The sequence below is a fragment of the Geotrypetes seraphini genome, chromosome 1, assembly GCF_902459505.1.
Source record: "Geotrypetes seraphini chromosome 1, aGeoSer1.1, whole genome shotgun sequence".
In the NCBI taxonomy this organism is placed as follows: domain Eukaryota; kingdom Metazoa; phylum Chordata; class Amphibia; order Gymnophiona; family Dermophiidae; genus Geotrypetes; species Geotrypetes seraphini.
Genome location: NC_047084.1, coordinates 126,817,797 through 127,376,130, shown reverse-complemented (window position 1 = coordinate 127,376,130; position 558,334 = coordinate 126,817,797). Strand labels below are relative to the sequence as shown.

At 44.6% G+C, this 558,334-nt stretch overlaps 3 protein-coding genes and 1 long non-coding RNA gene across 8 annotated transcripts; 3 read left to right on the top strand and 1 right to left on the bottom strand.

Moving 5' to 3' along the window:
- The first annotated feature begins 129,075 nt into the window (after nucleotides 1-129,075).
- MAD2L1 (mitotic arrest deficient 2 like 1) lies at nucleotides 129,076-138,722 on the top strand. Its single transcript, XM_033938191.1, has 5 exons — nucleotides 129,076-129,265; nucleotides 130,140-130,286; nucleotides 134,057-134,177; nucleotides 134,887-134,990; nucleotides 138,041-138,722. The coding sequence occupies exons 1-5, from the start codon at nucleotides 129,193-129,195 to the stop codon at nucleotides 138,205-138,207; spliced, it is 612 nt and encodes a 203-aa protein (XP_033794082.1). The 5' UTR covers nucleotides 129,076-129,192; the 3' UTR covers nucleotides 138,208-138,722.
- A 33,489-nt stretch (nucleotides 138,723-172,211) lies between these two features.
- PDE5A (phosphodiesterase 5A) lies at nucleotides 172,212-495,274 on the top strand. Of its 5 annotated transcripts, XM_033938176.1 has the most exons (22): nucleotides 172,212-172,550; nucleotides 235,369-235,429; nucleotides 303,700-304,270; nucleotides 318,099-318,188; nucleotides 346,158-346,229; nucleotides 353,855-353,944; nucleotides 361,789-361,926; nucleotides 381,210-381,277; nucleotides 390,250-390,361; nucleotides 392,893-392,977; nucleotides 395,908-396,083; nucleotides 402,057-402,116; nucleotides 404,224-404,370; nucleotides 405,572-405,697; nucleotides 407,199-407,293; nucleotides 417,560-417,647; nucleotides 439,509-439,609; nucleotides 439,922-439,999; nucleotides 457,364-457,427; nucleotides 476,013-476,087; nucleotides 489,813-489,896; nucleotides 493,383-495,274. In XM_033938176.1, exons 3-22 carry the CDS (start codon nucleotides 303,704-303,706, stop codon nucleotides 493,530-493,532), a joined length of 2,466 nt encoding a protein of 821 aa, XP_033794067.1. In that variant the 5' UTR covers nucleotides 172,212-172,550; nucleotides 235,369-235,429; nucleotides 303,700-303,703; the 3' UTR covers nucleotides 493,533-495,274. The 5 variants fall into 5 exon arrangements, with proteins under 5 accessions (XP_033794067.1, XP_033794048.1, XP_033794057.1 ...); XM_033938157.1 differs by lacking the exon at nucleotides 235,369-235,429; XM_033938166.1 differs by lacking the exons at nucleotides 172,212-172,550; nucleotides 235,369-235,429 and adding an exon at nucleotides 277,248-277,444.
- Nucleotides 495,275-495,810: 536 nt separating this feature from the next.
- Nucleotides 495,811-496,375, bottom strand: LOC117357470. Its single transcript, XR_004538811.1, has 2 exons — nucleotides 496,253-496,375; nucleotides 495,811-496,143 (listed from the first exon to the last, which is right to left on the bottom strand). It is a non-coding gene; the product is annotated as an uncharacterized LOC117357470 (long non-coding RNA).
- Nucleotides 496,376-516,388: 20,013 nt separating this feature from the next.
- Nucleotides 516,389-547,284, top strand: LOC117352676 (fatty acid-binding protein, intestinal-like). The gene is made up of 4 exons (XM_033929254.1): nucleotides 516,389-516,517; nucleotides 527,116-527,288; nucleotides 542,032-542,139; nucleotides 547,045-547,284. The coding sequence occupies exons 1-4, from the start codon at nucleotides 516,451-516,453 to the stop codon at nucleotides 547,093-547,095; spliced, it is 399 nt and encodes a 132-aa protein (XP_033785145.1). The 5' UTR covers nucleotides 516,389-516,450; the 3' UTR covers nucleotides 547,096-547,284.
- The last annotated feature ends 11,050 nt before the right edge of the window (nucleotides 547,285-558,334 follow it).

The following is a 558,334-nucleotide window of genomic DNA, read 5'->3' as shown; positions in this document are numbered from 1 at the left end:
GGTGAGGAAGATGCTCAGAAACAGCTCCAAGGAAGCTCGGACTGTGGATCAAGCCTAGTCCCTACTCAAGGACACGGTAAGTGAGGCGCAAAACCTATATGTACCCATATTTAGGAAAGGATCAGACTAAAGAATCAGACTAATGACCCAGCATGGATAACCAATGAAGTAAAGACAGTGATAGGAGACAAGAAAAAATCATTTTGGAAGTGGAAAAAGGACAAAACTGAGGGAAATTGGAAAGAGCACAGGAAGCATTAGAAAGAATGTCACCGAGTGGTCAGAAAAGCCAAGAAAGAATACGAGGAGAGACTAGCAACGGAAGCAAGAAATTTTAAACCATTTTTCAGATATGTAAAAGGGAAACAACCAGCGAGGGAGGAGGTGGGACCTCTGGATGAGAGAGACAGGAAGGGAGTGGTGAAGGAGGAAAAAGAGGTGGCTGATAGACTAAACAAGTTCTTCACGTCGGTCTTTACAAAAGAAGACACATCCAATGTGCCGGAACCGGAAAAAATCTTCAAGGGGGATCAAGAGGGAAAATTATCATGCATGGAGGTAAGCCTCGAAGACGTTCTCAGGCAGATAGATAGATTACAAACTGACAAATCTCCTGGCCCAGATGGGATCCACCCGAGAATACTGAAAGAGCTCAGAGACGAAATGGCAGAGTTACTGCGGCATATTTGCAACCTATCCTTGAGAACAGGGGTAATCCCGGAGGACTGGAGGATAGCAAATGTTACACCGATCTTCAAAAAAGAATCGAGAGGCGACCCGGGGAACTATAGACCGGTGAGCTTGACCTCAGTTCCGGGAAAGTTGGCCGAATCACTGATCAGGGAAGGTATCAATCTGATGAGAACAAGCCAGCATGGTTTCTGTATAGGACGATCATGCCAAATGAATCTTCTTTGAGGGGATAAGCAAACATTTGGACCAAGGTGACCCCATAGACATCGCATATCTGGATTTCCAAAAAGCCTTTGACAAGATACCCCATGAGCGCCTGCTGAAGAAACTGTGGAGCCACAGGGTGGAAGGGGACGTCCACAGATGGATCCAAAATTGGCTAGCGGACAGGAAGCAGAGGGTAGGAGTAAAAGGATACTACTCTGACTGGAAAGGGGTCACGAGTGGTATCCCGCAGGGTTCAGTGCTGGGACCGCTGCTGTTCAATATATTCATTAAAGATCTGGAAATGGGGATGAAGTGCGAAGTTATCAAGTTCGCAGATGACACAAAACTCTCTAGCAGGGTCAGAACTGTTGAGGAATGCAAAAAACTGCAGAGCGACCTGAACAAACTGTGTGAGTGGGCAAAAATATGGCACATGAGCTTCAATGTGGAGAAATGTAAGGTCATGCACATAGGGAAAGGGAACCCCATGTACAGCTATACGATGGGAGGGAGGGTGCTGGGGAAAGGCAACCTAGAAAAAGACCTGGGGGTATTGGTGGATACAACAATGAAGCCAGCAGCGCAATGTGCAGCGGCCTCAAAGAAAGCGAACAGAATGTTGGGCATTATCAAAAAAGGTATCACTATCAGAACGAAGGAAGTTATCCTGCCATTGTATCGAGCGATAGTGCGCCCACATCTGGAGTACTGCGTCCAATACTGGTCACCGTACCTTGAGAAAGACATGGCGATACTTGAGAGGGTCCGGAGGAGAGCAACTAGGATGATAAAGGGAATGGAGAACCTTTCATATGCCGAAAGGTTAGACAAACTGGGGCTCTTTACTCTGGAAAAGCGCAGACTGAGAGGAGACATGATACAGACTTATAAAATCATGAAAGGCATAGAGAAGGTGGAGAGGGACAGATTCTTTAGATTAGCGGGGACAACAAAAACAAGAGGTCATTCAGAAAAACTGAGAGGGGACAGATTCAAAACCAATGCAAGGAAGTTCTTCTTCACTCAGAGGGTGGTGGACACCTGGAACGCGCTTCCAAGAGAGGTGATAGGACAGAGTACAATACTGGGGTTCAAAAAGGAACTGGATGACTTCCTGGAAGCGAAGAGGATTGCGGGGTACAGATAGAGGGTTACTTTACAGGCCATTAAGCGAAAAGGGTATGAGAGTTTTAGGTTATGAGCACTATCAGGTCATGGACCTGAGGGGCCGCCGCGTGAACGGACTGCTGGGCACGATGGACCTCTGGTCTGACCCGACAGGGGCAATACTTATGTTCTTATGTTCTCTGAGTGTAAAAACAAGGAGAGTGTGGCAGGTTCTGCTGCATAAGCCAAAGTAAAGAACTGGAGGGGACGAGATGCTTTTTGCTTTGCCTCTGCGCTGCTTTGCAAACACTGTGCCTTAGAAATGGATGCCCTGAAATAAAACATCTGCGTTTAGGTCCAGCATTGGGTTTGACCTAACAAAAGGAACGATGTTAGTTCAGAAGCTAAAGGCCGAGCATCAGCCAGTAAAAGTAACATTACAAGCTCCCATGTGGTTTACAATCCCCAACTCTGTTAATGCACAAACCTCCATTTTGGATCACACCTTATAGACCTGCCCATTCCCAACACTCTTCCCAGGTGGCCCTGCTCTCTTCCTCCCCCTGGAATGTCAATTCAGAGCTTCTGTAAAAGGTGTTACAATACTTGAGCTTCTGTACAATACAGCATAATTATGGCATAATCAATCGATCGTCCTACCTATCTTCATATCTAATATTAGGTTTACTATTGCAGCTAAACACACAATTTTTACATACCTGCTAAGGAGTTTGGCCTATTCAACTACATAAAGTTTATATAGTGTTTTATTTTTATCTTCCTCAGTCTAGTTTTCTGGACTTCAGCCCTTGGTCTATTTATATCCTATTGAGTTCCTGAGAGGGGGAGGGGGCCTAGCCAACTGTCTCCTCTATGATGGCACGTGTGCAGACTTTCCTTCTCTAAATTTAATAAGCTTCTTAACTCTTGCTTATTGCAGCTGTTCTTTTGGTTTATGGGTTTCTTTATTGGATATACTGATTTTTCTAAAAATAGCAAAGTGGCTTACAGTGTTATATCAATCAAAGAAAATACTACTACTTATTATTCTTATTTCGATAGCGCTACCAGATGAATGGAGTACTGTACATAAAACATGCAAGAGATGGTACCTTTTCAAAAAAGCTTACAGTCTAATTATGAAAGACACAATGGACAAAAATGGTGAATGATGGTGTTTCTGTAGGGCAATACAAAGGGAGAAGAGGTAGAGAGGGTCGGGGGGCTACAGAGGGAATGACAAACAAATGTGGTGTTTTACAAATTGGTAGGTTAAAATTTAAACTCAGCCTGGACCTGAGTATTGCCAGAGAAGGAGCTCGTCATACCAAATCAGGCAGGTTGTTCCAGGCATACGGTGCAGCAAGGCAGTTGGCTGTAGAGGAGAAGGGTACAGACAAGAGAGACTTGCCCGACAAATAGAGTTCCCAGCGTGGAGTATAGGGAGAGTTATTGAGGACACGCAGAGTGAATACACTTGAAGGTCAGTAAAAGAACATAGGTTTGATGAAAATGGAAGAGCGAACGCAGAGATAAGGGTGGGTCATCTGGTAATAGAACTGGTGCACACCATTCCCTCTAGTCTCTTTCCGAAAACCTCCATGAATCAATATGTGTTGAAGCTTTCTTAAATTTGAAGAAAGATGAAGCTGGAGCAAGATAACAGAAAGCCAAAGGTTTTGTTGAGTCAAGTCTCTGAAGGATGGTTGGTAGCTCTCTGGGACTTCTGCTGTCTTGACGTCCTCGTCTACCGTCCCATTGCTTTTGTACCAGCCAACCTCTCCTTCTTGCCTCTTCGTTTTCTTTCTGCTCTCTGCTGGCCACTGTTGATGGACCCTTGATTTGACCCAGCAGGACAACTCTTATGTACTTATGTATTTAACTATTTCACACAACTCTGTTATGCCTTTCATTTTAAGGGCAATATATCAAATCAGCTCAAATAAAATAAAGAAATCAGTATTTTGCCAGCCTCAATGAGTGGAAGACGTCTAGATATTGTTTTGTCTTTTCCGATTTTTGACTATTGTAAAAGCAAACAAAAGGTCCACACAAAGTAAACACAGTTCAAATTCCAAAATGTTCACAGTGACTCTGAAAGTATTACCACAGACGTAAACTGGTGCATTTACCTAGTGCAGGGGTCTGCAACCTTTAAGACATAAAGAGCCACTTGGACCCGTTTTCGAAAAGAAAAAAAAAACATTATAAAACAAATCTAACACTGCATATATTGTTTCTTATCTTGATGCTATATACAGGATCACTAAATTGAAAATAAAATCATTTTTCCTACCTTTGCTATTTGGTGATTTCATGAGTCTCTGGTTGCACTTTCTTCTTCTGACTGTGCATCCAATCTTTCTTCCTTTCTTTCAGCCTCCTGTATGTTTCCTCTCCTCCAGACCTCATTCTCTCCCCCAACTTTTTCTTTCTGTCTCCCTGTTCCCCCTTCTTTCTGTCTCCGTGCCGTCCCCCAAGCCACTCGGTTTGCTGCCACCGCAATCGGGGAACAGCCCCCAAGCCACCGCCGTCCCAAGCTTTCCCTGCAGAAGTGTTGCGCTGACCAGCATTCCGCTCCCTGACGTCAATTCTGACGTAGGAGAGGAAGTTCCGGGCCAACAAGGCATTTCTCCTCATTCCATCCAGCCTGAGCCCCATCTCTCCTTGATCCAGCATTTCCCTTCTGTGTCTGTCAGAATTACCATTCCACCTATTTTCCAGCATCACCCTTCTTTGTGTCCATCTCACCTATATCCCTATCTCACCATTTTTTCAGAATCTTCATTTGTCTCTGTCCTTGTCTTTACCCCATGTTCACCATTTGCCCTTTCAATGTCTTTATCTCCCCCCACACACTTTTTCAGTATTACTTCTATGTCTCTATTTCACCTCCTCTTCATGTCCCCTCTGTATCTCTATCCTTATTCAGTAGGTCCTGCTTACCCTTTCTCTTCTTTGTGTCACTATCTCCATTTTCAGCTTTCCCCCCTTTTCCTTTGTTACTGCACCCTGTAGCTAGAATCTTTCCACCCTCCCTCCACTCCGGCCCAGCCCAGTATGAAATATTTCCTTTTGTTTCCCTCCCCTCTCTCTCTTCTCCTCCCTCACCCACGAGTCCTGCATCTGGCCCTCTCCCTTCTACCTGCACCTGGCAACACCCCCCTGCTCCGCGGCTCCGAGCACAGGAGAAGATTCTAGTGGAGCACAGCCCAAACGACGAGGTCAAGGATCTAGAAATGTTCATAGAGGAAGCCCATCAGCACCACGTAGAGATCCCAGGGCTGGAAAACTGTACTCAGGAAACCCAAGTGAGGAGAGAAGACACCCATGCAAACACAGAAGAAAATGAAGACGAGGTAGGAGACAACCGCACACCAGGAGGAATAGTGAGAGCACAGGAAGATGTCCCCCCACCCAAAGAACAGGAAACAATTTCAAGAGTATCATTGGAGGAAGAAGACAGGCCCTACTCCAAGGACGTGGACCTACGCCCCCCAAGAAACTCCCGAATAAAGAAGATGGGGATCATCGTAGGCGACTCCATTATACGACACGTGGACAGCCAAACCGCAGGAGGAAGAGAGGACAGAGTAGTCACCTGTCTGCCTGGAGCAAGAGTAAAGGATGTGACCAACAGGATCTCCAGGATCATAGATGGCGCACGGGGAGTGGACACCGCTGTGCTTATCCACGTAGGAACAAATGATGTGAGCGGGCGGAAGTATGACAGGGAAGAGCTGAAGGGCCAGCTCCGCTCACTCGGAAGACAACTGAAGATCAGGGAGGTGAAGGTGGCCTTCTCTGAAATCCTCCCTGTACCAAGAGCAGATGGAAAGAGACAAGGGGAATTGCAAGTGATCAACGCCTGGATGAGACGATGGTGCGAAGACGAAGGCTTCGACTTCGTGCGCAACTGGACGGCGTTCTGGGGAAAAAGTAAATACTACAGAAGGGATGGACTACACCTCAACAAGGAAGGAGCAAGAGTTTTGGCAGGCAACATGAAGAAAGCAATAGAGAAGGCTTTAAACTGAAGGACAGGGGAAAGCCGACAGTCGACCACCGGTCGATGGCACGGACAACAGGATGCCCCGACGTAGGAACAAAGGACTACTACTCATACACAAGAGAGGTCGACCTCACAGCCAACAAAGGAGAACAAGCAGGAAGGGACAACTCAGACACAGGAGGGGATGACCACACAGCAAACATGGGAGATAACACAGGAGCAGTAAAGGATACCGTAAATGAAACTGTAAGGACAGCCAAGAGTAGAAGGTCCAAAAAGGTAACACGAAGGGAACTTAGATGTATGTATACAAATGCTAGAAGTCTAGGAAACAAAATGGGAGAACTAGAGACGATAGCAAGACATGAGAACATGGATATCATTGGCATAACAGAAACATGGTGGAATGAAGAAAACAAATGGGACACAGTACTACAGGGATACAAACTATATAGAAGGGATCGAGAAGGGCAGAAAGGTGGAGGTATTGCCCTATATGTTAAGGAAGGAATAGATTCTGTTGGAATGATTACAACAGACAGGAAAGAGAAGCTGGAGTCCCTCTGGATCAAAATTCCTGGTCACAATGGCGCAGATACAAAAATTGGCCTTTACTATCGTCCCCCAGGACAGGCGGAGGTCACTGACTCAGAAATGATGGAGGAAATCAAACAAGTATGCAAGACAGGCAATGTAGTTATATTGGGAGACTTCAATTTCCCAGGAATAGACTGGAAACTAGGAGCCTCCAACTGCGGCAAGGAGGCCAAGTTCCTGGAGGTGCTAGGGGATTGCTTCCTGGAGCAAATGGTAAAAGAGCCGACAAGAGGCGACGCCACCTTGGACTTGGTCCTAAATGGTCTCACCGGACCGATAACAGAAGTAGAAGTCATGGTTCCACTGGGAACGAGTGATCACAATGTAATCAACTTTAAACTTGACATCGGGAAAGGGAAACATTCCAAAACCTTAACCACCACCTTAAACTTTAAAAAGGGTAAATACGATTGCATGAGAGCCATGGTAACAAAACGACTCGAGAAGATGGTGGACAAACTTGAAACAGTAGACCAGGCATGGTGCCTATTGAAAAATACTATTGCAGAAGCACAAGATCTCTACATTCCGAGGATTTCCAAAGATCGGAGAACTAAAGGCAAAGGAGAACCAGCATGGCTTACCATACAGGTGAAGGAAGCCATAAAAGAAAAGAAGGACTCTTTCAAAAAATGGAAATGCACGAAGACAACCGAAGCCTGGAACAAACATAAAGATGAACAGAAGAAATGTCACAAGGCGGTGAGGGATGCAAAACAGGACTATGAGGAAAAAATAGCCCGGGAGGCCAAAAACTTCAAGCCCTTCTTTAGATACGTGAAAGGGAAAAAACCTGCAAAAGAGGCAGTGGGACCCTTGGACGACATGGGAAGAAAAGGGTACATCAAGGAAGATAAACAAATCGCAGACAAACTAAATTCCTTCTTTGCGTCTGTCTTTACGAAGGAGGACACCTCAACAATACCTGAAGTGGAGAAACTGTTTACAGGAGAAATAGAGGACAGCCTCACCACAGTTGAAGTGAACTTAGATCAGATATACTACCAGATCGACAAACTTAAAAGTGACAAATCCCCTGGACCGGATGAAATTCACCCGAGAGTCTTGAAGGAATTGAAGGTCGAAATCGGAGAGTTACTGCAAAAACTTGCAAACCTGTCAATCAGAACTGGTCAGATACCAGACGACTGGAGGAAAGCGAACGTCACGCCAATTTTCAAAAAAGGATCGAGAGGAGAACCGGGCAACTATAGACCTGTGAGTCTTACATCTGTCCCCGGCAAGATGATTGAATCACTGATCAAGGATAGCATAGTTCAGCACTTGGACACACATGACTTGATGAAACCCAGTCAACATGGATTCAGGAAAGGGAAATCGTGTTTGACGAATTTACTCCAATTCTTTGAGACCGTGAACGAGCAAATTGATAGTGGAAAGCCGGTGGACATAATATACTTGGACTTCCAGAAAGCATTTGACAAAGTTCCACACAAAAGACTTCTTAGGAAACTACAAAGCCATGGCATAGAGGGAGATATACAAAGATGGATAGGCAAATGGCTGGAAAACAGGAAGCAGAGAGTGGGCATAAATGGGAAGTTCTCCGACTGGGAGAAAGTGACTAGTGGTGTACCCCAAGGCTCGGTACTTGGGCCGATCCTTTTTAATATTTATATCAATGACCTGGAAAACGGAACATCCAGTGAGATCATCAAGTTTGCAGACGACACAAAACTCTGCCGGGCAATCAGATTGCAGGAGGACAGTGAGGAACTCCAGAGCGACTTGTGTCGGTTAGAAAAATGGGCGGAGAAATGGCAGATGAAGTTCAACGTGGAGAAATGCAAGGTAATGCATTTAGGCAGTAAAAATAAGGAATACGAGTACAGAATGTCAGGTGCAACTCTGGGAAAAAGTGAACAAGAAAGGGATCTGGGTGTACTGATAGATAGGACCCTGAAGCCGTCGGCACAATGCGCGGCAGCGGCAAATAAGGCAAATAGAATGTTGGGCATGATAAAGAAAGGAATCTCGAGTAGATCGGAGAAAGTTATAATGCCGCTTTATAGGGCAATGGTCAGACCCCACTTGGAATACTGCGTCCAACATTGGTCTCCCTACTTAAAGAAGGATATAAAACTGCTGGAGAGGGTGCAGAGACGAGCAACTAAACTAGTGAAGGGTATGGAGAAACTGGAATATGAGGATCGACTTAAAACACTGGGATTGTTCTCCCTTGAGAAAAGGAGACTGCGTGGGGATATGATCGAAACCTTCAAAATACTGAAAGGAATCGACAAATTAGAGCAGAAAAAACTATTTACATTGTCCAATTTGACACGGACAAGAGGACATGAAATGAAGCTAAGGGGGGGCAAGTTCAGGACTAATATCAGGAAGTTCTGCTTCACACAGAGAGTGGTTGACATCTGGAATACTCTCCCAGGGGAGATTATTGCGGAATCGACAGTCCTAGGCTTCAAAAGCAAACTAGATGCATATCTCCTTGAGAGAGGCATATAAAGATATGGTTGGCTATAAAATAAGCCAGGTGTATACCTAGCAGGGCCTCCGCGTGTGCGGATCGCCGGACTTGATGGACCGAAGGTCTGATCCGGAGATGGCGCTTCTTATGTTCTTATGTTCTTATGTTCAGCAACTCGTCAGCAGCAGTGATCAAGACAAGCTGCCGACATCGAGGCCTTCCCTCTACGAGTCCCGCCTTTGTGGAAAAAGGAAGTTGAAACAAGCGGGACTCGCAGAGGGTAGGCCCCGACGTCAGAAGCTTGTGTCGATCGCTGCTGCTGAGTTGCCGAAGAGAGCCGCGGAGCAGGGGATGTGGCCGGAAGCAGGTAGAAGGGAGAGGGAGATAGGAAGGCTGTAGATCTCCGGAGCATGACACCGACCCCGGCCAGGATGATTTCTTTTCCAGGCGTGCACCTTACAAGTCCAGCGTCGCGGCGGGAAATAGCCATGCTGAGCAGTGAGCTCAGCACTACACAGATGAAAGCCTTGCTTGCTGATTGGTCCGGCGGCACGGCGGGGCGGGGCCGCCAGACCAATCAGCAAGCAAGGCTTTCATCTTTGTATGTGCTGAGCTCACTGCTCAGCATGGCTATTTCCCGCCGCGACGCCGGACTTGTAAGCTGCATGCCTGCGTGACACACTACCGGAGCCGCAGCAAAGGTGGAAAAGAGCCGCATGCGGCTCTGGAGCCGCGGGTTGCCGACCCCCGACCTAGTGTGACCAACCTCTGGCTCAATGTATCATCCCCATCATGTTTGGCAAGGTGGTGACATCACAGCCAGCATTAAAACATGGGTGACCTGAGCCTACATCGAGTGGTGTGTGAGGCTTTCGTCACCTTGTTGGGCAGACTGGATGGACCATGAGGATCTTTTCCTGCCATCATTTACTTTGTTATGAAAGCATGGCTTTGAGGCATATGATGACAGTCTGCCTAGAACCCCCTCACTCCCATGTGGGAGAGTGTGGTGCAGTGGTTAAAGCTACAGCCTCAGCACCCTGAAGTGATGGATTCAAACCCCACACTGCTCCTTGTCACCCTGGGCAAGTCACTTAATCCCCCCATTGCCCCAGGTACATTAGAGACAGATTGTGGGACAGACAGGGAAAAATGCTTGAGTACCTGAATAGATTCATGTAAACTGTTCTGAACTCCCCTGGGAGAGCAGTATAGAAAATTAAATGAATAAATAGAGCTGGTCTTGTGACATCATAATGCCTCATTCCACCAATAAGAGCCAACCTCATCAGTGATGTCACAACAGCTTCAGCATCCTACACTTGGCTCACTTCTGCTACACTTTGATTTCTAGAGTGGGCCAGTGGTTAAAGTTATGGCTTCAGCACCCTTAGGTTGTGGGTTCAAACCCATGCTGCTCCTTGTGACCCTGGGCAAGTCACTTAATCCCCCAGTGCCCCAGGTACATTAGACAGATTGTCAGCCCACTGGGACAGACAGGGAAAAAATGCTTGAGTACCTGACTAAATATATATAAACCATTCTGAGCTCTCCTGGGAGAATAGTATAGATAAATAAATGCTGTGAGTTTGCATCTTGAATAAAAGTTTGAAAAACATTAGAGGAGACATACATATCAATTTTCTTGACCAGTCCAGAGATTCAATTCAAGTAACAGCTTATTCTTTGCTTCTGTTTGAATAGGTTAATTATGCTGCCAGAAATCTTTCTAATATAAGACACAATTGCCAAAATCATGAGCACAACTGATGCTGGGCACAAACAGGATAAACGAGTTGCACAAGGGTCCCCCAAAAGAGCAACCTCTAGGGAAACGAAGCGAGCACCTGCCCAGGTGCCAAAGGAAATGAGGACAGAAAGAAGCAGGGAGCGATCCATCCCATCAAAAGCAGTCGTCATGCAAATGAGTGGAAATCCTGCCAAGGCGAAGATGGCACTGGTTTGAATTAAGGCGAAAGTCTTCATGTCAAGGGTCAAGTAGAGAGTCAGCAGAGACGGAGTTTCATTAACTGGGTGAAGACAGCTTGGAAAAAATGGTAAAAGAAAACTATTCCCCCATGGTCTGAGGTACAGAAGACGCCGAGGCTGCTTATTCTGAGAAGTGACTTTAAGGAAAAGTAAGACAAGAAGAAAAACCAAAGGAATGGGAAAGGAGAGGATGAATGCGAACAGGAAAGAAAAGGGGGAAGATGGAAAAAGAAGCCATGAGAAGAGAAGAAGAAAGATTAGAAGAACCCTGGAGTGAAAGAGATTTTAGTAAGAAAGATCTGAAAAAGTGAGCTCTGTATATCAGAAAAAAATAAGAGATGAAAGAATGTATAAGAACATAAGAGATGCCAAACGGGGACAGTTCATCAACCCCAGTCTCTTCGTCATAAGTACCTGGTAAGATTCCAAGGAGAAAAACTTATTTATGCTGCTTTTCCTAGGATTAAGTACTGTATTGGATTCCCCCAAGTCCATCTTAATAGTGGCTTATGGACTTCTCTTATAGAAAATGAGCCAAACTTTTTTTTAAACCCTGCTAAGCTAACTGCTTTCACCACATTCTCCACAACGAATTCCAGACTTTAATTACACATTGAGTGAAGAAATATTTTCTCGTTTGTTTTAAATCTAGTATATTTGCAAAAGGTACATAATAACATAAGAACTGCTGCTGCTGGGTTAGACTAGTGGTCCATCGTGCCCAGCAGTTCGCTCACATGGCGGCCCTTAGGTCAAAGAACAGTGCCCTATTTGAGTCTTACCTGCGTATGTTCTGGTTCAGCAGGAACTTGTCTAACATTGTCTTGAATCCCTGGAGGGTGTTTTCTCCTATAACGGTCTCCGGAAGAGCATTCCAGTTTTCTACCACTCTCTGGGTGAAGAAGAACTTCCTTATGTTTGTACAAAATCTATCCCCTTTTAATTTTAGAGTGCCCTCTAGTTTTCTCTACCTTGGAGAGGGTAAACAACCTGTCTTTATCTACTAAGTCTATTCCCTTCATTATCTTGAATGTTTCGATCATGTCTCCTCTTTTCAAGGGAGAAGAGGCCCAGTTTCTCTAATCTCTCGCTATATGTCAACTCCTTCAGCCCCTTAACCATTTTAGTCGCTCTTCTCGAGTAGTCACCTTTCGAGTAGTACTATGTCCTTCTTCATATATGGCAACCAGTGCTGAATGCAGTATTCCAGGTGGGGGCGTACCACAGTGGCATGATAACCTCCAATCTGTTCGTGATCCCCTTCTTAATCATTCCTAGCATTCTCTTTGCCCTTTTCGCCGCTGCTGCTCATTACGCGGACGGCTTCATTGACTTGTCAACCAGTACTCCCAAGTCTCTTTCCTGGGGGGTCTCTCCGAGTACAGCACCGGACATCCTGTATTCGTGCATATGATTTTTGTTACCGATATGCATCACCTAGATAGACAGTGTCGACCGGGTCACCCTTGTCTAGCTGCCTGTTTACTCCCATCTATCTGCTCCACTCCAGTGAGTATTTTATAGGCCTCTGTCATATCTCCAACATCACACTTGTTTTAATATGCTCTATTTACATAAGAACATAAGAAACGCCTTCGCCGGATCAGACCTAGGTCCATCTATAAATGAGAAAACATCTGCAAAATATAGTAGCATACATAGTAGATGATAACATAGTAACATAGTAGATGACGGCAGATAAAGACCCGAATGGTCCATCCAGTCTACCCAACCTGATTCAATTAAAATTTTTTCTTCTTAGCTATTTCTGGGCAAGAATCCAAAGCTCTACCTGGTACTGTGCTTGGGTTCCAACTGCTGAAATCTCCGTCAAAACCTACTCCAGCCCATCTACACCCTCCCAAGCCCATCTTCCACCAAACGGCCATATACAGACACAGACCGTGCAAGTCTGCCCAATACTGGCCTTAGTTCAATATTTAATATTATTTTCTGATTCTAAATCTTCTGTGTTCATCCCACGCTTCTTTGAACTCAGTCACAGTTTTACTCTCCACCACCTCTCTCGGGAGCGCATTCCAGGCATCCACCACCCTCTCCGTAAAGTAGAACTTCCTAACATTGCTCTTGATGGCAGATAAAGACCCGAATGGTCCATCCAGTCTGCCCAACCTGATTCAATCTAAAAATTTGTTGGGTTTTTTTTCTTAGCTATTTCTGGGCTAGAATCCAAAGTTCTTAGGTTCCAACTACTGTGTCACCTTCACTGTTGTTTGCAATAGATCAGAAAGGAAAAATCATAGGCAACCATTCTTGGTTATTGAGGGGATCTGTGTCACTTGACCCCAGTGTGGAAGAGAGGGGTGAAACGAAATGAAAAGACCCCCTTTGTGCTGTTCTGACACGCTCTGTGTGTGGCTTTGCCAGGACATTATGAGCAAAACAAGCATTTCGTGACAGTAACTCCATCACCATGAGATCCTCATTCCCCAAAATCAAAGCCACTCCAGCTGATGCAATGAAAACTCAATTAATAATCCCTGTTGACTTGTGTGTGTTATGATACCAGTGAGCATCACTCGAGCATTACTCAGCCTTTTGATGTGAAGGCCTTTGTTTGGGATGACGGACTCTCTCTTGGACCCCTGAGGAAGGCACTTTGCAGCTACCCTGGGATGCCGTTGCCTTCAAGGCCTTGTTTGTTTCTCGTCCTGTGAACTTTGTTCATTTTTACAGAGTAGATCTCCACTTTTGCTTTTAAATTATATAAAGTATTGGCTGATGAAGGGGTTTATGCAGAGATGCTGTATTTTGTAAACAGGTCCATGTTTTCCTGGCATAGCACAAAGAGGTCGAGATGTTTTTCTCTCTCCAGGGATTTTTCTGAAAGTTCCACACCCAGCGGTCTTTTTGCTGTGACTTTGACAGTTTTGAGAGAGTACACATCTGTTTGCTCACAAGAACTGAGCCACAGTGAATTCTTGGTCTCTCCGAGTAAACAAACAGATGTCAGCAGCGCCCTCTCCCCCTCCATCACTTCAAATAACAAGGATCCAAATAACAAGCATCTCTAAACCTTAAGTCACATCTGATGGCGGGAATAACAAAAGTTTGCCTATTGAATACAAAGACGGTGGTAAAACCAAGTTAGATAAAGCCGTCTCTGAGGCATGCAAGTGACAGTGGATCTTGTCTGGAGGCCGGGGAATCTACATGATATTGAGAGATCCTGTCCAGTCCCAGGTTTCTAAGAACCTAAGACTAGCCTTACTGGGTCAGACCAATGGTCCATCAAGGCCAGTAGCCCATTCTCATGGTGGCCAATCTAGGTCACTAGTACCTGGCAATATTCCACGGTACCGATCCAGGGCAAGCAGTGGCTTCCCCCGTGTCTTTTTCAATAACAGACTTTTCTTCCAGGAACTTGTCCATACCTTTCTTAAAACCAGCTACGCTATCCGGTCTTACCACCTCCTATGTCATTGCGTTCCAGAGCTTAACTATTCTCTGAGTGAAAAAAAGTTTCCTCCTATTGGTTTTAAAAGTATTTCCCTGTAACTTCATCGAGTGTCCCCTAGTCTTTGTCATTTTTGACGGAGTGAAAAATCGATCCAGTTGTTCCCATTCTAGAGCTCAAACTCTCTTGATTGCGGTTGAGCTCTGAGTGAAGTGTTGTTTTTGCATTTGAGCCCACTTGCAGGCCTTTTTTTGAGTGGATGCCCAGGGGTGCTGAGTGCCAGCACCTCTTTCATTGCTTGATATAAATGACCCCCCAAACTTTGCTATTGTGTCTACAACTAGTTCAAAATGCAGCACTAAGGGCCAGTTTTACAAAGCCGCGTGGTAACAGCCCCGAAACCCATAGAGATTTAAAGGGCTTTGGGGTTGTTGCCGCGCGGCTTTGTAAAACTGGCCCTAAGACTCATATACGGACTATGGAAATCAGAACTTCTACAGCCCAACTACATTGGCTGCCCCAACCACAAGGATCAAGTTTAAATTTGGCATCACTGCCTTTAAGAAGTGCCTCCGACTACCTCACCGAGCTGGTTATCCTACTCCAGCTATTCCACCAGAAATCTTTCCACTTAACGTCTACCAGGCAAATCACCGTATCCATCCAATATCGATTAGTAAAATGCTGGAACCAACTATCACTTATACTACGATCGGTTCAGGAAACCAAGACAGGGAGCAACTGAAAGAGTAATTGTAGAAGCCCAGGCAAACTAGAAAAGAATCCTCACGCCCTTTTCGATTTACTTTTTCTAGTTCTCTCCCCTTAATTTCATGTATTTTTTTAAGTATGTTAAGCCACCCTGAAGGGCAGTAAATTTGCAATAAACTTGAAACTCATAAACTTGATTTCTAAACTGTCTAATGCAACTCCTGGGACAAAACAAAGAATCAAGGATGGTCTACTTTTATTTGTAACTATGTATTTATTAAAAAAAACATTTCAGCTACTTATTCCTAAGTGGCATTACAAAAGTAACATACATAAGATAAAGCAAACAGGTTTTATACAAATCTCTTCAATTACAAATGCAATAGTTACATCTTAAAACCCAGATTTCTTAGATCCTCACAGCCCCATTTCTCTTAAAACTAGCAGTAAACAACATATCTCTTAATGAAATGCTTCTAGAAATAACGTAGTTGTAAGTCTTTTTTTAAAGCCCTCAGTGGTCCAGTTAATTTGTTCCAGTGTTACCCCCATGATGGAAATAGCAAAAGCTTTTGTGTTCTCCTAGTGCATTTTTGAGAAGTCCGTCAATGACAAACGTATTGTGCCTTCAGAACGCACCCCCCGGACCTTACCTGGTGGCCCCTAGTCTTTGTACTTTTTGAATGAGTAAAAAAATCGAACCACTTTTACCTGTTCTATACCACTCATACATATTCATTGTGGAAATTCTGGCTGGATTGGTAAGTGGATAGGTACGTGGGATCTCTTAGAGAGAGGAAGAGATAATGGTTCCTGCGGATGGGCAGACTGGATGGGCCATTTGGCCTTTGTTTGCCATCATAAAGCTCTATGACCTCACAATGCAGGTGTAACGATCTTGCTTTAGCCTATAGGAAGAGGAGATACAGAATAATGAGAATAGTCTTAGCCTATAGGAAGAGGAGATGCAAATGTTAAGAGCCTTAGCCAATAGGGAGAGAAGGAGGTAGTGGATGCTGTGGATGGGCCATTTGGCCTTTATCTGCCATCAGGTTTCAGTTCCTTTCTACTTCTCAGTGTATTTGAGCATTTGCCATTTGCTTTTTCTTCTTTGCCGATCTAATTCTTTGAAGAGATTTTTTTTCTTCCTTTGCCAATTCAGTTGCTTCCTTCTCTACATATACTGATGGATTCTCACTCATTCCTTTGGCTTGTCCAGGTTTGATGATGGAGAAAGATTTTGGACACTTTCTTGTTTTATTTAAGTTATTTTCATTGAAATTCACATTTTATAATGAGAATAGTCTGTACAGAAAAGCATGTAAGTGCAAAGAAACTAAGAAAAGACACAGGAGATAACAATTGCCACTCACATATCTTAAGTTCACTATGGGGGGGGGGAGGAAGAGGAAAGCCATTGAAAAGAATAGGAAAACAAGATAGTATGTTCTAGTTCCAACATATGACAGGATGCATCTGCATCTCCACAACTTAGCTATTTAACTCATGCTGAGAAAACATTAGAGGAGAAATCCATCAACCTGCTACTGTTGATACAGGTGGATAGCTGTTGTGGCTCAAAAAAATTTTAACTGACTGATACTTGACACTTTAGAAAGAATAAAGCTCCCATCTGGAGTACTCCTGGCCTACGTGAAAGAAATTGCCTCTTCCACTTCTGACTGGCTGCATCCAGATACACTCTAAGAACACAATGTGTAATTAAACTCTGGAACTTTTTGCCAGAGAATGTGGTGAAATCAGTTAGCTTAGCAGGGTTTAAAAAAGGCTTGGCTAATTTCCTAAAAGAAAAGTCCACAGGACATTATTGAGCTGGCTTGAGGAAATCCACTGTTTATTCCTAGGATAAGCAGCACAAAATCTGTTTTACTACCTGTATCTAGCTAGGTACTTGGAAACTGGCTTGGCCACTGTTGAAAACAGGATACTGGGCTTGATGGACCAGTATGGCAGTTCTTATGTTCTTAACACTAGTCAACATCTGCAGTACCCAGCCCTGCTCAAAAAAGTGTAGTAAGAGTTGTGTTTTCTTAACAGTAGCTTCACATTGAAAATTTGCAGAAAAGGTTGATCTTCTTTAAATCCTATTTGGCATTTTTGCCACTTTGAGTCCTTTAGACCGGAATGTTCCTAGATCTCATCTTGCCAGAAGTTCTCAAAAATTAAAACTTACATTTCCCTCTCTCAGTGGTAAAAACAGGACCTTTAAGAGATTTAGTTATTCTTTTGCTTTTAAATTAACCAAATTCTGGAATGCTTTACCGCTTATATTAAGAAGTTTAAACTTTTTTGTTTGCTAAACATTTTGGAAATTAACGATTATAGTCGACTTTTTCTTGTCACATTTATGTCTTATGTTTTACATTATTGTAAACCGAGTCGAGCTCCTCTTGGTCGATGACTCGGTCTAGAAAACTAAGTTTTAGTTTAGTTCTAGAGAAGACTAAATCTCTTGAGTCTGTGAAGAAAGTGATCCTCGTGAGTTGACAGAGAAGGTCAATCTCCTTGAGTTGGGGGAGAAGGTTAATGGTCATAAGTTTGTGAAGAAGGTGATCCTCTTGACTTTGTGGAGGTTAATCCTCTTGAGTCTATGTAGAAGGCGATTTTCTTGAGTTTGCAGAGAAGGCTTATCCTCTTGCGGCAGAACAAAGAAAATCATCAAATTGTTCCACCAGGAAAAGGGAAAAGCAAATGAGGAACAAAACTGCGGAACCGATGGTCTTGATGTAAAATTTGTTTTTAATAAAAGTATTTGCAAATAAAAGTGATGCAGATCAATTGGTAAATCTGTAAAAAAACACAGTGAAAAAATTGTGGTGCGGACTGGTTTGACCCAGCAGCGGCACTTCTTATGTTCTTATGATTGAACCATATCCAGCTCATTTTCTTCTTGGTTGGGCTGGAAAAGGTGGGATTCTTAGACTTGCACACAGCTTGGAGTCTATTGTACAATCTTCCTCTTCTGGACTGTTTCATGTTTCTTGTGGGATTGGACTGCCCCAAAATGGATTCAGCTGTGTAACAAGAAACGAGGCTCATGTTCGAAGGCATGTGCTAGAATTTTAAAGAATGAATGCAAAATCCTCACGTAATGTGGAATGTACTCTGCTTTTGCAAGTACAATGAAGCCTCTTTAGAAGTTGTAGCAAATTAGGCATTCACGCCAAGGCAAAAGCAATTAGCATATGCACTTTCGTTCTCCAATTGGCTGAAAGATAAGCAGAGGGGATTTCATCCCTAGTCCCCTGCACAAGGCAATCCCGAATAAGTTCCCTCCCAAACAAGCCCTTTCATTCAAGGCAACCCCCAGCCCCATCAGAGGGGTCAAGGAGACTTTCTCCTTCAAAGTAGGATATGCTGTATCTGAGTCTGATACTACAGTTGATTCCAGTTTCTTTTTATCAAATCAAATAACGTCGTACGGGCACCAAATTGGGCAGATGAGAGAGGGTCACTTGGATGTAGAAGTGTAGCAGGTGCCAAGTTCATTTTTCTTCTGTGGATTAAATGTGACTTAGATTTGATCCTAATTGAAACCACTCTATCCAGTTTCAGGGCTGAGTAACTGTTGGGGAACATATGATGACAACTTCTAAGTCCTCAGGATCACTTTTCACCACACCAGACGCTGCTCGGCATAAGATGACGTGTCCAGAGCTCACCCTCACCCTCCAGAGACCAGGACCTTGAAAATTGTCACATAACCTGACACCCTCCGATCTCCAAGGCTGAAAGAGAGAACTGCCAAGTGTGTATATGGCCTGCGCATGCTTAAGAGCTCCAGTCCAGGTTTTTCAGGAGATCCCGCTCTCCGCCTGCCCTCCCCAACCTTTGGGCAGGTGAGCCAGGTACCGGATTCTTTCTGGAGACTGAAGCGGGGTGTCTGTTGTATCCACAGTATCTTGATCTTTTCCAAACTACACACACACGAGCACAAAAAAAACCCAGAAAAGATAAGCCAGCTTGCATGGAGCTCCGCGGTTTTCCTCTCTTTTCCCTGGCATTCAGCTCTGGCTCTCATTTTTGGGGTTTTTCTTTTGGATAGTCTTTGCGCACAAGGACAGCCCTCTCCTTAGAGCTCAAAAACGTCCTAAAACCATGTTTCAACCGGCAGCGACCTTTTGTAAACTTTTTATTAAAACTGGTTTTAAAACTTTTTTGCGAGCCCATGGTTTTCACCTGCTTTAAACCTGCGGGTTAAAACCACGGGCTTGGACTGCGGGAAGGGCAGGAGAGATTCGGGGCGAGCAGGAGATCAGGGCTTATAGCAGAAAGGAAAGGGCTTGAGCGACAGGTTCTCAGCAGTCGCTTGTTTGTGATCAGCCAGCCCAGTCGGTGTTGCTTAATGAATCGCGTCCCTGCCTACTTTGCATGCTGTTGCCCTCATTTGCATGCGCAGATCGGAGGATGGTCGGCAGAGAGGTAAGTGAATCGGGCTGGAGTCCAATCGGGTCACAAACCGATCGGTACACGATCGGTTTGCTTAGTGAATCTAGCCCTTTAAAAACAAAAAAAAGAATCATGCCAGACTGGAGCTGGATTATAACAGAAAGCTTCACTGTTCCGTATAATAAATACATCGAATAATCTGATCCCAGGACCTCTCTGATCTCCCTGCTGAAGAATTAGCAGACTCTCAGCACTGATGCTGCTGACTCCGGAGATGCATGTTTCAAGCACAGCATGAGCAAAAGAAGGTGAAAATTGAACACACCACGTGCAGGAGACCCTGGAGGAAGCAGGGGGAAAGCTCAGGAATGCTCTGCAGCCACAAAGAGCTTTTGCTCTGCTATCAAATGTATAAATGTACCAATTAAATGTGATGGCAACAAAAAAGACAAATTAACGAGATCTCACATTGGCGTTCAGTTCACATCTAGGAAGAAATAAGAACTTGCAAAGATTTTGACACATTTTCCTTCTCAGACCTTCCGGCATTATGATTCTGAATAATTTAGTAGGATTCATTTTTCTGTCACTGCTATTCAGGTATCAACACAGGTCATGAACACAGCACGCACAGTTGAAAAGTAGATCTCATGCAGGCATCACACTTTTCCACATAAAGCATGAATACAGCACAGACAGCTGGAGAGAGCATCTTCATCAGAGCCCCGTGCAGACATCAATAGCTGAACAGAGGGAATGATGAGGCGGATAGGGAAGGGGTCTATAGAGGGAATAACAAACAGATATGGTGCTTTATAAGTGGGTTGAGTTAGGACTTAATAAGCAGCTCCAAAAAAGTGTGCACTCTGCTTAGATATGAATACTGCCAGAGATGGAGCCTGACATCAGTGGTGTAGGAAAGGGGGCAGACCGCCCTGAGCACCGGCCCCTCTGCCTCGGTCTTCTCCACCCCTCCCCTACCACAAGAGCGTGTCTTCCCTTCCCCTCATGCCTCTAACTTATGGGACCAGGAAGTGACATCAGAGAAAAGCCACTCAGGATTTTGTAGACTTCAATCCTATCTCCCCTCAATCGTCTCTTTTCCAAGCTGAAAAGCCCTAACCTTATTAGTCTTTTATCTTACGAGAGGAGTTCCATCCCCTTTACCATCTTGGTTGCTCTTCTTTGAACCTTTTCTAGCGCCACTATATCTTTTTTGAGATAAGGAGTCCAGAATGCAACACAATACTCCAGATGAGGTCGCACCATGGAGCGATACAGGGGCATCATAACATTGTCTACTATGACACCCAGATCCTTTTCTTGGGCACTAACCCCCAAGGTGGACCCTAGCACCAGCCATGTTTGGTATAGCTGGCCAAGTCAATATTCATCAGTTAAGTCATAGCAGCCAAAGATAGGCCTACTATTTAAGCAGGTCTGTCTGGCTCCTGGACTTAGCCAGTCAGCCAATAGAACCCAACTATACAGAGTCTGGGAGCTGTGGGGACAGATACTACCTGCCTGGTGCCAGTAGATACCATAGTCTGTTATTGAGAAAGACATGGGGAAGCCACTGCTTGCTTTGGATCGGTAGCATGGAATGCTGCTACTCCTTGGGTTTTGGCCAGGTCCTAGTGACCAGGATTGGCCACTGTGAGAACAGGCTACTGGGCTTGATGGACCATTGGTCTGACCCAGTAAAGCTATTCTTATGTTCTTATGATATCTTAAACTTGGTGATGCATGCATAGTCTGTATTTTCATGACACGAGGAATACTGTCTTTGGGATCTAATGGGGGAGGGTTATTTTCATTGTCTTGATGTTTTGATTTATCCAGTGGCGTACCTAGGGGTCCATTGTTTTTTGACACCTCTGCCATCATTTTTGACACCCCCTCCCCCCAATGTAAAAAAATATTTTTAGTAATGTTCCCCCAGGTGCAAGCCATGAGGGGGGTGTTCCTGGCCTGGGAGTCATGGTCCGGGAACTTCCCTTCTCACGGCCCGGTGCAAAGACTCTGGGTAATCCCATGGACCAACATGTTCCCAGCCTTCTCTCCTGTCCGATGGTCCTTTACCTTCCGTGAAGCTGAAAAAACTTTTGGCCTTGGCAGTGATTCAGCTACGTCGCCCGCAGCTCCTCTTCCTGCTTTCCGGGTCTGCCTCTGCCACAATCCACCCGGGTGGAAACAGGAAGTTGCATCATTGGCAGATGCGGAAAGCAGGAAGGGGAGCCGCGGGCGACGTAGCTGAACCACTGCCAAGACCGGTAGTTTTTTCAGCTTCATGGAAGGAAAAGGGCCATTGGAGCGGACAGGCAAGAAGACTGGGAATAGTGTGGTACAGTGGTTAAAGCTACAGCCTCAGCACCTGGGGTTGTGGGTTCAAACCCATGCTGCTCCTTGTGACCCTGGGCAAGTCACTTAATCCCCCCATTGCCCCAGGTACACTAGATAGATTGTGAGCCCACCGAGACAGACAGGGAAAAATGCTTGAGTACCTGAATAAACTCATGTAAACTGTTCTAAGCTGTCCTGGGAGAAGAGTATAGAAAACTGAATAAATAAATAATGCTGGGTCATGGGGACAATCCTGTGAGAAGGGAAGTTCCTGGACCATGACTCCAAGGCTGGGAATACCCCCATCATGGCTTGCCCCCAGGATGGACTGTGCCCTCTCCCCCTTGGTATGCCACTGGATTTATCCCCTTAATCATTTTGGGCTCCCTTCTCTGTATCTTTTTGGAGATTTTGCAATCAGAATAGTACACAGTACTCAAAGCACAGTGTAAAAATCAGTGCAAAGCCACCAGGTTGACTAAAAACTCATGAGCCCATGGGCAGCAGTGTCTGGTCACAGAAAACATGCTGTGTGGGTGGGAATCACTTCAGGAGGCTCTCATTGGCTAGCTGTGATTTTCTGGGCAGAGGGGCAATGATGTCAGTAGCCCTTGGCAAACCAAAATTTGATAGGGACAAGGCATCTACTTGATCGTATAAACTATCTAATAAAGAACAAGATACATTTTTTTTATTGGAGTGTCTCTTGGAAACCATGATTCCCATCCTCTGCTTGGACGTTGTGACTTAGGCCATCTAAAACCAGGTCTAAGTCCACAGAAGGTATCCAAAGTGAGCAGATAAGCACTGCAGACACAAAGTACAGACCCCCATACACTGCTCCAGTGATGACTGATCCCCCCCACCAGAAAAATCGTAATAACAACTTTATATATCTGCCTCCAGGCAGCACCTGGCAGCCTGGCATAGGAAAGCCTAGTAGAGCTGCACAGAGGTGGCTTAAGTAGTCTTGGGGGTGGGTTAGTGAACCATGGAGAGGAGGACCCAGGCCCAAAAGCCACTCTAATCACTGCATTCATGGTGAAAAATGTGAACACCCCAAAAACTCCCCAAACCCTTTTGTACTTCCATATAAGTGGCTCCTGCAACCATAAGGGCTATTGGGGTGGCAGATCTAATGGGTCTAGTAGATTCTAGGGGTGCTTTGGGGGGCTCACCATGACCTATAAGGAAGCTGTAGTGAGATGTTTATGTAGGACCCTTTTTGTGAAGTTCACAGCAGTGCCCTGTAAGGTACCCCACTACTCTGATGCCATGTCTGGGTGTCCAGTCCATCACTTTTCTGGTCCCTCCCACACCCAAAAGGTCTTTTTCTAGGTGTTTGTGACTTGGACAAATTTATAGATGAAAATGGGGTATAAAGATAGAAGACTTAGCGGTCTGGGTGATCAGACGACTAGATGTACAGTTGGACGATTTAAAAAAAAAATTTTTTTAAATGCTGGACGTATTTTTTGAAAATGAACCTTTTCCCATGTCCGACTTTGGGCAACTTGCAACTTAGGCCCAAACAGACTTAGAAATTTATTTTGATTATACCCCTCAAGGTGTTTAGAAAACACTGATTTTTTCTATAATGACTGATTTTTTTCTATAATTTTGATTTCATTCTAGTACCATGGTCAGATCACACTTTAATCACTTGGCAATCTAACATACCAACTCATTCAAACATCATCAAACCGATAGACAATTCTTTTATCAACCGTAATCTAAATACCATAACTCTTCCTGCCATTCAATCTTCCTTTGACTTAAATCTCAATGATTTTTCATCACTATCTATCACTGAACAATTTTCTAATTGGGAAACCGCTACAAAGTCCCTACTAGACTCATTAGCTCCTAAATCTGTCAAACAAAAAAATAAACCAACTCTTAACTCTACTTCCAAGAAACACCAACCCTGGTTTAATGAAAACTTGATTCTCCTCCGTCGACAAGTACGGTCAGCAGAAAACAAATGGCGAAAAAATCATTATAATAGTGACCTTTTGTCATATAAAGATAAAGCTACACACTACAAAAAAATCATTCAACAAACAAAAAAGACTATTACTCAAACCTTATCTCCACCACTAGTAACTCATCTACTCTTTTTAATATTGCACAATCTCTTTCGAAATACTCTAAAAAAAAACTCCCCCCTCCAGATTCATCTCTACCATCTGCTAAGGAACTATCCCTCTTCTTTGATAACAAAGTCACTACTATCCGAACTCACCTCGGACCTTCTCTTCCAGCTTTTTTGCTTCCTACTAATAATGATTTAACTTTCTTACCTCTCAGTTCCTTCTCTAATTTCAAACTACCGTCTTTAACTCAACTATCCTCTATTTTACAATCTATAAATTCTTCCAATAACTTTATTGAAAGTTTTCCCCCATCTCTTCTCAAAAAATTCTTTTCTTTTTTTGGTCCCTATATAAGGGAAATGATTTCCAAATCTTTTACTGACTGCTGCGTCCCTACTACATGGAAATCAGCTCTAGTCTTCCCTAAACTTAAACAACACAACTCCGATCCCTCTATACCAAATAACTACCGTCCCATAGCCAATCTGCCATTTATCTCTAAAATTGCCGAAAAAATTATTCATTCTCAATTATCAGAATTTCTTGATCAAACACCTGCTTTACATCCTTATCAGACTGGTTTTCGAACTTCACATTCCACAGAATTATCATTACTAGGTCTAATTACAACCATACAATATCTCACGATCATTTAAAATCAGTAATATTAATTTCCCTTGATTTATCTGCAGCCTTTGACACTATCGATCATTCCCTCCTCTTATCCAGATTAGCTGAATGCAACATTACAGGTCACGCTCTCAAATGGTTCACATCCTATTTTCATCAACGTTACTTTACAGTTCATGCAAAAAGTCAAACTTCTTCTCCGATAACTCAAACTTTTGGAGTTCCTCAAGGCTCTATTTTGTCACCACTACTGTTCAATATCTTTCTTTCCCCTCTTCTTTCTCTCGCCCAATCACTGGGATTCTCAATTTTCGCCTATGCTGACGATATACAGCTACTCTTCCCGATAAATACTTTAAACCCGCTAGAAATAAATGATCTAAATACCAAACTAGATATTGTAAGTGATTGGCTTTTTTCTAACAAACTTTCACTAAACATTGATAAATCTTGTGGTATTCTGCTCCCCATCAAAAAAACTGAAACTTTACCTGGAACTGTTTATATCAAATCCACACCTTTAGCAATGGATACTAAAGTAAAACTATTAGGAGTAATTATCGATAGAGATCTTTCCTTTCATGACCACATAAGCTCAGTAGTAAAAACTTGTTTCTTTAAATTACGCATCATCCGTTCACTCAGTTCTATTCTAAATAATGATTCAATTAACATTCTCATTCATTCCCTAGTCATTTCGCATCTAGATTACTGTAATTCTTTGTTAAATGGATTACCTCAAAAAGAACTTCGACGGTTGCAACTTATACAAAATACTGCAATAAAACTAGTCTACAAAATAGGTAAATTTGAACATGTCACCCCTCTTCTTAAAGAAGCTCATTGGCTCCCAGTCACGCATCGTATAACCTACAAAATCTTACTGCTTACCTTCAAAATCAAACAATCTCACTTACCTTTATTCCTCGATAAATTATTAATTCCCCAAAGCTCTCCCCGATCCTTACGATCCACTGATCAAAAACTTCTTTTTATTCCGTCTCTAAAAGAGTCCTACTATACTAAAAAAACTAACTTTGCTATTACTGCTCCAACCTTATGGAATTCTCTCCCTCAATTTCTTCGTGACGAAAATCATCTACAAAAATTTAAAACCAATCTTAAAACTTTCCTATTCCAAGATGCCTTCACCAAATCCTAATCTTTACTTCATCTATTAAATTTTCAATACTCGCACAATTCTCATCTTCTACATTAGGGCATCTCATAACATCACGCACAATTACCCTCCATGTTCTTTCCCTTCCCACTACATCATTTCTTCTAATATTATGTAACTTTTCCCCTCCTCCCCATTCATCCTCACGGTCGTGTTTGTCTGTATATGTTTAATATGTTTTCCCCATACTCTTTAATGCACTATCAACTAGTTCTTATTCTTCTATTTTAAATTTTATTGTTAACCGGTCAGATATTTGCTTTATGATCGGGATATGAAAAACTAATAAACTTGAAACTTGAACTTGCAAAAAGAAATGAAGGAAGGATAAGTCATCTGAAACCAAGATAGAAACCTTTGCTTAAGGAAAGAAGGAAAAATATTATTCTCTGGAGATAAATAAAATATTAAGAAGTAGTACATCCTCTTCAATTGTCAGATGAACCATTGCATAAAAGAATATCAAATTTCCCTTCAGCAGGTCAGCTAGTAAAATATTTCCATTATAAAGTACAGAAGATAAGACTGTCCAGTTGATCACACAAGTTGATTCACTTATTACAATGGAAGAGATTCCAGTAGATACAGTAGATAGAAACATAGAAACATGACGGCAGCAGCAACCATTGTCTCTTTCTCTCTCCGAGAGATCCCACGTGCCTATCCCAGGCCCTCAGGAATGCTCATTAGAAGAAATGAACATGGCATTCAATAGATTTAGTTCTTCATTTTGCCTTCTTCATACCTTACTTAACCCTCCCCCCCCCAACTGGGATTTAAACGGCTTCAGGGCTTTAGCCACACGGCAGCCACTAGCGTGGCTTTGTAAAAGAAAGGGTTAATGAAGCGGTGTCTCTTTCTTTTTTGCTGCATTAAAAAATTGGTTAAACCATTTACTGTCATTAGTTTCCCCTAAATGGTGGAGACATTATTTTAACATTTGTTCCTAAAAAGATCAAGGCAGACTTAAATGATTTTAGGAATTATCAGAAAAGGAATGAAAACCAAAACTGAGAATGTTTTAATGCCCTTGCATCACTCCATGGTGGGACCATACCGCGAATATTGTGTGCATTTCTGGTCATCACATCTCAAAAAAGATATGGCAGAATTAGAAAAGTTACAGAGAACCTGAGGGCGCAACCATGCCCGACATGATGGAACAGGACCTGCTTTTACTAGAACAGTGGTCCAGTACTTGCCAGCTTAATTTTAATGCCAAGAAATGTAAGGTAATGCACTTTGGTAGCGGAAATCCATGCAGAACGTACACCCTGAATGGTGAAAACCTAACAAGAACTGCAGCAGAACGGGACTTGGGAGTAATCATCCAGGAAGATATGAAAGTTGCCAATCAGGTGAAGAAAGCTTCAGCAAAGGCTAGACAAATGCTGGGATGCATTAGAAGAAGCTTTATCAGCCAAAAGCCTGAAGTTATACTACCATTATACAGATCCATGGTGAGACCTCACCTGGAGTACTGTGTTCAGTTTTGGAGGCCACATTATCAAATGGATGTGAAGAGAATGGAGTCAATTCAGCGAATGGCCACTAGGATAGTCTCAGGACTCAAAGATCTCTCATACAAAGAACGTCTGAACAGGCTACGCTTATATTCAAATACATCACAGGCCGCATTGAAGTGGAAAAAGAAATCTTTTATCTTACGGGTCCCATGGCGACAAGAGGGCACCCACAAAAACTCAGGGGGGGAAGATTTCATGGGGACACCAGGAAATACTTCTTCACCGAAAGGGTAATTGATAAATGGAATGGTCTTCCACGCCAGGTAGTTGAGGCCAGTACAACGCTTGACTTCAAGGGACGATGGGACCGTCAGGTGGGATCGCTCCAGAGGAATGCTTAAAAGAGTTTCTCGAGGAGGGAGGGTTCTTGAATGGGCAGACTTGATGGGCCGTCGGCCCGTTTCTGCCATCATACTCTATGTTTCTATGTTAAGTGTGACAAAAATGCTAAAGGGGCTGGGATGACTTCCCTGAGGGGAAAGGCTACAAAGGCTAGGGCTCTTCAACTTTGTGAAGAGATGGCTCAGGGGAAGTGGGATGGAATGGGTAGACCTGACTCACTTGTTACTCTTTCCAAAAATACTAGGATGAGGGGGCCTGCGATGAAGAAATGTCTGGATATAAGGTGATGCTACTTAATGTTTATACTAATAGGGAAATGTTGGTGGTCTTCTTTGATGTTGGCAACCACAAAATTAAATGTTTGGAGGTATGGTTTGGCACTTCAGTAGAAAGCTCTTTGGAGGCATTGGTTGTTGCTGTGCCCCCCACTGTCCCTATGTACCAGTCAGTATATCTGTTTGTTTCATTCATATTAGTTTATTCTTAACAATTTATAAGTTCTATGACTTTTTATGTTCCTTTTTTTTATATATATATTTTAATTGTATTTCCCTTAGTAACACTAGATAAGTGATCAAATCAAATTTTGTTTATTAAAATACTTAATTATAATATTATAATTACATAATTATAATCTAAAATCGGAGCCTCCTCCCATCCCAAGGAGTCCGTCTACCCTCTTCTGCCAAAATTTCTATCTTTAATTGTTACCAGTTTTTCCCACTGGTGCCCGTCCTTCGTTCAAATGTACCAAGTTAACAACTTACTTCTCATCAACATCTTATGTTATCTTTTTCACCTTCGCAGTCTTGCACCTTTGTAACTCAAAGCGCAATCTCCTTTCTCTTCTCCTACTTATGCTCTGAATATCGTTGACTGTATAATGCTACTCATTGTGAAACCGTGTAATACACAGACCCTGTAACTCTCCTGTTATTATCACTAGATGTTCAATGCTATACTCTGTAATTCGCTGTCTGTACAGTTTCTCTTCATTGTAAACCGCCTAGAAGTCACAAGATTGTTGGCGGTATATAAGAATAAAGTTATTATTATTATTATATTATAATTTGTCTTATTGTAGTAGTTTGGTAAGAGGGGGGAGAAAATGATTGTTCTAAGTATAAATTGTATGTTTAATAATGCGTTTTATTAAATATTTATGTTCAGATATTTGTATTGCATTGTCAAAGTTTAAAAATCAATAAAACTTGAAACTTTAATAATAATAAACTAGATGAGTTAGCTACCAATTGGTCGCCGTTACATTTGTCTTGTTGGGGCAGGTTAGAGGCAATTCAAAGTGATCTGGAACCTGTTGTTAAAATTGTCTGTGGTACAGAAGATTGGAGGCTTGCCAACGTTATGCTGATTTTTTTTAAAGGGTTCCAAGGGGGATCCAGGGAAATATAGACCAGTAAGCCTGACCTCGGTGCCAGGCAAAATAGCAGAAACAATTATAAAAAATAAAATTGTGGAACATGTAGACAAATATGATATAATGAGATAAAGACAGCATGGGTTCAGCCGAGGGAGGTCTTGCCTCACCAATTTGATTGACTTCTTTGAAGGCGAACTGGTTGATGTAGTGTATCTAGATTTCCAGAAGACTTTTGACACAGTTCCTCATGAGAGGCTCCTGAGAAAATTAAAGAGTCATGGAATAAGTGGCAATGTTCAATTGTGGATTAAGAACTGGTTATTGGACAGAAAAGAGAGGGTAGGGTTGAATGGCCATTTTTCTCAATCCGCATGCATTTTAACAACTTTGAACAGTTTAGTGTCATCTGCAAATTTAACAACCTCACTCATTGTTCCAATTTCCAGATCATTTATAAATAAGTTATGTAGCACTGGTTCCAGGACAGACCCCTGTGGCTCTCCACTGTTTATTCTCCTCCACTGAGAAAAATGACTAAAAATGATATAATGCCCCTGTATTGCTCCATATGCAACCTCATATGGAGTATTACGTTCAATTCTGGTCTCCTTATCTCAAGAAAGATATAGCAGTGCTAGAAAAGGTTCAAAGAAGAGCGACCAAGATGATAAAGGGGATGGAACTCCTTTTCAATGAGGAAAGACTAAAAAGGTTAGGGCTCTTCAGCTTGGAAAAGAGATGGCTGAGGGAAGATATGGGAATTATCAAATGAAATTTCTTTAAAGAAAGGATGGTGATGTCTCCCAGAGGAAGTAGTGGAAACAAGGCAAGAAAGCATTGAACAAGCCCGAAGAATCTGAGAGTAGACTAGAAAGGGCTGTATGCTCTATATCGGTGGTCTCAAACTCAAAACCTTTGCATATTTTGGATTTGTAGGTACTTGGAGGGCCTTAGAAAAAAATAGTTAATGTCTTATTAAAGAAATGACAATTTTGCATGAGATAAAACTCTTCATAGTTTATAAATCTTTCCTTTTGGCTAAGTTTTAATAATAATATTGTAATTTATAGCTAAAGAGTCATATGATCAAGAAACTTTTATTTTACTTTTGTGATTATGATAAACATACCGAGAGGCTCAAAATAGTACCTGACGGGCCGCGAGTTTGAGACCACTGCTCTATATGTATCTACTGCTGGGGGTGGGGGATAGAAAGAAAGAAGTTGTTGGGAGCGGGTATGTACTTCAAACATTAGTTTGTGTTGCAATATTTAATATATTTTACTGAGTATCACAAAAAAATTAAGTGTGTACAACAGCTGAGAGACAGAAAGCAATTCTGACTGGTGAATATCTTGTGTGTTTCATTGGAAAGAGACATGAAAGTGGCAAGCGAACGAGGTATCGGAAAATATCGCACTGGAAAGAAATGTCTTTTCTGGAAAGTGAAAGAGAATCGGCCAAAGGGAATGAAGCAACAGAACGTTTTCTGCTGGCAAGAAACGAAAAACAGTCTGCACTGGAAAGCAACGTAGAACTAGCTGAAGCGACTGAAATGCTGTCAGGGGAGAAGTTTCTTGGTTTTCTAGGTAAACAAAAGTTTCCTTTTTAAAGACGCCTTTAATCTTTACATTATGCTCAAATCTCCCTCCCTAATGTTTTTTCCATCTATGGTTCTTTTTTCTACTTTAAAGCATTGAATTGTAGTTCTATCCCTCCATTCCTTATGTATCGATTAGTCTATAAGTCTGTCGGTCTAACCCATTATTTTTAAATTTTAAACGATATGTCTAAATATATGTTTATCTTTTTTTTAATTGTAACTCGCTTAGTAAATTTGAATAAGCGATTCATCAAATTAAAATAAACTTGAAACTTATTTCAGTCTAGTTTTAGAACGTTTTATAGTAGAGAAACAGTTTTACAAGATATAATGGATGACTGTTGGATGATAGAAACATGACGGCAGATAAAGGCCAAATGGCCCATCCACAGTAACCATTATCTCTTTCTCTCTCCCAGGCCCTCTTGATGTTCTCCTTGCGTTACTAGATTTGAGCGTTGCTTTCGACACTCCTGATCATCATATTCTTTTCTTTAACTTGGCTGAGATTGGAATCTGTGATAGTGCATTGCAATGGTTCCTATCTTTTTTAACTCAGAGGTCACAGAATGTATTGACTGGGTCAAATTTGTCTAAGCCTAAAAGGCTGAAATTTGGTACCGTGCAAGGTGCATTGAGGTCACCTTTGCTTTTTAATCTCTATGTTAGATGGGTTATTAAAATTGCAATGAAACATATTCATTCATTTGCAGATGATTTTCAATTATACAATATATTTGGTTGGGTTCAGCTCATGACACACAACTGGAAAAAAAAGCATACAAGATGCTAGGAATTATTCAAAAAGGGATCGTTATCAAGATCAAGAATATTATAATGCCCCTGTAACCCTCCATGGTGTGACCTCAACTGGAGTATTGTGTTCAATTCTGGTCTCATCTCAAGAAAGATATAGCGGTGCTAGAAAAGATTCAAAGAAGAGCGACCAAGATGGTAAAGGGGATGGAACTCCTAAAGAGGTTAGGGCTCTTCATTTTGGAAAAAAGACAGCTGAAGGGAGATATGATTGAAGTCTACAAAATTCTGAGTGGTGTAGAATGGGGTACAAGTGGATCGATGTTTTTACTCCATCAAAATTACAAAGGGTGCTGAAAAGTCCTAAATTCTGATTGTATACATATTGAGATGTTTAAGTCTGTCCTCTAGACCTTATAACATAGACCACCAACCATTTTAGTAGCCTTCCTCTGGACCGACTCCATCCTTTTTTATCTTTTTGAAGTTGGGGACTCCAGAATTGTACACAATATTCTAAAAGGTCTCACCAGAATCTTATACAGGGGCATCAATACAGTACTCCCCCGAAATTCACGGGGTTACGTTCCTAGAGTGACCACGAATTTTGAAAAACCATGAATACTGGATGCAGTACAAAAAGGCCTAAATAAGACCTACAGAGGATCAAGCAGCAGAACTGGAAAGAACACGATGCATGCAAACCATTCCCAAGCCTTCCATCACCCCTGTTCCAGCAACCAGACTCACAGCTCCCGGTCCTGCAGGCTCCGGTCTCAGTGCGGCTCCAGATCTGACTTCCGGGTACACAGCGAACATGGGGCTCACACTGCCGGGTAGAGGCTCGGTTTTGGGCGCCCACGCATCAGGTGAGAAAGCTGGGGAACAAATAAGAATGACTGTATATTGCTCTAAATTTTAAAAAAAGTCATTAAAAAACTGCGAATGACTGGGGTCGCGAACTTCACGGGGGAGTACTGTGCCTCCTTTTTCCTATTGGCCATACCTCTCCCTATACACCCGAGCATCCTTCTAGTTTTTGCCGTCACCTTGTCAACCTGTTTAGCAACCTTAAGCTCATCACATACTATCACAGATGGAGTTATCTAGTTTTCTTCCACTGAATATCCACAGTTACATACTAAAACACTATTTAATTGGCCAGAAGTCGTTCCTGTTTGGTTCTGAATATCGGCCACCCTGTCATGTTAGCAGCGGCAGTGAACTGTGTGCTTAGGAAGAAACGGAATCTCGACCTGACTCTGTCTTTTTGCTTTCTCTAACAGACCCTGGCCCAGGCTTGAGGCATGGATCAGAGGCTTGCAAAGCTGCAAAACACATGCAGGAAATTAGTACCCTCTTCAAAGCAGAACCCCACCCCCCATTTAAAGCCCCTGATGTGCCCAGATGAGCAGCCAGTTAAAGGCTGTAAATCAGGGGAATAGCTGCTTGTTGTTGGGTCAAAAGCCACAGAGCGGAAGAACAATCCTGTTAGCAGTGTAGGATTTTACAGAATCCCCCTCTCTTCCGGGGGCAGATTTGTGGCTGCCAGGAGGAGACACACATCAGATGGATGAAATGAGAGGAACCAGAAATGGGTGTACATGTGGCAGGTCTTTCTCCAGGAACAGAAACTTTCAGTACTGTTGGCTTCCTCTCTTTCCATGTGTTCATATTGAAATCAAATTATCAAAACTGTCTTTTACAAACTCAGACTGCCGCAATGTTTAAAGCATTATTTATTCCTTGAGAATTTTGAAGATTGTTGTTCAGAGTCTAAGGGGAAAAAGAATCAAAGTATTTATCTTGTACCTGGGGCTGTGGAGGGTTCAATTACTTGCCCAAAGTCAAAAGAAACTGCAGTGGGAATTAGATCCTGGCCACTGAACTAACTCTGGGTGTCCCTACCAGTTGTCCCGTATAGGCCTCCCTGGCCACTTCCTTCTGGAATCCATGGAGGCCTGGAGTAACCGTGAGCTTCTCTTCCCTGGCTCTCACTCACTTGTTGCTCTCCTCTGCCCCATGACTGCAAACACAATAAAAGCATATGTGGGGCCGCTGCTAGCTTCCCTCCTCCTCCCTCCATGAAACAGGAAGTTACATCATGTGGGGAAGGAAGGAGGAGAGAAGCTGGTAGCTGATAATGGCCCTAGTAGTATCATTTTGTTTGCGGCAAGATGGGAGACCCTAATGGTACTCTACATGGAGAGAACCATAGAAACATAGAAACATAGAAACATAGAAATAGACGGCAGATAAGGGCCCACGGCCCATCTAGTCTGCCCACCTTAATGTCCCTCCCCTACCTTTGCCCTGTGAATAGATCCCATGTGCCGATCCCATTTGGCCTTAAAATCAGGCACGCTGCTGGCCTCAATCACTTGTAGTGGAAGACTATTCCAGCGATCAACCACTCTTTCAGTGAAAAAGAATTTCCTGGTGTCACCTCGTAGTTTCCCGCCCCTGATTTTCAACGGATGCCCTCTTGTTGTCGTGGGACCCTTGAAAAAGAAGATATCTTCCTCCGCCTCGATGCGGCCCGTAAGATACTTGAACGTCTCGATCATGTCCCCCCTCTCTCTGCGCTCCTCGAGCGAGTATAGCTGTAATTTGTCAAGCCGTTTTTCGTATGGTAGATCCTTGAGTCCCGAGACCATCCGGGTGGCCATTCTTTGCACCGACTCCAGTCTCAGCACATCCTTGCGATAATGCGGCCTCCAGAATTGCACACAGTATTCCAGGTGGGGCCTCACCATGGATCTATACAATGGCATAATGACTTCCGCCTTACGACTGACGAAACCCCTTCGTATGTAGCCCATGATTTGTCTTGCCTTGGACGAAGCCTGCTCCACTTGATTGGCAGACTTCATGTCCTCACTGACGATTACCCCCAAGTCTCGTTCTGCTACCGTTTTTGCTAGGATCTCGCCATTAAGGGTATAAGACTTGCATGGATTCTGGCTGCCCAGGTGCATAACTTTGCATTTTTTGGCATTGAAGTTGAGTTGCCATGTCCTAGACCATCGCTCCAGTAGGAGTAGGTCGTGCATCATGTTGTCGGGCACTGAATCTTCGTCTGTTGTGCATTTGCCCACTACATTACTAAGTTTGGCGTCATCGGCGAATAATGTTATTTTACCTCGAAGCCCTTCTGCCAAGTCTCTTATAAAGATGTTGAATAGGATTGGGCCCAAGACTGAGCCCTGTGGTACTCCACTAATCACCTCCGTCATTTCAGAGGGGGTGCCGTTCACTACCACCCTTTGGAGCCTACCTTCAAGCCAGCTCCCAACACATTTCGTCAATGTGTTACCTAATCCTATAGAACTCATCTTGCTCAGTAACCTGCGGTGTGGTACGCTATCGAATGCTTTGCTAAAGTCCAGGTACACGATGTCCAGGGACTCCCCAATATCCAGCTTCCCCGTTACCCAGTCAAAGAAGCTGATCAGGTTGGATTGGCAGGATCTCCCCTTAGTAAATCCATGTTGTCGGGGATCCCGTAGATTCTCCTCATCCAGGATCTTATCTAATTGGTGTTTGATTAGAGTTTCCATTAGTTTGCTCACTATCGATGTTAGACTCACTGGTCTGTAGTTTGCTGTCTCCATCTTTGAGCCTTTCTTGTGGAGTGGAATGACGTTAGCCGTCCTCCAGTCCAACGGGACGCTGCCTGTACTAAGGGAGAGGTTGAAGAGTGCGGACAGTGGCTCCGCCAAGACATCACTCAGCTCCCTAAGCACCCTGGGGTGCAGGTTGTCCGGCCCCATTGCTTTGTTAACCTTGAGCTTTGACAGCTCACCGTAGACACTGCTGGGCGTAAACTCAAAGTTACTAAACGGGTCAACTGAGCCAACCCTTGTCTGTAGCTGAGGGCCGAGCCCTGGCGCTTCTCGGGTGAAGACTGAGCAGAAGTATTCATTTAATAGTTGGGCTTTTTCCGAATCCTTTTCCATAGAACCATGGTTGTTCTTTGCTTTTGGGTATGTTCCTTTCCATTAATGGGACTATGAGTTCTAGTATGTTCTCATAAAAACATAAGAATAGTCTTACTGGGTCACACCAGTGGTCCATCTAGCCCAGTAGCCTGTTCTCACGGTGGTCAATCCAGGTCACTAGTACCTGGCAAAAACCCAAAGAGTAACAATAACAGACTATGGACTTTTCCTCCAGGAAATTGTCTAAACCTTTCTTAAAACCAGCTATCTGTATTCAAATATGATAACTGGGATCATATATTTGAAATCAGGATCAGGCTTCAGGACTAACAGGCCTTTCTTTGGTGGCTATCGGCCATAGGCATATCAGCATTAATCACTGCATTTTAGTCAAGCTAACGTACTTGTCCCAGATTGGAAAGGTAAAGTTAATATAGGATTATCTTATTAGTGGTTAGTTTGTATCAGGGGAAGTTTGTTTCTGGCTGTCGATTTTGTTGTTCTTTACTACTTCCAAGACAGCTATGTATATTAGGTCACATGGGAAAGTGACACTGGCTAAGCTTTCTTAGTACTTTCAGTGATGGCAGCATACACTATGTCCCCTTTTCACGGGACTTCCGGGTTTGGTCGCAATCTCTTTTTAGGTCTTCTGCTCAGTTATGACTGAAGTTGTCCATCTTATATTTAGTCTGAGGTGTTTACATTTCTGTCAATGAGTCTCTAGAGTTGGGAGTGGTACCGGAGGACTGGAGAAGGGAGGATGTAGTCCTTCCACAAAAATGGAAGTAAAGAAGAAGTAGGGAATTACAGGCCGGTAAGTCTGACTTCAGTGGTAAGCAAATTAATGGAAACTCTTTTAAAACAGAGAATGGTGAAGTTTCTGGAATCCTGTGGATTACAGGTCTGGAGGCTATACAGATTCACTAGAGATAGGTCTTGTCAGACAAATTTGATCAATTTCTTTGACTGGGTGACCAGAGAATCGGATAGAGGGAGTTCGCTAGATGTGGTGTATTTAGATTTTAGCAAAGTCTTTGACAGTGTTCCACACAGACGTCTAATAAATAAACTGAGTGCCCTCGGGATGGGTCCCAAAGTGATGGGCTGGGTCAAGAACTGGTTGAGTGGAAGGTGACAGAGGGTAGTGATCAACGGAGATCGCTCTGAGGAAAGGGATATTACCAGTGATGTGCCTCAAGATTTTGTTCTTGGGCCTGTTCTATTTAACATTTTTATAAACGATATTGCCGAAGGGTTGTCGGGTAAGATTTGCCTCTTTGCGAATGATACCAAAATCTGCAATAGAATAGACACGCCAGATGATGTGAATAACATGAAGAAAGACCTGGTGAAGATTGAAGAATGATCTGAAATTTGGCAGCTAAAATTTAATGCTAAGAAATGCAAGGTCATGTATTTCAGCTGCAAAAACCTGAGGGAACTGTACAGTTTAGGGGGTGAAGAACTAATGTGCACGATGAAAGAGGGGGACTTGGGTGAGATTGTATATGATGATCTTAAGGTGGCCAAACAGGTTGAAAAGGTGACGGTGAAAGCTAGAAGGATGCTAGGTTGCATAGGGAGAGGTATGGCCAGTAGGAAAAAGGAGGTATTGATGCCTCTGTATAAGACTCTGGTGAGACCTCATTTAGAATATTGTGTACAATTATGGAGGCCAAACCTTCAAAAAGATATGAAAAGGATGGAGTTGGTCCAGAGAAAGGCTACTAAAATGGGATATGGTTCAGATTACCTGGTACTGGACAGTCTGCAGTCTGATGTGCTAAAGCAATGGCTCCCAACTCTGTCCTGGAGGACCACCAGGCCAGTCTGGTTTTCAGGATAGCCCTAATAAATATGCATGGGAGAGATCTGCATATAATGGAGGTGCCAGGCATGCAAACCTGCTCCATGCATATTCATTAGGGCTATCCTGAAAACCCGACTGGCCTGGTGGTCCTCCAGGACAGGGTTAGGAACCACTGTGCTAAAGGACCTATAGCAATAAGATTGTCAGGCTCATGTGTATTGTTGGAGTCCAAAGCACACAGCATGGTCTCGTTTGGGAAAGTATCACATTTAGGAGGATTATAGCACCATTCCCACCAGAGTTTTCGCATACTTAAGTGCTCTTGCTGGGACCTGCCCTCTGTACCACTAAGTCTAATGGCACGAAGAGCAACGAGGTCGCTCCAATAGAGGGAGCAAGCTACTGGCCATTCCCAATCGGAGGGATCGCCTTTATTCTTTGTCGAAGTATGCCTAACCCACATATCATGGAAGTATTGCATGAATTGAGTCAAACAAGGATGATTAGCAAGTTTTATGATGTCTAAAGGAAACATTGTAAAATACACACTATAAGACTAAACTCCTACAACTGACACAAATAGAAGCATGAACATAAAAACATAGCGGGCCCTTCTTCCCTACATAACTAAATGATAAGAATAAAGTAAGTACTTATAATTACAGCTGGCTCTGCTCAAGTGCAATAGCTATGCCCACCAGTCTATCAAAGCGTGTACCCCCTCAGTTGGCCAAACTGATCCGGGCACAAGAGGTCCCAAGCCCCTCCAACACGGTCGGGACATCACCAATGAAGGTGCTGCTAAACCTCCAATGTAATTTCAATGACCTCACACCGACAATCCAATTGCTGTTTAATAGTAATAAATACAAGACAGCTTCTATACAAAATAGTATCCAAATAGGATATAGTATCAGCAAGTTAGGCTAACGGAGGAACTTACACATGTGTTGCCCAATCCATTCTGAAGCATAAGTCAACAGGTATGCTACTTTTATACCCTAGCTTAGTAGCCTAAGGCTAAGAGTGCGACTTGGTTACAAATTACATACGTGGAGGGGCATAATAAAAAAGTCTAAGTCCCCTTTTGGCCTAAGGTCCTAAACGTTGAAAGTAGAAGCAGATAAAATGTCAATTCTCAAAAAAAACATCCAAAAGGAGGTTTTATTTGATAATGGCCTGCCTCTACATTCAGCTGTTTAAACGCCCAGACCACCACTACGTCTAAACTTCACCATATAATCAACCTAAAAAAAGCCTAAGTCCCAAACACCCAAAACAAGGGCTTTTAGGCAAAGGAGGGGCCAGTCTTTCGCCTAAAAGCTGGATTCTGTAACCGGTGTATGTCAAAAAGAACACCAGTTACAGAATTCCCCCCTCCGAGCCCTCCAGCTCTGTCGAAACCACCTATCCCCACCCCCACTAAGATACGGGCGCACCACCCCCTACGATCACCCCCCGAATCCCCGATTGGCTGGCCCAGAACGTCCTCTCCGACATTGAAAAACAGTGCCTTAGAGGAAAAGAGGGACAGGGGAGATATGATTCAGACGTTCAAATTCTTGAAAGGTATTAACGTAGAACATAATCTTTTCCAGAGAAAGGAAAATTGTAAAACCAGAGGACATAATTTGAGGTTCAGGGGTGGGAGACTCAAGAGCAATGTAAGGAAATTCTTCTTTATGGAGAGAGTGGTGGATGCCTGGAATGCACTCTCGAGAGAGGTGGTGGAGAGGAAAACGGTGACGGAGTTCAAAAAAGTGTGGGATGAACACAGAGGATCTAGAATCAGAAAATAATAATAAATATTGAAGAACTAAGGCCAGTACTGGGCAGATCTGCACGGTCTGTGTCTGTATATGGCCATTTGGTGGAGGATGGGCTGGGGAGGGCTTCAATGGCTGGGAGGGTGTAGATGGGCTGGAGTGAGCTTTGACGGAGACTTCAGTAGTTGGAATCTAAGAACAGGACCGGGCAGAGCTTTGGATTCTTGCCCAGAAATAAGAAGAAGAAAAAAAAAAAAACAACGAATTTTTAGATTGAATCAGGTTGGGCAGACTAGATGGACCATTCGGGTCTTTATCTGCCGTCATCTACTAGGTTACTATGTTACTATGTTAACCTCTTATTCCTTACCTTCTCAGCTACTACTTTAGAGAACCAAAGAGGCCTTCTTTTCCTCTTACTTTTACTTACTTGCCTCACAAAAAGGTCTGTCGCCCTTATAATAACTCCTTTCAGTTTTGCCCACTGCATCTCCACTCCTTCCAGACAATTCCTTGATGTAATCCCCCATCCAAAGTTTGTTTTTTTTAAAGTCTAGAACCTTTGCTTCTGAACGAGCCCTCTCTATACCCATCTTAATATTAAACCGTACCATGCAGTGATCGCTGGATGCCAGATGATCACTCACTGTAACATCAGAAACACTTTCCCCATTTGTAAGCACTAAGTCCAGTATGACCCCATCCCTCGGACACCTGTTTCTCTGGGGGCCATGAACCTGAGCCTCTGAAGTATCTCCAGAGGACCTGATGCAGAGATTGAACTCAAGACCTTTCACATGACAATGGACAGCACTTACTGCCTCAGCCACTAGGCCACCCTCAGTGAGAAATCTGACTCTAAATTGGAACATATTTATCTACACAGTGGGACAGATAATTGCAGAGAGATGTCACGGTCTGAGAGGATGCAGCTGGGTATTTGACAGAGATTGATGAACATGGTCAATTTGAATAAACATACAAAAAGCTTAGTCTGAGATGCTATTTAATGCTCTTTAAAGTTCAGAAGATTTCTGAGACATCTACCCTGATGTTGCATTGCTTGATTCCCATTTAGTAAGTATCCAGAAGAAATAAGATTTGATCGATTTGAACTAAACTTGGTATGCAGATCCCTCACTACCTGGGGTGATATGTTCTGGGGGTCTCGCGGCCCACCTGCACACGTGGCCGGAGCTACAAACAGAAAATCAGATTTCACCCATTCATGTCAATGGAAAAAATGTAAAAAGCTGCCAACGCAAAAACGGCTTGCCCGATTTGAACGAAACTTGGTATGCAGATCCCTCACTACCTGGGATGATATGTTCTGGGGGGTCTCGCGGCCCACCTGCACACATGGGCGGAGCTACAAACAGAAATTCAGATTTCACCCATTCATGTCAATGGAAAAAATGTAAAAAGCTGCCATTCTCACAGTAATTCAAAAACGGCTTGACCGATTTGAACGAAACTTGGTATGCAGATCCCTCACTACCTGGGGTGATATGTTCTGGGGGTCTCTTCACCCAAGAATTTATATGTTATTGCTCCTGGAGGTGAAACTAAAAATATTGTTTATAATCAAGTTTTGTGTTAGTTGTATTGTATTCATTTTGTCAAATATTTCACATTATAATTTGAATATTGTACTTTTTATAAAGCTGTAAACAAATAATTTCATTCACCACTATAAAGTATCTTTATTTGAATCCATTTACAGTGTTATTGCTATAATTTAATACCCGTGCAACGCCGGGGCATCAGCTAGTAGTTTATAAATCTTTCCTTTTGGCTAATATTGTCATTTATAGCTAAAGAGACATATGAGCAAGAAACTGTTTTATTTTACTTTTGTGATTATGATAAACATACTGAGGGCCTCAAAATAGGACCTGGCGGGCCGCGAGTTTGAGACCACTGGTCTAGAAGATCTGGCATCTCTGTTGTCTCAGCTTTTCAGTGCCTCCTTAGACTTAGGCGTGGTCTGGAGATATGATTCCTCATTACAAACACAGAAACAAGAAGGAGGCTAGGGACTACAGGCAAATTCTGACCTCTTTGATGGAAAGGCTGGCGAAACACCGAATATGCAGTTTCTGGAACCTAAAGCATTACAGGATCTGACACAGCAGAGGCAGATCTTGTCAGACAAAAGTGGCTGGGAGGACACAGAGTTAGAACATTTGTGGTGATATGGTGTACTTAGATTTTAGCAAAGACTTTGACACAGTCCTGCATGGCTGACTTATATATAAGCTGAGTGTTCTCAGTCTGGGCCCTATAGCGATTGAATGGACCCAGAGCTCACTCGGAGGATAGATGCATTACCACTGAGGTGCCAGGAGAATCAGTCCTTGGTCCAGTTCTTTTTCACATTTTTTTAAGCTATATTACAAAAGAAACATAGAAACATAGAAGATGACGGCAGAAAAGGGCTACAGCCCATCAAGTCTGCCCACTCTGCTTACCCACCCCCTGTCTATGCCCTAATGACCCAATTTCTTTATCTTGACCCTTGTAGGGATTCCACATGGGTATCCCATTTATTCTTAAAGTCTGGCACGCTGTCTGCCTCGATCACCTGCACTGGAAGCTTGTTCCAATGATCAACCACTCTCTCTGTGAAGAAATACTTTCTGGTGTCGCCATGAAATTTTCCGCCCCTGAGTTTGAGCGGGTTCCCTCTTGTGGCCGAGGGTCCCTTGAGAAAGAAAATATCATCTTCCACTTCGACACGTCCCGTGAGGTACTTAAATGTTTCGATCATGTCTCCCCTCTCCCTACGTTCCTCGAGAGTGTAGAGCTGCAATTTGTTCAGTCTCTCTTCGTACGAGAGACCCTTGAGCCCCGAGATCATCCTGGTGGCCGTCCGCTGAACCGATTCAATTCTGCGCACATCTTTATTGTAATGTGGCCTCCAGAATTGCACACAGTACTCCAGATGAGGTCTCACCATGGCCTTGTACAACGGCATTATGACTTCAGGCTTTCGGCTGATGAAACTTCTGTTGATACAACCCAATATCTGCCTTGCCTTAGATGAAGCCTTCTCCACTTGATTGGCAGTTTTCATGTCTGCACTGATGATTACTCCTAAATTTCGTTCTGCTGAAGTCCTAGTTAAAGTTTCTCCGTTCAAGCAGTACGTCCTGCATGGATTTCCGCTTCCGAGGTGCATGACCTTACATTTCTTAGCATTGAAGCCTAGCTGCCAGGTGGAGGACCAACTTTCCAATGTAAGCAGATCCTGCGCCATATAATTCTGTAAACTGCATTCACTTACTATATTACATAGTTTGGCGTCATCGGCAAATAGTGTTATTTTACCTTGAAGAACTGTCAGAAAGGTTTGCCTCTTTGCAGATGATACCAAAATCTGCAACATTATAGACACTATGGATAACATGAGGACATGGACAGGGATTGGGACTTGTAAACTGCCTTTTTTTGGAGTTTTACAACCACATTCATTACATTAGTGCAGGGGTGTCCAATGTCAGTCCTCGAGGGCCGCAATCCAGTCGGGTTTTCAGGATTTCCCCAATGAATATGCATGAGATCTATTAGCATACAATGAAAGCAGTGCATGCAAATAGACCTCATGTATATTCATTGGGGAAATCCTGAAAATCCAACTGGACTGCGGCCCTCGAGGACCGACATTGGACACCCCTGCATTAGTGATTTCTATTCCGCTTGTGCCTTGCGGTTCTAAGCGGATTACAAATTAGTAGTCTGGATATTTCCAAGAGAATTACAAAACAAAGAGTAAGTATATAATAGGTTACTGTGATGAATAATAATACATTCGGGATACAGTAGTGAGTTATACAATGTTGAAGGAAGCTGTTTTCTGGTTCAAAGTGGTTTACATACAGGTATGTCAAGCAAAGCTTGAAGAACAGAATTTGACAGCTAAAGAACTTAAAGTTGCCATACTGGGTCATCAAGCCCAGCATCCTGTTTCCAACAATGGCCAACCCAGATCCCAAGAATTTTGTTTATTTATGTATTTTTATACCACTTATAGTCTCTGGCTCTTCTTCCTCGAGCCCTCATCCCCTTCCCTTATCCTCAGCAACTTCAACTCCTTTGCTTCCAGGTTCCTTGCCTTAACATCTTCATTCAAATGCCAGAAAGTGGCACACTTTGACATTTTGGCCGGACTGTGGTCTGCTGAGCTTCACTGCACATTATCGGCTCAACTTCTTAGTGGAGCCTTGAAAAAGACCCTCAAATTGACAACCAATATCACACATTGGGAGTAGCAACATAAAATTTTGCTTTGTCTTCATGTATCGCCTACCCGTCTTAAACGCTCCTTACCTTATGCATCTTTAGGACATCAGTTTTGGTCTTGTCCTCTGGTTCTTGCATTTTGGATGGATCTGGGTAGATTTATTTCAACAATTTGGAAACGACGTTGGCTTCCCACTCCACAAGCTTTATTTAGACAACATCAGTATGATAGCTTTTGTGGACCGAGCAATCCTGTTAGGTAAGAAAGCTATTTTGACTGCTTGGTTGACACCGGATGCCCCTTAAGTGGCTCACTGGCGTGCCCTTATGATGATGCAAGCCTCTTGGAGCACCGTGACTTTGTGGACATTGATTCTTCTTTGGGACATCGATTTTATATGATTTGGGAACCATTTTGGAGTGTCCTCATACCTCATGTTCGAAGTAGAATCTTGAATTTATGATGTATTTTGCAAGGATATTTTGTTTTGATTGTTAAAAATGCAGGATTTATGTTGGAGGTGGGTTGGGAGGGATGGGGTGGTGTTGGTCCATGTTTGGGTTGAACAATGTATTTCTGGTGTTTATGTTTCTGTTTGTTTATGGTGTTTATTTGAAAAAATAAAAATCATCTATCATAATAAAACCCTAAGCGCGTATGCACACTTAAAACTCCATGATCCCTGCGTCCGTGATGTGTAGCTCCGTGGCAGTGTTTGATGTGTTCAGCTGGAGCCTGCGGCGGTTTGTGTGCGGTGGACCCTTTTCCCTTTGCTTTAGTTGTGGCGGGCAGCAGCAGCAGTGGACTATGGGGATGTTTGAAGTGGCGGTAGGCCAGATGGTAGGTAGCAGCAGCGGAGGCCGTTACGTGGGGGGGGGGCAGGCTTCGGCGCTGGAGGGAGGCAGGCAGGCTGGCTATAGCACGGCAGATAGGGAGGGAGGTAGGCTGGCTAGCTTTGGGAGAGGGGGGTGGGACAAAGGCTGGAAGGCAGTGAGGGGGGACATAGGAAGGAGCACTGGGGGCACTAAGGACATGGGAAGGGGCACTGGGGACAATAAGGACAAGGGAAGGGGCACTAAGGACATAGGAAGGAGGCACTGGGACACTAAGTACATGGGAAGGAGGCACTGGGGGCACTAATGACATAGGAAGGAAGGAGGGAATAGAAAGGGACAATTGTTGGGCCTGAGTGTTTAAAGCGGCCAAGGAAAGAGAGAGAGAGAGAGAAAGAAAGAAAGACAGACAGACAGTGGAAAAGGAGAGAGAGAGAAAGACAGACACATCTAATCTAGCACCCGTTAATGTAACAGGCTTAAACACTTGCTTAAACATAACATCTTTATTCAATCTCCAGTTGTGCTCCACCAGCCCTATACACCAGAAAGGATGCTGCCAGGACCTAATCCCTTCCTCCAACTGCTCACCCTCCAAACTCTGCAATACCACCCTTTCCCTCTCTGACCATCATCTGTTAATGCTCACAATCCATCACGCTACCCCCCAGACCTGGCCAATTGCCACCAATACAGAACTTTGACTATTGATCCTAGAGCCCTCTCCACTGTTGTCTCATCCTATTCCTCAACTACTATATTACACAAGATGGTCAACAAAGACGTCCTCTCCTACAATATCATTCTCTCCTCTGCTCTAGATACCCTTGCTCCTCCAATTTCACACACTGTTAGGCGTGCCAAACTCCAACCCCAGCTGACCCCCTGCATGCGTTACTTGCGCTCCTGTGCCCGTTCTACTGAACATCTCTGTCCTAAATCCCATGCACATGCTCCAGTCCAATCCAATCTTTAGTTTTATATACCGATTCTTCCCCCAAAAAGGGCTCAACTCGGTTAACAAGATTTCCTTAAATCAAGTAGTGAATGAAAGATAATCTCTACTCCAACCATTTATTTGGAACAGATGAATCTATCAAAGATTTCTAAAATAAGTGAATTTTTAACATTTTCCGAAAGATTGGAAATTGAGAGAGTAATCTAATCTCAGATGGACGCTCATTCCAAATTTGTACAAATAAAAGGGCAAAAGATTGACAGAAATTGAATAAAGTTTTGATTCATGCTGACATCATTCCAGTGTGCCCTCTCGCTGGACAAACAAGAATACTATACCCACTTGTTGCTTAATCAAGATTATTAATACACAAGGCTTAGCATGTTAACAGCCGCAGAAAGATGTTTGAATCCAAGAATTAGAGCAGAGCAGATCATAAATGTGTTGTTAAAAGTCCTTCCAGATTGCCAACACTCTTAATGAATGGTAGCTAATGATTTCTTCAGGAGTAATGAAGTTGGGTGCTATAAATCATCGATTCCTTTAAAGCCACATGACGTGCACATGTTTTCAAACTGATGAGCTTAGGGAGGTACTGAAAGACCATTCCACCAGCCGTTCAACTCCAGGGACAGCTGTTCGGCACTTGTGGATGTAAATTATTCACTGAGCTGAAGGGAAGCTCAGTTCATGTGCACAATCCCAGAAATAAAGTCAGCTGCGGTTTTGAACCTGGAAGTCTATGATCTGTAAAAGTTTGCTGCCTTCTGGTAAGAAGAGTCATAAGAACATAAGCAATGCCTCCGCTGGGTCAGACCCGAGGTCCATCGTGTCCAGCAGTCCGCTCACGCGGCGGCCCAACAGGTCCAGGACCTGTGCAGTAGCCCTTCTAAGAATGGACAGATGAGCAGTGCAATTACATTGAGATGCTTGTGCGCTGGAAATTCATTAGACAGGGATAAGCTGATCCTAATTTGTGAATCTGAGCATCAGTATAAAAGATCTGTCTGCCTGTTGATGCGAAGAAGGCAGCTCTGTACCACATCCCCACTCAGGTGCGGTGGTTATACTGGGATAAGTAGAACTCCTCAGTCCCACTGCTACTGCCTTTCTCAAGCTGTGAATAATCATTTCAAACCGCACATTTATAAACACCACTGATAAGAAAGAATTGGAAGGGAACTCGGACGCCATTGTGCCAGGTACATTAGACAGAGCATGAGCCCTCAGGGACAGACAGAGAAAAATGCTTGAGTACCTGAAAAAATTCTCCCCTGGGAGAACGGTATAGAAAATGGAATAAATAAAAAAAAATGACTTGAGAGTGAAAGCAATGCTAACAAGGCACGTTTGAAGATCATTTCCAAACTCTGTGCTTTGGAGTAAAACGTGTACTTTTTTCATCCTCCAGGAATTCAAGACAAAGTTAGAGAAGTTCCTGCTGAATCAGAACCTACACAGGTAAGGCTAGACTCAGGGCACTGGTCTTTGACCTAAGGGCCGCTGTGGGAGTGGACCACTGGTCTGACCCAGCAGGAGTAAGTCTTATGTTCTTATGTTCATTGTACAGTCATTCAGACTATTGTAGTCCCTTGTTTCGACTACTGCAACGGGATTTCTATTCCGCCTATACCAGCTTAAGGCTTTACAGATGGCACAAAATTCAGCGGTTTCGGATCCTAACAAGCTATTATCATTTGGCTCCAGTATTAAAGGAACTGCATTGGCTTCCTATTGGATCCAGACCGGATGACCATCATGATGAAGACATCAAGACCCTTCCACCTCACCCCCTAATTCCAAGGCCCGAAACTAATGATACTTTCCACCTTGAATCTCATGTACTGACAAAATGTATCTTTATTGCACCCCATACACTGACAAAATGCACCTTGATAGTAAACCACTTGTATTGTAACCCACTTGCATCCCATGTACTGACTAAACGTATCTTTATTGTAAACCGCTTCAAACTTCACGGTATAGCGGTATATAAGAAATAAATTATTATTATTATTTTATTTCACCCAACATGGCCATGTTTCGCCCTTTTCTGGGACTGCATCAGAAGCTAAATTATACTGTCAAATAGATGACTAGATTGTAAGCTCCTTTGAGCAGGGCCTGTCTTTTCTGTGTATGTCTAGTAGCACTAGAGAAATGTGTAGTAGAGTTCTTCCTCCATATCTGCGGGTTCAGCATTTGCGACTTCAATTCTTTGCAAGTGTTCCACCCTCCCCTGTTCCTTGAACTGCTCTTAGTTCTTCCTCCTCACTTGCTCAATCGCAATCAAGCTGTAAAACTGTTGCACTGACTCTCACAGTATACTCTCTCCGAACTGCTGTTGGCATCACTTGGGGAGCTGGCTTTCCACACAGACTCCCTATGTTACATCTATTGTATTAAATGATACAATCTATAGCAGAGGTAGGGAACTCCAGTCCTCGAGGGCCGCAATCCAGTCGGGTTTTCAGGATTTCCCCAATGAATATGCATTGAAAGCAGTGCATGCAAATAGATCTCATGCATATTCATTGTGGAAATCCTGAAAACCCGACTGGAATAAGGCTCTTGAGGACCGGGGTTCCCTACCCATGATCTATAGTATCCAGTCAACCATAAAGATACTTGGTGTAAATTTTAGATTGTACCCTTCCTATGAAAAATCAGGTTGACTCATTGGTTCAAAAGGGTTTCTATATGGAAACTAAGAACTATTAGAGCAGTGATTCCCAACCCTGTCCTGGAGGAACACCAGGCCAATCGGGTTTTCAGGCTAGCCCTAATGAATATGCATGAGAGAGATTTGCATATGATGGAAGTGATAGGCATGCAAATTTGCTTCATGCATATTCATTAGGGCTAGCCTGAAAACCCAATTGGCCTGGTGTTCCTCCAGGACAGGGTTGGGAACCACTGTATTAGAGCATACTTTGATATTAACTCCTTGCTGGGACTCAGAAAAATCTTCATAGACTGCGCATAATTCAGATTGATTTTCAACTTTGTCTCCCAGCACCCATTTTTCTTTTTTAATTTAATTTAATTTAATTTAATTTACTTGGCCCGGCATCGATGGATCCAGGAGCGGACAGGGAGGCTTGCCGGCGTGAGAGCGCACTCTGCCCCTCCCCCCACCTGACGGAACTACGCTGAGCCAATAAAAAGATCAGCGCCTAACTGCGCACTGCCATTCAGCGCGCTGTCGAAGGCGCCTTAATGAGCGCCTTTGCAAAGCGACCCACCCCACAACACTACCAAAAGTAAAACCAACTGAAAAACTATAACAAAACTCAATAAAGTAACATACACCTCACGCAAACACATCGAACCCTCCATATTCTGTTCTAAAATAGCTAAAACAATTCTAGAAAACAACCCCGAGGACTTTATCTTACAATGGGTAAGACTATGCTCCAACACCCTTGATGATCTAGCCCCACTGCAAACCAAAACCAGAACCAGCAGGAGATCAGATAAATGGTTCGACTCCGAACTGCTACAACTCAAAAGACAATATAGACAACTAGAGAGAAAATGGAGAAAATCGAACTCGGATCATACAAAATCCGCCTGGAAAAAAATCAACAAACAATACAAATCACAATTAAAGGACAAGAGAAAAGCACATTACACCAACCTAATAGGTACTGAAACCCAAGACACCAAAAAACTTTTCCAAATTCTAGGAAGTTCTTTTTCACCCAGAGGATGGTGGACACCTGGAATGCGCTTCCGGAAGTTGTGATAGGACAGAGTACACTATGGGGGTTCAAAGAAGGATTGGATAAATTCCTGAAGGATAGGGGGATTGAGGGATACAGATAGGGGTAGAGATATGTTATAGAAAGAGTATAGACAGAAGATAGGAGGGATTAAAGGGCTTAGGAAAGGATCACCGTACAGGTCATGGGCCTGATGGGCCGCCGCAGGTGTGGACTGCTGGTCTGACCCAGCGGAGGCATTTTCTTTTGTTCTTATGTCCTAAAAACCTAACTGACACCAAACCCTACCTGACCACTAACAATACTACTCCCCCCTCACCACTCTATTAGCAGAACACTTCCAAAATAAAATTACTAATGCAAGAGCTACCCTCAATGACACCTCTACCCATTCTAACGAATGCTCAGTTCTCCCCACAGATAGAGATTCTACTGCAGCAGACAGAATATGGTCTCAATTCCCCAACATTCAATGGCCCGAATTCAACAAATACTACAAAAAATACAGACATGCATCCTGTGACCTCAACAACTGTCTACCATATCTCCTAAAAACATCCAGCACAAAATTCCGCGCTCTTCTTCTAAATTGGATACAAATCTCGCTCATAAACGGCCACTACCCAATCAACCTCAGCGAAATCATCATAACCCCAATCTTCAAAGACCCCAAAAGACCGATAGACCAAACAACCAACTACCGACCCATTGCCTCTGTTCCACTCTATGTCAAAATAATAGAAGGACTAGTTGCCAAATTCCTCTCCAATTACCTAGAAAACATACTCCATCCCACTCAATCCGGCTTCAGAAACAACTTCAGCACAGAATCACTCCTAGGATCTCTGTTGGACACAGCCAGACAACATCTCAGCACAGGAAAAACAAATTATGCTCATACAACTAGACCTGACCGCTGCGTTCGACCTGGTGGACCATAACATAATACCACAAATCCTAGATACAATAGGTATCACAGATAAAATATACTCATAGTTTGAAGGATTCCTTAAATCAAGAACCTATAGAGTAAAATCAGGCAAAGAAAAATCTGAACCTTGGTCAAACCCCTGCGGAGTTCCCCAAGGATCCCCTCTATCACCAACTCTCTTCAACCTCTATACAGCCTCCCTCAGCTCACACCTGGACAAACAAGGCATAACCTCCTACAGCTATGCAGATGACATTACCATTCTCATACCCTTCGATCAACCAAAACTCTCCATGACAAACACAATACACCAAACACTAATATTAGTAGCAACCTGGATGAAATATCGCAAACTGAAATTGAACCTAGATAAAACTAAATTAATCCTCCTAGAAAACAGCAAAATACCAACCATAATCAATATTGAAATCAACGCAATCAACTACCCCATACAAGCCACCCTAAAATTACTAGGAATAACAATCGACAGATGCTGCACCATGCAACCGCAAATCAATAGAATAATACAAAAATCATTCTCAGTCATGAGAAACTTAAGACAAGTTTGGATATTCTTCGAGAAAACACAATTCCAGCTTATAGTTCAATCCCTAATACTAGGCCTTCTTGACTACTGTAACATCCTCTATCTCCCTTGCCCTGCAACTATAACAAAACAACTACAAACTACCCAAAACACAGCACTAAGACTCATCTACTCATGGAAGAAACATAACCACATTACAGAAATATATCTCAAATCGCATTGGCTTCCAATCCCAGCAAGAATGCAATTTAAATTCTACTGCCTACTATTTAAGACTTTATACGGAGACAGTCCAAACTACCTGAATAACCACCTCATCCACAACACATCAACCAGACATAGGAAAACTCACACCCCATTCTCATACCCCCCAATTAAGGAGGTCAAACGGAAAAAACTATATGATGGCCTCCTGGCCACTCAAGCAGCCGAACTACTCAACCAAATCGCCAATCTACTGACGGCATCCCTAGACTACAAAACTTTTAGAAAAGAAATAAAGACCATACGCAGGAGTTTCGTCAGCCGTAAGCCTGAAGTCATTATGCCATTGTATAGATCCATGGTGAGACCACACCTGGAGTACATAAGAACATAACAACATAAGAAGTTGCCTCCGCTGAGGCAGACCAGAGGTCCATCTCGCCCAGCGGTCCGCTCCCGCGGCGGCCCATCAGGCCCATTGCCTGAGCAATGGTCCCAGACTATCCCTATAACCTACCGCTACTCTTATCTGTACCCCTCAATTCCTTTATCCTCTAGGAACCTATCCAAACCTTCTTTGAAGCCTTGTAACGTGCTCCGGCCTATCACAGCCTCCGGAAGCACGTTCCATGTGTCCACCACCCTCTGGGTGAAAAAGAACTTTCTGGCATTTGTTTTAAACCTGTCTCCTTTTAATTTTTCCGAGTGCCCCCTTGTACTTGTGGTTCCCCGTAATCTGAAAAATCTGTCCCTGTCTACCTTTTCTATACCCTTCAGGATCTTGAAGGTTTCTATCATGTCTCCTCTAAGTCTCCGCTTTTCCAGGGAGAACAGCCCCAGCTTTTTCAGTCTGTCAGTATATGAGAGGTTTTCCATACCTCTTATCAGTTTGGTTGCTCTTCTCTGGACTCCCTCAAGTACCGCCATGTCCTTTTTGAGGTACGGCGACCAATATTGGACACAGTACTCCAGATGCGGTCGCACCATTGAACGATACAGTGGCAGGATGACCTCCTTCGTCCTGGTCGTGATACCCTTCTTAATGATACCCAACATTTTGTTTGCTTTTCTTGAGGCTGTGGCGCACTGTGCCGACGCCTTTAAAGACGTGTCCACCAGTGTTCCCTCTAAGCGGGCGGGTGTTGTGAGCAAACTTTTTTCACTGTGAGCTAAAAATATCGGGCGCCAGCAAGTTATGAGCCAAATAAATATGTTGCTTTCTACCACAGAACTTCCTTACGTTTGTATGGAATCTATCCCCTTTCAACTTTAGAGAGTGCCCTCTCGTTCTCCCTGCCTTAGCTACTAAGTCTATTCCCTTCAGTACCTTGAATGTTTCTATCATGTCCCCTCTCAATCTCCTCTGCTCAAGGGAGAAGAGGCCCAGTTTCTCTAATCTTTCGCTGTACGGCAACTCCTCCAGCCCCTTAACCATTTTAGTTGCTCTTCTCTGGATCCTTTCGAGTAGTACCATGTCCTTCTTAAAGTACCAGTGCTGGACGCAGTACTCCAGGTGAGGGCGTACCATGGCCCGGTACAGCAGCATGATAACCTTCTGTCTCTTCAGTCCAGCATCTGCCCCTTCCATTCACTGTCTGTCTTTCCCTGCCATCTCTCCTCCTGCCCCCCCCACCCCCCAATTTGGTCTAGCATCCATCATCTTCCTTCTGTTCCCCTCATGGTCTGGCATCTCTATCCTTCCCTCCCCCCTGTGGTTTTTAGCATATCTCTCTTCTCATTTCCTCCACTCAGATCTGATCATTCTCTGCTCTCTCTTCCCTTTTCTTCTCTGGTCTTCCTTCTCTATTTTCTGCCTCCATCTAAATTAAATTCTTTCTTACTATTTAGTCCCGTTTCCCTCTTTTCACTGTGTCTACACACAGCTTGTCACCCCTTTCCCTCACCCCTCCATTATCTTACTATTTTCTTCCCCCTTTATTTATCTCCTCCTTCCATCCAGTATGTGTTCTTTCCCCACTTCCATTCAGCATCTGCTCTCCCTTCTCAACTGACATCCATCTGCCTTCTGCTCTCTCTCCCTTCTTCTCACTTCCATCATCTGTCCCCTTCTCTCTCTCTCTCATCTCCTCCATTCCATCATCTGCCCCTTCTCTCTCTCTCTCCCCCCCCCCAACTTCCATCATCTGCCCCCCTTCCCCTCACCTTTGTGGGTCACTTTCTTTCCCCTGAGGGTGGCTCATGTCACAGGGGAAGCTTTGGCCGAGCAGAACCGCTTGATTGACAGTGGAACTTACTTGATTGATGTCGATGCTGGGGCCCGTTGCCGTTTGAAGGAAAAAAAAAAAGGTGGAAAAAAGGAACCTGTAAAGGCAAGAGGAAGGGAAACCTCCAGGACAGCTGCTTTTTGCCCTCCTTCAGCGGCCCAAGAGTTCAGACCAGCAGCGGCAGCTCTGTATGCTTTTAACTTCGGCACAGAGCTGCCCCTAATCAATAGTTTAGCGCGGTTTCATGAGGCAGCCTCGGGGCCTTTGATAGCCGGCCCGCTTCGATGATGCGATGTGGGCCGGCCTAGCAAAGGCCCCGAGGCTGCCTTATGAAACCGCGCTAAACTATTGATTAGGGGCAGCTCTGTGCCGAAGTTAAAAGCATACACAGCTGCCGCTGCTGGTCTGGAGGTGCGGAGACAAGGCAGGAGGCATGACCTTGCATTTCCCTACATTAAAGTTCATTTGCCATTTTTTGGCCCATTCTTCTAGCGTCGTTAGGTCCCTTTGCAGATCTTCGCAGTCTTCCATGGTTTCAACCCTGCGGTAGAGTTTGGTGTCATCCGCAAATTTAATAACTTCGCAATTTGTTCCCTCCTCCAGGTCATTAATAAATATATTGAACAGGAGCGGTCCCAGCACCGACCCCTGCGGAACTCCGCTCGTGACCCCATGCCAGTCTGAGTAATGGCCCTTCACTCCAACCCTCTGTTTCCTGTCTGCCAGCCAGTTTTTGATCCATCGGTGGACCTCCCCTTGCACCCCGTGTCTCCACAGCTTTTTAAGCAGTCTTTCGTGCGGTACCTTGTCAAAGGCTTTTTGAAAGTCAAGGTAAATGATGTCAATGGATTCCCCTTTATCCACCTGTCTGTTTACCCCCTCAAAGAAGTACAATAAGTTTGTGAGGCATGACCTACCCTTGCAGAAGCCGTGCTGGCTCGACTTTAGCTGTCCATTGTTTTCTATGTGTTCACAGATACTGTCCTTAATCAGTGCTTCCATCATTTTTCCCGGGACCGAGGTCAAGCTCACCGGCCTGTAGTTCCCCGGGTCCCCCCTTGAACCCTTCTTGAAGATGGGTGTGACATTTGCAATTTTCCAATCCTCCGGGATCTCTCCAGTTTTTAAGGATATGTTACATATTTGGCGAAGTGGCTCTGCTATTACGTTCCTTAGTTCCTTGAGTACCCTTGGGTGAATGCCGTCCGGACCTGGCGATTTGTCGCTCTTTAGTCTGTCTATCTGCCTGAGGACATCCTCTTGGCTTACCTCTAGTTGGACCAGCTTTTCATCCCGATCCCCATTTACGATGTCCTCCGGTTCCGGAATATTGGATGTATCCTCTCTCGTGAAGACTGACGTGAAGAACTTATTTAACCTGTCTGCTATCTCTTTTTCCTCTTTTACCACTCCTTTTTTGTCTCCATCATCCAATGGCCCCACTTCTTCCCTTGCCGGTTGCTTCCCCTTCACATATCTGAAGAACGATTTGAAGTTTGTTGCTTCCCCCGCCAGTCTCTCCTCATATTCCCTTTTAGCTTTTTTAACCACACGGTGACACTTCCTTTGGTGTTCTTTGTGTTCCTTTTGGTTGTCCTTTGTTTGGTCCTTTTTCCATTTTTTGAACGATGCTTTCTTGTCACTTATCGCCTTTTTCACTGCAGTTGTTATCCATGCTGGGTTTTTTGTCCGGTTTTTTTTGCACCCCTTCCTGAATCTGGGGATGTACTGTGTGCAATTTTGGAGGCCGCATTACCGAAAAGATGTGCTGAGACTAGAGTCGGTCCAGAGAATGGCCACCCGGATGATCGCGGGTCTCAAGGATCTCCAGTAAGAGGAAAGGCTGGATAAGTTACAGCTCTACTCACTCAAGGAACGCAGAGAGAGAGGAGACATGATCGAGATGTTCAAGTATCTCACGGGTCGCATTGAAGTGGAAGAAGATATCTTCCTTTTCAAGGGTCCCACGGCAACCAGAGGGCACCCGTGGAAAATCAGGGGAGGGAAACTGCACAGTGACACCAGGAAATTCTTTTTCACTGAAAGAGTGGTTGACCGCTGGAACAATCTTCCACTTCAGGTCACTGAGGCCAGCAGCGTGCCTGATTTTAAGGCCAAATGGGATAGACACGTGGGATCTATTCACTGAGTTAGGTGGGGAAGGGTCATTGCGGTGGGCAGACTAGATGGGCTGTGGCCCTTATCTGCCGTCTATTTCTATGTTTCTATACTCTTCAAGAAATCCCTGAAAAAAGAAATAACACATCAAGTTTCAAACACCACCTCTCGCTAAAGCCAACTAATCCAAACAAATAACCATACTCATTTCCTACTCTCTTTGAAAATGGCCAAATTTCTTTTTTTCTTATTTTTTTTTGTAAGTTCTTGTTGTAATTACTTCCTTGATAATTCTTTTGTAATCCGCCTTGAACTGCAAGGTAATGGCGGAATAGAAATCCCTAATGTAATGTAACTTATGGTTAAATGATTTTTATTATTCCAGCAGTAAGAAGCAAATACAAACAGTAGTACCATTCAGGAAATAACATTTTCAGCAATATAATCAGTTCCCCTCCCATCCCCCCCTTCCCAAGAATCCATGGCCAGTCCAACAGCTGAGAGTGGGAATAAAATCTTAAAGATTCAAAAGTCTACTTCGAGCATGCGGTGTGAGGTCCTGCCAGAAGTGCTCCCACACCTGACAAAATTTGCAACCCGGGCCAAGAGTCAAGCCTCCCACCATGCATCTCTCCAGTGTTGCGTGCACTACCATTAGGGATCTCCATTGTGATTATGACGGGGGATCACGGGAGAGCCATTTGGTGAGAATGGCTTTTTTTCCCATCAAAAGGGCTCTGGAGATAAATGCTGACATTCCCCTGGGTTTGGGCGAGGCTAAATTATAAAATCCAAATAACGCCCTCGGTTGTGGAAGCCATTGCCTTCCCCAAAGCGATGTGGTATATAGGCCAAGATGTCTCCAAAACTGTTGGATTGCGGGGCAGGCCCAAAACATGTGACTCAAAGATACGTGAGCCTGATTGCATTTCGGGCAAGAATGCGACGCAGTAATCCCCATCCGGGCTGTACGTTCCGGTGGAATGTAAAGTCTAAGAACAATTTTCAATTATGTAATGTAACTTAAAGACGTATGATCATGTCACTGATTTTTATCATCAACTGCACTGGCTTCCAGTTGAGGCAAGGGTTAAATTTAAGCTTGGCTATATTTGTTTTAAGGCACTAACAGGTTCAATTCCTGAGTATCTTATAGATTCTTTTATCATTACAAACTCTAAACATTGTAGAAAATCTCACTCATTATTTCATTTCCTTCTGTAAAGGGATGTCAATATAAGAAATTACTATCTTTTCAGGCAGCCTTAGGGATTTAACTCATATATTCATATCAACAATTTCGATGTGCCTTAAAAACGTATCTTTTTAGGAAATCTTTTGGAAGTTAGAAATCAGACATTTGTAATGGTATTTGCGATATACAAGTGAGTTTTATGTTATGTTATGTTATCCTCTCTTTAAATATTTGCCTAACAGAAAAGATTACCATCAATATTAAGCATGCAGAATTTGCCCCAAATATTCACTGCTGGGCCATGTCTAGGCTAATTTGGCCTGTGCTAGCTACCAGGTTTTTTATATAGGTCCTGGCCAGTTTCAGACGAACCCACATGAAGGTATTTAGCCAGGTTCCTAATCCTTCCCTTAAGATTTTGAGCCCCCCAAACAGCTCAAAAACCCTTTCTTATACTCCCTTCCACTCCTCCATGAACAGCTCGATAGCTCCTTTGTATTCCTATCCCTGAACATCCACAACACCCTCCCTCAGGATCCATTTGGACCTACCTACCGGATCCCTGATGATCTAGTGGAGGAATGGGCAGGAACGATGCTCTCTTGCTCCAGCTCATCACAGCTGTCTCTTCAAAATGGGATTGCTAGAAAGCGTAATGTGTCACTTCCAGTTGGCTTAAGATCCAACAATGTGTTTAAAATGTCTGACTTGGCTTTTATTGGAAAAATTACACTGGTTACCAGTGGAGTTCTAGGTACAGCATAAAACTCTGTGCCTGACTTTCAAGAGTTACATGGTACAAAGCCTCTTCATTTGAAGAATAGGTTAACCCAAGAGAACTCTTTGATCTAGGCAGAGGATGTTGTTGATGCTCCCGCGATGAGAACTCGAGATTATCCGTCGCAGGCACCAGCGCCTTGGGATAAATTACTGTTTGAACTTTCATTGATCATTTTGGTAGATTTAGGAAGACTATGACTATTTCCCACAGTAATTTTCCATGGAAAAAGGGAATAAGCTCGAGTGCTCCTTTCACCCTTGATAACATTCATCTGGATTTAGTAACATCTTTAAAAATACTGGGTATCATCATCGACGATAAATTTTCTTATCACGAACATATAAGCAATAATGTTAAATCTTGTTTTTATAGGCTACGAATGATTCGCTCGATTTCTAAGTTTTTGGAGCCAAAATCGCTGAATATACTAAGGGGTCCTTTTAGCAAGCTGTGGTAGGGGTTTAACGCGCATAATACCGCGCATTAAACCGCCTGCTACGCTAGCCGCTAACGCCTGCATTGAGCAGGCATTAGTTTTTTAGCCGGCCGCAGGGGTTAGCGCATGATGAAATGTCCGACGTGCTAACCCCGCTAGCACGGCTTGATAAAAGGAGCCCTAATTCACTCTTTAATTATTGCTAAACTTGATTACTGTAATTCTTTATTAATAAATATCACACAAAAAGAAAAGAAGCGCTTTCAGATAATCCAGAATACGGCCGTTAAACTCATCTCACTGGCTCCCAATTAACCATCGTATTACTTTTAAAATTTTACTCTTAGTATTTAAAACCCTTTCCATTAATGAACCTCAATTCATTGATACATTACTTATCCCTTATAACACGTTGCGTTCGCTCCGGTCCACTAATCAAAAGCTCATAGTAGTCCCCTCTCTGAAAGTTATTGGAACTCGAGGACATGATATGTTTTCAATGATGGCTCCGCAACTTTGGAACACTTTCCCTCAACTGAGTCGTTTTAAAAGTAACTTTTTAAAGATGCTTTTAATTTTTAGATTATGTTCAAATTTTATATTACGGTAGTCTCCTTCCAGGTTTCTATTTTTCCCTCCCTAATGTTCTTTCCATCTATGTACTTTAAAGCATTGAATTGTAGTTCTGTCCCTTCTTACCTTGTGTAAGTCTGTTGGTCTAACCCATCATTTAAAAATTTTAAATTGTATGTCTAAATATATGTTTATATTTTTTAGTAAACCTAAATAAGCGATTCATCAGATTAAAATAAACTTGAAACTTGAACTTGGTAGATGGTTTTTGAAGAAATATGGTAAGGGATTGTGTGTTTGGGGGTTTGATTGTTTTTTATACTGCATTCCATAATTTCCATTAATGGGTAGGTGATGACGATACAAGTTCAGGGTTTTAAATGTGACATTTCTTTGGTTTCATTGGCGCTTGTGTCTAGAAATAATGGTCTACTTGGCGATGTATAATTGTCTTGGTAGATGTGAATTAAAGTATCCCTGTTTTAAACAGCCTGAGAAACACTAGTTTGGCTTCTCATCTGCTGCAGCCCCCGCATCCTCCCATCCTTGCTCTGGATAAATATTTTCCTTTTTCATCTACTCTCCTGCCCTCGGGTCCCAAGAAACATGATGTTAAAAAATCAAGTTTTTCTAAGTAGAATGTGAATGGATCAGGCTGGTCCTCCCACAGCCGTCTGATGGATGAGATGATGAAGCTGTGAAAAGTGTTCTATCTTCTGCCTTTTGGTCCTTTTGGCTTCTCGGAAGGGTTGTCACATCTAATGAAAATGTGGCCTTACATCCAATGTACCAAAGCCTTATTAGTTGAGCTGCCCGAGACACCCATAACACCCACCACCAGCATCCAAAGAAAATAATCAGGGGAAGGATTTGAAGTCAAGTTTGTAACTTCTCCTCAGGTCACTTTACTGTCTCTATTTATTTATTATATGTGGTATAAAAGAACAAACGCAGTTAAAATAAATACATCCATCCGACTATTGCTATAGATGGTGTTATCAACATAGACTGCCATTAAGACTTGTTATTGTACTGAAAAACTAACAGGTTTGAACAGTTGCCCATTTGCCCCCTTACTAGAGCGGGTACTGTGATGTCATAATGCCACATTCCACCAATAAGAGACAGCCTTACGTGTACAAATTGTGCCTGGAAATTCGAAATGACGAGACAGGCTGGGGATGAACCTGTCATGGTTTTGAAATGCACTATTTTGTAAAGTTTGCAATTTATGTAAAACAGATTTGGGGCAATCCAAATAAATGATGGTACAATAATCTGTTGATGACAAGAACAAAGATTGGACTAATAGTCGAAAATGATGTTGATCAAAATGCTTTCTAATTCTCCTCAACTTCAATTTTTAAAAAATGTATTACTTTATTTCCTTTTTTGTGTGCAGTGGTTAGAGTTACACCCTAAGGTTGTGGGTTCAAATCCTGCACTGTTCCTTGTGACCCTGGGCAAGTCACTTTTAATTCCCCATTGCCCCAGGTACATTAGATAGAGTGTGAGCCCACGGGGACAGATGGGGAAAAATGCTTGAGTACCTGAATAATTTGTAATCCGCATAGAATTGTAAATTTCTTATTTTTTTAAATAAATTCTGTATATTGCCTTGGAAAGTAGACTAACACAGCCAGCACATCAACTTCCAAAACAGCCCAAAAGATTTTTTAAATAAAAAAATTGACATGCGGTTCCAATGATAGATTACTATCAAAATGTACACCCAAAATCTTGATTACTGAATTTACTGGGTAATCAATATTATCAATTGATAGGGCTGTACTTCAATTCAATTTTTTAATCACAATTAACATTTTTAATTGTGTGATTAATCGCATGATCAAAATGTTAAAGTTAAAATAAATTTAGCATGTACAAAGATACTAAAAATAAACATGGGTGCTTTTCTTTTTATAATCTTACCCTTGCCCATCTTCTCTCCCCTTTCCCTCCCCTCCATATCTCCTCCCTTCTCTCCTTTGCCTTGCTTTGCTTCCCCTCCCCTCCCTGAGAACCTGTTCTCTGCCTATCTTCCTTCTCCACCTCAGATAAATCTGAGACAGAGTTTACTGTCTCTGGACCCCCCTCCCCCCCGCATCTCTATCTCTCTCTCTCTTTTCTTCTTTCTTCTACCACCGCTGCAGTTGCCTCCCCCCTGCCCCCAATTCACATCTTTTTCTCTCCTTCTCTTCCTTTTCTCTCGGCACCTCTACTTCCTGCACTCTGCAGCTTCCTTTCCTTCTCTCTGCCCTTCGCGGCCCCTTGCTGCAGCCTGAAGCCTCTCTCTCTAGTGTAGGAGACAGGAAGCTCCTTCCGGTAAATCAGTCCAAGCCAGAAGGTGCAATTCCAACTTAGCTTGGATGGCAAAAGCACACACCCCTGGATTCCATATATGACGCCCAAATTGTTTGACCAAATTTGTTCACACCCCAAGTCCTGTGTGCATTTTAATTGAGTAATGAACTGATGACTAGGAATAACTGGGCACCAGCAAGAAATTATTGCTGTTAAGGGCTCCAATTAGGATTGCCATATGCATCTTGCTAGGCATTCTTCTATAAAGATGCGCCCTTAAATCTTATAGCATGCAACTGAAAGGGGTGTGTGGCCATAGAAGGGGGTTGGGCAGGTCAGAGGTATCCGCTAGGGATTCGCATGGTATTACAGAATACCGTGGATCTGGGCCTAACCTATATGTGCCAGCATTTACACCAGGCTGATTCTGAAAATGGCGCCACACGTAATAGGCTTTAATCAGTGGGGTAATTGACCACGTTGTTTAAAACCAGTAGGCACCCACAAAAAGAGTTCTGGAATCCTGTCTACAGAGGCACCTGTCCTCTGATTGCTCTTCTCTACTCAGATTTCGGTCCTTTCCCCTTCCTCCTTTCGTTTTTACCTTATTTGTTTACTTTCCTTTAAATATTGTAGTTCTCCCTTCTCTCCTCTTGTTTTCACCATACGTTATGTCTGTATGTATTGTTTTTATTGTAAGTTATGTCTGTATTGCTTTTAATTAGCCTCTTGATTGTTTCTCCACTTAATTTTATTGTACAACGCTTAGAATTTATGATTGGCATTTTATCAAAATTTTAATAAATTTGGAAACTTGGAAACCTAGCGCCTAAGGTCAACGCTGGCCCTGTATCCAGCCACTAGCATTGAATTTCCAGGAAAAGTTCACTGCTGTGGACAGTCGGCCAAGCAGATATTGACTACCTGGATGACTAAGGCTTAGCGGCCAAAGATAGACCTGCATTTTAGGTGGTCAATCTGGCCATGTGCCTTAGCTGGCAAGCCACTGAATATTAGCGGTGACTGGCTATGTCATGCAACCACCGGTCAGTCCAGTAAACAGGATATTCAGTGGGAGATAGGGTTACCATATTTAGTGTTGTTCCATCCACCCAGTTCTGTTGCCAGCCCTGCCCCCAAAAGCCACATCTCTTTTTTTCATGACCTCGAGGTCGTGGATGCGTGTGATGTCATTTGCACATGCTAGCTGAAGGTCATCCAGATGTGGCAGGTGCTCGAGGCTTTCCAAAACCCAAAGTGCCAGGTTTTGGAAAGTCCGTCCGGGGACCCAGACAGTCCTCTACAAAGAGGACATGTCCAGGTTTTCCCTGGTGGGAGATAGTGTTATTTGGACGGCACATAATTCATGTCCTACAGAATAAGGACAGCACTGGCAGCAGCAGAGCAAGTTTCTCCTTCACAGATTTCCAAGTGAACCTCACTAGACGCCTCTTCTATCCCTACAGAGCACATCTGTAAGCCATTAGCATTGGATGGCTCAGCTGCATCCCATGGGATTTGGTTCTCAGTGGATTAGAGCCACTTTGAAGCGCAGCTGTGAGGTTAGAAAATAGATAATGTGGAGATGGGATTACAGACTGGCAGAGAAAGCACGAGACCCCCTGAAACCAAAGTTTTTACAGAAGTAGCATGGCTTGTGTCTGCTCTGGAGAACTGCCATTATAGAGTCTGCACTGAGTGTGCAACTTTCTGGCATCTACTCCTGTGTGAGTAACTTTGCACCCTGCCCAAAGTCTGCCTATCTCTCTGCTTATCTGTACTGTGCACGCACACTCACAAAATAGTAGTTAGGCAAAATATTGGCACATATTCACAGGTGTGCACTCGAATGCCTTTATTCGAATGACTTACACCATGGCTACTCCAGTCCTTGAGGTCCAGAAATATAAAGGGAGGAAGTTCCTTAAATATGGCAGATGGGTCATGTCACGTTGGATGTTGCTGCTGACGGAATCCCTAGCCAGGAAACTTTGAAGTTCTAAGGGTATGTACAGAGCATAAGAACATAAGAATAACCAGTGGTCCATCTAGCCCAGAATCCGGTTTCCACCAATGGCCAAAATCCCAGATAGTAGCAAACGGGGAGTCAAATTATCAGCTAAATAATTCAAAAAATAGAAAAAGAAATTGAATCATCGAAACAAATTCAAGAGACCTTAGTTAAAGACAATATTAACCTAAGGAAGAAGATTGAAATGCTTGAGAATAACTCACGTAGCAATAATTTAAGGTTAATTAATTTTCCAAGACTCGAGTTAGTAACACCTAGAGATATGCTTAAGAGATATCTAATGGAAAATTTAGAGATATCCGAGGATTCATTACCACCATTTTCAAGGGTTTATTACTTGCCTGATAAAGAACAAAATCAACAACCAAAAGTAAAATCTTCAGATCAAGAACCTTTAAATATTTCACAGGTTTTAGAAACATCTGAGAAGGATTTAGCATCACCAGCCACTATGATTATTACTTTAGCTTTGCCAATTGACAAAACATGGTTGTTAAAACTTTTCTTTAAAAATAGACAAAAAAGCTTCCTTGGGTATAAAATACAAATGTTCCCAGATTTGGCACGGGAGACGCAAAGGCGCCGCCGTGAATTTCTTCTGTTGAAACCTGGGGTTTTATCCTTGGGGGCAACTTTTTATTTGAGACATCCGTGTAAGTGTATTGTATATTATCGTACGTTTAAATATGTGTTTTTTGAACCATCACAACTGACCAACTTCGTGGCTATGTCTCGTCTGAATGTTAACAATCTTTGAGCCCTATAATTTAGATATTGTGACCCCTATCTCAATGCTATAGCTCTCAGTTTTCTGTTATTATTACTGTTCTTTTTTTTTTTATTCGCCAAGTTTCTTTAATTCTTGGATCTTAATTTGTGGACTTGAGCATAAATAGTATATTTGTTAACTTAGGAATTATATTACTATTGTATTTGATATCCATTCTATTCTTGCTTTCTGTACAAGTGTAATACTTGAAATTTAAGTTGAAAACAATAAAAATATAATAAAAAAAAAAAAAAAAAAATTATCAGCTAAATAAACAGATTGCTCAGAATGCCCAATGAATATCAAGATTTTAAATTGAATACAGTATGAAACTGGCATCCTGTATCAAACAGAAAATACGATCTTACCTAGGAGTAACAATTGTCCATAACCACTAGCCGAGACAAGAAGTTTACAGAAGTTTATGCATGCTAAAGAGGGAATTTTTTAAACGATATACTCCTTTCCGGGCCTCGAGCTCCAAAATAGGCCAGGTTTTAAGGATATCCACAATGAGGCCAATATTTTAGCCAGTTATCTCCCACTGAATATGCGGCTTAGCAGATTGATCGTGATATAGCCAGTCACTGTCAATATTCAGTGGCTCTCCGGGTAAGTTCGCTGGCCAGACAGAAGCACCTAAAAGAGTTATCTTTCTTTGGCCGTTGAGACAACCAGCTAACCACTAAACAGTGGTCTAGTCAGTTCTCTCTCAATTGGCCAAAATTAGACAAGAAATTCAGTGCCGGTCACCAGCATTTGTGGCTCATGACTTCGCTGAAATTTTTGACCCTTGAATTTCTGCATCCTAAATCCTTTCATTTTTTTTTTTTTTTAAATAAAGACTCATCTCATCTATCCATTGTGGAGCGTCAGCTCTTCAACACACCTCCAGGTCTGATCTTTCCCCAGATCTCCCCATAAAGGCACTGAAGGCCAATATTACACCAGGAACAGTCTGCTTGAGTCAGTCCCTTATATCTAGGCTAAAAGCCCACTTTTTTCGAGGTTGCTTTTAACTCCTAACTCCCACTCACATGCCTGAGAAACTCTTTAGCCCCCTACTTGTTCTGTTTGTCTGTTTGATTTGATTTCTTTGAAGGGGTGAATGAACATGTGGATAAAGGTGAACCGGTTGATATTGTGTATTTGGATTTTCAAAAGATATTTGACAAAGTACCTCATGAAAGACTTCTGAGGAAATTAGAGAGTCATGGGATAGGAGGTTATGTCCTTTTAAATTGCTAATATTCTCAATGGAGAAGGGTACAGAGTGGGGTTCCCCAGGGGTCTGTGCTGGGACTACTGCTTTTTAAACATATTTATCAATGATCTAGAGATGGGAATAACTAGTGCGATAATTAAATTTACTGATGAGACAAAGTTGTTAAATCGCAAGAGGATTGTGAAAAATTGCAAGAGGACCTTCTGAGACTGGAAGACAAGATGGCAGATGACGTTTAAGGTGAGCAAGTGCAAAGTGATGCATTATGGGAAAGAGGAACCCGAACTATAGCTATGTGATGCTGGATTCTGTGTTAGGAGTCTCTGCCCAGGAAAAGGATCTAGGTGTCATTGTTGAGGATATGTTGAAACCCTCAGCTCAATGTGCAGCGGCTGCTAAGAAAGCAAATAAAATGTTAGGAATTATCAGGAGAGAAATGGAAAACAAAGATGAAAATGTTATATTGCCCTTGTATCGCTCTATGGTATGGCCGCGGGGTTTAAAAAAGACTTAGATAATTTCCTAAAAGAGAAGTCCATAGGCCATTATTGAGATGGCTTGAGGAAGTCCACTGCTTATTCCTAGGATAAGCAGCATAAAACCTGTTTTACTACTTGGGATCTGGGTTGGCCATTGTTGGAAACAGAATACTGTCCCAGTATGGCAATTCTTAGGTTCTTCTTATAAGCTCTACTGAGAAGGGACTGTTTCTTGCATGTCTTAATGTGCAGTGCTATAGAAATTCCTAATTTCCCCAGGTACGTTAGATAGAGTGCAAGCCCACCAGAACAGATAGGGAAAATGCTTGAGTAGCTGAATGTAAACCACTTCTGATATGCTATTTAACTGCCCAGGATATCAGGGGAATCGTTTTATTTAATTTAATTTAATAATAATTTTTAAAAATAATTTATATTCTGCATATCCTACAATTCTATGTGGATTCCAAATTATCCAGGTATTCAAGCATTTTTCCCTAATTGTCCTGGGGCAATGGGGATTAAGTGACTTGCCCAGGGTCACAAAGAGCAGTGTGGGATTTGAACCCACAACCTCAGGGTGCCAAGAATATAACTCTTACCAATGCACCACAGTTCCCAAAATTCTAAATGTGACATTTGAAGAGTGGTTTGTAAATAGCCCAGAACTAGATCCATACATTAAACCAAAAAAAGCTGTAAATTGGGTCTAGATGGATAAGCCTTATATTGGCTGAGTACAAGTTTTTAGAACCCGCAAAGAATCCCGTTTTCTCTAGAACCAGTGCAACTTTGAAATTGCTGCCCACTTAAATACTATTCAGAGGTTCATGAAAGAGATGAAAAATAAATCAGCTTACGGAGCCATATAAATATGGAATAAAGCCCTGTGACTGCCGAGTTAATCCGCATGGGCTTGTAGAAATAAGCGTCAACAAACAAGCAGTAGCTGAGACCTTACACTGGGCTAACTCAATACATCTGTGCTCAGCTTTTGAATGTTGCTCTCTCTTCATCTCTCAATGCAAAATGACCCGAAAGCTTATCGCAAATGTATCCAAGTGGCCTAGCAAAATGGTTTCACCTGCACCTCTCTGCATTTAAGCAGATTTATATGGTGACCTGGTGACCTCCAAAGGTGAAATACAACCAAACTAATCAGACCAAGACAAAGCCCTTTGGGTCCTGCAGCATCCAAGGCTTTGACCTGTCACTGGGTTGCATCCTTTACAATGACCCATTAGATGACATCAACAGCTGCGGAGGTTATGAACGCTTGACTCCACAGCTGAAGAAAACACATTAGCTGCCCCGAAGGCTGAGAGGGATTATATGTTTCTGTTAATTTTACAAATATGGTGCTAATTCGAGACAGTTCCTTGGAGGGCTGGTGACCTCTTGGACAGCTCAGCCCTGTGGCATGTTTGAGGTTCATCAGGAAAAAAAAAAGAACCCCAAGAAGTGGATGGATGGTATTGGGGAAGAGATTAGGCTCTATGAGTCAGGCAGAGTGGGGGGGGAAGCAACATTAAAGAAGAGAAGTTGTGAAACAGAAGACTCCAGAGCTAAGCCAAAACAGTCTTCATTCATACATCTGGGCCGGGGATGGGAACCTGCTGGCAGGCTGCACAGCTGGAGAGAAAGCCCTGGCAAGAAAAAGGCAGAGATCAGACCAGCAGGGCTCTTTCTATTTGATCCCCCAACTTCTAATGAAATAAATGAAGCGGGGAGAGCCCCGGGGTTCAGCGGGCCTGACTTGAAGGCCAGAATTGTCTCTAAAGCTGGTGTTAAGATAATTTCATGGGAGAGGCAGAAGAGAAGGAGAGTTCAAGTCCTCGCATCCAAGACAGGAAGCTCCGAACTGCACCTGAGCTTGAAGCCAGGCTCTGAAAGTAGCTTGAAAGAGATTTTACACTCCACTTTGAAATTGCTGCTGGCCCAGCATCTGCCCTTCTACTAAACTAACCCTTAAGCTCGTATACCACATCTTCTCTCTCTATATAGAGCTCGACACAGTTTACAAAACTTAAAAGGGACGGACAGTGGGAGTTGGTGGTAGGGGGAAGCGGAAATTGACAGTTTTCAGGAGTCTTCGGAATAGTTGGAAAGAGCCCAGATTGCCCAGCTGGGCAGGGAAATGATTCCACAGCTCTGTAGTTTTGAAGTGAAGAGAGTTCCCTAATTGTCCAATGTAGGTATCACCTGCTATCATTCCTCCTCCTCTTCCTTTACTTATTTATGCATATATATGTCATTAGTTTCTAACCCACTCTCCCCATTGAGCTCAGAGCGGATTACAGGTTAACATGCATAATATACTGCTTACAATTACTTCTACTCTGCTAATGCCGCTGCTTCTACAACTAGTCATGAGAATAATAATAACTTTATTTTTATATACCGCAGTCCCACAAACAGCTCAGGGCAGTTTACAATAGAAAAGAGACTGCAGACAGACAGTGATAGCACAGAAAGCATTCAGAAATCTACCAGCAAGGGTATACAATCAAACAAATTTATCAAAAGGTAAGTTTTAACTGATTTCCTAAAAGTTTGCTAAGAAAATGTATTTAAGATAATCTCACTTGGACATTTGTTCCATCTACCAGCTTGAAATGATCATTTCCTATAGGTACAACCCTTCAAAGTTGGAAAGGAGAACAGATGAGCACTACGTGTACGACTGATAGGACCGGAAAAATCAAAATGATATCAAAGATAGATTGGAAAAAATCCTGGCTTTCATAGGTAGCCAATGCCATTTTCTATAATAAGGGCTTACGTGATCGGATATTTTCAGGCCGCATTCTGAATAGTGCTTAGTCGCTTGATATACAATATTACAGTAATCTAAGACGCGTGAGAATCAAGGACTGGACTAATAATCGAAAAGTTGAAAAATCAAAATAGTGTTTGATGGTGCAAAGTTTACGCAATGTGAAAAAACATTTTTTTAACCTGAGAATTGGTACAATCATCAAAAGTTAAATGACGATCCAAAATAGCCCCAATAATTTTAATCGTGGTGTTTATTGGATAGTTCAGCCCATTCAGTCTCAAAGAAGTCTCCTTGATCATATCATTTGGGCTTGCCAAAAATATTTTTGTCTTTTCAGTTTAATTGTAGCTTGTAAGTACAAATGAAATAACTTGTTTTGTCTCTATGGACAATGAGACAATAGGAATAACGATTGTGATATCGTCCGCATAGATATATGACTTCAGTTTTAGATTGGATAACATATCCTCTACCTCCCATGCCCTACAACCATAACAAAACAACTACAAACTATCCAAAACACAGCACTAAGACTCGTCTACTCATTAAAGAAACATGATCACATTACAGAAGCATATCTCCAATCGCACTGGCTTCCGATCCCAGCAAGAATACAATTTAAATTCTACTGACTACTATTTAAGACTTTATACGGAGATAGTCCAAACTACCTGAATAACCGCCTCATCCACAACACCGCAACCAGACATAGGAAAACTCACACCCCATTCTCATACCCCCCAATTAAGGAGGTCAAACGGTAAAAACTATATGATGGCCTCCTGGCCACTCAAGCAGCCAAACTAAACAACCAAATCGCCAATCTACTGACGGCATCCTTCGACTACAAGACTTTTAGAAAAGAAATAAAGACCATACTCTTCGAGAAAACTCAATTCCAGCTCATAGTTCAGTCCTTAATACTAGGCCTACTTGACTACTGTAATATCCTCTACCTCCCATGCCCTACAACCATAACAAAACTACAAACTATCCAAAACACAGCACTAAGACTCATCTACTCATTAAAGAAACATGATCACATTACAGAAGCATATCTCCAATCGCACTGGCTTCCGATCCCAGCAAGAATACAATTTAAATTCTACTGCCTACTATTTAAGACTTTATACGGAGACAGTCCAAACTACCTGAATAACCGCCTCATCCACAACACCGCAACCAGGATCCTCTCTATCCCCGACTCTCTTCAATCTCTATACAGCCTCCCTCAGCTCTCTCCTGGACAAACAAGGCATAACCTCCTACAGCTATGCCGATGACATTACCATTCTCATACCCTTCGATCAACCTGAACTCTCCATGACGAACACAATATACCAAACACTAAAATCAATAGCAACCTGGATGAAAGATCACAAACTGAAATTGAACCAAGATAAAACGAAATTCATCCTCCTAGAAAACAACAAAATACCAACCATAACCAACATTGAAATCAACGCAATTAACTACCCCATACAAACCACCCTAAAACTGCTAGGAATAACTATCGACAGATGCTGCACCATGCAACCGCAAATCAATAAAACAATACAAAAGTCATTCTTAGTCATGAGAAACTTAAGACAAGTTCGGAAATTCTTTGAGAAAACTCAATTCCAGCTCATAGTTCAGTCCTTAATACTAGGCCTACTTGACTACTGTAATATCCTCTACCTCCCGTGCCCTACAACTATAACAAAACAACTACAAATTATCCAAAACACAGCACTAAGACTCATCTACTCATTAAAGAAACATGATCACATTACAGAAGCATATCTCCAATCGCACTGGCTTCCGATCCCAGCAAAAATACAATTTAAATTCTACTGACTACTATTTAAGACTTTATACGGAGACAGTCCAAACTACCTGAATAACCGCCTCATCCACAACACCGCAACCAGACATAGGAAAACTCACACCCCATTCTCATACCCCCCAATTAAGGAGGTCAAACGGAAAAAACTATATGATGGCCTCCTGACCACTCAAGCAGCCAAACTAGACAACCAAATCGCCAATCTACTGACGGCATCCTTCGACTACAAGACTTTTAGAAAAGAAATAAAGACCATACTCTTCAAGAAAACTCTGAAAAAAGAAATAATACCACAAGTCTCAAACTCCACCTCTCACTAAAGCCAACTACCCCAAACAAATAACCTTACCCATTTCTCACTCTTTTTGAAAATGACCAATTTTTTTTTTTTTTTTAATTTGTAAGTTCTTGTTGTAATACATCTTGGATAATTCTTTTGTAATCTGCCTTGAACTGCAAGGTAATGGTGGAATAGAAATCCCTAATGTAATATTTCCTAATGATACCATAAAAACATTGAACAGTAGCCTAAATTTTCCTTTTTGGTGGGCAAATCTGTGCTCCAGCTATGGGTATGAAAAAATGAATGCCGATAGTTTGGGGCACAGTAATTTATTTAAACTGGTTTGGGGGCCTGTTGACATCTTATATTATTTCACTATAGTAGGTCTTTGATTATGAATCAATTTTTGTTTATTTTTGTACACATCCATGGAAGGGTTTGAGGGGGGGCTATTTCTATTCTGTCCTAATTTTGTCCTTTGAGTATTCACACCTGGGGTGGGTGGGAGGATATTGTTAATCTGAATAGGGAAAGATAATTGGACAAATCTATGCTTTTGTGTTTTATTGATTAATCATCGGGTGGGTGGGATAAAATGGTTGGTCATGCATATTTGTAAGATGAAAGTGCTTTTATTGACTTATTATATGTTATATACTTGTGTTTTGCACTATTGATGTTTGGAAAATCAATAAAGAATTTTAAAAAATCCCAACCATTGAAAAGTGACGGAGACAGCGATCCCTGAGGGACTCCACAAGGATTACCAGCTCCTCTTGTTTTGCTCTCCTATTCAATATTGTATTTCGAGCATTCATCCTTATGACTCACCTTGTTTGTATGATATTGTCATGTCGTCTTAATAGTCTTTTGACGTATAAATGTAATCCCCAAATTTATTGTGTACGCCGCTTAGAAATGTGATAATTAGAGCACAAAAAAGGGATGATCAGAAACCGGAGAAAAAAGACTTGGTATTTTGACAAGGTTGGCGTTCGAATGAGAATGAGGAATGTCGGAAATAATGGCCAAGATAAGTTTTCTATTTTTCCTTGTCATTGGTTAATTCCTGCTGGGGACTGGTTGTACTGTTATCCTGGAGTTTGTTTTTTGACAAATTATGCTATTTTTTGCCCCTACCTTTATATTACTGAGGTAATGGGAGAATGCAGTTATTTCTGAGTCTTTTTTCTCCACTTTGTGAAATAATTAGAGCTCCGGTTTCAGATCATCCCTTTTTTCGCTCTAAACATCTATCATATATTCTGTGCATTTATGCCATGTAGGAATTTGAAAGTCTTTGCCAGAGCTCCTCTTCCTGCCTTTCTTCCATAGTGAGATCTTTTTTTTTTTTTTTTGCAAAGCAGTTTATTGAAAGACAAAGTACAACCAACAAAGCAGCTGATACAACATTTTCAGAATATAGTGCACAAAACAACAAACCACCAGAACAGGCAGAGTCAGTCAGAGTCCGGGTTGGGTTCTTATACCCAGACTCAACCAAACTCCCCCCTACAGTAACTCCCACCCACCCCTCCACCCTTAACCCACTGACAGTGTAGGTGCCACTGGCCTCCACAGCTGGTGTGAGATCTTTAAGTCTGTGTTCTCTTAGGCTTCTGCGGCTGGCATCATGATTGTTGCAGTTGTCTGGGTCTCACTGCGTCCAAGTAGATAGAACCAATGTTTCAGCCACAACTTGATGGCTGAAACATCAGTTCTACTTAACCAGACATGGCAAAACCCCGACAACTGCAGCAACCATCTTTACGTCTGTCCCCATACGCTTTATTGACCATTATTGACCATTTTGACTGACTCCATCATTTTGAAGGTACGGTCTCCAGAATTGTACACAGGACTCCAAATGAGGTGTCTCACGAGAGACTCATACAGATACACTGTCACCTCTTTCTTCCTACTGGTCGATCCACTCTCTGTGCACCCAAGCATTCTTCTAGTTCATACTGTTGCCTTTTCTACCTATCATCAGATACAATCACACCCATGAAAATGCCTATTTTCACGCATGAAAATGTTCCAGCCTCTAAACTGTACCATTCCCTCCAGTTTTTGTAGTCCAATTGCACGAGCCTGCATTTTATAGCATTAAGTCAACTTGGGTGTAGTGCCTTGGAATAAGAGCAAAGTTAATGGTGAAACTCAGCCAATACCCAGAAGTGTAAAGACCTTCCCGTGATCTGTTCCATGAGGTTACTTTTTACGATGTGTTTCCCATCGGAGTGCTGTGCTCTTTAGGACATCTTAACTACTAATCAAGAGCTTCAGTGGGCAAGTTCAGATTGTAAACAAATGCCTGAGACCTTGTCTGGGCTACAATTAAAGCAAGAGCAGGGAACGGAGCCAACACTGGACCAGCCCTCCCCAAGCCCGTAGAGTCTGGTTTGGAAAATGCATCATCCCATCAACAGAATGAAAAGGGGAAAAGTGCAAACACCCATCTGGTTGAAACTTATGGATTAGAGCAGTGAGAAAATCTTCTTGGAAGAGAATGAGGGACTGGAGTTCAGTAGGGCTTCTCCACCTGGGACTTCCATCCCTGTTCAGGCTTTCTTGCAGAGCAGTGAGTGATTTGTGGTGGGAATCTCTGCAGTGAAAAGTCCCTTTACTATCACAGTTCACAAATTCAATTCTTTCCAGCTTAATCCATTGGTTTCACATCCTAACACAGCTATAATGCAATTGCTTATTTAGCCTAGCAGAGTTAGGACAAAGGACAGGTGAAAGACATTATGCAGGTAGCCTGGAGCACGGCAGGCAAAGGCCCACAAGCAGGTCAATTATCTAAGGAAATTCTTCACTTCTGCAGCTCCTTCTCTCAAACTGTGTGTCCCAAAGAGATTCCAGAATTTTACTTTACTTTTACAAATTCTCTTCATAAGTATACACTAGAATAGATGACATGTATGTTGCGTACGCCAGAGTCTGTCAAGGTTATGCGCGTCTGTTTGCGTAAAGGTACAACCGCCCAGACAAGCATCATTCCTTGAACTATGCAACAGGCTTTTGTTACCGTTTGGATCTTCTTATCTTTATGAACTTGGATTTTCAGCTCTGACAGAAATTAAATTGAAAAAAGAACTACAAATGGTAGATGATGAAATGCATTTGCTTATTGACTATTGAGCCGCATTTCAAGTTAACTCGGAGCTGATTGAATGCTTTTTAGCTTTCGAGTAAAACGTTTATATAAAATTGACCATCTAAGAAAGAACTTTGTAGACACAGCCACAATTTCATGGACGCCCATGTTTAAAACTCGCGCCTAACTCAATAGGCATGGGCATAGAATGGGCATGGTTTGGGTAATGATTCAATTTGGGCATCCTTCAATTCATTTATATAACGCTGAGCGACCTAGGGTGCCCATATCGTGTCTATATTGTAGGTGAATGAAAACCAGGTCTACTTTTGAGCTTAGTTTGGGCTTCAAATAGATCCGAGTTCTAAGGATGGAACTTAGGCACTCTTTGGATATTCTTAATGCAATCTGCTAAATAGCTCTCTGGGTTTTTATTTTTGCTTTATTAAGCACAAAATACATTTAATAAGCCACCATATTGCATGCAAAACCTTCTATTTTTCTGGGTAAACAGTAATGGTATTTGCTAATTAGAGGAAAAGATCCATTAACTGAAGCACAGCACATGAAAAAAACAGCTTTATGTTTCTTGCTAAAAAGCTACCCTTTTTTTCTCACTAAAGATTGCTCCAATGAGGTCATTCTTGAAACAGGTGGATTCAGCAAATAAAGCACATGACAAAAATATATAGATTGCATATATAACTTCATTTGCAAAGGTTAAAATCAGAAACAGACCTTAGCATGGCTTCTACTTCATTGCAAATGGAGGTTTGCAGCTGCACAATGGTGACCTCATTGTGAGATCATCAAGATGCATCTGCAAGGTAGAATGCCACAATTAAAATATGTGCTGGGAGTTGAACCCATGATCTCTGGAAGATAAGCACAGAGCTTTTACTTATTGAGCTGTGTCTCTGACAGCCCTGTAATATAATAGCTTAGGGATCTGCCTTCTTGCTGGCCAAGAAAACTATACCCACTTAACCACCTAGAAACATAGAAACATTATGGCAGATAAAGGCCAAATGGCCCATTCAGTCTGCCCAACCACAGTAACCATTATCTCTTTCTCTCGCCAAGAGATCCCACGTGCCTATCCCAGGCTTTCTTGAATTCAGACATGGTCTCTGTCTCCACAACCTCTTCTGGGAGACTGTTCCATGCATCTACCAACCTTTCTTGAAAAAAGTATTTCCTTAGATTACTCCGGAGCCTATCACCTCTTAACTTCATCCTATTCTCTCTCATTCCAGAGCTTCCTTTCAAATTAAAGAGACTTGACTGATGCGCATTTACATTACGTAGGTATTTAAACGTCTTTATCATATCTCCCCTCTCCCGCCTTTCCTCCAAAGTATACAAATTGAGATCTTTAAGTCTGTCCCCAAACGCCTTATCATGAAGACCACACACCATTTTAGTAGCCTTCCTCTGGATCGACTCCATCCTTTTTTATCTTTTTGAAGTTGGGGACTGCAGAATTGTACACAATATTCTAAATGAGGTCTCACCAAAGTCTTATACAGGGGCATCAATACCTCCTTTTTCCTACTGGCCATACCTCTCCCTATGCAACCTAGCATCCTTCTAGCTTTCACTGTCACCTTTTCAACCTGTTTGGCCACCTTAAGATCATCATATACAATCTCACCCAAGTCCCCCTCTTCCATCGTGCACATAAGTTCTTCACCCCCTAAACTGTACTGTTCCTTCTGGTTTTTGCTTTTCTTAGCATTAAATTTTCGCTGCCAAATTTCAGACCATTCTTCAAGTTTCGTCAAGTATTTCTCCATGTTATTCACACCATCCGGCATGTCTACTCTATTGCAGATTTTGGTATCATCCGCAAAGAGGCAAATCTTACCCAACAACTAGGAAAGTAGCACGATTATGTACTTGCTGTGTCTTCTATCTCTGTATTACAAGATAATGTTAGAAAAATTAAATCTGCTAGTGAGGCGATGCAAAATCAAGTGAAAGCAGTTCAGTCAGTTAGTATTTTGATTTTGCATCATAAATTGGAAAATTGTTTGCGTGTTGATAATCTACGCTTTTTAAGTTTCCCTTGTTCACCTTTGTTTTCAGCTGAAATATTGCTTAGAAAAACTGGCAATATCTTAGTCAATTGTGTTTCAGAAGGTTATGTACCTGCCATCATCACTAGCAATGTCAACTAGAGGAACGGTGGATGGAGCCCCAGCATCAGCAGCTGGGGAACTCATAGTAACATAGTAGATGACGGCAGATAAAGACCCGAATGGTCCATCCAGTCTGCCCAACCTGATTCAATTTAAATTTGTGTTTTGTTTTTTTTTTAATTTTTCTTCTTCTTAGCTATTGCCGTCTTAGAGGACACTCAAGATATAATTTTGACTCGTTCAACTTTGTTGGTAATTCTCTTGTCAGAAAGAGATAAATTGCTACTTTTAAAGAATTACTTGAAATATAAAAAAATTGTTTTTTGTGGGCAGCCAATTCTAATTTTTACAGGTGTAACAAGAGCCACGCAGGAACGTAGGAAATAGATCTTGGCCCTGAAATCCAGGGTTTTGGCTATTGGAGCAACTTTTGTCCTGCGTTTTCCCTGTAGATGTATTTTACATTATCAGGGTAAACAATTTATATTTTTTGATCATTCTCATTTGGAGAAATTTCTATTGGAACATGAGGAAAGGTATTATTGACTTTTAGGGCTCCATGGGGGTTAGCACGTCGGACATTTCATCTCGCGCTAACCCCCTTGGCAAGCCAAAAAACTAACGCCTCGTCAATGGACTAGTGTGGCAGGCGGTTGGATGCGTGGTATTCCGCACGTTAACCGCCTACCCCACCTTGATAAAAGGAGCCCTTAGTTTATTTATTTCTTCAATTTTTTTTAATGCCATTCTCACAGGAGAGCTCAGAACGGTTTACGTGAATTTATTCAGCTGCTCAAGCATTTATCCTTTAAAATTAGTTCCTTTCTATTTGTAATATTTCTTGTAAAATATGGCCCACTAATGTTATTCTTTTCTTGTATATCTATACGTGATATGTATAATTGAAATTATTTTTTTTTAAAAAAAACTTTAAGAACTCACTGAAACTCAGGGCCAGATTCTCTGAGCTCCAACACCACAGTAAAAAAAATTACATGGTGGGAGCGATTTTTGTTTTCCTGGTGATCCTCAGCACAATAGCATGCAAATTATATGTATGCTATGTGTGCAGAAAATCACTGGTAAAAAGCCTGGTGGGTCATCCCCCCTCTAGTGGGTCTAGATCAGCCCCCCTCTGACCCACCCACGGTACCCACTGGCAGTAAGTTCACACACCCCCTGACAGTCCCCCACCACACCAAGCCTAGTGGTCTAGTGGGCCATCCCCCCTCTGACTCTCCCCAGTACCCACTGGCAGCAATTTCACCCCCTGACAGCCCCCCACCACACCGAACCTGGTGGTCTAGTGGGCCATCCCCCCTCTGACTCCTCCAGTACCCACCAGCAGCCAATTCATCCCCCCCTTAGCTCCTCACCACACTGAGCCTGGTGGTCTAGTGGGCCATCCCCCCTCTGACTCCTCCAGTACCCACCAGCAGCCAATTCATCCCCCCCTTAGCTCCTCACCACACTGAGCCTGGTGGTCTAGTGGGCCATCCCCCCTCTGACTCTTCCAGTACCCACCAGCAGCCAGTTCATCCCCCCCTTAGCTCCTCACCACACTGAGCCTGGTGGTCTAGTGGGCTGTCCCCCTCCAACCTCCCATACCTTTTTTAGAAGATCAGCAGGAGGGATGTTCACTCACTCTCACTGGCAGGCCTGCCTCTTTAAAATGGCGGGCCTTCCACTTCCTGATGCATCCTGAGATGCACTGGGGAGGAGGCCTAAGGCCCTGATTAGCCTAAGCCAATGGGGAGAGAGAGATTTACGTCTTTTTTGGAAATATGTTCAGGCTGCTTACTTCTAAATCCTGCCACACATCAGTAATGTTAACAGTAAACAGAGATTTTAAAATGGCTGTTTACTCAGCATAGCTAGCCAGCGATTAGAAGATTCCTCTCTTACCCACAGTTTCAATTAAAATGGACCTCATTGAGGTCTTACTTACACACCAATTCTTCCCATTGAGAGCTTTACTCGCTCTTTCCACACGCACCATTCACACCTATCTTCTCACTTTTTGCTCTTTTCCCTCCCTTTTTCCTCTTCTCTTCGCTTCTTTTCCTTTATTCTCATGCTTGCCCTCACATGGACGGGACTCTCCGTTTTCTCTAACATGATATGCTTTGATGGTTGTTTTTATTGAATGGTTTATCTTTGATTGTTATACTGAGCTGTTTAGCGATCTACTTGTTTGAAGCAGAGTATATCTCATGTTGATCAATGTGTCTGTTTGTACCTTCCTTACTCTGTATTTTATAAAACACTAATAAACAAACCTTGACTAAAAAAAAAAAAAAAGAAGATTCCTCTCTGAGCCTTTGCTCTGTGCAGCCAGTGAAAGTAAGTGCTGGGAACCGTACGGGTACTTTAATGGGCAAGTCCTCTTAAAAAAGGGGTGGCATAAAAGAAATGTGCCATCGTGTTGTCTGTCTGGTAAGATGCATGGCCTTGTCCGGAAGGAGCCAGTTATTGTGGAAGTGCCCGAGGACAGTAGAGACCCGAGGGACGTGACAATATTCAGGCTCCTCAAAATAGCCATCATTTTTGTGTATAAGACAGAATATAAGCATTGTCTGTACAGTATTTGTAATTCCCGCATGCCAATGATCTTCTCTTTGGTTGCTTTAATCAAATAACATCAAAAGCTTCTTATTCAGGTTAGTTTCCCCTCATTTGGATTCCCAACCACCCCCCTCCCCCGCCATGTAAAATAGCCTGTCTTTTGTTCCTATTGGGTATCAAGTCCAGACTAATTTAATTACCATGACCCAGTGGCGTACCAAGGGGGGGGCGGGAGGGGCGGTCCGCCCCGGGTACCAAGCACTGAGGGGGTGCTCCCGGTCCGGTCCAGTTCCCCCCCCTGCGCCGGGTGTCGCGTCTGGAAACAGCCTGCAGCAAGATCGCGATGCCAGAGATCTTTGCCTGCTTCGACTGTTTCCTCCGCCACGGTCCTGCCCCTCCTCTGATGTCAGAGGAGGGGCGGGACCGCGGCGGAGGAAACAGCCGAAGCAGGCAAAGATCTCTGGCATCGCGCGATCTTGTTGCAGGCTGTTTCCCCAGGGCAGTAGCGTACCAAGGGGGGCGAGGGGGAGGTCCATCCCGGGTGCCGCCTTAGGGGGGGGTGCACAGCTGGCCCGGTCCCTATCGCGCTTCTACCCTCCCAGCGAAAGCAGCATCGGCGCCATTATCGAAAAAGGTAATGGCGCCAGGCCTTGGAGCACCAAGGCAGACCGCTTCTCCCCCCTCCCAGCCGAAACCCCGCTGACCATCCTATCTCTCCTCCCCCAAGTGAACCTTTCCGACCCTCCCAGCGAAAGCAGCAAACCTCCCTCCAGTAGCGTCGGCTTTATCCTCCCTCTGCCGCATCACTGATGACGTCATCAGTAACGCGGCAGAGGGAGGAGAAAGCCGCGAAGGAGGTTTGCTGCTCTCGCTGGGAAGGTCGGAAAGGTTCACGGGGGGGGGGGGAGATAGGAGGGTCAGCGGGGGTTCGGCTGGGAGGGGGGAGAAGCGGACTGCCTCGGTGCTCCATTACCTTCTTCGGGCAGCAGCAGCGTTTACAATTCGCTGCTGTTGCCGGCTTCAGGCCTTGTTCTCTGCCTGGTCCTGCCTACTTCCAGTTTTCATGAAGACAGGACCCGACAGAGAGGAAGGCCTGAAGCGGGCAACAGCAGTGAATTGTGAATGCTGCTGCTGCCCGATGAAGTTCAGGACATCAGGATTTCGGGGAAGGAGCAGGAAGAAATTGGCTGCTTGCTTGGGGGTGAGGGTAGGGAAAGAATCGTGGAAGTGGAGAAATCGGCACGATGGCTTTGTGCGGGCTAGGGGGAGAGAGAAAGAAAGGAAAAAATAAAGAGGGGGGGCAGGGGGAGAGAGAAAGAAAGGCAGAAAGAAAGAGGGGGACCAAGGGGAGAGAAAGAAAGGCAGAAATAAAGAGGGGGTCAAGGGGGAGAGAAAGAAAGGCAGAAAGAAAGAGGAGGGCCAGGGGGAGAGAGAAAGAAAGGCAGAAAGAAAGAGGGGGACCAAGGGGAGAGAAAGAAAGGCAGAAATAAAGAGGGGGGCCAGGAGGAGAGAGAAAGAAAGGCAGAAATAAAGAGGGGAGCCAGGGGGAGAGAGAAAGAAGAAGGACCAGAAGAAGGACCAGAGACTCATGAAATCACCAGACAAAAAAGTAGGAAAAATGATTTTATTTTCAACTTAGTGATCAAAATGTGTCCGTTTTGAAAATTTATATCTGCTGTCTATATTTTGCACTATGGCCCCCTTTTATTAAACCGCAATAGAGTTTTTTAGCGCAGGGAGCCTATGAGCGTCGAGAGCAGCGTGGGGCATTCAGCGCAGCTCCCTACGCTAAAAACCGCTATCGCAGTTTAGTAAAAAGGGAGGGGGAATATTTGTCTATTTTTGTATAGTTGTTACTGAGGTGACATTGCATAAAGTCATCTGCCTTGACCTCTTTGAAAACCCGCGGAATATAAATGATAATTAACATTTTCTCTGCGTACAGCGTGCTTTGTGTTTTTAAAATTTTATTGTTGGTAGATCATTTTGACTTGGCCACAAAGGTAAGGGGGAGGGAGGAAGGGGAACTGCTGAAAGACATCTAGTAATCCTTGCAGGCTTGACTGCAGGGAATTATTTTTGTAAAATCATGTTTTGTTATGTGACTGGCATTATCTAGACTTTAATTTCTATGAATGAATAGAATGAAAATGATATAAAATTACTTGCTTGTTTTTATGTGCGTGCGCTGAAGGAAAGTGGAGAGAGAGTGGGCTGAGGATGCTGAAGGGAAATGGGGAAGAGAGTGGGGAGAAGACGCTGATTTATAAATTGACAATTGTACAGAATATTGTTTCTTTTTATACTTTAATATAAACAATTCAAGGCTTGTGTGGATGGAATCAGGTGGTTTGCGGGGATGGGGACCGAGCTTACGGGGATTAGTCCAATAAAATGGTATTTTTTTATATCTCATTATTTGTTTTATTTTTATTTGTTAATTTATAAAGTGGTGATTGTTATGTATCAGTTTTTTCAAATTTACATCTACTGTCTTTATATTTTGCACTGTATTAGAGGACATGTGTTACTGTTTTTTTGTGGTGTTGCATTGTATCCAGGGTCTGGTTTCTTGGCGGATCAGTTTAACTTTTGTCTACATATTTCTATTTTTAGTTTGTGATTATTCCATTTTGGGCGAGGGTGTATCTCTGTTCTGTGTGTTCTGAAAAAGACATAGTTTTCAGTTGGCATTGACTACAGGACCAATTGACTGTGCGGGATCTGGCTTGTTTAGTTTTACAATGTATGTGTTGGTGTTCTAGTGCTCACTGCAATGTTTAAGATGCAGCCTTTTCCTAGGTACACTCTTGTGGTGCGATATGTAGATTGGTACTAAAAATCATATTTTTCATATAGATGGGGGGGGGTGTCAAAAAATGATGGGCCCCGGGTGCCACATACCCTAGGTACGCCACTGCCATGACCTGACCAATTTGAATAAAACTTAATACTCCTTTGTTTCAGCCGGTTCACTTTATGCATGGTTTCTCTCCAAAACATCCCACCCTGTCCCTTTCCTCTTTGGTGAAATCATTTACATAATGTGGAATTTCACTGCAGCAAAGAAAACAAAAGCAGGACGTGCAAAAGGCTTCATTTTCTCCGTCCCGTTTCAGTTTCCAGCGAAGCCAAATGCTTTAATCGTGAGGAAGAGGAACCTGCGCAGAGTGCCAGATTCAATTCTGGCCACCTTGTTGGTCAGACTGGATGGGCCATGCAAGTCTTTGTCTGCCAACATTTACCGTGTCTGTCTGCAGTCTCAGTTATAGAACAAGACGCCTTCTGTGGACCCAGCGCAAAGTATCGACATCCATCTCCAGCTCAAATAGTCCGATTACTCTGCAGAACGATTCTACTGACCAGAATGACGATGCAGTTGCTTGGCCAAAAATGGAGTGAGAGAGGGAAGGAGAAGACCAGAGATTAAAGGGGGGGATGGCCTGATTGAGCAAAGTGGTCCTTATTGCTGACAAAAACTATGGCGCTATTTTTGAAGCATATAGATGTCTCAAAATGCCCAAATGGACATCCATGTGCTTGAAACATCCAGATCCTGATTTCGCCTAGACAGGATTTGCCCACATAGCCATGCTTATTTATGTATTCAATTTTCCATACTGGCAATTGTTTACATGAATTTATTCAGGTACTCAAGCATTTTTCCCTGTCTATCCCAGTGGGCTCGCAATCTATCTAATGCACCAGGGGCAATGGGGGGGGATTTAGTGACTTGCCCACATCCTCAAGGTGCCCCATGGGTCCCTCCCCAGCTAGGGTTACCATGTGGCTCCAGAAAAAAGAAGGACAGATTAAAACATTCGTGTTTTACTTCCATTGAAAGCAATAGAAGTAAAACCCGGATTTCTCAATCAGTCCTCCTTTTTCTGGAGATACAAAGAAAAGCTGGTGTGCAGTTTATTCGGTAATCATAAAAGCCTGTGCGATGGCTCTACACACGCAAACGCATACTTGAACGAGGTGCTTCATTTACCACTCAAGCAATTGAATATTCAGATTAAGGCTCCTGAGGCAGGCCACATTGGCCGAAACATGTGCACATCGAGCCATCACACAGACTTTTATGATTATTGAATAAACTGCACCCCAGCATTTCTTTATATCTCCACTGTGGTTTTTCTGTTTCCATTTGGATTGTGGAGAACTTTCTCCTGGTTTGTTTTCTCCTTTGTCTGGAGCCATATGGTAACCCTAACCACAAGCACAAACTCATTTCACAGGTGGAAAAAAAGGGCTTCAGACGACCTTCTCTTTATAGAGCAGTTTCTGCTCCCCTTCTCCCCACTCTGCCACTCCATTGAACACTGCCAGCAGTGGCACTGTAGAAAGTACAGCAGTCTGCTTCGGAGCCTTGGCCTTCCGTATCAGTTCTCTCCTCCTCTGAAGCAACTTCCTGTTCCACATAGGCAGGACCCATGGGTAAGGAAGGCCAAGGCTCTGAAGCAGACTGCTGTAATCATGGACAGATGTCTAAACCCACCTAGCACCACAATTCTCTAACCAACGTCCATGTCACAGACTCTGGTTAGAGAATTGGGTTGCCGCTGAGCTGATCATTGCAAGGGAATCTCCCTGCCTCGATCAGTTTAATGGCAGGGCACCCGTCCCCCTGTGTGAAGACTACTGGCTGAAGGGATGTCCAGACCCTCCTGCTGGAATCCCCCGAAGCTGCCCCCCAAACCCACGAATGTCCATGTCCAGTCCCTCCTGCCAGAACCCCTGAATCTACCCCCAAACCCCCGAATGTCTGCGGCAGGAGGAGTGTCCAATTCCTCCTTCTGCTACCACCCCAGGAAATCTCCTGGAACCTCCCCAAGACATCGAAACCCCCTACTTCACACACACCCCACACCCTGTAGCGCGGTTTTTAGTGCCGGCCATGGTGGTTACAGCTCTGACGCTCATAGGAATGCTAAAAGCATCAAAGCTGTTACCGCCACGGCCAGTGCTAAAAACCGCGCTACGGTTTTGTAAAAAGGGGGGGGGGGTTATTTACCTGTGGAATTGTTCATCTGTAGACCCAGCGCATCTTCCTATCACAGAATGGAACATTCTAAGCCCTACATGAGTTCATCAGTTAACCACACTCTGAGGCCACTTTATGTCCTGAACAGATATCCATGAATACTGAGGGAGGGAGCGTGCCCTTTCCCAGGCTGCAAGTCCTTTTTATTCTCTCTGGGAAGAATTGTGTGACCAAGGATGAACTCTGCCCATCAGAAGAAATCAGATCCTGGGAACAGCAGGTCCCAGATAATTAGGACCTAACAGAAGCAGGCTTCTTCTTAATTTGTAGCAGAGGCTTAAGAAGGGTTTGGTTTTAGTCCCTTACATTCCCCTGTCTCAGGTTTAAATCCACTGTTTATCGCCAGCAATTGCTGAGGTTTCTCCTTTATACGCAGTGTGGACATGCTGTCCAGGCAAGGAAAGAGTCTGGCACATGGGAAAGACTGGGAGTCTCCTCATTTACATATGGGTAGAATGGACAGTAATCAAGAAGCTCATGTCTGTCTCTTTACCTGAGACATGACTTTTGTAATCCTCATAAAGCATCTGTAACGCCCCTTGTGAGCATCTCTGGCTCTGGGGTTCAACTGACAAAAACCCCCCTCACAAAGGCTTCATCACCCCCTAGGAATTTGGCACCTGGGGCCTCCACCTGAAGAAGCTGCAATGTGAGAGAGAAGAGAACCAAGAAAGAGCAGAGTCCTGACATCCAAGGGAGGGCAGCGTATCAAGGAGAAGGTGCTGGTCTACAGCATCAAAAGCAGTGGATCGATGAGGATAGAGTAGAGGCCTTTTGATCTGGCCAGGAACAGGCCATTGGAGACTTTAGCAAGGATCGTTTCCATAGAGTGCAGGGGGTGGAAGCCTGATTGGAGTGGGTCAAGAGTAACTAGGGGTGACAGGAAGACAAGGCAACAGTGGTGAAGAGCACATTCAAGAAGCTTGGATAAGAAGGGGAGGAGGGAAATGTAGTGAAGGCCTTTTTTGAGAAGTGGTGTTATTAGTTGCAGTGGAAAGTGATAGACTGAAGTTGTGATGGAAGGGAAGACAGCAGGGGAGTTGGTGCGAATCGGAGCAGAGGAACAGGTAGTCAGTTTGGAAGAGGAAAGAAAATGCGCAGTTTCCTCTTCAGTGATTTCAGGAACGGAAGAAAAGGTGACAAGAGCCAAAGGAGGAATGACCGAGTGTACTGAGGGAGGGAGAGGTGGAGGTGGCTTGGTTGAGAACCGTGTCATAGACCAGTGGTCTCAAACTCGCGGCCCGCCAGGTACTATTTTGAGGCCCTCAGTATGTTTATCTTGATCTTATGTCTCTTTAGCTATAAATGACAATATTATGGTTAAGACTTAGCCAAAAGGAAAGATTTATAAATTATAAAGAGTTTTACCTCGTGCAAAATTGACATTTCTTTAATAAGACATTAACTATTTTTTTCTGGGCCCTCCAAGTACCTACAAATCCATCCAATATGTGGCCCTGCAAAGGGTTTGAGTTGGAGACCACTGTCATAGACGTACTCAGCCATAATCTGGAGGGAGAGTGACAAAGGGATTGGAGCCCAGAGAGTTAGTCAAATGGTTGTGGGAGTCTTATGGAAGGATGAATTTGAAATGGATGAAATCAGTATGAGTGCGGGATTTGAGACAAAGACATTCAGCAGACCTGGCAGAGGAACATAAGTAGCAGATTTTAGAGGTCAGCCAGGGCTGGGGTTTTGTGCACCTTGGAGTGAAGGAGAGAGGGTATCTGGAGCAGAGGAGAGAATGGTATTATAGGAGAAGACAGCCTCATTTACAGACAAGTGTAGTTTGGAGGGGTGAAACAATGGTGGAGAGAGTGCAAGGGTCAATAGTCTGGATATTCCTAAAGGTATTGGTGGAGATTGACCCTGTCTAGGAAGGAAAGGCGATGAATTCTGAAAGTTATCAGATGATAATCAGAGGGGAAGAACTGTGGTGGAGACATTTGTGATGGAACAGTTGCAGAAGAAGATGAGCTCAAGACAGTGGTCATTCTGGTGTAAGGGTGATGGAGGACAACTGAAGATTGAATGAGGATGTTAAGGCTAGAAGCAGAAGAGTCAGAAGGGTCATTAGAGTGAATGTTAAAATCCTCAAGAATGAGGGAAGGAGATGAAGGTTCAAGAAGGAAGGAAAGCCAGGAGTCAAAGTCAGTGAGAAAGGAAGAAAGGGACTTATCAGGGATCAGTAAATGGCTGATCCCTGAAGTCCATGGGATTCTAGATGGAATAGCGTAGTGGTACATACTGTAGAGCACCCCAGGTACAAAATAAATACCTATATATAATATGTAAACCAGTTTGATTGGAACAACAGAAAAGCTGTATATCAAATCCCATTCCCTTTTTCTGTTTTAAAAGCATTTCCATTAATTTATTTACCACAGAGGTCAGCTAAACAGGTTGAAAAGGTGACGGTGAAAGCTAGAAGGATGCTAGGGTACAGGGAGAGGTATGGCCAGTAGGAAAAAGGAGGTATTGATGCTCCTGTATAAGACTCTGGTGAGACCTCATTTAGAATATTGTGTACAATTCTGGAGGCCAAACCTTCAAAAAGATATAAAAAGGATGCAGTCAGTCCAGAGGAAGGCTACTGAAATGGTATGCGGTCTTCGTGATAAGGCGTTTTGGGACAGACTTAAAGATTATATTACATATTTCTATTCCGCCATTACCTTTCGGTTCAAAGCGGATTACAAAATGAGTTATGGAAGAAGGGTTACAACGTTAGATCAGAGAAGATTTCCAAGAGAGGGAAAAGTAGGATCTGGGGTTAGGGAGGGGATGGTAAGAGGGGGGTTAAGCTTTATCATGGTATTAAGCTTTATTAAGGGATTTCTTGAAGAGTATAGTTTTTATTTCCTTTCTGAACATCTTGTAGTCTGGGGTTGTTGTCAATAGATTGGAGACTTGGTTGTCTATCTTCGCTGCCTGAGTGGCCAGTAGTCCGTTGTATAGATTTTTCCGTTTTACTTCTTTGATTGGGGGGTAAGTGAATGGGGTGTGTGTTTTTCTATGCCTGGTAGAGGTGGTTTGGATGAGGCGGTCGTTTAGGTAGGTTGGGCTGTCTCCATTTATAGTTTTAAATAGTATACAGTAGAATTTAAATTGAATTCTTTCCTGGATTGGAAGCCAATGAGAATTGATGAATGTCTCAGTAATGTGATCATGTTTTTTCAAGGAATAGACGAGTCTCAGAGCTGTATTCTGAATTGTCTGTAGTTATTTAATCATTATCGCAGAGCAGGGGAGGTAGAGGATGTTGCAATAGTCTAGGATACTTAGGATTAGAGATTGTACTAGGAGCTGAAATTGTGTTTTTTCGAAGAATTTTCGGACTTGTCTAAGGTTTCTCATAACTGCGAAAGATTTCTGTATTGTTAATTTGTGGTTGCATGGTGTCAATAGTCATACCTAGAAGTTTTAGGGTGGTTTGCAAAGAGTAGTTGATAGAGTTGATTTCTAAGTTGGTTATGGTTGGGATTTTGTTATTTTCTAGGAGGATTAATTTAGTTTTGTCTGGGTTGAGTTTCAGTTTGTGGTCTTCCATCCAAGTCGTAACTGTAGCTAGAGTTCTGTGTAGTGTGTCTGACATTAAGAGCATTGGTTGGTCGAAAGGAATGAGGATGGTGATGTCATCAGCACAGCTATAAGAGGATAGGCCTTGTTTGTTCAGGTAAACGCCAAGAGAGGCCGTATATAGGTTGAAGAGAGTAGGGGACAGTGGGGACCCTTGTGGAACGCCGCAGGGGTTGGACCAAGGTTTGGATTTTTCTTTGTCTGATTTTAATTTGTATGTTCTGGATTGTAAGAAACCTCAATCTGCATACTTTGGAGGAAAGGCAGGAGAGGGGAGATATGATAGAGACATTTAAATACCCACATAATATAAATGCGCATGGATCGAGTCTTTTTAATTTGAAAGGAAACTGCAATGAGGATGAAAGGCTCCGGCGTAATCTAAGGAAATACTTTTTTACAGAAAGGGTGGTAGATGCATGGAACAGCCTCCCAGTAGAGGTGGTGGAGACAGAGACTGTGTCTGATTTCAAGAAAGCCTGGGATAGGCACGTGGAATCTCTTAGAGAGAGGAAGAGATAATGGTTACTGCGGATGGGCAGACGAGATGGGCCATTTGGCCTTTATCTACCATCATGTTTCTAAAAGCAAGGATGCAAATGGAAGAAAAGATTGCCGATATCATACAACTGACGACTCCCTCCCTCGCTACTTTCACATTGTGTTTCAAGGAAAGGAAATCAAACCTTTTTCTGTTACCCTTCACCTAGAGGCATGAAAAGGTTAAAATCTTTTGAACAATAAGTATTAAGATGAGTTCTCTTTGACTGGATGTTTTGCAGGAATATCAAAACTTACTTGTTCAGGAAAGTTGTTTTTTTGCATTGATATTATGTCAATTTCTAGTTAATGAGGATAAATTGTTTCTTCTATTCTAGATTTTAGAATTCCTGGATATGATCCACTTTCTTAGACATTTTGGTCCATATTCTATATAAGGCGCCTTAGGTTATGCACCTAACTTAAGTGCAAAACACCGTTTCAAAAACAAATAGAAGTGGTTTGTTTTGTTTTTTTTAATGTAGGCACCTAAAAAAAGGGGTCTTGCACTGTGGCTAGGGCGGTGCTTTACGACGCCTAACAGCACTTAAGGCATGGAGTTCGGCATCATAAAGTGCCTCCGTAGCTGCGATTCACGTGATAGGTAGGCCTTGGCCTACGTTTCCAGCGCCTACTTTGCATGAAGCGGTGCCGGTGCGTGGTTGACCTGCATTCGCTGGCTGCATTTTATGTGGACGCTGAAACTGCTGCCGTTTGTACAATTGTGAGCTGCTGTGAACTGCAAGATATGGGCAGATTATAAATATAGTTGTTAGTATTATTATTATTACATTAACAGATGGTATTTTAAAACAATTTACTGCCAGTTCTCAGTAGTGGCCAAAATGTTTTTGGTTTTTTTTTAAATTTATACCCCGACTTTTCAGTCCAGTTGCTGATTTCTTTATCGGAAGGTAGCGAGAGTGAAAGGGGAGATCCCACTTCTTCCATATGTCCTTTGCCTCCAGATACTGCGCTGGAAAACAGTCCATTTCAAACTCTTTCCTGAGCAACTTATGCCATCTTTCTCTTGTGACCTCCAGCAAGGACGAAAGAAGGAAACCGAGAGAGAGAGGAATGAAACGACCCCTCCATGCCCTTTAATAGCTGAATGCCAGGTGGATTAGAGGAGGAAAAGGGAGGTAGGGACTGGCAGGAACTTTCAGACCCATGGCTAGAAAAGGGAAGATTATCCTACCAATTAATTACTTTCGAATGATGCATAAACCTCCCTTTGAAGTTTCAAAAATATCTCCTAATTATGTTTAGCTTTCTCCTCCTTTAGCTGGCTTTGTAATTAACCTCTGAAGTTTGTAATTATGCTCTCTTCCCCAGCAAATCTCTTTCAGCTCATGGTCAAAGCAACATCCCCCACAATGCAAAGGGTGAACCGTAGCAGTCCAGGATGAGTCTCACTGGTGCCATGTGATAAGGATTAAATTGGTGCCTCTCCCCCACAGAACTACAGGTTTTATTAAATGTTATACATTTACCAAATATATTCCCCCCAGCCCAACCCCTCTCTCCTCCCTCAGCCCTCTCTCGTTTCCTCTTCCTCCAACCCATCTGTGTCTCCTGCCTTTGCTCTACCCCCTCCAATCCCCCGTCTCTTTCTCCTTCTACCCCAAGCATCTTCACAGCACTGGCGTCCCCCAAACCACCTCTTTCTTCTCCTCCAGTGCTCCTTACCTTAAACCACAGTATGCTCTAGCCAATTCCCCCCACCTCACCTCCTGAGTCCCCCTTCCTACCTGTGACCTAAATATCTCTGCAGGGGCTTCTCAAATCAGTGGTTCCTGTGCAGGCTCCGGCCCTTTCTCAAGGGCTATTCCTAGAGAGGGTTGTGGATTGGAGCCAGGCCTTTTCCACTTCTACTGGTGTGGCACAGACCAGCTCCACCTCCTCCATGAGCTTCCCGTTTCTCTAGCAGGCAGTACATTGCATATCTGCATGGCTGCTCCGGCCCTGGTGGATTGGCTTCTTTGTGCACCCAAAACATGAAACAAAGAGTACTAGCAAGGGGGGGAAGGGGTACCAGAACAGAATTGGGAAAAGGGCTGGTGTTAGACATGTAGGGGCCCAGGACAGAAACTGGGAGGAGGTCCCAAAGCCCACCTGCATGCTAGGCCTGTTTCAACTTGAGACATGCTTAGAGCTCTCTGTAGCATGAGGGCTTAAAGCAAGTGGGGTGGTAAGGGAAGGGAGCAGACTGCTCTCGTTGCTATCTTCACAGGGGGAGGGGGCGCCAGTGTCTCTCCTCCTCTCCACTCCCCTGCATACCTCTTTAAATGTTTGCCGGCGTGAGCTGCATCTTGCACTTGCTTCTCATGCTGGCCCAGACATGTCCGGGGGTCCGGACGGCTTTTCAAAACCCGGCCCTTTGTCCGGGTTTTGAAAAGCTTCCTGTCAAAATCGTGTCGGGAAGGGGCATCCGTGCATGCGCGGATGCCATCTGGGGGCGGGGCTGAGGGGTGTGGCGTGGCCATGGAAAATCTGGTAGTCCTAGCCTCAGCTCCCTTCTGATGTCACTTCTTTGTTGCAGGACCAGGACATGATGTCAGAAGGGAGCCGAGGCTGCTCATGCTGGCAAACATTTCAAGAGCTAAGCAGGGGGCGGGGGAAGAGGGTGCACGGCGCAGCCACCCTGGATGCCAATTCCCTTGCTGCGCCACTGCTTAGAGCAAGTGCCCTATTTGCCAAGACGATGCTAGCCTCACTGGGGAAGAAGCCTAGTAGTTAGAATGCCAGGTTAAGAAACAGGGCTGTCAGAGTTCAAACCCTTAGATTCGGTTAGGCATGATGCAAGCCAAACAGAACGAATGCTAGCCGACGTCAATGTCACACCTAGCTTTGGACAGAAAGGGAAGTATTCTCTAGCTCCAGCCCTGGCTGCTTCAAAAGTAAATTCTGAAAAGAACAGAGCAATTTCCCAACCTCTAGTTCAGGGGTGTCAAAGTCCCTCCTCGAGGGCCGCAATCCAGTCGGGTTTTCAGGATTCCCCAATGAATATGCATGAGATCTACCACATGCACATACCACATGCAAATCTAATTGGGTGGTCTATGTAATCGTCTGTCCGTGTCCCCTAGTTTATGTAGGACGGACTAGACGGCCGGTCCACCTAAGATTGAATGAACACAAGTCCCGGATAACATCTGGGACGCTAACAGCCCCTCTAGTCCCTCACTGGCAGGATAAGAAACATACTATAGACCAAATTAGGTGGCGAATCATAGATGCAATTGATAGCCAGCAGGCGGAGGGAAACTTGGAAGCCAAACTCAATTTTCTTGAACAAAGATGGATCTACTTGTTGGATTCTGTAATACCGAAAGGGCTCAATTTGGAGCTTGAGTGGAAATCCCTCTGGTGAGGTTTCACTGGGTCCCCTGAGTGTTTTAAAGGATTGATAGTAAGGAGTGTTTACCTGTGTTTAACCTTGCCCGGTTCGGGTTTTCGGTTTTGCCGTGCTGATAGGATGACGTCAGCCCCAGCTGAGCTGTAGAATATTTAATGAGCTCCAGTACACGCCACGGCCATCTTGGATCAATCATTTGGGTGGCCACGTCGTATAGAGCAGTGTTTTTCAACCTTTTTTGGGCAAAGGCACACTTGTTTCATGAAAAAAATCACGAGGCACACCACCATTAGAAAATGTTAAAAAATTTAACTCTGTGCCTATATTGACTATATATAAAGTAATTCACTTGAGTGCCACCGCCGCCATCGGGAACAGGCCGGCGCCAAGTTCTCCCTGCTTTTCCCTGTGGGGCCGGCCAACTCTCGCCACTCGCGTCAATTCTGACCAATTGGCTGGCCCAGAACGTCCTCTCCGACGTCAGAATTGACGCGAGTGGCGAGAGTTGGCCGGCCCCACAAGGAAAAGCAGGGAGAACTTGGCGCCGGCCTGTTCCCGATGGCGGCGGTGGCACTCAAGTGGCTAAAGAGCCGCAGTTTGCCGGCCTAGGGACAACACTAGAGGGTGGCCAGCTGTGCACCCCCTTGGGACGTAAACCCAGGGTGGGGCAGACCGCCCCCCCCCCCACCCTGGTATGACACTATCTGTACCTCACTCCCTCCCTATGACCAAAAATTCTCCTTTTTTCTATTCCCCGTGTACACAACCATCTCTTTCCCTCCCTTCCTCTCTCCAAAGTCCATGCCTTCTGTGTCCAAACACTCATTCCCTCCCCCACCTCAGCATCTCTTTCCCTCCCTTCCTCTCTCCCAAGTCCATTTCTTCTGTGTCCAAAAACGCATTCCCTCCCCCACCTCAGCATCTCTTTCCCTCCCTTCCTCTCTCCCAAGTCCATGCCTTCTGTGTCCAAAAACCCATTCCATCCCCCACCTCAGCATCTCTTTCCCTCCCTTCCTCTCTCCCAAGTCCATGCCTTCTGTGTCCAAAAACCCATTCCCTCCCCCACCTCAGCATCTCTTTCCCTCCCTTCCTCTCTCCCAAGTTCATGCCTTGTGTCCAAAACGCACTCCCTCCCCCCCTTTTGTGTTCCGTGTTTGCCTCCCAGCCTATCTTTGCAACTTTCTCAGCAAAACGAAGCTCAAGCCGCGAGGCTTGTCTTCTGCTTCCTGCCTGCCCTGCCGCGCACAAATAGCCGAACGGAAGTATTCTCCGACGTCAGCGCTGACGTCGGAGGGCAGGTTTTGCTTAAGCCCTCCCTCCGACGTCAGCGCTGACATCGGGGAACGCTTGCGATCGGCTATATGTTAGCTGCAGGGCAGGCAGGAACAGAAGACGAGCCTCGCGGCTCGAGATGTATTGAACTCCGCGGGTCCCCCGTCCAGCTCTCTCCTGTCCACGTGGGGCGGACCGCCCCTCTCCCTAGACTGTGGCCTAGGACCCTGGGGGAGCCCGGGCCCCCTGTCAGCTCCGGGCCCCTGAATGCAGGACTGGTGGTACTGCCCTGATGGCGGCCCTGACCGTACGGCACACCAGGCAACATCTCGCGGGAACAGCGGTTGAAAAACACTGGTATAGAGTTACACAGTTTTGAGGTTGTTTGTGGCTGCATTTTCAGTTGTTTGTGGTTGATGCAATGAGTTTTAGAAGTATCTAATATTTAAGTTATGCTTTATTGTAGGGATTGTGCCCTGAGGAAACCCGAATAGGGTGAAACATGTTGGCAGTACTCTGTCCCTCTTGGCTGAACCACCCAAGATAAGTGTAACAAATTTTACTAACTATTTATTGAATGAACACACAAGCAAACTATAGCATTGCACAAAAAAATCTCTAAAAATTAATGACCCGATGACGATAGGGGGCATAAAGCCAGTTGCTATGAGATATTATTGAGCATCTGGTGGCACCTCTGAGGGCCTGAAGGTTCTGGTTCAGTTGTGGCATAGAAGATTTCGTGGGGAGGGTTATAGTGAAACCCTCTCTTTAGGTTGTTATAGCACATATTCTTCTATAATTATTCTTTAGTTACAAGCCTATATACTAATTTCATTGAGATCTATTTGCATGCACTGCTTTCATTGTATGCTAATAGATTTCATGCATATTCATGGGAAATCCTAAAAACCCGACTGGATTGCGGCCCTCAAGGAGGGACTTTAACATTCCTGCTCTAAAGTCTGTTTATTGCAAGTAACACACAATGAGTGAAATTGCCATAAGAAAACAGAGATTCTAGCGCTCCCGATGGATCTTGTGTGCACCTGACACCCCACAGAACACGTCATTTAAAAACTACAGATGACACGTATGCGCTGACGTCAGGGAAATGTCATTGCAGGACGAGCCACAACACCCCCACCCCCACAAAAAAGGCAGAAAACAACAAATTATGAGACAAGGAATACAAATAGCAAAGAAAGTTCAAAAACCTAGGTACAGGTTTAATCCAATTGGCTGTATAGTACCTAGGCGATGAATCCAACACTGTTCTCTTCTCCACAGCGTAGTGGATGCATTACCTCCATGTGACAGGGCAGGAGCTCCCAACTAGAGAATGTCACGGGGACTGTTACCGCGGTAAACCGTGGTCACCGCAGTAAATCCACAGGAATGGAAACATTTCCAACTGGTTTACCGCAGGAATGGAGGACAAGACCTTTCACCGCCCCGTGGAAGTGGTGAAAAGTCTTGCTCCTGTGGTAAAAAAAATTGTATCCATGTCAGACTCAGCATCTTCTCCCAAGCTCCTCTTTTGCCCATTTTACCTTCAGGAGCCAACCATGCCACGATGAAGACAGAAGGAACCCAAAACCAAAGCCTGAGACCAATGTGATTTGAAGAATAAAATTACCAGACAACAAAAGGTAGAAAAAATAAATTTATTTTATATTTTGTGATTAGGATATTTCAGACTTGAAATATGTATCCTGCTAGAGCTAGTATTAGACATAACTGGGGACTGCAAAGCCCAGGCTGTGCTTCTTTAGCTTCCAGCTAGCTTAGGGCTCTCTCTGACCAGGGGGCAGTTGCCCTAGTTGCTCTCCCCTAACACTATTCCTGCCATGTGTGACTGAAGTATTCTCTTAACTTGATTTTTCTATGTAGCATTCTGTAGTAATTTGGTTTGTTCAGTTTTCACAATAGTGGAGGGGATATTTGTGAAAAGGAGGGGAGACAGGAGTTTTGTTGATCCTTGCTCTGTATTATTTGTGTTTATAAAATGACAATTGTACAGAATATTGTGTCTTTTTATGCTTTAATAAAATAAGTTCAGTATAAAATCATAACTATTTGAGGCTTGTGCGGATGGGATCTGACAATTTGCAGGGCGGGGACGGGGACGAGGACTGAGCTCGCGGGGATGGGGACTGAGGTCGTGGGGATGGGGCAGGGACGGGAACTGAGCTCACGGGGGCTGGGCAGGGATGGGAACTGAACTCATGGGGACAGGGCGGGAACGGTGATAAATTTTTTCCCTGTGTCATTCTCTACTCCCAACACCACAAATTTGAAATCCGATATACTGTGAGCTTATTCTTGCCAACGTTGCACCAGTGGTGTTTGTAGAGTTTCTGTACAAATTCAGCTCAGTTGTTTTTTGGAACTCCCCTGGCCAGTTAGGTTTTCAGGATTACAGCCATGAATATGAATGAGATAAATCTACATATATTAGAGCTCCATTGTATGCATATTCATGGTGATAATCCTGAAAAGCTGCTGTGAGCTAAAAACTCTTGTAGCCCAAGTGTCTGACGAGGCAGGCAGGATGGACCATGTGGGTCTTTATCTGCTGTCATTTAGGGGGATATTCCATAAGCAGACATGGCGGTACTCGAGAGAGTCCAAAGGACATGGCGGTACTCGAGAGAGTCCAAAGGAGAGCAACGAAACTGGTAAGAGGGCTGGAACACTGCCCATATGCCGAGAGGTTGGATAGGCTGGGGCTCTTCTCCCTGGAAAAAAGGAGGCTCAGGGGTGATATGATAGAGACCTTCAAGATCATGAGGGGCATAGAGAGGGTGGATAGGGACAGATTCTTCAGGCTGAAGGGGACAACAGGTACGAGGGGGCATTCGGAGAAACTGAAGGGAGATAGGTTCAAAACAAATGCAAGGAAGTTTTTTTTCACCCAAAGGGTCGTGGACACTTGGAATGCGCTACCGGAGGACGTGATTGGGCAGAGTACGATACAAGGATTCAAACAGAGACTGGACGGATTCCTGAGGGATAAAGGGATCGTGGGATACTGAGAAAGCTAACCAGAAAATAAGTATAGAAACCCGACCAGGTCGTGCATGTGCAAGACCGGAGGGCTAGGACTTTGATGGGAAGATAGGACTCAATAGGAAACCAAGGTGGCATGGGGGCCCCTTCTGGTGATTTGGACAGGTCGTGACCTGTTTGGGCCGCCGCGGGAGCGGACTGCTGGGCAGGATGGACCTATGGTCTGACCCGGCGGAGGCACTGCTTATGTTCTTATGTTCTTATGTTCAGAGCCTCCAGAATCCCCTGCAGATAAATGTGTGTTTTGGGGAGGATTTATTCAGTGCATATCTTGGTCTGTAGCTTGATTGGCGGAATCTGAGTCTGCCAATCCCTTCTCAGATGCCCACTTCAGTTTGGTTCTGCAGATACGCGTTCTGCTATCGTACAGCTCTGTTGACCCTGCAGATCTGGCGCTGGTGACCCTCTGACCGGGGCACCTGCCCTCAAGGCTGAGAGTTCTTTGTCCATCTCAGGGCCTCAGTCATTGGTGGAACAGACCTGCTAGTTAACCCAGGCTGGCCGACAACGGTTTACACATCTCAGCATCAAATAAGGCCTGTCAGTTCTTTACACCAGGCAGACATAAGAAGCTGCAGATAGACTGCTGGGCTCAGGAAGTGTAAAAATGCTTAATTATCCGTGACGGTAATGAAAGGGCATCCCATCCCGCCACGTTACAAACAGACAGAATGTGTTCCCCATTATTTCTTTTTTTAATGGGAGGAAAAACCAAGTTGTCTGCTCTAATGTGACATTGTAATAGAATACAATTACCTGCCTCCTTTGGGGAAATTAATATCTCACTAATTACTCTTCTAAACGACCAATAAAGTCATTATTTCTATCCTTACCCCACTAGGGACACAGGTAACTAAGTCAAACTTAATTAATCACCTCCCAAACACGCAGTTGGAAAGCGAACTGCCAAGGCTCTGCTTCTAACCCACAGAAGGCCCCTGGAGGACTCTAGCAAATTCTCTTTCTTTAGCTGTCTCGTTGGGCTCCTGCCATACCCCACCCCGATGTCCTACAGTCCTACTTCATGACTTTTGGTTTCAAAAGGGGGGGGGGGTACACTTGGTAATTCAGAGATCTGACATTAGAAAATGGCTGAGGTTTAGCACATTTTAATTCCAGTTTAAAGCATTTCTTCTTCCCGTGTAATTAAAAAGTAAATCAACTGTCCACAGACCCAGATTCTCTCAGCTATGATTATTACGGCTACTATTAATTATTTCTAGAATGCTACCAGACGTACGCAGTGCTGTACAGAGTCACGAAGAATAAAGTCCTTGCTCGAATGAGCTCACAATTTAATCAATCAAGACAGACAAACCGGGGTCACAGGGATGGTTAAACTGCTGGCAAGAGTGGGGAGCAGAGGGGAGTAGGCTTATGAGTTGAAGGCTGCCTCAAAAAGGTAGATTTTTCAGGCTCAGATAGTTTATTCCAGGCATACGGGGCAGTGAGATGAAAGGAATTGGCAGTGGAGGAGAAGGGTAGAGAAAAAAGCAGCTTATCTGAGAAACAGAGTTCTCGGGGAGGCGTATAAGGAGAGATACTGAGGGTTGCAAAATGAACACACTTAGAGGTTAGTATTTATTTCTGTATTTGGGTTTCTATCCCATCCTCCCAGAAGAGCTCAGAACGGGTTACAAGGATGTACAGGGGTCCGGACAGTGTGCTCAGAGAGGAAGGGGCAAATTTTGGTGATGTTGTAGAAGCGACAAGCTTTAGCAGTCTATTAGATGTGTGTAGAAAATGAAAGGTCAGAGTTGAAGACAATTTGAAGGTTATGAGCAGAGGAGACAAGACCGAAAACAGTATTATTTACAGAGATGGAGAATGGAGACGGCAGAGTGGATGGTTTAGGAGGAAAGAGGAACAGCTCAGTCTTGGATAAGTTTAGTTTCAGGTGGCAGCGAGACTTCCAGACAGCAATGTAAGCCAAACAGACTGTGACTTTTTCTTGGATTTTAGGTGAAATCTTGGGTGTGGAGAGATAGATCTGGAAGCAATGAGAGGAGATCAGGGCACCGAGGGAAGAGATGTAGAGAGAGCGAAGAAGTCCTAGGACAGAACCCTGGGGTACGTCATCTGATAACAGGATAGCAACACAGGAGGATCCACCAGTGCATACACTAAAGGTGCGATGAGAGAGTTAGGAGGCAAACCAGAAGAGGACAGACTCGTGGAATCCAAGTGAGAACAGTGTATCAAGGAGTAAGCAGTGATTAACAGTATCAAAAGCAGCTGACAGGTCAAGAAGGATGAGGATCAAGTAAAGGTCCTTAGATCTGGCCAGGAACAGGTCACTGCAGACTTTGGTAAGGGCAGTCTCTGTGGAGTGTAGGGAGCAAAAGCCAGATTGTAGAGGATCAAGAGTCAGTCGTGATAAAAGGAAGTCAAGGCAACAACAGAAGACAGCACACTAAAGTAGCTCAGATAAGAACGGAAGAAGCAAGACAGAGCGATAGTTGAAGGGGCAGGTGGGGGCCAGCAAGGGATTTTTGAGAAGCGACTTAACCACTGCATATTTAAAGGCATAGGGAACAGTATAGAAACATAGAAATTGACGGCAGAAAAGGGCCAAAGCCCATCGAGTCTGCCCATACCAATGTGATATGAGGTTGAGTAGAGGAGTGGGAATAGGGTCAAAGGGGCATGTAGTAGGCTTGGATGAAGACAGAAGCTGTGTTTCTTCCTCTGTGATTTCAGAAAAGAAGGAAAAGTCAGTGAACTGTGAAACCCTAGACCCCATATTCAGGATTCAAAACTTAGGGACCTTAAGCCCTGGAATGCCCAAGCCCCAGGTCAGAGGCCCCTCTATCCCCCTAGGCCATTAATGAGATGGCTTGAGGAAATTCACTGCTTATTTCTAGGATAAGCAACATAAAATCTGTTTTACTCCATGGGATCTTACCAGGTACTTGTGACCTGGGATGGCCACTGTTGGAAACAGGATATTGGGCTTGATGGACCTTTGGTGACTCTTATGTTCTTAAAACTACTAACCCTGGAAGCCATCTCCCAGGATATCTGAGTCTGAGACCCCTGTGTCCAGGAGATTCCAGCCTACTATTCCTGTACCTGGAAGACCTGTCTCTATAAACCTTGTGCCTAAAGGACATCAATTTCCAGGAGTTCTGAAAGCTCTATTCTACCCCCATTCTGGCTGTGTCCACCTCCACCCACCCAGCTAGTAACATAGTAACATAGTAACATAGTAACATAGTAGATGACGGCAGATAAAGACCCGAATGGTCCATCCAGTCTGCCCAACCTGATTCAATTTAAATTATTATTATTATTATTTTTTTTCTTCTTAGCTATTTCTGGGCAAGAATCCAAAGCTTTACCCGGTACTGTGCTTGGGTTCCAACTGCCGAAATCTCTGTTAAGACTTACTCCAGCCCATCTACACCCTCCCAGCCATTGAAGCCCTCCCCTGCCCATCCTCCTCCAAACGGCCATGCACAGACACAGACCGTACAAGTCTGCCCAGTAACTGGCCTAGTTCAATCTTTAATATTATTTTCTGATTCTAAATCTTCTGTGTTCATCCCACGCTTCTTTGAACTCAGTCACAGTTTTACTCTCCACCACCTCTCTCGGGAGCGCATTCCAGGCATCCACCACCCTCTCCGTAAAGTAGAATTTCCTAACATTGCCCCTGAATCTACCACCCCTCAACCTCAAATTATGTCCTCTGGTTTTACCATTTTCCTTACCTAACCCTATCAGGCTTTCTCCACTATGGTCCCATTCCCTTAACTTCCACTCCTACTACAGCCTCACCTCTCCTGAGCCATCTATAATGCCAACATGCCCTACCCATAAAATCCATTCATCCACCAAGTACTCCTCCACTACAAAGCCCACTATGATTTCCATATCCCTTGAGCAACCCACCTTCTAGTTATTTATTAATTTGTTTAGCCCGTCCTCCCAAAAGAGCCCAGAATGGGTTACAGGAGTACATCCACAACATAGTAAGAACATATATGGACAAGACATATTTGGAAAGCGAGAGGTACAATGACTGAGTTATGGTAAATAGAGAACATCAGAGATACAGTAGGTGATTATACATGTTATAGTAGAATTAAACAGGGAGCTACATTACTTAACTACACATGCTATAGTGGATATAAGCATCCGAGAACACTAATCGACTATAGTAGGTATGAACATCCGAGATACTCTAATTAACTATACATGGTTTGGTCAGAAACTTAGCGTTATGGCCTAGTTGATGAGTTCGTCTAAGATCAATTTGGCTTGGACTTTTCGTGGGACTGGATTTGTGAAGAGGAAGGTTTTCATGGCCTATCTAAAGTTCCATAGGTTGTCCAGTTCTGACAGATGGGGGATGAAGTTCCAGAGTTTGGGGAATCTTCATTAAATATTCTTATTCATTCGCTCGTTATTTCATGTTTAGATTACAATAATGCACTATACAAAGGAATCACTAAGAAAGAAATAAAACGTCTTCAAATTATTCAAAATACTACCATTAAAATTATTTCAAAAGCACGTAAATATGATCATGTCACACCTTTTTTAATCAATGCTCACTGGCTTCCTATTCCATCGAATTTCCTATAAAATAATGTTACTGACATACAAGACCATAACATCCGGCCAACCTGATTTTATTAACAGGCTACTTATCCCCCATACCCCCCATCGTATATTACGCTCATCTAATAAAAACTTGCTATCCATCCCTTCTTTAAGATACATTAACACTATGCATACTGACATCTTTCCTGTTATGGCCCCTACCATCTGGAATTCAGCACCAAATTATATAAGAGAAATTATATCCCTTGATAAGTTTAAAAGTAACTTGAAGGCCTTTCTTTTTAAAGATGCTTTCGGTATATAATAGTCCTAAGGACGGTAATGGAAATCTTTTCCTTGCCATATTTTAATAATTTTAGCTTATTTTACATTATATTAGACTATTTTATTGTTCCCCTTCCTTTTGTTTTGGTCCTTCTCCCCCTCTTTCTCTTTATACAAATTATATTTCTGCCCTTCTCCATCCTGTATCAGTAAGTTAATGTTTGTAAGTGCGTTTGATTGTTTGTAGCATTATTTGTAATTTGTTTTTAACGTACGCTATTTTTGTATTATGTAAAACCACTTTGAATTTTGATAAGGCGGTATATCAAAATTTCAAATGAACCTGAAATCTGAGTAGGCATGCCTGAGGGCTGATTCTGGTTTTAGGGCGCATCCCGGGAGTAGGCGCCTTTCTTTCTGGGATCTCAACGGTTGACTTGGGTTGTAGATATAGCTTGATATCGATTTCTTGAAGGTTTTGAATGCCAGGACTAGGGCTTTGAAGATGCTTTGAAGTGCTTCTTGATAGGTAACCAATGAACCGATGCTAGTGCTGGAGTGACGTGGTTGTGGATGCTCAAGATTTTTAATAGGCGGACTGCAAGTTTCAAGTTTTATTAAAATTTGATGTGTACGCAATGTCGAATATTTCAAAGTGTATTACAGATTAAAATAGGGGAAAGACTTTACAACAATTTATTACCAAATAATATATACATACAAGATTCAATACAGGCACAAAAGGAAAGGGGGGGGTGAACTACACTCATTAAAGTAGAAAGAAGACATATACGGGTAACACATTAGGGGCAAAGAGTGAAAAAGGAAGATTGAATTAAAAAAGAAAAGAAATAAATAAACAAACAAACAAAAAAGAGAAAAATGAAAAGAAGAATAAGAGGAAGATTGAGTCCTATAAGTAAGGACAAGTTGATTAGAATATAAGATATAAGGTTTTACACATAAACTGGTTGTCTTGTCTATGCCTCAAATGCATCCTTATAAAGGAACCTTTTTAAAAAGCCTTTAAATTTTTCTAACGAGGTTTCCCCACATAGATAATGTGGTAAGTTGTTCCAGAGCATCACTGTGGCTTCCTAGCTCTTAAGCCATCCAAACACTTTCACCATGCCCCCACCTACTATGCTTGCCTCACCTTTTAAACCCACTTACCCCAGTTCCAGCACCCTAGCGCTTTTTCCCTATCGTGCCTTCTTCTTGCTTCTTTTCTGTATCTAGCCTTCTTCTTGCTTCCTCACTTGCCTTCTTCTTGCTTCCTTTCTGCATCTTGCCTTCTTCTTGCTTCCTCACTTGCCTTCTTCTTGCTTCCTTTCTGCATCTTGCCTTCTTCTTGCTTCCTTTCTGTATCTTGCTTCCTCACTGGCTGCTTTCAAAACGGTCCCAGTTCAGCAGAAAGTCTGTCTTTTACCCTCTCTCTACAAAGGGCTCCCTGGGATCCTGTGGAAGCAGCCGGTAACGCTGCCTTTGCTGTGCAGAAATCCAACATTGGTTCTGCAGTCAGTGGGTGAATTTGGTATGGGCGAATGGACAGGACTTGTGCAATGGCATTGGGCGTCTTACGGGAACCTTCAGGCTTTCAGACCCCTTTTATATGAGTGTGTGTAGTGAGGGTGGGAGGCGCCCCCCTCACTGCCCCCTGCTCCTTTTCCACCTCCCCGCCCCTCCCCCCTGCCGTGCCTCTTCCTTTCCCTCATAATTGTTTAGCTTCCCCGGCGCGAGTACCATCTCCCGCCGGCTCTCCCTCTGACATCATTTCCTAGTCGCATGACCTGAAAGTAATGTCAGAAGGGAGCACCGTGGCCGGTGCAGAGCTAGAGGTTTGGGAGTTGGAGAGGTGTGTGTATCATATACACACAAATCATAAGAACAATTTCCAAAAGTTGGGTGGGAATTTGAACTCTGCAGGCCAAAGGACATATTATTGCATTCATGTAGATACCAGAATCTATGCTTTTCCTTTGATTGTCATTTCTGCCCATCTAATGGTTGGTCCAGCCCTGACACTGGCTCATGATTTCTGTGTGGCTCACTGGTGGAGCTCCTGCCAGAACTTGTGAGATCCAAATCCCAGTGCTGCTGGGCAAGTCACTTAATCCTCCAGTGCCCAAAGGCAGCATATAAGTTCCCATTTCCTATGGAACAAGCTCTCCAAGAAGGTTGAGCCAAAATCTCTTGGCTGCTCACTGCATTCTAACTGTGAGGTCAAAGATGATTCAACCTAGGGTTGCCAGATTTTACTTGTGTTATTGGAAGAGTAAATTGATCGGGTTTCTAGAGCCCAGTATCCTATTTTCAACACCATTAGCACGCAGTCAATACGAGATCCTCCCAGTCTCTGGCCTCTTCTTCATGACTGAGGAAATGTTTATCCTAACAAGGAGAAGTATTTAGGACTTTGGCTCTTCTAAGCACTGCTGGTGGTGTGACGTTCCTCTTTTCCAATTTAAAAAGAGGACAGGTCCGGGTAAATCTGGACTTCTGGTAACCCTCCTCTTGGAACTTTTCTGCTCCATGGAAGTTTGCCATCTCTGGTACAAGACTATTTATTTTATAAATTTTTATTCCGCTTCAAGCCTAAGCAGATTACATATAAAACAAAGATATTAAAAGTTCACGAACTTTAGTAAATTTAAACATAATGCATTGGTAACCGCAGTTAGATTACCTGAATGGAAAATGAAGATTCATCAGCTATTGAAACAATTGTCCGCCTTAACCAGTGTATCGCAAACTGTGTGCTGCGGCAGATTCCAGGTCTGCTGCGAGATGCCGGCGAGGAGGAGAGGCGCTGGCGCTGGCTGCCTGCTTACAGGACGTGCGACGCTGAAGACTCCTCCTCCTGAATCCCCCACCGGCGATGTGACAGGTTCAGGGTCACGGCTGGAGGGCCTCTGCATATATGTGCATGCACGTGATGTTATCGCGTTGACATCCATGCACGACCGCGGAACTGGGTTTAGTGTGCCACGTCGCCAAAAAGTTTGCGGGACATTGCCCAAGACCCTACAAGAGTTCATAGAAAACTTCAGCCACTTATTATTACATAACTTCAGGGAACCTGGCAATGCATTCCACATTCATGGAGCAGCCACTGAGATCGTTGACGCCCAAGTTGTCACCCCTGGTCACTGTGTCTCCCCTTCCTAAAAAAAAATACAACCTCCCTGATAACAGCATAAAGGGGAAAAGTACAGGGTGAGCCCAGATGCCCAATACAGGAGCTCTGTCCTGAATTATAGAGCACCACCTGGGTTCCATTGTATCCCCTGTGTAGGATGTGTCGAACTAGTGTTACGAACTGCCGTGGGGAGAAGTTAGGTTTCATTCCCAGATCCAGTCTTTGTACAAGAGCTACACCTGTGGCTCAAACTTAGATCCAGTGACTGCAGATCTCAGGAGGGAATCATGATGTGTGGGTTGATTGCTCCAGCAAGGTTGAGTGAGTTGAAAAGGCCTCTTCACGTCTGCTGGCAATCTTGCAAGCTGTCTCTTCCCTTCCATCTGAAAGATGAGCTGAGCTTTCTCTCACCCCTCCTATACCACAGAATCTTCTGGGGAGTCAATGACCAAAACTCAGGATGAAACCACTGTGGTCACTCCTGGCGAGGACTACCAAAGCCAAATGGCTCGGTCCATCCGACTTGGACATTCTCAAACTATGTTCCATTGGGAAAAGCACAGGCCTTAATAAAAGAGTCCAAAGGCCCCCTTTACACCCAGATCTGCCCACATGTGTCATGCATGAAAATGAGTCGAACTTCATCCATCATGTGTGACTAGACTGGAAAACAGGGTGATTGTCTTTGTACATAGAGCTGCCCTCTAAGAAGCAGGACCCCTGAGTACTCGAGTGTAAGAGCGAGAGGGAGCTTGTGGAGGAATCAAGGGGGCAGGAGCAGTGTGGATTTTTCTGCTGCCTTCTATCCAGAGCAAAGCAATGCTTTTCTTTGATGGCACTGTTTTCTTTAAGTATGAATAAACTGTGTTGGCACCAACCCGATTAAAGCCAGACTCTCAGCTCTATATATAAATCTGACTTTATTGTAGATCACTGTGGATTTCAACAACCCAGAACTATTAAAGCTATAGCCTGTGCATTCTGGTTCCATTTTGACAGGACGGGGTGATCCAGTCTTGTTTATTGTTGGGGAAATCAGCAGTCTAAATCCCTGTATGTAAAGGGCAAAACCAAGACTGCAGAGATGTCAGGTTAAGAACATAAGAAATGCCTCTACTGGGTCAGACCTGAGGTCCATCGTGCCCAGCAGTCCGCTCACGCGGCGGCCCAACAGGTCCAGGACCTGTGCAGTAATCCTCTATCTATACCCCTCTATTCCCTTTTCCAGCAGAAAGTTGTCCAATTCCCTCTTGTCCAATTCCCTCATAGACAATTGCGCGCAAGACAATCACGCGCAGACAGAATCGCGCAGACAACCGAGCGTGAGACATTTGAGCGCAAGACAAGCTTTTGACCTGTCACCCCTCTGAAGTCCTCTCAAGGAGCCATAGGCAGTAGGAGGCCCAGGGGTATCCTGCAGCACGTCCTCTCACTAACTCCCCCACCCACCTCCTCCCGGCACTGTAGTTTAAAATCTTTGGGCAGCCAAATTCCTATGAGTGTCAGAGTTAATACCACTGTGGTCTGCACTATAAAAAAGCCTAACGTGGCTTTTTTTTTTTTTTTTAAAGGGGGGGGGTGTAAATCTGAAAAGTCACAGGGTTGTACAGAATAACATTAAAATTTACTAAAATGAAAGAATGAGAAAATCCATATAATAGACAATGTTCAATAAACCAACAGAATATCGATCATTTAATAAAAATACAAGATCTAAATGAATCAGAAAGAAACCAGAAATACAGGGAAAAAAGCAAAGGCAAATGACTCGGGAAAAACAAAACAAATATCCCAAACCCCCAGACTCCTGTCACAACCATCTGCTGAGAGATAGGTATGAGGCAGTTTGTGCAGGTCAGTGACTGGCTGAGCTCACTGTGAGTCACTTGGTGGAGTGTCTGTGTGAGTGTGTCACTGGGAATGAGTGTGCAAGTAAGCGGCTGTTGGTCAGTAACTGGCTGAGCATTTGTGTGAGCGTCATTGGGAAGGAGTGTGCAAGTGAGCAGCTGTTTGTCAGTGACTGACTGAGCTGAGTGTGAGTCACTGGCTGGAGAGTTTGTGTGTGTCACTGGGAATGAGTGTGCAAGTGAGCGGCTGTTCGTCAGTGACTGGCTGAGCGTCTGTGTGAGTGTCACTAGGAATGAGTGTGGAAGTGAGCGGCTGTTGGTCAGTGACTGGCTGAGCTCAGTGTGAGTCACTGGCTGGAGTGTTTGTGTGTGTCATTGGGAAAGAGTGTGCAAGTGAGCGGCTGTTGGTCAGTGACTGGCTGAGCATCTGTGTGTCACTGGGAATGAGTGTGCAAGTGAGCAGCTGTTGGTCAGTGACTGACTGAGCATCTGTGTGAGCGTCACTGGGAAGGAGTGTGCAAGTGAGCAGCTGTTGGTCAGTGACTGGCTGAGCATCTGTGTGAGTGTCATTGGGAATGAGTGTGGAAGTGAGCGGCTGTTGGTCAGTGACTGGCTGAGCTGAGTGTGAGTCACTGGCTGGAGAGTTTGTGTGTGTCACTGGGAATGAGTGTGCAAGTGAGCGGCTGTTCGTCAGTGACTGGCTGAGCGTCTGTGTGAGTGTCACTAGGAATGAGTGTGGAAGTGAGCGGCTGTTGGTCAGTGACTGGCTGAGCTCAGTGTGAGTCACTGGCTGGAGTGTTTGTGTGTGTCATTGGGAAAGAGTGTGCAAGTGAGCGGCTGTTGGTCAGTGACTGGCTGAGCATCTGTGTGTCACTGGGAATGAGTGTGCAAGTGAGCGGCAGTTGGTCAGTGACTAGCTGAGCATCTGTGTGTGTCACTGGGAATGAGTGTGGAACTGAGCAGCTGCTGGTCAGTGACTGGCTGAGCTCAGTGTGAGTCACTAGCTGGAGTGTTTGTGTGTGTCACTGGGAATGAGTGTGCAAGTAAGCAGCTGTTGGTCAGTGACTGGCTGAGCGTCTGTGTGAGTGTCACTGGGAATGAGTGTGCAAGTGAGCAGCTGTTGGTCAGTGACTGGCTGAGCGTCTATGTGAGTGTCACTGGGAATGAGTGTGCAAGTAAGTGGCTGTTGGTCAGTAACTGGCTGAGCATTTGTGTGAGCGTCATTGGGAAGGAGTGTGCAAGTGAACAGCTGTTTGTCAGTGACTGGCTGAGCTGAGGGTGAGTCACTGGCTGGAGAGTTTGTGTGTGTCACTGGGAATGATGTGCAAGTGAGTGGCTGTTGGTCAGTGACTGGCTGAGCATCTGTGTGTCACTGGGAATGAGTGTGCAAGTGAGTGGCTGTTGGTCAGTGACTGGCTGAGCATTTGTGTGAGCGTCACTGGGAAGGAGTGTGCAAGTGAGCAGCTGTTGGTCAGTAACTGGCTGAGCATCTGTGTGAGCATCACTGGGAAGGAGTGTGCAAGTGAGCAGCTGTTTGTCAGTGACTGGCTGAGCTGAGTGTGAGTCACTGGCTGGAGAGTTTGTGTGTGTCACTGGGAATGAGTGTGCAAGTGAGCGGCTGTTGGTCAGTGACTGGCTGAGCATTTGTGTGAGCGTCACTGGGAAGGAGTGTGCAAGTGAGCAGCTGTTGGTCAGTAACTGGCTGAGCATCTGTGTGAGCGTCACTGGGAAGGAGTGTGCAAGTGAGCAGCTGTTTGTCAGTGACTGGCTGAGCTGAGTGTGAGTCACTGGCTGGAGAGTTTGTGTGTGTCACTGGGAATGAGTGTGCAAATGAGCGGCTGTTGGTCAGTGACTGGCTGAGCATCTGTGTGTCACTGGGAATGAGTGTGCAATTGAGCGGCTGTTGGTCAGTGACTGGCTGAGCTCAGTGAGTCACTGGCTGGAGTGTTTGTGTGTGTCACTGGGAATGAGTGTGCAAGTGAGTGGCTGTTGGTCAGTGACTGGCTGAGCATCTGTGTGTCACTGGGAATGAGTGTGCAAGTGAGCGGCAGTTGGTCAGTGACTGGCTGAGCATCTGTGTGTCACTGGGAATGAGTGTGCAAGTGAGCGGCTGTTGGTCAGTGACTGGCTGAGCATCTGTGTGTCACTGGGAATGAGTGTGCAATTGAGCGGCTGTTGGTCAGTGACTGGCTGAGCTCAGTGAGTCACTGGCTGGAGTGTTTGTGTGTGTCACTGGGAATGAGTGTGCAAGTGAGTGGCTGTTGGTCAGTGACTGGCTGAGCATCTGTGTGTCACTGGGAATGAGTGTGCAAGTGAGCGGCAGTTGGTCAGTGACTGGCTGAGCATCTGTGTGTCACTGGGAATGAGTGTGCAAGTGAGCGGCTGTTGGTCAGTGACTGGCTGAGCATCTGTGTGTCACTGGGAATGAGTGTGCAATTGAGCGGCTGTTGGTCAGTGACTGGCTGAGCATCTGTGTGAGTGTCACTGGGAAGGAGTAAGAGGGGTAACAGTGTGAGTCCATTTATCTTTTAGAAGAGCTGAAAATCAGTGCCAGATGCTTAACTTTCTTTTCCAAGCCTAACCCTGGTCCTAAATTTGCCCAGAATTTGAATGGCTACGTTTTAGCAAGATAAAGATTTAGCACTTTAAGCCAGTTGTCCAAGGCTTTGATCTACCGTTGCTGGCAAGGTCTTTACTTAATCAGTGAGATCCCTTTGGATATTGACCTGTAAGGATCTTCAAATCCCTGAGTGGTGTAGGACGGGTAAAAGCAAATTGATTTTTACTTTCAAAAATGACGGAGATCATGGGACACTCAATGAAATTAAATGGAAATACTTTTAAAACAAATCGGAGGAAATTTTTTTTCACTGAAAGAATAGTTAAGGTCTGGAACTCGATGCGAGATGGGTTTAAAAAAGAAAAAGTCCCTAGTCTGCTATTGAGACAGACATAGTGGAAGCCACTGCTTGCCCTGGATCGGTAGCATGGAGTGTTGCTACTCTTTGGGTTTCTGCCAGATATTTGTGACCTGGATCGGCCACTATAGAAAGAGGATTCTGGGCTAGATGGACCACTGGTCTGACCCAGGAAGGCTATTCTTACGTTCTTACATGTATGTCCTTCACATGTGCATCTCACCTACATTTGAAACAGTTCCGGTCCTCTTCCTAGAGATTTCTCATGGGCACTGGGGTGGGTACAAGCTTATGTACGAAATGCTTTTTAAAATGTTTCAAATCCTCTCAGTGGTCCCATTTTATCTCCTCTAATTGTTTCCTTCCTCTATCCTTTATGCCGATTACTTCTCTTTGATGGCATGTGCTATTGGCATATTCTTATCACTCCTATTTAATTTCCCACATTTACTGGTTAGTTATAATCAGCCTCTATCCTGTATTGTTATATTAAGAGCAAGTAATGACTTCTTGTCTAGAGACTGTAAACTGTGGAAGCAGACAGAAAAATGTGGACTTCTCTGTCCAATGGTGTCACGAGCACTTGAAAAGCAAATGGTACCACTGGAGATGGTCATGTGATGGTGACGTCTACTTGACCAACCAAAGAACCATCCAGAGAGGACTCTTCCATGGCCCAAAAGCAGCTATTGAAGCTACAGAAAATCCACTTTTCTCCAGGACCAGTTCAGCTAGTTACAGCTCTGAACTCCATGTACTGGGAGGCCCATGAGGTCATTTTAGCCAAAGGTTTCATGTTTCTTAAGTATCCAGACACAAATTAAAAGTAGCACGTTTCCTAAGATTGCTCCCAGATGTTATGTCATTCACAACCAATTATAAACCTCCAGTAGGACCAGAAGCCTGCAAAATGTGACCACCACAGAATCCCATATTTTTTCATTGCATTGTGTGCAAAATCCTAAACGTTCTCGATACTGCAGCAGTGTCGGACTTCAGGGTTTTCCTGTATTTTAGCCCCACACTTCACCCTCAGCCTGAAAGATAAAAAGAGGTGTCGGCAGGGGGGCCAAGGTCGCCCACCATGACTGACCACCTGAGTCTTCCTGCTGTGACTGGCTTTGACCTATAGCTCTGCTGTCCATTAACTGCAGGATGTTCAGCCTCCCTTTCCACCGAGCAGTGTATGTATAAGGAATAGTTTGATTTAAGATATTTTAATCTTGGGTTCTCTCCTTTCCCATACAGACATTTCACATTGAATTTAGTGGAGGTATAGAATTTTTCACAGGCTGTTCAGACAGAAAAAAGAAAGAATATCTGTCTGGAAGTTTACAGTTTAAATCATACTTTACTAAAGGGTCATTAAACACAAAATACCCCCCAAACTGCAGGAAATACACATATGCACTGGCAGAACCATGTTCCAAACAAGAGCAGCATCTCTCGGGGCTTTGAATGTGTGAAAGAGACACCTACACTTCTATCAGGCTGATTTATTACCCATGTGTATAACAACTAGTGCTGCCCGATTCAGGAAAAAAATTTTGATTCGATTCAGCCCATTGAATCGATTTTTTGATTTGATTCGATTTTCCTGTCCAATTGGGTGGTTTTTTTTTTTTTTTTAAACATCCTGGTGGGTTTATTTTATAACTTCACCCTTTTATAGTCTCTTTACCCCCTTTGCCTTCTCCTAACCACACTGACAAAAAAGACTTTTCCTCTCTCTGTTAAATCCTAGCTCACGTTTGCGGTCTATCACCAGCTCTGGCAGGATACACGTTTCAAATTTGACATATTGTAATCACTAAACAGAAAATAAAATTATTTTTTTCTACCTTTTGTTGTCTGGTCATTATTCTAATCTTGTTGGACCCAGGCTCTGGTTGTCTTCTGATAACTTGCTTATCAGGGTCTCCTTCTTTCTCCATGCTAACCATCCATCTGCCATCTCTGTCCTCCACTTCCGTTTCCCTTCCCTCCCCTGGAGGTCTGGCATATTTCCTTTTTTTCGTTTCCATCCACAGATCCACCTTTTCTCAACTACCCTTTCATCCAGAATCTCTCCCTTCTTCCCCACCACCCCAGGGTCCACCATCTCTCCCTTTCTTTTCCCAACTACCCTCCTATCCCCCCTCCATATCATCCCTTGTGTTCAACTTCTCTCCCTTTCTGTTCCTTCCCTCCCTAAATCCCATTGTCCACCATCTCTCTCCCTCTCCTCTGTTTTTAGACCCATTATTTCTTCCCCCCAAAGTCCGGCATATGCACGCCTCTTTGAACCCCCATTCCCTCCCTCTGTGTACTTCTACACCATGGGCCCCCTGAAGGCCTGCACCCCCACCTGAAGGCCTGCCTGTCTCCCCTGAAGGCCTACACCCCCCTGCCCAGGCTACCCCACCATGCCCTGCCCTGCCCCATCCGCATTTACCCATTTTCTTATTTACTTCTTTTCCCCTTCTTGTTTCTCTTCTTCTACTCTTCACTGTTCTCTTTCTTTCCCTTCCTCCCACCAGACATTTTTCTCTGCTCACTACATCCCTCTCTCCAAATACTCTTTATCCTCTTTCCAACCCTATATTTGTCTTCCTGTCTCCTTTCTCATTCCCATCCTTTGTTCAGTACTTTTTCACTCCTTCATAGCCTAGTCCTATTGGCTCTTCACTCCTTGCCTCCTTCCCCTCAGCTCTCCTCTCATGGCAAGAGTTGCAGGATCCTTGCTTCCTCACCCTGAAGCCTGTTTGCCTGCGCTTGTGCTCTGATCGTTTTGAAGCCGCTCAGACCATTGTTTCCCTGAAATCATGGAACTGAGTTTAAAAGCACGACTCGCACCGCTGATAAGAAGTTGTGAGAGGATGGGCAGAGGCTTGCTCTTGCCATTTTCTTCACAAGATGAGACAAATGTAGATTGCATAGTTTGAGCCATCCTCAGCTGCCTATGAAAAACTTAGCAGGGAGCGTTTGGTTCTGCCACCAAACCGACCTGCCACCAATTCCGCCTCCCGCCACTTACCCCCTGCCCACCGCCGCTGCTCGCCACCTTCATTTAACCCTCCCCCCGCTGCTGCAACTCCAAAAGGGCCAGGCAGTGTGCAGCGATTGCACCTGCTGGTCCATAAGCCTTCCCCCAACATCAATTATGATGGAGAGGCTTATGGTCCGGCGGCGTGCAATCGCTACACGCACCTGGCTCTTTTGGAGCAGCAGAATTAAATTGAGCCAGCGGGTGGGCCGCAAGCAGATGGGCCACGGTGCAGGCAAGCACCAACAGCAGGAGCACTGTCTATCGAGGCATTTAGTAGAACCACCACTGCCGCCTGCAGTCATCGTACCAGCGCATCAGACCCACCCTTTAATCCGGCCCTGGATGCATGGGAGGCTAGGGTGGAAGCTGGACACCAGCACTTTCCGACTGACCCTCCCCCCTCTAAAGCAGGAATGGCAGCGGCCGGCCAGCAAGAGGCAGCGCTGCTGCTCCTGCTTTAGGGGGTGAATCGGGAGGCCGATTTTTTTTTGTTTTGAATCGATTCAAATCAATTCACCCGAAGTGAATTGATGAATCGATTCGAATCGTGAATCGGGCAGCACTAATAACTGCCTCTTCTATGTGTCAGGGCCAAGTTTCGCTAAACTGGACGCACTAGGGAAGTCTGTTAAGCTCAGCTCCAGTTTATCTGGGGAGTGGGGAGGGGGGTTTAAGGTGGTTTTAAACATTAGACAGCTAAGCACCCTTGTCCCGAATAACCCCTCCAAAGCCAGTATTAGCTGACATTTAGGGGGGCATGGATCTCATATAATGCAAAACATTTTGTGTGGTGATTTGGTCTAGGTACAAATGTTAAGTATAGGTGTATCGCCATTTTATAAAAAGATAAAATTGTTTTAACGCCTATCCAGTGCTTGTCATGGATGTTCACATGTACAACTGCTTACAGTACATGCCAGGGTCATGTTTCTAGGTGCTATTAGAATACCATACACTTGAATTTCATGTAGCCCCTTTCACAAAAAATGCGTCTGAAATGTTTTATCAACACATAGGAGGGGTACAGATAAGAGTAGAGGTAGATTATAGGGATGGGATTAGAGGTAAGTTATAAAATTAATCAGGGATCATCGTTCAGGCACTAGGCCTGATGGGCCGCCGCGGGAGCGGGCCGCTGAGCAAGATGGACCTCTGGTCTGACTCAGCGGGGGCAACTTCTTATGTTCTTAACACACAAGTCAATCTGAGCTTGGAACCTGAAAGAGACGGGCTCCTTCTTCAATTGCACATACTTCAGGGTGACAGATACTGTAATATATGAACTCCAAAGTTCAGATTTATTCTGATGTGACTTAACCCACTGTTGTTAAATTGGGTTTGTTTCTCTTTATGGTTATATGTTTGCTTAAATACCAGGAGTTGGGTTTATTTTTCAAGCCTCAGCACCAAATTCATGACATCTGCTCAAAAGTAATCATTACACTTTTTAAAGTAATCTACACTGTGGCCAGTGTTAGGGGCAAACAAAGCAGCTGCCCCGAGCTCCACAGTTCCAGCGTCTCCCACCTTTTCTCCGCACCTATGAAAAACTATTTCCTGTGGTAACAATGCTGATAGGCAGTCTCAAAGCTTTCTTTCTGCCGTGTTCTGTTTTTTGCTTTGAGACAGCTGATTAGTAGAGCTGCCCCAAGAAATCATTTTTTGGACACACGAAGATAAGGAGGAAAGGAGAGAAAAGGTCAGGCCATGCTGGGGGGAAGAGATGCTAGGCTATAGGGAATCCCTGAAGCTATTTTAAACTAGTTGCAGAGGAGGTGAGAGAGAAGGGGAAATGTATTTATTTATTTGCTCAATTATTTAGCCCGTCCTCCCAAAGGAGCCCAGAACGGGTTACAATGTACATCCACAATATATTTGAGATGACATAATTTACAATATAGACATGACAATAAAACATATCCACTAAGCAGCATCTGGGGAGAGTAGGTGGTGTAAGTGCGTTGACTCTGAATGACATTTCTGGATGCCTATCCTTAAGGCGCTGGGTTTGTGAAGAGGAAGTTTTTCATGGCCTTCCTGAAGCTCCAAAGTGGGGGATGGTGAGCCACACTGGAGATGGGGGAGGTGAAGGAGGGTACAGGAAGAAATGATAGACCCAAAAATGGTAGGGGGGGGAATGAGAGAGGAATAGATAGCTAATGGGATGCAGGGAAGAGAATTTGAGAGATATTGATACAGGGGAGGCAGTGGGATGAGAGTGATACTGGATGGGAGCAAAGTCAGGAAATAAGATAGATGTTCGTCTTGGGGATAGGAATGAGGGAAGAGAGAGAGAAATGCTGGACATAAGGGAAGGAGAGGGAAAGAACAGCAGGAAAGAAGGCACAGTGTTGGATGGGGAGGAGGAAGAGGAGAGAGAGGAGAGATTGGCTGTGGTTGGGGAAGGGGCAGGAGGGGAAGAGATACTGTGGCATGGATATGGGAGAAGGATAGTAAGTACGAGTTAGAAATGTGGTCATGAGGAGCAGATTAAAGATAGCAGAGAACAAGAGGATGGGAAATAGAGGTAGAGCATGAAAGAAGGAGATGGAAAGTTGAAAAGTAAAAAGAAAGGGTGAAATTTGAGTGGACAGGGGCAGAAAAGAGAAGGATCAGTATATCAGAAGCAGGTGTAGTGAGAGAATGAAACAAGACAGGAGATATGAGAAAAGCCAAATGGAAAGAGAATTAGCAGAAGACACAGAAAGATAGACATGATGGAAAATAGTGTCCAGACTATTGAATTTATTGACTGGGATATGTAAGCTTTGGGATGTGGGCATCGCAGATCTTTTCGTACTGGGTTCAGTGGTTTGGCGCCTGCCAAAATGCAAAATATAAACACCTGACCTAGCATGGATCCCCTAACCTCAAAAGCTGAAGACCTCTTCTTCCAGTCCAGTAGCCTAAGGCAACTCAGGGGCACTCAGGGTTTGGGGATCCCCACTGATTCAGCACAAAAAGAAATGCTTTGCTGTTTTTATTTCTCCAGTATTGCTATACTTGCTGAGTTTAATTTCTTGGAGCTCCCAGTTCAGTTTGGTCTTCATATTCCTATTTCTATCTGCAATCCCTGTCTGTGTTTTGTATGTGAAGAAGTCACCTCATTTAGAGTTGTTTTATAATGGTAATAATGGCAGATGGGAAGACTGGGGAAAGGAGAGAGATTGGGGGCCCTCTCCTTAATGTCTGCCCTAGGCCCCAGCACGTCTCAAACCTTCAGTGGATTGACCATGTTGGAAGCAGGATACTGGGCTGAATGGACTTCCAGTATGTTCTTATGCAAGTGTTCGAATTTTTGATAGTTACAGGGCTGTAGATTTGAAGTCGGAGTCAGTAAAAATATACTCCACCTTTAAAATAAAAGCTTATATTATTTATTTATTTAAAAATTTATTACCTGCTTAAACCCAAGCAGTTCAGAAAAATACATAACCATCAAAAAACAATACAACAAATAAATGACATAAGAACATAAGTATTGTCGCTCCTGGGTCAGACCAGTGGTCCATCATGCACAGCAGTCTGCTCACGCGGTGGCCCTCTGGTCAAAGACCAGCGCCCAACTGAGACTAGCCCTACCTGCCTACGTCCAGTATGCTGTGTATTTCCTCTTCGGTAAATACAGACGCAAAAAACGTGTTCAGTCTGTCAGCGATTGCTTTGTCCTCCTTTAGCGCTCCCTTTATTCCTTGGTCATCCAATGGTCCCACCGCTTCCTTTGCAGGTCGTTTCCCTTTAATATATCGAAAGAATGGCTTGAAGTTTTTCGCCTCCTTGGCTATTTTCTCCTCATAGTCTCTTTTGGCCCCTTTTACCGCCTTATGGCACCTGCGTTGATGCTGTTTATGCTTATTCCAGTTTTCATTAGTTTTTGATCTTTTCCATTCCTTAAATGAGTTTTTTTTTGTCTCCGATTGCTTCCTTTATCTCTACAGTGAACCACGCTGGTTCTTTATTCTTTTTCCTCTTTGATCCCTTGTTCCGGTATATATAGATTTTGCGCCTTGTTGACCGTAACCGTATCCTTAAAAGAGGCCAAGCTTGCTCTAGCATCTTTACAGTGTTTATCCTCTTCTTAATCTTCTTCCCCACCATGCTTCTCATCCCTTCATAATTCCCTTTTCGGAAGTTTAGCACCATGGCTGTCGTTCTGGACCGATGTTTCGCCCCTGTTTCCAGGTTGAAGTCGATCTCCTACCCCCCTTTTAAAGGAACTAAATGCAAAAAGATGTACGACAACTTACTAGCAACACATGCAGCTAAATTGGATCCCACCATCACCAATCTACTGACAGCTTCAACTGACCTCAAGGCTTTCCGCAAAGAAATCAAGACCCTACTATTCAAGAAATTCACCCAAACGTCCTAACCCCTTCCCCTTCCTTTTCCCCTCTCGCCCCCCCTTAGAATCCTCACATCAAAATTGTTTTAGACCTTACGCCTTTAATTGTATTCCTCTTACTGGAAAAGTCCAGCTATCTTTTTTGTTGTACTAGGTCCAACTTCTTTAATTGTATTTCTCTTCCTGGAAATGTCCAGTTATCTTTTTGATGTAATCCGCTTAGAACTGCAAGGTACAGGCAGAATATAAGCCACTAATGTAATGTAATCATATTGTGATCGCTGTTTCCCAGAGTCCCTTCTACTTCTACATTTTGTGCTGATCCTCACAATCCATTTAGAATTAGGTCCAGAATTGCGTTTCCTCGACAAATTGTTCCAGGAAGCAATCGTCTACCATTTCCAGGAACTTGGTCTCTCTAGCACAGCCGGAGGTGCCTAGGTTCCAGTCTATCCCTGGATAATTGAAGTCACCCATGATAACTGCGTTGCCTCCTTTGCAGCTGCGTTTCATCTCATCCGTCATTTCTTCATCAATTTCTTCGGACTGTCCTGGGGGTCGGTAGTAGATGCCTATCCTCGTTTCCGGTCCATTAGCTCTCAGAATTTTGACCCATAGAGACTCTAACTTATCCGTCTGTTGTGGCATGTTCTCTCCAGTAGATTCAATTCCCTCTTTAACGTATATGGCAATGCCTCCTCCTTTATGAGTCACTCTGTCTCTGCGGTATAGTTTGTATCCCGGTAGCACCGTGTCCCAGACATTTTCATCAGTCCACCATGTTTCCGTGATGCCGATGAAGTCAACGTTTTCTTTTTGTGCCACAGCTTCTAATTCACCCATCTTACTTCTAAGGCTCCTTGCATTCGTGTACAAACACTTGAGTTTGCAGCATGTTCCCTTGAGTGTCCTTCCCTCTTGTGTCCCTTTTGGTCTGTCTTGTCTGTGATCCTCTCCATTTTCCTGCCCGGTATCCTCCGGGTATACCGGTTCCCGGACCATCGACTCTCTTTCTCGGTTGAGTTTGCAGCCTGTTCCCTTCTTGAGTGTCCTTCCCTCTTGTGTAAAGCCTCGTAATATCAGTAGGAGTCAGAGTTTCGAACCAGATTTGGTGAACAGACTCCACAGGCCTGGATATTTAGGTTTAAATGTTGGCCAATCCAGCAGTGTAGCTTCACACTAACCTCTAATGCAAGAGCTGTCCGAGGCTTCAGTGAGCTCACCACATTTTCTAGCTTAACTGTGGTGTAATTAAATACCATATGGGACCAATTAGCACAACTCCAAAGTCTGGTCTCTTATCAGAAATCAAGAACACTGCTGCAGCCCTACATTACACAGCTCTGAAAATATTTATCGGAGCTGGTAGTTTTAATGTAATTAAAATGCAGCAATTCAATTTAAAGTTGAATATTTGTAATATGTAATACCATAGGGAAAGAATAGAACACTTTACTTCAAGAAGCAAGATTTTTGTCGATAATGTAATAAAAATGAGAAGTCTCTTTAATGTTTCCAGAAGTGACTTTTGCAAGACATCATTTTTCATAGCTGTCATTTGTATTTTCTGCTTTAATTCCTTTTGCAATATTTAATACTAGAAACTTGATAACTATGACCACAATTGACAAGGCCCACTGAAGTAAAATACTCCTAAGAAAGGTAACCCAGATCCACTGACCTTCACTATCTCCCATGCTGTGATGGGTCAGGCAGGGAGAGGTTTCTCAGCTCCTTCACCAATTCTCTCCACTCCACTATCTCTATACAGCCAGAAGGATGCTAGGCTGTAAAGAGAGAGGCATGACCAGTAGAAGAAAGGTGTTGGTTGATGCCTCCTGTACCAGTTGATGGCGAGGCCCACTTGGAGTATTGTGTTCAATTTTGGAGACCGTATCTGGCAAAGGACATAAAAAGACTTGAAGGGCCCAAAGGAAGGCGGGGAAGGCGATGAAAATGGTAGGAGGTTTGCGCCAAAAGATGTATGAGGAGAGACTGGAAGCCCTGAATATGTATACCCTAGAGGAAAGAAGGGATAGGGGATATATGATTCAGACATTCAAATACTTGAAAGATATTAACGTACAACATAGCAAATGACAGCAGATAAAGACCTGAGTAGTCCATCCAGTCTGCCCAACCTGATTCAATTAAAAAAAAATTTTCTTAGCTATTTCTGGGCAAGAATCCAAAGCTCTACCCGGTACTGTGCTTGGGTTCCAACTGCCGAAATCTCCATCAAAACCTACTCCAGCCCATCTACACCCTCCCAGCCCATCCTCCCCCAAATGGCCATATACAGACTGTGCAAGTCTGTCCAGTACTGGACTTAGTTCAATATTTAATATTATTTTCTGATTCTAGATCCTCTGTGTTCATCCCACAAACAAAATCTATTACAGAGAAAGGAAAATGATAAAACCAGAAGGCAGTAATGTTAGGAAATTCTTCTTTATGTAGAGGGTGGTTGATGCGTGGAATGCACTCCTGAGGGAGGTGGTGAAGAAAACGGTGACAGAGTTCAAACAAGCGTGGGATGAACACAGGATCTCTAATCTGAAAATAATGGGTATACATTGAAGGAACTAAGGCCAGTACTAGGTAGGCTTGCATGGCCTGTGTCCCCTATATGGACATTCAGTTGAGAACAAGCTGGGGATGGCTTCGATGGTTAAGATGGGCTGGAGTGAGCTTTGATGGGAGACTTCAGTAGATGGAACCTAAGCACACTACCGGGCAGGGCAATATCTAAGAAAATAATTTATGGAGCATGTATGGTTGGGCAGACTGGATGGACCATTCAGGTGTTTATCTGCTGTCATTTACTATGTTATAGTTCCAGGACCTGAAGATGTGCTCCCCTGCTGAGGTATTAGATAAGGCAGTAAGTAGCTCAGCTCCGTCACTAACCTCCCCTTATCCCTGTATCTCCTGTTCCTTCAGATGTAATTCCTGCTGCAAAGTTGGGCTCTATTTTTGATCCGCACTAACTTAGCTCTCTAGAACTTCTGCACATGCAGCTCAGAATCTTGAGAGCTCTGGTGTGCTCCTGACTGGATGAAATTAATCTTTTTCTGCCAGTGTCATCCACTCTGTTACTGAGATTCTAGAGTTCTGCTCTATTGGGATCCTGCAGCGACCTCTACTGGCCCTGTAAAAGTACTGAAGGTTGACTTTACTTTCACCAGATGTTTCTACTACTTTATAGAAATAAAACAAAAATGAAATAAAGCGATATATTTTTATTGGATGAATGTGTAAAGCACCCATATCTGTTTTTAATCTTTCCCACTGTAAACAATCCCATTTGTCTGTTTTATTTGATCGAAAGCTCTGTCGAGCAGGACAGTGCTATAGAAATGATAAGTAGTAGTAAGAATGCTGTGGCTCAACTTGTGTCAGGCATTTCCAGATTTGATCACATCTCACCACCATATTAGCTTCCGATTAATGGCAAATAAAGTGTAAAACAATTATTCTTGTGTTCAAGGTCTTGACTAACAAGGTTACTCTACCTTTAGCCATGACATTACAAAGTCACTGCCATCCCCAACCACTACGTTCAACAGGCAAATTGATTTGGGATGTCCTGTCTTCTCAGCAGATCCTTGATGTTTTAGGTGGAAGGTGTTTGATTATGGAATTCCTTTCTTTGGGAACTACACAGTGTAAAGAGCATTTGCATTTTCAAAAACGGCATAAAGTTTTTCTGTTTCAACAGCTTTTTACTGACTTTTGGTAGTCTTGTCTGCAATGTGCTGGCCCAGCCTATATTTAGTATTGTAAACCGCTTAATACCTATGTTCAGGTGGTACATCAAATGCAATAAATCCAATCCATTTAATTCAGATTAGGGCTTTATTATGGGCCTCTTTTATGAAGCCGTTTAGCACAGGCTACTGTGGTAACTGCCCCAACACCCATAGGGACTTAAAGGGCTTCGGGACCGTTGCTGCAAAGAGGGTATATGTTTAAATAAGTTTTATTTTACATTTCATTGTATGTTACATTATTTTATTATTTTATGTAATGTATGTTGAGCAGTAGACCGCCTAATAAATTATGACTGTGCGGCCTAGAAACCGGAAATAAATAAATAAAATAGCACAGCACGGATTATCGGCTGGCTTTACAATTTTGTTGAAAGCACTCTGGAACAAAGACCACTCCCTCTGGATCCATGGTCTGGTGACTAAAAAAAGCTGGCTTGCATCGTATTCACTCCTTCTACTTGTGCCACTGAGATGGCTTCTAGATGGACTTCTGCCTAATAGAACAATTGGGCTTTCAGTTTTAACAAAGCACTCTGGATACCTCCTTGTCTGTTGACGTATTCCACCGCTGTGGCATTGTCCAAGAAAACCTTGACCTCTTTGCCTTCCAGGGAATTTTCGAAGGCCTGAAATATTAGCCAAATTGCTCAGTTCCAATCTGTTGATGGACCAGTTTCTCTGAGAGGGTAAACCAAATACAAACGAAACTATGGAAATGATGGTCTTGATGTAGACTAGAGCTGCACGGGAACGGGGACGATGGGGATCCCGCAGGTTCCCCCTTCGGGTCGCGGGGATCCCTTGGGGACGCCTCCGAGGGTCGCGGGGTTCCTGCGGGGTTGGATGCGAGGCTCGTCTTCTCCCTACCTGCCCTGCCGCAGCACACAGCTGATCGGAACGGAAGTCTTCCACGATCTCAGCGCTGACGTCGGAGGGAGGGCTTAAGCAAAGCCCTCCCTCCCTCCGACATCAGCGCTGACATTGGGAAGACTTCCGTTCCGATCGGCTGTGTGTTGAAATCGGCAGTGGCGTACCAAGGGAGGCGGGGAGGGCGGTCCGCCCCGGGTGCAGCCATGGGGGGAGGGGTGGTGCACAGCCGGCCAGGTCCCCTTACCTTTGTGGCGCTTCCTCCGACCGACCGACAACAGGCCCGGTCCGACAAACCTCCCTGCCCTGTAGCCGCAAATCTAAATTACTTTCTTACAGCAGCTTCAATACTCCAGCTGCTGTAAGAAGGTAATTTAGATTCGCGGCTACAGGGCAGGGAGGTTTGTCGGACCGGGCCTGTTCTGTTATCAGTCAGGCGGGGAAGCGCCACAAAGGAAGGGGAAGGGAGGGAGAAAGGGAAAAAAGGTGGAGTGGAGAGGAAAAGACACTTAAGGTAAAACTGAGGGGGGAGAAGGACGCTGAAAGCACTGGGGAAGACAAAGGGGTAGAAAAGGACGCTGAAAGGACATGGGGAAGATGGGGGGGAGAAGGATGCTGAAAGGACATGGGGAAGACAAACAGATCTGGAAATTAAAGCAACCAAATACCCAATACAGTCCTCACTCAAAATCCTAGGAGTGCAGATAGACAGATGCTGTACAATGCAAACTCAGATCAACAAAACTACCCAAAAAGCATTTTTCACAATGCGCAACCTAAGAAAAATCAGAAAATTATTTGACAAAGAACAATATAGAATCATAGTTCAATCACTTGTACTAGGACTTGTAGACTACTGCAATATCCTCTACCTTCCATGCCCCACAAACATGATCAAACAGACCGTTCAGAATACTGCTCTCAGACTAATCTATTCCCTCAGAAAATATGACCACATCACCAATGTCTACCTAGATTCACATTGGCTACCGATTCGAGCTAGAATTCAATTCAAACTATACATTCTACTCTTCAAAGTAATTCACGGTACTGCACCCTCCTACCTAAACAATCGCCTAAACCGTAACCTTCCACCCAGAACAAGAAGAACTCTGACCCCATTTTCCTTCCCACCACTCAAAGGCACTCATCGCAAAAAGCTATATGATAATTTCCTTGCAACGCAAGCAGCAAAACTTGATCCCTCCATCTCCAAACTATTAACCACTACATCAGACCTAAAAGCATTCCGAAAAGAAATCAAAACACTTCTATTCATAAAGTATATTCAACCAACTTAATCTCCACCTCATTCCCATCCCATCTTTATTCTTTTTTCTTCCCATGTATAGCTCACTTCTTCAACGTCCCAAAAAGTACCAGATACCCAAGTAATCAACCAGTATCCTAATATCTCCAGATATTTACCAATATAAGGAAGCCGGATATTCATCAATGTAACGCAACCCAAAATTGTCCCCAATGTATTGCTAATCTGAATTATCTTTGTAATGTAACCTGAAATCTTTCCAATGTAATATAATATGAATCCTCAATTTGTAACCTGTACCAGCAATTTTCGAATGTAATGCAACCTCCTGGAAAATGTCCAGCTCTCTTCCAATGTAATCCACTTTGAACCGCAAGGTACAAGCAGAATAGAAATCACTAATGTAATGTAAATTAGTTCAATAAAAAGGAAAGGGAAAGGGGTTGGAATTTGACATGCCAACTTTTCTGCAGCTATAATGAAATCTGTTTACATATTATGAGGGTCTCATCAGCAACTGTCTGCTGGCCTTTACTTCTATACAACCATTTAGGAAAAAACAAATTTCAACTGGTCAGAGGTTCTAAACATTGCTCCATAGACAGAATCGTGGTTTGCTTATAAGGTCTCTCACATATACGACGATAAGGGTCAAGAAACACTGTTTAAGTGACCTGGTGAAGTCACAGTTATGTTAGTATAATTTTAAAAAGAACCACTTACCACTTGTCTGCTGACCTCTTGCCCCATAGAATCTAAAAAGGCAACAATGCATATTACCACAGGTGTACAAGAATAAAATTGTTCGATGGGCAACTACTGCCATCTTCTGGTGGCTGTTTGAATAGCAACATTAATGGAAACTGACAGCAGATCAGGACAAAAGCCAATGAAACACCATAGACTGGAGTCGGTTCAGAGAATGGCCACCCGGATGGTCTTGGGACTCAAGGATCTCCCGTATGAGGAACGGCTGGACAAATTGCGTCTGTACTCGCTCGAGGAGCGCAGGGAGAGGGGGGACATGATCGAGACGTTCAAGTATCTCACGGGCCGCATCGAGGCTGAGGAAGATATCTTCTTTTTCAGGGGCCCCGCAACAACAAGAGGGCATCCGTGGAAAATCAGAGGCGGAAAACTACGAGGTGACACCAGGAAATTATTTTTCACTGAAAGGGTGGTTGATCGCTGGAATAGTCTTCCACTGCAGGTGATTGAGGCTAGTAGCGTGCCTGATTTTAAAGCCAAATGGGATCGCAAAGGGAGGGGAGGGACAGTAGGGTGGGCAGACTTGATGGGCCGTTGCCCTTATCTGCCGTCTATTTCTATGTTTCTATGATGCACAATGCTCTGACAACATGTTAAAAAATACCGTGTTGGAAATGATTTTCTTTTACAGGGCTATGCACAAACAAATAGCATGTAAATCATATGCATGCTATTTGTGTGGAGTAGCCCCGTAAAAGAGGAGTGGAACCGTACCTGGTGCCTGCACAGAACAATCGTTAGCCATAGCTCCTCTGCTTAGATGATGGCGGTTCTGGAGCCACGATCAGCTGAGAGCTGGCAGCTGCCAGTTCAGCTGATTTGCAGCTTCCCCTGCTGGCTCTGAAGCCACAATCAGCTGAACGGGGCTTCCCCTGCCGGCTCCAGAGCCATGGCCAGTTGATCAGGGGTTCTCCTGCTGGCTTCAGTGCTGCGATCAGCTGATCGGGGTTCTCCTGTCAGCTCCTGCACCAAAGCCAGCAAGGGAAGCCCCCAATCATCTGAGCACAGCTCCTGAGGTGGCAGGTGAAGCCCCGATAAGCTGATTGCAGCTAGCCATCAAGGCAAACCATAGAGTGAGGAAAAATGGATCAGGCTGCTCCCATGGTTGCGTCTTTTGTTAAGGAATTAAAATTCCACACCAACTAAAGTAAGCTCTAGGATGGCGACCGGGAGTTTCTCTTATTCATAAATTTATGGTATTTGTGAGGAGGTTGCACACCTAACTCCTACAAATATGAAGACCTGTACTTTGGATTCAGCAGGGTCTTCAAAACGGATATAATCTAGTGACAGTACGTCGTCAGCTAGTTCTTCCAGTGTGAGAGATTCTGAGAGTGATTTTTTAGATTCTCATCGTATTCAATGTCAACAGGACAGAGGAGAAAAGTCCAGCTGGGGCAACCAGAACCGCCCCAATAGAGATCACAGGGAAGGAAGCGACAGTGACAGTGAATCTCTTCTTATGTTTTAACATCTAACACCATTCTTTCATGTGGCCTCTCTTTCATTCCTACCAATCAATTCAAAATTTCTCAATTTCAAGTTGATTTAGAACATTTTATCAGATTTTTATCTTTGAAGATATTTTTTTCTGACAAAGAACCTGTTTATTGTTTATCGGAAGCTTCTATACTGCTAATGACTGGGGAGTCAATTCTGAGTGGTTTGCATGAGGTTCAGTAAAGTGTTATAATACATGAGCTTCATTAGTGGTGTTACAATATATGAGCTTCAGTAATGGTGTTACAAAATACTACACTACTCCAAATACTAGACACAATAGGAATCTCAGGTAATGTTCACAACTGGTTCCAAGGCTTCCTAAAAACTCGAACATACAGAGTCAAGTCAAAAGACCAACTGTCCGACCCCTGGTCAAACCCATGTGGAGTCCCTCAAGGATCACCGCTGTCGCCCATACTATTCAACCTCTTCATAGCATCCCTTGGCACTACCCTAGACGCCCTAAACACAGTATCTTTCAGCTACGCGGATGACATAACTATCCTCTTACCCTTTGACATTCAAAACCCCTCAGCCACAGAACGCCTGAAAATAACAATGGAAACGGTAGAAAAATGGATGTCAAACTTTAAGCTGAAACTAAACTCGGATAAAACCAAATTCCTACTACTAGAGAAGGAAAAAAAACCATCCCTCACAGAACTAGAATTAAACACAATCAAATACCCAATGCAAAGCACACTTAAGATTCTGGGAATACAACTAGACAGAAATTGCACAATGCAGACTCAAATCCACAAAACCATCCAAAAAGCATTCTTTACAATGCGAAACCTAAGAAAAATAAGAAAATTCTTCAATAAAGATCAATTCAAGATTTTAGTACAATCCCTTGTACTAAGTATTGTAAACCACTGCAACAGCCTCTACCTATCATGCCCAAACTATATGATAAAACAACTACAGACCGTTCAAAACACGGCCCTCAGACTCATCTACTCCCTCGGAAAATATGAACACATCACCAACGCATACCTAGACTCACACTGGCTTCCGATAAAAGCAAGATCCCAGTTCAAATTCTACTGTCTACTATATAAAGTAACCCATGGAACAGCACCCAGCTACCTAAACAACCGACTATTCCGTAACCTCACACCCAGAACAAGGAGAACCCAGAGCCTATTCAACTACCCCCCACTCAATGGCACCCAACGCAAGAAAACATACGACAGACTTCTAGCAACACAGGCAGCGAAGATTGATACTACCATCTCCAATCTACTGATTAAAATAACAGACATTAAAGTATTCCGAAAAGAAATCAAAACTCATCTTTTCAAAAAAACATTTCCCATCATCTCATCCTCACCATAGCACAAGAAAATACTCACTATAGCACAAGAAAATACTCTTATGAACACCACCACCACCACCACAGCAACACCTTCAACATTGTATACCTCTCTACAGCATCACGATTGTACTATTACTCATCACAGTAACCTTGTACAGTGGTGCCTCGCATAACGGCCGCCTCGCACAGCGAACGCTGCGCACAACGAACTTCTTGTCTTGATCCGTACAACGGACTTCGTTTCACACAACGAAGTTGCCCGAGCTGCATCCGCGCCTACTGCTGATGCGTTGGGGGGGCGGAGCTACTCTCGCCGCTTCCCCGATGCTAAAAAAAAAGAAAAGAAAAGTGGACGGTTTGCTCGTTAGGGAGCTTCGTTGCGTTTTAGACATAAAAGGCAGCCCTTCCACTCCCCGAGCAGGAAGTGAAGGGAGGAACCCCGAGCTCGCGCCGCTCAGCTGATCCCACGCTCACGCTCCGCTCTAGCCGGTGCAGCCCAGGGCCATTGGAAGAGAAGCAGCAGCCGCTGGCCGTCATGGAAGTGCAACTGGCTCCCTTCCGGGCCTGGGCCGACTTCTTCCCGGGCTCCGATCGCTTCGCCAAGCCCGATTTCAAGGACATCAACAAATGGAACAACCGAGTGGTCAGCAACCTGCTCTACTACCAGACCAACTACCTGGCGGTGGCGGCGCTGACGGTCCTGGTGGTGGGGTGAGTCTCTTAAATTAAGAACTAGGACTTCCAATAATGATTAAAAAAAATGGACGTTTAACTGCAGTATTGGGTCCCTTCCTTTTACTTTGCTGAACAGCAGAAGGTGGTAGATGCTGGATTTGGCAAGGCCTTAACGCATGGCACTGCCTGCTCACTCCATTAGGAAACATACAGTGAAGATGTGCAAGATTCGATAGACTCTACTTAGTCTGTCTTTAAATTTAAAAAATGTGTGTTTTTAGATGTATCTAAATGAAAATAATAACAAAAAATTTATCTTTTTTATGTCATCTTAGCATATTTTATGCTGCAGAACGAATTATTTTGTTTTACATGTATTGTTATGGGAAAATGCGTTTCACATAACGAACTTTTCGCATAACAAACTTGCTCCTGGAACGAATTAAGTTCGTTGTGTGAGGCACCACTGTATATACTTTCTCTTTACTTTCAATTTCTCCTGGAAATGTCCAGACTAACAATTGTAACTAGCCACTTTGTACTGTAATGCTCCTGGAATTGTCCAGACCTCTAATCTGTAATCCGCTTAGAACCGCAAGGCACAAGCGGAATATAAATCACTAATGTAATGTAATGTAATGTAAAATATGAGCTAAATGTATGTGAATCTTACCTATTTATATCATCTATATACATCTATATATATATATAAAATCGGAGGTATGTATGTGTGTATGTGCCGCGATCACGCAAAAACGGCTTGACCGATTTGAACGAAACTTGGTATGCAGATCCCTCACTACCTGGGATGATATGTTCTGGGGGTCTCGCGGCCCACCTGCACACGTGGGCGGAGCTACAAACAGAAAATCAGATTTCACCCATTCATGTCAATGGAAAAAATGTAAAAAGCTGCCATTCTCACAGTAATTCAAAAACGGCTTGACCGATTTGAACGAAACTTGGTATGCAGATCCCTCACTACCTGGGGTGATATGTTCTGGGGTGTCTCTCGGCCCACAACTCTATGTTGCTTGCTCAAGGGTGGGTTCACCCAACAATTTATATGTTCTTGCTCCTGAAGGTGAAACTAAAAATGTTGTTTATAATCACGTTTTGCGTTAGTTGTATTGTATTCATTTTGTCAAATATTTCACATTATAATTTGAATATTGTACTTTTTATTAAGCTGTAAAACAATAATTTCATTCACCACTATAAAGTATCTTTATTTTAATCCATTTACAGTGTTATTGCTATAATTAAATACCCGTGCAACGCCGGGGCATCAGCTAGTATATTATAATTATTACTTCTGTACTGTCATATGCTTAGATGGCTGAGGGGAGATATGATTGAAGTCTACAAAATCCTGAGTGGAGTAGAACGGGTACAAGTGGATCGATTTTTCACTCCATCAAAAATTACAAAGTCTAGGGGACACTCGACAAAGTTAACAGGGAAATACTTTTAAAACCAATAGGAGGAAATTTTTTTCACTCAAAGAATAGTTAAGCTCTGGAACGTGTTGCAGAGGATGTGGTAAGAGCAGATAGCGTAGCTGATTTTAAGAAAGGTTTGGACAAGTTCCTGGAGGATAAGTCCATAGTCTGTTGTTGAGAAATACATGGGGGAAGCCACTGCTTACCCTGTATCGGGAACATGGAATATTGCTACTCCTTGGGTTTTGGACAGGTACTAGTGACCTGGATTGGTCACCGTGAGAACGGGCTACTGGGTTTGATGGACTATTGGTCTGACCCAGTAAGGCTATTCTTATGTTCTTTGTATTATTTGTGAGTTCACCCTTTTGTGTTCCAAGTGGCTGTTTCCTCCACATTAGTATTCCCCCTAAATGTTTCTTTATTTGCTAAAGTGTTCTGTGAAAACTATCATCTTAATTCCTTTCTTTAACTTTCTGGTGTCCTTTTTTAGTGCAAAGCCCTGAGGTGGGCTGACTGATAACTAAACTAAACTAAACCTTAGGTTTGTATACCGCGCCATCTCCACAAGCGTAGAGCTCGGCACGGTTTACAGGGTTAGGTTGAAAAGGAGCTACAATGAAGGGTTATAGGAAAGGAGCTAGGAAGATAAAGAGGGACAGGGAACCAAAAAGCGGGAAGTGTTAGATTTTTGAAAAGAGCCAAGTTTTCAGGTGTTTGCGGAATGGCAGTGGAGGAGGTTCCTCCAGAGCTCAAGCTTAAAGTGCGACTAGAAAGGTAGGAAGAAAACCATGAGATAAGAGCCCTGAAATCCAAGCAAGGACAGCATGTCAATGAGTAGGTGGTGATCTAATGTCAAACGCCACAGATAGATCAAGGAGGATGAGAACAGTGTAGTGGCCTTTGGATATGGCCAGGAGCAGGTCATTGGAAACTCTAGAAAGGGCAGTTTTCATAGAATGGAGAAGGCGAAAGCCTGATTGAAGGGGGTCAATAGCTTGAGACGACAAAAAGTCAAGACATCTGTGAACAGCACATTCAAGAAGCTTGGATAAGAAAGAGAGGAGGGAGACAATTGGAGGGGCACGTAGAGTCCAGCGAGGTATTTTGGAGGAGTGGCATAACTACGGCATGTTGGAAGGTGTCGGATACATTCACAGTAGAGAGGGGGAGATTGAGGATATGGCTGATAGCGGGGATAATAGTAGGAGAGATGGTGATCAGTAGACAGGAGGGGATGGGATCAAAGGAACAGGTGGTGAATTTGGAGGAGAGAAAATGTGGTTTCCTCTTCTGTGAGTTCAGAGAAGACAGCACTGATTGGCAGGAGGGTGAGATGGAGGTGAATCGGTCGAGAACTCAAGGTTAATCTCATGTCATGGAAGTACTCACATACAGCAGTTTTAAAGAGGCGAAGAATGGGGAGTCTTATTCCAACACAGAACTATGCTTCGCCGTAGCTTTCTCAAGGACATCCCCCTAAAATAACTGGAATCGGGTCAGCAGCTTGCAGTGTGCCACTGCATTCTGTCCTGGCAAACAAGTGCAGCTGATGCTGATCAGAAGCAGCCAAGCCAGAAGACGGACATGCACTTGCAGGGGACACCGATCTGGCTTTGGCAGACAAGGGCATACCCAGCTGGACGGCCTTGAACAAGTAAGGGAGAGAAGGGATAACGTTGGACGAAGGGAGAAAACAGGGGGGGGGGGCGCATTGGGACAAGGGAGGGGTATGAATTTGGTACAAAGGTTGGAAGGCAGAGAGGGGGACATGAACTCAGGACACAGAATGAAGAGAGGAGGCATGAACTTGGGACACAAGGGAGGGGATAGAAAGCACAGTTTTGGGTAAAGCTAAGAAGAAAGGGAGAATTGTTGTGGATGAATGTGTGAGAGGGAAAGATGGTGCACATGGGGAAAGGAAGAGGAAAATTATTGGGCAGAGAAATAGGAGTGAGGTAGAGGTACATGGGGAAGAGAATGAGAGGAAGAAATGTTGGATATGGTGGTGGAGAGGGAGATTGAAGGGGATGCAAGGGGGAAGAATGTTGGACATAGTGATGGAGGGAGAGGTGTGGCATTGTGCTGAAGAGGAGTGACAGGAGAAATGTTGGATATGGCAGTAGAGGGAGTGGGAGAGATGCACCACAGATCTCTCTCTCTTTCCCCACTCCCTATACATGGGATGGAGACAAGGACCGAGCTGCGGGGATGGGGCAGAGACGGTTCTTTTTTATTTCAGTCTTAGTAGTTTGCTAGTCCACAAAATAATTCTTTAATTTCTTCCAATCCATAGGTGTAAAAAGATTAAAGAACACTGCTATAGGCAGTCAGCCGGTGCTGCTCCATCTTGCGGCACATAGTTTGTGATACACTGACTTTGGGGGGTACCTGGCTTGAAGAAGTTGAGAAATACTGCCATATGCTAACCCTAATATGGAAGTGAAACCCAATGTGTCCTCCTTTTTCTGGGGCCATGTGGTAACCCTTGGCTTTGTATTAGAAAAATGCCACAGGGGCCTCTGAATTTGGAGCTGGAGTTGCCCCGAAAACAAGCCCTAGTCGCCGGCAGCAGCGCTTCCCCCTGTGCCGCACAGCCAAACCCCGCTGACCCTCCATCCTTCCCACCGACCGTGAGCCATAGATACCTCCTCCAGAGCAGCATCACTCTAAACAGGCTTTGCGGCCTTCCATGTGATGACATCATCAGTGATGCGGCAGAGGAAATGCTCCGACAGAGAAGGCCACCACGCCTGTTTGGAGTGATGCCGGCCCGATGCTGCTCTGGAGGGAGGTATATATGGCTGCGGTCGGCGGGGGTTTGGCTGTGTGGTACGGGGGGGGAGGGCAGATTGTGTTGGATTTCTCTCCTCTTTGTTGTTTGCCATGAAAAAAATAAGCCCTTGGGAGGGTTCCAGATTAATCTAAGACGGCGTTTGCTAACTCAGAGGCTGGGCCAATAGAGGCCAGAGAGGGAACAATCAGGTCCAGCAGACGCCGCTCCTCGACTCCCCTCCGGCCAACGACTCCTACAAATCCTCGCTCCACACAGCAGGAACGAGGGACTAACACGAAGCCACGGCGGCCGGGGATCCTTTACGAGACAACGCAACGGATGACCGTTTCCAACGCTGAGGAGAAGCGCGGGAAGGACGGAGAGCCAATAAGAGCAGCCTCGGGGCGCCTGCGCGAAGAACGTGTCCCGCCCCGCTACGTTCTCGGCATAAAACGTCGGGGCGTGCAACCGCAGTGCGCCTGCGCCGAGCCGTATGTCTCCCACCTAGAGGTCGCGCCTGCGCGGGGGGCAACGTTCCGTGTTTGAACGGAAAGGCGGGAAGCGGAGGAAGCACCATGGCCGCACGTCAGCTCAGCCGCAGCGGCATCACCCTGAAGGGAAGCGCCGAGATCGTGGCCGAGTTCTTCTGTGAGTGGCAGCGGAACGGAACAGCTGCTCCCCACAATATGCAAATGAGTCAGCAAGCCCAGTGGGCGCCTGTTCTGCGCGCGCACTGGCAGGCGGGGTTAGATCAGGGGTGGGCGACTTCGGTCCTCGAGGGCCGCAATGCAGTCGGGTTTTCAGGATTTCCCCAATGAATATGCACGAGATGGATTTGCATGCGCTGCCTCCCTGAGATGCAAATCTATCTCCTGCATATTCATTGGGGAAATCCTGCCAACCCCTGTTTTGGAGCACGAGGGAGAGAGAGTGGCTGTGGGGAGACATTAGAAGCAAGCGCATACACACAGCTGAACGTGCATGTAACCCAGGGCCGGAATCCAGTCGGGTTTTCAGGATTTCCCCAGTGAATATGCAGGAGATAGATTTGCATCTCAGGGAGGCAGCGCATGCAAATCCATCTCGTGCATATTCATTGCGGAAATCCTGAAAACCCGACTGGATTCCGGCCCTGGGTTACATGCACGTTAGCAAGGAACCTATTTAGCACCCGCGTTAAAGGCAGGTCAGTCTTTAGCTGCATCATATACTCATTTCACTCCAGTGTACACGTATGTATTATATCATTGAATACTGTTTCTTCAGGATTCAGGGGCACTTCTGGCTTTGGAATAAGAATGGTGAAACTGCAAGTTGGGTTCCTTAAAGGTGGTGGGGAGGGAAGATATAAGCTGTAAATCTGTGTGAGGGAGGACAGGACTGTCGTAAGGATTTATTTGTAGAAACATTTTGAATGTTCTTCTCTCAGCCGGTGCCTTTTCTGGGTGGCCTGTTTTTGGTATGCATCAGTTTTGTTGTCTACTTTTCAAATCTGTAGACTAAAGCTTTCAATTTATTTCAGTCTGTGGGATCAACAGCATTTTATATCAACGGGGGATTTATCCACCTGAGACCTTCACACGAATTCAGAAATACGGGCTCACGCTGCTGGAAACAACAGACGCTAAGCTGAAGCTGTACTTGAACAATGTGGTCAACCAGCTGAAAGGTATGCATGGGACTGTGATTTAAAAAATAACCTTCTCACTAGTTTAGAAATAAAGTCAAACCTCGGTTTGCGAGTAACCCTGTTTGCGAGTGTTTTGCAAGACGAGCAAAACACTCAGCAAACCCGAGTGTTGACTCGATTTGCGAGCCCCCTTGTTCCAACCGGCACCCCCGCCAGTACAATTTAAATTTACCCACCTCCCCGTCTAGCACCAGCACCGGCACGCAGGCACAGCTCGTGTGCCTAGCAAATCTTCCGGCTTCGGTTTATAGACAAAGCGCGCCTTTGTCCCGGCACGCTTTTGACCCGACACCTCCAGCTTCTGCCTGCCTGTCTTGAGCATGCATCTGCGCATGCTCAAGGACTTCTAATTCTCCCTCTCGCCGAGATTCTTGGCGAGAGGGAGAATAGAAGTCCTTGAGCATGCGCAGATGCATGCTCAAGGCAGGCAGAAGCCGGAGGTGTCGGCTCCTTGCACACCTCCCATGCAAGTGAAATTTGTGCGGTCTCTTTCTGATTGTAGAGGCATGCACTTTCATATCAACAGTAGCAAGAGCCCGCTGTAGGTCCCATGATGACATTTTAGGGTTTTGGAGACTTCTTTTAGCATCTTGCAGTCTGTTCTGGGGGTCAATTTGCTTGGATAGCCTGACCTGGGCATGTTGGCAGTTGTTTGGAAAGTCCTCCATTTGTACACTATTTTCTGGACTGTGAAATGACTAATGTCAAATTTTTTCCAGATTTTTTAAAATCCCTTACCAGACTTATAAGCTGTTACAATCTTCTTTCTGAAGGCCTCAGACAGCTCTTTTGATCTCACCATGGTGTTCACTCTCCCGCAGCAGTCATGAGCACACCAAACTAAATGTCTGAGGTTTAAGTAGAGCAAACCTCCTTCAAAATGCTGAGTAAATGCTCTTCTAATCTTGTGCACCTGATGTGATACACCTGTGTGTGATTTGAGCCACTTTAAGTGGGAGGACAGGACATGTGGCATGTCCTAATTTATTCCTCGGTTAGAATTTTGTTGTTTACCTGCAATTACATCATTTATTTTCCAGAGATAAATAAAAAAAATTTGACATCGATATGTGAACATTTCTTAAGAAAGAACTGAATATTTCATGGGGTGTCCTAATTTTTTCACATAAGAAATGCCTGCACCGGATCAGACCTGGGGTCCATCCAGTCCGGTGGTCCGCGCACGCAGTGGCTCAGCCAGGCTTACCTAGGCGAATACCTTAATCATTTGTATCCCTCAATGTGTCCTGCAAGAAGATGTGCATCCAATTTTACCTTAAATCCTAAAATGGTGGTTTCCTCCACCACATCCTCTGGGAGAGAGTTCCAGGCGTTCACCACCCGCTGTGTGAAGCAGAACTTTCTGACATTTGTCATGGCCTTGACCCCTCTTAGCTTCAGTCCATGACCTCTTGTCCGAGTCACATTTGACAAAGTAAATAACGCTGTTTCTTGCTCTCCATCCTTTCCCCTTGTCGGTGAGCGAGCTTGCTCCATTTTGTTGATTCCTTTTAATATTTTAAAAGTCTCTATTAGATCCCCTCTCAGTCTTTTCTTTTCAAGGGTGAATAATCCCAGATTTCTGAGGCGTTCTTGGTAGCTCAAGTTCTCCATACCTTTTACTAGCTTCGACGCTCGCCTCTGCACCCTCTCCAGCAATGTTATATCCTTCTTCAGGTACGGAGACCAGTGTTGGACACAGTATTCCAAGTGTGGTCTGACCATTGCTCTATAAAGCGGCATTATGACCTCTTTCGATCTACTCGTGATTCCCTTGTTTATCATGCCCAACATCCTGTTAGCCTCCTTCGCCGCCGCCGCCACACACTGAGCAGATGGGTTCAGATTCTTGTCTATCAATACCCCCAGGTCCTTTTCCTGTTCGCTCTTCCCCAATGTTATACCTAGCAGTTTATACTCATGCTCCTTGTTTTTCCTGCCCAGGTGCATCACTTTGCATTTTTCTACATTAAAACTCATCTGCCAATTTTCTGCCCATCTCTCAAGTTGGTTCAAATCTCTCTGGAGTTCCTCGTTGTCTTTTTGTGATCTGATTGCCCGGCAAAGCTTTGTGTCATCTGCAAACTTGGTGATGAGGCTGGTCGTTTCTTCTTCCAGGTCATTTACGAAGATATTGAATAAGATAGGCCCAAGAACCGAGCCCTGAGGCACGCCGCTAGTTACTTGCTTCCAATCAGAGTACTCCCCATTTATGCCTACTCTTTGTTTTCTGTATTCCAGCCAATTTCCTATCCATCTTAGTATATCCCCTTCTATTCCATGACTTTGTAGTTTTCTGAGAAGTCTCTTGTGTGGTACTTTGTCGAACGCTTTCTGGAAGTCCAAGTATATTATGTCCACCAGTTCTCCGCTATTGACATGTTTGTTCATCGTTTCAAAAAAAAATGCTGGCTACCTCTCAACAGGTCATGGGTATCCAGATGCTGGACTATGCTATCTTTAATCAAAGTCTCGACCATTTTCCCAGGGACCGATGTGAGACTCACAGGTCTATAGTTTCCCGGTTCTCCTCGTGATCCTTTTTTGAAGATTGGGATGACGTTCGCTATCTTCCAGTCCTCTGGTATCCGTCCGGTCTTAATTGACATATTAGCAAGGGATTGCAGTAGTTCTCCAATTTCTACCTTTAGCTCCTTTAATACTCTTGGGTGAATTCGATCTGGGCCAGGGGATTTGTCACTTTTTAGTTTGTCAATCTGATAGTATATCTGGTCCAGATCCACATCCACTGTGGTGAGGCTCTCCTCTATTTCTCCCTTGAATACTTTCAATGTCTCCGGTATTGATGTGCCGTCTTCTTTGGTAAAGACAGATGCAAAGAAGGAATTTAATCTGTCTGCAATCTGTTTGTTGTCTTTGATGTATCCTTTTCTTCCATTGTCGTCGAGAGGGCCCACTGTCTCCTTGGCCGGTATAATCTCCATAAGCAGCCTAATTCTTCATTGGGGTATATGGGTGATGTTATCAACTGGAAAAATCATAGAAGTGCCATCACATCCTACATTAAGCTGATCTGTTAATTCCTGAGGCCCCTAGGAATGGTATGAAGTGGGGTTTTCGGGCCTGAGGGAGCAAGCATCTTGGCATTGCATTTGAATCTCTAGAACTGAGTAGAATGTGGCTGAACTGGTCACAAACCGTTTGGGGTTTTGTTCGTGGGCCTGTCACTTCTTCATAGCTAACAAAATTCCAGTTTCTAAACAAGACACGTTTATGCCCATGAATGCTGCTTCCAGCACAGAAAAAAGGGGAATCGTTTTGCTTTCGATGTTATATCTTCCGCCATTTTCATTGGTGGGGTCCTATAAGAGGTGATTAAGCTGCATCATAAGAAATGGAGAATTTGAAGCCAAGGAAGCCTATATGTAATCCAGTCACTCTGCTCCTTTCCTTGGTCTACTATTAAGAAGGACTTGGGGGGAAAATCCACTGCTTATTCCTAGGATAAGCAGCATCAAATCTGTTTTACTCTCTTGGGATCTTGTCAGATATTTGTGACCTGGATACTGGACTTGATGGACTTTTGGTCTGTCCCAATATGGCAACATTTATGTTCTTGTTTTCGTAATCTCTGGCCTTTGGGGGAATAAAGTACTTCGTTTTACTGCATGAAGGTTTCCTAGGATAAGCAGATTGAATTTGCAGCTCATTTGTCTTAGATGCTGGGAGTTTGCTGCTCAGGTTTGGGCATCGATAGTAAGATAATCCCTCTTGCTCTTCTATTCTAGACTGGCTACACAGCTGTTCAGTGCAAAAGCTGGTGGTGGTGATCTCCAGCATTGACAGTGAAGAGGTTCTGGAGAGATGGCAGTTTGACATAGAATGTGACAAGACCATGAAGGATGACAGGTAGGTATCCTTGGCCCAGATGCATGGGAGTTTCCTCTTGCTTTTGAAGTGACTTGGCCAGATGATGTGATCTACAGGCCCTAGAATTCTTTTCTTGGATCTTTCACTAAACTGTTCTCCCCCTTGTATGGTATTTTTAAATTCTGAATGAAGTTTGATGCTCCCTGATCAGGTGTTCAAATTTGTCTGCGTCTCCTTCATTTCAATTATTAAAAGCCTAAACTAAGCCAGATCCTTGGGTTTGACTTCTGTACTTTCAGATTTAAGGGTAAAATTTAGAACAAGAAGAGGCTCAAACAGACCATGACGATCACTGCTGTTTTAGGTCCTAAAGGGCTGAAGGCGAGCTGCCAAATATTTTCCTGCTTGGGGCCGTCATGCCAATAGCTCTTAACATTCATTCCTCCCAGAACACCTGGCCTTGGTCACACAATGTAGAATACAGATAAACCCTAATATACACAAAAAAACCCCAAGGATGCCAGATTCTGCATGTAGTACAACACCAAAGAAATGCATTTCTTCCTCAACAGTGCAAAGTATAGACGGCAGATGTAAATTCTCTGAATTGAAAATAAATTCATTTTTCCTACTTTGGTGATTTTTCCAGGGCCTTCTTATCCAAGTGCTGTTTTTCTCTCCTTTGCTTTCTGTAACCCCCAGAGGGGGCTCTTTACTCAGTGATTGATTCTTATTCAAACTTCTTTAGTGCACCAAGAGAGAAGTCGCAGAAAGCCATCCAAGAAGAAATTAAATCTGTTATCAGACAGATCACAGCCACAGTCACCTTCCTGCCTTTGCTGGAGACTGCCTGTAAGTATCGCTCCATACCTGCTACCAGCAAGCCATGAAATGTCCAAAGTAGATGTTGCGGGTCCCCCCCTGCCTTTCAGTATCTTCATTAATATATGTTTAGCCTACGATTGCACAGTCTGTCTGGTTTCTCATTTTTCTTTCCTCTGTGGTCATACCTTCTATTGAGGGGCTTTTTTCTTGGAGGGCGAGGGGGGTGAAGCTGCAAGTTGCTGACATGTGTAGCATATACAATTGTGGGTTTGTTCCATGATCATCTCATAGCGCTCTGAAGCTACCTTATCAAGGGGAAGTATGGTAGCTTAATAGGTGCCGTGAGTTATTTGCTAGGAAATTGCTTTAAGCTAGGGGCAAGATAGAGTTAAATAGGCCAGCATGGGGGGAGGAAGAGAGAGTGAATGGGCCAGACAGCCTTTATCTGCCGCAACTGTGTAGTCCCATCCATGATACTCTGTGTCTGCCTTTGTAGACCTCCAGATTTCTTACCTACTGTTGGAGGCTGACTGAATTTTGGTTACAATGCCAAAACTGGCCCAAAAGGGACTTGATATAGCGCCAGGGGTTAAGTGACTAGTCACAAGTGGAAATTGAGCCCAGTTCCTGATTCTCAGGCTGCTGCACTAACTGTTGGACTACACCACTCCTATTTGGCTGAAACCAGCAGAAAAGCCTCAGCCCAAATGGACTCTTTTCAATGGAAGCCAATTTTTTTTTTTTTTGAGAATTTTCACTATATGCTACATATAATAAGACAAAAACCTTCCATCATCAAAGATCATGTCAAGCCCATATCTAGGGGAGAGAACAGATGAGTTCTCCTTCCTGGTATATTGGAATGGGGATGAAGTTTTTTTCAGGCATTTTGCAATTCAGGAAAATGTTAAAAACCAGCCTATTTGAACGAGTTTCTTCATAAACTCTGGTTTTTAATGTCATTCTGATTGTTTTCTTTGTAAAAAGTTTTGATACTGAAATGTTAGTAGTTCTAGATTCTAGCAGTTTATTTTAATGTTAAATGTCTGTATAGTTTTTAAGCTATATGTAATTGCGTTTTATTCTATTATGTATATTCCACTGGCTCAGACCAATGGTCCATCTAGCCCAGTATCCTGTCTTCATGGAGGCCAATCCAAGTCACAAGTACCTGGCAAAAACCCAAATAGTAGCAACGTTCCATGTTACCGTCCCATGTCTTTCTCAATAACAGACTATGGACTTTTCCACCAGGAACTTGTCCAAACCTTTCTTAAAACTAGCTACGCTATCTGCTCCTACCACATCCTCAGGCAAAACGTTCTAGAGCTTAACTATTCTCTGAGTGAAAAAAAATTTCCTCCTATTGGTTTTAAAAGTATTTCCCTGTGACTTCATCGAGTGTCCCCTAGCCTTTATAATTTTTGAGGGAGTGACAAATTGATCCACTTAGAAACATAGAAACTGACGGCAGAAAAGGGCCAAGGCCCATCTAGTCTGCCCATACCAATGTCCCACCCCCTAACTCCCTCCTTGAAGAGATCCCACGTGCCAATCCCATTTTTTTCTTAAAATCTGACACGCTGCTGGCCTCAATCACCTCCAGTGGAAGACTATGCCAGCAATCAACCACTCTTTCGGTGAAGAAATATTTTCTGGTGTCACCATGAAATTTCCCACCCCTGAGTTTCAACGGATGCCCTCTTGTTGCCATGGGACCTTTAAGAAAAAAGATATCTTCCTCCACCTGGATACGGCCCGTGACATATTTGAACGTCTCGATCATGTCCCCCCTCTCTCTGCGTTCCTCGAGTGAATATAGATGCAACTTATCCACCATTCCCCATAAGGGAGATCCTTGAGTCCTGAGACCATCCGGGTGGCCATTCTCTGAACCGACTCAACTCTCCACACATCTTTGTGGTAATGTGGCCTCCAGAATTGTACACAGTATTCCAGATGGGGTCTCACCATGGACCTGTACAAAGGCATTATGACCTCGGGTTTACGGCTGACGAAACTCCTACAGATACAACCCATGATTTGTCTAGCTTTGGATGAAGCTTTCTCCACTTGATTGGCAGACTTCATGTCTTCACTAATGATCACCCCCAAGTCTCGTTCTGCTACAGTCCTTGCTAGGGTCTCATCATTCAGGGTGTAAGGCGTGCATGGATTTTTGCTGCCAAGGTGCAGGATTTTGTAGATTTCAATCCTATCTCCCCTCAGCCATCTCTTTTCCCAGCGGAAGAGCCCAAACCGTTTTAGTGTTTCCTCATACGAGAGGAGCTCCATCCCCTTTACCATCTTGGTTGCTCTTCTCTGAACCTTTTCTAGCGCTACTATATCGTTCTTGAGATAAGGAGACCAGAATTGAACGCAATACTCCAGGTGAGGTTGCACCATGGAGCGATACAGGGGCATTATAACATTCTTAATCTTGTTAATCATCCCTTTTTTAATAATTCCTAGCATCCTGTTTGCTTTTTTGGCTGCTGCTACACTTTGGGCGGAAGGTTTCATTGTATTGTCTACAATGACACCCAGATCCTTTTCTTGGGCACTAATCCCCAAGGTGGACCCTAATATCTGGTAGCTGTGATTCAGGTTATTCTTCTAAATGTCCATCACTTTGCTTTTGTCCATATTAAATTTCATCTGCCACTTGGATGCCCAGTTTTCCAATTTCCTAAGGTCCGCATGCGTTTTAACAACTTTGAACAGTTTAGTTACGTCCCTTCCGGATTCCATACGCTAGGTGACATACCAAACCAATGGTAGCTAGGGAGGGACAAACCGAGGTCCCGAAAATGGCATCAGAATGAACCACCACATCCACTCGGTAAAAGTATGAAGAGAGGACCAAGATTATCTAAGGTATAAACCTAATCTTCCATTGAGAGCCTTTATATGTGACCCCATCTGAGAGATGTACATGGAGGTGTTTTATTTTGTTGCAGTGAGATGAGTCTATAGAAAAGCCCTATTCTGTATTCCTCTCTAGTATGAGGCCTGTGATGTCAGGTTAACAGGATGTCTCGTGGAGCTTATTTATTTGTTTTTGTTTTACTCTTTAGGTGCGTTTGACCTGCTGATCTACACTGACAAAGATTTGGAAATCCCAGAGAAATGGGAGGAGTCAGGACCTCAGATTATCTCCAACTCTGAGGAAGTTCGTCTCCGGTCTTTCACAACCACAATTCATAAAGTGAATAGCATGGTGGCCTACAAGATTGATTCCTAGCCATGAACAGGCAAAGACTGTTGGCTGCCGTCTCTCATATTTGCTTCATGTTGACTGCAATAGTCACCGAAAACTAACGTACAGTAAGCAAGACTAGTTAGTTTGCTGGCTCTGAAATAAGCCTTAAAAAAAATCTGATAGATTTGAATGTGTCCCTGTGTGACATAAGTCTGTAGGGAGTTTCAGGCCCAGAAGTTGATCATGGCACATGGGTTTTGTTCCAAATTTCAAGAGGACAGTTACAGTGGCTGATCTTGATCACTTCCGGCAGCAGATGCCTCTTCATTTTGTTGGCAGCCACTGGTAAATGCCACTTTTATAAATGTGCTTTCCCCCACTACTTCGGTTCCATCACTGCGTGTTGCTTTCACCAGAATTTTTGCTGTGGTTTAAGTGTTGTTTGTATGTAACAATCCACTGTCCTGATGTAAATTTTTGTCTAAATACGCTTGACTGGTGTATGTGTGTATCATCTGGTTTTGTACCTTTTTAAGTAATAAAGTTTTTTAAATGTTCTTGTAGAACTTGAGTATGAGGGGTTGCTGGAAACAGTTCAGCCCAACCAAGAAGGGAATGATGTGGAGCTGTTCAAAACACTTAGTACATCGTGTCTGAAACTTCTATAACCCTTCCAAAAGTGCTCTGATGTCTGGTCATTAAAATAACTGTTCTGTTGCTGCAATCCCCTCCAAATTGTCACCCTTTCAAACTCTTTTTAAGGTCTGGGAACAGAAAATAGTCTTTGCACTGAAATGGCAAATGAGGGACATTCAATAAAAATAGACTGGTTCTATTTTTATTGAATTGCCCTCATTTGCCATAGAGATCTCAGGCAGGGTATACAACTGGTTCCAAGGATTCCTTAAATCAAGACAAACGAAATCAGACCTCTGGTCTAACCTCTGTGGAGTACCACAAGGGTCACCACTGTCGCCAATGCTCTTCAACCTCTTTATATCCTCCTAGATGTAACATCATTCAGCTACGCAGAAGACATCACCATTCTCCTCCCCTTCGACTCACCAGATCCCACTTCAACAGAAAAACTTAAAAAAAACACTAGAAGCTGTGGAAAAATGGATGATAGACCACACATTGAAGCTGAACTCGGACAAACAAAATTTCTACTGCTTGAAAAGGCCAAAACCCCATCCATTACAGAATTAGAAATAAATGCCACCAAATATACAGTCCGCTCTTAAACTCCTAAGAGTGATGATAGATAGATGCTGCACAATGCAAGTCCAAATCAACAAGACTACCCAGAAAGCCTTTTTAATCATGCGCAATCAACAAAAAATAAGAAAATTCTTCGACAAAGAGCAATATAGGCTCATAGTCCAATCCCTAGTCCTAGGTCTAGGGGACTATTGCAACATCCTCTACCTACCATGCCCCGCAAACATGATAAAACAATTACAGACTGTACAAAACACAGCCCTCAGATTGATCTATTCACTAAGCAAATTTGACCACATCACCACTGGCTACCTATACAAGCGCAAATTCAATTCAAATTATACTGTCTATTATTCAAAGTAATAAATGGCACTGCCCCCACTTACCTAAACAATCGCCTAAATTGGAGTCATATAACTAGACAAAGGAGAACTCGGACCCCATTTACCTACTCCCCCATTCAAAGGTACTCAGCACAAGAAGATGTATGACAACCTACTAGCGATGCAAGCAGCAAAACTTGACCACTCCATCTCCAACATGCTGACAACGAGTGACTTCAAATCATTTCAAAAAGAAATCAAAACCCTGCTATTCAAAAAATTTATCTAGATATCAAAACTCATCCCCTTGTCCATCCCCTCTCTTGTAAATTTCCCCTCAAAGTCTCTACCACTCTTGTAATTTTCTCTTAAGTCTCAATCACGTAAACAGCTTCCTAAATTATAATTTTCCTGGAAATGTCCAGTTATCTTCTTTTGTAATCTGCCCAGAACTGGAAGGTACTGGCGGAATAGAAGTCACTAATGTAATTTGTTGACAGAGATGATTGCCAGCTCCATAGACCTCTCAGGATCAGACTTCTGATTGGAGACTGGAGTTAAAACCACCACAGTGCCCTGAAGAAGTGCTGGCAGACGTCAGAGGATCGTTCTACTAATCATTATTAATGTAATGTAGAGGATTTTTATGCCGTTATGCAGTGCTTGATGGAGCTGACACATGTTGGCTCCCCATAGCTGGGTAAAGCAGTTTGTTCACCTATTGTCTGAGGCTTTTTCCTCCATCGTTTGGATATCAATATGGGCACTTGAGGCATTCACATTGCCAGGGGAGCAGGTATTGTCATTTTTATTTATATATCTACAATTTTTGTATACATTCTGGTAAAATAATTAATTGGAACATTTTAGAAGTGGTCCAGTTACAAAAAACACAGAAGTACAAATAATTTAAAAATAAAATATACTTTATAAAATATAACACAAATTTAAAAATAAACCCAGATCCTCCCAAAAATTAAAACTATCCTTCCCTTCTATAAAAAGTATATCCCATGCTGGAAAACTAGGGACATCCCTCCCCTTTAGAATCACTGAGCTCTGGAACAACCTTACATCCCCGCTCTGAAATTCGAGCTCCCTCCAACTCTTCCGTAAACATCTGAAAACTTGGCTTTTCTCAAAAATGTAACACTTCCCCCCTTTCTGGCACACTTAATCCTATAACCCTCCATTGGAGTTCCTTTCTATCTCAGCTCTGTAAACCGTGCCGAGCTCTACGATTGCGGAGAAGGTGCGGTAAACATTAGTTTAGTCAATATTCAAGGTGATTTCACCGACCAGAATCAGTTTCTGGCCAGTTAAATCACCTGTTTGGGGCTAACTTGTTAGTGTCGCACTTAAAACCAACTATTTTGGTGACATCTGTGAGTGGAATTGGCACTTGACTGGTTAATGCCACTATTCAGCCCTTAACTGGCCAGGTTAACTGTATAAAAGGCTGTCCTATCTTTATGCAGTAAACCATAGCTGGTTAAGACTGAAATTAGTACTTGTGTTAACTGGCTCTGCAAAACCAGATATTCAGCCTCCAACAGTAGCTTTCTCCGCTCTCAGCAGCTCTCCGTACTTGCCAGCGCAGCAATTCACTAAGGCAGCCTTGGGTCCTTTGATGTGTCGCGGCCGCAACTCAACAAAAGCCCTTAGGCTGCTGAAGTGAATCATTGCACTGGTAAGTACAAGAGCTGCTGGGAGGGTAGAAAGCCACTGTTGGAGGCTCCCCATGATCTCGCCGTCCCTGTGGGAACCTGCTGGAAATTGCAGCTCATCAATATCACCGGCCCTGCGCGGACCGGCAGGAATTTTCTGCAGACCAGCACCGGTCCACGGACCGACGGTTGAAGAACACTGTTCTAGACCATAAGGTTATGTCCCACTACTCGCATGATCTGCAGAAGAAATTCATTTCAAGTTTTCCGCTCTGCTTCGAGTGTACTTCACAGGCTAGTTTAGCGCAGTCTAGCAGTGTGCGTACAGTTCGTCTGCTGAAAAACTTCAAGATTTGTCTCTCCTCTGTTCATTGGTTGCCTATTAGGAGACATTGTATCTTTAAAGCCCTGGTTTTAGCCTTTAAATCTTTCATAACATGGATCCAAGCTATATATTTGAGAAATTATCAATTTGTGTTCCCAGTCAATCTCTACGCTTACAAAAATTATCCGTACTCGCAGAACAATCTCTCCAGTTATAAAATGCCCGCAAGCGTGTTTATTCTCATGTCATACCAAGATTATGGAATCAAGCCCTATCATCTCTTAGATCATTGGAAGGGATACTGAGTTTCAGCAAAGCTACAAAAACTTAATCTATCTACAGATATTTCTATATGAAGAGATATCAAATCAAGTCCTATCTTCGTATCATTGGAAGAGATGCTACGTCTTCAAGAAATCTGTACAATCTTCTCTATATAAAACGTCTGCAAAAATCTGCTTTGGTCGTTACCCCAAGTACATTAGATGGAGTGTGAGCCCACTGGGACAGACAGCGAAAATGCTGGAGTACCTGAATGTAACTACTTAGGCTATAACTGGTATATAAATATTTTAAATAAAATAATAGTTGAATGGACCGCCAGATACTCTGCACTGGAGTCTGTGTATACTGCCCTGCTGTTATGTGAACTACATGTTCATTTGATTTGTGTTGTATATGTCGATTTGTAAAAAGCTCTAATGGAGCGCAAAGCTCCAAAGCAGGGGTCCCCAAAGTCCCTCCATGAGGGCCGAATCCAGTCGGGTTTTCAGGATTTCCCCAATGAATATGCATTGAAAGCAGTGCATGCACATAGATCTCATGCATATTCATTGGGGAAATCCTGCAAACCCGACTGGATTCGGCCCTCAAGGAGGGACTTTGGGGACCCCTGCTCCAAAGCATCCCCTAGATCACTGGTTCCCAACCCTGTCTTGGAGGACCACCAGGCCAGTCAGGTTTTCAGGATAGCCCTAATGAATATGCATGAGAGAGATTTGCATATAATGGGAAGTGTCAGGCATGAAAATCAGCTCCATGCATATTCAGTAAGGCTATCCTGAAAACCCGATTGGCCTGGTGATCCTCCAGGACAGGGTTGGGAACAACTGCCCTAGATGTTGAGCCAAAATGTTGATCAAAAGACATTAGAAAATCAAGTGTAACATTAAATCGGAACAAACAGCTACTGGCTGTCCAGACCGAGTCAGAAAAAACATTGAGTCATAGAAACAGAAATAGACGGCAGATAAGGGCCACGGCCCATCTAGTCTGCCCACCCCAATGACCCTCCCCTACCTTTTTCTGTGAATAGATCCCACGTGTCTATCCCATTTGGCCTTAAAATCAGGCACGCTGCTGGCCTCAATAACCTGAAGTGGAAGACTATTCCAGCGATCAACCACCCTTTCAGTGAAAAAGAATTTCCTGGTGTCCCCGTGCAGTTTCCCGCCCCTGATTTTCCACGGATGCCCCTTGTTGCCGCGGGACCCTTGAAAAAGAAGATATCTTAGAAACATAGAAACATAGTGGCAGAAAAGGGCTATAGCCCACCAAGTCTGCCCATTCCAAGTATTCGCTACCGAATATACTCCCTTAACGATCCCACGTGAGCATCCCATTTACTCTTAAAATCTGTCACGCTGCTGGCCTCAACCACCTGCAGTGGGAGTCTGTTCCACTGATCCACCACTCTTTCGGTGAAGAAGTACTTTCTGGAGTCTCCATGAAACTTCCCTCCCCTGATTTTCAGCGGATGCCCTCTGGTGGTCGAGGGTCCCTTAAGACAGAAGAGATCATCTTCTTCCACCTCGATGCGGCTCGTGAGATACTTGAATATCTCGATCATGTCATCCCTCTCTCTGCGTTCCTCGAGTGAGTACAGTTGCAACTTATCCAGCCATTCCTCGTACGGGAGATCCTTGAGTCCCGAGACCATCCGGGTGGCCATTCTCTGGACCGACTCCAGTCTCAGCACATCCTTATGGTACTGCGGCCTCCAGAATTGCACACAGTATTCCAGGTAGGGCCTCACCATGGATCTATACAATGTCATAATGACTTCAGGCTTACGGCTGATGAAACTCCTGCGTATGCAACCTATGATTTGCCTTGCCTTGGATGAAGCTTGCTCCACTTGATTGGCAGTCTTCATGTTCTCACTGACGATCACCCCTAAGTCTCGTTCTGCTTCAGTTCTTATTAGGATCTCGCCATTAAGGGTGTAAGTCTTGCATGGATTTTGGCTGCCCAGGTGCATGACTTTGCATTTTTTAGCATTGAAGCTGAGTTGCCAGGACCTAGACCAGCGCTCCAGTATGAGTAGGTCGTGCATCATGTTGTCGGACATTGAATTTATGTCTGTTGTGCTTTTGCCCACTACATTGCTTAGTTTGGCGTCATCGGCGAATAATGTTATTTTACCTCGCAGCCCTTCTGCCAAGTCTCTTATAAAGATGTTGAATAGGACCGGGCCCAGGACCGAGCCCTGCGGCACTCCACTGATTACCTCCGTCATTTCGAAGGGGGTGCCATTTACCACTACCCTCTGAAGCCTACCTCCAAGCCAGTTCCCAACCCATTTCGTCAATGTGTCGCCCAATCCTATAGAACTCATCTTGCTTAGCAACCTGTGGTGTGGTAAGCTATCGAATGCTTTACTGAAGTCCAGGTATATGGTGTCCAGGGACTCCCCAACATCCAGCTTCCTCATCACCCAGTCAAAGAAGCTGATCAGGTTGGATTGGCAGGATCTCCCCTTAGTAAATCCATGTTGATGGGGATCCCGTAGATTCTCCTCGTTCAGGATCGTATCCAATTGAAGTTTGATTAGAGTTTCCATTAGTTTGCACACTATTGATGTGAGACTCACCGGTCTGTAGTTTGCTGTCTCCATCTTGGAGCCTTTCTTGTGGAGTGGAATGACGTTAGCCGTCTTCCAGTCCAACGGGACGTTACCCGTACTAAGGGAGAGATTGAAGATCGTGGAAAGCGGTTCCGCCAAGACATCACACAAGGTTGTCAGGCCCCATTGCCTTGTTAACCTTAAGCTTTGACAGCTTGCAGTAGACACCGCTGGGTGTAAACTCGAAATTACTAAATGGGTCATCTGCGTCAACCCTTGTCTGTAGCTGAGGGCCGAGTCCTGGCGCCTCGCGGGTGAAGACTGAGCAGAAGTATTCATTTAACAGTTGGGCTTTTTCCGAGTTCGCTTCTACATAGTCTCCGTCTGGTTTCCTAAGACGTACTATCCCGCCTGAGTTCTTATTTCTGTCACTGATATACCTGAAGAAGGATTTATCTCCTTTCTGGATGTTCTTCGCTAGAGACTCCTCCATGCAGAATTTGGCCTCCCTAACTGCTGTTTTGACGGCTTTTGACTTGGCCAGATAGATTTCCCTAGAGTCCTGTTTCCCTGATTGTTTGTAAGAGATGAATGCTTTTTTCTTCTCCTTGATGAGACCCGAAATCTCCGCAGAGAACCACTGTGGCTTATTGTTCCTTCGCCGTTTACTTACTGATTTAACATAGCGGTTTGTTGCTTCTTGTATGGTGGCTTTCAAAGTCGACCACATTTCTTCCACGTTATCGGTTTCTGCTTGGCTTTGTAGCGCCTGGTGAACGAAGTCTCCCATTTCTTTGAAGTTTGTGTCCTTGAATTTGAGGACCTTGGTCAGTGTGGTAGATTTAGTGAAACCTTTCCTGAGATTGAACCATACCATGTTGTGGTCACTGGAGGCCAATGTGTCACCCACCGAGACCTCTGTGACACTTTCTCCATTGGTATCAGGTCCAGTATTGCCTGATCCCTTGTTGGTTCCAACACCAGTTGCCTGAGTCTTGCTCCCTTCATAGAGTTTAATAGCCTCCTGCTGCTGCCGGAAGCAGAGGAAAGCGTGTCCCAATCCACATCAGGCATGTTGAAGTCACCTAACAATACTGTGTCCCCACACAAGGTGATATTCTCTATATCTCCGATTAATTCCATATCTAGGTCATCCTGTTGTCTTGGGGGTCTGTAAACTACGCCAAGATACAGGCATTTGTCCTTCCCTCTGGCCAAATTTACCCAAAGGGATTCCCCAGTGTACCATACATCTGTGATTCTGGTGACTTTAATGTCATCTTTAGTATATAATGCTACACCTCCTCCCATTTTGCCCTCCCTGTCCTGGCGAAGCAAGTTGTAACCCGGTATGACCATGTCCCACCCGTGGGAGTCCGTGAGCCAGGTCTCAGATATTGCCACCACATCCAGGTCGGCATTCCTCATTTCTGTTTCAAATTCCAGGATCTTGTTTCCCAGACTGTGGGCGTTTACGTACATAGCCCTCCATGTTGTATGTTTGTTACGTCTCAGTGGGGATGTTCCCGCTTGAGCTACTTGGACACCTTTAGCATTATTTGCATGTTTTGTACTTTCCCTAGACCCAGAGTTACAACGTGAACCTATCCTGGACTCCCCAGACCCAGAACTACAGTGTGTTCCTATCCCAGACTCGGAAATGTGTGTACCCTTTGGGGATATTCCCGCTTGGGCTACTTGAACTCCTAAGAACATAAGAACATAAGAAGTTGCCTCCACTGGGTCAGACCGAGGTCCATCTCGCCCAGCGGTCCGCTCCCGCCGCGGCCCATCAGGTCTGCGACCTGTGAAGCGGTTTCTGACCACTTCTATAACCTACCTCAAGTTCTATCTGTACCCCTCTATCCCTTTATCCTCCAGGAACCTATCCAAACCCTTCTTGAATCCCTGTACAGAGTTCTGGCCTATCACTTCCTCCGGAAGCGCGTTCCATGTGTCTACCACCCTCTGTGTAAAAAAGAATTTTCTAGCATTTGTTCTAAACCTGTCCCCTTTCAATTTCTCCGAGTGACCCCTAGTGCTTGTGGCTCCTCTCAGTTTGAAGAATCTGTCCTTATTTACTCTCTCTATACCCTTAAGGATTTTGAAGGTTTCTATCATGTCCCCTCTAAGTCTCCTCTTCTCCAGGGAGAACAGCCCCAGCATTTTTAACCTGTCAGCGTATGGAAAATTTTCCATACCTTTTATCAGCTTAGTCGCCCTCCTCTGCACTCCCTCGAGTACCGCCATGTCCTTCTTGAGGTACGGCGACCAGTATTGAACACAGTACTCCAGGTGCGGGCGCACCATTGCGCGATACAGCGGCATGATGACTTCCTTCGTCCGGGTTGTGATACCCTTTTTGATGTGATACCCTTTTTGATGTGATACCCTTGATCCCTTCTTAAAGATGGGCGTGACATTTGCTATTTTCCAGTCCTCTGGGATCTCCCCAGTTTTTAGGGAGAGGTTACATATTTGGCGAAGTGTCTCTGCTATTTCGTTTCTCAGTTCTTTTAGTACCCTTGGGTGGATGCCGTCCGGGCCTGGTGATTTGTCGCTCTTTAGTCTGTCTATCTGTCTGTGGACATCCTCTATGCTTACCTCTAGTTGTACCAGTCTTTCATCGTGTTCTCCGTTTATAATCACCTCGGGTTCTGGGATATTGGATGTGTCCTCTCTGGTGTAGTACAATTTGCAATGTGTGTTCTCTCGCTGGACCCAGAATTACAATGTGTACTCCCTCTAGGCCCAGAATTAAAATGTGTACTCCCCCTAGACCCAGAATTACAATGTGACCCAGAATTATAATGTGAGCCAACCCCAGACTCGAAAGTGTATATACTCTCCCCTGACCCAGATCGGTGTTTACTTACCTTAGTCTCAAAAAAGTATTGGCAGCTTAGCTCGCCAGGTATGTTGTTTGTGCCCATACCCTCCCCCAACTTACCTAGTTTAAAGCCCTGTGTAGTAGGCGGGCTAGACGGTGTCCAAGGACGTTCTTCCCTCTTCTGGTTAGGTGTAACCCGTCTGGTCCCTGTAGTCCTTGCAATGCCTCTCCAAGGTGCAAGAACCCAAAGTTCATCTCCTTGCACCATCCCTGCAGCCAGTCATTTGCCCTCTGGATGCAATCCTCCCTGGCACTGCCCTTGCCCCTTACTGGGAGGATCGAGGAGAAGACCACCTGCGCATCCATCCTCCTCAGCTTCTCACCCAGGGCTCTGAAGTCTTCAGGTATGCTCTCCGGGGTGCTCCTGGCAGTGTCGTTGGTTCCGACGTGGATGAGAATCATGGGGAAGTGGTCACGGGGCTTGATGAGTCTGTCCAGGCAAGCGGTTACATCCTGGATCCTGGCCCCTGGCAAACAGCAGACCTCTCTTGATTGCAGGTCTGATCTACAAATTGGACCCTCGGTGCCCCTCAGCAGCGAATCCCCGATGACCACCACTCTGCGCTTCTTAGGGGTGGGCCGATCTGTTGACTCCGGAACTGGAACCGTCTGCTGAACAATTTCCTGTTCCTCATTGTCAGGACCTTCCTGTAGCAGCTGGTATCTGTTCCTCAGGGTGATTTGTGGTGTCGATGTAGAGCTGCTCTGTATGTGAGAGAAAGAGACAGAATAAGGTCTTCTGCGTTTTCCTGTGGAGGAAGTCACCAGCTGCCAGGAATCAGCGTCCCCAGCCACTTCCTGTATTCCGACGGTTGGTGTCAAGTTTGCAGGTTTGGATGCTTTGGGTGTCTCTAGGATGGTCTTGTCAGGTTCCTGTTCAGCAATCTGAGACAGCTCCTGGATGACTCCGTCGATGAAGGTCTCGTCGTCTCGGATACATCTTAAGCGCTGAACCTCTTCTCTCAGGCTCCTCAGCTCTAGCAAAAGGCTTTCATCTAGCTGAACCATTCCTTCCGTCTGTGTGGAGACTGTAGACATCTTTAAGGGGATGGCCTCGGTCTGTACAGAGACCTCTGCCTTCCGTCCTGGCTTCCCTTCCATCTGTACGAAGACCGTAGCCATCCCCTGGGTACTTTCGGTGACTGGACTGCCTGATTTGATAGAAGTCTTGCTGCTTCTAGTTCTACCTGCCATTTACAAAAGTTGGTTTTTTGGGGGGTTTTTTATATTTGTTAGGATGGGGGCTGTTAGGTGTTGTCAGAAAGTGTTGAGGTTGGAGGGATAGAGGTAGCTAGTTAGTTCTTGGTCTGGGAGATAGAGTAGTTAGTTAATTGTCAGTTAAGGTTGACTGCTTGTTAGTGTGCTAGTGAGGTCAGTCTGATTAAATGTTAGAGGATAGTGTGGTCTGCCTGTTAAAATGGTTTGGGGATAGAGTGATTGGTGTGGTCCGCCTGTTAAGTGTGAAAGGTTTAGTTGCTTGTTGGTTAGGTAGAAAGTTGAAAGACTTGGAAGAAAGTTGAAGAAAGACTGAAGTCAATTGGTTAATTAGCTAGTTGTAGAAGTTAAGAGACCGGCTAAAGTTGATAGCCCTTCCTTGATGCCCTTCTTGAGGCCCTTCGCAAAGGCGCTCTCGCTAAGGCGAGCGCCGAACGGCTGCGTGCCGTTGACTCGCCCCTTTTATGGATGGAGTTTGGCTGGTGACGTCAGGGGTGGGCGGAGTTAGCTCTCGCCTCTTCCCCTGCTAGCACCGTCTTCTCTGCTCTTTCTCCGCTTCTTCCTGCTAGCACACTCTCTGCTCCGCTCACTGTTCTGCCATGTGCTCAGGACTGTTCTGCCATGTGCTCAGAACTCTGCTACCATGTGCTCAGGACTAGGCACAGCTCCTACAGTCTCCCTTCGGCTGGCCTTGCACTGTAAACTCTCTGCTGTTGGCTCGTCCCCTTTTATGGGGGGAGTTTGGCTGGTGATGTCATGGGTGGGCGGAGTTAGCTCTTGCCTCTTCCCCTGCTAGCACCGCCTTCTCTGCTCCTCACTCTGCTTCTTCCTGCTAGCACACTCTCAAGTTTCAAGTTTCAAGTTTATTGGTTTTTTAATATACCGACCATCAAACAAATATCTGGACAGTTTACAATATATCTAAAAAGATAAAAATAAGATAAAATATTAGGTATTAAAAATAAATATGTGTACATAAATAACATAGACTGGACAAACTTGAAAGTGAGGGTAAAGGGGAGGGAAGGGAAAAGTTACATATTGAAGAAGAACTGGAGACAGTGGGGAAGGGGGAAGAACATATAGGATGGGTCGCTTTATAAAAGCGGTTGGTTGAGATTAGAATGAGAAGAAAAAAAAAGAGATAGAGAGTAGAATGAGAAAGAGAAAAGTAGAAAGAAAAGAAAAAAAAAAGTTAAGGTAAGTCTAAACTTAGCCAAAGGCGTCACGAAATAAAAAAGTCTTTAGGTTTATCTTAAATTTGTCTAGATGAAGGTTGTCACGGAGTTGCTGTGGTAAAGAGTTCCATAATGTTGGAGCAGTTACTGCGAAATTTGTTTTCCGAGTATAGTAAAAGTCTTTTATAGAAGGAATGAAGAGAAGTTTTTGGTCGGTTGACCTTAGAGTACGAGGGGAGCATTGGGGAATAAGAAGTTTATCGAGGAATAAGGGTTGGTGAAAGTGTTTTATTTTGAAGGAGAGTAGAATGATTTTATAGGTGATACGGTGGTTAACGGGGAGCCAATGAGCCTCTTTGAGAAGAGGAGTGACATGATCAAATTTGCCTTTTTTGTAGATGAGTTTTATTGCTGTGTTTTGTATTAGTTGTAGGCGTCTGATTTCTTTTTGGGGGAGACTGTTGAGGAGAGAGTTACAATAATCTAAGTGGGAGATGACTAAGGAATGGATTAAGATATTGATTGATTCGGTCTCTAAAATTGAGAGTAGTGACCGAATTATACGAAGTTTGAAAAAACAGATTTTTGCAATTGAACTGATATGGTCATGGTAAGTGAGGTCTTTATCAATGATGACGCCTAAGAGTTTTAACTTTGTTTCTATTTGTATTGGAATGGAATTAATGGATAGTTGTCCTGGTAAGGGAACGCAGTTTTTAGTTGGAATTAGGATGGCGCGAGATTTATCAATATTAAGGGAGAGTTTATTTAAGAGGAGCCAATTGTATATAGTATCCAGTTTATCATTTATGTCTTAGCTATTTGTGGTGTTAACTGGGTGAAGGAGTTGAATGTCATCTGCGTAGGCATAAATTGTGAATCCGATAGATTGTGCTAAAGTAAGTAGAGGAGACAGGAAAATATTAAATAAAAGTGGGGAGAGAATCGAACCTTGTGGGACACCGTATGTTAGAGATATAGGTTGAGAAGTTTCGTTGTTTACTCGGACTTTGAAGCTGCGTTCATTGAAATAGGATATAAACCAAGAAAGAGCTGAGCCTGTGATACCACAGTCTTTAAGTCTGTTAATGAGAAGAGAGTGGTCGATAGTATCAAAGGCTGCTGACAGGTCCAGGGAAATGAGGATGACAGATTTTTGATGGTCATGATAGTAGTGTATCGAAGAGATAAGGCCTAACAGAGACAATTCAGTTGAGTGTGAAGTGTGGAAGCCAGTTTGGCATGGATGTAAGGCATGGGTTTTTTCTATGAATTCTGTGAGTTGGGTATGAACAATTTTTTCGGTTAGTTTCAAGAGTAGTGGTAGATTGGCTATAGGACGGTAATTTTTAGGCAGAGAAGGATCTAGGTTGTGTTGTTTAAGTTTTGGGAAAAGAAGGGCTGTTTTCCAAGAAGAGGGTACTAGACTGTCAGAGAGAGACTTGGATATCATTTCCCAGATGTAAGGGCCGAAGAAAGAGAATAATTTTTTAAGGAGCAAAGGGGGGATGCTTTCCAAAGGGTTATTGGAACAGTTTAAAGTTTGAAGAATAAGAAGAAGATTAGCTTGCGAAGGCATTTTGAATTTGGAGAAAGTGCTGAATGATATTTGCGTGGAATCATTGGAATCGTGGGTTTGGAAAGAAGTAGCAGGAGGTGAAGGTCCCAGATGTGATCTGATGTCCTTAATTTTTCTGTCGAAGAAAAGTGATAGTTCGTCTGCAGATGGCTGAGTAGTAGGGGGGTGGGTTTTTTTTCTTCGAATATTTTGAAAGGGACTGAACAAGATTAAAAAGGGTGGAGGAGTTACGAGTGGTTGTAATGAATTTTGAGTAATATTCTTTTTTTGCTTGTTGAATGGCTTTTTTGTACAGAGTAGCTTTTTCCTTGAATAGAAGGTGGAAATTGTTGAGGCGTGTAGTACGCCATTTATGCTCTACGGAACGAAGTTGTTTACGAAGGAGAGCGAGTTTTTTGTTATACCAAGGTGGTTGTTTTGATTTTTGAGTTTGATTTGAGATGGGATTTTTTTCTAGTGGAGGTGCCAGAGAGTCTAGTAGGGATTTTGTGGAAGTTTTCCAAAGAGAAAATTGGTCTGTTATAGAAAGAGCAGAGAAGTCTTCTAGGTTTAGGTCGGAGGAGGTCTGAATAGCCGAAAGGGTTATTTTATTAATGTTATGAATGGTATAGGAATTGATTTTTTGTTGGGCTTGACTTAATTTTACAGGAAGGTCTAATTGCCAGGTAATGAGAGTATGATCTGACCAAGGTAATGAATGGAATTGAAAGTTTTGGAAAAGATGGTTAATAGAAGAAGATCAGAAAACCATATCTAAGGTATTACAAGCCGAGTGTGTTGGTTTAGAGATAAGAAGGGACAGTGATAGGTCTGAGATCAAGGTTAGAAGTTCCGAAATATTGTGATGGTTAGGATAATTGAAATGGATATTAAAATCACCAAGAATTATGGAGTCAGGATAAGCAGTATTGAAATCAGTTATAGTAGAAATAAGAGCAGAGAGCGAGGTTTTGGTTACTGGTGGTGGATGATAAATTAGAAGGAAATTAAGAGAAGGGGAGTGTTTAATAGAAAAATGAAGAATTTCAGTTGAAATGTTAGAGGATAGATAGGATGTAATAGGCTGGAGGGGGAGAGAAGTATGATAAATCACTGCTAACCCCCCTCCTTTTTTATATAGGCGGGGTGATATATAGGGGTGACCGTTAGTGAGGACATGAAGGCTGCCAATCAAGTGGAGCAAGCTTCATCCAAAGCAAGACAAGTCATTGGTTGCATACGCAGGGGTTTCGTCAGCCGAAAGCCGGAAGTCATTATGCCATTGTATAGATCCATGGTGAGGCCCCATCTGGAATACTGTGTGCAATTCTGGAGGCCGCATTATCGCAAGGATGTGCTGAGACTGGAGTCGGTTCAGAGAATGGCCACCCGGATGGTCTCAGGACTCAAGGATCTCCCATACGAGGAACGGCTAAACAAATTGCAGCTATACTCACTCGAGGAGCGCAGAGAGAGGGGGGACATGATCGAGACGTTCAAGTATCTCTCGGGCCGTATAGAGACGGAGGAAGATATCTTCCTTTTCAAGGGTCCCACGACAACAAGAGGGCATCCATGGAAAATTAGGGGAGGGAAACTACGAGCTGACACCAGGAAATTCTTTTTCACAGAAAGGGTGGTTGATCGCTGGAATAGTTTTCCACTGCATGTGATCGAGGCCAGCAGCGTGCCTGATTTTAAGGCCAAATGGGATCGTCACATGGGATCTATTCACAGGGCGAAGGTAGGGGAGGGATCTATTCACAGGGCGAAGGTAGGGGAGGGACATTAGGGTGGGCAGACTGGATGGGCCTTGGCCCTTATCTGCCGTCTATTTCTATGTTTCTATGTTTCTATGGTTGAAAGATTGCTTTGAAATTGGGGGGGCAAGCTTGGGTAATATAGGCTTCTTCTCCCTGGGCGAGCCAGATTTCAGTAAGGCTCACTGTTCTGCCATGTGCTCAGAACTCTGCTACCATGTGCTCAGGACTAGGCACAGCTCCTACAGTCTCCCTTTGGCTGGCCTTGCACTGTGGACTCTCTGCCGTTGGCTCGTCCCCTTTTATGGGGGGAGTTTGGCTGGTGATGTCAGGGGTGGGCGGAGTTAGCTCTCGCCTCTTCCCCTGCTAGCACCGCCTTCTCTGCTCCTCTCTCTGCTTCTTCCTGCTAGCACACTCTCCGCTCACTGTTCTGCCATGTGCTCAGAACTCTGCTACCATGTGCTCAGGACTAGGCACAGCTCCTACAGTCTCCCTTCGGCTGGCCTTGCACTGTGAACTCTCTGCTGTTGGCTCGTCCCCTTTTATGGGGGGGAGTTTGGCTGGTGATGTCAGGGGTGGGCGGAGTTAGCTCTCGCCTCTTCCCTGCTAGCACCGCCTTCTCTGCTCCTCTCTCCGCTTTTTCCTGCTAGCACACTCTCTGCTCCGCTCACTGTTCTGCCATGTGCTCAGGACTAGGCACAGCTCCTACAGTCTCCCTCCGGCTGGCCTTGCACTGTGGACTCTCTGCCGTTGGCTCGTCCCCTTTTATGGGGGGGAGTTTGGCTGGTGACGTCGGGGATGGGCGGAGTTAGCTCTCGCCTCTTCCCCTGCTAGCACCACCTTCTCTGCTTCTCTTCCGCTTCTTCCTGGCTCCCACATATCCTGAAATTTCCTGAAAAAACTGCGCTGTATTGCAATAAATCTTTCCATTTTATAAACATGACATAAGGAATTCCACCAAAATTATAATTTCATCTACTCCAATTTTTCCAATTATACATAATTTTTTGAATGGCAACCCCAGTCATTATAAGTAATAATTTATTATTTGTAGAAATCTGACTTTTTGCTCTCATTGCCATACCAAATAGCACAGTATCATATGATAATGCCACTGGGTTATCTAATAAACAATTAATTTGGTCCCAAATTGATTTCCAGAAATTCATAATAAATGGACAATAGAATAATAAATGATCTAAAGTCCCTGCTTCGAGATGACAGTGCCAACATCCTCTGGTTGTGGATGTAGTTTTGGCCATTGCTAAACTGCATACGGTTCTGGTGGAGAGAGATTAGGGTCTATGGGACCCCCAGGACCGAAGGATGGAGTCTCTTCTTAAGAAGTGTTTTGATGTTGCATCCTTGGCAATCCAGGCGACAATTTGTGGTGGTCTGGCATGTACAAGAAAAGGCACTTACAATCTCATCTGCTTTCTTGTTGGTATATAAAGATTACATAAGAACATAACACAAGCAATGCCTCCGCTGGGTCAGACCTGAGGTCCATTGTGCCCAGCAGTCCACTTACGCGGCGACCCAACAGGTCCAGGACCTGTTCAGTAATCCTTTATTTATACCCTTCTATCCCCTTTTCCAGCAGGAAATTGTCCAATCCTTTCTTAAACCCCAGTACCCCGTACTCTGCCCTATTACGTCCTCTGGAAGCGCATTCCAGGTGTCCTCCACATGTTGGGTAAAGAAGAACTTCCTAGCATTCGTTTTGAATCTGTCCCCTTTTAACTTTTCCGAATGCCCTCTTGTTCTTTTATTTTTTGAAAGTTTGAAGAATCTGTCCCTCTCTACTCTCTCTATGCCCTTCATGATCTTGTAAGTCTCTATCATGGTCAGCTGAAAATAACTTTTGAAGCAGTATATACGGCGAGATACTATCAACCAACTATTTTGGTGCCAACTGGTGTATACAATATATAATCATTCATAGCGGTATAAGTTTTCACTATTTATGAAAAAGAAATGTGATATAGCACAGAGTAGAGAGATTTCAACATACAGCAACACACCTCAATCCTTCTGAAGTGCCGTGCCTCTCATGCTCAACTCCCAACAGAGGCCCTTCTGTTTAGCTTCAAAGAAGCTGCATCAGCTGATATCAACAATCTTTTCACTTGTATATCAGCATACCGATATTTACAGTATACCTATAAATGTCTGCGTCTAGTATATTTAGTGGTAGCAGCAACAGTGTGACAGCTACCTTCGGCCAGCGCCTGGGGTTTTCCTTTGCCTTGTTCCGCTTACAGGAAATTGCATCAGAGAAGGCAAGACACAGCAGAGGAAAGACCCAGGGGCTAGTTGAAGGTAGCCTGGTGACCAACATGAACTTTACAGGATCATGAGGGAGGGAGCAGTGCCAAATCTGCAAGGAGTTGGGGGGGGGAAGGTGTATTGGGAAGAAAAGGCTTAACCTGTAAACCAGGGGAGATCAGAGGCTTGGTATTGTAGCACCCTGAGCCTGAGCCTCACCTAGTCCAATGCTTAAGCCGGGCATTTCAACACACACAACTGCAGGTGCCAACACTGCTTCAATAAAATATATAGTACTTCTGGTAGCCAATAAGTAGAAAGTAATAGAGCTCTTTGGGGGACAAGAGGATAGAAAGCACATTGAATAGTGACTGCCACTTTGCAGACTCGCGTGCTCTCCCATATTGGCGTACTTTTGGTTTTGTTCAGCTCTTTGCATCTTATTTCATTCCTACATTCTCCACTTTTTTTTTTTTTTTTAAAATTCTCAGAATTTAGTATTCACGCTTTGTACACAAAGGTACCTCTCCTTGTTTCTAGAGTAATAGTTCAATGAAGTAAATGATTGGTTCGACCACTTGGCTTATGATTTAGACTTTGAGTTAAGACTTACAGGCCATGATGAAAAACTTGCCATTGCAATTAAAGGGGCTGTAAGTTTAATACTTTGAAATGCTCCTTTCTTTCCACATTAACAGCATACAGTGTGTACTGTTGTAAAGAATGTGCCTACGAATGTTTACTCTGACTACAAATTACCAGCTTGATGATAGCATTGTAAAACCCTTAGGACAAATTATGGAAAATGCTTAATGAATAAGGTCTATCTGTTCCTTTTGCCTCTGTTCCCTTTTCAGACTCTGGCCCAGATGCTCTAAAAGCACTGTCAAAATCCCGTGGGTCATTCTGGTGGTGGTAGATTGTCTGATTTGAAAATGACGATCGATGTTCAAACAACGGAAATCCCATCTGATCAGTCACTGGAGAAAGCGACTGGCACATGAACAGAATAGTCCACAGAAAGCGGCATGACTATCAATCATAGGTGTGTCTTTTAGATCTACGTCGTAAGGGGAGGGGTGAAATGTGGAAACCCTTTTTATCCCAGGATAAGCAGGCAACTATTCTCACATATTGGTAACATCATCGACGGAGCCAGATGCGGAAGCCTCGTAAGCAGACTTGCTTGTAGAAACTAGAAGTTTTGAGTCGACCGCACCGTGCATGCGCGAGCACCTTCCCCCCCCCCCCCAGCGTAGGGTGCCTCTCCTCAGTTCTCAGTTTTCCACGGAGCCGAGAAGTCCGTCTTTGACTCTCTGCGTTTAACTTTTTCACTTCGTGCTTTCTCTACACAGCGGTTTGTGTTGTTTTTCTTCACGAATCGCTGTTCGTACTTTCTTTATTTTATTTCTAGTTTAAAAAAAAAATGTATTTCTTCAGTTCGGCTGCCGGGGCAGGCCGCTCAGCCGCAGTCCAGAGGCTTCGACCTTGCAGCGGCTGTTTTTCCTTCTATGTCCTGGCCAGCGGCAGGCTTCAAGAAGTGTAGCCAGTGTCAACATGCAATTTCTCTCACGAACCCTCACACCAGGTGCCTCAAGTGCCTTGGGCCACAACATCATCCGAAGTCGTGAGAACGCTGTGCTACTCTTCAACCTCAAGCCCTTAAACGTCATTTACTTTCAGTGGAGAAGCTCTTCCAAATGGATTCGTCCACTTCTTCGACTCCGAAGCCGACCTCGGTCTCGCCTTCGACCGAGGGCCCTCCTGCCTCCACTGCTTCGACTTCGAGCCTCATCAGACCTTCTTCGTTTGCAGCGGCTCTTTCCTCGACGACATCTGGTATATCTTCCTCTGTATCCTCAGGTCAGATAGCTCAGCAGATAGTTCCACTGGTAGTGCTTAAGGTGCCTAAGACTTCCAACTCGAAGCACATTTCCACTGCCTCGGTGGAACCTCCAGCTAAGGCAGGTGGTCCGGTTTCAGATGCGGATCCATCTTTGCCGGCTTCTTTCCAGACCATGTTAGAGCAGCAATTTGTTCAGTTCCTCACCAAAATGGGACTGAAACTAGCTACTCTAATGCAGCCTGGGCATTCTGCAGACTCTTTCCATGTGCACGGGAAGAGTACCCCTGGACTGGAAAACGGCTAACGTAATTCCACTCCACAAAAAGGGCTGCAGAAGAGTGTGTGGCGCAGTGGTTGAAGCTACAGCCTCAGCACCCTGGGGTTGTGGGTTCAAACCCCGTGCTGCTCCTTGTGACCCTGGGCAAGTCACTTAATCCTCTATAGCCCCAGGTACATTAGATAGATTGTGAGCCCACCAGGACAGATAGGGAAAATGCTTGAGTACCTGATTGTAAAACCGCTTAGATAACCTTGATAGGCGGTATATAAAATCCTAATAAAAAAAAAAAAAAAAACAGAAACAGAAAATTACAGACCGGTGAGTCTTACATCCATAGTGCGCAAACTCATGGAAACACTGATCAAACAGACACTTGACAAAATTCTAGACGAGGAAAATCTACGTGATCCCCACCAACACGGATTTACCAGGGGAAGGTCGTGCCAATCTAATCTGATTGGCTTCTTTGACTGGGTGACTAGACAACTGGATGCCGGGGAGTCCCTGGACGTGATATATTTGGACTTCAGCAAAGCTTTTGATAGCGTCCCACACCGCAGGCTGTTGAGCAAACTAAAATCGATAGGATTAGGGGATACACTCACTACATGGGTTAGGGATTGGCTAAGCGATAGGCTTCAAAGGGTGATGGTAAACGGTACCCCCTCCAAAACATCAGCCGTGACGAGTGGAGTACCACAGGGCTCCGTCTTGGGGCCGATTCTATTCAATTTATTCATAGGAGATATGACCCAAGGGCTTAGAGGAAAAGTATCACTGTTTGCCGACGACGCCAAACTATGCAACATAGTAGGTAAAAGCAGTGTGCCTGACAGTATGACGCAGGACCTACGACAGTTGGAACAGTGGTCGTCGACTTGACAGCTAAGCTTCAATGCTAAAAAATGTAAAGTGATGCACCTAGGTAAAAAAAATCCACACAGAACTTACACACTAAATGGCGAAACCTTGACCAGGACCACGGTGGAACGTGATTTAGGAGTGATCATTAGTGATGATATGAAGGCTGCCACTCATGTGGAGAAGGCTTCGTCCAAGGCAAGACAAATGATGGGCTGCATCCATAGGGGTTTTGTCAGCAGAAAACCTGAAGTCATAATGCCGCTGTACAGATCCATGGTAAGACCTCATCTGGAGTACTGTGTTCAATTCTGGAGACCAAACTACCGGAAAGATGTGTTGCGAATTGAGTCGGTTCAGCGAATGGCTACCAGGATGGTCTTGGGGCTTAGGGATCTCACGTATGAAGAGAGGCTAAAAAAACTGCGGATGTACTCACTGGAGGAACGAAGAGAGAGGGGAGACATGATTGAGACTTTTAAGTATATCACGGGACGTATAGAGGTGAAAGATGATATCTTCTGTCTTACAGGGCCCTCGGCCACCAGAGGGCATTCGCTGAAAGTCAGGGGAGGGAAATTTCATGGTAATGCCAGGAAGTACTTCTTCACCGAAAGGGTGGTCGATCATTGGAACGAGCTACCTCAGCAGGTGATTGAGGCCAACAACGTGTCAGATTTTAAGAGAAAATGGGATATTCACGTGGGATCTCTAGGGGAGTAAAAGTCAGGGGGCGGGTCATTGGTATGGGCAGACTTGATGGGCTGTGGCCCTTTTCTGCCGTCAATTTCTATGTTTCTATGTTTCTATGTTTCTTTGAGGGAGTAAACAGGCAAATAGACAAGGGTAAACCGGTCAACATTGTATATTTGGATTTTAAGAAGTCATTCGACAAGGTCCCGTATGAACGACTTCTTCGAAAAATTGCGAGCCATAGAATCAAAGGTGAAATACTCAAGTGGATTAAAAACTGGCTGGCGGATAGGAAACAGAGAGTGGGGGGTAAATGGACAATAATCAGACTAGAAAAGCATCATGAGTGGAGTGCCGCAGGGTTCAGTGCTTGGACCTGTGCACTTCAACATATTTATAAACGACCTGGAAATTGGTATGACGAGCGAGGTGATTAAATTTGCAGACAATACGAAGATATTCAGAGTACTGAAGACACAGAAGGATTGCGAAGACCTGCAACGTGACATAAACATGCTTGAGAAATGAGCTGCGACATGGCAAATGAGGTTTAACGTGGATAAATGTAAGGTGATACTTGTCGGTAACAAAAATCTTATACACGAATACAGGATGTCAGGTGCAGTACTCGTAGAGACCCCCCAGGAAAGAGACTTGGGAGTACTGGGCAACAAGTCAATGAAGCCGTCCGTGCAATGTGCGGCGGCGGCAAAAAGGGCGAACAGAATGCTAGGAATGATTAAGAAGAGGATCACAAACAGATCGGATAAGGTTATCATGCCGCTGTACTGGGCCATGGTATGGTCCATCTGGAATACTGTATCCAGCACTGGTCGCTGTACATGAAGAAGGACACAATACTACTCGAAAGGGTCCAGAAAGAGCGACTAAAATGGTTAAGGGGCTGGAGGAGTTGCCATAAAGTGAGAGATTAGAGAAACTGGACCTCTACTCCCTTGAAAAGAGGAGACTGAGAGGTGACATTATCGAAACATTCAAGATAATGACAGGTTGTGCACCCTCTCCAAAGTAGAAAGAACAAGAGGGCACTCTCTAAAGTTAAAAGGGGATAGATTCCGTACACACGTAAAGAAGTTCTTCACCCAGAGTGGTAGAAAACTGAAACGCTCTTCCGGAGGCTGTTATAGGGGGAAACACCCTCCAGAGATTCAAGACATAGTTAGACAAGTTCCTGCTGAACCAGAACGTACGCAGGGCACTGGTCTTTGACCTAAGGGCTGCCACGGGAGTGGACTCTTGGGCACAATGGACCACTGGTCTGACCCAGCAGCGGCGATTCTTATGTTCTTATGTGAAATTGTCCGCATTTGTGAACGATGTTCTTATATGTGCTACTCCGCCTTCAATACCACACATTTTGGAAGTGATTAGTAATTATTCCAGTATATTGGGCTACAAATTAAATCTACCTAAATCAGAGATTATGCCCTTAAACTGTTCAGAACTTTGTGAGGATATAAATGCTATGGGGCTTCATTTGGGCACTGGATAAGATTAAATATTTGGGAATGCTGTCTGGCACATCTATGGATGATACCAGATAGTGAGGACAAATCTACAATAAGTGGATTTCTTGCTAGACCTCAAACACCCAAGGCACTACTTCTAATTCTATTTGTGCCCTTACTGGGGTTGTGTTTTCATCATTGGTCTTAGCAAATAGCATGTGCAATAAATGTTTTTGTTACTTTCAACAGGCTCTGCATAAAGTGCATATAGTGCTCTATAGTGCTACAAAGTAAAGGCATTTATCTTTGCGTCCAATGGCTGCCCAACCGTTTCACTTCTAGTTTCGTTAGTTACAAGCACCAACATTTTTAGTTACTAAACTTTCTCTTTGAGCTGAAACCACTGTTATTCATAGCACTGCACTCAGCCTCTATCGCCTCGACATTATAACAATGATGGTGGTTCCGGCTCTCACCTATGTCCTCAGTATGATTACCTGTCTTTTTCCAACACATATTTATTTTAAAAAAAAATGGAAACTCTCTTGGTCAACTTTCTATGGCTAAACAAAACTCTGCGTATCAGCCTCCAGAAACTCAAGTGTACTAAAAGTAATGGTGTGTGTCCTTTCCAAGCCTATTTGAATACCACCTGATTCATTCTACGTCAGGGAGCAAAATGGAATTATAGCACTGAGACAGCTTCACCACCTTCATAGCTGCTGATAGAATCTAGCTCTTGCCCTCTTTAGCTGACATATCTTTCATCAATGTATACTCAACCATCTTGGGCCAACCATCCCATCCTTATGTTTACGATCCAAGCAATGCATGAATTGGACTCTTCTTCAACCGTTACTTGGAACAGCTCTTCTATGGCCCCACTGTGGAACATTCCAAAAATTTGTATCCAACATAATCTAGTTTCTTGAAAACTTTGGCAAGGTTGTGGCATATGGAACATTGGCCAACTTTTTGATGGCCACCAATGGATTGCTTTTGACACAATATGCAGGACATAAGATTTATTTTATTTATTTAAAAAATCTATATACCATTTAAACCGTCCCAATTTTTTCGCTGGCTACAACTTGTGCACACCATCAAAAAGGATCTCCTCCCCACTTGTGCTTGTCAGGCCTACCCCACATACCTCTCTCACTGTGATAAGAGGCAAGAGTATTATTCAAATTTTCCTGTATCTGCTTTAAGCTGATATCGGGATTGTCTCCAGCTTACCTTTTTCCTCATTTTGTGTTGCATAGTCCATCAAGAGAAACTAAAAACTTCTACTTATTTGCTTATCCAAAAATTAATGGGTGTAGATATAAGACCTTCTTAGATAGGACCCTAGCATTTCAAGCTGGTAGGCAACAATCTTGGTTAGGTAAATGTATTCAGCAAGCTATGTTATCCTATTGCAGTTTTCGGAAATTAATTAAGACCACTTTGTTTGATAAGTTTATTACTTAGTGAGTTTTATTATTGAAATTCTATTTTACAAATATTTGTATTTTTTTACTGTATTACTGTATTTCGCTGATTGTCCAGCTCTTTTTAGTGTAAACCGCCTAGAACTTTTGGTTATGGCGGTATAAAAGAATAAAGTTATTATTATTATAAATGATACAAGGCTTCTAAATGTTATAAACTATTTCAGAACTATAAGTTATAGTTCAATTTCACTAATTGTATGATTAATAAGTATTATTATAGTGTATGTGTATATGATTGTATAATGAATCACTTGTTGAAAGTTTAAAAATGAATAAAGAAATATATATAAAAAAAAAAAAGAACTATAAATTTTCCCCAGACTTAACATTTAGAGCGGTTTGGCGTAAGGAATTGAGTGTGACCCTTGATGATGATACCTGGTCCACAACTTGGACATCTACTTCTAGGGCCCTTCACTCATCTTCAGTGATGCAAACTGCATACTTTCTCATGCATAGAGCCTTCTGGACTCCTCATCGACTTGCCAAACTTGGATCTGTATATCAGGATAAATGCTGGTTTTGCAACTCTGAGGGCAGCATGCTTTGTCATATGCTACAGAAATTCTGGAGATAAGTCATGAAATCTGTGGGCGAGATCCTCAGTATACATCAACCATTATCATTTGCTGTAATTATTTATGGGGAGGGTGCTCTACATCGTACCATGACCACATATGAAGCTATTACTCTTGGTAATTAATGTAATACTCTCGAATTGGAAGACATTAGTCTCTGCCTCCTACTCTGACTGCTGGGCTAATGTTTCCATTATTGTCAAATATAAACGTTTGTATGCTGAGAGATTTGGCTCTTTGGCCAAATTTCATGAGATATGGGACCCTGTATTGGATTATTACTCCTTGCACTAAATTGGTTTAGTCAAGCTATGTTACTTGTTCTTTCCTAATGATTGCATTGTTCACTTGTGATTCACTTTATGATAAGGCTTATTATTTATTATATCATGGCTCAATCTCTACTTACAGGGACATATAATATCCTATTTTACCTACTTTGCAGAGTCTATAGGTTCTATAACCATGTTGTACCAAATTTTCTTGCTGTTATACTATTGTTGCTGACCATGCTCTTATTGCTCAGATATTTGACGATTGTCTTCTATCTCTATTGCTGATGTACATAAGAACATAAGAACTGCCGCTGCTGGGTCAGACCAGTGGCCATCGTGCCCAGCAGTCCGCTCACGTGGTGGCCCTCTGGTCAAAGACCAGTGCCCTAAATGAGACTAGCCCTATCTGCGTACTTTCTGGTTCAGCAAGAACTTGTCTAACTTTGTCTTGAATCCCTGGAGGGTGTTTTCCCCTACATCAGCCTCCGGAAAAGCGTTCCAGTTTTCTACCACTCTCTGGGTGAAGAAGAACTTCCTTACGTTCGTACAGAATCTATCCCCTTTCACCTTTAGAGAGTGCCCTCTCGTTCACCCTACCTTGGAGAGGGTGAACAACCCGTCCTTATCTACTAAGTTTATTCCCTTCAGTACCTTGAATGTTTTGATCATGTCCCCTCTCAATCTCCTCTGTTCGAGGGAGAAGAGGCCCAGTTTCTCTAATCTTTCGCTGCATGGCAGTTCCTCCAAACCCCTAATCATCTTAGTCGCTCTTCTCTGGACCCTTTCGAGTAGTACCATGTCCTTCTTCATGTACAGTGACCAGTGCTGGATGCAATACTCCAGGTGAGGGCGCACCATGGCCCGGTACAGCAGCATGATAACCTTTTCCGATCTATTTGTGATCTCCTTCTTTATCATTCCTAGCATTCTGTTCGCCCTTTTCACCGCCGCCGCACATTACGCGAACAGCTTCATCTACTTGTCGATCAAAACTCCCAAGTCCCTTTCCTGGGAGGTCTCTCCAAGTACCGTCCCGGACATCCTGTATTCGTGCATGAGATTTTTGTTACCGACATGCATCACTTTACACTTATCCACGTTGAACCTCATCTGCCATGTATCTTCTGTTGTTTTTGTTTCATTGATCTGTTGTACTATTTTGCTATATACCAATAAAAATTTTGAACACCACGCTTCTACTTTCTAATATATTATCTGTTAAGAGGTTGTCAATGGAGACGGTATGCCTTTCTGAAAACTCTTATATGATACTTGGGTTTCAGCAACAGTAAACCAAACACTGGTAGATACAGTTCGTATATGTGATAGTGAAGAGAAGGCATCTTCTAGATGGAAGGGGTTGTTGGAGTTCACATCCTGTTTGTGATCATTTGTTGTTGTTAGGTACCATCGACTCGTGCTTGAGTCCTACTGATTGATGAATTATGGATCTAAAAAGAAATCTGTTTTGTGCTAATCCGGAAAGGTCCTCCAGCGTCATCCCCATGTTTGTTTTCAACATGTCCAGCCATCTAATTAGAGGTCGCCCTCTTCGCCTGGTTCCTTCGATCTTCCCAAACTTGATGTCCTTCTCCAGTGATCTCTTTCTTCTGATGGTGTGACCAAAATAAGACAGTCACAACTTCATTATTTGGGCTTCGAGTGACATGGCTGGTTTGATCTCTTCCAGAATCAATTTGTTCTTCTGGCAGTTCACGGCATGCCTAAAATCCTTCTCCAGCACCAAAGCTCAGATGAGTCAATCTGTGTACATATTTGTCAAATTATGATAAAACTGTACTATAAAGATAACTATGGCAAATCGTAACCAGTAAACTGTGTATTAAGAACATAAGAACATAAGCAGTGCCTCCGCCGGGTCAGACCATAGGTCCATCCTGCCCAGCAGTCCACTCCCGCGGCGGCCCAAACAGGTCACGACCTGTCTGAATCACCAGAAGGGGCTCCCTTGCCACCTTGGTTTCCTATTGAGTCCTATCTTCCCATCGTAGTCCTAACCCTCCGGTCTTGCACATGCACGACCTGTTGGGTTTCTATACTTATTACCTGGTTAGCTTTCTATACCTGTGTTACATCCCAGCACCTCTCTCAGTATCCCACGATCCATAGAAACATAGAAACATAGAAATAGACGGCAGATAAGGGCCCACGGCCCATCTAGTCTGCCCACCTTAATGTCCCTCCCCTACCTTTGTCTTGTTACTGATCCTGTTTACTGTTACTGATCCCTTTATCCCTCAGGAATCCGTCCAATCCCTGTTTGAATCCCTGTACCGTACTCTGCCTGATCTCTTCCTCCGGTAGCGCATTCCAAGTGTCCACGACCCTTTGGGTGAAAAAAAACTTCCTTGCATTTGTTTTGAACCTATCTCCCTTCAGTTTCTCCGAATGCCCCCTCGTACTATGTATGTTAATATCAGACCCCTAGTATGTGCCAAGTTAGGATAAAAATTTGTATTGTAATCTTGTACTGAAATTATGTATATTTAACCTGTAACCTGTTCTGAGCTCTTTGGGGACAATGGGATAGAAAACTACCTAACTAAATCTTTATGTCTTGTTTCCGTAGTGTTCAGCTTTCACATCCGTAACTGACCACTGAGAAAATGAGTGCGTGGACAAGTTGGATCTTCATTTGGAGTGTTAGTTACCTCCTTGCCTTTGAATACATTGAAGAGCAACCAGTGCTGTTTCCTCCCTGCTAGGTGCTTCTTTGTTTACAAAAGAGTCCAGGAGATTGGGTTGAAGGGTGGGAGACTCAAGAGCAATGGAAGGAGAGGATGGTGGATGCCTGGAATGTGCTTCCGAGGGAGGTGGTGGAGAGGAAACGGTGACGAAGTTCAAAAAAGTGGGGGATGAACACAAAGAATCTTGAATCAGAAAATAATGGTATATATTGAAGAATTAAAGCCAGACTTGCACGGTCTATGTCCGTATATGGCTGTTTGGATGAGGATGGGCTGGGAAGGGCTTCGATATCTGGGATGGTTTAGACGGCCTGGAGTGAGCTTTGATGGACACTTCAGTAGATGGAACCTAAGCATAAAACCGGGCATACTTTTAGGTTCTGGTCAGACCCCACTTGGAATACTGCATCCAACACTGGTCTCCCAACCTAAAGAAGGATATAGAACTGCTGGAGAGGGTGCAGAGATGAGCAACAAAGCTGGTAAAGGGTATGGAGAAACTGGAATACGAGGATCGACTGAAGAGACTGGGCTTGTTCTTCCTTGAGAAAAGGAGACTACGAGGGGATATGATCGAGACCTTCAAAATATTGAAAGGAATCGACAAAATAGAGCAGAAAAAATTATTTACATTGTCCAACTTGACATGGACAAGAGGACACAGAATGAAGCTAAGGGGGGACAGGTTCAGGACAAATATCAGGAAATTCTGCTTCACGCAGAGTGGTTGACACCTGGAATGCCCTTCCAGAGGAGGTTATTGCGGAATCGATTCAAAAGCAAACTGGATGCACATCTCCTTACAAGAGGCATAGAGGGATATGGGTGACTAAAATTACGCCTGGTATACACTGGGCAGGGCCTCCGCGTGTGCGGATCACCGGACTTGATGGACTGAAGGTCTGATCCAGAGATGGCACTTCTTATGTTCTTATAAGAAGGAAAATTTAAATTAAGTCAGTAATTTAAAGAGTGGGTAGGGTTGGGCAAACTGGATGGACCATTCAGGTCTTTATCTGCCATCATCTACTAGGTTACTTTCGCCTTCAAGCTCAAAATCTTCATCATTTTCCGTGTTCATGATCTTCATCTTATTTATGTTCAGTTCCTAATCCCATGTTATGCCTTTTGGCATTGACTTTTCTCAGTAGATACAGCATTTCTTCTTTGCTGCTGGTGATGAGCGTTGTATCATCTGCATAGTGCAGGTTGTTTATATTTCAGCCACCAACTTTGAAAGCAACGCTTTCTTCTTCCAAATTTGCTTTTCTGAAGATGGTTTCACTGTAAAGGTTGAACAAGTAAGGTGACAATATGCATGCTTGCCTGACGCCACGTTTTATTGGAAACCAATCAGTGTTGCCATATTCAGTTCTCACTGCAGCTTCTTGATTTTCGTATCAGCTGAGTTATGTGTTTGGGTCTTCCCAATTGCACTAGAATTCTCCATAGTTTATTGTGATCCACACAGTCAAAAGTTTTGCTGTAGTTGATGAAGCAAGTCTAGGGGCTTACGGTATTCTTTGTTCTTCTCCAATATCCATTTAACATTGGCAATAATGTCTCTTGTTCCTCGACCTTCTCTGAAACCAGCCTGAACTTCAGATAATTCTTGCTCAATGAATGATTGGAATCTTTTTTTGTATTATTTTCAGCAATATTTTGTTTTGTGCTCATATTAAAGTCTGCACTGATATCCCAAAAGAAGTGGAAAAAATATGTAAAGACTGATTGGCTTATGGATTTTCCTTCAAAAGAAAAGAACCTTCTCATTGGATTATGAAGGGAAAACTGTTTTTCTCTTGCTGTTTAACAGACTGGCCAATTAAGTCTCTTTAGTAGTCCAAAAATCTTAAATTTCCCCTCAGACTGATTGCTTTTGCCTTTTTTGGTAATAAGATTCCCTGGGATAGAAGCAATTGTGAGAGACATCCTTACTTTACATATATGGTAATGCAAGAATTGAACTTCTTGAATTTTATCAGCTGTATTAACTTAAAAGTCTTCAAAGAAACATCTACAATGCATCCTCATAAATGAAGCATAATCTAAACACACACTCCGGACTTCACGTCTTCATGTTCAGTGTTCGACATGCCATCTGCTGACACCCTCTCAACTTGGACCTTACTTCACTGTTGATAATTGTGAAATCCTACGATCGTGTGCATACAAAGTGCGTGAATTGTATCAAAATCCAAATGCCTTATTAGAGTGGCTAAGCCGTGCTAGCTGTGCTTTTATTAATTTGGATGCTGGGCTTAAGATTTTTAAATTCATGAGGTGTGTGTGTTGTGTTATTACAGATGGTTTCTAGCCATAACAGTCAGTAAATTGAGTTACGTACATATTACTATATTCAAGTTAAAAGAACATAAGACTAGCCTTACTGGGTTGGACAAGCCCAGTAGCCCATTCTCACGGTTGGCAATCCAGGTCCCTAGTACCTGCCCAAAACCCAAAGAGTAGCAACATTCCAAGCTACCGATCCAGTCCATTTAACTAATCACAGATCTTCAGTAAACTTGGCAAAGAATGTGCTGAATAGAAATGTATAGCATAGGAGCGGGGCAAAGAAGGACTGTTCATGAAGAACCTAATGTGACCTGGGTCATGAAATGCCCTATTGACTTAAGCTGCTGGTCCTCAGGGGTAATTCAGTAGCTGAAGGCTCAATGTACTGCAACGCTGCAAGAGTATCACTGTCCGTAGCAGATAAAGAAGGCATGGTTTTCTGGCTGGCATTCTAGGGTCAGATTTTGTAACATAGTAGATGACGGCAGACCTGTATGGTCCATCCAATGTGCCCAACAAGATGAACTCTTAGCTTAAGGTATGATGCAATACTAAATATGCATACATAGTAACATAGTAGATGACGGCAGATAAAGACCCGAATGGTCCATCCAGTCTGCCCAACCTGATTCAATTTACGTTTTTTTAATTTTTTCTTCTTAGCTATTTCTGGGCAAGGATCTAAAGCTCTGCCCGATACTGTTCTTAGGTTCCAACTACTGAAGTCTCCGTCAAAGCTCACTCCAGTCCATCTACACCCTCCCAGCCATTGAAGCCCTCCCCAGCCCATCCTCCACCAAACGGCAATATACAGACACAGACCATGCAAGTCTGCCCAGTACTGGCCTTAGTTCTTAAATATTTACTATTATTTTTTGATTCTAGATCCTTTGTGTTCATCCCATGCTTTTTTGAACTCCGTCGCCGTTTTCCTCTCCACCACCTCTCTCGGGAGTGCATTCCAGGCATCCACCACCCTCTCCGTAAAGTAGAATTTCCTAACATTGCTCTTGAATCTACACCCCTCAACCTCAAATTATGTCCTCTGGTTTTATCATTTTCCTTTCTCTGGAAAAGATTTTGTTCTACGTTAATTCCCTTCAAGTATTTGAACGTCTGAATCATATCTCCCCTGTCTCTCCTTTCCTCTAGGGTATACATATTCAGGGCTTCCAGTCTCTCCTCATACGTCTTCTGGCACAAGCCTCCTATCATTTTCGTTGCCCTCCTCTGGACTGCTTCAAGTCTTCTTATGTCCTTCGCCAGATACGGTCTCCAAAACTGAACACAATACTCCAAGTGGGGCCTCACCAATGACCTGTACAGGGGCATCAACACCTTCTTCCTTCTACTGACTACGCCTCTCTTTATACAGCCCAGCATCCTTCTGGCAGCAGCCACTGCCTTGTCACACTGTTTTTTCGCCTTTAGATCTTCGGACACTATCACCCCAAGGTCCCTCTCCCCGTCCGTGCATACTTCTTCTTGATTTGGCCTTCCCTGCATTGGCTGAATCTGTCATCAAAGAGATTATAATGGGAGATTGTTCTGAAGGGAAAATTGCCTTTTCCATCCAGAGCAAGCGAAAGCAGCAGCCTGTAGTCTCTGGCATTGTGAAAGATCAGGTATTGAAGTCCTAAATCGGTCTTACCTCCTCTGTTCTTCTTTGACCCCATTTGTCTTTGCCTTCTGCCAAGTTGTCAAGAGGAGGCACAGGACTGTAGGAATTGCTAGGGCCTGGGTCGTGGCCTGGGCAAAGGTAAAGTTGGGAAGCTATAGGGCCAGATTCTCAAAACTGAAAGTTGCCTTTAACGCGGTGGCTAAACCTGTTCCAGCCAGTTTGGCGTGCCTGGATTTTAGCGGCGGATTATTAAAATGGCTTACCATGGTGTTTTCTGAATTTTCTAGCAGAATCTGATACTGTCATGCAAATGTAGTACAAGGTCATTAATATTAAAATGAGCACTCTAAGCGATTCTCTATCGTTGTTCGCTGAGGCACATTTGTGGTCAAAATTTGCCGACAGCTCTGAGCTATCGTTGCCTTATTTTCTGATTAGCTCAGGCACTGACTGGACAGTAGGGGTCTGAGCTATCAAACCTCCCATGCAAATTAAAAAGAAAAACACCCCAAATCGAAGATCAGCAGGAGAGATGCCTACTCCCTCTTGCCGTCACCCAACCCCCCTGACAACTCCCCCTGTGCTCCTGACGACCCCTCCTAGGAAGGGTCTTAAGTGCCTGGGCCAATCAGAGCCTTAAGCCCCTCCCAGGATGCACCAGGAAGAGGAAGGGCTGCCATTTTGTAAGAGGCAAGCCTGCCAGCTGAAGCAGATGGGCATCCTTCCAGACGGACTTTGTAAATAAGGTAGGGAGGGATGGGGGTGTCATCAGGAGTATGGGGGAGTTGTCGGGGGGGGGGTTTGGGCAATGGTGGGAGGAAGTGGGCATCTCTCTCGCTGTAGGGGGTAGAATCGGGGGATTGTGCAAGTGCGGCGGGAGAGAGTGGGATCTCTCCTGCTCAATCTTCGACTTGGGGTTTTTTTTTTTTAATATGCGGGTGTATTCTGCACATGTGCTGATTGCTACCACCAGCGACTCATCTCAAGTAAATTTAGCAAGCCTACGTGAACATCTGCGAACCTCATTTGCATGCGGGGTCTTTTGAGAACAACTCGCCTTTTTGAAATTTTTACAATAGCAACCTTGGTAGCAGCCCATTGGATTTATTGTGACGTTTTGATAATCTTCCTCTAAGAGTGGTGACTTGCTACTTCCTAAAGCTGTTTCTGGAGCTGGGCTTCTGACTCGGGCAGGGCAACCATACAAAGAACAAGGACTGAACTGAGTGAATACCGAAGAAGCATATTGTATTTTCTTTAAAGCCTAAACCTTGAATAAGAAACAGGCTCCACACTGCTGTGGAATTAAAGAGCTTTTTTTGATCACCAAAATCTGACTGTGTTTGTGCAGTCACCCTCACTGGGCACCTGGTTCTGTACTGTAAAAGACAAACTGCAGCCCTCACAGCAAACCCTGAAGAAAGCCACAGCACGATGGCTGAAATGTTGATTTCTACCTGACAAGGCGCAGCGAGACCTGGAAACCTGCAACAAGTATGATGCAAACTGCAGAAACCATGAGAACATATAACCTAGCTTCACGGGGAGAACATCTTTAAAAAAAAAAAAAAAAGAGAGACCAACAGATTTTCCCACCAAAATTCAAATTTGTCACCAGTGGACTTTCCTATTCCTACCTCATTTACCTCATGCCCCAACCAATCAGATTTGAGGACCTACTATACAGTATAAAGACAAACTGCAGACCTCACAGCATACCCTGAAGAAACATAGAAACATGACGGCAGATAAAGGCCAAATGGCCCATCTAATCTGCCCAACCACAGTAACGATTTTCTCTTTCTCTCCCCGAGAGATCCCACGTGCCTATCCCAAGCCCTCTTGGATTCAGACACAGTCTCCGTTTCCACCATCTCTTCCGGGAGACTGTTCCACGCATCTACCACCCTTTCCGTAAAAAAGTATTTCCTCAGATCACTCCGGAGCCTATCACCTCTTAACTTCATCCTATGCCCTCGCATTGCAGAGTTTCAGCATGATGGCTGAAATGTCAGTTCTACCTGACAAGACGCAGCGAGACCTGGAAACCTGCAACAAGTATGATGCCAGCTGCAGAAACCCTGAGAGAACATCTTTTTTTTTTTAAAAAAGAGACCAACTGATTTTTCCCACCAAAATTCAAATTTGTGACCAACGGACTAATGCCCTGTTCTCAATCAGATCAGTGGACTCACTATTTAGAAAGACAAACTGCAGCCCTCACAGCAAACCTTGAAGAAAGCCACAGCACGATGGCTAAAACATCAGCTCTACCTGACCAGACGTGAAGAAAGCCAGAAAATTGCAAGAAGCATGATTCCAGTTGCGGAAAAAGTTTCACCTACTGGAGACAGACTGAGGTTGCACATGACCAAGGACTTAATTGTTATAGTTATTCTAGGTGAGAGGGAAATCCCTGGGTCTTTGTGAATGAAGTCTCATGTCACCATCCCTGCAGTCATAGTGCTTACCTGCTCTTGCATTTAGAAAACCCATCCTAAACCTCTTTTTGAAATGTTAAGAGCATCATTTTTCATCCTACAGCTCATGCCTTTGTGATGATCCAGTGTGAGAATTCAGGGTTAAACAGGGCTGTGTTAAAAATACTTTCACTTAAAAAAAAAAAAAAAAAGGCTAGCTGCAGCCTGAGAAAGAGCTTGGGAGAGTGTCTTTTTCTTTGGAAAGGAGCATGCAGACAAGGAGCCCCTCTTCAGTTGGGTCTCCCTTTGCCCACCAAGGGGGCTAGAAAGGCCAGCTGCTCTCTGGCACAGAGAAGCCAGAAGGGCATCCAGGCTTCCTTGCTTGAGAAAGATCTGGCACAAGACTAGGAAAAAGTGAAATTCTGGCAGAACCAGCGTCAACAGACTTGATAAATCCGAGGGACTCTTTTAATAGCAGTTCCAGACAAGGGGCAATAAATGTGTGTGTTTCATGGACGTGCTGATGACTTACTGGGAGTTACTGTGCATGTCAGAGGCTCTTGGACTGTGAACTGCAAAGCTTCTAGAATGGGGTGAGTAATGCACACTGATGTGTAGGTGGCTCCGGGGCCGGGGGCTGCTTTGTGCTTGGACACAGATGTAGCCAGACTGCTTTTCATGGCATCTCTTTTCACTGTTCTCGTAGTCTCTGAAGAGCACCAGAAATACTAACTCTGTAGTACTTCCAAATTCCAGCTGTTACCCAGGCCAGTACTGATGTGCAGGAGAGGGGACCGGTATTTAGAAAAGGCAATAGTAATGACGCTTGCTTTGTTTTCATGAGACCCTGTTTAGGTGTGGTGAAAAGAAACATACATCCTGAAGAGAATTTAGCAATAACCATATGATCTAAATAGTATTAGGATCTTTTCAAAGCTTTTTCTTGCTCTGTGAGCACTAATACTACTACTGTGAACTATTTTGATAGTGCTATACAGAGTCACAGACAAACAGGATGTCATGGAAAGAGTTAAGGGGGACGGTTAATCTGCTGGATGGGTTGGAGGGCAGAGGAGTAGGGTTAAGTATTGAAAGCTATATCCAAAAGGTGGGTTTTCAGTCTGGTTTTAAACAAGGGAAGGTCCTGGCGGCCAAACTCGGGTAATTTATTCCAGGTATAGGGGACAGCTAGATGAAAGGAACAATGGAGGAGAAGGGTACAGCTAAGAGCGGCTTATCCAAGGAACGGAGTTCTCTGAGTGGTGTATAAGGAGAGAGAAGCGAGCAGAGATATTGAGGGGCAGCAGAATGAACTCAGTTGTAGGTCAGCAATAGGAGCTTGAACTGTATGCGAAGGCGGATAGGGAGCCAGTGAAGTGGGGTGACATGAGTGTAGAAGATGAGTCATGTAGCAAAAATCTTTTACTGAATAATATCCTTATCTATAGTAAATATAGAGTGGGATAAGGTACATATACTGTGCTCTCAGTAACTCCCCCCCCCCCCCGACCCCTGTATTGATCTGTCTCGAAATCATCACAGAAACACGTGTATTGTAACACAATTACAGAAGCTCATGACTCCCCAGTTATTAGTTGCGGTATAGAAGCTTCCAGTATTCCATAATTGGGGGTCCTTTGCCTCCTGCTGTGTAGATGTTTGAAGACGAAAATCTACTATTTGCTTAACAGATGTTATGGGGGTCATTAAGCTGCATCGGTACTAAATAAGCCCTATATAAAGAAATGCCTCTTTCTCTTATGTGAGGTAGTTAAGTAGTTGGGAGTGCAAAGGAGAGCCTTTAGACCAGGGGTGTCCAAGTCCAGTTCAGCCTGGCATTCCTTCCCTCTTCTACACTGTTACTTTCAGAGATAGTAGCTGCCTGGAGCCCTGTAACATGATGAATGCTTCTCGTTTCTCCCTGGGAATGAAAGCCATGTGTGAAGAAATCCCTTCTCTGCACATTAACAGAGCAAACGTCCTGCACACAATCAACAACTTTTCAGCTACAGCACAGACACAGAAAACCAGGGAGTACCTTTTATGATAAAACGGCAGAAATTCTGATAAGCGTTATTGGTTGCAAGCTTGCCTACTGTTAAACTGGTGACTTCTACCACCTAATGCTGAAGATGAAGTCAGAATGGCCTAAGCTAGGGGTAGGCAATTCCGGTCCTCGAGAGCCACAGGCAGGTCAGGTTAGGTTTTCAGGATATCCACAATAAATATGCAGGAGATAGATTTGCATCTCAAGAAGGCAGTGCATGCAAATCCATCTCATACATATTTATTGTGCATATCCTGAAAACCTGACCTGCCTGTGGCTCTCAAGGACCAGAATTGCCGAACCCTGGCCTAGGTGAAATAGATCCATTTAGCAGTTAAGACCTGCCGCCTTAACCCCACCTCAACTAGAAACAGCCTGTTTCCATAAAGGCAGGACCCAAAAGAGAAGAAGGCCTGAAGCCGGCAACAGCAGTAAATTGTGAATGCTGCTGCTGCCTGAAGAAGTTCATGACGCCAGGCCTTGGAGCACCTGCTTAGGGGCTGCACTGCCGACTGGGGAACGGGGTGACAGAAGGAGGAAAGGGAGCAGAGGGTGAGAGAATTGCTGCACCCAACTGGAGGGAAAGGAAGGAATGAAAGGAGATGCCAGGTCATGGAGGGGAGGGAGGGAGGAAGAGATGCCAGGGCATGGGGGAAGAGAGGGAGGGAGATATGTCAAGACATGGAGAGAAGGAGGAAGGTATGCCAGACCAAGGGAAAGGAAGGAGGAGACGGCAGAGCATGGATGGGGAGGGAGATATGAAAGGAAAAGAGAGAGATGCCAAGGAATCAGGGAAGAGAAGGAGACAGATGCCAGACCATGGGGTGGGAAGGAAAGGAGACGAGAGAGATGCCAGAGCATAGGGGAGGGGGTGGTGACAGAAAAATGGAGAGGTGACAGAGCTGAAATGAATCATGTACAAAGGAGAGAAGGGGCACAAGATAGACAGATAATGGAAGGAGCATAGAAAGAAGGAAGATGCCATATGGAACGGGGAGAGGGCGGACAGTGGAAGACAGGGGCAGAGAGAGAGATAGCATACATGGAGGGGGCTAATGCTGCATGGAAGACAGAGAGAGGACAGATGCTGGCTAGAAAGAAGTGAGCGAAGACAAGATGATAAAGCAGAAACGACAAAAGGTAGAAAAAATTTTTTGTCAATAAATAAGATTATTATTATGATATCTGGTTTTATTTAATGTTAGTAGCTAGTTTAAACCGACTCCTAAAAACATGGTTCATGAAAAGAATTTCGCTCTCAAAAGAAATCTTAATTGTTGTACTGCTGATATTTGGCTCTTTTGACTAATGAGTTTTGACTATCACTGTCCTAGGATATGCAGCATAAAATCTGTTTTATTCCTTGGGATCTAGCTAGGAACTTGGGTTGGCTACTGTTCGAAACAGGATACTGGGCTTGAAGGACCTTTGGTCTAACCAAGTAGGGCAACTCTTATGTTCTTATGTTTGTGAGTGATATTGCAGAAGGACTATCTGATAAAGTTGTCTTTTTGCAGATTATACCAAGCTCTGTAACAGGGTAGAAACCCCAAAGGGTGTTGGCGGACAACATAAGGCGGGATCTAATGACGTTTGAATAATGGTCTTATAATTGGCAACTAAGATTTAAGGCTAAGAAATGCAGGATCATGCACTTGGGTTGCAAAAATCCAAGAAAACGGTATAGTATAGGGGGTGAAGTACTCTGTGTATGAAAAGGGGGGTGACTTGGGGGTTATTGTATCAAATACCTTATGGTGGCAAAACTGGTAGAAAAGGCAACAGTCAAAACCAGGAGGATGTTTGGGTGGGTAAGGAGAGGGATGGCTAGTAGCAAAAGGGAGGTGATAATGCCGTTGTATAAGTCTCTGGTGAGGCCTCATTTGGAACACTTTTGGCAATTCTGGAGACCACACCTTCAAAAGGATAAATAGGATGGAGTTGGTCCAGAGTAGGGTTACCAAACTTCTGGGAAAACCCAGACAGGTCCTCTTTTTAGAGGACTGTCCGGGCGCCCGGAGGAATTTCCAAAACCTAGCAGTTTGTCCGGGTTTTGGAAATCCTGAACTTGAAGGAAAACTCCGGATTGAGAGAGCCTAGGATGAAGTTAAAAGGTGTAATCTAAGGAAATTATTTTTTACAGAAAGGTAGTAGTTACCTAGAATCTCTCGGTAGAGGTGGTGAAGACAAAGACTGTGTCTGAATGCAAGAAAGTGTGGGACAGGCACATGGGATCTGTTAGGGAGAAGAAGAACAGCCCAAGCAGGGTGGGGTCTGGACCAGTACACAAACAACTAACGCAAGCAGAGCAGATAAAGGAAATCTTTATTAAGTCAAAAAGGGAAAGTCTGTATGTACCCTGTTACTTCACAGAGAAAGTCATTCTTGGAACAGTCTCTTGTTCAAAAAGTTCTGAGAGGGGCCTGTAGCTGAAAGGACCCAAAGCATGAACCATGGCTTGAGACTATCACACCCCAAACACAGTCTTTCAACAGTTTTCCTCAGTCAGGCAACAGGGTCCCTGCATGGCTTGAGGAGGCGATCAACCAAGGAACGTAGCGGGAGCTTCAAGAAAGCCAAAATGGAACAGCGTAAACTAGAACAGCCTTTGAGGTGTGAAAAAGGCTGTTTTGTCATTGGCTGCCGGTGTAAGGGGTACCTGCCAATATCCCTCACTCAAGTCTAGAGTGGAGATAAACTAGGCTCCTCCCAGCCTTTAAATGAGCTCATCAACCCTTGGCATGAGATATGCTTCCAGCTTGAAGACAGCATTCACTTTTTGATGATTGATGAAGAATGAGATACTCTCATTTGGTTGTGGCACTAATACAATGGGGGAGGACCGGATACTTGTCGATTCCTCAATAATACCAAGCTTCAACATGTACAGTACTTCTTTCACTACAGCTTCCTGCCAAGCTGCTGGGATCTGATAGGGCCTTTGTCTGACCACTACTCCTGGCTCAGTGATAATATCATGGGTTGCAAGGTGAGTCTGACCTAACTTCTCTGCAAACACATCTTAGTTTTGCTTTACCAAATGTTCCAGGTCAGCTCTCTAGGGTGAAAGAAAGCTGATCATTAAAGGGAACTTTTAGAGGATCCCAGCTCAGTTGTGACCTCTGGGTCAAAAATCATCCCTCTGAACTAATGCTGTAGTCATTGAGATCCATTCCTTTAATAGATAGACACAGAAGACTTTCGCCTTATCTCTCTTATCAGATTGAGCCACCTTATAGTTAACAGGTCCAGTCTTTGCCACTATTTCATACGGCCCTTGCCACTTACACAATAACTTGCTCTCAGGTGGTTGTAGGATAACTAAGACTTGGTCTCCTGGCTGGAAGACCCTTTGCACAGCTTTCTAGTTGTAGGACTGGGCTTTCCCCACCTGGGCCTTCTCCAGGCAGCGTTTGGCTGCTTCCCCAGCCTTCCTCAGCCAAATTCTTCCCTCGACTAGGTTCTTCCTCCCAAACTTATCGAATCACACCCAGGATTCCTCTCGGTCTCTGCCCATATAATAATTCAAATACAGAAAACTTTGTCAAACTTGGGAGTACTTCACAAATGGCAAAGAGCACATAAAGGAGAGAATCCCAGTTCTTACCATCTTCAGCTACAAATTTTCTTAGCATTTGCTTCAGAGTCCGGACGGGATCCACCCAAGGGTTCTAAAGGAGCTAAGACAAGAAATAGCGGGCACAATCCAGCATGTTTGTAACCTATCCTTGAAAACTGGAGAGGTACCAGAGGACTGGAAATTGGCGAATGTCACACCTATCTTCAAGAAGGGATCGAGGGGTGACCCCGGGAACTACAGGCCGGTGAGCCTGACTTCAATTATAGGGAAGATGGTAGAAGCTATGATAAAGGACGGCATTTGCGAGCACATTGAGAGAAATGGCCTACTGAGAACAAACCAGCACGGATTCTGTAAGGGAAGGTCGTGCTTAACGAACCTTCTGTACTTCTTTGAGGGAATAAGCAGTCGGGTGGACAATGGGGAACCCATAGACATCATTTACCTCGATTTTCAAAAGGCTTTCGACAAGGTGCCACATGAAAGGCTGCTTAGGAAACTGTGGAACCACGGGGTGGGAGGGGATGTGCACAGATGGATCGAGCACTGGTTGTCGGGTAGACTGCAGAGGGTCGGAGTAAAGGGCCAATATTCTGACTGGCGGGGAGTCACAAGCGGTGTGCCACAGGGATCGGTGCTGGGGCCGTTACTCTTCAACATATTTATCAATGACCTGGAAAAGGAAGCAAAGTGCGAGGTTATAAAATTTGCAGACGATACCAAACTGTGCGGCAGAGTTAGCTCCAGGGAGGAGTGTGAGGACCTGCAAAGGGACCTAGACAAGCTGGAAGACTGGGCAAACAAATGGCAAATGCGCTTTAACGTGGAAAAATGCAAGGTCATGCATATAGGGAAAAAGAACCCGTTGTTCAACTACAAATTGGGAGGGGCATTGTTGGGAGAAAGCAATCTTGAGAGAGACTTGGGTGTGCTGGTGGATCCATCACTGAAGCCATCTGCACAGTGCACAGCGGCCTCAAAAAAAGCCAACAGGATGCTGGGCATCATAAAGAGGGGCATAACAACTAGGACGCGGGAAGTCATCATGCCACTGTATCGAGCGATGGTGCGTCCGCATCTGGAATACTGCGTTCAATATTGGTCGCCGTACCTCAAGAAAGACATGGCGGTACTTGAGAGAGTCCAAAGGAGAGCAACGAAACTGGTAAGAGGGCTAGAACACTGCCGATATGCTGAGAGGTTGGATAGGCTGGGGCTCTTCTCTCTGGAAAAAAGGAGGCTCAGGGGTGATATGATAGAGACCTTCAAGATCATGAGGGGCATAGAGAGGGTGGATAGGGACAGATTCTTCAGGCTGAAGGGGACAACAGGTACGAGGGGGCATTCGGAGAAACTGAAGGGAGATAGGTTCAAAACGAATGCAAGAAAGTTTTTTTTCACCCAGAGGGTCGTGGACACTTGGAATGCGCTACCGGAGGAAGTGATTAGGCAGAGTACGGTACAGGGATTCAAATAGAGACTGGACGGATTCCTGAAGGATAAAAGGATCGTGGGATACTGAGAAAGCTAACCAGAAAATAAATATAGAATCCCAACCAGGTCGTGCATGTGCAAGACCGGAGGGCTAGGACTTTGATGGGAAGATAGGACTCAATAGGAAACCAAGGTGGCATGGGGGCCCCTTCTGGTGATTTAGACAGGTCATGACCTGTTTGGGCCGCCGCGGGAGCGGACTGCTGGGCAGGATGGACCTGTGGTCTGACCCGGCGGAGGCACTGCTTATGTTCTTATGTTCTTAAATCCATGTCTGTGGATGCTAAATTGTTTAAACTCATCAAAAAGCATGCAGATTGTGAAACATTGCAGGCAGACTTAGGAAATTGAAAGACTGGGGGGTCCAAGTGGCAGATGAAATTTAATGTGGACAAGTGCAAAGTGTTGCATATTGGGAAGAATTACTCAAATCACAGTTAATGGATGCTAGGGTCTACCTTGGGGGTTACTGTCCAAGAAAAGGATCTGAGTGTCACTGTAGACAATACGATAAAACCTTCCTCCCAAAGTGTGGCAGCGGTCAAAAAAACAAATAAGATTCTAGGAATTGTTTAAAAAAGGATGGTTAAGAAGACTACAAATGTTATAATGCCCCTGTATCGCTCCATGGTGCGACCTCATCTGGAGTACTGCATTCAGTTCTAGTCTCCTTATCTCAAGAAAGATATAGCGGCGCTAGAAAAAGTTCAAAGAAGAGCGACCAAGATGGTAAAGGGGATGGAATTCCTTTCGTATGATGAAAGACTAAAACGTTTAGGGCTCTTCAGCTTGGAAAAGAAACGGCTGAGGGGAGATAGGATTGAAGTCTACAAAATCCTGAGTGGAGTTGAACAGGTACAAGTGGATCGATTTTTCACTCCATCAAAAATTACAAAGACTAGGGGACACTTGATGAAATTACAGAGTAATACTTTTAAAACCAATAGGATGAAATATTTTTCACTCAGAGAATAGTTAAGCTCTGGAACGTGTTGCCAGAGGTTGTGGTAAACGTAGCTGGTTTTAAGGAAGGTTTGGACAATTTCCTGGATGAAAAGTCCATAGTATATTATTGATAAAGACATGGGAAAAGCCACTGCTTGCCCTGGATCGGCAGCATTGAATGTTGCTATTCCTTGGATTTTGGCAAGGTACTAGTGACCTGGATTGGCCATTGTGAGAATGGGCTACTGGGCTTGATGGACCATTGGTCTGACCCAGTAACGCTCTTCTTATGTTCTCTTCCCATGCACCATTTCTCCCTCTCCTCTACCCTATGTCTATTTCTTCCTCTCTCATCACTCTCACTCCTCATAGAAACATAGAATATGACGGCAGAAAAGGGCTATAGTCCATCAAGTCTGCCCACTCTAATGACCCACCCCCCTGACTTTACTCCCTTAGAGATCCCACGTGAATGTCCCATTTTCTCTTAAAATCTGACACGCTGATGGCCTTAATCACCTGCAGAGGTAGACTGTTCCAATGATCGACCACCCTTTCTGTGAAGAAGTATTTCCTGGAATCACCTCGAAATTTCCCTCCCCTGATTTTCAGCGGATGCCCTCTGGTAGTCGAAGGACCTATAGGACAGAAGATATCATCTTCCACCTCGATACGGCCCGTGACATATTTGAACGTCTCAATCATGTCCCCCCTCTCTCTTCGTTCCTCTAGTGAGTACAGCTGCAATTTATTTAGCCTTTCTTCATACGTGAGATCCCTGAGCCCCGAGACCATCCTGGTGGCCATTCGCTGAACCGACTCAATTCGCCGCACATTTTTCCGGTAGTGTGGCCTCCAGAATTGAACACAATACTCCAAATGAGGTCTCACCATGGATCTGTACAGTGGCATTATCACTTCAGGTCTCCTGCTGACAAAACCCCTACAGATACAACCCATCATTTGCCTTGCCTTGGAGGAAGCCTTTTCCACTTGATTGGCAGCCTTCATGTCATCACTAATGATCACCCCTAAATCACGTTCCGCCGTGGTCCTAGCCAAGGTCTCACCATTTAGTGTGTAAGTTCTGCATGGATTTCCCTTACCCAGGTGCATTACTTTACACTTTTTAGCATTAAAGCATAGCTGCCAAGTCGAAGACCACTGTTCCAGTAGTAGTAGGTCCTGCATCATACTTTCAGGCAAAATGCTTTTGCCTACTATGTTGCATAGTTTGGTGTCGTCGGCAAACAAAGATACTTTTCCTCTGGGATGGGGAGATGAGGAAGGCAGTAGTCCTGGGAGATGAGCGACAGGATCAGGAAGTTGGGAGACATATTGCACTGGTGCCGTGTACCCTGTGGGGTATGTTGAGAATCTCTGCTGTATACCATCTTTTTGTAGTTTTGCAACCACATTCAAAGCACTTTACATACAGGCACTTGAAGCATTTTCCCTCTCTGCCCCAGTGGCTCACAATCTAATGTCCTTGGGGCAGTGGAGGATTAAGTGACTTGCCCAGGGTACAAGAAGCAGCGTAGGTTTTGAATCCACGACCTCAGGGTGTGGTCCTAGCCAGACCTCAGAGCAAAACCACAGGTAGATTGATTTACCTCAGCCAAGCCAAGTATCTAAGGGTTGTGGCTAGGCGCATATGGGAATTACTTCTTTCTCCTGGGCCTTCCTAGCTGGTTCTGTCCCGGCCTCTTATACTTCCTAGTTCCTGCCTCCACCTCCTTATATTAAGGTGGCTCTGGCATTGTGAAGGTGTATCCAGCAGGGGGAGTGGTAGAGTCCTTTAAACTCCCTTACAGAGAGGAAGAGATAGTGGATGCTTCGGATGGGCCATTTGGCATTTATCTGCCATCACGCTTTTATGTTTTCATTATTTCCACAATGAATATGCACACGATGGATATGCTTCTACTGCTTCTGCTAGATCACATGCATCTTCATTGAGGAAATGTTAAAAAACCAATTGGGTTGCAGCCCTCAAGGACTGTGGTTGCCCATTCCTGCTTCATAGAATAATAATCATTTTATTCTTATATACCGCCAAAGCCATAATAGTTTGAGCCGGTTTACAACAAGAGGTGCTGGACAATCAGAGAAATAGTCACAATATAGAGTTGTCAGATAAATGCATATAGAATAGAAGAAGTAAAAACTATAGAATTTTTAGGTTACAAATCGATTGAAAAATTTCGTTTTTACTGATTTTCTAAAACTAAAATAGGATGAGGAATGCATGATAATGTTACCCAGCCAATTGTTCCATTTACCTGCCTGGAAGGCGAGAGTTTTGTCCAGGAATCTTTTATAACGGCAGTTCTTTATTGTTGGATAGGTGAACATATGAATTCTACGTGTGGGCCTAATAAAACTATCCAGATTAAATTGAGAAACCAAGTACATAGGGGCCAGACCAAATATTGATTTAAAGCAAAGACAGAAAAATTTGAACAAAACTCTTGCTTCCAGGGGTAGCCAGTGAAGTTTTTGATAATAGGGACTTATGTGTTCCCATTTTTTTTTAAACCAAAATTCAGTCGAACTGCCGAATTTTGAATAACTCGGAGTCTTTGAAGGTTTTTTTTTTGAAGGTTCCCAAATAAATGATGTTACAATAGTCAAGCATGCTTAAAATGGAAGATTGAACCAATAAGCGGAATGATACTGCGTCAAAATATTTTCTGATGGTTCTGAGTTTCCATAATATCGAGAAGCATTTTCTAACCAATAAATCCGTGTGTACATCTAAAGTTAGGTGATGGTACAAAGTCACTCCCAGAATTTTTCTGGAATAGTCAATAGGGAAGTCCTGACCATTCAGAGAAATTGATGAGTCTTCAATTTTGTCCTTTATAAACTAGTCCTTCATGTGTGCTAAACCACTTTTATTAAACCTGAATCATAGGAAAATTGTGATAAAAGCCCAAAAGCAGTAGAAATATTTGCAGTGTGCACATTTTTATGCACAATACTTTGGATGATTATATGGGGAAGCAATTTATAAATCTGTTTTGTCTGGAGGGTTTAATTTCCTCCATTGGCCCAAGTGGACAGGGAAAAGCCAGTAGGAAAATTCTTGACAGAATCAGCAATAACGTTGATTGATTTACTGTATTTGTGCATAGTAATTAAATCTGACCTTGGACATCTGCTTTGGGTTTAATCACTCCCAGTTGATTAATTAATACAGCAAACTCTTTTCCTGGTTACTAAGAACTGCCGTTCGGGAAGAGACTGAAGGTCCATCCAGCCCAGTATCCTGTTTCTAGCAGTGGCCAACCCAGGTCACAGGTACCTAGCAAAATCCCATGCTACAATCTCTCATACTATGTTTGCCACTTATAAGAACATAAGAATATAAGAACATCAGACCAATGGTCCATCAAGCCCAGTAGCCCGTTCTTACGGTGGTCAATCCAGGTCCCTAGTACCTAGCCTAAACCCAAGGAGTAGCAACATTCCATCCAGAATCTCAAAAAAAAGCAAGATTCCAAAATCCCAGAGAGTAACAAGATTCTAGAATCCCAAAGAGTAGCAACATTCCATCCAGAATCTCAAAGAATAGCAAGATTCCGGAATCCCAGAGAGTCACAAGATTCTAGAATCCCAAAGAGTAGCAACATTCCGTGCTACCAATCCAGGGCAAGCAGTGGTTCCCCCCATGTCTTTCCCACTGTTTTCGCTGCAATTTACATTCAGAATAATTTCTATGCTAATTCTCCTGGACATTTTTTCTGGTGTGAATGATTTTGTTCTCAGCACTTTTAGACAACACGTTGGCTATGACTGCCTTATGCAGCTAATACTGTTGCATAGCAATTTATTTCTCCCAACAGCTGTGGAAGAGATTTGCCCTGTCATCCTTGATCTTGTGGTTGCAAATAGCAGGAAATCTTAGTGGTCAGCTCCAACTTTAGACGGAGAACTATTTTCATTTATTCCAGCAAACCTTCTTCCAGTGTTAAAGCGGACTTCTAGACAGGCTCTGTGTGACCTAGGGACATGTTTCTCTGATCTCAGGCTCACTTAATGTTTACTGTAAAATGTCTTTCATGTTATACAAACTTGCCGTACCATTTTTTTTGCCAGTCATGCCTGCCGTGCTATCTCTCACCATACCATGTTTTGTCATTTTATGTTTTACCATGCTTTGTTAACTATATCTTCTACCATGTGATATCTGAGAGTATGGTGCAAGGGTTGTTACTATGACCTCAACACTCTGTGGTTGTGGGTTCAAGCCCACATTGTCCTCTGTGACCCTGAGCAGGCCACTTGGCCCCCCATTGCCCCAGGTACATTAATTAGATTATGAACCCATCGGGAGAGATAGGGAAAAATACTTGAGTACCTGAATAACATAAACTAAACTAAACCTTGGGTTTGTATACCGCACCATCTCCATAGTTGTGGAGCTCGGCACGGTTTACAGGATTTGTAATGAGGAAGGAACTCCAAGGAAGGGCTAGAAGAAGATCAGAGGAGAGGAGAATGTTAGAGGGCTAGGATGTCAGAGGAGGGGGGGAGTGTTAGGTTTTAGAGAAAAGCCAGGTTTTCAGCTGTTTACGGAAGGGTTGGAGAGACTCAGGTTTTGAAGGGGAGAGGTAAGGTTGTTCCAGAGCTCGATGAATCTGAAGGAGAGGGAAGTCCCCAGTTTTCCTGGGTGGGAAATGCCTTTTAATGAGGGGAAGGATAATTTCGATTTTTGGGTAGGTCTGGTGGTATTAAGATTTGAGGAATTCCAAGAAAGTGGAATTAATGGAGGAAGGATGCCGTGGAGGATCTTGTAAACCATGTAAACCGTTCTGACTTCCCCTGGTAGATTAAATAAATAAATGTGGTAAATAGTAGTAGCTTGATCAAGTCACTGGAGGAAAATCCATTAAAAATGATTAACCAGGTCGACTTGGGACTGGGAGAACCATTGCTCATTTCTAGAAATTCACCCTGAGACAAACATCTATATTTTGGAATCTGCCAGTTACAGAATATTGGACTTGATAAGGTTTTGTCTAACCTAGCATGGCTTTTCTTATATTCTTATGTACGTGAAGCTTGGAGAAAAATGCTCAAGGGGCGATTAGAAACCATTCAGGGCACCAGGGGTCAGAGCGGGGATCAGGATATGCAAGCACAAATGCTTGCCCCAAGCACTAACTGGTCTATGTATGGCTTTCTGTTTGCCCTTCTTTCTCTGGGGCGAGGGGGAGGAGGGGAGAGAGAGTCAAGCATATGGTTTTCTTCCACCCTGCAACCACCAAAGTGCCTCTCAAGAGGTTTGCTTTTCAGTCGAGCATTTATTAAGATTATCTCATGTGGGAAAGCCATTGTTTGACTGATGTGAATTTTTCAAGAACTGAAAATTGCCTTGATCATTTCTGCAGAATTGAGGAAGTCATTCTGTGCAAGTGTGGTTAATTACACCAGCTCAAGAGAAAGGAGATAAATGAGATGCTCTGATTGCTAGTATTTTGCAAGCTGTACGCTTTATAGATTTTGCATCTGGTAGTGAGAAAGGAGGAGCCCCCGATAAGGCAAATCCAAAGAAAATCAAAGCTCATATGAGACACCTGTTCTATTCAAACATTTACAAAATATAATCCAGTGCTCAGGACACATCCAACCACAGAGGTTTTTAGGATATCCATAGCGAATGTACACCCAAATCTGTTTACTATTGGTGCTTGATATGCTGCATTATCTGACTCAAGTTTCAAGTTTATTTAAAATATTTGATTTGATCGCAAAATCCAAATCCAGTGCAATTTACATTTAGTTAAAAATTAGGTTAAAATAAAAAAACAAGACAATTAGTACTATTTTAATAAAATAATACGTTTGAAAAAGGGAAGAGAAAAAAAGGATTAAATTCAATTCATAAACAAATAAAAAGGGATAGGTAATGAGACAAGAGGTTGGGGGAAGGTTACCCACTTAATTTTCACTTAGCAGTACTAGTCCACTGTAAAATAATAAAATTTAAATGAATCAGTTAAAAGCGTCCTTAATAAGCCAACTTTTTAGGAGACTTTTAAACTTACTAAGTAATTTTTCTTCTCTTATGTTAATTGGGAGCGAATTCCAAATTTGAGGGGCTATAACAGGTCAATTAAAATAAATGAGGAAAGAAATGCCAGTATATCACAGAAAAGACCAGTTAATCATACTAAAAATACAGGTCACAAGAGAGGTGGAGGGGGGGAGGGGGGTTATCCAGGAGAAAATGTGAGCAGAAACACATTACAGCATATGTGGGGAGAGTGCGGTGCAGTGGTTAGTAACATAGTAGATGACGGCAGATAAAGACCCGAATGGTCCATCCAGTCTGCCCAACCATACAAGCTCCATAAATTAATTTAATTTAAATGGTCCTTTTTCTTAGATATTTCATGGAATACAGTATCCTCAATGTACCGTAACCAGCTGATATATGTTCCAAAAAGGGGTTACATGTAATCTATTGGTCCTCAAATTTTGCATAAACAAGTTAGCAACCAAAGGGGCCATGGTGGCTCCCATGGCTATGCCAGAAGCCTGTTGAAAAAATCTGTTCTTATAATGACAAAAAAAGTTTTTTTTACATTGCCAAAGCCAACAGATCAATAAGGTGAATCTTGATTGAAGATGTACTAAGCCAAATTGACTAAATCACCTGGACAAGATGGTATACATCCCAGGATATTAAAAGAACTCAAACATGAAATTTCTGACCTGCTGTTAGTGATCTGTAATCTGTCACTAAAATCATCTGTAGTACCTGAAGATTGGAGGGTGGCCAATGTTACACCGATTTTTAAAAAGGGCTCCAGGGGAGATCCGGGAAATTATAGACCGGTAAGCCTGACTTCAGTATCGGGCAAAATGGTGGAAGCAATTATAAAAAATAAAATAGTGGAACGTAGACAAACATGATTTAATGAGACGGAGTCAGCATGGGTTCAGCCGAGGGAGATCTTGCCTCACAAATTTACATGACTTCTTTGAAGGTGTGAATAAACATGTGGATAAAGGTGAGCCGGTTGATATAGTGTATCTAGATTTTCAGAAAACTTTTGATAAAGTTCCTCATGAGAGGCTTCTGAGAAAATTAAAGAGTCATGGGATAGGTGGTAAAGTTTAGGTGTGGATTAGGAATTGATTATTGGATAGAGAACAGAGAGTAGGGTTAAATGGTCATTTTTCTCAGTGGAGGAGAGTAAACAGTAGAGTGCTGGGACCGGTGTTGTTTACCTTATTTATAAATGATCTGGAAATTGGAACGATGAGTGAAGTGATTAAATTTGCAGTTGACATTAAACTATTCAAAGTTGTTAAAACGCATGCAGATTGTGAAAAATTGCAGGCCGACCTTAGGAAATTGGAAGACTGGGCGTCCAAGTGGCAGATGAAATTTAATGTGGACAAATGCAAAGCGATGCACATTGGGAAAAATAACCCGAATCACAGTTACTGGATGCTAGGGTCTACCTTTGTGGTTAGCACCCAAGAAAAGGATCTGGGTGTCATCGTAAACAATACGATTAAACCTTCCACTCAATGTGTGGCGGTGGCCAAAAAAGCAAACAGAATGCTAGGAATTATTTAAAAAGGTATGGTTAACTAGACTAAGAATGTTATAACGCCCCTGTATCGCTCCGAGGTGTGAGCTCATCTGGAGTATTGCATTCAATTCTGGTCTCCTTATCTCAAGAAATAAATAGTGCAAGAAAAGGTTCAAAGAACGACCAAGATGATAAAGGGGATGGAACTCCACTCGTATAAGGAAAGACTAAAAATGATAGGGCTCTTCATCTTGGAAAAGAGATGGCTAAGGGGAGATATGATTGAAGTCTACAAAATCCTGAGCGGAGTAGAACGGGTACAAGTGGATCGATTTTTCACTCCATCAAAAATTACAAAGAATAGGGGACACTTGATGAAGTTACAGGGAAATACTTTTTAAACCAATGGGAGGAAATTTTTTTCACTCAGAGAATAGTTAAGCTCTGGAACGTGTTGCCAGAGAATGTGGTAAGAGCAGATAGCGTAGCTGGTTTTAAGAAAGGTTTGGACAAGTTCCTGGAGGAAAAGTCCATAGTCTGTTATTGAAAAAGACTTGGAGGAAGCCACTGCTTGCCCTGGATCAGTAGCATGGAATATTGCTACTCCTTGGGTTTTGTCCAGGTACTAGTGACCTGGATTGGCCACCGTGAGAATGGGCTACTGGGCTTGATGGACCATTGTTTGGAGCAAACAAACCAACATAATGGAGAAGATGTTGGTGTGCAATTTTATTCAACAAATCAACAATCAAGATTGTTGAATAAAATTGCACACCAACATCTTCTCCACTGTGTTGGTTTGTTTGATTTGGATTGTCGAGTTTTTCTCCTGGTTTTCTTTTTATGTTCAATTTTGGAGACCATATACGAACATAAGAATTGCCGTTGCTGGGTTAGACCAGTGGTCCATCGCGCCCAGCAGTCCGCTCATGCAGCAGCCCCCAGGTCAAAGACCAGTGCCCCAACCAAGACCAGCCCAACCTGTGTTCATTCCGGTTCAGCAGGAACTTGTCCAACCTTGTCTTGAATCCCTGGAGGGTGTTTTCCCCTTTAACAGATTCTGGAAGAGCATTCCAGTTCTCTACCACTCTCTGGGTGAAGAAGAACTTCCTTACATTTGTACGGAATCTATCCCCTTTTAACTTTAGAGAGTGCCTTCTCGTTCTTTCTACCTTGGAGAGGGTGAACAACCTGTCTTTATTAACTTTGAAGCGGTCCAGAGAAAGGCAACAAAAATGGTAGGTTTGCGCCAAAATACGTATGAAGAGAGAATGGAAGCCCTGAATATGTATACCCTAGAGCAGGGGTAGGCAATTCTGGTCCTCGAGAGCCCGAGCCAGGTCAGGTTTTCAGGATATCTACAATGAATATGTATGAGATGGATTTGCATGCACTGCCTCCTTGAGATGCAAATCTATCTCATGTATATTTATTGTGGATAAATATACATGAGGACCGGAATTGGCTACCACTGCTCTAGAGGAAAGTAGGGTCAGGGGAGATATGATTCAGACATTCAAATACTTGAAAGATATTAACATAGAAGAACATATTTTCCAGAGAAAGGAAAACGGTAAAACCAGAGGGCATAATTTGAGGTTGACTCAAGAATAATGTTAGGAAATTCTTCTTTATGGAGAGGGCGGTTGATGCATGGAATGCGCTCCTGGAAGGTGGTAGAGAGGAAAATGGTCAAAGAGTTCAAACAAGCGTGGGATGAACACAGAGGATCTCTAATCAGAAAATAATGGGTATATATTGAAGGAACACAAACCCTAAATCAGAATTTCGTATCTCTTTTCATCCTCAGCAGATAGCGTTTTTGGACATGTTGGTAATTGTTACCAAGCAAGGATTTAAGACCACTGTGTTTCATAAAGTTACTGAGAGAAACATTTTCCTACATTACTCCAGTAATCACCCACTACCACTGAGACAGAGCCTCCCCACCTCTGAGTTCCTTAGAATTTGTAGGTTATGCTTTGATTCAACAGAATATTTATTTATTTATTTAAACTATTTATTCACCACTTATAGCCTAAGTAGTTTGCATTCCGGTACTCGAGCATAGTAACATAGAAGATGATGGCAGATAAAGACCTGAATGGTCCATCCAGTCTGCCCAACATGATTCAATTTACATTTTTTTAAATTTTTTCTTCTTAGCTATTTCTGGGCAAGAATCCAAAGCTCTACCCAGTACTGTGCTTGGGTTCAAACTGCCAAAATCTCCGTTAAAACCTACTCCAGCCCATCTACACCCTCCCAGCCATTGAAGCCCTCTCCAGCCCATTCTCCCCCAAATGGCCATATATAGACACAGACCGTGCAAGTCTGCCCAGTACTGGCCTTAGTTCAATATTTAATATTATTTTCTGATTCTAGATCCTCTGTGTTCATCCCACGCTTCTTTGAACTTAGTCACTGTTTTCCTCTCCACCACCTCTCTTGGGAGCACATTCCAGGCATCCACCACCCTCTCCGTAAAGTAGAATTTCCTAATATTGCTCTTGAATCTACCATCCCTCAACCTCAAATTATGTCCTCTGGTTTTACCATTTTCCTTTCTCTGGAAAAGATTTTGTTCTACGTTAATACCCTTCAAGTATTTGAATGTCTGAATCATATTTCCCCTGTCCCTCCTTTCCTCTAGGGTTTACATATTCAGGGTTTCCAGTCTCTTCTCATATGACTTCTGGCGCAAGCTTCCTATCATTTCCGTTGGCCTCCTCTGGACCGCTTCAAATCTTCTTACGTCCTTCACCAGATGCGGTCTCCAAAACTGAACACAATACTCCAAGTGGGGCCTCACCAACGACTTGTACAGGGGCATCAACACCTTCTTCCTTATACTGACTACGCCTCTCTTTATACAGCTCTGGCAGCAGCCACCACCTTGTCACAATGTTTTTTCGCCTTTAGATCTTCAGACACTATCACCCCAAGGTCCCTCTCCCCGTCCGTGCATATCAGCTTCTCTCCTCCCAGCATATATGGTTCCTTCCATTTATTAATCCCCAAATGCATTACTCTGCCTTTCTTTGCATTTAATTTTAGTTGCCAGGCATTAGACCATTCCTCTAACTTTTGCAGATCCTTTTTCATATTTTCCACTCCCTCTTCGGTGTCTACTCTGTTACAAATCTTGGTATCATCCGCAAAAAGGCAAACTTTTCCTTCTAACTCTTCAGCAATGTCACTCACAAACATATGGAACAGGATCAGCCCCAGCACCGAACCCTGAGGGACTCCACTACTCACATTTCCTTCCTCCAAGCGACTTCCATTAACCACCACCCTCTGGCGTCTGTCCAACAGCCAGTTTCTAACCCAGTTCACCACTTTGGGTCCTAACTTTAGCCCTTCAAGTTTGTTCAAGAGCCTCCTATGAGGAACTGTATCAAAGGCTTTGCTGAAATCTAAGTAAATTACATCTAGTATATGTCCTCGATCCAGCTCTCCGGTCATCAAATCAAAAAATTCAATCAGGTTCGTTTGGCACAATTTACCTTTTGTAAAGTCATGTTGCCTCAGATCCTGTAACCCATTAGATTCAAGGAAGTACACTATCCTTTCTTTCAGCAACACTTCCATTATTTTTCAACAACCGAAGTGAGGCTTACCGGCCTATAGTTTCCCGCTTCATCTCTGTGACCACTTTTGTGAATAGGGACTACAACCACTCTCCTCCAATCCCCAGGAACCACTCCTGTCTCTAGAGATTTGTTGAAGAAGTCTTTAATAGGACCTGCCAGAACCTCTCTGAGCTCCCTCAGTAGCCTAGGATGGATCCCGTCTGGTCCCATCGCTTTGTCTACCTTCAGTTTTTCAAGTTACTCATAAACACTCTCCTCCGTGAACAGTGCAGAATTTACTCCATTTTCTCGTGCTACTTTGCCAGACAATCTCATAAGAACATAAGAATTGTCGCTGCTGGGTCAGAATGGTGGTCCATCCTGCCCAGCAGTCCGCTCACATGGTGGCCCTCAGGTCAAAGACTAGTGCTCTTAAAAGAGTCTAACCTCACCTGCGTACGTTCCAGTTTAGCAGGAACTTGTCCAACTTGTCCGCGGGAGCGGACTGCTGGGCAAGATGGACCTGTGGTCTGACCCAGCGGAGGCACTGCTTATGTTCTTATGTTCTTATGTTTGTCTTGAATCCCTGGAGGGTGTTTTCCCCTATAACAGACTCCGTAAGAGCGTTCCAGGTGTCTACCGGCCTGTAATTCCCTACTTCTTCCACTTTTGTGGAGAGGGACCATATCCGCCATTTGCCAGTCCTCCAGTACTACTCCTGACTCTAGAGACTTGTTGAAAAGGTCAGTCCGTGGAGCTACCAGAACTTCCCTAAGTTCCTTCAGCACTCTAGGATGTACACCATCTGGCCCCATTGCTTTTTCAACATAACTTAAGATCAAAGATTTTCCACTGCGAGATGAACAGAGAGGGAAAGGGGGGCTATTTCAAATGCCAGAAATGCATGCTGTGTTCCATTACTATGGAACTTAAAGTTTTTTTTTACAAATCTACGCACAGGTTTAAGACTGAAATTGTTCCACATCACATCGTGTTTTACATCATATTTATGTGATCATGTTCTCTTATCCCAAATTATACATTGGGCAAACTACTCATCCATTTAAAACCCGGATGACTAAACATAAAAGTTGCATCCACAACAACAGATTACAGGCCCCCATGCTTACACTGCTTTCAGCGATCTGAGGTATTGTATAGTTGACCATGTTCCAGAAAGTGTCCGTAATATGAAATGCCTGTTATTACAGCACCAGCAATTTTGGATTCATATACTGCAATGTGAGGAACTTGATGGTTTAAGTCTTCGTCTGGAATGGAGTCAATTCTTTTGAAGATGACTATATGATATAAATAAATCTCTCCAAATAAAATTGAAAACCAATTTTCTGCACTTGCAGTGTCATTGATTTACATAATGTTTTATAAGTGACATTATGAGGTTTCTAAAAGATTGATTTCTCCACAGTTTTGAATGGAGTTAATTTTGAATCTTTATGTTTATACATTTTTTTTTTTTTTAAGTCTTCACAGAATGTCAACTTCACATAACAGCATTGTCACATTCCTTTGGGCTGCTTCCACTTCAAAGAATTTGGTTAGTTTCCACTCCTTGGAAGCAAAATCATTATGACATTGTGCGATTTACTTTTTAAACAAACCCTCAGTGTTCGGCGGTCATGTTTGTGAAGACCAAATGAAGTCCATTTGGATGCTTGATAACACAGGTTACTCGTGCTTTGTGCCTTTTGAATGATATGATTTTTCAACTAACCTAAGCTTTTACACAACAGGAATGATCATTGATTCCACACCCTGAGGAAGCTAGATTATGAAACGCTGACCAAAGTCTTTTGCTCAGCTTGAACTGCATTGCACAAAGCCCCTCGAGGTTTCTAGTGAGGTTTTTTATGCCAGTGATCGCCCTACTTTCATCACCCACCTGTTTTTGGGGCTGAGGCTTTTTCCTCCTCAGTTTCTTACTTTTGAGTGTGCTCACACAGGAGGTGTTCAGTATTGAATACAATGTTCTCCCCAGAAATTTTTTCCAGCCGGGTGGCATGAAAAAGTAGCCGGGTGGGGTGGGGCGGGATGGGGAAATTTGGTGGTGGGGAAAATTAAATGTGTACTATTTTTATTAGTTAATTATTATTATTTTCCAATGCTCAATATATTAACTAATAAAAATAGTACACATTTAATTTTCCCCACCACCAAATTTCTCTGTCCCGCCCCACCCCACCTGGATGGAAATACAATAATCGAAAGCAGATGAAACACTCAAGGAAAACTACAAAAGGAAGGGATTTTGAGGTTTGTAAGCCAAAAATAAGTGTAACATATTTGACAGACATTTTACACTTTAACAACACTTAACTTCTATCAAATTATATTTATGATAAATACATATATCATCCCCCCTTTCTGCATATCCAACAATTGCACTTTAATTAAAAGTATCTCCCCACCCACCCTGGACGTGTCTGATCAAATGGCAAAATCAACAATCACTCCTTACAGAATTCTGTCAATGGCTCCCAAACATCCATGAATTTTTATAATGTCCCTGTTGTATGGCCATTATATGACATAGAGATTCCCACCAGAAAGTATAATTTAACCAATCCCAGATTTTCCAATTCCTCAAAATAAGTTGTATGGCAACCCCTGTCGGAGACTTAGAGGGGACATGATAGAGACTTATAAGATCATGAAAGGCATAGAGAAGGTGGAGAGGGACAGATTCTTCAGACTAGCGGGGACAACAAAAACAAGAGGCCATTCAGAAAAATTGAAAGGAGACAGATTCAGAACGTATGCTAGGAAGTTCTTGTTCACTCAGAGGGTGGTGGACACCTGGAATGTGCTTCCAGAAGGGGTGATAGGACAGAGTACGATATTGGGTTTCAAACAGGGATTGGATGACTTCCTGAAGGAGAAGGGGATTGAAGGGTATAGATAGAGGGTTACTAGACAGGATAATAAATGACTAGGGAATAAGAGGTTTTAAGTAAAGGATCACTTGCAGGTCTTGGACCTGGGGGGCCCCCATGGGAGCAGATTGCTGGGCGTGATGGACCCCTGGTCTGACCCGGCAGAGGCAATGCTTATATTCTTATGTTCTTATATTTGGCTTTTGGCCCTCATTAACGTGCCAAATAGCACAGTATCGTACGTCAATGCCACTGGATTTTCCAATAATTTATTCACTTGATCCCAAATAGAAACATAGAAGATGACGGCAGAAAAGGGCTACAGCCCATCAAATCTGCCCACTCTGCTTACCCACCCCCTGTCTATGCCCTAATGACCCAATGTCCTTATCTTGACCCTCGTAGGGATCCCACATGGGTATCCCATTTATTCTTAAAGTCTGGCACGCTGTCTGCCTCGATCACCTGCACTGGAAGCTTGTTCCAATGATCAACCACTCTCTCTGTGAAGAAATACTTTCTGGTGTCGCCATGAAATTTTCCGCCCCTGAGTTTGAGCGGGTGCCCTCTTGTGGCCGAGGGTCCCTTGAGAAAGAAAATATCATCTTCCACTTCGACACGTCCCGTGAGGTACTTAAATGTTTCATAGTAACATAGTAACATAGTAGATGACGGCAGATAAAGACCCGAATGGTCCATCCAGTCTGCCCAACGATCATGTCTCCCCTCTCCCTACGTTCCTCGAGAGTGTAGAGCTGCAATTTGTTCAGTCTCTCTTCGTACGAGAGACCCTTGAGCCCCGAGATCATCCTGGTGGCCGTCCGCTGAACCGATTCAATTCTGCGCACATCTTTACTGTAATGTGGCCTCCAGAATTGCACACAGTACTCCAGATGGTTTAACGAGCGCTATTACACGCGTTAAACCGCTAGCGCGGCTTGATAAAAGGAGCCCTAAGTATCATTGGACAATAGAACGTAGGATCTTTGGCAGGATTGTACAATGTCTAGTAGTCAAAAGCATTTTTAAAAACAAAGCATCTTGCAAGGTAAATTTCAGACCCAATGTTGACCTCATCCTCAGAATCCATTGGCAAGATATCATCCACCTGTCATGTTTCTGGATAATAATAATTGAACTAAAATTTGGGGGCCATTGATTGAATATTCAAATGATTAGACACTTTTTTTTTATATAGAAGAATAATATGATATGGGATTGGGAGGGTATAATGTGTGAGATTCAAATAAAATGTTGATATGTGTGGAAGGGAAGGGGGGAGGGGGGATAATATAAGATTTAATATTATATGAAGTAAACAAGTGAATTGTATGAATATTGAATGATTATTGTATACTTGTTATGAGATATGAAAATGAATAAAGAATTGGAAAAAAAAATAAAAAAATAAAAAAATAATTGAACTAGATTTTCAATGCGGTTTGTGTGGGTAGGAGAGAGGCTGACCTGGCCAGCCATTAATATTTAGCAGCATTTAACTAGGCACTGTTGCTAATATTGGCTCTGATGGCTATGGCACCAGTTGGGTAGTGTCAGGGTGCTCAAGGTCCTAGAGGTAGTTCTATTGCCCCCATGCCGTACCAATCTCTTCTTGCACTTCCTTCCATTTGGTAATTATTTTATGACACCACTGGAAAAACAATTTGTACAGTAGTAACCCCAGTGTGTGGAATGCACTGCCAAGTGCTCTTAGGCATGAATCCAACCTTTCCAAATTCAAATCAATGCTCAAAATCTTTCTCTATAAAGAAGCGTACGAGACCCAGACCTTGAACTTAACCTCTACATCCCAGCTTGCCCTTTTGTCCTTCCCTTCCCTACCAACTTTTTATTTTAGCAATGTAACCAAACCCTTCCCTTTTCCCTCTTGTTATCATGAGATTTCTCTACCTATGTATCTGTGTTTATAATTCCTACAGTTCTGTTGTTTTTAATTTTGAAAGCTATGTAATATTGTAAACCGCTTTGGAAATGAAAAGTGGTATATCAAGCCATAATAAACTTGAAACTTGTTAAAGCTGCAGCCTCAGCACCATGAAGTTGTGGGTTCAAACCCACAGTGCTCCTTGTGACCCTGGGAAAGTCACTTAATCCCTTCCCCCATTGCCCCAGATTGTGAGCCCGCCAGGACAGACAGGGAAAAATGCTCAAGAACCTGAATAAATTCATGTAAACCATTCTGAGCTCCCTAGGGAGAATGGTCTAGAAAATAAATTTTTTTAAAAATAGTATTGTGTACATAGCAATCATTATTTAGCCTGCTTAGGTATGCTGATAAAGCACTTAATATCAGCCATATCCAAATAAGTTTGGAGCACTGACTATGACCTGGCATCAAATATCCATGTTTCAGCTGCTGCCATTCGGCATTTAGAAAAATGCTCCCTGCACCAAATAGATATTTTTTTTCTTTTTTATCAAACCTCCCTTCCTCCGTAGCATTTTATCTACCATCATCTAATAAGCTACTTTGATGGAGGTTAGCTTAGAAGCATCTCAACACATCCGCTCTCTTGGTTTTATTTAAAATTTGATAAAACACTTATAAACATTTCTAAGCGAATGTCAAACCATTTTCTTTTCATATTTGATTTACACATTCAAAATTTATTGATATCCCTCAGGTTTTCAGTATCTTCTAGATGTTTAGAACATGTTACTCTTCATACTTTGGCTCCTTTGACTCACTTATTTCTGGAAGATTTCCAAATTTTGTCAAGCGATGATATGGTTTTTGAATGAAACACTTTCTTGACTGAGCCTTAGATTTAATATCACCATTAAAAACTGTTTATTGGGTCCAAGCATAATCTCTGGTATAATAGGGAGCTACACCAATTGAAGTGTCGGGTTTGGCGAGCAGAAAGAGTTGGCGATCCCATAAAACTCTTCAACATTGTACTGCATGTGCTTTTCATCATTGTATATATCAGCAAAGAGAGATGCTTTTTCCAAAACACTCATGGAGGTTGCGAGTCACCCAAAAGAAACTTCTCATTAAGGCCTTATTCCATCTCTAATCAAGCACCATCCAGAATCTGCCCCTCTGGAGTGGTTAGTGTAGCTGCATGCCAACCAGAGGACCTGCGTTCAAGTCCTTCCACAGCTCCTTGTGACCCTGGGTATGTCACTTAACTCTCCAGATTTGATTATAACCACAGGACAGTATATCACATAAGAACATAAGAACATAAGTGTTGCCTCTGCCGGGTCAGACCAGGGGTCCATCGTGCCCGGCAGTCCGCTCCCGCGGCGGCCCCCCAGGTCCACGACCTGAAAGTGTTCCCTACCTAACCTAAAATATCCATACCCTATTCGCTCAATGTACGGTAAACCTCTATCTGTACCCTGTTATCCCCTTTGCTTCCAGGAAGTCATCCAGTCCCATCTTCGTCCCCTCTTCTCCTCTGCTAAAGGGTAGCGCCTTGTGCATTATTTATACATTTGACGTGTTTGAATGTCTGTATCATAGTCCTCCTTGCTCTCATCTCTTCTCTGCGATAAATATGCTTACATCCTTGAGTCTAATCTCACAGAGCTTTGGATGCAGATTCCTCTGGATCAGGGATAGGCAATTCCGGTCCTCGAGAGCCACAGCAAGGTCAGGTTTTCAGGATGTCCATAATAAATATGCATGAGATAGATTTGCATCTCAAAGAGGCAGTGCATGCAAATCCATCTCATACGTATTCATTGTGGATATCCTGAAAACCTGACCTGCCAGTGGTTCTCAAGGACCGGAATTGGCTACCTCTGCTCTGGATTAATGCGCTCATATGGTTTGCACTAGGTGCCTGGTGACCGAGCTTTAATCAAGGCAGGGGGAAGGAGAAAAAAAAATCTATAATAGGGTATCTCAAATGATTTGGGAAATCTATTCTGGCAGTTAGTGCATAATATCATTCAGCAGTGGGCTGCTAACCAAATTATGACTTCAAAAACTGTCATTTTTTTCAAAGTTAAGCTAGAAACATGAGTGAGACTGTAGAAAACTGTTTGCAGCTTTTCCCATACAAGACTTTACACAAAAGCAGAAAAATCAGGCAAAATCCTGAGACAACATTTGTGTCAGAGGCTGGAACTACACTTCAGGTTGACTTTAGAAAGGTAAGTAACTAAAGTCAGCCTTTTCAAAATGCCTTTACATGCCAGGCTTTTTAGTGGCAATGCCCAGGTTTTTTTCTGTTTGGTTCAGGGGCATTGCACAGACCTCTCCAGTCTGGCACCAGCACCGTGAGCATGTCCAGCTGTCACAGCAGGGCATTCTAGTCCATGTGTTAGCAGTGCTGGCAACCATGATTGCTGCAATCATTCACTTCTCAGCTGATTTGGAGTGGTGGGAAATGTTTGCATTATGAGTCCATAAGGAAGTGTGTTCTCACAGGCAGGTCCATTCGAGAATAGGCTGCCTGTGTATTTAAGGCGTTTGCCAAACTTGCAAGAATTTAAGTGAATATTTTTTTTAAAAAAATCTTTTCTTTAATATGAAATATGTCATATTTCAAGTGACAGCGGATTCTTTTTGTGAGTATGTTTGTATATATAATAACTGTTTTATTATGTATGTATTCTTTGTAATCCTCCTTGAACAAAGGCAGACTAAAAATAATAAATTGAAATTAAAATGGGGGGGGGGGGGGTGGAAATGTTTCACAGATTTCCATAGATCCTAAAACTAAACTAAACTAAAGCTTAACTTTATATACCGAGTCATCATTCTAAGAAAGCTCGACTCGGTTTACAGCAGTTAAATAAAACCAGAGAAAAATTTCAAGAGAATTAATTTTCAAAATGTTTGGCAAATAGAGTAGTTTTTAAAGATTTACAGAAAGATTGAAACAAACTGGAGCGCCTCGAACAGAGGAGACTGAGAGGGGACATGATCAAAACATTCAAGGTACTGAAGGAAATAGACTTAGTAGATAAGGACAGGTTGTTCACCCTCTCCAAGGTAGGGAGAACAAGAGGACACTCTCTAAAATTGAAAGGAGATAGATTCCGTACAAACGTAAGAAAGTTCTTCTTCACCCAGAGAGTGGTAGAAAGCTGGAACTCTCTTCCAGAGTCTGTCATAGGGGAAAACACCCTCCAGAGATTCAAGACAAAGTTAGACAAGTTCCTGCTGAACAAGAACGTGCACTGGTAGGGCTAGTCTCAGTTAGGGCGCTGGTCTTTGACCAGAGGGCCGCCGAGTGAGCGGACTGCTGGGCACGATGGACCACTAGTCTGACCCAGCAGCGGCATTTCTTAAGTTCTTAAAATAAAGGGGAGATCATTCCAAAGTTGAGAAAATTTGAAGACTAAAGATTGACTGAAGATCTTGACTCCTTTGATTCCTTTTCTAGAAGGAAGGGAGAGTTTAAATTGTTGGATGCCTCTTGCAAAGGAAAATCTGTAAACATAAAGATACCCTGTAGAATTTTGAAAGAGATACAAGTGCATTTCAATTGAATTCTAAAATAACCTGGGAGCCATTGGAGACTCTGGGGCAAACGGGTCACATTGTCAAATTTGCTTTTTCCACAGATTTTACAAATGTCTTGATGTAATATCACCCCCCACCTTTTTTTATTAAGCTGCAGACAAAGAAAAATCCAAACCTTGGTCCAACCCCTGTGGAGTGCCGCAAGGATCTCCACTATCCCCTACTCTCTTCAACCTATATACAGCCTCTCTCTGAGTCTACCTGAACAAACAAGGCCTAACCTCTTATAGCTAAGCTGATGACATCACCGTCCTCATACCTTTCGACCAACCAAAGCTCACAATGACAGACACACTACATCGAACACTAGTTACAGTTACGACTTGGATGGAAGATCACAAATTGAAACTCAACCCAGACAAAACTAAATTCATCCTCCTAGAAAATAACAAAGTTCCAACCACAACCAACTTAGAAATCAACTCTATCAACTACCCTATGCAAACCACCCTAAAACTACTAGGTATGACTATTGACAGGCTGCACCATGCAACCACAAATAAACAAAACAATACAGAAATCTTTCACAGTTATGAGAAATCTTAGACAAGTCCGAAAATTCTTCGAAAGACCACAATTTCAGCTCCTAGTACAATCACTAATCCTTGATATACTGGACTACTGCAACATCCTCTACCTCCCCTGCCCGGCAATAATGATTAAACAACTACAAACAATTCAAAATACGATTCATAGACAACGGCGCGAAAGACAAAGGCGCGCTCTGACAACTGAGCGCAAGACGGAGGTGCGCGCCGAAGAAAATTAGTTTTTAGGGGCTCTGACGGGGGTTTTTGTTGGGGAAACCCCCCCCCACTTTACTTAATAGACATCGCGCCGGCGTTATGGGGGGGTTTGGGGGGTTGTAACCCTCCACAAAATGTGGGGGGTTACAACCCCCCACACCCCCCACAATGCCCCCACAACGCGGCGAGATGTCTATTAAGTAAAGTGGGGGGGTTCCCCCCCCGCCCCCCCGTCGGAGCCCTAAAAACAGTAATTTTGAGCGGCGCGCGCCTCCGCGCTGCGCTCAATTGTCTGGGCGCACCTTTGTCCCGGCGCGCTTTTGACCTGACACCCAAAATTCAGCTCTGAGACTCGTCTACTCATTGAAGAAATATGACCACATCACTGAGGCATACATCGATTCACACTGGCTTCCAATCCAGGAAAGAATACAATTTAAATTCTACTTTATACTATTTAAAACTATAAACAGGGACAGCCCAATCTACCTAAACAACCACCTTATCCAAACTACCTCTACCAGGCATAGAAAAACACCCCCCCCCCATTCACTTACCCCCCAATCAAAGAAGTAAAATGGAAAAAACTATACGACGGCCTACTAGCCACTCAAGCAGCAAAACTAGATAACATAAATCTCCAACCTATTGATATCAACCCCAGACTACAAGATGTTCAGAAAGGAAATAAAAACTATACTCTTCAAGAAATCCCTTAATAAAGCTTAATACCACAAATACCCCCTTCTTACCACCCTCTCCCTAACTCCTGATCCCACCTAACCCTCTATTGGAAACGACCTCTGATCTAACTTTGTAATCCTCCCTCCACAACTCTTTTTGTAATCCGCTTTGAACCGAAAGGTAATGGCGGAATAGAAATCTGTAATGTAATGTAATGTTTTTAGCGTGGGCCAGTGAGCTAAGTGCTCTGCTGCACATAGGAATTCTATGAACATTGGGGCATTTACCGTGCCAGAAATTCAGGGTGGATTTGACTTAAATCACGATTTAACTTTTCAGTTTAGATTTACATAAAAAATTATGAAATTAATAATGGAATCATTGCGAGGTGAACTATCTCTAGTCTAATAGGTTAATCATTCATATTTGGGCAACTTTTCTACAGTACTTTATTGAAACAAGAAAAATAATCGTTACCTTAATAACAATTTAATTTAATTATAATACAGTTTATTTACTGCTAAATCATCACAAAGACTATGAAGTGGTTTACAAACATATGACAGCAAACAAATTTCAGTGGTTTCAAGAAAATGTTGAAATGACATCTTTATTGTAGAACGAAATATGGGAGCTGAATTAATATGTGCTTGGAAAGGCGCTGTTTGTGACTATGTGGCATGATTTTATTGTGATGTTTTATGATGGTTGATATTGGTGTTGACTATGTTTGTACCTTGTTATCCGCTTTGGGAAAGGCAGGATATAAATTGGTTAGATAGATTGTGAGCCCACCAGGATAGGGAAAATGCTTGAGTACCCGATTGTAAAACCACTTAGATAATCTTGATAGGCGGTATATAAAAACCTAATAAACTTGAAACTTGTTATCAATAAACTAAAAAAACTAAAAAGAAAAATGAAACAAAATAAGTAATTAGGTACTTTGAAAATCCCTCTCTGTTCCAACAAGCTCACAACTATAGTACCTCAGAAAAAATATATTTAATTACATAACAAAAAGAGAAGGGAGAAGAAAATATTGTAAACAAAATATAGTACAAAAATAAACCAACACAAAACCCAGACAACACACAGGCCCAGATTCTAGAACCAGTGTCTAAATTTAGACGTCGGTAGGCGCCCTGCCAATGGTCAGAAATGGCAGGATTGAAGTGCCTACCGATGCCTAAATTAAAGGCGGCTAAGATGGCCACTGGAATCGCAGCTAGCTTAGTGCTTTAGATCGCCTAATGCCAAAGCAGGCGTGGCCAACACCCTAAGTAACGTTAGACAAATTATAATGCCAAGCTAGCCATGAATCACACCAAGATAGGTGGCTGAAATGTAGGCCCGAGTAACCCGGGCTTACATTTAAGCCGCGTTTTCCTAGACTGCGCAGCCCATCGTGGCAGGAGAATCCCTCCCCTTATCAGCACAGTGGCAGGGATTCCACAAAGCCGTGATTCTTGGCTGTCAGTAACAGAATCACGGCTTTAGGGAGTTCCTGTTGCTCAGCTGATTTTATAACGGGAAATTCCCCTGCCATGATCAGCTGAGAGCAGTCGTGCCAGGGAACCCCCTTACCCAACCTCAAATCAGCCGGCAGGAGAGATGCCCACTCCCTCTTGCCAGCAGCCCCCCCAAACATCCCCGGCAGGAGGGATGCCCAATCCCGGAAACACCCCACCCCGTAAGGTTACCGCCCCCCACCAGTCACTGTTAGTGGACGGAGGGGGGTGCCAGCAGGAGGGAGTGATTTGAAATTGGGTACAGGGGTTCACTGCCATGACCGTTCTCAGCCAATTGCAGCAGGGGAATTTCCCCCTCCTTTATCAGCTGAGTGGCAGATACTCCCTAAAGCCACAAATCTGTAACCGGCGCCCAGAATTTGGGCGCCAGTTACAGAATCGCAGCTTTGGAGAAACCCTGCCACTCAGCTGATGGGGGAGGGGGAATCCCCCTGCTGCAATCGGCTGTTGCGGTCTAGCGGCAAAGATAAGTGGCTGAAATGTAGCTCTAGCCTACATTTCAGCCACCTATCTTGGAGCGATTCTGTAACCGGCGCCCTAGTCTGACTGATAGGCGATCGGTGGCCACTGACTTGACTTGGGTGCCAGTTACAGAATCCGGGCCACAGTCTCAGTCAATTCTAATTCTCCAGTCAAGGCAGGTAGCCCAAACCAAATCCAGAAAAGCTTCAGTTTCACTGTTAGTCCCAGCCTACTCCAAAAGGCAGAATGAAGAAAGATGGGCTGTCTCCCAAATGAAGCGGCTCCACTGCAGCATTGATTTCTCTCCAAATATGATCTACCTCCACTGCAAAAGGCAGCTGACAGGAAGACACCCAAGTGCCACAAATCCCAGTCTGGCATGGTGGAAAGGACAACTTCTCACTCCTGTCTCTCCCGCCGAGAGCAGAAAAGATTGCCGACTCCACCCAAATGGAGAGAGGCAGGATCCACAAACCTGTATGATGGTTCCCAATTACCAGCAACAAGACAAAACCCCATTCCTGATTGATCAGACTAAAGTACCTGCTGAGAGCAGAAAAGATTGCTGGCTCTATCTAAATGAAGAGGGGCAGGGCCTGACATAATTGACAGCCTCCTCAGTGCCGAGTGAGTCAGCCACACACAGAAGGACACACTCCACAAGCTCCACAGCCACACAGCCAGCCTCCATAAAAGGAGAGCCATGATCCCAGACAACAACAATAGGTATGGCCTTTGAACTATTGGTTCAAAGTTCTATAACAGTTGGTCCAATTTAATAAAACCCTTACCCGCGCATGCGCAGTTGAAATAGCGTGATCCCTGCCGCCATGATTTGTGCCTCTGTGGCCGTGTTCCATTTGCAGCGTGTGCTGAGGTTTGAGCGGCGGCAAGAGCAACGGCAGGGGGGTGTCCTTCGGCCTGTACAAAGCAGACAGGGTGCAGGTGCTGCAAGGCGTCCGGCTGCTACTGCTGCACAGGGACGTGGAAGGGGAGAGGGAAAGGGGGCTGCTTTGGGGAAAGGGGTGTGCTGGGGGCAGGCAGCAATCTTGGTTTGCTCTGGGAGGGGGAGACAGAAGGGGCCACGGAGAGACAAGCAGGCATGGTGCAATAGAGAGAGACAGGCAGGCAGGGGGCCAGGGAGAGAGACAGACAAAAAGAAAGACAGACAGACAAGGGGCCAGGGAGAGACAGACAGAAAGAATGACAAACAGACAGGGGACCAGAGAGACAGACAGTGGCCAAAGAGAGAGAGACAAAGAAAAAAAGATACAGACAGACAGTGGCCAAGGAGAGAGAGAGAAAGAAAGAAAGAAAGACAGACAGACGGCCAGGGAGAGACACAGACAGAAAGAATGACAGATAGGGGGCCAGAGAGACAGACAGAAAGAAAGAAAGACAGACAGCGGCCAAGGAGAGAGAGAGAAAGAAAGAAAGACAGACAGACAGGAGGCCAGGGAGACAGACAGAAAGAAAGACAGACAGACAGCCAAAGGCCAAGGAGAGAGAGACAGAAAGACAGACAGACAGAAAGCAGCCAAGGTGAGAGAGAGAGACAGAAAGAAAGACAGACAGACAGAAAGCAGCCAAGGAGAGAGAGAGACAGAAAGAAAGAAACAAAGACAGACAGGCAGCCAAGGAGAGAGAGAGACAGAAAGAAAGCGCTACTGCTGTGCAGGGGGGAGCAGGCAAGGGGTGGTGGTGAAAAGCCGAGGAGAGAGAGAGACAGAAAGAAAGACAGAGAGACACATCTACTGTAACAGGCTTAAAGACTAGTGGTGTTAATAAAAAAATGAAATCTCTATCTCACTCTGATCAGAATTTTAAAATAAAACAAAATTAACTCAAGAATACAAATTAACGTAAAAACAGAACAAAATACAAAGGAAAACAAAATAAAAATGAAAAATGAGACATTACAATCCACATCCTAACAGGACGCCAAGTTGAAACAAAAAAAGTTTTATTTAACCAAAACAATAACATAGTAGCATTGTAGAGATTTAAAGGGCTTCGGGACTGTTGCTGTGCGGCTTTGTAGAAGAGGGGGTTAGACTATCAGCCAGGTCCACATGTCTTCTGTAGCTCACTCATCTTCATCTTTTTGTTTGCTCATAATCTGGAAAAGAATAAACAAACTTTTCTGCTTTATTAGGTCCCAAATGATTTCTCAGTTTGGAATGAATGGGTCCAATTCTTTCTATGCCAGCAGAAGAAGCTACTGCTGTTCCAAGTGAAACCATGACTTCAACATTTCTTAAATAGTTCTCCCTCAGCTCTGACATCTATTATAGTTGGCATTACAGATGAATGATTCCTGGATACCAATATCATGGCTACAGTAAACCCTCTTCTTCAGCACTTAAGATTGGAGCTTGCTACCGGATATTAACAGCTCACCAATCTGATGATTTCGACCACAGACTACAAAACCTTCAAAAAAGAAACAAAAACCCTGTTCTTCAAAAAATACATAAAACCAATATAACACAACCAGACATGTCCCAAGCTTCACCTGCAATACTATATTCTCCTTAGCAAATTAGAAAACGTTTAAACTATTCCTTATGTACTTCTTAATATCATGACAATTCTTATGTAATCCGCCTTGAACCACAAGGTAATGGTGGAATAGAAATCACTAATGTAATGTAATGTAACATTTGCAAGAAAATGAGCTATCCCATTCATTTTTTTATGCTTGTAAGTTAATTCTGTTATTGTGCAGTTCTGTTTTTAAGTGCACACTCAGTTCCTTCCAAATTTAAACAGCATCAGCAATAAAAGAGCTATTTTTCTGTATTTTGTTTAAAGTTTCAAGATTCTCATCATATCTTCAACATTTCTCTTAGGGCTCCTTTTATCAAGCCACGCTAGCGTTTTAACGCGTGTAATAGCCAATCTTGAGGAGTTTGGCGTAACAGTGCCATCTATTTTCTCTCAATTTTGTTCACAAACTCTAAGCAGAATAGGACAATTCTTGAGAGACTTTTCAAAACAGTCCAATACAGAGTTCCATTTAATATCTTGAGGGAGTGTTAGCTTGGTTCCACCCATTCTTTTCAGAGCTGCTGCTGTAAAATTATTTTTGCAGTATTTAGCAATTTCAACAACATTAGTTTTTATTTCTGAGACACTGAAGTCTTTGGCTAGGAGGTGCAGCAAATGAGCACTGCAGCCATATGATATTAGCTTATTATTCTCTTCATGTTTTTCTGAATTTCTACTCATCTTGGATATATTTGCAGCCTTGTCTGTGACTAAATTCCTTACTAAGCATTTTAATTTTTGTTAACATTTTATTAAATCTTTTGTTTCTACTTCCTGTAAATATTCTTCTGTATGTGCATTTCCTGAGGTATTAATTGTTTCTGCAAGAAATACATTCCCTTATTCTGTTATACAAGCACATTGTGGACATTATTCCACCCATCAAGGCTTAGGTTAACAATTTTACCCTCTAGATGTGTTGGTCATGGTACCTGGGCTTGTTATGCCACTGGGGCTACAATCATACATTAAGCAAGAACTACCCAAAGTTCAGGCTTATTTCAGCAAAGGTCAAGGAACGAGAGACATTATTACATAAGAACATAAGCAGTGCCTCTGCTGGGTCAGACCAGAGGTCCATCATGCCCAGCAGTCCACTCACGTGGCGGCCCATCAGGTCCAGGACCTGTATAGTAATCCTCTATCTATCCCTTTTTCCTTCAGGAAATCATCTAATCCCCTCTTGAACCCCGATACCGCACTCTGACTTATCATACCCTCTGGAACCAATGCTAGGAAGAAGAACTTCCTAGCATTGGTTCTGAATCTGTCCCCTCTTAATTTTTCCGAATACCCTCTCGTTCTTGTAGTTTTTGAAAGTTTGAAGAACCTGTCCCTCTCCACTTTCTCTATGCCCTTCATGATCTTGTAAGTCTCTATCATGTCCCCTCTAAGCCTCCGCTTTTCCAGGGAAAAGAGCCCCAGTTTCTCTAATCTTTCAGAATATGAAAGGTTTTCCATACCCTTTATCAATTGCGCCGCTCTTTTCTATACCCTCTCGAGTATCGCCATATCCTTCTTAAGGTACATAGAAACATAGAACATGATGGCAGAAAAAGGCCACGGCCCATCTAGTCTGCCCACACTAATGGCCCACCCCCTAATTACCTCCATGAAGAAATCCCACTTGCCAATCCCATCTTTTCTTAAAACCTGGCACGCTGCTTGCCTCAATTACCTGTTGTGGAAGATTATTCCAGCGATCAACCACCCTTTCGGTGAAGAAATATTTTCTGGTGTCGCCATGAAATTTTCCACCCCTGATTTTCAACGGATGTCCTCTTGTTGCCGTGGGTCCTTTAAGGAAAAAGAGATCCTCTTCCACCTCTATACGGCCTGTGACATATTTGAACATCTCGATCATGTCTCCCCTCTCTCTGCGTTCCTCGAGTGAGTGCAGCTGCATCTTACCCAGTCGTTCCTCATATGGGAGATCCTTGAGACCTGAGACCATCCTGGTGGCCATTTGCTGAACCGACTCAACTCTCCGCACATCTTTTTGATAATGCGGCCTCCAGAATTGTACACAGTATTCCAGATGGGGGTCTCACCATGGATCTGTACAACGGCATTATGACCTCGGGCTTACGGCTGATGAAACTTCTACGGATACAGCCCATGATTTGTCTAGCCCTGGATGAAGTTTTCTCCACTTGATTGGCAGTCTTCATGTCTTCGCTAATGATCACCCCCAAGTCACGTTCTGCTACAGTCCTTGCTAGGATCTCACCATTTAGGGTGTAAGTCCTGCATGGATTTTTGCCACCAAGGTGCATGACCTTGCATTTTTTGGCATTGAAACTTAGTTGCCAAGTCTTTGACCAATGCTCCAGAAGGAGTAGGTCCTGCGTCATACTGTCGGGCATTGAGCTTTTGTCGAGCACTGTGCTTTCATCTGTTGTGCGGTTGCCTACCATGTTGCATAGTTTGGCGTCATCGGCAAATAATATAATTTTACCTCGAAGCCCCTCAGCCAAGTCTCTTACGAAGATGTTAAATAGGATCGGGCCCAAGACCGAGCCCTGCGGCACTCCGCTGATCACCTTCGTCGTATCAGAGAGGGTACCGTTTACCACTACCCTCTGAAGTCTACCTCTAAGCCAGGCCCTAACCCATGCGGTTAATGTTTCACCCAGTCCCATCGAACCCATCTTGCTCAATAACCTGCAGTGTGGGACGCTATCAAACGCTTTGCTGAAGTCCAAGTACACGACGTCCAGGGACTCCCCTATATCCAGCTTTCTTGTTACCCAGTCAAAAAAGCTGATCAGATTTGAGTGGCAGGACCTTCCCTTCGTAAAACCATGTTAATGGGGATCGTGTAGATTCTCCTCATTCAGGATCGTATCCAATTGGCGTTTGATTAGTGTTTCCATAAGTTTACTCACTATCGATGTGAGACTCACTGGTCTATAATTCTTAGCCTCCGTCCTGCATCCCTTTTTGTGGAGTGGAATGACGTTAGCCATTTTCCAATCCAACGGGACTCTTCCTGTACTTAGGGAAAGATTGAAGAGCGCGGATAACGGTTCCGCCAGTACGTCACTCAACTCCCTGAGCACCCTGGGGTGTAGTTTATCCGGTCCCATAGCTTTGTTCACCTTGAGTCTTGATAGCTCCTCGTAGACACTGCCGGGTGTAAACTCAAAATTTCAAAACGGGTCTTCCGAGTTTTCCCTCGTCAGTGGCTGAGGGCCGGATCCCGGCGCCTCGCAAGTGAAGACCAAGCAGAAGTATTCATTTAAAAGTTTGGCTTTGTCGGAGTCAGATTCTACATAGTTCCCGTCGGGTTTCCTAAGGCGTACTATCCCATCTGTGTTTCTTTTTCTGTCACTAATATACCGGAAGAAGGATTTATCGCCCTTCTTGATGTTCTTCGCAAGGTTCTCCTCCATTCGGAGGACCAATATTGGGTGCAGTACTCCAGATGCAGGCGCACCATCGCCCGATACAACGGCAGGATTACTTCTTTTGTTCTGATTGTAATAGCTTTCTTGATAATACCCAGCTTCTATTTGCCTTCTTTGAGGCCGCTGCGTACTGTGCCAACGGCTTCATTGTCTTGTCCACTATTACCTCCAAGACCTTTTCTAGGGTATTTTCACCCATTACCAGTCCTCCCATCGTATAGCTGTACTTCGGGTTTCTGTTTCCTACATGCAAGACTTTACATTTCTCTACATTAAACTTCATCTGCCATCTCGTTGCCCACTCTTCTAGTTTGTTCAGGTCCCTTTGTAAATCCTCACAGTCCTCTTTAGTCCCAATTCCACAAAATAGTTTGGTGTCGTCTGCAAATTTTATTACTTCGCACTTCGTCCCTGTTTCTAGATTATTTATAAATACATTGAACAGCAGCGGCCGGAGTATCGACCCCTGCGGAACACCAATGTCAGATGGATAATAGAGAAGAGCAAAGAATACCAAAAGCGCCTATACTTTTGCTTCATCGACTACAGAAAAACTTTTGACTGTGTGGATCACGATACACAATAGAGAACTCTAGCACAAATGGGAATACCCAAACATATAACTCAGCTGATAAGGAACCTCTACAAAAATCAAAATTACTAACAATATTTCTGCAAGTTCATTTTTCAATTCTATCAGCACTCTGGAATACCGTCTGGTCCAGGCAATTTACTACTGTTCAGTTTGTTAAATTGACCTATTACATCTTCTAGTGTTACAGAGATTTGTTTAAGTTTCTCTGATTAATCAGAATTGAATACCATTTCTGGCACTGTAACACCCCCACATCTTCCTCAGTGAAGACTGAAGCAAAGAATTAATTTAATCTCTCTGCTATGGCCTTGTCTTCCCTGAGAGCCCTTTTTAACCTTTGGTCATCAAGCAGTTCAACCCATTCTCTTCCTGGCTTCTTGTTTTTAATATAACTATAAAAGTTTTTACTATGTGTTTTCACTTCTAGTGCAATCTTGTTTTCAAGGTCTCTCTTTGCCTTTCTTATTAGCACCTGGCATTTGACTTGTCATTTCTTGTGCTGTTTACAGTTATTTTCAGTCAAATTCTTCTTCCACTTTCTGAAGGATTCTCTTTTAGTTCTAATAGCTTCCTTCACCTTTGTTAACTAGAATAAACTGGGCCTATTTGAGCAGGTATTCTGCAGCATCTAGGGGCTGTAACAAACTCACTGCCAGAAGAGGTTTTGTTCCTGTGAAAGGTGTAAAGTTTAGACAGCCTCAGTGCAGATGAGCTGACCAGTTCAATGCCCTGGAACAGGCAGGTGATGACTATCTCTGGAATAGCCAGTATGAGACTTTTTCCTGAAATGCTTGCTGTTCCTTTAAAAAAGGAGCAGGGAAATCTGACCTCTAGAGTAGTGTTCTTCAACCTTTTTACACCTATGGATCGGCAGAAATAAAATAATTATTTTGTGGACCGGCAAACTACTAAGACTGAAATTTAAAAAAACGTTTTTGCCCTGTCTCTGTGAGCTCGGTCCCCACAAACCATCTGATTCCATCTGCACAAGCCTCAGTTATGATTTTATATTGAATGTATTTTATTAAAGTATAAAAAGAAAAAATATTCTGTACAATTGTCATTTTATAAATACAAATAATACAGAGCAAGGATCAACAAAATCCCTGTCTCCCCTCCCTTCACATATATCCCCTCTACTATCAAGAAAACTGAATAAGCCAAATTATTACAGAATGCTACCCAGAAATATCCTGCTAACAGAATACCGCAGTCACATATGACAGGAATAGTGTTCGGGGAGTACCCCCTGGTCAGAGAGAGCCCTAAGCCAACTGGAAGCTAAAGAAGCACTGCCTGGGCTTTGCAGTCCCCAGTTATGTCTAACACCAGCTATAGCAGGATATATATTTCAAATCTGATATATTCTAATCACAAAATAGAAATAATTTCTTTTTCTACCTTTTGTTGTCTCTGGTTTCTGCTTTCATCTTCTTTTCACTCTCTTCCTTCCAGCGTCTGCCCTGTCTGTCTCTTCAATCCAGCATCTGCCCCTTCCATCCACTGTCTGCCTTCTCCCCCTACCATATGGTATCTGCCTTCTTTCTATGCCCCTCTCCGCTTTCCACCCAGCCTGCACCCCCTCTCTCCTTTTTACATGATTAATTCCAGCTTCACTGCTCTCTTCATTTTTATCTCTCCTGTACCAAATCTAGTATTTTTGTCCCTCTCTCCTTATTTCTCTGCTGACCCCCTTCCTAGGCAATCTCTCTCTACTTTCTCATTCCTCTGTCTCTCCCCTTTCCCTCATCTGATCTCTCCATGCCACCGACCCCTTCCCCTCCTCTAATCTCCCTGCCAGCTGTTTTCTTCCTTTTTTCCTCCTCCCCTGTCCAGCAGTACTCCTTCTGCCTTCCCTCCTCCCCCTATCCAACAGCAACTCTCTTCCTTTCCTCCCCTCCCAGCAGCATCTCTCCTTCTCCATCCCTCCGTTAATTTACTTACCACAGAAGTCAGACCCTACCGGCCTGCAGTTCCCTACTTCTTCCTTACTTCCACTTTTGTGGAGAGGGACCACATCTGCCCTTCTTTTTTATATATATTTATTAGTATTTTTAATACAATACAAACAATATAGCTTTACAGAAATTATGAGAAAATAATCCAAACCAATTAAACAATCCAAAGAATCTGCCCTTCTTAAATCCTCTAGTACCACTCCTGACTAGAGCAGGGGTGTCCAACCTGCGGCCCCGTGAAGTATTTTGTGCGGCCCCGGTCAAGGGCGATGCAGTGTTTTCCTCTGCTGCCCCCCAGATGTTTACCGTTTTGCCGGCTCCCTCCTCTGTCTTGCTGCAGCATTTACGCATTTGTGCGGACCCAGAAACATTTTTTTCGGCCAATGCGGCCCAGGGAAGCCAAAAGGTTAGACACCCCTGCTCTAGAGACTCGTTGAAAAGGTCAGTCAGCGGAGCCACCAAAACTTCCCTAATTTCCTTTAGCACCCTCGGATGTACACCATCCAGCCCCATCGCTTGTCTACCTTTATTTTAGTTAGCTCCTCATGAACACAACTCTCTGAAAATTGATCAGGGTCTATTACTCCTCCATCCATATTCACATTTGTGTTCTGCGGTCCTGCTCCTGGCGCTTCAGCCGTGAACACAGAACAGAAATATTTGTTAAGCAATTCGGCCTTTTCTTTATCAGCTTCTACATATTCCTCCCTTTCACCTTTGAGTCTCACAATGCCACTTTTGCACTTTTGTCCATCGGGAGCTGCACAACCAAGCAAAAACAGACAATGTGGAGGCTATGTGGTCAACTCTGAAATCCACCCTGCACGAAGGAACAAATCGCTATATAAAAACAGTAAGCAAAAGTCGGAGAAGCAAAAGACCCCAGTGGTTCAGTACTGAAATTTCAGATCTCGTCAAAAAGAAGAAAAAAGCATTTATTGCCTACAAACATTTAGGAAAGCGGGAGGCGAAAGAAGACTATCTGGACAGGTCTAAAGCTGTCAAAAAAGCAGTCAGAGAGGCCAAGCTCCGAGTAGAAGAGAATCTAGCACGGAACATTAAGAAAGGGGATAAATCCTTCTTTAGATATATTAGTGACAGGAAAAGAAATAAAGATGGGATAGAAAGCCTTAGACAATCGGACGGGAAATATGCAGAATCAGATTCCACTAAGGCAGAACTACTTAATGAATACTTCAGCTCAGTCTTCACCTGTGAAGTGCCGGGAGCCGGTCCTCAACTAGGGACAAGGGAAAGCCAGACAGACCCATTTCAAGATTTTGAGTTTATGTCCAGCAGCGTCTATTGCGAACTTTCAAGACTCAAAGTGAACAAAGCCATGGGACCAAACAACCTACACCCCAGGGTGCTCAGAGAGTTGAGTGAAGTCCTGGCAAAACCATTATCCGAGCTTTTCAATCTTTCCCTACGCACGGGAAGAGTCCCCTCGGACTGGAAAACAGCTAACGTTATTCCTCTCCACAAAAAGGGCTGCAGGACAGAGACGGCAAATTACAGACCAGTGAGTCTCACATCCATAGTAAGCAAACTCATAAAAACACTGATCAAACAGAAACTTGACACAATCCTGGACGAGGAAAATCTACGTGATCCCCATGGATTTACCAAGGGCAGGTCCTGCCAATCAAATCTGATTGGCTTCTTTGACTGGGTAACAAGTCAACTGGATGCCGGGGAGTTCCTGGACATAGTGTATTTGGACTTCAGCAAGGCTTTTGATAGCGTCCCACACCGCAGGTTATTGAACAAGCTGAAATCGTTGGGATTAGGGGAAACACTAACTGCATGGGTTAAGGATTGGCTAAGCGGTAGACTTCAGAGGGTGGTGTTAAACGGTACCTCATCCAAAACGTCGGAAGTGACCAGTGGAGTGCTACAAGGCTTGGTCTTGGGCACGATTCTATTCAACTTATTCATAGGAGATATGACCCAAGGGCTTAGAGGAAAAATATCATTGTTCGCCGACGACGCAAAACTGTGTAACATAGTAGGTAAAAGCACTTTGCCTGACAGTATGAAGCAGGACCTACTACTATTGGAAAAATGGTCATCGACTTGGCAGCTAAGCTTCAATGCTAAAAAATGTAAAGTAATGCACCTGGGTAAAAGAAATCCATGCAGATCTTACTCACTAAATGGTGAGATCTTAGCTAGAACCACGGCGGAACACGATTTAGGAGTAATCATTAGTGATGACATGAAAACTGCCAATCAAGTAGAAAAGGCTGCCTCCAAGGCAAGGCAAATGATGGGTTGTATCCGTAGAGGTTTTGTCAGCAGGAGGCAAGAAGTCATAATGCCGTTGTACAGATCCATGGTGAGACCTCATTTGGAGTAGTGTGTTCAATTCTGGAGACCACATTACCGGAAAGATGTGCTGAGAATTGCCACCAAGATGGTTCAGAGAATGGCCACCAAGATGGTCTCAGGTCTCAAGGATCTCCCGTATGAAGAAAGGCTAAATAAATTGCAGCTGTACTCACTTGAGGAACGAAGAGAGAGAGGAGACATGATTGAGACGTTTAAATATATCATAGGTCGTATCGAGGTGGAAGATGACATTTTCTGTCTTATAGGCCCCTCGTCTACCAGAGGGCATCCGCTGAAAATCAGGGGAGGTAAATTTCATGGTGATTCCAGAAAGTATTTCTTCACCGAGAGAGTGGTCGATCACTGGAACGAACTCCCTCTGCAGGTGATCGAGGCCAACAGCGTGTCAGATTTTAAGAGAAAATGGGATATTCACATGGGATCTCTAAGGGTGTAAAGCCAGGGTGGGGGGGGGTCATTGGAGTGGGCAGACTTGATGGGCTATGGCCCTTTTCTGCCGTCATTTTCTATGTTTCTATCACTAATATATAAGAACATATGAACATAAGAACTGCCATCTCCGGATCAGACCCATGGTCCATCGAGTCCGGCGATCCGCACACGCGGAGGCCCAGTCAGGTATACACCTGATGTAGTTTTAGTCACCCATATCCCTCTATGCCTCTCGTAAGGAGATGTGCGTCTAATTTGCCTTTGAATCCTAGCACAGTGGATTCCTTAATAACCTCCTTTGGGAGAGCATTCCAGGCGTCTACCACTCGCTGTGTAAAGCAGAACTTCCTGGCATTTGTCCTGGACTTGTCCCCCCTTAGCTTCAAACCATGTCCTCTTGTCCGTGTCGCGTTGGACAATGTAAATAATTTATTTTCCTGCTCTATTTTATCGATGCCTTTCAGCATTTTGAACGTCTCGATCATGTCCCCTCGCAGCCTCCTCTTCTCAAGGGAGAACAGTCCCAGTTTCTTGAGTCGTTCCTCATATTCCAAGTTCTCCATACCTCTTATTAGCTTCGTTGCTCATCTCTGCACCCTCTCAAGCAGTTTTATATCCTTCTTTAGGTTGGGAGACCAATGTTGGACACAGTATTCCAAGTGTGGTCTGACCATTGCTCTATAAAGCGGCATTATGACTTTCTCCGATCTACTCGTGATTCCTTTCTTTATCATGCCCAACATTCTGTTTGCTTTCTTTGCCGCTGCCGCGCATTGTGCCGACGGCTTCAGGGTCCTATCTATCAGTACACCCAGGTCCTTTTCTTGTTCGCTCTTACCCAGAGTTGCGCCTGACATTCTATACTCGTGTTCCTTATTCTTACTACCTAAATGCATTACTTTGCATTTCTCCACGTTGAACTTCATCTGCCATTTCTCTAACTGATACAAGTCGCTCTTGAGTTCCTCGCTCTCCTTCTGCCATCTGACTGCCCGGCATAGCTTTGTGTCATCTGCAAACTTGATGATCTCACTGGATGTTCCTTCTTCTAGGCCATTGATGAAAATATTAAATAAGATGGGCCCAAGTACCAAGCTCTGGGGCACACCGCTAGTCACTTTCTCCCAGTCTGAGAACTTCCCATTTATGCCCACTCTCTGCTTTCTGTTTTCCAGCCATTTGCCTATCCACCTGTGTATATCTCCCTCTATACCATGGCTTTGTAGTTTCCTGAGAAGTCTTTCAAGTGGAACTTTGTCGAACGCCTTCTGGAAGTCCAAATATATTATGTCCACCGGCATTCCACTATCAATTTGCTTGTTCACGGTCTCAAAAAATTGAAGTAAATTCGTTAAACATGATTTCCCTTTCCTGAACCCATGTTGATTGGGTTTCATCAAGTCGTGTGTATCTAGGTGCCGGACTATGCTATCCTTGATCAGTGCTTCAACCATCTTTCCAGGGACAGACGTAAGGCTCACAGGTCTGTAGTTGCCCGGTTCCCCTCTCGATCCTTTTTTGAAAATTGGCGTGACGTTTGCTATCTTCCAGTCTTCTGGTATCTGTCCAGTTCTGATTGTCAGATTGGCAAGTTTTTACAATAGCTCTCCGATTTCAACCTTCAATTCCTTTAAAACTCTCGGATGAATTCCATCCGGTCCAGGGGATTTGTCACTTTTAAGTTTGTCGATCTGGTAGTATATCTGGTCCAACTCCACTTCAACTGTGTTGAGGCTGTCTTCTATTACTCCACTAAACACTTTCACTGCTTCTGGTATTTTTGCGGTATCCTCCTCCGTAAAGACGGACGCAAAGAAGGAATTTAGTTTGTCTGCAATTTGTTTATCCTCTTTGATGTACCCTTTTCTTCCCTGGTCGTCCAGGGGTCCCACCGCCTCTTTTGTGGGTTTTTTCCCTTTCACGTATCTAAAGAAGGGTTTGAAGTTTTTGGCTTCTTGCGCTATTTTTTCCTCATAGTCCTTTTTGGCATCCCTCACCGCCTTGTGACATTTCTTCTGATCATCTTTATGTTTTTTCCATGCTTCGGTTGTTTTCATGTGTTTCCATTTTTTGAAAGAGTCCTTCTTTTCTTTTATGGCTTCCCTCATCTGTCTGGTAAGCCATGCCGGTTCTCCCTTACCTTTTGTTCTCCCCTCTTTGGAGATCCTCGGAATGTGGAGATTTTGTGCTTCTGTGATAGTATTTTTCAGTAGGGACCATGCCTGGTCTACCGTTTCAAGTTTGTCCACCTTTTTCTTGAGTCGTTTTTTCACCATGGCTCTCATGTGATCGTATTTGCCCTTTTTAAAGTTTAAGGTTTTGGTTAGGGTTTTGGCATGTTTTCTATTCCCGATGTCAAGCTTAAATCTGATCACATTGTGATCGCTCGTCCCCAGCGGTACCGTAACTTCTACTTCTTTTGTCGGACCCGTGAGGCCATTTAGTACCAAGTCCAGGGTGGCGTTGCCTCTTGTCGGCTCTTTTACCATTTGTTCCAGGAAGCAATCCCCTAGCGCCTCCAGGAACTTGGCCTCCTTGCCGCAGTTGGAGGTTCCTAATTTCCAGTCTATCCTCGGGAAATTGAAGTCTCCCAATATTATTACATTGCCCGTCTTGCATTCTTGTTTGATTTCCTCTATCATTTCTGAGTCAGTTTCCTCCGCCTGTCCTGGGGGACGATAGTAAAGGCCAATTTTTGTGTCTGCGCTGTTTTGGCCAAGAATCTTGATCCAGAGGGACTCTAGCTTCTCTTTCATTTCCGTCGTAGCCACTTCAACAGATTCTACTCCTTCCTGAACATATAGGGCAATACCTCCACCTTTCTGCCCTACTCGATCTCTTCTATATAGTTTGTATCCCTGTAGCACTGTGTCCCATTTGTTTTCTTCATTCCACCATGTTTCTGTTATGCAAATGATTTCCAACTTATCATGTCTTGCTATTGTCTCTAGTTCCCCCATTTTGTTTCCTAGACTTCTAGCATTCGTATACATACATTTGAGTTCTCTTCGTGTTACCTTTTTGGACTTCCTACTCTTTACTGGCTCTACTGTTTCTTTCACGGTTTCCTTAACCGCTCCAGTGTTGTCTCTCTTGTTTGCTGTACGGTCATCCCCTCCTGTGTCTGAGTTGTCCCTTCCTGCCTTGTCTTCTTTATTTGCTGTGAGGTCGTCCCCTCCTGTGTATGAGTAGTAGCCCATGGTTTCTTCATCGGGGCATCCTGTCGTCCGTGCCATCGACTGGTGGTCGACTGTCGGCTTTCCCCTATTTGTTAGTTTAAAGCCTTCTCGATGGCCTTCTTCATGTTGCCTGCCAATTCTTCCCCGTTTTACCGTGCCAGCTATTTTTTCTTCTATTTGCATCTTTGCTTTCCTGACTACAAGACCAGCCTTTCTTGACTTTTCCAGATATTTTTGCCTGTCTTCCTCTTTCTGCGATCTTTTGTAGTTTATGAAAACTAACCACTTTTTCCTTACCTTCTTAGCTACTACTTTTGAGAACCAAAGTGGCCTTCTTTTCCTCTTACTTTTACTTACTTTCCTTACAAAATGGTTTGTCACTCTTACAATAACTCCTTTCAGTTTTGTCCACTGCTTTTCTACTTCTTCCAGATGTTCCCATCCAGACAATTCCTTTGACGTAATCTAGTTTTTATAAAATCTAGAATCTTCACTTCTGAATTAGTCCTCTCTATACCTGTTTTAATATTAAACCACACATAGGTGTCAAAAAAGGTGGGGGGCATGGCCCCCCCCAAAAAAAAAATTGGCGGATGCTTCTGGATGCTCATTTGTGGCCCAAAGGATGTCACTGGCAGCAGCTGCCCTACTGCTGGCATCGGCATCTTCTCTCTACTGTTTCCCACCTGCTATGACATAACTTCTGTTTCCTCAGAGGCAGGTCCACAGTAGAAAGAAGATGTTGGTGCTTGCAGCAGGGCAGCATATGTGATTGGCTGCTGCTGGCAAAGTCTTTTGGGCCGCAAATTAAGGTAGATTGCATGATGGGGGTAGAGAAGAGCCAGGGAAGATAGAGCGTGCAAGGAGACAGAGAGGGAGAGATGGACTATGGAGATGGGTAAGAGAGAGTAATGTCATACTTGAGGGAAGGGGGCAGGGGAGAGAGAGAGAAAGTGTGCAAGAGGCAGAAAGTGTTAGAGAGAGAGGGAGGTTGGAAGGGGAGGGCAGAAGGAAGGGAAGGGTAGGAGATATGTCACACTCAAGGAAAGGGGAGAGGGCAGAGTAAAAAACTGGACTCATGGAGGGAGAGGGAGATATGTTGGATGGGTGAGAGAATGAGGACTGGGGGAGACAGCGTGCAGGAGGCAATGAGAAAGAAATGTTGGACTGGTGGAGGGAAAGGAGAGAGAAATGCTGGACTGGGAGATGGCCAGAAATAAAGAAGGGAGAGGAGATGTTGGATTGCAGGGGGCAGAAAGGAGGAAGGGAGGGAAAAATGTTACACTGGGGGGAGGAGAGATGACTCAATGTGACTCTGTACAGCACTGCATGTGTCTGGTAGCACTATAGAAATAATTAATAGTAGTAGTAGAGATATCAGATTCTGGAGAAGGGTGCTGGAAGGAGAGAGAGAGAGAGAGAGAGAAGTCAGGCCACTGGAAGAGGAAGGGGGAGGGAAGGAGAGAGAGATGCCAGTTTGGAAGATCATTCCAAAATTTGGTTCCTACATATTCAAAGATTTACTCATCAAAGACTTCAAACAAATATATTTACTTGTTGAATAGAATACTGGTAACATTGCTTTGCAAGAGGAGCCCTAAATACATTTTTTTATTCATTTTCGGATGCTAAAATTGCATCCTTCAGGTATGCAACACAACAAAGAAAAATGGGGAGACCCAATGATCCACAGTGAAAACAATCCACCGATGAAAACAATCCACCGATGAAAACAAAAACAAAAACTATTTTTATTTTTATTTGTTATTTATTTATTTTTTGCTACTTCAGCTTGTCTGTGGTGTTCTTTGCTCAATAGACTGTTTTCAGTCCAATTCTTTATATGTGAGGTTGCAAACCATTGGACCCCTGAGGAAGGCGTGTTCGCCGAAACACAGACCGTGTAGGGTCCGGTTGGATTTTTATCACAGTACTTTTTATCATTGTACTGTTTAAATTGAATTTTCATGGTTTTATATGTCAGTGTTTGATAAATTATCTCCAGAACATCTGTATCCACAGTTTTTGTTTTCATCCTTCAGGTATGTACAGTATAGTGTTGTTGTAATATGCTTCTCCTGACTTAAGGAAGGAGATCTTGGCCTCTGAAAACTAGTTAATAATGTAATAAGTTGATCCAATTAAAAGGTATCACCTTATTCTCCAGAAAGCGTGAATGCATGTGCATACGTGTGTTTTGGCCCTCCAAATGTTACAAAAGATAAAATGTGGCCCCTGATAGAAAAAGGTTGGACAAACCTGATGTATATGAGCATTCTGTTACTGTGTTAGCCTGAGCAGTCTAGGGAGATAAGATCATAGAGTATAAGCTCATGTTTTAGTGAAAAGGATTTGAGGTTATTTGTCACACCATTAATGGTCTCTTTGTATATAATTCAAGATCAAAGCTAAATCCCCTTTGAACAAATGAAAAGCAATGGAGCAGGTCACTCAATCCATGTGTCTGTGGTTGGCTGGAGTCCCTGCTGCTCCCAGATCCCCAGCATTAGTGATAAAACATTATTCACAAACAAGGAGAATTAGATTAAAGAGTACATTTACAAAAAGTCCGTTTTTACAAGGGAGAAAAGAGACGTAATCTTCCCAAATCAGCTGTATGTGGTTACGCTAGAGGCCTGGAACTTCATGCGTATTCTAAGAATGTACACACACTTGGCTGCCTAAAAATGGTAAAATCCTCTCACTTGAAGTTCCTCTGTACTTATGTCATGCTTTCTTAAATTCAGATACAGTCCTTGTCTCCATCACCTCAACCTGGAGTCTGTTCTTTGCATCCACTATCCTTTCTGTAAAGAATTGTCTTAGATTTCTTATTCCAGGTGTTTCTGACTTGGATTGGCCTCCGCTTGATGGACCATTGGTCTGACCCAATAAGGCTATTCTATCCCCTATGTCCCCTCATTCCAGATTCCTTTCAGTCAAAGAGATACACAGAATACTTGAAACAGTAGCAACATAGATGAAAAATCAGAAACTGAAACTGAACCCAGACAAGACAAAATTCATTCTCCTTGAAAATAATAAAACCCCAACCATAACAAATCTAGCAATAAACTCAATCACATACCCCATAAAACCCACTCTAAATCTTCTAGGAATGACAATAGACAGATGCTGTACCATGCAACCACAAATCAACAAAACAATACAAAAATCATTTGCGGTCATGAGAAACTTAAGGCAAGTTCGAAAATTCTTCGACAGAACACAGTTCCAGCTCTTGGTCCAGTCCCTAGTCCTAGGTCTTCTAGACTACTACAAACAGTTCACTGAGGAAACACGACCACATCACGGTGGCATACCTCGACTCACACTGGCTCCCAATATAAGCAAGAATACTATTCAAATTCTACTGCCTACTATTTAAAACCATAAATGGAGACAGCCCAGCCTATTTAAACAACCAAACTAACTCAACCAAACATAGGAGAACCCACAAACCATTCACGTATCCCCCAATCAGAGACATCAAATGAAAAAAACTGTACGATGGCCTTCTAGCCACACAAACAGCAAAACTAGACTACCAACTCTCTAATTTATTGATAACAACCCCAGACTACAAATCGTTCAGAAAAGAAATAAAAACCATGCTATTTAAGAAACCCTTGAAGACAAACTAACACCACAAGACTCATCCCAACTCTCTGAAGCAACCCACTCTACTCTTCAATTCCTCTGGAAATGGCCAGATAACTCCTTTTTGTAATCCGCCTTGAACTGTAAGGTAATGGCAGAATAGAAATCACTAATGTAATGTAAATGTCTCTGGCCTATCTCCCCTCTCTTGTCTTTCTGTACCTGGCTTTACTACAGAATATGGTCGCCTAGGGGTACTTTCGAGCATATATGGTGGGATTGAGTTCCTGAAAGGAAACTGTCAGTGAGAGATGATATCCAGGTTGCCCTCATATCATTTTCAAATCCTGACTTCCCATCTTTCTCCTCTTGGCTCCTTGAACTCACTGTTCCTTCTAAATGGAAATGTGGATAGTAACAAAACCAGGAGGGTTGGACTCATGAAGTTCGATCATGTAACACCTTCCTACCGACTTCTGCATTGGCTGCCGATGGAGGCACGGGTAAAGTTTAAGTTCGGATGTTTTTGCTTTAAGGTACTATTCGGTTTAGCCCCTAAATATATAACGGAACTTTTCTCTCTCTCAACCAACAGACATAAGAGAAGCTCACACTTGCATTTTATTTCTCCACCAGTTAAAGGATGTAAATTTAAAAGACATCATCAACATCTTTTCTCACATCCGGCAGCACTATGGGGTAAAGATCTGGAACAATTGCTTATGTCTACTACTTACGGGGAATTTAGGAAGCACCTAAAGACATATCTGTTCCTGAAGCATTTAGGTTACTGACCTGGACAATTTTATTCCACAATAACTGATCTCTTGAGCTGTTAATCACTAGCTTTTAACTTTGTTAATTCTATTCAATTTGTAGCATCTTTTAATCTTTGTAAACCGCATAGAACTTAACGGTCCTGCGGTATATAAAATGTTGTTATTATTATTATTAGATTCATGATCGCACTCACTTCTTTGATATTGGGACTATCACAATCATAAAACACTCGTTGAAATGATCACCCACACATGCTGCATATGCACCTGTTTTTATCTTGCTAATAATCCATCCCCTTCATCTTTTCTTACCTTTTCTGCTTCACATCTGTGCCCTTTCTTGTGTTTCAGATTGTAATTAGGCTGACTGAAATTTATTTCATTTGTAAATTATTCTCTTCTATGCTTTTGATCCTAAGTTTTCAAATAATGTTAACAAAAACAATTTTGAAAGAAATCAACAGCACGAAAATCAAACGGTGAAAGCACTGGTTTCACACGAGCGAAACATATTCGTATTGTCTTTGTCACTTGACAATTCATTGTAAGCCCAGGATCCAATTTCACTCCTCAAATTGGCATTGAGTCCCTCACTTGCAATATCTCATCTATCACTATTGTATCACAAGGTGACTCTTGAATATCAGAGATCTCTGATAGTACCATCCATTCACCTTGTTCAAACCCACTTCTCTCTGGTTTGTGTAGTAGTTCTGCAATGCACACGGACACCATACTCTTCTCCTTTCTGCCTTTCCTGTATTGCTCTTCTGTGTTTTGTTATGAAGTTCAGTCGCTTCACAGTTCATTATTTCATGCAAATTAAGCAGGGCTTAATCCAGCAGAAACATGTTTCTGATATGTATCTTTGTCACCTCTGAATGAACCTAGTTAACTCTATCATGAATATTTTCTTCAGATTCCATTATCCATCTGGCATAGTCTATGGAAATAGTAGAGTGCCTCCTGAAGGACATGAATTTGGTGTTTTTAATATAAATGGAGCACGGATAGGAAGACCACATGGAGGAGGGAAATATGCAGTCTGGTCGCTACATTTTCCATTGCAGCGATTTTTCTGGAAATGTGTCAGTATTAGATTTTTGTAAATCTGTAGTTAGAATTAAAAGTTAACAAAACAATGATAAAAATCAAGCCTTGCTTTTGAAACTATTGATGAAGCAAACAAAAAGTGGATACATGCTGAAGAGGCCAGCATTCCTCCCCTCAAGGGTCACCTGTGGAGTCTGATCTCTAAGAAAGTCCTCAGAGTTTCAAGTCCATGGTCAGGAACCTACGAACACTGGGGCCAGCCCAGAGCCCAATGTCAGTAGTAGCATGCTGTTAAAATGTGTGAGGCTATCAGCTCAAAAATCTGCTAAGCTCCATCTCCTTTGGAATGAGATTTCTGTGATCACAGTCAAAAGGGTTTACATATTACGAGGGGGTGACGGGACAATCGTGTGCCAGACACCAGCGTGTCGACAATCAAGTGCTGACAATTCGGTGCAAGACACAAGTGCGTCACGGGAAAACTTAGTTTTAAAGAGCTCCGATGGGGGGCGTGGGGGAGGAACCCCCCCATTAAAGAGAAAACTGAACTTTTCCACAAAAAATCAGAAAAAGTTCCATTTTCTCTATAATGGAGGGTTCCAACCCCCCAAACAGCAGCACGAACACTACGCAGTAAAGTGTGGGGGGGTTCCCTACTCACACCCCGTTTCAGAACTCTTTAAAACTAAGTTTTTCTGCGGCGTGCTGGTGTCTCGCGCCGAACTGTCAGCGCTTGATTGTCGGCGCGCTGGTGTCTCATGTGCCACTGACTATGAACCACGAGGGGGTGCTGAAAAGTTCTCAGTTCAAGCAAGAGGTGAATGACATAGATATGGTACAATCAATGATCTGAAATAAGATAACACTCTTTTCAATTACAGTGGCAAAATAACACTCAGGTTGGTTGGGCTGGGAACTCTTCGGCACCCCCTTGTGTACACTGGTACTTGGAGGCAATGCTGAAGTGGGAATTGAATCAAGTTCCCCTGGTTCTCTGGCCACTGAACTACACATTAGGCCAGCTATAAACTGGTGAACCATTCCCAACTTTGGTAGATATGGGGGATTCTTAGGGGCTATTCCCAGCTCCTTGCTCCTACTTGATGGTCTATCGGAAACTCATGCATTCAGATGGAGGGACAGAGAGGCAGATGGGTGAACCCTTAACTGCTGCAATATACCCCTAAAAATGAGGTGTGATCTGGAAGCTGTTGAGCAGTCAAGAATTTCAGCTTTGTTTTTATGTATAAAATGTAGAAACATATGATATGCAGGAATCCAGGGAAGTATTACAGTGCCAGCTGAGAGAACCTTCTCTTTCCTTTGTGGGCTGTAGAATCGTAACTAGAATCCCCTACAAAAACTCACATCAGGCCTTTGATTATGCGATTCTAATGCTATTTTGGAAGGTATATTATATCTTTTGTTCTCTGAGTAAGCAGCAGAGCTCTGGTTTGCACTGTATATTTGCTTTAGATGCAAGCGATCTCACTCAGGCCCAGCACATGGTCTGCTTCACATCATAATATAATTTCATGTGACTTTTCCTTGACACAGTGCAGCTGCTTATGTTTCTCTGCATCAATCCTATTTACCTATTGGCCCATAATTGTTCTGAAAATAGTAACTTGATCCTTAATGGCCCTTCCAAACTCTGAAATGTTGCATCTACTGCTATGTCAGTGGGCTGTGAATATACTCGTAGATACCTGGCTGTCACAGCTCCTTAATTGGGTCCCATCGTGTTCACTTATTGCTCTTGAGGACATCTTAAGTGTAGAATTGTATTGTTACTACTATTTATTATTCCTATAGTGCTACCAAATGCACGCAGCGCTGTACATTAAACACGCAAGAGACGGTCTCTGCTCAAAAAAGCTTACAATTTAATTATGGCAGACATAAAGGACAAAGGCACATTTATGCATGATACAAAGGTGGGGATTACAAGGGACTTAAGAGGTGGAGGGGGTAGGCTAGTTAGAGGGAATGACAACAGATATGGAGGCTTTACAAGTTGGCTGTGGACTTAAACACAGCTTCCAAAAGTGGGCTTTCAGCCTGGATTTGAAGACTACCAGAGACGGGGCTCAATACACTGAGTCAGGCAGGTTGTTCCAAGCATATGGCACAGCAAGGTGGATGGGCTAGAGTTGGGAGTTGGCAGTACAAGAGAAGGGTACTTACAACAGAGACTCACCCAATGAATGGAGTTGCTGGGGTGGAGTACAGGGAGAGACAAGAGAGGAGAGATACTGAGGAGTTGCAGAATGAATATACCTGTAGGTCAGTAAGAGGAGTTTTGAGCTGCATGCAGAAACAAACAGGGAAGTTGAGGAGAGGGGTAACGTGAGCTTAACTACACTGGCAGAATACAAAGTGGGCAGTAGAATTCTGAACAAATTACAGGGGAGCGAGATGCCTTAGCAAGTGGCAGTAGTCCAAGCAAGAGGTGATGAGAGTGTGGATGAAGGGGCAGTATGTCAGCAAGGAAAGGACGGATTTTAGCAATATTGTAGAGACAGAAATGATAGGTTTTGGCAGTCTGTTGGATATGCGAAAAGATGGAGAGAGATGAGTCAAAGATGACTCCGAGGTTACGAGCTGATGAGATAGAGAGGATGAGAGCATTATCCACGGAAATAGAGAACGAAGGAAGGGGAGAGGCAGGTTTAGGAGGAAAGATAAGGATTTCAGTCTTGGACATATTTAATTTTATATGATGGTGAGACATCCAGGTAGTGATGTCAAATAGGCAGGCTGATACTCGGGCCTGGATTTCCATATAAATTTCAGGCTTAGAGAGGTATATTTGTGAGTCATCAGCATAGAGGTGGTAATGGAAGTCATGGGAAGAGATTAGGGCACCAAGGGAACAAGTGCAAATAGAGAAAAGAAGAGATCCCAGGACAGAGTCCTGGGGTACGCCAACTGATAGCAGGATGGCAGTGGAGGAGGATCCTCCAGAGCTTATGCTAAAGGTGAGATGGAGAACATAGGAAGAAATTCCTGAGATAAAAGAGCCCTGAAACCCAAACAAGGATAGCATAATGAGGAGTAGGCAGTGATTTACAGTGTCAAAGGCCACAGATAGATCAAGGATGATGAGGACAGAGTAGAGGCCTTTGCAATTGGCCAGGAGAAGATCATTGGAGACTTTAGCAAGGGCAGTTTCCATAGAATGAAGACGGCAAAAGCCCGATTGAAGCGGGTCAAGCATGACCTGAGATGAAAGAAATTAAAGACAATGGCGGTGAACTGCATGTTCAAGTAGCTTGGATAAGAAGGGGAGGAGGAAATTGGGGAGATAATTGGAGGGAAAAGTAGGGTCCAGTGAGGGTTTTTTAAGAAGCGGTGAAACTATGGCATGTTTGAAGGCATCAGGCACAGTTACAGTGAAGAAGAAGGGGAAAGGAACGGAAATAAGATTGGTGAAGTGGTGCGATCTGTATGAGTATGGCCAGGATTGGGGCTGATGTCCCAAGCAGTGAGCAATAAGAGGAGCAGAAGAGTACAGAGATGAGTAGGAGAGGTGTGACAATGGCAATGCAGGTGAGATACAGTCAGATACAAGTTGGGGAGGACTGAATGAGGGGGAGAAACTGTTGAAGCCTTAGTGCTGTGAAGATGGTGGGAGATAAAAGGGATGATGAAGTGGTGAATTAAAAAGTGGGCAATGTGGGCATGAAGAATGCAGTGGTTTGGGATGGGGGGGGGGCATTGTGGAGTGTGTGGCACAGTGGTTAAAACTACAGCCTCAGCACCCTGGAGTTGTGGGTTCAAACCCACGCTACTCCTTGTGATCCTGGGCAAGTCACTTAATCCCCCCCCAGGGGGAAAATGCTTGAGTTCCTGAATAAATTAATGTAAACCGCTCTGAGCTCCCTGGGAGAAGAGTTTAAAAAATTTAATATATAAATAAGGTTAATAATTAGAGAAGAAGGTGTATTGGAGTCATAGACTAGAAGAGGAAATACTGTAATATCTGGGGTGAGGTTGATCAAGGTGGGTCAGGGATTACCTTGGGGAATGATGGGAAGAATCTGCAGTCGGATTGTAATGTCTTTGAGAGGTTACTCTGAGTTTGTAGTGATAAGGGAAAGGGAATGGGTCTTGTAAACTCCCTATCTGTGGTTACATATTCAAAGTGGTAGGCAGTAGAAGATGAAGTGATTTGCTCAGGGTCACAGGAACAGGAACAGTGCTGGGATTTGATCCCCCAACTTCTGGGTGCAGAGGCAATGGATCCACCACTAGACCAACTAGTTACTCAGTATAAGAAAAGGGTGATTTATAGTCAAGAGGGTCCACTGGGAAACAGCGATCATAATGTGATCAAATTTGAGCTGATACCTGGTGTGATATCGCAAAAGAAATCTACTGTATCGGCATTTAATTTTCAAAAGGGTGACTGTGATAAAATTAGGAAAATGGTTAAACCGAAGCTAAAGGATCAGTTGCAACGGTTAGGATTGTAAACCAGGCACGTGATGCATTTTAATCAGTTTTTACTATATCATGATAATATTATTGATCTCTGGTCTGTGAAATTTTATGCTTTGCAAATAATCCTGTGCAGGGATCTATTCACAGAGAAAGGTAGGGGAGGGTCATTGGGGTGGGCAGACTAGATGGGCCGTGGCCCTTACCTGCCTTCTATTTCTATGGATCCATTTTCACAGTACTGAGCAGTGAATCCTCAGTAGGATTAAACATCTTTCCTGAAAAGGTAAAATATGTAAAAATCTGTAATATAGAGTTGAATAATTCTATATTTCACAGCTGAGATAAAAAATGGATCTGGTAGGACAGGAAAGATAAGTTGGTCCTCTGCTGTACAGCTGACTCTCACAGATAATACAATGCGTCACATTCATTTCAGTTTCTGCAGCATCATCGCCACATCAACAGGAAATCTCTTAGCTAAAAATGGGTCTTCTGCTTGTCAAACAGAGCTGTAAAAGAAATGGAAAAAAACAAAAAAAAAGTTCCCGCATCAGCTGCAAAGACAAAGTAGCATCACTGGGGGTTTACTGTTGAACAGTCCTGGTGAATGCAAAGTAATGGTTGTTAATCTACTCTAGGGAGTCATGGAGAAGAGAAACAGCTGAGCTGGATCTGGTGAGGATGATTGTTTGATAGGAATATTTCATCCAGAATAAACACAGCTGCAGTTTGTGATACCAAAATGTACGAGTCATCTGAAGATTTGGACTTGTTGAATGTACACTATGTAACACCAACGAAGTGTGATAGAGGATTATCATTGCAGGGGGTCTTCAAGTGCTGTTAGGCTTTTCAGAACTGTGAACTGGAGAAGGCTCTTGAACCATAACATCTTTCAAGAATTATGAGCAGAAGATTCTAAGCTAATGAATCTGATGCCTTGGTTTAGTCTATTATCTCTTCAGTCCGATAGTGGAACTTTTATCCAGTTTTGTGCTTCTCCCACTGGAGGACATTTTGAAAACGGAATGTGAAAGAAGAGGGCTGAACCATTTGCTAAGGCCTTCTTTCTAAGAAGGGTCTCAATGGTACAATATAGGGGGCAAATGTACTAACTGAGAGAAGATTCTGGGAGCGAGAAAATCAGCCTTATGTCTCTGAATTAAAGTGGATTACAGGTTTATCTCTGAACACTGGAACCTAATATGAAACTCTGAGGGGATAAACCATACAAAAATGTCAGGAATTGTTTTTGAAAGTACAAGAGAATTTCTCTATTTTTATCTGTATGAAGGAAGAAGATGAGGAGATAGTGGATATGTTCCTGTTATGAAGTTAGTATGTAATGGTTTATGTGTGTTTTTACTGTAATCTACTTAGGTTTAAAGCAGAGTAGAAATTTTAAAATAAAAAATAATAGTTATATTTTAATATTATTCTCTTTGAGGCTTTTAAACCATAGAAACATACCTTACAATTTTCAGTAGAACATCTTCAAGGACTTCTGCAGCATTCCCTATTCTTTCACAAATCACTTGATGCTAACCATGAAGAGTGTTACACCAGGGCATCACTAGCTCCAACAGTTGAATAAAAGTTTAATGTGTATGAGGAATTTTCTAGTTGGAGGAGGGATTATAAATAGCAGGATTTAAAGGAAAAATTTTATTTCCTTGTTTTATGCCTCCTAGAAGCTGGCTAAGAACTCAGAAGCTAGGAGTTTTAGGCCTGGTGAAAGATGGATGCTGAAACACAAACTCCATCTTGGGGGTAAATAAAAGAGAGTGATATCCTCAGAGGGGAGTGCAGGGCTCTGGAAAGTATTGTTGTCCTGGGTACGAACAAGAAAGGTGAGTGCTACTGGATGTCGTGTTACCTTCATCTGTAGGGAGCTGAGAGAACTGATGGAGAAGACTGGAAGCCAGAAGTATAATGCTCCCAACTAGCTCAAAAAATAGCAACATCATCTATATAGGCTATTGTGAAGGCCTGGTGTGGTCCAAGGACTCTATTCATTACTCGTTGGAATGTAGAAGGTGCCCCATGGAATCTGAAAGGTAGGACTTTAAACTGGAACAGACCCTGACGAATAATGAAAGCTGTTTTTTGTGGGATTTTCATCTAAGGGAATCTGTCAATATCCCTTAGTGAGCTCTAACGTGGACAAAAACTGTGCTCCACCCAGGTGTTACACTAACTCAGTGTCTCTTACTGACCTACAAATGTACTCACTCAGCTGCCCTTCACTATCTCTCTTAAGAACATAAGAATTGCCACTGCTGGGACAGGCCAGTGGTCCATCATGCCCAGCAGTCTGCTCATGCGGCGGCCCTCTGGTCATAGACCAGTGCCCTAACTGAGACTAGCCCTACCTGAGTACGTTCTGGTTCAGCAGGAACTTGTCTAACTTTGTCTTGAATCCCTGGAGAGTGTTTTCCCCTATGACAGACTCCAGAAGAGCGTTCCAGTTTTCTACCACTCTCTGGGTGAAGAACTTCCTACGTTTGTATGGAATCGATCCCCTTTTAACTTTAGAGAGTGCCCTCTCGTTCTCTCCACCTTGGAGAGGGTGACCAACCTGTCCTTATCTACTAAGTACCTTGAATGTTTCGATCATGTCCCCTCTCAATCTCCTCTGTTCGAGGGAGAAGAGGCCCAGTTTCTCTAATCTTCACTTATCTCCCCAGTAAGCTCTGCTCAGCTGTGCCCTTCTCTTCAACTGCCAACTCGACTCCGTCCTTTCTGCCTTGCTGCACTGTATACTTGGAACAAGTTGCATGAATCCCTACGGCGGGCTCAGTCTCTGGCAGTTTTCAAGGCCCAATTAAAAGTCCATCTCCTTGAGAGTACTTTTGACTCCTAACTCCTCTCACCTTGGGTTCTGCATTCCCAACCCTATATATTATGTCTGTCTGTCCAAGTTAGATTATAAGCTCTTCTGAGCAGGGACTGTCTATAAATGTCAAAATGTACAGCGCAGTGTATATCTTTCAGTGCTATATAAGTGATAAGTAGTAGTAGTAGTGTCTCTCAAACCTTTTTAGCTCTGGCACACTAAATGGAGCAAATGTTTTTTGTGGCACATTATAATTGAAATTATAAAATTGCAAAACCAACAAAAAAAATGTAATTTGAATTTGGTGGCTGACCTAGCCAAGTCTGTCAAGCCCCAGCTTTTGCAGCTGGAAAATAAAATTACTCTTCAAGAAACTGAGATTAAAAAAAATATATATAAAAGTTGAAATTGGTGAATCTAAGAATTCTATTGAGAATATACAACAGGAATTAAAAGCATCAAAACAGCTTAATGAAGCAATAATAAAAGATAATACAAATATGCGTAGAAAATTGGAAACTTTGGAGAATTTTTCACGTAATAATAATCTCCGACTGATTAATTTTCCTAAGATACCCTCGGTTACGCCTAGGGATATGTTGAAACGTTATATGTTGGAGATTTTGGGTATTCCAGAGGATACATTACCACCACTTACTCAAGTATATTACCTACCAACGAAACCTATTAAACCACCATTTAAACAACAGGAGAATAATCAACCAATTAATGTTTCAGCAATTTTGGAACTTTCGGATAGAGAGCTTGCATCTCCGGCAACATTGCTTCTTACTGTGGCTCTTGCCCCAGATAAAAACTGGTTGCTTAGATTGTTCTTTAGAAACAAAATGAAAGAATTTCTTGGACAAAAAATATTAATGTTTCCAGACTTGGCACGGGAAACCCAGAGAAGAAGACGAGAGTTTCTTTTATTGAAACCAGGAGTTATATCTCTTGGTGGGACTTTTTTTCTTCGACACCCTTGTAAATGTGTAATACAATACCATATGAAGAAATATGTATTCTTTGAACCATTCCAGTTGACAGCCTTTTTGGTAGGAACTCGGCTGGATGAAGGAAAATCAAAATCAAAGTGAAGTGCATTTGAATAATGATATCCTTCCTCAGCCAAGGGATCTTGTTTTCCTAATATTTGAATTGATAGTTGTTAGTATTTGTTACTAAGTCCGCCTTATCCTTCTTGGATCTAATTTTGAGGACTTGAGCTGAATTTAAGCTAAAAATTTTATTTTATTTTACTTGATTACCATGTACTTACTTTTGAGTATTATTTTCCTGCTTTTCTTCAACTTTCTGTACAAGTGGATACTTGATTTATAACATGTAAAAATTTGATAAATAAATAATTAAAAAAAAAAATGTAATTTGAGATTTTATCTATTTATTTACAAGTTTATGTACAGCATATTAACTATACGGTTTACAAAAATTGCAATTTATTTAAAGTTCTTTAAGCTATATATGGGTAATTGTAACAATGGTGAAACTAATCAATACGATGGATGAGTTTGTTTTTGAGTGCAAATTAACTCAAAAGGCAGCTCTATAATTGATAAGCAAACACGCATTTCATCATCCATCTGCAGTCATTCTCTTTTTTTCAATTTAATTTCTGTCAAGGGCTGAAAATCAAAGTTCACAACAATAAGATCTAAACGGTAACAAAACCTTGATTGTGTTGTTGCTCAAAATGCCACCTGGGCTTCCTGTCAGATAGATCGCTAACTGGATGGCCCATTGTTCTGCAGACCAGCGAGCAATAGTTACTACTCTTTCAAATGTAGAAATCTAGATCTTCCTCAGGGCCCAACTTGGTTCTGGTCAACCCTTTTGTCCAGCCCCCCCCCCCCCAGCTTGTCCCAGTCCTCCAGCCAACCCCAGTGTCCGGTTGCACAACAGATTTCTATGCATGGTCCAGTTCCCCAGCCAACCCCAGTGTCCGGTTGCACAACAGATTTCTATGCATGGTCCAGTTCCCCAGCCAACCCCAGTGTCCGGTTGCACAACAGATTTCTATGCATGGTCCAGTTCCCCAGCCAACCCCAGTGTCCGGTTGCACAACAGATTTCTATGCATGGTCCAGTTCCCCAGCCAACCCCAGTGTCCGGTTGCACAACAGATTTCTATGCATGGTCAGCCAATTGATGCAACTCCTTAGTCTGCACTTCCATGAGCTGAATCAATGGTTGCTGCTGCTTCCATCGATGCTCGAAGGCTTGGAGGAATTGCCATTCCATGGCCTTTTGCTGGGTCTGTAACTGCTCTGTCATCCACTTGAAGGCTGCTTCTGACACCATTGCTCTGTGGAAGAACAAATCCAAGTACAGACCGTTCTCTCCAGTCTCTGCAGCCACCCTCTGGTTGCTGTCTCAGGTTTACCAAGGGTTAGGCAAGAGACCAGCATTCTTCCCCTTGTGGGTCACCTGCAGGAGCCAAAATTCTAAGGATATACTCAGATATCAGTCTCAAAATAAAAGGGCCAAAACAGTCAGAGGTCCTTCCTTAGGAGCCTTTGTCCCCTCAGAGTGAGGGAATTTCCAAAACCCAAAAATGGAGTCTCTTGGTTCTCCTTATCAATTCCCAAGAGTTTCTCCAACATTCACTAATGTCCCAAGTCCCCCCCCCATCCCCCCCGAGCCATTCAACAGCAGTTCTCTCCCTCCAGAAAATATTCAAATCAAAATGCATAAAAGCTCATCTTCCTTCAAAAGTAGACATTGATGCAGCAATACTAGGTTACTAGGTCTCAAGGAATAAGATTAGGCCCTTAGTATGGAAAGGGATGCTCCTGCCACCTCCCGTGTAGCTTCCCTGACTTGCTACTACCATCCGCTGGCAGAGCGCTGAACTCTCACTCTAATAATAACCAAGACAGCCTCAGGCCCAAGTTGCCTTTGCATAGGGGTTTTTCCTAAGTGATTCCTGGGGACACCTCACCTCCTGTGATGTACACCCTATCACAATTGGCCACCCTCTACTCTTCATATACTATTTACAGTTTTAATGACAGGTTATTTTAGATCACTAATAGCAGACCAGCAATTTAATGTTTGAGTTCTTTCAGTACTGAAATGTACTGAATCATTTGGTTCAGGTGATTCTAACTTGTCAATTTGATTCACTGAGATTTCTTTCAATTCCTCCATATCATCATCCTTGTAAACCATTTCTCCCTTGGCTCGCAGCCGATTGCTTAACTGTTGATTTTTGGTTCCCCTGTCTCATTCTGTTACAGTTAGTATGCCCGTATTATCTTGTGTTCATTTTTCACCTCTGTTGATGTGACATTTGGAAGGAGGACCCTGGGGGGGAGGTATGGGGGGACTTGCTTGGGGGGAAGGGTGGTCGGGGGGAACGGGGGGAGTTGTGTGGGGGTTTCTATAATAACAAAATTTGAGCTTGTTTGTGCTTCATCTTGTGTATTCTTTACTTATCTTGTTTGGCTCAATAAAATATATTTGAACCATAAATTTTTAAATAAATAATTAAGAATTATCCTACTGGGACAGGCTGAAGGTCTATCAAGCCCAGTATCCTGTTTCCAACAGTGGTCAACCCAGGTCCCAAGTACCAGGCAAAATCCCAAAGAGTAGCAACATTCCAGATTTGAGATTGTGATGTCATAATGCCTCATTCCACCAGTGCCCAAAAGCCAACCTTATCAGTGATGTCATAATGGCTTGATTGTCCTATAATTGGCTCACATAAGAGTTGGCATACTGGGATAGACCGAAGGTCCATCAAGCCCAGCAACCTGTTTCCAACAGTGGCCAACCCAAGTTCCAAGTACCTAGCCAGATTGCATCTTCTCTTCCAGTCCAAGTCTATTCTTATTTCTTGACCCTTCTGTTCATCAGAAGTTTTTGTATATCCACTTTCAAATGATCCAAAGAAATCCTTAATGAAAGCAATCTCTTTTTCTTCTAAACTCCAATCCAGACAAGGCCTCTTTTTTCATGACAAAGTCGTAATTGTAAATATGTTCTTATGAAAGCAAGTCCCACCTGTAGCAGCATGAGGAATTCAGAAGTAAGGACTTTTGCTTGAATCCTCAGTGCTTCTACCATAAGCCAATGGAATACAGCTCTCTGATTGACCACAGGCTGCCTTTTGTGGGTAAACATTCTAACTTCCTGGCTTTCCAGGAAGTAATTTTTTTCTGAGGCTCCCTCCAGGAATAGAAAAATATCTACTGTACCTGAAGATATAGAACACCTGCAAGCCCGAAGGCTAATGAGATGATGCACATTAAGGTAAAAAAAAAAAAAGTTACAGTGTCCCCTGGTTTAGGATCCACTGTACTAACCACTAGGGCTACTCCTTTTGCTGCTTTGTTCAGAATGGCCGTAATATCTGAAGATGATATAAAGCCCAATATCCACTGCCACTTCTTAAAAGGGGTAGGAGGGGTCAATAACCACTGGGGAATTAGGGAGAGGTCAAGTGTCCTTTCTAGACATGGACATTTCTTCCTGATTGTAAATTGCTGTTGGTTGTCCTATTTTTAGGCCTTTCCTAGACCCACCAAAAGCACCCCCACAACACCCCTCCTTAGTATTTGGAGAAACTGTAGTGTGAAACATCCATATTCTGACTTTCCAAAATTGGGATTCAGACATTTTTAGCAGACGGACTTTTTTTTTTTTGGGAGGGGGGCATTTTGAGGCATCCTTCTGCTTTGAAAAGTGGCACCTAAGGCATGATATGGTCTTCCAGATCTGTTATAAAATTACCCTCATATTAGCTACCTTCACCTCACCAAGGTGGTGATTCCTGGTTCTTTCTTGTTCCTCTAATTGAAACATGGCTAATCAATTTTTGCATCCCAAATGCATTTTACATTTTTTTTTTCACAGTGAAACCCTTTTTGCAAACTTTTGACAGCCTTTTCACATCTTTACATTGAAGTATCTACCTGGTTGTTTAGAATAGCACGGATTAGGTGGTGAAAATCTGTGTGTCTCTCTCTCTCAAAGCTTGTGGTACTTTTGCTGAAGGGAACTGTGATTGCACTGCATTGATTAGACTTTAACAGCTCTGAGGTGTTGAATTTTCCCTCTCACCATAGCTTCTAAATTAGGGGACAGGCTTAATCTTAATTGCTTAGAATTGTTTGGAGAATATACTATTTTACACTTGCTAGAGAGGAGTGAGCATTTTCTCACATTTCATTTTAATTTAGAGCAATTGCTTGGCATTCACAAACTGACAAATGCAGAATAACAAGTTCCACGGGGAGTCTGGTAAGTTGTTTTTATCTATCCCTTGTTAGGTCATGTCTGCCTATATGTCCCCTTCACTCTTTTGTTATGATGTATGATTGTGTGTTGACATTGGGAATATCATGACACTTTTATGGGACTCTCTTACGCTGTTGATGAATGTTTATTCTTATGCAAATGTTTTACTTGAATGTCATAAGACTGTCTTACTGTGTTTGTACTGTTATGTGAATGTTTTTCTCTGTTGGTTTAAAATGGCATTTTAAAAAAGACAAATCAAAACTGAAATGTCCAGGTCAGGACAAAAGAACATAACATAAGCATTGCCATACTGGGATAGACAGAAGGTCCAATAGTGGCCAACACTAGCATCTGGCAAGATCCCAAGAGAGTAAAACAGATTTTATGCTGCTTATCCTAGAAATGAAAAGTGGATTTTCCCAACTCCATCTTAATAATGGCGTATAGAATTTTCTTTTAGGAACAAAGAATATCCATACTAGGTCAGAACAATAGTCCATCTAGCCCAGTATCCTGGGCACTGTTTCCACAGTGGCCAAACCAGGTCCCAAGAACCTGGCAGAAACCCAAAGAGTAACAACATTCCAGGGCTCAGACTGTGATGTCATAATGCCTCATTCCACCAATGCCTAAGAACCAACCTCACCATGGATGTCACAATGACTCAATTGTCCTATACTTGGTTCACATAAGAATAGACATACTGGGTCAGACCAATGGTCCATGAAACCCAGAATTCTGTTTCCAACAGTGGTCAATCCAGGTCCCTAGAACCTGGCCAAAACCCAAGGAGTAGCAACATTCCATGCTACCAATCCAGGGCAAGCAATGGCTTCCTCATGTCTTTCTCAATAACAGACTATGGACTTTTCCTCCAGGAACTTGTCCAAACTTTTCTTAAAACCAGCTACACTATCTGCTCTTACCACATCCTCTGGCAACGCATTCCAGAGCTTAACTATTCTTTGAGTGAAAAAATATTTCCTCCTATTGGTTTTAAAAGTATTTCACTGTAACTTCATCAGGTGTCCTCTAGTCTTAATACATTTTGATCGAGTAAAAAATTGATTCACTTGTACCCATTATACAGCTCTCACTGTATTACATAGAAGGTCCTTAAGATATTTATTGTAACATCTTTATAACAAGTTAAAATGGGCATGGGGATCACGCTGAGAGAGTGAACCCAATGTGTAGAATGTCAGTTTGGCTTGACCCACTGTAGCCTTTCCTTGTCTCCTTATTGCCACCCCAGATACTTTCATCTAGAGAAACCACTGTACTACAGACACATGTTGAGCTCTGACTCTCCCATTTTAAGGCTACAGTGCCTGGAATGAGAGGTGGATGATTCTTGCAGGACCCTCACATCCTTCAGGAGATAGTTGCAATGGACAACCTGACTTTTACAAATGTACCTGCTAGGCAAAGTAGTGACTTGTTTAGTTTGTATCCAATGCAAAGTGAATGTGACAGGTAAAGGAGGTTTTACCCACTCCTCTGCCTGCTGTTTGAAAGAGGACTAGAGCTGGACTAGAGGGGTCCAATGGACATCATTATTCCTCTCATGAATGGAACGACATGAACAGACTCTTCACTCAAAAGACCTCATTATTGTTTGTTGTTTATATTGTGAGCTTCTAGACCGCTACTAATAACTGGGGAGTCAATTCAAAGAAGTTTGCATGAGCTTCTGTAAAGGTGTTACAATACATGAGCTTCTGTAGAGGTATTACAACAGAGTTACAAAGAGTTTCTGCGACGTGTTACAATACATGAGCTCTATACAAGAGCTCTATACTGAAACACAGAAAAATGACAGCAGATAGAGGCCATTATCTCTTTCTCTTTCTGAGAGATCCCACGTGCCTATCCCAAGCCCTCTTGAATTCAGACACAGTTTCTGTTTCCACCACCTCTTCTGGGAGACTGTTCCACGCATCTACCATCCTTTCCGTAAAAAGTATTTCCTCAGATTACTCCAGAGCCTATCACCTCTTAACTTCATCCTATGCCCTCTCCTTGCAGTTTCCTTTCAAATGAAAGAGACGCGACTCATGCGCATTTATATTAACATAAGAACATAAGCAGTGCCTCTGCTGGGTCATACCAGGGGTCCATCATGCCCAGCAGTCCACTCACGCGGCAGCCCATCAGGTCCAGGAACTGTATACTAGCCCTCTATCTATACCCTTCTATCCCCTTTTCCTTCAGGAAATTGTCCAATCCCTTTGTGAACTCAAATACCGTACCCTGTCCTATCACGCCATCTGGAAGCGCATTCCAGGTGTCCACCACCGGTTGGGTGAAGAAGAACTTCCTAGCACTGGTTCTGAATCTGTCCCCTTTTAATTTTTCCGAATGCCCTCTCGTTCTTGTAGTTTTTGAAAGCTTGAATAATCTGTCCCTCTCCACTTTCTCTATGCCCTTCATGATTTTGTAAGTCTCTATCATATCCCCTCTAAGTCTCCGCTTCTCCAGGGAAGAGAGTGCTAGTTTCTCCAATCTTCTAGCGTATGAAAGGTTTTCCATACCTTTTATCAAATGTGTCGCTCTCTCCTGAACCCTCTCGAGTATCGCCATATCCTTCTTTAGGTACGGCGACCAATATTGGACGCAGTACTCCAGATGCGGGCGCACCATCGCCCGATACAATGGGAGGATAACTTCTTTCATTCTGGTTGTAATACTCTTCTTGATTATACCTAGCATTCTATTCGCTTTCTTAGTGGCTGCTGCGCACTTTGCCGACGGCTTCATGGTTTTGTCCACTATTACCCCCAAGTCCTTTCTTGGGTACTCTCACTCAGTAACAGCCCTCCCAAGTAGGTATTTAAATGATTCTATCATATCTCCCCTCTCCCGCCTTTCCTCCAACGTATACAGATTGAGATCTTTAAGTCTGTCCCCATACGCTTTATGATGAAGACCACATACCATTTTAGTAGCCTTGCTCTGGACCGACTCCATCCTTTTTTATATCTTTTTGAAGATGTGGCCTCCAGAATTGTACACAATATTCTAAATGAGGTCTCCCCAGAGTTTTATACAGAGGCATCAATAACTCCTTTTTCCTACAGGCCATACCTCTCCCTATGCAAGCTAGCATCCTTCTAGCTTTCACTATCACCTCGTCAACATGTTTGGCCACCTTAAGATCATCACATATAACCACACCCAAGTCCCGTTCTTCTGTCATGCACATAAGTTCTTCACCCCCTAAACTGCACCGTTCCCTCAGGTTTTTGCAGCCCAAATGCATGACCTTACATTTCTTAGTATTAAATTTTAGCTGCCAAATTTCAGACCATTTTTCAAGCTTCACCAGGTAATTCTTCATGTTATTCACACCATCCACCGTGTCTACTCTATTGCAGATTTTGGTATCATCCACAAAGAGCCAAAAAACAGAATCTTGAGGCACACCACTGATAACATCCCTTTCCTCAGAGCGATCTCCATGGAGCACTACCGTCTGTCGTCTTCCACTCAACCAGTTCCTAAGAACATAAGAATTGCCGCTGTTGGGATGGACCAGTGGTCCATCGTGCCCAGCAGTCCCCTCAAGCGGAGGCCCTTGGTCAAAGATCAGCACCCTGAGACTAGCCCTACCTGCGTACGTTCTGGTTCCGCAGGAACTTGTCTAACTTTGTCTTGAATCCCTGGAGGGTGTTTTCCCCTACGACAGACTCCGGAAGAGCGTTCCAGTTGTCTACCACTCTCTAAGTGAAGAAGAACTTCCTTACATTCGTATGTACGGAATCTATCCCCTTTCAATTTTAGAGAGAGCCCTCTCGTTCTCCCTAACTTGGAGAGGGTGAACAACCTGTCCTTATCTACTAAGTCTATCCCCTTCAGTACCTTGAATGTTTCAATCATGTCCACTCTCAATCTCCTCTGTTCGAGGGAGAAAAGGCCCAGTTTCTCTAATCTTTCACTGTACGGCAACTCCTCCAGCCCCTTAACCATCTTAGTCGCTCTTCTCTGGATCCTTTTGAGTAGTACCGTGTCCTTCTTCATGTACGGCAACCAGTGCTGGATGCAGTACTCCAGGTGAGGGTGCACCATAGCCCGGAATAGTGGCATGATAACCTTCTCCGATCTGTTTGTGATCCCCTTCTTTATCATTCCTAGCATTCTGTTCGCCCTTTTCGCCGCCACGGCACATTGCGTGGACAGCTTCATCGACTTGTCGATCATAACTCCCAAGTTTCTTTCCTGGGAGGTCTCTTCAAGTACCGCCCCGGACATCCTGTATTCATGCATGAGATTTTTGTTACCTACATGCATCACTTTACACTTATCCACGTTGAACCTCATCTGCCATGTTGATGCCCATTCCTCGAGCCTAATTATGTCATGTTGCAGATCTTTCACAATCACCGTGTCTTCACTACTCTGAATAACATCCGCAAATTTAATAACCTCACCCAGTCCGTCACTTTGGGACCCATCCCAAGGGTACTTAGTTTATTTATCAGACGTCTGTGTGAAATACTGTCAAAGGCTTTGCTAAAATCTAAATACACCACATCTAGCGCACATCCTCTATCCAATTCTCTGGTCACCCAGTCAAAGAAATTGACCAGATTTGTTTGACAAGACCTACCTCTAGTGAATCCATGTTGCCTCCAGTCTTGTAACCACAGGATTCCAGAAACTTGACCATTCTCTGTTTTAAAAGTGTTTCCATTAATTTGCTTACCAGAGAAGTCAGACTTACCAGCTTATAATTCCTTCTTCCTTACTTCCACTTTTATGGAGAGGGATCACATTCGCCCTCCGGTATCATTCCTGACTCTAGAGACTCATTGAAAAGGTCAGTCAGCGGAGCTGCCAGAACTTCCTTAAGTTCCTTCAGCACCCTTGGATGTACACCATCCGGCCCCATCGCTTTGTTTACCTTTATTTTAGCTAGCTCCTCATGAACACAACTCTCTGAAAATCGATCAGGGTTTATTACTCCTCCATCCCTATTCACATTTGACTTCTGCGGTCCCGCTCCTGGCGCTTCAGCCATGAACACAGAACAGAAATATTTGTTAAGCAATTCAGCCTTTTTTTTATCAGCTTCTACATCTTTCTCTCCTTCACCTTCGAGTCTCTCAATGCTACTTTTGTACTTCTTCCTATCACTAATATATCTAAAAAAAGTCATGTCTCCTTGTTTTACCATGCCAGCTATTTTTTCCTTCATTTGCATGTTTGCTTTCCTGACTACACGACCAGCCTCTCTTAACTTTTCCAAATATTTTTGTCTGTCTTCCTCTTTCTGCGATCTTTTGTAGTTTATGAAAGCTAACCTCTTATTTCTTACCTTCTTATCTTCTACTACTTTTGAGAACCAAAGCGGCCTTTTCCTCTTACTTTTACTTACATGCCTCACAAAAAGGTTTGTCGCCCTTACAATTGCTCCTTTCAGTTTTGCCCACCGTATTTCCACTCCTTCCAGACATTCCCACCCAGACAACAATTCCTTGAAGTAAACCCCCATCCGAACAAAGTTAGTTATTTTTAAAGTCGAGAACCTTTGCTTTTGAATGAGCCTTCTCTATACCAATCTTAATATTAAACCATACCATGCAGTGATCACTGGATGCCAGATGATCACCCACTATAACATCAGAAACACTTTCCCCATTTGTAAGCACTAAGTCCAGTATGACCCCATCCCCTGTGGGTTCCATTAACAACTGCTGGAACAGTTCTCCTTGTAGAGAATCCAGAATCTCCCTACTTCTTGAAGACCCCTGCAATAGGGATACCCCAATCAACATCTGGCATGATAAAATCACCTATTAGCAAGACTTCCCCTTTTTTTAGATATATTCTGAATGTCTACTATTAAATCTCTATCTACTTCTTCAGTCTGTGAAGGAGGCCTGTATATCACACCAATGTAAATATATTCACCATTCCCTCTTTCCAAATTGATCCACAGTGCTTCTTCCTTGCCCTGCAGATCCTACAATTGTGTGGCTTTAATATGATCTTTAACATATAACACTACTCCCCCCTCCTTTTCTTCCTACCCTGTCTTTCCTGAACAGATTATAGTCCGGTATAACTACATCCCAGTCATGGTTCTCCATGATCCACGTCTCCGTAATTGCCACTACCGGTATATCCCGAGTTACAGGGGCTTCTGTAGTGGTGTTACAATACAGAGTTATTAATACCAGCACAATTATGCCATATCAATCATCTTATAGTACTTATGTTCCTAGAGGATATTGGTTTTCCTCAAAATCTAGGAGGCCACTTATCCCAACAAACTGATTATTGCTAAAGGGATCACAGGCACATAGGAAAACATAAGGAGCCTTACAGCATTCATTCAGTGCTGTACAATCTCAGGACTCTATGATCACCTCAGAATAGTCAGTTCAGTAAAGTAGTTGAAGCACCCCACTTCTGCCTTTGAGTGGTTTGGGAAAAATTTTCTATGCCAGAGTCTAGATGGACCTAGGTCTGATCCGGAGAAGGCATTTCTTTTGTTCTTATGTTCTTGGAGGGACAGTCTGCTTCCTAGGAAAAGAGTGTGTTTTCGGAGAGTGAGGTGAAGGAAGTTATTACAGCTAAAAAAAATCCTTTAGAAAGTAGAAGGATATGACTGAAAATAATTGTAAACAGCGTAAGGAATGTCAAGTCAAAAGCAAGGTGCTAATAAAGAAGGCGAAGATAAACATTGAAGAGAAGATTGTGCTGGAAGCAAAAACACACAGTAAAAATATTTTAGGTATATTAAAAGCAAAAAGCCGGGAAGGGTTGGACCACTAGACAACCGAGGAATAGAAGGGGCTTTCAGGGAACACAAGGCCAAAGTGGAGAGATTAAATTAAATCTTTGCCTTGGTCTTCACCAAGGATGCTGTGGAGGAGTTACCGGTGCCAGAAATGGAATTCAGTTTTGATGAATTAGAGCAAGAACATAAGAATTACCGCTGCTGTGTCAGACCAGTGGTCCATCGTGCCCAGCAGTCTGTTCATGCGGCGGCCCTTAGGTCAAAGACCAGTGCCCTAACTGAGACTAGCCTTACCTCCATATGTTCTGTTCCAGTAGGAACTTATCCAATCTTGTCTTGAATCCCTGAAGGGTGTTTCCCCCTATAACAGCCTCCGGAAGAGCATTCCAGGTTTCTACAACTCTCTGGGTGAAGAAAAACTTCCTTACGTTTGTATGGAATCTTTTCCCTTCTAACTTCAGCAAGTGCCCTCTCGTTCTCTTCACCTTGGAGAGGGTTGAATGTTTTGATCATGTTCCCTCTCAATCTTCTCTTCTCAAACAAATCTCTGTAACGCTGATGTAATGGATCAGTTTCACAAATTGAACAGTAGCAAATCACCTGGACCGGATGGTATACATCAAAGTACTGATAGAATTGAAAAATGAACTTGCAGAGCTATAGTTAGTATTTTGTAATTTTTTTCTAAAATCTAGCATAGTACTAGAAGACTGGAGGGTGGCCAATGTGACGCCAGTCATTAAAAAGGGTTCCAGAGGTGATCCAGAAAATTGACATCAGTGCTAGGCAAAATGGTAGAGATTATTAGAAAGAACAAAATGACTGAAAATATAAATAAGTATGGATTAATGAGAAAAAGCCAACATGGTTTCAGTCAAGGGAAATCTTGCCTCACCAATCTACTGCATTTCTTTGAAGGGGTGAATGAACATGTGGATAAAGGTGAACTGGTTGATATTGTGTATTTGGATTTTCAAAAGGCATTTCACAAAGAACCTCATGAAAGACTTCTGAGAAAATTAGAAAGTCATGGAATAGGAGGTAATGTCCTTTTATGCATAAAAAACTGGTTGAAAGACAAAAAACAGAGTTATGTCCCAGGACTTGCATTGGACAGTTTTGAAAAGGGCTTTTACAATTACTGTTTCAGTTACTCCAGGGTTGGCTCCTTGTCTTGGTACAGAAATGCTTTTAGAAATTTTCAGAACCTGAGTAGTGGTCACAAGATCATAGTGTGAATGGTAGTTGATTCCAGCATTTTGCTAAATGATATTTGGATGGATAAGGTAATTTGCCTGGAAGACTATATTGTTGCATGATGGGAATTTTAAGTGGGAAAGATTTCTAATGGAATATCTGTTGGAGGCACCCGGGAATAGGGTGGCCAACTCTGTTAGGTAGTTGGGGGCATTCCCTGTCAAAATCTTAAAGGCAGTGATACCAAATTTAAACTTGATCCTTGTGGTTATGGGCAGCCAGTGTAGTTCCACATAGTAGGGCTGTAGATGTTCCGATTTCCATAGTCCATATATGAGTCTTACTACTGCATTTTGAACTAGTTGTAGACGCAAAAGTAATGTTTTACAGCAAAGAACTTGTGTTACAGTAGTCTAGCTGAGATAAAATTAGGGATTGCACTAAAATTTGGAAAGCCTTTAGTCTCTCGTTCCTTTATCTCATTCACTCCCAAAAAATTCCACAGTCCTCTGGGTTTTTCTAAACTAGAATATAAGGTAAGGGGGATGGGATTTGATATACCACTTCTTCTGTGTGGTCCACATATTTTAGAGAGGAACTTATTTTGTACCTGGAGTAATGAAGTGTTAAGTGACTTGCTGAGGGTCACAGGGAGTTGAAGTAGGAATTGAACTGAGGCAGCTGCTCCAACCACTGGGCCATTCCTTCACTCCACTAATTTACTTAATGAAAGAAAAATTGTAGTCCATTAGGAAGGACCACAGAAGAGTCACAGCTCCACTTTGAAACAAAATCCAAGTGCTTCAACTCTTGCTTTACTTGCTCTTCATTTCCAGAAAATTCCCAATAATACTTTAGCTACTCTGCAGAAAGAGATCTGCTAGACCAACTCTTCATCTTCTTCATTGGGTCTCTTTCCCACCTGAGGCCTCCTCTGGCCCTGGCTCCCTAGAACGTAAACACAGCAAAGCAATGGTACACTTGGTCTTCTGCTCCTCTTCTCCCCATCTGGCTGGAACCCTTCCATACCTAAAAACGTTCCCTGAAATAGCAGTCTTTGCATTTGAAAAGCATGACAAAGTAGAGTTACCAGATGCCCGGATTGACTCAGACATGTCCTCTTTTTAGAGGGCATGTCCAGGCATCTCGATGGTTTTTCAAAACCCGGCACTTTGTCCGGGTTTTGAAAAGCAGATCCCCGACCACGACGAGCAGGATGAGAGGGTGGGGCAGGGCTAGGGATGGGTGGGGATGGGCGGGCTTAGGGGGGCGGGTCTATGATATGATAACCCTATGACAAAGGACATGAATGTACTGAGAGTGTGGCGCTGAGGTTGGGGTTCAGACCCTGTGCTGCTCCTTGTGACCCTGGGCAAGTCACTTAATACCCCATTGCTTCAGGTATATTAGATAGGGACAGATAGGGAAAATGCTTGAAGTACCTGTATGTAAACCGCTTTGAGTGTGGTTGTAAAACTACAAAAGGCACTTTACAAGTCTCAGAATTTTTTAGAAATGTAAGCTGGGGGGGCCCCATTCTGCATATTTCGAGGAGGAGGAGGGAGCAGGACTATAGACTTAACTTTTGAGTCTGTTAATTGTAACACAGATCTTACAATGGTTAAGTTAAAAAAACTCTGATTAGACAATCCCAGGTGAAGAGACATCACACTCAACCTTTCTCCTATTCCTCAACAGTGATCTGAGGATGAAGAAAAATGACTCTCAGGAGAAAGAGTCACGTCTTCAGCAGACCTTAAACTCCAGCCCAGAGATCTCGGCATCCTTCAGGCTCTGACTTTTCACTGGGATTCCCAGATCAGTAACAATTTGTCAAAGAAATGGAGAAAACTGACAGTCTCCCTGCTTTCCCTTTAGATATTTGGGCCACTTCGGCCAGCTTCCTGTGTTTTGGACTCCATCCTGTAACATCCCAGCTGTTGATTCCTATGATGTGACATTCTTTGCATCTTCCTTTGTGCGTAAGCACAAAATTGTAAATTCTTGGGAATAGTATGAACTTAAAACAGTGACCTCAGAATATCAAAGGACTATACAGCAAAACCAAATATTTATTCTTAAAAAAACAGCAAAACATATCCGGTTTCCAGGCAGGTTTGCTTTTCCAGATGCAAACTATAAAAGCCACTCTGAAACAAACCAGAAAAGTCCTTTATACCTGTGGTAGCACTGGCTTATTAAACAGGACAGGGATTAAGAACCCCGAGAGCCACAAACCCGTCCTGAGGACCCCACTGGGGTTTTTTGGCTATTCATGGTGAATAATATAGTCAACGACAGCAGATAAAGACCTGAATGGTCCATCTAGTCTGCCCATTAGTTGCACGGCTTATAAATTCATGATTAAACTGTCTTGGCCACAGATGGTAAAGTCCGCCCTGTACTGTACTTTGGTTCCAGATACTGGAGCTGCTGTCGAAGATCATTCCAGCCTATCCAACCATCTTGTCGTTTGCAAATACATACCGTAAAGTCTGCCCAGCAATGTCCTCATGTTCCAAGTTACTGGAGTTCTCATTGATGTCCTCCCTAGCCCATCGCCATATAAAAGACACAGAGTGTGAAAGTCTACTCAATGGCAGCTTCAGTTCTTTAGTTTATAGCATTCATTTCGTAATTAGAGATCTTCTGTGTTTATCCCATGCTTTTTACAATTCTGCCACCATTTTCCTGTCCATCTCCCTCAGGAGAGCCTTCCTGCCATGACACAGACCTGCTTATACTGAGCCTATCTAATGAAGATATTCTCAAAACCTGAGAAGTGGGCAATGAATACTGGTATGGAGGTGCAGAAAAATCAGAGCCTTTTGCCACTCCCAAGCACTGTTGGTCTTGGAAGTACTATTTATTTATTTTTAAAATTTATATACCATCCATATCTAGATAGTTTCCATATAAAACATGCAAAGCATAAAACTAACATTACAAAAAGCTGACCCTTCGTGACATTTCTTGCACACTTCCATCTATTACCTGTAAAAATAGAAATCTTTCCTTACATACAGCAGATGCAAATAGCTGCATTTTCAATAGTTTTTTTTTAAATTTCAATCATAAGAATAGCCACACTGGGTCAGGCCAATGGTCCATCTAGTCCTGTTTCCAACAGAGGCCAACCCAGGTCACAAAGACCTTTGCAGAAACCCAAATAGTAATAATAATAATAATAATAATAACTTTATTTTATATACCGCAGTACCACAAACAGTTCAGAGCGGTTTACAGTGTAAGAGACTGTACATTTACAGCGAAGATACAATGAGAACTGTACATAATCAGTAAAGGTGTTTATACAGCGAAGAACAATGTAGATTTACCATGCAGGAGTTGTACATATACAGCAGAGATATATATATATATAGTAGAGAGGCAGTGCGAGAGGCTTATAAAGAACAAAGCAGTGTACAAAACCAATACAGGGTGGTGAATGTCAAGATGACAACCAGTATCAATTACAGGATGGAGGTATTTGATTATTTGGTGATGAGGGGGGTTCAAGAAATTTGTCGTAGAGGAAAGATTTGAGAGATTTCCTGAAGGATGAGTAGGATGGGGCAGATGAGATGAGGGTGGTCAGGCACTAGATTCCAGGTGGATAACGGGTAATCATCAGTGAAGACATGAAGACTGCCAATCAAGTGGAGCGGGCTTCATCAAAGGCTAGGCAGATCATAAGATGTATACGTAGGAGTTTCGTCAGCCGCAAGCCTGAAGTCATTATGCCATTGTATAGATCCATGGTGAGGCCCCATCTGGAATACTGCGTACAATTCTGGAGGCCTCATTACCGCAAGGATGTACTGAGGCTTGAGTCAGTCCAGCGAATGGCCACCCGGATGGTCTCGGGACTCAAGGATCTCCCGTACGAGGAACGGCTGGATAAATTTACGCCTATACTCACTCGAGGAACGCACTCGAGGCACTGCCCTTGCCCAGTGAGGGGCAAGGGCAGTGCCAGAGAGGATCGAGTCCGGAGGGCGAACGACTGGCTGCAGGGATGGTGCAAGGAGATGAACTTTGGCTTCCTACACCACGGAGAGGCACTGCAAGGACTGCTGGGACCAGACGGGTTACACCTGACCAGGAGGGGGAAGAACGTCCTTGGACACCGTCTAGCCCGCCTACTACACAGGGCTTTAAACTAGGTAAGTTGGGGGAGGGTACGGGCACATACAATCCACCTGACGAGCTAAGCTACCAATACTCTTTTGAGACTGAGCTAAGTAAATACTATATTTCTGGGACACATTACAATTTTGGGTCTAGGGGGAGGATACATAGCAATTCTGGGTCTAGAGGGGGTACACATTATAATTCTGGGACCAGAGAGAGTGCACACGTTGCAAATTGCACTAAAGGAGCTCGAGTAGCCCAAACGGGAATACCCCCACAGGGTACACACATTACCGAGTCTGAGATAGGAGCACACTATAGTCATGGGGAGTCCGAGACAGGTTCAAGCTTTAGCTCTGGGTCTATGAAGTGTAAGAGACAGGCGAATAATGTTAGGGAGTGTAAGAGACATGCGAATAATGCTAATGGGGTCCTAGTTGATAAAGAGGGATCGTCCCCACTGAGATACAACAAACACACAACGTGGAGGGCTATGTACGTCAACGCCCACAGTTTGGGAAATAAGATCCTAGACTTGGAAACAGAAATGAGGAATGCTGACCTGAATGTAGTGGCGATATCTGAGACCTGGCTCACAGACTCCCACGGGTGGGACATGGTCATACCAGGTTACAACTTGCTTCGCCGGGACAGGGAGGGTAAAATGGGAGGGGGTGTAGCATTATATACTAAAGATGACATTAAGGTCACCAGAATCACGGATGTACAGTACACTGGGGAATCCCTTTGGGTAAATTTGGCCAGAGGGAAGGACAAATGCCTGTATCTTGGCGTAGTATACAGACCCCCAAGACATCAAGATGACCTAGATAAGGAATTAATCGGAGATATAGAGAATATCACCTTACGGGGTGACACAGTATTGGTAGGTGACTTCAACATGCCTGATGTGGATTGGGTCACACTTTCCTCTGCTTCCGGCAACAGCAGGAAGCTATTAAACTCTTTGAATGGAGCAAGACTCAGGCAACTGGTATCTGAACCAACAAGGGATCAGGCAATACTGGACCTAGTACTTACCAATGGGGAAAGTATCACAGAGGTCTCGGTGGGTGAAACTTTGGCCTCCAGTGACCACAATATGATATGGTTCAATCTCAGGAAAGGTTTCACGAAATCTACCTCAATGACCAAGGTTCTCAAATTCAAAGACACAAACTTCCAAGACATGGGAGACTTCGTTCACCAGGTACTACAAAGCCAAGCAGACACCGACAGCGTGGAAGAAATGTGGTCAACTCTGAAAGCCACCATACAGGAAGCAACAACCCGCTATGTTAAATCAGTAAGCAAACGGAGTAGGAACAACAAGCCACAGTGGTTCTCTACGGAGATCTCGGACATCATCAAAGAGAAGAAAAAAGCATTCATCTCTTACAAACAATCAGGGACACAGCACTCTAGAGTAAAATATCTGGCCAAGTCAAGGGCCGTCAAAGCAGCAGTTAGGGAGGCCAAATTCCTCATGGAGGAGTCTCTAGCAAAGAACATCCAGAAAGGAGATAAATCTTTCTTCAGGTATATCAGTGACAGAAATAAGAACTCGGGAGGGATAGTACGTCTCAGAAAACCAGACGGAGACTATGTAGAAACGGACTCGGAAAAAGCCCAACTGTTAAATAAATACTTCTGCTCAGTCTTCACCCGCGAGGCGCCGGGAATCGGTCCTCAGCCACAGACAAGGGTTAAATCAGTTGACCCGTTTAGTAATTTCAAGTTTACACCCAGCAGCGTCTATTGCAAGCTGTCAAAAATCAAGGTCAACAAGGCAATGGGGCCTGACAACCTACACCCTAGGGTGCTCAGGGAGTTGGGTGATGTCCTAGCGGAACCGCTATCCGTGCTCTTCAATCTCTCCCTTAGTACAGGTAACGTCCCGATGGACTGGAAGACAGCTAACGTCATCCCACTCCACAAGAAAGGCTCCAAGACGGAGATGGCAAATTACAGACCAGTGAGTCTCACATCGATAGTAAGCAAACTAATGGAAACCCTAATCAAACACCAATTGGATAGAATCATGGACGAGGAGAAACTAAGGGATCCCCGCCAACATGGATTTACTAAGGGGAGATCCTGCCAATCCAACCTGATCAGCTTCTTTGACTGGGTGACGAGGAAGCTGGATGCTGGTGAGTCCCTGGACATTGTCTACCTAGATTTCAGCAAAGCATTTGATAGCGTACCACACCGCAGGTTGCTAAGCAAGATGAGTTCTTTAGGTTTGGGCGACACATTGACAAATTGGGTTGGGAATTGGCTTGGAGGTAGGCTTCAGAGGGTAGTGGTGAATGGCACCCCCTCCGAAATGCCAGAGGTGATAAGTGGAGTGCCACAGGGCTCCGTCCTGGGCCCGATCTTGTTCAACATCTACATAAGAGACTTGACAGAAGGGCTCCGAGGAAGAATAACATTATTCGCCGATGATGCCAAGCTAAGTAATGTAGTGAACAAGAGCACAACAGACAATAATTCAATGGCAGATGATATGATGCATGACCTACTTCTACTGGAGCACTGGTCTAGGTCCTGGCAACTCAGTTTCAATGCCAAAAAATGCAAAGTCATGCACCTGGGAAGCCGAAATCTATGCAAGCTTTACACCCTAAATGGCGAGATCTTGACAAAAACTGAAGCAGAAAGAGACTTAGGGGTGATTGTCAGGGAAGACATGAAGTCTGCAAATCAAGTTGAGCAAGCTTCATCCAAAGCAAGGCAAATCATAGGTTGCATACGCAGGGGTTTCGTCAGCCGTAGACCTGAAGTCATTATGCCACTGTATAGATCCATGGTGAGACCGCACCTGGAGTACTGTGTGCAATTTTGGAGGCCACATTACCGCAAGGATGTACTGAGACTGGAATCGGTCCAGAGAATGGCCACCAGGATGGTCTCGGGACTCAAGGAGCTCCCGTACGAGGAGCGGTTAGGGAAGTTGCAGCTCTACTCACTCGAGGAACGTAGAGAGAGGGGAGATATGATCGAGACATTCAAGTACCTCACGGGTCGCTTCGAAGTGGAAGAGGATATCTTCTTTTTCAAGGGTTCCGCGGCAACAAGGGGACATCAGTGGAAAATCAGGGGCGGGAAACTGCACGGTGACACTAGGAAGTTCTTCTTCACCGAAAGGGTGGTTGATCGCTGGAATAGTCTTCCACTTCAGGTTATTGAGGCCAGAAGCGTGCCAGATTTTAAGGCCAAATGGGACAAACATGTGGGATCTATCCGCAAAGATAGATAGGGAGGGTCATTGGAGTGGGCAGACTTGATGGGCCGTAGCCCTTATCTGCCGTCTATTTCTATGTTTCTATGTTTCTATGTAGAGGGGAGACATGATCGAGACATTCAAATACCTCACGGGCCGTATCGAGGTAGAAGAAGATATCTTCTTTTTCAAAGGTCCAACGGCGACAAGAGGACATCCATGGAAAATCAGGGGCAGGAAATTGCACGGCGACACCAGGAAATACTTTTTCACCGTAAGAGTGGTTGATCGCTGGAATAAACTTCCACTTCAGGTGATCGAAGCAAGCAGCGTGCCTGATTTTAAGAAGAAATGGGATCGTCACGTGGAATCTCTACACAGAGTTAAATAGGGGAAGGTCATTAGGGTGGGCAGACTAGATGGGCCGCGGCCCTTATCTGCCGTCTTTTTCTATGTTTCTATGATAACAACAATATAAAAAATAATGTGTCCATACAAAATTATTATTTATTTATTTTAAAAATTTATCAATCGCTTGAAAGTTTTTAACAGTTTTCTAAAGATATAATAAGAAGAAACTTTTCTTAGTGCAGTTGAAAAATCATTGCCAAGCTGTTGGCTGTTTCCACGCTTCCTGCACTGACTATAACCACTGGTTAACTAGCATGAACTGTAGGATTACCAGATTTTCCCAAAGGAAAATCCAGACTCATGGACACCCCCCCAGGCCCATTCAGTTCCGCCTGTCACGCCCCATTCTGCCCTTAGCCCTGCCCCCAGACGGCATCTGTACATGTGCGTTGCGTTCGCACATACCCTTTCCCGACGTGATTTTACAGGAAGCTTTTCAAAACCCAGATAAAGTGCTGGATTGAAAAGCCACCCAGACCCCTGGACATGTCCTCGAAAAGGAGGACATGTGTGGGGAAATCCGGACATCTGGTAACCCTAATTAACCCAAAAGGCAGAGTTTAAAACAGGCTCAAAGCAAAGTTCTAAGAGAAGCGGGGTGCGGCTGCTTGAGGCTCACCTGGCCTTCTTTTCCTTTCTCCTCAGGGGTCTCACACCAGCTTGCCTCCCTGCTTCCAGTTGGGTACTCTCTCTCTCCCCCCGATAGCGCAGTATCTCAGCATCCGCCTCTCTCTCTCTCTTCTGCAGCCACTGCTTCCAGCTGGGCTCTCTCTCCCCCCCCCCCGCACTGTCTCAGCATCCGTCTCTCTCTCCCCTGTAGCGCAGAGTCTCAGCGGCCATCTCTCTCTTCTGCAGCCTCTGCTTCCAGCTGGGCTCTCTCTCCCCCCCCCCCCCCCCCCGCACTGTCTCAGCATCCGTCTCTCTCTCCCCTGTAGCGCAGAGTCTCAGCGGCCATCTCTCTCTTCTGCAGCCTCTGCTTCCAGCTGGGCACTCTCTCCCCCTCCCCCACACCCCCCATAGCGCACTGTCTCAGCATCCGTCTCTCTCTCCCCTGTAGCGCAGAGTCTCAGCGGCCATCTCTCTCTTCTGCAGCCTCTGCTTCCAGCTGGGCACTCTCTTTCTCCCCCTCCCCCACACCCCCCGTAGCGCACTGTCTCAGCATCCGTCTCTCTCCCCCCTGTAGCGCAGAGTCACAGCAACCATCTCTCTCTTCTGCAGCCTCTGCTTCCAGCTGGGCACTCTCTCTCTCCCCCTCCCCCACACCCCCGTAGCGCACTGTCTCAGCATCCGTCTCTCTCTCTCCCTGTAGCGCAGAGTCTCAGCGGCCATCTCTCTCTTCTGCAGCCTCTGCTTCCAGCTGGGCACTCTCTCTCTCTCCCCCTCCCCCACACCCCCCGTAGCGCACTGTCTCAGCATCCGTCTCTCTCCCCCCAGTAGCGCAGAGTCTCAGCGGCCATCTATCTCTTCTGCAGCCTCTGCTTCCAGCTGGGCACTCTCTCTCTCCCCCTCCCCCACACCCCCCGTAGCGCACTGTCTCAGCATCCGTCTCTCTCCCCCCTGTAGCGCAGAGTCTCAGCGGCCATCTCTCTCTTCTGCAGCCTCTGCTTCCAGCTGGGCACTCTCTCTCTCCCCCTCCCCCACAACCCCCATAGCGCACTGTCTCAGCATCTGTCTCTCTCCCCCCTGTAGCGCAGAGTCTCAGCGGCCATCTCTCTCTTCTGCAGCCTCTGCTTCCATCTGGGCACTCTCTCTCTCTCCCCTCCCCCACACCCCCCGTAGCGCACTGTCTCAGCATCCGTCTCTCTCTCCCCTGTAGAGCAGAGTCTCAGCGGCCATCTCTCTCTTCTGCAGCCTCTGCTTCCAGCTGGGCACTCTCTCTCTCCCCCTCCCCCACACCCCCCGTAGCGCACTGTCTCAGCATCCGTCTCTCTCTCCCCTGTAGCGCAGAGTCTCAGCGGCCATCTCTCTCTTCTGCAGCCTCTGCTTCCAGCTGGGCACTCTCTCTCTCCCCCTCCCCCACACCCCCCGTAGCGCACTGTCTCAGCATCCGTCTCTCTCCCCCCTGTAGCGTAGAGTCTCAGCGGCCATCTCTCTCTTCTGCAGGCTCTGCTTCCAGCTGGGCACTCTCTCTCTCCCCCTCCCCCACACCCCCCGTAGCGCACTGTCTCAGCATCCGTCTCTCTCCCCCCTGTAGCGCAGAGTCTCAGCGGCCATCTCTCTCTTCTGCAGCCTCTGCTTCCAGCTGGGCACTCTCTCTCTCCCCCTCCCCCACACCCCCCGTAGCGCACTGTCTCAGCATCCGTCTCTCTCTCCCCTGTAGCGCAGAGTCTCAGCGGCCATCTCTCTCTTCTGCAGCCTCTGCTTCCAGCTGGGCTCTCTCTCCCCCCGCGCCCCCCCCGCACTGTCTCAGCATCCTTCTCTCTCTCCCCTGTAGCGCAGAGTCTCAGCGGCCATCTCTCTCTTCTGCAGCCTCTGCTTCCAGCTGGGCACTCTCTCCCCCCCCCCACACCCCCCCCGTAGCGCACTGTCTCAGCATCCGTCTCTCTCTCCCCTGTAGCGCAGAGTCTCAGCGGCCATCTCTCTCTTCTGCAGCCTCTGCTTCCAGCTGGGCACTCTCTCTCTCCCCCCCCCCCACACCCCCCGTAGCGCACTGTCTCAGCATCCGTCTCTCTCCCCCCTGTAGCGCAGAGTCTCAGCGGCCATCTCTCTCTTCTGCAGCCTCTGCTTCCAGCTGGGCACTCTCTCTCTTCCCCTCCCCCACACCACCCTTAGCGCACTGTCTCAGCATCCGTCTCTCTCCCCCCTGTAGCGCAGAGTCTCAGCGGCCATCTCTCTCTTCTGCAGCCTCTGCTTCCAGCTGGGCACTCTCTCTCTCCCCCTCCCCCCCACCCCCCGTAGCGCACTGTCTCAGCATCCGTCTCTCTCTCCCCTGTAGCGCAGAGTCTCAGCGGCCATCTCTCTCTTCTGCAGCCTCTGCTTCCAGCTGGGCACTCTCTCTCTCCCCCTCCCCCACACCCCCCGTAGCGCACTGTCTCAGCATCCGTCTCTCTCCCCCCTGTAGCGTAGAGTCTCAGCGGCCATCTCTCTCTTCTGCAGGCTCTGCTTCCAGCTGGGCACTCTCTCTCTCCCCCTCCCCCACACCCCCCGTAGCGCACTGTCTCAGCATCCGTCTCTCTCCCCCCTGTAGCGCAGAGTCTCAGCGGCCATCTCTCTCTTCTGCAGCCTCTGCTTCCAGCTGGGCACTCTCTCTCTCCCCCTCCCCCACACCCCCCGTAGCGCACTGTCTCAGCATCCGTCTCTCTCTCCCCTGTAGCGCAGAGTCTCAGCGGCCATCTCTCTCTTCTGCAGCCTCTGCTTCCAGCTGGGCTCTCTCTCCCCCCCGCGCCCCCCCCGCACTGTCTCAGCATCCTTCTCTCTCTCCCCTGTAGCGCAGAGTCTCAGCGGCCATCTCTCTCTTCTGCAGCCTCTGCTTCCAGCTGGGCACTCTCTCCCCCCCCCCCACACCCCCCCGTAGCGCACTGTCTCAGCATCCGTCTCTCTCCCCCCTGTAGCGCAGAGTCTCAGCGGCCATCTCTCTCTTCTGCAGCCTCTGCTTCCAGCTGGGCACTCTCTCTCTTCCCCTCCCCCACACCACCCTTAGCGCACTGTCTCAGCATCCGTCTCTCTCCCCCCTGTAGCGCAGAGTCTCAGCGGCCATCTCTCTCTTCTGCAGCCTCTGCTTCCAGCTGGGCACTCTCTCTCTCCCCCCCTGTAGCACAGAGTCTCAGTGGCCATCTCTCTCTCTCTTCTGCAGCCTCTGCTTCCAGCTGGGCACTCTCTCTCTCCCCCTCCCCCACACCCCCCGTAGCGCACTGTCTCAGCATCCGTCTCTCTCCCCCCTGTAGCGCAGAGTCTCAGCGGCCATCTCTCTCTTCTGCAGCCTCTGCTTCCAGCTGGGCACTCTCTCTCTCCCCCTCCCCCACACCCCCCGTAGCGCACTGTCTCAGCATCCGTCTCTCTCCCCCCTGTAGCGCAGAGTCTCAGCGGCCATCTCTCTCTTCTGCAGCCTCTGCTTCCAGCTGGGCACTCTCTCTCTTCCCCTCCCCCACACCACCCATAGCGCACTGTCTCAGCATCCGTCTCTCTCCCCCCAGTAGCGCAGAGTCTCAGCGGCCATCTATCTCTTCTGCAGCCTCTGCTTCCAGCTGGGCACTCTCTCTCTCCCCCCCCCCCACCCCCCCCGTAGCGCACTGTCTCAGCATCCGTCTCTCTCCCCCCTGTAGCGCAGAGTCTCAGCGGCCATCTCTCTCTTCTGCAGCCTCTGCTTCCAGCTGGGCACTCTCTCTCTTCCCCTCCCCCACACCACCCATAGCGCACTGTCTCAGCATCCGTCTCTCTCCCCCCTGTAGCGCAGAGTCTCAGCGGCCATCTCTCTCTTCTGCAGCCTCTGCTTCCAGCTGGGCACTCTCTCTCTCCCCCCCTGTAGCACAGAGTCTCAGTGGCCATCTCTCTCTCTCTTCTGCAGCCTCTGCTTCCAGCTGGGCACTCTCTCTCTCCCCCTCCCCCACACCCCCCGTAGCGCACTGTCTCAGCATCCGTCTCTCTCCCCCTGTAGCGCAGAGTCTCAGCGGCCATCTCTCTCTTCTGCAGCCTCTGCTTCCAGCTGGGCACTCCTCTCTCTCCCCCTCCCCCACACCCCCGTAGCGCACTGTCTCAGCATCCGTCTCTCTCCCCCCTGTAGCGCAGAGTCTCAGCGGCCATCTCTCTCTTCTGCAGCCTCTGCTTCCAGCTGGGGCACTCTCTCTCTTCCCCTCCCCCACACCACCCATAGCGCACTGTCTCAGCATCCGTCTCTCTCCCCCCAGTAGCGCAGAGTCTCAGCGGCCATCTATCTCTTCTGCAGCCTCTGCTTCCAGCTGGGCACTCTCTCTCTTCCCCTCCCCCACACCACCCATAGCGCACTGTCTCAGCATCCGTCTCTCTCCCCCCTGTAGCGCAGAGTCTCAGCGGCCATCTCTCTCTTCTGCAGCCTCTGCTTCCAGCTGGGCACTCTCTCTCTCCCCCTCCCCCACACCCCCGTAGCGCACTGTCTCAGCATCCGTCTCTCTCCCCCCTGTAGCGCAGAGTCTCAGCGGCCATCTCTCTCTTCTGCAGCCTCTGCTTCCAGCTGGGCACTCTCTCTCTTCCCCTCCCCCACACCACCCATAGCGCACTGTCTCAGCATCCGTCTCTCTCCCCCCAGTAGCGCAGAGTCTCAGCGGCCATCTATCTCTTCTGCAGCCTCTGCTTCCAGCTGGGCACTCTCTCTCTCCCCCTCCCCCACACCCCCCGTAGCGCACTGTCTCAGCATCCGTCTCTCTCCCCCCTGTAGCGCAGAGTCTCAGCGGCCATCTCTCTCTTCTGCAGCCTCTGCTTCCAGCTGGGCACTCTCTCTCTCCCCCTCCCCCACACCCCCCGTAGCGCACTGTCTCAGCATCCGTCTCTCTCTCCCCTGTAGCGCAGAGTCTCAGCGGCCATCTCTCTCTTCTGCAGCCTCTGCTTCCAGCTGGGCTCTCTCTCCCCCCGCGCCCCCCCGCACTGTCTCAGCATCCTTCTCTCTCTCCCCTGTAGCGCAGAGTCTCAGCGGCCATCTCTCTCTTCTGCAGCCTCTGCTTCCAGCTGGGCACTCTCTCCCCCTCCCCCACACCCCCCCGTAGCGCACTGTCTCAGCATCCGTCTCTCTCTCCCCTGTAGCGCAGAGTCTCAGCGGCCATCTCTCTCTTCTGCAGCCTCTGCTTCCAGCTGGGCACTCTCTCTCTTCCCCTCCCCCAAACCCCCCGTAGCGCACTGTCTCAGCATCCGTCTCTCTCCCCCCTGTAGCGCAGAGTCTCAGTGGCCATCTCTCTCTCTCTTCTGCAGCCTCTGCTTCCAGCTGGGCTCTCTCTCCCCCCCCCCCCGCACTGTCTCAGCATCCGTCTCTCTCTCCCCTGTAGCGCAGAGTCTCAGCGGCCATCTCTCTCTTCTGCAGCCTCTGCTTCCAGCTGGGCACTCTCTCTCTTCCCCTCCCCCACACCACCCTTAGCGCACTGTCTCAGCATCCGTCTCTCTCCCCCCTGTAGCGCAGAGTCTCAGTGGCCATCTCTCTCTCTCTTCTGCAGCCTCTGCTTCCAGCTGGGCACTCTCTCTCTTCCCTGTAGCACAATGTTTCAGCGGCTGTCTCTCTCTCTCTCACATCAGCTTCTCCAAAGGCTCACCTCCTCCAATAGCAGCTCCCTTTTTTTTAACATGCAGCATCTCTTTATTCCAGTTTCCAGCTTGACTGCTTCTCTCCCACTTGCCTGGGCTGGTCTCGTTCTACGCTGCTTGCTGCTCTCTCAGGGCCTGCCTGCTCCCTTTCTCTCCAGCCACTTGGCTCCTCATTGTTCTTCTTCCCAGTCTCCCTTGGGTTCTTCTCCTCCCTGTTATCCGATTGGTGCAGGCTTATTATTGTTAGGCAGGGGTTCTCCTTCTTCTTTCTTCAATTTGCTCAAATTTTGCGCCAGTCTGAGTGATTGGTTTTCTGCTGTCTCCTCTCCCATTGGCCCTCCCTTCTGGCAGGCCCGCCCTGTCCTTTGATTGGCCAGCTCCTCCTTCAGCACTGCCTTTTTCTTCTGTTGGGTTCCTGATTGGCCCAGCCCTCCCCTGGCTCCTGTGTTCCCTTATTTACATTACCATAAGGACAGCTGCCTCAAAGTCAGAGCAGAATGCTTTATGGTAGGGTTACCAGATTTTCGGGATGTACAGGGTAGAGAGTTGCGCGGGGACAGAAATCCCACCCGTCCCCCGCGAGGAATCCCTCCGTTCCCACCTGTCCCTGCGAGGAATCCCCTACGTCCCCACCCGTCCCCGCGAGGAATCCCCTCCGTCCCCACTCGTCCCTATAAACTACAGAAATAGTTATTTCATTTAATTATGCTACTGAATTAAAGGCTCTGGTAGAAACCCATTTACAAATAAGCAAAAAGACTTTATTAATTTGGAAATATTAATTGGGAAGAATACATACTTTGTAAACGGGTTTCTACCAGAGCCTCTAATGTTTATAAATTTTTATCAACACAACTAATATACTACTTTATCCTAAAGCAAAAAAAAAAAAAAGAAATAGAATTTTTTTCCTACCTTTGTTGCCTGGTTTCTGCTTTCCTCATGTTCTCATTCAATTCCTTCCATCCACTATCTCACTTCTATCTGCGTCTTCCATTTGCTCTGTTACACCCATTGTAAAACTAAACAAGCCAGACTAGTACAGATCAATCCTACACCGTCAATCCTAACAGAAAACCAAGTCTTTCGAACACACAGAACACAGAAAACACCTTCGCCTAGTTTGGAATATGTCATCACAAACTAACCCCTCCCCCTTTTACAAAACTGTAGTGTGGATATTAGCCACGGTGGTAACAGCTCTGACGCTTATAGAATTCCAAGCATCAGAGCTGCTACCACCACGGCTGGTGCTAAAAAATGCTCCACAGTTTTGAAAAAAGGGGGATAAAATAGAAATACATAGACAAAGGTTAAATTGAACCAGCAAGAAGCTGGGCTCTGCATACAATGCAACACCACAGAAACAGTGACACATGTCTCCTAAAGCAATAAATAAATAGAAAATTTTTGTTCTACCTTTGTCTTCTCTGGTTTCTGCTTTCCACATCTTCTTGTTACTCTCTTCCTTCCATCCATTGTCTCTCTTCTCTCTGCATCTTCCATTTGCTCTGTTACTGTGCCTCTCCCTTTCTCCCCCCTTCCAAATTGGTCTGGCACCCATCTTCTTCCCTCTGCTCCCCCCATAGTCTGGCATCTCTGTCTTCCCTGCCAACGTCTTCTCCCAGCTCTCTCTTCCCCATTTCCTTTCAGCGTCCTTCTCCCCCCCATCTTCCCCATGTCCTATCAGCATCCTTCTCCCCCCTCTGTCTTCCCCATGTGCTTTCAGTGTCCTTCTCCCCCCCTCTGTCTTCCCCATGTCCTTTCAGCATCCTTCTCCCCCCGTCTTCCCCATGTCCATTCAGCGTCCTTCTCCCCCTCTGTCTTCCCCATGTCCTTTCAGCGTCCTTCTCCCCCCCATCTTCCCCATGTCCTTTCAGCGTCCTTCTCCACCCCTTTGTCTTCCCCATGTGCTTTCAGCATCCTTCTCCCCCCTCCATCTTCCCCATGTCCTTTTGGCGTCCTTCTCCACCCCTTTGTCTTCCCCAGTGCTTTCAGCGTCCTTCTCCCCCCTCAGTTTTATCTTAAGCGTCTTTTCCTCTCCACTCCACCTTTCCTCCCTTTCTCCCTTCCTGCCCCTTATTTTTTTGGCGCTTTCTCGCCTGACTGACAACAGAACAGGCCCGGTCTGACAAACCTCCCTGCCCTGTAGCCGCGAATCTAAATTACCTTCTTACAGCAGCTGGAATATTGAAGCCGTCATCCCCGTTCAGCTCTCTCTAGTACAGGGTAAACCCTGATCCAAGCTAGTTTTTCTCCTTCCATCACATCTTCAGATAGCAGGATTGAAAGGTTGACTTTCCAGTTTAGAGGAAGGAAAGGGAATGGGACTTATATACTGCCTCTTTGTGGTTACACTTCTCCCTCCGTATTCGCTGTGATAGGGGATTAACAGAAAAACCACAAATAACTTTTTCATATGTTATTCGCTATTTTCTATTAAAAACCATCATGCATATGGTGAAACCGCGAATAACATGGTGGGATACCTGGTCTGTTCCTGAAGGAGAGGCAAAACACGGTGAAGAAAGTGCTGGGAATCGGCGATTTTCTCTGTAAATGCTTGGAATCAGTGATTTCTCTATGCAAGCTGATGTAATTTGGGGGGAGGAACCAGAAGCTAAAAACCGTGAATAATCGAAACAGTGAATGCTGAAACCGCGCATACGGAGGGAGAAGAGTACACATTCAAAGCGGCTTACAGCAGCTCGACCACTAGGCTACTGTGGTTGCTCCAAATACTGTACTCTGTGCTGTAGGAATAGAAGAGGCTCCAATCTTCCCATTTGTTCTCTCTAACCTGGTTGCTCTCCATCTATCCCTGTTTTCTGCTTAGCTGAGTAGAATGAAAACCCTGCTTGCCACAGTTACATTTGGAGAGATTTCCCTAATACTGTATAACCTCCTGGATAAACTCCCCTATCTAGGAAGAAGAGTAGCCCAGCACCGACTCTGCGCATTCCCACTGCGTCTGTGGAATTGTTTTGATGGCCCTGGGTCAGCCTGACTTCCTGTGCTTGCTCTTATGGGACTGGGAGTTCTCTATAGACTCAGGCAGGCTCAGTGTGTCCCTATGTAGCCTGCTCTGCTTATATTAATGCTGACAGTGCTCCAGAACTGATGGATTGGGGACACGGGAGATAGCCAAATCCACCTACTCGAGAAAATCAAGTTTACCCTTCAGACACTGCCTGTTCTCACTTGCACACTTATAGGATAATATGAGCATTCACAAATGTCAGTGCACACGCCTTTGACTTGCGCCTTAGATGGTGCGCCGTTAGGCGCTTTGCCTTTTAAAATCCAAGAGTCTGATGCAGCTGCAGTGGGCAGAGCTACCTCCCACGCCTGAAAGATCAAAATTACAGCTCACATTGGATAATAATCATGTCTTGATAAGTGTGGGCAGGGTCTCCATAACATGTCAAATTTTGGTACCAGGCAGACAGCACACCTTCTAGGACATCATGTCTAATCTGCAGATGGATGCCTCTGTACCCTTCAGAAGGGAATCACCAACCACCGTTACATTACCTTTTGCTTCCTAGGGGACACTCGATGAAGTTACACGGAAATACATTTAAAACCAATAGAAGGAAAATTTTTTTTCACTCAGAGAATAGTTAAACTCTGGAACGCATTGCCAGAGGATGTGGTAAGAGTGGATAGCGTAGCTGGTTTTAAGAAAGGTTTGGACAAGTTCCTGGAGGAAAAGTCTATACATGGAGGAAGCCACTGCTTGCCCTGGATCGGTAGCGTGGAATATTGCTACTCCTTGGGTTTTGGCCAGGTACTAGTGACCTGGATTGGCCACCATGAGAATGGGCTACTGGGCTTGATGGACCATTGGTCTGACCCAGTAAGGCTATTCTTATGTTACGGATCCAGCTACTTTAGGGATTTCAAGCTTTGTTCTTCCTCTTACTGGAATGCTGTCATCTTCTCCACTTCCAGGGCTGCATAATGATTCTTCAGTTCAAGCGCAGGTAGAGTCACACAGTGGCATAGCAAGGGATACTGGCACCTAGCATTGCCGTGCTGTGCCCCCTCCTCCCCTAGTTCTCATGCTCTCGTGTTTTCCCATCACCACAGAGAAAACACAAGTCTAACAGTTACAACCCCCCAACTCTAGCAGGATCATATTAGTCCAGGGCTGCCCAAGTCCGGTCCTCGAGATCTACTGACAGGCCAGGTTTTCAGGATATCCACAATGAATATGCATGAGAGAGAGATTTGCATACGAAGAAGGCAGTGCAGGCAAATCTCTCTCATGCATATTCATTGTGGATATCCTGAAAACCTGGCCTGCCAGTAGATCTCGAGGACCGGACTTGGGCAGCCCTGTATTAGTCCAGATGGTTCCAGCATTGCTCCAGTGGGGCTCTGAAGAAGTGCTAGCAGGTCTCTCCTATGGTGGCCTCTTCAGCCTCACCCAAAAGGAATCCCAAAGCTGTCCATATGCTCATAGGTCAGCTGCCTCTCACCGGCTTCAGTGCCACATCTCCCATCTGAACTGCATCCTCATCAGGGTCTAATGATCCATGGCCTCACCAGAAGCGAATCTCAAAACTGCTGCTCCACTCACAAGTCAGCTGCTTCTCACTTCTAGCTGACTCCAACCATGAGCCAAAGACACTGTCCCAACTTGGCTTGGTGTTTATATCAACCCAGTATACCTCCAAAAGATGTCTTCTGCCACTGTTAATCAGAGGTGGATAGTTCATCCCTTGTTGAAGAAGTCACAAACCTAGTACTGGTAGAGTCACTAGAAGTATCTGCAGAGCTCTTTATAAAGCAGAACCTGAGGGCCTCTGCACTCTATGAATCCAGTGGACTGGCAGGCAAGGAGGCCCAAGACATTCATTTGTCATAAGAACATAAGAATTGCCGCTGCTGGGTCAGACCATCTTAGCATCCCTCGCTGCTCAGAGCCTGATAGCTCTGTTCCAGTTTTATTAAGATGTAGTGAATGTCCAGCTTATAGATCCAGAGATAGGGAACCAGGTTTCACAGCTCAGTGCTGGGACCCTTTAGCAGGACCAAGGAGTGGGCTGCTAGAACACATGATTGGTCCTCATGGGTTGTGACATCATGGATGAACTAATCATACTTCGTGAACCAGACAGATCTCAGCATTTATTTATTTTTTAGCATTTATATACTGCTTATAGCCTAAGCGGTTTATATTCAGGTACTCTAGTATTTTCCCTGTCTGTGCCGGTGGGCTCACCTGGGGCAATGGGGGGGGATTAAGTGACTTGTCCAGGGTCACAAGGAGCAGCACAGGATTTGAACCCAGACGTAGGTTGTGGCAATGACATTTGCATGTGTTGCTTCATTCAGAATGCATTCACCTTCTCCATCATTGCGGTCTGAGGGCAAGTGACTGCCTATTGCATGTGGTTTTAATTTTTAATTCCTCAAAGCTTTTCGAGGAGCCCATTAATGCATTCCAGCTGTTCAAGGACTGTTTTCCTGGATTCTGCTTATGGTTTAATGTTTCTCTATCCCAGCTGCCAACCCTACGTGTATTTTCAAGGCACATGAGGAAAGGGGTGGTATTCCTCTGATCAAAGGTGTGAAAGTCTCTCCCCTGCTTGCTGTCATTCATAAGATCCTAGAAAATAGAGAATGCTCAGGTCTGGTCTCAGGGCCGCCATCAGGGCAGTACTACCAGTCCTGCATTCAGGGGCCCGGAGCTGACAGGGGGCCCGGGCTCCCCCAGGGTCCTAGGCAGTGTTCTAAGGCAGGGGCGCCAGTAGCTCGCCAAGGCAAAGTGAGTCGATCACTCAGGACTCACTTTGTCTTGGCGATCTAATCTATCGGACCTATCAGTCTTCCTCTCCCCGACGTCAATTCTGCAGTCGGAGAGGAAGTTCGGGCCAGCCAATTGCTGCCTGGCTGGGCGGAACTTCCTCTCCGAAGGCAGAATTGACATCGGGGAGAGGAAGACTGATCGGCCCGAAGCAGGGAGAGCATGCGTCGGCGTCGGGGCCTGTTATCCATTGGTGGGTCCTGTACCCCGATGGCAGCGGCAGTGGCAGTGGCTTGGGGAACGGCAGGGAGAAAGAAAGAAAGGGGGCAGGCAGGGAGACAGAAGGAAAGAAGAGAAAAAGAAAGGGGGCATGAAGAGAGGAAGAAAAAGTTGGGGGAGGGAATGAGGTGTGGAGGAGAGGAAGCATGCAGGCTGAAAGAAGGGAAGAAAGATTGGATGCACAGTCAGAAGAAGAAAGTGCAACCAGAGACTCATGAAATCACCAGACAAGGTAGGAAAAATGATTTTATTTTAAATTTAGCAAAGTGGAGGCAGTATTACCACAGTTTTCAAAGGAATTTGCCCAAATAACTTAATAGTTAACTGGGTAAATTCCCAGAGATGAAAACTTCCCTTCACTTACTATGCACAGTTCTGAATTTATATCTGCTGTCTATATTTTACAATATGGTCCCCTTTTACTAAACCGCAATAGTGGTTTTTAGCGCAGGGAGCCTATGAGCGTCAAGAGCAGCGCTGGGAATTCAGAGCAGCTCCCTGTGCTAAAAACTGCTATTGTGGTTTAATAAAAAGGATGGAGGGTATATTTGTCTATTTTTGTATGGTTGTTACTGAGGTGACAATGCATAGAGTCATCTGCCTTGACCTCTTTGAAAAAAACCCAGAATAGGAATGATAATTAACATTTTCTCAGCGTATAGTGTGCTTTGTGTTTTTTAATTTTATTGTTGGTAGATCATATTGACTTGGTCATTTTAAAGTAGCTCACAAGCTCAAAAAGTTTGGGCATCTCTGAGCTAGAGCGTTGAAACTGTGTATTTCTATTTTATCACCCCTTTTACAAAACTGTGGAGTGTTTTTTAGCTCCAGCCATGGTGGTAGCAGCTCTGATGCTCAGAATTCTATGAGCGTCAGGGCTGTTACCACCGTGGCTAAAATCCACACTACAGTTTTGTAAAAGGGGGAGGGGTTAGAGTGTGATGACATATTCCATACTAGGCGAAGGTGTTTTCTGTGTTCTGTGTGTTCGAAAGACATGGTTTTCTGTTAGGATTGACGGTGTAGGATTGATCTGTGCTGGTCTGGCTCGTTTAGTTTTACAATGGGTGTATTGATGTACTGCTCACTGCAATATGTAAGATGCTGCCTTTTCCTAGGTACTCATGTGTGACGTGTGGTTTGTTACTAAAAATCATGTTTTTCTTACAGATGGGGGGGGTGCCAAAAAATGATGGGCCCCGGGTGTTACATATGCTACGTACGCCACTGTATGTAAAGATACCAGAAAGCTGGCATAGCAAAAACTTTAAGTAAATTGTTATTCTTCTAAGTTTTGAGTATTTAACCCTCCCACAATCTCACGGGCACTCGTTTCAAGTTTCAAGTTTATTGAGATTTTGATTTAAACGCAATATCAAATATTTTCAATGCGTATAACAAAAATAAATTTGGGGAAATAAATAAACTACAACACAATACCCCAGCAGTATATATAAATATATAGTAGAGAACCAATGCAAATACTGCTATTACCCAGCACTACACTTCTACATATAAGCCCAAACAACTAGAAGGGCTTGGGTCTCAGAAACGGAGCCTACGCGCAGCAGTGACAGTTTGTGAGTGTCACTGCTGCGCGTAGGCTCCGTTTCTGAGACCCAAGCCCTTCTAGTTGTTTGGGCTTATATGTAGAAGTGTAGTGCTGGGTAATAGCAGTATTTGCACTGGGAAATAAATAAAACCATTTGAACAATAAACATACAAACATATCCATAGATGATTAAAATTACATAAGGAGTACAAGGATAAACTACATTTGTTTAAAAATGCGTTCTCCGCGCCTGCTCCTAAATTTGTTGACTGGAAGGATCCAGCAATGTGGCCAGATGTCATTCAGGACAAAGACAGAGAAAGAATTGTGCAATTTGGATTAATGATGGAAGATGATTTAAAGCAAATGGCACAGTCTATGAGTAAAGATCTTGACGGACGTTCTTTTTATGAATATCTCCTCTATGCCAAATCACCCAATGGACGTGAGAAGATTTTAAGGGACTTGCTTAGGAGTAGCATTAGCAGAAAAGTATGTGTGTATTCGGCCCATGGAAGAAGGGGGGGCGTCGGGGGGAGGGAAGGGGTGCGTGGGGGGCCCAATAGGATTGCTCAGTAAGGGGCCCAGAAATTTCTGATGGCGGCCCTGTCTGGTCTTATGAGAGTGGGATATCTCCTGCAAACACTGGAGATCAGGCATTGGTCTAAACGCCTACTCAAGACACTCCCTTATGCCAGTGTTCCTGCTGTCTAACTGGAGCATGTTATCACTAAGCATATACAGATTTTGTAACTTATAGGCTAATTAATAGGAATAAGCAGCCAAAAAATGTTCTTTTTTTTTCCCAGTTTTTTAATTTCAGAACAATTGTCAAGAGTGCAGACTTTTCTTAAGGAATGTGCTCTGTGTTCAGGGTTTTTCTTACAGATGGGGGGTGCCAAAAAATGATGGGCCCCGGGTGTTACATATGCTACGTACGCCTCTGTATGTAAAGATACCAGAAAGCTGGCGTAGCAAAAACTTTAAGTAAATTGTTATTCTTCTAAGTTTTGAGTATTTAACCCTCCCACAATCTCACGGGCACTCGAGAATTTCACTGGGTGGTCATGTTGTGAACAATTGGCAGAAAAAGGGATAGTAGCCCTGAGGAAACCCCCTCTAAGGGTGAAACATGTTGGTTCATTAATCCCTTGTTAGTCATCAACCACCAGCCAGCTAAGTATTCTATTTATGAAATACTCCTTTAAAGTATTTATTGTTTTAAGACTAAAATAACTGAAAAACAAATAAGAAATTTAGACACACACTATATATTGACCCAATGACGATTGGGTGCATAAAGCCAGAAGATATGATATGGTGATCTTCTGGTGGCATCTCTGAGGGCAAAAAAATTTATTGAAAAGCTCACTTTTTTGCACAAGGAAGTAAGGGTGAATTAACACTTTCACCTGGGTTGTACTACTGTGTTCAGGGTTGGCATTTTTTTTTTTGGGGGGGGGGGGGCAGACAGGGTAGTTGCCCTGGACCCAGTGGCTTTAGGAAGCCCTCCTGAAGGCTGGCATGTTTCCCTCTTTTCTTCACCCTCGTCTGGCATCCTCCTTGGCCTTCCTGGTCTTTTAAAAAGTAATTACAGTCTGCAGAGGATTTCCAGCACTGCAGCAATTCTGACAGGCTACCCGTGGCTTCTGCTGTACTTTCCCTCTGCCTCAGTCCCGCCCCACCTCTGACACAAAGTCCTGTTTAGGTCTGGGACGGACTGCGGCAAAGGGAAAGTGCAGCAGAGGTTGTGGCCAACTTGTTAGAATCACTGCAGCACTGGTGATCCTCTGCAGGCCATAACTACTTTTCAAAGTTAGACCAGGAAGGTCAGGGGGATGCCAGATGAGGGTGAAGACAAGAAAAATATCGGCACACAGGGTACCCCTGGAGTAGCTCTTCTTGACATAGACAGACAGGGGGAGGGGGTTCAAAGAGGGGGGATATGCTAGAATGATGGTGAAGGGGATGAAATAATGTACCTGAAAGAGGAGAGGGAGAGATGGTGGACAATGGGTTGGAGGGAAGGAAAAGAAGTTGAATCCAAGAGGAGGTGTGGAGGGAGGGGGGATAGAGATACTGGATAGGAGGGCAATTGGGAAGAGAAAGAGAGAGATGCTGGACCCTGGAGTAGTGGTGAAGGAGGAAGAGAGATGCTGGATAAAAGGGAAGTTGAGAAGAGGAGAGATGATGGATCTAGGGATGGTGGGGAGGGAAGGAGAGATGCTGGATGACAGGACAGTCTGGAAGAAAGAGAAAAGTATGGAGCTGGGGATGAGGGAGGGGGAAATGTTGAATTTTGGGGTGGAAGGGAGGGATAGATGCTGAACAATAGGATGGAGGGTGGAAACAGAGGCTGAATCAAGGGAGAGAGAGAAGAAGAACAGAAAAGTGGAACAGGAAGATGCTGAGAGATGTCAAGCAATGAGACTGGTTTAGGCTACAAGAGGGGAGAGATGAATTCTGGAAATAGGGAAAGGTCAAAAAGGAGTAGCAACATGAGAATAGTTATTACAGAGTTAGAAATGTGGTCATGGGGATTAGATGGAAGAAAATAGGAGGCTGTGCAAGATGAGAAATGGGAGAGCTAGGAACTGAGAGGAGATGGAAAATGAAAATTAAAAAGGAGAAAGGTGTGAAAGGATGAAATTTGGATGGATAGAGACAGAAAAGAAAAACAGGAAGGAAATACAGCTGAAAGGGAAGAATCAATATCTTAGACAGTTGTAGTGAGGGAATGGAACAAGTGAGAAGACAGGAGAAAAGCAAATGGACAGCAGACACTAGAAAGAGAATTAGCAGAAGACTGACACAAAAGCAGAAAAGAGAAACTGAGACCATGATGATAGAAAAGCAAAATGTCCAGACAACAAAGGTAGAACAAGTGTTTCTATTCTGAATTTAATAACATAAATATGTTAGCTTAAGAATATATGTATCATAGGTGTTTTTTTGTATTGAATTTAGTTGTGTAGCCAGATGCTTGAGGGGAGGGCTTGAGCCCAAAATAGGTGGGCACCAATTTTTTTCCACACCCGAATACAAAATACTGTATAAATACTTGAGCTGGCAGTGATCCCCAAGCCAAGCCTCCTCCAGTCCAGCAGCCAGAAACCTCCAAACTCTGCATTTGGTGGCAGTATCCCAGAGTTGCCACTGCATGCATGAAAGTCAAAAAGGCACAGGGTGGGGGTGGAGGCTACAGCAGCTCTGAAATAATGCTGCGGGATACAGAGCTTGGGAGAGTTCTGGACCTGAGGGGGAAAAGGTGGTCATCCAAATTTTCTATCTCGCACCAAGGGTCATAGCTGGGCAGCTTACAGTCTAAATGTCAAATATTTAATTTACATAAATCTATTTAAAAATAAAATAAAGCAAATAAAATAATCTTAATAAAACTAACTAAAAAAATGCCCTAAACTAATAATCGAATAGCAAATCAGAAAAACTTTCTAATATTTAATTATTCTGTTGTCTCCAGGGTTCTCTCCATACCAGATCACCGCTAATCATTCTCATGTGCATCAGAAAAAAAATAAATGTTTTAAAATCTGTTTTAAATTTATCTAAATTCCCTAAGTCTAGTTGTTAATGGTAAACCATTCCAGAATTGAGGGCCCTTCACGGAAAAATTTGTGGCTCTAATGTGTTCGTGAGCTATTTCGTGATACAATGGTAATATAAGGCATTGTTGATTTTCTGATCAGAGTAATTTTGATGGCACATATAAATTCAAAAGGCGTGCCAGATAGGGAGGTTCATCCATCTATAGAACTTTAAAAGTTAAAAGTATTTTGAAAGCAATACAATGAGGAATTGGCAGCCAGTGTGCTGTTTTCAAGTTTTGGGTGATATGACCAAATTTATGTAGATTAAACAAATTGCCACGTTTTCTATTTTTTGTAGTCTCTGAATTACTTTTTGCCTGATACCTGCATAAAGAGCATTGTAATAGTCTAGTTGTTGGATGACGAGAGAATGTACTAATATATTAAAAGCTTCAGGGTATAACGGATCTCGGATTGATTTTATTTATCTCAGTTTAAAAAATGAACATTTTACCACACTTGAAATCTACAACTGGTAAGTTAGTTTTGGATCAAACATAATCCCTAGAATTTTTATATATGCTATTTTAATCTGATGTGGTAAACTAACCTCGTCAGTGGGTGAGAATTAGTGAATGACACGATGACTGTTACCCACAGCTAGCAGCGGGTAACCCGTCAGAATGGGGGGGGGGGGAATCAACTGCTTGCCGTGGGTACAGGGACAAGGCCATTCACCGTCCCGTAGAGCAGTGAATGGCCTTGTCCCTGCAGTAAAGGATCTGCTGCGAGTTGCCTCCCTTCCCCCCCCCCCCGAGTCCAGCAGCAGTCTGGGTCAAACAGTCCCCCACCATCGCACCTAATGAATTCTCCGCCGGGGATCCCATTTTATAAACAGGCCTCCTTCCTGCCTTCCAGCTCCCCTCTGTCGAAGCCGACCTGGAAGGCTTCCCTATGATGTCAGAGCTGATGTCGGTGGGAAGCCTTCCGTGTCAGCTGGGGATCCCAGTTACCTCACTCAACAGTCCCCCTTCCAGCTGGGCTGCTCCTTCCTGCTTTCAGCCGTACTTGTTTGCAGGGACGTGCCGCAGGCAGTGGCTTTTGCACACTAAATGTGGCTGACCCATGATGGCTTCCAGGTCACGAAGGGAGCAAGTGCAGCCCTGAAGGGAACAAGTAAGGGAGAGAGGGGATATCAATGTAGAACAAAGGGAGAAAGGAGGGAGGGAAGGAGCACATTGGGACATAGGAGGGGAGGGGTTTTGTTGATCCTTGCTCTATTATGTGTGTTTATTAAATGGCAATTGTAGAAAATATTGTTTCTGTTATACTTTAATAAAATAAATTCAATATAAAAATCATCTATTTGAGGCTTGTGCGGATGGGATCAGACGATTTGTGGGGATGGGGCAGGACAGGGACTGAGCTCGCGGGGATGGGACAGAACAGCGCTCATATGGAGGGGGTGGGGACAGGGACTGAGCTCGTGGGGACGGGGACAAATTTTTCCTCATAGAAACATAGAAAGATGACGGCAGATAAGGGCTACAGCCCATCAAGTCTGCCCATACCATTGACCCCCTTTTAAGTCTACTGGCCCCCTTAACTCTACTGACCTGCTCTATTAAGTCTATATCCTAGCGACCCTATTCATTGGTATGACTCTCGCAGTGATCCCACATAGGTATCCAATTTATTCTTGAAGTCTGGGATACTGCGGGCCTCGATCACCTGTACTGGAAGCTTGTTCCAATGCTCTATCACTCGTTCCGTGAAGAAGTACTTCCTGACGTCTCCACGAAACTTCCCTCCCCTGAGTTTGAGCGGATGTCCTCTTGTGTTCGAGGGTCCTTTGAGAAGAAAGATATCATCTTCCACCTCGACCCGTCCCGTGATGTACTTAAATGTCTCAATCATGTCTCCCCTCTCCCTACGCTCCTCGAGAGTATAGAGCTGCAATTTGTTCAGTCTCTCTTCGTACGAGAGACCCTTTAGCCCCGAGACCATCCTGGTGGCCATCCGCTGAACCGACTCAATTCTGAGCACATCTTTACGGTAATGTGGCCTCCAAAATTGCACACAGTATTCCAGATGAGGTCTCACCATGGCTCTGTATAATGGCATTATAACCTCAGGCTTCCTGTTGACAAAACTTCTCTTGATACAACCCATCATCTGCCGTGCCTTAGATGAAGCCTTCTCCACTTGAGTAGCAGTCTTCATGTCTGCACTGATGATCACTCCCAAGTCTCGTTCTGCTGTAGTCTTGGTCAAAGTTTCTCCATTCAAGGTGTAAGTTCTGCATGGATTTCCATTTCTGAGATGCATGACCTTACATTTCTTGGCGTTGAAGCCCAGCTGCCAGACAGAGGACCAACTTTCTAAAGTACGGAGGTCCTGTTCCATAGTATTCTGCAGATTGTAGCTGTTTATGATATTGCATAGTTTGGCATCATCAGCGAATAAGGTTACCTTACCTTAAAGCCCTTGAGTCAAATCCCTAATGAATATGTTGAAGAGGAGTGGACCCAGGACTGAGCCCTGCGGCACTCCGCTGGTCACTTCTGACGTTTTGGAGAGGGTACCGTTAACCATCACCCTCTGAAGTCTGCCACTTAGCCAATCTTTAACCCATGCAGTTAGTGTTGCTCCTAACCCCATCGATTCCATCTTGTTCAGCAGTCTGCGGTGTGGGACGCTGTCAAAAGCCTTGCTGAAGTCAAGGTATACGACGTCTAAGGACTCTCACGAGTCCAGCTTTCTTGTTACCCAGTCAAAGAAGCTGATAAGATTGGACTGGCAGGACCTACCCTTGGTGAATCCATGTTGACTGGGGTCCCGGAGATTCTCCTCATTCAAGACCGTATCTAATTTATGCTTAATTAGTGTTTCCATGAGTTTACACACTATTGAAGTGAGACTCACCGGTCTATAGTTCGCAGCCTCAGCCTTGCAACCCTTTTTATGCAGAGGAATGACGTTGGCTGTTTTCCAGTCCAACGGAACTTTCCCCGTGCTAAGTGAGAGATTGAAGAGCACGGCCAACGGTTCCGCCAGAACATCTCTCAATTCTCTAAGCACTCTTGGGTGTAAATTGTCCGGTCCCATGGCCTTGTTCTCCTTGAGCCTTGTCAGCTCGCTGTAGACGTCTTCAGGTGTGAACTCAAAATTCTGAAACGGGTCTTCCGCAATTTGTTTTGCCTTCAACTGTGGTCCGTGTCCAGGTGCCTCACAGGTGAAGACTGAGCAGAAATATTCATTTAGTATTTCGGCTTTTTCAGAATCCGCCACTGCGTAGTTTCCGTCCGGTCTTCTAAGGCGTACTATGCCGTCTGTGTTCCTTTTCCTATCACTAATATACCTGAAGAAAGATTTGTCCCCTTTTTTAATGTTTTTTGCCAAAGTTTCTTCCACTCGAAGTTTGGCCTCCCTAACTGCTGTTTTGACCGCTGCAGACCTGGTCTTATATTCTACTTTGGTTTCCCTTCTCTGCGTTTGTTTGTAGGAAAGAAATGCTGTTTTCTTCTCCTTAATGAGGTGCGAGATCTCCTCAGTGAACCATTGGGGTTTATTGTTTCTTTGCCGTTTGTCTACCATTTTTATGTAGCGATTAGTAGCTTCGTGTATGGATGATTTCAGGTACGACCACATAGCTTCCACATTACCGGTCTCTGCTTGGTCCTGCAGCGTCTGATGGACGAAATCTCCCATGCGTGTGAAGTCGGTGCCCCGGAAGTTAAGTACCTTTGTTTTTGTGTTTGACTTAGGGAATCCTTTCCTAAGGTTGAACCATACCATGTTATGGTCACTGGAGGCTAGCGTATCTCCTACCAAGACCTCTGAGACGCTTTCCCCGTTGGTGAGTATCAGGTCAAGGATTGCCTGGGCCCTAGTGGGCTCCGTTACCATCTGTTTTAGTTGTGCACCATTTATGGAGGCCAAAAGCCTCTTGCTGCTACTGGTGGTTGCTGAAAATGTATTCCTAGTGAGAATATCATGGTTGATGACTTATCTGGAGCGAGTATATATAGGATTGGCATATCATCTGCATAGAAGTACATTGTAAACCCTATTGACTTTAACAAAATTAAGAGGGGCTAAACAGATGTTAAAATAATAACTGTGATGGTATATAGAGCCCTGTGAAAGACCTGTTTCCAAAGGAAGTTTAGAGATATTTAATTTTGCATAATAACAGAATATGTACAATTTGACAAATATGAAGTAAACCAAGTTAGTACATCTTCCGAAATTCCAATTTCTTGAAGACGTTCCAAATTAATGTGTACAATTCTGGTGGCCACACCTTCAAAAAGATATAAAAAGGATGGAGTCAGTCCAGAGGAAGGCTACTAAAATGGTGTGTAGTCTTCGTGATAAGGTATGTGGGGACAGACTTAAAGGTCTCAATCTGTATACTTTGGAGGAAATGCGGGAGAGGAGATATGATTAGAGTCGTTTAAATACCTATATAATGTAAATGCACATGAGTCGAGTCTCTTTCATTTGAAAGGAAACTCTGCAATGAGAGGGCATAGGATGGTTAAGAGATGATAGGCTCAGGAGTAATCTGAGAAAATACTTTTTTACGGAAAGGGTGGTAGATGCTTGGAACAGTCTCCCAGAAGAGGTGGTGGAAATAGAGATTGTTTCTGAATTCAAGAGGGATGTCTCGGAGAGAGAAAGAGATAATGGTTATTGTGGATGGGCAGACTAGATGGGCGATTTGGCCTTTATCTGCCGTCATGTTTCTATCTTTCTAATGAGTAATCTATAAGGTCAAAAGCAGATGATAAATCTAGAGATATCAGTACATTTTTATAATGATCAAAGGCTCTGTGGATGTACGACTTAACACCTATCAATGCCATCGCAGTACTATGATGGTGATGAAAGGCTGTCTGATGTGATTGTAAAACATTTATTCTATCTACAAAATCTTGTAATTGTTGATAAACGGCCAATTCAACAATTTTGGACATGAATGGTAAATTTGCTACTGGTCCCGCCTGCTTGTCCCTTCGCCAACCACTGCTGACTTTTCTGCCTTCTCTGTAAATTACAGAGAAAGAAACTTCACTTCTGTCTTCAGCCAAACCTACTACATGCCCCTCGGACCCTATTCCCGCCCTTCTACTAGACCCCATCTCACATACTGTTATCCCTCCCATATGCCATATTCTCAATCTATCTCTTTAAGAACATAAGAGGTTGCCTCCGCTGAGGCAGACCAGAGGTCCATCTCACCCAGGGGTCCGCTCCTGCGGCAGCCCTTCAGGCCTATTGCCTGAGCAGTGATCCCTGACTATTTCTATAACTTACCTCTTACTCCTATCCCTATAACTTGCCTCTACTCCTATCTGTACCCCTCAATCCCTTTGTCCTCTAGGAACCTATCCAAACCTTCTTTGAAGCCCTGTAACGTGTTTCTGCTTATCACAGCCTCCGGAAGTGTGTTCCATGTATCCACCACCCTCTGGGTGTAGAAGAACTTCCTGGCGTTTGTCCTAAACCTGTCCCCTTTCAATTTCTCCGAGTGCCCCCTTGTACTTGTGGTTCCCCATAATTTGAAAAATCTGTCCCTGTCTACTTTTTCTATGCACTTCAGGATCTGCAATTGTCCCTGCTGCCTTCAAAAATGCGGTGGTTATGCCGCTTCTCAAAAAACCCTCGCTGGACCCCTCCTGCCCATCAAACTGCTGAGCTGCTCCTCCTCCTCCTTTCTCCATCTCTGTAAATAATACTGTCATTGTTCCAGTCTCCTCTGCTCGCAACCTTGGAGTCGTCTTTGTTTATGACCTCTCATTTTCTACATATATCCAACAAGCTGCTAAGACCTGTCGTGTCTATCTCTTCAATATCACCAAAATTCACCGCTTCCTCTCTGAACACACTACCCGGACCGTTGTCTAAGCTCTTGTAACCTCACACTTAGATTACTGCAATCTACTCCTAACTGGTCTCCCTCAGTGTGGCCTCTCCATCTTACAATGTGTGCAAAACTCTGCTGCGCGACTCATCTTTTACCAACCTCGCTACGCTCATGTCACCCCTCTCCTTAAGCCACTTCACTGGCTCCCTATCTGCCATGGCATACAGTTCAAGATCTTATTGTTGTCGTACAAGTGTGTTGATTCTGCTGCCCCTCAATATCTCTCCTCTCTCCTTATACACATAGTCACATAGTAGATGACAGCAGATAAAGACTCGAATGGTCCATTCAGTCTGCCCAACCTGATTCAATTTAAAAATTTTTTCTTAGCTATTTCTGGGCAAGAATCCAAAGCTCTATCCTTTACTGTGCTTGGGTTCCAACTGCCAAAATCTCTGTTTAAGACTTACTCCAGCCCATCTACACCCTCCCAGCCACTGAAGCCCTCCCCAGCCCATCCCCCACCAAACAGCCATACACAGACACAGACTGAGCAAGTCTGCCCAGTACTGGCCTTAGTTCAATATTTAATATTATTTTCTGATTCTAGATCATCTGTGTTAATCCCATGCTTCTTTGAATTCAGTCACCGTTTTCCTCTCCACTTCTCTCAGGAGCGCATTCCAGGCATCCACCACCCTCTCTGTAAAGTAGAATTTCCTAATATTGCCCCTGAATCTACCACCCCTCAACCTCAAATTATTTTCCTTTCTCTGGAAAAGATTTTGTTCTACGTTAATACCCTTCAAGTATTTGAACGTCTGAATCATATCTCCCCTGTCTCTCCTTTCCTCTAGGGCAGCGGTCTCAACCACGCGGCCCACAGGCCACATGTGGCTCTCCAGGTTTTATTTGCGGCCCGCAGTCTGAACTGGATCATTCTTTTCCTTTTGGAGCAGCAGCGTGTCTGGCCGGCTCGTTCCGTTCAAAGCTGCGGGTTGGCGGCTCCTTGCGCTATCCACTCCTGCATCGGAAGCCTCTCTGACATCACAACATCAGAGAGGTTTCAGAAGCAGGCGTGGATCTCGCAAGGAGCCGCCACCCACGGCTTTGAACAGAACGAGCCAGCCAGACATGCTGCTGCTCCAGTGGTGTACCAAGGGGGGGGGGGGGTCCGCACAGCTGGAAACCCTCCACTGTTCTCCGTAGAGTGTGGCTCATCTAGAGCAGTGGTGCCCAACCTGCTTCCCTTCCCTTCTCACCGCTGCCATTGGGGAACAGGCCGGCACCGTGCTCTTTGATCTCCCTGCTTCTCTCGCTGCCCGACGTCAATTCTGATGTCGAGAGGACGTTCTGGCTAGCCAATCGCTGCCTGGCTGAAAGAAGGGAAGAAATATTGGATGCACAGTCAGAAGAATAAAGTGCAACCAGAGACTCATGAAATTACCAAACAAAGATAGGAAAATTATTTTATTTTCAATTTAGTGATTGAAATGTGCCAATTTTGAGAAAGAAAAGATATTAAACTTTAAATGTGAGTGCTGCAGAAAAAATAGAGTACTTGGAGAGCCGCAGAAAAAATAGTTAATGTCTTATTAAAGAAATGATAATTTTGCATAAGGTAAAACTCTTTATAGTTTATATATCTTTCCTTTTAACTGTTAAAGGAAAGTTTTATAAACTATAAAGAGTTTAACCTCAAGCAAAATTGTCATTTCTTTAATAAGACATTAACTATTTTTTCTGCGGCCCTTCAAGTACCTACAAATCCAAAATGTGGCCCCGCAAAGGGTTTGAGTTTGAGACCACTGCTCTAGGGTATACATATTCAGGGCTTCCAGTCTCTCCTCATACGTCTTCTGGCGCAAGCCTCCTATCATTTTCGTCGCCCTGCTCTGGACCGCCTCAAGTCTTCTTACGTCTTTCGCCAGATACGGTCTCCAAAACTGAACACAATACTCCAAGTGGGGCCTCACCAATGACCTGTACAGGGGCATCAACACCTTCTTCCTTCTACTGACTACGCCTCTCTTTATACAGCCCAGAATCCTTCTGGCAGCAGCCACTGCCTTGTCACACTGTTTTTTCGCCTTTAGATCTTCGGACACTATCACCCCAAGGTCCCTCTCTCTGTCCGTGCATATCAGCTTCTCTCCTCCCAGCATATACGGTTCCTTCCTATTATTAATCCCCAAATGCATTACTCTGCATTTCTTTGCATTGAATTTTAGTTGCCAGGCATTAGACCATTCCTCTAACTTTTGCAGATCCTTTTTCATATTTTCCACTCCCTCTTCGGTGTCTACTCTGTTACAAATCTTGGTATCATCTGCAAAAAGGCACACTTTTCCTTCTAGCCCTTCAGCAATGTCACTTACATACATATTGAACAGGATTGGCCCCAGCACCGAACCCTGAGGGACTCCACTACTCACCTTTCCTTCCTTCGAGCGACTTCCATTAACCACCACCCTCTGGCGTCTGACCCAGTTCACCAGACTCTTAGCGTTGCCCTTCTCCTCCACTACCAATGGCAGACTTTGTTCCTGTCACCTAACTGCCCCTTATGCCTGGACTAGAGGATCCGAGTTTGTCCGTCAAGCCCCTTCCCTTCCCTTGGACGTAGCTTTCAATCGTTCACCCTCCAACCCAGCCGTTCCCTCCCGTTTCTCGTCTTGTCTTGCTTAGACGGTAAGCTCTTCGGAGCAGGAACTTTCTCCTTGGTGACTCTGTACAGCGCTATAGAAATCATTCCTAGTCGGGCAGCTCTGGGCTCTTGTAACGGCAGTTGGGAGGGCGGGGGCGGGAAAAGCCTCGTCGGTGCTGCTGTGAGGGAAGAAGCGCGCGCGCGCTCCTCCCCCTTCCCCCCACCCTTCCTTTGTGCTCGCACGTGGCGTTGGGAGGAGCCCACCTGCCCCCCTCCGTCCCGCACCTGCGCCTGCCGGCCCCGCCCTCCGCTCCGCCGCGCGCTCGCAGCAGGGCAGGCGCTGGAGTCGGGGGCTCGCGGCCATGGAGCGCGAGGACGACCTGGAAGCCTGGCTGGACGACCACCGCGACTTCGCGCGCTCCTACTTTGTCCGCAAGGGCAGCAGGTGAGCGGGGGGAGGGGAGGGGAGGAGAAACTTTCCCACCTCTTGTGGCAGCAAACACTTCTCACAGCCACTCCACTCACATTTCTTCTCTAGGGCTCCGCAGATGCTGTCCTTGACTTCTTAAGAAACATGACATGATATATATAAATAACCAAAGAAGGAAGCGTAAAAGAGCCAAATGCATGCTTCAAACAGCTCAAGGCTCCATCTGCTTTCATGCTCACTTCAGAACCAGATTGATAAGAATGGCTTGTGGGAGGAACTTTGCAAACTCCAGCAATATTTCACTCATTTGCTCTGAGCTGAGGTACCACTTTCTTTAAGGGAGTCAATTCAGGGGAGGGCAGACTTGGGGGGCTCTATCCTCCCCAAAGAGCCCACAATGGCTTACAAGAGTATGGGGAGGACAAACTTTGCTGAGGACTCCAGACTTTACAGCATTTACAGTCCAGACATAACATGCAGCTGAAATAGCTTTTCTTAGCAGGCGGCAGCATCTTTCTTCTTGGAGAATGTGCTAGTAATTCTGGGTTTATTTGCCGTGACATGTCAGATTCCCTCTGGTGTCTTCACCATCCATCCGTCAAGGGCGTTATGGAGGAAGGTATTCACAGCTTTCCTGAACTTCCAAAGACTGTCTAGTGATCTAATGGATGGGGGGGGGGGGGGGGGGGGGGGGGGGGGGGGGATGATGTGCCATAAATCGGGCTGTCTCAGACGTGAGGATCAGTTGGGGACATAAATTTGTAGTATTGATGCTATGTAGTTTGGTGTCATCTTGTGCAAAATCTTGAAGGCTAACACCAAGGCTTTAAAAGGGCATCGTTTTTGGATAGTTAGTGCAGGGGTGATGTGGTCGCGGAAGCCCAAGTTTTTTAGGAGTCTAATCAGACAGCAAACCATGCGGTGATTTCCCCTCTCCCCAACAAGGAGGAGAATCCGGCCACTGGCCTAGATTCATTGTGCTCTCATGGCTCCTTAATCACTTGGGTCTGAGGAAGAAGCAGGTACCATATCTTATTCTGATGTGGTTTTATAGCTGTCCTGAGCAAAGTGCAGATTTCCTGGCAATGCAATTAGGGTGCTCAGTGCAGATATATGCTACCTCTGCCTTGTGAATTTTCATTAGGGAAAGGTTGACGACATTTTGAGTGTGCTTTCCTGGAGAGGCCAATATATTGATGGACATTAAACATGCTTGGCGTGGACATAGGAGACAGTGGGAGAAATAGAGTTAGGTAGAAATTGTGATTGTTCAGGTCTTGTTGCACCTGAGTACTGACATTTCAGCCATCATGCTGTGGTTTTCTTAGGACAGCTGCAATAATTGTGATGCCAGCTTCAGAAGCCCAAGAGAACAGAGGTGGGGAGAGTTTGCATAAAATAGTTGTGGGAATGAGGAACATATATAACACACTGACCAACACTCACTTTGGTGCCTCAAATGTTCGACCTGCTTCTGGGCATATTTGACCTGCTGATTCCAAAAGTGGCACCAACTTTCTCCTATCAGTTTTAGTTTTTGAGATACAGAATATGTACCATATATCACTCTTCAATCTGTTCCCTCATTAAAATATGTAGTGTTTACATTAACATCTTTTAAGCATGAAGGAAACATATTAAAAATTAAAAGAAAAGTGTACAACATGAAAATCTACTTTCATACCAAAAGCATGAATTTATGATACAAACTTTCCAGTTATTCGACACACAAGATGCTCCTTTTGTAAGACTTCCGAGACTGGGATCTGCCAGGATAATCCCGCATAAGATTCCAACAATAGTCTGCCATCATGTGTGCATCCCATCTTCCTCGGTATCTGGCTTTCGTTGTTTTTATGTCTTGGTGAAACCTTCACTTTGTTCTTCGTTTAAGTCACCAAGGTTCTCTGGAAAGCAATCTAAGTGACTCTGCAGATAATGGACTTTAACACTCATGTTACAGCCAAGCCTGTTGAAATGAAAGAGCAATTACAGGGAACTACTTTTAAATCCAATAAGGGGAATTTTTTTTCAATCTGAGAATAGTTAAGCTCTGGAACGCATTGCCAGAGGATGTGGTAAGAGCGGATAGTGTAGCTGGTTTTAAGAAATGTTTGGACAAATTCCTGGAGGAAAAGTCCATAGTCTATTATTAAGATATAGGGGAAGCCTCTGCTTGCCCTGGATCGCTAGCATGGAATGTTGCTACTCTTTGGGTTTTGGCCACCGAGAGAAGGGGCTACTGGGCTTGATGGACCATTGGTCTGACCCTGTAAGGCTATTCTGTTCTTATAAGAACATAAGAACTGCCATCTCCGGATCAGACCTTCAGTCCATCAAGTCCAGCGATCCTCACACATGGAGACCCAGCCAGGTGTACACCTGGCGTAATTTTAGTCACCCATATTCCTCTATGTCTCTCGTAAAGAGATGTGCATCTAGTTTGCTTTTAAATCCTAGAACGATGGATTCCGCAATAACCTCCTCTGGGAGAACATTCCAGGTGTCCACCACTCGTTGTGTGAAGCAGAACTTCCTGATATTCGTCCTGGACTTGTCCCCCCTTAGCTTCAGTCCATGTCCTCTTGTCCGTGTCACATTGGACATTGTAAATAATTTTTTTTCCTGCTCTATTTTATCGATTCCTTTCAGTATTTTGAAAGTCTCAATCATATCCCCTCGCAGTCTCCTTTTCTCAAGGGAGAACAATCCCAGTCTCTTAAGTCGTTCCTCGTATTCCAGGTTCTCCATACCTTTTATTAGCTTTGTTGCTCATCTGTGCCCCCTCTCCAGCAGTTTTATATCCTTCTTTAGGTTGGGAGACCAATGTTGGACGCAGTATTCCAAGTGTGATCTGACCATCGCTCTATAAAGCAGCATTATTACTTTCTCCGATCTACTCGTGATTCCCTTCTTTATCATGTCTAGCATTCTATTTGTGTTCTTCGCTGCCGCTGCTCATTGCACCAACGGTTTCAGGGTTCTATCAATTAGTACACCCAGGTCCTTTTCCTGTTCGGTTTTTCCCATACTATACTTGTGTTCCTTATTCTTTCTGCCTAAGTGCATCACTTTGCATTTTTCCACATTAAACTTTATCTGTCATTTATCTGCCCATTTCGCCAATCGACTCAAGTCGCTCTGGAGTTCCTCGCTATTCTTCTGTGATCTGATTGCCCGGTATAGCTTTGTGTCGTCTGCAAACTTGATGATCTCACTGGATGTTCTTTCTTCTGGGTCATTGATGAAAATATTAAATAAGATAGGCCCAAGTACCGAGCCCTGGGGCACACCGCTAGTCACTTTCTCCCAGTCTGAGAACTTCCCATTTATGCCCACTCTCTGCTTTCTGTTCTCCAGCCATTTGCCTATCCATCTTAGTATATCTCCCTCTATTCCATGGCTTTGTAGCAAAACATAAAATCCTCATGGAGCTCCTTCTATAGAGGGTTCACTCTATCATATTTATTTGTTTTGTAAAATCTTTACGGCCATATTTTGCAGTAACTAGATGGGATAACAGCAACTTGGAAATCCCTAAGTAAAAGGAATTTTAATATACAATTATGTTGGAAAAAATCTTTTTGGAAACCAGCTGCTGAAATTCATCCAAAGAAGAGAAAGCAAATTTGATGTGGCAACACATCTGTATAAAAAATGGATGATAAACTATTTGAATGATCTGAGTTTTCCTACTATTTTTATTTATTTATATTCTGCATATCCTACAATTCTATGCGGATTTCAAATTATTCAGGTATTCAAGCATTTTTCCCTATCTGTCCCGGCGGACTCACACTCTGTCTAATGTACATACTAAAACCGGGTCTAACCACACTTCTAGGTTATGAACTTTTTAGAGGGGAAAAGTCTTACCATTTCAAATAGGACTCAGTGTGGGTAATGGAAATACCTTATTACTTTGAGTGAAATGTTTTCTCTGTGTTTAATTTGTCTGAGTGAGCATTCAACTTGAGATATGTTCCAGACTAGCAACAATAGGTTTGAAAGTTTCAGTTAAGGAATTTATCACTGATTCCCCTCTTGGTGGTCTGACCAGAGGGTGCGTGACCCTGTTCCGTTTGTGGTGTGAATTTCTGGTGTGGTGGGTTGTTGGGACATGAAGGCTGCTATGTCGAGTTGGTGGCCCTTCTCGTGTGTGGTTTGGGGGGTCTAGGATTCTGTAGGATAGGGTTTTGAGGAATGAGAGGAGGTTTTCTGTTTGGAAGATTTGTCTTCCAGGTGTAGGTTAAGATCGCCTAGGATTAGGTTGTCTGTTGATGTGAGGGAGTTTCCGAGTATAAATTCTTCGAATTCTGATTTTGCTGTTCCATTTTCTTGGTGTTATGTAGCAAAGTAGGCAGGTTAGGGTTCCTTTGAGTGTGGGGCCCGATAATTGGCAGGCGAGTAGATTCATGTCACTCCCCTCTTATACAAAGCCCACTGGTTTCTGGTAGAACATAAGACGTTGCCTCCGCTGGGTCAGACCAGAGGTCCATCGCGCCCAGCAGTCCGCTCCCGCGGCGGCCCATCAGGTCCATGACTTGTAAGGTGATCCTTGTCTAAAATCCTTTATTCCCCTTTATGCTTCTATCTATCCTTTCATAATCCTATCTCTACCTCTATCTGTATCCCTCAATCCCCATATCCTTCAGAAATTTATCCAATCCTTCTTTAAAACCCCGTAGTGTACTCTGTCCTATCACAACTTCCATAAGAACATAAGAAGTTGCCTCCGCTGGGTCAGACTAGAGGTCCATCGCGCCCAGCAGTCCGCTCTCCTTCTAATGTTCAAAACCCGTTTAAGCAGTCAGCCCGACTTCGACACTCATTCCTTATACTCCAGCTAAATCTCTTTATTCCTTGACCTAACATCTTCTAATCATTTCATCCCTAAAACATATCAACACCATGAGGACTGCAAAAAATTGCAAAGGGACTTGGATAAATTAGGGGAATGGGCAGAGAGATGGCAGATGAAGTTCAATGTTGAGAAGTGTAAAGTATTGCATGTGGGAATCAGAAACCCGAGGCACAGCTATACGATGGGAGGGATGTTATTGAATGAGAGTACCCAAGAAAGGGACTTGGGGGTAATGGTGGACATGACAATGAAGCCGACGGCACAGTGCGCAGCGTCCGCTAAGAGAGCGAATAGAATGCTAGGTATAATCAAGAAGGGTATTACAACCAGAACGAAAGAAGTTATCCTGCCGCTGTACCGGGCAATGGTGCGTCCGCATCTTGAGTACTGCGTCCAGTATTGGTCACCATACCTTAAGAAGGATATGGCGTTACTCGAGAGAGTTCAAAGGAGAGCGACACGACTGATTAAGGGGATGGAAAGCCTTTCATATGCTGAGAGATTGGAGAAACTGGGACTCTTTTCCCTGGAGAAGATAAGACTTAGAGTGGATATGATAGAGACTTACAAGATCATGAAGGGCATAGAGAGAGTAGAGAGGGACAGATTCTTCAAACTTTCAGAAAATAAAAAAACAAGAGGGCATTCGGAAAAGTTGAAAGTGGACAGATTCAAAACGAATGCTAGGAAGTTCTTCTTTACCCAACGTGTGGTGGACACCTGGAATGCGCTTCCAGAGGACGTAATAGGGCAGAGTACGGTACTGGGTTTAAGAAAGGATTGGACAATTTTCTGCTGGAAAAGGGAATAGAGGGGTATAGATAGAGGATTACTTCACAGGTCCTGGACCTGGTGGGCCGCCGCGTGAGCGGACTGCTGGGCGCGATGGACCTCAGGTCTGACCCAGCGGAGGCATTTCTTATGTTCTTATGTTCCATACCAAACTATCTGTGAAGAAAAAAGGTCACTTCAAGGCAAAGCTAAAAACATTTTTATTCCTCAATGCTTATGACTCATAACGGCCTTTGTAAGGGCTAAGTTGACCTGTTTATCTGCAGTCTTACCCCACCCTCTTGTACCTCCTAAACTTGTTTTCTGTTCTTTGCACTTTGTAGTTCCTCCCCTCTTTCCTTTTGTTTTCTTTCTGTCTGTATTGAAAGTTTTCGTTTTTACTAAATTTTCCCCAATTAATGATAAGTAAAATATTGTCATGTTTTTTTAACCTTGTTCTATGTTTTGTTGAATGTTGTACAAATTTTATTATTATTGTACACCGCTTAGAAATATGATTAAGCGGTATAAGAAATTCTGAATAAACATGGAAACTGTGAAAAGGAGCACTTTTGCTAAGCCTTTTTCTGATGGACATAGGATGGAAGAAAGGTCCTGATTCTATAAAGTCCACCTGAAGTTAGGTGCCAATATTGGCATCTAACTTAATTGATAAATAGGCTTAATTGGTGCCAATATTGGTACTCAATACTTTAGAATTGGTTTTAATTGAAAGTTAGGCACCTAACTTGAAAAACTTGGTTCTATAAAAAGTAGGCGCCTAGACCAAAGTGGGAGTGGTTAGGGGGCGGATCAAGGGCGTGTTTTTCGAGTTAGGCGCCTCTTTGTGAATCAGGTGCCATTAGGCTCCGATATCAGTGCCTGACTTTAGGCATAGAAAAAACCCTGGAATAAATCTGAGGATGCTGAGTGCTGCCTAAGCACCTTTAGGTGACGCTAAGCGTGATTTTATCATGTGCAAATGAGTTTTTTATAGAACCAGAAGTGGCACCTGCACACACTGCAGCGCACTTGTGTGCCGCTGGCCCCGACGTGCCGGTAATCAACATGCAGCAGCCCTGCGAAGCACCTGCGACCGGCCCAATTAGGGAAGTGTCCGAGCCCAGGCATTAGCGTGCTTGTGTGCCACGGGACATGACAAGCAGCAGGCAGCCATCCACCGACCTCCAACATTTAAAGGTACCGCCGGAGGGGGGGGGGGGCTGGGACAGGATTTAATGGTGCTGGGGAGCTGGGATTGAATTTAAAGGTGCTGGGGGATATGTAAAAATGATGATGGGGGGCTGGGACAGAATATAAAGGTGCTGGGGGGGGTGTAAAAATGATGATGGGGGCTGGGACAGAATTTAAAGGTGTCAGCTATATATTAGTATACAATTTGGTTCAGAATGGGTTTTTTTTCTTGTTTTCCTTCTCTAAATCTGGGGTGCGACTTATGGAGCGAAAAATATGGTAATATGAGTGGAAAAGTGCTCTTATTTAACAAAATTAAGTCTCAAAGGCATCCCTGTATAAAAAGCTCTTTAGGGAGTCTTTGAATCTATCCAATGCTATTTCGCTATGAAGGTATCCCGGTAGGGCGTTCCAAAACTGTCCGCCTTGTGCCAATCATTTTCAGAGAGGGGACAGTAAGCAGATTTGGTTCTGTTGATCTTAGTGTTCTTGGTAAAGTGTAACGTATGAGAAGGCGGTCAAGGAATATCGGCAAGTTTATAAGTCGGATTTTGAAGATCAGTAGTGCTATTTTGTAAGTAATTCTATAAGATATCAGAAGCCAATGAGCATTTTTCAGGAGGGGGGTCATGTGGTCGAATTTTTTTGAATTTGTGATGATCTTGATAGCTGTATTTTGAATTATTTGTAGCCTTTTAAGTTCTTTCTGGGAAATACCTTTGTATAGTGAGTTACAATAGTCCAGTCTTGATATTATAAGGGAGTGGATCAAAATGTTTAAAGCTGCTGGATCTAATATTTTTGATAATGATCTGATTAGTCGCAGTTTGCAAAAACATAACATGATTTCACTACAGAGCTAATTTGATTGAGGGTTACTCCTAAGATCTTTGTGGACTTAACAGTTTGTAGTGGGATTTCATCTAAAGTGATTTGAGGTGAAAATGTAAGGCCGTCTTTCCCATTGTCATTGATTTCGATATGTTTAGTGCCAGCATGTTGTCTCAGCCATTTGTGCCTGAAGTAATGGAGGAATTCTAAACTAGTAAATGGTAGAAAATTACAAAAAATGCTGTCCTTTATAACAATACATTTTTATGACAGTGCTCAGAATCTGTGCATTTGTTTCAGCCACAGACTGAATACAAAGATTTCAATCAATGCACTGATTTAGTGCAGTTTAAAAAAAAAAATATAAAAAAGGAGTAGAAACTCCCACTTATCTGTAACTGAGGTCACTAAAAACAGTGCTAGAGGCCAGTAATTCTGTTCTTCCGTGCTGGATCAGATGTGGTTCTTTGTGATATTTCACTAGTGTTTATAAATGTAATATCCAAATATCCTGTCCAAGGTCACAGGCAGCATTGGTGGAATTTGAACCTTGGCTTTCTGCGTTCCCTCTGAATCCTTGGCCACTTCTCGGCTCTGTGTTTATACTTTGGCCTTGCTTGTGCTGCTGGTGGTCTTCATTCTTGGGTGTTTCTTGCACTGCTGGAAGTCTCTCTTCAGATGTTTGTATTGCATTTTTCATTTGGGCACCTCTAGTTTTGCCAGATTTTTGAAAGAGAAAAACGTGCTAATTGCGCTTTTGTGTCCTGCCATTGACCTGCCCCCAACAGCTGCAGCGAAACATAGAACATGACGGCAGAAAAGGGCCACGGCCCATCTAGTCTGCCCACACTAATGGCCCACCCCCTAACTACCTCCATGAAGAGATCCCACATGCCAATCCCATCTTTTCTTAAAATCTGGCACGCTGCTGGCCTCGATTACCTGTTGTGGAAGATTATTCCAGCGATCAACCACCCTTTCGGTGAAGAAATATTTTCTGGTGTCACCATGAAATTTCCCACCCCTGATTTTCAACGGATGCCCTCTTGTTGCCGTGGGTCCTTTAAGGAAAAAGAGATCCTCTTCCACCTCGATACGGCCTGTGACATATTTGAACGTCTCGATCATGTCTCCCCTCTCTCTGCGTTCCTCGAGTGAGTGCAGCTGCATCTTACCCAGTCGTTCCTCATATGGGAGATCCTTGAGACCTGAGACCATCCTGGTGGCCATTCACTGAACCGACTCAACTCTCCGTACATCTTTTTGATAATGCGGCCTCCAGAATTGTATACAGTATTCCAGATGCGGTCTCACCATGGATCTGTACAACGGCATTATGACCTCGGGCTTACGGCTGACGAAACTTCTACGGATACAGCCCATGATTTGTCTAGCCCTGGATGAAGCTTTCTCCACTTGATTGGCAGTCTTCATGTCTTCGCTAATGATCACCCCCAAGTCACGTTCTGCTACAGTCCTTCCTAGGATCTCACCATTTAGGGTGTAAGTCCTGCATGGATTTTTGCCACCAAGGTGCATGACCTTGCATTTTTTGGCATTGAAACTTAGTTGCCAAGTCTTTGACCAATGCTCCAGCAGGAGTAGGTCCTGCGTCATACTGTCGGGCATTGAGCTTTTGTCGGGCACTGTGCTTTCATCTGTTGTGCGGTTGCCTACTATGTTGCATAGTTTGGCGTCATCGGCGAATAATGTAATTTTACCTCGAAGCCCCTCAGCCAAGTCTCTTACGAAGATGTTAAATAGGATCAGGCCCAAGACCGAGCCCTGCGGCACTCCACTGATCACCTCCATCGTATCGGAGAGGGTAGTGTTTACCACTACCCTCTGAAGTCTACCTCTAAGCCAGTCCCTAACCCATGCAGTTAATGTTTCACCCAGTCCCATCGAACCCATCTTGCTCAATAACCTGCGGTGTGGGACGCTATCAAACGCTTTGCTGAAGTCCAAGTACACGACGTCCAGGGACTCCACTATATCCAGCTTTCTTGTTACCCAGTCAAAGAAGCTGATCAGATTTGTTTGGCAGGACCTTCCCTTCGTAAAACCAAAGGGAAGGTCCTGTACATCAAAACATAGAAGAGACAGTCCCTGCTCAAAAGAGTTTACAATCTAGTCTAGACAGACAAACTGGACAAGAAGGTGCTTCTAGGCACAGTGCTCAGGTGGGAGAATTACAGAGGAAATAAGACAAGACGGATGTTGGTGCTTAGCAGGTGGGTTGGAGTTTGGAAATGAAAACAGCTTCAAAGAAGTAGGCTTTGTGTCTGGATTTGAAGACGGCCAGAGATGGAGCTTGACGTACTGAGGCAGTTCCAGTCATACGCTGCAGCAAAGTAGGAGGGACGGAGTCTGAGTTGGCCATAGAGGAGAAGGGTACAGATAACCTGTAAACTCTATACTATGTATATTGGTATTAGATCCCTAGTATGTGTCAAATTAGGATAAAATTTGTATCAAAAAACTTGTAGTGTATTAAGGGAAATTGCAACCTGTTAACAGTACATTATGTATGTTAACCTGTAACCCATACTGAGATCTTTGGGGGATAGAAAACGAATGAATGAATGAAATAAATAAGAGAGACTAACCTGATGATACACAATATCAATCGGATCACCTTTATCCTACTACCACTATTACTAAAATGGTTAAGGGGCTGGAGGAGTTGCCGTACAGTGAGAGATTAGAGAAACTGGGCCTCTTCTCCCTTGAAAAGAGGAGACTGAGAGGAGACAAGATCGAAACATTCAAGATACTGAAGGGAATAGACTTAGTAGATAAAGACAGGTTGTCCACTCTCTCCAAGGTGGAGAGAACGAGAGGGCACTTTCTAAAGTTAAAAGAGGATAGATTCTGTACAAACGTAAGGAAGTTCTTCTTCACCCAGAGAGTGGTAGAAAACTGGAATGCTCTTCCGGAGGCTGTTATAAGGGGAAAACACCCTCCAGGGATTCAAGACAAAGTAGACGAGTTCCTGCTGAATTGGAACGTACGCAGGTAGGGCTGGTCTCAGGGCACTGATCTTTGACCTAGGGGCCACTGCGGGAGTGGACTGCTGGGCACGATGGACCACTGGTCTGACCCAGCAGCGGCAATTCTTATGTTCCACCAGAACATCCAAGAGACAGTCCCTGCTCAGCAGAGCCCACAATCCAATCAAAACAATACCATGAAGAAATACAAATTAATATAATGCAAAATACAATGTCTCTGACTAATTGTAAAAAGGAAAAAACAGACAACCTATCTAAGCTGCTCAGTCTTCTAATGTAGAAGTGAGAACACATTATGAAAAACACTCTTCACTGTATAAAACTGACAGCAGGCAAAAGTTATGAGAGAGAAAAGATCAGGACTTAAATATGGGAATGTATTGCAAAATATGAAAAAACATCCTAGTGGGGAGCAAAGAAATCCTTTTGACCATAGGCTGCCGTGTTCTTACAGCTCACAGTGATATACCCCAGTTTGTTGATTACTTGAATAGCATCATGTGATCGCTCAACGCTATGGCAGGAGGTTACTAAGAAGCTTGATAGAGTTTCACTTGTGATCAGGAAACTCATCTTTGGAAAATTCTTACATTGGTCTTATATGAGATATTGTAGTCTACGGAAAGCCTGATTTCCTCCAAGATGAATCTGACTTCTAGAATCTCTCTGCATATGCTAACCTACTGCAAGAGTGAGCTTCAAGCGATGCTGCCTCTAGATTTGCAGCATGGCCTCATCACCTGCAAGGCATCATGGAAGATTCAGGCCTCTGGAAACAGAGATGACCTGGTGTCCTCTTCTCTCCGAAATATCTTTTTTTCTCAAACAAAGCATCAGAAAACGATCAACTTGCAGAAGGACCCAAAAGAGAGCTCTGATGAGTTTCTGTTGAGAGATTTACTGGTCATTTTCACTTTAAAAAAACTTGAGCTGCACTAGGTCAGTGTTTCTCAACACGTGGTACGCTTGTTGGGGGTACGTGGCCTGGCCGTCACAGAGTATATTCCCATCCGTCAGTAGAAGCCGCCGCCAGTGGGGATCTCCCCTTCTTGCCTGTCCTCCTGGGTCCCCCCCTCCCGAAGCCAACCCAGTTCTTGTTCGAGCCGCACCTGCTCCTTCAGTGGCACTCCTTGCAGGGATGGCACAGGCAGCAATTTCCATGCTGCATGTATGTAGCTGACCCGGAAACCTCTCCGAAGTTGGAGCTGACGTTGGAGAGAAGGCTTGTGGGTCAGCCACATGAAGCGTATGAATCGCTGCCTGTGCTGTCCCTGCAAGGAGTGTCGCTGAAGACACAAGGAGCGAGTGCGGTTTGACCAAGAACTGGGTCGACTTTTGGGGGGGGGAGGACGGGCAGGGAAGGAGGGATCCCTGGCAGTGGCAGGGAGCAGGCAGGAAGTTGAGATCCCTTTCCTCTTTCTTCTTTTTCCATCCCTCCTTTCTTTCTTTCGTTCTTCTCTCCTTTGCTTAGCATTTGGTCTTCTGATGGGTCTCACGTCTGAGGGTACCTTGGCGATGGGTGGGGGGGAGGTTGGTATGCTTGGGAGTATGTATGTTCTGTTGTTTGGACTGGCTGTTGTGAGCGAGGTGGTGAATGTTGTGGTAGGTTCCCTTTGGGGACGCTTAAATATAAAATGGTGGAAGGTTATGACAATTGATGTCTTGCTTTATTTTATTCATTGTCCTTTTGAGCTATCCCTGGTCGATCAGAGCTCTGCATCGTTTTGTTTTTTCTGTCCTGCTGAGCTCCTGGGGGGCTTTGGTTGCAGGGGTCGTTGTTCATCTTGTTTATGATGCCTACTCTTTATATTTGGCTGTTTTTCCACTCTTGCTGTATTTACTCTGGTTGTAACCTTTTTCACTTTCAATAAATATATGTTTAAAAAAAAGGAAGGTGAGATCCCTAGCGGCAGCTTCTACAGACGAGCAGCTACTTACATTCAGGGAGGGGGGAGGGGCACAAAGTTCACACAGATGGAAGGGAAGGGGTATGAACATGGGACACAGGAGGGAGGAAGGGGGCACTAACTTGGGACATAGGAGGGAGGGAATAGAAAGGGAGAATTGTTGGGTATGAGTGTGTGAGAGGGAAAGAGAGGGTGCACATTGAGAAAGGAAGAAAGAGGAAAATTGAGCATAGAAGAGAGAGATGCATTGGGAATAGAAGGACGAGAGGGAGAAATTTTGGATATGGTGGTGGAGAGGGAACAGAGTTCTATTGAAGGGGACTGCAAGGGGGAAGAATGTTGGGACATAGTGATGGAGGGAGAGATGTGGCATTGTGCTAGAGAGGGGTGATAGAAGGAGAAATGGGCAGTGGTGAAAAATGCACATGATCCAGGGGATGAGAGAGGGAGAAATGTTGGATGTGACAATAGAGGGGGTGGGAGAGATGTCTAGATATCTCAAGACAGATGGACAGTGATAGAGAGAGAGGGAGACTTGTTGCCAATAGGGGTGGAGGAGAGGGAAAGAAAAGTTGGACTCGTGGAAGGGACAGAGAGAGAGAGATGTTGGTTGGGGAAGTGAATGAGGTCTGGAGGAGAGAAAGTATGCAGGAGGCAAAAAGAAAGAAATATTGGATGCACAGTCAGAAGGAAGTGCAACCAGAGTCTTATGAAATCACCAGACACCAAAGCTAGGAAAAATGATTTTATTTTCAATTTAGTGATCGACATGTGTCAGTTTTGAGAATTTATATCTGCTGTCTATATTTTGCACTATATTTGTCTATTTTTCTATAGTTGTTTCCAAGGTGACAGTTGCATATTTTAAAGTCATCTGCCTTGACCTCTGAATAAAACCCGAATATAAATGATAACATTTTCTCTGCATACAGTGGGCTTTGTGGTTTAAAAAAAAAAATTTGGTTACTATTATGTATTAAGATTATGCTGTGCGTGTATATGGAAAATGGATGGAAGAAATTGCATTACAATTAGTACTATTATTATGAGGGTGGGGTCAGGGGCGGAGTTTGGGTGGGTCTGGAGTGGAGCTTGGGCGGGGGTACTCTGTTGATATTTATTAGGCTTAGGGGGTATTTGGCTTGAAGAAGTTGAGAAACTGCACTAGGTTATGAATGGCCTTCCCACTTTAATTTGTAGAGACGGGATTAGGTTTAATTTTCAGACTTTTTCTTTCAAATGAAATCTTTTTATCCATCCAGACAACCATCTGCCCACCGGTGTATACAACAGCTTGCCCTGTTCCTGGAGCAAACTCCTCCTAATCCCCTGGAAGCGGTGGTTGAGAGGAGGCCTTTCTGTTTGTTTCTGTGGCTGAACTCTGGCCTTGCAGTAACTAAAAATAGCTCATTCTTTCTTGTTTATGCTGTTTTACTGTTGGGTAGTTTCCAAAAAATCTTTTTTAAAAATGTGGACATAATATTTCCCTAACAAATACCAGAGAACTGACTTCATGAAATCTGTCCTTGCAACAGTTAAGATGTCCAGTGGTCTTGGCCAGTTTGGCTGCTTGACATATGCAGACAGGCCTCATGTGAAAGTGATCCCCTTCCGAAACAGTGATCTGAGGGAGGGAGAATACTGCCTTCTCGCTCACTGCGGATGGTCAAATTCCAGATTTGGTCTAACCTTCTTTTCTGACAAGAGCTGTAATTGTTCACTGATGAATGCAAGGAAATTCATCGGCTGACTTGTAAAAATGTCAAAAGCTGACACAGGACTCGTAAAGTTCCTGGAAGAGCCGCTGCCTGGATCTGTCTGATGAAGTTAGTGGGCCTTTAGCGGTATTGTTTTAAACCATTGCATCGTTGAAGAGAAAACACAAAAAGGGCTATGTTTAATGGAGTAAATGTTTAAGATGTAAATATCGTTCTTCCACAGGTTCTTATTATTCTGCTTTTCACAAAGTAGCTGAAAGGCGGTTCACAACAGCCGAAAAATAAGAAAGGAAAAGAGCTACATGAAAGATGATAGTCGGGTCAGTGTAGGGTCTGCCCACACTGCCTCTGAGCAGGGCTGCCAAGCAATCCTATTCCTGCACTGAAATTTGGGTCTGCTTCTGGCTTTCCAGCTGTTCCTGCTATACTGAGTTTTTTTCCATAGTAACATGGTGATGGCAGAAAAGTGTCAATTTTTGAAAGACGCATGGGTGCCTCTGTCTGAAGTCAGCCTTACCGGTCTGTAATTTCCCGATCTCCCCTAGAGACCTTTTTAAAAATTGGCGTCACCTTAGCCACCCTCCAGTCTTCAGGGTACTACAGACGATTTTAGTGACAGGTTACAGATCACTTAACTACAGATTAACAATTTAATTCAGAACAATTTTCAGAAATGCTCCCAGTTCCACGCACAGGACCCAAGAAGCAGATAGAGCTCCGAAGTCTCAATGCATGGTTGAGACGATGGTGCAGGGATAATAATAATAATTTTATTCTTATTCCACCATACCGAAAAAGTTCTAGGCAGTTCACAACAAGGTGAGCTAATACATGGGATACAGATAAAATACAAATTAGAATAATGGACTTAAAAACAGATAAAGACAGAAAGCATTTACAATATAATGCAGAAAAGAAAACAAAGAGTTTAAAATTGGGGAAGCGACAATTTAAAAAGAACTGTTAAATGCCAGCCAGACAGGCAATAAAATACCGCATGGCAGGGAAAGAAGAAATACATAGAACAGATAAAATACATCAAGTTGAATATAAGGAACTTGATTGAAAAAATGAAGCAGAATGCATTAAGACAGTGTTTTTCAACCGCTGTGTGCCGCGAGATGTTGCCTGGTGTGCCGTACGGTCAGGGCCGCCATCAGGGCAGTACCACCAGTCCTGCATTCAGGGGCCCGGAGCTGACAGGGGGCCCGGGCTCCCCCAGGGTCCTAGGCCACAGTCTAGGGAGAGGGGCGGTCCGCCCCACATGGACAGGAGAGAGCTGGACGGGGGACCCGCGGAGTTCAATACATCTCGAGCCGCGAGGCTCGTCTTCTGTTCCTGCCTGCCCTGCAGCTAACATAGAGCCGATCGCAAGCGTTCCCCGATGTCAGCGCTGACGTCGGAGGGAGGGCTTAAGCAAAGCCTGCCCTCCGACGTCAGCGCTGACGTTGGAGAATACTTCCGTTCGGCTATTTGTGTGCGGCAGGGCAGGCAGGAAGCAGAAGACAAGCCTCGCGGCTTGAGCTTCGTTTTGCTGAGAAAGTTGCAAAGATGGGCTGGGAGGCAAACACGGAACACAAAAGGGGGGAGGGAGTGCGTTTTGGACACAAGGCATGAACTTGGGAGAGAGGAAGGGAGGGAAAGAGATGCTGAGGTGGGGGAGGGAATGCGTTTTTGGACACAGAAGAAATGGACTTTGGAAAGAGGAAGGGAGGGAAAGAGATGCTGAGGTGGGGGAGGGAATGAGTGTTTGGACACAGAAGGCATGGACTTTGGAGAGAGGAAGGGAGGGAAAGAGATGGTTGTGTACACGGGGAATAGAAGAAAGGAGAATTTTTGGTCATAGGGAGGGAGTGAGGTACAGATAGTGGCATACCAGGGTGGGGGGGGCGGTCTGCCCCACCCCGGGTTACGTCCCAAGGGGGTGCACAGCTGGCCACCCTCCAGTGTTGTCCCTAGGCCGGCAAACTGCGGCTCTTTAGCCACTTGAGTGCCACCGCCGCTATCGGGAACAGGCCGGCGCCAAGTTCTCCCTGCTTTTCCCTGTGGGGCCGGCCAACTCTTGCCACTCGCGTCAATTCTGACGTCGGAGAGGACGTTCTGGGCCAGCCAATCGCTGCCTGGCTGGCCTAGAACATACTCTCCGATGTTAGAATTGACGACGGGTGGCGAGAGTTGGTTGGCCCCGCGGGGAAGAGAAGCAGGGAGAACTTGGCACCGGCCTGTTCCCGATGGCGGCGGTGGCACTCAAGTGAATTACTTTATATATAGTCAATATAGGCACAGAGTTAAATTTTTTAACATTTTCTAATGGTGGTGTGCCTCGTGATTTTTTTCATGAAACAAGTGTGCCTTTGCCCAAAAAAGGTTGAAAAACACTGCATTAAGATACCAGCCCATCAAAGAGTTGAGTCTTTAACAATTTTGGATGAGGGATTTAGATTTGTTAGGAACTGGGCAACCTTCTGGGAAAAGGGAAGCTTGTTCCGAAAGGATGGACTCCACCTTAATCAGGATGGAACCAGGTTGCTGGCGCTAAGGTTTAAAAAGGAGATGTGGGGGAAAGCCGACAGTTGCCCGGGAGCGGATGGTTCGGTGTCAGGTATCCTTGGAGGATAATATTGAAACAGGATATTTAGGGAGTCCCGATAGAGAGGTTCCAATAACGATGAAAGAAAGCCAGGAGGGTTTAAGAGGAAGGCAGAGTAAAAGACTCAGATTTTCCCAGTCTTCTCAGCAGCCTATAGTTGTAAGGAAAAAACACAATTTGAAGTGTCTGTATGCAAATGCTAGAAGCCTAAAAAAATAAAATAGGAGAGTTAGAGTATATAGCACTGAATGATGAGATAGATATTAGGCGTCTCGGAGACCTGGTGGAAGGAGGACAATCAATGGGACACTGTGTTACCTGGGTACAAATTATATCGCAAGGATAGAGTGGATCAAATTGGAGGGGGGTTGCGTTATATGTTAAAGAGGGAATTGAATCAAATCAAATAAACATTCTGCATGACATAGATAGCAGTGTGGAATCCTTATGGATAGAAATTCCATGTGGGAAGGGAAGGAATATAAAGGTTGGGTTATACTACCATCCCCTGGGACAAAATGAGCAGACAGATGAAGAAATGTTTTCAGAGATTAGGAAAGCTGGAGAAATGGACAACACTATAATAATGGGTGATTTCAATTACACACTCACCTCAGGAAAAGGGTAGGTAAAATCATCCAATACTCAATCAGTACCCTATATGTGAAGTGGAGTGTTTTTGCCATATGAAGCAGAACTGAGGCTTTTTCTCCATTTCTTTTTCCTTCTTCCATTTGTGACTGAGTGAATGAAGTGCATATATGTGTTGGTGAGGCTTTGCAGTGTTTTAGAGTCCCCTGTTTGTTCCATATAGGGTACTGATTAAGTATTGGATGATTTCAATTACCCCAACATTGACTGATTAAATGTTACATCAAGAAGTGCTAGGGAGGTAAAATTCCTAGATGTCATAAATGACTGCTTTTTGGAGCAACTGGTTCGGGAACCAACAAGAGGGGATGCTATTTTAGATTTGGTCCTTAGTGGAATACAAGACATAGTACAGGAGTTAACTGTGTTGCGTCTGCTGGGAAACAGTGATCATAACATGATCAAATTTGAGCTGATACTGAGAGTAACGTTGCAAAAGAAATCTACTGTAGGGGTGTTTAATCTTTGAAAGGGCGACTATGATAAAATGAGGAAAATGGTTAAAAAGAAGCTAAAAGGATCGGTTTCAAAGGTTAGGACTGTAAACCTGGCGTGGATGTTATTTAAAAATACCATCGTGGAAGCCCAAAGCAGATGTATTCCACGTATCAGCAAAGGTGGAAAGAAGAGGAAATAAGAGCTGGCGTGGTTAAAAGGTGAAGTGAAAGAGGCTATCAGAGCCAAAAAAAATCCTTTGAAGAATGGAAAAAGGATCTGAATGAAGAAAATAAGAAGAAACACAAGCACTGGCAAGTTAGATGCAAAGCATTGATAAAGACAGCTAAGAAAGAATATGAAGAGAAACTTGCAAAAGAGTCAAAACCTTATAGCAATAGTTTTAGGTACATCAGAAGCAGAAAACCTGTGAGGGAATCTGTGGGACCGTTGGATGATCAAGGAGCAAAAGGGGTGCTCAGGGAGGATAAGGCCATAGCGGAAAGACTGAATGAATTCTTTGATTTGGTCTTTACAGAAGAAGATGTAAGAGATCTACCTGAACTGGAAATGATTTTCAAGAGTGATGATGCAGAGGAACTGAAAGAAATCTCGATGACAGACTGAACACATTTTTTTGCGTCTGTATTTACCAAAGAAGTTATACACAGCATACCGGAACCCATCAGGCTATATGCTGGAAGTGAAAATGGGAAACTGACTGGGTTAACGGTCACTCTAGAAGAGGTATACAGTCAGATTGATAGGCTTAAGAGCGATAAATCCCCGGGACCGGATGGCATCCATCCGAGGGTCATTAAGGAAATGAAAGGGACCATAGCTGAACTGCTTCAACTAATAGCCAATCTGTCGATCAAACCGGGAAAGATTCCAGAGGACTGGAAGGTGGCGAATGTTACGCCGATCTTCAAAAAAGGTTCGAGGGGAGACCCGGGAAACTACAGACCGGTGAGTCTGACCTCAGTACCGAGAAAGATGGTAGAGGCGCTGACAAAGGACCGCATCATTGATCACCTTGACAGACACGGTCTGATGAGGACTAGCCAGCATGGTTTCAGCAAAGGCAGATCTTGTTTGACAAACTTGCTGCACTTCTTCGAGGGAGTAAAAAGCAGATAGACAAGGGTGACCCATTCGACATTGTATAGCTGGATTTTCAGAAGGCGTTCAACAAGGTTCTGCATGAACGACTACTTCAGAAAATTGTGAGCCATGGAATCGAGGGTGAAATACTAGCTGGAGCATAGGAAACAGAGAGTGGGGGGTAAATGGACAATACCTGGACTGGAAGAGCGTCACCAGTGGGGTGCCGCAGGGCGCGGTGCTTGGACCTGTGCTCTTCAACATCTTTATCTATTCCAGATAAAGCTATCCTAAACTCTGTAGTATCGCTCAACTCATGATGACTTCCATACACTACTATCTAATATTATTTCTTATGTTTTATTAGTCTTGTTACAAACGCTGGTTAACTGAGGCACTTCACTCCAATCCGATTCCAATCCTCTTAAGGCCTCGTTCTACCTACAGGTCCGCCCATCGTTTTATTCATGACCTGCTCTGAAGGGGGCCCTTTTCAAATCCCTGTTGTTCCCCACTCACGAAAACCAAAGAGACCATACAATAAAAAACATCGATCGTTGACGAAAGTTCCCTACTCAGTACCTGCCAACTCTCCCCACCACCAAAAGGTTCAGGGTTTCTGTTTAAACATCCGATCTATCAGGAACAAATCACAGCTGGTTAGACCAATCCTGACTTTGTTCTTTTAACTGAAACATGGTTGATCTCTGACAATGACATCATAATTCGTGAGTGCCTCCCACCTGGGTTCAAAATTATATCTCATCCCAGATCCTGGGGAATAGGGGGAGGACTAGCCATCATAGCAAAAGATTCATTCAAGTCCACCATCTTAGCCTCAAAATCCTCATTGGATCTCGAAATTTTCTCCTCTAAACTCCAGTCGGACCTGTTAGAAGATGGCCTAATTATTATGCTATTTTACCTCCTAAGAAATGGTCCACCGCCAAACTTCTATGAATTCCTCCTCACAAACTCAATTTCAGGTTCCTACAACCTACTGACCGGTGACCTGAACATCCACCTAGAACAGGTAGAGCAGACTGACCCCAAAGACTTACTATCCTTCATCACTCCACTGAACGAGGAGAATCTGTGAGATCCCCATCAACATAGATTTACAAAGGGAAGGTCCTGCCAATCCATTCTAATCAGCTTCTTTGACTGGGTAACAAAAAAGCTGGATATGGGGGAGTCCCTGGACGTCGTGTACTTGGACTTCAGTAAAGCTTTCGATAGCGTCCCACACTGCAGGTTATTGAGCAAGATGAGTTTGATGGGATTAGGTGAAACATTAACTGCATGGGTTAAAGACTGGCTTAGAGGTAGACTTCAGAGGATGGTGGTGAACGGTACCCTCTCCGAAACATCGGAGATGATCAGTTGAGTCCCGCAGGGCTCGGTCTTGGGCCTGATCCTATTTGACTTAGTTGATATGCTATTCTTATGGACTTTTTGGAGTCAATTGGTCTCTCTAGTAATGTATTAAAATGGTTCCAGGGTTTTCTGAGTAAACGATCTTACCAAGTTTACAGCGACAACACTCATTCCTTCAGCTGGGTAAACTCATGCGGAGTCCCACAGGGCTCACCCCTATCTCCCACTCTGTTCAACATTTACCTGGCTGCACTGGGGAACCTATTGCAAAGTTTAAAAATCAAATTTTACATCTACGCCGACGACATCACCATTATCTTTCCTCTAACAAACCTAACACCCGAGACGAAGAATCACCTGGCATCTATCTTAAAGCAAATCGAACTATGGATGGCCGATTTCAATTTAAAACTCAATTCAGAAAAAAACAAATTCCTCCTGGCGAGCCCGAACGACAAAATCAAAGATTCATCAATTTCCTTGAATGGTCTAGTCTTTCCGATTGCGGAATCCATAAAAAATTCTGGGAGTTACTCTGGATCGCTACCTTATCATTGAAGCGCACACAGACTTGCTGGTCAGAAGAGGCTTCTCAACATTGTGGAAATTGAGAACCATCAGAAAGTATTTTGATATTATCTCACTCTGCTTACTGGTACAATCCTCCATTCTAAGCTCACTTGACTACTGTAACATCATTTATCTAGGGTCTTTCAAAAAAAATCACTCAAAGACTCCGAATCATCCAAAACTTGGCAATCTGATTGATTTTGGGGTTAAAAAAATGGGAACACCTAACTCCCTACTACCAAAAGCTCCACTGGCTGCCCGTCGAAGCGAGAGTGGTGTTCAAATTTGCCTGCCTCTGTTTCAAATCCATTCTAGGTTCGGCCCCCTTATACTTGGTTCCCCATTTCAACTTAGAATGTCCATCCAGACCCACACGCAGACTACACCTATTTAACCACACAACACTAAAGGCGTGCTGTTACAAAAGATACCTGAACAGAACACTTGCCTTCTAAGCAGGTCAACTGAACGATTGGCTGGGTAACATTATCACACACTCCTCATCCTATCTAAGTTTCAGAAAACTTGTAAAAACAAACTTGTTTAACCAATTTGTAACCAAGTCCTCTCAAGCCTCTCCTCTCCAACCCTAACCGAATTGTTCCCAAAATCTCTTATGCCTCACCTCTGTATTATGCTCTCCTGTATTTTGATGATCTTACATTGTACCTGTATTCGCTGTTTGTCCAGCTCTTCTTTGTTGTAAACCGCCTCGAACTACCATGGCTTTGGCGGTATATAAGAATAAAATTATTGTTATTATTATAAATGATCTGGACATTGGTACGATGAGTGAGGTGACTAAATTTGTGGACGATACGAAGTTATTCAGAGTAGTGAAGACACAGGGGGATTGCGAAGATCTGCAACGTGACATAATCAGGCTCGAGGAATGGGCATCAACATGGCAGATGAGGTTCAACGTGGATAAGTGTAAAGTGATGCATGTAGGTAACAAAATTCTCATGCATGAATACAGGATGTCCGGGGTGATACTTGGAGAAACCTCCCAGGAAAGAGACCTGGGAGTTATGATCGACAAGTCAATGAAGCCGTCCATGCAATGTGTGGCGGCGGCGAAAAGGGCGAACAGAATGCTAGAAATTATAAAGAAGGTGCTCATGAACAGATCGGAGAAGGTTATCATGCTGCTGTACCGGGCCATGGTGCGCCCTCACCAGGAGTACTGCGTCTATCACTGGTCTCCATACATGAAGAAGGACACGGTACTACTCGAAAGGGTCCAGAGAAGAGAGACTAAGATGGTTAAGGGACTGGAGGAGTTGCCGTACAGTGAAAGATTAGAGAAACTGGGCCTTTTCTCCCTCGAACAGAGGAGATTGAGAAGGGACATGATCGAAACATTCAAGGTACTGAAGGGAATAGACTTAGTAGATAAAGACAGGTTGTTCACCCTCTCCAAGGTAGGGAAAACGAGAGGGCACTCTCTAAAATTGAAAGGGGATAGATTCCGTACGAACATAAGGAAGTTCTTCTTCACCCAGAGAGTGGTAGAAAACTGGAACGCTCTTCTGGAGTCTGTCATAGGGGATAACACCCTCCAGGGATTCAAGACAAAGTTAGACAAGTTTCTGCTGAACTGGAACGTGCTCAGGTAGGGCTAGTCTTAGTTAGGGCACTAATCTTTGATCAGAGGGCCTCCGCGTGAGCGGACTGCTGGGCAAGATGGCCCACTGGTCTGACCCAGCGGTGGCAATTCTTATGTTCACTAAATAAAGGGTAGGCTAGAGTAAATACGTAGTATTGATTGTATGGAAACATTAAACATAGCATCTTACTGAGACACAGAGATTGTAAGTTTCTATATATTTCTTTAATCTGACCTTAATTAAGATAGTTGATCTGTGTTACTATTGATTTGAACTAATTAAAGCCAATTTTAAATCCCAAGCACCCCTCATATATACGTATAAGCATAACACTGAAAAGATCTAAACAGATCCAGTTACAATGTGATGAAGCTACTAAGTAGTGGATTTAAATCAACCCAGAGAAAATATTTCTTCACATAACATGTAATTAAACTCTGGAATATGTTGCCAGAGAATGTGGTGAAATCAGTTAGCATAGCAGGGTTTAAAAAAGGCTTGGATAATTTCCTAAAAGAGACATGCATAGGCCATTATTAAGATGGACTTGGGGGAAATCCACTGCTTATTCCTAGGATCTAGCTGGGACCTGGGTTGGCCACTGTTGGAAACAGGATACTGGGCTTGATGGATCTGACCCAGTAGGGCAAATCTTATGTTCTTATTAGTTCCTGGACCAGTTGCTCCAAGAAGCAGTCATTTATGATGTCTGGGAATTTTATCTCTCTGATGGAACATTTAACGAGTCAATGTTAAGGTAATTGGAATTGGCCGTTATTATACAATTATTGCCCAATTTTCCAGCTTTCCTAATCTCTGAAACCATTTCCCATCTGCTTCTCATTCAGTCCCGGGGGACTATAGTATAACCCTAGCTGTCTATTCCTTTCCTTCTAGCCATATGGATTCCACACTGCTATCTATGTCATGCAGAATGTTAATTTGATTTGATTCAATTCCCTCTTTAACATATAGGGCAACCCCTCCCCCCTCTAATTTGATCTGCCCTGTCATTGCACTATTGATTCTCTTCTTTCCGCCAGGTCTCCGAGATGCCTATTATATCTACCTCAAACTCTCCTATCTTATTTTTTAGGCTTCTAGCATTTGTATTCAGGAGGGGGGGAAGGGAAGCCTTTTTGTGGTTTACTTATTTTCTACCTGTGCTTGGATTCAGTCCCTTGACCTGAGGGTGCGGAGGCAGCAGCTCTACCTCTAGGCTACTTCGAAGATGACAGGGATCATTTGAGTTCTTTACTCTGCCTTCCTCTTAAACACTCCTGGCTTTCTTTCACCCTTATTGAAGCCTCTCTATTGGGACTCCATAAGTATCCTGTTTCAGTAACGTCCTTCACGGATACCCACACTGCATCTGTCATCTCCTCCCTCCCCCCAGTCTTAATTTTAAAGCTGTTCTATTTTCTTTTTAAATGTTAGCACCAGCAGCCGGTTTCCATCCCGGTTAAGGTGGAGTCTATCCTTTCGAAATAGACTCTCCCTTTCCTAAGCAGTCCAAGTCCCTCATCCCTTAGGGCCTTCTACCACTTGCAATTCTGCTAATTGCTGGTAATTTCAACTGTAAATCTTCAGGTCATCTCCAAACAGTAGATGCAGTTGTTGGCAAATTTTGGAGTAGGGCTAAACCCATAGCCCAAGGTGTTCGTAAGAGTAATGCCTCACTCAATCTTGATCTTAGGAATGACAAATCGACCGTCTACATGCTGCAGGTGACGCATATTTTGCCACAGTTTCATAATAAAGCTTCATGTATTCGGTCAATTTAGGGTTGATTTTGTACATTTCAAGGCAATTTATTATTTATTTATTTTAAAAATTTCCATACCGTTTAAAACTGAACGGTTTACATAATTTGCATACACAATTTTGAAAGAAAAACATGATTAAAATAAACATACAAACAATCCCCAGAAACCCTGATGACAAAATAATACCATAGTAAAGATCATGAATAGCTCATCAACTCTGCCAGAGAGGAAAATTATTGGCTAGAGAAAGGCGTCTACAAATCACTGCGTCTTAAGTCGTTTTCATGGCAATTTCATATCTGACCCACCAGGGCGTTTCATATCTTAACTCCTGCACAACAAAAGTCATTTTACCATTCTCAACAGGCCTTCAAAGGCTTCCTTGTAGGCGATCCATGCTATACTAAGATTTCTGCAGTTTTAAGGGTGGCCTAGTGGTAGAGCTGCTGCCTCCGCACCCTGCGGTTGTGAGATCAAATCCCAGCACTGCTCCTGTGACCCTGGGCAAATTGCTCAATCCTCCATTGCTTATATGTAGAGCAATTTGAATGTGTAACCCCAAAAAGGCTATGCACAAGGCCCATTCCCTTCCCTTCCATGATGGCTTTATTAAATGTTAGAATTTGTGTGTGTTTGTGTGCATTCACATGCATGTGTTTAAGTGTGGGTTTTGTCTCTTTTTGTGTCTGTGTGTATATGCCCATCTGGGGTTACCAGACATCCGGATTTTAAGGACATGTCCAGGGGTCTGGATGGCTTTTCCAAAACCCGGCACTTTGTTCAGGTTTTGAAAAGCTTAGAACAAATCACTGTCGGGCAGGAGCATATGCGTGGATGCGCTCCTTCCCAATGAGAGCAGGCAGTGGGGGACTGGGATGGGACTGGGCGTAACGTGGCAGGGATGGGTGGAACTGGGCGTGCCTGGGGGGTCTGGATTTTCCAAACGGAACATCTGGAAGCCCTATGCCCATCCATGTGTTTAGGAGTGGGTTTGCTATGTCGAGGGATGGGTCAGAGGGATCTGTGATGGGACCCTGCTATGTCCACTAATTGTCAGAGGGTTACATACAGCGACCCAGTTGTATGCACTGAATTTTGTTTGTATAGATCAGGGGTGTCAAAGTCCCTCCTCGAGGGCCGCAATCCAGTCGGGTTTGCAGGATTCCCGCAATGAATATGCATGAGATCTTTGTGCATGCACTGCTTTCAATGCATATTCATTGGGGAAATCCTGCAAACCCGACTGGATTGCGGCCCTCAAGGAGGGACTTTGAGATCCCTGGTCTAGATAGTCAGCAAATGGCATTAATTACAAGTTGATCTGCTTCTGAGTTGTGCATCAACCAGTCGGATGATCAGAGAGTGGAGGACACGGAGATCAGCATCGAAGCAAAGGGCTACTGGTCTCCCCTACCTAGTCCTGCAGGGCTCTGATCACGTTTCCTCTCGGAAGATGAGACGATCTTTCTTACAAATGTGTCCATAGTTTTTGGGCTGAACTGGGATTGGTTGTGCTGTGTTGCGTGCTGGGAATTTTAGTTCTGCTGTTTTGGGGGGAAATTCTGAGTCTGTGATTGCAATGGTAGAAATCCAGGCCTGACTCAGGCTGTCCCCAGTCATGTCTGCCTTCTCCAGGGACTGTCATGATATTCCAGCTTCAGCTTTTGTGCAAGCAGAAATTGTCCTGAGACAAACGAGCAGATGGTCACAGACATTAGGCCTGTTCAACCTCAACTAACAGGAAGCCCCCCACCCCAGGAAAAGGCTGCCTTAAATATTAGTGTCTTTGGGAGAGAAGTGGGGGGAGTGTTTGTTATGCGTCCTATGGTGCTAAATAATTGATGGCCTCTTGTTCCTTCCTTTCCCAGAGAAATGGTCAATGCATGGTTTGCTGAGAGAGTTCACGCCATCCCCACCAGCAAGGAGGGAGGAAAAGAGTGCCAGACGGAGCCCTGTGGCAACCAGCAGCCTGCCCGACCCGAGACACCCACCAGGAAAATCTCTGCCTCCGAGTTTGACAGGCCACTACGTCCCATTGTGGTGAAGGACTCTGAGGGTGCCGTGAGCTTTCTCCCCGACTCTGAAAGGAGGACACAGATGCCTCCACAGCCTCCCCGATTCAGCAGCAGCACGAGTGACCGCTGCACCAGACTTCTGGAGCTGGTGAAAGACATCTCTAGTCACCTGGATGTGGCAGCCCTGTGCCATAAAATCTTCCTCCACATTAACGAACTAATCGCTGCTGACCGGTACTCTCTCTTCCTGGTGTGCGAGGACAGCTCAAATGAGAAGTTTCTCATCAGCCGCCTTTTTGACGTGGCTGAAGGATCCACCCTGGAGGAGGCTTCCAACAACTGCATCCGCTTGGAGTGGAACAAGGGCATTGTGGGTCACGTAGCTGCCCTGGGACAGGCCCTGAATATCAAGGATGCGTACAAGGTATTTCCTTCTTATTTTAATGTGTTTTCTCCTTTGTGGGAGAAACCGTATTAAAACCATAGGAAAATACACAACAGGAATTCATTAACATAATATGGCAAACAATGCTGGGAATTATTATAAGCACATAAGCAATGCCTCTGCTGGGTCAGACCAGAGGTCCATCACGCCCAGCAGTCTGCTCACGCGGCGGCTCATCAGGTCCAGGACCTCTATAGTAATCCTCTGTCTATACCCTTCTATCCCCTTTTCCTTCAGGAATTCATCCAATCCCTTCTTGAACCCCAGTACCATACTCTAACCTATCACACCCTCCGGAAGCGCGTTCCAGGTGTTCATCACCCTTTGGGTGAAGAAGAACTTCCTAGCATTGGTTCTGAATCTGTCCCCTCTTAATTTTTCCGAATGCCCTCTCGTTCTTGTAGTTTTCGAACATTTGAAGAATCTGTCCCTTTCCACTTTCTTCATGCCCTTCATGATCTTGTAAGTCTCTATCATGTTTATTCTAAGTCTCCGCTTCTCCAGGGAAAAGAGCCCCAGTTTCTCTAATCTTTCAGCACATGAAAGGTTTTCCATACCTTTTATCAATCGCGTCACTCTTTTCTGAACCCTCTCGAGTATCCACCATATCCTTCTTAAGGTATGGCGACCAATATTGGACGCAGTACTCCAGATGCGGGTGCACCATCACCGATACAACGGCAGGATAACTTATTTTGTTCTGGTTGTAATACCTTTCTTGATAATACCCAGCATTCTATTCGCCTTCTTAGAGGCGGCTGCGCACTGTGCCGACGGCTTCATTGTCTTGTCCACTATTACCCCCAAGCCCCTTCCTTGGGTACTCTCACCCAATAACAGCCCTCCCATCATATAGCTGTACTTCGGGTTTCTACATGCAAGACTTTACATTTCTCTACATTAAACTTCATCTGCCATCTCTTAGCCCACTCTTCTAGTTTGTTCAGGTTCCTTTGTAAATCCCCACAGTCCCCTTTAGTCCCAACTCCACTAAATAGTTTGCTGTCGTCTGCAAATTTTATTACTTCGCACTTCGTCCCTGTTTCTAGATCATTTATAAATACATTGAACAGCAGTGGTCCGAGTACCGACCCCTGCGGAACACCACTCATGACCCTCCTCCAGTCCGAGTAGTGGCCCTTCACTCCTACCCTTTGCTTCCTACCTGCCAACCAATTTTTGATCCATCTATGTATCTATGTCTCCTTCCACCCCATGGTTCTTCAGTTTCCGAAGTAGGCGTTCATGGGGTACCTTGTCAAAGGCTTTTTTGAAATCCAAGTATACGATGTCTATGGGGTTCCCTTTGTCCATCCGTTTGTTAATTCCTTCAAAGAAGTGCAATAAGTTCGTTAGGCACGATCTTCCCTTGCAGAAGCCATGTTGACTTGTTTTCATCTGTTTATTCCTTTCTAGATGCTCATCGATGTTGTCTTTTATCAGTGCTATTAGAAAGGGAATAGAGAATAAAAGTATCATAATGCCTCTGTATTGCTTCATGGTCCAGTCAGATCTTGAGTATTGTATGCAGCTCTGATTGGCACATCTTAAAAAGATACCAGGGAATTAGAAGAGGTGCAGAGAAGGGTGACCAAAAGGGGACAAAGACTTTGAGTGACTAAGGCAGACAAGGGCAACTCCGGTCCTCGAGGGCCAGAATCCAATCGGGTTTTCAGGATTTCCCCCAATGAATATGCATGAGATCTATTTGCATGCACTGCTTTCAATGCATATTCATTGGGGAAATCCTGAAAACCCAACTGGATTCCGGCCCTCGAGGACCAGAGTTGCCCATGTCTGGACTAAGGGGACAAACACTTTATGAGGAAAGGCTAAAGAGCATGGGTGCTCGGTGACTGTTTGGGGAGGCTAAAGTGGGTGGAGCTAGGGGGGGATGGGGCATGGAGGGGCGAGTTAAAATCTTTGGAATTAGAGATTGGAGGGTGGCCAATGATACACCAATTTTTAAAAAGGGTTAGAACATAAGACTAGCCTTACTGGGTCAGACCAATGGTTCATCTAGCCCAGTATCCCATCTTCATGGAAGCCAATCCAAGTCACAAGTACCTGGAAAAAACCCAAATAGTAGCAGCATTCCATGCCGCCAATCCAGAGCAAGCAGTGGCTAAGTTCATAGTCTGTCTCAACGGCAGACTATGGACTTTTCCTCCAGGAACTTGTCCAAAACCAGCTACCTGTTTTACACCACTCAGGATTTTGTAGACTTCAATCATATCTCCTCTCAGCCTTCTCTTTTCCAAGCTAAAGAGCCCTAATCGTTTTAGTCTTTCCTCATACGAGAGAAGTTCCATCCCCTTTTATCATCTTGGTCAATCTTCTTTTAACCTTTTTTAGCACCACTATATCTTTCTTGAGATAAGGAGACCAGAACTGAGGGGAGATGAGGGGAAATCTGGTAAATTACAGACTGGTAAACCTGACCTAGGTGCTGGGCAAAATAGTTAAAACCATTATAAAAAATAAAATTACGGAACACGTAGACCAGGGCTGTATCGTCCTCCGGCTTCCCCCCTGGCCTCCCGGTCTTACCTTCAGCTAATTAGGGCAGCCTGCAGAGGATCGCTGGTGTTGTAGCAATCCTAGCAGGCCGCCATTGGTCTCCGCAGCACATTCCCTCTGCCATGGTCCCATCCCTCCTCTGATGTCAGGGGCAGAATTGCAGCAGAGGGAACGAGCTGCAGAGGATGGCGGCAGCCTGCTAGGTTTGCTACAGCACTGGCAATCCTCTGCAAGCTGCCCTAATTAACTTAAGGTAAGACCGGGAGGCCAGGGGAGAAGCCGGAGGACGATACAAAGAGCGCCTGTGCACTTCCCGGCTGACGCAAGGGACCCCCTAAAGCAGGAGCAGCAGCAGCAGTGGACAGCCAACAAGAGGCTGCCGCTCCTGCTTTAGGAGATCTGGTCGAATCGGCAAGCCTGATTTTTTTTATAACGAGTTGAATCAAATTGATTCACCAAAGTGAATCGATGAATCATTTAAAATTGGTGAATCGGGCAGCACTACTCGTGACCCTCAGCAAGTCACTTAACCCCCCCCCCCCCATTGCCCCAGGTACATTAGATAGATTGTGAGCCCACCAGGACAGACAGGGAAAAATGCTTGAGTACCTGAATAGATTCATGTAAACTGTTCTGAGCTCCCCTGGGAGAGCAGTATAGAAAATTGAATGAATAAATAGAGCTGGTCTTGTGACATCATAATGCCTCATTCCACCAATAAGAGCCAACCTCATCAGTGATGTCACAATGGCTGGATTGTCCTACACTTGGCTCACTTTTGCTATACTTTGATTTCTAGAGTGGGCCAGTGGTTAAAGCGCAACAGAAAAAAATCCCCAAAAAGGGAGACCCAATGATCCATAGTAAAAACAATGCAAAGATAAAAGCAACAGAGAAAGATGATTTTTATTCGCTCTTCACAATAAAAATACAAATAAAAGTCTGAATTAGTAATACATGTATGATTGTCCTGACACTACAAAAAAAGGGGGGAACATGCAGGCCTTCGGGGGGGACCTGGTGTAGAAGTACCCCTCTTTCCTATTGTTTCCCGTGGTTTTAAAAATCAATTACCCTGTAATTATTATTATGTATATTGATTAATATATTATGTATATTGTGATTTCTTTAAAAATCATATTTTTACCTTTTGTACAACGCTTTGTAATTTGGAAAAGCGTTCAATCAAATATCATGAATAAACTTGAAACTTGAATAAACTTGAAGGGGGTCCAAAGAGACGTGCATATGCTGAACTGGTGGGGGGAGGGAGGGGAAAAGAAATAATGGATTTAAAAACAGAGGAGAGGGAGAGAGATGGTGGACAATGGGATTTAGGGAGGGAAGGAACCGAAAGGGAGAGAAGTTGGACACAAGGGATGGTGTGGGGGAGGATGGAGATACTGGATAAGAGGGTAGTTGGGAAGAGAAAAGGAGAGCTGGGGTGGACCCTGGGGTGGTGGGGAAGGAGGGAGAGATGCTGGATGAAAGGGTAGTTGAGAAAAGGAGAAATGGTGGATCTGGGGATGGTGGGGGTCCATTGCTGCAGCTGCGTGGATGGAGATTAAAAAAGGGAAAATGCAGACCTTCAGGGGAGGGAAGGGAAACAGAAGGGGAGGATAGAGATGGAAGATGGATGGTTAGCACGGAGTAAGAAGGAAACGGCAAATGGGCAGGAGACCCTGGCAAGCGAGTTACCAGAAGACAACTAGAGCCTGGGACCACAACATGATTTGAATAATGACCAGACAACAAAAGGTAGAAAAAAAAATCATTTTATTTTCTGTTTTGTGATTACAATATGTCAGATTTGAAACGTGTATCCTGCCAGAGCTGATGTTAGACTGCGAATGTGAGCTAGGATTTAACAGAGAGGAAAAGTTTTTTTTGTTTACACCATAGTGCCAGTGTGGGTAGGAGAGGGCAAAGGGGGTGAAGAGGCTATAAAATAAACCCACCAGGATGTTTGTAAAAAAACACCCAATTGGACAGGAAAATCGAATCGAAAAACCAATTCAATAGGCGGAATCGAATTGAAAATTTTTTTCCTGAATCAGGCCGCACTAGTGAGAAGGAAGAGTGTGAGAACTCAGCTCTTCATTGGGTCGCCCTTATCAGATTATTCTTCAGCTCTCCATTCTGTGCATACATTTTACGTGAATTAGTGTTGACGGTCTCTTTGGGTTCTTCCACTGTCTTTGCTGTTGGTTTTACATTTATCAGGTTCTGATTCCGATGCAGTCGTTCGCTGTCTCGGCTGGGCTTACATTTGACACGTATCAGTGTGACTCCTGCAATGGATTCTGATGAAGAGCTCTTCTGCTGCTGTCCGTGCTGTATTCCTGATTCACCCTTTAAATTAGTTAGGTACCTGTATAAAGTTCTGATGAGCACCAGAGCAGTGTTAATGATTGGTGGGGTAGTTAAGCAGAGCATGTTATCAGATTCTTTGGAGATGAAATGCTGTCTTCTGAATTTGCTAACTGAATTATCTAAAAATAACCATGTGAGCACTGACACATCCCTTGAATCCTCAAGTACAATTAAGCACTTCTAATTGGTCCTGAGAGATGTCAGCCGGCTGAGGTGTGAGCTGCATGTGACTGCACAGGGAGATCTGGGGCAGGTGTTGGTCATAGCCTGCCTGGAACACCTGCTGCCTCTCATTTCACCCTAACCTAGTAACATAGTAGATGACGGCAGGTAAAGATCCGAATGATCTATTTAGTCTGCCCAACCTGATTCAATCTAGAAATTAGTTGTTTTGGGGGGTTTTTTCTTGGCTATTTCTGGGCAAGAATCCAAAGCTCTGCCCGGTACTGTGCTTGGGTTCCAACTACTGAAGCTCACTCCAGTCCATCCAATCATTGAAGCCTTCCCCAGCCTATCCTCAACCAAATGGCCATATACAGACACAGACCGTGCAAGTCTGCCCAGTACTGGCCTTACCGTATTTTCACGCATATAGCGCGCGCGTTATATGCGTTTTTACCTACCGCGCATACCCCTCGCGCGTTATACGCGTGAGCGCGGTATACAAAATTTTTTTTACATAGTTCCCACCCCGCCCGACGCCCGATTCACCCCCCCCCAGCAGGACCGCTCGCACCCCACCCCGAACGACCGCTCGCACGCGCTCCCACCCGCACCCGCATCCACGATCGGAGCAAGAGGGAGCCCAAGCCCTCTTGCCCGGCCGACTCCCCAACTCCCCGACAATATCGGGCCAGAAGGGAGCCCAAACCCTCCTGGCCACGGCGACCCCCTACCCCCACCCCGCACTACATTACAGGCAGGAGGGATCCCAGGCCCTCCTGCCCTCGACGCAAACCCCCCTCCCTCCAACGACCGCCCCCCCCCCCCCAAGAACCTCCGACCGCCCCCCCAGCCGACCCGCGACCCCCCTGGCCGACCCCCACGACACCCCCATCCCCCTTCCCCGTACCTTTGGTAGTTGGCCGGACAGACGGGAGCCAAACCCGCCTGTCCGGCAGGCAGCCAACGACGGAATGAGGCCGGATTGGCCCATCCGTCCCAAAGCTCCGCCTACTGGTGGGGCCTAAGGCGCGTGGGCCAATCAGAATAGGCCCTGGAGCCTTAGGTCCCACCTGGGGGCGCGGCCTGAGGCACATGGGCCCAACCCGACCATGTCGGGGAGTCGGCGGTCCTTCGGGGTGGGGGTGCGAGTGGTCCTGCTGGGGGGGGGAATGTATCGGACGTCGGGGGGGGGGGGCATCAGGCTTTCAGGATGGGGACAGACCTTCAAGGGGGACAGGCAGACCTTCAAGGGGGGACAGGATTGCAAGGGGGACAGGCAGACCGAAGGGAGTGAAAAAGCTATAAAATAAACCCACTAGCTTGTCAATGTGTTGAGAGGAAGAGGTGGTCTGGGAAATTCTGCTGAGAAAACTCCGGGTCCATTTCCAGGGCAGGGCGGGCGAAAGGAGAGTCGGGACAGCGCACGGAGAGTCGGGGAGGGCGAAAGGAGAGTCGGGGTGGCCAGAGGAGAGTCGGGGCGGGCGAAAGGACAGTCGGGCTGCATGCGCGGTATACCTGTGAGCGCGGTATACAAAAGTTGTTGTACGTAAAATCGTGGTTTCTGCGCGCTATACCCGTGTGCGCGTTTTACATGGGTGCGCGTTATCTGCGTGAAAATACGGTAGTTCTTCAACATTTACTATTATTTTCTGACTCTAGAACAGTGGTGGGTAACTCCGGTCCTCAAGGGCCAGAATCCAGTCAGGTTTTCAGGATTTCCCCGATGAATATGCATGAGATCTATTTGCATGCACTGCTTTCAATGCATATTGATTGGGGAAATCCTGAAAACCCGACTGGATTCCGGCCCTCAAGGACTGGAATTGCCCACCCCTGTTCTAGATTCTCTGTGTTCACCTCATGCTTCTTTGAAACGACTGTAGTGGTGTGAGTAGAATACGACAACCTTACGTTACAGCCAGTGTGACCATAAAGTGACTGTTCTGACTTGCCTTCCAGGGCCCCCTTGGCACTCGGCTGCCTCTTCCCTGGGATCACCGTAGGCTGCAGTGGCGTAACGAGAGTGAGAGGTGCCCTTCCCCCACCCTCTTCTCCCCCCACCCTTTCCTTCCCCGCCCCCTCCTACCGCACATGCACCCAGAAACCACTTCACAGGTCATAGACCTGATGGGCCGCCGCAGGAGCGGACCGCTGGGCAAGATGGACCTCTGGTCTGACCCAGTGGAGGTAACTTCTTATGTTCCCTTCCCCCATAACTCTTTAACGTTTGCGGCGCGAGCAGCGATCCCAACTGGCTCTTCTTCTGACGTCCAGGAAGTGACATCAGAAGAAGAGTCGACACTGGGGCGAGCAGCAGGTTGGGATTGCTGCTCAGGCCGCGAACGGGGGGAAGGGAAACTGCGCACACGGTGGGGGTGGGGAGGAGCACGGGTGCTGGTAGACTGCAAAATATGAAACCAAATAGGGTTGACATGGGGAAAAGTTTCCAAACCCTGTCTTGTATTCTGGCCTCTTTGGTGGTATGACATTTGGCTCCTCCTCTCTCCTGTCTGTCCTTGATGCCATGGGTTCAGTGGCAGTGCATTAACAAAACATCCAAGCAGCACCCGCTCAAACTCAGGGGCGGAAAATTTCATGGTGACACCAGAAAGTATTTCTTCACAGAGAGAGTGGTTGATCATTGGAACAAGCTTCCAGTGCAGGTGATCGAGGCAGACAGCGTGCCAGACTTTAAGAATAAATGGGATACCCATGTGGGATCCCTACGAGGGTCAAGATAAGGAATTTGGGTCATTAGGGCATAGACAGGGGGTGGGTAAGCAGAGTGGGCAGACTTGATGGGCTGGAGCCCTTTTCTGCCGTCATCTTCTATGTTTCTATGTAAGCCTTGCTCAGCTTACGCAGGCAAGAACATGATCTCGTGATGGTTGCAGTTGGCATAGCCATCATTGAATAGACATAGCAAGGAACCAGGAGCTACCCACGGGTGGGTTTCTCTGTCCCTGCTAGAATTACACCAGCAGCTGTAGGGAAACTTGAAGCATGTTGGCAGCGTGCTGGGAGGTCAACATAGCAAATACTGGTCTTAACTCACCGTGACACACTGCCTATAATCTGTTGTTCGCTTCCCAGTGTGGCCAGATAGGAGGAAATGTGCTGAAGAATCTCATCACCTGCTGTCACAGGCTTACAAGCAGGAAAGGATCTACCTAAGAGCTGCTTCTACGGTCCAGCCACAGGGGAAAAGGACAGTGAATCGGAAAGCTGCATAAGAACATAAAAATTGCCATACTGGGGACAGACTGAAGGTCCATTAAGCCCAGTATCCTATTTCTAACAGTGGCCAACCTGGATCACAAGAACATGGCAAGATCCCAAAAGAGTAAAACAGAGTTCATGTTGCTTATCCTAGGAATGGGAAGTGGATTTTCTATCTTAATAATGGCTTACGACGTCAACCAAAACTTTTCTTAAACCCTGCTAAGCTAACTGCTTTCACCACATTTTCTGATGATAAATTCCACCTGAACAGGTGCTGAGTGAGGATCTGCTAAGGGGTTGAAAACTCCACTAGAATATCTTACCTGCTGGCATTCAGACTTGGGAAAAGGTGCATGTACTTTTGCAAACACAGTATGGCTACAAAACATTGTGTCGCCAAACTGGTGCTCAGGTTACAACTTTGGCCTCTGAGCAGACCGAAAAAGTTACCCAAGCAGAAGCAGTGGTTCCAGGTGCAAGCTGTCTTCAAGTTGAATCCCTCCAGGACGTCATCTCCTCCACTTCTAGGGCTAGAACAATGATGGCAGATAAAGGCCAAATGGCCCATCCAGTCTGCCCATCTGCAGCATCCCACATTCTTATCCCACGTTTTCTTGAATTCAGACACAATCCTTTGTCTCTACCAGGAGACTGTTCCACGCATCTACCACCCTTTCTTACATTCCTGCTTAAATTTGTATCCTAATGCATTCTCTGTCTTAAAATTTTATGTATTTCTTTTGTTTTTACTATGTGATGTATTTTCATTTTTGAATTGTATTTTTCGCTGCATGCTCAGTTTTTACTTGTTGTGAACCGCCTAGAACCATTCTTGGTCTGGTGGTATATAAAAATAAATAATTATTATGATGATGATGTCCGCTCATTCCGGAGCTTCCTTTCAAATGACAGAGACTTGACTCGTGCGCATTTATGCCAAGTAGATATTTAACTGTCTCTATCATATCTCCCGTCTTTCCTCCAAAGTGTATACTCTATATTGAGATCTTTGTCTGTCCCCATACGCCTTATCACAACGACCACTTACCATTTTAGTAGCCTTCCTCTGGTCCAACTCCACCCTTTTGGAAGGTGCGGCCTCCAGAATTGTACACAATATTCTAAATGAGTCTTATACAGGGACATCAATACCTCCTTTTTCCTACTGGCTATCCTCTTCTTATGCATCCCAAGCATCCTTCTCTAACTTTCTCCAATGCCTTCTCAAACAGTTTGGGCACCTTAAGATCATCACATACAATCACTTCCACAAAAGTTCTTTACCCCCTAAACTGTACCACTCTCTCTGGTTTTTGCAGCCCAAATGCATGACCTTGCATTTCTTAACCTTAAATTTTACCTGCCAAATTTCAGGCTATTCTTCAAGCCTTGCTAGGTCCTTCCTCGTGTTGTTCACACCAGCGGTGTCAACTCTGTTCTATTGCAGATTTTGCAGATCTTATCTGACAGCCCTTCAGCAACATCGCTTACAAAAATGTTAAAAAGAAGAGGCCCAAGAGCTAAACCTTGAGGTGATCTGCATTGACCTCTACCCGCTGCTGTCTTTCACGTAACCAATTCCTGACACAGTCTGTCACTTTGGGGCCCATACTGCCTGTGTGAAATATTGTCAAATGCTTTGCTAAAATCGAAATACACCATATTTAGGTCTGTCCCTCGCTCTATCCAGTCAAATAAATTGATCAGATTTGTCTGACAAGACCTACCTCTAGCGAGTCCATTCTGCTTTGGGTCCTGTAATCGGCTGGCATCCCTAAACGTCACTATTCTCTGTTTCAAAAGCATTTCCATTAATTTACTTACCACAGAAATCGGATTTACCAGCCTGTAGTTTCCTACATTGCATTTTCCATTCTCTTGACATTACAAATGCGATCATTGAAACATGGCTGTGGCTGTCAAGAACTTACACTGGTCATCGACACTGTCAAGAACTATCAAGAACTTACACTGGTCATCGACTTGGCAACTAAGCTTCAATGCTAAAAAATGTAAAGTAATGCACTTGGGTAACAGGAATCCGTGCAGAACTTACACACTAAATGGTGAGACCTTAGCTAGGACTACGGCAGAACGTGATTTAGGAATGATCATTAGTGATGACATGAAAACTGTCAATCAAGTGGAAAAGGCTTCCTCCAAGACAAGACAAATGATGGGTTGTATCCGTAGAGGTTTTGTCAGCAGGATGCCCGAAGGATCTCCACTATCCCCCACCCTCTTCAATCTATACACTGCCTCTCTAGGAACCCATCTAAATAATCTAGGCCTAACATCCTATAGCTACGCGGATGACATCACCATCCTCATCCCATACGATCATTCCAAACCTACCATGACAGAGGAACTTCACCAAACAATGGAAGCAGTCACAACCTGGATGGGAAATCACAAACTTAAACTCAACCAAGACAAAACCAAATTCATCCTCCTAGAAAACGACAAGATCCAAACCACATCCATCCTTGACATAAACGCAACCAAATATCCCATCCAAACAACCATAAAACTACTAGGCATGACCATAGACAGATGCTGCACAATGCAGCCACAAATAAACAAAACAACTCAAAAATCATTCGCAATCATGAGAAACCTGAGACAAGTCCGAAAATTCTTTGAAAGCACACAATTCCTACTTATAGTACAATCCCTAATACTAGGAATACTGGACTACTGTAACATTCTCTTCCTCCCATGTCCGGCAAATACGACAAGACAACTCCAAACAATCCAAAATACAGCCTTAAGACTCGTCTATTCATTGAAAAAACACGACCACATCACTGAAGCCTACATCAACTCACACTGGCTCCCAATCCAAGAAAGAATCCAATTTAAATTTTACTGCATATTATTTAAAACACTACACGGAGACAGTCCATCATACCTGAACAATCGCCTCATCCAAGCAACCAGCACCAGACACAGAAAAACGCACTCCCCATTCATACCCCCCCCATCCAAAGAAGTGAAAAGAACAAAACTACATGACGGCCTCCTGGCCACACAAGCTGCAAGACTAGATAACCAAATCTCCAACCTTCTGATGACCACCCCAGACTATAAGACGTTCAGAAAAGAAATAAAAACCACACTTTTCAAGAAATTCCTAAAACAGAAATAACAACACGACCACAAAAAGCCCTCAATATCTTCATATTACCTCTCAAGCTATTCTCTACAATTCATATAATTCTGTTATTCTGTAACTCTGTAATTCTTTATTCATTGTAATTCTGTCCTTAAACTAACCTTTTTGTAATCCGCCTTGAACCGCAAGGTAATGGCGGAATAGAAATCCCTAGTGTAATGTAATGTAATGTAATAATGCCGTTGTACAGATCCACGGTGAGACCTCACTTGGAATATTGTGTACAATTCTGGAGACCACATTACCGGAAAGATGTGCTGAGAATTGAGTCGGTTCAGCAAATGGCCACCAGGATGGTCTCGGGGCTCAAGGATCTCCTGTATGAGGAAAGGCTGAATAAATTGCAGCTGTACTCACTTGAGGAACGAAGAGAGAGAGGAGACATGATTGAGACATTCAAATATATCACGGGCCATATCGAGGTGGAAGATGAAATCTTCCTTCTTAAAGGACCCTCGTCCACAAGAGGGCATCCGCTGAAAATCAGGGGAGGGAAATTTCATGGTGACTGCAGAAAGTATTTCTTCACCGAAAGGGTGGTCGATCATTGGAATGAACTCCCGCTGCAGGTGATTGAGGCCAGCAGTGTGTCAGATTTTAAAATTAAGGGGGTAAAGTCAGGGGGGGTGGGTCATTAGAGTGGGCAGACTTGATGGGTTGTGGCCCTTTTCTGCCGTCATTTTCTATGTTTCTATGAGGCAGATTAACGATGTGTATGTTTTGCATGTGCTATTGGAGCCCCTTCACTAAAATATAGAAAAACAACAATTGTAAAAGTTTCAGTAAGAATCCAAACTGAGAATGAGTCACAATGGAAATAAATAAAAGAATAACAGTAGAAGCATGAACTAAAAGGTCACAAATGAAATAAGATACATAAAAAATGTAAAAACCAACCAACCAACTAGCCTTTGAAAACCAAACAAAACTTAAAATGTTGCAACATTTGCCTATGCCCCTAAAATGATTAAGGGGTTGGAGGAGTTGCCTACAGTGAGATTAGAGAAACTGGGCCTCTTCTTGCTTGAGAAAAGGAGACTGAGAGTGGACATGATTGAAACGTTCAAGGTACTGAAGGGAATAGACTTAGTAGATAAAGACAGGTTGTTCACCCTCTGCAAGGTAGGGAGAACGAGAGGGCACTCTCTATAGTTAAAAGAGGATAGATTCCGTACAAACGTAAGGAAGTTCTTCTTCACCCAGAGAGTGGTGGAAAACTGGAACGCTCTTCCGGAGGCTGTTATAGGGGAAAACACCCTCTAGGGTTTCAAGACAAAGTTGGACAAGTTCCTGCTGAACCGGAATGTACGCAGGTAAGGCTGATCTCAGTTAGGGCTCTGGTCTTTGACCTAAGGGCTGCCATGGGAGCGGACTACTGGTCTGACCCAACAGCAGCAGTTCTTATGTTCTTATGTTGGTGAGTGGGGAATTGATCTACTTGGGTGAAGTCTCACCTCCCTGGGGCTGTGTAGGGAGATACAGGCCAGAAGAAAGCAAAACGCCTGAGTTTTCGATTAGATTACTCTTCTGTCCAAATCCAAGATGAAAATTCCATTACTGACCATCTATGAGGGGAATCAAGTCTAAGCAGAGGCCCTGTAAATTGTTTATCATTTGGAATTTGTTTCCTTGGGATCTTTGTGGAATTGCTTCTTATATTGTTTTTCGTAAATGCATGAAGTCCTGGTTAAGAACATAAGAAGTGCCGCTGCTGGGTCAGACCAGTGGTCCATTGTGTCCAGCAGGAGGTTAAGTTCTATTTTTGGGTGTGTATGTACTTCTGATCTACACGAATAGGTATTTTGTGCCCTGCTTTGAACGTCTTTTGTGAGGATATAGAAGAACACCGAAAACAATAGCTTATGGGCCATTTGACCTTTATCTGCTGTCATGTTTCTATGTTGAACTTAAAATCACCCTGTCTGAACTCAAGCTCAAGGCGGCTTTTGCTCAGGTGCAGTGGGTATAGTCCTGTCCTGAAGGGCTTAGTAGCAGAAAGTGAAGTGACTTCCCAAACTCAGGATTTGAACCAAGGCTTTCCTGTATTCACCTGGTGCTTCTATCACTAGGCAGTGGTTGGGATTCCAACAGGGGGGGGGGGGAAGCCAAAAAGATTTTTATTGCCAAAGAATTTCTTATTTGCCTTCACTACAAATTGTAAGATTTTCTGCTTTGAATCCTCTGCAAAGAAGCAGGCTGTAAATATTTTAAATAAAAATACTATTAACTTGTTTGATATGTGACTATGGCATATTGTTAAGAGATTCTGTCTGAATATACAAATATAGAGGACTAGCCATAGTCTGTCTTTGATCTTTTGTGTGGCTCATCAGTGTTTAATTCTCTTATCAGGATCCCAGATTCAATGCAGAAGTGGATCATATCACAGGCTACAAGACACAGAGCATCCTATGTATGCCCATCAAAAATCAAAGGGAAGAGGTAAGGCTTAAAGAAATTTCAACACATTATACCATATTACACTTCTCCCTCCATATTCACTGTGAAGGGAGGAGTGTGTGGCGCAGCCTCAGCACCCTGGGGGTTGTGGGTTCAAACCCCGCGCTGCTCCTTGTGACCCTGGGCAAGTCACTCAGTCCTCCATAGCCCCAGGTACGTTAGATAGATTGTGAGCCCACCGGGACAGATAGGGAAAATGCTTGAGTACCTGATTGTAAAAAACCGCTTAGATAACCTTGATAGGCGGTATATAAACACCCAATAAACTTAAAAAAAAAAACTTTAAAAAATTAACAGAACCGCAAATAACTTTTTCATATGTTATTTGCTATTTTCTATTAAAAACCATCGTGAACACACTTCTCCCTCATTATTCGCGGGTGATACGGGCAGAGCCGGACCGCGAATGGCGAAAAACCGTGATTATCTGGCTCTGACCCACCCCCACCTCCCTGCCGCCTTCCCGGCCTTACCTGGTGGTCTAGAGGGCTTTCGGGGCAGGAGCGATCTTCCTACGCTCCTGCCCCGTGCAGATCGCCATGAGGAAATGGCTGCTGTGAGTTCCCGTAATCTCTCAAGACGACGACGAGAACTCCCTACAGCCATTTCCTCATGGCGATCTGCACGGGGCAGGAGCGTAGGAAGATCGCTCCTGCCCCGAAAGCCCTCTAGACCACCAGGTAAGGCCTGGAAGGCGGCAGGGAGGTAAAAAATATGGGGGTTTTTATTTTCCCCCTCCCCAGAAAAAAATTGCGATTATGTGAAATTGCGAGTGCAGAAACTGCGAATGGGTAGGGGGAAGTGTATAGTGAAACCGTGAATAACATGGTGGGAGACCCGGTCTGTTCCTGAAGGAGAGGCAAAACTCAGTGAAGAAAGTGCTGGGAATCAGCGATTTCTCTATGCAAGCTGATGTAATTTTGGGGGAGGAGCCAGCAAGCTAAAAACCGTGAATAATTCAAATGGTGAATGCTGAAACGGCGAATACGGAGGGAGAAGTGTATAGGAAATGACATTGGGAGTTCAGTTCAAACTTGGCTGTCAATGTATGACACCTACCTATCGTTTGAAACATTTTAATCTCTTGGACAAAATTCGTTTCACTCGTAGAATGTCTTTGTTCTCATTTCTAACTCTTAAAGGATGTTAATTCAAAAGATACCTTGAGAAAACGTTATCATTTCAGGCAGGTCTTTGGAATAAGAACATAAGAATTGCCACTGTTGGGTCAGACCAGTGGTCCATCCTGCCCAGCGGTCCGCTCACGCGATGGCCCCCAGGTCAAAGACCAGTGCTCTAAAAGAGTGAACAACCTGTCCTTTTCCACCAAGTCTATTCCCTTCAGTACCTTGAATGTTTCAATCAGGTCCCCTCTCAATCTCCTCTGTTCGAGGGAGAGGAGGCCCAGTTTCTCTAATCTTTCGCTGTACGGCAGTCCCTCCAACCCCTTAACCATCTTAATCGCTCTTCTCTACACCTTTTCAAGTAGTACCGTGTCTTTATCCCAGGACAAGCAGGCAGGTATTCTCACTAGTGGGTGATGTCATCCGACAGAGCCCCGACACGGACATCTTGAAAGCATGTCTTGCTTGAAGAAACTTAGAAGTTTCGAGATGCCCGCACCGCGCATGCGCCAGTGCCTTCCCGCCCGATGTACCGGGCGTGTCTCCTCAGTTCTTTTCTTTCCGCGGAGCTGAGAAGTTTGTACTTCATTCTGCGCTGACTGAAATTCAGTTTTTTGCCTTCTTTAACCCGCGTTTCTGTTTATTTCTTTGACTTTATTTCAATTTTACTTTATTTAAAAAAAAAAAAATAAAAATTAAAATTATTTCTTCCGGCGGTTCGGCCGGGCCGGCCTCGTGGCTGCGGCCTAGCGGCTTCGACCTTGCAACGTCGATTTTCCGGCCTATGTCCCGACCAATCACCGGTTTTAAAAAGTGCAGCAAGTGCCAGCGTGCGATTTCGCTGACGGACCCACACCGACGCTGCCTTCAGTGTCTTGGTCCGGAACACATTCCGAAATCGTGCCGGCCTTGTTCCACGCTCACTGCGCGCTCGTTTAAGCGGCGCTGCTTGCTCTGGGAGTCGATGTTCAAGATGGAGACTGCCAAGGACATCTCTGCTACTGCGGCTGTTGAGGTTTCGCCGGTCAGTTCGAAACCTGCATCGACGACTCCTGCATCGAGCATCGTGAAGCCTGCATCGTTCGCACCGGCTTCAGCATCGAGTTCAGCATCGGCGCCTGCCTCCGTCTCCTCGGTTCAGGTACCGCCTTCCACTGTCCCTCCTGTGGTCATCAAAGTGCCTAAAGCTAGCAAGCAGAAGCACTTGGCCACGAAGGAACGCGAAGACCGTGCAGGAGGACCCCCTTTCGGTGCGGATCCCTCCATATCGGCTTCGCTTCGTTCCCTGCTCGAAGCTCAGTTTGTCGAGCTTATGCGCACTATGGGACCCCGGCTTATCGCCAACATTCACGGTGAGCTTCCGACCCAGGTTTCAGAGGGCGGTCCGCCCCCTCCCCCTCCTCCTCGTCGTTCGATCTCTCTGCTCGACGAGGGGGATCGGCGGAGGGCGGCGGAATCCTCCAGGAGGGCTTCCCTTCCTGAAATGCCACCTTTGGAGCCCATCACACCTCCACGCCACCAGGGTGCTAGGGCAGCTCCTGATAATCGTAGTCCTGGGCATACTGCATCGCAGGAGGAGTTCTTCCGCACTCCATACCAGACCTGGGTGGCGCTGCGTGAATCCGCATCTCTGCCACCTCTACGATCCACTGCATCGAGCCCTATCCATTCCTTTGAGGCTTCAAAGGACCAATCGATGCATAGAAGATCTCGTTCTCCGTCCCGTCACCGGGAGGGGCATCGATCTCGACACTCTTCTCGACACTCCTCATGTCATTCGGAGGTGTCTCCGCAGAAGAAGATGCAGCGTTTGGGATACTCCTCGTCGGATGTGTCCCAGCCGGAGGGGCCGGAGTATGAGGAACCATCTACCTCCTATTCTCCCTGCCGTTCCCAGCTCTCCCTGGACACGGAGGCTTCCACGTCTTCTAGCCCGTCTCGTCGGCCGGCCTTGGCAGACCAACTGTCTTTCTCATCCTTTCTTCGACAGATGGCGGATGACTTGGATGTGACTTTGGACACTGGGTCTAAATATTCTAAAGAGTATTTGGACACCATGCATTTGCCTCACCCTCCAGCGGAGACACTTCGGCTTCCTCTACACAAGCTGCTGGACCAGACTTTCATGCGCTGTTTTGAGACACCGTATTCCTTACCTGCAGTTCCCAGTAAACTGGATGCTCGATACCGCATCGTTCACCACAAGGGGTTTGAGGGAGCTCAACTTTCTCATCAGTCCCTTCTAGTCGAGTCCTCTCTCAAACGTTCTCATCCCTCCCAAGTCTATGCTTCCGTTCCTCCGGGCAGAGAAGGGAGAACGATGGATAAGTTTGGTAGACGTATATATCAGAACTCGATGATGGCGACTCGAGTGCTCAACTACAACTTTTTCTTCTCTTCATACTTGGATTTTTTCTTGCCGGTGCTCCGCAAGTTCACTCCTTTCATCGATGCTCAGGCTCGTTTCCAGTTTGAAGAGGTGGTGGCGACCCTGTCCCAATTACGCCTTCAACTGATGCAATCCTCCTACGATGCCTTTGAGCTCTCGGCTCGAGCGGCGGCATGTTCGGTTGCCATGCGTCGTCTGGCATGGCTTCGAACCATCGATATGGATCCGAACCTCCAAGACAGACTTGCAAATGTACCTTGTGCAGGAGCGGATCTATTTGATGAGTCCATCGAAACTGTTACTAAAAAGCTGTCGGACCATGAAAAGTCTTTTCAGTCTATTCTACGTCCTAAACCGAAGCCTCAGCAGTCTCGTCCATCCAGACCGCCTCAAATTTACCAGCGGCGTTATCAACCGAGGCAGACTCCTCCTGCGAGACAGCCTGCGAAGAGACAGCCTCCGCAAAAGACTCAGCAGAAGCCTCAGATGCCGGCTGCACCCAAGGCTACTCAGCCTTTTTGACTCTCTTCCAGGGAGCATAACCGACGTTCTGTCTTCCACTGTTTTTCCCATAGGGGGTCGTCTCCATCATTTTTGTCATCGATGGGAGGCGATCACCACAGACCTTTGGGTCCTTACCATCGTAAGAGAGGGATACTCTCTTCATTTCCAACGGGTCCCCCCGGACCACCCTCCAAGAGAGTATCCTTCAAACTTAACGCAGACCGCTCTTCTTCTCCAGGAGGCCCAAGCTTTGCTTCGGCTTCGGGCCGTCGAGCCGGTCCCGTTAGATCAGCAAAACCAAGGGTTTTACTCCAGGTATTTCCTAGTTCCGAAGAAGACGGGCGATCTGCGGCCCATTTTGGACCTTCGAGTCCTCAACAAGTTTTTGGTCAAGGAGCGGTTACTTATGCTGACCCTTGCCTCTCTCTATCCCCTCCTCGAGCAGAACGATTGGTTATGCTCTCTGGACCTCAAGGAGGCCTACACTCACATCCCGATTCATCCGGCCTCCCGCAAGTTCCTCAGATTTCGGGTGGGACATCTACATCTGCAGTATCGAGTGCTTCCATTTGGCCTTTCCTCTTCGCCCAGAGTCTTCACGAAGTGTCTGGTGGTGGTGGCCGCGGCACTCCGGAACATGGGTCTTCAGGTGTTTCCATACCTCGACGACTGGCTCATCAAGGCCCCATCGGCCCCAGAGGTCATTTCGGCGACCTTGACCACGATTTGTTTTCTGCAGAACTTGGGCTTCGAGATCAACTTTCCCAAGTCACATCTTCAGCCCACCCAGACTCTCCCCTTCATCGGGGCGGTCCTGGATACCATCCAACTTCGAGCGTTCCTTCCTCCTCAGCGCATGGATGCTCTTCTTCTACTCTGCCAGTCGGTGTCTTCTCGCCCGTCCATCTCAGCGAGACACATGATGGTCCTCTTGGGTCACATGGCATCCACAGTTCATGTGACGCCTTTTGCCAGACTAAATCTCAGAATCCCTCAATGGACCTTGGCATCTCAGTGGACTCAGGTGTCCGACCCATTGTCCCGCCACATTGTAGTCACTCCTGCTCTAAGGCAGTCTCTTCTTTGGTGGATGACCTCTTCGAATCTATCCAGAGGTTTGCTGTTTCACTCTCCTCCCCACCAGAAGGTTCTCACGACCGATTCATCGAACTATGCATGGGGAGCTCATCTGGATGGTCTTCGCACTCAGGGGTTCTGGACCAGTGCGGAACGACTCCATCAAATCAATCTTCTGGAGCTCAGAGCCATCTTCAATGCTCTTCAGGCTTTTCAACATCTGCTTCACAACATGGTAGTCCTCATTCGCACCGACAATCAGGTCGCCATGTATTATGTAAACAAGCAAGGGGGCACGGGCTCGGCCTCCCTTTGCCAGGAAGCTCTTCGAGTCTGGGATTGGGCGGTCCGACACGACACCTTCCTCAGGGCTGTCTACATTCAGGGGAAGGACAATGTCTTGGCAGACAAATTGATCCGTCTTCTCCAACCTCACGAATGGACGCTCAATTCCAAACCCCTTCATCGGGTATTTGCACAATGGGGGACACCTCAGATAGATCTCTTTGCAGCCCCCCACAACTTCAAGCTGCCTCAGTTTTGCTCCAGGATCTACACTCCTCTCCGCCTCGAGGCAGACGCTTTTCTGCTGGATTGGGAGAATCGCTTCCTATATGCGTTTCCTCCTTTTCCTCTCATTCAGAAGACTCTGGTCAAGTTGAGATCAGACCATGCCACCATGATTCTAATTGCTCCTCGATGGCCCAGACAACCTTGGTTCTCCCTTCTACTTCAACTCAGCAGCAGGGAGCCCATACTTCTTCCAGTGTTTCCTTCACTTCTCACTCAACATCAAGGTTCACTACTTCATCCCAATCTGCAGTCCCTCCACCTGACAGCTTGGTTCCTTTCAACATAACTCCTCACCAGTTTTCTCAAGCAGTGAGGGAGGTTTTGGAGGCTTCCAGGAAGCCTGCTACTCGACAATGCTACTCCCAAAAATGGACTAGATTCTCCTCCTGGTGTATTTCCAATGCCACGGAACCTCAGCGAGCTTCCCTTTCTTCTGTATTGGACTACCTTTTACACCTATCTCAGTCTGGTCTCAAGTCTACCTCTATACGAGTCCACCTGAGTGCTATTGCGGCTTTCCATCAGCCTCTACAGGGGAAACCTTTGTCTGCTCATCCTGTGGTTTCCAGATTTATGAAAGGTCTTTTTCATGTCAACCCTTCTATCAAACCTCCTCCTGTGGTTTGGGATCTCAATGTTGTCCTGTCTCATCTCATGAAGCCTCCGTTTGAACCTCTCACCAAGGCTCCACTTAAGTATCTCACCTGGAAGGTGGTTTTTCTGGTGGCCCTCACGTCTGCTCGCCGCGTCAGTGAGCTTCAGGCCCTAGTGGCGGATCCACCGTTCACTGTATTCCATCATGACAAGGTGGTTCTTCGTACTCATCCGAAATTCCTGCCTAAAGTGGTCTCTGAATTTCACATCAACCAATCCATCGTGCTTCCAGTGTTCTTTCCAAAGCCTCATTCTCATCCTGGGGAAGCTGCTTTGCACACTCTGGACTGTAAACGTGCTTTAGCTTTCTACTTGGATCGCACAAAGCCTCACAGAACTGCTCCTCAACTTTTCGTCTCCTTTGATCCAAACAAGTTGGGACGACCTGTATCGAAGCGCACCATCTCTAACTGGATGGCGGCTTGTATCTCTTCCTGCTATGCCCAGGCTGGATTATCCCTTCCCTGTAAGGTCACAGCCCATAAGGTCAGAGCAATGGCAGCCTCTGTAGCCTTCCTCAGATCGACACCGATTGAGGAGATTTGTAAGGCTGCCACTTGGTCCTCGGTTCATACATTCACCTCTCATTATTGTCTGGACACTTTTTCCAGACGGGATGGACAGTTTGGCCAAACAGTGTTACAAAATTTATTCTCTTGAAATTGCCAACTCTCCCACCATCCCATTGGGGTTAGCTTGGAGGTCACCCACTAGTGAGAATACCTGCCTGCTTGTCCTGGGATAAAGCAATGTTACTTACTGTAACAGTTGTTATCCAGGGACAGCAGGCAGCTATTCTCACGTCCCACCCACCTCCCCTGGGTTGGCTTCTCAGGCTAGCTACCTGAACTGAGGAGACACGCCCGGTACATCGGGCGGGAAGGCACTGGCGCATGCGCGGTGCGGGCATCTCGAAACTTCTAAGTTTCTTCAAGCAAGACATGCTTTCAAGATGTCCGTGTCGGGGCTCTGTTGGATGACATCACCCACTAGTGAGAATAGCTGCCTGCTGTCCCTGGATAACAACTGTTACGGTAAGTAACATTGCTTTCTTCATGTACGGCGACCAGTGTACTCCAGCTGAGGGCGCACTATGGTCCGGTACAGCGGCATGATAACCTTCTCCGGTCTGTTCGTGATCCCCTTCTTTATCATTCCTAGAATTATCCCAGGACAAGCAGGCAGGTATTCTCACATATGGGTGACGTCATCGACGGAGCCTGGATGCGGACGCCTCACAAGCAGACTTGCTTGAAGAAACTCGATTTTTAAATTTTTTTTTATTGATTTTTCTTCATATAACAACAAATGTATCATAAAGATTCATACAATTATCTTAAGTATACACTTGATATATCTATAACATATTGTACATAGAATATATCTTATATAATCCTTATTATAATTAGACATCATATGAAAATTTTTAATCATGTTATCAACTGTTATTCAATTATGAATCCCTTTCCCTCCCCTTATTTTGTTAATTGTACACAATATAACAACTATTATAATAATTTATTTATGTATTTATTATAAAGAGAATAAACCAACCCCCCCCCCCTCCTTTATCCAGTATCTTATTATGGGAAAAATTTTATCAATCCTTACAAAAATCTGTTAATGGTCCCCAAATCTTTTTAAACTTATCGATATAACCTTGAAGAAACTCGAAGTTTCGAGTCGCCCGCACCGTGAGAATAGCTGTCTGCTGTCCCAGTTACGGTAAATAACTGTGCTTTCTGTTCACCCTTTTTGCCGCCGCAGTGCATTGTGCAGACGGCTTCATCGACTTGTCAACCAGAACTCCCAAGTCTCTTTCCTGGGGGGTCTCTCCAAGTACCGCCCCGGACATTCTGTATTCGTGCATGAGATTTTTGTTACCGACATGCATCACTTTACACTTATCCATGTTGAGCCTCATTTGCCATGTCGATGCCCATTCCTCGAGCTTGATTATGTCACGTTGCAGATCTTCGCAATCCCCCTGTGTCTTCACTACTCTGAATAACTTCGTATCGTCCGCAAACTTAATCACCTCACTTGTCGTACCTATGTCCAGATCGTTTATAAAGATGTTGAACAGCACCTTAAGTGATTGACTTTTGAACTCACTTTTCTGTCAAACATTTAGAAGATTGTTGAAGACTCATTTATTTGACAAGTTTGTTTAAATTTCAGTGACTAACAATCTTTACTATTGTCTGATGTTAATTTCACATTGTGTATGGTAACGTAATCTCGTTGCATATTATGCAGCTTCTCTTTGATGTAAACCACCCTGAACTGCAAGGTAAGGCGGGATATAAATAAAGCTGTTATTATTATTGTATGCTGGTAAATAAAGAGTAACTGTATCAACTAGATGCTTCCATTTACATCCACTTTGCATATATGATCATATGGAATACTAGCAAACGCGGCAGGACTGAGAGCAATGTAATAGCAGTGTCTTAATGCATAAGAACATAAGAAACGCCTTCACCGGATCAGACTCGCGGTGGCCCATTTAGGTACTCCTTTTTGGAGACCCGGATTTACAGTATCCCTCAATATGATATGCAAGAAGGTGTGCGTCCAACCTGCGCTTGAATCCCAGTACAGTAGTCTCCTCCACAACCTCCTCCGGGAGCGCATTCCAAGCACCCACCACGCGCTGTGTGAAACAAAACTTCCTGACATTTGTCCTGAACCTGCTGCCACTCAGTTTCAGGCTATGACCTCTTGTCCGTGTCACCTCTGAATATTTCAGCAATGCTGCCTCTTGGTCTATCTTATCAAATCCTTTTAATATTTTAAAAGTCTCCATCAAATCCCCTCTCAGTCTTCTCTTCTCGAGGGTAAACAATCCCAGTTTCCTGAGTCGTTCTTTATAGCTCAAATGCTCCATTCCTTTGACAAGTTTCGTGGCTCGCCTCTGCACTTTCTCCAACAGAGTTATATGCAGAGGGGGTTTACACCCATGTGTGCCTCCCACTTACGTGTGTAACTTGCAGAATTCAAACTGGAAAACTCAACACCCAAAATACAATCTGAAAAAGTTTTAGGGAAAATGGTGTTTAGAAGAAAGTAAAGGCCCCACTAATACAATTCTGTAAGATATACTTTTAAATTTTTATTTTGTGTGGGAGACCTCAGGATGGATTGGTAAGTCAGGTCAGTGCAGAACGCTCAACGCTTCAACCCTTGTTTGAGCGAAAGCCCACTTTTGTGTGATAATAAATTAGTGTAAACCACACCACATTAAGTGTGAAAAAGGCACGCAGCCCTGAAAATGATTAAGGTTAACTCAGCTCCAGGTGGTCCTGCCGCGTTAGCAGTATTTGATCTATCTGCTTGTCTTTTTACAGCTTCAGCAATTCTTTCAATAATGGCAGTTCACAGCGGTTCTACTGAATTTCACTTTCGGATCACAGATCCTTCATCAGGATTGCTGAAGCTGGAAAAAGACAAATACTGCTAACGCGGCAGGACCACCTGGAGCTGAGTTAGCCTTAATCATTTTCAGGGCTGTGTTCGAGATCGTATGTGCCTTTGTCACACTTAGTGTGGTGTGGTTTGCACTCATTTATTATCACACAAAAGTGAGTTGATTCTATGATGGTGTGATGTATTGAGCTTTCGCTCAAACAAGGTTTGAAGCATTGAGCGCTTTGTGCTGACCTGACTTACCAATCCACCCTGAGATCTCCCGCAACCCAACTTCCCCGCTTTTCCTCTGGATTTTCTAGCCCTACCGGCCCCCTCCTGGGCTATCATCCCTTGAGCCTCTGTTTGATCCCCCTCGCCTTGTGGCACCTCTATATTGCCCTCAGCTTTTGCCCTCGTGCCACATTAAGTATGAAAAAGGCACGCAGCCCTGAAAATGATTTGATCTATCTGCTTGTCTTTTTACAGCTTCAGCAATTCTTTCAATAATGGCAGTTCACAGCGGTTCTACTGGTATTTAGAAGAAAGTATAGGTCCCACTAATACAATTCTGTAACATATAAATTTTTATTTTGTGCGAGACTCTTGAATAACCAAATAGCAATGATCCATCAAGCCCAGTACCCGTTCTTTCTCCTTTGGTGATGAATACTCTTGTATCATGCTATGTTTTGGGCTTTGAATGGCCAGTGCATTGCAATCCTTCTACACCAGGGGTGTCAAACTCAGGCCCGCGGGCCAAATTTGGCCCCCAGAGTAGTTAGATTTGGCCTGCAATTTGGCCCTCTGTTCCCTCCTTCCATCCCAGCTTTCCGGTCTCACCTTCAAAGCAGCCTGCAGAGGATCACTGGTCGGCTGTAGCGAATCTAGCAGGCTGCCGTCGACCGCCACAGCACGTTCCCTCTGCCGCGGTCCTGTACATCAGAGGAGGGGCGGGACTGCAGCAGAGGGAATGTGCTGCGGAGGCTGACGGCAGCCTGCTAGGTTCGCTACAGCACCGGCGATCCTCTGCAGGCTGCTTTGAAGGTGAGACTGGGAAGCCAAACTTCTTGAAACCCACATAAGCAAACAACTAACAGCATACATAGAGCAACATTCATGCCTTCATCAGACACAATTTGGTTTCAGACAACAGCACAGCATGGAACTCCTCATCCTGATCTTAATAACCAAAATCAAACAACTGCTAAGTACAGGCCGCCAGGCCATTCTCCTTCAATTCGACATATCTGCAGCATTTGACTCTGTTGATCATCAACTACTCCTAACAAAACATTCTGAGATAGGGCAACAGATACGGTACTGCGCTGGTTCACAGACTTCCTCATGATCAGAGAATACACTGTCAAAAAAGAGGGCGTTTACTCCAACACCTGGAGGGCCGTCTGTGGAGTTCCGCAGGGATCACCGCTTTCACCTATTCATGAGCTGTCTCGGAGACATCCAACTTGAAGATGAGAGCATAATGTTATATGCAGATGATATCTTACTCCTCATTCCGGTTGCAGAAAATCATGCTAACACCTTCAAGAAAATCTGTGATAATGTAGAGAAAATCCAAACATGGGCAACCACTCAGAAACTGAAACTAAACGCCACCAAAATCAAAGTCCTCTTTTTCCATAATATCCAACAAACAGTGCCAACAAGCATCGTGCTCCAATCGGGCAGCATACTTACTGTTGAAAAAACCTCTAAAATACTAGGCTGTATACTAGATTCCACACTATCCATGGAACCTCAAGAAGCCCATCTTTGAAAGAAAACCCTCTTCACCATGAAACAACTAAGACTCATCAGGCCATACGTCCACCAGTATCACTTTGCCATCATAGTCCAGATGATGATTCTATGCCAACTGGAATACTGCAACTCCACCTACCTGGGAATCAACACCACCCTCTCCTACAAAATGCAACTCATTCAAAACACTGCAGTAAGACTCATCTTCGGTCTGAAAAAATACGACTCCATCTCAACCTACCGCAAACAACCCCATTAGCTACCCATCACAGCTCGTATAAAATTCAAAATTGCCAGCATCATACATCGCATCATCTATGGCAGGAGTGTCCAACCTTTTGGCTTCACTGGGCCGCATTGGCCGAAAAAAATGTTTCTGGGGCAGCACAAACGTGCAAACGCTGCAGTAAGACACAGGAGGGAGCCAGCAAGACAGTAAACACCCAGGGGCAGCAGAGGAAAACACTGCATCACCCTCGACTGGGGCCACACAAAATACTTCACTGGGCCGCAGGTTGAACACCCCTGATCTATGGCAACTCGGCAGTCCCGCTCATCAAACTTTTAACTGACGCATGGCACAGCTCATGCAGAATTCTCAAAAGGATCCAACTGAGCCTCCCCTTGACAAAAAATCTCAAGTACAAAAGAATCTTCCAATCCATGTTCACCTTCCTTGGAGTCACAATCTGGAACAACCTCACAGAGACTATAAGAACGGAAACCAACCATACCCAATTCCGAAAGAAACTGAAAACTTCACTCTTTGACAGTTAATCTCCCTAATATCTTCTTAAGCATCTGACTCTATTTAACTCGCCTAAGTTTTAAATTTCCTGTCCCTTCTTCATCCCTTCTCTCCTTCCTTCTACCCTGACCCTTCACTTCCTTAAGTCGCCTAGATCTTGTATAGGTTTGTGCGACTCACAAATACTAGATTAGATTAGATTAGGACACGGAAGGTGAGTCCTGTTGTAAAGAAGGGAGAAAACATGCAGGCATTCAGGGGGTGGCGGTGGGGGGCCCTGGTGTAGAAGTACATGGAGGGAGGGAAGGAGAGGTCCAAACATGTGCATATGCTGGTCTGAGGGGGGAGAAGAAATAATGGGTCTAAAAACAGAGGAGAGGGAGAGAGATGGTAGACAATGGGATGGCGAGAGGGAAGGAACAGAAAGGGAGAGAAGTTGGACACAAGGGATGGTGTGGAAGGGGGGAGAGGGATACTGGATAGAAGGGTAGTTGAAAAGAGAAAGGGAGAGTTGGTGGACCCTGGGGTGGTGGGGAAGGAGGGAGAAATGCTGGATGAAAGGGTAGTTGAGAAAAGGAGAGATGGTGGAGCTGGGGAAGGTGGGGTCTATATTTGTAGCTGCGGGGGATGGAGATGAAAAAAAAGGAAAGATGCCAGACCTCTGAGGGAGGGAAGGGAAACGGAAGGAGAGGACAGAGATGGAAGATGGATGGTTAGCACAGAGAAAGAAGAAAATGACAAATGGTAGGAGACCCTGGCAAGCGAGTTATCAGAAGACAACCAGAGCCTGGGACCAACATGATTTGAATAATGACCAGACACCAAAAAGTAGGAAAAATAATTTTGTTTTCTGTTTTGTGATTACAATATGTCAGATTTGAAATGTGTATCCTGCCAGAGCTGGTGCTAGACAGCAAGCGTGAACTAGGACCTAAAAGAGAGGAAAAGTCTTTATTTATTTTGTTTACATCACAGAGCTGGCATGGGGTTAGAGAGGTTGGAACCCTAGACTTCTACTAAGACTAAGGGGTCCTTTTGTTAAGGTGCGCTAAATCGGTTAGCGTACCTTAATAAAAGGACCCCAAAGTATCTTAATAAAAAATTAGCCTATGTTTTAGATTTCGGCCCCTCATGTGATTAAGTTTGACACCCTTGTTCTACACCATTGTACTCACCTGCATCTTTGCTTTATGGCAGTGCAGTAGGTAGAGATGTAGTCTAGGTAGGATCGTGGGGTTTTGCTACGGTGACGGCTCAGTTGCCTTATGATAACTGCTTGTTTTCATTTTGTTTTTTTGGGTTTGTGGAACCAAAAATGGTCAATAAATTGTAATGGGGTTAGGAGAAGAAAAAATCATCATTTTTTAAATAAGTTTTGCCACCTGTGTTTGTCTTGGACTTTGGACTCCTCTTTCACTCTGCAGTAACGTAGCAACAGAGAATGTGAGGACAGATAAGGGCTGCAGGGCACATCTAGTCTCGCTCCAATTTATTTCCTCTTATAGTGCCAGGGACTTGATTTCATCACAGATGTTCCCATGAAAGAACATGGCTTTCAAATCCTTCTTTATAAACCATAATGAACATAGAAACATAGAAGATGACGGCAGAAAAGGGCTCCAGCCCATCAAGTCTGCCCACTCTGCTTACCCACCCCCTGTCTATGCCCTAATGACCCAATTTCCTTATCTTGACCCTCGTAGGGATCCCACATGGGTATCCCATTTATTCTTAAAGTCTGGCACGCTGTCTGCCTCGATCACCTGCACTGGAAGCTTGTTCCAATGATCAACCACTCTCTCTGTGAAGAAATACTTTCTGGTGTCGCCATGAAATTTTCCGCCCCTGAGTTTGAGCGGGTGCCCTCTTGTGGCCGAGGGTCCCTTGAGAAAGAAAATATCATCTTCCACTTCGACACGTCCCGTGAGGTACTTAAATGTTTCGATCATGTCTCCCCTCTCCCTACGTTCCTTGAGAGAGTAGAGCTGCAATTTGTTCAGTCTCTCTTCGTACGAGAGACCCTTGAGCCCCGAGATCATCCTGGTGGCCGTCCGCTGAAACGATTCAATTCTGCACACATCTTTACTGCAATGTGGCCTCCAGAATTGCACACAGTACTCCAGATGAGGTCTCACCATGGCCCTGTACAACGGCATTATGACTTCAGGCTTTCGGCTGACAAAACTTCTGTTGATACAACCCAATATCTGCCTTGCCTTAGATGAAGCCTTCTCCACTTGATTGGCAGTTTTCATGTCTGCTCTGATGATTACTCCTAAATCTCGTTCTGCTGAAGTCCTAGTTAAAGTTTCTCCGTTCAAGAAGTACGTGCAGAGGTGTCGAACTGTTACAGGTGCCACTTTTTTGATGTTTTATAACCCTTTTTTACTAAAGGTGTACACTTCTCCCTCAATATTCGCGCGGGTTAGGGGCAGGGGCAGAGCCAGCCCCCCAGTATTAAAAAACTGTGAATAATATTCGGGCTGGTCCTGACCCTTCCCCCGGAATCACGGACCTTACCTTAATAATAATAACAGTTTATATACCGCAGGATCGTGAAGTTCTATGCGGTTTACATTGATTAAAAATGTTACAGATTGAGTAGAACTAACAGAGTTAAAGTCTAGAGATCAGTTATTTTGGGAAAGATTGTGCAAATCAGTTACCTAAGTACTTCAGGAACAGGTATGTTTTTAGGTGTCTCCTAAATTCCCCATAAGTATTCGCAAGCATGAGTAATTGTTTCAGATCTTTACCCCATAATGCTGCCTGATATGAGAAAAGATGTTGATGATATCTTTTAAATTTGCATCCTAACCGGTGGAGAAACAAAATTCAAGTTTGAGCTTCTCTTATGTCAATTGGTTGAAAAAGAGAAAAAGGTCAGTTGTATATTTGGGGGCTAGACCGAATAGTACCTTGAAGCAAAAACATCCAAACTGAAACTTCACACGTGCCCCCGTCGGCAGCCAATGCAGGAGTCCATGTCTTCAGTTTATAAAAAGCAAAGTCAGATCAGTGTCATCCAGTATTATGTATTTATCCTAGGACAAGCAGGCAGCCTATTCTCACATATGGGTGAAGTCATCCACGGAGCCCCGATGCGGACAGCATCACAAGCATACTTGCTTGTAGAAACTTCAGAAGTTTCAAGTCAGCCTCACCGTAAATGCGCGAGTGCCTTCCCGCCCAGCACAGCTAAAATTTAATGCTAAGAAATGCAAGGTCATGCATTTGGGCTGCAAAACCCCGAAGGAACGATACAGTTTAAGGGATGAAGAGCTTATCCCAGGACAAGCAGGCAGCATATTCTTGACTGATGGGTGACGGCACCGACGGAGCCCCGGTACGGACAATTTTAAAGTGATTGCACTCTAAGAACTTGGAAAGTTCTAGTAGGCCGCACCACGCACGCGCGAGTACCTTCCCGCCCGACAGAGGCGCGCGGTCTCCAGTTTCTTAGGTTCCGCGGAGCTAAGAAGACGCACTTTTCAACGGCTGTTGAAAACTTTTTCCCTCATTCGCCTTCCCGCTCGCGTAAACCTCTACGGAAATTGTATTTCCTTCTTTCTTTTATTATTTTTCTTCTTTAAAAAAAAAAAAAAAAAGAATTTCTTTTTCCTTTCTTTTTTCGGGTTTGTCCCAGCAGGGCCTGCTGCCACCATCGAGGCCTCGGCCTTCGATTTGGCAGAAGCCGTTTTTACGTTCATGCCCCCCCAACCCGGTTTTAAGAAGTGCCAGCGGTGCGCACGGACCATTTCTCTCACCGACCCGCATAACTGGTGCTTACAGTGCCTGGGTCCTGACCATCGGGCGGCCACCTGTACCCGCTGTGCCACTTTAAAAAAGAGAACCTTAAAAAACCGTCAGATCCAGCAGCGGTTATTGTTTGGTACCGATATGTCGGATTCTGCGGCACCGGCCCTGACTTCGGCCCCGTCGCAGTCGGCACCTACCTCGTTGACACCGCGCCGGTGTCGCATCCTCCAGGTAAGCCGGCTAAGAAGCCTTCCCCGCTGGAGCGTCCTCCGGTCTCAGTAGCAGCGAGCCCAGTCCTGCCGACCTTGAGGCGCCCGCGGAAGCGCTCCACACCGATTGAGGTGAGCCCCTCGACCTCGGGTTCGTCCTCTTCGGAATGTCGAGCGGCACCAAAGGTACCGCAGAAGAAAAAAGCGGTACCGGTGCCTTCACTGGACGAGCGAATTGCCGCCGTCCTGCAGGTGCAGCTCAAGGAGCAATTGCAGCAGCTCCTTCCTGCTCTTTTGAAACCGAGCCTTCCAGTCCCGGTCCGGTCTGAGCCACCGGTACCGACAGTGGAGCAGCCTCTTTTATCTGCATCCACTCTGTCGGTACCGGTACATTCTGCTTCATCGGTATCCATGCCGATCTTAGCGTTGGAACCGAGGTCCTTACATCAGGCTGTGCAAACTTCGGCACCGACACAGCCCTTAACATCTCCCGGTACCGCTTCTCTAAGGTCAGGTAAGTCGACACGCAAGACTCAACACCTGGACCCTTCCACACCGGAGTCCCGGGATCGCAGCTTCCAAGTGAGGGACCCTGATCTGTGGGGTGACTCCGAAGAGCCTCTTCTCTCTGAGGGGGAATGTTCATCGGCTGACGAGGATCCTTCTGTTTTAGATCCGTCCTCTAAGCCTGATGCATCCTCTTTCACCTCATTTCTGAAAGAGATGTGTGACTCTCTCTCTATTCCCTTGGAGGCTGAGTCCAAAAAATCCAAGGCGTTTCTTGATGCACTGGATTTTGACAAGCCTCCAAGGGAATTTCTAAAATTGCCTCTCCATGATATATTAAGAGAGACTTTTTACAAAACTTTTTAACCATCCCAGGAGCCCCTCGCAAACTGGACTCCTTATACAAGGTCATCCCCATTCCTGGCTTTGACAAACCACAACTCCCTCATGAGTCTCTCTTGGTGGAATCCACTTTAAAGAAATCCACGGGAGCTAGTGTATATGCCTCGGTCCCTCCTGGCAGAGAAGGTAAGGCCATGGATAAATTTGGCAAAAGGTTGTATCAGAATGCGATGCTAGCTAATAGATCAGGGAATTATGCTTTTCATTTCTCATTCTATCTAAAGCATCTCATTCAAAATCTGACTGCTTTTGAGAAATACCTCCCTGACTACAAAAGATCTGCCTTTCGCCAAACTTCTTCATCCCTTTTACAACTACGCAAATTCATGGTCAGGTCAATCTATGACACATTTGAGCTGACCTCTCGAGCCACGGCCATGTCGGTGGCCATGCGTCGTCTGGCATGGCTCAGGGTTTCAGAACTTGATGTCAACCATCAAGACCGACTGGCTAATGTGCCTTGCCTGGGTGATGAGCTCTTTGGAGAATCCATGGACTCCACTACCCAAAAGCTCTCAGCTCATGAGACTAGGTGGGATACTCTCCTCAAAACAAAAAAGAAGATCCCACCTACCAGGCCTTTTCGGCAGCAATCGGCCTACCAACGCCGCTATGTGGCTCGTCCTTTGCCACCGGCCCCTCAGCAACCTAGGCGCCAACGACAACAACAGAGGCAAAACCCTAGACCAGCACAACAACAACAACAGGTGAAGCCTCCTCCTCCACAAAAGTTGTCCCAACCCTTTTGACTTGGTTCTCCAGGACTTAGCCAGTATTGTACCATCTGCCCATCTTCCACAACCCATAGGAGGACGCCTTGCTCATTACATAAGCCGTTGGGAAATCATCACCTCGGATCAATGGGTCCTCAACATCATCCGCCACGGCTATTCTCTCAACTTTTAGACTCTTCCTACCCAAGGTCTGCCAAAAGAGTCTGCTTTGAACACTCCGCAGTCTTTCCTCCTTCTTCAGGAGGTTCAATCCCTCCTCCTTCTGAACGCCATAGAGGAAGTTCCTCTAGATCAGCAGGGACAGGGATTCTACTCCCGTTATTTTCTAGTCCCCAAAAAAACAGGAGATCTCAGACCCATCCTAGATCTTCGCGATCTCAACAAATGCTTGGTCAAAGAAAAATTCAGGATGCTTTCTCTGGCCACTCTTTACCCTCTTCTCAATCAAGGCGACTGGCTATGTTCCCTCGATCTCAAAGAGGCATATACTCACATCCCGATCAATCTGGCCTCCAGACAGTACCTCCGCTTCATGATCAATCATTGTCATTACCAATACAAGGTGCTGCCCTTCGGTCTTGCCTCCTCTCCAAGAGTGTTCACCAAATGTCTGATTGTGGTGGCTGCCTACCTACGCCCTCACCACCTTCAAGTCTTTCCATACCTGGACGATTGGTTAATCAAGATCAATTCATCTCAGTCAGTACTTTTGGCCACCAACCAAACCATCCTGTTTCTACAGTTCCTGGGATTCGAGATCAATCTACCCAAATCTCATCTCATCCCCACTCAGAGACTTCAATTCATTGGAGCGGTGCTGGACACAGTCCTCATGAGAGCGTTCCTACCGTCCAACCGTCTTCAAACTCTTCAATCTCTATGTCAGCAGGTGGTTCCACAACGTTCTATCTCGGCCAAGCAAATGATGATACTCTTGGGTCACATGGCCTCCACAGTTCATGTCACACCCTTCGCACGTCTTCACCTGCCCACTCCTCAGTGGACCCTAGCTACCCAATGGTCCCAAGCGACGGATCCTTGCTCTCGACACACATCTGTGACATCATCTCTTCGTCGATCTCTACAATAGTGGTTGATATCCTCAAATCTCTCCAGAGGTCTTCTGTTCCATCTACCTCCTCATCAACTTGTCATCACCACCGACGCCTCCCCTTATGCCTGGGGAGTTCATTTGAACGAATTCCAAACTCAGGGTCTTTGGACAGCCCAGGAAATGAAGCATCGCATCAATTTCCTGGAACTCAGAGCGATGTTTTATGCCCTCAAGGCCTTCCAACATCTTCTCTTTCCTCAAGTCCTCCTGCTCTGCACAGACAATCAAGTAGTGATGTACTACATCAACAAGCAGGGTGGGACAGGCTCTCGCCTCTTGTGCCAGGAAGCCCAGAAGATTTGGGCTTGGGCCACAAATCAACAACTATTCCTGAAAGCAATCTACATTCAGGGAGAACAGAATTCCTTGGCGGACAAACTCAGCAGAATTCTTCAGCCTCACGAGTGGACTCTCGATCCTGTCACCCTACAGTCCATCTTCAGTGGGGCACTCCTCAGATAGACCTCTTTGCAGCTCCTCACAATCACCAGCTGCCCCTATTCTGCTCCAGACTCTACTCTCCTCACCGTCTGGCAGCGGATGCATTTCTCCTCGATTGGTCCAATCTGTTCCTGTACGCTTTCCCTCCTCTGCCTCTCATGTTACGAACCTTGTTCAAGCTCAAGAGGGAAAGAGCCACCATGATTCTCATTGCTCCACGGTGGCTCAGGCAACATTGGTTCTCCCTTCTACTTCAACTCAGTGCCAGGGAGCCTTTTCTTCTTCCGCTGTTTCCTTCTCTGCTTACGCAACATCAAGAGACCCTTCTGCATCCCAACCTTCCGTCTCTGCACCTGACAGCTTGGTTTCTCTCGGGCTGACTTCTCATGATACTTCTTTGTCTCAGCCCGTTCGTTCCATTCTGGATGCCTCCAGGAAACCGGCCACTCTGCAATGTTACCATCAGAAGTGGACACGATTTTCTTCCTGGTGTCTTCTTCATCAACATGATCCCACTTCCCTTGCTGTGGAGACTTTGTTGGATTATCTACTTTCTTTGTCTGACTCTGGCCTTAAGTCTACTTCCATCAGAGTCCACCTTAGTGCTATTGCTGCTTTTCATGAGCCAGTTCATGGAAAACTTCTCTCGGCTCATCCCTTGGTGTCCAGATTCATGCGGGGTCTTTTCAATGTGAAACCACCTCTTAAAGCCCCTCCTGTAATCTGGGATCTCAATGTGGTTCTTTCCGCCTTAATGAAGCCTCCATTTGAACCTTTGGCTACCACTCCTTTCAAGTTTCTCACTTGGAAAGTACTTTTCCTTATTGCTCTTACCTCTGCCAGGAAGGTCAGTGAGCTACATGCACTAGTTGCAGATCCACCTTTTACGGTCTTTCATCATGACAAGGTGGTTCTGCGTACACATCCAAAGTTTCTCCCGAAGGTTGTCTCTGAATTCCATCTCAACCAATCCATTGTTCTGCCTGTCTTCTTTCCGAAACCTCACTCTCATTCTGGAGAACAGGCTCTACATACTTTGGACTGTAAGAGGGCTCTAGCTTACTATTTAGAGCGTACTAAGCCCCACAGATCAGCTCCCCAACTCTTTCTGTCCTTTGATCCGAATAAATTGGGACGTCCTGTTTCTAAACGTACGTTGTCTAATTGGCTGGCAGCGTGCATTTCATTCTGTTATGCTCAGACCGGACTGACACTGGAAGGTTCTGTCACGGCCCATAGAGTTCGAGCGATGGCAGCATCTGTAGCTTTCCTCCGTTCCACTCCTATTGAGGAAATCTGCAAGGCTGCTACTTGGTCCTCAGTTCATACTTTTACATCTCACTATTGTCTGGATGCTTTCTCCAGATGGGATGGACACTTCGGCCAATCTGTTTTGCAAAATTTGTTTTTCTAATGGCCAACCTTCCCTCCATCCCTCTTTTTGTTAGCTTGGAGGTCACCCATCAGTCAAGAATATGCTGCCTGCTTGTCCTGGGATAAAGCACAGTTACTTACCGTAACAGGTGTTATCCAGGGACAGCAGGCAGATATTCTTGCATCCCACCCTCCTCCCCGGGTTGGCTTCTTAGCTGGCTTATCCTAACTGGGGACCGCGCGCCTCTGTCGGGCGGGAAAGCACTCGCGCGTGCGCGGTGCGGCCTACTAGAACTTTCCAAGTTCTTAGAGTGCATTCACTTTAAAATTGTCCGTACCGGGGCTCTGTCGGTGCCGTCACCCATCAGTCAAGATTATCTGCCTGCTGTCCCTGGATAACACCTGTTACGGTAAGTAACTGTGCTTTATATGCAAGACAGAACTTATGTGCACTACAGAAGAGCGGGACTTGGGTGTGATTGTATGTGATGATCTTAAGGTGACCAAATAGGTTACAAAGGTGATGGTGAAAGCTAGAAGGATGCTAGGGTGCATAGGGAGAGGTATGGCCAGTAGGAAAAAGGAGGTATTGATACCCCTGTATAAGACTTTGGTGAGACCTCATTTAGAATATTGTCTACAATTCTGGAGGCCGCACCTTCAAAAAGATATAAAAAGGATGGAGTCGGTCCAGAGGAAGGCTACTAAAATGGTGCATGGTCTTCGTCATGAGGCGTATGAGGGCAGACTTAAAGGTCTCAATCTGTATACTTTGGAGGAAAGGCAGGAGAGGGGAGATATGGTAGAGACATTTAAATATGTACATGGCATAAATTTGCATGAGTCGAGTCTCTTAAGAACATAAGAATTGCCATGCTGGGACAGACCAAAGGTCCATCAAGCCCAGTATCATGTTTCCAGCAGTGGCCAACCCAGGTCGCAAGCACCTAGCTAGATCCCAGGTAGTAAAACAGATTTTATGCTAATTCTAAGCTGCTTATCCTAGAAATAAGCAGTGGATTTCCCCAAGCCATCTCAATAATGGCCTATGGACTTCTCTTTTAGGAAGCTCTGGTATGAGAGGGCATGGGATGAAGTTAAGAGGTAATAAGCTCAGGAGTAATCTAAGGAACTAATTTTTTACAGTAAGGGTAGTAGATGAGTGGAACAGTCTCCATGAAGAGGTAGTGGAGACAGAGACTGTGTGGCATAGGCACGTGGGATCTCTTAGAGATTGCAAGAGATAATGGTTACTGTGGATGGGCCGTTTGGCCTTTATCTGCATCATGTTCGTTATCTCGGCATGTTTTGTCAGTTTGAAGTGCCTTCCTATTTGCATTTTTTTCCCCTAATTTAGGGCTCCTTTTACAACGCCGTGGTAATGGGCGTTGGTGCATTTGCCACGAGGCAGCTGCTGCTGTAGCTTTGTAAAAAGAGGGGAAGGGTTAACTTTTCATCTCTTCATTATTTACTTTTTACCCAATTCTCATGGTTTGTTTGTTTTTTGCTCTTAAAGATACCTTTCATAGCGCAGGTTGCTAGGCCCGAGTTTTGGCTGGAGCACAGACCTCAGTTTGACTATATCCCATTTTTAGCTCAAAATTGAGGAGCTTAATTTGGCTGTGATCATTTTTTTTCAATATCCAAGATGAAGCTAGTGGGTTAAGGAGGTGTGACCAATGCAATAGGGCTGTTTCTGTCACAGACTCTCTCTCTTGGTACATTTGGTGCCTTGGGCCTGAGCCATGATCCTAAGTCTTTTTCTGCTCTTTCTGTTTGCAAATGCAATTGAAGACACAGAGAGAATGGGAGGTTCAAAAGGAGAGACACTTTGAGTCCTCAACAGCCCGGTCCTTTGCCATTGGCGCTAGAAGCATTGACTTCCAAAATCACTGAGAGTGCACTGGCATTGAGAATGTCTCCACCTCTCTCAACATTGGGCACTGTTAGGTGTCAGTAGGCAACAAGACCCATTGTGGCACACTACCAAGTCACACGTCGCTTTACCATTAAAGGACGAGCTGAGAACCAGGGGAGTTCCATTGCCCTGTGAACCAAAGACCGAGAAAGTACCTGTGTGTAATGCACCTTGGGTGAATAAATCCCAATAAATAAACTGCTTTCATTATGTCACAGAAAGGAGGGAAAGTGATTGAAAGAGGGAAAGTGATTGGGACTTGAATACTGCATTTTTGTAGCTTTACAACCACACTCAAAGTGGTTTACATATATCTTCCCTCTCTGTCCCGGTGGGCTCACAATCTATCTAATGTACCTGAGGCAATGGGGGAGATTAAGTGACCAAGGGAGATAAAACTCATCAAAATCAATACACCCACCACACTCAACACATCTACCTCCATTCCCTGCGCCTACCTTAACACTAGATCAGTAAGGAACAAAGCTTTCTTAATCAAAGACTGGATCGTCCACAAAAAGATAGCCTGCCTCTTTCTAACGGAAACATGGCTACTATCAGGAGAGGATCCAATACTAAATGACCTAATACCAGATAACTACAAAATTCACATGTTAAACCGTGAAGACCGCAGAGGGGGAGGACTAGCAGTCATCCTCAAGGAAGAACTCGAACTAGAACTAGTTGACTCCAAGATAACCAACCAACTAGAAATACTAGCATGCAAGATTAGCAATAAGGACCTAGAAGAGTACCTCTCCTGTATTCTATTTTATATACCGCCAAAATGCTGGTCAAAGGCCAGAGAAGACTTCTATGAATTCATCCTACACAACTCAATTACTCCGTCTTACAATATTATAGCAGGAGACGCAAACCTACATTTAGAAAACAAGAAAAATCCCGACACAAAAGATTTTAAAAACTTCTTATCCTCACTCAACTTCAATCTGCCTTCATCCACACAAACCCATGAAAAAGGCCACCAGCTAGATTTGGTAGCTATGTCCACAAAAGAAATCCTAAATCCCACTATCTCCATATCAAACGGCATCTGGAACCACGACATCTGGTCCGACCACTACACCTATTACTTTAATTTAAACTGGAACCAAACTAAAGTAAAAACCCACCCAAGGATAAAAAAAGAACATCTCACAAGGGGCCACATTAACCCAGAGGAATACTGGGCCCACTACGAAGCGCGTGAGGAGACGAATGAAGAAGGTGAATTCTGGGAACAATGGTCAAAAACAAGCACAACTATCTTAGACAAAATAGCTCCCAAACAAAACAGAACAAACCGCTCAAATAAATATAACAACTGGTTCGACTCCGAACTACAAAAAATGAAACAATCAATACGACGACTAGAAAGGATCTGGAACAAATCAGGTGAAATATCCGACAGGAATAATTGGAGATCAAACATAAAGGAATATAAACAACTGATAAAAGAAAAAAGGAAAAAATTCTACTCATCCAAAATATATACATCCAACACAAGTTCAAAAGGAATTAACACTCATGAATTGTTCAATCTAGTTAAAAATTTATTTGACACCACACGCCACAGTCAATTAACGCACGACATAAAACTTCCATCAGCAGACGATCTAGCACAACACTTTGACTCAAAAATTGTGAACCTAAGGAACAATTGCCCAACAAACAACACAGATGAACAGCAAATAGCCAACATACATGAAAACGGAACACCAGTGGATATGTATTGGAACTCCTTTCAGGACCTAGAATGGAATAACTTCATAAAACTCTACAACAAATATACCAAATCAAACTGCATCCTAGATCCCTGTCCTCCCAACATAATGAAAGCAGCCCCTTTAGACTTTAAAATAACACTATGGACTCATATGTCCAACAATTTCAAAAACGGAAAATTCCTATCAAAAAACGGTCACATTATAATCACCCCAATCCCAAAAAATCATAAACTACCCCTAACTTCAGCAACCAACTATAGACCAGTAGCATCTATCCCATTTTTCGTAAAAATAATGGAAGGCTTGGTACAAACCCAACTGATGGACTACCTAGATCAGTTCTCACTGCTACATGAAACCCAGTCAGGCTTCACACCTTTGTTCAGCACCGAAACGGTGATAGCAGCAATCTTAGATTACCTACGTAACTTATTTAGTAAGGGCCACAAAGCCTTAGTGATGCAATTCGACATGAGCTCAGCCTTCGACTTGGTAGATCACAAAAAACTACTACAATGTTTAGATTCAATCGGCATCGGAGGCAAAGTGCTGGACTGGTTCAGAGGTTTCCTTACGACCCGCACCTATCAAGTCTGCTTCAATTACAATCTCTCTAAAACATGGAGAAACCCATCAGGCGTTCCACAGGGATCCCCACTACTCTTCAACGTCTATATAGCTACACTAGGCACGAAGCTAACCCAGCGAGGCATAAAAGTATTCAGCTATGCAGACGACTTCACAATCATAATCCCGTTTACAACATCCTCCTCTGAAATCACCCCCATAGCAACTGAAGCGCTAAACACGATGGATCAATGGACCACAGATTTCAAACTGAAGCTCAATTCAGAAAAAACTAAATTCTTCATAGCCTCGCCACACGCACAGAATACGACAATACCATTACAAATTAACAATCTAAACTACCCCATTCAACCAACGATGAAGATTCTAGGAGTAATACTAGACCAATGACTAACCATGAAAGACCACATAGACTCCTTAATCAAAAGAGGGTTTTTCACCCTCTGGAAACTTAGGTCCATTAAGGCGTACTTCCACACCTCAGCTTTCAGAATCCGAGTACAATCCCTAATACTAAACCACCTGGACTATTGCAACATCACCTATCTGACAATCCCCCAGAAGCAAATGCAAAGACTACAACTGATACAAAATGCAGCAGTCAGGATGATTTTCGGGCTGAAGAAGTCCGACCACATAACCCCCTCCTACCGACTCCTACACTGGCTGCCAATGGGAGCACGCACGAAGTTCAAACTAGGATGTCTCTGCTTCAAAGTATTAAATGGTCTAGCCCCAAAATACATTACAGACCTCTTCTCATTCCCAACCAACAGACATGAAAGAAAAACACACATGAAATTTGTCTCCCCACCAGCTAGAGGGTGCAAATATAAGAGACACCATCAACAACTGCTATCATACCAAGCAGCCATATGGGGTAAAGACCTAGGAAAACTAATCGCGCACACAAACAACTATGAAGAATTCAGGAAACACCTAAAAACTTACCTATTCTTGAAATACCTAGGTAACGAACCGGAACATCAACCCCCCTCGTAACATCACCACATACCTGTGAACTGTTAACCCCAACCCCTAATCACTAAATATGAACACTCTATTCAACTTACGGAACATTTCTACTTCTGTGTAAACAACTTGGCACTTCCTGGCCTTGCAACACACAAACTGACGTTAACATTATTAATGTTATCAGATGTACACTGCTATACTCTTTAATTCGTTGTACGTAAAGTTTCTCTTTATTTTATTGTATTTACAGTTTCTTTTATTGTAAACCGCCTAGAAGTCGCAAGATTGTTGGCGGTATATAAGAATAAAGTTATTATTATTATTATTGCTGAGGGTCACAAGGAGCAGCATGGGATTTGTACCCACAACCTCAGGGTGCAGAGGCTGGAGCTTTAACCACTGAACCACACTCTCCTCCAATGCCATCTTAGAAGTGAGCCAGGTATAGGACAATGAAGCCATTGTGACATCACTGAGGAGGTTGGCTCTTATTGGTGGAACGAGGCATTATGTCATCAGGGAAAGGGACTCAAAGCGGTTTACATACAGGTACGTCAAGCATTTTCCCTGCATGAGGAATGTAGTAACCACAAGCCAAGCACCACTCCACTGGATCATTTAAGAAACAACTGCAATGCCCAAATATGCAATCTAGATAAAAGGAGTGGGACGAATGGTTGTGTCGTGGTGTTTGAGTTTCATGTGTAGCATCTGGGGATGACGGAGGCTGATGGTACAGTTTTGTGATGATTTACTGTTATTTTGGGAATGTTCTGTTTTTGTTTGTGTTTCATTGTGCTCCGCCCATTGTCAACAGAAACCTAATTTAAAGCGTCTCTTGCCCCCTCCCCCCTCCCGTGGTCATTAGAGAGAGTGCTGAAATTGCCTTGGGCTTCCCTGAGCTCTTTCGACACAGCTCTCTGGAAAGCTGCATCTCCTGCTGACATGTTTATCTCTGACACTCACCAGGGCATGAAAGTGGGATTTAACAGTGGGATAGATGTGTTCATAGGTTGGCAGGCATGGGATGAGCAAGCAGCCCTGTGTCAGTAATTGTGCAGGTCAAGCAGAGGCACAGGGTCCAAGAAGCCGGTAATGAGTACAGCAGAGACAGCAGGAGTTGCACCCTCCATGGTAAGGTGCCAGGCAAAGAGAGAAACTGATATGTCAGATGTTTTTTCTCCTGGTGTATTTTCTGGATCTGTACATACTTTTAGGAGTAGATAAACCCTTCCAAGAAGACACATTCTACACCAGTTTCTCCACATTTCTACTTCCCGTCAGCTGCTTCGTCTGGGTTCTGATGCCTTCACTCCTCTCCACTGCTGGGTGGTCGCAGCTTCCAGTCCAACATTCTCATGGCACTGAATGCGCCAATCTTGGCTCCATGCCCTTTATAGAAACCTGGAAAAATGAACACAGACGGATCGCATGGCCTATCCAGTCTGCCTGTTCTTGCCATCTACTACTCTCTCTCTCTCTCTCTCAGAGATCCTATGTACTTGTCTCAAGCTTTCTTGAATTCAGATACAGTTTTTGCGTCCACCTCCTCTGGGAGGTCGATCCACAAGTTCATCATTCTTTTTGTATAGATGTATTTCCAGAGGTTATTCCTAAATCTGTCCCCTTTCACCTTGAGCTTCCTTTTCACAGCCCTGAGTGTGACGGGGACAGCTCCGTACCCAGCATCATGGTGCTGTCTGATGTAGGAATCAGAAAGGGAGCACTGCATTTTTTTCCCCTCTTCTTCCAATAATTCCTCCCCCTCCCTCAAAGGGACAAAAGCAAAATCCCCACTCTTTATGGAAATTTGCATCTGTAGAGTGAAAATTCTCCCTTATCCCCAGCATAGGCAAGCCGAGTGCGAAGTGGGTTTTGAGCTGGGATGTGGGTTCATTCTGTCGTCCTCTACTCACCAGCATGAACGGGACTGACCTCTCTCTCTCTCTTTCTCTCCAACAGGTGGTAGGGGTGGCTCAGGCCATCAATAAGAAGTCGGAAAGCGGAGGGACGTTCACAGAGCAGGATGAGAAGGTACCGTAAGAGCGGAAGTCTCTTGGCATTTCATAATCTATCCTCACACTAAGCTTTTAAGCGGAGCAGGCAGCAGCTATCGAGGGCCCTTCAGAGAGTGAGCAGAAAGGGGAATTCTGAGCCGGCTCTGATTCAGAAGGAGCAATGAGAGTGGGATTCCTCCTTTTTAATGTAATGTAGTGAGCACAAGTCTAACCGCATAGAGCTCAAACGGGCTTCAGTTACCTTAGAAGGCAACAACTGATCTGAAACTGTTTTCAAATGCATTTGTAGAGAACGTTTAGGAACAAAAGAAGTAACTTACAAGGTAAAATGCTGAAGCGTGGGAGGGGTGGGGATAGCCCTTTCTGAAATACACTCCCTCGTCTGTTTCTGAGCAATTACCTTTTATAGCCCTAAGTTTGCAGTAGAGCTTCTGAAAGCATCAGAGCAGAACTCTGCAGGACCCCGGATGGCGGACTGGACAAGATTGCTAGGGAGAGGGGCTGTGCCAGCCTTGGCATGAAAACTGCTTAGCAGACCAACCTGGGTTTGAGGTGAGATTTGAAGCTAGAGAGATGGGGGGACCTGGGAGCATGAAAAGGAGAGGAGAGATCGAGTACAAAATAAAAGGAACCGGGCTGAGGACGTGAGATCCGAGTGGGACAGAATCAGGGACTGGGATGGAGATAAAGTGGTCGCAGAGGAGGCCTGAATCGGACAGAAGGGGGGACTGGGGTGGAGACACAGCAGGGGGTAATTCTAGAAGGATTTGCCTAGTTTGAGGTGTGGAGAATCCACATGAATAGCAGCACTTGCATGTGTAAATGATCTCTTAGAACACAAACTAGCTAAGGGCACCGTATTTGTTCACACAAAAAAGAAGACATGTGGCCCCACCCCATTCCTCGCCCCCCTCCCCAACCTTCAGCGAGCTCAGGGCCGCATCTGGATGGCCTCCAAGCATGAATGGACGTGGCGTGATGATGTCCCACACATGCATGAACGCACTCCAGACGTGGCCCTGAGCTCCTAAACCCAGACAAACTGCCGGGTTTTCAAAAACTGCTCAGACACCCAAACAGTCCTCTAAAAAGAGGACATGTCTGAGTAAAGTGAGTGTGGTGCAGTGGTTAGAGCTACAGCCTCACTACCCTGAGGTAGTGGGTTCAAACCCCACACTGTTCCTTGTGACCCTGGGCAAGTCACTTAATCCCCCCCATTGCCCCAGGTACATTAGACAGATTGTGGACAGACAGGGATAAATGCTTGAGTACCTGAATAGATTCATATAAACCATTCTGAACACTCCTGTGAGAACTGTATAGAAAATGGAATGACATCATAATGCCTCATTCCACCAATAAGAGCCAACCTCATCAGTGATGTCACAACAGCTTCATCATCCTACACTTAAGAACATAAGAACTGCCGCTGCTGGGTCAGACCAGTGGTCCATCATGCGGCGGCCCTTAGGTCAAAGACCAGTGCTCTAAATGAGTCCAGCCTCACCTGCGTACGTTCAAGTTTAGCAGGAACTTGTCCAAGTTTGGCTCACTTTTGCTACACTTTGATTTCTAGAATGGTGCAGTGGTTAAAGCTACAGCCTCACTACCCTGAGGTTGTGGGTTCAAACCCACACAGCTCCTTGTAAGTCACTTAATCCCCCCCCCCCCCCCATTTCCCCAGATAGATTGTGAGCCCACCAGGACAGACAGGGAAAAATGCTTGAGTACCTGAATAAATTCATGTAAACCGTTCTGAGCTCCCCCTGGGAGAACGACATAGAAAAATAAATAAATAAATCTGTACATATGGTAACTCTAAAACTAGCTGAAAAATATGTGCCATGCATTCGTGTGGAGTTTGGGCCCAATGCACGTTACACAGACAAGTGATAAAGTAGCATAGCTTAATAGTATTCATACGTGCGGCTACAAGCATTGACACCAGCAACACAGGGCTGGTAGAAGCGTTTGTGCCTAGAGGTTCACTTACACTACTGTTCTGGAAAGAAAAGAAGGCTTTTCTAGTAGGTGCTATAGAAGCCCCCTCCCCCACCCTATCCACATTGGAGGCAATGTGGCACCAAGAACGAAAATCGGTGGACAACCGAAGAAGAGAGTTCAAAGTGGAGCTGATGCTGGGCAGCCACTCGTTCACCAGGGTGCAGTGAACACGTTAGGCCTCTGCTGTCAGACTGCTAGTGAGACCTGAAGGGCTGAATGCAGGGGTGGAACATAAGCAATGCCTCTGATGGGTCAGACCTGAGGTCCATCGTGCCCAGCAGTCCGCTCAGGACCTGTGCAGTAATCCTCTATCGATACCCCTCTATCCCCTTTTCCAGCAGGAAATTGTCCAATCCTTTCTTGAACCCCAGTACCGTACTCTGCCCTATTACGCTCTCTGGAAGCGCATTCCAGGTGTCCACCACACGTTGGGTAAAGAAGAACTTCCTACTTCAAGTTCAAGTTTATTAGTATTTGATGAATCGCTTATTCGGTTTGCTAAGCGATGTACAAAGTTATAAAAAAAAGGTAAAATTACAACAAAGACAAACCAAATGACAAAATTCTTGAACATAGTAACATAGTAGATGATGGCAGATAAAGACCCGAATGGTCCATCCAGTCTGCCCAACCTGATTCAATTTTTTTTATTTTTCTTCTTAGCTATTTCTGGGCAAGAATCCAAAGCTTTACCCGGTACTGTGCTTGGGATCCAACTGCCGAAATCTCTGTTAAGACTTACTCCAGCCCATCTACACCCTCCCAGCCATTGAAGCCCTCCCCTGCCCATCCTCCACCAAACGGCCATACACAGACACAGACCATGCAAGTCTGCCCAGTAACTGGCCTTAGTTCAATATTTAATATTATTTTCTGATTCTAAATCTTCTGTGTTCATCCCACGCTTCTTTGAACTCAGTCACAGTTTTACTCTCCACCACCTCTCTCGGGAGCGCATTCCAGGCATCCACCACCCTCTCCGTAAAGTAGAATTTCCTAACATTGCCCCTGAATCTACCACCCTCAACCTCAAATTATGTCCTCTGGTTTTACCATTTTCCTTTCTCTGAAAAAGATTTTGTTCTACGTTAATATCCTTCAAGTATTTGAACGTCTGAATCATATCTCCCCTGTCTCTCCTTTCCTCTAGGGTATATATATTCAGGGCTTCCAGTCTCTCCTCATACGTCTTCTGGCGAAAGCCTCCTATCATTTTCGTCGCCCTCCTCTAGACCGCCTCAAGTCTTCTTACGTCCTTCGCCAGATACGGTCTCCAAAATTGAACACAATACTCCAAGTGGGGCCTTACCAATGACCTGTACAGGGGCTTCAACACCTTCTTCCTTCTACTGACTACGCCTCTCTTTATACAGCCCAGGACAGGACAGCCCAAGACAGGACAAACTTGAATTGGAAGGAAAGTAGGGGAAAGTTACAACTCTTTTTAGAAGAAATAGACAAAAAAGGAAGAGAACAATGGGGAACGGGAAAGTTAAAAAACTGAGAATATTTAACAAATCTAAAATTTAAATGTTAAAAGCATCTTTAAAAAGATGGGATTTTAAGGATTTTTTAAAGGAGGTGAGATCTTTTTCATTTTTAATATATTGTAATGAGTTCCACCATTGGGGGCCCATTACGGAGAACATATCAGATCTTCTCGTGCCTACTATTTTCAAAGAGGGTATAGATAGGAGACTTTGGAAGGATGATCCGAGTGGTCGTATAGTGTTATGGGGTATTAACATTCTAGCTATAAACTGAGGTTCATTAAAGATTAAGGTTTTAAATATTAACAGCATGACCTTAAAGAAAATGCGATGGCTGATAGGGAGACAGTGGGAGTCGATCAATAATGGCGTAACATGGTCATTTGTTTTGAATCTGTCCCCTTTCAACTTTTCCGAGTGCCCTCTTGTTCTTTTATTATTCGAAAGTTTGAAGAATCTGTCCCTCTCTACTATCTCTATGCCCTTCATGATCTTGTAATTCTCTATCATATCCCCTCTAAGTCTCCTCTTCTCCAGGGAAAAGAATCCCAGTTTCCCAATCTCTCAGCGTATGAAAGGTTTTCCATCCCTTTAATCAGACGTGTCGCTCTCCTCTGAACCCTCTCGAGTATTGCCATATCCTTCTTAAGGTATTGGCAATACTGGATGCAGTACTCCAGATGCGAACGCACTATCGCCCGATACAACGGCAGGATAACTTCTTTCATTCTGGTTGTAATACCCTTCTTGATTATACCTAGCATTCTATTCACTCTCTTAGTGGCCGCTGCGCACTGTGCCGTTGGCTTCATTGTCATGTCCACCATTACCCCCAAGTCCCTTTCTTGGGTACTCTCATTTAATAACATCCCTCCCATCGTATAGTTGTACCTTGGGTTTCTGTATCCCACATGTAATACTTTACATTTCTCAACATTGAACTTCATCTGCCATCTCGTCGCCCATTCCCCTAGTTTGTTCAAGTCCCTTTGCAATTCTTCGCAGTCCTCTTTAGTCCAAGCTCCACTAAATAGTTTGGTGTCATCCGCAAATTTTATTATCTCACACTTAGTCCCTGTTTCTAGATCATTTATGAATATATTAAATAGCAGCAGCCCGAGCACCGAGCCCTGCGGGACACCACTCGTGACCCTCCTCCAGGCCCAGTAGTGGCCCTTCTTTCCTACCTGCCAACCAGTTTATGATCCATCTATTTAGGTCTCCTTCCACCCCATGGTTCTTCAGTTTCTGGAGTAGGCGTTCATGGGGCATCTAGATATATGATATCTATGGGGTCTCCTTTGTCCATCCGTTTGTTAATTCCTTCGAAGAAGTGCAATAAGTTCATTAGGCACGATCTCCCCTTGCATGTTGGCTGGTTATCAGAAGTTCGTTTCTTTCAAAATGTTCATCGATGTTTTCTTTTATCAGTGCTTCCACCATTTTCCCCGGAACCGAGGTCAGACTCACCAGTCTGTAGTTTCCCAGGTCACCTTTTGATCCCTTTTTAAAGATGGGCGTAACGTTGGCTATCTTCCAGTCCTCCGGGATCATGCCTGTTTTCAGGGATAGATTGCAAATTTGCTGCAGTAGTTCCACTATCTCCTCCTTTAATTCCTTTAGAATCCTTGGATGGATTCTGTCCGGACCCGGGGATTTGTCAGTTTTTAGTTTTTCTATCTGCCTGCGTACATCTTCAAGGCTCACTTCCATGGATGTTAATTTTTCTGCTTGATTTCCGTTGAAGAATTGCTCAGGTTCCAGTATGTTGGTTGTGTCTTCGTGTGTAAATACAGACAAAAAGAACGCATTTAGTCTTTCCGCAACTTCTTTCTCCTCCTTCACCACTCCCATCCTGTCTCCGTCGTCCAGCGGTCCCACCTCCTCCCTAGCCGGCTGCTTCCCTTTAACATATCTAAAGAACGGTTTGAAATTTCGTGCTTTCCTGGCTAGCCTCTCTTCATACTCTCTTTTGGCTTTTAGAACCACTTGGTGACATTCTTTTTGATACTTCCTGTACTCTTTCCAGTTCCCCTCAGTTTTGTCCTTTTTCCATTTCCTAAATGAATTTTTCTTATTGCCTATCGCTTCCTTCACTATTTTAGTTATTCACGCTGGGTCTTTTGTTCAACTCTTTTTGAACCCCTTTCTGAATCTGGGGATATATAGATTTTGTGTCTCGCTCACCGTGTTCTTGAGAAAAGACCAGGCATGTACTACCGTTTGCCATTTCTTGGAAGTGTTCCTAAGTTTCTTCCTTACCATTTCCCTCATTGCTTCGTAGTTTCCTTTCCTGAAGTTGAAAGTTGTCGCTATGGTTCTCTTTCCTTTCAGTATTCCTACTTCCATCTTGAACTTGATCATGTTATGATCGCCGTTTCCCAATGGTCCCACTACCTCTAATTCCTTTGAAGGTCCCCTTAACCCATTTAGGATTAGATCCAGAGTGGCATTTCCTCTTGGTTCTCTAACAAGCTGCTCCATGAAACAATAGCCTCCAGGAATTCTGTCTCTCTAGCGCATTTTGAGCTTCCAGGACTCCAGTCTATCCCGGGGTAGTTGAAGTCTCCCATAATAACCGTGTTACCGCTTTTGCATTCTCGCTTCATGTCGGCTTCCATTTCTTCATCGATATCTCCGGTTTGCCCAGGTGGACGATAGTACAGGCCCATCTTTATTTCAGGCCCTTTCCTTCCCGGTATTTTAACCTATAGCGATTCCAGCTTGTTGGTCGTCTTTGCTGTGTCCATTTTTGTCGATTGTATGCTTTCTTTTATGTATAGGGCTATTCCACCTCCTTTCTGTCCTGACCTGTCCTGGCGATAGAGCTTGTACCCTGGCAGTGTTGTATCCCATTTGTTTTCTTCATTCCACCACGTTTCAGAGACTCCAATGATGTCTATGTCCTCTGCATTGGCCATGGCTTCTAATTCTCCCATTTTGTTTCTTAGGCTCTTTGCATTAGTATATATGCAATTTAGATCCTGATATTTTCTTGTCTTCATTTCCTTTCCCTGTGCTTCGGTCTATAGTTTCTTATCTTTTGTTACAATCCTTCTAACCTCCTCTTCTGGGTTAGTTGACTCCTGTAATTTGTCCATTGTTTCTTCCCAGCCTTTTTTCCCCTCGGTATCTTCACGGGATACCTTCTTCTGAATCATCGACGCTTGGTCGACTGTCAGCTTTCCCCTTCTTCTTAGTTTAAAACCTGTAATATTCCTTTCCTGACGTTGTTTGCTAGAAGTCTTGTTCCCGCCGCGCTCAGATGCCGTCCATCTCTCCTGTAGAGCTTGCACTTGCCCCAGAACGTTGTCCAGTTCCTCACGAAGTGGAACCCTTCTTCCTCACACCATCTCCTCATCCACGCATTTATTGATTGTAGTTCCTACTGCAATACCACAAACTGTTCAGAGCGGTCTGCAGAGGTTGAAGCTGTATACAGACAGCAATATTACAAAATACTTTCAAAATTACAGCATCTGTGGACAGGAGCATATCACAGATTAGTCTCCACTCACTAGTTGAGCACAGTTCATAAAGCTCCCCTGTGGGTAGAGATTACAAGACCATAGTGAGATTGTAAACCCCACTCATAATGGGCACTAAATAACATGGGCTAAAGAGATCTGATAGGGCACCACCCCTGCCGAAGGGTAAATAGCCAGGGTTTGGCAGTTGGGGAAAATTTCTGCATTGCATTTTAGCAGCCTTGTCCAACCTGAAGCCTATGGGCCAGAACTCGACCTATCAATCCCTTTTTATTGACCTGCAGAAACTCCCTGAAATCCTCTGATGGGATCCCTGCTTTTCTGCCGTGCAGGTCTAACTGGGAACTTAAGCTGCATGGTGCCAGAAGTTAAGAACATAAGAATAGCCTTACTGGGTCAGACCAATGGCCCATCAAGCTTAGTAGCCCGTTCTCACGGTGGCTAATCTAGGTCATTAGTACCTGGCCAAAACCCAAGGAGTAGCAATATTCCATGCTACCGATACAGGGCAAGCAGTGGCTTCCCCCATGTCTTTCTCAATAACAGACTATGGACTATTCCTCCAAGAACTTGTCCAAACCTTTCTTAAAACCAGCTATTGTATCCACCCCTCCCCTCGTGGATCATTAACCTTTGATTTCTGTCTTCTCCTCCTTCAGGACTTTGCTGCTTACCTGGCCTTTTGTGGGATTGTTCTGCACAATGCACAGCTGTATGAGACCTCGCTGCTGGAAAATCGCCGCAACCAGGTAACATGGAATGAGGGTGGGGACGGAGGGGAATGCTAGAGAACAGGCGAGAGCGTAGTACAGTGTTCCCCCGTGAATTTGTGGTTCATGAATCGCTGACTCGCTCATTTGTGATCTGCTCCGACCACCTCTTCCTGTAGTAAAGTTGGGCTACACCAATCAGGAGCTGCGTGTCAAAGCAGCTCCTGATTGGTGTAGGCAGACTTTACTACAGGAAGAGGCAGTTGGAGCAGAGCGCGAGTGATTTTCTTCACCCGCCAGAGTTCCAGCTGTCCTCTCCTGCCTTCCTTGCCTTTTGACAGGCGTAATACCACAATCGTGGTTTTTCAAAATTTGCAGGGGTTCCTGGGTACAGAACCCTCTTCGAATTTTGGGGGAGTACTGTAATAGCAAACATCTTTGAAGCAATACCCAGCAAGATTGTAAGCTCTGTCTCTCACATGTTTCCTTTGTGCAGCACTGCATTCGTCTGGCAGTGCTATGCTAATGATAAGTAGTAGTAAGATCTTCCCAGAGCAAAATGCCAGTTTCCCTCCTCCCCCGAGTGGAGAAATAACAAAAACAATTCCTTTTTGGGTTGCATTAGGTTCCTGGGCTTCGTATTTTTCTGCTCTTTCATTTACCTGGGTGGTGTTTGGATTGTGTTCATCAGTCTCTGGTATTTTCATGTGAGGGATGTTTGGATTTTGCCAGTCTCTTCATGGCGATGGTAAGTGGGGGAGGAAGGTTTTCCAGTTTCTAGAAGAGTGGGACTTCTTTCCTGGTGATGGGATAAAGAGTCGGGGGTTGGGGGGGTCATGTTCCTTTCAGGGAGTGAGTACAAAATGAGAGGCTCATTCTAAGGCAGAGTTGGCAGGTCCGGATTTAAACTAAACGAAACCTTAAGCTTATATACCTCATCTTCTCTATAGAGAGAGAGCTCGGCACGGTTTACAGGAGTTTTAAAGAAAGGAAAATATAGTAAGAATTAGTGGTTATATAGAGAGCAGCGGAATATACATTTTTGAAAATAACCATGTTTTTTGAAATAATTGGAAAGAGCCCAAATTATGCAGCTGGACAGGAAAATTATTCCAAAGCTAAGCACACCGAGGACAAAGAAGAGGAAGCAACGAAGCACTCCGAGGACATAGACCTGCGACCGGAGTGAAAACTGAAGAAGGGAAAGTCTGCAATCCTAGTGGGTGACTCAATCCTTAGGCAAGTAGCACATAGCAGGTGGGAGAGAGGATCGACTGGTGACCTACCTCTCAGGAGCGAGAACAAAGGACATCGTGGACAAAATTGGATGGATCCTAGAAGGAGCAGAGACGGAAGAGACAGCAGTAATGATCCACATCAGGACAAATGATGTCAGCAGAAGAGACTACAGCAGAAGTGCACTGATAGAACAGTTCAAGATTCTGGGAAGGAAGTTGAAAATGAGGACCCAGAGGATAGCGTTTTCAGAGATCCTACCAGTACCAAGGGCAAATATGAAGAGGCAGACAGAACTACAATCAATAAATGCATGGATGAGGAGATGGTGTGAGGAAGAGGGGTTCCACTTTGTGAGGAACTGGACAATGTTTTGGGGTAAGAGCAAGCTCTTCAGAAGAGATGGACTGCACCTGAGCGTGGCAGGAACTAGACTTCTAGCAAACAACGCCAGGAGAGGAATAGAACAGGCTTTAAACTAAGAAGAAGGGGAAAGCCGACAGTCGACCAAGTGTCGACTATTTGGAAGAAGGCATCCCGTGAAGATACTAAGGGAGAAAAATGCTGGGAAGAAACAACGGGCAAAACACAGAAGTTGACTAACCCAGAAGAAGAGGATAAAAGGAATGCAGCACAAGAGAAGAAAATAAAGTTCGAAGCACAGGGAAAGGAAATAAAGACAAAAAAATACCAGGACCTAAATTGCATATATACTAATGCAAGGAGCCTAAGAAACAAAATGGGGGAATTAGAAGTCATGGCCAAAATTGAGAACATAGACATCATTGGGGCCTCCGAAACATGGTGGAATGAAGAAAACAAATGGGATACAGCACTGCCGGGGTACAAAATAATAATAATAATAATAATTTTTATTCTTATATACCGCCATACCCAGCGAGTTCTAGGCGGTTTACATTAAATTAGATTAGGATCCGCATAGACTTGTAGATTTACAACAAATTTATCGGATTTACAACAACTGTAGCCAAAACTTGGCAGATGAAAAGGGAAATTTACAACAAGTTTAGCCAACTTCATAGATGAAGAGGGCAGAATTACAACAAATTTATCGGATTTACAACGGATTTGGTCAGACTTGGTGGATGAGGAAGGAAGTGGGTAGGAGAAGCAGGGGGAGATAGGAGCTGTCGTGAAGGGGAAGAGTCGGGTAGGGGGCCCTGAGAATATCTGAAGGGTCGGTTAAACTCTATCGCCAAGACAGATCAGGTCAAAAAGGAGGAGGAATAGCCCTATACACAAAAGAAAGCATACACTCAACCAGAGTGGACACAGCAGCGAAGACCAACAATTTGGAATCGCTATGGGTTAAAATACCGGGAAGGAAAGAGCCCGAGATAAAGATGGGCCTGTACTATCGTCCACCTGGGCAAACCGAAACTATCAATGAAGAAATAGAAGCCGAGATGAAGCGAGACTGCAAAAGCGGTAACATGATTATTATGGCAGACTTTAACTATCCCGGGATAGACTGGAGTCTTGGAAACTCAAAATGCGCTAGGGAGACTGGATTCCTGGAGGCTATACAGGACTGCTTCATGGAGCAGCTTGTCAGAGAACCAACGAGAGGGAATGCCACTCTGGATCTAATCCTAAATGGGCTAAGAGGACCTGCGAAGGAAGTGGAAGTAAACATAGAAATAGACGGCAGATAAGGGCCACGGCCCATCTAGTCTGCCCACACCAATGACCCTATCCTACCTTTCTCTGTGAATAGATCCCACGTGTCTATCCCATTTGGCCTTAAAATCAGGCACGCTGCTGGCCTCAATAACCTGAAGTGTAAGACTATTCCAGCGATCAACCACCCTTTCAGTGAAAAAGAATTTCCTGGTGTCCCCGTGCAGTTTCCCGCCCCTGATTTTCCATGGATGCCCCCTTGTTGCCGCGGGACCCTTGAAAAAGAAGATATCTTAAGAAACATAGAAATATAGAAATAGACAGCAGATAATGGCCACGGCCCACCAAGTCTGCCCACCCCAATAACCCTCCCCTACCTTTCTCTGTGAAGAGATCCCAGGTGGCGATCCTATTTTGACTTAAAATCAGGCACGCTCCTGGCCTCGACCACCTGCAGTGGAAGATCATTCCAGTGATCAACCACCCTCTCGGTGAAGAAGTATTTCCTGGTATCACCGTGTAGTTTCCCGCCCCTGATTTTCCACAGATGCCCTCTTGTTGCCGTGGGGCCTTTGAAAAAGAAGATGTCCTCTTCCACCTCGATATGGCCCATGAGATATTTGAACGTCTCGATCATGTCCCCCCTCTCTCTGTGTTCGTCGAGTGAGTATAGCTGCAATTTTTTCAGCCTTTCCTCATACGAGAGATCCTTGAGTCCCGAGACCATCCGGGTGGCCATACGCTGGACCGACTCAAGTCTCAGCACATCTTTGCGGTAATGCGGCCTCCAAAATTGTACACAGTACTCCAGAAGGGGTCTCACCATGGATCTATACAATGGCATAATGACTTCGGGCTTCCGGCTGACGAAACCCCTACGTATACAACCTATGATTTGTCTAGCCTTAGATGAAGCTTTCTCCACTTGCTTGGCAGTCTTCATGTCCTCACTGATGATCACCCCTAAGTCACGTTCTGCTACAGTCCTTTGTAGGATTTTACCATTAAAGGTGTACGTCTTGCATGGATTTTGGCTGCCCAGGTGCATGACTTTACATTTTTCGGTATTGAAACTGAGTTGCCAGGTCCTGGACCAGTGCTCCAGTAGGAGTAGGTCGTGCACCATACTGTCTTCTTCCACCTCAATGTGAGATACTTGAATGTCTCGATCATGTCACCCCTCTCTCTGCGTTCCTCGAGTGAGTACAGCTGCAACTTATCCAGCCGTTCCTCATACGGGAGATCCTTGAGTCCCGAGACCATCCGGGTGGCCATTCTCTGGACCGACTCCAGTCTCAGCACATCCTTACGGTAATGCGGCCTCCAGAATTGCACACAGTATTCCATGTGGGGCCTCACCATGGATCTATACAATGGCATAATGACTTCAGGCTTACGGCTGACGAAACTCCTGCGTATGCAACCTATGATTTGCCTTGCCTTGGATGAAGCTTGCTCCACTTGATTGGCAGTCTTCATGTTCTCGCTGACGATCACCCCTAAGTCTCGTTCTGCTTCAGTTCTTGTTAGGATCTCGCCATTAAGGGTGTAAGTCTTGCATGGATTTTGGCTGCCCAAGTGCATGACTTTGCATTTTTTGGCATTGAAGCTGAGTTGCCAGGACCAAGACCAGCGCTCCAGTAGGAGTAGGTCGTGCATCATGTTGTCGGACATTGAATTTATGTCTGTTGTGCTTTTGCCCACTACATTGCTTAGTTTGGCGTCATCGGCGAATAATGTTATTTTGCCTCGCAGCCCTTCTGCCAAGTCTCTTATAAAGATGTTGAATAGGATCGGGCCCAGGACCGAGCCCTGCGGCACTCCACTGATTACCTCCGTCATTTCGGAGGGGGTGCCGTTCACCACTACCCTCTGAAGCCTACCTCCAAGCCAGTTCCCAACCCATTTCGTCAATGTGTCGCCCAATCCTATAGAACTCATCTTTCTCAGCAACCTGCGGTGTGGTACGCTATCGAATGCTTTACTGAAGTCCAGGTATACGATGTCCAGGGACTCCCCAACATCCAGCTTCCTCGTCACCCAGTCAAAGAAGCTGATAGGCTGGATTGGCAGCGGGATTGGTAGTGGGACCATTGGGAAACAGCGATCACAATATGATCAAGTTCAAAGTTGAAGTAGGAATACCGAAGGGAAAGAGGACCATAGGGACAACTTTTAACTTCAAGAAAGGAAACTACAAAGCTATTAGGTTAATGATAAGGAAGAAACTTAGGAACAACTGAAAGAAATGGCAGACTGTAGAGCAAGCATGGTCTTTATTCAAGGACACGGTGAGTGAGGTGCAAAATCTATATATCCCCAGATTCAGAAAAGGGTGCAAAAAGAGCCGAACAAAAGACCCGGCGTGGATAACTAAAGAAGTGAAGAAAGCGATAGGTGATAAGAAGAATTCATTCAAGAAATGGAAAAAGGGCAAAACCGAGGAGAACTGGAAAGAACACAGGAAGTATCAAAAAGAATGTCACCTCGTGGTTAGAAAGGCAAAAAGAGAATATGAAGAGAGGCTAGCCAGGAAAGCATGAAATTTCAAACTGTTCTTCAGATATGTTAAGGGTAAGCAGCCGGTTAGGGAGGAGGTGAGACCACTGGATGATGGAGATAGGAAGGGAGTGGTGAAGGAGGAGAAGGAAGTGGCGGAAAGACTAAACATGTTATTTTCATCAGTATTCACAAAAGAGGACACATCCAACATACCGGAACCTGAACAAATCTTCAAAGAGATCAAGCAGAAAAATTAACATCCATGGTAGTGAGCCTTGAAGACGTACATAGGCAGATAAAAAAAATTAAAAACTGACAAATCACCGGGCCCGGATAGAATCCATCCTAGGGTGCTGAAAGAACTAAAGGAGGAAATAATGGAACTGCTACAGCAAGTCTGTAATCTATCCCTGGAAACAGGCGTGATCCCGGAGGATTGGAAGATAGCCAATGTTACGCCCATCTTTAAAAAGGGATTCAGAGGTGACCCGGGGAACTACAGACCGGTAAGTCTGACCTCATCCGGGAAAAATGGCAGAAGCACTGATAAAAGATAGCATCGAGGAGCATCTACAAAGGAATAAACTCATGATAACAAGCCAACATGGCTTCTGCAGCAGAAGATAGTGCCTGACAAACTTATTGCACTTCTTCGAAGGAATTAACAAACGGATGGACAAAGGGGATCCCATAGACATCGTATACTTAGACTTCCAAAAAGCCTTTGACAAGGTACCCCATGAACGCCTACTTCGGAAACTGAAGAACCACGGGTTGGAAGGAGACGTACATAGATGGATCAGGAATTGGTTGGCGGGCAGGAAGCAGAGGGTAGGAGTGAAGGGCCACTACTCTGACTGGAGGAGGGTCACGAGTGGTGTTCCATAGGGGTCGGTGCTTGGACCGCTGGTATTCCATGTATTCATAAATGATCTAGAAATAGGGATGAAGAGTGAAGCAATAAAATTCGCAGATGACACCAAGCTATTTATTGGGGCTAGGACTAAAGAGGAATGCGAAGATTTACAAAGGGACCTGAACAAACTTGGAGAGTGGGCGACGAGATGGCAGATGAAGTTCAATGTAGAGAATGTAAAGCCTTACATGTAGGAAACAGAAACCCGAGGTACAGCTACATGATGGGAGGGCTGTTATTGAGTGAGAGTACCCAAGAAAAGGACTTGGGGGTATTAGTGGACAAGACAATGAAGCTGTCGGCACAGTGCGCAGCGGCCGCTAAGAAAGCGAATAGAATGCTAGGAATAGTCAAGAAGGATATTACAACCAGAACGAAAGAAGTTATCCTGCCGTTGTATCGGGCAATGGTGCGCCCCCATCTGGAGTACTGCGTCCAATATTGGTCACCGTACCTAAAGAAGGATATGGCGATACTTGAGAGGGTTCAGAAGAGAGTGACTCGTTTGATTAAAGATATGGAAAACCTTTCATACACTGAAAGACTGGAGAAACTGGGGCTCTTTTCCCTGGAGAAGCAGAGACTTAGAGGGGATATGATTGAGACTTATAAGATCATGAAGGGCATAGAGAAAGTGGAGAGGGACAGATTCTTCAAACTTTCGAAAACTACAAGAACGAGAGGGCATTTGGAAAAATTAAAAGGGGACTGATTCAGAACCAATGCTAGGAAGTTCTTCTTTACCCAACGGGTGGTGGACACCTAGAATGCGCTTCCAGAGGGAGTGATAGGACAAAGTATGGTATTGGGGTTCAAGAAGGGATTGGACAATTTCCTGAAGGAAAAGGGGATAGAAGGGTATAGATAGAGGGTTACGTACAGGTCTGGACCTGATGGGCTGCTGCGTGAGCGGACTGCTGGGCATGATGGACCTCTGGTCTGACCCAGCAGAGGCACTGTTTATGTTCTTATGTTCGCAGTAATTTTAAAGTAGAGAGATTTCCCTAATTTTCCGATATAGATAATGCCTTTTAATGAGGAGAAAGATAATTTAAGCTTTTGGGTAGATCTGGTAATATCAGGCCTCACAGAATTCCAGGATAGAGGAATTAAAGGGGGAAGAGTGTCATGCAAGATCTTAAGTGTTAGGCAGGCACATTTCAAGTAAACCCTAGAGCACTGGTTCCCAACCTTGTCCTGGAGGATCCCCAGGCCAATCGGGCTTTCAGGATAGCCCTAATGAATATGCATGGAGCAGATTTGCATGCCTGTTACTTCCATTATATGCAAATCTCTCTCATGCATATTCATTAGGGCTAGCCTGAAAGCCCGATTGGGAACCACTGCCCTAGAGGATTCTACCATGACCCAGGGTGCTAAATGCTCCGACGCTGCTCAGAACCACATAGGAATTCTGTGAACGTCTGAACAGCAAGGGAACATTTAGCGTTCCGGGCTGTGGTAGAAACCTCTATCACAGCTTAGTAAAAGGGGGTTGGAGTTTAGGTGGACTTTATGTGGCTATTTCTGTAATTTGCCTTTACAGAAAGACTACAAATTGTAATGGGAGATTTTCCTTTCTATGCAGGTTCTGTTGGACCTTGCCAGTCTGATTTTTGAGGAGCAGCAGTCACTGGAAGTCATCCTGAGGAAGATCACAGCCACTATCATTTCCTTCATGCAAGTGCAGCGATGCACCATCTTTATAGTAGACGAGGACTGTCCAGTGAGTGTCATAACCTCATACAACACTCCCCCAGAAGCAGCTTTAACATTTCAAACACTTTAGGAAACAATTGAAGTCTTATCTTTGCCCTAAGTACTTGTCTTTGGCCCTTTCTTGTAGATTATGTAATTTTTGTAAACCGCATTGAACTTATGGTTAGGCGGTATAGAAATAAGATGTTATGTTAGTTCAGTAGTGCCCCGGATTATTCATATTCAAATTTAAACCAGTATTCGGTCAAATTCAATATGAATATTTGGTACTTCATACAGAGCTTCTCCCAAGAGCACATGTACTGTTCTGATGATGTGTGCACCGATTTGTTTGTGCAGAAAAAAGAGGACACATGGTCCCCCCACCCCATTCTGCTCCAACCCCGCCCCCATACAAACCTCATCTCTTCTTCCCTGAGTCTGGGCCGCATCTGGGCATGTGCAGATGTGACACAATGACATCACACATATGCGTGTGATGTCATCTTGTTGCATCCGCGAATGCTTGGTGGCTCTCCAGATACAGCCCCAAACATAGGGCCTTCCAAAACCTGGACAAACTACTGGGTTTAGGAAATCCATCCGGGCACCCGGACAGTCATCTAAAAAGTAGACGTATCTGGGTTTCCCCGGACATCTGGTAACCCTATGTGTATGAATGCACGACTAAGCAATGAGCTAAATCTGCTCGTAATCTAAGGAGAAGGCTAATTTTCTTAACTTTCCAAATGGTTTATTACAAATAAGGAAACAAGACCCTTAATACATATAGTTGAAACAAAGAGTGCAGAATGGATTCTGGTTCAATCCTCTATAATAAAACCCTAAGCGCGCATGCACACTTACAACGGCGCGATCCCTGCCTCTGTGATTTGTGCCTCCGTGGCTGTGTTCGATTTGCGGCACATGCAGCGGTTTGCAGCACGTGCGGCACTTAATGCGGCGGTCTGTCTCCTGCGGTGTGGCGGCGGTGATAGGTAGCGGTGAGAGCAACGGCAGGAGGGTGTCCTTCAGCCTGGACGAGGCGGACAGGGTGCGGGTGCTGCGAGGCTGTCAGAAGAGGTGTTTAGTCGAATGAATGAGTCCTCCCGTGCTGGTAAGAATTACAGGATGTAAATACAGGGAAGTGAAGGAGCAGGAAAATGTGGCTGCTGCTGCACAGGGAGGGGGGAGGGGTGAGAGACAGACGGGGCCAGAGAGAGAGACAGACAGACAGAAAGAAAGACAGACAGACAGGGAGCCAGGGCGAGAGACCGCCAAAAATAAAGAGACTGACAAAGGAGGCCATGGACAGAGACAGAAAGAAAGACAGGGGGCAGGGAGAGAGACAGACAGACACTGGGAGGGAGAGAGATAGAAAGAATGACAGACAGATAGCAGCCAGGAGAGAGACAGAAAGAAAGAAAGATAGACAGACAGAAAGTGGCCAAGGAGCAAGAGAGACTGAAGACTGAAAGAAAGATAGACAGACAGAAAGCGGCCAAAGAGAGAGAGAGAGAGAGACAGAAAGAAAGACAGACAGCGGCCAAGGAGAGAGAGAGAGAACGAAAGAAAGAAAGTGGCCAAGGAGAGAGAGAAAGAAAGAAAGAAAAAATGACAGACAGACAGCGGGCAAGGAGAGAGACAGAAAGAAAGAACAAATGACAGACAGACAGCGGCCAAGGAGAGAGACAGGAAGAAAGAAAGACAGACACAGGGGCCAAGGAGAGAGAGAGAGAGACAGAAAGAAAGAAAGTGCTACTGCTGGATAGGAGGAGCAGGCAAGGGGTGGTGGTGGACAGCCAAGGAAAGAGAGAGAAAGAAAGACAGACAGACACATCTATTCTAGCACCCGTTAATGTAACGGGCTTAAAAACTAGTATTTAAATAATTTAATTGGGCAGGAGAGGCTCCTATGCAGTTAAATTATGCTGATTGACTGGCCCTAGAGCAGGTGTTCATTGGCAAGTAACCACTGAATATTTGTGGGGCACAGTTGGGAATTCCCTGGGCACCATTGATAGTCGGCAATGGAACCTGGAAAACTGTTTGGTTAACTTAGAGTAGAATATTGGCGGTTCCCAAGTAAGTCCTGGCAGCAGTCGCTTTGCACCCAGGTATTCAGTGTTGATACTAGAGGGTCATTCAATTCTGCTACTATTCATTCAGTCGTGTCTAAGCCAGTCCTCGCCATGCTTCCCTGTTTTCCACGGCTTCTTTCAATTGCTTGGTGTTCATTCCTGTGTCGTTTCCATGCCAATTAGCATTTGGTATCCCCTGCTTCCTTTTCCTACTGACCATTCTGAGTAGCACCTCCTTTTCTAGTGGATTCGCCTTCATCATGTGTCCAAAATAAGTCAGTTTCTGTTCGGTAATCTTGCCTTCCAGGGACAACTGTGGATTTATATGATCCAGAACATCTTTGTTGCTGACCTTGGCTAGCCACGGGATTCATAGAAGTCTTCTCCAGCTTTCGTGAGTGTCCATGCCTTGCAGCCATATATCACAATTGGGAACACAATGGCAGTGATCAGTCTTTGTTTGATGGCGACTGAGATGTCTTTCCACTTCCATATTTGGTCCATGCTCACCAAGGTTGCACGCCCCAGTGCTAATCAACGCTTGGTCTTGGCGGTCGAACTGCCACTGTGATCAGTGAGAGATTCGAGGAAAACCAAGCGGTCAACCACTTCTATTTCTTCATTGTTGGACTTTCTTGTCGGTAGTCATGATTATCCCAGGACAAGCAGGCAGCTATTCTTGACTGATGGGTGACGGCACCGACGGAGCCCCGGTACGGACAATTTTAGAGTGATTGCACTCTAAGAACTTGGAAAGTTCTGGTAGGCCGCACCGCGCACGCGCGAGTGCCTTCCCGCCCGACAGAGGCGCGCGGTCCCCAGTTTCTTAGTTTCCGCGGAGCTAAGAAGACGCGTCTCTCTCAACGGCTGTTGTGAGAGGATTTTTTTGTGAACTTCCCGCTCGCGTAAACTTTTTGAGGAATCTTATTTCCTTCCCTTTTTTCTTTATTTTCTTTCTTAAAAAAAAAAAAAAAAAACACTTTGTTTTTTTGCCTGTTTTTTCGGCCTTGCCCCGGCGGGGCCTTTAGCCACCATCGAGGCCTCGGCCTTCGATTTGGCTGAAGCCGTTTTTACATTCATGCCCCCACAACCCGGCTTCAAAAAGTGCCAGCGGTGTGCACGACCAATTTCACTGACTGATCCTCATAATTGGTGTCTCCAGTGTCTTGGTCCCGACCATCGAGCGTCAACCTGCACCCGCTGTGCAACTTTAAAAAAGAGAACTCTTAAAAATCGAGAGATTCAACAAAAATTATTGTTTGGTGCCGAGATGTCTGATTCTACACCGGCACCGACATCGGCACCGGCGCAGTCGGCACCCACATCATCGACACCACGCGATACCGCGGCGGTGTCGACTCCAGGTAAGCCGGCTAAGAAGCCTTCCCCGTTGGAGCGTCCTCCGGTCTCGATGGCAGCGAGTCCAATTCTGCCGACCTCGAGGCGCCCACGGAAGCGCTCCGCTCCAATAGAGGTGAGCCCCTCGACATCGGGGTCCTCATCCTCGGAGCGTAGAGCGGCACCGCAGGTACCATTAAAGAAAAAGACGGTACCGGTGCCTTCCCTTGAGGAGCGTATAGCTGCTGTTCTGAAGGCACAACTTAAAGAACAGCTGCAGCACCTCCTACCTCCAGCCCTGGCATCGAATTTACCGGTACCAGTCCGGTCTGAGCCACCGGTACCGATAGTAGACCGTCCTATTTTATCGACGTCCACTTTATCGGTACCGGTACAGTCGGTTTCCTCGGTCTCCATGCCGATTCTGGCGCCGGAGCCGAGAGCTCACCATCAAGCTGTACAGACTTCGGCTCCGGTGCGTACTGTAGCATCTCCCGGTACCGAATCAGGCAGGTCGGGGAAGTCTCTTCACAAGTCCCGACATTTAGAGCCTTCCACTCCAGAGTCTCGAGACCGGAGTTTTCAGGTTCGAGACCCTGACTTATGGGGTGACTCGGAGGATCCTCTTCTTTCGGAGGGAGAATGCTCTTCTGGTGATGAGGACCCGTCTGTTTTAGGAGCCTCCTCTAAACCAGAAGTGTCTTCCTTTTCTTCATTTTTGAAGGAAATGTGTGATGCTCTCTCCATTCCTTTGGAGGCTGAGTCAAAGAAATCCAAGGCTTTCCTTGATGCCTTGGACTTTGACCAGCCTCCAAAGGAATACCTTAAACTACCTCTCCATGATATATTGAGAGAGACGTTTTATAAGAATCTGGAATCTCCTTTAACTATCCCTGGAGCTCCTAGAAAGTTGGATTCCTTATATAAAGTCATTCCTATTCCTGGGTTTGACAAGCCCCAATTACCTCATGAGTCCCTTTTAGTTGAATCCACTTTAAAAAAGTCCAAAGGAGCTAGTGTATATGCCTCAGTCCCTCCTGGCAGAGAGGGCAAATCTATGGACAAGTTTGGTAAAAGGCTATACCAAAATGCTATGTTAGCAAATCGATCAGGAAATTATGCATTCCATTTCTCTTTTTATCTTAAGCACCTAATACAAAATCTCACTGCTTTTGAGAAATATCTTCCTGATAGGAAAAAGTCTGCTTTTCACCACACTTGTTCATCTCTTTTACAGCTTCGAAAATTCATGGTAAGATCTATCTATGATACTTTCGAGCTGACCTCCAGAGCCACTGCCATGTCAGTGGCCATGCGAAGGCTAGCCTGGCTTCGTGTTTCAGAATTGGACGTTAATCACCAGGATAGGCTAGCCAATACACCTTGCTTAGGGGATGAGCTGTTTGGAGATTCCATGGACTCCACTACCCAGAAATTATCGGCTCATGAGACCAGATGGGACACGCTTCTTAAACCTAAGAAGCCTCCACCAACCAGGCCCTTTCGTCCACAATCAACCTACCAACGTAGATTTGTGGCTCGTCCTCTGCCTCAAACTGCACAACAACCGAGGCGTCAGAGGCAACAGCGTCCAGCTGCTAGACAACCTCAGCAACAACAGCAGGTAAAAGCTACGCCTGCACAAAAGTCTACCCAACCCTTTTGACTTGGTTCTCCAGAACATAGCCAGTCTTCTCCCTCCTACTCAACTTCCACAGCCTATAGGAGGACGCCTTTCTTATTTCATAAGCCGTTGGGAACTTATCACGTCAGATCAGTGGGTTCTGAACATCATCCACCACGGCTACTCTCTCAACTTTCAGACTCTACCTCCTCCAAGTCAACCAAAAGAGTCTGCTTCGCACACTCAGTCTTTCCTTCTTCTCCAGGAGGTTCAATCCCTTCTCCTTTTGAACGCCATAGAGGAGGTTCCTCTAGATCAAAAGGGACAGGGATTCTACTCCCGTTACTTTTTAGTCCCCAAAAAAACAGGAGATCTCAGACCCATTCTAGATCTTCGCGATCTCAACAAATGTTTGGTCAAAGAAAAGTTCAAAATGCTCTCTCTAGCCACTCTTTATCCTCTTCTAAATCAAGGCGACTGGCTATGTTCTCTCGATCTCAAAGAAGCATACACTCATATACCGGTCAATCTGGCCTCCAGACAATACCTACGCTTCATGATCAATCGTTGTCATTACCAATACAAGGTGCTACCCTTCGGTCTTGCCTCCTCTCCGAGAGTATTCACCAAATGTCTGATTGTGGTGGCTGCCTTCCTGCGTTCTCACCACCTTCAGGTCTTTCCTTACCTAGACGATTGGTTGATAAAGGCCAATTCATCTCAGACTGTTCTCCTGGCCACCAACCAAACCATCAGGTTTCTTCAACTTCTGGGGTTCGAGATCAATCTACCCAAATCTCATCTCATCCCCACTCAGAGACTTCAATTCATAGGAGCTGTCTTAGACACAATCCTCATGAGAGCGTTCCTGCCGTCCAATCGTCTTCAAACGCTTCACTCTCTATGTCAGCAGGTGCTTCCACAGCGTTCCATCACAGCAAAGCAAATGATGGTTCTCTTGGGTCACATGGCCTCTACAGTTCATGTCACGCCTCTGGCACGTCTTCACCTGCGCACTCCTCAATGGACACTAGCTACCCAGTGGTCCCAAGCGACGGATCCTTGCTCACGTCACATATCTGTGACATCATCTCTTCGTCAGTCTCTACAATGGTGGTTGGTATCCTCAAATCTGTCCAGAGGTCTTCTGTTCCATCAACCTCCTCATCAACTAGTCATCACCACCGATGCCTCCCCTTATGCATGGGGAGCTCATCTGAACGAGTTCCAAACTCAAGGTCTTTGGACTACCCAGGAAAAGAAGCGTCACATCAATTTCCTGGAACTCAGAGCGATGTTTTATGCCCTCAAGGCCTTCCAGCATCTTCTCTTTCCTCAAGTTGTCCTGTTATGCACAGACAATCAAGTTGCGATGTACTACATCAACAAACAGGGTGGGACGGGCTCCCGCCTCTTATGCCAGGAAGCCCAAAAGATCTGGACTTGGGCCATAAATCACCATCTATTCCTGAAAGCTATTTACATTCAGGGGGAGGAGAATTCCTTAGCGGACAAGCTCAGCAGAGTTCTCCAACCTCACGAATGGACAATCGATCCTGTAACTCTACAATCCATCTTCGCTCAATGGGGCACCCCTCAGATAGACCTCTTTGCAGCTCCTCACAATCATCAGCTGCCCCTATTCTGCTCCAGACTCTACTCACCTCACCGTCTGGCAGCGGATGCTTTTCTCCTCGATTGGTCCAATCTGTTCCTGTACGCTTTCCCTCCTCTGCCTCTCATGTTGAGAACCTTGTTCAAGCTCAAGAGGGATCAAGCAACCATGATTCTGATTGCTCCGAGGTGGCCCAGGCAACATTGGTTCTCCCTTCTACTTCAACTCAGTTCCAGGGAACCTTTTCTTCTGCCTCTGTATCCTTCTCTGCTTACTCAGCATCAGAAAACTCTTCTACACCCCAACCTACAGTCTCTGCACCTGACAGCTTGGTATCTCTCGGGCTGACTTCTCATGATACTCTCTTGTCTCAGCCTGTTCGTTCAATTCTGGATGCCTCCAGGAAACCGGCCACTCTTCAATGTTACCATCAGAAGTGGACACGGTTTTCTTCATGGTGTCTTCTTCATCATTATGATCCCACTTCCCTTGCAGTGGAGACATTGTTGGATTATCTCCTTTCTTTGTCAAACTCTGGCCTCAAGTCCATTTCAATCAGAGTCCATCTTAGTGCTATAGCAGCTTTTCATGAGCCAATCCATGGAAAACTCCTCTCAGCTCATCCCTTAGTGTCCAGGTTCATGCGGGGTCTTTTTAATGTGAAACCACCTCTTAAAGCCCCTCCTGTTGTCTGGGATCTTAATGTAGTTCTTTCCGCTTTAATGAAGCCTCCATTTGAACCCTTGGCTACTGCTTCTTTCAAGTTTCTCACTTGGAAGGTGCTTTTTCTTATTGCTCTTACCTCTGCCAGGAGGGTCAGTGAGCTCCATGCACTAGTGTCGGATCCACCTTTTACGGTCTTTCATCATGACAAGGTGGTTCTGCGTACTCATCCAAAGTTTCTCCCAAAGGTTGTCTCTGAATTCCATCTCAACCAATCCATTGTTCTGCCTGTCTTTTTTCCAAAACCTCACTCTCATTCTGGTGAACAGGCTTTACATACTTTGGACTGTAAGAGGGCTCTGGCTTACTATTTAGACCGTACTAAGCCTCACAGATCGTTCCCTCAACTCTTTCTGTCCTTTGATCCAAATAAATTGGGACGTCCTGTTTCTAAACGTACGTTGTCTAATTGGCTGGCAGCGTGCATTTCATTCTGTTATGCTCAGACCGGACTGCCACTGGAAGGTTCTGTCACAGCCCATAAAGTCCGAGCTATGGCAGCATCTGTAGCTTTCCTCCGGTCCACGCCCATTGAGGAAATCTGCAAAGCTGCCACTTGGTCCTCAGTTCATACTTTTACATCTCATTATTGTCTGGACGCATTTTCCAGACGGGATGGACACTTCGGCCAATCTGTTTTGCAAAATTTGTTTTCCTAATGGCCAACCTTCCCTCCATCCCTCTTTTTGTTAGCTTGGAGGTCACCCATCAGTCAAGAATAGCTGCCTGCTTGTCCTGGGATAAAGCACAGTTACTTACCGTAACAGGTGTTATCCAGGGACAGCAGGCAGATATTCTTGCGTCCCTCCCACCTCCCCGGGTTGGCTTCTTAGCTGGCTTATCATAACTGGGGACCGCGCGCCTCTGTCGGGCGGGAAGGCACTCGCGCGTGCGCGGTGCGGCCTACCAGAACTTTCCAAGTTCTTAGAGTGCAATCACTCTAAAATTGTCCGTACCGGGGCTCCGTCGGTGCCGTCACCCATCAGTCAAGAATATCTGCCTGCTGTCCCTGGATAACACCTGTTACGGTAAGTAACTGTGCTTTTTGGTCGTCTTGATGTTCAAGTAGATTCCCATCTTCCCGCTTTCTCTTTTCATCTTCAGGATCAACATTTTGAGGTCCTTCTCCCTTTCTGCCAGCAGGGTAGCATCATCTGCATATCTCAGATTGCTGATGGTTCTTCCGCCTATTTGTACCCCAAACACTCGAATCATCTAAGTCCAGCTTTCTCATAATTACGTCTTCATAGATTACTTCTTGTCCTTGCTAGGATTCCAGGGTTCTCCTCTTTCCTGGTTTTCTTCCTATCTCTCCCATTGCACCTTCAGTGTATGCAATGGTGGTTCCTCCTCCTCAGCCATCCCATTATCGACTGGTGTACCTCAATGCTCTGTTTTGGGACCACTCCTTTTCTCAATCTACACCTGCTCCCTTGTAGTACTGATGGCTTCTAGTTTCACCTCTGTTGACGATTCCCAGATCTACCTCTCTGTACCAGATATCTCTACTGAAACCCAGACCAGAGTCTCAGCCTGCCTCTCCAACATTGCCACCTGGATGTCTCAGCTGAATATGGCAAAAAGGGAGCTGCTTATCTTTCCACCTAAACCCACCTCCCTGCTTCCCCTGCTCTCTGTCACTGTGGACAGCACTATCATCCTCCCTGTTTTGTCTGCTCACAATCTCGGGGTCATCTCTCTCTCCTTCTCAGCTCAGATCAACATATCGCTAAAATCTGCTGCTTCTTCCCTTATATTACCAAAATCTGACCCTCTCTGAGCACGCTACCAAAACCCTTATCCACACCCTGATCACCTTGCGCTTAGATTACTGCAACTCACTACTCTCAGATCTTCCGCTCTGCCATTTTTCTCCCCTTCAATCTGTCCAGAATTCAGCTGCACAATTCATATTCCGTGGGAGCTGCTATAATCACGTTACCTCTCCTAAAGTCACTTCCCATCTGTTTCCGAATACAATTCAAACTCCTCTTACTGACCTACAAATGTTTTCACTCGGCTGCCCTTCACTATCTCTCTTCACTTGTCTCCCCCTATGTTCCTCCTCCCACGAGCTCCGCTCAGCTGGTAAGGCCCTCCTATCTGTGCCCTTCTCCAGACTCCATCCCTTCTATCTTGCTGTGCTGTATGCCTGGAGCAGACTGCCCGAATCCCTACAGTGTGCTCTGTCACTGGCAGTGTTCAAATCCAAGTTAAAAGCCCACCTTTTTGAGAGTGTTTTTGACTCCTAACTCCTCTCACCTTGGGTTCTGCATCCCCAACCCTCTATGTCATGTCTGTCTGTCCAAGTTAGATTGTAAGCTCTTTGGAGCAGAGACCGTCTTTTAAATGTCAGCCTCCCTCTTTGAGAGTGCTTTTGACTCCTAATAGAGAATGACACGGTGGTTGTTACCCACGGCTAGCCGTGAGTATCTGCGGGTAACCCGCTGAAACGGGGAAGAAAAAAATAGTGTTCTCTGCGGGGATGGGGACAAGGCCATTCACCACCCCGTGGAGCGGTGAATGGACTTGTCTCCGCAGTGAGGCATTCAAGGATCGCGCGGTCCCCACCCGCCCGATCGCAGCGTTCTGCCATCTCCCTCCCTCCACCTCACCTTTGATGTAGAGCAGGGCCGGCAAGATGGACAGGCGCAATAAAAAAAGCTTCCTTCCTTTTCCCCTGCTCTTACCGCCATGCTGCAGCTACTAAAGTGGACAGGAAGTCTTTCCAATGTCAATTCTGACTTCAGAGAGGATGTTCTGGGCCAGCCAATTGCTGCCTGGCTGGCCCAGAACGTCCTCTCCGACTTCAGAATTGACGTCGGAAAGACTTCCTGTCGGCTTTAGCAGCTGCAGCATGGCAGTAAGAGCAGGGGAAAAGGAAGGAGGCTTTTTTTTTTTTTTGAGCGGCAGGGAGGCAGCAGGCTGGCTTTGGCTAGGGAGGGAGGGACAGAGGTAGACAGGCAGGCAGGCAGGCTTTGGGGGTGGGACAAAGTGTGGAAGGCAGTGAGAGGGACATAGGAAGGAGGCACTAGGGGCACTAAGGATATGGGAAGGAGGCACTGGGGGCACTAAAGACATGGAAAGGAGGCACTGGGGGCACTAAAGATAGGAAGGGGCACTAAGGATATGGGAAGGAGGCTCTGTGGGCACTAAAGACATGGGAAGGAGGCACTGGGGGCACTAAAGACAGGAAGGGGCACTAAAGACATAGGAAGGAGGCATTGGGGGCACTAAAGACAGGAAGGGGCACTAAGGATATGTGAAGGAGGCACTGGGGGCACTAAGGACATGGGAAGGAGGCACCGGGGGCACTAAGGACATAGGAAGGAAAGAGGGAGGGAATAGAAAGGGACAATTCTTGCAGAAAGAAAGAAAGGATACACAGACAGAAGGAAACGCAACCAGAGACTCATGAAATCAATCACCAGACAGCAAAGGTAGGAAAAATGATTTTATTTTCAATTTAGTGATCAAAACGTGTCAGTTTTGAGAATTTATATCTGCTGTCTATATTTTGCGCTATATTTGTCTATTTTTCTATAGTTACTGAGGTGACCAAGCTCGCGGAGATGGGATGGAAACGGGGTTTTTAAATTTTAGTCCTAGTAGTTTGCCGGTCCACAAAATAATTCTTTTATTTCTGCCGGTCCACGGGTGTAAAAAGGTTGAAAAACACTGATGTAGAGTATGACGGCTTTCTTTTTCGCCCAGCCGCACGTGTTCAAAAAGCCGTGCACGCGCGGCTGCTCGAGTTGATCAATCTTCTCCTCTCCTGAAACTTCCTGTTTCCGGTTGTGTCAGAGGAGAATATTGAACAAATGAGCAGCCGCGCGTGCGGTTGGGCGAAAGAGAAAGCTGGCATACTCTACATCTAAGGTGAGGTGGAGGGAGGGAGATGGCGGAATGCTGCAATCGGTCGGGTGTCTGCTGTTTTTGTATCACTGCCTGCCTGCGCTCACGTTCCAGATCCTCCTGTTGCTCATTGTACTGCAGCATCTGTATGATTATGTGCTCAGGTGGGCATTTTTAGTGTGCATAGTTGACCTGATTTGAGCTATAGGTGAACATGGGGGACACGTCATTGCAAGGGAGGACAAGTCAATTGATTTATTTTATGTTCTGTTTTTACTACAGGGCAGAGGCACTGAAACAGATTCTCAGTGCAGTAGTAGTAGTGACAGGACTCTCTTCTGTCTTCATGGTGTTTCGCAATACTGAGGCTTATATGGATGCTGCGGGGACGGTGACGGGGCGGTGAAAGGGATGGCGGTGATGATGACGGGGCGGTGAAGGGAATGGCGGTGAAGGGGACGGTGAGCCGGAGACAGGGCAGTGACGGGGACAGATTTTTTCCCCGTGTCATTCTCTAACTCCTAACTCCTCTCACCTTGGGTTCTGCATCCCCAACCCTTATGCAAGTTAGATTGTAAGCTCTACAGAGCAGGGACTGTCTATAAATGTCAGCCCACCTCTTTGAGAGTGCTTTCGACTCCTAACTCCTCTCACCTTGGGTTCTGCACCACCAACTCTATATGTTATATCTTGTAAGTTCGTCCGAGCAGGGAACATCTATAAATATCAGCCCAATATGCACAATAGAGATCCCTAATGATAGTGCACGCAACCCTGGAGAGACGCATGGTGGGAGATTTGGCTCTTGGCCCGGGTCGCAAATTTTGTCAGGTGTGGGAGCACTTCTGGCAGTACCTCACACCGCATGCTCGCAGTAGACTTTTGAATCTTTAAGATTTTATTCCCACTCTCAGCTGTTGGACTGGCCATGGATTTTTTTTTGGGGGGGGATGGGAGGGGAACTGATTATATTGTTGAAAATGTTATTTCCTGACTGGTACTACTGTTTGTATTTGCTTCTTACTGCTGGAATAATAAAAATCATTTAAACATAAATATCAGCCCACCTCTTTGAGAGTTCTTACGACTAACTCCTTTCACCTTGGGTTCTGCATCCCCAATCCTCTATGTCAGGGGTACCCAACACGTCGATCGCGATCGACCAGTAGCTCAGGAAGGCAACGCGAGTCGATCACGGAGCCCATCCCGGGCTCCGTGATAGACTTGTGTTGTCGTCCTGATCTACCGGGCCGATCAGCCTTCCTCTCCAGTGTTCTCTCTAGGTCCGCCCAGCTATCATCTGCTGCTGCTGCCGCCGCTGCTGAACATTAAAAAAAAAACAAAAAAAACCGGCTTGGAGATTTCAGCCCGTAGCGAACTTATGCTCCGTGGCTCTAACGTGTGCGTGCCGGCTTCCCTTCTCTTCCCTCAGAAACCGGAAGTTATGTCCGGGGGGGGGGGAGAAAGGAAGCCGGCACGCACATGTTGAGAGCCCTGAAGCAAGCGTTCGCTATGGGCTAAGGCGGGAGACAGGTTAGTGAAGCATTTGCTCTTCTTGCTGCCGGGTCCTGCCTACTTTCTGTTTCCGCGAAGGCAGGACCTGGCAGCATTTCCCCCAATAGGTCGAATGCGATCTTGGGCCAATCAGTCTTCCTCTCCCCGACGGCAGAATTGACGTCGGGGAGAGGAATGCTGGTCGCCGAAGCAGGGACAGCTTGGGGCGGCGTCGGCTTTCAGGCCTTTTATTGGTGGCAATTTGGGTCCTGGTCCCCGATGGCAGTGGCTTGGGGGAGGGCAGGGAGAAAGAAAGAAAAAGGGCAGGCAGGGAGACAGAAGGAAAGAAGAGAAACAGAAAAAAAAAGAAAGGGAGGCAGAGAGAAAGAAAGGGCAGGGAAGAGGAAGGAAAAGTTGGGGGAAGGAATGAGGTCTGGAGGAGAGGAAGCATACAGGCTAAAAGAAGGGAAGAAAGATTGGATGCACAATCAGAAGAACAAAGTGCAACCAGAGACTCATGAAATCACCAGACAAGGTAGGAAAAATGATTTTATTTTAAATTTAGTGATCAAAATGTGTCTGAATTTATATCTGCTGTCTATATTTTACAATATGGTCCCCTTTTACTAAACCACAATAGAGGTTTTTAGCACAGGGAGCCTATGAGCATCGAGAGCAGCACTGGGCATTCAGCGCAGCTCCCTGTGCTAAAAACTGCTATCGTGGTTTAGTAAAAAGGGAGGGGGGTATTTGTCTGTTTTTGTATGGTTGTTAGTGAGGTGACAGTGCATAGAGTCGTCTGCTTTGACCTCTTTGAAAAACCCTGGAATAGGAATGATAATTAACATTTTCTATGCGTACAGTGTGCTTTGTGGTTTTTTTTAATTTTATTGTTGGTAGATCATTTTGACTTGGTCATTTTAAAAGTAGCTCACAAGCCCAAAAAGTGTGGGCACCCCTGCTCTATGTCATGACATGAGGTGTACCCATTATACTACTTCTGTCTGTCCAAGTTAGATGGTAAGCTCTTCAGAGCAGGGACTGTCTATAAATGTCAGTTCACCTCTTTGAGAGTGCTTTCGACTCCTAACTCCTCTCACCTTGGGTTCTGCATCCTCAACCCTATATGTCATGTCTGTCTGTCCAAGTTAAATTGTAAGCTCTTCTGAGTAGGGACTGTCTATAAATGTCAATATGTACAGCGCTGCGTATGCTTTTATATAAGTGATAAATAGTAGCAGTAGAAAAGGCCATTCTTGAACCATTCTGTATCTCCATACCTGGTTCGAACTGTAGCTGTTTGATTGTCGTAGAGCAATCTGTTTAACCCCATCAGGTGCGCTGGCACTCCTTCCTCACTCAGTGCTTCCCAAAGCTTGTTTTACTCAACACAGCCAAAAGCCTTGGCATAATCAATGAAACACAGGGAGAGCTGCTTCTGGTACTTTGGGACTTAATTCGGCTTCCGGCAGCCGGTGTTGAAAGAAACCTTGATTGCCGTCAACCCCCCCAAGAGTCTTTCTGCAGCGTGGTTAACAAAATGCTCTTCTCTTGCCCGACTGGCTGTGGATTTTGAATTTCTGGAAGATGGACCTTGAATAACTGAAGAGAGAGATGTTCAATTAACTGGTGGAAGAAATGGTGCAAATTCCGGAAGGAGAGAGAGCTTGGAATGTGTTGCTTCCTAAGCCCAAGATGGAGATGATTGCTCTGTTGGGACGAGTGGAAAATATAGAAAAGGACTAAGGGCTCTGGAGTTGAACTTTGGGCTGTGGCAAGAAACCAGGCAGATCTTGGAGACTGCAGGGAATGGATGACATACAACATGTAACTATGAGAACAGGAAGCTGCTAGTTGTTTTTTTGCCTACAGGCTGTGAAAGCAAAACAAAATGGAAGCGTGCACGGACAAACAGTGGGGCAGGAAAGAACATGTCATGATGCGCAGTGGGAAATATTAACCTCATACGAACCCTGGAGCTAGGCCCTAATTCAGGACATGTTGGATGATAACTCGTACATGGAAAGAGTGTTCTTACGCTGTTTCCAGAGCACGTCTCTGATCATTTTCCATCCCGTAGGAGGGTATCTGGTGAGACTATATGTACTCACGGCTTGGGAGGGGAAGTATCTTTTTCTGAAGTTTTAACGATTAGGTTGTGCCGGCCTAGGATAAGAAAATCTCCTATTCTCTCAAGTCAAGGAGGAGTATTTATTGATTTATTTTTAACATTTCTGTACCGTTTTATTCCCCAGATGGTTTACTGCTAACCTGTTCTGGAGGCCCTGACCTGGTGCTTTTACCTGGCTCAGTGGTATTGCTGGCCCAATAGGGAAGCAGTCATGCCACACGGTTCCTTTTTCTACCATGCTGAGCTGATTGCTGAACTAGTCATCCCTGGATGCCCTCTTATAGTTCACACGACCTCTCTGTGTAGAGTGGACTGAACAATCCTCCTCCCTTTAGCTGGAAACAGTGCAGTGCCCAGAGACCAAGAAGACTCTGGGCCCTGGATAATCCTTTCCGCCCAACAAGACCTACCAATTTATTGTCCCCTGGGGGTATCTACTAGGCATGAGCAGCCCAAACGTGTTTGTGTTGTATCATACAGATTTCTTTAGTTTTGTAATTTTTATTCATTATGGGAGCAATATTATTAAGTGTGCACTGATTCCGAAAGAGTTAACGACATCCAAAAATACAAAGTTTTGTAGGCTTTTTCCTGCCATTTTGGTGGGAAAAAACATGAAACATGGGAACAGCCAATGCACTTCAATGAAGACAACTCCCTCTGTGCTGAAAGAATGGGAAGAGTGTGTTGTGTGCATATGCCAGGGGACGCCGAAAAGTTCTCAGCCCAACCAAGAAGAGAATGACCTGGAGATGGTTCAATCAACGATCTGAAACTACATCAAAACAGAGAATTTTGTTTCTGCAAATTGGCTCTTAATGAAATGAGAACACTCTTTTTCAGGTACAGAGGCAAAATATCGCTCAGAAATGAGGAAGTTGGGTGGTTGGACTGAGAACTTTTCAACACCCCCTCATAAGGGGAAGAAGACATAACACCGATAGGAGCCACAGCGTGTTGTAAAGGTCACTGAATTGTGACTGTACCAACGCGGCTCTAAGACTACAGCATTGGTCAATCTTCTAATTTTTCTACATGTCGAGTGTCCATAGTGTGAATATATCTTGATATTTGTAAAAAAAAATGAATTCAGACATCTTTAGACACATCCCCAAACAATCACTGAATGCTGCACTAGTCCAGTCGCATTTAATCAATCACAAAAGATGAACATAAGAATAGCCATACTGGGGGAGAGACAAGATGGCGTCGCAGTAAGATCTTGCCTGCTTTGAATGTTTCCTGTTCGGTTTGTAACTGATGTTCATTCTTCATCCTGAAAAGAAGAGGAAAATTGGCTGCAACTGCCTGGCAGCCAGAACTTATCTCTATTACGGCTTTCGACTAGCTCCAGCAGAGCATAGCAGCCATAAAATAACTGTCATGGAAGACCTACTTGTGGGGGAGAGGCTGACTTTTTTTACAACAAAGGTGTAGGCCCTTGTAACCTCTGACTTGTAGGTTCTTCAGATAGAGCGTCTGAGTTACACTCTCAGAAGAAGAGGGGAACCAAGACCTGTTTCGGCCAATAATGTGCCGATCTTGTTTGTCTTACAGCAAAGTCTTCTCTATGAGAAGGACTGGAAGATACACATAAAGAGGACCCATCCCCCAGTAAAGGAGAAAGGCGTCTGATGCTAGTCTGCTGTATGATCTGAGCCTTGAACAAAACTGGGAGACTTTGCTGTTGATATGACACAAAGATCCACTGAAGGATGCCACACTCTCAGAAGGTCTTCTGGGCAACACCCATGTCAAGTGACCACTTCTGCAGCTGCAACATCCTGCCCAGTCTTGTCTAAATACACCACAAATAGTGCTCTCCCTCTCTCCAGTTCTCTCATCACCCAGTCAAAGAGATTAATCAGATTTGTCTGATAAGACCTGCCTCTAGTGAATCCATGTTGCCTCGGGCCCTGTAATCCACGGGATTCTAGAAACTGTGTGAGGACAAAGCAATGGGGCTGGATGCTGTACATCGGAGGGTACTAAGAACATAAGAATAGCCTTACTGGGCAGATGAATGGTCCATCTAGCCCAGTATCCCGTCTTCGCAGAGGCCAATCCTGGCAAAAACCCAAATTGAAGCACCATTCCATGCTACTGTCCCATGTCTGTCTCAACAAGACTATGGACTTTTCCTCCAGGAATTTGTCCAAACCTTTTTTAAAACCAGCTCATTAACTGTTCTTACCACATCCTCTGGCAACGTGTTCCAGAGCTTGACTATTCTCTGAGTGAAAAAATATTTCCTTCTATTGGTTTTAAAAGTATTACTCTGTAACTTCATCGAGTGTCCCCTAGTCTTTGTAAATCTTGATGCAGTAAAAAATTAATCCACTTGTATCTGTTCAACACCACTCATGATTTGTAGTCTTCAGTCATATCTAAACTGAGCTACGATTTGTGAGTCTCTCTATGCCTACAAAGGTTCAAGGCGATGTACAATTTGAATGAGGCTAAAAGGAAGAGGGAGGAGAGAGGAAGAGAAGAGGGGGTTTAAAGTTGTCTCTTTTCCAAGCTAAAGAGCCCTAAACGTTTTAGTCTTTCCTCATACGAGAGGCATTCCATCCCCTTTATCATTTTGGTCGCTCTTCTTTGAACATTTTCTAGTGCCACTATATCTCTTTTGAAATAAGGAGACCAGAACTGAACGCAATACTCCAGGTGAGCTCGCACTGTGGAGCGATATAGAGGCATTATAATAATAATAATAACAGCTTATATACCGCAATACCGTGAAGTTCTATGCGGTTTACAAAGATTAAGCATTATAATATATTCAGTCTTGTTAACCATCCCTTTTCTAATAATTGCCTTCTTGGCCGCTGCCACCACACATTGGGCAGAAGGTTTCAGCGTATAGTCTAGATCCTTTTCTTGAGCGCTGACCCCCAAGGTGGTCCCTAGCATCCGATAACTATGATTTGGGTATTCTTCCCAATGTGCATCACTTGGCAGATGAAATTCAATGTGGACAAATGCAATTTGGATGCCCAGTCTTCCAATTTCCTAAGGTCTTCTTGCAGTTTTTCACAGTTCGCATGTGTTTTAATAACTTTGAACAGTTTAGTGTCATCTGCAGATTTAGTCACCTCGCTCATAGTTCCAATTTCCAGATCATTTATAAATAAGTTAAATAGCACCAATTCCAGCACAGATCCCTGTGTCACTCCACTGTTTTCTCTCCTGTATTGAAAAAAATGGCCATTCAACCCTACCCTCTGTTTTCTATCCGATAACCAGTTCTTAATCCACAATTGAACATTGCCTTCTATCCCATGGCTCTTTAATTTTCTCAGGACCCTCTCATGAGGAACTTTGTTAAAAGTCTTCTGGAAATCTAGATACACTGCATCAACCAGCTCATGGTTATCCACATGTTTATTCACACCTTCAAAGAATTCAAGCAAATTGGTGAGGCAAGATCTCCCTCGGCTGAACCCATGCTGACTCCGTCTCATTAAATCATGTTTGTCTACTGAAGAAACTTAGGGAAGTTCTGGTGGCTCCATTGGCTGGTCTTTTTCAATACTTCTCTAGAGTCGGGAGGCGGAAGATTTCAGCACATCGTCTACAATGACACCTGTCTTTTTCTCGGGTGCATAGCATCTGGTAACTATTTGATTTGGATTATTCTTCCCAATGTGCATCACTTTGCATTTGTTCACATTAAATTTCAACTGCCATTTGAACATAACATAAGAATTATCTACCTAGATCCCAAGTAGTAAAACAGATTTTATGCTGCTTATCCTAGGAATAAGCAGTGGATTTCCCCAAGCCATCTCAATGGCCTATGGCCTTCTCTTTTATGAAATTATGCAAATCTTTTTTAACCCCTGCTAAGCTAACTGATTTCTCCACAGTCTATGAGGAAAGTCTTGGAGAAGAGATGACTCAGGGGAGATATGATAGAGGTCTATAAAATAGTGTGGGTAGATGTGAATTGTTTGTTTACACTTTCCCCCCAAAAAACAAACCTATGACTAGAGGGCATGCAATGAAGCTACTAAGTAATAGATTAAAACAACATAGAAAATATTTCTTCATTCAATGTGTTGGTAAGCTCTGGAATTCATTGCCAGAGAATGTAGTGAAAACAGTTAGTATAGCATGATTAAAAAAAAAAGTTTGGATAATTTCCTAAAAAGAAAAGTTCATAAGCCATTAATGAAATGGACTTGGGAAAATCCAATGCCTATTTCTAGGATAAGCAGCATAAAATCTGTTTTTACTTTCTTGGGATCTTGCCAAGTACTTGTGACCTGGATTGGCCACTGTTAGAAACAGAATATTGTACTTGATGGACCTTCGGTCTGCCAGTATGGTGACTCTTATGTTGGCATGGGATGAATGATAGAACAAAAGCCAGAAGTTGAAATTGGTGCTCTGGAATTAGCTGGTGTATGGTGTGGTGCCTTTTCTGACCAGACTTCTCTGTTTATAGAATTCCTTCTCCAGTGTCCTCCATACGGAGAGTAAGGATGTGGAAGAATCAGCCATGGCTATCAAAAGGTGAGCGAGCATTGCTTCTAATCTGAGAAATTCTGATGTCTCCTGGAAGAGAGCAAGGTTTTGGAGGAAAATGGACCTTCTTTAGTTTCTGCTTTCTTATGTAGGCCAGTGTTCTGTCCTCAACATTGCTGTCTGAGTTTCTAGACATCAAGGTACACTGCAGATATCAAAAGTGCTGCAATGATCCTGCTTCAGTACAAACAGGATATCTCACTTTCTACAGACTTCACTTGTGTGTAGGCTAAAAAGAGAAAATTGCTTGCAGGGTACAGGAGAGAAATTGCAGTTAGCCACCTTAGAATTAGGATCTCTGATGCAGAGGGAAGGGGCCAGTAGGATTAAAAGTTACATCCTGAGCTAGGGAATGTGAGAATAGAGAGACTCTGGTAGCACTGAAGAGAATGGGTCATGTATTTGAGGACCATAGGATTAAAGGTTGCCTAACCCTAGTAGATACCTGAGTTAATCTGGGCATACCAGATAATTTGAAAATGCAAGCAGAAAAGAGGCAATTTTCCCTCCATGACCTTATAAACTCCAACCTGGTCAATCATTCCCCAGTCCAGTATATCATAGCTGGACTCGAAACACATAGATAGCATTAAACACTGAGTCCCAAACTATAAATACAGTATATTCAGTGGCTTGGGCCATGTCGTACATATTTGTTGGGGGTATCCTGAAAACCTGACCGGCTAGGGGCCCCCAGAATAGGTTTGGGGACTACTGCCCTATAATGTAAAGGCTCTTTAAGATATGATCAGTCAGATGGTGTAATGGATCGATCGAAGGTAGAAAGACTCAAATGCAAGGGTGGCCATGTGCTTGTTGTACAAACCTGCTTTGTGTTAAGACCTGAAATGACTTCAGATTTCCCTGTAGTCTGACTTTTGTTTGCAGGCAGAACATTTACCAGAAGAATTTGGGCCTAACTCCTGGGTGTCGTTGAGTATAATTATCATTCAACCGCTAGGTGCCATTTCAAGAATCGGCCCAATACCCTAATTTTCTGTGTTAAGCATATTGGCTTCTACATGAACAGTTGACAAACCTCTTCCTTGAAACCTGTTCTCCTATTATATAGTTTTAAATATGGAACTTTGGGGTCCATGATATTATTCCAATAGACAAATCATGGTCACCCCTTATTGAGACTTCGGATAAGGCTGAGGATTGTACAGCATGTGGCTTGCTCATTCTCTGAACCTTCTCTTAGAAGTGCAGTTGTAATAAGAACATAAGAATAGCCTTACTGGGTCAGACCAATGGTCTATCAAGCCCAGTAGCCTGTTCTCACGGTGGCCAATGCAGGTCATTAGTACCTGGCCAATAACCATGGAGTAGCAACATTCCATGCTACTGATCCAGGGCAAGCGGTGGTTTCCTCCATGTCTTTCTCAATTACAGACTATGGACTTTTCCTCCAGGAAATTGTCCAAACCTTTCTTAACATATTTCCTCCTATTGGTTTTAAAAGTATTTTGCTGTAACTTCATCGAGTGTCCCCTATTCTTTGTAATTTTTGACACAGTGAAAAATCGATCCACTTGTACACATTCTAAATCACTCAGGATTTAGTAGACTTCAATCATATCTCCCCTCAGCTGTCTCTTTTCCAAGCTGAAGAGCCCTAACCTTATTAGTCTTTCCTCATATGAGAGCAGTTCCATCCCCTTTATCATCTTCATTGCTCTTCTTTGAACCTTTTCTAGTGCCGCTATATCTTTCTTGAAGTAAGGAGACCAGAATTGAACGCAGTACTTCAGGTGAGGTCGCACCATGGAGCAATACAGGGGCATTATAACATTCTTAGTCTTGTTAACCATCCCTTTTTTAATAATTCCTAGCATCCTGTTTGCGTTTTTGGCCGCCATCTGAGGGGGGAAGGTTTCATCGTATTGTTTACAACAGTGGTTCCCAACCCTGTCCTGGAGGACCACCAGGCCAATCGGGTTTTCAGGCTACCCTAATGAATATGCATGAGAGAGTTTTGCATATAATGGAAGTGACAGGCATGCAAATCTGCTCAATGTATATTCATTAGGGCTAACCTGAAAATCCGATCCCAAAGTCTGTTTTCTCTGTCTCCAGCAGGTGTTGGTCTTGGTGAGCTGTACCCATCTCCCCTTGTTAGGGCTGTTGGCATTTGTTTAGGGCTCCTTGTCCCCATTCTGGTGCTGGACGGAGCTTAGAGGGACCTTGTTTAGGGGTCCGTCCGTCCGACCTTGGGATGCTGTAGATGGGCTGGAGTGAGCTTTGATGAAGACTTCAGTAGTTGGAACCTAAGCACAGTACTGGGCAGAGCTTTGGATTCTTGCCCAGAAATAGCTAAGAAGAAGAAAACTTTTTTTTTTTTAATTGAATCAGGTTGGGCAGACAGGATGGACTATGCAGATCTTTATCTGCCATCATCTACTATGTTACACTTGCCAGGTCTTGTGCTTGGTCCCCCCCCTTCCTCTACTTCCCCAAAATTTTGTAGAGGTGCCTCAGCTGTAAGCCTTGCTACCAATACAGGCAAGAAATACAACTTTGAGAGCCAGTGGAGTCTGTTCTATAAAAATAAACAAACTCAAAAATCCTGAGGCATTGCCGGCCTGAAGAGGTTGTTCAGTGCTGAGTAATTGATTTTTGTATTAACCAGCACTTTTGTTTTACAGCTAGGTCACGTATTGCTCAATGAGCACTTTCACCGGGAGAAAGTGCTCACTGTGCTCCAGACGCGAGGCACTTGCGGCTGGCCTGTGCAGGCCACCGCGAAGGGGTAGCCTTTCACGAGTGATTCGCGAACCGGCAGCTGACAGCGGGGAAGGCCAGGTTTCCTTCGCCGCCCACGCAGGGGTTTCCTAGCCGCTGACAATTAGGGTAAAAAAGGATTCCCTTACCGCCGATTCTGCTGGGGATTCCCTTTTCGTGGCTGCTGGCTTGCCTGCTTTAGCGGCTGGGACAGTTCAGGCTTCCCAGACGCTACAGGCCTTGGAGGGGTCGTTTTCGGCGGGAACCTCTCCATTTTTGGCAGGAAGCACCTCCATTTTGTCTGCAGCCTCGGGTGACCTTGTATTGGAAAGACAGGGGTAGGTTTCTGATGGGTCTTCTGCTTTGGCAGTGAGTCCCATTGAGCCGCCAGAGAGTTTCCCCTCTGATTTTCTTTTTGCCTTATGCAAGGCTTACTTTCAAGTGGCCGGGGGTCCTGCTTCCACCTGGGGAATTCGGGAGGGGGGGAGGGGATGTTCCCTCCGCATCCACTCCAGTCCAGCCACCCTCAACACCAGTCACGTCCCTCCTCCTCCTCCTCCCTCATCCAAGCAGCTGCTGGTAGCTTGGTACGAAGATTTTGTTCCTGAGGAGCAGTTTTCTGTAGATGAGGACCTGGACCTTTTGGGAGCCCTCCAGGATCCTCTCGGGGGGACGGATTAGAGAGTTGCACGAGGACAGAAATCCCATCCGTCCCTGCCAAAGTCCCACCCGTCCCCGTGAGGACTCCCACCCGTCCCCGCAAGGAATCCCTCCGTCCCTGCGAAGAATCCCCTCCGTCCCCGCGAGGAATCCCCTACATCCCCGCTTGTCCCTATAAACTTCAGAAATAGTTATTTCAGTTAATTATGTTACTGAATTAAAGGCTCTGGTAGAAACCCATTTAAAAATAAGCAAAAAGACTTTATTAATTTGGAAATATTAATTGGGAAGAATACATACTTTGTAAACGGGTTTCTACCAGAGCCTCTAATGTTTATAAATTTTTATCAACACAACTACGAGATTCCCCATCAACATGGTTTTACGAAGGGAAGATCCTGCCAATCAAATCTGATCAGCTTCTTTGACTGGGTAACAAGAAAGCTGGATATAGGGAAGTCCCTGGACGTCGTGTACTTGGACTTCAGCAAAGCATTTGATAGCGTCCCACACCGCAGGTTATTGAGCAAGATGGGTTCGATGGGATTGGGTGAAACATTAATCGCATGGGTTAGGGACTGGCTTAGAGGTAGACTTCAGAGGGTAGTGGTAAACGGTACCCTCTCCGATACGACGGAGGTGATCAGCGGAGTGCCGCAGGGCTCGGTCTTGGGCCCGATCCTATTTAACATCTTCGTAAGAGACTTGGCTGAGGGGCTTCGAGGTAAAATTACATTATTCGCTGATGATGCCAAACTATTGCAACATAGTAGGCAACCGCACAACAGATGAAAGCACAGTGCCCGACAAAAGCTCAATGCCCGATAGTATGACGCAGGACCTACTCCTGCTGGAGCATTGGTCAGAGACTTGGCAACTAAGTTTCAATGGCAAAAAATGCATGGTCATGCACCTTGGCGGCAAAAATCCATGCAGGACTTACACCCTAAATGGTGAGATCCTAGCAAGGACTGTAGCAGAACGTGACTTGGGGGTGATCATTAGCGAAAACATGAAGACTGCCAATCAAGTGGAGAAAGCTTCATCCAGGGCTAGACAAATCATGGGCTGTATCTGTAGAAGTTTCGTCAGCCGTAAGCCCGAGGTCATAATGCCGTTGTACAGATCCATGGTGAGACCCCATCTGGAATACTGTGTACAATTCTGGAGGCCGCATTATCAAAAAGATGTGCGGAGAGTTGAGTCGGTTCAGCGAATGGCCACCAGGATGGTCTCAGGACTCAAGGATCTCCCGTATGAGGAACGACTGGGTAAGTTGCAGCTGTACTCACTCGAGGAACGCAGAGAGAGGGGAGACATGATCGAGACGTTCAAATATGTCACGGGCCGTATCGAGGTGGAAGAGGATCTCATTTTCCTTAAAGGACCCACAGCAACAAGAGGGCATCTGTTGAAAATCAGGGGTAGGAAATTTCATGGCGACACCAGAAAATATTTCTTCACCGAAAGGGTGGTTGACCACTGGAATAATCTTCCACAACAGGTAATTGAGGCCAGCAGCATGCCAGATTTTAAGAAAAGATGGGATTGGCATGTGGGATCTCTTCATGAAGGTAGTTAAGGGGTGGGCCATTAGTGTGGGCAGACTAGATGGGCCGTGGCCCTTTTCTGCCCTCATTTTCTATGTTTCAACTAATATACTACTTTATCCTGAAGCAAAAAAAAAGAATTTTTTTCCTACCTTTGTTGCCTGGTTTCTGCTTTCCTCATGTTCTCATTCAATTCCTTCCATCCACTGTCTCTCTTCTCTCTGCGTCTTCCATTTGCTCTGTTACTGTGCCTCTCCCTTTCTCCCCCTTCCAAATTGGTCTGGCACCCATCTTCTTCCCTCCGCTCCCCCCATAGTCTGGCATCTCTGTCTTCTTCCCTGCCAGCGTCTTCTCCCCACTTTCTCTTCCCCATGTCCTTTCAGCGTCCTTCTCCCCCCCTCTCCATGTCCTTTCAGCGTCCTTCTCCACCCCTTTGTCTTCTCCATGTCCTTTCAGCGTCCTTCTCCCCCCTCTGTCTTTCACATGTGCTTTCAGTGTCCTTCTCCCCCCTGTCTTCTCAATGTCCTTTCAGCGTACTTCTCCCCCCCTCCCGTCCTCCCCATGTCCTTTCAGCGTCCTTCTCCACCCCTTTGTCTTCTCCATGTCCTTTCAGCGTCCTTCTCCACCCCTTTGTCTTCTCCATGTCCTTTCAGCGTCCTTCTCCCCCTCTGTCTTCCCCATGTCCTTTCAGCGTCCTTCCCCCCTGTCTTCCCCATGTCCTTTCAGCGTCCTTCTCCACCCCTTTGTCTACCCCAGTGCTTTCAGCGTCCTTCTCCCCCTCAGTTTTACCCATTTCCCTTAAGCGTCTTTTCTTCTCCACTCCACCTTTCCTCCCTTTCTCCCTCCCTGCCCCTTACCTTTGTTGCGCTTCCCCATCCGACCGACAACAGAACAGGCCCGGTCGGACAAACCTCCCTGTCCTTTAGCCGCGGATCTAAATTACCTTCTTACAGCAGCTGGAGTATTGAAGCTGCTGTAAGAAGGTAATTTAGATTCGCGGCTACAGGGCAGGGAGATTTGTCGGCCGGATCTGTTGTCGGTCGGTCGGGGGAAGCGCCAAAAGGGTAAGGGACCTGACTGGCTGTGCACACTCCCCCCCATCACTGCACCCGAGGCGGACCGCCCCCTCCCCCCCTTTGGTACGCCATTGCCTTCTCCCTACATGCCCTGCCGCACACAGCCGACCGGAAGTCTTCCCGATGTCAGCGCTGACGTCGGAGGAAGGGAGGGCTTTGCTTAAGCCCTCCCTCCGACGTCAGCACTGACATCGGGAAAATTTCTGTGCGGCTGTGTGCTGTGGCAGGGCAGGTAAGGAGAAAGAGACTAGCCTCGCAGCTCGAGTGCGATCCAACCCCGCAGGAACCCCACGACCCTCGGAGGCGTCCCCACAGGATCCCCGTGACCCAAAGGGGGAACCCGCGGGTCCCGCGGGATTCCCGTCGTCCCCGTTCCCGTGCAGCTCTCTAATCCAGAGTCCACCATAGGAGTCGGCACCCAAGGAAAAGATCTGGCTATCATTGTGGACACTACACTGAAATCTTTTGTCCAGTTTGCAACTGCAGTAAATAAAAGCAAACCGGGAGCTAGGGATTATTAGGAAAGGATGATAAATAAGACCAAGAATATTATAATGACCCTGTATTGCTCCAATTCGGGCACCTCACAGGAGGCAGGCGCTCCGGCGAGGAATCTAGGACCAGCTGTGTGTGGTTGAAGTCACTTCCATAGTTGTTTTTAGTGGGGGAGACAGGAGAGGGCAACCAGAGCACCTGCGAGTGAAGGAAATCAGTCGCGGTATGCTCCGATTGCCGCTTCCTGCATTAAAGTCGGGCTTCACTAATCAGGAGCTGCGTGTCAAAGCAGCTCCTGATTGATGAGGCCCAACTTTAGTGCAGGAAGAGATGGTCGGAGCATACCACGAGTGATTTCCCTCACTCTCAGGTGCTCCGGCTGCCCTCTCCTGCCCAGTTATTTGCAGTCGCAGTGTCTCGCGGTTGGAAAATACTGTGAATGACCGGGACTGTGAATCGCTGACCTCGAATGACCGGGAGAGTAATGTATATATAGTGGAATTAGAAAAGGTGAAAGAAGAGCCACCAAGATGATAAAGGGGATCAAACTCCTCTCGTATGAGGAAAGACTAAAACGGTTATGGCTCTTCAGCTTGGAAAAAAGACGCTGAGAGAAGATATGATTGAAGTCTACAAAATCCTGAGTGGAGTAGAACAGGTACAAGTAGATCGATGTTTTACTCCGTCAAAAATTACAAACATTAGGGGACACTGGATGGAGTTATAGGAAAATACTTTTAAAACCAATAGGAGGAAATGTTTTTTCACTCAGAGAATAGTTAAGCTCTGGACCGTGTTGCCAGAAAACATGGTCATCGTAGCTAATTTTAAAAAGGGGTTGGTCATGTTCTTAGAGGAAAAGTCCATAGTCTGCTATTGATAGAGACATGGGGGAAGGCACTGCTGGCCCTGGATCAGTAGCATGGAATGTTTCTCTCGGGTACTTGTAACCTGGATTGGCCACTGGGTTAAATGGACCATTGGCTGTACTTATGTGATGATACCCCTGAGCAAGGGCAAGTGGGTTTGTTAAGCGAAGTCTTAGTAATGCAGCAATAATTAATGAGGGCCCCATTACAAGAAGAATATATAAAATCAAACAAATGGTTTACAGAGGAATTATGGTTGTTAAAACAACAGGAAATACATGAGAACTGTCCTATTGCAAATATCCATCAAGCCCAGTATCCTGTTTCCAGCAGTGGCCAACCAGGTCCCAAGTACCTGGCAGAAAGCCAAAGAGTAGAGAGCTGAGATTGTGATGTCATAATGCCTCATTCCAACAATGCTTTAGAGCCAGCCTCATCTGTGATGTCACAATGGCTCGACTGTCCTGTACTGGCTCACATAAGAACATAAGAATTGCCCTACTGGGACAGACCAAAGGTTCATCAAGCCCATTATCCTGTTTCCAACAGTGGCCAACCCAGGTCCCAAGTACCTGGCAAGATCCTAAAGAAGTGAAACCGATTTTATGCTGTGGCAAAAGTCGTGTAATGTAAACTTAAGGAGGGAAAAATTGCTGTGCACTTCAGTCTAAATGTCTGACCCATGAGAGCAAGCTCTGCTCTGTAGCCTGAGGTATGTCTCGGGTCTCTCCTGAGAGACTGTGCTGTGAAAACCCTCTCCTGAGCAGAAATGGAGCCTTTCTAACTCCCAGACCCCCAACCCTTTCTCCAGATTGAATGCAGTTTCCACATGCTTTCCCTTGCTGCTTCAGGATACAGAACATGACTCCCTTAGATAGCTGTTTGAAAACATATCTTCATCCCTGGTGGAGCCAAAAGCCTCAGGATGCTTCCCAGAGTTTGCCAGTAGACGATGGGGCTGGTGTCCATTGTAGAATGTCTGAGCAGTGCTAAAGAAAGCAAAAGAATGTGGGCACTGTTCCACACCTACGTTATCGCTGCGTTCTAGGCAAAGAAAGAAAATTCCCCAAAAGATAAGCGGGTTCATTCAAGCTGTGGCGTGGGTTGGTAGAGAAATTTCTGTGCAGTTGTATCCAAGGAGATAGAAACGTAGAAGATGACGGCAGATAAGGGCCATAGCCCATCAGGTCTGCCCACTCTACTGACCCACCCCCAAGTCTACTATCCAAGGGATCCCACTCCTGGTGACAGGTTCCCTTGGCTTAACCCTCTAAGGGATCCCACATGGGCATCCCATTTGCTCTTAAATTCTTGCACACTGTTTGCCTCGATCAGCTGCACCGGGAGCTCGTTCCAAGGATCAACCACTCTCTCGGTGAAGAAATATTTCCTGAGTTTGAGCGGATGCCCTCTTGTGGCTGAGGGTCCTTTGAGAAAGAGAATATCTTCTTCCATCTCAATACGGCCGGTAATATAGTTAAACGTCTCGATCAGCTCTGTAGTACCAGGACAGGCTGTGCAGGGGTTAGTCATACACACTCAACTCCTTGAAGGGCAACCATCTTTATTTTCTCTTTTTCTTCCAGGCGGGACCATGATATGAACTCATTAAATTACATGTATGCCCAGTATGTGGCCAATACCATGGAGCCTCTGAATATTCCTGATGTCTGGAAGGACAGACGCTTTCCCTGGACGGTAAGTATGTGAAAGTCAACTCCTGTTCAGAGGACAGACAGACAAGGCATAGCCCACATTTTTGGCTTCCACTGAAAACACTCAGCGATTTTTGGCCATAGCCTTTGGCTGAAACTGAAACCAGGCAGAAATAGGATTTTGGACCAGTTTTGGCACCGTAAATGAACCCCAAGGTTCGCATTCTATAAACAGCGTCCTGATTGTAGATGTCCTACTGCTGACTAACCAGCCAATTGGGATGCAAGGGGGAGGGGGGTTGTTTTTTTATTTTTTATTAATCTTTATTGATTTTCAAACTTTGACAGTGCCATACAATTAATTTAGATATAAACACTACAAAAAAGGCACTTTAAATACACAATCTATATATATAAAATCGGATGTATGTATGTATGTGCCGCGATCACGCAAAAACGGCTTGCTCGATTTGAACGAAACTTGGTATGCAGATCCCTCACTATCCGGGATGATATGTTCTGGGGGTCTCGCGGCCCACCTGCACACGTGGGCGGAGCTACAAACAGATAATCGTATTTCACCCATTCATGTCAATGGAAAAAATGTAAAAACTGCCTTCGCAAAACCGGCTTGCCCGATTTGAACGAAACTTGGTATGCAGATCCCTCACTAACTGGGGTGATATGTTCTGGGGGTCTCTTCACCCAAGAATTTATATGTTCTTGCTCCAGGAGGTGAAACTAAAATTGTTGTTTATAATCACGTTTTGCGTTAGTTGTATTGTATTCATTTTGTCAAATATTTCACATTATTATTTGAATATTGTACTTTTTATTAAGCTGTAAAAAAATACTTTCATTCACCACTATAAAGTATCTTTATTTGAATCCATTTACAGTGTTATTGCTATAATTAAATACCCGTGCAACGCCGGGGCATCAGCTAGTTAATATATAAAATAATCATTTCCCCCCATAACTTGTTATATTAATCTTTATTCATTTTTAAAGCTCCCAGTAAGTGTAACATATAATACAATCATTTATACTTAAATCACACTTAATATATCATCAAATTCTAAACTATATCGAATAATCCCTCTCCCTTGTATCCTATAGTTATTCATAAGTAAAAGAAATCATAAAATATTCCCATCCCCCCACCCTGGCCGTATATGAACCAAAGGGAAAAAAAAATTGTGTTTATTCTATACAATACTTTCAATCTGCAATATTTTGTTAATGGCTCCAAAATAGCCTGACATTTTTTAACATTTCCCTGCTGTAGACAATTATCCTTCCCATTTTGAATATGTGGCATAAAGAGTTGCACCAAAAGCTGTAATTCAGCCTCCTCCAACTTTTCCAGTTATTTGTAATCTGTTGTATGGCAACCCCTGTCATAATGAGCAGAAGGATATTTGGCTTTTAGCCCTCATTGACATGCCAAACAATACAGGGATGCACGTTTAAAAAAAAAAAAAAAAAAAAAAGCTCCATAGGCAGCCGCCTACATTGGAAGCGCCTCTGGGAGCCTAGCGAGGTGCGCAAGCTCGCCTAAGGCTGGGCATGGTTTGCCCCAGAAGTAACCTTAGGCGGACCTAGGCAGCCGTACGCGTCTCCCTAGGCCAGCGGGAGACACGTACATTGGCCTACATTGTAAGCCACTGAGTTTATTGCGGCACGGGATGTCCCTGCCGCGATAAGTTTAGTGGCTGTGGCAGCGGCCGCCCATCCCACCCAAACGATCGCCAATAGGAGGGATGCCCAATCCTGCCATAACATCCCCACCCCTGGTAGATTGCAGCAGGAGGGATGCCCAATTCTTCCTACCGGACCCCCCTCCCCCTGGAAGATCATGGCAGGAGGGATCTTAGGTAGGCCTATGTTCCTAAAGCCTTGACCATAGGCACATGGACCAACCTACGATTCTGGTTAGCCCAGGTGCCTAAGGCCCTGCCCATGGGAGGGGCCTTAGGCATGGGCCAACTGAAGATTACGGTTGGCCCAGACACCTAAGGCCCCACCTATGGGCGGGGCCTTAGGCACCTGGGCCAATCAAGCCTTAGGTTCCTCCCCAGTGCATCCCACAATGCACCAGGAAGGGGCAGGCCTGCCTTATTCAGATGGAGGCAGGCTTGCCGGTCGGAGGGAAGACCCGTCTAGCCAGCTTTCCTAAAAGGTTAGGTGGGGAGGGGGATTGGGTGGGGGATGGTGTGATCTACCGGTGGGGTGTTTCTGGCAGGAGGGCTTGGGCATCCTTCCTGCTGGCAATCGTTTGGGGGGGAGACAGGTGGCTGCAGCCACTAAACTTATCGCAACAGCATCTGCTTGCAACTCAATTCTCTAACCGGCGTCTGTAACATGGACATGGGTTAGAGAATCGGGTTCACTTTAGGTGGGCTTAGGCGCATTTCTGTATAGGACACCCGTCAGTTTCTGAGACTGGGCATCCTATACAGAATCTGGGCCAAAAGGTCCAAGACAGGTAGAGAGGAGAGGGAGAAGAAGCTGCCTACGTGGAGATCTAATAACCACAAAACATTTCTGATTCTGCCCTTTTTTTATTACTAGAATGAAAAGGCAGAGAATAAACGACCAAACGTGCAAAGTTTGCTCTGTACACCTATTAAAAATGGCAAGAAGAATAAAGTCATAGGTAAGTCTTCACCTGTCAGGATGGGGAGATGGGGGAGGGACTGGTCTCAGTGCACATATGCCAGGGTGCATTCACTTTAGGATGGGGCAGAGGGGAAGGGACTGGGCAATTGGTAGCCATAGACTAACGGGTTCCTCTTCTCTGGATGGGGAGCTAGGGAGGAACCGCTCTGTCACATCCTCAGCATCGGGAAGTGGAGTGAGAAATGGATAGTCACCTTCAAGAAAGCAAGTTGGGAATGGGCTGGGTGAAAAGTAGAAATAAATACTCAAGGATTAGGGCCCGAATATATCCCTTATTCACTCAAAAACAAGCCCCACACGGACAAACGATACACACACCCAGCAACACTACAAGGCCTTACTTACAACCCACAACATTCACACTCCCCACAGCACAGGAAAATGTTGGCTAGATTTCTGGTGCTGACCTGTCTTTAGACTGCCAGATTCACTTCAGACAAAAAGTGCAAGACCTTGGGGCTCATTTTCAAAGCACTAAGACACACCAAAGTACTGTCAAAAGCTGAGTGCTTTGAATATGAGCCCCAAAGCAAGGTATGATGTCGCACCACGAATACACACTTGATCTTGACCTGTCTTCCTGCCCGGCACTGGCCTTGTTCCCCAGTTAATATCTTAACACTGCTAAATTTTGTTTTTTTTTAAATTTCTTCTGATCTATTTCTGGGCAAGAATCCAAAGCTTTACCCGGTACTGTGCTTGGGTTCCAACTGCCAAAATCTCTGTTAAGACTTACTCTAGCCCATCTACACCCATCAGCCATTGAAGCCCTCCCCTGCCCATCCTCCACCAAACGGCCATACACAGACACAGACCGTGCAAGTCTGCCCAGTAACTGGCCTAGTTCAATATTTAATATTATTTTCTGATTCTAAATCTTCTGTGTTCATCCCACGCTTCTTTGAACTCAGTCACAGTTTTACTCTCCACCACCTCTCTCGGGAGCGCATTCCAGGCATCCACTACCCTCTCCGTAAAGTAGAATTTCCTAACATTGCCCCTGAATCTACCACCCCTCAACCTCAAATTATGTCCTCTGGTTTTACCATTTTCCTTTCTCTGGAAAAGATTTTGTTCTACGTTAATTCCCTTCAAGTATTTGAACGTCTGAATCATATCTCCCCTGTCTCTCCTTTCCTCTAGGGTATACATATTCAGGGCTTCCAGTCTCTCCTCATACGTCTTCTGGCGCAAGCCTCCTATCATTTTCATCGCCCTCCTCTGGACCGCCTCAAGTCTTCTTACGTCTTTCGCCAGATACGGTCTCCAAAACTGAACACAATACTCCAAGTGGGGCCTCACCAATGACCTGTACAGGGGCATCAACACCTTCTTCCTTCTACTGACTACGCCTCTCTTTATACAGCCCAGCATCCTTCTGGCAGCAGCCACTGCCTTGTCACCCTGTTTTTTCGCCTTTAGATCTTCGGACACTATCACCCCAAGGTACCTCTCCCCGTCCGTGCATATCAGCTTCTCTCCTCCCAGCATATACGGTTCCTTCCTATTATTAATCCCCAAATGCATTACTCTGCATTTCTTTGCATTGAATTTTAGTTGCCAGGCATTAGACCATTCCTCTAACTTTTGCAGATCCTTTTTCATATTTTCCACTCCCTCTTCGGTGTCTACTCTGTTACAAATCTTGGTATCATCTGCAAAAAGGCACACTTTTCCTTCTAACCCTTCAGCAATGTCACTCACAAACATATTGAACAGGATTGGCCCCAGCACCGAACCCTGAGGGACTCCACTAGTCACCTTTCCTTCCTCCGAGCGACTTCCATTAACCACCACCCTCTGGCGTCTGTCCCACAGCCAGTTTCTGACCCAGTTCACCACTTTGGGTCCTAACTTCAGCCCTTCAAGTTTGTTCAACAGCCTCCTATGAGGAACTGTATCAAAGGCTTTGCTGAAATCCAAGTAAATTACATCTAGCATATGTCCTCGATCCAGCTCTCTGGTCACCCAATCAAAAAATTCAATCAGGTTCGTTTGGCACGATTTACCTTTTGTAAAGCCATGTTGCCTCGGATCCTGTAACCCATTAGATTCAAGGAAGTACACTATCAGCAACACATCCATTATTTTTCCAACAACCGAAGTGATTCTGTTCTCTTTCCTTATAGGAAACTGTTGTGTTTATCCCACACGTTTTGAATTCTGTTGTTGTATTCATCTCCACCACCTCCCACAAGACCACCTGCTCTGTGAGAAAGTACTCCCGGACTTAAGTCCACACACACACCACCACCACCGTCTCAATTCATGCTCTCTAGTTCTACCACTTCCTGGCTTTAGAAAAAAAAACTTATTTATTAATATCCTTCAAATATTTAAATGTCTGAATCATATCACCCCCAACCTTCATTTCCTCCACTGTTCACATATTCAGGTCATCAAATTTCTTCTTAATTGTGGCCTCAGTACTTAATTAGTTGCATGTGGTGGGCCAGCATCTTTTTTTTATAACAGTTATTTAAGCCATCAACCTCTGTCAACTTTCAAAGCAATTGATGTGAATGAAAAGCATCTGAAAATGGCCCAGTGTGTGGACTTTGAGCAAGGCATATCAAGTCCGTGTTTAGTTCAGGAAAGGAAAGTTGCGTGTGTGGATGGCATCTTCACGTTTTCACATGCACTTTTCCAACAAAGTCTTCTACCTGCTGAAGAAGGGAGATAAACTAGTTTGAACCTGTGGAAAGTTTCAAAACAAAGGTATATGTGAACGCTTCTTTCAAGTAAGGCTATGAACACTTCTGAATTTGAAGCAAATCATTTTTTTGACCTCTAGAAATTGAAACTGAATGAAAACCTTGATACTTGCAATAATTCTAACTTTCCGGACTATGGCTGTCCTTCATGACTGGGTGTAATGGCAGGTGTGTGTTTGTGTGTATGTTGTAGGAGTTTGCCAACTAGAGAACAAGATTGAGGAGAAGTCTGGCAAGATCAAGTCCTTCAACAGGAATGATGAGCAGTTTCTGGAGGCATTTGCCATCTTTTGTGGTTTAGGAATCCAGAACACACAGATGTACGAGGTTGTGGAGAGGGCCATGGCCAAGCAGATGGTGACACTGGAGGTGAGTCTAGTCTCTATACAGATAAAATGTGACCCTAAACCTAAGCTAACTGCTAATCTGACTCTGACGTGCTGCTTCAATTAAACAAAATGGCACAGAAACATTAAAAAAGGTGTTCTACAGTGCCCTTCAGACCAGCACAGGTGAACCAGCAGGCAGGGAGTGAGAATTCTAATCTAATCTAGGATTTGTGGATCGATGTATGCCTATAAAGGTTCAAGGTGATTTGCAATTACACAAGATCCCATACACCTATGGGGAGCACACAGAATAGCCGTGGTAGCAGATTACAATGAAGAAAGAGTTTACAAACGAGATCCGACGCGGTAAGGGGAGTTTACTTATAAGACATTGCGGGAATTAGGAGACGAAAAGCAGCATGAGGAGTATGCAATAAGTTTATAGCAGTAGGAACTAGGTAGGTCTGGGAAGTCTATAAGGATCATCCTGCAGATGGGTGGCTTTTGTAGAGAAATATTTTCAATTTTCTTCTGAAACTCACGTAGTTTGGTTCTAATCTAGTGTCTTTGGGGAGGCTGTTCCCGTTTTTATTGTGATGTACATGAACAATGAGCTGAATATTCGTTTGTATCTGACACCTTTTAGCGAGGGGAGGATCATCTTGGAGGAGTTCAGGATTCTAGCAGATGTGAACTGGAGCTCACATAATAGATGAGTTATTGCAAACGTGAAGAGGCCCCATTGGAACCACTAAAGGATGCTTCTCTTCTAGATCTCATGATCAAAACTGTCTTTCTCGTCACCATTTTCTCGGCATGGCATATATCGGGGCTTCAGGTTCTTTCATGCAGGGAAACTTTTCTCCATATTAAGGACACAGGTGGTGGTCTTCGTACTGTACCTTCCATTCTGCCGAAAGTGGTTTTGGCCTTTCATGTCAACCAGGAGGTTCAGTTGCCCGCATTTCATTCCACAGGTTCGGAGCGCAAAGATCAGATCTTACGCAAATTGGATGTCTGGAGAGTCTTACTCCATTATTTGGAGAGGGCCAATGATTTCTGTCTGTCTAATCATTTTTTTGTCCTGACTGCTGTGCCTCGCTGTGGTTGGCCAGCGTCCAAGTCTTCTATCGCTTGATGGGTTCGAATGGCCATTTCTTCCACTTAAATCGCCCGCAGCAAGCAGCTGCCGATTTCGCTTAAAGCACACTTGACTGGAACTGTGGCTGCATCTTGGGCAGAGACTCTTGAAGAAAATTTAAAAAAAACAGAAAAAGGAAACCGATTTGGTTCTTTAAACTAGTGGCGTAGAAAATAAAGGCAAAAGAGTTGGCGTTGTGAAATATAAAAAAAAACCCATGAAAAGGAGTATAGAAAGGACTACCGGGTGAAACTGAAAGAAGCCAAGAGAGAGAGATGTCTGGAGAAACGGCAGGTGGCAGAGCAAATGGCTAAAAAAGTAAAAAATTTTTGTAGATATATTAGTGAAAGGAGGAAGATGAAAAATAGAATTGCTAAACTAAAAGATGCTGAAAACCGATATGTGGAGAGTGATGAGGAAAAATCAAACATGCTAAACTAATACTTCTGTTCTGTGTTCATGGAAGAAAATCCTGGAAAAGGACCGAGAATGTCTGGCACAGGTACACACGAGAAAGTGTTTATGAAGAACACACTGAAGAAAGTGTTTATGAACAACTTGAAAAATTGAAAGTGGACAAAGCGATGGGACCGGACGGGATCCATCCCAGGCTACTGAGGGAGCTCAGAGAGGTTCTGGCAGGTTCTATTAAAGACTTCTTCAACAAATCTCTGGAGACAGGAGTGGTTCCTGGGGATTGGAGAAGAGCAGATGTGGTCCCTACTCACAAAAGTGGTCACAGGGATGAAGCAGGAAACTACAGGCCGGTGAGCCTCACTTCGGTTGTTGGAAAAATAATGGAATTGTTGCTGAAAGAAAGGATAGTGTACTTCCTTGAATCTAATGGGTTACAGGATCCGAGGCAACATGGCTTTACAAAAGGTAAACTAAACTAAACTAAATCTTGGGTTTATATACCGCATCATCTCCGCAGATGGAGCTCGACACGGTTTACATGGTTAGGGAAGGAACGGAACTCCAGTGGAATTATATAAGTAAGAGAGAAGAGAGGTTAGGTGTGAGAGTGCCAGGAAAGGGACGGGGTTACGTTTTGGAGAAGAGCCAGGTCTTCAGAAGCTTACGGAATGGTAGAAGGGGGCTCAAATTGCGGAGAGGGGATGATACCAAGATTTGTAACAGAGTAGACACCAGGGAGGGAGTGGAAAACATGAAAAAGGATCTTTCCAAAGTTAGAGGAATGGTCTAATATCTGGCAACTAAAATTCAGTGCAAAGAAGTGCAGAGTAATGCATTTGGGGATTAGAAATCAGAAGGAGCCTTTTTATGTGGTCTGCAGCAATGCTCCCGAACTTCCCCTTCTCACAGCCTAGCATGTCCTCCCTCTTGCGCCAGTCTGACGTCTGCCGGATTCGGCAGCGAGGCAGCAGTATTGTCCGTGGCTCCCCCTCCTACCTTCTGTCCGCCACGGTCCACCCGGGCAGAAACAGGAAGTTGTGCGTCATTGGAGACAGACGAAAAGCAAGAGGGGGAGCCATGTACAACACTGCCGAATCGCTGAGGCTGGCAGATTCCTCGGCTTGGCAGTGACATTGGACTGGCACCGGAGGGAAAGACATGCCGGGCTGTGAGAGGAGAGGGACCGGCGCTGGAGGAAAAGGCAAGCTGGACTGTGAAGAGAGAGGGATTGGCACTGGAGGGAAAGGCATGCTGGACTGTGAAGAGAGCAAAATGAAAGGAGAGAGGTTGGACCTGGGGTAGTGTGGAGGAAGAGGGAAAAAGATACTTGAAGGGAGAAACGGGATGAGAATGGGAGAAATTGGGGACCTGGGAGGGGGGAGGGAGGCAGGCAGGCAGGGGGAGAGATTGAGTGGGGGGAAGAGAAAGGGAGAGAAGTTGGATCTGGAGATGGAAGGGAGGGAGAAATGTTAGGCCTGTGGGTGGAAGGGGGAGGGAGAGATGCAGCATCTCTTTTTTTATTTTTTTTCCTTCCATCTCATTGTTCAGCATCAAGGGGGAGGAGGGAAGAAGAACCTTGGATTTTGGCCAGGTACTAGTGACCTGTATTGGCCAATGTGAGAATGGGCTACTGGGCTTGATGGACCATTGGTCTGACCCAGTAAAGCTGTTCTTATGAGAGGGAGCAAAATGTTGGACTGAGAGGAGGAGAGATAGAAGGAAGGAGTGAGATGGGAAATGGGAGGGCTACAGAATAAAAGAAGATGGAAAATTTATGGGTAGCTGAAAATTTAAAAAGAAGGAGACGGATGAGAAAGAGGGTGAGATTTGAGTGGACAGAGGCAGAAAAGAAAAAAGGAGAAAAGTTGAAAGGGAAAAATCAATATCTCAGAGACAGGGACTGGAGCAAGAGAGAAGAGGAGAAAAAAAAATGGACAGCAGCCACTGGAAAGAGAATTAGAAGATAGACAAAATCAGAAAGAGAAACTGGGACTAAAAGCGAAATGACCAGACAAGGAAAAGGTAGAAAAAATCATTTTATTTTCTATTTTGTGATTGTCAGATTTGAAATGTGTATCCTGCCAGAGATGGTGTTAGACAGCAAGCAAGAATTGGGACTTAAAAGAGAGGAAAAGTCTCTTTTTTATTTATTTTGTAGCCGGCGTGGGGTTGGAGAGGTTGTATCCCTATATTTCTACTAAGACTAACCCCTTCCTTTGCTGGCGCGCAGTGTGATCCAATGCTCACAGAAGTCCTGTGAGCAGCCGCTGTTGGCGCTGGGGCCCACGCTGTGCGTCAGGAAAGAAGGGGATAAGTATCTTAATAAAAAAATCCAGCCCGCGACTTAGCCTGTGTTTTAGATTTCGGCCCCTTATGTGATTTGAGTTTGACACCCCTGCCCTAGAGGAAAGGAAGGACAGGGGAGATATGATTCAGCCGTTCAAGTAATTGAAAGGTATTAACATAGAACATAATCTATTTCAGAGAAAGGAAAATGCGGTTGAGGGGTGGAAGATTCAAGAGTAATGTAAGGAAATTCTTCTTTAAAGAGAGGATGGTTGATGTGTGGAATGTGCTCCCGAGGGAGGTTGTGGAGAGTTCAAAAAAGCATGGGAAGAACACAGAGGATCTCAATCAGAAAATAATGGTAGATATTGAAGAGCTAAGGCCAGTACTGAGCAGACTTGCACAGTCTGTGTCCTGTATATGGCCATTCAGTTGAGGATGGGCTGGGAGGGTTTAGATGAGCTGGGTGAGCTACAATGGAGACTCCAGTAGATGCACAATACCAGGCAGAACTCTGGGTTTCTGGCTCAGAAATATCAAAGAAAAAGAACAATTTAAATTAAATCATTGAATTATAGAGTGTATGTTTGGGCAGATTGGATGAACCATTGGGGTCTTTATCTGCCATCATTTACTATATTACTATGTTTAATTCTATTTTCCATTTCATAAACATGGATACCACACTACTTTATAGTGAATTATTTTTCCTACCTTTGTTTCCTGGCCATTTACTTTTCTGGTTTCTGCTTTCATCTGACTTAAGTCTCTTGCCAGGATTTTTTTCTCCTCCTTTTCCTTTCTGCTTTCTTCAACTTATTTTTCTACCTCTGTGTCCAGATGTAGCTCATTCTTACGATCACGTTCCCTCTTTTTTATGGTCTACTGGCAGCTTTCCATCTCTTTCCCTCACCCTGACGCTCTCCATATTGAGTGTGGTTGTATAACTGCATAAAGGCAGTTTACAAGGCCCAATCCTATTTTCCTTCTCCTGATTCACAGTCTTTCACTAACTATCTTCTTTCTCTCCCCCTATATCTGCCCTTTCTTTCCCTTTCCATCATCTCCCTCCTTTCTGTCTCCCCCCCCCAATATCTGCTCATTTGTCTCCCCTCTTCCATCCATAGTTCTGTCTTCCTCCTTCTATGCAGCTTATTCCCCCTCCCTTTCTCTTTCCATCCAGCATCTCCCCTCTCTCCTCTTCCCCTTTCCCTCCTTTTCCTTTCATTCGGCATTTCTTCCCACATTCCATCTTCTCCCTCCTCTCTGTGCCCTCCTCCCAACATTTGCCCCCTCTCTCCTGTTCTATTAAGAATCTGTCGTCCCACTTCTATAAAACATCTGTTCTCCTTCTCTTCCCCACCCTACCCCAAACCATTTCCACCAGCTTCTGCCCCCTCTCTCTCCTCCCATCCCACTTCCATGAGTGTTTATTCCCTCTCTCTTCCTCATCCCTTTTCCACCAGTATTTACTTCCTCTCTTCTACACACCTCACATCCGCCAGCTTCTGCTCCCTCTTTCTCCCTCACCCCTCTTCACCAGCATCCAATTCTCCCTCTGTCCCAACTCCCAACCCTATTAATTCCTTCCTTTCTTCCTTTACCTCATCACTTTTTCCTTCCATTCCCTCCCCCACAGTTTACCATTAAGCCTGTAGCCAGCGGCAGTTCTGCTGAAAAGCTGCCTGCAGCCTGCATTGGACTTTTCCCTCAGAAACGGAAGGGCCAGGTTAGGAGGAAAGATCCAGTGCAGGCCATAAGCAGCTTTTTATCAGGACTGCCACTGGCTGAGGCCGCAGGGGAGGAGTGTGGGGGGTACCGAGCCATGCTGCGGTGGGGAGAGGGGGGAGAGGAATGGAAGGCAGTAAGAAAATTGGCTTAAATATGTTTTTTTTACCTGGGTTTGGTTATTGCCATGGGGACAGTCCGACAGGGGATTCTTAAGGGGGGGAGGTCACAGTCGAGGCTCAGTACTGGGGGGAAAAGGGGCCTCCAATGACACACAATCAACAAGTGGTGCTCCTCAGCTTAGTGGGAACATAGGCAGTAGGGAGTTTGGGATGGGGATTTTAGGTCTTTTATCAGCTGTCATGTAGTATTTGGATATGTAGTTTTAATCCTAGAATACAGATGTTTCCTTTGGCATTATATGACCCTCTTTTCTCCTAGGTGCTCTCATACCATGCCTCTGCAACTGAGGAAGACACACGGGAGCTGCAGGTAACAGCGGTAAAAGAAATTTTCTTCATCTTTTAAAATCAGTTCTAGGAGGCGTGTACTGCAAAACTAAAAGCAAGAGTTCCTGTCACTCACCATAGCAATGCTGGCTGTAGGGGCCATAGAGATGTCTGCTAGAGGGTCAGTGGTCCCATACAGATGCCTGCTAGAGCAGTGGTCTCAAACACGCGGCCCCCCAGGGACTATTTTGTGGCCCGCGATCTGTCCTCGCCTAAAGCAGGGGTCCCCAATCTATTCTAACGCTGCCTGGCTGGCCCGGAAGTTCCTCTCCTCCGGTTGCAGTGGCTTGGGGGAGGGCAGTGGGAAGGGAAGCAGATTGGGGACCCCTGCTTTAGGCGAGGACAGATCGCGAGATAAGCCTATTCCTTGATTGTGGCGGTGGCGGCCTGTTCCCTGATTTTGGTGGTGGCTTGGGAGAGGGCAGGGAGAAGTAAAGAAAGAAAAGGAGGACAGGGAGACAGAAAGAAAGAAGGGAAACGGGACACAGACAGAAAGGGGCATGGAGAGAGAAAAAAAGAAAGAAAGGGAGCACGGAGAGAGAGAGAAAGACAGACATATAGAAAGAATGGGGGCATGGATAGAGAGAGAAAGAAAGAAGGGGGCAGGGTGAAAGAAATAAAAAGTTGGGGAAGGGAAGGAGACAGATGCCAGACCAGGGGAAAGGAAGGAAGGAAGGAAGGAGAGAGAGAGAAAGGAAAGAAAGATGTTAGACCATGGAAATAGGGACAGAAGAAGAGAGAAATAGAAGGGAAGGTAAGACATGGAAACGCAGATTTTGAAAAGAAAGCAGAAAAATTGAATATTAAGTTAATGTTAAAGATGGATGCAAGGCAGAAAGTGAAGATGGAGAGAAAACCAGTCAAAGGACAAGAAGACCCTGGAAACATAGTTAAATGCACAGAAAAATAAAGTCACCAGACAACAAAGGTAGGGAAAATGATTTTATTTTCAATATAGTGATTGAAATGTGTCAGTTTTGAGAAAGGAAAGATATTAAACTTTAAACGTGAGGGCTGCAGAAAAAATAGGGTTCTTGGAGGGCCGCAGAAAAAATAGTTAATGACAATTTTGCATAAGGTAAAACTCTTTATAGTTTATAAATCTTTCCTTTAACAGTTAAAGGAAAGATTTATAAACTATAAAGAGTTTTACCTCATGCAAGCTGTCATTTCTTTAATAAGACATTAACTATTTTTTCTGCGGCCCTCCAAATACCTACAAATCCAAAATGTGGCCCCATTAAGGGTTTGAGTTGGAGACAACTGTGCTAGAGGGTCAGTGGTCCCATAGAGATGCCTGCTATTGGGGCTAGGTCAGTGGTCCCATATAGATGCCTGCTGGAGGGCCAGTGGATCCATACAGATGTCTGCTACAGGGTCAGTGGTCCCATAGAGATGCTTGCTATAGGGGCTAGGTCCTATACAGATGCCTGCTAGAGGGTCAGTGGTCCCATAGAGATACCTGCTATTGGGGCTAGGTCAGTGGTCTCTCTCAAACAATTGATTGAAATGCTTTTCAGAGCCTGTAAATTTGTTTCTTTCAATCTTGTCCACTTTATATTAGCAACTGCAAACAGTCTCTTAAGAGTGTTACTCAGGTGTCTCATTTATGGAATTTGCTGCAGTTGACAATCTCAAGACTAGAATCAATACTGGTATTAATTTTTAATGTTTAATCCTCAGTCTGAATAAGCAGGTCAAGGCATTTTACAAAGTTAGTAACGTGTAATCTTGAAATTCAGACCTGCCAAGTCTCCTGCATTAAGCTGGACACTCCCTCTTTGGTGAGCCATCTCCTGCACTCCCTCTGCAAAGTTGAGTGTCCCACTGATGAGCATAGCACAATTTATAGCCACCTTTTTCTCTCTTTCAGGCTCTCCTTGCCATCCCTCATCCTTCCATCCCTGTTCCATTTCCTCAAACCTTCTAATCACCTTTTTAAATTTGTGCTCTTGCTGTGATAGAATTAAGCAAGTAAAAAAGAAACTTACTCATGTGCATATCGAGCTGTTGCATTAGTTCAGGGCATTGAGGAATAGATGCTGACGCTGACACAGTTCGATTCATTCATATCCTTTTCCCATTGTGCTTGGCCCCAGGCTTCTGTTGTGCCATCTGCACAGTCCTTAAAACTCATGGATTTCTGCTTCAATGACTTGGAGCTCTCGGACCCAGAAACCATACTGGCCACAATCCGCATGTTCACGGACCTTGGTCTGCTCCAGAACTTCCAGATTAAGTACGAGGTATGTAAAAAGAGAATCCTTATTTTGAGAGCTATTCATTTTGCAGATATTACACTGCCAAGGTAACACATTTCCCTGTGCAGCAGCATTTCCCCCCACCCCACTTCCTTCTGCAGCATTTTCCTCTCCCCCCCACTTTCCTGTGCAGCAGCATTCCCTCCCCTGTCCATTTTCCTGTGCAGCAGTTGGCATTTTTTTTGAGACCGTGAGAAGGGAAGGGGGGGCAGCAAGGGACCAAGGGAGCCAGCCAGATCTGCTAGTAAAGCCTCCTCCCCTCACATGTCCCCTATTTTCAGCCCCAGCTCCAAACCCATTTTTTACCTCCCCCCAGCCCCCTTCTCCCATCTGTTTCCTTTCAGCTCGAGCCCCCTTTTCTCACCAGCAGCATTTCCCTCCCCACTCCACTTCCCTGTCCAACAGCACCTCTTCCCTGCTCCCCCTGTCCCTCTTCATTTCTCCCCCGGTCCAGTAGCACCTCTTCCCTGCTCCCCCTGTCCCTCTTCCCTGCTCCAGCAGCACCCCTTACCTGTTTCCCCAGTCCAGTACGCAGCGTTGTGAGCATCGCAGCCGTTTTTTGCGAACCTTGTAGGCTGCTCCGCCCCTCGGAAGTACGTTCCCTCTGATGCGATCGCGTATGTCAGAGGAAATGTTCTACTGAGGTGCTGTGCGACCTGCGAAGTTTGGTACAGCCAGCCATGATCCTCACGGGAGCAGCGCCCGACTCTCAGCTGCTCAAAGTCCTCCTCCCGGCAGCCGCTGCCAGTGCCGCTCCGCGAAGCCCTCCTCTCCTCCTCTTTGCTGCCACTCCGCACCGTCTTTCATGCGCCTTAGCGAGCATGCGCACTCTGCCGACCACAGCACTACAGATCAGGGAACACGGCGGTAAGAGTGCGCATGTGCGCTTAGCATTTTATTATAGTAGATGCCTTTGACCTATAAAAGCTAAATACTTATCATCATTTTGTCTCCCTATTCTATTTAAAACTGTATTTCTTCCCTTTTACCATCTTGTAACTGTTGTTGGTCCGTAATGTCTATATGTACATGTATATTGTCTGTTAACGACTTGAGTTCTGTATTACCCCCTTATTTTTTTTCTATATAATTTTATCTCTGTAAACCGCTTAGAAAATGGATAAGCGGAATAACAAATTTTAATCCAACTTAGATTTACCCCCACAATTGGGCTTTGTCTCTGAAGGTGCTGTGTCGATGGATTCTTAGTGTGAAGAAAAATTATAGGACGAACGTGGTGTATCACAACTGGAGACATGCCTTCAATACAGCGCAATGTATGTTTGCAGCCCTGAGGACTGGCAAGATACAGGTAAGCACTAGGTGGAAACCATTTCCAGGAGACCTTTCGGGCCATCTGAAAACTGGACTGAGACTCTCTACCAATTTTCAAAGCATTAAGGAAGGGAATTTTCAGACAGTCGATTGACACGGGTGAATCACTTTGAAAATGGTCCTTGCCTTATGGGGTTTTCCAAACAGGATAGTAAGAGCAGATACAGCGACAGCCTTCTGAGAACAAGTCAATATCGTTTTCTTGATAATGAACAGATCTGCCAAGTTTCCTGGATTGAGTGGACAGCTCCTGTTTTGGAGCGACATCTCCCACGAAACACAGGAGTCACTGCTTTGGGGGGATTTTTCCCCCTCTGCCTACACTTCACCACAAACCTTCAAATAGCGCAGCAGAGATTATCAGGCAGGAAGTCTTGACTGCGCGATCTGAAGCTGTTCAGAGTTGCAGAGCTGGCTGAGAAGTGTTATAAAGGGGGTTGAATTGGGTTGGGGGATCAGAATCGCCTGCTGAAAAAATGTTCCCTCTTGATATTTCTGTGTGCGTTTTTGTATTTTTTTAAGCAACTGAGCTGTTTTTGTTCGAGTCACCTTTCTTTAACAACGCTTCATGGCAGATGTGAGCAAGTGTTCATTTGTCCCCCTGAGGAAGGCAGTTGAAACCAGTATCCTTCTCAGGACCCATACAATAAAGTTTGTTGAAAGAGACTGTTGTCGGAGGAGTGTGTGGCGCAGTGGTTGAATCTACAGCCTCAGCACCCTGGGGTTGTGGGTTCAAACCCCGCGCTGCTCCGTGTGACCCTGGGCAAGTCACTCAGTCCTCTATAGCCCCAGGTACATTAGATAGATTGTGAGCCCACCGGGACAGAGAGGGAAAATGCTTGAGAACCTGATTGTAAAAACCACTTAGATAACCTTGATAGGCGGTATATAAAATCCTAATAAACTTGAAACTTGCCAGTCATCTGTTTTGACATCCCATCTGCCTTATTTGTAATAAATACATAGAATTCAATCTCCTGCGGGCGGTCAGGCTTGTACAGCTGAGAACTGGGACATAATCTTAGGTAGTGTGGAAAAGAATATTCCATCAGGCCGGCTGAGCCAGCTGTTCCTATTGGCTGGCATCTGCTTCGCTACTATGAATAATTCAACAAGAGGGTATAGCAGAGGTGTCAAAGTCCCTCCTCGAGGGCCGCAATCCAGTCGGGTTTTCAGGATTTCCCCAATGAATATGCATGAGATCTGTTAGCATACAATGAAAGCAGTGTATGCAAATAGATCTCATGCATATTCATTGGGGAAATCCTGAAAACCCGACTGGATTGCGGCCCTCAAGGAGGGCCTTTGACATCCCTGGGATATAGGAATGTTTCAGGAGAACCTCCGTTTCTCACACTGAATCAACGTTGCAATGCAATGTGGGAATTGTAGGTTTTGATAGGAAAAGCCAGACTACAGAAGGTGCTTGGTGATCTGCTATTGCCTGTCATTTTCTTTCTGTGTCTTCCTCTGACCAGAGTAAGCTGAGTGCCCTGGAAATCTTGGCCTTGCTGATAGCAGCCCTGAGTCATGACCTGGACCACCGCGGGGTGAACAACTCCTACATTCAGAGGTAAGGGTATATTCTACCAGTAGACAACTGCAAACCCTACAAGGACCCTGCAGCAAATAGAGAGAGGGCTTCCAGGAGAAAAGGGTCATTGGTCCAGGGCTTTGTAAGATTTGTAAACCTGCTTCATCCAAATCAATACTGCAGATTCCAGAGAGCACTGAGACAGGATGTCAGAAAGACTGAACCAGCCTAGAATCTCCTTCCAGGAACAGGTTACTAGAAGCTTTGGATGAGAGCAGAAGCTGGTTTGAGGGTTGGTTTGTTTTTTAACTTTCTTAATTAAACTACACTAACACAAGTACCACTTGCACCAGAAAATAAGTCCGTCAAAGGTTATTCTTTAGCACTCTCCAGACCAGTAGAGGTTAACTTTACGAATGGGTATATATCTAATCATGACCAGCAGGTGGAGACTGAAAACAAAACTTTGGGACAGTATATCCTAGCCCCTCCTCTCTATTTCCCTCAGTCTTCTTTCAGTCTCCAGCAGGTGTTGAGTGATCTGTACCCATCTCCCTTGGTAGGGCTGTTGGAATTTGTTTAGGGGGTTTATTGTCCCTGTTTTTAGCCGGACGGAGCTTGGGCGGACTCTGTTTGGGGGTTCGTCCGACCTCGGGGGTGTTAAACCCGGCGGGTCACGAGCGGGGTCCCTCCCCCCACTTCCTCCACCTCCCCACATTTTTTTAGAGGAGCCTCAGCAGTAAGCCTTGCCCCCTAAGTCAAGCAAGGCATATTGCTTCGAGAGCCTGTGGAGTCTGTTCTGTAAAAAAAAAAAAAAAAAAATCCTGAGGTAGTGCTGGTCTGAAGGGTTGTTTCCCTTTAAGAAAACTGTATTTTACTGTATTTTTTCATGTAACCAGCACTTTTTTATAGCTAGGTCGCGTATGGAGCAATTGTGCCCTTCTCCGGGGGAGTAGGACACAATTTTAGTCCAGCCGCGAGGCACTCGCGGCCGGCCTGAACTCGGCGGTTTGGGTCGGTGAGGTGGTGGAGCTCCGTCGGCAGCGGCTGCAGGCGCCCAGAGCTCCCCGCCGATGGTGCCTCGCGAGTCGGCTTGGAGCAGTGGGGAAGCCCGGTCTTCCACAACCGCCCACGGAGGGATTCCCCGAAGGATTCCCTCTCAGCTGATTTTTTGACAGCTGATGCCGGCTTGCCTGCTTTAGCGGCTGAGACTATTCAGGTTTCTCAGCCGCTTCAGGCTATGGAGGGAGCTTTTTTGGCGGGAAAACCGCCATCTTCTCTGTCTGGCCCCTCCATTTTGTCTTCCACCTCAGGTGACCTTCCCCCTGTTTTGACTATGCAGGGGCAAGGTTCTGCTGGGTCCCCTGCTGTGGCAGGGAGTCCCTTGGGACCCTCGGGGGGTTTTTCTCCTGAATTTTTCTTTTCTTTATGCAGAGCCTATTTTCAGGCGGCTGGGGGTCCCGGTTGCGCCCAGGGGGTTTCGGGGGGTGGGTTTTCCTCCGCGCTCCCTGCAGCTTTGCCTCTTTCGTCTGGCGTGACGTCCCCTCCGCCGCCTCCCTTGTCCAAGCGTCCGCGGGTGTCGTGGGACGAGAATTTGTGGTCGGAGGAACGGGTCGGTCTGGAGGAGGACCTGGACCCTTCTGAGGAGTTCCAGGACTCTCTGGAGGGGACGGAAGCTGGCGGTGGGTTGTCGGATTTCCCGTTCTCCAGTGACGAGGCGTCCGTGGTGCGCCTTTTTCAGAAAGATGAGCTGCCTGACCTTATTCAACAGGTTTCTTCGGTTTTGCGTTTTGAGGACGCGCCGCCGGAGACTCCGCGTGTGGGGGACCCCCTGTTACGGGGGATCCGTTCCGTTTCCCACTCTTTTCCTATGCATCAGGATATTCGGGATATTATTCTGGAGCAGTGGAAAACGCCGGAGACGCCGTTTCGGCTGGCGCGCAGCATGGCTCGCCTGTATCCCATTCCTGAAGGGGATCGGGCTACGTTAGCTTCGCCAGTCGTGGATGCGGTGGTCTCGGCAATTTCCAAGCGGTATACCGTGCCTGTTGAGGGCGGTTCTGCCTTGCGGGACCCTGAGGAGCGCAAATTGGAGAGCATCCTTAAGCAAAATTTTCAGGTCTCTGCCTTTGGGGTCCAGGCGGCTATTTGTGGGGGACTGGTCGCTCGCGCCGTTTTTCGGTGGGCGGAGCGGGTCTTGGATCGAGAGTCTGACGACTGGTCTCTGGTGGATCAGGAGGTTGCGAAGATTGAGATGGCGGCCTCATTCCTCTCATATGCTCTATATGACTTGGTGCGGATATCGGCTAAGTCTATGGCTTTTGGCGTGGCCGCAAGGCGTGTGTTGTGGCTGCGCGCTTGGGCGGCGGATGCTGCGTCCAAAGCTAAGCTTACTAAATTTCCCTTTCGGGGGTCGTTTTTGTTTGGAGAGGACTTGGATAAGTTGATTCAGACTCTGTCGGACTCGAAAGTTCCCCGTCTGCCGGAGGACCGTGCCCGCCCGGCGTCTCGGGGGGGTGCGGCCAGGGGGCGTTTGCGGGATTTTCGCAAGTATCGCCCTGGGCGTGGGGCTGCTTCTTTCCAGTCTCCGGGATTTTCCCGGGGTCGGTTCTTCCAGCGCATGCAGCCCTTTCGGGGGGCCCGTCGGGGGGCAGGGAATCCCTCCGCCGGTTCCCCCGCTTCCCGTCCTGCACAATGACGCCTTGCCGGCGCCCCCTTTGGTTCCGGTGGGGGCTCAGCTGCGCGAATTTTTCCCCAAATGGGCCGAGATCACGTCCGATCGGTGGGTCCTGGAGGTGGTGCGGGACGGTTATGCCCTGGAGTTCGCCCGCTCTCTGCCGGATTTTTTCCTCGCTTCTCCGTGTCAGACTCCGGGGAAGACGCAGGCTTTTCGCCAGACCCTTCAGCACTTGCTAGATCTCAGGGCAGTTGTTCCGGTGCCCCCTCCGGAGTGGGGCACGGGCAGGTACTCCATTTACTTTGTGGTGCCCAAAAAGGAGGGGACCTTTCGGCCCATCCTCGATTTAAAAGGGGTCAACAGGGCTCTCAAGATTCCCTCTTTCCGTATGGAAACTCTGCGGTCGGTCATTCTGGCGGTTCAGCCGGGGGAGTTTCTCACTTCTCTCGATCTGACGGAGGCCTACTTGCATGTTCCCATTCGGGTCTCTCATCAGCGTTTCCTGCGCTTTGCGATCTTGGGTCGGCACTTTCAGTTCTGTGCGCTTCCCTTTGGGCTGGCCACGGCTCCTCGGACGTTCACCAAGGTGATGGTGGTCGTCGCGGCAGCCTTGCGGTCGGAGGGCATCCTGGTACACCCCTACCTGGACGACTGGTTAATTCGGGCAAAGTCGTTGCAGGAAAGCTCCCGGGTTACTGCTCGGGTGGTGGAGTTTCTCCGGTCGCTGGGCTGGGTGGTCAACCTTTCCAAGAGTCGGTTGGTCCCGGCTCAGCGTCTGGAGTACCTAGGGGTGCTGTTCGACACCTCCTTGGGGAAGGTCTTCCTCCCAGAGGGCCGGGTGAGCAAATTGCAATCTCAGATTCGCCTGCTTTTGGCGTCCCGGTGTCCTCGGGCGCGAGATTTCCTCCAGGTCTTGGGGTCGATGGCGGCGTCCCTGGACGTGGTGAGGTGGGCGCAGGCCCACATGCGTCCTCTCCAGTATGCTCTGCTCCGGAGGTGGTCTCCCCAGAGGCACGGGATGGATGTTCCGGTCCCCCTGCGAGGCTTGGCGCGCTGCAGTCTGCGTTGGTGGCTCCAGACCCCTCACCTAGTTCAGGGGGTGGGTCTGGATCTCCCGCAGTGGACGGTGCTCCTGACGGATGCGAGTCTCTTGGGTTGGGGGGCTCAGTGTTTGGGTCACTCGGCTCAGGGCACCTGGTCCGCGGAGGAGGCCGCCTGGTCGATCAACGTGTTGGAAACCAGAGCGGTCCGTCTGGCGCTGTTGGCTTTCCACTCCCTGTTGATGGGCAAGTCGGTCAGAGTGCTGTCGGACAATGCCACGGCGGTGGCTTATGTCAATCGTCAGGGGGGCACCAAGAGCACTCAGGTGGCGCAGGAGGCGGCTCTGCTCATGGTTTGGGCGGAATCCCATCTGCTGGACCTCTCGGCCTCTCATATAGCCGGAGTAGAAAATGTTCAGGCAGACTTCCTCAGTCGTCACTTCCTAGATCCAGGAGAGTGGTGTCTCGGCGCCGAGGCGTTTCAGTTGATAGTGCAGGCTTGGGGGCAGCCCCTGATGGACCTGATGGCCACGGGTGGCAACGCCAAAGTGCCCCGCTTCTTCAGTCGTCGCAGGGACGGTCTGGCCGAGGGTCTGGATGCTCTGGTCCAGCAGTGGCCAACGGAGGGGCTGTTGTATGTGTTCCCTCCTTGGCCGCTGGTGGGCAGAGTGCTTCTTCGCATTGTTCACCATCCGGGTTTGGTGGTGCTGGTGGCGCCGGATTGGCCTCGCCGTCCGTGGTATGCGGATCTGGTGAGGCACCTGGTAGCGGATCCTCTTCCTCTGCCTCTCTCGGACGACCTTCTGATGCAGGGTCCCATTCCCATGTTCGACCCGTCTCCCTTCTGTCTTACGGCGTGGCTCTTGAAAGGGGTCGCCTTAGCAAGAAGGGATATTCAGACAAGGTGATCTCTACACTGTTGGGGTCCCGGAGGCTTTCTACCTCTCGGGCTTATGTGCGGGTTTGGCGTCTCTTTGAGGAATGGTGTCGGGCGCGGGGAGTGACCTCTTTTCGCGCTTCTCTGCCTAACATTCTAGAGTTCTTGCAGGATGGCCTGGATAGAGGCCTGGCTTGGTCTTCTCTCCGGGTTCATCTTGCGGCCCTGTCGGCTTTTCGAGGGTTGGTGTCAGGTCAGCGTTTATCGGCTCTTCCTGATGTGATTCGGTTTTTGCGGGCGGCCAAGTTGCTTAGGCCTCCCCTACGGCCCTCGGTTCCCTCTTGGGATCTTAATCTGGTTCTCTCTGTTTTGGTGCGTCCGCCTTTCGAGCCCTTGGACGTCTGTTCTTTGAAGGACCTTACTTTGAAGGCGGTCTTTTTGGTGGCCATTACTTCTGCTAGGCGTGTTTCTGAGCTGCAGGGTTTCTCTTGTAGGGCTCCCTTCTTGGAGTTTTCTAGGGAGCGGGTCGTCTTGCGGCCTGTTCCTTCCTTTCTGCCGAAGGTTGTTTCTCCTTTTCATGTCAATCAATCGGTGGTTCTCCCGGTCTTGGGTGGTCGGGAGGGCTCTTCTGAGCAACGGCAGCTGCGCAAGTTGGATGTCGGTCGGGTCCTTCGCTCTTATGTGCAGCGGACCCAGGAATTCCGGAAGTCCGATCATCTCTTTGTCCTCCTGGCGGGTCCTCGTCGGGGAGCGGGCGCTTCTAAGGCTACTATTGCGCGCTGGATCAAGGAGACGATTGCTTCCGCTTATCTTCTGAAACAGCAGCCTGTTCCGGAGTTTCTCAAGGCTCATTCCACTCGGGGTCAGGCGGCTTCTTGGGCTGAGTCGTCGCTCGTGCCTCCAGTGGATATTTGTAAGGCTGCGGTTTGGTCTTCCTTGCATTCCTTTGTTCGTCATTATCGGGTTGATGTGCAGGCGCGTCGGGACGCGGTGTTCGGTGAGCGTGTATTGGTATCGGCCCTTCGAGGGTCCCGCCCGTGAGAGGGACTGCTTTGGTACGTCCCATTCGTAAAGTTAACCTCTACTGGTCTGGAGAGTGCTAAAGAAGGAGAAATTAGGTTCTTACCTGCTAATTTACTTTCTTTTAGCTTCTCCAGACCAGTAGAGGTCCCCACCCTGTCTGTTGTTGTTGTTGTTGGGGCTGTTGCACGGGCAGTTTTTGGTTTTTGCTGCGGGTTCTAGTATTTTTCTAGGGCCGGGGAGAATTGAAGAACAGTGGCTGTGGCTCGGCTGGCTTAGCTGGCGAGCTGTGGGGACATTCTTCCTTCGGGAATTTCTCCTCTGCATTTTCCAACAGCATTTTGGGTATGTTATTTGTTACTCCTTTCGGAGTATTGTTTTTTCTCTCTGTTGTTTTCCAGTTCTTGGTTCTGCTTGGCTATTCGGCAGACTGAGGGAAATAGAGAGGAGGGGCTAGGATATACTGTCCCAAAGTTTTGTTTTCAGTCTCCACCTGCTGGTCATGATTAGATATATACCCATTCGTAAAGTTAACCTCTACTGGTCTGGAGAAGCTAAAAGAAAGTAAATTAGCAGGTAAGAACCTAATTTCTCCATAATCATTAAATAATAATCATTTAAAAACATTAAAGTATGAAAAGAACTAACAGATAAAGCTGGCGAAAAGGACGAACAGAATGCTAGGAATGATTAAGAAGGGGGTCACAAACAGATCAGAGAGGGTTATCATGCCGCTGTACCGGGCCATGGTGAACCCTCATTTGGAGTACTGCGTCCAGCACTGGTCACCGTACATGAAGAAGGACACACTCGAAAGGGTCCAGAAAAGAGCGATTTCTATAGATCTCTACACAAACTCCATAGCACACCTCAGTCACAGGGAAAATACAACCACAGAGGAGCCAGATGGATCCCGAAAGTGCCAAGCACCCCCGATATTGAGCAAGATCTACTATTGTTGTCTGGATATTTTATTTTTCCGGTCATGTTGGTCCCAGTGAGTTTCTCTTCTGTCTTCTGTCCACTTTCTCTATTTTGTCCTCTCTCCTGTCTTCTTTTCCTTCACGTCTGCATTTGTGTTCGTTCATATTTCACCCTGTTTCTCACTCTCTACCGATCACCTTTCCTTCCTTCTTTCTCTGTCCTTAGATCTCCCATTTCTGATCTCACTCATTCCCCACTCTCCTATTTCCTTCTATCACCCCCTCCCCCGTACTCACCACTCACTTCTCTCCTTCATTGCCACATAATTCCATCACGTTCAGCATTTCCCCTCCCTCCACCTTTATATGCTTCTATCCCTACTCCTATTTATTACTTATATAGCACTAAAAGGCTTATGTAGCGCTGTACATTTTGACATTTAATAGATAGTCACTGCTCAGAAGAGCTTACAATCTCGAAGAGGTGGCCTTTTAAATGGGCCTTGAACACTGCCAGAGAAGGAACCCGCCGTAGGGATTTGGGCAGTTTGTCCCAAGCATACGGTGCAGCAAGACAGAAGGGACAGAGTCTGGAGTTGGCAGTTGAAGAGAAGGGCACAGATAGGAGAGACTTAGCAGCTGAGCAGAACTCTCAGGGTGGGAACCTAAACGGAGATAAATGAAAGAGAGATGGTGAGGGGCAGCCAAGGGGAGTGCCCCTCCTCTGTAAGAGGAGTTTGAATTGTATTTTTCCCTCTCCACTTCTACTCTTTAGCCAAACATCTTCCCTCTCTTCCCCTTCAGTTGTGGCCTATCTTCTGCCTGTCCCCTCTTCATTCCCTATCCAAACAATACAGCTTCTCTCCTTTCTAGTCAAGTGTAGCTCCTCCCTAAAGTCAGCATCCTCCTCTCCTTTTCTTCCTCCTCCTCCTCCTCCTCTTAGTCAGCATCTTCTTCCTTCTCTCTCCCATTCTTCTTTTCTCCCCCCAATAGCATCTAAAATCGTGTTGTCTCTTCCCTTCCCTTGTCCTTATTATACCCCCCCTACCACCAATGGTCCAATATTTCTTCTCCTTTCTCTCCGCTCACTACTGGTCCAGCTTTTACACCTTCTTTACCCCTCACCTACCCACCATTGGTGCACCATTTCTTCTCCCTCCCTCAGGCCCCACACCATTTGTCCAGGTTTTCTCCCCCCACCCCACTCCACCATTGGTCCAGTTTTTCTCTTCCTTCCTCCATTCTTCCCTCCAGCTCCCCTTCCACCCTTTGGTATAGCTTTTCTCTTTCTCCACCCCTCACTCACCATTGGTCTGCTACAGGGCCCATGTGTACATCTAGGTCTTTGCTAGTTGTTAAGTGGGGATCACTCCAGAAAACAGTTGAGTCGGCTTCTACAAGGGTTCACAACACCACGAACCAGCATCTGCCAGCAACAGCATGCAGTCCCACCAGTCTGTCTCCCTCCCGTCCCACCCTACCAGCACCCTTCCTCCCCATCCTGCATCAGCAACTTCCCTAGTTCCCATGCCACCTGTTTCCCCCTTATTTCGCAAAACTTCCCCCCCATTCCACTACTCTCGTCTCCCAAACCTCCCAGCGTCATACCATCATTTTCCCTCAGCCTCCCAAACCCTTCACCATTGTGCCAGCACAGGGAGCTCCCTTTCTCCATCAGCACCAGAATACTTATCCGTGGTTCCTTGCAGCCCCCTTCAGTGACCCCTTTCCTAACTTTCCCCAAATACCAGCATCAACCCAAGAATACTACATCACTGTCCTCCCTACTGGTAACAGTGGCCCACACCACCTTGCTACTGCCAAGTCTCAACCACATACCTTCCCCTCCCCCTGGACCTGGTTGCTTTACCCCTGCTACGGCCATAGCAGCATTTTGCCTGTAATCGTACCGTATTGAAATCTCTCAGGCCTGGCCTGTCCTTCCCAAGCTCTTTACCCTAACTCCCTCCCTCCCTCTTTCCTTCCCTTTACCCTTATTTCTTTGCTCCCCACCCTCCCCATTCTCCTAGGATGAGTGAGCCAAGGGCTTTACCCATACTTCATCCACCCTCTCTAGCGCATAGCTCAGAAGATGAGCTAGTCTGATTTCATCTTTTACTGCCTTGGGGCCAAATCTCACGATTAAAATGGTTAGATTTGGTCTCATTGCAGTAGGAGATGACACTTATTAAATGCATCTTCTCTACCAACTGAGGGTGGGGGGAGTGAATTAAGGGGAGGGAAATCAAATGTGGGTAAACTTGCAGCACGTTCAACCGGGAAAGATGAAGAGAGCAGGTAGAGAAGCCAGGGAAGAGGGAAGGAAGGACGGGAAGCAGTTTCTCTTTCCTTTATCAGGTGATGCCCAGGGCAGCTGCCTGGTTGCCCTACACCCCCCCCCACCCGCCCCCCGGTCCCAGTCCTAGCACTGAACCTAAATCAGCTCAAACAAATCTTATAAGTCTGTAAATTAGAGTCCTCTGGTGTCCAATAGTAGCCGATACTCCAGGATGAAGAATCACTGTTTCTGTTGGTTATCCTGGCTCTCCTTGAAAAGGGTATAAGCAGTGGTTGGGGGTCTTTTTGCTAAAGTAAATGGAAGCAGACTTAGATACTAATATTATCATTTCTATAACCATAAATGTACTGTATATTTTGGAAGAGAGATGAGGATATCTATTAATTCAATTGAAAGGGGATAGATTCCGTACAAACGTAAGGAAGTTCTTCTTCACCCAGAGAGTGGTGGAGAGCTGGAACGCTCTTCCGGGGCTGTTGTAGGGGAAAACACCCTCCAGGGTTTCAAGACTAAGCTGGACAAGTTCCTGCTAAACTGGGACGTACACAGGTGAGGCTGAACTCATTTTACAGCACTGGGACCTGGGAGCCGCCGCGTGAGCGGACTGCTGGGCACGATGGACCACTGGTCTGACCCAGCAGCAACAACTCTTATGTTCTTATATATGGGCTTCTCTATATTTAAGGGAAGCTCTAGGACAATGGGTTACAGGATAAAGTGAAAGGATATAGATTTCAGGAATAATCTGGTGGAATTCAAGAAAGAAGGTGCCAAGTATTAGGAAAGGGGGTGGGATTTGATAGTCTGCCTCTCTGTGGTTACAATCAAAGCAGGTACTTAATTTGTATCTGGGCCAATGGAGAGTTGATTTGCCCAGCGTCAGAAGGAACCACAGAGGGGAATTGAACCCAGTTCCTTAGGTCTTAGGCTTCTCCTCCACATAGAGGGATTGTAGAACTTCATTCATGGATGAGCAGACTGAATAGACAGAATTGTTGTCGTCTGCTATCATTCTCTAGGTTTTTATGCGGTCTTGGAAAATTGAGCAAACGTAATCGTTTTTTTAAAGTAAGTAGTAAGGAGAAAAGCCAGTTATTCTAATTTTGTTATGGTTTATTTTGTGGATTTATTAAGTCTGTCCTGATTTACTGTTTGTTCATTGTTATCCACTTAGAATGTTTAGATAATGCAGAATACAAATAAATGTTGTTGTTTATGATGAATTTGAAGTAAAGGTCTAACCTTGCTGAACACAAGGCTGCTGAAAAAACTCCAGGTTAAGTTTATTTAAAGATACAGATTGGATCACGGAAACTGTGTGAGTAGCTGAATCACGGGGACTGAACCCCCTGCTACTAAGAGCTACTGTCAGAATTCCTCAAATAAAAACTGGCTGCCAAGAGCATTGCTAGTAGTAATAGTCTCGCTATTCAGTCCTAAAACAACATTATATTTGTTTTCTTTATCAGGAGTGACCACCCACTTGCACAGTTGTACGGCCACTCCATCATGGAGAACCACCATTTTGACCAGTGCCTAATGATACTCACTAGCCCGGTAAGTGCCTCATGGCAGCTCCCACTGACTTGTCTTTCTGCATTCTTTAATCTTTACGGGTTACGGTGTTATGTTTGTGTCTGTGTACAGAACAGCTTCCTGACAGAGTAGGAAAGTTTTACTTACGACCTTTCATGACCAACGACTTCTCCAATCCTAGAAAAGCAGAACCCCAGCAAGTAATTCACAGTGAAATGAGAGCCTCCCAGATTTAGAGACCACTCACAGCTCTTTCAGGATAGTCACAGCCTCTGTTTAATTTTCAATTTAACAGCTGTAAAAATGATCTTTTAGGAAATGCCTGTGTTTGTGTGTGTTCGTTTTCACTCCCTGAAGAGGACTCCCCTTGGTCAAACCCCTGTGGAGTACCACAAGGATCTCCATTATCACCCATACTTTTCAACCTCTACGTATCCTCACTGGGCACCACTCTAGACTCCCTAAATATAGTCTCATTCAGCTACGCAGACGACATAACAATCCTTCTCCCCTTCAATACCCAAGACCCCAACTCATCAGGACGACTGAAAAAAACTCTGGAAACGGTAGAAACATGGATGACCAACCACAAACTGAAACTGAACACGGATAAAACCAAATTCCTGCTGCTAGAAAAAGACAAAGAACCTATCTTAACTGATCTGATGACAAATGCAATCACATACCCAATACAGCCAGCACTCAAAATCCTGGGAGTAACGATAGACAGGAGATGCACAATGCAGACTCATACTAACAAAACCATCCAAAAAGCCTTCTACACCATGCGCAACCTGCGAAAAATAAGAAAATTCTTTGACAAAATACAATACAGGATCTTAGTCCAATCACTTGTACTAGGACTTGTAGACTACTGCAACAGCCTTTACCTACCCTGCCCAGCTTACATGACCAAACAATTACAGACAGTACAGAACACAGCACTCAGACTTATCTACTCGCTAGGAAAATACGATCACATCACTAATGCCTATCTCGACTCACACTGGCTACCGATACAAGCAAGAACTCAATTCAAACTATACTGTCTATTATTCAAAGCACTAAACGGAACAGCACCTCTCTACCTAAACAGCCGCCTAACCCGAAACCTCTCAACTAGAGTAAGGAGAACCCAGACCCCATTCACCTACCCCTCACTCAAAGGCACAAAACGCAAAAAGCTATATGACAACCTACTTGCTACACAGGCCGCGAAAATTGACCCCATCATATCCAAGCTGCTGACCACAACTACGGACTACAAAGCGTTTCGAAAAGATATAAAAACCATACTATTCAAAAAACACATCCCAATATTATAATCTACCATCATCTTCTCTCCCTTCATAACCGCCTGCAACTCACAACCAACTGCAACTTCGTCCCCATAGGCAACATCTAATCTAGCTGCATCGGGCGTAAAGCCAATTCATATCTAGAAACACAGTCTCCCCAAATACCGAAAAAATCAGATATAGCAACCTAGGAACAGACGATTTTTTGGTAACATAAGAATATGCGTTGTAATATTATGTAAAGTAACATAAGGTTATGCGTTGTAATATAACATAAGGTTATGCTTTGTAATATCATGTAATGTAAGTTATGCAATGTACTGGAATAATAAGGTAAAATAACATAAAATAACTCTACGTAAAGTCTTGTAAAGTTATGTAAGATAAATTATGTAAGATAAATTATGTAAACTTAATGCAAGTTATGCAAGCACAGTAAGGATAATGTAAAGTAACACAAAGTAACTCCACGTAAAGTTATGTAAAGTTATGTACGTAAAGTTATGTAAAGTTATGTACGAAAAGTTAAGTAAAGTTAGGTTTGCAAAGTTTGTAAAGTTATACAAATAATTGTATTGTCATCGCCTGGAAATGTCCAGCCATCTTCTAATGTAATCCGCTTAGAACCGCAAGGCACAAGCGGAATAGAAATCACTAATGTAATGTAATGTAATGTAATGTAATCCCTGCTCTGTAGTTTTCATCAGTGCTAGGCTGCCTGTCCTTGTCCTTTGACTCCCTACAGCACTGTTTCCCGTCTGTCCTGGAGTACCCTCTTGCTAGTCAGGTTTTCAGGATATCCATAGTGAATATGCGTGGAAGAGATTGGCATGTAATGGAGGCATATTCATTATCCCAGGACAAGCAGGCAGGTATTCTCACTAGTGGGTGATGTCATCCGACAGAGCCCCGATACGGACATCTTGCAAGCATGTCTTGCTTGAAGAAACTCAGAAGTTTCGAGATGCCCGCACCGCGCATGCGCCAGTGCCTTCCCGCCCGATGTACCGGGCGCGTCTCCTCAGTTCTTTTCTTTCCGCGGAGCTGAGAAGTTCTCTTCAATTCTGCGCTGACTGAAATTTCAGTATTTTGCCTTCTTTCCCCGCGTTTTATTGTTTTCTTACTTTCTTTGACTTTTATTTCTATTTAAAAAAAAAAAAAAAGTTACAATTATTTCGTCCGGCGGTTCGGCCGGGCCGGCCTCGTGGCTGCGACCTAGCTCCTTCGACCTAGCAACGTCACTTTTCCGGCCTATGTCCCGGCCTATCACCGGTTTTAAAAAGTGCAGCAAGTGCCAGCGTGCGATTTCGTTGACGGACCCACACCGGCGCTGTCTTCAGTGTCTTGGTCCAGAACACGTTCCGAAATCGTGCCGGCCTTGTTCCACGCTCACAGCGCGCTCTTTTAAACGGCGCTGCTTACTTTGGGAGTCCATGTTTAAGATGGAGTCTTCTAAGGAGCCATCTGCTTCGACTTCGACGGATGTTTCACCGGTCTGTTCGAAGCCTGCATCTGCGACTCATGCATCGAGCATCGTGAAGCCAGCATCGTTCACACCGGCTTCTGCATCGAGTTCAGCATCGGTTCCTGCTCCCGTCTCCTCGGTTCAGGTACCGCCTTCCACTGTTCCTCCCGTGGTCATAAAAGTGCCCAAAGCTACCAAGCAGAAGCACTCGACCACGAAGGAACGCGATGACCGTGCAGGAGGACCCCCTTTCGGTGCGGATCCCTCCATATCGGCATCGCTTAAATCCCTGCTCGAAGCTCAATTTGTTGAGCTCATGCGGACGATGGGACCAAGGCTTATCGCTAATATTCAGGGCGATACTACGGTCCCGGTCCCGGAGAGCGGTCCGCCCCCTCCCCCTCCTCCTCGTCGTTCGATTTCCCTGCTCGACGAGGGGGAGCGGCGGAGGGCGGCGGAACCCACTAGGCGGGCTTCCCTTTCTGACATGCCGCCTTTAGAGCCCATTACACCTCCACGTCACCAGGGTACTACATCGGCCCCTGATAATCGGAGTCCTGGGCATACTGCATCGCAGGAGGAGTTCTTTCGCACTCCATACCAGACTTGGGTGGCACTGCGTGAGTCGGCATCGTTGCCTCCCATGCGCTCCACTGCATCGAGTCCAATCCATTCCTTCGAGGCTTCAAGGGATCGATCGATGCATCGAAGATCACGTTCCCCATCCCGGCATCGGGAGGGGCATCGATCTCGACATTCTTCTAGACACTCCTCGCGTCATTCGGAGGTGTCTCCACAGAAGAAAATGCAGCGTATGGGATACTCATCCTCAGATTTATCCCAGCCAGAGGGACCGGAGTATGAAGAACCATCTACCTCATACTCTCCATGCCGCTCCCAGCTCTCCCTGGAACCGGAGGCTTCCACGTCTTCTAGTCCGTCTCGCCGGCCGGCCTTGGCGGACCAACTTTCCTTTTCATCCTTTCTCAGACAGATGGCGGATGACTTGGATGTGACCTTAGATACTGGGTCGAAGTACTCTAAGGAGTATCTGGACACCATGCATTTACCTCATCCTCCGGCGGAGACACTTCGGCTTCCCCTACATAAGTTACTTGACCAGACTCTCATGCGGTGTTTGGAGACACCGTATTCCATACCTGCGGTACCTAGCAAGTTGGATGCTCGATACCGCATCGTGCACCACAAGGGGTTTGAGGGAGCTCAACTCTCTCACCAGTCCCTCCTAGTCGAGTCTTCCCTTAAACGTTCGCACCCCTCCCAAGTCTACGCTTCCGTGCCTCCTGGCAGGGAAGGGAGAACGATGGATAAGTTTGGTAGACGTATCTATCAAAATTCAATGATGGCGACTCGAGTGCTCAATTACAATTTTTTCTTCTCGTCCTATTTGGATTTTTTTCTTGCCGGTACTCCGCAAGTTCACACCTTTCATCGATGCTGAGGCTCGGTTTGAGTTTGAGGAGGTGGTGGCGACCCTGTCCCAGTTGCGCCTCCAATTGATGCAATCCTCCTATGATGCTTTCGAGCTCTCGGCTCGTGCTGCGGCCTGCTCGGTCGCCATGCGTCGACTGGCTTGGCTTCGCACCATTGATATGGATCCGAATCTCCAAGACAGACTTGCAAATGTGCCTTGTGCGGGAGCGGATCTGTTCGATGAGTCTGTCGAGACTGTTACTAAAAAACTGTCAGACCACGAAAAATCTTTCCAGTCTATCATGAGGCCTAAGCCTAAACCACAACAGTCTCGTCCTTCTAGACCAAAGGCGTTATCAACCAAGGCAGGCCCCTCCTGCGAGACAGCCTGCAAAGCGACAGCCGCCCCAGAAGACTCAGCAAAAGCCTCAAATGCCGGCTGCTCCCAAGGCTACTCAGCCTTTTTGACTCTCCTCCAGGGAGCATAACCGATCTCGTTCTGCCTACCCCATTTTTTCCCATAGGGGGTCGTCTCCATCATTTTTGTCATCGATGGGAGGCGATCACCACGGACCTCTGGGTCCTCTCCATCGTAAGAGAGGGATACTCTCTTCATTTCCAACGGGTCCCCCCGGACCATCCTCCAAGAGAGTATCCTTCCAACTCCACACAGACCGCTCTTCTTCTCCAGGAAGCTCAGGCTTTGCTCCGGCTTCGGGCCGTCGAGCCGGTACCGGTGGATCAACAAAACCAGGGGTTTTACTCCCGGTACTTCCTGGTCCCGAAGAAGACGGGCGATCTGCGTCCCATTTTGGACCTTCGGGTCCTCAACAAGTTTTTGGTCAGGGAACGGTTCCGCATGCTGACCCTTGCCTCTCTTTATCCCCTCATCGAGCAGAACGATTGGTTATGCTCTCTGGATCTCAAGGAGGCCTACACTCACATCCCGATTCATCCGGCCTCCCGCAAGTTCCTCAGATTCCGGGTGGGACATCTGCATCTGCAGTATCGAGTGCTTCCCTTCGGCCTATCTTCGTCGCCCAGAGTCTTCACGAAGTGTCTGGTAGTGGTGGCCGCTGCACTCCGGAACATGGGTCTCCAGGTGTTCCCATACCTCGACGACTGGCTCATCAAGGCCCCGTCCGCTCCCAAGGTCATTTCGGCGACCTTGACTACCATTTGTTTTCTGCAGAGCTTGGGCTTCGAGATCAACTTTCCAAAGTCTCATCTTCAGCCCACCCAGTCTCTCCCCTTCATAGGGGCTGTCCTGGATACCATTCAACTTCGAGCATTCCTTCCTCCTCCACGCTTACATGCTCTCCTTCTACTCTGCCAGTCAGTGTCTTCTCGCCAATCCATCTCAGCGAGACACATGATGGTCCTTTTAGGCCACATGGCATCTACAGTTCATGTGACGCCTTTTGCCAGACTACATCTCAGGATCCCTCAATGGACTCTGGCATCTCAGTGGACTCAGGTGTCCGACCCGTTATCTCGTCACATTGTGGTCACTCCTGCTCTACGGCAGTCTCTTCTCTGGTGGATGACCTCTTCGAATCTATCCAGAGGTTTGCTGTTTCATTCTCCTCCCCATCAGAAAGTTCTAACGACCGATTCATCGACCTATGCATGGGGGGCCCATCTGGATGGTCTTCGCACTCAGGGGTTCTGGACCAGTGCGGAACGACTCCATCAAATCAATCTTCTGGAGCTCAGGGCCATCTTCAATGCTCTCCAAGCTTTTCAACATCTGCTTCACGACATGGTGGTCCTTATTCGCACAGACAATCAGGTCGCCATGTATTATGTCAACAAACAAGGGGGCACGGGCTCGGCCCCTCTTTGTCAGGAAGCTCTTCGAGTCTGGGATTGGGCGGTTCGCCACAACACCTTCCTCAGAGCAGTCTACATTCAGGGGAAGGACAACGTCTTGGCAGACAAATTGAGTCGTCTACTTCAGCCTCACGAATGGACGCTCCACTCCGACCCCCTTCATCAGATCTTTGCTCAGTGGGGGACACCTCAGATAGACCTCTTTGCAGCCCCCCACAACTTCAAGCTGCCTCAATTTTGCTCCAGGATCTACACTCCTCATCGCCTAGAGGCAGATGCTTTTCTGCTGGATTGGAGCAAACGTTTCCTATATGCGTTTCCTCCTTTTCCTCTCATTCAAAAGACTCTAGTCAAATTGAGATTAGACCATGCCACCATGATTCTGATTGCTCCTCGGTGGCCCAGACAACCTTGGTTCTCCCTTCTACTTCAACTCAGCAGCAGGGAGCCAGTACTTCTTCCAGTGTTTCCTTCACTACTCACTCAACATCAAGGTTCACTACTTCATCCCAATCTGCAGTCCCTCCACCTGACAGCTTGGTTCCTTTCAACATAACTCCTCACCAGTTCTCTCAAGCAGTGAGGGAGGTCTTGGAGGCTTCCAGGAAGCCTGCTACTCGACAATGCTATTCCCAAAAATGGACTAGATTCTCTTCCTGGTGTATTTCCAATGCCACGGAACCTCAGCGAGCTTCCCTATCTTCTGTATTGGATTATCTTCTACACCTGTCCCGGTCTGGCCTCAAGTCTACCTCTATACGAGTCCACCTGAGTGCTATTGCGGCTTTCCATCAGCCTCTACAAGGGAAACCTTTGTCTGCTCATCCTGTGGTTTCCAAATTTATGAAAGGGCTTTTTCATGTCAACCCTCCTCTCAAACCTCCTCCTGTGGTTTGGGATCTCAATGTTGTCCTGTCTCATCTTATGAAGCCTCCGTTTGAACCTCTCAACACGGCTCCACTCAAGTATCTCACCTGGAAGGTGGTTTTTCTAGTGGCCCTCACGTCAGCTCGTCGGGTCAGTGAGCTTCAGGCCCTAGTGGCGGATCCACCGTTCACCGTATTCCATCATGACAAGGTGGTTCTCCGTACTCATCCAAAATTCTTACCTAAAGTGGTCTCTGAATTTCACATCAACCAATCCATCGTGCTTCCGGTGTTCTTTCCAAAGCCTCATTCTCATCCTGGGGAATCTGCTTTGCACACTCTGGACTGTAAACGTGCTCTAGCTTTCTACTTGGATCGCACAAAGCCACACAGAACTGCTCCTCAACTTTTCGTCTCCTTTGATCCAAACAAGTTGGGACGACCGGTATCGAAGCGCACCATCTCCAACTGGATGGCGGCTTGTATCTCTTCCTGCTATGCCCAGGCTGGATTATCCCTTCCCTGTAAGGTCACAGCCCATAAGGTCAGAGCAATGGCAGCCTCTGTAGCCTTCCTCAGATCGACACCGATTGAGGAGATTTGTAAGGCTGCCACTTGGTCCTCGGTTCATACATTCACCTCTCATTATTGTCTGGATACTTTCTCCAGACGGGATGGACAGTTTGGCCAAACAGTGTTACAAAATTTGTTCTCTTAAGTTGCCAACTCTCCCACCATCCCATTGGGGTTAGCTTGGAGGTCACCCACTAGTGAGAATACCTGCCTGCTTGTCCTGGGATAAAGCAATGTTACTTACCGTAACAGTTGTTATCCAGGGACAGCAGGCAGCTATTCTCACGTCCCACCCACCTCCCCTGGGTTGGCTTCTCAGGCTAGCTACCTGAACTGAGGAGACGCGCCCGGTACATCGGGCGGGAAGGCACTGGCGCATGCGCGGTGCGGGCATCTCGAAACTTCTGAGTTTCTTCAAGCAAGACATGCTTGCAAGATGTCCGTATCGGGGCTCTGTCGGATGACATCACCCACTAGTGAGAATAGCTGCCTGCTGTCCCTGGATAACAACTGTTACGGTAAGTAACATTGCTTTGTGGTCCATGCCAACAGATTTGGAAGAAAAAAACATGGCCCACCAATTGGAGAAGATCACTGTTCATACCTATACCAAGGAAAGGTGACGCCATAGCATTAATTCCACACTAGCAAAATATTGCTGAAAATAATACAATGAAGGCTCCAATTATATGTTAAGCAAGAACTTCCTGAAGTTCAGGCTGGTTTCAGAAAAGATCTGGGAACAAGAAACATTATTGCCAATGTTAGATGGATATCGGAGAAGAGGAAAGAATACCAAAAGCCCCTATACCTTTATTTCATTGACTACAGAAAAGCTCTTGACTGTATGGATCACAATAACCTATGGAGAACTCTAGGGCAAATGGGAATACCTGTGGGTGGCCTGGATTGGCCACCATGAGAACGGGCTACTGGGCTTGATGGACTGTTCTTATGTTCTTAACCTGCGCTATGCAGATGATCCAACACTCATCAGCAGCAAAGAAGACATGCTGTATCTACTAAGAAAAGTCAAAGCCAAAAGTCATAACATTGGATTAGAACTGAACATAAACAAGACGAAGATCATGAACACAGAAAATGATGATGATTTTGAGCTTGAAGGCGACTGAAATCCTTTACAACTTCTACTCTATCTCCTGGTCTCTTTTGTAAACAGAGAAGCAACTAGCAGGGAGGAAATACTCACACTTGGCCACTCTTCAATGAAGGTCTCAACAAAGTATTCAAAAGCAAGGAGGTAACACTCCAAACGAAGATGAGACTCATTTTCTCAGTGCTCAGTTACGGATGCGAAAGCTGGACATTACGGAAACAAGACAGAAAGAAGATTGACTCATTTGCGCTTTGGTGCTGGAGAAGGAATTTAGGCATGCCGTGGACTGCCAGAACAAGTAACAAATTGATTCAGGAAGAGCAGTGGCATACCTAGGGTATGTGGCACCCGGGGCCCATCATTTTTTGACACCCCCCCCCCCCCCATGTAAAAAAATATTTTTTGTAATAACCATGAAACGGAATAAATGGTCAGAATAGAAACAGGCAGTGAAAATTTTCTTATATTCCAAACATAACATAACATAAATTATGTCTGAATTGTCATGACATCAGAAGTACATATGGAGTAGTTGCAGGTGATGCTTGGGACAGTTCTGATTGTGTTAGTTCGGTTTTATGTGTTTTTTGAATAGAAGGGTTTTTATTTCTTTTTGAAGGTTTTGCAGTCTGTGGTCGATGTCAATTGGTTGTAGAGTTGGGGGTCGAGTGTTGCAGCTCGAATGGCTAGGAGGTTGTCGAACAGTTTTTTTCTTTTGACGTTTTTGGTTGGAGGGTGTGTGAATGGTGCGTGAGTTCTCCTATGTCTGTTTGAAGTGGATTGAATTATTTAGCTGAAGAAATTAGTTACCCCCCCATTCCACACACATTAATTCTCTTCCATTTTTGTTCCCATTATAAAAAACATTGATAAGTTCCCAGAAAAAAAATACATTAAAATAAGAAGTGAAAACAAAGGCCCCTACAGATGAGAACATAACATAAGAATAGCCTAACTGGGTCAGACCAATGGTCCATCATGCCCAGTAGACCATTCTCATGGTAGCCAATCCAGGACACTAATACCTGGTCAAAACCCAAAGAGTAGCAACAGTCCATGCTACCGATCCAGGGCAAGCAGACACTTCCCCCATGTCTTAATAACAGACAATGGACTTTTCCTCCAGGAATTTGTCCAAACCTTTCTTAAAACCAGCTACGCTATCTACTTTTAACATAACTTCTGGCCACTTCATTTTTAAGTTTAGATCTTTCCTTTCAAACAGAGACCTTGCTAGATGTCAAATACAGCACAAGGTAACTTCACATGGACTTAGCTGTGCAGGAAATGTGAATCTCCTCATACACCCATCATATAGTGCAAAAATGTGCAAAGGTCTGTTTTTTTCTTTCGATCACTACATAGCCTAATGCCACACAAGCAGCGCTGTTACAAACATATTCTGTAGGTCAATGCTAAGGATAACAAAGTTTCCTTCCCTGGACCAGAAGGAGATACTGATAAACCACTGGAAGAGATCCCAACACAACACCCAAAGACCCACTCAGTGTGTGAACCAGTTGAGTGGAGTGGACTAACTGGGGGGTGGAAATGGGCCCGGAGTTTGCTCAGCAGAATTTCCTCTTCCTCTCAACACATTGACACGCTGCCACCACCACCACTAGAAACACCTCACTGGGTAGGCCAGCTATGCTATAAACTTTATAAAACACATTATTATATTTTCTTATAAAGCACATATTTTAACTGAACTCTGACATCCTCAGCCTTTCCATTCACAAAAATAGAAGGAAGAAAAGTTCCCATTTCCTGCTGTTTCATGTCCCCGGCCTATACAATATTTTTTTTCTGCAGACCCTTCAAAAGTCTGACCAAATCCTCGTTTCACTTGCATTATAAAGTACTGAGGATGCCATCTCTCCCCAATCCCAGGTCCTAAAGTCTAAGACAGTAGCACAAACTAATGCTGCCAGATTCAGGAAAAAAAATTTTGATTCGATTCAGCCTATTGAATTGGTTTTTCAATTCGATTTTCCTGCCCAGTTGGGTGATTTTTTTCAAAACTCCTGGTGGGTTTTATAGCTTTTTCACCCCCTTTGGCTTCTCCTAACCACACTGGCGCTGTGGTGTAAATAAAATAAAGAAACAAAAAGGACTTTTCCTCTCTCTGTTAAATCCTAGCTCATATTTGCAGTCCAACACCAGCTCTGGCAGGATACACATTTCAAATCTGACATATTATAATCACAAAACAGAAAATAAAATTAATTTTTCTACCTTTTGTTGTCTGGTTATATTTCAAATCTTGTTGGTCCAAGGCTCTGGTTTTCTTCTGATAACTTGCTTGCCAGGGTCTCCTTCTTTCTGCATGCTAACCATCCATCTGCCAACTCTGTCCTCCCTTTCCATTTCCCTTCCCTCCCCAGGAAGTCTGGTATCTTTCCTTTTTTTCATCTCCCTCCACAAATCCACCTTTTCTTAACTACCCTTTCATCCGGCATCTTTCCCTCCTTCCCCACCACCCCAGAGTCCACCATCTCTCCCTTTCTTTTCCCAATTACCCTCCTATCCAGTATCTCTATCCCTCCTCCACACCATCCCTTGTGTCCAATTTCTCTCCCTTTCTGTTCCTTCCCTCCCTAAATCCCATAGTCCATCATCTCTCTCCCTTTTCTCTATTTTCAGACCCATTATTTCTTCCCCCCCCCAAACTTTGGCATATGCACGTCTCTTTGAACACCCCCTTCCCTCCGTGTACTTCTAAACCAGGGTCCCCCCCAAAGGCCTGTCCCCCCTTAAAGGTCTGCCTGTCCCCCTTGAAGGCCTGTCCCCCTTGAAGGCCTGTCCCACCCCCTTGTAGGCCTGTCCCCCCCTTGAAGGCCTGTCCCCCCCCCTTGTAGGCCTGTCCCCCCCTTGAAGGCCTGCCTGCCTGTCCCCCCCTTGAAGGCCTGCACCTCCCCGAAGGCCTGCACCCCCCTTGAAGGCATGTCCCCCCCTTTTAGGCCTGTCCCCCCTTGAAGGCCTGCCTGCCTGTCCCACCCTTGAAGGCCTGTGCCCCCCCTTGAAGGCCTGCACCCCCTTGAAGGTCTGCACTCCCCCGAAGGCCTGCACCCCCCCGAAGGCCTGTCCCTCCCTTGAAGGCCTGTCCCACCCCCTTGTAGGCCTGTCTCACCCCTTGAAGGCCTGCCTGCCCCCCCTTGAAGGTCTGCACACCCCCCCGAAGGCCTGTCCCCCCCCTTGAAGGCCTGCCTGCCTGTCACCCCCCTCCCCCTTGAAAGCCTGCCTGCCTGCCCGCCCGCCCCACCCTGAAGGCCTGATGCCCCGACCCACCCCGAAGGACCGCTCGCCCCCCTGGCCTTCCCGCACCACCTATGAAGCAGCCGCAGCAGGATTGCGACGTCAGCAATCCCTGCGCTGCTTAGGCGCTGCTTCCTGCGCCGTGGTCCCGCCCCTCCTCTGACGTCAGAGGAGGGGCGGGACCGCGGTGCAGGAAGCAGCGCCCAAGCTGCTCAGGGATCGCTGACGTCGCGATCCTGCTGCGGGCTGCTTCACAGGTGGTGCAGGAAGGTCAGTGGGGCGAGCGGTCCTTCGGGGGTGGGGGGGGACAGAACGGCAAGGCCCGGAGCACCCCCTCAGGGCTGGCACCCGGGGCGGACCTCCCCCACGCCCCCCCCCTTGGTACGCCACTGAGGAAGAGATCAAACCGGCTATGTCACTGGAAGCCCAAATGAAGAAGTTATGATTGTCTTATTTTGGTCACACTGTCAGAAGAGAAAAATCACTGGAGAAGGACATTGTGTTTGGGAAGATCCAAGTAACCAGGCGAAGAGGGCGATCTTTAGTCAGATGGCTGGACATGTTGAAAACAACCATGGGGATGATGCTGGAGGACCTTTCTGGACTAGCACAAAATCTATTTCTTTTTAGATCCGCAATTCATCAAGTTGATGCTTGAGTCCTAGCAACTTGTTGAATTCATTCATTGTGGATATCCTGAAAACCTGACTGGCAAGGGGGTACTCCAGGACCAGCTGGGGGAAACGCTGCCCTAAAATGTTCTAGTACCATAGGAAATGATAGGAAATAATAACCTGAATGGTCCTTCCAGTCTGCCCAATAGTTGCACTCATTATATATTCATGGTTAAATTCTCTTTTCTTTCATATTTTTGGGCAATAGACCATAGAAGTCCTCCCGGTTCTGTCTTTAGGTTCCAACTGCTGGATTTACCATCAAGGCCCACTCCAGCCAATCCTAACCATCCTGTCACTGGAGCTTCTCTCAGGCCTTCCCAGTTCATCCTAAACCAAATCACCATATACAGGATGCCCAGTACTGGCCTTAGTTTGTTATATACCCTTCATTTTCTAATTAGAAATCGTCTGTGTTCATCCCATCACCGCCTTCATCTCCACCACCCTCTCCATGAAAAAGAATTTCCTAACATTAGTCCTAAGTCTGCCACCCTGCAATCTCAATTTATGCCCTCTAGTTTTACTATTTTCCTTTCTCTGGAAAAGATTTGTTTTTCAAGTATTTTAAACATCTGTATCATATCTGCCTTGTCCCTCCTCTCCTCTAGAGTATACTTATTTAGGTCTTCCAATCTCTTCTTGTACGTCTTTTGGTGCAAGCCCCATACCATTTTCGTCACTTTTCTCTGGACTGCTTCAAATCTTTTTACATCCAGCCAGATATGGCCTCCAAAACTGAACGCAGTACTCCAGGTGGGGCCTCGCCAACAGCCTGTACAGGGGCATCAACACCTCCTTTCTTCTGCTGGTGCTGCATCCTCCAGCCTTGTCACACTGTTTTGTTGCCTTCAGATCCTCAGGCACTATCACCCCAAGGTGCCTCTCGCCTCCCAGCACATATGTGCGATTCCCTCAGTTTTTTCTCTCTCTGCTGCTATTATCGGTACATGACTGTGTGTCTGTCTCTATTTTTTCACTTCTTTTACCCAGTTCAGATTAATAGTCCATATCCTTTAAATTAGAAAATTGGATTATTGTAATTTAGTTTGTGGATTGCTCAAGGATGTTATGTAGGAGACTGCAGACATTGCATTCAAACAAATGAGAACGAGCAACTCTGTTAGCTTCCTATAGAAGTACAAACGATGATTAGATGACATATGTTAATATTCAGTATTATTCATGCCTTTCACATTGATTCTGTCATTTTCTTGCTCTGGGAAAGGTCTTTGTTGAAATGGTCAGTTGAAGCTAAATTACCCATCTGGTGATGGTGTCAGATGATCCTTTACCTCCACCTGGGGCAATGGAGGGTTAAAAGACTTGCCCAGGGTCACAAGGAGCTGGAGCGGGAATTGAATCCAGTTCCTCAGGATCTCGGTCCACTGTACCCTGAGGTGGTGGGTTCAAACCCTACACTGCTCCTTGTGGCCCTGGGCAAGTCACTCAATCCTTGTGAGCCCACTAGGACAGATGGGGACAATGTTTGAGTCCCTGATTGTAAACCACTTCAAGATAACCTTGATAGGTGGTATATAAATACCTCATTAAAAAAAAACCAAAAAAAACTGTGGAGTGACGATGTTCCTAAATGGACTTTATTTGAAAGTATCAAAGTTCCAAAGGTACACTAAAATCATCCACATAAAATAATTCCATTCACATAAAAGTAAATCATCCACATAAGAGCCTTAAAGGACCTAGTCTACTAGGGATACAGGACCCAACACGGTCCGCGTTTCGACAAAAAGTCTTCTTCAGGGGTCCCTGGGGGTCCTATAAAGGTGAATACGTGGGAAACAATTGTGTGGTGAGCCAGAAGTGAGACACTGCTTGTGTCTGCAACATTCTAGAGCTCAGATTGTGATGTCATAATGCTTCATTCCACCAATGCCTAAGCCTCAAAACACTTTATAGTCATAAGTAGCAACATTCTAGAGCTCAGATTGTGATGTCATAATGCTTCATTCCACCAGTGCCTAAGCTCCATCCTCATCTGCACAAGCCTCAAACACTTTAAAATCCTAAGTAGCAAAAAACAAAAGGAATTGACCCCAAAATATCCACAAAGAAGAAATTCCAGAGAAAACAAAAAAAAACTCTGTGGAGTGACGATGTTCCTAAATGGACTTTATTTGAAAGTATCAAAGTTCCAAAGGTACACTAAAATCATCCACATAAAATAATTCCATTCACATAAAAGTAAATCATCCACATAAGAGCCTTAAAGGACCTAGTCCACTAGGGATACAGGACCCAACACGGTCCGCGTTTCGACAAAAAGTCTTCTTCAGGGGTCCCTGGGGGTCTTATAAAGGTGAGTACATGGGAAACAATTGTGTGGTGAGCCGGAAGTGAGATACTGTAAGGAGGTTTCAGTTTTTAATGAAAAAGGAAGTAAATTTCATAAAACTGGTCGCATAGAAAAAAAAGCCGTCTTTCTTGTACATTCCAATGTTGCATCATGGAAATTTGGAACTCTCTCCCCCCCCAAATGCAAAAGGTGATTCCATCACTCACATTTAAGTACTCCTTGCGAATGTATATGAATAGAATTCTAGGGCGTTCATAAATCTATATTGATCTAATGTACTTTTGGATTTTTTTTCTTCTTCTTCTTTATTTAATTTTCCAAAATACATTTCCAAGCATAATTATCTTGAACAGAAAGATTGACAGGAATAAAATCACAATCAAAGGAAAACACCAAATCAAACTAGGAAATCAAACAGTTCTGTCATTCCAAGATTGACAGAATTCCAAGATTCATTAAGTGACTAAACATAATATTGAGAGCTAATATTAAAAAGAAGAAAAAAGACAGCCTATAATGGTAGGAGATTAATTCTACATTTAGAAGTTATGTCTTATTCTTTATCAAGGCGTTTTAGAGACAAAAATCCAGTCAGCTGGGATGGATCGAAGAAAACATATTTATAGCATTTATATCTAATTATGTATTTACACGGATAGTGTAGGAAAAAAACTCCACCAATAGAAGTTACTGCTGGTCTCATCAACAGAAATTCTCTTCTTCTCTGAGTATCTTTGGAGACATCAGGAAACAGTAATATTTTTAAAAAAGCAAAATGCGGATATTTATTGTCTGCAGGAGACCCATCTTAATATAAAGGAATCACAGAAACTAACGGGTGGGTGGGTAAAAGAATGTTTTTTTGCTCCAGCAGAGGGTAAAAAAGCAGGGGTAGCAATTCTTTTAAATAAAAAATGTATGGCTAAGATCAAGGTAATAAATTCAGATCCACATTGAAGATGGATACATACTGATATAAGTATGGGAAATAATGCCCTGACGTTGTTTAATATATATGCCCCTAATTCGAATCAATCAGAATTTTTTAAAAAGTTACAGAATATGTTATTACCACTGGCTGCTTCTAATTTAGTGGTGGCTGGAGATTTTAATGCTGTAATGGATCCATTATTGGATAAAAAACCAGGTAAAAGTATAAAATCTTTAGGTTTAGATAATTTGGCTCAATCATGTGATTTGAAGGATATATGGCGTATTCTCCATTTTAATGATCAGGAATTTTCATTTTGTTCACAGGTTCATAAATCATTTTCAAGAATAGATTATATTTTTGTTTCAACAAATAAAGTGCAACAGGTGATTAAAGCTTCCATAGATCCTATTATTATATCGGATCATGCGGGAGTATGGATAGAATTACAATTAGATCAAGTAGAGAATGATAGACCTCTTTGGAGATTTGATAATGCATTGCTTGTGGATGACAAATTTTTGGAAAATTTTAAAATACAAATTAACGATTTCTTTCAAATAAATTTAATAGAGGATACATCTATTGAGAATGTATGGGATGCATTTAAAGCAACTATGAGGGGTAATATTATATCATATTCAGCTTTTATTAGGAAACAGATTAAAATACAATATATAGAATTAGAAAAAGAAATAAAAATATTAGAAGATAAATTGGTAAGTAAATGGGAATATGAAGTTTTGCAAGCTCTTTTGAAAGCAAAAGGTAAATATAATGAATTAACTTCAAAAATGATAAGAAGAGATTTGTTTTCCAAGCAAACAATGTATTATGGAAATTCTAATAAGGCAGGGAGATTATTGGCAAATTATCTTAAAGCAAAAAAAAGAAGAACTAATATTAATGGAATAAAAGATGATAATGGTATAATAACAAATCAAACAAATATAATATTAAAACAATTTTTAAAATTTTATAAAAACCTGTATTCTTCCGAGCCATATTTGGAGAGACAAAAAGATGGGAAAAATTTTTTAGATTTAATTAATGGACCTAAGGTTCCTGATCATATAAAACGGAGTTTAGATGAACCTATATCATTAAAAGAATTAGAAACAGCATTGAGATCTCTTAGAGTTGGATCCGCTCCAGGTGGTGATGGTTATACAGTAGAATTTTATAAAACATTTCAAAATATCCTTTCCCCACATTTACTAAATTTATATCAGACACAACTTATAAAAGGTAATATTAAAGGTACTATGGCTGAATCAATAATAATTGTTTTGCCTAAGCCAAATAAAGATCCTACTTTGGTTTCGAACTACAGGCCTATATCTTTGATAAATGTTGATAATAAACTTTTGGCGAAAATTTTGGCTTTAAGATTAGCCAAAGCTCTCCCACATATTATAGATATGCATCAAACGGGTTTCGTTGCTAAAAGACATTCCTCTAATAACTCTAGACTATTGTTTCACATGTTAAACTTGTCAAAAAAAATGGATGAACCGGCTTTTACAGTTTCATTAGATGCTGAGAAAGCATTTGATAGGGTAGAATGGAATTTTATGTATCAGGCTTTAGAATGGTTTGGTATAGGTTCTGGATTTATACAAATGGTAAAAACATTGTATAGCTTCCCGATTGCAAGACTAAATATTAATAATAAGATATCTGATGGTTTTCAATTGCAGAGGGGAGTTAGACAAGGTTGCCCTTTATCTCCTTTGTTATTTGATGTTGTATTAGAACCCTTATTGTTAGCAATACAGCAAACGAGGGAGATACAGGGTATTCCATATTCAGATATGGAATATAAAATTTCGGCTTATGCTGACGATATTTTACTTTATTTGAGAAATCCAGATTCTACCTTATCTTCTTTATTGGAATTAATTGATAAGTTTGGCAAATTTTCAGGTTATAAAATTAATTGGAATAAATCTGAAATTATACCCTTGAATGTTCATTGTGTAAAAGGATTATTTGATACTTTTCCATTCATATGGAAAGAAGAAGGATTTAAATATCTTGGCATTCAAGTTAAAAATACAATTGAAGATACTGTAAAAGAGAATGAAAAATATGTATTAAAAAAAGTTACGGAGTTATGTGAGCAATGGAACCCATTACATATTTCTTGGTGGGGAAGAGTTCAAACTATTAAAATGATGATGTTGCCTGTAGTTTGCTACCAAATGAGTATGATACCTATTTATTTTCAGGGGTCCTTTTATAAAAAGCTTAATAGCATTTTAACAAAATTTCTTTGGCTTGGTAAAACACCTAGAATAGCTTTAGTAACTGCAAAAATCAATTAAGGAGGGAGGGGTAAATTTTCCAAATTTCTATAGGTACCATCAAGCCTATATTCTACGTCAGGGTATGTATTGGATCCTCCCAGAACTTATGGATAATGCACCGGATTGGTTATATTTAGAATGGCGCCTTATGTTTCCCCTAAATTTAGTTCATTTGCCAAGTATTAACATACCTAGAAGATACAGAGAAAATAAAATATTAATGGATACTTGGAAAACGTTGAGGTTTATTGATAAATTAACACCTATCCCAATAAACAAATCAACTAATCAATCTATATGGATAAACTCCAAGATCAAAATTGGCGGAGCTCAAATCCTTTGGAAGAACTGGATTATTGCAGGCATTAGATCTCTAGACGATGTTATTTCAGAAGGTAAACTGCTGGATTTTTCACAATTGCAACATAGATTTGGTCTTAATAAAACACAAAGTTTTAAATGGTTGCAATTGAAGCAGGCCATTCAGGTTGGGTTCCCTGAATGGAAAACATTAAATAATCAATATAGTTTAAAGTTCTTATGTTTTCAAGCAGACTTCCTAGGACATCAAGCCGCATTGTGGTATAAATTAATATCTGGATATTTGAATAAAAAACCAAAAAATGGTCTAAGAGATATTTGGAGCATTGAGATTAAGCATCAAATTAATGCATCTCAATGGCCACTAATTTGGTCTTGGAGAATGAGATGTACAGTGTCAGCATCTATGAGACAAACTTGGTTCTTTTTATTACATAGAGCTTTTTGGACCCCTACACGTTTGCAAAAATTAGACAGTTCTAAGTCTAATAAATGCTGGCACTGTAATCTGGAACCAGGGACATTAGATCACTTACTTTATCATTGTCCCTACATTAAAACTTTTTGGAATTCAATTTGGCCACAAATTAACAAATTAATGGAAAATCATATATCAATATCATATGATACAGTATTATTTGGAATGATGATGAGGAAAAAAAGTCAAATTTCACCAGAAAATAACAAGCTTTTATTAATCATGACAGGGGTTGCCATTCAACATATAACCAATAATTGGAAGAATTATAATAACCTAAATTATACATTTTGGTGGAATACAATATGTCACATATTTAAAATGGAAAGAACAATAGCAATACAAAGAGGGACATATACTAAATTCATAAAAATATGGGGGCCATTGACAAAATACTGCAATGAATAAATATTAAGATTTCTCTTCTTCTTTTCTTCTTTTAAGTATAATTTTTATGACGCACATAGAGGGGGGGTAATGAAAATAATATTTACATAATATGTTATAATATGTTATACAATATGTATGAATGAAAAATAATAAAAGGGTGGGGGGAGGGAGAGGGGATATAAATATATTTAGAATATGATGTATTAGATATAAAAATGATATTGTGTATTTATCAATTGTATTTTAATATTTTGTACACTTTATGTAAAATTTGAAAATAAAAAATAATGGAAAAAAAAAAAAAAAAGGAAACAGTAATATTTTTTGTCCCAGAAATTTTTTTGACTTATTCTTTAAAAAATAACCTCATTATCCATTCCTTATCAGGCGCTAAAGCCACTGTTACTAATAACATTGCTGGTTTCACAAGTGTTTCCTCAGAAGTTTCCAATAATTCGGAAACATCAAGAGGCTTGACCTGACAAATTTGGTCTTGGCCTGATTGTTCCTAGCGTTTCTTCTCAGGAAGATAATACACTTTAATAAAAGGAGGTAATGATTGTTCTGGAACATTCAGAACTTCCAAGAACTATCTTTTCAACATATCTCGAGGAGTTGTCATAGGAATTTTAGGAAAATTTAAAATCCATAAGTTGTTTACCCGATTGTAGTTTTCAAGAGATTCTAATTTTCTCCGCATACTAATATTGTCTTTAACTTGCATTTCTTGAAGATTTTTAATTTTTCTCAATTCTGTATTCAATTTCAAGTTTACCTATTTCAACTTCCTGCTTCAACTGCAAAATTTCTTCTTTCTGTATCTTTAATTTTCCTTCAATCTCCTTAACTGTGGGGAAAAAGTTTTCCCTAAGTTTACCACTAAATCCCAAATGGTCTCCAGCATGACTTCTGTTAGTTTTACTAACAAGGAAAAATCTTGCAAAGGCATTAAAGTCTTATCGGCTGCTGGTTTTGCCTCCAATGTCCCTTGTACCAGCTCCTCAGATCTTCTGGCCACAGGCAGCTCCAGGGACTCAAGTTCCCCCGCTGACTCCAACAGCAAGCCCTCAGTTGGACTAGCCTCTCGCCGTATGAGCCCTGCCTCTCCGGGCATGCTCAATTCCTGCGGAGAGCTTGCTTGCTGTGGCTGTGGGAGCGGAACTCTATGGTCTGGGCTCAGAGTCGCATCAAGCCCAAAGTCGTCCGCAACGGCGTCACTTGCCGGCGTCAACAGCAGGCGATTTCCCAGACTGATCCGAACCTCCTGTAAGACACCGAAGAATCTCATCTATCGTGCCGCTAGAAGGGATCCCGGGATGTCGGGAGGCTCCACCAACTCCTTTCCCCCTCCTTTTTGGCATAGTGGAAAGCGAAAGGTATGTAAATAGGGAAAGTTCTTAGGCGTCTCTCCCATTAAGTGGCTGCCGCGGCCATCTTGGAATCTTGTCTATAAGGCTGTTCTTTAAAATAAACCTCTAATGTACTTTAATCGAGCATGTGTCCTCCTCCTACTTCACAGAGGGCTCTGCTTTCCCCTACAGTTTTTCCTTCTGCACACAAGCCTAAAGGAGTATTTCCGTTCTGCTCTGCTTATTTATTTATTTTGTCATTTAGGTGTTTTGTTTTGTTTTTTTTTGGGGGGTAGGTCAGATGTTTTCTTCATTTTTCGGTGCTATCCTGCCCCTTGTTCTCTCTGCAGAGGAGAGGTACTGCAGTACAAAGTGGAGGAGTTAACCCTAGGTGTTAGAGCGGTAGGCTTTGATCCTGGTGAGCTAAGTTCAATTCCCACTGCAGTTCCTTAATCCTCCATTGAGCCTACTAGGGACAGAGAAAGTACCTGCGTTGCTCCCTGTGACCCTGTGACTCCTCTAACCCCCGTCCCCCCGACCAAACTAATAATCCCTTGACTCCCTCCCTACCCTTCCCCTCCCCCCATGCAACAATTATTGGATCATTTTGTAATTGTCACTGGTTTATACCATATAATTGTTAACTAATTCTCTGCACCTACATTGTATAAATCGCTCTGAACTGTTTTTCGATATGCTGTAACCTCGATGTAACTTCGCTATAACTAAGCTGTAACTTCGCTGTAAATGTACAGTCTCTTATCCTGTAAACCGCTCTGAACTGATTTGTGGTATTGCGGTATAGAAAAATAAAGTTATTATTATTATTAATCTCCTACATTCTCTCCTCTTCTGCCCTTCCCCTCCCACCTCCTTTCCCCCCTCTTATCTCTCCCCTTCCCTTCCCTCTCTCCCCCTCCCACCTATCCTCCTCCCCTCTCTCTTCCCTCCCCTCCCTCCCTCTCTATCCTTTTCCCACCCTCCTCTCTTTAAAGTTGCCTTGAGCCTGTATAGGTATGAGCGACGCACAAATAGAACATAAGATTAGATTAGATTAGAAATAGATTGTGAGCCCCACCAGGTCAGATAGAGAAGATGCTCAAGTACCTAATTTGTAAGCTGTTCTGAGCTCCTTTGAGAGGACAGGCTTAAATATATATAATGCTTATGCCTAGTACAGCTATAGAAATGTTTAATAGTAGTAAGTGATATGGTGGTGATCTTTGTATATGTCCTCACTGCTGATTCATACGCTCTCTTTGTGTCTAGGGGAACCAGATCCTGAGTGGTCTGTCCTTGCAGGAATACAAGTGTGCGTTGAAAGTGATAAAACAAGCAATTCTCTCCACAGACCTGGCTCTCTATATGAAGTAAGTGACAGGGATTCACAGCCAGAAACCATGAGTCTGAAAGCACAACTGCAAGACTCTACTTAAAGCTCATTGGTGAGCCACCACTAAAAAAAAACCAAGCTTTATTGGTCATACTCATAAGACTGCATGATTTCCAACAAATCTCTACATTAATACCATACAAACAAAGCTCTCCAGCTGCATGTGTGTCCCCACAGAGGCACTTGATTACAGAATGCAATCGTAATGGAGGCCGGCAGTATAAAACCCACCACAGATGAGTGGGTGATGGCCTGGTGACTTTTGACTTCTGGTTTTCTATCTCTGCAGGAGAAGGGGAGAGTTTTTTGATTTGGTAAGAAGAAATGCATTCAGGTGGGAGAATACTGAGCATAAGGAGCTCTTTGTGTAAGTATTGCAGTGCTATTTCTGGGTTGCTCACTGAACAATGTGACTTTTTGTAGTGCATCTTCCAGAGTAGAACTAAGAACATAAGAATCGCCTTACTGGGTCAGACCAATGGTCCATCAAGCCCAGTAGCCCCTTCTCACGGTGGCCAATCCAGGTCACCAGTACCTGGCCAAAACCCAAGGAGTAGTAACATTCCAGAATCCCAAACAGTAACAACAATAATAATAATAATAATAATTGTATTTTTGTATACCGCCTTACCCAGGGAGTTCTAGGCGGTTCACATCAGTTAATCAGAGTTACAAACAATGAAGTCATTGAAATTAACAGGTTAGGAATGTACAATAAAAAGGAGTAGGAGGAGATTCCTGGTCATTAGTGGATGGTGGTGAAAGAAGTAGAAGTCAAGTGTATTAAGAGTTCAGTCTGTGGAATAAGTGTGTTTTGAGTTGTTTTCTGAAGTCAAGGTAGGCAGGGGCATCGAGCACAATTTGGGCTAGCCATGGGTTCAGTTTAGCCACCCGGAAGGAGAAGGTTTTGTCAAGGAATCTTTTGAAATGGCATAATTTTAGTGAGGGGAAGGCGAACAGGTGAATTCTGCGGGAGCTCTTATTGTTGTAGTTTAAATTGAAGTGTGGGTTGAGGTATCTTGGTGACATACCAAAAACTGTTTTGTAGCAGAAGCATGAGATTCAAATAGTAACCAGTGCAATTTATGGTAGAAGGGGGTGACGTGTTCCCATTTGTTCAGGCCAAAAATGAGGCGGACGGCGGTGTTCTGAATCAATTTCAGTCTTCTGATGGTTTTCTTCACGGAGCCCAGGTAAATGATGTTGCAGTAGTCTAGGACGCTGAGAATGGAGGATTGTACTAACAGATGAAATGAGGTCTCGTTGAAGTATTTTTTTATGGTGCGGAGTTTCCAGAGCACCAAGATGCTTTTCTTAAATATAAGATCGGTGTGTTTCTCCAGGGTTAGATGTTTGTCTAAAGTGACTCCCAGTACTTTTAAGATTTGTTCTAGGGGAAAATCCGATCCATTCACTTGTATTGTGGTGTCCTTGATTTTGTCGTTGGATGTTGCTAGGAAGAATTTAGTTTTTTCGGAGTTTAATTTTAATCTATAAGATATCATCCAGAGTTCTATCTGATTTAGCGTGCTTGATAGAGAGTTTAGAAACTCTGGTGTAAAACTGGTTAGCGGGATGACTATAGTGATATCGTCTGCGTAGATGAAGAATTTGAGCTTTAAACTTTGCAGGAGGTTTCCCAAGGAGACGAGATAGATATTAAACAGGATGGGGGACGGGGGGATCCCTGTGAAACCCCACAAGAGTTGTCCCAGCTATAGGAGAAAGAGTCGTTCTTAAACACCCTGTATGATCTATTTCCCAGGAACCCGCGGAACCAGTTGAGAACCTGGCCTGAGATACCGATGTTTGCCAGGCAGTCCAGGAGAATAGTGTGGTCGACCAGGTCGAATGCACTACTCAGGTCAAGTTGCAAGATCAGAGCACTAGAGCCCTGGCTAAAGAGTGAGTGCAGGTGGTCAAGCAGTGAGGCTATAATGGTTTCGGTGCACGAAAGCCCAATTGGTTGTCATGTAAGTTATTGAATATTTCCAGGTATGTGGAGAGTTCAGCATTCACCACCCCTAATGCTATTTTGGTGACTAGCGGGATACTAGCGAAAGGTCTGTAATTAGATGAGGCGTTAGATGGTTCTTTATCGTTTTTTTAATTGGCGTTATCATGATATGGCTTTGTTCTACTGGGAACTTTCCTGTGGATAGTAAAAAGTTTACCCATGCCAACAGTTTGGCTTTGAAGTTGATTGGGGCAGTTTTCATGGCATTTGGGGGGCAAGTGTCCAATCTGCAGTAAGAGTTGATATATTTATTGTAGTATTTGCTAAAAGTTTGCCGATCAATGGTTGTAAAATGTTTCCAATTCAGATCAGCTCTGGACTCTAGGTTAGATTTGGACATGTCGGCGTCTAGGAGAATTGGATAGTACCAGTGGGGTTTGGCCGGGGCAGTTATCGATTATCTTAATTTTTGTGTCTTGGAGTTAAAGAAATCTGCTAAGGTGTTTGCGGTTAAGGTAGATTCTTCACGGGTGTTAGTGAGTGTCTCGAGGTTGTAGAGGTCGTTGACCAATTTAAAAAGACTTCTACTGTTAATTGAAACATTTCTGATTTTTTGGGCATAGAAATTTTTGCATTTTTCCTTGGTGAGGTTTTTGTAGTTTTTTTAATTTTGATCTCCAAGCAACAAAAGATTCTGGAACCCCAAAGAGTAACAACATTGCGTGCTACCGATGGAGGGCTTTCCCCATGTATTTTCTCAATAACAGACTATGGACTTTTCCTCCAGGAAATTGTCCAAACCTTTCTTAAAACCAGCTATGCTGTGCTGATAGGTGCGAGAAGAGGATACACTAATTCTGTCACAGAGCTGGGTTAATTCTGTCCTTCAGCCCTTAACGATCACACAAAAATTGTGAACCCCTCTCTTTCAAATGGGCAACTACCAACAACTTTCAAAAGGGCCGTAATATGCCCTTTGCTAAAGAAGAACAACCTTGATCATGAAAATCTGGATAATTATGGGCCAGTATTTGACATCCCATCGCTAGGAAAACTTAAAGAGCAAACAGTCTGTGCTGAACTCAGTGATTGGCTAGCTGGATGGCTGGTGAGCGTGAGGATCACTTGGTCACTTGCCTGCCTGGTGTGAAGGTGGCGGACCTCACGCATCACCTAGATAAGATTTTAAACAGTGCTGGGGAGGAAACTGCTGTCTTGGTACATGTGGGTACCAATGACATAAGGAAATGCAGTTGGGAGGTTCTGGAAGCCAAATTTAGGCTCTTAGGTCGGAGATTAAAATCCAGAATCTCCAGGGTAGCATTTTCAGAGATGCTGCTTGTTCCACGCACGGGACCCAGAGTCTTAATGCGTGGATGAGGCTATGGTGCAGGGAGAAGAGCTTTAAATTTCTTAGGAACTGGGTGACATACTGGGGAAGGGGGAGCCTAGTCCGCAAAGGTGGGCTCCACCTTAACCGGGGTGGAACCAGGCTGCTAGCGTCAACATTTAAAAAGGAGAGAGAGCAGCTTTTAAGTTTCAGCAATTTTTATTGTTGACTTCACAATAAAGAGAATATAAAAGTACCAAACATGTCATCCAGTTTTATATTTCGCCCCTTCCCCCTCCCCACTGTAATATTATTATGATGATTATTGAGCTGCAACTAGTAGGTAACAAATACAAACTATAGGCAAAGTAAAAGAAATACAGGATCCAAAGATAAACTACAGAGAGAGTAATTAGGAGTTGCATCAATGTTCTTGTTAAAAGTCACAAAGACCCAGGAATGCAGCATCAGTAATACAAAACCAACTCTATAACGCCCCCCTGATGCCCAGACCCCAACCAACAGCCCCTTCCATCCTCCTCCTCCTAAACACACTATCCCACCCCACCCTCACGCCAATTACCAGCTCCTCAAGGTGTGAATGAAAGAGAAATAACCAAAGCAACAATGGCCGCCTTTCTAACCGATGTAAAGTCTGGCTGCACAGTCTGTGTGAAAAAGAGCTAAGACAGGGATCCCAAATGCTAAGGAGAGCAACTCTAGCCTCCCAGCCCATCAATTCATGAAGACTTAAGAGGGAGCATTAACCGAGGTCCACGCTTTCAGGATGGCCTTCTGTCCCATATAGACAATTTCATGATAGAGCAGCTTTTAGTTTCAAGTTGATTAAAAATTTGATAAAACGCTAATCATAAATTCCAAGAGTTTTACAGTAAAAAATTTAAAAAGGGGTCCAATTAACAAACTATTAATGACATAACTTTACTTACATGAAACAGGATAGTGGGGAGAAATACAATTTGAAAGAAAGAGAAAATAATTAAGGATAATAACATGGGGAAAGGGAAAAATCAATTTTAGTATAGAAAATGAGCTTGGAAAGTCCCATAGATCAAACAGTCATATGTGTCTTTAAATAAGAAGCTTTTGAGGCCACCCTTGAATTTATCTAAATTCTCTTCAGACCTTAAATATGATGGTAACGAATTCCATATTGTTGGAGCAATCATTGCAAAAGAAGCCCTATGGGTACTAATGATTTTTAGGGATGGGATTTGAAGAAGATGCTGTGATGCAGATCTTAAGGTTCTTGGAGGATCATGTGAAATCAGGTATTTATGGATAAAAGTGGGTTCCTTGGTTTTCATAGTTTTGAAGGAGATTAAAGCAATTTTGTAAATGATACGGCGATGGATAGGTAGCCAGTGAGCACTTTTTAACAGGGGAGTGATCACCTTTTTTTTTGTTTGTTATCATTTTTATGGCAGTGTTTTGGATTGATTGTAAATGTCGGATGGCTTTTTGACAGACTCCTTTGAGTAGAGAATTGAAGTAGTCAAGTTTGGAAATTATGAAGGAGTGAATTAAAATGTTAAGGGACTGAGAATCAAGAATGTTGGCTATGGATTTAATCATTCTGAGTTTTCAGAAACAGTTAACAACTGCACTAATTTGAAAATGGTAGGATAGTTTATTGTCGATCAATACCCCAAGGATTTTGATCGAACTAACTAGGTTTATTGTTGATAGTTTACAGAGAGGGTGGTGGATGCTTGGAATGAGCTCCCGAGAGAGGTGGTGGAGAGTAAAACTGTGACTGAGTTCAAAGAAGCGTGGGATGAACACAGAAGATTTAAAATCAGAAAATAAGATTAAAAATTGAACTAAGGCCAGTACTGGGCAGACTTGTACGGTCTGTGTCTGTATATGGCCGTTTGGTTGAGGATGGGCTGGGGAGGGCTTCAATGGCTGGGAGGGTGTAGATGGGCTGGAGTAAGACTTAACAGAGATTTCGGCAGTTGGAACCCAAGCACAGTACCGGGTAAAGCTTTGGATTCTTGCCCAGAAATAGCTAAGAAGAAAAAATTAAAAAAATTTAAATTGAATCAGGTTGGGCAGACTGGATGGACCATTCGGGTCTTTATCTGCCATCATCTACTATGTTACTATGATAGTTATCGGGGAAGTTAGACTAATATTTTCTTTCCAAGGAAAGAGAAGACAATTAGTTTTAGTGATATTCAACGAGAGCATATTGTCACTAAGCCAGTAGGCTAAACTTGTTGAGCTTTAAATTGATGACTGATGTAATCAGCATTAGACGTGTCTATGGGATAGATAATCTCAATATCATTCGCGTAAGCGTATGCAGTGAGACCAGTTGATTGACATAAAGTGAGCAAAGGGGCTAGATAGATGTTGAAGAGTAAAGGGGAGAGTATTGATCGTTGTGGAATTCCAAAATTGTTTTTAAATACAGTGGACGATGTATTATTAAAGGATACGACGGAGAAATAAGAAAAGAACCAGTCAAGAATTTGTTTGGAGATTTTGACGGCAGCAAGTCTTTGGAGAAGTAATGAGTGATCTATCATGTCAAAGGCGGCTGAGAGATCTAGAGAAACAAGAATAACAGGTTTAAGTTGATCAAGATAGTATTGTATGGAAGTAGTGAGGCCTAATAAAGCATGTTCTGTTGAATGATTATTATGAAAACCAGTTTGATTAGGATGTAAAGCATTAGTTTGGTTAAAGAAGTCAGATATCTGGTTAAATACTAGAAACTGGAGGAAGGCCGATAGTCACCCAAACTACCAAGGTTCGGGACAAGGTAGCTTTAAAAGATATCATCATAAAAGGGAAAATAGAGCTTCGTGATAGCGAGGTTGCAATACAGGCCACAGCAGACCAGGTTTCTTTTAATACAGAGCAGGCTGATTTTAAAGATTGCATATTATCTACACCAGGGGTCTCAAAGTCCCTCCTTGAGGGCTGCAATCCAGTTAGGTTTTCAGGATTTCCCCAATGAATATGCATGAGATCTATGTGCATGCACTGCTTTCGATGCATATTCATTGGGGAAATCCTGAAAACCCGACTGGATTGCGTCCCTCAAGGAGGGACTTTGAGATCCCTGATCTACACCAACTGCTGAGCAAATTGTAAATAGAAATAACAAACACTGTTTGAAATGTCTGTATGCAAATGCCAGAAGCTTAAGAAACAAGATGGGAGCATTAGAATATATTGCAGTAAATGAAAACATGAAAAACTGCTCTACTCTTACCTCATTGGAATAACTACAAGACGGCATTGTATCTTCCAAAACAGACAATATTTGTTTATTGTTAGTATAAAAACTATAAGTATTACAGCAGCAATGACATATCTAAAAAAATGTATTGTCAGTTCAGAATATGCAATGGAGAGAAGAATTTGCACCCATATGCTTAGCAGGGGGCTAGCAGTTCCCCGTAGCATAAGTAAGTGAATCTCTCTGGCTTTACCTAGAATACACGTGTTTTTATACAGAGCAATTCTTCCTTTGTCCCAAGAAAGTCCATCCCCAAATTCTGGTTATGTAATTCCCTATTGGTACATAAAAATAATGTACAGCTAACTCTTCCCATCTGTCCACGCCTCTCTCTCACCTCCACCGGGGGCCTTGCAGAAACAGAACTGTTGCTGAACTTTATTCTTTCAGCACGGAGACATGCAGCTGCTAATTAGAGGTGTTACAATTAATTGCATATTCGAGTTGGTGTCCTTGTAAGATGAAAAGTTGGCAACGAGATGGCCTTTCAACAATCCAGCTGTCTGGTTCCCATAGCTTGGTTGGGAGACAGGAAACCCATGGTTTGGTACCAAGTTCTTTCATCTCGTTACACCCACATGAGCAGAGCTCCTTGCTCATTATTTCTAGGGTGTCTGGCATATGAAGTCTATGAAGTCATATAGCAGTGATAACAGTTCAGCATAACTTTGAAGAGATATTCTCCCAGCAGGGAAACAAGAACATCATTGTTAGCATTGCAAACAGTCTGGGCCTGGCTATGGGAAAATATGTCTGTAGTTTCCAGCAGGGTGTCCAGCATACACAAGTGAAAATCTAGGTCTGTAGAGTCCAGTTGAATCCTCCAGATGTCCAGTATATACATGTCAACTCTTTATCTCCCCTGGAAATTGCCAGATATCTTCTTTTGTAATCCGCCTTGAACCGCAAGGTAATGGCGGAATAGAAATCACTAATGTAATATATAGTGGGCATCTTTGAGACTTGATAGAAGGAAGATAACCAATGGGACACTGTCATACCAGGGTACAAGTTATATCATAGTGATCGGGTGGATCGAATGGTGGAGGCATCGCATTTTATGTGAAGGAAGGCCTTGAATCAAATGGACTTAAAATTCTATAGGAGCAGAAACGCACCTTGGAATCCCTATGGGTAGAAATTCCATGTGTAAAGGGGAAAAGGATAGTGAAAGGAGTGTACTACAGTATAATCTCATTATAACGGACTTGCTTATAATGGACGAGGTCCGCTGGTCCCGGCCATGCGCCATTATAAACATACAGAAAATCATCACATATAGCGGACTTTTGGATATAACGGACAACCAATTTGGTTCCCAGAGCCGCTTTTAGCTGTAGTTTTCTTCAGCTATAACGGACATGCAGGCTCTGCCTACAAGGCACGTGGTGTGCCGGTGATATAGTATCAAAATGCAGACCAGAAGAAAATGACAGAGTATTTTTCTTTGCAGGACAATGCGACATAATGCTTTAGAACATCTTTTAGGGCCTGTTTTACAAAGCCGCACAGTAACGGCCCCGAAGCCCATAGAGATTTAAAGGGCTTCAGGGGTGTTACCGCGCGGCTTTGTTAATCAGGCCCTTAGTGTTCTGGTTTTGCAATTATTTCGTGCCATAGCAGTGTTTTACTGAGTTTTGTTCTTGATGTTGTCGATGTGCTTGTGCAGTGACTGTTGTTCATTGATTGAACGTTGTTTCAAGTTGACCTAAATAAAGTTTTTAAAAAATGCAACTCTGGATATAACGGACTGTTTTTCCAGGTCCCTTGAAGTCCGTTATAACGAGATTATACTGACCAAGATGAATGGACAGATGCTGAAATGTTATCAGAAATTAGAGAGGCTAACAAACTATTGACTGGGCAAATGTATCATCAGATAAAATTCCTTGATGAAATCGAGGACTGTTTTATGGAGCAGCTGGTTCAGGAACCAACAAGAGGTGAAGCCGTTCTAGATCTAGTTCTTAGTGGAGCATATGAATTGGTGAGGGAGGTAATGGTGCTGGGGCCGCTTGATAACAGCAATTATAACATGGTCAGATTGGATATAATCCCTGGAATAAGTTCACACAGGAAATCCAATACAACAGCACTTAACTTTAAAAAAAGGACAATAGAATTGGACGCTTGGGAGACATTAAAATTTATTAATAATTTAACATAAATCCACCTGAACTCCAAGATTCAAATTGGCGTGTTTAAGATCATTTGGAAGCACTGGATGCTGTAATTTCTGATGGAAAGGTGCTTGATTTTTCACGATTGCAACAAACATTTGATATTGCTAAAACTCAAAGTTATAGATGGTTGCAGTTGAAGCAGGCCATTCAGGAGGGGTTCCCTGACTGGAAAAATTTAAAAAATCAGTATAGTTTGCCAATCCTGTGCTTCCAGACGGATTTCCTGGGTCACCAAGCTGCTCAGTGGTATAAATTAATATCTGGATTTTTGAATAAGAAACCAAAAACTGGTCTTTGTGACATTTGGAGCATTGAAATAAAGCATCAGATTACTGCGTCTCAATGGCCACGAATCTGGACTTTGAGGATGACATGTGTGGTGTCTGCATCTATGAGACAAACTTGGTTTTTTTATTACATAGAACATTTTGGACTCCGGTTAGATTACAGAAATTAGATAGTTCCAAGTCTAATAGGTGTTGGCACTGTCATCTTGAACCTGGGATGTTAGATCATCTATTATACTATTGTCCCTTGATATTTCAATTTTGGAGATCCATTTGGGATCAGGTGAACAAAGTACTGGAAAATCCAGTGGCACTAACATACGACACTGCTATTTGGCACTTTAATGAGAGCTAAAAGTCAAATATCGTTTCACAATAACAAACTTCTCTTTATTATGACAGGGGTTGCCATACGGCTTATTTTAAGGAATTTGAAAAATTGGGATCGGTTAAGCTATACCTTTTGGTGGGAGTCTCTGTGTCACGTCTTTAAAATGGAACGTATTATCGCTATATAACGGGGGCATTATGAGAAGTTTCTGGATATTTGGGAGCCATTGACAAAATTTTGCAAAGAGTAATTGTTGAATTTGGCCCTCGATCATGCACGTCCAGGGTAGGTGGGTGGGAGGGGGGGGCTAGAAAATATTTTTAATTTGAGTGCAATTTTTGAATATGAAGATGGGGACAACCGAGGGAGTAAAAGGGGCTCTCGAAGACAAGGTCATAGTGAAGAGATTAAATGAATTCTTTGCTTCAATCTTCACTGAGGAAGACATGGGAGAGTTGCCAGTTCCAGAAATGGTATTCACTTCTGATGAATCAGAGGAACTCGTACAAATCTCTTTAACACAGGATGATGTAATGGGTCAATTTGTCAAATTGAATAGTAGCAAATCACCTGGACCAGATGGTATACATCCCAGAGTGCTGATAGAATTAAAAATGAACTTGCAGAGCTATTGGTAATAATTTGTAGTTTTTCTTTAAAAACCAGCATAATACCAAAAGAAGTCAAACGGAAAAAACTGTACAGTGGCCCCCTGGCCACATAAGCAGCGAGATTAGACCACCAACTCTCTACTTTGCTGATAATGACCCCAGACTACAAAACATTTAGAAAAGAAATAAAAACCATACTATTTTTAAAAACCCTGATACCCAACAATTGAAAGCAACCTAAAGCTTCTCTACTCTCTAAAACAACCTAACGCCACAAGAACCACCTCATCTCTATGAAACAATCGATCTATTCTATAATTCCTCTGGAAATGGCCAGATAGATCCTTTATGTAATCCGCCTTGAACCGCAAGGTAACGGCGGAATACAAATCACTAATGTAATGTAAGACTGGAGGGTGGCCAACATGATGCTGATTTAAAAAAAAAAAAAATTCCAGAGGTGATCTGGGAAATTTTAGACCAGTGAGTCTGACGTTGGTGCCGGGCAGAATGGTCGAGACTATTATAAAGAACAAAATGACAGAACATACAGTATACGTAACCATGGATTAATGAGAGAAAGCCAACATGGATTTAGTCAAGGGAAATCTTGCCTCACCAATCTACTGTATTTCTTTGAAGGGTGAATGAACATTTTTATTTTATTTTACTTTTATTTATTTAAAAAAAAAAAAACTAGGCAGTAAAAATTAGAGTAAAGCAGTGACAAAATAGTTTTGACAAATTAAAACAAACTATAATGCACAAATTATCAATTCTCATCCCTTCTTAGGTAGTACTAAAAGCCTTCTGAAAAAGATGCGCTTTTAAATTCTTATTGAAAAACTAAATACACTGGGATCTGATAAATAATATTAAGCAGAGAATTCCACATTTGCGGCCCTACCACACTGAAAACCCTAGAACGGATAGTCGCTTTGGTAATAGACCACAAAGAAGGCACCTCCAGCTACTGCTGTGATTCTGACCATGATTATCGAGTAGGCTTTGCTTTCGGCAGTACATTCTGAAGGCTCTTAAATACCGACACCAAGATCTTGAACTGGACTCTCCATGAAATTGGAAGCCAGTGTAGCTTAACCAATAAAGGAGTGACCTGTTTATACCGAGGAATACCTCCAATCACTCTTGTAGCTGCATTCTGTGCTATTTGAAGCGCCTTCAACACTTTTTTTAGGAAGTCCACAAAAAAGAGCATTGCAATAATCCAAATGAGGTAGAACAAAACATTGCATTACATGTCGAAAGTTTTCTGCACATAAAAGCTTAACGCAGTCATAATACTACCTGAATTCGTTACTGGAGAATGTGGTGAAATCAGCTTAGCAGGGTTTAAAATAAAGGTTTGGATAATTTCCTAAAAGTGAAGTCCATAGACCATTATTGAGATGGTTTGGGGAAATCCACTGCTTATTCCAAGGATAAGCAGCATAAAATCTGTTTTACTACTTGGGATTTAGCTAGGAACTTGGGACCTGGGTTGGCCACTGTTGGAAATAGGATTCTGGGCTTGATGGACCTTCGGTCTGACCCAGTATGGCCATTCTTATGTTCTTACATCTTGTCTTTTTGCTGGGGGTGGCTTACATAATTGTCCTTCATACATACGCCACCCTAACTTTCTAGATTAAATGCCTAGAAACATATTGTCTGAATTTCTCAGCAGGGATTCTTCTTCTGCCATAGAGAAATGTAGAACACCAAACAAACCCACAAACAAGAGAGAAAAAAACGTTAAATGCAAAAGGAAAATCTCCCCTACCCCAAAAGGTGGAGGGTGAGGGGGAGAGACAGCCCAAACAGCACGCTACCACAGTAAGAAATATTTGTAGTGGAAGGAAATTCCTCAGTCACACAGCTTGCAATGGGGACGCACCACTAATGCACCAGCTGTCAGAAGCATCCACCCAGAAGGGTATTTTCTGTGAAACATCCCTGGGCTACTTTCATATAAATTATTTTTGTGATAAACCAATGCACAAAACAGTGTGCTAAAAGTGTGAATAGTAAATAATAAACTAACAAAGTTAGCCCCTCATCCGGAGCGTCCAAAATCAGCTGAGCAGGCACAGAATAAGCTAAAGAACTACTGGAGGTACTTAGCTTCTCTGTAGAAGTGGAGAGTTAGCCAGCCAAAATAAAGTCCATCCAACGGGACTCCGTTTCCAGGGTAAAAACCCCCTTCTTCAGGAATCGGCTAGGCTGTTTTCCATCTTTGGCTGGTGTTTTGAGAGCCTTTTGTGAAAAACAGCTCTTCATCAAAGCTTTTACGCAGCGGTGGGCCTGTTGCCTCTTAAGAGGATTGCTTTTGTCTGACTAACATCGGCACTGATCTTACTTTTTAATTTGCCATATTTATGAGTTGTGCTATAATTAGGTCACTTTTCTTTCTGTTTCTACTTTTTGTTGATCTTTTGTGTACAATTTGAGGTTTCTCCTCAAAATCAAATAAAAAAACATGAACGAGGAGCATAAAAGACAAATGAAAAACTGAAGCAAAGTAAATAACACGGCTGTACCGAATGTTCATATTCGATTTGATTCGGCCCCAAATACATTGTATGGATTCTGCCAAATAGTGATTTAAATTTCAGTACGAATAATCTGGGGCTTTGCTGTGATGAATCCTACTGAAATAAACACTCAGTCTCTGCTTTTACGTTGCTTCTTGTACTATTTGTTATGTATAAAGCTCAATGCCCAGTATTCGTATTTGGCTGAATAGTAAATAGCACTCTCTAGGATTAATCTTACAATCGGGTATATATCTCATAATGACCAGCAGGTGAAGACGGAGACAAAACTTTGGAACTGTACAGTACATATCATGTGACCCCTCCCTAATTACCTCAGTCTTCTCTGTCTCCAGCAGGTGTGGTGAGCTGTACCCATCTCCCTTGGTAGAGCTGCTGGAATTTGTTTAGGAATTTTTATCCCTTTTTGTTGCTGGATTGAACTTGGGTGGACCCTGTTTAGGGGTCTGTCTGACCCAGTGGGTCTCGAGCGAGATCCCTCCCCCCACCTCCCCACATTTTTGTAGAGGTGCCTCAACAGTAAGCCTTTTCCCCTGGTGGTAAGGCATATTGCCAGTGGAGCCAGTGGAGTCTGATCTGTGGAAAAAAATAAATAAATCCTGAGGCAGTGCCAGTTTAAAGGGTTGCTTTCCCTTTAAATATGTTGTAAATTACTATATTTTTCAACTAACCGGCACTTTTCTTTCAGCTAGGTCGCATATGGAGCAATTGAGCACTTCTCAGGAGGAGAGGTGCACAATTTGGTCCAGACGTGAATCACTCGCGGCCGGCCTGAAAACAACTGTTCGGGCCAGTGCGGTTGTGGAAGTCTTATCAGCATCGGTTGCTGGTATCCAAGGCTCCCCGCCACGAGTGCCTCACGGCTGGCACAGCTTTGCAGGGAAGCCTAGTCTTTTCGTGCCGCGCACAGAGGGATTTCCTGTCAGCTGTTTTTTCTCTCAGCTGATGCCGGCTTTTGCCTGCTTTAGTGGCTGGAACAGTTCAGTTGCTACAGGCCCTGAAGGGGCTATTTTTGGCACCGTTTTTCCTCAGTTAGCCCCTCCATCTTGTATTTAGCCTCAGGTGACTTCTCCCTGTTTTATATAACAGGGACAGGTTACAGCACGGAGTCCCATGGGGCCACTGGGAGTTTTTTCCCTTCTCGTTTTCTTTTTGCTGTGTGTAAAGCATATAGGCGGGTCCTTAACAGTGAGTCTGATGGACAGGAGGTGGAGAAGATTCAGATGGCTGCCTCTTTCCTCTCAGATGCCCTCTATGACTTCTTGTGGTCATCTGTCAAATCCATAGCTGTGCGTCAGACCTTCTGGCTTTGGGCTTGGTCGATGGACGTGGTGTCCATTTCTAAACTCTCTAAATTTTCTTTTTTGGGGGTTCTTGTTGTTTGCCAGAGGTTTTGGACTAGTTAGTTCAAACTCTGGACTCTAAAGTGCCCTACCTGCCTAAAGACAGTGCTTGCCAGGTTCTTCAAGGTGGCACTGCTCAGGGGAGTCTGCGAGATTTCCACGTGGGACTGCTCACTACTAACCTCTGATTTTGCCAGGGGTCATTTCTCTCGGCAAATGCAGTTCTGTCGGGCCCATCGGGAGGCTGAGAATCCCTCCGTCGTTTCCCCTGCTGTCCGTCCTGCCCAATGACTTTGTGCCCGCGCCCCCTCTGGTTCCGGTGGGTGCTCGGCTGGAGGTGATTCAGGATGGTTCTGCTCTGCAGTTTGCCCATTCTCTGCCAGATCATTTTCTAGCTTCTTGTCATGCACCGTGGTAAAAGCAGGTTTTTTGCCAGATCCTTAAAAGATTGCTAGATCTCAGAGCTGTGGTTCCAGTGCCCCCTCCGGAGTCATGCACCAGCAGGTACTTGATTTACTTTGTGGTGCTCAAGAAAGAGGGGACTTTCGACCCATCTTAGTTTTGAAGGGGGTCAACAGGGCTCTCACAGTTCCGTCTTTTTGCATGGAGACTCTGAAATCGGTGATTCTGGCAGTTCAGCTGGGGGAGTATCTAACCTTTCTCGACCTGATAGAGGCCTACTTGCACATTCCAATCCAAACCTTCCATCAGCGCTTCCTTCGTTTTGCAATCTTGGGCCAACACTTTCAGTTCTGTGCGCTCCCTTTTAGTCTGGCCACAGCTTCCCGGACGTTCACCAAGGTTATGGTGGTTGTCACGGTGGCCTTGCGGACAGAGGTCATTCTGGTGCATCCTTACCTGGACAACTGGTTCATTCACAAAATCCTTCCATGAGAGCACCTGGGTCATGGCTCGGATGGTGGAGTTCCTGCAGTTGCTGGGATGGGTTGTCAACCTTGCCAAGAGCTAGTTGGCCCCCTCGCAGCACCTGGAGTATCTTGGGGTGGTGTTCGACACCTCCTTGGGGAAGGTCTTCCTCCCAGAGGCCCAGGTAAGCAAATTACACTCTCAAATTCGCTTGCTTATGATGTCCCGGTGTCCTCGGGCACAGGATTTCCTCCAAGTCTTGGGATCAATGGCGGCTTCTCTTGATGTAATGAGGTGGGCTCAGGCCCACATGTGTCCTTTTCAGTATGCCCTTCTTTGGAAGTGATCACCCCAGACTCTCAATCTAGATCACTCTATTCCTCTGAGGGGCTTGGCAGCTCTAGTCTTCGTTGATGGCTCCAGACCTCCCATCTTGTTCAAGGGACGAGTCTGGATCAGCCACAGTGGACGGTGCTTCTCACGATTGCCAGTCTTCTCGGTTGGGGAGCTCAGTGTCTAGGTCACTCAGCTCAGGGCACCTGGTCCACGGAGGAAGCGTCCTGGTCGATCAATGTTCTGAAAACCAGAGCCATCCATCTGGCGCTATTAGCCTTCCACTCCTTCTTGTCAGGCAAATCGGTCCGGGTTCTGTTAGACATTGCCACGGCGGTGGCCTATGTCACTCCTCAGGGGGGCACCAGTAGTACTCAGGTGGTGCAGGAGGTGACTCTGCTCATACTGTGGACAGAGTCACATATTCAGGACATCTCGGCCTCCCACATAGCCGGAGTGGAGAATGTTCAAGCGGACTTCCTCAGTCATCACAAATTAGATCACAGAGAGTGGTGTCTAAGCCACTTGGCCTTTCAGTTGATAGTGCAGTCTTGGGGTCAGCCCCTAATAGACCTTATGGCCACAGGAGTCAACGCCAAAACTCCCCGCTTCTTCAGTCATCGCAGAGACAGTCAGGCCGAGGGTCTGGATGCTCTGGTTCAACCATGGCCAACGGAGGGGCTGTTATATATATTCCCTTTGTGGCCATTAGTGGGCAGAGTTCTACTCCGCATTGTTTGTCACCTGGGCCTGGTGGTTCTGGTGGCTCTGGATTGGCCCAGGCAACCATGGTACATAGATCTGGTGTCGGATCCTCTTCCTCTTTCGCACAATCTTCTGACTCAGGGCTCCATTCCCATGTTGGATCCGAGTCCCTTTTGTCTTACGGCTTGGCTCTTAAAAGGTCTTGCCTAGGTAAGAAGGGGTATTCAGACAAAGTGATCGCCACTCTCTTGGTGTTCCATAGACTTTCTAATTCTCGGGCTTATGTGCAAGTTTGGCGTATATTTGAGGAGTGATGTATAGCGCAAGGAGTAGTTGCTTTTCGCACTTCCCTGCCTAACATCTTAGAGTTCTTGCAGGATGGCCTGGACAGGGGCCTGGCTTGGTCTTCTCTCCGGGTTCAGCTTGCGGCCCTTTCAGCTTTTCGTGGGTTATTATGGGGTCAGCGCCTGACTGCTATTCCTGATGTTGTTTGCTTCTTGTGGGCGGCCAAGTTGCTCAAGCCTCCCATGCAACCGTCTGTTCCCTCTTGGGATTTGAATCTGGTCCTGTCCAGGCTTGTGTGCCCCCCGTTTGAGCATTTGGGTGCCTGCACGTTGAAGGACCTTACTCTTAAGGTGGTCTTCTTGGTGGTTATTACTTCTGCTAGACATGTTTCGGAGCTGCAGGCTCTCTCTTGTCGGTCTCCCTTCCTCGAGTTTTCTAGGGAGCGGGTAGTGTTGTGGCCTGTTCCTTCCTTTCTGCCAATGGTAGTTTCTCCTTTTCATATCAATCAGTTGGTGGTTCTCACGGTTCTGGATAGTTGGGCAGGTTCTTCTGAGCAGAAACTGTTGCACAAATTGGATGTTGGATGGGTCCTTCGCTCCTACTTGCGCAGGACCCAGGAGATCAGGAAATCAGATCATCTTTTTGTCCTTCTAGCGGGTCCTCGTAGGGGGGATGGTGCTTCCAAGGCTACCATTGCACGCTGGATCAAGGAGACTATTGCTTCTGCTTATCTTCTTCAGAAAAAGACTGTTCCAGATTTTCTCAAGGCTTATTCTACTCGGAGTCAGGCAGCTTCTTGGGCTGATTCTTTGCTGGTGCCTCCTGTGGATATTTGCAAGGCGGCAGTCTGGTCTTCTCTACATTCCTTTGTCAGACACTATCGTGTGGATGTTCAGGCGGGTCGGGACGCGGTGTTTGGTGCGCATATTCTGGTGTCGGCCCTTTGGGAGTTCCACCCATGATGGGGACTGCTTTGGTATGTCCCGCTTGTAAGATCCTATACTGGTCTGGAGAGTGCTAAAGAAGGAGAAATTGGGTTCTTACCTGCTAATTTACTTTTTTAGTTTCTCCAGACTGGTATAGGACCCCACCCTGTCTCTTGTCATGTTCTTGCGTGCAGATTTTCATTTTTCAGTCGGTTTCTAGTATTTTTCTAGGGCCGGGGAGATTAAGAACAGCTGCTGTGACTTGACTGGCGTAGCTGGTGAGCTGTGGGGGCCTTTGCTATTTGCATTTGTTCCTTTGTATTTTCCAACAGTGTTCCTGTTTTTATTTGTTGATATTCCTGTTCGGAGTCCTGTTTGTTTTCTGTATATAGTTCTTAGTTCTGCTTGGCTATTCGGCAGACTGAGGTAATTAGGGAGGGGTCACATGATATGTACAGTTCCAAAGTTTTGTCTCAGTCTCCACCTGCTGGTCATGATGAGATATATACCTACTTGTAAGATCCTATACCGGTCTGGAGAAGCTAAAAGAAAGTAAATTAGCAGGTAAGAATCTAATTTCTCCATTCATTGCACCTCTAGTGAATAGTTGCAGGTCCCAGCCACAGTGTGACGAGCAAAACCACAGCTTCTCACTAACGTTGCATGTCTCAGCTCTCCATCTCTTTTGGTTCTCCTCAAGCTGAACTCTATTGTCTCATACAAGATCACCTGTTTCTCTTACAGTGCCATGTTGATGACTGCTTGTGACTTGTCAGCAGTAACAAAGCCTTGGCCTGTTCAGCAGCGTGTAAGCATCTCATATCACATGAGTGAATTATCTGTTGATGTGTTATAATAGCACAAGGTGGGTCATGCCGACTTTAGAAGTTCTCACAAACGCAGGTGGACATTTGGGAAGGGCTTCAAATCCCACCAGCAGGCTGTATCTCCTTCTACTTTAGGCAGGATGAGGGCCCATGGCTTTTGCCCAGGATCTTGCCTGCTAATGCCCTGGCAACAAGAGATCTAGGTCCTACATCTGTAAAAGGGCTGCACATCTGGCAAAAAAATGTGCACACCCTCTGAGATATTCTGGGTAGATGCTTCATAAATCTATAACAGGGGGTGGGAGTGTCTGTCTTGGGTGGTGAGTTCATACACACAGCCCCTGCAGTCAGCTGTTGGGGGATGTGGTGAATTTGACAGCTTGCTTCTGGTAATCAAAATGGGAGGGGCAGTGGCATAGTAATGGGGTGGGCAGACCGCCCCAGGCACTGTCTTGGTGAGGGTACAGGCACCCGTACTCCTCTCTGTTCCCCCCAAGCACATGCGCACCGCTTCCCTTCCCCCATATCTCTGTAACGTTTCTGGTGCAAGCAGCAACCCCTGCTGTCGTACTAGGGTCAGCCCTTTCTCTGACGTCACTTCCTGGACCCGCCAAGGAAGTGACATCAGAGGAAGAGCCAACACTGGCGCAACAGCAGATTGGGAGTTGTTGCTCGTGCCAGGAGCGTTACAGAGGTACGGGGGAAGGGAAGTGGTGCCCGCGTGGCAGGAGGGGGAGGGGTGCCTCTCACCCTCGCTATGCCACTGGGGAGGGGTAAGGAGTTGTGCAACAACACCTTTGCCCTGTCACACTTATGGCACTTCCCAACCTTTGCACGCAGAAGACCAATTTGCAGAGAAAGGGGGAGGCAGAGAATGGAAGCCACGGAGGAGGGCAGTACTTGCCCATCACCCGAGCTAATAACAGCAGGTGCCAACAGTTTTAACTGGATTTATACAAATGATACAAACAATGTATAGCTCCCCTTCTGCTAGACTATATATTAATAATACGTTTTCAGAAAAATTTAATCTACAGAGAGGAGTTAGACAAGGATGTCCCTTATCCCCTTTGCTGTTTGATATTGTTTTAGAACCCTTAATATTAGCTATCCAACAAGCTAAGGAGATACAGGGTATACCTCATTCAGATAAAGAATATAAGATATCTGCTTACGCAGATGATTTATTACTATATTTGAAGAATCCAGAATCCACCATTCCACATCTACTTGAATTGATTGAGAAATTTGGAAATTTTTCAGGATATAAAATTAATTGGAATAAATCAGAAATTCTTCCACTAAATATACATTGTACAAAAGGTTTATTTGATACATTCCCTTTTGTTTGGAAGGAAGAATATATTAAATATCTTGGAATTTTGATAACAAAAACAGTAGATGAAACAATGAAAATTAATGAAAAATGCTTATTACAAAAAATAATAGAAATGTGTGAGCAATGGAATCCTTTGCATCTATCTTGGTGGGGAAGAGTACAAACTGTAAAAATGATGATTTTACCGATAGTATGTTACCAAATGGGGATGATACCAGTTTTTTTTTCAAGATTCGTTTTATACAAAAATAAATAGGACTTTGACAAAATTTATATGGCTTAATAAAAAACCAAGAATTGCTCTAGCGTCATTACAAAGACCAATTAAGGAGGGAGGGGTAAATTTTCCCAATTTTTATAGGTATCATCAAGCCTATATCTTACGTCATGGTATGTATTGGATCCTCCCAGAACCCACAGATAATATTCCAGACTGGTTTTGGCTAGAATGGAGGCTTATGTTTCCATTACGTCTTAATCATGTAATTAGTATCAAAATGCCAAGGTTATACAAAGATCATAAAATATTTATGGATACCTGGAAAACTTTAAAATACATAAGTAATCTTACTCAAATTCCAATTAGTAAATCAACCAACCAAACTATATGGCTAAACCCCAAGATCAAAATTGGCGGTTTTAAAGTCATCTGGAAACATTGGATGATAGCAGGCATTCGCACTTTGGATGATGTAATTAAAAATGATAAATTGCTGGAGTTTTCACAATTGCAACAAAAATTTGGTCTCAATAAAACACAATATTTTAAATGGTTGCAATTGAAGCAATCTATTCAGAAAGGGTTCCCTGAATGGAAAGATCTCGCTAAATATCACAGTTTGGAATTCTTATGTTTCCAGATGGACTCAATAGGTCACAAAGCCGCACAGTGGTATAAATTAATATCCGAATATATAGAGGGGCGTGGCTTAACGCGAGCACAGAATGGATGTGTGATCACGACGCTCCTCTCCAAATGGGCAACTGACATTAAATAAAAATATCCCAATACTATTTATTTCAATTGAAAATAATCACAATTGAAGCAGAAACTATTGAAAATCTATATTTAACATCCTCTTGAAGAAACGAAGACAAGAACTGAGTAAGAGAAACCAAAGAGAGATTTGCCGGTTTACTCTCCCTCATCGATGAGACGGCGAGACATTGAATTAAAGACAGAAGAAATTAAAGAGAGAAGAGTTGGCAGATTGGATATTGTCCTCCTCTGAAACTGAAAAAGTTTTTAGCGCTGAAGTGAAGACATCGGGGCACTAGAGCGGAGAGACACTGGTGGCAGGAAGCTGACGGTTGTTTGAATAAAAACTTGTGCCTGCTGAGGGGGATAAATCCCGAAGTAAGAGAACAAGGGGAGTGATAAAATCGGCGAAAACTATGACAACAGAAAATCAAATGCTGAAGATAATAACTTAAATATAAAAAAAAAAAAACATTTCCTGTCAGAAAAAACGCAGAAAAGATCTGAAGCGAAGGAAAAAAGTAAGACAACTAATTTTACCGGTCTTTCTGTGTGGTGATACGGCATGAAAGTGAGAAGAGCTGTAAAAAAATTTTATTAACTGACTAATATTGAAAAAGGGACGGATCCTATTGTGAGACCGTTGTTAGCTAGATTCCTGAACTGTGGCGGTTTGAAGCGCTGAGTCGGAGCCGAGAGACTAATTGATTGATACTTTTATTGTTTTCCCTCGGCGCTAAATCGGCGCAGCATCAAGACAGATAACATATAAAAAGGAAATATCAGTGAAAACAATCTGATGATACTGAAGGTCATAAAAGTTAAAGAAAGTGTGATTATATCATTGCCGATTTGAAGGCTAAGAAAATGAGAGAAGGCTCTTGAAGACTTAAATTGAAGAAGACTTGCAGCTTTCTCAGAACGGTAAATTATTCAAATTTAACTGAGAGGTGTCTGACAAGAAAGAAAGAGGGGATAAGGAAAGATAAATTACTGATTCTAACGGCTTGTCTCTGTACTGATGTGGAGTTGAACTCCTAAGTGTGGCAGTTTGAAGCAGCCATTTCCAGATTAAGCTGAAACGGAGACCTGAGTGATTATACTGATCTTATAGCCTGAAGCCAATCTTCTTGTTTGCTCACTCTCAGCGTTGGATCGGCATTGAAGCAGATAACAGGAAAAAAGAAAAAAAAAAAATTAATTAAAAAGGATTTATTCATCAAAGGAGATATTTTGATAGAGAGATTGACATCAATTGAAGACTTGAAAGAAAAGAGACAAGCGGCGAAATATTGAAACTGATACAGAGAGACAGTGAAGGCAGGCTGAAAAAAAAAAAAAAATTAAATTGACCAAAAGAGGAACTTTGACTGAAAGTGAATATTGTGTCTCCTAATAAATATAAAGAAAGAAGAACCAAGAAAAAGAAAACAACAACATGGCAAGTACCAGACAAAACAAAAATGAGGCTGGTACATCTGCAAAAAGACAGAAACAAGATCAAATAACACCAAGCAAGATACCACTTCCTATTGATGAACCAGACATATTAAGCAAAGCTGAAGTCATGGAAGAATTAAAACAAATCAAACAAATGCTTAAAGAAACTATAACTAATATGTCTGAAATGAAAGAAGAAATTTTAAATATACATAGACAAATGGAAGTTAACAACAAAAGAACAACTGAACTAGAATCAAAAATGGAAAATATAGAATGTGAATCAAAAAGATGTAAAAACGACAGCCTAGAATTAAATAAATTAAAAGATCAACTGGAGGATTACGAGAATAGAGGAAGAAGAAAGAACATCAAACTCTTTGGAATACAAGAAAATTTAGAGGGAAAAAATACTATCCTTTTCCTTGAAAATTTAATTCCAAAAATTCTACAATTAGACTTGAAACAACCAATTGAAATTGAAAGGGCGCATAGAATCCCAATTAAAAATTTAGAAAATAAAAACAGACCAAGACCAATCATTTTCAAAATGTTGAGATACCAACAAGCAATAGAGATACTAAATGCTGCAAAAAAAGATAAAAACTTAAATTATAAAGGATCAAGATTATGGTTTTTACCAGACTTCGCCAAAAACACAGCAACTAAAAGAAAAAGACTACTAGACATGAGACCTCTACTCAAAGAAAAAGGATTTAAATATGGTCTATACTACCCGGCGAAAATGAGAGTGTCATCTGGAGACAAGTCCTTATATTTTGAGGATCCCGAAAAACTAAAAGATTTTCTCTCTAAACCAGAACCTATGATATATTAACATAATATATTAAGATGGTTTTGAAGACTCTATGAAAAATTAGAAAATATAACATATCGAAATATTTGAAGAAATGGAGGAAAACAATACAAAGAAAAGACAATAATAATTATATGAAAGAAAGAACAGAATACAGGAAAATTATTAAATAATACACTGCATATATGTTTTAAAATAATTATATGTTGAAATCATAATACTAAGGAAATACAAATTAACATATTGTTAAATGGAAAATGATACATTAATAAAATGTTATGGAAAATGATTAAATAAATATAAAAGATCAATATAGATAAATAGAAGGGAAATTTGTTTAAACAATTGAATATTGATTGCCTGGAATGGGGAGAGTGTTAGGATTACAGTTCCAATGTGTATCCTTAAGCAGCCAATGTATTGGGTGGGAAAGGGAGGGATAAGGAGAATATTTATTAGAATAATTAAGGGAGATACATTAGGGTTAAATATGTGTGTCGTGAAAAAAATTTTTTGGATATTAAATATGAAAGAGGAGAGGAAGAATAAGATAATGAAAAATATTAAAATATATAATGTCTTTTAAAATATATTCTATTAATGTCAATGGCCTGAATCACGTAATTAAAAGGAAAAAAATATTAACATTTTTAAAAAAACAAAATGCAGATATTTACTGTCTGCAAGAGACCCATCTTAATATGAAGGAATCACAGAAATTATCAGGTGGATGGATAAAAGAATGTTTTTTTGCTCCAGCAGTGGGTAAAAAAGCAGGGGTTGCAATCCTTATAAATAAAAAATGTATGGCCAATATAAAGGTAAAAAATTCAGATCCACATGGAAGATGGATACATATCGATATAGGTATGAGAAATGATACCCTGACGTTATTTAATATATATGCCCCTAATTCGAATCAATCAGAGTTTTTCAAAAAGCTACAAAATATGTTATTACCACTGGCTGCCTCTAATTTAGTGGTGGCTGGAGATTTTAATGCTGTAATGGATCCATTATTGGATAAAAAACCAGGTAAAAATATTAAATCTTTAGGTCTAGATAATTTAATTCGATCATGTGATTTGAAAGATATATGGCGTATTCTTCATTTTAATGATCAGGAGTATTCATTTTGTTCACAGGTTCATAAATCATTTTCAAGAATAGATTATATTTTTGTTTCAACAAATAAAGTGCAACAAGTGATTAAAGCCTCCATTGATCCTATTATCATTTCGGATCATGCGGGAATATGGATAGAATTACAATTAGATCAATTAGAAAATAATAGACCTCTTTGGAGATTTGATAATGCATTGCTTGTGGATGACAAATTTTTGGAAAATTTTAAAACACAAATTAATGAATTTTTTCAAATAAATTTAGTGGAAGATACATCTATAGAGAATGTATGGGATGCATTTAAAGCAACTATGAGGGGTAATATCATATCATATTCAGCTTTTATTAGGAAACAAATTAAAAAACAATATATAGAATTAGAAAAAGAAATAAAAATATTAGAAGCTAAATTGATAAGTAAATGGGAATATGAAGTTTTGCAAGCTCTTTTGAAAGTAAAAGGTAAATATAATGAATTAACTTCAAAAATGATAAGAAAAGATTTGTTTTCCAAACAAACGGTGTATTATGGAAATTCTAATAAGGCGGGAAAATTATTAGCAAATTATCTTAAGGCAAAAAAAAGGAGAACTAATATTAATGGAATAAAAGATGATAATGGTATAATAACAAATCAAACAAATATAATATTAAAACAATTTTTAAATTTTTATAAGGATCTATATTCTTCCGAACCTTATTTGGAGAAACAAAAAGATGGAAAAAAATTTTTAGATTTAATAAATGGACCTAAGATTCCTGATCATATAAAACGAAGTTTAGAAGAACCTATATCATTAAAAGAATTAGAAACAGCATTGAGATCTCTTAGAGTTGGATCCGCTCCAGGTGGTGATGGTTACACAGTAGAATTTTATAAAACATTTCAAAATATCCTCTCCCCACATTTATTAAAATTATATCAGACACAACTTATAAAAGGTAATATAAAAGGTACTATGGCTGAATCAATAATAATTGTTTTGCCTAAGCCAAATAAAGATCCTACTTTGGTTTCAAACTACAGGCCTATATCTTTGATAAACGTTGATAATAAACTTTTGGCGAAAATTTTGGCTTTGAGATTAGCCAAAGCTCTCCCACATATTATAGATATGCATCAAACGGGTTTCGTTGCTAAAAGACATTCCTCCAATAACTCTAGACTATTATTTCACATGCTAAACTTATCAAAAAAAATGGATGAACCGGCTTTTACAGTTTCATTAGATGCTGAGAAAGCATTTGATAGGGTAGAATGGAATTTTATGTATCAGGCTTTAGAATGGTTTGGTATAGGTTCTGGATTTATACAAATGGTAAAAACATTGTATAGCTTCCCGATTGCAAGATTAAATATTAATAATAAGATATCTGATGGTTTTCAATTGCAGAGGGGAGTTAGACAAGGTTGTCCTTTATCTCCTTTGTTATTTGATGTTGTATTAGAACCCTTATTGTTAGCAATACAGCAAACGAGGGAGATACAAGGAATTCCATATTCAGATATGGAATATAAAATTTCGGCTTATGCTGATGATATTTTGCTTTATTTGAGAAATCCAGAGTCTACCTTATCTTCTTTATTGGAATTAATTGATAAGTTTGGCAAATTTTCAGGTTATAAAATTAATTGGAATAAATCTGAAATTATACCCTTGAATGTTTACTGTGTAAAAGGATTATTTGATATTTTTCCATTCATATGGAAAGAAGAAGGATTTAAATATCTAGGCATTCAAGTTAAAAAAACAATTGAAGATACTGTAAAAGAAAATGAAAAATATGTATTAAAAAAAGTAACAGAGTTATGTGAACAATGGAACCCATTACATATATCTTGGTGGGGCAGAGTTCAAACTATTAAAATGATGATGTTGCCTGTGGTTTGCTACCAAATGAGTATGATACCTATTTATTTTCAGGGGTCCTTTTATAAGAAGCTTAATAGAATTTTAACAAAATTTCTTTGGCTTGGTAAAACACCTAGAATAGCTTTAGTAACCTTACAAAAATCAATTAAGGAGGGAGGGGTAAATTTTCCAAATTTCTATAGGTACCATCAAGCCTATATTCTACGTCAGGGTATGTATTGGATCCTCCCAGAACTTATAGATAATGCACCTGATTGGTTATATTTGGAATGGCGCCTTATGTTTCCCCTAAATTTAGTTCATTTACCAAGTATTAATATACCTAAAAGATACAGAGAAAATAAAATAATAATGGATACTTGGAAAACATTGAGATTTATTGATAAATTAACACCCATCCCAATATATAAATCAACTAATCAATCCATATGGATAAACTCCAAGATCAAAATTGGCGGAGCTCAAATCCTTTGGAAGAACTGGATTATAGCAGGAATTAGATCTCTAGATGATATTATTTCAGAAGGTAAACTGCTGGATTTTTCACAATTGCAACATAGATTTGGTCTTAATAAAACACAAAGTTTTAAATGGTTGCAATTGAAGCAGGCCATTCAGGTTGGGTTCCCTGAATGGAAATTATTAAACAATCAATATAGTTTAAAGTTCTTATGCTTTAAAGCAGACTTCCTAGGACATCAAGCCGCATTGTGGTATAAATTAATATCTGGATATTTGAATAAAAAACCAAAAAATGGTCTAAGAGACATTTGGAGCATTGAGATTAAGCATCAAATTACTGCATCTCAATGGCCACTAATTTGGTCTTGGAGAATGAGATGTACAGTGTCAGCATCTATGAGACAAACTTGGTTCTTTTTATTACATAGAGCTTTTTGGACCCCTACACGTTTGCAAAAATTAGATAGTTCTAAGTCCAATAAATGCTGGCACTGTAATCTAGAACCAGGGACATTAGATCATTTATTATATCATTGTCCTTATATTAAAATATTTTGGAATTCAATTTGGCCACAAATTAATAAATTAATGGAAAATCATATTGCAATATCATATGATACAATTTTATTTGGAACAATGATGAGAAAAAAAAGTCAAATTTCACCAGAAAATAATAAACTTTTATTAATTATGACAGGGGTTGCCATTCAACATATAACTAACAATTGGAAAAATTATAACAACCTAAACTACACATTTTGGTGGAATACAATATGCCATGTTTTTAAAATGGAAAGAACAATAGCAGTACAAAAGGGGACATATAATAAATTTATAAAAATATGGGGGCCATTGACAAAATACTGCAATGATTAAATAATAGAATACTTTTTCTTCTTTTCTTCTTTTAGAGATTTTTTTTTTATGACACACATATAGGGGGGATAAGGAAAACAATTTATATATAATATATTATAATATATGATACAAAATGTAACAAATGATTAAAAAATAATAGAAGGGTGGGGGGAGGGAAAATGAATAAAATTTATCCAGAATATATTGTAGTAGATATAAATATGTTATTGAATAATTATCAATTGTATTCCAATATGTTGTATACTTTTATAAAATTTGAAAATATTATATTAAAGCAATAAAAGGGTGGGGGGAGGGTGAAGGGGAAAATCAAACTCAGACATACATTGTGTTAGATATAAAAGTGATACCATGCATATATCAAATGTATTTTATTATTATGTACACTTTTTGTAAAATTTGAAAATAAAAATATAATGGAAAAAAAAAAATATCCGAATATATAAATAAAAAACCAAAAAATGGTCTTAGAGACATTTGGAGCATTGAGATAAAACACCAAATTAGTGCATCTCAATGGCCACGACTTTGGTCTTGGAGGCTAAAATGTACGGTGTCAGCATCTATGAGACAAACTTGGTTTTTTCTTCTTCATAGAGCTTTTTGGACCCCTACTCGTTTACAAAAAATAGATAGTTCAAGATCTAATAGATGCTGGCACTGTCATACTGAAATTGGGACATTAGATCATCTTTTATTCTTTTGTCCATTTATTCTATCATTTTGGAAATCAATTTGGCCCCAAATTAACAGAATGTTAGAAAATCCAGTAGCCTTAACATATGATACTATATTATTTGGAACAACTATGAGAGCAAAAAGCCAAATTTCATCCAGTAATAACAAACTTTTATTTATTTTAACTGGAATTGCAATACAACAAATTACATTCAATTGGAAACAACATGATAGATTGAACTATATGTTCTGGTGGAATTCGGTATGCCACATATATAAAATGGAACTTGCTATTGCAACACACAAAGGATACATGAATAAATTTAAAAAAATATGGGGACCATTAACCGATTTTTGTAATGAAGGATAATTTTTCCCAAAAATAACACTGGAAACATCTAAAGACCGTTAACATGATTTCTCTAATGAACTTTTCCCATGATAAGATAATTGTAAAGAGGGAAATGGGGTGGGTTTTTCAATTTTGATTACTACATACTAAATTAATATTTAAAGAATATACAATAAAATTTGATTTATATATTATTGATTGGGAAGGAGGGTGGGACAGGGGATTATTATATTAATGTTAAACTTGATTAATATATGAGTTAGTCAAGTGTGTATTTAAGTTTCTATTGAGTTTATTTGTAACACTTGTTGTAACACAAAAAAAATGAATAAAGATTTTAAAAACAAAAAGCAGGTGCCAACAGTGTCTTCTCAATGAACAGGAAAAGGTCTAGGAGAGAGAAGCGAGAGAGTGCCTTGGGGAGGGGGGAAGGAAGAATAGAGAGAGCGTCTTTCGGAGGGTAGAGAGGAAGGAGAGAGAGGGAGAGGGAGAGAGGAGGGAAATTGGGTGCCTTTGGGTGGAAAAGAAAAGGAGAGGGAAAATCGTGGAAGAGGAAGAAAGAAAGAGTATGGCATGGGAGGGGGAAGAGCGAAGGTCTATCAAGCCCAGGATCCTGTGGCCAACCCAGATACCAAGGAGTAAAACAGATTTCTTTAGCACTCTCCAGACCAGTAGAGGTTAACTTTACGAATGGGTATATATCTAATCATGACCAGCAGGTGGAGACTGAAAACAAAACTTTGGGACAGTATATCCTAGCCCCTCCTCTCTATTTCCCTCAGTCTTCTTTCATTCTCCAGCAGGTGTTGAGTGATCTGTACCCATCTCCCTTGGTAGGGCTGTTGGAATTTGTTTAGGGGGTTTATTGTCCCTGTTTTTAGCCGGACGGAGCTTGGGCGGACTCTGTTTGGGGGTTCGTCCGACCTCGGGGGTGTCAAACCCGGCGGGTCACGAGCGGGGTCCCTCCCCCCACTTCCTCCACCTCCCCACATTTTTTTAGAGGAGCCTCAGCAGTAAGCCTTGCCCCCTAAGTCAAGCAAGGCATATTGCTTCGAGAGCCTGTGGAGTCTGTTCTGTAAAAAAAAAAAAAAAAAAAATCCTGAGGTAGTGCTGGTCTGAAGGGTTGTTTCCCTTTAAGAAAACTGTATTTTACTGTATTTTTTCATGTAACCAGCACTTTTTTATAGCTAGGTCGCGTATGGAGCAATTGTGCCCTTCTCCGGGGGAGTAGGACACAATTTTAGTCCAGCCGCGAGGCACTCGCGGCCGGCCTGAACTCGGCGGTTTGGGTCGGTGAGGTGGTGGAGCTCCGTCGGCAGCGGCTGCAGGCGCCCAGAGCTCCCCGCCAATGGTGCCTCGCGAGTCGGCTTGGAGCAGTGGGGAAGCCCGGTCTTCCACAACCGCCCACGGAGGGATTCCCCGAAGGATTCCCTCTCAGCTGATTTTTTGACAGCTGATGCCGGCTTGCCTGCTTTAGCGGCTGAGACTATTCAGGTTTCTCAGCCGCTTCAGGCTATGGAGGGAGCTTTTTTGGCGGGAAAACCGCCATCTTCTCTGTCTGGCCCCTCCATTTTGTCTTCCACCTCAGGTGACCTTCCCCCTGTTTTGACTATGCAGGGGCAAGGTTCTGCTGGGTCCCCTGCTGTGGCAGGGAGTCCCTTGGGACCCTCGGGGGGTTTTTCTCCTGAATTTTTCTTTTCTTTATGCAGAGCCTATTTTCAGGCGGCTGGGGGTCCCGGTTGCGCCCAGGGGGTTTCGGGGGGTGGGTTTTCCTCCGCGCTCCCTGCGGTTTTGCCTCTTTCGTCTGGCGTGACGTCCCCTCCGCCGCCTCCCTTGTCCAAGCGTCCGCGGGTGTCGTGGGACGAGAATTTGTGGTCGGAGGAACGGGTCGGTCTGGAGGAGGACCTGGACCCTTCTGAGGAGTTCCAGGACTCTCTGGAGGGGACGGAAGCTGGCGGCGGGTTGTCGGATTTCCCGTTCTCCAGTGACGAGGCGTCCGTGGTGCGCCTTTTTCAGAAAGATGAGCTGCCTGACCTTATTCAGCAGGTTTCTTCGGTTTTGCGTTTTGAGGACGCGCCGCCGGAGACTCCGCGTGTGGGGGACCCCCTGTTACGGGGGATCCGTTCCGTTTCCCGCTCTTTTCCTATGCATCAGGATATTCGGGATATTATTCTGGAGCAGTGGAAAACGCCGGAGACGCCGTTTCGGCTGGCGCGCAGCATGGCTCGCCTGTATCCCATTCCGGAAGGGGATCGGGCTACGTTAGCTTCGCCAGTCGTGGATGCGGTGGTCTCGGCAATTTCCAAGCGGCATACCGTGTCTGTTGAGGGCGGTTCTGCCTTGCGGGACTCTGAGGAGCGCAAATTGGAGAGCATCCTTAAGCAAAATTTTCAGGTCTCTGCCTTTGGGGTCCAGGCGGCTATTTGTGGGGGACTGGTCGCTCGCGCCGTGTTTCGGTGGGCGGAGCGGGTCTTGGATCGAGAGTCTGACGACTGGTCTCTGGTGGATCAGGAGGTAGCGAAGATTGAGATGGCGGCCTCATTCCTCTCAGATGCTCTATATGACTTGGTGCGGATCTCGGCTAAGTCTATGGCTTTTGGCGTGGCCGCAAGGCGTGTGTTGTGGCTGCGCGCTTGGGCGGCGGATGCTGCGTCCAAAGCTAAGCTTACTAAATTTCCCTTTCGGGGGTCGTTTTTGTTTGGAGAGGACTTGGATAAGTTGATTCAGACTTTGTCGGACTCGAAAGTTCCCCGTCTGCCGGAGGACCGTGCCCGTCCGGCGTCTCGGGGGGGTGCGGCCCGGGGGCGTTTGCGGGATTTTCGCAAGTATCGCCCTGGGTGTGGGGCTGCTTCTTTCCAGTCTCCGGGATTTTCCCGGGGTCGGTTCTTCCAGCGCATGCAGCCCTTTCGGGGGGCCCGTTGGGGGGCAGGGAATCCCTCCGCCGGTTCCCCCGCTTCCCGTCCTGCACAATGACGCCTTGCCGGCGCCCCCTTTGGTTCCGGTGGGGGCCCGGCTGCGCGAATTTTTCCCCAAATGGGCCGAGATCACGTCCGATCAGTGGGTCCTGGAGGTGGTGCGGGACGGTTATGCCCTGGAGTTCGCCCGCTCTCTGCCGGATTTTTTCCTCGCTTCTCCATGTCAGACTCCGGGGAAGACGCAGGCTTTTCGCCAGACCCTTCAGCGCTTGCTAGATCTCAGGGCAGTTGTTCGGGTGCCCCCTCCGGAGTGGGTCACGGGCAGGTACTCCATTTACTTTGTGGTGCCCAAGAAGGAGGGGACCTTTCGGCCCATCCTCGATTTGAAAGGGGTCAACAGGGCTCTCAAGATTCCCTCTTTCCGTATGGAAACTCTGCGGTCGGTCATTCTGGCGGTTCAGCCGGGGGAGTTTCTCACTTCTCTCGATCTGACGGAGGCCTACTTGCATGTTCCCATTCGGGCCTCTCATCAGCGTTTCCTGCGCTTTGCGATCTTGGGTCGGCACTTTCAGTTCTGTGCGCTTCCCTTTGGGCTGGCCACGGCTCCTCGGACGTTCACCAAGGTGATGGTGGTCGTCGCGGCAGCCTTGCGGTCGGAGGGCATCCTGGTACACCCCTACCTGGACGACTGGTTAATTCGGGCAAAGTCGTTGCAGGAAAGCTCCCGGGTTACTGCTCGGGTGGTGGAGTTTCTCCGGTCGCTGGGCTGGGTGGTCAACCTTTCCAAGAGTCGGTTGGTCCCGGCTCAGCGTCTGGAGTACCTAGGGGTGCTGTTCGACACCTCCTTGGGGAGGGTCTTCCTCCCAGAGGGCCGGGTGAGCAAATTGCAATCTCAGATTCGCCTGCTTTTGGCGTCCCGGTGTCCTCGGGCGCGAGATTTCCTCCAGGTCTTGGGGTCGATGGCGGCGTCCCTGGACGTGGTGAGGTGGGCGCGGGCCCACATGCGTCCTCTCCAGTATGCTCTGCTCCGGAGGTGGTCTCCCCAGAGGCACGGGATGGATGTTCCGGTCCCCCTGCGAGGCTTGGCGCGCTGCAGTCTGCGTTGGTGGCTCCAGACCCCTCACCTAGTTCAGGGGGTGGGTCTGGATCTCCCGCAGTGGACGGTGCTCCTGACGGATGCGAGTCTCCTGGGTTGGGGGGCTCAGTGTTTGGGTCACTCAGCTCAGGGCACCTGGTCCGCGGAGGAGGCCGCCTGGTCGATCAACGTGTTGGAGACCAGAGCGGTCCGTCTGGCGCTGTTGGTTTTCCACTCCCTGTTGCTGGGCAAGTCGGTCAGAGTGCTGTCGGACAATGCCACGGCGGTGGCTTAGGTCAATCGTCAGGGGGGCACCAAGAGCACTCAGGTGGCGCAGGAGGCGGCTCTGCTCATGGTTTGGGCGGAATCCCATCTGCTGGACCTCTCGGCCTCTCATATAGCCGGAGTAGAAAATGTTCAGGCAGACTTCCTCAGTCGTCACTTTCTAGATCCAGGAGAGTGGTGTCTCGGCGCCGAGGCGTTTCAGTTGATAGTGCAGGCTTGGGGGCAGCCCCTGATGGACCTGATGGCCACGGGTGGCAACGCCAAAGTGCCCCGCTTCTTCAGTCGTCGCAGGGACGGTCTGGCCGAGGGTCTGGATGCTCTGGTCCAGCAGTGGCCAACGGAGGGGCTGTTGTATGTGTTCCCTCCTTGGCCGCTGGTGGGCAGAGTGCTTCTTCGCATTGTTCACCATCCGGGTTTGGTGGTGCTGGTGGCGCCGGATTGGCCTCGCCGTCCGTGGTATGCGGATCTGGTGAGGCACCTGGTAGCGGATCCTCTTCCTCTGCCTCTCTCGGACGACCTTCTGATGCAGGGTCCCATTCCCATGTTCGACCCGTCTCCCTTCTGTCTTACGGCGTGGCTCTTGAAAGGGGTCGCCTTAGCAAGAAGGGATATTCAGACAAGGTGATCTCTACACTGTTGGGGTCCCGGAGGCTTTCTACCTCTCGGGCTTATGTGCGGGTTTGGCGTCTCTTTGAGGAATGGTGTCGGGCGCGGGGAGTGACCTCTTTTCGCGCTTATCTGCCTAACATTCTGGAGTTCTTGCAGGATGGCCTGGATAGAGGCCTGGCTTGGTCTTCTCTCCGGGTTCATATTGCGGCCCTGTCGGCCTTTCGAGGGTTGGTGTCAGGTCAGCGTTTATCGGCTCTTCCTGATGTGATTCGGTTTTTGCGGGCAGCCAAGTTGCTTAGGCCTCCCCTACGGCCCTCGGTTCCCTCTTGGGATCTTAATCTGGTTCTCTCTGTTTTGGTGCGTCCGCCTTTCGAGCCCTTGGACGACTGTTCTTTGAAGGACCTTACTTTGAAGGCGGTCTTTTTGGTGGCCATTACTTCTGCTAGGCGTGTTTCTGAGCTGCAGGGTTTCTCTTGTAGGGCTCCCTTCTTGGAGTTTTCTAGGGAGCGGGTCGTCTTGCGGCCTGTTCCTTCCTTTCTGCCGAAGGTTGTTTCTCCTTTTCATGTCAATCAATCGGTGGTTCTCCCGGTCTTGGGTGGTCGGGAGGGCTCTTCTGAGCAACGGCAGCTGCGCAAGTTGGATGTCGGTCGGGTCCTTCGCTCTTATGTGCAGCGGACCCAGGAATTCCGGAAGTCCGATCATCTCTTTGTCCTCCTGGCGGGTCCTCGTCGGGGAGCGGGCGCTTCTAAGGCTACTATTGCGCGCTGGATCAAGGAGACGATTGCTTCCGCTTATCTTCTGAAACAGCAGCCTGTTCCGGAGTTTCTCAAGGCTCATTCCACTCGGGGTCAGGCGGCTTCTTGGGCTGAGTCGTCGCTCGTGCCTCCAGTGGATATTTGTAAGGCTGCGGTTTGGTCCTCCTTGCATTCCTTTGTTCGTCATTATCGGGTTGATGTGCAGGCGCGTCGGGACGCGGTGTTCGGTGAGCGTGTACTGGTATCGGCCCTTCGGGGGTCCCGCCCGTGAGAGGGACTGCTTTGGTACGTCCCATTCGTAAAGTTAACCTCTACTGGTCTGGAGAGTGCTAAAGAAGGAGAAATTAGGTTCTTACCTGCTAATTTACTTTCTTTTAGCTTCTCCAGACCAGTAGAGGTCCCCACCCTGTCTGTTGTTGTTGTTGTTGGGGCTGTTGCGCGGGCAGTTTTTGGTTTTTGCTGCGGGTTCTAGTATTTTTCTAGGGCCGGGGAGAATTGAAGAACAGCGGCTGTGGCTCGGCTGGCTTAGCTGGCGAGCTGTGGGGACATTCTTCCTTCGGGAATTTCTCCTCTGCATTTTCCAACAGCATTTTGGGTATGTTATTTGTTACTCCTTTTGGAGTATTGTTTTTTCTCTCTGTTGTTTTCCAGTTCTTGGTTCTGCTTGGCTATTCGGCAGACTGAGGGAAATAGAGAGGAGGGGCTAGGATATACTGTCCCAAAGTTTTGTTTTCAGTCTCCACCTGCTGGTCATGATTAGATATATACCCATTCGTAAAGTTAACCTCTACTGGTCTGGAGAAGCTAAAAGAAAGTAAATTAGCAGGTAAGAACCTAATTTCTCCTTTATGCTGCTTATCCTAGGAATAAGCCGTGGATTTCTCCAAGTCCATCTCATTAATGGCCTATGGACGTCTCTTTTAAGAAATTATCTAAACCTTTTTAAACCCTGCTAAGTTAACTGATTTTACCACATTCTCTGGCAACAAATTCCACAGTTTAACTACACATTGTGTGAAGAAATACTTTCTCTGGTTTATTTTAAATCTATTACTTCATAGCTTCATCGTATGCCACTTAGTCCAAGTATTTTTGCAAAGAGTAAACAAGCGATTCACATCTACTCTTTCCACTCCATTCAGTATTTTATAGACTTCTTATCATATCACCCCTGAGCTGTCTCTTCTCCTAGGTGAAGTGCCCTAGCCGCTTTAGCCTTTCCTCATAGGGAAATTTTTCCAAACCTTTTATCATTTTCATCACCCTTTACTTTACCTTTTCTAATTTTGCTATATCTTTTTTGATACATGGTGACCAGAATTGCACACAGTATTCAAGGTGCGGCCGTACCAGAGAGTGATGCAAGGGCGTTTAAACATTTTCATCTTTCTTTTCCATTCCTTTCCTGATGATTCCTATCATTCTGTTTGCTTTCTTAGCTGCCGATGCACATTGAGCTGAAGGTTTCAAAATATCCTCAACGATGACACCTAGATCCTTTTCCTGGGCAGTGATTCCTAATGTGGAACCCTGCATGATAGAGGCCTATAAAATACTGAGTGGAATGGAACGAGTAGATGTGAATCACTTGTTGACTCTTTGCAAAAAATACTAGGACTAGGGAGCATGTGATGAAACTATTAAGTAGTAGATTTAACAGCCACTGGAGAAAATATATCTTCACTCAACGGGTGCTTACGAGACTCTGGAATTCATTGCTGGAGAATGTAGTGAAAGCGATTAGCTTAGCAGGGTTTAAGAAAGATTTGGATAATTTCCTAAAACAGAAGTCCATGAGCCATTATTAAGATGGGACTTGCGGAAATCTACTGCTGCTTCCGAGAATAAGCAGCATAAAATCTGTTGTATTCCTTGGGACCTGGGTTGGCCACTATGGGAAACTGGATACTGGGTTTGATGGACCTTTGGCAATCTTATGCAAGTCATTACACTTGCAAAAGATAAAAGCCAAATCCATGAGTCTGGAAAAGATGTGCATTGAAGCCCTGTTAGAAAAAAGGTTAACCAGTTACTAATAACAGTAGCAGATGTAATGTAGAGGAAGGAGCCCTCCCAGAATGTACAGCACAGAGAAGAACCGCTCTGGGTGTAGAAACTGGAGATAGTTGGGGGTGAGGAAGAGAGAGAAGAAAAGAATGAAGGGGTGGCTTGATGGTCACGTTTACTTTCCTATCAAGACTTTTCCAAAGAGTGCCAGCCAATCCTTCAGTGCCTCTGGGAGGAAAGACTGTAGCAATGGAGAGAATTAGGTAAGACATTAGGTAGAATTGTCTAACTGGATGATTAGGTCCATCAGTTGTCCATGTTTTTATATAACTGGTGCAGTCTCGCTCAAGGGACATTTTTACTAGCAGCTAAATACACTCGTAGTTTGAGATTCATTAGCTGAGGGTTTCCATTGGAGATCCATCCCAGTCCTTACTCTGTATTTTTGTGAATGTGCATAATAAGAGACCAATGACAGGACAGAGGGTGTGGTAAGATAAACTTTTGTATCTGGGTACAGAGAGCACAGCTGGGCATGAACTGGGCTGCAGAGACATGATGAGAGTGACTGGGTTACATTGGACTGCAAAACTCAATGAGGAAAGCTGGAGAGACATTGGGCTGGAGAGACAGACAGACACACGAACAGGCGTGGAGAATGGCCAGATAGCCATGTGTGAGAGAGAGTGTGGCTAGGAATGAATGCAGTGGGCTAGCATCCCACCCATATCACCTCAGGACTGATTTTTGATTAAATAGAACAGGGTCATAAACCAGCAATAAATCATGAAAAACTTTGATGCACAAATGACAGCAATCTTAGAACAAAAAAAATGGGAAAAATAATGTGGATGATGAGCCATCAAGCGAACTGTAATGCTGCAACGGGCCTTCCTTGGCAGGAAGAATGGACCGGGCATCATCTGTTTCCCTGTGCTTACAATTCTGATCTTTGTCTTGTAATCTTCATTCCAGGTCGCAGAGCTGGTGGCTTCTGAATTTTACGAGCAAGGTGATAAAGAGAGGATAGAGCTCCATATAGAGCCCATAGTAAGTAGTCCATATCTGGTATAATTCTGGCTGCCATCCTGGATCTCTTCAGGCTCTGGAACATTCTGCTGCTGCTACTTCTAATCATTTCTATAGCGCTGCTAGACATATGAAGTACTGTACATTAAAACATTCAAGAGACAGTCCCTGCTCAGTAGAGCTTACAGTCAAATCAAACAGGACATGTAGGGATTTAGGGAGTTCCTCAGGCAAGTGTGCTTTACAAGCGAGTGGGGTTAGGAATTAAAGGCAACCTTGAAAAAGTGCCAGGAACGGAGCTTGATATACTGACCCTGTTGTCCTGAACATGAGTTGCCAGGCTGAGCCAGACTAAATATCCATCTAGCCCAGAATCCAAAAGTGACCAGAATCCTTTCTACTTAACCTCAGCAATAAGCAGTGGCTTTCCCCATGGATTATAAACTTTTCATCCAGGAACTTTTCTAACCTTTTTTAAATACAGCTGTGCTAACTACATTCACCACATCCTCTAGACCAGTGGTCCCCAACCCTGTCCCAGAGGACCACCAGGCCAATCGTGTTTTCAGGGTAGCCCTAATGAATATGCATGGAGCAGATTTGCATGCCTGTCATTTCCATTATATGCAAATCTCACTCATGCATATTCATTAGGGCTAGCCTGAAAACACGATTGGCCTGGTGGTCCTCTGCTCTAGACAATCAAGTTTCAAGATTATGCATTGAGTGAAAAAAATATTTTCTCAATTCATTTAAAATACATTTAAGTCTCAGTCATCTGACGTAATCGGGATTGAGCCGTTGTCAGATAATTGAAGTGTCAGATAATCCTAGACTCTTCTGTGTAAACTCCCCCCCCCAGCCACCTCTAAAAGTGTCTCCTATCTCATCCACCCTTCAAAGAGATGCAGCTTCCTTGCTCCTAAATCCCACCTGCTCAGCTGCAGCCATGGAGGCCTCAGGCCTGGGCCTCCTCATAGTGAAACACTGGTATCTTCTGTTATGGCTGGCTGAAATTCCCAAGCTCCACCAACTGAAGAGATTCTCCACAGATGTTCTATCAACTCCTCCTGCTCCAATGCATGTGTGAAAACTGAGCGTGCATGGTAGAGAATGACCCGGGGACAAATTTTTCCCTGTCCCCGCAGGAACTCATTTTCCTGTCCCAACCCTGCGAGTTCTTTTCCTGCCCCTGCCCCATTCTTGCAAACTCTGTCCTCATCTGCACAAGCCTCAAACACTTTAAAATCATAAGTGTTTGAAGCTTTTGCAGTTAAAGCAGAGCTTACAGGAATGGGGCAGGGACAAGGACAGCCACAAAACTCTTGAGGACGGGATGAGGAATTTCAGTCCCTACAGGGAAGGGGACAAATTTGTCCCCTTGTCATTCTCTAATGCATGAGGCTAGTCGTCCGTCCCGCCAACACATCCACACATGATAAGTTTTTGTGAAACTGAACATGCTTGGGGAGGGGATGCTCATTTGCAGTAGAATTAGAAGAGTACAGAGAAGGGCAACCCCTTCTAGGTGTGGAAAAAGTGCGTCTTATGGAGCAAAAAATACGGTAAACAGTGGAGTGCCGCAGGGATCTGTAATGTTCTGGAAATTTGGAATGACGAGTGAGGTGATTAAATTTGCAGATGACACTACACTGTTCAAAGTTGTTAAAATGCATGCGGATTGTGAAAAATTGCAGGTGGGACTTAGGAAATTGAAAGACTGGGCGTCCAAATGGCAGATGAAATTTAATGTGGGAAAATGCAAAGTGATGCACATTGGGAAGAATAACCTGAATCACAGTTACTGGATGCTAGGATCCACCTTGGGGGTTAGCACCCGAGAAAAGGATCTGGGTGTCATTGTAGACAATACTATGAAACCTTCTGCCCAATGTGCGGCAGCGGCCAAAAAAGTAAACATGATGCTAGGAATTATTAAAAAAGGGATGGTTAACAAGACTAAGAATGTCATAATGCCCCTGTATCGCTCCATATGCAACCTCATATGGAGTATTGCGTTCAATTCTGGTCTCCTTATCTCAAGAAAGATATAGTGGCACTAGAAAAGGTTCAAAGAAGAGCGACCAAGATGGTAAAGGGGATGGAACTCCTCTCGTATGAGGAAAGACTAAAACGGTTAGGGCTCTTCAGCTTGGAAAAGAGACGGCTGAGGGGAGATATGATTGAAGTCTACAAAATCCTGAGTGGAGTAGAATGGGTACAAGTGGATCGATTTTTCGCTCCGTCAAAAATGACAAAGACTAGGGGACACTCTATGAAGTTACAGAGTAATACTTGTAAAACCAATAGGAGGAAATATTTTTTCACTTAGAGAATAGTTAAGCTCTGGAATGTGTTGCCAGAGGATATGGTTTTAAGAAAGGTTTGGACAAGTTCCTGGAGGAAAAGTCCATAGTCTGTTGTTGAGTAAGGTGTAGCAATATTCCATGCTACCGATACAGGTAGCATGGAATATTGCTACACCTTGGGTTTTGGCCAAGTACTAGTGACCTAGATTGGCCACCGTGAGAATGGGCTACTGGGCTTGATGGACAATTGGTCTGACCCAATAAGGCTATTCTTATGTTCTTAGGACTTATGTGCATTTACGCTACATAGGTATTTAAGTCTCTATTATCAAGTTTCAAGTTTATTTGTTCTTAATGAATCGCGTATTTAAATTGCTAGGCGATGTACAACATCATAAAATATACAAATAAAATATTGGAGTTAACATATAAACTAACTTTTGCTATGGGTTAAAACTTAATATACAAAATACATACATATAAAATAATTTTTGTTATGGGTTAAAACGTACAAGAGTTGTGAGGATAAGTAGGGGAAAAGTTACAATGTTTGAATAGAAGAGAAGGAAAAACATAAAAGGGAAGAACAAAAAGGAGGGTAATTTTAGTTACTTAAATAAAAATCTATAATTAATATACTAGGAATCATAAGCATCTTTAAAAAGAAATGTTTTTAGGGTTTTTTTAAATAAGGTTAGATCTTTTAATTCTCTAATGTATTGAGGTAAGTGATGAATGGATGAATGGGGGGCCATGACTGAAAACATGTCGTGTCGTCTGATTCCTATAACTTTCATTGAGGGAACCGAAAGAAGATTATAAGAAGTCGAGCGGAGTGACCGTGTAGTGCTGTAGGGGATTAGCCACCTGTTGATAAATTGTGGTTCGTTAAAACTTACGGCTTTAAAAACTAAAAGCAGTCATTTAAAAGTGATGCGATGGCTTACCGGAAGCCAATGGGATTTGATCAACAGGGGGGTAACATGATCATATTTTTTTGCATCGTAGATCACTTTCACGGCGGCATTTTGTATCAATCGCAGCCTTCTTTTTTCTTTTTGAGTAATGTTAATAAAGAGAGAGTTACAGTAGTCTATTCTGGATATTATTAAGGAGTGGGTTAGAATATTAATAGATTCAGGCTGTAGGAACTTGGCGAGTGACATGTTTTAACAATATTGCTAATATAGTCATGATAGGTAAGTTTATCATCAATCAAAACGCCTAAAATTTTTATAGTGGTAACCTGTTCTAATTCGGTATTATTGATGGAAATTGGAGAAGTTAATATTGTATCTCTTTTCCAAGAGCTATATCTCTCCTTTCCTGCCTTTCCTCCAAATGTACATATTGAGATCTTTAAGTGTGTCCCCATACGCCTCATGACGAAGACCATGCACCATTTTTGTAGCCTTCCTCTGGACCGACTCCATCCTTTTTATATCTTTTTGAAGATGCAGCCTCCAGAATTGTAGACAGTATTCTAAATGAGGTCTCTCCAAAGGGGATTGATACCTTCTTTTTCCTCCTGGCCATACCTCTCCCTATGCAACCTAGCATCCTTCTAGCTTTCGCCGTCACCTTTTCAATCTGTTTGGTCACCTTAAGATCATCACATACAATCACACCCAAGTCCCGCTCTTCTGTCATGATATAAGTTCTTCACTCCCTAAACTGTACAATTTCCTTGTGTTTTTGCAGCTCAAATCTTAGCTGCCAGATTTCAGACCATTCCTCAAGCTTAACTAGTTCCTTCCTCTTGTTATCCATATTATGAGAGATGTCTACCCTATTGCAGATTTTGATATTATCTGCAGAGAGGCAAACCTTACTAGACAGTCTTTCCACAATATCACTTTCAAAAATGTTAAAAACAACAGGCCCAAGCAGTGAATCTTGTAGTATAGCACTGCTAACGTCCCTTTCCTCAGAGACGACCTTTAACTAGTACCCTCTGTCGTCTTCCACTCAACCAACTCTTGACCCAGCCCGTCACTTTGAGACCCATCCTGAGGGCACTCAGTTTATTTATTAGATATCTGTGTGGAACACTGTCAAAGGCTTCATTAAAATCTAAATACACCACATCTAGTGCACACCTTCTATCCAATTCTCTGGTCACTTAATCAAAGAAATTGATCAGATTTGTCTGACAAGACCTACCTCCAGTGAAATCCATGTTACCTCTGGTCCTGTTAGCCACAGGATTCCAGAAACTTCACCATTCTGTTTTAAAAGTGTTTCCATTAATTTGCTTACCACAGAAGTCAGACTTACCGGCCTGTAATTCCCTACTTCTTCCTTACTTCCACTTTTGTGGAGAGGGACCACTGCCCTTCCCCAGTCCTTCGGTACCACTCCCAACTCTAGAAATCCATTGAAAAGGTCAGTCAGCAGAGCTGCTAGAACTTCCCTAAGTCCCTTCAGCACCCTAGGATGTACACCATCTGGCCCCATCGCTTTGTCTATTTTTATTTTGGCTAGCTCCTCATGAACACAACCCTCTGAAAATCAATCAAGGTCTACCACTTCTCCATCCCTGTTCGCATTTGTGTTCTGCGTTCCCTCCCCCGACACCTCAGCCATGAACACAGAACAGAAATATTTGTTAAGCAATTTGGCCTTTTCTTTATCAGCTTCTACATATTTCTCTCCTTCACCTTTGAGTCTCACAATGCCACTTTTGCACTTCTTCCTATCACTGATATATCTAAAAAAAAAGTCTTGCCTCTCCATTTTACTGTCAGCTATTTTTTTTCTTCCATTTGCATCTTCGCTTTTCTGCCTACACCACCAGCCTCTCTTAACTTTTCCAGATATTTTTGCCTGTGTTCCTTTTTCTGCAATCTTATGTAGTTTATGAAAGCTAACCTCTTATTCTGTGTTGCCTGATAGACTGGTATAGTTCAATCTTTGCAGATGGGTTATATCTCACTGTGACCAGCAGGTGGAGACTGAGACCAAAACTTGCTTATTAGGAGAGGCTCCCTCTACCAACCCAGTCTTTCTCAGTCTCCAGCAGAGTGGTAAGACTAAATTGGCTCCCCCTGTTAGGGCTGTTGGATGTCAGTCATGTCCTTCGCTCTTATGTGTAGTGGACCCAGGCGATCAGGAAATCAGACCATCTCTTTTATCCTTCTAGCGGGTCCTTGTAAGGGTGATGGCGCTTCCAAGGCTACCATTGCGTGCTGGATCAAGGAGACTATTGCTTCCACTTATCTTCTTCAGAAAAAGCCCGTTCCTGAATTTCTCAAGGCTCATTCCACTCGGGGTCAAGCAGCTTCTTGGGATGAGTCTTCTCTAGTTCCTCCAGTGGATATTTGCAAGGCTGCAGTTTGGTCTTCTTTGCATTCCTTTGTCAGACACTACCGTGTGGATGTTCAAGCACGTCGGGACGTAGTATTTGGTGCGCGTGTTATGGTGTCGGCCCTTCAGGGGTCCCACCCTTTGGTACGTCCCATCTGTGAAGATTGATCTATACCGGTCTATCAAGCAACACAGAAGGAGAAATTAGGTTTCTTTCTGTTCCCCACCCTATCTGTCTTTATGCGTTGAGTGCGGGTTTTGGTCACGTGCAGATTTTGAATTTTTCTGCAGGCTCTAGTATTTTTCTAGGGTCGGGGCTATGGCTCAGCTGGGTTAGCTGTTGAGCTAAGGGGACTCTTTATATGCCAGATTCTAGTTCTATCAACTAATCAGGTGGAATTATTTAGATATGTCTATAAAATACTATTGTTTCAAACATCCAGACAATCCAAATCTTCTAATGTCTTTGTTGAGGACAATAGCTTAGAACAGTAGGTCTTATGATTAATCTCAGGCTCAATCTTACAGCTTTCAACCAGGAACCATCAGAAGCAGCATCTATTATGTGACTAGCACAGATGATTCTAGAGATTTAAAGCTCCTTCATAGGCTCCGGTTTAGGCTTAACATTCTTTCAGAAATTGCTTAATACAATGACTTAATGTGCAACTTAGTAGTATTTCATAGATATATCACTTATCTTTGTAACTCTGGTGAGGCAGTTCGCCCTTAAACCAACCGTTACTCAGACAGCAAACCTACCAGAACTTCCCTAAGTTCCTTCAGCACCCTCGGATGTACAACATCTGGCCCCCATCCTTCACCGAATCACCATATATGGAACACAGACCGTGCAGTTCTGTCCAATACTGGCCTTAGTTCTATATCCTTCATTTTCTAATTAGAGATTCTCTATTTTTATCTCGTGCTTTTTTGAATTCTATCACCATTTTCCTCTCCACCATTTCCCTTAGGAGGGCATCTACCACCCTCTCCGTGAAGAGGAATTTCCTAACATTGCTCCTAAGTCTTCCTCCCTGTAACCTCAAATTATGCCCTCTAGTTTCACCATTTTTTCTTCTCTGGAAAAGATTTGGTTCTATATTAATGCCTTTCAAGTATTTAAACATCTGTATCATATCTCCCCTATCCCTCCTCTCCTCCAGAAGTATACATATTTAGGTCTTCCAGTTTCTTCTCATACTTCTTATAGTTCAAAACCTCTTATCATTTTCATCACCTTCCTCTGGACCGCTTCGTCTTTTTATATCCTTCACCAGATACGGCCTCTAAAACAACACAATACTCCCAAGTGTGGCCTCACGAATGACATATACAGGGGCTTCTTCTACTTCTTATTCCTCTTTCTATACAGCCTAGCATCCTTCTAGCTATTGCCACTGCCTTATCACACAGTTTAGATGCCTTTAGAGCCTCAGAAACAATCACCCCGAGGTCCCTCTCTCCATCTGTGCTTATCAGCCTCTCACCTCCCAGCACATACGGTTCCCTCGGATTTCTACCCCCAGATGCATCACTCTGCGCTTCTTCGCATTGAATTTTAATTGCCGGATGCTAGACCATTCTTCTAACTTTTGCAGATCCTTTTTCATGTTTTCCACTCCCTCCGGAGTCTCCACTCTGTTACAAATCTTGGTATCATCCACAAAAAAGTTAACCTTACCTTCTAACCCTTCAGAAAGATCACTCATAAACATAATGAACTGTATCGGTCCAGCACCGAGCCTTGAGGCACTCCACTACTCACTTGACCCTCCTCTGAGCGAATTCCATTAACCACTACCCTCTGGCGTCTGTCCGTCAGCCAGTTTCTAATCCACTGCACCACTTTGGGCTTCCATTTGGTCTGACTTCAGCACCAAGAGTTTTCATAAAATGTTTACTTGTAGTAGCTACAACACTCCACTCTTGTGGCTTTCATGTATTCTCTTATCTAGACGACTGGCTGATCAAGGCCCTTCCCCTCAAGCAGCTCAATTAACCATCGATTCGATAGTACGTCTTCTAGAGCTTCTGAGATTTGCAGGCAGCTACCAGAAATCTCATCTCCAACCAACTCAAACTCTGGAGTTTATGGGGGCCCTTCTAGACACAACTGAAGCTCATGCATTTTTACCACAGCAGAGACTCAATGATATGACTCAAATTTGCCATCTTCATCACATCACCGCATGCCAAATGAGTCTTTTCGGTCACATGGTATCAATGGTTCATGTAATTCTATTCGCTCGGCTACATCTCAGAACTTCAACCCAATGGTCTCAGGCCTTACACCCACTCTCCCAAAGACTACAGGTAACTTCATCAATCCCTTCAGTGGTGGTTAACGCTGACCAATCTTTCCAGAGGCTTACTCTTCTACACTCCGCCTCATCAGAAAATATTGACAACAGATGCTTCCAAGTTCCGATGTGGAGCCCACCTCGATGGCCTCCCTACTCAAGGCAGCTGGAATTCTCTTCACATCAATCTTTCCATTTCAGACGAGAGAGTCGATTTGGCTAAGCAGTTCTACAACATTTATTCTCTATATTAAATGTCAACTACCCTCCAACCTTTTTATTTACAGCTATGGAGTCCCATAAGTGCTTGTCCTAGGATAAAGCATGGTTACGAGGAGCCGCTGAGAAGTTCTCAGCCCAACCAAGAAGAGAATGATGTGGAGATATGAAACTTACCACACATTTCTTGACATGTCTTGTTTCGATGAAATAAAACAAAAAGTGGCAAGAAAAGTGTGGAATAACTCGTAAGTTTCATGGCTCACATCATTGTCGTCTTGGTTGGGCTGAGAACTTTTCAGCTGCCCCTCGTAGTTACCTGTAACGGGTGTTATCGGAGAACAGCAGGCACATATTTTCACAACCCTTCCACCTCCTGTAGTTGGCTTTTTATCTTTTTTTTACTGAACTGATGATCGCGTGAGCCAACATCGGGCGAGAAAGCACCAGCGCATGTGCAATACGGGTAATCTTCAAGCTTGCAAAAAGTTTAAAGTGACAGTACACTTTTGCACTGTCCATACCGGGTCCTGTGGATGTCGTCACCCATATGTAAGAACATCTGCCTGCTGTTCTCAGATAACACCTGTTACAAGTAAGCAACTGTGCTTTTTCTTTCCTCCTGACAAGCTCTGGAGTACAATTTCCATTTAGCTTTATCTTGGATCTGACAAGCCAGCCACCTGCCCTTTTCCCTTTTCTTAGGGCTAATCTGCCTATTTTTCTATAGTACCTTCTGACTGGACGACATGTCTGCATCCTGGGGCTTTCTGTCTGTTTGAGGTGCCAAAGATTGTGGCCAGAGTAGAGGAATGCAAGGGTGAGACAAATGAGGTGATAATACATCTGTTCTGGTTACGGATGAGACCTCGTGTACAGTCTTTTGGATCCATTTCTGGAGCTCGTATGGCTAAGGAAGGGCTAGAAATTGGGTAGAAAAAGGGCTTCCATACTGCTACAGGGCCTGTACCTAAAGCCCTAAAAAATGAATTGGAAGAACCAAAGCACACCATCTTGAGTGAATTTCTTTAAAAAAAGACACTAATTAAATCCTAATTAACAAACATTGATATCTTTGAGTCAAGGGGAGATTTTAGAGAATGACACGGGGACAAATTTTTCCTCGTCCCTGCGGGAACTCATTTTCCCGTCCTGTCCCCGCACCATTCCTGCAAGCTCCATCCTCATCTGCACAAGCCTCAAACACTTTAAAATCATAAGTAGCAACATTCTAGAGCTCAGGTTGTGATGTCATAATGCTTCATTCCACCAATGCCTAAGCTCCGTCCTCATCTGCACAAGCCTCAAACACTTTAAAATCATAAGTAGCAACATTCTAGAGCTCAGGTTGTGATGTCATAATGCTTCATTCCACCAATGCCTAAGCCTCAAACACTTTAAAATCATAAGTAGCAACATTCTAGAGCTCAGGTTGTGATGTCATAATGCTTCATTCCACCAATGCCTAAGCCTCAAACCCTTTAAAATCATAAGTAGCAACATTCTAGAGCTCAGGTTGTGATGTCATAATGCTTCATTCCACCAATGCCTAAGCCTCAAACACTTTAAAATCATAAGTAGCAACATTCTAGAGCTCAGGTTGTGATGTCATAATGCTTCATTCCACCAATGCCTAAGCCTCAAACCCTTTAAAATCATAAGTAGCAACATTCTAGAGCTCAGGTTGTGATGTCATAATGCTTCATTCCACCAATGCCTAAGCCTCAAACCCTTTAAAATCATAAGTAGCAACATTCTAGAGCTCAGATTGTGATGTCATAATGCTTCATTCCACCAATGCCTAAGCCTCAATCCCTTTAAAATCATAAGTAGCAACATTCTAGAGCTGAGGTTGTTATGTCATAATGCCTCATTCCACCAATGCCTAAGCCTCAAACCCTTTAAAATCATAAGTAGCAACATTCTAGAGCTCAGGTTGTTATGTCATAATGCCTCATTCCACCAATGCCTAAGCTCCGTCCTCATCTGCACGAGCCTCAAACCCTTGAAAATCCTAAGTAGCAACATTCTAGAGCTGAGATTGTGATGTCATAATGCCTCATTCCACCAATGCCTAAGCCTCAAACCCTTTAAAATCATAAGTAGCAACATTCTAGAGCTGAGGTTGTTATGTCATAATGCCTCATTCCACCAATGCCTAAGCCTCAAACCCTTTAAAATCATAAGTAGCAACATTCTAGAGCTCAGGTTGTTATGTCATAATGCCTCATTCCACCAATGCCTAAGCTCCGTCCTCATCTGCACGAGCCTCAAACCCTTGAAAATCCTAAGTAGCAACATTCTAGAGCTGAGATTGTGATGTCATAATGCCTCATTCCACCAATGCCTAAGCCTCAAACCCTTGAAAATCCTAAGTAGCAACATTCTAGAGCTCAGATTGTGATGTCATAATGCTTCATTCCACCAATGCCTAAGCCTCAAACCCTTTAAAATCATAAGTAGCAACATTCTAGAGCTCAGGTTGTTATGTCATAATGCCTCATTCCACCAATGCCTAAGCCTCAAACACTTTAAAATCATAAGTAGCAACATTCTAGAGCTCAGGTTGTGATGTCATAATGCTTCATTCCACCAATGCCTAAGCCTCAAACCCTTTAAAATCATAAGTAGCAACATTCTAGAGCTCAGGTTGTGATGTCATAATGCTTCATTCCACCAATGCCTAAGCCTCAAACCCTTTAAAATCATAAGTAGCAACATTCTAGAGCTCAGATTGTGATGTCATAATGCTTCATTCCACCAATGCCTAAGCCTCAATCCCTTTAAAATCATAAGTAGCAACATTCTAGAGCTGAGGTTGTTATGTCATAATGCCTCATTCCACCAATGCCTAAGCCTCAAACCCTTTAAAATCATAAGTAGCAACATTCTAGAGCTCAGGTTGTTATGTCATAATGCCTCATTCCACCAATGCCTAAGCTCCGTCCTCATCTGCACGAGCCTCAAACCCTTGAAAATCCTAAGTAGCAACATTCTAGAGCTGAGATTGTGATGTCATAATGCCTCATTCCACCAATGCCTAAGCCTCAAACCCTTTAAAATCATAAGTAGCAACATTCTAGAGCTGAGGTTGTTATGTCATAATGCCTCATTCCACCAATGCCTAAGCCTCAAACCCTTTAAAATCATAAGTAGCAACATTCTAGAGCTCAGGTTGTTATGTCATAATGCCTCATTCCACCAATGCCTAAGCTCCGTCCTCATCTGCACGAGCCTCAAACCCTTGAAAATCCTAAGTAGCAACATTCTAGAGCTGAGATTGTGATGTCATAATGCCTCATTCCACCAATGCCTAAGCCTCAAACCCTTGAAAATCCTAAGTAGCAACATTCTAGAGCTCAGATTGTGATGTCATAATGCTTCATTCCACCAATGCCTAAGCCTCAAACCCTTTAAAATCATAAGTAGCAACATTCTAGAGCTCAGGTTGTTATGTCATAATGCCTCATTCCACCAATGCCTAAGCCTCAAACCCTTTAAAATCATAAGTAGCAACATTCTAGAGCTCAGATTGTGATGTCATAATGCTTCATTCCACCAATGCCTAAGCCTCAAACCCTTTAAAATCATAAGTAGCAACATTCTAGAGCTCAGGTTGTTATGTCATAATGCCTCATTCCACCAATGCCTAAGCTCCGTCCTCATCTGCACGAGCCTCAAACCCTTGAAAATCCTAAGTAGCAACATTCTAGAGCTGAGATTGTGATGTCATAATGCCTCATTCCACCAATGCCTAAGCCTCAAACCCTTGAAAATCCTAAGTAGCAACATTCTAGAGCTCAGATTGTGATGTCATAATGCTTCATTCCACCAATGCCTAAGCCTCAAACACTTTAAAATCATAAGTAGCAACATTCTAGAGCTCAGGTTGTGATGTCATAATGCTTCATTCCACCAATGCCTAAGCCTCAAACCCTTTAAAATCATAAGTAGCAACATTCTAGAGCTCAGATTGTGATGTCATAATGCTTCATTCCACCAATGCCTAAGCCTCAAACCCTTTAAAATCATAAGTAGCAACATTCTAGAGCTCAGGTTGTTATGTCATAATGCCTCATTCCACCAATGCCTAAGCTCCGTCCTCATCTGCACGAGCCTCAAACCCTTGAAAATCCTAAGTAGCAACATTCTAGAGCTGAGATTGTGATGTCATAATGCCTCATTCCACCAATGCCTAAGCCTCAAACCCTTGAAAATCCTAAGTAGCAACATTCTAGAGCTGAGGTTGTGATGTCATAATGCTTCATTCCACCAATGCCTAAGCCTCAAACCCTTTAAAATCATAAGTAGCAACATTCTAGAGCTCAGATTGTGATGTCATAATGCTTCATTCCATCAATGCCTAAGCCTCAATCCCTTTAAAATCATAAGTAGCAACATTCTAGAGCTCAGGTTGTTATGTCATAATGCCTCATTCCACCAATGCCTAAGCTCCGTCCTCATCTGCACGAGCCTCAAACCCTTGAAAATCCTAAGTAGCAACATTCTAGAGCTGAGATTGTGATGTCATAATGCCTCATTCCACCAATGCCTAAGCTCCGTCCTCATCTGCACGAGCCTCAAACCCTTGAAAATCCTAAGTAGCAACATTCTAGAGCTGAGATTGTGATGTCATAATGCCTCATTCCACCAATGCCTAAGCTCCGTCCTCATCTGCACGAGCCTCAAACCCTTGAAAATCCTAAGTAGCAACATTCTAGAGCTGAGATTGTGATGTCATAATGCCTCATTCCACCAATGCCTAAGCTCCGTCCTCATCTGCACGAGCCTCAAACCCTTGAAAATCCTAAGTAGCAACATTCTAGAGCTGAGATTGTGATGTCATAATGCCTCATTCCACCAATGCCTAAGCTCCGTCCTCATCTGCACGAGCCTCAAACCCTTGAAAATCCTAAGTAGCAACATTCTAGAGCTGAGATTGTGATGTCATAATGCCTCATTCCACCAATGCCTAAGCTCCGTCCTCATCTGCACGAGCCTCAAACACTTTAAAAATCATAAGTGTTCGAGTCTTGTGCAATTAAGGCAGAACTTACAGAAATGGGATGGGGGACAAATTTGTCCCCGTGTCATTCTCTAATTCAGATGTCTCAAAGACTTATGTAAAGATCTATTCGTGCTTTGAGACAGAAGTCAAGTGGACTTAGGAATAATGTGAGAAAAGATTTCTTCTTGGTGATGGTCTCCTAGGGTGGGGGGTAAGGCATAGGATAAGCACAGGGGTCCTTACTGTAGAAACCACTGCCGCTGCCCCACCAAAGAAATTTGGCAGACTGTCCTTCTCTATTTTCCTTTTTGTTTTGTAATTGTCGCTGCTGGGTCAGACCAGTGGTCCATTGTGCCCCAGGTCAAAGACCAGTGCTCTAAATGAGTCCAGCCTCGCCTGCAGGAACTTGTCCAACTTTGTCCTGAATCCCCTACAACAGACTCCGGAAGAGCGTTCCGATTTTCTACCACTCTCTAGTAGTTTTCTGTGTACCTTTCCCTTTGGGCTTCTACTGAAATCAGAATTAGGGCTATTGTGGGGGGCAGGGGGTGGTCTTTCTAATGCCCCTATAAATGAGTCCATTTTGTCTTTCTGCTTTCAGGATTTGATGAACCGAGAGAAAAAAGATAAAATTCCAAGTATGCAGGTTGGGTTCATAGATGCCATCTGCTTACAGCTCTATGAGGTACGTCACAGAAAACAAACCTATTTACTGATACCAAAACTAGGGAACCGGTTTCATCTTGAGAACACTGTAGATGTCATCATCTTTCCAGAATCTAGCAAATATTTTGATACTAGTTTCTGAGCCAGTGATCACACCTGGACCCTTCATTTAGAAAAGGACTGAACTGGATCAGAGCTGCCAAAGCAGAGTGGGATTGAGGCATAGGAAAACTAGGCATGTGCCTTGGGCTCAAAAGGGGAGGGGGGAGGACTTGTCACGTGCTCAGGAGACTAGGATTGCCAACAGTCAAGAAGTTATAGATTCCTGTCTCAAATTCAGAAGGATGGCTAAGGAAAATCTGGTAACCCTAGTCTTGATATACCACACATCAAATGTCTGAGCAGTTTACATATAATAAATTTTAAAAATTCAACTTACGGGGTTCACTTGACAAACCATCCAAAAACACAAACAGTATTTTAATAGAAAAGGGAACAAAGGTAAATTGCAAAAGGGAATAGATTTAAAATAAACCAATTCTTGTCTAGGCCTTAGTTAAAATAATCCAAACCCTGTCTGAAATCAAAATAAAATAAAATAGGCCTTAGTAAAGACAGCCTCTTGTGTATAGACTTCATAAGCTTCTTTGAATAAGAAGGCGTTAAGGCTAGATTTTAAATCCAGCCAATGAAGTTTCCTGGCAAAGATAAGATGTTGGAGCATTCCATAATGGAGGGGTAGACATCGTGCTCCAGGGAGCTAGGCGTATTGATGTACGAGTCCCCCCTAAACATGATTTGTGACATTACAATGGTTGATCCAAACAAAGAAAAATCCAACAGAGTCTGCAGTGAAAGCCGAACACCAAAATCAAAGAAAAGACCGCAGAGTGGAATGTACAAGGTGCAAGAATCTATACCAAATTGTAAGCCATAAAAATGGCTGTCATATACATGGAGTGCGGACCCAGCATGGTCCGTATTGCGGAGAAAACTCTCCTTCCTCAGGGGTCCTATTACAGATATGTAAAGGGAATTATATGAGATGTGTGAAAAATGATCATAATGCCACCTGTGAGAAATTGCTAAGTAAAGAATACCCAATGGTGCCAACTTAAAAGAAATGTGTAAGAGGAATGGAACCTTGACCAATAGCAAAAAGATGTGTGGGGAGCTTGAATATGAGTGATTAGAAAATTCTTGTAATGTAAGGAGAGCTAGAAATGTGAACCTTATGACCAATGAATGGACGTGTGTGTTGTGGATGCTAAAAGTATGAGAAGCTGGAAAAAAGTGAGAAGTGACGCAATGAAAAGATAGGAAAAGACCCATCAGAGCTGGAGATGGAGAAATTGATACCTACCGTAATGTCCGATGTATCACATTTAGAGACTCATGCTTTGACATACCTTTCGAGCCATGTTGGCTGTTCCAGCCCGACAGCTTAGCAGTATCTGCAGGTTTGGGGTCTCATGATTTCGACCATAGACGTGATTCCATGGGCCAGAGCCCGCCTCCATCCTCGTCAGTCATCCGGTGGAATTCCCAGAGGGTGCAATTGCCCTGCTTATCATTCTCTTTGGTTTACCTTTCCACACGTTCTTTCAATCACATCTTTTGTTTTCATTTTAAGAATTTTTGTGATTTTACACAACGGTGTTCTCCATATGACTCTCTAAATATGATACATTGGACATTATGGTAGGTATCAATTTCTCCATTTCCAGCTCTGATGGGTCTTTTCCTATCTTTTCATTGCATTAATTTTCTAATCACTTTTAATAAAGATTCTTGCACCTTGTACATTCCACTGTAGTCTTTTCTTTGTTTTTGTTATAATGGTTGATAGCAATCACTAGGAAAAATAAAATTGTGGCACACGTAGACAAACCCATGGTGAGTGAGACAGTCAGCATGGGTTCAGCTGAGAGAGACCTTGTCTCACAAATTTGCTTGACTTCTTTGAAGGTGTGAATAAACATGTTGATAAAGATGAGCTGGTTGATATAGTGTATTTAGATTTTCAGAAGGCTTTTGATAAAGTTCCCCACGAGAGGCTCCTGAGAAAATTAAAGAGTCATGGGATAGGTGGCAAAGTTCAATTGTGGATTAGGAATTGGTTATCGGATAGAAAACAGAGGGTAGGGTTAAATGGTCATTTTTCTCAATGGAGGAGAGTAAACAGTGGAGTGCCCAGGGGTCTGTACTGGGACTAGTACTATTTAACTTATTTATAAATGATCTGGAAATTGGAATGACGAGTGAGGTGATTAAATTTGCAGTTGACACTAAACTGTTCAAAGTTGTTAAAACGCATGCGGATTGTGAAAAATTGCAGGCAGACCTTAGGAAATTGGAAGACTGGGTGTCCAAATGGCAGATGAAATTTAATGTGAACAAAAGCAAAGTGATGCACATTGGGAAGAATAACCTGAATCTCAGTTACCGGATGCTAGGGTCTACCTTGGGGGTTAGCACCCAAGAAAAGGATCTGGGTATCATTGTAAACTAAACTAAACTAAAACTAAATCTTAGGTTTATATACCGCGCCATCTCCGCAAGCGCAGAGCTCGGCACGGTTTACAGAAGTTAAGAGGAAAGGAACTACAATGAAGGGATAAAGGAGAGGGACTAAGAAGATAGAGAGGGACCGGTTGCTAGAGAACGGGAGGTAATTAGATTTTTGAAAAGAGCCAAGTTTTCAAGTGTTTGCGGAAGGATTGGAAGGAGCTTGAATTTCTGAGTGGGGGTGTGAGGTTGTTCCAGAGTACCTTTTATAGAGGGGAAAGACAGTTTCAGTTTTTGTGTAGACAATATAATGAGACCTTCTGCCCAATGTGTGGCGGCAGCCAAAAAAGCAAACAGGATGCTAGGAATTATTAAAAAAGAGATGGTTAACAAGACTAAGAATGTCATAACTCTGTATCGCTCCATGGTGCGACCTCATCTGGAATATTGCATTCAGTTCTGGTCTCCTTATCTCAAGAAAGATATAGCGGCGCTAGAAAAGGTTCAAAGAAGAGCAACCAAGATGGTAAAGGGGATGGAACGCCTCTCGTATGAGGAAAGACTAAAACGCTTAGGGTTTTTCAGCTTGGAAAAGAGACGGCTGAGGGGAGATAGGATTGAAATCTACAAAATCCTGAGTGGAGTAGAACGGGTACAAGTGGATCGATTTTTCACTCCGTCAAAAATGACAAAGACTAGCTTGGGATTGGATGTTTTACGTCTGTCCTCTCGTGATTATGGAGTTCTTTTCTGCAATTATTTTAGTTTTCATTGTAAATTGCCTTAATCCGATCAGACTGGGGAAAGTATGTTCTTAAAGCTGGAATCCTTTTCTTTCAGTTTATTTCTAAATTATTATTTTTTATCAGCAGACATAATACATCTCGCACTTCAAGGCTTAACTGGAACATATCACAGTGTGACAAACAAAACATTAAAAAAGCATTTGTCTGTCTTTTACTATTTCTAACCGTTTATTCTATTTATTTGAAATTAGGCCTTGACTCAGGTATCGGAAGCCTGCTGCCCTCTGCTGGATGGGTGCAGAAAGAACAAAGAAAGATGGCAAGTTCTGTCTGAGCAACAGGAGAAGAATCGAACGAATGGGGAAAACCAAACGCCTGTAAAGCTCAATGCCGAGCAGTAACCCCCAAATCAGTTTCTGCTCGTGAACAACCATTTCCACCACTGAATCTGCTCGCACTCTCTCTTCGCCATTGTTTTCTGCACTACATCAAGGAAACCTCATGGACATCGCTAGTGTTTATCATTGCTTCAGTCACATGATTGAGAATTTGCAGCAAGTGAACAGCTCGGCTGAAAGGTAACTTTTAGCAGAGAGGTTTCAGAAAGCTAATAGAGACTGACACCCACTTCATGCTGGAAAGTACTAAGTGACTTTCAAGGCAATAGTGCCCCCTTGGCTTTGGAGAAGGTATGACCTTGAAGTCAAGTGGTCCATGCTAAGCTTCACCAGCAGTCTGTTTATGTATATAGCTCTGTGTCTTGTGCATATGTACATACTCCTATAGACTTTTTTGTACTTTCTCAGAGTATAGGATGAGAATGTTCTAGCGGTGGTGTTCAGTGTTTGTATACTGCCTTATGCCATGCAACTGAGTGAAGGGATAGAGACCATTAGCCAGGGTATGAGAACCAGACTCTAATGACAGCTACACAGATCCCAGTGCCTTTGAACTCATCATGAGGTTCATTCTTCTTCATCCTCGCTGTCAGCAGGATATGAACACTCAGGTTTTTTTTTTACAAGAGAGTGCATGGTGCTGCTCAAGGTCCTTCTTGTGTTGAAAGCAAATATTCGTATCCTTGGTGCACCAGGGTACTGAAAATTCCTAGAGGAGATGATCTTTGAAGGCACTTCAAAATGCAACAAAGCAATTAGATTTCTGCGTAGCCGGAAGAGTGCTGTGAGGTGGGAGCTCCCCTAAACCAGATGCATGACCAGATGTCTCCAAAGCTTTGAGCCAGGCTGTCTCCTGTTAAACAGTTAAGTAATAGACAAGACAACACATTTTTAAAGGTAATATTCCTGATACCCCAAAGGTGGACAATCTATGGCCACATCTAGCTCATGAGTTCCGTCTCCTTGTGGCAGCTGAACAGTTACCAGCAGTGGACCCTAGTGGATGCCTCTGGTTTGATCATGTGTTGGGGTACAGGACATATCCAGAGTAGAACCTGGGAGATGTGGCCCCCTCATATAATATCCATCAACCCAAAGGTTTGTTCAGCCTTTTACACACCCATATAAGGAGGCTTTGCTTGGCTGCAAAACCAGAGTGATATAAGCAGAGAACTTACCTGGATGCTATTTCTACAATTAGGATGTGTCTCACGTAAAAGTCATGAAGTAGTGTGAGTGGAGGCGGGATGGGGCATGGGCCAGGAGGACCCTGGTGAGCTTTGATCAGCAGAGGCAGTGACAATGAAAAAACGCCATGTTGGGGTCATGTTACCAGCACTGAGTAGTTTTAGACTGTGTACTCCCAGATAGCTTTCCTCAGTCTCACCTTGATATCTAGGTACTTTTGAGTGTATGAATGTGTATTTCTTTTCCCTGAAGACTTCAGCACTGATCTATTCCTGCAGCTACAGCGTGAGGGTATCACAGGAGCTTTAAATGAAGTGTTCTTGGAAAGTTGTCAATGTTTAAAGCAACTCTAGGGCATCTGCAAAGGGAGTTTAAAAGGGCCTTTGCAAAGAGGTTATGGATACAAACAAAACCACACTTTGAAATGCCATACATAGAAGCATGATGGCAGATAAAGGCCAAATGGCCCATATGCAGTAAGCATAATCTCTTCCTCTCTCTAAGAGATCCCAGGCTTTCTTGAAATCAAAGTCTCTGTCTCCACCACCTCTTCCGGGAGACTGTTCCATGCATCTACCACCCTTTGTGTAAAAAAAGTATTTCCTTGGATGACTCCGGAGCCTCTCACCTCTTAACTTCATCCTATGCCTTCTCATTCCAGAGCTTCCTTTCAAATGAAGAGACTCAACTCATGTGCATTTATGCCACGTAGGTATTTAAATGTCTCTATCACATGTCCCCTCTCCCGCTTTTCCTCCAGCGTATACAGATTGAGATTGTTAAATCTGTCCCCATAACGCCTTGTGACGAAGACCACAGTTGCCTGATTTATTATTTAACTAGTCTTAAGGAGTTCTTAAAAGGAGGAAGATATGAAGAAAGAGCTTGTAAATGGTCGCCACGAAGTGGTGTAGTGTAGATCATGGAAGTAGAGAAGAGAATTACTTGCTGACAGGTCCAGGTTCTTTTGTGGTGACTACAGGCGTTAACAGTAGCAGCTTATGTTTGACTAAACCTCATCTAGTCTCTTCTGTGAGTTTCTATGACAGTGAGAACAAGGAACTGCATTAACAGACCGTTTTTTCACTCTTTCCAACGCACTGGAATGTTGTTAAGAAATTATAGTTAGGGATTTGGATATCTGTCTGTCCGATACTAAGGGCAAAGTAACTCTCCAAATGCAGAACACAATGGGCTTACATTTGGCATGGGGTGGAAGGAAGAGGAGGCCAAACTAGGAAATAGACACATCAAGCAAAAAAATGTCCCAATGCTTGTTTTTGGACTAGGTAGAGTTACCAGATTTTTTTGTTAAAAAAAGAGGAGGTGTAGCCCCGCCCTGGTCCACCTGAAGCCCCGTTCGTTCACAGCCTTGTCCCATTCTGCCCACCAACCCTGGCTCCACACAAACCTCGTCTCTTCAGAGCTGCATCTGGAGGGTCTCTGTACAAGCGTGGATGTGATACGATGATATCACACGCACGCATGCAAGTGACATCATATGGCATCCACACATGCACAGGGGCCCTTCAGACACGACCCCACCTTCAACGTTTTTGAAAACCCATCCAGACACTCTGTCAGCCCTCTAAAAAGAGGAAACATCAGGACATCTGGTAGCTCTAGGACTAGGCAACTATTGCAGCAGCAGAATCTATTAATAGTGACATCTAATGGTTAAATACATTATTACACTTAGTGAAATTTTTCTGTCCAAGCCACTGCTTTATGGAATGTCAGACACAGAAAGATTGATGAGCTCTGCTCTACACACTGCCCTTAAGTATCATTCTCAAATAGCACGTTAAACTCTGGAGAGTGAAAATGGCCACTAAACTTGACTCTGAGTACTTGATGAAAATGACCCATGGTCCCCACGAACTCTGTGGGCCTGGCTACTGTGAGGTGACTTCCTCAGCGATCACCCCACTCCTGAGGAATGGCCTAGTATTTGAGTACCGACATCTTTTTTTGCTTAAAAAAAATGCACGGAGAACCAGTAAGTAAACTCTCCTCTTCCAGGCGGAGCCACCTAAGATCTCCACCCTTCCCTGACTTCCTGTGGAGCTTTCTATATGCCCAGTTTTCTCCTTACCTTTCTCTATAATTTTGTTAACCAGTTAGCAGCATCACTGGAAATATATCAACCTTTGCAAATAAATAAATAAAAATCTCTTCTGCCTTGAAACCAGGAGCTCAAAACCAGCATGGGTAAGTGAATGGAAAGCAGAACCCCCTCAGCATAAATTTGGCGGGGGGGGGGGGAGATCAAATCATCCATCATATCAGTGGGCCGGTGCTGAACTCTACCAATGCTGCATGTTTGCTACTTTGATAAAGACCCTTCTCAACAACCCCCCTATTACCATGAAGATTAGGAAATTGGGCCCTGCCTTGCTGATCATGCAGGTATTGGACTGATTTAAGCAGAACATGACATCTGAAGATCAGGTTTTAAAAACCCTATGCAGCTTCTGTTTCATTTACAGTAACCCTATGAACACAGCACGGACAGCTGAGGAGACATAGCTTAAACAATAGTGTGGTCAGGGTTAAAAAGGTACTAGATAGAGCTGCTGAGATAATGCCTCAGGGATGTAAGGTGGTGTTGTTTTATTGAACTTGCTAATAGCGGTTAAAACACTTCCTTTTGAAGCCCCTATACTTTCTCACATTTACGCAAAGTTAGGAACCCTCTAGTCACATTTTATATTTTATTTAAGTTTGTCACAAAGATTTTAATACTAGAATATGTTGACTTTTTCGTATGAAGAACTCACTGCCTTGTTTTCACCTGAACTGTTTTAAAATGTGTGTACGTCCATGGGCACAGGTTCTCCCCACACATTCGAGAGGGACAAATTCCCTCAATTGGGCATGGGTACTGTCCGAATGGTCTCATATCTGTGGGCACAGGTAAATCCCGGTCAACACTCCCAGAGACCTGGGCTAGAACATAAGAATTGCTGTTGCTAGCTCAGACCAGTGGTTCATCATGCCCAGCAGTCCGCTCACGCAGCGGCCCTCTGGTCAAAGACCAGTGCCCTAACTGAGACTAGCCCTACCAGTGTATGTCCTTATTTAGCAGGAATTTGTCCAACTTTGTCTTGAATCCCTGGAGGGTGTTTTCCCCTATAACAGCCTCTAGAAGAGTGTTCCAGCTTTCTACCACTCTCTGGGTGAAGAAGAACTTCCTTACGTTTGTACGGAATTTATCCCCTTTCAACTTTAGAGAGTGCCCTCTCGTTCTCCCTACCTTGGAGAGGGTGAACAGTCTGTCCTTATCTACTAAGTCTATCCCCTTCAGTACCTCAGAAGCATTCAAGGTACTGAAGGGGATAGACTTAGTAGATAAATACAGGTTGTTCATCCTCTCCAAGGTAGGGAGAACGAGAGGGCACTCTCTAAAGTTGAAAGGGGATAAATTCCGTACAAACGTAAGGAAGTTCTTCACCCAGAGAGTGAAACAATGTCAAAAACATAGAATTTTGTATGTTGTTATTATGATGGGTATTTTGTTTTGTTTTACACACACTTTCTTTGTTGGTATGGTTCGATTGGGGGGGGGGGATAGTCCATTGAGTTGAAATGTATAGCGTTGTGCTAGAGAATCCTGGTACGAATGCTTGCTTTTGTGGGACTATGAAGCTGCTGATTTGGTGGCTTGGCAGATTCTGTTCTTGTGAATTTGATGTATTGATATGTTTTGTAATTGCCTTTGCATTTATTCAATAAAATATTTGGAAAAAAAAACCAATACCCCTGAGAATTTTGTTTCTGCAAAATTGGCTCTTAATGAAATAAGAGAAGACTCTTTTCAGCATAGAATCTGTTTTACTATTTGGGATCTCGCCAGGTACTTGTGACCTGGGTTGGCCACTGTTGGAAACAGGATCCTGGGCTTGATGGACCTTCGGTCTGTTTCCTCTGAAGCTTTTTGGCTGCATAAGAAATGTCTCAGAAATACACTAACAGGAGGTAACAGAGAAGAGCTGCAGCCCCAGAGCCGAAGAGCGACCCAAGACAACCCGAATAAACAGCCCCACTTTCCCGAGTGAAGCTCAGTCTTCCAGGTACTTTAATGCTACTTTTTTTCCAAATTTAAAAGCAATTGACCAACAGCTCAAATACCAATGAAGATTTTTCCCTTTCTGGAAGTCCTCTTCATCAAATGCCTTCTTTTGAGATCTTGCCAGATACTTGTGACCTAGATTGGCCACTGTTGAATACTGTCTGGATCTTCAGTCTGTCCCACTGGTCTTATGGGTTAACAGCAAGATCTTAGCCTGATCTCTAACACAGATTGGTAACCGATAAAAGCTGATCAGAAGTGGAGAGATCATCAAATCTCTGAGCTTTGTGTAGCATTCTGAACTACAGTGTCTTATATTCATTTGGGGCCCAAAAAAGGCACTAGGTCTTATTTTCGAGATATGCACATGATCATCTCTCCCTCCCTCTCTTTCACTCCAATTCTTCCCATCCCCCTGTGCATCAGAAGTTTGCACAGCTTCTATCCTTCCCTCCCTCCCATCCTTTGTGCAGCCAAACCCTTGAGCACCCCCACCCCCAAAACACAGCCGAACCCCTGCTGACCCTCCATCCTTCCCTCCCCGCCAACCGCGAGTGAGCCCTACCTTCGTCCAAAGCAGCGTCGGGCTGGCAGCACTCTAAACAGGCTGCTTGGCCTTGTCCGTTGGAGATTTCACTCTGCCGTGTTACTGATGACATCATGTAATTTTTCACTATCAAAAATGACAAAGACTAGGGGACACTCGAAGTTACAGGGAAATATTTTTAAAACCAATAGGAGGAACTTATTTTCACTCAAGAGAATACTTAAGCTCTGGAACGCATTGCCAGAGGATGTGGCAAGAGCGGATAGTGTAGCTGGTTTTAAGAAAGGTTTGGACAAGTTCCTGGAGGGAAAGTCCATAGTCTGTTATTGAGAACGACAGGGGGGAAGCCTCTGCTTGCCCTGTATCAGTAGTGTGGAATATTGCTACTCCTTGGGTTTTGGCTAGGCACTAGGGACCTGGATTAGCCACCGTGAGAACGAGCTAGTGGACTTGAGGGACCATTGGTCTGACCCGGTAAGGCTATTTTTATGTTCTTTTGACATAAGCAAGGTGAGAGAATCTAAAAATGTAAATAACTATACACAGAGCAACACTGATAGAACAAAAGGAAACCTGCCTTTACCACTGCTAAAACCTGGGCCTTGAATGACAGCTCAGAATCATGGGAGAATCCCGTAGCTTGAATATGACTCATGGGCAATTGAGGTGGCCTCTTATGATTTAGCACCAGGCAATGCTACTGCAACCATTCATTCACCCTCTTTAAAAAACTGTAATGGAGTCTTGCCCTAAAAGAGTGAGATCCAGAACAGAGACAAACATTACAAAAATAATAAAAACCTGCTGAATTAAGAAAGCCAAGCTGGGGACAAAACTGACCCTTGTGGAGCTCCTCAAGTGATATCATGAGAGAAAGACCTGGCCTGATATTTCTACAAAAAAGGAAAACTCAGACAAGAAAGAGCTGAAACAATCTGGCCCCGAATCTCCATCTCCAACCCAACCATTTCAAAAGTCAAGATTCATTCACAAGATCAGAAGCTGCAGCCAAGTCCGATGAAGTTGGTAAGGCTGTTGCTCCCTCATCCAGACCAGCATAACCTGTCCTCAGTAAAACTGCAACCCTTCTCAACCCCAATTGTCTTAGATTCTGTTCCATTCAATGATATCTAATTACTGTAAATGAAACTGAAGCGTTACTGTTACCCCCTCCTGTACTGGTGGTCGTCCTCTCCTACCTATGGAGTTGAGACCTAGAACCCATCAGAAACTGTGTTGTTTGTCCTCTGGAAAGTACATCTTAAGCACACACAAGATTTCAAAGTACAAGGCTCCGAGATTGCCAGAGATTATTAAACTGAATTTATATTGTGCTGTAAAATGTGTACATTCCTCTAACCATCCAAAGGTGAAGATAAACGGCAGATCATCAGGTCATAGGACAAAGTCAAGTAATCGACTAGCGGTATATGTCTGCTGAGCAGTGACACACCACCTCTGTCAGCCTCCCGGATCCTAATAAATCGGCCGGCCTCTTATCCCTTAACACTGAGCAGTGACCTGCCTATCATATCTACCTGTTCATTTAGTGCTATATACTCTCTCTCTTCCATCTTATTTTTTAGGCTTCCAGCTTTTATATACAGACACTTCAAATTGTATTTTTCCTTGCATCTTAGAAATTAATGGGGATAATTTGCATTATTTACTCTGCTTTCTATAACCATAAAGCTCTATGACCTCACAATGCAGGTGTAACGAGCCGTGGAGGGGCATAATCAAAAAAATAAGTCTAAGTCTGCCTCTGCCGCAATCCACCCGGGCGGAAAGCAGGAAGGGGAGTCGCTGGTGACGTAGCTGAATCATTGCCGAGGCTGGCAGTTTTTTTAGCTTCACGGAAGGAAAAGGGCCATCGGACCGGACAGGCGAGAAGGCTGGGAACATGCTGGGCCACGGGGACTACCCAGAGCCTTGGGACCGGGCCATGAGAAGGGAAGTTCCTGGACCATGACTCCAAGGCCGGGAACATCCCCATCATGCCTTGCACCTGGGGCGGACCACCCCCCCCCCTTCGGTACACCACTGCCACAAAGTCATCTATCTTTAAACTGCATTCTTGTCCAAAAAATCATCCCAAGTCTCAAACGCCTAGAACAGGACCTTTTGGATATGGGAGGAGCCAGCAAAGTGATTGACATGGCAACAGAGTAGTGGGGCACCTTATAGGGCACTGCAGTGCACTTTACATAAAGGGTGCCACATAAACATCTCGCCACAACTCCGTTGCAGGTGATGGTGAGCCCCCCCCAAACTCCACCCAAAACCTACTATACCCACCTGTCTACAACCCCAATAGCCCTTATGGCTGCAGGTGACACCTATATGGCAGTACAGTAGGGTTTGGGGGAGTTTTGGTGGGTTTTCACCATGAATGCAGTGGTTAGAGTGGCTTATGGGCCTGGGTCCTCCTCTCTATGGTTCACTAGCCCACCCCCTAGACTACTAGGCTTTCCTATGTCAGGTGCTGATGTTCTGGAGGCAGGTATGTATGTTTTTATTCCGATTTGTATGGCGGTTGGGTGGGGAGTTGGGGGTCAGTGATCACTGGGGGAGTGTTTGGGGGTCTGTGCTTTGTGTCCGTAGTGGTTCTCTGGGCACTTAGACCTGTTTTTAAATCGCCTAAGTCACAACATATAAGTTCCGTCCAGGGAGCCTCGCAAAAGTTTCGGTTATCCCTGCAGTACGACTAAGTCTAGGTCGGACATCCTGCCCTAACCACTCCTTCAAAAACATCCCTTTCAGCTCTGGGTGCACAGTGGGATTCAGAGGCCTAAAAAGCCTCTGGATACGTCTAAAAACTCATTTTGATTACTGGCACTTGTACGACCTGTCTTTTAGGTCACTCAAGTGCCAATTTGGGCGGGTTTTTAGACATATTTCTGTTTGATTATGAGCCCCATAGCCTATAGCAGTGATGGCGAACCTATGACACGCGTGCCAACTGTGGCACGCGAAGGCCTTGCAGCTGGCACGCGCAGGGCCGCCATCAGGGCAGTACTACCAGGGGGTGCACAGGAGAGAGAGCTGAACGGGGACGATGGGGGACCCGCAGGGTTAAATATAACTCGAGCCGCAAGGCTCGTCTTCTACTCCGACTGCCCTGCCGCTCACACAGCCGATCGGAAATCTTCCCCGACGTCAGCGCTGACGTCGGGGAAGACTTCTGGTCGGCTATGTGTGCGCTGCGGGACAGGCAGGAAATAGAAGACAAGCCTACACGGCTCGAGCTACATTTTGCTGAGAAAGTTGCTAAGATGGGCTGGGAGACAAACAGAGAACACAAAAGGGGGAGGGAGTGTGTTTTGGACACAAGGCATGAACTTGGGAGAGAGGAAGGGAGGGAAAGAGATGCTGAGGTGGGGGAGGGAATGGGTTTTTGCACACAGAAGGCATGAACTTGGGAGAGAGGAAAGGAGGGAAAGAGATGCTGAGGTGGGGAGGGAATGGGTTTTTGGACACAGAAGGCATGGACTTGGGAGAGAGGAAGGGAGGGAAAGAGATGCTGAGGTGGGGGAGGGAATGTGTTTTTGGACACAAGGCAAGGACTTGGGAGAGGGAAAGAGATGGTTGTGTACACGGGGAATAGAAGAAAGGATAATTTTTGGTCATAGGGAGGGAGTGAGGTACAGACAGTGGCATACCAAGGTGGGGGTGGGGGCGGTCTGCCCCGGTTTTACGCCCCAAGGGGGTGCACAGCTGGCCACCCTCCAGTGTTCTCCCTAGGCTGGCAAACTGCGTCTCTTTAGCCACTTGAGTGCCACCGCCGCCATTGGGAACAGGCCGGTGCCAAGTTCTCCCTGCTTTTCCCTGTGGGGCCGACCAACTCTCGCCACCCGCGTCAATTCTGATGTCGGAGAGGACGTTCTGGGCCAGCCAATCGCTGCCTGGCTGGCCCAGAACGTCCTCTCCGATGTTAGAATTGACGTCGAGTGGCAAGAGTTGGTCGGCCCCGCGGGGAAGAGAAGCAGGGCGAACTCGGCGCCTGCCTGTTCCCGATAGCAACAGTGGCAGCCTATTCCCCAGTGGCGGTGACAGCATTTTCCCAATGGTGGTGGCATAGGGGAGGGCAAGGAGAAAGAAAGAAAGGGGGGGACAGGGAGCCAGAAAAAAAAAAGAAAGAGGGCTGGGTGAAACAAAGAAAAATGGGGCACGGAGAGAGAGAAAGACAGACATATAGAATGAAAGGGGGTATGGAGAGAGAGAAAAAGAAAGAAGGGGGCAGGGTGAAACAAAGAAAAAGTTTGGGGAGGGAATGAGGTCTGGAGGAGAGGAAGCATACAGGAGGCTGAAAAAAGGGAAGAAATATTGGATGCACAGTCAGAAGAATAAAGTGCAACCAGAGACTGATGAAATTACCAAAGGTAGGAAAATGATTTTATTTTCAATTTAGTGATCAAAATGTGTCCGTTTTGAGAATTTATATATGCTGTCTATATTTTGCACTATGGCCCCCTTTTACTAAACCGCAATAGCGTTTTTTAGTGCAGGGAGCCTATGAGCTTCAAGAGCAGCGTGGGGCATTCAGCGCTAAAAACCGCTATCGCGGTTTAGTAAAAAGGGAGGGGGAATATTTGTCTATTTTTGTATAGTTGTTACTGAGGTGACATTGCATAAAGTCATCTGCCTTGACCTCTTTGAAAACCCGCAAAATGTAAATGATAATTAACATTTTCTCTGCGTACAGCGTGCTTTGTGTTTTTTCAATTTTATTGTTGGTAGATCATTTTGACTTGGCCACAAAGGTAAGGGGGAGGGAGGGAGGGAGGGGAGCTGCTGAAAGAGTCTACCTTGACGTGGTTGCAGGCTTACAAATCTTTTGGTCAAAGAGTGCGGCGACAGAGAAAAGTATGTGTGTATTCGGCCCATGAATGAAATCATTAAAACATTATAAATTGAAATGAAAACCAAAGGATTGTGAATCAAATTGATTCTCTGACAATACAAAGATTCCAACCTTTAGGCAACTTTATAAAGAGTTTTTAGATACTAAAATCTTGTTATTAAGGTTTAATTGACGTGCTGGCACTTTGAGGAAATTCTTTGGTTTTGTGCGGCAGTTTGGGCACTCGGGCTCAAAAAGGTTAGCCATCACTGGCCTAGAGGAAGAGGAGGATGCTGCGAGTGGGCAGACTAGATGGGCCACTTGGCCTTTATTTGCCGTCATGTTTCTATATATCCAAGAAGTCACTCTAATGTAAAATGCCGTAGTCTGAAGATACCCTGAGCAGCAATATACATAATTATTCATGGTCTGTACGGCTGGACTGTATCATGTTGTAGTTACCACTTGTATATTTTTGATTGTTTATACCACAAAACTAATAAAATATTTTGAACTAAAACATTAAAAAGTCAAACCTAAAATACAAAGTGAAGAAAAAATGAACCCCTATAGTTTAACTCGAGGCATCATATTTTCTATCATTGGTCAGAAAGAAAACTCCACTACACGCCATATATTTTACTAAGATGTGCAAAATGTTCTCCAGAATAAGCTTTTGCTCAAAAAGTAATCCAAACAATATATAAGGGAGTCCAAAACTATCCCAGAACAACCAAAGGATATGTCAGAAAAATATAGGAAGAGTTCATTTGGAGAAGCCCATTCAAAGGCAGAAAAGTTGCTTCTGTCCTGGGATCGTGTCAGGTATTTGGGACCTGCATTGGCCACTGATGGACTTTTGGTCTGTCCCAGTATGGCGCTGCTTATGTACTGATGTAGGCATGTTCTTGCTCACAGCCACATGTGGGCATTTACATCAGTTAAGGGTGGTGTAAATGTTTGCGCCTTTCACGTAAGCGTGTTGTTTTTTTTTACCGCTTCCACTCCTATTCTGGTACATTGTCAATAGTGCATATTGTTTAGGTGGGCGTTCACATGGAAGGAGCATGGCTGGGATGCTCACGTGCACACAGACTAAAATCAGGTACATGCAGATCTCCCGAACCCAGCCATGTGCATTTAAACATGTTCAATAGCCCCATCTAGGTACGAAGTGTGGTCACCTCTTTATAAAATCACCCTCAAAGTGTCCTGGATAAGGAAAATCTGACAAGCTCTCAAGCACTACAGCTGGCAGCTAGGAGGGATCTTTTGCAGTGAGGGCAGGATCAACTGGGCAGACGGCTGGGTTGCTTGGTAGCTCTTTTCTGCCATCATGCACTTTCTTAATATATTGGGGGGGGGGGGGGGGGGGGGACCAGACCGTGGTCATGCTATCTTGGCTTCATGTCCATTCTCCATGCCAGTATCAGTATGTGCACATGCTCAGTGTGACCACTCTGATGCTTTTATCATCAGGGGAGGGGGAAGATGCACAATGAGACTGGCATAGAGAAATGCGATAACAGACCACATTATTCAAAGCGCCAGTCATAGCCAGAAAGTTGCATTTTTTTAACCATGGATCGGAACTTTTATGTCACCTGAAGCCATTAAAACACATGCATGACTTCAGAGTGTGGCGTAGTGGTTCCAGCTACAACCCTGAGAATGGGGGTCCAAACCCTGTGCTGTTCCCTGTGACCCTGGGCAAGTCACTTAATCCTGCTTGTGAGCCCACTGGGACAGAGAGGGAGAATGCTTGAAGCACCTGTATGCAAACTGCTTTGAGTGTGGTTGTAAAACTTCAAAAAGACAGTATAGAAGTTGCAATCTCACCTTATCTGATCTACTCACTAAAATACGACATCATAACTCTTCTGAAACAGTGATGCGCAGGGTCTTTCTGTCTTCCACCGCTGTAATCAACAGACAGCCCTTTAACCCTGTCTCTATCTGATTTTTGTGATATGGCAATCAGGCAGAAATTTGTAAAGAAAGAGGCAAGAGTTCATATCCTCACTGAGAGTCAGAAACTCAGAAAACAACTCCAGATAAAGACTTCCAGGCGTAGAGCCCACCCAAGCCCCTACGTCTAGGCGGTTTACAATCCTCTATAATAATCTAAACGCACATGCGCACTTAGGAGGCTGTGCTACCTGATTTGTGCTGTGTCCCTCCGTGGTCATATTAGGCGGCTTAATGAGGTGTGCGTCAGCTTACAACGGCTGACGGCGCATGGCTGCTTGAGGCGCATGCGCCGGCTTGGACAGCTGGCGGCGCGTATAGGAATTTCGGTGGCAGTTTAGGAATGGCTGGAGGGTATCGTGCCGGTACTGCAGGTGAAAGGGGGCTGCTTTGGGGAAGGGGTGTGCTGGGGGCAGACAGCTTTGCTCTGGGGGGGAGACAGAAGGGGGCCATGGAGAGACAGTCAGGGAGAGGGAAAGGGGGCTGCTTTGGGGGAAGGGGTGTGCTGGGGGGCAGGCAGCTTAGCTCGGGGGGGGGGACAGAAGGGGGCCACAGAGAGACAGTCAGGGAGAGGGAAAGGGGGCTGCTTTGGGGGAAGGGGTGTGCTGGGGGGCAGGCAGCTTAGCTCGGGGGGGGGAACAGAAGGGGGCCACAGAGAGACAGTCAGGGAGGGGGAAAGGAGGCTGCTTTGGGGGAAGGGGTGTGCTGGGGGGCAGACAGTTTTGCTCTGGGGGAGAAGACAGAAGGGGGCCATGGAGAGACAGTCAGGGAGAGGGAAAGGGGGCTGCTTTGGGGGAAGGGGTGTGCTGGGGGGCAGACAGTTTTGCTCTGGGGGAGAAGACAGAAGGAGGCCACGGAGAGACAGTCAGGGATGGCACAACAGAAAAATATAAGCAGGCAGGGGCCAGACAGAGAGACATACAGAAAGAAAGACAGACAGCACCCAAGGAGAGAGAGACAAAGGAAAAAAAAAAACCCCAGACAGACAGACATCTACTCTAGCACCCGTTAATGTAAGGGGCTTATTAACATAGTAACATAGTAGATGACGGCAGATAAAGACCCGAATGGTCCATCCAGTCTGCCCAACCTGATTCAATTTAAATTTTTAAATTTTTTTCTTCTTAGCTTTACCCAGTACTGTGCTTGGGTTCCAACTGCCGAAATCTCTGTTAAGACTTACTCCAGCCCATCTACACCCTCCCAGCCATTGAAGCCCTCCCCTGCCCATCCTCCACCAAACGGCCATACACAGACACAGACCGTACAAGTCTGCCCAGTAACTGGCCTAGTTCAATCTTTAATATTATTTTCTGATTCTAAATCTTCTGTGTTCATCCCACGCTTCTTTGAACTCAGTCACAGTTTTACTCTCCACCACCTCTCTCGGGAGCGCATTCCAGGCATCCACCACCCTCTCCGTAAAGTAGAATTTCCTAACATTGCCCCTGAATCTACCACCCCTCAACCTCAAATTATGTCCTCTGGTTTTACCATTTTCCTTTCTCTAGAAAAGATTTTGTTCTACGTTAATACCCTTCAAGTATTTGAACGTCTGAATTATATCTCCCCTGTCTCTCCTTTCCTCTAGGGTATACATATTCAGGGCTTCCAGTCTCTCCTCATACGTCTTCTGGCGCAAGCCTCCTATCATTTTCGTCGCTCTCCTCTGGACCGCCTCAAGTCTTCTTACGTCTTTCGCCAGATACGGTCTCCAAAATTGAACACAATACTCCAAGTGGGGAATTACCAATGACCTGAACAGGGGCATCAACACCTTCTTCCTTCTACTGACTACGCCTCTCTTTATACAGCCCAGCATCCTTCTGACAGCAGCCACTGCCTTGTCACACTGTTTTTTCGCCTTTAGATCTTCGGACACTATCACCCCAAGGTCCCTCTCCCCGTCCGTGCATATCAGCTTCTCTCCTCCCAGCATATACGGTTCCTTCCTATTATTAATCCCCAAATGCATTACTCTGCATTTCTTTGCATTGAATTTTAGTTGCCAGGCATTAGACCATTCCTCTAACTTTTGCAGATCCTTTTTCATATTTTCCACTCCCTCTTCGGTGTCTACTCTGTTGCAAATCTTGGTATCATCTGCAAAAAGGCACACTTTTCCTTCTAACCCTTCAGCAATGTCACTCACAAACATATTGAACAGGATCGGCCTCAGCACCGAACCCTGAGGGACTCCACTAGTCACCTTTCCTTCCTTCGAGCGACTTCCATTAACTGTCCGACAGCCAGTTTCTGACCCAGTTCACCACTTTGGGTCCTAACTTCAGCCCTTCAAGTTTGATCAACAGCCTCCTATGAGGAACTGTATCAAAGGCTTTGCTGAAATCCAAGTAAATTACATCTAGCATATGTCCTCGATCCAGCTATCTGGTCACCCAATCAAAAAATTCAATCAGGTTCGTTTGGAACGATTTACCTTTTGTAAAGCCATGTTGCCTCGGATCCTGTAACCCCTTAAATTCAAGGAAATACACTATCCTTTCTTTCAGCAACACTTCCATTATTTTTCCAACAACTGACGTGAGGCTCACCGGCCTGTAGTTTCCTGCTTCATCCCTGTGACCACTTTTATGAATAGGGACCACATCCGCTCTCCTCCAATCCCCAGGAATCACTCCCGTCTCCAGAGATTTGTTGAACAAGTCTTTAATAGGACTCGCCAGAACCTCTCTGAGCTCCCTTAGTATCCTGGGATGGATCCTGTCTGGTCCCATCGCTTAAAACAGTGATTCCCAACCCTGTCCTGGAGGAACACCAGGCCAATCGGGTTTTCAGGCTAGCCCTAATGAATATGCATGAGAGAGATTTGCATATGATGGAAGTGATAGGCATGCAAATTTGCTTCATGCATATTCATTAGGGCTAGCCTGAAAACCCAATTGGCCTGGTGTTCCTCCAGGACAGGGTTGGGAACCACTGGCTTAAAAGATAACATAATTACTGGGACACACAGACAATTTTCCAACTCTCATTCTGTTAAATTCCACAAAACACCACCTACACTGGAGGGTGGGGCTTTTCCCCTCATCACATGACATATGGGGGGGGGGGGCGATGAATTCAGGATCCTTACCCGTCCGCAGCCCGGGCCAGGTCTCCCGCGCTTTCTCAGCGGTCCGGCTCGCTCGGTTGTTTTGGGTTTTTTTTTATTACCTGGCCCTCCGCTTCCTGCATTCACTGCTCTCCGTCAGTGATGTAATAAGCGCGCATGCGCACTTGTCTTGCCACATCCCGACAGAAAAGGGATCAGGGAACATGCGAGGCAAGTGCGCATGCGCGGCTAGCATTTTATTATTTAAGATAATCTGGCAGAAGGGGAACTATACAAGGTTTGAATCATATGTATAAATCCAGAACCAATACATGAAGGTCCATACCACCCGATCAAAGGCCTTCTCTGCATCCAAGGATACAGAGAAGGCCGGATCTTCCATGGCTTTTGTTAAATTTAACATGTGAAAAGCCAATCTTGTGTTCTTTGAAGAATATCTTTGAGCAACGAACCCCGTTTGGTGAACTTAGCCAGAAGTTTTCCATCTACATTAATCAAAGAAATAGGCCTGTAATTTGAAACCAACGTAGGATTTTTATTTGGCTTTGGCAAAACCATAGTTAAAGATTCTGCCATAGTACCTGTAATACAACCTTTAGTTAGTTAAGCCTGATATAAATTTAAAAGATGAGGTAAAAGAGTAATTTGAAATGATTTGTAAAACTCTAGAGTGAACCCATCACCACCTGGAGCGGATCCAACTCTAAGGGACTTCAACGTTGCTTATAGTTCTTTCATTGATATAGGCGCATCAAGAATTCCTTTTATATGCTCAGGAATTTTAGGTCCACCATCCATTTTCTAGTCAGGGATCCTCTGTGTTCATCCTACCCAGTGGTGTATTAGGGGGGAGGGTCGGACCGCTCTGGGTGCCATCTTGGTGGGGGCACAGCACCTCTCCTCCCTCCATGCCATGCTCGTGCCCTCCCTGCCACCCCCCGCACCTCTTTGCCAGCATGACCAATTTCTCTGGCCTGCTGCTTGTGCCGGTCTGGCTCCCCTCGGAAATCACTTTCTGGTCACAGGGCCAGGAAGTGACATCGGAGGGAAAGCCAGCGCCGGCGTGAACAGAGAAGTTGCTCATGCTGGTGATAATTTAAAGAGGTACCGGGAAGGAGGGTGGATGCCAACTGCCCCGGTGCCTCCTACCTTGCTACACCACTGATCCTATCCCTTTTTGAATTCTGTTGCTGTTTTTTTCTCCTCCACCTGCTTCGGGAGGACTTTCCAAGCATCGACCACCCTCTTCGAGAAAAAGAATGTCCAGAAAGTTTTACCATTTTCCCTTCTCTGGAAAGATTTGCTTCTCTATTAAGTCTTTAAACATCTGTATCATATCTCCCCTTTCCTCTATGACAGGGGTGTCAAAGTCCCTCCTCGAGGGCCGCAATCCAGTTGGGTTTTCAAGATTTCCCCAATGAATATGCATGAGATCTATTTGCATGCACTGCTTTCATTGCATGCCAATAGATCTCATGCATATTCATTGTGGATATCCTGAAAACCTGACTGGCAAGGGGGGACTCCAGGACCGAGTTGAGAAACACTGCACTAGATAGATTGTGGGACAGACAGGGAAAAATGCTTGAGTTCCTGAATAAGTTCATGTAAACCGTTCTGAGCTCCCTTGGGAAAAAGTTATAGAAAATTGAACAAATGAATAAATTGTGCTGCACGAACCAAATTCCTTTGACAGATTCAGCCAGCAAGGAAAGAGAGGAGATCAGCAATGCCTCTTTAGCTCCCCCATGTGGCCAGATTGACTAAAGGGCCAGAGATGTCTTCTTAAAAGATGACGTATGGTAACCGTACGCTTTCAGGACCCTGATACTGCCAAACTCTGAACGAAGCAGGAAGGAGATGTGTGCCATGTTAATGCTGGATTCCCCTTCTGGGATGGCTGCCACGGTTTTCTTATACACACTCACTTTGATCTACGCCTACCCTAGCTAACACTCAAGCACCTTTCGGATCTCATGTGGAACTTTCTTTACATTAGTCCACTTATTTTCCGTTACTCTATATCTTAACTGTCTATATGCTCCATCTTTGCTTAAATCCTTTCTTATTAAAATGTTTTACTGCATATTGTATTGATATTAAATGAAGTGGTCAGCATAGCTGGTTTAAGAAAGGTTTGGATAAGTTCCTGGAGGAAAAGTCCATAGAGACAGACACAGTGGAAGCCGCAGCTTGCCCTGGGATCGGTAGCATGGAAGGTTGCTACTCTTTGGGTTTTTCAATTAGCATAGCTGGGTCTAAGAAAGGCTTGGATAAGTTCCTGGAGGAAAAGTCCATAGAGACGGACACAGTGGAAGCCGCAGCTTGCCCTGGGATTGGTAACATGGAATGTTGCTACTCTTTGGGTTTCTCAGCATAGCTGGGTTTAAGAAAGGTTTGGATAAGTTCCTGGAGGAAAAGTCCATAGAGACGGACACAGTGGAAGCCGCAGCTTGCCCTGGGATTGGTAACATGGAATGTTGCTACTCTTTGGGTTTTTCAATTAGCATAGCTGGGTCTAAGAAAGGCTTGGATAAGTTCCTGGAGGAAAAGTCCATAGAGACGGACACAGTGGAAGCCGCAGCTTGCCCTGGGATTGGTAACATGGAATGTTGCTACTCTTTGGGTTTCTCAGCATAGCTGGGTTTAAGAAAGGTTTGGATAAGTTCCTGGAGGAAAAGTCAATAGAGACAGACACAGTGGAAGCCGCAGCTTGCACTGGGATCGGTAGCATGGAAGGTTGCTACTCTTTGGGTTTTTCAATTAGCATAGCTGGGTCTAAGAAAGGCTTGGATAAGTTCCTGGAGGAAAAGTCCATAGAGACGGACACAGTGGAAGCCGCAGCTTGCCCTGGGATTGGTAACATGGAATGTTGCTACTCTTTGGGTTTCTCAGCATAGCTGGGCTAAGAAAGGCTTGGATAAGTTCCTGGAGGAAAAGTCCATAGAGACAGACACAGTGGAAGCCGCAGCTTGCCCTGGGATCGGTAGCATGGAAGGTTGCTACTCTTTGGGTTTTTCAATTAGCATAGCTGGGTCTAAGAAAGGCTTGGATAAGTTCCTGGAGGAAAAGTTCATAGAGACGGACACAGTGGAAGCCGCAGCTTGCCCTGGGATTGGTAACATGGAATGTTGCTACTCTTTGGGTTTCTCAGCATAGCTGGGTTTAAGAAAGGTTTGGATAAGTTCCTGGAGGAAAAGTCAATAGAGACAGACACAGTGGAAGCCGCAGCTTGCCCTGGGATCGGTAGCATGGAAGGTTGCTACTCTTTGGGTTTCTCAGCATAGCTGGGTTTAACAAAAGGTTTGGATAAGTTCCTGGAGGAAAAGTCAATAGAGACAGACACAGTGGAAGCCGCAGCTTGCCCTGGGATCGGTAGCATGGAAGGTTGCTACTCTTTGGGTTTTTCAATTAGCATAGCTGGGTCTAAGAAAGGCTTGGATAAGTTCCTAGAGGAAAAGTCTATAGAGACAGACACAGTGGAAGCCACTGCTTGTCCTGCTTGCCCTGGGATCAGTAGCATGGAATGTTGCTATTCTTTGGGTTTCTCAGCATAGCTGGGTTTAAGAAAGGTTTGGATAAGTTCCTGGAGGAAAATTCAATAGAGACAGACACAGTGGAAGCCGCAGCTTGCCCTGGGATCGGTAGCATGGAAGGTTGCTACTCTTTGGGTTTCTCAGCATAGCTGGGTTTAAGAAAGGTTTGGATAAGTTCCTGGAGGAAAAGTCAATAGAGACAGACACAGTGGAAGCCGCAGCGTGCCCTGGGATCGGTAGCATGGAAGGTTGCTACTCTTTGGGTTTTTCAATTAGCATAGCTGGGTCTAAGAAAGGCTTGGATAAGTTCCTGGAGGAAAAGTCCATAGAGACGGACACAGTGGAAGCCGCAGCTTGCCCTGGGATTGGTAACATGGAATGTTGCTACTCTTTGGGTTTCTCAGCATAGCTGGGTTTAAGAAAGGTTTGGATAAGTTCCTGGAGGAAAAGTCAATAGAGACAGACACAGTGGAAGCCGCAGCTTGCCCTGGGATCGGTAGCATGGAAGGTTGCTACTCTTTGGGTTTTTCAATTAGCATAGCTGGGTCTAAGAAAGGCTTGGATAAGTTCCTGGAGGAAAAGTCCATAGAGACAGACACAGTGGAAGCCGCAGCTTGCCCTGGGATCGGTAGCATGGAAGGTTGCTACTCTTTGGGTTTTTCAATTAGCATAGCTGGGTCTAAGAAAGGCTTGGATAAGTTCCTGGAGGAAAAGTCCATAGAGACGGACACAGTGGAAGCCGCAGCTTGCCCTGGGATTGGTAACATGGAATGTTGCTACTCTTTGGGTTTCTCAGCATAGCTGGGTTTAAGAAAGGTTTGGATAAGTTCCTGGAGGAAAAGTCAATAGAGACAGACACAGTGGAAGCCGCAGCTTGCCCTGGTATCGGTAGCATGGAATGTTGCTACTCTTTGGGTTTCTCAGCATAGCTGGGTTTAAGAAAGGATTGGAAAAGTTCCTGGAGGAAAAGCCCATAGAGCAGACACAGTGGAAGCCGCAGCTTGCCCTGGGATTGGTAGCATGGAATGTTGCTACTCTTTGGGTTTCTACCAAATACTTGTGACCTGGATTGGCCACTGCTGGAAACAGGAAACTGGGCTAGATGGACCTGTGGTCTACCTCAGTATGGCTGTACCTTGTACTGTTTGATATTTTTACTGTCTATTGCTTATGTTTGACTTGTTCTTGCTGTCCATCGCCTTGAGTGAATTTCTTTAAAAGAGTAGTCAAGAAATCCCAATAGATAAATTAAAGATCCCTAGAAAGTGAGTGGAGATGGATTTGAGCTGAAGGCTCACTCTGAGTCCAGCTGGTGAATGTCTATTCTAATTACTTCCTTGAATCTTGAGTTTGGGTCCTTGTGCAAGGTGTGTAGTTCCAGAAGTTTTGCCAGAATCCAAGGAATGCAGCCCTGACTATCCCACTGCCACGATCTCCTGCCTGCCCCGACACTCCCACCCTTCCCTGCATTGCAAGCCCGTGGTTTTAACCCGCTATAGAGCGATCCGGGCAAGCAGTTGGGGGTGTGATTCCAATCGCTCTCATTTGCATGAGGGTGATTCGTGAATCAGCCCTCCGGACACGGATCGGATCCAATCCATGCCCTTAGTGAATCTCTCCCTTAGTCCAGCGACTTTCCACTTATTTCATTACGTATTTTTCTGACAGAACAAAAAAGATGGAAAATCGCTGGACTAGCCCTTGATGGAGACTGCCCCCTTTGTTAGTTGGGCTGAGAACTTTTCCGAAAGGGGAAATCTACAGCTGGGCCTTGGAGGGGGATCCCTTTTATCTGTCCCCTCTCTGAAGTTTATTTTCTCTGTAAACGCTCCATCTCTTTGGAATAATATTCCAGTCCACTTACGGGAAGAATCAACTCTTCACCATTTTAAGACAAATTTAAAAACATTTCTTTTTCTTGATGCTTTCGAGACCGAAATGCCCTTTTTAGGGCTACTTATAGACACCCTCCCGCTTGCTTTTTCTCTATATGTTCTCTCTTTTTACTTGATAAATTGTAGTTCTACCCTTTCTCCCTTTTTTTGTTTCTGTCTGTTTTTAAATGTTTTTAATAATGATTATTGTTTTAATGATGTTCACCGCCTAGAAGCCCGATTGGGTGGTATATAAATTTTTTGAATAAACTTGAAACTTCTCCTTGATAAAACCTGCTTCCTTGGAGAAGAGCAAGTGTGTGATAAGCAAAGAAGGAGAAAGAAATGGGGGGGAAGATTGTTCTGAAGAAGGTCTCTTGGGTGTGGGCCCCACCCCTTACAGAAGCTTGTAAGCTATTTTTAAACCCATAGCTCAGAGGAGCACAGGGAATCCAGGGTTCAAATCCTGCCTTGGGCAAATCACTTAGGGATCCTTTTACTAAGCAGCGTTACGAAATGGACTTAGAGCGTCCTTACGCGGGTCTTCCCCATGCGCTGAACTCATTTCTAGCATGACGTAAATTCAGCCTTTTTCTATTTTCTTTTGGCCGGATGCTAAGATTATCATTAGTGCACAGCTATTTACAAAAAGGACCACAGGAGCACGTAACGCCTCCAGTTTACAAGGCGCTGAGGGATCTGCATTATAGACACAGAACCCAGTTATGTCAGCAAATCCACCCCCATTCTCCACCTCTGACATAAAAATGCACAGAGATGCCAAAACTAATGCAGAACGCTTTAGCTTGTCGTGCACCTTAGGTGAACATTAGCGCCTGACGTAGCTTAGATTGTGAACTCTCTGGGGACAGGAATAGAACTAGTGCTCCTGAACATAACTTCCCTGAAACTACTTCTGAAAAATGCAAAATCCCTCCTCACTGGGTCACATTTGAAATATCCATTTACCCACAAATACACCCCTTTGTGGACTTTCTTGGACATGGCAGAGGTTTACTGGGAGCTTCTTTGTCGGTGACAGGTGCAGGCAGGGACAATGACCATGACGCAGAGGGGAGGCAGAGCTGGCACAGGTGAAAAGACAACACTGGCCTGCAATGGATGGTTATTACAGTTGCTGCCTGATAACAGATTCCCAGCCCTGTGACTACAACAGAGATTTGTGGGCAAGAGTTTAAAAGTCCACCTCTTTCAGACTGCTTTCAAAGCCTAACTCCTCTCACCTTGGCTTCTGCATCCCCAACGCTATATGTCATGTCTGTCTATTCAAGTTAGATCGTAAGCTCTTCTGAGAAGGGACCGTCTATAATTGTCAGTCCATCTCTTTGAGCCTGCTTTTGACTCCTCTCACCTTGGCTTCTGCATCCCCAACCCTCTATATTATATCTGTCTGTCTGTCCAAGTTAGATTGTAAGCTCTTCCAAGCATTTCAAAGGCGAGAGACCTGGAAAGTAGTCTTAGACTGGGCTCATTAGAAACCAAGCTTCTCCTTTGCTCCTGGGTATGTGGGCAAGGGTGGGAAACAGAAGGGAGAATGGGACATGCACTCAGCTCTTTCTTTACAGGCAACAGGACAGCCCTTGTGCCCCCTCTGGACATCCAAGCTGCAGGTACCAAGGCGTGGCCAGTGGGTGGGCACCAGAGCAGGGCCCTTGAGCTTTAGCCAGCCACATCAGCAGCAGCTGATGGGAGCTCAGATAAGGGAGCACATAAATTGCAGCTGGGCAGGGCTGTCCTTCATCTCAGGTTGAACAGAGACGCTGTCTAGACGAGCCTCCTCTCCCGCCCTCACCAGCATGGCTTTTGATGGTACCTGGAAAGTGGATCACAATGATAATTATGAGAAGTTCATGGAGACGATGGGTGAGCCGGGTCTCAGTCCCTTGCAAACAGAAGGGCCAGTGCATGACTTGTAGAGGACCGTGGGCTTTCTGTATCCCACACCCTACTGAGAATTTCCTTAAATGGGGTAACACCTTCCTCCTTTTGGAGGGGCAGCAAAAGGTGGCTTAGAGTTCTTCTGGAGAAAGCGAGTAGGGGAGAGGAAATCCCTGTCTCCCAGCACCACTGGGCTTTTTGTACCCCTCTGGCATCTTCTTCCAGGGCATTAGAAGCACACAGGGTGCAGCTGTGGCTCCCATTAGGGCAATGGTTCCCAACCCTGTCCTGGAGGACCACCAGGCCAATCAGGTTTTCAGGCTAGCCCTAATGAATATGCATGGAGCAGATTTGCATGCCTCTCACTTCCATTATATGCAAATCTCTCTCATGCATATTCATTAGGGCTAGCCTGAAAACCCGATTGGCCTAGTGGTCCTCCAGGACAGGGTTGGGAACCACTGCAACTAGGAGAGTGTCGTGTTTCCTTTTTCTAACAAAAAGAATGGCCAGGAATGGCCTAATAGAAGCAGAGTTGATCAGGTCATTCAGCTGTTAGGCAAGGAAAGTTTCATCTCGCTATTTATAGAGCAGAGCTGGAGCTGTTCTGTTTGTCATCGGGCTGCTCTTGTACTGTTTGTAATTTGCTTCCACATAAGATGAAAAGCTGATAAGTGGATGTGGTACCTATTATAAAGGGGAGAGATTGGGAAATGTGCACTTGTATTCTGGTGTCATTCTAAGGGGGGGGGAAGCAAGTGCCACTCAAGTTCACTGAGGAGCATATCAGCTTTGCCCCTGTAGAGACTAGTTTGCCAGTTCAGTGCCAGGAAGGGTAACTTCCCTGCTTGGATGTGGCTGTGAGGGCCCTTTGAATAGGGGGTGGGGTGGGAGCCAAGTGTCCTTTTATTGAGGCACAGGTGCTGCAGGGGTGTCAAAGTCCCTCCTCGAGGGCCGCAATCCAGTCGGGTTTTCAGGATTTCCCCAATGAATATGCATGAGAGCTATTTGTATACACTGCTTTCGTTGTATGCCTCAGTTTGTTTTCGGGCCGTTTTTGCCACAGACCCTCGTCGGACACCCTCAGCTGCAATCGGCAGCACATTTTCATCTCGGGGCCGGCTCCTCCACGGAGCCTCCAGTGAAACCGCCCCCCTCCCATCCGGGCGTGTGAGCCAGCTCCGCCCCCCCTCGGCGAATACCTTTTCTTGCCTGCGAGAACGGCGCGCAGCCGTTCGGCGCGCCAGCTAAGGCGCACGGCAAAGGCGCGTGCACCTTAGCACGCACCTTTGCGAAGCGCCTGAGCGAAAAGCACCACTCCAGAACAAGGATAAGTACACATTAAAATTAGAATCTGCATGTTTACACTGCATGTACAATTGTATACTGCATGTTTATTATTGGACCAGTACGAGTAGTCAACATGCACAGACTGATACTGCATGTTCAATAGGCATAACATTATGTAATCGTATGCACAACTGCTTGCCTAATAAACATAATATTATTTAACCGCACGTATAACCAACTAATGCATGAACAGCCTACAACCATATGTACAACCTGTTAGTGCATGACCTGTCCAATTAATGCATGAATAATTACTATATGTTACTGCATGACCGGTACTACAGGCACAACCAGCCACAACTGTCTTCCCCACAGACTCTACTGTATGATTATCCTTCTATTCATAGTTAAGATCTCGCTACCCCTCACCGTAAGTTCCCCCCATACCCAACCTGCTCTCACAATTCAACTCAGTCCCCTCACCCAACTTACTCGTCTACAAAACCAGTTTCACCCCACCACGACCTCTCTAGTATCTACTGACCCAGCCACACCCAGCCAGGCAATAGTCCTCACTTATCACAACCCGAACCACTCACCTTACCACACAACATGGCAATCTGCAACAAACAACAACTACTCTTAGGGATTCTATACCTATGCCTATTAAGCTCTAAATGCTGGGGCAATGAAGACAACCTCCCCCAACCTATGCACACCTACCCCATCTCCTGGCTCAGACCAATCGAACTAACTAAGCCCACCAACCCTCTCCAACTCCTACAAAACCAGCCAAACCAAGACCTTCATCAAATCACAGTACTAAACACCACCCGCAAACACCGCAAACCACACAAGAACAAGCTCTGCAACAGAAACATAAAAAAGATAACATTTTCGGAAATCCCTACAGCTAACAGTTACGAAAACATTAAGGGATATTACCTAAACACCCGTTCCGTGAGAAACAAAGCCCACATAATAAATGATTGGATACTACAAACAAAACCCGATCTCCTGTTTCTGACAGAAACATGGATGATCTCTGACACCAACACTATCATGAGAGAATTTCTACCTCAGGGATATAAAATTATCCCACTATCAAGAAACTGGAAAAAAGGAGGAGGACTAGCGATCATCCTAAAAGATCACTACAATTACACCATGACCGACTCCAAATCTTCAGATAATCTCGAAATACTAACTTGCATAATCACTAACGCACAGTTAGAAGAATCATTAACCACAACTCTATTCTACATCCCACCCAAAAAATGGTCAAGCGCGAAAGAGGAATTCGCCAAATTCCTTACCTTATCTAACCTAAAAGGCTCATACAACCTGCTTCTGGGTGACATAAACACTCACCTAGAACAAAAGACAAAACCAGAAATAACTGAAATCGCCAACCTCCTTATGTCACTGGACTTTCCAAACCCAGACACAGAAATAACCCACGAAAAAGGACACAAACTAGACCTAATCACCTTCTCCCACAAAGAAATACTAACCCCCAAAATACAATATCACCCAGGTCCCTGGGAAAAATGTATCTGGTCAGACCATTTCATTGGCAAGTTCAATCTACATTGGCAGAAACAGAACACACATCAAAAACACAAAAACGCAAATTTGAACACAGTAACCACCCGTGGCATTATTAACCCAACCGAATTCTGGACCCATTACGAGTTACAACCCATAAACAATGAAATTCAAGAATTCCCCGCATCATGGGAAATCTACAGCAAAGAACTCTTAGACCTAATAGCACCATATAAAACATACAAAAAGAAAAATAGACCACCAAACGAATGGTTTGATTGTGAACTTCTAACCACCAAACAGGAACTAAGAAAATTGGAGAGAATCTGGCAAAAAACAAACAATGACTCAGACAAGACAAACTGGAAACAAAAAATGAAAATATACAAAAATCTGATCAAAGAAAAACGCACTAAGCATTATGCAAATAAAATCGGTACGTCAAAAATAAACAGCAAAGAATTATTCAAACTAGTAAAAACTATAACAGATACAACACAAATACTGAAAAAGGACACTGAGCAAACTCCATCAGCACAAACCCTAGCCAACTTCTTTCAAAACAAAATCACTGAATTAAGAGCAACTCTACCCACATCCACAACAAATGCTCTTCAATTCATGGACCCCCATGACCAAGACACCAGAGTAGACATGCTATGGGACCACCTCGAATACCCAAACTGGCAGCAATTCCTAAATTTATTTAACAAGTACACCAAATCTAACTGCCTACTTGATGCATGTCCCCCTAAAATCATGACAATTGCCCCCCTAGAATTTAAAAAGGAACTTTTTGCATGGCTAACATCCGCCCTTGCAAACGGAACACTAAACAAAAAAATGGGACATATACTAATCACTCCAATCCCCAAAGATCAAAAAGCCTCCTCAGCACTGACACCCAATTTCAGACCCATAGCAAGCATTCCCCTCTTCACAAAGATACAGGAAGGATTGGTCAACCTTCAACTAGTCAATTACCTAGACAAATTTAACCTCCTTAACGATCACCAATCAGGATTCAGAAAAGGATACAACACAGAAACTGTCCTAGCCTCCTTGCTGAACCACCTTTATGATCTCTTTAGCAAGGGCAAAAGCGCACTGATCCTACAATTAGATCTCAGCAGTGCGTTCGACCTGGTAGACCACGAAATCATGCTACTGTGCCTTGAAGCAATGGGAATCACGGGAAAGGCAAAGAAATGGTTCCAAGAGTTCCTAACAAATAGATCCTACCGAGTAATCAGCAATGGAAACTACTCTAAACCATGGAAAAACCCTTCAGGCGTACCTCAAGGTTCCTCCCTATCCCCCACACTTTTCAATATCTATATCGCCTCCTTAGGTCACCTACTACAAAAACTAAATTTAATATACTACATTTATGCGGATGACATATCCATCCTCATACCCTTAAACGACATCACAAAAGAAATTGTAGATAATCTATCAAACACAATGACCGAAATCGATAAATGGACCACTAATTTCAAACTAAAACTAAACGCAGAAAAAACAAAAGTCTTTCTGGCTAGTCCCAATGACAAAATTACGAGAACATCGATAAAAATAAATAATCACGAATACGCAATTTCCAAAAACATAAAAATACTGGGCATCACTCTTGACACTCACCTAACTATGACCGACCACACAAACTCACTAGTGAAAAAATGCTTTTACACGCTATGGAAACTAAGAACCATAAAAAAATACTTTGACCCTTCTTCATTCAGGTTGCTGGTACAGGCACTGATCCTATCCCTCCTTGACTACTGCAACATCATCTACCTAGGCATCCCACAAAAAACAATAATAAAACTGAGATTAATACAAAACACCGCCGTTCGCCTAATTTTCGGACTAAGAAAAAACGATCACATCAGCCCCTACTATAAAAAGCTACACTGGCTTCCAATAGAAGCGCGAATTCTATTCAAATTCGCTTGCACCTGTTTCAAACAAGCCTGGGGACTAGCACCTTCATACCTACAAACTCACTTCACCCTACACAACCCCACAAGAACGACCAGAAACAAAAACATCTTTGCATACCCAAAGATTACAGGCTGCAGATACAAATCCTTCTTGGACAGAACCTTCCAGTTCCAAGCGAACAGACAGCAAACCTGGCTGAAAAACCACATAAACGAACCAAACATGACTTATAATACTTTCCGCAAATCGATCAAAACCACCCTATTCGCTAAATTCATTGGCTAAAACGGTCCCCTCCCCACTAAGACCCCTCTCACAGATGTTCTAAATCTTTCAGACACTCATTACCCTTAGACCTCCAATTAATATGTAAGTTACCATTTAGACTATTGTACTGCATCTAGACTCTTTATTCGGTACTGTATTTAAACTTATTGTATGATTTTGAATTTGGACTCTCTCTACTGTATTATATGTGGATTTATTGTATTGTATTAGTATTGTACTGTACTTGTTATTCGCTGAATGTCCAGCCTTCTTACAATGTAAACCGCCTAGAAGTTGCCTGACTATGGCGGTATAGAAAAATAAAGTTATTATTATTATTATTATTAATAGATCTCATGCATATTCATTGGGGAAATCCTGAAAATCCAACTGGACTGCGGCCCTCAAGGAGGGACTTTAGAGGCTGCAAAGTCCATTGATCCAGTTCTGGGTTTACCTTACCATATGCATGGACTGGTAGCTTTGCATTTTTTTTTTTGAGAATGCAATTGGAACTACCAGTACCTTCCATACAGTAGGATAAACCCAGGACTGGATCAACCTTGGGCAAATCTGGATCTAGTGCATAGGGTTGAACGAGCTGCTATGTTGAACATAAGAATTGTCGCTGCTGGGTCAGACCAGTGGTCCATCGTGCCCAGCAAGTCCGCTCATGCGGCGGCCCTTAGGTCAAAGACTTATTTGAGTCTAGCCCTACCTGCAGACATTCCGGTTCAGCAGGAACTTGTCTAACTTTGTCTTGAATCCCTAGAGCACAGCTGCCCAAGTCCGGTCCTCAAGATCTACTGGCAGGCCAGGTTTTCAGGATGTCCACAATGAATATGCATGAGAGAGAGATTTGCATACCAAGAAGGCAGTGCAGGCAAATCTCTCTCATGCATATTCATTGTGGATATCCTGAAAACCTGGCCTGCCAGTAGATCTGGAGGACCGGACTTGGGCAGCCCTGCCCTAGAGGGTACTTTCCCCTGGTGGCAGGTCAAAAGTGCGCGCAGACAATTGAGCGCAGCGTGGAGTCGCACGCCGCACAAAATTACTGTTTTTACGTCTCCGACGGGGGGGGGCATGGGGGGAACCCCCCCCACTTTACTTAATAGAGATCGCGCCGCATTTACAGTAAAATGTGGAGGGTTACAACCCCCCAAACCCCCCCAACGCCGGCGCGATCTCTTAAGTCAGGGGTGTCCAATGTCGGTCCTCGAGGGCCGCAATCCAGTCGGGTTTTCAGGATTTCCCCAATGAATATGCATGAGATCTATTAGCATACAATGAAAGCAGTGCATGCAAATAGATCTCATGAATATTCATTGGGGAAATCTTGAAAACCCGACTGGACTGCGGCCCTCGAGGACTGACATTGGACACCCCTGTCTTAAGTAAACTGGGGGGGGGCTCCCCAACAAAACCCCCCGTCGGAGCCCCTTAAAACTGTAATTTTCTTCGGCGTGCGCCTTTGTCTTTCGCCGACTTATCTATGAACCCTTTCCCCTATAACAGCCTCCGGAAGAGCGTTCCAGATTTCTCCCACTCTCTGGATGAAGAAGAACTTCCTTATGTTTGTATGGAATCTATCCCCTTTGAACTTTAGAGAGTGCCCTCTCTTTCTCTCTAGGGTTACCATCTAGCACGCTAATCATTTTCATCAGCACAGATGTCAAGTTCCTTAAATTCAGGCATATTAACTAGCTTCTGGCTCTGGGAACAAGTTGATCCAGGCCTGGTTTTATACATTGCTTTTATGGACTTGTCTCCCTTTTCTTAAGAAAAGCCTTGGTAGACAGTGAGGGGAAAACTAGGCCTGGATGATGGACAAGGAGCTAATCAGTAACGCTAACCAAAGCACATTAAAGTCTTAATTTATAACAATTTTTATTGAAAGAATCAAATAATTAATACAATAGGATAATGCAAAAATACATTCAATACAATAAGAATCACAATAATAATATTTCATACAAATTTATATCATTCCTTCAAATTAATTTCCATATGAACTAATCCAATCTTATCTACCCCCCTACCTTTCCCCCTAAATGAAATCCCTCACCCCAGATGAAAGTTGATAAAAATAAAGAAATAAAATAAATAACTGGAATGTAATTAGAAAACCTAAGTTTCATCGTAAATCATTGAGAACCAAACTTCTTATTCTGAATATAAGAATCCCAAACCTCCATAAAAAGACGAGTTTTTCTAAGCGAACGTCTAACCTCCCAACTCTCAAATAAAAACAAACGATGCAATTGATTCCTCCAATGCCAGAAACTTGGAGATTCTTTCTGTAGCCAAAATTGCATAATACATTTATGTCCAATCATACAGGCTTTCTGAAATAAAAGACATTTCCTTTGGCCAAAAACCCCACAAGCTGCAGCTTTACCAAAAATTATTCCCCTAGGACAACCCACTACCGAATTACCTCAAAAAGAACGCAAAAATAATAGGATGGCAGACCAAAATGATTTGATTAAAGGACATAACCAAAAAGCATGAGATAATGTGCCAGGATCTTTATTACATTTAATACAAATTGGGGTATTAATTAAACCCGCATGAAAAGCTTGAGTTTGGGAAAAATAAGCCCTATGCAAAATTCTATAAGTACATTCTCTCCAAATAAACTCGGTAATAACTTTTGGTAATCTATTAATACAGGGGTGTCCAACCTTTTGGCTTCCCTGGGCCTCCTTGGCCGAAAAAAATGTTTCTGGGGCCGCACAAACACGCAAACGTTGCAGCAAGACAGAGGAGGGAGCTGGCGAAATGGTAAACACCCGGGGGCAGCAGAGGAAATCACTGCATCGCCCTTGACCAGGGCCACACAAAATACTTCACGGGGCCGCATGCGGCCCTCGGGCTGCAGGTTGGACACCCCTGTATTAATACATTGTGTAAAATCAAGAAGAGAAATCTGAATTCCCAACTCCTCATTCCAATTTTGTAGAATTTTCCCGTATGTACGAGTATATAATAAATTACACCACAACTTGTGTAATAAAGAAACTGAAATATTACATTACATTAGAGATTTCTATTCCGCCTGTGCCTTGCGGTTCTAGGCGGATTACAATATAGAAGATATCTGGGCATTTCCAGTAGAATTGCATTACAGGAGAAGAGTAAATTACAGATGTTACAAAACAACAGATTCATGTTATAGAAGGTGGTTACATAGCATTGGTGATTACATGACGTTGGTTACATAATGTTGATGATATAGTCTGTAGGGTGTTTAGTTTGAGGATTGGACTAAGTGATACTATAGGGGTGGTATTCCAAGGGGATTGATCGTGAGTTCATTAGATGGAGGTTAGAGTGATGGGAAATAATTTTATCATGAACTCCACAAGAAAAATTCAATCTCTTCAATTTATTACTATAATTCACCAATTGCATATACGCATATAATGACCCAGGACCCCCTCCCACTATAATAGAAAGGTCAGGAAAACTCTTAATCTTCCCATTTTCAACCAATACTTGTGCTAAATAATAAATACCTTTAAAACCCCAATTTCTAAAAATCCTAGATGTCATACCAGGTTGAAAATCTCCATTACCTTGGAACTTTCGGATAGAGAGCTTGCATCTCCAGCAACATTGCTTCTTACGGTGGCTCTTGCACCAGATAAAAACTGGTTGCTTAGATTGTACTTTAGAAATAAAATGAAAGAATTTCTTGGACATAAAATATTAATGTTTCCAGATTTGGCACGGGAAACCCAGAGAAGAAGGCGAGAATTTCTTTTGATGAAGCCAGGTGTTATAGTAACATAGTAACATAGTAGATGACGGCAGATAAAGACCCGAATGGTCCATCCAGTCTGCCCAACCTGATTCAATTTAAATTTTTTTTTTTTTTCTTCTTAGCTTTACCCGGTACTGTGCTTGGGTTCCAACTGCCGAAATCTCTGTTAAAACTTACTCCAGCCCATCTATACCCTCCCAGCCATTGAAGCCCTCCCCTGCCCATCCTCCACCATACTGCCATACACAGACACAGACCGTACAAGTCTGCCCAGTAACTGGCCTAGTTCAATCTTTAATATTATTTTCTGATTCTAAATCTTCTGTGTTCATCCCACGCTTCTTTGAACTCAGTCACAGTTTTACTCTCCACCACCTCTCTCGGGAACGCATTCCAGGCATCCACCACCCTCTCCGTAAAGTAGAATTTCCTAACATTGCCCCTGAATCTACCACCCCTCAACCTCAAATTATGTCCTCTGGTTTTACCATTTTCCTTTCTCTGGAAATGATTTTGTTCTACGTTAATACCCTTTAAGTATTTGAACGTCTGAATCATATCTCCCCTGTCTCTCCTTTCCTCTAGGGTATACATATTATATCTCTTGGAGGGACTTTTTTCCTACGACACCCTTGTAAATGTGTAATACAGTACCATATGAAGAAATATGTATTCTTTGAGCCATTCCAGTTGACAGCCTTTCTGGCAGGAACTCGACTGGATGAAGGGAAATCAAGCGAGGTGCAATTGAATAAATGATATCCTTCCTCAGCTAAGGGATTTTGTTTTCCTAATATTTGAATTGATATTTGTTAGCATTTGTTAATATGTCCGCCTCATCCTTCTTGGATCTAATTTAGAGGACTTGAGCTGAATTTAAGCTAAACATTTATTTTTATTTGATTTGATTATTATGTATTTTACCTATGAGTATTATTTTCCTGCTTTTCTTCAACTTTCTGTACAAGTGGATACTTGATTTATAAAATGTAAAATTTGATAAATAAAAAATTAAAAAAAAAAACAACAAAAAATCTCCATTACCCTGAATAGGTAACAAATCTGTTATACGTCTTAAAGTAAACTTGTGATGAGATGAGGTATATTATATCACTGAGACCTTTTTCTAAGCTTGTATTAGGTGACATATCTGTAGGGGGACCAGGCTACCCATTCCAGAAGGGAGACAGTTTGCCCAGTCCTGGTTTTAAAATTACATCCTAAAGCAGTGTGGTATTTGTAGTCCCTGATTCTATCCATTGAAATCAGTGCTGCAGGTCCCATAATGCACCAAGATGAGGTTGGCAGAAATCCAGGAGTGGCCAAAAAGTTTCCCTTCTGGACTGAATAACTTGGCTGCTCTGCCTCATATAGGCTTCTTGAGACCCTTCAGTTCATTCCATTTATTCCACAATTCCATGCATGTACTGATGCTCTGCTGAGTTTCCCCCTAATACCATATAAAAAAAGAAGGACGGATTAAGACTTCTGGGTTTTACTTCCATTGCTTTCGGTAGAACCCCTCCCCCTCTCCCCCCAGGTGTCTCAATCTGTCCTCTTTGCCTCCGTTGCTTTCAATGGAAGTAAAACCCAGATGTCACAATCCGTCCTCCTTTTTTTCTCCAGCCTATGTCTTCCTTCCAGACATTGGGGGGGGGGGGGTTTAAGGCGCTCGCTTCCTGCACATTCATCTGGAAAGAGTTTGGTATTTACTTTGACAGAGTACTCCCCCCAGGGCCTAAGTAAAACTTCTTTCTTTTTGCAGGTGTGAATGCAGTAAAGAGGAAGCTAGCGGCTCATGACAACCTGAAGATCACAATTAAGCAGAATGGGAACCAATTTAACATCACGGAATCGAGCACTTTCCGTTCCATAGTCATCAACTTCACACTCGGAGTGCAATTTGAATATTCCCTGGCTGACGGCACAGAGCTTGAGGTAAGAGTCCAGGGACAACAAGTCTAATTGGGGGGGGAACAAACAGGACAGCTGCCCTGGGTCCCGAGGCTCTGGGGGACCCCTAGTGGATCGGCATGTCCACCCCGTTCTATTCGCGCCAGTCCAACGTCTTCCTCTCCTGGTCTTACAGATACATCCATTTTTGTTACAGTAGGCTGCCGTCTCCGACACCGATTCTCAGCAGCTACTTGCAGCCCCTCTCCATGCTCTCCTTTGGCCACGGTTCATCCAGGCATAATTGGGGGACTGACCACAGTAGAAGGAAAGCATAGAAAGGTGCCACATGTGGCGCTTGAGGATTGCTGCCGAGGCTGTGGACCTTGCAACAAAAATGGATGTGTCTGCAAGTCTGAAGGTGAGGATAACGTTGGACCAGCTTGAATAGAAAGGGGAGGAAATGCCAGGACTGGAAGATACGTGGACCAGCTTCTTAAGTAGAATGGGGAGGCTGGGGTGGGAAAGAGGGGAAGGGGAAGAACTTGTGAGGCTGGAAACAGAAGGAAGAGAGAGAAAAACATAGTGGACAACGGTGCAGAGCAGGGATGAAAGGGGAGGAGGGGAGAGAGAGATATCATAGACTGAGAGGAGAGAGATAGCAGACCATGGGAAGGAGGGGAGGGAAGGAGGGAAATGGACCGTGGGAATGGGGAGAGAAGGAGAGAAGGGACGAAGGTGAGAGAGATGCCAGACTGCGGGAAGGAGAAGAAAGTGATACCAGATCAGGGCAAGGGGTAATAGAAGGAGAGAGATGTCAGACCACAAGAAGGGGGAGAGAGAGATGCCAGACCACAGTAGGGGGAAGGAGGGAAAGGAAGGAAGGGATAGAGATGCCAAACTATGGGAAGGAGAGAAAAAATATACCAGACTATAGGAAGAGGGAAACAGAGATGTCAGAATAAAGGAGGGGGAGAGAGAGGGAGGAGATGGTGCACAGGGATAGGAGGAGTAGGGAAAAGAACAGTGATAGAAGAAATGCTGTTTAGGATTCATAGGGAAGAAGGAGGGAGGAAATGGTGTACATTAGTGCTGCCCGATTCAGTAAAAAACAAATTTTGATTCGATTCAGCCTATTGAATCAATTTTTTGATTTGATTTTCCTGCCCAATTGGGTGTTTTATTTGGTGGGTTTATTTTATAGCCTCTTCACCCCCCTTTTGCCTTCTCCTAAACACACTGGCGCTGTGGTGTAAACAAAATAAACAAATAAAAAAACTTATCCTCTCTCTGTTAAATCCTTGCTCACGTTTGCGGTCTATCACCAGCTCTGACAGGATACACATTTCAAATCTGACATATTGTAATCACAAAACAGAAGATAAAATTATATTTTCTACCTTTTGTTGTCTTGTCATTATTCAAATCTTGTTGGTCCTCGGCTCTGGTTGTCTTCTGATAACTCGCTTGTCAGGGTCTCCACCCATTTGTCGTTTTCTTCTTTCTTGGTGCTAACCATCCATCTTCCATCTATGTCATCCCCTTCTGTTTCCCTTCCCTCCCCCGGAGGTCTGCATCTTCCCTTTTTTCATCTCCATCCAAGCAGCTGCAGCAATGGACCTCCACCATCCCCAGATACACCATCTTTCCTTTTTTCAACTACCCTTTCATCCAGCATCTCTCCCTCCTTCTCGACCACCCAAGGATCTACCAGCTCTCCCATTCTCTTCCCAAATACCCTCCTATCCAGTATCTCTATCACCTCTCCCCACACACACACACCATCCCTTGTGTTCAACTTCTCTCCCTTTTTGTTCCTTCCCTCCCTAAATCCCATTGTCCATCATCTCTTTCCCTCCCCTCTGTTTTTAGACCCATTATTTGTGTCCCCCCCGCCCAGTCTGGTATATGCACATCTCTTTGAACCCCCTTTCCCTCTCTCCCTCCATGTACTTCTACACCAGGGCTCCCCTCCCTCTTGGAAACTTGCCCCCAGAAGGCCTGCATATTCCCCCATTCTTTGCAGCATCCTTCAGCTTCCCCCTGGCCTCCTGATCTAGAAGGACTGGGACACGTCCAGCGCTTCGCACTGACACGAGATGCTGTGGTGAAAGGCTCCCCCAGCTCTCTGGGACTCTTTTTCCCTACCAAGAAACTGCTCCCACCCCACCCCTTGCATCCCTCCCCCATCTCTACACCTGCTGATGATTCCGCTGAGAAGGGAGGGAAAGCTGCAAATCTCCAGATCTTCTGGAATTATTGTCCTGACATGACAGCCTGCAGAGAGGATCACCAGTTCTGTAGCGATCCTTGCAGGTTGCCATTGGCCTTCGCTGCACGTTCCCTCTACTATGGACCCGCCCCTCCTCTGATGTCAGGGCATCATGGCAGAGGGAACATGCTACTGAGGATGACAGCAGCCTGCAAGGATCACTATAGCACCAGTGATGCTCTCTGCAGGCTGCAATAATTATCTAAAAAGTAAGAGCGGGAGGCCAGGGGAAAGCCAGAGGATGCTGCAAAGAGCGCCTAAGCACTGCAGCACTTCTGAACTGACCTTTCCCCCTCGTGCCTACTTTAGGAGACCTGAAGGCACGGGGGGAGGGTTGGAGGGAAAGAAGGGGGGCAGATGCTGTGGAAGTGGGGGAAGGGAGAGACGAGGGGCAGATGCTTGTGGAAGAGAAGAGGAGAGAGAGAAAGAGGGAAGCAGATGGAGGAAAGAAGTGGAGAGAGGGCGCAGATGCTGGATGGAAGTGGACAGAGGAGAAGATGCTGGATGGAAAGGGTAGAGAAAGAAGGCACATGATGGAAGAAAGAGATAAATAAAAAGAGGGCACATGATGGGGGGGAAGAAGATTGGGTTAGTGAAATACTGGAGGGGATGAGGGAAAGAGGTGGCAAGCTGTAGTAGGTAGACAGTGAACAGGGAAATTGATGACAGGGTAGTAAGAACTTAATCTAGACCGGGGGTCGGCAACCCGCGGCTCCAGAGCTGCATGCGGCTCTTTTTCACCTTTGCTGCGGCTCCGGTAGTGTGGACGCCCCCTGGCCCACGGGACTCCCACGGGGATGAAAACAGCCTACCTAAATTCTGGCGATGCAGGCATGCAGCTTACAAGTCCGGCGTCGCGGCGGGAAATAGCCATGCTGAACAGTGAGCTCAGCACATACACAGATGAAAGCCTTGCTTGCTGATTGGTCCGGCGGCCCCGCAGTGTTAGATTTGTTTTATAATGGTTTTGCGGCTCCAAGTTTTTTTTCTTTTCGAAAACGGGTCCAAGTGGCTCTTTATGTCTTAAAGGTTGCAGACCCCTGATCTAGACAGATGCAATAAATTGAGAAGGAAGATGAGGGAAGAAAATTAAAGGGAAGGGAGAGGAGACAGTGAAATGCTAGACCATGGGCAGTGTGGGAGAGGGAAGGGAAGGAGAGGAGATAGATGCCTGATCAATGGAGGAGGAGAGGGAAGGGAAAAAGATGGATGCCAGACCAATAAGGGTGAAGGGAGAGATGAAAGGGGGAGGCAGACAGTTTGTGGAAGGAGAGAAGATGCCATATAGAAGGGGCAAAGAGAAGGCAGACAGTGGATGGAAGGAAGAGAGTGACAAGAAGACGAGGAAAGCAGAAATCAGAGAAGACAAAGGTAGAAAACATTTTCTATTTATTTTTTTTGCTTTAAGATAAAGTAGTATTGTAGCTGTGTTGATAAATATTTATAAATAGAAAATGGAAATAAGATGATCCTTTTATTGGACTAATTGTAATAAATTTTTGACTAATTCAGAGACCAAAAGCCCTTTCCTCAGGTCAGGACAGGATACTGTAACACACATGTGTCAAACACAAGGCCCACAGGCCAAATCCGGCCCGCCAGGCCTTGCAATGTGGCCCGCACCGCGCTGTCATCACTGCACGCCGCTGCGTTCCATCACAATGACGCGCGGTGACATAGGAGGCTTGTGATCTCGCCGGCCGTACTTGCTATCTATCTCCCCCCATCGACCGCCCCCCAAGAACCTCCGACCGCCCCCCCCAGCCGACCCGCGACCCCCCTGGCCGACCCCCACGACACCCCCACCCCCCTTCCCCGTACCTTTCTGTAGTTGGCCGGACAGACGGGAGCCAAACCCGCCTGTCCGGCAGGCAGCCAACGACGGAATGAGGCCGGATTGGCCCATCCATCTCAAAGCTCCGCCTACTGGTGGGGCCTAAGGCGCCTGGGCCAATCAGAATAGACCCGGGAGCCTTAGGTCCCACCAGTAGGCGGAGCTTTGAGACGGATGGGCCAATCCGGCCTCATTCCGTCGTTGGCTGCCTGCCGGACAGGCGGGTTTGGCTCCGGTCTGTCCGGCCAACTACAGAAAGGTACAGGGAAAGGGGGTGGGGGTGTCGTGGGGATCGGCCATGGGGGTTGGAGGTTCTTGGGGGGGCGGTCAATGGGGGGAGGGGGGTTTGCGTCGAGGGCAGGAGGGCCTGGGTTCCCTCCTGCCCGTAATGTAGTGCGAGGTGGGGGTAGGGGGTCGCCGTGGTCAGGAGGGTTTGGGCTCCCTCCTGGCCCGAACAACTAGCGGGGGGGGGGTCACCAGGGCCAGGAGGACTTGGGCTCCCTCCTGGCCCGATATTGTCGGGGAGTTGGGGAATCGGCGGGGCAAGAGGGCTTGGGCTCCTTTTTGCCCCGATCGTGTTGGGAGTCGGGGAGTCGGCGGTCCTTCGGGGTGAGGGTGAGGGTGCAGGTGCGTGCGAGCGGTCCTGCTTGGGGTGAATCGGACATCGGGGGGGGAGAACTATGTAAAAAAAATACACAGCAGATGCTGCCAGTTCCTGGCATAAAGTGTAGGCATAAAAATCGCAACAGAATCTGCTATCTGTACCCAGCCAGGCATTTATTGACTGACTTTTTCATTCTAACGCAGATTTCCAATAAACTACATCTTTTACTGCCAATATTGATCCCAAAATGTCCAGGAAAAGAAAAGTTGACGGTGAAGGCAGACAATTTAATGACAAATGGGAAAATGAATACATGTTTGTGCTTAGTGAGGGCAAACCAGTGTGTATATTGTGTTATGAGACAGTGTCGGTGATGAAAGAGTACAATATACGTCGTCATTTTGACACCAAACATAATGTTAAGTATGGCAAATATACTTTGGAAGAAAAGCATAAAATTGTTAAAGAACTAAAAGGCAAACTACAATCACAGCAGCAAATGTTTACAAAGGCTACAGCGAAAAATGATGCTGCAGTGAAAGCAAGCTTTATAGTGGCTGAAGAAATTGCCCGTACTTCAAGGTGTTTTTCAGAGGGTGCCTTTTTGAAGCAATGCATGCTAAAAGTGTGTGAGAAAGTATGCCCAGACCAGATACAGAGTTTTCAAACTGTCAGTTTGTCAAGAAACACCATTGCAGACAGAGTTCAAGAACTCTCAGGAAATCTATCATCACAGCTGGCCGAACAGGCATGCAGTTATCTCGCTTTTTCACTTGCTATCGATGAAAGCACAGACAACACTGATACAGCGCAGCTGTCCATCTTTATACGTGCTACGAAGACCGACCTCTCTGTCACTGAGGAACTTTTGGATGTAGCTACCATGCATGGGACGACGACTGGTAGAGATATATTTGAGGCTGTGGAGAAATCTATAAATAATTTTAAATTACCCTGGGAAAAGTTGGTGGGGCTAACTACCGATGGTGCACCTTCAATGTGCGGAGAAAAGAAAGGCTTGGTTGGACTAATGAAGGAAAGAATGCAAAAAAGTCACTGCCACACACCCTTGATTACTTATCATTGCATTATCCACCAAGAGGCTATGTGTGGAAAAGTTCTGAACATGAATGACATAATGACCACAGTCATTAAAACTATTAACTTTATAAGGGCACGTGGCCTGAATCATCGCCAGTTCCAGCAGTTTTTACAGGAGGTGTGTGCAGAGCATGGAGACGTGCCATACCACACAGAAGTAAGATGGCTGAGCAAGAGCGCAGTCCTCAAAAGATTTTTTGAGCTCAGAGAACAAATTGCTCTTTTCATGGAAAGTAAAGGAAAGCCCTTGCCTGAACTGTCAGATCCCGCCTGGCTATGTGATTTTGCTATGATGTGTGACATATGCGAGCATCTCGCCCAACTGAATCTGAAGCTGCAGAGACGCAAACAAGTCATCACGAAGATGTCTGACATGATCACAGCATTCCAGCGTAAACTTCAACTATGGAAGTCCCAACTGGAACAGGACAATCTTGCCCACTTTCCCGTTTGTTTGAGTATCTCAACCACTATTTCTGGTACTTTTCCTTGCAGTCGGCTGGCTACCAAAGTTAGCCGTTTACTAAGTGAATTTGAGCGGCGCTTCTCTGACTTTAGAACACAGCACTCAGGCTTTGACATCTTTGCCAATCCTTTTACAGTTGATGTCAACAATGTGCCCCATCACCTTCAGATGGAGATAATCGAGCTTCAGTCTGACAGTGGCCTGAAATCAAAGTTTCAGGATGTTGAAATTGAGGACTTCTACCCTCTACTGCCCCCTGACTCAATGCCAGAGCTCCGACTTCATGCTGCCCGTATCCTATCCATGTTCGGGAGCACCTATCTTTGTGAACAGATGTTTTCAATAATGAATCTGAACAAAAACAAGCACAGATCACGCATTACCGATGACAACCTCCATGCTGTTTTGCGGGTTGCTACAGCCCAAGAAATAAAACCGAACATTGACTCATTGATACGGGGAAAACGGTGTCAGACATCTAGCCAGAAAACAAAACAATGAGCATTTTAGGTACATTCCAATATTACTGTTTTGCTTGATAGCATGTGAGTTGGTTAACAGCACTGTTAAGGAAAAGATTGTTCCACTCATTTTAAATTCACATTTCTGGTTAACATTGTCAGTTTATGACTGTTCAGTAAACCATTCGGCCCGCGATTTAGGCTGGATTTTAGATTTTGGCCCCTTCTCTGATTGAGTTCGACACCCCTGCTGTAACAGCACTATACTTTACTGACCTGAGAAAAGAGGTTCTGGCCTCTGAAAGCTAATTGAAAAATATATTAGTCCACTCAAATGGTATTATCCTATTTTACATTTTTCTTTTATTTCTCCCCCCCCCCCACCCTCTTTGGCTCCCTTTTATGAGCCTGCTTTAGGCTTTTTTATCACCAGGCATGAGGATATTAACTCAACGCTCATAGAAATTCTTTGAGCGCCAGAGCTGTAACTGCCGTGGCCTGCAATAATATGTTCATTTATAAAGTGAGGATCTCTTAGAGAGAGGAAGAGATAATGGTTACTGCGGATAGCAGACGAGTTGGGCCATTTGACCTTTACCTGGCATCATGTTTCTCTGGTTTTTTTCAAATTTACATCTGTTGTCTTTAAATTTTGCACAATATTAGGATACATGCGTCACTGTTTCTGTGGTGTTGCATTGTATGCAGAGCTCAGCTTCTTGCTGGTTCAATTTAACCTTTGTCTATGTATTTCTATTTTATCCCCCCTTTTACAAAACTGTGGAGCGTTTTTTAGCGCCAGCCGTGGTGGTAGCAGCTCTGATGCTCAGAATTCTATGAGCGTTAGAGCTGTTACCACCGTGGCTAAAATCCACATTACAGTTTTGTAAAAGGGGGAGGGGCTAGTTTGTGATGACATATTCCATACTAGGCGAAGGTGTTTTCGGTGTTCTGTGTGTTCGAAAGACATGGTTTTCTGTTAGGATTGACTGTGCAGGATTGATCTGTACTAGTCTGGCTTGTTTAGTTTTACAATGTTTTATTGCTTACTGCAGTATGTAAAATGCTGCGTTTTTCTAGGTGCTCAAGTGTGACATGTGGATTGTTACTAAAAATCATGTTTTTCATACAGATAGGGAGGGTTGTCAAAAAATGATGGGCCCTGGGTGTCACATATGCTAGGTACCCCACTGCCTCCAGGCCTCCTAAAACAGCAGCAGCAGTGGGGGCTAGCCTTAAAGAGGCAGCGATGTGAATGGGCTGCTTGTGGCCTGCCCCGCTAGGGCTTCCCTCTGCAGTGTCATCAGTGATCGCTGGCTACTGAAGGTCTGTGGACTAGCTTCTCTCCTACAGCCTCCCTGCGCCCCCCTCCCCCCACCAAGAATTTAAGAGGCAAAGTAGGATAGACAGTCCTGCCTCTGTGTCACCACATTTTTTATTGAAAAAAGATAGCCCTCCCCAGTCCCAGCTATCAACTTCCTCTCTCTCCCAATTCTCACTGCAACCACAGCATGGTCTGTTGTTCTTCAAGATTGTCAGCAGCAGTAATAATGGCCATTGGAGGCACCCAGAAAGATGGGGAAGAGTCACAGAGAGAGTGGGTAATGATGGCAGAGAGACATACAGACAGCCCGAGATAATGGAGAAGACAGAGAATGAGAATGAGGTAGTGATTGAGAAGAGCCATGCAGAGACAGAATGGGGTAATGATGGAGAAGAGGCAGAAATAGGTGGGGGTAAAGCTGTCTAGGGGAGAAGACAGACATTGTAACACTGGATGGGGGAAAAGAAAGAGAGAGGAAGGGTAACGCTTGATGAGGCAGAAGAGGAGATGCTGTAGGGCAGGGAGAGAGACAGAGGGAAGAATGCTGCAAGCGAGGGGAATGGGAGGGCCTGGGTGAGGGCAAGATATTGGAAGTCGTAAGCAGATGCAGTGAAAAGTGTGAGATCGAAGACTGGCTCTTAAGAATGAATGAAATCAGAATGGACCGAGGCAGAAAGGAAAAGATTGATGTCTGAGATGGATGTTGTAGAAGTGAAGAGGATGAGTAAAGAACAAACAGATCCTGAAAAGACGGGAAAAAGTAACGAGATTGGAACCAACACGATTAGAAAAATTAAATGGCAGACAGCAAAGGTAAATTCCTCGGGTGAAGTTAGTCCAGTTTAAATTCAAATTAAATTAAATTAGAAAAAAAAGGTGATACCTTTCATTGGACTAACATTTTTGACTAACTTTCAGAGGTGAAAATATCACCTTATGTTCCAGTTCTTATTTTTGTTAATTTTGTAATGAAGTGATGGAGTTGGGGTTTTTTTTTCTTCTTTTAATTATTTGTTGTATTGTTTTTACAAACTGTGTATATGTGAAACCACATGATGCCTTGAGCAGAGCAGGACGTGTCCGCCTGGCACTGCCTAGAAGGCCCCTGAAATCCCCCATCATCTTGCAGTCTCTTCGCCTTTGATCATTTTCGTCATCACAGCAGTGTGTTTCTTCACTCTATGGACAAATATAGAATTAAATTTTCAGAATTGAGGTTGTCAAGAATTTCTAAAAAAGGACAAATCTGCGCACATGAAGGCTGCAGAAGATAAGATGGCTCCTAGCTTCTCTCAAAAACTGGGTAATACTTTGTCTACCTTAAAAGATGATATCACTGCTGCAGTGGTGGGAGCTTTGGACCCGCGTTTTCAATTTATTACGGAGCAACTCGCCTCTCTTCTTGGAGTATGTTCTGATATTGTATTGATATTGGTGCGAGTCTCGGACCTGGAGGACTTATCTCAAACTTCTCAATCTGACGTTGCCCAATTTCAGCAACAGGTCCGAGATGCCATGGAAAAGATCGACAATCTGGAAAATAGATCACAGCCTGATAATCTTCGCTTTGTGGGATTTCCAGAGACTCTTTCTGGTGCCCAGCTCCCATCAATCTCAGAGGACTGGCTCACTGAACATTTTCCTCCACCTGAGGATGGTAGACCGTACCAGATTGAACGTGCTCACCATTTGGGCTGAAAGCGTGATGGGGGAGCTGGGCTCCGACCAGTCATTTCCAAGTTTCACAGTTACAAGCAGAAAGCAGAGATTTTACACCGCTCTAAGATGAAGCGTGCGGATCTTCATTATGAAAATGTGTCCATTCAGATAGATCTTCCAGGACTACTCCCAGGCACTATCTGATCACCGCCGGGCTTATCACAAAATTTGCACCAGTCTGGTGGAACGCAAGATGCGCTTCATGCTTCTCTATCCAGCCCAACTGAGGGTGAATATTGAGGGCAGCTGTGGATGAGGCACGCACCTTGCTTGCATCTTTGCCATAGCCTCTATTGTCTGAGCTGGATTCTGATGCTGTGGATTTGACCTGGACTTTCTACCTGCACTTTGTTTTGGCTGCCTTGTTTGGGGCAACTGACATCCAGTGCTTAGCCGCTTAATACCCGCACTGGTTCTGCATTTTGTATACCCTTATGGAGGCAGCCCCCTTTGGCCTGTGTCCTTTGTAGCATGGAACTTCCACTAATGTTCATTTTGAATTACTGATCTGTAGATCAGGGGGGGGGGTCTCTCTTTGGCTATTTTTTTCACATGGTTTCTCCATTTTTTCCTCCGGTTCTTCAGAGCTGCTGGAAAAGATTGGTGGGTTTGGTAGCAGGAGGGTTATAAGATGAGGATGGGGGGCGGGAGTATTTGGGGAGGGTATGGGGGCGGGTGGGTATGATGGGAATGTGAGGGAAAGCCTAGTTTTGCTTCTCTGGGGCTATGCACCGTGTCACACTTATTGGGCTTAGCTGCTGAGCTAATGCATAGCCGTGATGAAGGCTGAGCACCCGGGTGTTCTTTGAATGTTTCCTTGCACCTTGATCTTTTCTGTATCTGGGATGATTAGGGTTAAATCTCCTTCATCACTGAGAGTGGCGACTTGGAATGTGTCAGGTGTGAAATCTTCTAATAAACGGGCTAAATTACTCTCTTATTTGCACCGCCATGAGGTGGACATTGCCTATTTACAGGAAACCAAATTGTCTGATGTGGAACCTATGAAATTGAAAACTGGATGGGTGGGAGAGGTTTACTGTTCTTCTACTAATTGCAAGAAGGGTGGGGTAGCAGTGCTTATTAGCATGCATATACAGTCACAAACTAAACTGCTTACCAAGAATAATTATGCTTCTGAAGGTGGCTCTCAGTGCATTCAGTTTTAGCCTACTAGTAGTGTATGCTCCTACTATAAGAACATAAGAAATGCCTCCGCTGGGTCAGACCTGAGGTCCATCGCGCCCAGCAGTCCGCTCAAGCAGCAGCCCATCAGGTCCAGGACCTGTGCAGTAATCTTTTATCTATACCCCTCTATCCCCTTTTCCAGCAGGAAATTGTCCAATCCTTTCTTAAACCCCAGTACCGTTCGCTGCCCTATAACGTCCTCTGGAAGCGCATTCCAGGTGTCCACCACACGTTGGGTAAAGAAGAACTTCCTAGCATTTGTTTTGAATCTGTCCCCTTTCAACTTTTCCGAATGCCCTCTTGTTTTTTTATTTTCTGAAAGTTTGAAGAATCTGTCCCTCTCTACTCCCTCTATGCCCTTCATGATCTTGTAAGTCTCTATCATATCCCCTCTAAGTCTTCTCTTCTCCAGGGAAAAGAGACCCAGTTACTCCAATCTCTCAGCGTATGAAAGGCTTTCCATCCCCTTAATCAGTCGTGTCGCTCTCCTCTGAACTCTCTCGAGTAACGCCATATCCTTCTTAAGGTATGGTGACCAATACTGGACGCAGTACTCAAGATGCGGACGCACCATTGCCCGGTACAGCGGCAGGATAACTTCTTTCGTTCTTGTTGTAATACCCTTCTTGATTATACCTAGCATTCTATTCGCTCTCTTAGCGGCCGCTGTGCACTGTGCCGTCGGCTTCATTGTCATGTCCACCATTACCCCCAAGTCCCTTTCTTGGGTACTCTCATTCAATAACATCCCTCCCATCGTATAGCTGTGCCTCGGGTTTCTGATTCCCACATGCAATACTTTACACTTCTCAACATTAAATTCATCTGCCATCTCTCTGCCCATTCCCCTAATTTGTCCAAGTCCCTTTGCAATTTTTCGCAGTCCTCCTTTGTCCGAGCTCCACTAAATAGTTTGGTGTCGTCCGCAAATTTTATTATCTCACACTTCGTCCCTGTTTCTAGATCATTTATGAATATATTAAATAACAGCGGCCCGAGCACCGAGCCCTGCGGATCACCACTCGTGACCCTCCTCCAGTCCGAGTAGTGGCCCTTCACTCCTACCCTTTGTTTCCTACCTGCCAACCAGTTTCTGATCCATCAAGTAAAAATTGATTCTGATGTAGATAAATTCAGATATTTTAAAGTCGTTATATATATATATATAAAATAATATGGGGGACAGAAGAGACCCTTGAGGTACCCCACAAACAGGAGACCAAGATGGAGAGAATTTACCCTCAGCATGTACTTGATAAGATTGTAATTTCAAGAAACCATTAAACCAATTCAGAACTCTATGATCCAAGCCAATATCGATCAATAATTGTATTAAAATATCATGATCAACAACATCGAAGGCTGCAAAAAGATCAAATTGCAACAAAATAGCACATCGACCATGAACCAAAAAATTCTGAGCTTTTGCTACTAATGAAATGAGAAGAGTCTCAGGACTATGATGTGGACGGAATCCATGTTAGAATGGAAGGAGAATGGAAAATTCCTCCAAATAATCAGAATGTTGTCTTGAAACAATAGATTCCAAAATCTTTGTTAACAATGGTATATTAGCAACTGGATGGTAATAGGAGGCCAATGTTGGGTCCAAATCTGAATGCAAACTTTCTGGTTTGCTATCTTCTCCAGTGTCAGCAGTATGTGGCAAACCAGATGGCACTGAAATAGCTATAGTCTTTTTTGGCTCTTTGACCTTCAGCGTCATGTACCTAGAGATCTTAAAGGCTTTCTTCAAAGGATTATTCTCTCAGGTATGAAAGTTCTTCTTTTTCATACCTTCTTTTTACGCCCTACCTATAGCCACTGGCGCTCACGTATGCTTCACCTCTTGAATATGGAAACCATGCATTTGTCTGATTGGGATATTAAACAGGGACGAGTATTGCTTACTATTTGGCAGCCCTCTTTGGATACCCTGACTCTACCTGCACGCAGCCGTATCTTACTTGGTTGCCCCTGACTTGAGCTTTTATGGTTCTTTCCTTCACATTCCTGGGGTGGGAGGGAGAGGGGTGGGTGAAGGGATGGAAAGATGCTCTACTTGTTGACAACTGTGTCATTATCTTTGCATTTTGACTCTTGTGTATGACGATTTTCTTCTGTGTTGCATTTTTGTATTTGCTTATTTTATTGAAATTTATTAAACATGATTAGAAAAAAAACTATGTCTATATCTTGTGAACTGCTTAGATTTAAGCGGGGTATAAGTTTTTAAATAAATAAAATATATGTGTTGTGTTTGTGTACATTTTGCATCACTTTCTAAGTCTCTCTATTGTTGCAGTCATAGGCAGTCGATGACTCGTTGATTTAATGCTGACATCTGTGTCACCCTCCCCCACCTCCAGGACTTTACATTGCCCTGCCATGCCCCCATTCCTCCCCAACATCTGAGTCAGCAACCGCCTGGGTATATGGTGCATTCTGGGATGTGCTGCCATTTTTCAAGATGGCGGGAGGCAGGAGTGACGCCCATTCACTACTGCCTCTGCCATCTTAAAGGTCTGGCGGGAAGGGGTGAAGTGCCCACAGGAGAAGGTCCACCAGACCGCCAGGGATTCGTTTTGGGATGGAGACAATGAGATGTAGAGTCCAGCAGGCTGTTGGACTTTCATGTCTCCTGCACGGAGACGTTTACAGCAGCAGAGTGCTTTTGTTTTCACCCAGGTCATTTTGCAAGCTATTTCCGCATAGCACTGGGGACCTATTTTGCATTATGATTGTAAGAGTTTATTGCTGAGGAGAGAGAAATTGGAGCAGCAAACACTGTTCTCCATAGACTTACCAGGGAAGTGTCAGATCAGCTAGGGAGAATGTGCTTGCCGTCTAGATCTGTTTTTATTATGGTAACTGCCTTTTATGAACAGAGATCTAAAAGTGCTATAAATTTCATGCGATTTGCCCATTGGTCTCGCAGGAGCTGTCCAGATCATGGTGCTGAACAGCAATGAAATGCACTTAGGTCTCCTTTTACAAAGCCACGGTAGATGTTTTTACCATGGTCAATGCTCAGACGCTCATGAGAATTTCTTATCTGAATATGTTTAATGGATTTCCTTTCAGTATTCAATTGTTACGTTGTAAACCGCTTAGGTCAGTAAAATGCGGGAGTGATATATCAAAAATCTTAATCAACATAAACATTAGGCTTGAATTAAGAAGCTGCGGGCTAAGTGTTGGTACATGACTCTGATGCATGCTTACTGCAATGATCCCTGTATTTGCAAAGGGGTGGAAAGACTGGGATGGTCCTCGAGAAGCTGACTTGCTCCTGAATGTCCTTGTTGCTCTGTGGATTTCGGGAAACCTCCAGAGGAGGAGAGGATTTGGTCCGAGCTGTGGTAAAGCTTAGGCTCTATTAAGTGTGGCTTGAGCTCGAATCGCCTCTGGAATACCAAAGGGGCGGATGGGACTTGTTTAGCCATTACCAAGTCTCATTTTATGATCTTTGAGTTCAGGTATCTTAGCAGAGTTAAATGCTAACACTCTGATTTATTCTGTAATCCTAAGCAAGGAACCAGAGATTAGCAGTAAAAGCATCTAATTTTAATCTATGTGTTCCTTTCTCTGTGTCTTTTTTTAAATTGTAAAACTTTAAACTTTACATAAACTGCTTTGTTGTATGTTTTACAAAAGGCCATGAAAATATGCACAAAAACCTCAATTATCTGGTCAATTAGTAGAAATGGTTCCCCTCTTGTAGCCGTCCAGATAAGCTTATATTGCATATGTCTCCTGTGTCGGACTGGTGACTTCTCTCCCCTTCAGCTTTTCATATCATGTTCCATCTGGTTTTAGGGTACTTGGAATCTAGAAAAAGATAAGATGGTAGGTGTGTTTACTCGGAAAGATAACGGCAAAGTATTGAACACAACACGAGAAATTGTCGGGGGTGAGCTTATACAGGTAAGCCTCTGATTTCTCTTTTCCCAGAAAGTTCCAGAGCGTTTGTTTGAGTTAAATGCTGATGAAAGCTGGAGAAGGTCCATAGATCTTGCAAATTACTTGAGTACCTGAATCTCTTCATGAAAAATGCGGTTAATAAATCCCAAGCCAGAATAAAGAACATCCGAGTTGCGCTGTTAATGTGTCCAGAGCCAGTCCACTTCACACAAGCCCATTTCAGTTAAGAACATAAGAACATAAGCAGTGCCTCTGCTGGGTCAGACCAGAGGTCCATCGTGCCCAGCAGTCTGCTCATGCAGCGGCCCATCAGGTCCAGGACAAGTTTCAAGTTCAAGTTTAATAAAGATTTGATTGATCGCTTAATCAGAATTCTAAGCGATGTACATATTACTAAAATTACAAAATTTAGGGAACAATACAACAAATGACAAAACTAAGTCTTGCAAGACTAATGAGTAACGCTACAGACCCATGAAACACAAGGAGATGAAGGGGAAAGAAATACAAATTGTTTGATAGTAAATAAGACGTTCAAGGGAAGGAAAAATCAGTGTACTTCAAATAAGCTATACAGTGAAGTTAAAATCTGGCCACAAGACAGGCTTACTAATTATTAAATGCATCCTTAAAAAGAAAGCTTTTCAATTTGCTCTTAAATTTATCCAAGTTGCTTTCTTCCCTTAAGTAAATAGGGAGTGAGTTCCATGTTTGAGGGGCTGTGACTGAAAAAATGAATTGCCACCGTGTATTAATAATTTTTAATGAAGGAATCATCAATAAATGCTGTTCATTCGATCTCAATAATCTATTTGAGGTGTAGGGAATCAGTAGTTTATAAATAAAGGCAGGAGTTTTATAAAGTAAGGATTTGAGTGTAAGCAAACTTAGTTTATAAGTTATCCAGTGAGCTACCGGAAGCCAGTGTGCTTTTTTAAGGAGAGGTGTCACGTGTTCAAACTTCCTGGCTTTTGATAGAAGTTTAATAGAAGCGTTTTGAATGATCTGTAAACGTTTGATTTCATTTTGGGCTATTCCCTTGAATAGGGCATTGCAGTAATCAATTTTAGAAATCACCAAAGAATGGATTAGAATATTAAGTGACTTTGGGCAGAAAAATTGTGAAACTGAACGTGGGGGGGAGGTAAATTAGGCAACGTGGACGTGTGTGAAGAGAACATGGGCCTTGGCACCACACAGTTCCTCTGCCCACTAGGAGTTGGCAGCCACAGAAGCTTTGTTCTGCGTTTTATAGCAATTTTTGTATGGCTGTCTTGTTTGCCAAAAATAAAGCACACTGGAAAGAGGGCAGCCCTTTTCCCAAGAGTGTGTACATATATGTGGCCATGTGTAGTGGCGGTGAAACGCCAAACAATAATAATTGGAGAATGCACAATGACACTTATGTCATTGCAAAGACGGCCCATAAGTTGTAGGCATGAGGTTCCTCCTAGAACTGAGTGCAACATGAGAGATGAGTGCTCTCTCCTCTCCTCAGCTTATCCCAGGATTTAGCACCCTTCCCCCTTCCACACACATAAGAACATAAGAACATAAGCAGTGCCTCCGCCGGGTCAGACCATAGGTCCATCCCGCCCAGCAGTCCGCTCCCGCGGCGGCCCGAACAGGTCACGGCCTGTCTGAGTCACCAGAAGGGGCCCCCTTGCCACCTTGGTTTCCCATTGAGTCCTATCTTCCCATCGAAGTCCTAACCCTCCGGTCTTGCACATCCACGACCTGGTTGGATTTCTATACTTATTTCCTGTTTAGCTTTCTATACCTGTGTTACATCCCAGAACCTCTCTCAGTATCCCACGATCCCCCTATCCCTCAGGAATCCGTCCAATCCCTGTTTGAACCCTTGTACCGTATTCTGCCTTATCACTTCCTCCGGTAGCGCATTCCAAGTGTCCACGACCCTTTGGGTGAAAAAAAACTTCCTTGCATTTGTTCTGAACCTATCTCCCTTCAGTTTCTCCGAATGCCCCCTCGTGCCTGTTGACCCCTTCAGCCTGAAGAATCTGTCCCTATCCACCCTCTCTATGCCCCTCATGATCTTGAAGGTCTCTATCATATCTCCCCTGAGCCTCCTCTTTTCCAGAGAGAAGAGCCCCAGCCTATCCAACCTCTCGGCGTATGGGCAGTGTTCCAGCCCTCTTACCAGTTTCGTTGCTCTCCTTTGGACTCTCTCAAGTACCGCCATGTCCTTCTTGAGGTACGGCAACCAATATTGAACGCAGTATTCCAGATGCGGACGCACCATCGCTCGATACAATGGCATGATGACTTCCCGCGTCCTGGTTGTTATGCCCCTCTTTATGATGCCCAGCATCCTGTTGGCTTTTTTCGAGGCTGCTGCGCACTGTGCAGATGGCTTCAGTGATGCATCCACCAGCACACCCAAGTCTCTCTCAAGACTGCTGTCTCCCAACGATGCCCCCCCCCAATTTGTAGTCGAACAACGGGTTCTTTTTCCCTATATGCATGACCTTGCATTTTTCCACGTTAAATCGCATTTGCCATTTGTTTGCCCAGTCTTCCAGCTTGTCCAGGTCCCTTTGTAGGTCCTCACACTCCTCCCTGGACCTAACTCTGCCGCACAGTTTGGTATCGTCTGCAAATTTTATAACCTCGCACTTTGCCTCCTTTTCCAGGTCATTGATAAATATGTTGAAGAGTAACGGCCCCAGCACCGATCCCTGTGGCACACCGCTCGTGACTCCCTGCCAGTCAGAGTATTGTCCCTTTACTCCAACCCTCCAACCCTCCAACCCTACACAGATCCTCTACCACTTCAAAACTGTTCTATGAATATCGCTTTCCCTTATTCGTTTTGGCAGCTGGTAGCCCCATACCAAGCTTTCAAATCTTTGGGATCTAAACACTCATCTAACCAGACTTCTGGATAAGACCCTGATACTACAAGTGGCCGAACTTCTATGGCTGGCAGCTGGGATATCCTTGCCTTGATATTCCACAAACTGAATTTGTTTGGCAGCTCAGAATTGAGATTACAGTCCTTACCCCTTGCACCGCTGCCTTTTGTAAAGTGGTTCAGAATCTCTCATGCACTTCCTCCATTGATTCCACAGGAAATATCAAAGCACAAGACCAGAGGAGCCAGCTCTGAGCACCCCCAATATTGAGCAAACTCCTTACTCTGATCAATTCTTGCTTCCCAACTTTCAAATCACTTGGAGAAATTTTCTATCCTCCAACCTTTCCAGCACGGTTTCCGTTCAAACTTTAGTATGGAAACACTCCTGTTCTCTCTGCTCTCAAAAACTCAACAATTGCAATTATGTAAGGAATACACTATTCTGCTTCAATTTGATTTATCTGCCGCTTTTGATGTTGTTAATCACAACGTCTTGCGTTTCTTGCTCTCTGAAATTGGTCTTGATCAGACTGTCATTGAAAGGTTTTCTAAATTTCTATCGTATCGTTCCTACTCAGTTAATATGGAGGGATCTACTTCAAAATCCTGAAGGGCCCCCTGGGGTGTGCCCCAGGGTTCTCCACTGTCTCCAATCTTATTCAACATCTATATGAGTATATTAAAATACTATGACCTGAATATTCATGAAACACTATTGACGTACGCTAATGACATTTTTATATTACTTGAGGTCGATCCAGATCTAGTTAATTTGTCATCCATTATTAACCACTGTATTGCTAAACTACAGTCCTGGGCACTGATAAGACAAAACTTCTTTGGCTGGGCCCTCAATTAGATTCTCTTCCTTCTGCTGCGAATCTTTGAAAATCGAGTTCTCCTCATTAGTACTAGGAGTTCTCATCGGATTCTTCACTCACATTTAAGGATCAAATTAACTCTCTTGCAAAAAAGTGTTTTTTTAGTCTTCGTATCTTAAGAAAAGTTAGACCGTTCTTCTACCAACAGTATTTTCTGTCTTGGTCCAATCAATCATCCTGGCACGTCTCGACTATTGCAATTCATTCTATGTGGGCTTATCTAAGGCTAGCCTTCAGAGACTCCAGCTGATACAGAATACTGCTGCCAGACTCATTTTTGGTAAGCGCAAGTTTGACCTTGTGTCCCCTCTTCTTAGAGAACTGCATTGGCTTCCAGTCCATCTGAGAATTTATTTAATTCAAATGCATATGTATTGCATTTAAGATCTTATATGGCCTCTTGTCACTCTTGTCCCTTTGGAATGGAATGTGTGAGGATCTCATCTAGCTAGAAGCTCTCAGAACATAAAGAGAAAAAAGATCTCCAATATGTATTTGAATTAAAGTGTTCAATTCAATTTAATCTCCTTCTTTTTGATAGTTCGACTTAGAAGCTCTCGGAGACTAAAACTTCCCTTTCCTTCTTTTAATGGCAAAATCAGATCTATCAGAATACTTAGCCATTCTTGCTCCTACAAACTGACTGAGCTCTGGAATAACTTGCCACTCTCGCTGAGAAGCTTAGGTCCCTTCATATCTTTCAGGAAGGCTCTGAAGATAGTCTTGTTTGCCAAACTTTGGAAATTAATTACTGTACTTCTTCCAAATCAGATTTCTTTTGTCTTGTTCTTTTGTATTACTCTATTCATAATGTTAACTGAGTCGAGCTCCAAATTGTTTGATGACCTGGTGTATAAAACTAAATTTTAGTTTAGTTTACTTTTAGTTTAGTATTCAGTTTGGTTGAGTTTAGCACTCCCAACCGTTTTGAAAAGTTAGCTCCTATGCACAAGACTTACAAACTACTGGGGTTATCCTGAAAGCTGGGTGGGCAAGCTCAGTCCTCAAGGGTTGCGACCCAGTTGGGTATTCAGAACTTCCCCAATAAATATGCATGAGACCCATTTACATGCACTGCCTCTGTTATATGCAAATAGATGCAACAGGGAACTGGTTAGTTAAACATCTTTTGCTTTGTTTCTATTTTAGTCATACTCTTATGAAGGAACAAACGCTAAGAGGGTCTTCAAGAAAGAGTGAACATCAGCCAAGGAAGAGAAGAAGCGAACTCTCCCTCAGTCTTTCCAAGTCGTTACTGATCGGCTCCCATGGGAGCTCAACCTCTAGAATTCTTCATGTTGCCAGCTGTAACCTGTACAGTTCAAACTTCAAATTACAAAGTACGAAATGAAAATAACAAAAAATAAATAAAATTCAGCAGTGTTGTTCTGTGGCAGTGTTTGTGTGGTATTAATTAGATCCTTTGTGCTGTGTAAGTATGGTATAAGCCAGAGCTCTGAAGTACAACTGAGGTTCACTGCATGCATTCAAACATTCAAAGGGAAGGGATGGAAGGTGTCGCTGGAGCCTCTGTAGCACAAATTACATTTTTTATCCCGCTATTAGCTTTAGAGAGCCAGACACATCCCAGGAATTACAACGATTAAAGTAGTTAGATAAAGTAGGGCAAAACCAAGTAAAATTTCAAACATTAAACCACCTCATTTGAATTGGATCTGAGCCTCAATGAGAAGCCAATGTCATTTTTGGAAAGGAGAAATCTTAACAGAAAAGTTTTCACTCCTCTTTTAAAAGATAGGAAAATGACAGTGTAAACAATTTTGTAAACCTAACACAAGAGCAACTGGTTAGGTAAAGAGTTCTTTTCATAGTTGAGGTAAACATACCACTTATATTTATGGGGCTTCTATCACCCAGCTAAAAAGGACCTCATGAACCTGGTCTGGAGCCTAGGCAAGACGGCAGCTCTAACCCTTCAGCAAAGTCAGTCAAGTTTGTAAGCTGCTGGGCCTGTTCCATTTGTTACCAGAAACGGGGGGTCAGGTCACCGTCAGTCAGGTCCAGATCTGCAGTGTAATACCATTGAATTGATTCAGATTGGCATTTTTCTCTGGTCAACTTTGGAAGACACAGTCCAGGTAATACAATAAATGACAGCAGATAAAGACCCAAATGGTCTACCCAGTCTTCGCAACATTCACATTTGTTAGCAATTCATGGATAAAAACCAAGAACAAATGTTGTATGAAATGCTTGATCCTGGTCTTTCTTTGACATAAACATAGAAACATAGAAGATGACGGCAGAAAAAGGGCTATAGCCCATCAAGTCTGCCCACCGTACTGTCCCTTCCTCTTAAGTCTATACCTAGTGACTATTTATTCAGATTGACTCTCTTAGGGATCCCCTCTTTCCTCCTCTGACCCTCGTAGGGATCCCACATATGTATCCCATTTATTCTTGAAGTCCAGCACGCTGTTGGCCTCGATCACCTGCGCTGGAAGCTCATTCCAACGGTCAACCACTCTTTCTGTGAAGAAGTACTTCCTTATGTCGCCACGAAATTTCCCGCCCCTGAGTTTGAGCGGATGCCCTCTGGTGGCAGAGGGTCCCCTGAGAAAGAAGATATCATCTTCCACCTCGATACGTCCTGTGATGTATTTAAATGTCTCAATCATGTCTCCCCTCTCCCTACGCTCTTCTAGAGTGTAGAGCTGTAGTTTGTTTAGTCTCTCCTCGTATGAGAGTCCTTTGAGACCCAAGATCCTCCTGGTGGCCATCCGTTGAACCGACTCGATTCTGAGCACATCTTTACGGTAATGAGGTCTCCAAAATTGTACACAGTATTCCAGATGAGGTCTCACCATGGTTCTGTACAATGGCATTATGACTTCAGGCTTCTTGCTGACAAAGCTTCTACTGATACATCCCAACATTTGCCTTGCTTTAGATGAAGCCCTCTCCACTTGATTGGCAGTTTTCATGTCTGCACTGATGATTACTCCTAGGTCTCGTTCCGCCGAAGTACAAGTTAAAGTTTCTCCATTCAAAGTGTAATTTCTGCATGGATTACCGCTACCGAGGTGCATAACCTTACATTTCCCAGCATTGAAGCCCAGTTGCCAGGTCGAGGACCATCTTTCCAATGTAAGCAGGTCCTGTGTCATACTATCCTGTAAATTACATTCACTTACTGTATTGCATAGTTTAGCATCATCGGCAAATAATGTTATTTTACCCTGAAGCCCCTGAGTCAGATCCCCTATGAATATGTTGAAAAGGAGTGGGCCCAGGACTGAACCCTGCGGTACTCCGCTGGTCACCTCTGATGTTTTAGAGAGGGTACCGTTAACCATTACCCTTTGAAGTCTTCCGCTTAGCCAATCCTTGACCAATCATAGACCATAGACGTCTGCCTGGCAATATCCTTAAGTTCCAACTGCTGGAGTTGCGGTCAAAGCTCACTCAGCCTCTCCTGATCTCTCTTGCCATATACAGGACACCGACCATAGAGGTTCTTCACACCTAGAGTCGCCATCCAAACGACTGATGCATATGTGTGATGTGTCGAGTCGGGCTTAGAGGGCAACTCCGCTCAGCATTCTTCTAAGAATTGCCAACTTAAGTACCACTCAACACGTCATTTGGATGGCAACTCTAGCTGTGAAGATGCTCTATGGTCTGTGTGCTATATATAACTGGGTCTAGCAAGGTCTAATGCAGATGCTGTGGTTCTCAATCATCGTAGAATGAACGATAGAATGTTTTTCTACTTTTCACCTTAACACATATTCCAGCCTTGGTCTGGGTACACATGTCTCATTTTCCTGGTACAAGTAAGTGCTATATATCTACAAATTAATCTAAGAAACACCGGGGAAGTACTTAGTGAATCGAGGGAAGCAAGGAGGGTGAAGCCATGGGGAGTTGTAACACTAGCACGGGATAATTATTGTGGCCCTGTTGTAACAAGCTGTGCTAACCTTTAGCCTGGTACTCACCCTGCTTCAAGCTTTCACACATTAATCTTGTCCCAGTATCCAGTCCTTGAGATCTACTGGCAGGCTAGATTTTCAGGATATCCACAATGAATACGCATAAGAGAGATTTGCCTGCACTGCCTTCTTCATATGCAAATCTCTCTCTCATGCATATTCATTGTGGATATCCTGAAAACCTGGCCTGTCAGTAGATCTCGAGGACCGGACTTGAGCAGCCCTGCTTTAAAAGATAAGTTCTGGTAAGGTCTGGGAGGGGGCTAAAACTCGCAAATTATTGAAGTCGCGAGTGCTGAACCTGCACATATGGAGGGGGAAGTGTAATGAAATCAAAACACAAAATCTGCAGACAATCAGACAAATGGTTCAACGCTGAACTGCTCCAACTCAAAGGCACTGCAGACAAATGGAAAGAAACTGGAAAAAAAAAAGAACCAAGAACAATCCAAAATAGCATGGAGAAGTCTAATCAAGCAATACAAGACCAAACTCAAAGAAAAAAGAAAAGATTACTACTCCAAGCTGGTAGGCATGGAGTCCATAGACTCAAAAAACTTTTCAATCTAATAAAAAACCTCACCAACACCAAACCTTACCTAGCAGCACAAGGAAAGCATCCTCCAACAGCCACTCAACTCGCAGACCACTTCAAAAACAAGATTACAACAATCAGGACTATCTTCAATAACACACACACCCTCCTCGACGAGATAACAACAAATCCCCCAATAGGAGAAGCCATTGCTGCAGACAGGACCTGGACCGAATTCCCTGCGGTAAACTGAACAGACATGAATCGACTCTACAAAAAATACAGTCATGCTTCATGCGACCTGAACTATTGTCCCGCGTATCTAATAACCAACGCCACCCCCAAATTTAGGGCCAGCCTCATGCAATAGATCCAAATTACACTCACTGAAGGTCAATTCCCGCAGCACCTAGGAGAAATCATAATCACTCCAATTGTGAAGGACCACAAAGGCCTTATAGATAACTCCGCTAACTATAGACCCATCGCCTCAATACCAATATACGTCAAACTTATAGAAGGACTAGTTGCACAATTCCTCACAAATTACCTGGAAGACCACAATCTTCTCCACCCCTCTCAATCGGGATTCAGATCCAACCACAGCACGGAGACTTTACTAGTAACCCTACTAGACACAGCTCGACAGCACCTCAGCAAAGGTAGAAGGATGCTGATAATTCAACTCGATCTATCTGCAGCATTCGATCTGGTCAACCACACCATCCTACTGCAGACACTAGAAGCCATAGGGATCTCAGGCAGGGTATACAATTGGTTCGAAGGATTCCTTAAATACAGATCTTATAGAATAAAGTCAAACAATCTTAAATCAGAACCATGGTCCAACCCCTGTGGAGTTCCTCAAGGATCACCTCTCTCACCTACTCTCTTCAACCTCTTCTTATCCTCCCTTGGGTCTACCCTAGACAATCTGAATGTAACTTCATTCAGCTACGCTGACGACATCACCATACTCCTACCCTTTGATGCTCCTAACCCAACTTCTACAGAAAAATTGGAAAAAAAACCTTCAAGCAGTGGAAAAATGGATGGCAGATCACAAATTGAAGCTGAACACTGACAAAACAAAATTTCTACTGCTTGAAAAGGATAAGAATCCCTCCATCACAGAACTAGAAATAAACGCCTCCAAATACCCTATACAACTTACCCTAACACTCCTAGGAGTAACAATAGACAGATGCTGCACAATGCAGGCCCAAATCAACAAGACCACCCAGAAAGCATCTCTAACCATGCGCAATTTAAGAAAAATCAGAAAATTCTTCGACAAAGAGCAATATAGGCTAGTAGTCCAATCCCTAGTACTAGGTCTATTGGACTACTGCAACATACTCTATCTGCCTTGCCCTGCAACAATGATAAAACAACTACAGACAATCCAAAACACTGCACTCAGATTAATCTACTCACTGAGAAAATTTGACCATGTCACCGCGGCCTACCTGGACTCACACTGGTTGCCAATGCAAGCACGAATTCAATTCAAACTATACTGTCTATTATTCAAAGCAATAAATGGCACAGCCCCCAATTACCTAAACAAATGCCTGTACCAAAACGCCACCACTAGGCAAAGAAGAACTAAGACCCCTTTTACCTACCCCTCACTCAAAGGCACCCAGCGCAAGAAGATATTTGACAGTCTGCTGGCGACGCATGCAGTGAAACTGGATCACACTATCTCCAACCTGCTGATAACAACAAACGATTACAAATATTTTCTCAAAGAAATCAAAACCCACCTATTCAAAAAATTTATGCAGATGGCTTAACCCCAACCGGACCCCCCTCAACGCAACTCCCCCCTCCTCCCCCCTTCACCAGTTCCCTTCTCTTTAGCCTCAAGCATGTCAACTGCTTCCCTAACGGTATATATACTGGATCTGCACTATTTCCTATTTGTACAGCATCTTGTAGCTCTTGAAATATACAGCTCCATTATTCTTGTAACTTCTCCTGGAAATGACCAGAATTCTCTCTGTAATTATCCTGGAAATGTCCAGTTGTCTCTTTTGTAATCCGCCCAGAACTGCAAGGTTGAGGCGGAATAGAAATCAGTAATGTAATGAAATGTAATGTAAATACATGGACTGGGAAGTTGTCAGTGGCATCATTCATGCCTCCCACTTTGAAAAATAGTGTTCCATACTTCCAGGATGAGGAAGTTTCTTCTAGAGAGGTTAGGGGAGAAGGGGGGACTGGCTGTATCAGAGGTTCTCTGCTCCAAATTGCACAGCATTCCCTAGAAGAAAGAAGACTAAGCACAGATTCTCCTAACGGGTAAAACAAGATCTCCACAGAGCAGTAGGAGGAAAAGTTAAAAAGTCCTTTATAATACAAGGAGTAGCCTAATGGTCAAGATCCTGGGGAACTGGGTTCAAGTCCTACAGCAGCTCCTTATGACCCTGGGCAAGTCACTTAAGCCACCACTGCCCCAGGTAGAAAGTACTCCAGATGCGGACGCACCATCGCCCGATACAACGGCAGGATAACTTCTTTCGTTCTGGTTGTAATACCCTTCTTGATTATACCTAGCATTCTATTCGCTCTCTTAGAGGCCGCTGCGCACTGTGCCGTCGGCTTCATTGTCATGCAGTGGCATACCTAGGGTATGTGGCACCCGGGGCCCATCATTTTTTGACACCCCCCAATGTAAAAAAATATTTTTTGTGTAATGACCATGAAACGGAATAAATGGTCAGAATAGAAACAGGCAGTGGAAAATTTTCTTTTATTGAACCTCATATATGTAACCATTATTCCAAACATAACATAACATAACATAAATTATGTCTGAATTGTCATGACATCAGAAGTACATATGGAGTAGTTGCAGGTGATGCTTGGGACAGTTCTGATTGTGTTAGTTCGGTTTTATGTGTTTTTTGAATAGAAGGGTTTTTATTTCTTTTTGAAGGTTTTGCAGTCTGTGGTCGATGTCAATTGGTTGTAGAGTTGGGGGTCGAGTGTTGCAGCTCGAATGGCTAGGAGGTTGTCGAACAGTTTTTTTCTTTTGACGTTTTTGGTTGGAGAGTGTGTGAATGGTGCACAAGTTCTCCTATGTCTGTTTGAAGTGGATTGAATTATTTAGCTGAAGAAATTAGTTACCCCCCATTCCACACACATTAATTCTCTTCCATTTTTGTTCCCATTATAAAAAACACTGATAAGTTCCCAGAAAAAAAATACATTAAAATAAGAAGTGAAAACAAAGGCCCCTACAGATGAGAACATAACATAAGAATAGCCTAACTGGGTCAGACCAATGGTCCATCATGCCCAGTAGCCCATTCTCATGGTAGCCAATCCAGGACACTAATACCTGGTCAAAACCCAAAGAGTAGCAACATTCCATGCTACCGATCCAGGGCAAGCAGACACTTCCCCCATGTCTTAATAACAGATTATGGACTTTTCCTCCAGGAATTTGTCCAAATCTTTCTTAAAACCAGCTACACTATCTGCTTTTACCATAACTTCTGGCCACTTCATTTTTAAGTTTAGATCTTTCCTTTCAAACAGAGACCTTGCTAGATGTCAAATACAGCACAAGGTAACTTCACATGGACTTAGCTGTGCAGGAAATGTGAATCTCCTCATACACCCACCATATAGTGCAAAAATGTGCAAAGGTCTGTTTTTTCTTTCGATCACTACATAGCCTAATGCCACACAAGCAGCGCTGTTACAAACATATTCTGTAGGTCAATGCTAAGGATAACAAAGTTTCCTTCCTTGGACCAGAAGGAGATAAACCACTGGAAGAGATCCCAAAACAACACCCAAAGACCCACTCAGTGTGTGAATCAGTTGAGTGGAGTGGACTAACTGGGGGGTGGAAATGGGCCCGGAGTTTGCTCAGCAGAATTTCCCAGACCACCTCTTCCTCTCAACACATTGACACGCTGCCACCATCACCACTAGGAACACCTCACTGGGTAGGCCAGCTATGCTATAAACTTTATAAAACACATTATTATATTTTCTTATAAAGCACATATTTTAACTGACCTCTCTGACATCCTCAGCCTTTCCATTCACAAAAATAGAAGGAAGAAAAGTTCCCATTTCCTGCTGTCTCATGTCCCCGGCCTATACAATATTTTTTTTCTGCAGACCCTTCAAAAGTCTGACCAAATCCTCGTTTCACTTGCATTATAAAGTACTGAGGATGCCATCTCTCCCCAATCCCAGGTCCTAAAGTCTAAGACAGTAGCGCAAACTAATGCTGCCAGATACAGGAAAAAAAAAATTTTGATTCGATTCAGCCCTATTGAATTGGTTTTTCAATTCGATTTTCCTGCCCAGTTGGGTGATTTTTTTCAAAACTCCTGGTGGGTTTTATAGCTTTTTCACCCCCTTTGGCTTCTCCTAACCACACTGGCGCTGTGGTATAAATAAAATAAAGAAACAAAAAGGACTTTTCCTCTCTCTGTTAAATCCTAGCTCACGTTTGCAGTCCAACACCAGCTCTGGCAGGATACACATTTCAAATCTGACATATTATAATCACAAAACAGAAAATAAAATTAATTTTTCTACCTTTTGTTGTCTGGTTATATTTCAAATCTTGTTGGACCAAGGCTCTGGTTTTCTTCTGATAACTTGCTTGCCAGGGTCTCCTTCTTTCTGCATGCTAACCATCCATCTGCCAACTCTGTCCTCCCTTTCCATTTCCCTTCCCTTCCCAGGAAGTCTGGTATCTTTCCTTTTTTTCATCTCCCTCCACAGATCCACCTTTTCTTAAATACCCTTTCATCCGGCATCTCTCCCTCCTTCCCCACCACCCCAGAGTCCACCATCTCTCCCTTTCTTTTCCTAATTACCCTCCTATCCAGTATCTCTATCCCTCCTCCACACCATCCCTTGTGTCCAATTTCTCTCCCTTTCTGTTCCTTCCCTCCCTAAATCCCATGGTCCATCATCTCTCTCCCTCTCCTCTATTTTCAGACACATTATTTCTTCCCCCCCCCAAAGTTTGGCATATGCATGTCTCTTTGAACACCCCCTTCCCTCCGTGTACTTCTAAATCATGGTCCCCCCCCAAAGGCCTGTCCCCCCTTAAAGGTCTGCCTGTCCCACCTTGAAGGTCTGCACCCCCCTTGAAGGCCTGTCCCTTCCCCTTGTAGGCCTGTCCCCCCCTTGAAGGCCTGCCTGCCTGTCCCCCCCTTGAAGGTCTGCACCCCCCGAAGGCCTGCACCCCCCCGAAGGCCTGTCCCCCACTTGAAGGCCTGTCCCACCCCCTTGTAGCTTCTTCCCCCCCCTTGTAGGCCTGTCCCCCCTTGAAGGCCTGCCTGCCTGCCTTTCCCCCCTTGAAGGCCTGTCCCCCCTTGAAGGCCTGCACCCCCTTGAAGGCCTGCACCACCCCCCTCGAAGGCCTGCACTCCCTTGAAGGTCTGCACCCCCCCCCCGGAGGCCTGTCCCCCACTTGAAGGCTTGTACCACCCCCTTGTAGCTTCTCCCCCCCTTGTAGGCCTGTCCCCCCCTTGAAGGCCTGCCTGCCTGCCTTTCCCCCCCTTGAAGGCCTGCACCCCCTTGAAGGACTGCACCCCCCCCGAAGGCCTGCACTCCCTTGAAGGTCTGCACCCCCCCGAAGGCCTGTCCCCCCCTTGAAGGCCTGTCCCACCCCCTTGTAGGCCTGTCCCCCCCTTGTAGGCCTGTCCCCCCTTTAAGGCCTGCCTGCCTGCCTTTCCCCCCCTTGAAGGCCTGTCTCCCCCTTGAAGGCCTGCACCCCCCTTGAAGGCCTGCACCCCCCCTTGAAGGCCTGTCCCCCCCTTGTAGGCCTGTCCCCCCCTTGTAGGCCTGTCCCCCCCCCTTGTAGGCCTGTCCCCCCCTTGAAGGCCTGCCTGCCTTTCCCCCCTTGAAGGCCTGTTCCCCCCCTTGAAGGCCTGCCCCCCCTTGAAGGTCTGCCCCCCCCCAAAGGCCTACACCCCCCCCCCGAAGGCCTGCACCCCCCTGAAGGCCTGCATGCCCCCCTTGAAGGCCTGCACCCCTTGAAGGTCTGCACCCCCCCCCGAAGGCCTGTCCCCCCTTGAAGGCCTGCCTGCCTGCCTGTCGCCCCCTCCCCCCTGAAAGCCTGCTTGCCTGCCCGCCCGCCCCCCCCTGAAGGCCTGATGCCCCGACCCATCCCGAAGGACCGCTCGCCCCCCTGGCCTCCCCGCACCACCTATGAAGCAGCCGCAGCAGGATCGCGAAGTCAGCGTCAGCGATCCCTGCGCTGCTTCCTGCGCCACGGTCCCGCCCCTCCTCTGACTTCAGAGGAGGGGCGGGATCGCGGCGCAGGAAGCAGCGCAGGGATGCTGACGCTGACTTCGCGATCCTGCTGCGGGCTGCTTCACAGGTGGTGCAGGAAGGTCAGTGGGGCGAGCGGTCCTTCGGGGGTGGCGGGGGACTGAACGGCAAGGCCGGGAACACCCCCTTAGGGCTGGCACCCGGGGCGGCCCGCCCCCCCCTAGGTACGCCACTGGCGATAAGTAATAAGAAAAATTCATTCAGGAGATGGAAAAAGGACAAAACTGAAGGAAACTGGATAGAGCACAGGAAGTATCAAAAAGAATGTCACCGTGTGGTTCGAAAAGCTAAAAGAGAGAGTATGAAGAGAAGTTAGCCAGGGAGACTCGTAATTTCAAACCGTTCTTCAGATATGTTAAAGGGAAACAGCCAGCTAGGGAGGAGGTGGGACCGCTGAATGATGGAGTCAGGAAGGGAGTAGTGAAGGAGAAGAAAGAAGTCGCGGAAAGACTGAACATGTTCTTTTCGTCTGTATTTACAAACGAAGACACAACCAACATACCGGAACCTGAGCAATTCTTCAATGGAAATCAAGCAGAAAAATTAACATTCATGGAAGTGAGCCTTGAAGATGTGCGCAGGCAGATAGATAAACTAAAAATAGACAAATCTCCAGGTCTGGATGGAATCCATCCAAGGGTTCTGAAGGAACTAAAGGAGGAGATAGCAGAACTACTGCAGCAAATATGCAATCTATCCCTGAAAACAGGCGTGATCCCGGAGGATTGGAAGACGGCCAACATCACGCCCATCTTTAAAAAGGGATCAAGAGGTGACCCGGGAAACTACAGACCAGTGAGTCTGACCTCGGTTCCCGGAAAAATGGCGGAAGCACTGATAAAAGAAAGCATCGATGATCACTTGGAAAGAAACAAACTTCTTATAACCAGCCAACATGGTTTCTGCAGGGGGAGATCATGCCTAACCAACTTACTACACTTCTTCGAAGGAATTAACAAACAGATGGACAGAGATGACCCCATAGACATCATATACCTTGATTTCCAAAAAGCCTTTGACAAGGTGCCCCATGAACGATTACTCCGGAAACTGAAGAACCATGGGGTGGACGGAGACGTACATAGATGGATCAGAAACTGGTTGGCAGGTAGGAAACAAAGGGTAGGGTTAAAGGGACACTACTCTGACTGGAGGAGGGTCACGAGTGGTGTTCCGCAGGGCTTGGTGCTCGGGCCGCTGTTATTTAATATATTCATAAATGATCTAGAAACAGGGACGAAGTGTGAGATAATAAAATTTGCAGATGACACCAAACTATTTAGGGAAGCTCGGACTAAAGAGGACTGTGAGGAATTGCAAAGGGACTTGAACAAACTAGGAGAATGGGCGACAAAATGGCAAATGAAGTTCAACGTTGAGAAATGTAAAGTATTGCATGTGGGAAGCAGAAACCCGAGGTACAACTATACGATGGGAGGGATGTCATTGAATGAGAGTACCCAAGAGAGGGACTTGGGGGTAATGGTGGACAGGTCAATGAAGCCGACTGCACAGTGCGCAGCGGCCGCTAAGAGAGCGAATAGAATGCTAGGTATAATCAAGAAGGGTATTACAGCCAGGACGAAAGAAGTTATCCTGCGCTTGTATCGGGCGATGGTGCGCCCACACC

Coding starts and splice junctions, on each gene's coding strand:
- PDE5A (XM_033938157.1), top strand. CDS start 172,456: ATGTGTGTGTTTCATGGACGTGCTGATGACTTACTGGGAGTTACTGTG. Junction 346,230..353,854: donor TCACAGAGCAGGATGAGAAG/GTACCGTAAGAG, acceptor CTCCTCCTTCAG/GACTTTGCTGCTTACCTGGC. Junction 404,371..405,571: donor ACTTCCAGATTAAGTACGAG/GTATGTAAAAAG, acceptor TTGTCTCTGAAG/GTGCTGTGTCGATGGATTCT.
- MAD2L1 (XM_033938191.1), top strand. CDS start 129,193: ATGGCCGCACGTCAGCTCAGCCGCAGCGGCATCACCCTGAAGGGAAGC. Junction 129,266..130,139: donor GATCGTGGCCGAGTTCTTCT/GTGAGTGGCAGC, acceptor AATTTATTTCAG/TCTGTGGGATCAACAGCATT. Junction 134,991..138,040: donor GCCTTTGCTGGAGACTGCCT/GTAAGTATCGCT, acceptor TTTACTCTTTAG/GTGCGTTTGACCTGCTGATC.
- LOC117352676 (XM_033929254.1), top strand. CDS start 516,451: ATGGCTTTTGATGGTACCTGGAAAGTGGATCACAATGATAATTATGAG. Junction 516,518..527,115: donor GAAGTTCATGGAGACGATGG/GTGAGCCGGGTC, acceptor TTCTTTTTGCAG/GTGTGAATGCAGTAAAGAGG. Junction 542,140..547,044: donor TCGGGGGTGAGCTTATACAG/GTAAGCCTCTGA, acceptor TTTCTATTTTAG/TCATACTCTTATGAAGGAAC.